The 576716-nt window shown below is 38.8% G+C and overlaps 3 protein-coding genes across 3 annotated transcripts; 2 read left to right on the forward strand and 1 right to left on the reverse strand.

The window, feature by feature from the left end:
• Window positions 1-34044: 34044 nt before the first annotated feature.
• si:dkey-215k6.1 (transmembrane protein 132C) lies at window positions 34045-317889 on the forward strand. The gene is made up of 16 exons (XM_055011657.1): window positions 34045-34937; window positions 124710-125128; window positions 125977-126554; window positions 175776-175916; window positions 238199-238394; window positions 269719-269862; window positions 295858-296063; window positions 299705-299768; window positions 300051-300182; window positions 301280-301357; window positions 304451-304513; window positions 305523-305651; window positions 310576-310704; window positions 310860-311153; window positions 312523-312797; window positions 313256-317889. The coding sequence occupies exons 1-16, from the start codon at window positions 34856-34858 to the stop codon at window positions 313881-313883; spliced, it is 3558 nt and encodes a 1185-aa protein (XP_054867632.1). The 5' UTR covers window positions 34045-34855; the 3' UTR covers window positions 313884-317889.
• A 74481-nt stretch (window positions 317890-392370) lies between these two features.
• Window positions 392371-393578, reverse strand: LOC118470620 (uncharacterized). Its single transcript, XM_035950247.2, has 2 exons — window positions 393350-393578; window positions 392371-393094 (listed from the first exon to the last, which is right to left on the reverse strand). Exons 1-2 carry the CDS (start codon window positions 393497-393499, stop codon window positions 392831-392833), a joined length of 414 nt encoding a protein of 137 aa, XP_035806140.1. The 5' UTR covers window positions 393500-393578; the 3' UTR covers window positions 392371-392830.
• A 19273-nt stretch (window positions 393579-412851) lies between these two features.
• On the forward strand, window positions 412852-413892 carry LOC118470619 (perforin-1-like). Its single transcript, XM_035950246.2, has 2 exons — window positions 412852-413057; window positions 413232-413892. The coding sequence occupies exons 1-2, from the start codon at window positions 412908-412910 to the stop codon at window positions 413496-413498; spliced, it is 417 nt and encodes a 138-aa protein (XP_035806139.1). The 5' UTR covers window positions 412852-412907; the 3' UTR covers window positions 413499-413892.
• The last annotated feature ends 162824 nt before the right edge of the window (window positions 413893-576716 follow it).

Consider the following 576716-nt stretch of genomic DNA (forward strand, 5'->3'; position numbering starts at 1 on the left):
ATAGAGTAGCTACTGTAGCTCAAACTGCTGCAAACTTTAATGCCATATAGAAAGGGTCAGCGCACACAATGCATTGCAGCTTGTTGTGTTTGCCTTTGCTAACTCCTGTCCAAGTGCCTACAGTGAGTAGGCAAAGTCGGTTGGGAGACCTTAGATCCTAGCATTCACCTGGATGTTACTTTGACACGTACCTCATATCTACACACTGTTGCAGACCAAGTTCATCCTTTCATGGCAATAATATTCCCAGATTGGCCTCTTTCAACAGTATAGCATGCCCTGTAACAGTGCAAAAATTGTTTAGGAATGGCTTGAAGAACATGACAAAGAGTTCAATGTGTTGACTTTGCCTCCAAATTCCCCAGATCTCAATCAAATTGAGTATCTGTGGGTGCCCTGATACATGGAGGTCCCACTGCAAAATTTAAAGGGTTTAAACATCTTGCTGCTGGATACCAAAGAACACCTTTAGGGGCTTTGTGGCCAAAGGGGACATGCAGAATATTTGGAAGGTGGTTTTTGACAGGAAACTTTTTTCTGATTTGTTCAAAACATTGTGCAACAACTGAATCTATTTCTTGATCCAACAATGTCGAAATTAGGACACACCTAGTTAACAGCTGTGATCATAGTGAAAAAAAGAACAACACTCCTTGATTCCTGGGTGGAAATTGGTGGCAAACGGTGGTTTACTGAATTGAAGTCTGACATTTTGCTGACCCATCAATCTACCCTGACATCCTCCCACTGAGGACTTTGTGGCTGTATGGCAATGTCTTTTTGTTAAGCTAAGCTAACAGACACAAGAAAGTGTAGGCAATGATCTTTTCATCTATCTCATTTATTTCCTTAAATGCCACACTAATAATATAAGCCGCTTCAACCTAATTAGCATAATACAACCACAGTGTCCCTACACAAATTTCTAGTATATACAACAGTACACAAGTGAAAGGAGAGAAACACTCCCTGATATTTCCTCCTGGCGTCAGAGCCATAGTGCGGTGGCACTTCAACAAATTAAGCAGAGATTTCATGGAATCACTCCATGTACATGTGTGCATTTTTATTTCGTTATACTATGCTGTTGTTTGCCTGACTGCATGTGGGTTTGCAGTACGGGCTGCATCCATATTTGGTCGCATGCTGAGCTGAGCAGGCTGTGCATATTCGCATGAAATTGAAGGGGAGGGAACAACATCAATGAGAAACATGATTTTTCACAAGCCTGCTTCTGCTTGAACCAGCATGTAAAATGCAGATAGGGCAGAAAACATGTTACCCACTGAAGCATAGAATTCTTATTAGCTTGCAATTTTGTGTTTTTTTTTTTTTTTAGATGACTTATGTGCAGTGAACATGCCTTTAGCTTTAGCTTTCGCTCTGATTATTCATCATCATTTGACTCAAGTTGTCACATTTAGGAGAAAAAAAGCAGGACGGAAGGTCTAAGTGCAGACACACATCCAGGTAGAAACAAGGAAACGGTTTCATGGGTTTGTTTAACAGCAAGTGGGTTGGTATGAAAGCAAGCAGAGAGCAGGAACAACCTGGAAGCAGATGACAGCTGTAGAACATCAGGAACCAAAACAATACAATGTTGGACAATCTAAAGCACAACAAAGGCAAGAGTGAATAAATTTAAATGCACTGGGACAGGTGAGGTGGGTGTGAGAGTCAGGTAACATCTGATGGGTGTATAGGGTGTGATAGAATATAAGAGTTAAAAAGTGGGAGTGCCACTTCTCATTTTGGATACTGCTACTATGACGCTTCCATGTGGTATACACTGTGTACTCTATGTACTTACATGTGTACACTGTAAAAAAAAAAAGTGAAAATTTGACCATCCTAAACTGTGAAAATAATGACAAATATCTGTAAAAAAAAATTATTAGATTAGATTCGGTTTAACTACTGTAATAAAAGGTATGATTTTACACTTAAGTGTATATTTTTCTTTTTTTGCAGTTAAAATGTAAATAATATATAAATAATATGTAATATATTTTTTGGTAATTTTACTAGCTGTGATCTGTAATTTAACAAAACAAGGAACAACTGTAAAATGACTGTAAATTGTTCATAAAATATCACATTTTTTTTTTTTAAAAATTGAAAGATGTTCATTTTTCTACAGTGTACTGTATCAATTTTAGCAGGATATTGTTTCCTGAAATGGAATGCAGAATAATGGCAGACTCATAGCCAATCATGCTACGGACAAACTTTGGCTTTTTAAAAAAAATTTTTTTTACATGCACTCACATTTATGTGGATTTTTGCCATATAACTCCTAATGAACTCACTCATACACAAACAACACACACCTTCACCTTCACCAGACACACAAACTATTTTCCTGTTGTGACTGGGAGAATTTACTTCAGCATTTTGTATCTAGTAAATTAGGTTGAGAAATAATTATTGGAAATCTAAATACGGCAGCGATATTAATCTCCTTTATATAACGCTGCGTGGGCTCACTGTGGGAAGATCCTCACCTCAGCACTCTGAATGGGATTGTGGATCGATTTCATCTCCATCTAAGATATTAAAGACGGCTAAAGAACCCTCACCTGGGAGTGTTTTCCCGTCTTAATCAGCCTCTCTTGGGAGCGAGGATATTTTATAGACGTCTAATATCTTGGCTTGTGCTAATAAGTGCACCGCTGTCAGAAAGTTATTAAAGGCTCGACAAATAGTTGACTAACGACCACTTTGGTTTTGTGAGCTTGCACTATTGTCACCACTAAGTCCCCGATGGAGACATGTTTGAAGACAAGCTGCACTAAATCCTGCAAAACTTTCTCCCTATAACAAAGAGAAAAACAAATATTGACATAATAACATTACACATTGAAATCTACATTAGACACATTTTTTGGAAGATTTTACAGCTAAGTGGACCAATAAATCTAATTTATGAATAGTTTAGGGATTGAAGATGAGGTTAAATTGAAGTAACATCAAAATTTTACCTAATTTGGTTGTACATCCTTCTTAAACTTGACCCAGAATCCCGACCAAGATGCATTTCTTGAGGTTTATTTTAACAATAAGAGTATGTACATGCATCACTGCAACGCTTTCCTAGTTTGACAAAAGTGAGGACTTCCCGGTCAAGCTTTCACTGAAACAACAACACATAAAACACCAATAAAAACTGCCTGAAGTCATAGTACAACGGCACTTCAAAAATTCCTCATTAGGAAAGTTTCAGAACAAAGCCGGCTTTAACTGAATGGGTGAATAACAGCGTGTGATACAAATATATTATTAGTATTTGTGCTGCATGTAAATACAAAAGTTACATTTAATTCACCTTTTCCAAAGCGACTCATTCTCATTCTCTGGGCATCAAATTCTCCTGTTTTGTCAGAGCTGCTTGCATCTTCAAGATGCTCACAAGGTGTCCTTTGACATTGGTGTCACCTGCATCAATATTTAATGACAAAAGATGTATAGGAGTTTTTCTACTTCACTGAGACTGAAGGTGTGAAGATGACATTAACCTTTCTGTCACAGAACTTTCACTCAGGAGACTAAAGTTTGCGGCCTGTATCAGATCACTGTTTTTTTTTCCCACTTTGTGTAATTTTTTTGACTTGAGTTTTACTTTCCCTCATTGTTTGGTTCAGGTTAGGCATCAGAAAGGCTTGGTTAAGGTTTGGACACCAGCAGAGAACATTTGGTAACAGTCTCATGGTGCCTATTTGTGACGTTTAGGAAGTTCTTTGGGTCTATCACACTACACTGTGCATGGAATATTGATGCTAAAGGGTGTCCAAATGTGACACCAAGGGTTTCTAAGGTGAGAGTAAGACTAGACTTTGCAGAGGTTTTTGAGAACAAGAATGTCAGTTTTGCAAAGCAGTGCACCACAGAACCACACCAAAATCTGTGTTCCAAGTACTTCTGAAGCATCCATCCATTATCTATACACAGCTTAATCCTCACTAGGGTCGTGGGGAACTGGAGTCTGTCCCAGCTGACTGGTGACCTGTCCAGGGTGTCCCCTGCCTTCACCCTATCACATGGCTACACATAGAGACAAACGAGCACTCTCACATTCACACCTAGAGACAATTTAGAATCATCAGTTATCCTCAGCATGTTTTTGAACTGTGGAAGGAAGCCGGAGTACCCAGAGAAAACCCACACATACACAGGGAGAACATGGAAACTCCATGCAGAAAGATCCCAGGCCCAGGCCAGGACGCAACCTGGGGATCTTCTAGCTGCAAGGCAACTAACTACTCTGACTGTGCAGCATAATTGTGAAACGTAACTCATTAAAAAAAACTTGGTAGAAATAACTCTAGCTCAATATGCATTTTGCACAGTTCAGTTCTTGTACAAAGTCCTGATATTTCCAGACTGGATTTAAGTATCCTCCAATCTTTGGCGTGTTTCTCTGTTATTACACAGATGCATAAACTGTTTCCATTATTAAAACAACAAATTTAAAGTCTTGCTGGAAGAGCTGTGCCGTTTTCTCTTTCTTTCTTTTTCCATCTGTTTCTACTTACCTGACTCTCACAGTCACACATTTGGTGTTCTTCTCCTCCACGACCTGCTGTGAGTTTATCCTTACCCTCCTCTCTCTGGGATTACGCTGAAGGCCATCCACTCCGATCGGCCATCCAAAAACTGGGCAGAACAACGGTTTTAATTGGCCCAGAAATAGCCGAGGAGACTAGGCTGGATCTAGAGGGGCAGAGAACGGAGGAGGAACCTGAGGAGAGGGTTTTAAGGTTTGTAGAGGATTTTAATGTTTAGCACCAACGTTCTCATGCCTGAGGGAGCGAGGGGGCTCTGTCTGTCTCCCTCTCCCCTCCGGTGTCATGAATTATGTGTATTATTAGTATTAAGGATGTAGATATGCATTACTAATATTCTAGTATATAATAAATGAAAGCTACCAAAGATATTAGTGTTGCTGTTTCTCTTTGAAAATGATGAAAGGTGACTCATATTTTTTTAAAGCCTCACATGAATTGCTTTTAATTGCACTTCTGTAGGCTGGGAGAATCCAGTCATCAAACTGACCTTGTTTTGCAATTAGATTTTATTTTGCAGGATTGATTCTACAGATAGAAAGGATCACTGTTTCTTTGACCTTGAATATTTTGACTTCCAGGTCATTTTTTAGTATTAGGTCTTGACTTCTAAGTATAAAACTTGTATTATTGCGTCATTTGTTAGCACAGAATCTCAATTACTTGTGCAGTGTGACTGATGATTCGGCTTCTGCTGCCTCATTTGCTGCTTAGCAGTTTTCCCTGACCTTGCTGTTCCAAGTGGCACACTGGCGTGGTCAAACTTTGTGCTGCAAATAATTCAATAAATGAAATATGTTAAAGTAAAGAACAAAAAGTTTTTGACAGAAACACAAGGATGCTTGATGGAAGTATTTTGGTGGTTAGACTCCAGTGAGAAACAGCTTCATAGAGCGGAGACACAAATGAGGATAGTAACCCCCAAAGTCTGGATGCTGATGGAGCAAAGTTAGCAAATGGCTAATGGAGAATGATCCAGATCCCTTTGGTAGCTGGAATGAAGTGGCGATAGTACGAAGGATGGATGCACAATTAGCAGTGAGAGAAAAAGAGTGACAAAACTACGAGAATTTAAAAAAAAAAAAAAAGGGGTCTTGGAGCTGATTGGCTCAGAAAATGCAGGCAGACCGATTATTGGATGAATGTAGTGACGCTGAAATTTAGAGTCAAGTGATTGTGACAGCGTGTGATAAACAGGAAATACGAAGTGAATACAGCAGCAGCAATAGCTCATACTGACTTATATGAATCACATTTAAAATTTTCTGCAAATCAACGCAAAAAAAGCTGAAGCATCACAGTGGGATTTTTTTTGGGAGCAATGTTTTATGAACTTATAACTGATAAGTTTCATGAAGTCTTCATCCAGTTTTGTGCTCCCATGAAAAATTTTTGGATCCTTTTAAAATAAAATTCCCTCTCATCCACAGAGGTGTTTTATTGATACATTGAAGTACTTCTACTGTACTACTGTGGTTGTGGCCACAGGGCTCTCTCTGGACATTTTGGAGGCATAGGCGACATGTACTCTGGTGCCATGAGTCATCCTGATTTATTTACTTATTTTTGTGTAACATTTGCAATAGCTTAAATCTGAATCAGAAAGGTTTTATTGCGAAGTAGGTTTTTCACATATAAGGAATCTGACTAGGTATTTTAGTGCATGACATTAAACAGTAACGTACAGATGAAAAAGTGTTGCCACTCAGAGGTATTTAGTGTTACAAGATGAATAAGAGTTTTAAGTCATATTAGCAGTAAGTGTAATCAAGTGTATAAATCATAATAAGTAATAGAAATATTATTAGTGTGCAGGAATATGTAAATAGTCATCTGAGAATATACAAAGTTACATAGTATTTCTGTAAACAAGAACTTGAAATGTGAAAGAGAATAATAATAATCTTATTTAAAGGTGTGCTTTAACATAATATACAGAGTCAATGTCTATGGAGGGGGGAGAGGGGCAAAATATCTTTATTTTTTAAAACTTTATACAACTTCTGTATCTATAATTAATTTGCCAATTATTGTCTTTGCATACACATCTAACCCTGTTCAGTCTTCTTCTGGTGAGAAAATGTCATAAATATGAAACTTTCACTCGTCCTGACCGCGTTTTGTGATACGATACTTCTTTTGATTTTAATATCCCCAAAACAGACAGAACAACTGCTTGCCTGCATTGTTCACTGCTGCGCTGCTGTTACATAACTAAAACTAACCGCTATTTTTATATAGTTTGACTCAGCAGGTCCCTCACTCCCAAAGCCTCCAGTGCTTTAGTAGAACACAGTGGGGTGATTTTGACAGCTGTTATTCAAGGTGCAAACATCTGGATTTATAGCCAACAGCAATCAAAATGTCTGGGTTTCGGGGTGTAAGTCATTGTTCCTTATAATCGGCTTTTGTTTTTACACCAACTGACTCACCGACTACATGACTGAGCTGATGACACGACTGTGCACATACAGAGTTGTTATATCCTGATTCACGTGTATCCTAGTGTGGCTCATGCTATAATGGTTGCATAGGACATAAATAACCTGGCTACTTGTGTGTGATTCTTTCCCAACGGTGCGAGCAAACTGTACCCATGGCTGCACTTTGGTTGTTATGAATCCAGCTTCACACATCAGTTTGTAATGGCTGTATCACTAACTGCACGGTTGTGTGTGTGAGCTGACACTGATAACCATATCTGGTAGAAGCAGCAGAGGCTCAGATACTATGTGGCTAAACAATACTTTCTTGGCTCATGTTAACAGGAGCAGCAAAGTTGCAGAACAGCTACTGAAGCTGCACCAGAAATTCAACTATAAATACAGCCAAAATTCTTTCCTGCCATCTACTTGTTCAGGCACTATTTGCTGCACACTGTTTTCACCATACAACAGTCTAATGAACAGTAGAAACGGAGGTGAATGCTAAAAGGTGACACCTCAGCAGGGAAAAATGTGACTGGTTGGTTGACTAATCAACTGGCTGTCTCACTGATTAACTAAGCGGATCCTGTCACTCGGTGACTGACTAAATAACAGGCTGAATAACGAGCTGATAAAATGATCCTACTGTCAATTTATCCAATCACATCTCATCAGCACGTTAATCAACTAATTTGTTTTCTGCTGCAAACAAGCTCTGAAACTACACGCATCTAATTAGAGACACAAATGCTACCTGAAGTCTCCTAACAAAGACTGATGAATGCCTCGTCTCCTAATGCATGCATGCAGCCACATGTGTATAAAGTCTCTCTGTGTTTATCCTGTTGCTTAGAATAGGTAAAATCACAATGTCAATGTTTTTGAACAGAAAGCAGCAGGACCTTCACTATGCATTACTCAAAGTATATACTGCTTGTACTCCAGGTATATGCACCTGACCTTTTTGTTTTAAAGTTAAACTAGAAATATAAAACAAGCTTTATATATGAGAGACATGTTAAATGTTAGACAGAATTAGGATTAAACATGATTTACATGTATCTGCTGACTGTTTAAAATGGTGAAGAGCAATGAAATTACAATTCTTCTAAATATGCTAATTTCATTCACAAACGCAAAAGAAACTCACAATGAATGCTTTGAGATCCATCCAGTTCATGTTCAAAATGTTCCCAACATTGCTTCCAATGTGAAAACAGAGCACACAATCCGTAATTACACATAAAAGGGCGCACAAAGGCAGACTTGTACACAACAGCTTCAATAAAAAACGAAAGCAGCCAAGAGCTAAAGTTGTGTGTTTGGCTGCGTGTGTGTTCTATTTAGCCTGAACCTTTTGTTTTTTAGCCGCGCTGATTTTCTACTTAACTCAGAAACACAAGTAGCTACCCCTCTGCTAGTCTCTGAGGTACTTCAGTGGAAAGTACACACACACACACACACACGAGCACCAGCACACACCGACATCCACAACAGACACACACCAGACAAAATGTCCCGTCCCGGGAGTGTATGTTTCCTGTTGAGTGGGATTACACAAGGCGGTAGCCATACTTCCATATGAATCAGCCTCTCTCTCCCTTCCTCTCTCTCTCTCACACACACAATATCATTCACTGAATATTCATTGCAAGCTGTTGCACTCCTGGTCTGGATCCAAGTCAGTGGGAGTTCGTGTGTGTGTGTGTGTGTGTGTGTGTGTGCACGTGCGTGTGTATGTGTGAAACATAAATGAATAAATAAACAGGTAAGCCCTTATTTCCCCAATCTCACCCCTCTATCCCTCTTGTTCTCCTCCTACTACTTATACACACACACACAATATCAACAGAGCGACAAAAAAAGCACAAAACCATGATTTCTGTCCTCCACATAAATATCACAAGTGACCCCAAGGATACAAATATACACTGAGAGTCAGAAGATGTGAAATAAGAAGAGAATCTGCAGTGTGTTTGTTTGTCATCCTATATGATGCATATCGCTGTCTGTGTGTGTGTGTGTGTGTGTGTGTGTGTGTGTGTGTGTGTGTGTGTGTGTGTGTGTGTGTGTGTGTGTGTGTGTGTGTGTGTGTGCGTGTGTGCGTGTGTGCGTGTGTGCGTGTGTGCGTGTGTGTGTGTGTGTTTGTGTCTATCCGTGTGTGTGGCATGAGACAGTCCAGCTGGCTTCAGGTGGCAGCTTGCCTGCCGCAGCTGTAGTGGTTTATCGGTTCTTACCGGAGGATTAGCAGCTCAGTCTGAGCCAGCCTAGCGGCCTTGTCAGCAGCAAACGTGTCACGACGGCAGGCAGATGACAGAACGGTCTGTTTTAGTCCAGTAAACATTCAGGGGAGAAAATAAAAAGCAAAACAAACATTAAAGAAGAGTAAGTTAGTCTATGGATAAGTGGGAAAGTTTTACCGTAACTAACTTCTGTGACTTCTCATTGCAATAAAGAGTAAAGACACAAAAAACTTGTGCTTTAAAATATGATGCTCTATTGATATTCTTGTCTCTTCTGAAGGAATAACTGCTTGAACACACAGGCTAGGTTTACATAGACAGCATTAAAATATCACCAATGATGCAACCTTCAGCATAAGTAACAATTTTATCAATCTATTTTAAATGTTTTCCGCAAAGTTATTCTTTCTGCCGTGATAATTGAGCATTTTATTATGAGAAAGTTTCACGTGAAAAGAAAATAAGTCAAAACACATTTAAACACAATGTAAAACCAAATCAAAATGACCTATTTTGACAAAACATGCAATTATAACGTGTAAGACTAATTTGATAATGATAAAGAAGAATAAGTTAGTCTACGGATAACTGGGGAAGCTTTACTAGAACTGACTTCTGTGACTTATTGTCAGTAATAAATAGCAAAGACACAGAAAACTGAGTGTGTACAAAATAAGATGCTTTATTGATATTCTTGTCTCCACCGAAGGAAAAAGCGCTTGAACAGACTGATTGGTTTTACAGAGACAGCTTGGCTTTCCATCAATATGCCACCAATGATGCAATCCTTGAAGTAATTAACAATTTTATTGATCAGTTTTAAATGTTCTCTGTAAAGTTCCTCTTCCTAGACTGACAAGTGTTATAAGGAAGTTTAATTTTACAAGGAAATAAGTCTTTTTGTATTAAGTCTTGACATTCTTTTATGGTAGTTTGTCATCAAAACGTAAGAAAATACATTTAGACATGACAAAACAAAATCAAAATAACAGAGAAAATTGAATGTACAACTCTAATTTGACAACAATAAAGAAGAATAAGTTAGTCTAGACAGCATGCCCTTACATCAGTATATCACCAATTATATAAATAATTAACAGTTTTATCAGTTTTAAATGTTTCCTATAAAGCTCATCTTCCTACATCTTCCTGACAAATTAACATTTTATCGTAATGAAGTTTCCCTGTACAAGGAAACAGGTCTCTTTGTACTAAGTCTGACCTTCTTTTATGATGGTTGAAAGAACTTTAAACAACAGATCTTCAGAAATCCCATTAAAACACAACACAAAATCAAATCAAAATAACCAATTTTGACAAAACATGCCTTAATAAAATGTGAAACTCTAATTTGATAACAAGAAAGAAGAAATAGTAGTCCGTGGATAAGTGGAAAAGTTTTACCATAACTAGCTTCTTCGACGTCTAGTCAGCAATTTTATCAGTTTTAAAAGTTCTCCGTAAAGATTGTCTTTCTGGAATGATAGTTGAGCATTATATCATGAGGATGTTTCAGTTTACAAGGAAATGGATCCTTTTTTTACAAAGCATGGCCTTCTTCAGTGGTGGTTGACAGAATTTTATAATTTTATAATTATTAATTTATAATTTTATAATTCTAAAATTTAAAACATATATAAACGCAACAGAAAACCAAATCAAAGTGACACATTTTGAAAAAACATTATAAAACACTTTGATAACAAATAGTCTCTATAAAGTAACAAATGCAGAAAACACAAGCAAACTGAGAAGCACAAGACTCAAGATTTTCTCAGGGACACTATAAAACTAAGACTAGTTGAGATGTGTGATTTACTGAAAACAAACAAAAAACAATATTAGAAAAATGCTGTCTTATAAAACCAGTTTTTGCTGCATAACTGGCAAGTTCATGATTTGTAGAGTCCCGTGGAGACTTGTAGCATCTGTATGCCATGTATTTGTAGTTAATTTGGCTAATGTGTTAACACTGAGCAACTGTTGTTGTCATTGTTGTGCTTGTCTTTCTATGAATTAGGTTATATTGCTAACATTTGGTTTGGATAATCTGAATAAATTGCTGCCTTTTTGCAACCCCACTGATCATCTCAGTGCTTTTAAACCTCAACAAACATGAAGGGCAAAGTTTTTTCACTGTATTTTATGAACCGGGAAAGATTGGATGTGCTTAACTGAAAAGCCGACACCGGGACAAACAATGTCATTTTTATGTTAGTCTCCAAAATCTCATCTCCAAAAAGTTTAAAACGTCCTTGTCCACACAGAGGACATGTAGTGTTGAGTGTGGAGTTGTTGGTTTAAGTTGCAGAGATGTGACAACACATCTGTCTGACAAATCACAGGCCTGTGAACACCCTGAGAGAACAACGGAGAAAGAAGATATATATGTGATGTGATGTGACCCTGCTGTGTCACCAAGGACAGAGTGGCAGATGGTAGCAAAAACCAGGGCTCAGACACCCCTATGCACACATAACACATGGAAAACAAACAATATTTGTTCAAAAAAAACAACACAACGTTCTTCCAGACAGTCCTAATTTGCATTTGCAAGTATGTTACCTTAAAAAAGACTATTAATTTTAACTACTATATCACTTTTTTCATGACAGACATTAACTAAAACATCACATCAGCCACAAAATAAAACTAATAAGTTTGCACTCATGATTGATGTTCTGATAGACACGTATCTGATAACTTTACATCAAGAAAGGCTTTGTTGATCTAAAGACTTACACATCACTGCATAAATAAAACTGAGCTCAACTGTTATTGATTTTTGACCTAGAATGAGTTGATATCTGTGTCCTCTATTTGAATCTGGTGTGAATCATTGATGCCAATGATTTTGCAATCCAGGAAAGCAAAATATTTATGCGCTCATCAATGGGTAATGGGTGTCTAGTTCCAGCTCACATTATAATTTAATCTTCTATGCAAAGTGTCCTTGAGAATATCTAATTAGAGGCTAAAAACTACATGACTATTTCTCTTTCAGTTAACTAGCATTGGTTGGACATGCAATGGAAAGGCTGGTGTTGCAGAGGGTAAATTAATAGGCCTTTTTCATGGAAGACATGTTTTCTTTGTCCCTGCAAGGAAAGCACAGGTGAGATTAATAAGATTAATGAGGATTCCATTCCATTAGGTGTCCCAGGAAGGCATGACTGTGAACCAGAATCTGCAACTGCAGGACCTTGAATGCAGCCATCATTACTACACCTGTGCCAAAAGGTCTCGAGATATAAAATTAAAGAACTGCTTCAAAATTAAATCACATTTTGTCCAACTTTTTCAATTACCAAAGTATAAACATGAATTAAAACCAAAGTCCAGGTAGAAATTTAAAAAAAAAAAGCAAGCACAAGATAAAACCTAAAACAGAAGAGAACATCTGGTGCCTGGTACCTTGTTTTCTATGGCTGCCTGATGAGGCGCAACCAGACGCCACGGTAACGACAGACACCAACACCTCGTTAGGCCCTCGTTAAGCCTGTTAAGGCCTCACTCGTTATGTTTTCTGCTAATGAGGCTGCTTGGAGGTGACTGAGCTGTGAAGGGATGTGGGAATGTGTCGGGGCGGCTCGCTAATGCAACAAGCTCACACACAGCCTTGAATCGGAGAGCGATGGAAAGGAATAAGGAAGAGGGAGCTCAAAATGGAGTTTGTGAAAAGTTGGAAGGAAGCGAGGGTGAATGAGAAGAGATGGAGGGAGAGAGCTTGATGTTTTCTGGCCTTTTGTATCTCACACAACATCATCAAAGTGGATCTTTTTGCAGGGTTTTCAATTTTTAAATCATTAACAAACAGGACATATACTAGATTCTTCACTTACGCTTAAATACGTCTGGGTATATTCAGTAAGAGCCTCCTTTTATAGCTCCACCCAGCTCGTTTAGATATAACTTACACCACCTGTGTGAGTGATCCAGAGGTGTGAAGGTTGTTGTCAGCTTCCAGTGAGTCAGCAAGCAGTCAGTCTGCAATATTTTTAATGAGAAGTGTGCCAGGATTAAAAATAAATAAATAAAAAATCAGCTGTCAGTCATTTTCAGCAACATTTCAGCTTTGGTTTCTCATCTTCATCTTGTGGAATATACGTTTGTGTGACATTGCCTACAAGGGGAGGACTGTGATTTTGTCTGTTGCTTTGGTGTGCTGTGATGCAACTGCAAAAATATGCATCGAGGTTGTGCTGTAACTACATGTGCAAAGTCTTAGGCTGTGTTGTAAATCATGTACGTTTGCTCTGTTTCATGCAGTATGCATGCGGTTTAGATGTACTGCTTTGTCATAATGATGTGCCCTAAACTTTGACCATTGCGGTCTGTAGTGCAACATTAGCTGCTACATCCATGTGCACCCTTGGAAGCTTAAGCTTGTTTATACTTGCGTGAGATATATGAGATATATATGATGTAACTGTGCAAAGGATTGTGGGTCAAAATGGCCAAAAAAGCATGCTGGCATGCATACTTCTACCATACTGTCATTTGTGCAAACAAGTCTTGGCTGTACTGGACATTTGTGTTGTTAGATGTAGGAGGTAGCATAAATTTAAAAGCAAACATGAAAAGCTTGTTTATACTTGCGTGAGAAAATGACAAGAAAAGCATGCTGGCTTGCAAACTTTTACTACATTTTGCATACTGTGTTCTATACTCAATTTTTTTTTTTTTTTTGCATACTAGTATGCTAACATGGATACTAGAGTCCACCTTTGCCTTGGTGGGAGGAAGAGTTGGTCTTGGTTCCATCATTGGCTGTTATGAATGTGGCAAGTTGCCCTTAAGGTTGTTTTATTTTTTCAGTTCAATTATTGTCTTGTGTTTTGTGCCAGAAATACATATGAGTGTTTGAAAATGATCCATTTCGTGTAATTGGCCAAAGGGGAATATACCTACAATACAATCAGGGGTGTACTTTGGAATGAGTTGCAGTTTTTTAGTGATATAAAGGGCTTTTTTTATTATAAGCTTTTCCAATTGTGTTTCCTGTATTGCTGTGGTTTTTTCCAATGTCTCTTCATAAATGGACTTACCTCCTGGAACATTTTCATGGACAGAAGCCACATTTCATGTTGTTTTTTTATATCCAAGCTGGGACAGTCTGTTGCCCCATAAGTTCCCTTTTTTTTTTGTATTTCGATTTGATATGAGAAGACAAAAGTGTACCTTTTTCAATCGTAGATACCTTAAATCACAGAGGAACAAAAAAAGAAAGAAATCAAGGTCACTAAATTAAAATAAAACATTCACGCCTGACTGAACAGACTACAAAGACAAGACAGTACACCAGTGATAAATCACAACTGCTCATGCAAATGGGCCAAACTGAACAGATGTCCTCATCCAGGACTCATCCGCTGATTACACATGCTTCTGCAAGATGGCTGAAGAGAGGAAGGAAGAAGAAGTGTGACCCGCTAAACAGCCTTCACCACTTTTTAAATATTATTAGCATTTATTTATTTCTACACAAAATCTCGGTTGCTAAGAACACTGATTAAGATGCACAGTGTGGAAACTTTACTGAAGTAAACTGACTCCAACATTAGCGAAGCCTCCTGAGGGCAAACCATTCTAGATATTTACATTACTATGTCTGCGAGGTAGTATGCATAGATATAGGTAACTGAAAAGCAAGAGAGGGACACTTTTGAGGAGATACTTTTATCTTTGAAGAGGTGAATAATGCATGAAAAATGGTCATACAACTAACCAAGCACACTTAACACATTCACATAAGTTAAACACTGACACTTGCTATAATTTTGTAAACCAACTAACTATCATATGCATTAGTGTGTTATCTTCACAGTAATTTTTTTTTAAAAATAAGACTGATTTCTTTAGTTAAACAAATGTCAGATATTAATAAAATGTCCCATAGGTATTGCTTTTTTGTTGCATATTGAAGTCCAAAGGATTAATACAGAGCTCATAGAAAGAGAACCCTGTCGTATTTAAGAAGGCGGAGGCAGTAAATATATGACACATTTGCTAATTGTAAAACTTAATTTTCTTATGACATAGAATTAAAGTAGAAGAGTGAGTAGAATGACAGATTTCAATGAAATTTTCAGTCTTGACTATCCAAATGTGTGCTCAGTATGTACAGACTCTGTTGATTTTTGCTGTTTATGTAGCATTTTGCTGTTTACTTCTCGCCGTTTCCTCTGCTGAGATGCCAGTCCGTGTCTCTCATTGTCACAAAGTTTCAGACGAATGTACTGTTAGTAACTTTAATGAAGGTTCAGTACCAAATGCTTGAACAGGCAGACTTTCAAGTCGGATAGTGCTGGGAATCAGTTTTTGACTGCATAAATGTAAGAAAAGGAGAATTTAAATACTGTAGTAATAGAGAAGAGCTGATTAAACTGAGTTGAGAAGTGAGTCGGGAGTGATGTTGCTTTTTAAAATGGCTGAAAATTGGATTCTGCAGGAAAAAAATTAACGAGCCTGTGCGATCCGGTTGTCCTCCAGCATTTGTGCCAAGTGTGGCCATTCATTTGCATTGTGTGTACTGAATTTGTGATAACAGTATGCTCTGTGCGGGTCTGTATTTGTGCCTCATTGTGTGTATTGATGTGTGCTGGTGCCTCTTTGTGGCGTTGGCAAACTGTTTTCGTTGGTGTCTAGTGTGTATATAAGTGTCGCTTTCTGTGTGCATGCCTACGTGTGGCTGAAGCTGAGCAAATAAAGCGAGTTTCCTCTTTGATTGTGTTCACAGTGTCAAGCACTCGGTCTGTAATTAGCACACAGACGTCCATCTGTCCAAACAAGCAGCTCAAAACAACTCCTGCCCTGCTTACTTTCACTGCTATCACAGCACCCATCCATTGCTAACTCTCTCTTATTTGCTCACTCTTCTCTCCATCTGCCTGTCTGCCTCTGTCTCCATCTATATACCTTCATCTCGCTGTCTCCTTGTCCCTCTACCTTGGTATTGTTTTCTCACTTTCTAACTCCATCTGTTATCGGCTTTTTCCTCATTTTCCATCTTTTTTTGGATGGGGAGGGCACGACAAGTATATCCAAAACATTGAACCAAAACTTAATAGCTTCATCCTTTCTGGTCTTAGGCTCAATCTGCTTGATCGGCTCAACATAATTCCTCAGTTTAAGGGGACCTTGTAATGTATTACAGTGGCATTTCAAGCAAAGGGGTAAATATGTGAAAATCTGATTCATGCTGATAATGTGGAGCATCAGTGATCTTTTTCCCCCCTTATCAGGCATGCTCATGTTTAACTCTCATCTTTTCCAAATGAAATGAAAAACCGTGGGAGCTGTTCTAAAGGCATTTTGTAAAATGTCATCAGCACAGTGCAGCTTCTATTCTTAATGTTTGAGGCAAGCACCGGAGTCCCACCTTTCCTTTAGAACTGTGCTTTGTGCTGTTTTTGCTGTTCTGGACACTGCTGTGCTTCGGTTGCATTAAAACTACTGTGTTCGCCTTTAAACTTGACTTCTTGTTTGCACCATCTTCTCCCCTGTGTTTTCATAGAGCATTTGCTATTTTGGGTCTGAGCTTGGCCTCCCCAAGAACTAAATAATTGCCCAAGGAATTTACATTCGCCCTGGACAGTTCTGCAATGTGGGATTTGCAGTATGGTCAGTTAGAGGTGAATGCAATGTGGAAAAGTGAGTACATGAAGGTTGGGGTTGTTTTTTTGTGTATTTGACTTTCATGAATACACAACCTTTACCGCCATAAATTGGCTGCAATTAATATATTTATTGAATGACGACGTGAAAGCAATGAGACAGAGTGAAAACTGTGTCTTGTAGTGATAAATAACAGAGTAATAGCAGAGCTTTATAGACAGTTTCAGTTCATTGTTTAGATGTCTGGTCTGCACCTTTACTGTTTTAGTTCATTCTCCATGGTCTCGTAGCATTGGTTTGAGGCACAGCAGCATAAAACTCCAAAAAACTATCATACACCTACAAGTGGTGCCTTTTTGTAAGCGAGGCCATTGAAAATCTTGGGGTGGCAACACAAAAACGTTCAAGAATTCCACTGTGCTGTCGTAGTGTAGAAGCCACTTGAAAACTATGTCGGTATGAGAGGTAAGAAATTGTGTGCTTTGGTTTCTTACTTTACAGTTAATATTATTAATTATTTTCAGTGCATAGACTAATACAGGTGCAGTTAATATTTTGGTTGACAACCATTCAGATTAGCCAAGGAGAAGGGGTACTGTGAGGTATTTAAGTTCCATAGTTACTTGCCATTTTAACAGAGAAAATTCTGTCCATGTGTGATGGAAATTTATCAAGAATCTGTCTTTTCATTGTTACTGTCTTATTGTTCTCATTTTTACCACTTACTTAGAAATTTCTTTTGACTTTTGTAAATGGATCTGACTTTTAGTGAAGTAAAAATCATCTCCTGTTGTGATGGAGCTCTGGATTAAAGTGTCTAACAAATGATTTAAGTGCAGCTGATAAACTGACTCTGTGTGTGACGACTCACCGGTCTGAGTCAGAGAGAAGTACACAGAGTTATTGACTGTTAGATCCTGATCGATCCTGTCCACATGCCTCCATGTTGTGGATCATTCATAAGTATAAGTTATTAAAGGAAAACCTCCTGCAAACAGCAGGAAGCAACAAACTGAAGTCAGCTCCTGTTAATGCTTTGAGTTCTTCCATCAACAAAATGCATGTAAACTGTGTATTTACAGTCTGTATTGAATGGACAGCCAACTAAATGCTGCTACCTATAGCTGTTAATATCATCTACTTCTGCTTTTACTTGCACTGAAACCCTGTAGTCACATTTACTGCAACGTGAACATCAGAGTTTGAGTGAATCGGCCACAGGTGTGGTCACTGAGATTTCATGGGTGGCCATGGACCCCCTGGCCCCCTTTGTTGGTGCCAATGACCCCCCTCTTAATTGCAAAAACTAAAGATCGATAAAGTTAGCAACTAAAGAGCCAGATATTTTCCCCAGGAGTTCATAGAGACCAACATGACTCCAAATGAATGATAACTTTGTTCCGTCGCTGCTGGATGTGTAAATAAGCAACTGATTGCCATCAAAGTGATAATATATCAGTGATGCGTGCACAACTTGTTTACAGAGGTGTACGTTTAGTATAAATTGCTGCACCTCTCAAATAACTCATAAAAAGGCATCTCTTCAAAGAGTAGTTGGGTTTTTGGAGTTCTACTTCAAAATGAACTTCAGGGAAATTTAACACAGAGTCGTAATCAAAGATTTAAATAATTGGAGCTGGAACTTGAAACAAGCTGTAGAAAGCCATTTCCCTGCAATCTTCCTCACTATCTTTCTCTAATGACTTTAAATTAGAACACAACCTTTTTAATTGTGCTCAACAAGTTTTGTCTTTTTTTCCCCAGTTTTTCAAGGGCTTCCCAATTTTATGGTACATTATCATTCTGCGATTGCTGCAGCAGCGTGATGCATCTGTTGTCAGTAGGTGCTCAGCAGGGAGTCAGTGTAAGTCATGGTGGAGGGAAGAGAAAGTTAAATAAATGTAAAATGTGAAATGAATCACTGGGAATGGAAAGCAAAAATATCAGAGTATTCTTGTGTTGCTGCAGTTACTAATTACAGCCATGTTTCTCATCACACACAAGAGCACACACACGCACACACACAAACACACACACACGCACACACACACACACACACACACACACACACACACACACACACACACACACACACACACACACACACACACACATTCGCTTACAGAGGAAATGATCCAATATAACAATATCCTTAATTCAGAGTGTTGGAGCCAAATTGTCTTCACTGAGTGTGTTAGTGTGTGCTTTTGTGCTCCTGTGGGAGACAATCACAGTGAAATGAGTGTAATTAAGTTGCCAGTTGCGCTCTGCTTCTGTTGAGAATTAATATTTACTGGCTTTTTGTGCGTACGTGTGTGTGTGTGTGTGTGTGTGTGTGTGTGTAGAAACTGATATTAACATCTTCCCGATGAGTCACCTCCCACCCCCTCTCAGGTGGCAAACATCAAGGACCCGTGGGTAATCTGCCCAGCAAATTGGATGTTTGTTTGAATCACAATCCAGCTCAGGACACTGAGTGTGCATGTGTATGCGTTTGTGTCCGTGTGTGTGTGTGTTTACTCAGATAAGTGAAAGCTATCCAGCCGAATGTGTACATCTGTGACACGTAGAAATGTGTGATATGTTTCTCCCAAAATCATTCCCTCTGTTTGTTCTTCAGTCCCTTTTTCATATATCTGGATCCACTTATATGCAAGCCTCCTCTAATTGTGTGTTTCTGAATCAATGATGTATCGATTACTGAGACTGAGAGGCGGTGATCATTATCAAAGGTATTGCTGGTATTATTTTTTTTTATTTTTTTTAACAAAAACACTACCTTCTATTTACTTCATCATACAAAACAAGGTCAAAACATATAATTTACTGTTGTTTAGCAATATGATGACCACAATATGAACTTTTAATATTAATTACTGTAGAAATGTTAAGTAGCCTTTACTAGCTACATATTGCAAGCTCAGTTTTCTCGCTAAACAACTATTCTCTTCATAAAGTCCATCAACACATGGAGACCGACAACCATGCAGGCTCACATTCACACCTACAGCCAGTGTAGAATCCTCTGTAGAATTGATTCAGATTAATAAGACATAATGTAACCAATAGTTATAATGCATTATTATGGCTTAATATGACATTAAATTGAAATTATGTTTCCTAACTACAACATTAAAGTGATGTAAGTGCAGTTTATTATGACCTAATTAAATAAAATATACATTATTCTCTTTAACTGACCAATCTGCAATATGAGGACAGTTACTTCTGGCACATTAATTATATTTTTATGTTAATACTTTCGTAGTTTTTCTTAGTTAGAATGTAGTTTGCAAGACCTTTACATATAACAGAGTACTCCTCCACAGTTGCATTTGTAATTTTTTAGTAGTTGTGTCTTCATATGGTCTCAGCAATTCAGACCAGTAAAAGGAGAAACAAAGAAAAGCTGTCGATCATCTATTGTACAGCCGATTTGAAATGACGTGTGTCCAAGGCCACAGCTGTTGACAGACACTAATTCGTGAAGAAAAAAAAGACTCCTTTTGTTCTGGATATTGTTCAGAATGCACAAACAGTGCAGTGCAGGTGAGTGTCAGCTTCAATACAAGTGTTTCAAGCCAGTAAACAAGTCACATGTCTCCTGCAACATGATAAATGAAGCTGAAAGAATGTTTTGTGCTGAAAAATGTGCATGTATTCGCTCATAGTTAAAAGAACATGTTGGAATTTTGTATAGTGCATTTTATTGGCTTACCTTATTGTAGACATCTTTTTGTAAAATCACATGAAAAAAATCACTACTTTACCAAATTGCTATGTTGAATGCAGACAATGAGTATAATAGGGAGAAAGTAGAGATAAAAATATAACGTTTGTTGAAGCTGCTCCTTCTAGTTGAATCAGATGGTCACAGAATTTAACAGTCAACTGTAGTGATTTGGAGAAAGACTTCCATCCAGGTTTTGTTTATGTATTTGATGATGAGCGAGGTGGTATAAAAATTACTGATTCAACTGTGGACAGTTCTGTTTGGGATTTCTGTCATTCTAAACATTGTCAGCCTGACTGTGTGGTCTCTGAGCACATATTGAACATAACATGCTTGACAGAAGGAAAGAGTGGTGTGTACTGAATGTCTTTGCCAGCAAATGCACTTTTATGGGGGACACAGACACATGCAAATAGTTGGACAGGCAGACAGGCTCAAATAAAATACTCACAATGGCGAATATCAACACTTGCTGACGGAGTGGCCTTGGAGCATTTTCTAAGGCTCTAGGCACAGAAACATCCGTAAAATGATATCATGAATCTGCAGGGATCGCTCATTGAAGTGGCAAAAAGCTCGTCATAGCGCTGTGCCGCTCTGCCTCTCTGTGCTGCAGTCAAAGTCCGGCGTCAAAATCTGACAACAGAATGCAGCGAGCAGGCATGACGCATGTAAACTGCACTGGCATTCAAGTGAGACGGGTGGCCTGGTGGTTTGAGACCTCCATTTGTTAAAGGTCGGGGCTCTGGCATCGAGGCTGACCGTGATCAGTTGATTCACCGGCTCCTCATTAGACAATTTAATGGCCCTACACGACCATGTAGCAGCTCTATACATGTTTATATATGTATTCAACTTGACTGTTTTTTTCACCAAGCAGGATGGGACATAATTTAATTGCGTTAGAATTACATTTCTTTAGGTGTTTTAGTAGTTTCCTCAGTGACAAGCAGAGCATCTTGGTGAGCCATTTTAATTATAAGGGGCATACAAGCATTTAAACCAATGACGCCTGTTAAAATGAATGTATTGAAAAAATATATCAATAGAAATGTCATCTTGCATTTGTTACCACCCGAGTGTGTCAAAAATTGTGCAATGATGCATAAAAATAGACCATCGCAATACAAATCTGCAGCGTTATCAGTGGCATTGAGAGGTTTTGGAATCATTCTGTTACAAAGCAAGGCTCAGTCTGACTTTATATCTAAACCACTGTCTTGGACAATACAGACCACCGACACCAAAATGAGCTAGTTTCTTTAGTAGACTCTCTACAGTACTGTACTGCAGCAGTAAAAGATAAAGAAAAAATCAGTCATGTGAAGTGCCATTGTTGTGAGATTTTGCTTTATTGCACAGTAATCTGTTAGCTGAGAGCTACACTTACAGAATGTTAAATTATTCCAGTGAATGTGTGATAAACAAAATGTCAGTGTACATATGATAGTATCATCCACATATAATGGAACAAATGGGAAAAACAATAATGGTCACTAAATTTAGCACTTTGAGATTTTATATGTAAAGTGCATTATAAATTAAAGGTATTATTATTATTATTATTATTGGTCGCTCATTAATAAAATATAAAAAGGAAGTGCTCTTAAAGCAGAACCTTGAGAAACATCTTTTTGGAAACAGTTTTAAAAGTCTTATTGTCACATTGCTGTATACTTTCTATCATTCACACCTTCGTCTTCTGGATGATTGGTTACACCATCACTCTGAGGGACATATGGTCATCTCATTCAGTTCCTCTCTGTACTGTCCTTATAGTGGTAAAATCAGCTCCACAACTAACCCAGAAGGGCGTACTATGAAGTAAAAGCAGTGCTTTAGCAAGATATGTTGAACTTAAAGCCAGTTTTCAATATCACAAAGGTGGCTCTCTTTAAACCTGCTCGATTACAATGGTAACTTATGCTGCACACTTGAGGAGATTCTGTTCAGAGTTTGAGATCTAAATCTGTTGTAAAAAAGCACCATGCTTTCACTAGTTATTTTCCTGGTCATAATCTCTCTATAAGCAATACAGATTCTTAGATAAGGGGATAGGTTTCAATGCAAACTTGTTGAGCCATATATTAGTATTGCCACCGAATGAGGCCGTGCAGTTACAATAGTAAAAACTGTATCCATTGTGTTGCCATGGTAACCTGCATTCATTCAGTTAGTGATGTAGAAAGTGTATAAATAGGTTTTTATGCTTTGTTCTGATTCACTGCCAAAACCATTTTATGCCACTGGTATTGCAACCATTAGAACACAGAATAAAGTTGGCATTTATCACAGAGGATATTTAATCAGTAACACCGACTTCACTTTGATTCGGCCAAAAACTAAAGTAATTTCAATGCATCCTTCATTATGGGACAGTGTCAGACCAAAATGTGCTTCTTGAGTATCATGTTTAAATGTATGAAGGTTAAAGTTTAAGAGCTCTAATGCGCAGCTGTCATGTTTGAAATAAGTAGCAGCACTGAGAGTGCACTGAGTGGTAAAATAAATATATTAACTTCCACCATTAACAGTTCTCTACCACCATACCTCTCTTGCATCATTTGCAGAAGCAGCGTTTTTAACCGTAATAAATTTCCACATTCTTCACGGCTCTCCATTATAACAACCTGTTCCTCATGACTGAAGTAGGCGGCACACGATCGGTGCTTTTCGTGCAGAAGAAGAGCCAAATGATGTGTCATCTGCCTCCTTTTATGGGAGCCTGATGAAGAAAACTCGGGGTAACAAAGCATGTTGATAACCACCCTCGGCTCCCATTATCTCTGCATGGGGTTGTAGGTTTTGTCAAGCCGGCTTACACAAAGACCATATGACTATTGTTTACAAGAAGGCATTTTGAGCCTCAACAAACACCAATTATGCTTTGAGATCGTCTAATTCTTGTATCAAAAGACCTGACAATCAACTTTCCTTTGATTGAAATATTCAGTATGTTTTGCATATTTGCTTTTTGGGGATGGGAGCTACCCTTTTGTTTACAATTGTTTGTAGCTAAAGTAAAATTAAGACAGAAGTAATTATAATAGATCAACTATAGCTTTAACTCACAGCCATTGGCGTACAGCAAATGCTTCTATAAAAGCCCCACTGTCTTTCTCAGTCAGAGCTGTCAACATCCCTGGCATAGAGTGCCCAGCTGTGTGCATGTGTGCATGAATGATTGTTTTGGCGACTTTTATGTGCCCCTGAATAGTTTCCAGACCTTGGTTCACAGACCTTGGTCAGGGCAGAGATAACTTGGACTCAGTTTTGGCCGCTTATGTACCGAAAGTAAATCCATCTCTGACTTTGGCTCCACTCTGCCGTCTCCCACCTCTTCCCTCCTTTTCTACCCTTCACCTCTTCTCTTCACCACCTCGGAATCCTCCCTCTCTCCCCTCCAATCCTGGCCCTCCTCTCCATTGTTTCTTGAACTTTTACACTCTCTCCCACTTTCCTCCCTATCCTCCCTCTTTCTCGTGCCTCCTCCGACTCTTTCACAGTAATTGATAGTACCCGGTGCTGTTATTTCATCCAAACGGCCCTGTAAACAAAATCGTGTCTGACAGAACCAATATGGAAATCTCAGGCAGTGGGACCACGAGTTATGGCCTGCATTGTGGTGTGTGTGTGTGTGTGTGTGTGTGTGTGTGTGTGTGTGTGTGTGTGTGTGTGTGTGTGTGTGTGTGTGTGTGTGTGCGCTTTAACATGTGCTTGAAATGGAATGAGGAGTGTTTTTCTGCATGTATGTTTGAGTGTGTGCGTGTGTCTGTGTTTGCCAGTGAGACTGAAGGGTAGCTCTCAGTTCTGCGTAATAAACTCCAGTGCAGCTAGTCATTAAGTGGGGTGTGTGTGGCTTTGTGTGTGTGTGTGTATGTGTGATGGGGAGAGGTCAAGGCCAAATTGACATGAAATGGTCTAAATTAGCCCCACTTGTCTCCATTGATTTACGGTGGGCGAGTAAATTGCATCTGTAGCGGGAGAGAAAAACGCGGGGAGGAGGAGGGGGTTCGAGGTTTCTCTGTAATTGATCTCAGTGTGTTTTCATGGTGACAGAAGCGATAGAGGAGACATAAGAGGTCCACGCTGTCATCATGGCTGCAACACTCACATCTAACCTCTTACTTGTTGTGCACACATGCTTGGTCAGGGGGTCAGGGGATCCCAGAATCTGTTTGAGTTGCTATTCGTCTTTTAAAAGAAGTTAGTCAACATAAAGAGAGATCTTTAAGGTTTGAAATGTGGATTGTCTGACAAGAGCTGCAGGACAGTATAAAGAAGAAGTTTTCATTTATTTCAAATAACTAGGAAGGGTATAACTAGTACTAATGCTGTATACATGAAGAGTAATCACAGCCAAAAAGTTATAAGAATTTCCAAGTTTTTCTGCAAAACCTGCAAAAATATAATGAACAATCTGCCTTCACAGTAACTGAAGTGCTGCTGAAGTGAGCTAATAGTCTCATTTCACTGGAATTTGCACAGTAGCCACATAGAGGACATATTGCACTGGACAGAGTCTTTGTGTGAGACCTTATTAATGCAAAGCAGAGCATTTCTCACCAAACCAACACACACACTTTGTCCCACTTTTTCCAGAGTCTGAAAATGACCGAACAACATTTACAGTACACAGATATTACAGATTTTTTTTGGGAATATAATGACCTGCCATTTAGTTTGTGTCTAAATTCCACTGAAGGTTAATCTACAACAATGGAACTGCTGGTGATTTCTCTGTTAGTTGTGTAAAATTTCTTCCAGTATAGACCATCTTGTAAAACCCAGTAATAAAACAAAATGAAGACTATCAACGTCTGAGAGAAAGATGAGAGGAAGAAGGTGATGTGGAGATGAGAAAAGGTGAAAGGCAAAAATAAGAAAATGATATATAGACGTGTGGATGTGTATGTGTGCATACTTACAGAGCTTGCAGTGAGACTAGTGATTGTACATTTTTGTGCACAGTATTTGCTTGTGTTTAATTATTAATCTAAAGATTACAGGGACAAATAGGTGGCATGAACCAGTGCTAGATATCTCTGCAGTTATAGTCCAAGCTAGTTTGCAATGTCTGTCTCTGAATGGGTCTTTAAAATACATAAATCTCAACATAAACATACAGACAGAACAGCACAAAACACACAATATAATCAAAGTTTAACACCAGATCATTTGTTACTGCGTAATAGATCCCTTTTTGAACACTGTTCCAGTTTTGAATGTCAGGATCAATTTTTTATGCTTGGCGTCTCCCAGAAATTACTATTGCATACAACTAACCTGTTTTTGCAATTTCATAGCAGGGTTATCTTCAGATGTTTTTTTTCTTCAACAAAAGAAGCTACAGATTCATGAGCTGCGCTGCTGTCAGCAGGTGGTGGTTGGTAAAGATGGTGGGTGTACAAAGCATCCAACCCAGTGTCTCTTCCTGTGGTTCGGTTTAGGCAACAAAAGCCCTTTAGTGAAGACAAAGAAAAGGTCGTGGCTTTGATTAAATGTAAATAAATGCATCGTGTCTCAAGTCATGGTGGATTTTTCTTCTGCATTAAACCAAGCCATGATGTTTCCCTAACTTTGATCTTAAGTGAGTGCCTAATCATAACCAAGGAAATGATTTATTAATGCTGCTGTCAATACATGTTCATATAATACTGCAAGATGAGATATTTAGACTACTTTTCCTCGTTATGATGATAAAAACTGATTCCAGTTTGATTACTTCCAAATGGGTTTGCTGTTGCAATTTAGAAAGTAATTTCATATGTGTTTCATCCAACTGTGTGTCTTTTTGTCTATAAGTGATCAGTTTCTTTCCTTGTGTGTTTCAGTTTCTACTTTAGTAGGTGGCTACTTTAGCATACTTGTGTCTTGACAACTACTTTTCCTCATAATGATGATAAAAGAGAGTTTCCATTTTGATTACTCTCTTCGAAATGGAGTAATTTTGAAGAAGACAGTTTTTATATGTAGACTGTGCATACTGCATGCATTTAGGAAAGTGATATCCTTCCCTCTCTGTGTTTTTGTCTATAAGTTGAACAGTTTCTACTTTATTAGGTGGCTACTTTTGTGTATTTGTATTTTCTGCGTGTGCGGCTCTGTGTCTGGCCCTGGTTTCAGATTGAACATGAGCAGTATGTCATGCAACACAGACTTATTGATTCCCCTTACAACACACACACAGACACACACCGACTACTTGTCTGATTTATCGTGCCTGGCAGTGCTCTTCCTGTGCTCTAACACGGCAACAGAAAACAGTCGGAGTGAGACAGAAAGGCATCCTCTGTCACCGACTCAATACGCTATGACAACACATATAATAGCTGCACGCACAAACACACACATCAAGATGCACACAAACAGTATGCTTTACATAGAACCACAGGCTGTCTCCCAAAAAACACTTCCTCACACATTGGCTGGGCATAAGCTATCACACATGATCAATCCACATACACCCATGAGCTTCCCAACACACACATGGACACACACACACACACACACACGGGTGCACAGTCTAAGCCTGAACAGTTCTCTTCACCAGCCTTAATTGGATTCTAATGTATTCAGTTTGCTCCAATGAGCAAAGAGATGTCTATGGTATTCTGACTGCAGAGAGAAGGAGGGATAGAATGGGGAGAGAGGGAAGGAATTAGGAGTAAATAGGGAGGTTTGTCAGTGGAGGTCATCTTCCTCCAGCCGCCAAGTGGAGTGTATCGTTTGAACAAGCTGTCGACAGAATTTCTACAAAAGCCATTTGACCTGAAAGAGAGAGAGAGAGAGGGAGAGAGGAGCACTATCTATATCGCTCTCCTTTCCCCCTTTGTCTCTCTCAGCACTTGAATATAAGGACTGAGGTTGTATATACTGCAGCAAACAATCCCAGTTTGTGGATTTGCTCATACGAAAATGTGATTTTGACCCAAGATCAGCATGGAAGGAATCAAATAAAAGTGTCTTCTGCTTGTTTTTAAATGAATGCACTTAACGCACACTCCACTGGACTGCTGTACAAAGTACTGAGTGCTGTTAACTATGACCTCAAGTCAGTGATAATCGTGAAGCATCATATTTAAATTTCTGCAGAAAATGTTATAATTTTAGGCATGCATTTACTTACTATGTTTACTCGGACAAACAGATGATTTAGTAATTATAGTCTGAGCTCATCATTCACCATATCCTGAAATACAGTATGCATGAAGGTCTAATTATGTGGTGTAATACATGTAATAGACTGCTGGCAACATTCGGGCTCACCTGATCATGCTGACTACACAAAGTGATTAAATGGTGGATATGCTAGACTGCATTAATTTATACAAACACACTGGAAACCAAATTTCTTTGAGTATTAGTGTTCCTGCCAAGCTTTGGTCGCTAAATTATACCGGACAGAAAATACAATTATATTCAGTGGTTTTAAATCAAACATATTCCAAGTTAGAGGTACCACTCAGACAAAAAAGTATAAATATAAAGATGATTTATTGCATTCAGTAAAATGCCAGTTTCTAGCATTACTATATAAACACATATCATGAAACAAACAGCAATTTTCACACAGAGAACTGAATTAAAAGTAAGAGAAATGCGTATAATAAGACCCATAATGAATATCCGTAAGAGAAAGGGGGTCCTTTCCTTCAATTTTTATGGCATGATACATACTGGATTATTAAGGACAACAAAACAAACAAACACAAATGAAAATTGCACCAAACATTAGCTGGTATATATATTTTTAACTAATAACAGAAAGGTAGTTTCAAATTAAAAGCTTCACTTAGAACTCAACAAGTTGCACATTAAACAGGAGTTGTTTTATATGCAGCTCATACCTGTCTTGCTCGCTACTGACAAAATATCTGTATTTTTTAATTGGAAAAGTAAATGATTAATAATAATTAGTGATAACTTCACTTTCAAAGATGGAGAAAAATTAAAGAGAGTGCAGATGAATAAGATAGATCACATCTGATAAACTGGAGGAAATTTAAAGTTTGCATGCTGTAGGCAATGTCTTTCATTTCTGATGTTTTTGGACTCAAAGTATATGCACATAATGTGTTGAAGGTATCTGGTTAATTCATCCTCATCTTTGACAGTAAATTAAATAGTTCTTTAGTTATTTTGGACAGCTAGAACAAATGCAGGCTGTAGAACTTGGTAGTTTGCATAGAATGTGTTTAGATGTCTGTGGTTTTCTGGCAGCATTGTGGTGAAGCTTACAGTGACAGTCTAATTGTGCCTGGTGCAGAACAGGTGGTAGTATTAATGGTCACCACTGGGTTATGTCAAGAGTAGAAGTCATCAATTTGAGTTTAAGCTGATGATACTCTTTAGCATCACTTGCCAGATTCCACACTTGTAACACGGGGAAGGCTTGGAGAGCAGCCATGGCAGTATGACATCCCATTAACATCTGCTAAGATATTGTAGAATGCAGTTGGCTAAATCCACAAAGAGCAGCAGAGCCTGGAGCCACGGCAGCAGCACAGGTCAACTGATCGCATAGCCTGTCTACAAAAGAAAACAAGTCCACCGGAGCTCACAGTACAAATCAATTTGGGAGTTATTTTGGAGTGAGTCATTGTTCCCTGTTGCACTGCTACACCGGTTCTCAGAGTTCCCTCACCTGCTGAATCCCACCTTAACCTCTGCACGGACCGATGCAACACAAGAGACACTGTAGCACAACCTACTGAAAACCTTAATGCTGGCTATGATGAAAAGAGTTAGAATACACAGTATATTGAAGTTGCTGTGTATAGAGCTGACCGGTCAGAGTTGCCATGCTAACCTCTATCCACCGCTGGAGCACCTACAATGGGCATGTGAACATCAGAACTGGACCATGGTGCAATGGAAGAAGGTGGCCTTGTCTGGCAAATCAAGTTTTCTTTTATGTCATTCGGGCAGCCAGGTGCATGTGTACTGTTTACCTGCAGCAGGATGCGCTATGGGAAGAATGCTCTGCTAGAAGACCTTGAGCCGTGGCATTCATGTGGATGTTACTTTGACATGTACCACCTGCTTAAACATTGTTGCAGACCAAGCACACCATGGCAACTACACTCCCTGATGGCAGTGGCTTACCAGCAGGAAAATGCACCTGGAAACGGGTCAAGGATGACAACAAAGAGCCCCAAGTCCAATTCCGATTGAGCATCCGTAGGATTTGTAAGAACAAATCTGAGGCACAGAGGTTCCACTCCACAATCTACATAACCCAGAGGATCAGCAGCCAACATCCCAGTGGCAGGAAGCACAAGACACCCCCAGACCTCCTGTGTCCATTTCATGATGGGTCGGAACTGTTTTGGCAACATGAGGGGGACCTACACAGTATTAGAAAAGTGGTTTTAATGTTGCAATGCTGTAATTCTTCCACTGTATATCACTTTTTAAAAATCTTGTAGACTAACAAATGCTGGTGCTGGATCCTCAATGTCAATCTGCAATCATAATAATGTGACTGTTGTAACTATACTGATATAAATGTATAAAAACTACACTTAACACTGCTGAATGTTTAGTTTACATTTGAACTATATTTTTCTGTACAATATTTTTGGTTTTATATTTTCATTGCAATTACAAGGGAATGGAGCTAACTCAGTGCGGGAATGTATCGTGTGTGACCTTCTTCTTCTTCTTCTTCTTCTTCTTCTTCTTCTTCTTCCTCTTCTTCTTCTCCTTCTTCTCCTCCTCCTTCTCCTCCTCCTCTGTCTTCTTCTTCTCCTCCATCTTCTTCTTCTCCTCCTGCGTCTCCTCCTCCTCCTCCTTCTTCTCCCTCAGCTTTTAACACAGATTTATGACCTCTTTCACTGCTCTTTTGCACTGATGAGGACTGCATTTTTCCATTTTGTTGCATATCTATAATGACAATAAAGATATCTTGATTGATAAATCATGTCAAAATTCCACATCTACTGGGTTATCATTACAATTTGCAAATGCTTTGTATCTGAAATTGTTCAAGTTGAACAACTAGATCTATCTCTGGCAGCCGAGAAACTTTGTGTCCATATGCCCTTAGATAAACAACACCATAAAACTGATAATGTAAAATGCTCATCGGGCTCAATCTTTCACACTACACTTTGCAGACCTGCTTCTGGTGGGTCACTACATAATATGACTGAGATTAAAGTTTAACTGAGCCCAAGTCTCCTGGTAGATCTTCTGCGTCTGTACAATCCCGACTTCTGGCATGTGTGTCCTGGCAGATCCCACATGTGATTGTGAAGCAAAGCTTTGCTGAAAAAGAGCATCTGCTGCTTTTAAACTCTTCTTGGAGCAGGGCAGACAATTCTATCAAATCCGGGTTGTGTTTTTTGGAAAGGTTTGTGAGTCAGTGATGTAGAAAGATGGTTCTCAATCTTTCTGGTTCAGGGCCCCTCCGGGTTCGACCCCTTCTGTTGTCAAAAAAACGAACATTTCTGCAGTTACTCGCTTTAAGCTCCAAAGAGGTTAAACTTGTGCTGATCCGAGCGGCGAGAAACTGAGACAGAGCAGACATGACCACCATCACCTGAGGGTGGGTACAGCAGAGCAGCAGCCTGACAGCAACTTGTTGTGATGTCGGGGGAATTTGAGAAGTAAAACGTTGTTTTTCTCCCTTAGTCTGCCTTGTTTTTAAGCCAGATCCCATCTTTTCTTCCTTGCTGCTGTCCGTAGTCAAACCTGCTGTCTAATCTCTCTCAATGTTTGCAATCATTTTGCAGTAATGAGGATTTAAAAGAAATCATAAATCACCAAAGATGTCTGGCTGTGAATAACTTGGATGCTATTTTGAATGAATTACTGCTCGTGAATTTAAAAGAAGGAGGAGAATTATGCTGACAACACTTCAGATTTTTAATTTTATAAATCGGCATCTGCACATCCTGAGGACGGCAAGTTGTTGATTTTGAAAAGTAAAACACTGAGTTCTTGGTTCTTTTACTTAGGTTTAAGCACCAACGGAAGTGTGCCTTCTACTCTCCCATATCTCTGAATTTAATGATTAACTGCCCAGAATAATAATGGTGTACTGCAGTACTGACATATATGCAGCTAGACTTTCTCTTCTCTTCTTGCAACAACTTTTAAGCTATATGAATTCAGCTGCTATTCCACCTGTCAACACGCCTTTAAACAGGCTTTAAAATGAGAGCAACACTTCTGAATAGTTCCTCTTGGGAATGGAGACAAAGTGAAAAGACCAGAGAGCACACTGTAAAAAGTGGGGCTTCTATAATTAAGGAATTTGGCTGCATGGGACTCATCCTGACAGAAAGTAGAACAGGTCAGTGTCTGTGGTCAGCTTTTCATTGGATATGCACAGCAGCTATGGATACTGAGAACCAGCTTTTAAAAGCATATTCTTCCTCATTTGTGGCCTACTTCTATTGCAGGTCATATACATGGAGTTACACTCCAAAGTGACAACACAATCTTTGTGATGAATGAACTCCTTTTTGTGATATAATGAATATTTGCTCCCTCTGGGCTTCCTCTGAGAGTGACAAGCGAAATAACATTAAAGTGGGAGGGAGGAATAATACTTTGCTATCAAATTGCTCAATTTATTTATGATTTCAGTGAAGGGGTTGCATTTTTTTAGGTTTTGGGGGGTGAAGGGGGGTCATATAGCTTAAAATGCTCAGAACAAGTCAGCTTTCAATATTTGTACAAGTTAAGTCTATGCTCTGAGTAATGCTTTACTTTTTTCACCATAGAGAATCATCCAAAATTCTTTCTGATTCAATTTTCCAGTGGGGCCTCTTTGGTATACAGACACTGCATTTGTACAAATATTACTTTTTTTTTTTTTTTTTTTTTAACTGCATGCTTGCTGAACTAATGCCTTGCTTCAGCTGCAGCTCCCCAAGAGGAATAGTGCAGTTAAAAAAGATCTTTCAAGCTTAAGTCACAGGGAATACTGCTGGCTGGCATGAGGGGAGAAGTCATTGAGCAAAATTAGAATAATATTTTAAAATGCACTGATTTGGTTCTGCTCCATAACGTGGACGGATGGCTGGTTGCTTAGAAGCAGTTGTGACTGGGGGAGGCCAGAAAAATGTGTTTTGGTGAGAAGTCAGAAAAAAAAACAAGAAGGAAAAGAGAGAAGGAGGCAGTGTGCAGTTCACATGGTTGAATCACAGAAAATTCTGAGGATTGACAGAAGAATAATGTGGCATTCATCAAAGATACAATCCAGTTTTCAATGGCATTCACATTACTGCTAATTAAAGACAAATGAAGGCGCATGTATAGAGGGATGTGTGGATGGCCATACACATCACATGGTGGTCTCTTCTTTAAATGTGACACTAGGGGGGGCTGGTACTCCTTCTTTAGCCTTAGAGGGCTTTGGATCTGGTTAGAAAGACAGACAGACGGGGAGGGAGGCAGAGATGCTCACGTATCTCCATCTCCGGAAATCCTCCCATCCCTCGGCTGATTTGCAATTCAATAAGTCACAATGTCATATCTTTAGCTTTTACACATTTAGCTGACAAAGGGAAGCAGGCGTGCTGCCTTATGAAATATGGTCTCGGACTTAAAGAAGACCTTAATGTTCCCTCTCTCTTCTGATTGGTTAAAGCACCCCCCCAACACACGCGCACAAACACACATAAAGACACAGAAACGCACACACATGCATGCAGGTCCCATCGATACAAAGTGAATGAGCTTTATTACAAGGTGCTTGGTGGATCACATTTGTACAAGCTGTCACACATCACTGTATATATATATATATATATGTGTATGTGCGTGTGCGTGTGAGCGCGTGCCCGTGCCAAGTTGGCATCTATCGATTACAGAGAGAACAGGTGTAGCGTGTGTCTTTGTATGAATAATGCAGAAAGAGGCTTTGAAAGGATAAACAACACGTGGACGCGCACGCACACGCGCTGCCGACACCAGCAGCACAGAGAAGAAGTAGGCCTCTTCTTATGGGATATATTCTTAGTTTAAACTTTTTTTTTTATCTGAAGCTCTGGAAAACTGCAACATTCCCTTACCCTGTTCCCTGGAATGATATATGGTGTTTTTGTTTTCTAGCTATTGCCTCTTTTTTGTGCGCATTTTAGTGGTTTATTTTAAATATATATATATATATATATATATATATATATATATATATATATATATATATATATATATGAGTTATTTCTTTAGGCTCTGTTTGTTTCTGTTCCTCAATAATGAGTAATGAGCCTAATCAAAAGTGAAACAAACAGGCCCTGAAGAAATCTTAAAGCTATAAAAAAAAAAAAAAGGAGAGAAATATCTAAATAAAGTCCTATACGCTCCATTGGTTGCTTAAATGCCACTCAAATCCCCCAAATCCCGCCCCTCATCCCGCACCCTCACCCTCCTCTGGCCCTCCTCCTCTTCCTCCTCCTCCTCCTCCTCCTCCTCTGCCGGCTGGTGGAGGCGTCAGACCTCCTCTTCTGTCCTCACCTCTCCTCCTCCCTCCATCCCGCGGACGAGTGTACACAGACTCTCAAGTTGAGCTCAGACACGCCGAAACAGCAAAGAGGAGGACAGTCGGAGATAGACTAGAGAGGGGAGGATAAGAAGGGAAAAAAAAAGGAGAGCGGACGCGGAGCTGCTGCCGGGTCGAGCAGGAATTTTGGATTTTATTAAACACTCGCGCCTTAAGTGACAGAGTTTTGTTGGCTTTTTCCCCCGTCTCCAAATCGCGCATGAAGTGGACTTTTTAATCCCTTTGTGGATGGAGAGAGAAGTTCTTGTGACACAGATGATTTGTTTCAACTTTGGAAAGAGGAAAAAGACAGAGACAGTGAGGCTTCCTCGGCTTTATCCGTCCCGTTTGGATAAATAACGCAGCGGAGCGCACCGGTTGGAGAAAAACGGGAAAACGGGTTCATTCATCGGTTTTGGCTTCAAGGAGAGACACGGCAGAGAGTTCTGTTAGGAGAAGAGAGGATTTAAAAAAAAAAAAAAAAAAAAAGAAACCAGCCTGCACCGGAATTGCCCATTCGGGGGTTTCTTCTTCTTTTTTTTCTATTACTGACTCCAGAAAGGATTTATAGTTTACTCCAAAACCTCATCTGCGCGGCGTCTTCGGTCAAGCGCAGCAGGAGCGCAGTTTGGTCGAAATGAGGTTATTGATGGCACGGATGCGATAGTGATCTGTCTGTGAGGGGAGAAAAAGGAAAGAGATAAACAATTAAAAGATCCATTTTTTAGTCCGTTTTGTGAACAGTCCCGGAGGTGTTTTTATTTTAACCGACTAGAGGGATGGAGCTGGTCTGGAGAAGAGGAGGGGCGCCGGTGGAACGTCTCTTCTGGAAGACGCTGCTTCTTCTTTTCCTGTGGAAAGGTAAGAGATGCAAGTGCAGGCGAAAAACTTGTTGCCAGCTTTGGATGTTGGCGTTTTATTGTTGTGGGCTGGAAATCCGGAACACCACATCCACTCACTCTCCTTTTTAACTCATTTTTTTCTCAGTTTTATCCTCTTTGCAAGGAGAAATGTTGGGTAGAGATGGGCAACTTTTGCAGTGTGCATTGGAATATCATTGCGTTATATGAATTATTAGTATTTAAATGTGTCCCTTGTTTGATTTGGCGCGTTGGTGCGCTTTGGAGAGGTGCTGGAAACCGATCTGTCACAGAGAAGGTCCTTAACATAACTTAGTTCTCCATTCTGCAAGAAAAACAAAACGCAGCATTCATCACTACAAAGTGTCAGACTGGTCCAAGTTACAAGAAGTGACATTAAATTTGGAGAGCTTCCTTGTGACATGTGGTGATCAACGACCGGAGGTTCTGCCAACATTTCAACACTCTGCTCTGGACATCGAAATGAAATAAGTTTCTTACTTCATAAAACATATCCAAATAAGGATGGAATATCCAATAATCACCTTGACACCCCCTGTATCCGCGTGTATGCGTGTGGAATAATAAGCAACCGACTGAGCCGAAGCATCAAATGACAGATGCGTCCTAACTGGTGCCATCTGAGACACGCGAACCCCGGCTAGTCGGAGGCTGACTTGCTCGTGTGCCAGTCTGCGGTCTTTAAGAGAACCAGAGAGTTGATGGCAGAGTGTTTCCCACACAAATGTTCGCTTTTTATTTTTAAAATGAGTACAAAAAAGATAGACGAGTGTTTTCAGATATAGCTCCACATGCGCTTTTGGAGTCAGGTTTAGAGACGTGTGTCCCCTGTAAGAGGCGATCTGAAGGATTTTCTTAATGTTTTTTTTTTTTAAATCCAGGGAAGATCGTCTGTCCAGTCGCTTCCCCTTTTAAAATTTACTTGAGTGTCAGTAAACTGAGACTAAAAGACGCGTAACTGCCTCAGTCGTTTTGCTCAAAACTGCTCAAAAAGAGGACAGAGGTCAAAATCTCTCCATTATCCGGTTAAGAGAAGATTTGACTTCTTTGGAGAATTCTTTAAAATGCTTCAATAATGATCTGACGAATTATAAAAACACAGATTAACCGGTTATACGACTTTAATTTGAGCTACATTAGATTGTTGATTGTTCACATTCCTGATCAAGAGCATGAAACAGGGCTGAGATACTCAGAATTCAGGTCGGGTAACACCACCGCCACCCACTTACTCCAAGGAGAGAAGAAAACACCCCGAAGAAGCGGCATAAGATAAAGAAGGCTGACGGATATTTTGGTGATGCCTTTTGAAGCGCTCCGAGCGCGTTTGTTACGCCTCCGTTTTCCACACAAATGGCAGCCCTTCGGCATTACTATCACATTCCCCCGTGGGTGTCTCCTGTCTGTGTGCGCGGTTGCAGGGCCTTTCTCTCTCTCTGTGTTTTTTAATCAGCTCCCGATCACTCACGGCCCACTGAGCAGTTAACAGTCGCTGCGTTGTGCGCTCCAGAGCGCGGCGGTGGTGGTTCGTGGTCGCGGCGCACGACGGAGAAGGAGAGTCGGGGTGACGCGCCGGAAAACAGCTGTGGCCGGCAACAAATGTCTGAGTAAACGCTGAAACCGTCCAGACATTCACGCTCTCACTCCCTCCTGTAACATTCTCCCCTCTTGTCTGCTGTTTTTTTTCGAATGAAATACAAAATAGTGAGTGTTTCCTCCTGTCCAGGGACTGTCTGTACCTGGTGTCTGACAGTGCATATTGCTCTTTGACTGCATGCTTAGTAGCTCCCTTGGTGACGAGGATGGCCAGTAGTAGCTCTCTCTTCCAATTCTTCTCTCAGTCTCTTTCTCTCTCACACACCCCCATGCAGGGACGGTCCATTCCAACTTGGCTGAGGTTAAACAGTTTTATTGGACACTGGGGAACTCTGGCTCTAATGGTGCAATGGGCACCTAAGGCTGTTTAAAGAACCAAAACACCAACTATCCTCTTTCTCCATCTCCCCTTCTTTCTATCGCTTTTCCTGTTGTGCAGTGAGAGATTCAGCACATCCTGCAAGTGCATCCTCAGTGCAAGTGTTCATTTGTTGGTGCATTGCTTTCTGCATTTACAGTAGGTGTATGTCTGTGCTTTCCATTAGTCACAGAGGCCCCTTAGTCACCTGCATTTGTGTGCTGTCATACCGTAGCTGTCATCTCTACTTAAGGATTTTCCACCCCCATATTTGACTCCAAACCACAGAAAACAACACTTTTAAAAACATTTTTCTACTCAGTTGTTTCTCCTTTTTTGTTGGTTATAAGCACCACATGTCACAACAGCTCTAATAAAGGAGTCATTTATTGGACTTTTTATCCCCCTTTCACATATTTGTGTCACTCTCGTGAGCCTGAGTGGCATTTTGTATTTTCATGTCACTCAGTTTCAATGTAATTGCATCATTCCGTTATTTCATCATCCAGGTCGTCTCCAGGATGTCATTGTAGGTTTGTTCAAAAGCCAGGCATCAGAAAGACACCTATTCAGAGGCAAACTGTTAGTGTGGTCTTAAAGGTTCAGAGGCTGAATAGTCACAGGAGGTCACAGCTGGGTTCTGTAATCTCAGCAGGAGATCTGTGGTAGGCTGCGAGGAATTCCCTATAGACAGTCCTCTGATCAAATATGTGAGGTATTTGCAGTTCAGACAATTCAGGTGCAAAAGTTATTAATGCCTGTGTAAATTGTTGTATGGTTTTTTGAAGTTCTCCAGGTTTTGGTTGAGTTGAGAAAAGAAAATCCACTTCTAATACCAACGTCAATTTGTAATGGTCAGTAAATTATTGAAATATGGTCCTTTCTTCTTTTACATACTTTTCCTGCAGTGGTGGCAAATGTAATTCCATAAACTTCATATGCACTTATAATTTGACTATGTTGTATCAGCTCTTTGACATTTCAGCTCTTACTGATTTATTGCAGGCATAATGTATCAGACAGTGCAATTCGGAATACGCAAGTCACAATATAGAAATGCCAAAGATACAGATGTACGGTTTGTTCACGGGAGAGGACTGGCAAGTTTATTTTTCAGCTGTAAAATGTCAACCTCTCTCGAGTTTGTTAAAGAAAAAGAAATAAGGGCTCCTTATGTAAGGAAAAATAGTTTATTAAGTGAGTGTTTCCTGGAATGGTGTATACAATTACTGGCTCTTTTAAAATTCTCAAATGTCAATACGTGTGTATGCTCAGGGATCTACAAGTAATGTATGTATTAATAAAGCACACTATAATGTATATTATGTATACTAATAAAGCATGTCCTGGGAAAATACTTGCTTCTAATTGGCTGAGGATTTGAGTAATTTCTGTAGCTCATTTCAACACTGAGATTGCCCTTTAAAAAAAAAAAAACCTTTCTATGTTAAATGTGTGTGTTTACTTTGCCAGATGACAGCAAACTGCACCTTTTCAGCTGTCTCTGGAACAAGCATGTGGCAGAGAGTCGACCTCATGTGTCAAGGCCTGAATGCATGTGTTGGCCTGTGTGCATCTCCGCCTGTGTGCTCGAGTGCGTTTTGCACTCCACTGTTAACCTGTAGCAGAATGTCAGCACTATGCACCATTACTCATGCAATACAGAGCATTAATAATTACTGACACAAAATCACTGACACATACACCCACACACAGTGGTAGTCTCTCACCCTGTCCTTTCTATATGCTGCTCTCCCTCTCTCTCTCCTTCCAGCTTTCTTTGTGTCTCATTGTTGGTTTCATTCACTCACTGACTGACTCACTGAAGCACACACTTGCAGACACACGCATACAGCACATTCAAACGCACAGAGGCTGCTTATTCTCTGAAAAACAAGTAAGAGAGAGGACTGTAAATCGGACGAGGGACGTTTTCAGAGATGGAAAATGTGAACTTGTAACATTTACTCATGAATGCAAGTGGAGGATGATGCGATGGAGGGGGGCAGGGAAGAGCGAGATGTGAGTGTGTGTGAGGCAGCCAAACACCATGTTGTTAGAAAATCATACCGCTTCACTGTGAGCCTTTTTCTTTCTGTTTCTCACACATGTGCACACACTCACAGAAGCTTTTTGTCATGGTGACGGTGAGAGGGCAGAGCAGCGAGAGGTGCAGCAGAGAAGGTCACAGAGACACCGAAAAACCACAAGTGGGTGTAGTGGAAGGAATGGACATGAGACACTCATCACTTTGTGCCTCGTTTTTTTTTCTTTTTTTTTTCTTTTGGTCCACCAGTCATGAAAGTTTCACTTTTTCCGGTATTGATTTCTGTGTATCTTGTATGTTCTGGTGTGAATGCAAGGTCACCTGTTGGGAAAGTGGATGAGAAAAACTCTCCCTCTTTGAAAACTATTGAACCAATCAATTGGACTTTATTTGTATAGCAGATTTAGTGCAGGTTGGAGCAATTCATAGTGCTGCATGGATGAATTCTCTGTGGAAACTAGTAGCAGGACTGTCGGTAAATTGGGCAGGTGTAGAAATGTGAATGTTGAAAATGTGCAGACAATCTACACTATATCACAGGCAGGACTGCAGGTGATGATTAGTTTCACTGTTGATTAATCTGGTGATTATTTTCTTGATTTATCAGTTTGCTTTTTAGTCTATAATATTTCAGAAAATAATGAAAAATTCCTGTCAGTGTTTCCCAAAGCTCAAAACAAGGCTCTTTAATTTATTTTTTTCCCCACAACACATGGATATTCAGTTTACCGTTACAGAGGAGTAAAGATGCCAGAAAATATTCACAATTTAATTGCTGGAATCATAGTATTTTTGACTTTTATTTCATAAAAAATTGCTCAAGCTAGCTTTTTTCTGATTCATTTAAAAATTGACAACTAATTGATTGATTGTTGCAGCTTTTGTCAAGCTTTGTTTTACTTTTTTTGACAGCCGGCATACAGGAATTAAGTGACTTTTTGTGAAAACTAATAGAAACCAACAATAATCTTGAAAAAAATAGACGTAAAGCATTGCACATAACCCGTCAATGTGCTTTCCAAGGTTTTATTTATTCATTGTTTTGCGTCCTGAGTTGTCAGCAGAGCGGTGTCACAACAATTTTTTTTTCCAGCCTTTATCAGTTGTGAATATATTTTCCATTTCAGTGAGCCAATAATGTCCAACAGCACACTAAAACAATAGATTTGTGCCAGCTGGCAGGTTTGAGGGTAGTTCATCTTGTCATTTTTCCAGCGTGAAAAGAAAACACCAGCAGTTTAAGCATACACACATATACAGCGTTCTTTAAGCTTACATCTATTGCCGTTTCCCATGTGGAACTCTATTTTATTGCCATTTATTTAGCATAAAAGCCTCAATGGAAAGCATTAGTTTGCTGCTCGATCGGTCTAAAGACTGTTTGCATCCTCAGACACACAAAAACCACCCAAAAATGTAGAGTGTTTAATAAAAAGCCGATGATAAGGAGCAGAATTGGCACTCATCGTCATACGGCGACCAACACTTCTTGTCATCACTCAGAGGAAGAGGAAGCGACAGAGACGGAGAGATTGAAGACGGTCACATAAAGGCAGAGTGAGATTTTATCTTCCCTTGAGAGTGTATTCATCCTCTGTCACTTCTTCTATATCAGTAAACTCATCTTGGAGGATACTGTTTGCTGGAGGAGTGGATATATTTACACTGACAGACACACTCATGCACATGGACCTGGCATACAAACATTAAGGCGGATTTTTGTTTCTCCTCTCACTGATGTACATATGGCAGATGCAGCAGAAGAATGTGTTGTTAGAGAGCTAGAGTGTAATTATATATCACAATATTGCTGCCTAAGTATAAGGGCCTTGAATATGAAGTCAATAATAATGTCCTATTTCCACAGTAACTCACAACATTATTATTATTACTATTGAAAAGGGAACAATAATGCTCGGAATGCTACTTAGTGTATGATGTCATTGCTTGGGGGGAATTCTTAGCTCACTTAACATTTCATTCATTCCCATGTACATTTACATTTCTATTATTAGTGTCTAGACAATTCTATAACATTAGAAAGCCCACAGGTTAATCTCTTTCGTCGTATATTCAGGTCTGCTCTTTATCTTTGGAGGCATTACAAGTCCTTTGGAGCCTGAGTATAATTAAGAGTCAGCAGCAGAAATGACTGTTCGTTTTGCTAATATATGAATGTGAATGAGCAATAAATGTTGTTAGACACTGAGACTGATGAAGACCAGAGTTCTGGCTCATTTTTAATCATATAATCCTTAATGGAGTGAGGAGGGGGTCTTCAAACCTGCTTTTGTGTTTCATAAGTCCATGAGATTTATAGTGATTTGTGGACTTTTAGACAGTGGAAGTTTTATTATGTGTGGCCAGTAATACTCATTAAGTTAGAATTGAACGTAGAATTTGCGTGAAACAAAGTAGGTTGTGTGATATGTCAAGGTTTATGAGGCGTGGCTGAGAAATCCTGGGACTGTTCATAGTGCTTTACAGTTGCGACATGTGCAAGAACTAACTGTTGTGAGTCAGGATGCCATGTGACTGTCAGCAGCAGGATCTGTGTAAGGCATGCTTTTGTGACCACTGGTAGGTGCGCATGTGCGATTTCTCATTTGACTCCAAGCTGCTGCACAGAGGAAACCATCGAATTCTGTGTCAGTCAGCAGCTCATCACTGGTGACGAGAGGTGGGTCTGCGGCTACCACTAAGAGAAGAAACAACCATTTTCACAGCAACAAAACCAAACAAGGTACATCAAGTCAGGAGCATACCGGGAGCATGCTCATTTTCTGCAGTGTTCACATGGTTGTGCACCAGGAATTAGTCCCCCCGGACTGACTTGTCAAGGCAAAGTTCTACTAAAACGTTCTGAGGTGTCTGAGGGGGGATATTTAGAGTAAATGACTGGAGCTGTGGTGCCGTGTCCCTGGTCACAGTGCGGTGATCATATGCAGATTTTTTGGCCAAACCAGCACAATTGTTGCTCCCCACCTGTCCCATTCACTAGATTTGGCTCCCGGTGTCCTCTTCCCTGAAATGCAATTCAAGCTGAAGTGTTGCCATTTTGACACAGTTTCAGCGATTCAGTGCTTGTTGCAGATGATCCTTGACATGTTTGCATGATAGGACTTCCAGGGAGTGTTACGGGGAGCTTACTTGTAAGTGCTGTATCGCTCTATAAGGACGATATAGGAGTGGTGGCCAAGTTTAAATCAGGTCTTTGATTTTTACGAGCACAATCTTAAAAATTTGCGATCACACCTTATATGCCTGTGAAATCTTGTGGTGTGTCCCACTATTTCCGGAACTCCATCTTTTCTGCACTTTGCTTCACCAGAAGTTCTTGTTGGATGGTTGAATAGTTTCTGAAACTTTCTTCTCAACACAACTTTCTGATTTTAGATCAAGTTGGTCTGTATCCAACCACTTCTCCAACTTAATTCAGTGACTGGCCAGCTGTGCAGTACTGAGAGAAGAGCCAAGGTTACGCTCTCTGTTCTTGTTTACACAACTTTTTCTGCCAGTTGACAACCAAATACAAAACAGTGAAACCCTTCCAGAAGAGGCTGTCTGAAAAAACAGCTGCTTTCCCCATATTTAAATGATACCGGCCTCGCCTCCGTCTGCAATGTGACGGCCACATTTTCACTCCTGCTTTCAGCGTTTGGAACAGTTATAAGCACTTTTAGCCTTCCAGTGTTGTTGGACAACATTTGGTCCAAACTGGATATTTTCCAGCTTGACCTGGCCCTGATGGTTTTAGTGCAATCACTCATACAAAACAGCAGAGTTTTGGATGGTCGTTTTCAGAGACAAAAGTGATGGAAGAAGTTTTGTAAAAATGAAACAAAAGTGAAAGAAAGACAGAAAGGTCTTGCCATTGGCAAACTGCCATTTTCAGACCCCTTAATCCCAACATCAGGAGTGTTTAGATGCTGGTTAAAAAACACTCTGGCCTTTAAAGTCCAACTCAGGATTTGGGTAAAAGTTGAAGTTTAGTGTGACCACTGAGATAAAGGGAGAATCTTATCATGGAGGGTCCATTTAAGGAAGGTACAGTGAAACTGGGTGTTTCTTCTGTATTTTGAAGTTTCTGCACTAATATTCTACATCTTCACTCTTTGTTATTCACCTGTTTCACTTATGTTTTTTTGCACTTTTTGCTAGCTTTAGATGTCTGATCCATAATTTCAACACTGGACATTTTGTCCTCATTAGTATATTCTGCTCTGCTGTTTACATATTTTTTTTTGCTATTAACAGAATCTACAAGCTGAAAGTCAACTGATTAGTCGGAATAGTTGTGAATAGTCCTACTTCTTCAGCGCAAGCCTGTGTCTGCGCGAGCCAGCACTTCTGTGTATGCTCTGTGACCATGAGACGGCATGGGTTTCAAAGGCCTGTCGAGAGGTTTAAGGGTCTTGCTAATGAGCAAGTCATTTTCCCTCAGATTAGAATGAATAGCTGGACTAATTTTGTGCGTGCACGCCCGTATGTGTGCGTGTGTATGTGTGTGTGTGTGTGTGTGTGTGTGTGTGTGTGTGTGTGTGTGTGTGTGTGTGTGTGTGTGTGTGTGTGTGTGTGTGTGTGTGTGCAGCAGCTAGGGTGGGTCTGGAAGTCATGTCTTGGGGTTTAAGGTTGAGCTAATCAGCAACACATTTCCCCCTGCATTAGCTTCACTTGGCTGATTAGCTGCACTCCGTGTATGTGTGAGCGTGTGCACATGTGTGTGAGAGACTGGCTGATCATTATCACCGTGACACAAAGACTCAGAGGAAACGAACAATGGATTAACATTAGCTTTCATTTCTCTCATTGAATTTTGATTGAATGTAATTTGTTGGTATGATGTGTGGTAATGTGTGTGTGTGTGTTTAAAGATGTGAAATATGGAAGTGGAACTATATTGAGTATGAGTGGCTGGACAGTACAGGTTTTGAATTTATGAATTGAAATCACAGATTTACTGAGCAGAGATATAAACATACCGGGTACTGGATATAGATACTACATATATCCCATAGACTGGATATAAAACTCGGACGTAACCTTAACATCTGAAAAGTGAAGTGTCTAAAAATGGCGTTCCTTCTCACAGCCAGCAGGGGGCGACTCCTCTTGTTCCAGAAAGAGGTCATATTGTATAGACGTCTATGAGAAAATGACTGTACTTGTCCCTTGATTTAATACCTAAATAAACAGTTTGTTAATCAGTTTATGGTCTCAATTGCTAGTTTGAAGATCTTTTGATTAGAACATGATGTTCATTTTGTAAATGATGGTCCCTTTTAGGGTAATATAGATGATAAAGCAGGGTATGGTTTGGGCGATGGACAGATAGCTTATGTATCGTCATGTGTCGTGTCCTTTAGTTCTTTGTCATTTCCATCAATCGCTTGTTTCATCTGGTTTCAGAAGACCAACATCATGAAATTTCAAACTTGAATGTTCAAAACAGTTGTCCAGAAATCAATACATTCTATCTTTTGTATACAATCCTACAACACAAACTCCTGTGTACCCACAGCTCAGATGATTTTTTAAAAAATCCTGTTGCTTTTCATATATAGCATATCTAAAACATTTGTGTAAAATATTTCCATTTTCACCTGATACATCTACTTGAATTTTGCTCACACATCAGATGCAATGACAGTACATATGCATTATCATAGATGATGTTAATTTTGTAAAATCAGACATTTTGCTATACCATTTATGTGGTGTTATCTCTTTCTTCTTGTTTTTTAAATGTTTGATATGTTGAACATGACAAGGCATACATTTTTATTACATCCACAAGCCATTTTCAGTCGATTTTTGCAGAAACTTTGCTACTATTGTGATACTAATTGATGTGAAATTGCATATATATTGTGAGGGAGGATTTTATTCATATTGCTCCCTTTTCATGAAAAACAAACTGAAAGCAAATAACTTTTTGCATATAAACTGCAACCTACATATCTGTTTTTGCCGTGCAATTGGTCCAAAACCAAACAAAAAAAAATAATTAACTGAAAAACTAAGCTAAAATGCATCCATTTAAAAAAAATAATACAAGGCTGGCTATTGTTTTTAGTACTCTTAAAATACTTGGTGATTTTCTCTCAATCCCCTTTTTCCATTTATCAAAGAAGCAGGGTTTGGAAACGGTAAATATTGCCTAAACACAAGCATTAGTCCAAACGTTTGGCCTAGTTTTTCTTTTTATTTCCTTCTACTTTCCAATCAGTTAATCCATCATTCGTTCTTCGAGCATTCTCTCAGTTCTTTTTTTAAAGATTTCTTCTTTGCCTCTGCCTCCCTCTCCTGTATTAATCCCAGACAGATTTCCAATTTGTTTTTCCTCATCACAGTGGTAATATTTAGCTGGCGGTCTGCTGCCTTTGCTGAGTCTTTTGATGGCTAATAGTTTATTTATGTTCTTTCATCACAACATTATTTTTCTGACAAACATCTGAAAAGCCATAATAGGGGTTTAATGGGCCAGTACTTAGCAGACACACAAGAGGAAGCGTCACATTTCTTCGTTGCTCTTTTCCCATTTTTTTTCGCCTTCTGTTTCTTATCGGGGCTTTGTGCTGACATTTTTGCGCATTTAATCATTTCCATACGGTCATCAATCACTCTAACACTTTATCTTTCTGGGCCTTTCTGTCTCTTTCTGCACCTATCTCAGATTTCTCTTCTCCTTTTGTCACATTCTTCTTTTTCTACTTTCCCTCTTACACTGCATTTTCTGTCCTTTTCTCTCCACCTTATCTTTCTCACTCCATTTCCTGCTATCATGTTTTAGACACCATCTCCCTATTTCTTTCCCCCCTCATCTTTTTTCATATTTTTTTTCCCTCCTTATTTTTCCTCTCCCTGTATCCTGTCAATATTTTCCCATGTGTCACCCTCTTTTTTTCTCTCCTGTCTCCATCCTCCCTTCCTCTCCAACTCTATCTCTCCCTCTCTGAGCAGCTCTTAACCAGTCCTTTGAGAGTGTGTGAGCTGCTTGGCCTAAATGATTTTCTATTACCGCCGCCTGTTAGCAGTGCTCCATTTGATCAAGCTAATGAAATTGAAAATTTTCATCTAAGCCAAATTGATTTCAAACCTGAAACCACACGCGGACAAAAAAAAGAAAAGAAAAAGAAGCGAGAAAGCCAGAGCATTGTGTTAGTGGAGCGCGACATTCACTTTAGACGCACACAGAAATCAATTAGAATGTCTATCGTTTTCCTCTTGTCCTTGGGAGATAGAAAGACCAAAAAGCCTCGTCTTTAACTGTGTGTTTCTGCACTCGAGACCATGTGCAGTATGTTGTGTTGGTAGTAGATAACTTTTCCCTGAATCAGATAGAAGCAGTGATATTCAGGATTACTGTGTTCAGAAAAGTTGTGGAGCAAAAAACCAGGATAGCTACAGAAATGCCCTGATGAGATCTCACAGCCAGTGTTTCCTTGTTCTCGTTTGCTCTTCCTAATCAAATATTCAGTCCAGAAGCCATTTGATCAAAACTATAACAGCCCAACATGGATCTAAAGTGGAGGGATTAGTTTAGTGATCTAAAGCCATGGACACAAATTAAGATTGTCGAGCCATTTTTGGTGCCATGCTTGATTATCCACCAAGTTGGACCGAATCCATTGCAGTCTTAGGCCTGGGCTGCTTCTCTAAGAGAAAATATCATTCAGTTTTTGGTGTTGAGGGATTCCAATAGTTTTGCCAGCCTGATTTCCTCCTTAAACCTGATCTCATGCTGGAAAACTGCATAGAAAACTGTAATCATCTAATCATGGCAGCAGTTTTAGTTGAAAAAGGTACCCAAAAGTAGGACCCAAATAGTAAAATAGTGCAGGGTGCAATGAATAACACCAAATTCACAAACCATGTTATCAGCAAAGTACCACAAATCAATGGAATGTCTCCTAGAAATTGTGTTCCCATCAACCCTGTTACACCTGTTAGAAATTGCATTCCTATATAGCTAAACTGCAGTCCAACTTATTTAAAAAAAAAAAAAAAAAATCTCCTATTCTCCTAGAATAACGAAATCCATGTTGTGAAATTGGAGGAGTGGTGGTGGTAAAAATCTAGCACGAGCTATTCACCCAGGAGACCTCATTTTTAGTTTTACTTGTGGTTTGGTTACGCTTAGGCACCAAAAATACATGGTTAGGTTTTAGAAAATATCCATAATCCTTTGGATTAAATTCCGTCTTTTCACAACATATTTGAAGCTACTCCACCATTTTCTGGGTTTCCTGGTGATAAGTTTGTCTCATCTAGTACATGATTTATTGGCTAAATAGGATCAGCATTAGTTTACAATGCAAAAAAAGAGACAATGATAATGTTTCAAAACATAATTGAGAATGCAGTTAAGTTGCATATAAACATACCGTTGGGGAGACAGGCCTATTTCTACTAGTTGTGTTAAATATACATAAATAACAATATCTATATTTGTGAGTTATCAGAGTGTGGTTACATAGCACTTGCCTCTCATATCAGAGACTGGTTTCCATCCTGACTTCTCTCCGTAGTTGGGTTTAGGCAGTTTTGATTAAATGGAGATCAAATATGTGCATTTTCCTTTTTTAGACCCAGATCATATACATATCAAACATATATGTATAAAAATATGGATTAATTATTTTGCAACAAAAGCATTGGTAATGAATACATTACTGACACTTTCAGAATCAGTTAATTCTCTTCTTGGGAGAACAAGAAGAACACGCAAGAATGTAAAGAAAGTGAATCAAGAATGCACATAATACACCACAGCTCCATTTTCTCTACTCCTTTCTGACTTTATAAACTAACAATCTGTATATGTAACATCCCAGTCTAATTTTTTTAAGGCAACTATAACTTCAAAAATGTCATTGCAAACTGCAAAACCCAGTCACCATCTGTACTACCTGAAGGGTAGCAGTAGCAAAGTCAACTTATTTCACTTTTTAAAACAGCCATCTTCGTGAAATTTGAAAATGCACTATTTTGACTTCTTTGTCTGTAAATATTCACAGTAAAGAAATGGAAAATGAATCTTTAATTTATTCAGTTCCCCAGTTATATCCAATGAATGAATGATTTATTTATTTTTCTTTGGGTTTCAGTGCTTTGTATCCTTGTAATCTGTCTTGTCAGCTCTGGGCTTAGAATGGAATGTAAAAATTTTTGCCTTTATACTGTGCCAGGAGCTCATTTCCTGATTGAATCCACTGGAGGAAAAATAAACAAAGTAGGGAGATGACCAGTCATTTAAAATAAACCTCCATTCAGGCCGATGTGAGACTCTTTCAGAAATGATGTAAACGATAAAAAGTCACTCAGAGAAAAATAACACATACACAGGAAGTCAGACTATTGCTGCTCTGCGGTATCTGAAAACTAAATGCCAGAAAAACACAAACATGCCTTAAACTGTCTGACAACTGTGTGTCTGACTGACCTGGGCTGGTGCTCAGTAGTTGTCTGTTCATCACAATGTAAAGTTTAGTGCTTGTCAAATTGTTACAGCTGGGGACGATTCAAAGACAAAGTCGTGACTTAATCAAGGACAATCAAAGTTGTGTTATTTATTATATGTAAAGCATATGATAAAAAATACTGATGCAGACCTTATGCTGTTTGCATAATTTTGCCCCTCAGGTCATCATCAGCGCTTAACAGAACATCAAAACATGAAGATGCTTTAACTTTGGAAGAGCATATCGACTGCACATAGTCAGACATATTCACTCTCTGAACTCTGAGCAGTTTCTAGGAGTTTTTTTTGGCTCATATCAGTTTTTTTTACTCACTATAAGCTCATTTCTCACTGCAATTTAAAGTCATGCACCTTTATGTAAACAGCACAACTACATAAACACAACTCAGAAATGTTTTCTGTGCAGTATGACAGAATTATAGTGCCATACACTACTGTAAAAAAAAGGGAAAAAAGCTGAATTTCCTTGATTAATTCACTAGTAAAACACACACAAAAAAACAACAACCTGGAGTCAACATTTCCCCAAGTGTTTACAGGTTATGCCAATAAAGGAGAAATCAAAAATGGAGACACTACATACTTGATTTGATAAATTTTCTCTGATCCGATGAGGATGGAATTCAAGGCTTGACAGAAATTGGAAGATTCTTTCTCTTTGTGCAGTTTATGGCTCTGATAATTTTGACAATTTTACAAGGAGAACATGTCTTTCAAACCATGTTAACCATGGTTTTGGCATTAAGGGCTTGGAACTTCCAGACTTTGCCAAAGTTAGAAGCCTTTGTCATCCTGGCAAAACAAACTGAGAGTGCAATAAAGAGGTGCGAAGGAGGTGCCAGTGAGGCACAACAGGATCCAAAGATAGAATTAAACAAGGAATGACATCATCATCGACCTGAAAAGGTTTTTGGCGTGTGTGTCTGTGTGTGTTTGTATCTATAACCTTCCCTCTTCAATTCCTTTTGGCTCAGAGAACTTTACTGTTGCTATGAGAGGCGCACTGAGCTGCTCTTTGGATGGTGATACACTTTGTAATGAGCTGGATGTGTGTGTTTGGAGCACACGACTGAAAATAAGTTTGCGTAGATATACAGGTGTTTTTAATTTGTTCTTGATTTGTGCTTGTACATATGAAGTTCAGAAGCCTGGACTTGTTGGCTCAGAGCTGCTGCAAACACTTGATGGCTTTAGCTGCAGTCTGAGAATGAGAGAGTGAGAGAGAGAGAGAGAGAGAGAGAGAGAGAGACAGAGAGAGAGACAGAGAGAGAGACAGAGAGAGAGACAGAGAGAGAGACAGAGAGAGAGAGAGAGAGGAATAGAAGTGGTTAAGAGGAGAGAGAAGCAGGGGGAGACATTAAAAGGCCCGACCAGGCAACAATCTGGGCACTGTGGAAAAAAATAGGATGAAGAGACAGAGAGAGTGAGAGGGAGAGATGAAAAGAGGATGAAAAAGTAGCAGTGTGAAATGAGACTTTGGGTGGCGGAGGAAAGAGGGGAAGATTGGAATGAGATGAGAAGGAGAGCAAAACAGAAAAAAATAAGGTGAAGGAGGCAGAGGGAAAGGGCTGGTAACGAACAAATTACAGTCCATGAGAGGAAGAATGGCAAAAAGGATGAGATAAACAGATTCGGAAAACAAAGGTGCATGAAGGAGGGATGTTTGATGGATGGAAAAAAGTGGGGTGTGCACGTTGGGGACAGCAAGACATTTAACATTTCAGTCGGTGCGCACTTTGCCTGAAGGCCAGCATTACAGTGGAGATTTCCACTATTTACAAAGCTCCCACTGGCTTCAGGACTCCATCTACATAATGTTTAACATGCTCAACTCAGCTGCGCTCAGCCTGTCAAAGGAGACGGTGTAAGGATGTGTTATGCATGTGCATGTTATGTATGAATACCGAATTGCATGTATTTTACTCTTACAAAGTTCTGTTGATCAGTTCATCACTTTTGGCAAGCCTTTGTTTTGCTAGTGTTAAAATAACCACTCCCTCCATGCTTTTATTTTGAAGACGTATTTTTGATGTTGCAGGCTTTTATTTTGTCACCATTCCGGCGGCACAGGAAGTGTTTATCTAAGAAGCAGTTTCTTGAAATAATGAAGACGCTGCTGAAAAGTCCGAAAATTCACATAAAGATGAAAGAAAACAGTTCCAGCTGTTGCTGTCTAGCAAAGGATGTGTCTGAACTTAGAAGCAGCTGGAATGGAGACAAGCTCTGATGGAGAAGAAATGAGTGAAGGACAGAAAGATGAATTTGTGTTCAAAATAAGGCTGACGGCTGAACTTAACGTGTCTGGCTGGGGTTTGCTGCATTGCGTGACCTAAATATGCAGGAATTGATGGGACTCAGAAACAGCCCACAGCTTAATCAGCTGTTCTTTGTATGATTTCCAACAGATAAATCACAGTCAATTTATAGTAGGATCACAGTTATGTGATCATCAGCAGGTAACTGACACAGTGTTCACATCATGGTTACAGCGACACTGTGCTGGCTGCTATATCTGACAACGGGAAATCTTTAACAAATCCGTGGATCCAGATTATAAGCTGCATCACTGCCAAAATCTAATCGCTTGGTCCTTGTGTCGTTTCTGACCTTCCCTGAAAATTTCATCCAAATCTGTTAGTCAGTTTTTGAGTAATATTTCACACAGACAGACTGACACAAACATATGCCAATCATCGCATAACTCCGCCGTTCCTTGGCGGAGTAAAAAAAGACAGAGATGTAGCTGAAAAAAGCAGCATGGAAATGACAGTGGCCTTTCAGTGTAATTTGGCATCAGACTGAGCTTAAGAAATGAACAACTAAAGCTGCATCTGTTGTAGATCAGAGTGACAGACTGGTGAATGCAGACACTGACTCACTGAAAGGGACGATACTCAGTGATTACAACAGAGTCTCATAAAGTGTCTCGTTCAGACTCTGTGGAGAAAACTTGAACCACAAATTTGGCCTTTTTCTATTAGTTCTGTCTCTGCAAAAAAAAAAAAGAAAGCTTTTCTTTTCTACTCGAATTACATAAACTTTTTCAACTTTAATCTAAGACTGTGATCTTTTCCTACCTCAGTGCTGATTGTGTTCAGGGTCAGTAAGAACAGATATTATATTGCAGCCTCGAATATAGTAAGAAAGCAAGCAGATACTGTCGCTGTGCATTTTGATAGTTTTTGACACATTCAGTATGAATTTGAGTTGCTTTGAGACTTGCCTGGATTAACAAAAGATCACATTCTCTGCAGCATTATATTTTCATTACAATATGTTTGTTGTTTCAAAATAGAGGTACAGAAATCTACACTGTAAATAAAGGCTAATATTTTTGTTAGGATTATATTATATGATAATATATATAAAAATAATATTTTTGGTGAAATAAAAACTGTGTTTTTTACAGTATTTTTATGTAAACAATTGTATTTAGAAAAATGAAAAGTTTGTACTTATTTACAGTGTTTTCATTAGACATGTAAAGTCACATTCAGTTTCTGCAATTTTAAAACATATTTTTGATGTATTTCAAAAATGTGGAATAAATTGGTAAATAAAAGCAAAAAATGTTAAAACTTTATGGCTTTTTACAGTGCAATGTGTAGCATGCAGGTTTGTATTTTAGGGTTAACAAAATGAAATAATAAGGAAAAATTCTTTTTTTTTATTGGCTTGCATTCTAATATAGAAATATCACATTGGAAACTTTGAATAGGTAACCTTTCCTTGAACTTTTCCTGGAAATTTCTGCTTCTCTTAGAAAGCTGGGTTGGAGTGCTACAGCACTCTGAACACTCCCTGTGGAACAGAATAGAGTTGTCAGCAAGATAAATAAATACCATGTTTCTAATTATATAATGTTTAACATAAAGATCTGGCTTACATGCAGAGATATTGCAAAGATTTAGTTAAATGTGAACAGCATGAATTTTTATTAAAGGTCAAATGAAGTAATTATAACACATTTATCTTAGTTTCCTGGACCGAACTGTGTTCTAAATACTGCTACTGAAAGCAGCATTTATAAAGAATAACCCACGTCACTAAATATTTAGTGTGGATTTGTCGTACTGTACAGCATGTTTAGCCTTGTGTTGAAAATTAGATTATTTGAATAAAGAAATACCTTTTGACCCGAGAAACTACTTCCCCACAGTTTGCTTTCACGTTGAAATGTGGCCTTTAGGTCTCATCTATTCATCAAGAAAGGAAGTGATTGAATGTCTTGACTGAAGTCATTGGTGAGCAAATAATGCAGCTTTGTGAATGTGTGTGTTGTGTGGTAAAGAATTTCTTCAATACATTGACAGCCATCGTCTACTATTAAGGCCTTGTTGACCTTCTGGCAGCTTTTGTGTGTGTGTGTGTGTGTGTGTGTGTGTGTGTGTGTGTGTGTGTGTGTGTGTGTGTGTGTGTGTGTGTTTTTTCTCTTTTAGCAACATGGATTACCATATTGGAAGTCCCTTTGCATAGTGTGTGTTTTCTCTTTTTCTTGAACAAATTTGTAGTGTGTAAAGGAAAAGTCTTCAATAAATCGACAATCTCTTTTGTCTCTTGAGTACTGAGAAAGTGTGTGTGTGTCGGGAAGGACGTTTGTGTGTTTGTACGAGTGTGCAAGCTCACCGAATCTGTGTGTCTTCTTTTAAAGACCAACAATCGCTGTGTGCTTAGTGGGAGTCTTTTCAGGACTTTCAGACTCCACTATTTGTTAAAGAGGGAGGAAGCGATTAGCTGCCAGTTAACAGACCTCTTAACGAACCCCACTAATGAACCCTGAGGGCAGCTCTGGGACGGCCTCGGCATGCCACCGTAATTAGACTGGCAAATAAGAGCTCGTTATGCAAACGAGTTAGAGTTAATCTGCATATCTTTACCTGAGACACTCGCGTTACACTGACAAATGTTTACCCAAAGGCAATGAGGAGGAAAAGGGGGAAGGAGGGAGAGAGAGAGGAGGGGAAGGAGAAAAGGGTGAGAGAACACCAAGGTAAAAGAGACTGCATGACAACAAAGAGTCACACAAGTTTCAAACGCTACATTGGATGTCATGGTAGCAACCATTTAGACAAACACAAGAGGAGTGGTTGAAAGGTAAAGAGAGGGGGGAAAAAGAGTAGATGCTTCCAATTTGTTATTTAAATTTTGGCCAATTTAGTGATGATCCGTTTGTGCAAAAGTACACACAAAGCTACCTTGCACAAAGAAATTGCTTCGAGTTCACAGCTTCCCAAAGGTGCAGTTTTTCTGTGACCAAATAATGAATGTCGATACAATTTAACGTAAGGGACTGATGCAGCGCTGTCAGTTACGAGCTTGAAGTGAAATTTAGTCAGTGTTAAACTCCATCCTGTCCTGTGTGGGGATGACCTATGGTGTGCTACGGAGCGTAGCAAGACTTGTTGTGATTGGTTCTTGGCTGAAGTGTGTATTGTCCTGGCAACGGTCTCCGGGGTTGATGGGTTTGACCTCTGCATGGCTGCGGGGTTCCTGATGGATCACTCACTATCGCCAACACACACACACACACACACACACACATGCACACACACACACACACACACACACACACACACACTGTAGTCTGCTGTGAACGTAGATACTGTATATAATGTTCTGTGAGTGGTGCCATCTGCCCGTGTGCACCAAAATTTCACTTGTTTGACTTAGCTGAGAGGATCCATTCGCTGCATTCTATTTTTTTCTTTTCAACACCTTTACAAAATGCATGCAGTTTAATGTAGTGTGCACATGTGTGTTTCTGTCACAATATTGCGAATTAAACTTTAACCGTTGCAGTGTGAAATGAGCTGTCATCATCTGTCCAATCTCGGTGGCTCAAGCTTGTTCATACTCTTGCGAGATGCTGTGACATATGTGATGTAAATGTGCAGAGGATTGTGGGTCAGAATGACCAGGAAAGCATGCATGATGCAGTAGGACGTCGTAGTTTTTTTTTTTTTTTTTTTTAATCACTGGGAGATACTAAATCTTCTCCTGGCTTGCAGTGTAGTATGACAGAGTGGATGTTGGAATGCACCCTGTGTTTTGGTTGCGTTTTGTGTAACTCTCCAGTCGATTTCCAGCGGGTCGGAGAATAAAGCACTTTTGAGGACCACGGTGTTTAAGATCATACGATAAGTGTGCATGTGTGCGAGCTGCTCAGTGTGTCTATGTTTGTGTTTGGCTCATTAGTGCAGTGGTTCAGAGGCGATTAGTTATCATCATGTTGCCCAGCCTGCTGAGCTGTGGCACAGTCAGCAGCCATCTTTATGTCACATTCTCTCCCAGCACATGCAAACACAGACACAGAGCTGCAGGAGTTGTAGAAGTTATTACATGTCCCTCTGCGCTTTGTACAAACACAGTCACATGAACACACTCGCTTTTATACCTTATCTTAAACCCCTCACAACACAAACATGCTATTATGAACACACCTCCCATTGCACAGTCTACTCTCTTCCACCAGCACACACACTCTCTCTGGCTTCCTCTCCTCTTCCTCAACCCCTGACTTTGTCCCTGTGACCTTGGGCGAGTGTTGCCAGTGGCTGCTGCTGAGATCTCTGCGTAGGGGGTTGGAGGGCGGATGGAGAAAGGCTTGGCCAGGGATGACACAACTTTCATCCCTCTATCCATCCGCTCGTCCGGCTGATGAATGGGAGAAAAGTTTTCCCCCCTCTGTTGACAGATGGCTGTGGAGTTTTTGGGGACTCATGAGGAGTTCATTTATAATGAAGCTCCTCTTTGGATTCCAGCCCCATCAACAACATCATTTATTTTCAAATTGTGCGTAAATGCAGTTTTCAAATAGTGACTATGACTGATCACACAAAAAGCAATTGTCAGGCTTCCAGTTTTTACCACATGCCTGCTGAACTACTGCTGTGTTTAAGCCCTGTCCACAAGAATAACTGAAAACTTCTCACTATTTTTTTTTCTTCTGTTGCTATTTGATGTGAGAAGAAATAGTCTTTTAAACTACACAGTCATCAGTATTGTATAAAAATCTGAGAAGTGGGGAGTGATGAAGAAGAAACTGGAGTGTGAAAACAGTGGCAGCCTATGCATACTAAAAATACTAATCCCAAAGACTGCAGATGTTATTGCCAGATATTATTTCACATTTCATCAGTTTATCAAATAATTCACAGGAAGGATGACAACATCCTTAGATGATGACTTGTTTTGTCCTTTGTCTTATATGAAAGTGGTAATTTTTTACACTGACAGTAAAGATTATATCACAACATTTACATGGGACAAGTTGGAGAAAGTCTTAGAACAGGTGCAAATGGTTCCATGCAGTGCACAACCGATTCAATAGAAATGATGGAAATGATTTGCGGTGACCTTTGCATCACTGTCAATCCAGCTAAACAGCTATGTATTGTATTTGTATTCAGTTAAACAGCCATTTGAGTTGTTTAAGTAGTTTGAGATCAAAGTTGTGCAAGTGGTTGTTGTGACTGATAGTGGAGCGAAATGCAAGGAACTGCTTTCAGGTTGGTGTTTGAACATAATCTAAGGAGTCTAGTTTGAGTAATTTGTAGTTTTAAAGACCCCCTTTGGTGAAAATCATTTTTTTTTTACCTTGTTAGCATGTCCATGTGGTGCTTTTTAAAAATGTGCTGAAAGAAATATTAGCAAAGTAAGAAGTTAATGACATGCATGAGCATTTCCAACTTGAAACCACAACAGACCAATGACAGTCTCAAAAACACGGATTCAGATTTCTGGCGTTTCATTAGTAACAAACCTAAGGAACCAATCCTATCAACTTGCAGGGAAGGGTTTTGTGTATCATTATCCTTCTTCGGAATTGGATTTCAGTTTGATATTTGTGGCTGAATAATTCCAAGATTTCAACTTGACATTGTGGTGTGTAGAAATGTGTGCTTGAGTTGTGAAACTTCAAGTATCTCAATGAGTTTTTGTAATATGGGTAAGGTGACATCTACAGACTACACTAGACTCTGTAAGGGATAAAATTACTGAGCATCCATCAGCTGAAATGGGCAAATAAATGCCAACGGAGTGATCAAGACGCTAAATTGGGAGACCTGTTTGACACAGAATAATCACTATCTGCACAGTGGTGAAAAAAAAAGCAACAACAAAAAAAAAAAAAACTGCAGACACACAATGACCTTTGTGTAAAAATATCAGTTAAAGAATGGTCTGTTTTCACATTTGTAACAGGGATTTGCAAATGCATACACAACACTTGCACACTGCCAATTTCATTGATTATAGCAGAAGCCAAGTGTTGCAGCAGCTGGTCAAACAATTTGCATATATAACATGTTGAGTATAGGAATGAATTAAGTCAAGGCACTATTTTCATGGAGAAAAACTTTAAAAATATGCACTTTTAATACACAGATGAGATTATAGGGGTTTAATCAATGAATGGAGAAGGACTTTTAGGGCACATTAAATATAGTGTTTTGAGTGGATCATTTTGTCCTTGTATTGACACAGTGCAGTCATAAACAGGAGACTTCCATTTATTTCGAGTTGCATACATAGAATGCCGTTAGCTAACGTTGCATTGCATTTTATTTCATGAAAGCTGAAGCTATGCTTAGTCAAGTAAGGCAGGAAGGGGATTTTTTAAATTTGCTTCCAACTGCTTTTGCCCTAATTGATCCAATTGATAGGAATAAGAGCTGCACTTTGTAGTTTAGTGTGGTTGTCAGACTCCATGAATATCCTTAAATATCTCCTAAATCTTTTCCATCCCTCCCACAGACTTACATTTAATCTCAGAGAAGACAATTCTCTTTAAATTTGTTAATCATCTCTATAGTCTAACTACTGGAAAACAATCAGCCTCAGTCCCATCTCACAAACATTACCGTGCAGTTATTTTCAATTATTAAGGATTTATATGCTGCAAGAGAAAGTCATTGTTCTTAAAGCTTTTGTTCTGTTTATATAAAATAATTGGTGCTGAAGGCGATGAAGCAAGATTTTCCACAGTGTCGAGGTCACCAGGCTCACAGTGTTTGATTATATTTTCCTACCAAATTCAACGTGTTGTCAATTTCTATGTGATGCTACACACACACACACACACACACACACACACACACACACACACACACACACACACACACACACACACACACACACACACACACACAAACAGCAACTGGAGCTGAGCTGTGTGTGTGTTTGGCAGTGTCAGTCCACAGTCACAGCCTCATAGTCCACACAGCTGCTGGCTGCCATTTTGAGGAACAGCTGACATTTGCCTTCTCTCTCCATCAGATACATTACTGGGCATGGGCCTCTGACATTTCTGACTATGTGTGTCCGTGTGTGTGTGTGGTTGTGTGTGTATGCATGTGTATGTATGTGTGTGTGTGAGATGAGTTACTTGGGCGTGCCCCACTGACATTTTATTGGATGCTAATGACATTCATCGCCGTGGCAGCTGGAGGGGAGGCGGGAACGGATGTCTGTGTGTAAATGGCGCCTGTCGCTCACCTGTAGGCGTTTGTGTGCACGTGTGTGTGTGTTGTTAAGTAGGGAGGAGTTGTAGTGACACACGGGCAGCGTCTGGATGGACTCACCAATACGTGCACGAGTTTGTGGATGTTTGTTGACATTTGTGCGAGTGGACATTATGGCTGTATAGGTGGGTTGTGTGTGGTCGCGGTGGGCAGTCAGTGGTCTTCTGTCCTTGTGTGGGTGTGTGTGTGTCTGGAGGGCAGTGAGATAAAGGTGCCTGCCTCTTTCTGATAAGGACTCCCACCTCCACCTCTCCATCACTCCACTGTTCTACCTCTCCTCTCCATCCTTCTACAATTTCCTCTCAATCTGTAACTGTAGTGACACTGCTGTCCTTCTCTTTTCGCTCTTTGTGCACCCTTCTCTATCATTCTTCCCGTCTGCATTCTTCTTTTCTGCACTTGGACAATCCTGTATTGGATGAAATGAAGATACAGTAGCCCAAGGTCCATGTGAACACCGAGGCAATAGTAAAAATAAATGTTGTATTATATACAGGCTGATGGAAAACAAACAGAGGAACTAATCTCTCCCTTATAATAGGAGAGTCAAGTGAAAAATGTGGGTTACAGCAGAAAACCAAAGCAGAATAAAAGAATAAAATGTCTTGTGTTTTTATTTTTTTGGTGTTTTGTTTTATACAGTATATATATATACACTGATCAGGAACAACATTATGACCACCTGCCTAGTATTGTGTTGGTCTCCTTTGTGCTGCTAAAACCTCTCTGACCCAGTGGGGCATGGACACTGGACCTCTGGGGATGGTGGCAGTGAATCCTGTGGATCCTGTGGGTTGCAGGGTGGGATCTACCTAGATCAGGCTGATCCTGACACATCCCACAGATGCTCAGTAAGAGTTACATCAGGGGAGTGTAGAACCCAGGTGAACACTTTAGCTCTGTTGTGTTCCTCGGGCCAGTCCTGAGCAGTTTTTGTGGTGTGTCGGGGTTCATTCTCCTGCTGAGGGTGACAACTGGTATCAAGGACTGCTGTTGCCGTGGGGGGTGGGAGGGTTGCTTGACCTGCGATGTTTAGGTGGGTGGTACATGTCAAACATCCACATGACTGTCAGGACTCAAGGTTTCCCAGCAGGACGTTTCATTATAACAAGATGATCGATATTATTCACTTCACCTGCCAGTGGTCATAATGTTGTGGCTGATCAGTGTAGATAAGCTTGTTTTAACAGGTAAACTATGTGTAAACCAACATCTGTCTAGTATTTGTTTGGACAGCTTTTCTATAAAGAATTTATTTCAGCTTGCAAAATTAACTTCGTGGTGCACCTGGAGGAAAAAAGGCAGCCAAGAAAATCATTTTTCTAATTTCGTGTCTCATTCTGCTTGTGATCATTTTAAAAAACAAAGTTTGAACAGATAAAAGCAGACTTGGACTGTGTCAAGAATATTCAGAGAGCACAGGTTTTAGAAAATGGAGCTATTTAAACGTCTTAAAATGTACCTGCCACGGTAAAATGCTTCACCATCTGGTTCTCTGGGCTGTTAAAAGACAGAAAATGACTCTAATTACAATATTGTCATACTTTGCTGATCTCCATAAGGGAAGTGTTTCTCCTTTTCCCTCCCTCAGAGGTCAGGATCAGCTGTAGTAACAGCTGAGGAGGATTCAGTTGGAGATCTGAGCTGAGCAGGTGCGTTTGAACTGCGGCACTCGGCTTTGAAAAAGAAAGGTCTTTCTGCTCGCCCTTCCATCCGGTTAATGACTGTAAATCTGACATACATATAGATAGACTGGTGAGGGATTAGCTTGTAAGTGGTGCCTAGCAGGAAACCAGACGGAGCTGCTCTGATCTCCCCCGTCTCTGTAATCTCCTCTGTCTTTCTCATCACAGCACTTTGCTTTCACTTTCAAGTGTTAAAGTCCAGAAAAGATCTCCTACATCGGAAATTTGCGAGAATGTGTTGTATCCATAATGGAAACAAACACATCTTTATGAATATCCCTCTGTTTTCTCCCTCAGCCAGTTCACTGCCTCCCTCCTTCGCATCGTGATACATTTTCTCCCCCCTCGCCTCTGCTTGGCATCTGTTCATTCTCTGCTCATTGCTGGAGGAGAGGAGGGTCCCTCCATGTGTACCTCCCCTCTTCCCTCCTCTGTCTCCTGTCCTACATACAGAATTTGTTTTCTTCTCTCTGAGTTTGCCCACCGTTTTAACTTTTATTCGTGTCCAGCCACCAGCTTTCTCACTCTTTGACTTTTCTTACCAGTTATTTAGCTTATTGATTGGGTTTGTATCTGTTCCTCACCTTCCTGTTGTTCTTTCTTTCTTTCTTTCTTTCTCTTTCTTTCTTTCTTTCTTTCTTTCTTTACCTCCCTTATCCGTCTCTTTCTATTGTTCATATCCCCCTCTCCCAGCCTTGATCTCTCTTTCTCTATCCCAGCTGGCTGTTTAAGAGCTGTTTGCCGTCTGATGTTCCTATGAGAGGTAATTAAAGCCTGAATCACCAACTGTATGTGTGTACGTAGGTGTATGTGAGTTTGCAGTTTGCAGGTGTGCGTTTGGGGGTAGATATGAATTAATTTCATAACAGTTTTCTCCAGACTAGCTGCAAAACTTTGGGGAGAACTCCCTACATCCAAAACCCCTCTTCCTTCACACATTTCACTCCATCAGGGGGTTTTCAGGTGTCACATCATGAAGATGACAGTAGACAAATCATTTATGTCGGACGGTGCTAAAATAAACAGGCTTTTAATCACTTAACCAGCAACATTTCTCACATGCAGGTTAGTTACTCATGTGAAGATGAGATCATAAATTGAAGAATGGTGTTATAGTCAGCACCAAAAATAAATGAATGGAAATTAATTGTAATTTAAAGACCTCCTCTGGGTGAAAATCACATTTTTGACCTTGGTAACTTGTCCGTCTGGTGTTTAATATATGCTAAAAAATATAGACAGGAACTCAATAGATTTGCACATTTTAGAGGCGACAACAGCATAAAGTTATTTCAACGCCATTTTGACCCCAAATGGCTTCTTGGTGTTTTTATCTCACTGTGGAGTAATTTTTCACTGCAATATAAAGTCCTGCACCTCTGTTGGGACAGTACAACCATGACTGGAAGTAGAGAGAACTCAGAAATGTCTCCTGTACAGCATGGCACACTTATGATGCCATCAATCATAATTTCAGTTTCTTTCATTATTTATTTCATAAAAATAGAAAAAAGCAAATAAACAAGTAAGTTAGTCAGTAAATAAACAGTACCCACAGGTGTTACCAATACTAAAGACTTTACAAGAAAGTCCACATACTATAGATATTTTACTACTTACATTTTATTTGCTTTCCATACTTTTTCCAATCTGCTTTGTGTAAACACTGCCTGCAGTTCAACATAGTTCAGCAGAAAATTCTCTGAATTTCTGTCAGGTGACTTTTGGTCACAGCCGAATCACTGATGGCATCACAGTAACATTGAAAAACACAGAATTTTCTTTTTTTTTTTTTTTTTTTTTTTTAAGAGAGAATCTAGTGCAAATAGTTTCTTGATTTCAAAGCTTAGATATGGTTAAGTTTGCACTAAAAGGCACAGCACAAAGGAGTAGTTTGAAGACTGAAAGTTCAAAATCCATCAATCTTTCTGTTTTTACAGTTTCTGCCTCTGACAAATTGTGTTATTTTGGTGATTTTGCAGACACAACATGCCTCTCAAACCTGCTGGGCTTTGGAGTTCAGAGGTTTAATTAGTGACTGGAGAATTTATTTATGCTGAAGGATTTTACTTTACAAATGAATGCTGCTCTGTCGGGTCAATAGTTCCTCCTGCAGAAATACATCAAGTTTGCATTCAGTTGCATTGTTCACAAATGATAGAGTTGACCACAAATATGTCAAAATACTTCTACAAGTGTGGCAGCTACAGCAGTACGACTCCAATAACTTGTCTATACAGAAGAATAGGCTTCAGGCTGCTCCCCAGGAACAAACAACATGAGCTACATCCATTCCTCATGTATTGCTGTCATTTATTCTTTTCTGTCTGACTGTTTCTATTCATCTCTGCCTCCCTTTGTCTTTATTTCCCCATCTCTGTTGCTCTCTCATCTTCCACTTGTTTTCTTGTTTGCTCACTTGCTTGTCTTTCTGTCATTAGTTCCATTTCAGCCACACCTACGAAGCTGCCCTCCTCATCCATCACTCCCCAGTGCTAGTTTTCTCCCCAAGGAGGAGACAGTGAGTGAGACACTGTGTTTTTGTTGTCTTTTGTGTTTCATCCGTTTGACGGGCATTTTGTGTTGAGATGAGAATCAGTGAGGAAGAAAAACAAGAGACAATCATGTCAAGTTGCGGGTTTCCCCCAGAAGGCTGCCTGCTGAACTCAGAATGTAAAATTAATCTCACTTCTACATTATTTACTACAAGTTGACACAAGTTAAACACAAGTTAACAAGCTAATTAATGGCTGTTTTGCACCCTACTTTAACTCTCATTCTTTATTTATCGGGCTGTAGTTGCATGACTGTTTTTCGGCAACGCTGCACTTCAACATTTATCCAATTACACACATTCACACCTGGGAGCTGCCCGGTACAACCACAGCCTCTGATGGTTCACCACAGAGCAGCTCCATTGGAACAACTGGGGGTTAATTGCTCTGCTGAAGGATTTCTCTTTGGTAACTGTTAGGGGAGGTTTCTCGTTCTGTTTCCTCCGTCAGGTTTTTATAGATGCTTCAGATTTCAAGCCATCAGATTTCAGGCTGTGAGTTTGCTCCTAAAACTTTGACACTTGCATTTTCCATTAATGAAAATGACGTGAAATGTAACCTCATTAAATACTAATAAAATAAAGTAGAAGTAGGAAACTAACCTGGAACCTTGCTTGACAGTTCTTGAGGCCAGATCTGAAGGATGAGATTTTATTTTTTTCCCCCAGTTTTGAGACATAGTAAAGCAATGTGCAGTTATATTGTTCGGACATTTGCTTTGACTCAATACACTCATCAAATCAAGGATTATGGTTTGATAGATTCTATTATATGAGTTAACCTCTGACTTATAACTAATTCATTTTATATCTGGTTTCAGAATTAGACCGCTATATCAGTTTGTCAGTATACTGTACCTTGGTAATGACTGACTGCAATGTGAAGGTGTATTTTGTGCAAATTAATTGCTTATGTAGACTACTAGGCAGCCTTCTGTGATTTTGTTTACATCAAAAGATTATTTTGTAGCACTTTTTCAGCGAAACATGTTAATCGCAACATAAAAAACATTGATTTCAGCATCTATAGTAACTAAAATTTAATGATTCTGCATGACATGTTCAGTGCCAGTGCAGGAGGTAATGAATTCCTTATATATCGAGCTTCAGGTGGTGGATGGAAGTGTGCAGCATATAAGACTTTCATGCAGGAAACCGGAAATCTCATCCTGTTATGATTTTCCAGTAATTTTCCAGTAATTTGTGTGTGTGTAAAGTGTGCTGCTCATTAATTAAATAAAATTTTATTTCAAAGAAAGATGGGAAATATTATCACTGGTGTCATGCTATTTTTCACTGTATATAAAAAAGAAAACCCTCACACTACTCCAAAAATGTGATGCAGCCAAGTGTCCACTGTTGTTTTGCCAAGACATTAATGTGCTATTCTGTCTTAATCCCACTGCAGAAGCCAGTGCCCAGTGTTTTCTTTGTACACAAGGCAAACAAAAACACAATGCAGAGAACAGAGACTGCGAATGGCAACGACCCAGGTTGTGTAGGAGCAGTTACCTGCAGGAGAGGGGCGAAGAGAGCTGTGCGTTACACTTATATTGCAACATTTTGATTGGGCTTTGAGTGTGCGTGATGATGACAATGATGCTGCCAGAGGCTTTTCCCTGCTGCAGAGAGATACACTCTGTTGAAGAACTGTGATATTTCAGTATTAAAATTTAAAAGTTTTAAAAGATGCACACAGCAAACAGCAGCAACTGTCAGCTGCAATTTATCGAGCCTAATGCTGGAAACCGTTAAAAATCGATAACAATTGGCATGCATAGAGGGAGGAGGAGGAGAAGAAGAAGAGAAGGGGCAGGGAGGGAGGCAGGCATGGAAAACAGAGAGAGAAAGGAAGGAGAGGAAAGAGTATTTGGATTTAGAGTGAGAAAGAAGCTTGAATAAGGTATCAAGGACGGAGGAAAGCAGGAGATGAGAGACAAGGAGAGGCGAACTGCAAAGATCACAGTTTATCGATTGGAGGTTCCTGCATTTGTTGGCGATGTTTGAGGATTAAAACGCCTTTGTATCTACAAGGAGAGAGAGAGAGATAAAGCTGCCAACTGTACAACATCATGATATGAGAGTGGGAGAGAGAAAAGAAAGTGAGAAAACAGAAAGAGAGCTGAACAAAATAGGGTATTGGAATGGATGTCAGGGAAGGAGTACAGGTGGAATGAGGAGAGAAAAAGGGAGGAGGATGAGGAAGAGGTGGCTTAGTGAATGATTCAAAGATGAAAAAGTAGCAGAAAGGGAAAGACAAAGGGACTAGATCATAACAGAAAGAGAAATGGAAGTGGAATTTGCTTGTGGTAATGTAACTGAAACTTTTAACAGATACTCACAAACTCACATGGCCCTTCATTCCCTCTGTCGTGACTCTTCTCAGTGTTTTATCATATGATGTCTTTGCTTTTATTGTAGCTGCTGATGAAATTGCTCACTGGGCTACAACACAAAGGGCCTGGAGCGATGTAGGACTTAGGTTAAAATTAAATAAATTGTGTTTCATGTTGTGTTGTTGTGCATTTAAGAGGCCAGACTGGTGCACAAAAATATGCATAAGTTGAGCATTTTATAACAGAGGAAGCTATTCTTAAAATCTTCTTAAATGCAAAAACTATGTGTGCAATAACACTACCTCTGTGCAACAACACACCACTCATTACGCTATATATTCCACTTTATTTTCCTAGGAAAAGCACATTTTACATTTATGCTTGTACTGTTGCTACTTATGTTTGTATTTTAGGCCATACTTTTGTACTCATGTTTAGATTTTGAGGTCATATTTTCTGCTTTTGTTCATATTTTTAGTTCATAGTTTGTACTTACGTTCATCTATGTATTTTGTACTATTATATTTCGGACTTTGAATGGGAGCAACTGTAACATAAGCAATTTCCCCTGAGGGATCAATAAAATGTTTTGATTCCGATAAATTATTTCGAACTATGTTTGTGACTGTCACAAATGTTAAATACAACATGTATACAATGGTACAGAAGGAAAAACCCAAAGCAGAGAAGAACTTGGTGAAGTTGCTGTCAGAACTCTGCAAAGTGAAAATGACAAACATCACCGCCTTCAGATTAAAGGTGAACTAACTTAAATTAGCCTGATTGTAGGCTACTCAGTCATGATTGTGACAGTAAACTGTAAATTCCCTCAGATGACAAGAGGCAGACCTGACGGAGCTGATGTTAATTAACAAGGTGTGGACTCTTAAACAGATGGAAACAATGACAGGGATATTAACTGGGGTTTTGTGATGGCTGTCAGATGGCTTCAGCAGGGATCCTGTCCAGTTGTGGCAGCACCACGGACAGCTCCCACATACCTGGTGTGCCCAGGTTCAGCACCTTGGACAGCGGTTGTGAAACTTTAGCACTGAATGTTATAAATGACCCACCTGAAATGAACAAGAAGCAGATTTATGGTCATTTAAAGCCTGTAATCTCATCAAAAAGTAGCAAAATAACACATTTTATATATAAACCTAGCATTCCAGATGAGGAATTTTAATGTACAGCATCCTAAACAACCCAGTGGATAAAGGCTAAAAGCACTGAATAGAGAAACATGTTTCATTTTAAAAATCAGATTTAATGAAAGACAATTTTCAATAAACAGGTTGGAGTGTTGATGAAGTGTTATTTCTTATACCTTCATACTATGTTTTATGATTCTGTAGAAACTGGGAATCCTCCTTAAGAGGTATTTCAATTTACTTTACCTTGCCAAACTGTCTTACAGAACCGAGAGCTTGCATTATGTTGTGTTTAAAATGATCTAGTATGTGTCTCTATCATAGTGATAGAATTCTCTGAAAATGAGTAGTCTATATAGCTAACAAACTATAAAAACTCCCCATTTTTGATGCTTCTAACCTCTTTGATTTACACCATTTGCCTGGAGTATCTGTAACTGCGAGGGTTACACGACTCAGACTGGCGGTGGAGATGAAGATGAGGATAAAGAAAGAAAAAGAAGGAATGCAAAGAACAGAAGGAAGTGAGAATGAGATTATGTGAAAGAGAGAGAGATAGAGAAATAGAAAATAAATCTAGAGATACATTCAAGAATTGTGCGGGTGATATTAGCCAGGGTGAAAGTGAGGACAAGTACTTTTTCTTTCTACCCTTCTGTCGTTTACTTGGCAGAGCAGCTCCTCTGATTGTTCCAGTTTGGCAGTATCACTATGTACTCAACCTCTTTTTTTCACTCTCTCTTCAAGTTAATGTGGAAAAATAAAAGAGCACTTAGTGGTTGAAATTTATGACCAGACAAGAAAACACTTCTTTTTTCTTTTGATGTTGCATTCTATGTCTGTGCCTAGAAAGGGACTGGTGTCAGCAGGAACAGTATTACATAATAAATGTAATAAATGTCAAACATCCAATGTCTTTTATGATGTTGATTTCCTTTAATGTGTGTTCGACACTAGCTTATGAAAAGAATTTATCAGCTGTTCTTTTTTCACTTCTCTATTTTTCTTTGTTGGACATTCAGTGACACATCATGGAGAACAGTTCTTCGTAACCCAAAAAATTCTACATAAATGGTTACATGTCAGTCATATTAGCTTTTCTGAATAATTATGCCGGCTGCCTGCTTGCCTGTTATGTGGCGCCTTCAAATTCACTTGCATGTCACATCATTTGCACCGCATTGCATTTGCATGTCGAGCGATCATCCAGCTCATGGAAATAACGCAGGGTGGAAGCTTGCGTCGCTATCAGACTTTAGGTATTATTTTTTAACATGTAGTAACTGTGCGTGTACTTTTGACCTCTCCAGTGATTAACATGTTGTGTCTGTATTCTCAGAGGGGTGGTGAGATGCTGTGTGTGTGTGTGTGTGTGTGTGTGTGTGTGTGTGTGTGTGTGTGTGTGTGTGTGTGTGTGTGTGTGTGTGTGTGTGTGTGTGTGTGTGTGTGTGTGTGTGTGTGTGTGTGTGTGTGTGTGTGTGTGTGTGTGTGTGTGTGTGTGTGTGTGTGTGTGTGTAGGAGCATCGCACGGAGCTCTGCTGAGAGAACAGCTGTCAAGGGAGGGGTGTTGGTAATGATGGCCATGCATCACTGTACGTGTGTGTGTGTGTGTGTGTGTGTGTCCGCACATGCACGCATCAGTGTGCGATGGTTTGGAAACGGTGTCTGCTCATACGTCATTCTTCCACGTCTGTCTGTGAGCTGCTGGGTGCCTTTAGGATGTGTGTGTGTGTGTGTGTGTGTGTGTGTGTGTGTGTGTGTGTGTGTGTATTGGTGTGAGTGTGAGTGTCTGCTAGCCTTGACTCTGACAGTCTGTCAGAAAAGCTTTCTAATTGTGGTTAAAAGATGGCAGGCCAGAGTCAGCCTAATTTATCATTCACCTAATACACACAGAGACACTGGCACACACACAAACACACACACGCACGATCCAAAGTAGGTGATGTGATTTGGCAGATTCCTTAGCTGTTGTCAGCCCACTGGTGTCTGAGGTAACTGTGTTAGAAACACACTATATGTATGTAAATTAGTATTTATGGGGAAGATTTCAGCAGGTTTCCATTTTTTTTTCTGCGCAGAAAAACATGACAGATGAAGGGAAAAGAGGAGTAAAGTGAGGGAATAATTAAATGAAACGGATGGAGTGATTGGAAAAGACGGTAGAAGGAGAGAAGGGCAGGAAAAAGTCCAAAAATGAAATGACAAAGAAGAAAGACAGGAAGTGAGTAAAAAGGAAATATTACATGGAAGACAGAGAAATGAAAAACTGAGAGATGAAATAACTGGGGTGAAGAAAAAGAGGGAGAATATTCACAAAGAAGTCAGAGGAAAACAAAAACAAAGTAAAGATGGTGAAAATGAGAAGCAAGAGGTGAGAGGGGATCTAGAATAAAAAGAAACAGCAAAGAAAGAAGCAACAGTGCAAGAATAGGTGGGATATAAAGGAAAGAGGTGAAATAGAAAACAAATAACGGGGGTTGAAAGGCGGAAAACACGGTGTGCTGCTGGTGGAAGGGGGTGAGGAAGGATGAGAGAGCAAGAAAAAGAATAAAATGGAGGGAGAAGAAAGAAAGCAAAGGAAGCAGAGGGAGAGAAAGTGTGTTAATCTGTGCTGGCAGCCTGGCAGCCCAAAGAAGAAAAAGACTGTTTCTAACCCTTTCTTTCACTCTTTTGTCCTGCCACCCTTCTTCCGTTTCACTGATTTGTTCCCTTATTTCTCCTCCACGGTGTTACGGGCCTGTTGCTTTGTTTGCGTATGTTTATACATTCACGACTGCTTGTGTCTGTGTGTTCGGGGGCCTTTTCATATTAGTTTGTGTGTCTGTGTTTTTGTGCTTTTTCATTTTATTTTGCCCCTGTATTTTCATTATGCTTGTGTCTCTTTTCTGTGTGTTTGCATTGCATGTTGACACAGATAGAATCATGTTTAAGATTATGCAAAAAGAAGTGACAAAGTTCTATTTCAGCATTGTCATCTCACAATTTCTCCCAATTAAATTAAGTTCCCTGCATTAAACAGGTATCATGCCCGACACTTGAAACACATGCATCAACTGTCAGTTAGGAAACTTGTCCGTTTGTGTCTGTGGGTCATCACCTCAGCATGGGTCAAGATTAAAGGATTTTCTGCCAGGAGAGTTGCTCATCCCCTGGCAGGGGAGATGAGAGAGACAGAGAGGTTTATGGAAGAGTTAGTTGAAAATCCAGACAGTGTAAAGATCCACAGGTCTGTCTGGGTACCTGCTGGGGACAGCTAACTAATGGCACTACCTGCTTTTCTTTACCACTATGCAACTTTGTGGAGAAATGTCTCTGTTAGCCTGCACAATATAATTACAGGTACAAGTTTTTACCCTCTTGTTTGTTGCACCATTATAATATAATGGAAAAGCAAAAGTAGTTTAAATATGACTCCTGAACATCCCATCGTCTAATATCCTGAGTGAAACAAGGAGCTTCCATATACAGCAGGATGAACTGCTGAGAGAGCACCTCAGGCAGCAGAAGACAGAGGGTGATGAGGAGGAAGAGGATAGATTGTTGAAGACAAGCCACTCCATGGGATGTGTCAGCGGCACATAGAGGAGGTGGCTGACATCAAGAAATCCTACCAGTGGCTAGAAAAGGCTGGTGTGAAGGACAGCACAGTGGTTGTGATCATGGCAGCAGAAACAACAGACCCTAAGCACCAGAGCAGTTGAGGAAGGGGTCTATCAGGAGTCAGGACTCAAGGTGCAGAGATGCCCCTGAGACAGTCCTGCACATAGTAGCAGAGCGTGAGATGCAAAATGGAACAGTGTGCATTGAGAGGAAAAACCAAGTGGGTGGATTGTGTACAGGAACATCTGTGCTGAGTTCAGACCTCCAAGTTCCAGTGGGACACACTTAAGTTCATGTGGTACTTCAAGTTCCTGAAGGACAAGCAGCTGCTGGCTAACCAACCAGATATAATGGTGGTAGACAAGGAGGCGAAGAAGATGGTTCTAAAATATATGTGGCAATTTCAGCTGACCTTAACATTAAAAGAAGCAGCATGAGAAGATTAGATGTGGAAGGTGAAGCCCACAACGGCTGCTGTTTGTTTAAAATGTGTCTGGTCTTCACCTTACTGTGTTGAGTGCTACGAGGTGACATACAGTACTGTTCAAAAGTTTGGGGTCACTCAGACAATTTCTTGTTTCCATGAAAACTCACACTTTTATTCATGTGCTAACATAACTGCACAAGGGTTTTCTAATCATCAAGTAGCCTTTCAATACCATCAGCTAACACAATGTAGCATTAGAACACAGGAGTGATGGTTGCTGGAAATGTTCCTCTGTACCTCTATGGAGATATTCCATTAAAAATCTGCCGTTTCCAGCTAGAATAGTCATTTACCACATTAACAATGTCTAAACAGTATTTATGATTCATTTAATGTTGTCTGGCCTGCACAGTGGTGTAGTGGTTAGCACTTTCACCTTGCAGCTAGAAGATCCCTGGTTCGCATCCCGGCTTTCCCGGCATCTTTCTGCATGGAGTTTGCATGTTCTCCCTGTGCATGTGTGGGTTTTCTCCAGGTTCATCTAGCAGATAGCTCTGGTCTAATATGCCTAGGGTTTTTGATTTATGTCATATATGTAAGATCCTTGCCTCTACCTCAGTGCAGTGAATTTGTCATTTTTCAGGGATATCAGCAGAACAACCTCTTTCCAGAAACAGAGTGCTTGTAAATCTGGATAATTTACTTTACTAATAACACTTTTTATTGCGACTGTTAGCATTGATGGATTATGCAATAAGACTGGGACATTGTTTCACATTGCTATTTAATTATTTTTACTGCATTCTTTAATTTCTACCAAAGAAAGCTGCTGGGATACAACAGAGAAGAATGTTTTTCCATTTTTTTGTTGCCATTTTGGGCTGCAGACACATAAACCTCAGTAGAGCAGCTGTAGCTCCAGTTATGGTAGAATAACAGAGACAGGAGATGCTGTTTTGAAGAATGCTCTCACTGTGTCTTATTCAGACTCTCACAGCTGGACTGTGGTGTTCTGCCACTAGAGGAGGTTAACTAATCCCTCTGAGTGTGTGTTTGTGTGAGACTTACCTGGCAACCTTTTCTCTTTCAGCACCGTATCTCAGTGTTCAATGACTGAATATGTAGACAAAGTGTGTGGAAAATGGTGCAAGAGGGGGGATATGGCAACAGCAAGACAGCAGAGATCTGGGCAAAGAAGAAGAGGAGTGAAGTGAACAGATAGAAGAGGTAAAACTGTGTTGATGTCGGTTGTAGAGGGAATGCCCCGAGGTTGAGTGGGGAGTTGGTAGACGGGCAGAGAGGTTGAAGTGTGTGTGCTCACCACATGGGCTCCAAATGTCTGTCAAAATGGTTTTTTTTCCAAGTGTGTGGTTGTGCATGTCAGGGGTTAGCAGTGTTAGGGATTGACTCTGGTGCCGTGTGTGTGTGTGTGTGTGTGTGTGTGTGTGTGTGTGTGTGTGTGTGTCTGTGTGTGTGTCGTCACAACGTGTGTGCAGTTCGCTGGAGTCCCGGAGAGCTGCCGGACATGCCGGCGGACTCTTGTACGTTGCCACTAGAGGAGGTTAACTAATCCCCCAAGTGTGTGTGTGTGTGTGTGTGTGTGTGTGTGTGTGTGTGTGTGTGTGTCAGACAGGCAGCACTATAGGGCATCACCTTGGCAGAGGTATTAAATCTTTTTCATCCTCTCCACAGGCTGTGGTGAGAACCAGGAGACAGATTTACTCACACACAGGCCTAAACACACACAGCTACTATGCGATGCAGAGTACGCTCACTCATGCTGCAACAGACAGAAACATTTTGCATACTCGAAGACATACAAGCTTATTCACATGCCCAGTCACATAATTACAGTCACACAGAGTCAGTGTCTAACAGTCTGCCGGTTTCTAACTTAACATTCTCCCTTAGCTGTCACTATGTCAATGAATCACCCCGTCTGACTCACACTGGAACCCAACCTGCCATGTGCTACATTTGCCGTAAGAGGTGGGACACTGGTATCTTAAAAAAAAAAAGTGCCTCAGTTTTTCATTTGGTTCTCCTTCAGATTTTATCAACCTGCCTCCTGGTCATTTGTGCTCATCAGCATTGTAATAAAAAGATCCACAGATGTTGCCATTGTAGAAATTCCACATGTAACAAAATGCAGGTTTACTACCACAGTAATTGCGATGTTGTTTTCAGTTGTTGTCATTTATTCATTTGTAAAACTTTACAGGGTTTGTTGTCGTGCTCTGTTTAGAAAGAGTGGTTTTCTTTTCAATATTGTATATTGCTCACTAGGGCTGAACGATTCGAGGAAAGTTGTGATTTTTCTGACAGATAGCGATTTGATTTGCTGTGTGTCTTTTTTTTAAAAGTAAAGCTTCAGTTCAGTATTGACTGTGCAACAGATTTGATACATGTTGTGGAGCATTAGCACATGAGATACCGTTAAAGGCAAATAAATTTGTACAACTGAAACGATTTACTCTCTGGAACAGACATGTAGCACGATGTATATCTTAAATTGCAGCCTTTGTGATTTGCATTATTTCAAATCATGATTCTGATTTCAAATTAATCGTTCAGCCACATCTCGCAACCTAAAGGAGGATTAAGTGGTGTGTAGATAATGGATGGATGGATGTTCAACCACGTTGCGTACAGATATTAGTAGGATGCATTCTGATTCTGAAAGAGGCTACAGCTGTCACGATGCTCAGTTTTGCAATGTGAGTTGTGATGTTTACTCTGTGTCATTACAGATATGTGAAAAAAACATTACCAGGTAAATAATAAACACATCCATAAACAAAACATATAATTTCTGTTATTTCCCGTCTCAATAGATTAGCAATAAATACTCCAATTAAGAACTGACAAATGCACAGTGGTTTATGAAATGGTATGTGTTGCAACACATGTCAGCCAAATTCAAGCAAAAAAGAGGTTACATTCATTAGACAGGTCTTTTTGGCCCATTAGGATGTTTCCAGTTTGAAAATTTGACACAAGTAAGTTGATTACCCACGCCAGCTGTTTCTTGCCTTTTCATGCTATACTTGTTGGAAAATGTCATCATTCTGTGATTTCAAATAGGTCACTGTAGGAAAAATGAATGAATACATTTCTGCACCTCTTTGGGTTGATCCATTTCACCCATGAGAACATATGCATCTACTTCAAATTATCTGTCTTTGGTAGATCATTTACGGCATCATTTCATACTTTAGCACACACTCTGCAACAACAGGTACAGCAGCCAGTGTAATATAATAAGGAAGAAAATCTGGATTTGTTGCAGCTCGGAAGATAGATGTTAAATCATTTTAAATGCACATGAACAAGCCTGACAGTTGTGTGTAGGTGAAATATAGTTGAAATACGGCGAAATCTCACTTTTCTCCATATAGATGTCTTCGGCTAGATGTGTTGCATTTCTGTAAGAAAACAGAACTTGAGAGAATGTCTATAGTGGCTGAATTTGCCAGGATTGATGGGGGCTGATTGTTTTTTGACTCCACCAGAAATGTGACCATAAGTGTGGAGCTTTATGCGACTCGGACTGCTCAGTGGTCAACACATAAACGACGTCGAGCAGCAATGTGTGTAACCAGATGCTGGCAAATTGTGTTGCTAAAAAGAGGAGCTAACATGCTCATCAGAATCCTGTTTCTCCAGTGCTGCGCCACTCCTTGGATTACTGCAGAAGCTCTGTGTGCGAGTGACTATAAGATGACATGAGACTGGAAAGAAGCTTAGGCAGAGATTATGTCTCATAGTCACACATATCAAGATTATTCCCAGATATAAAAAGTCATGCTATCTCTCGGTGCTGGCAGATCATTTTCAAGTTTTGCTTGTAAATAAACAGTGGAAAAACTAAATCAGAAACTTTTAAACAAGCTTGAATCTTCATCTTATGTGAACTGTTAGTTGCTATTGTGGTGCGGTGGTTAAAATGTCACACTGAGGAGATAGCACAGGTTACTCTTTCAACAGTTTTAAAGTTCAGTTAAAGAGGAGAGCATCAGTAAACTGCCATTTTCATGCGTTATGTCATAAACAATTAAAATTAAACCTTAAAATGTTGAGGAATCTCATCCAAAAGACTTTAAGTAAACAGATGATCTTAGAGTGATCAAGCATTTAACATAAATACTGGAAATTTTCATTTTGCCTGAATTCTATACTGGAATTCATTATGCACATACACTGTTTGAAAAGGCACATTTTGTGCGTGTGTACACAACTCTGTTCATAAATGCTGGGTAAAGGCTTAGGATTTGGAAGTTTGCTGAGGATTCTCGATGTGTTTAAGCAAACTTCTGTAAAACTGAGATAAAAGTGCACATTTGTGAGGGAAAACAGACCTAATTTAATTTCATGTGGATTTTACATACTTATTTATTTGTAACCTTGTTAGCTGTCCACAGAGTAACAACATATAATAATAGGTTTTATATTGTATTTGTAAAAGAATGAGCAAGGTGGAATTTTCTCAATTATGCATGTGCACACACACCCCAAATCCCTAGATATAAGATGTGGGTGCTGAGCTCACCAAACTGAAACGGAACGTCTCGCACACACACATACACGCAAACACAAAGCCTCAAGAGCCAAAACACTGATGGATTTTAAGGATTTGCCATCAACTGAGCTTGCTCCGCTTCCTCCTACGCCTAGATGCTGCTGTGTTTGTGCGCGTTTGTGTGGAGCTTGACAGTTTGTCTGCATTATTTGGAGCAGCACTGGAACCGAGTCGCTCCGTTGCAGCATCCCATGGGACTACATGTCCTTATAGCACACACACGCTCACATAAAACCTTTTCTAACTGCCCTTGCTAGCTGTCAGTATGGCATCAAGTCAGTGCTAACTGAACTGACACTGTGCTCATTACCAAATTTAAGAAATGATTACACATTTTTAGATGTTTACTTGCTTGCTCAGTGAAATTAGAACCAGGAGACAGTTACAGTCATGAACAAAAGTTTGCATACACTTGTAAAAACAATGTCCTCCTTCATGGCAGTCTTCAGTTTCCAACAACTGCTGTAGCTCTTAATTTTCTATGAGGTGACGATTGAATCACATGGGTCTTCATAGCAACAAACAATCATGCACTTTGGTTCTTTCAAAGATTTATTATCAGTCTTCTGGAAATATGACAAAAACTGCTGGGTTAAAATATACATACAGCAACTTGAATTATCAGTTTTGGTGATGTAGAAAGTTGTGTTCATCAGATTTTCTTAGTGGCACGGTCTCTTAAATTCTCATGAGTGAGATTGACAGCTGCTGACTCCTCTGAGCTATTCAAAATAAGACTAATTTGATACACTCATTAGACTCAGCCAAAAACACTGCAGTGGGAAAGTCTGAGGAGCTCAGCAAAGATCAGAAAAAGCAAATATTCCTCTTGAACAAGTCAGGAAAATCACTTGGAGTCATTTCAATGCAGCTACAGATCCCAAAATCTGCCAGTGGACCTGGTGTTTTCCAAAAAGTTAATGGAATAATGAAGAAGGAGGATTACCTCCACATTCTTGAGGAAAACCAAAATATATCGGCCAGAGAGTTGGGGCTTGGATGCAGCTGGATGTTGCAATATGACAATGAAACCAAACAAATGTCAAAAGTGATAAAGAAGTGGCTAAATCAGGCTAGAGTTAAGGTTTTAAATTGATCTCCCCGAAATCTTGGCTTAAACCCCATCAAGAGCTTGTGGACTGTGCTGAAGAAACAACACTGTGTCAAAAAAACGACAAATACAGTTGAACTGCACCAACTATGTCAAGACAAGTATACAAGACATAACAAGAAGCTTGGAGATGGCCATAAAAAGTGTTTAATTGAGGTGAAAATGGTCGAGGGACATTTAATGAAATGTAAGAATTGCAGCAGTTTTTGTCATATTTCCAGAAGACCTATAATAAATCTATTAAAGAGCAAAGATGCAAGTGTTTCAATGATTCCGTCCGAGAAAATGAAGAGTTGTAGGAGTCACTGGAAACTCAAAACTGCCATGATATGGTCTTTGTAGTGTATGTAAGCTTTTGTTCACAATTGTAACTTGGCATAAAGACCAGAAATGGGGAGACATTTTGCCAGGATCTTTCCAGAGATAACAGTTGACAATGAGCAAATGTCTTGGTTCTAATTACCACACAAAGTCAGAGCTGCTTACAAATGTTCCTTTTTAAACCACGTCTGTGGTGCTGAATTGCATGCAACACAAGCGGACAGATTTTCTGGAGATGTAGAAATGTGTAAATCACTTCAAGCTACCAACACACTTCTAATGGTCATGTTCAGGAGACAGCTCCACATTATCATCAAAAATTCAACAATGACCTACCTGGCTGTGAGGCAAGTACTTATCTGGCTGGCTGCTGCTTGTGGAAAGCACAGAGGCATCTCTCCTACATTGTTCTGCTCCTCCTGTGTCTTCACTTTGCATCTTTGTCTCATTTTCTCTCCCTCTTTTGCTAAAAATCTTCTTCTTTATCTTAATGCCCTTTCTCTCAGTCCAGGTTTCAGCTCGCTAACAAGTGGAGGAGGTAGTGAAAGATTAAAAGGTGATTAAGACAGATAGAGATAGAGATAGTTCCTACCTGCTGGGCCTCCTGCTGTGTTATCAAAGCTCGCCTTCTTGTCTCCTCCTTTCTTCTGTTGCTTTTTTTCCCCTCTTCTCATCTCCTTTGTTGCCTTCTGCTCTCTTTTCTCATTTCCTTTCATCTCTCCTTCCCTTCAGTCCCTCTTTTCATTTAGTCTCATTTCCTCTCTTGTTGTCGCCTCTTGTCCCCTGCTCTTCTTAACCTCTTTCTTCTCCTTTTCTCTCCTTTCCTTTATTGTACCCCTCTTTCATAATTTCCTCTCAAGCAAAAACAGTGGTTACCGAAAAAGTGGGGTTGGAAGAGCCTTTTGTGTTTTTCAGTACGCTGTGCTGCTGTCGATGCCGTCGCTCATTTTGCTTTTGTCTAAATCTTGAGTGCTGGACATAATGTGAAGGTTGACATAAGAAGAAGTGGTACTCAGCTTGGGTTGTTTAGCCAGTGGAGCCCATTGTGCAAGAAAAAAGAGAGAAGCAGATGGAACTGTTTGATTTCAAGCCACTAATCACTGTTGTCTTGGGCAACGCTGAGCCTTCGACACTGTGATGGCACCTGTCAAATAGTGTTCAGGGGAAAAATGTTGACTTTGGTTGAGAAGTGCCTCATTGAAGCTACCAGCTGCATGAGCTGTGCACACTTTGAATCCTACCGTTTAAAAAAAATACATTTTTTTAAGCAGTTTTCCATCTTAAATATGCAGGCATTTTACTCCTAGCTGGATTGCTAGCTTTGCTGTGATTGCAGGGGGATTTTCAAAGAAGTAACAAAGCACAGTGTGGAATGGGGGAAAAAGCCAGCCAAAAATGGCAGCCAATAGGAGGATAATCCCAGCAACAGACCACCCTGAATCGCAGTATTCAAAATTTTACTGAAACCACCTTTGTATAAAGCCTAGGAATTGCCAGTAATGGTGCAAATGAGACTTTGATAAGAATATTTGCATTATCTGACCGTCCTTATTGATGTTTACAATGCAATATTAGACAGCTCTGTAATCCTGTATGTGTTATTAAAGAAAAATCTGGGCTTTTATTAGTCCTGAAATGACCTGTTTAATCAATTTCAGTGAGAGGATTTGATATTTTTGGTGCACTTTTATATACCTGGCATATACCTGGCATCTGGAATGTGACGATGAGCAATCCTTGCTATTTTCTGACGTTTTCTAGAGCATATGTTTAGACGGTTAATCGATAAAATTAGCTATTTACTGGTTATTGCAATAGTCATTAGTTGAAGCTCTACTTTGTTTGTACATACAAGTGAGGAAGTGGTTCTTTAGATGAACAGTGAGGAAGGCTGAATGCTGACTGACAAACTCAGTGAGATGCTGAGGAGAGATTGCAGGTGAAAAGGGAACAAAATCCTGAGAGAGCGAGATATGTGAATGCAAACACTGAACAACTTATCTCTAAGCAAAACACAGATAGAGAAAGACAGACAGACAGACAGACAGTGGGTGAAAGACAGAATCAGATAGGTGGAGAGGAAAAGGCGAGGCTGATGAGAGCGGCAAGCGCAATATAAAACAGTTCTAAAAAGACAGAACTCTAAGTAGAGGTGAGATAATGAAAGGAGGGAGAGCTAATCAGTGAGGCATGTTGTTAATGTGTCCTGTGTTGTTGTGGTGTGTGGTAGCGTCCATACGTGTATGTGTGTGTATACATTTGTGTGTGTGAGTGCATTTGTCTGCATGCATGTGTGCATATGTATATTTTTAGCTCCGATGATGAAACTCAGTGCATCTGGTACCCCTAGCCCCAGGGAGGCCAGAGCAGACACACACACACACACACACACACACACACACACACACACACACACACACACACACACACACACACACACACACACTGTCTTACTTTATTTCTTGCACTTTCAATCTGTCACAAACGTGTACAGGCATACACCGACCAATGTGTAGCCCACATGTGCAGTACACACTTAAATACAATCACACATGAGCACACAATGCAATCAGTTGTTCAGGGCATGCATCACCACACATGCACTTATATTCACAAAGTGCACAAAAATATAACCACACAGTATCCCAGCTTCACAGAGACAAAGCCCTGTAAAGACGGTCTTTCTCGTTTTACCTTTTATTTTGCTTTTATTAGTGGCCCTTTTGTCCTTGCATGGGCGCTTGCTCTCTCTTTTTCTGAGAAAAGACTTAAAAAATGCACTAAAAACTTTTACAGGTTGGTCCCAAGGTCAGCATCACCGTTCAGTGAGTCATGCATCAGTCCTGGATGTATCTTTGTGGAGAGGTAACTGATGACTGACATTATATTTAACATGACCAATACTGTAAAAACAGACCTCTGGCGATCTTACATTGCATTTTCAGTAAACAGTAAAACCAACATATTAAAATATAGTTAAGTAGACCTAAGAGATTGTTTTGCTTTTTGTCAAATTCATGTTTGCACTGGCTCAAGCTGTCTTCAGGTCACTGTTAAAATAAAGTAGCAAACAGTAGACAAACAATAACACTGAAACAATCCTTGATGTCTCTTTGGATTGATTTTTTTTTAAACAAACTTTTTGGGTATGTATGTATGCCTTGATTTGGAGCTATTAGGTGTTAATTTGAGTAATAGTATGAAGTTGAGTCAAAGGTTGCAAGTGATTAGTCAGTTCTTGAAGCTGGTGTGTTGGAGGCGGTGAAAACAGATGAGCATAAGGACCTGAGCAACTTTGACATGAGCCAAATTGTGACAGGTAGATGACTGGGTCAGAGCATCTTAAAAACTAGCAGGTCTTTTGGAGTGTTCCCTGTTTTACAATGGTTTGTACCAACCAAATGTGGTCCAAGGAAGGACAACTGGTGACTGGGTCATGGGCGCTCAATGCTCACTGATGCGCAAGGAGAGCAAAGACTGGCCCATGTGGTCTGATCCCACAGAAGAGCTCCAGTAGCATAAATTGCTTAAAACTTTAATGCTGCCTGTGACAGAAAGGTGTCAGTGTACACAGTGCATCATAGCTTGCTGTGCATGGGAAGCAGTAAGAGTGCCCTTACTGACCTGTCCTCCATTGAAAACACTTACAATGGGCATGTGATAATCAGAGCTGGTCCACTGTCCCTGGGATTGCATTTTCTTTCCAATCATGTGGACAGCTGGGTTTGTGTGCTTCATTTATTCTGTGGAAGAGATTTCAGCAGAGTGTAATACAGGAAGAAGGCAAGGTGGTGGCAGGATCATGCTCTGTGCATCATGTAGCACCTACCTTAACATTGTTGCAGACCATGTACACCCCTTCACGGCCATGATATTTCTTCATCTTCATTTTCAGCAGCATAATGCTGTTCAGGAATGATTTGAGGAATATAACAAAGAGGTCACTGTGTTGACTTGGCTTCTAAATTTCCTACATGTCAAATTGAGCATTTTAGGGATGTGCAATCCAATTCATGGAGTTGCCATTCTGCACCCTGCAAGACCTAAAAGAAATGTTTTTGTGACTGACGTGAACATCAAAGGTCTTTTGGAGTTCATACCTTGATGGATCAGAGCTGTTTGGGTGACGAAAGGCAGACCTACACAAAATTAGGCATAATAATGTTTTGGATGATCAATGTGCAGTCTATTTCTGTTTAAAAATGCATTCTTAATGAAAACATAATTTTCACCATCATCAAAAAACACTGAGGTTGTATTTTTAAGGATGAGTTAAGTGTCTTCCCATATAATTTATGACAGTCAGATTCATTTTGGCACCAGCTCTTCAGGTACCTGTACCTCACGGTTCGCATCGGTAAGCACCTTTCACATTCAGCCATATTTGTTGCAGCTCAGATAACACTGTTTTCTACACTCAGGGTAGTTTATAGAGAAATGTTTTTATAAGGGAAATGTGTCAGGGACACACACACATATATATATATATATATATATATATATATATATATATATATATATATACACATATATATATATATATATATATATATATACACACACACACATGCGTCTGTCTTCTTATTGAGAAACAGAAAAGCTAAACAAGGTTTTCTTCTTTTACTGACATTCGAATGCATTTTCCAAATGACTTTGTGACCCATAGATATGTTTCTGTGTGTTTTTTCCTATGCAGTTCCAGCTTCAGTACATAGACACATTACATAACCGACATCCATCATGCATGTTCATGGCAATCATGCCAGGATGCAGAAAAGAAAGGATCATTTAAAGGTCATTGTTTTAGCAGATACTTGATACTGTGCAGAAACTGTGAACTGTGACAGAAATGAAATGAGGAAGAAATACTGCCCACCATCTCTGTTTCTCCTGGAATGTCTCCTCTCCATCTGCTTTTTCTCTGCCCCTCTGTCCCAAGTTGTCCCACCTTCACCTCAGCTTCTTTCAGTTTTTCCTGTTAGCGTCATCCCAAAGGAAGCACTGAGAGAGCGATGGGCAGAGGTGGTGGTGGTGGCAGGGGGTGTTAGTGTAAAAAGCAAACTGTCCCTCAGTGGCCCGCACAGACACACACACTCACACACACACACACACACACACACACACACACACACACACACACACACTAACCGATGACTGTGTATGTCCGCTTAGTACACTCTTTTCCCTATTGTGCTCTTTTTTGACTTGGCGTCTGAATGGAGTCACTGCTGTGACCTTCATACCACAGCTCTCCATCTAAAAGTTACAATGGCACCTTAAGGTGATGAACCTATTGTAAAAGAAACCAAAAGAGTGTTTCTGGGAAAGACTTCAGAAAGATGTTTATGTCTGTGGCTGTCAGGAATAAACCAATTATAAAACAAACTTAGAGAAGAATATGAAAAGTATTAGAAATATTTCCTTTGTACTGTGCAGCCTAGTAGACTACTGGAAGTTCAGGTCAGTCACCCCCAACAGTCAGACAAAAATTTGGTCCAAGCCTTCTATGATGTGAGGAGTATGACAGAGCGTTTGAGACCTTTTTATATATTTTGAATAACTTTCCAATCATGCTATCTGCAGTCCACCATTTCTGCATCCTTCCATGCATCCACCAAACTGGGTTGGCTTATTCACAACACCGGCCTATGGGGTTTCAGTGATCCACTTTTATTTTCACTGAAGTACAATTTGCTGCTAAGCCAACAAACCACCTACAGACTGTGATTTGGCAATTCTAGCTCATTAAACTCTCTCAGTTGTGTGGCACAAAATTAACTCTGTGGGACAGCTTCGCTTCATGTAACCAACACAAAATGCCACTTCTCTTTCCACCCAGAAATTTCTATGTTCAATTTACTATTTGTTGTTGTGAGTGCTTGTGTGTTGCTGTTTGTGTGTGTGTTTTTACCAACATCTGCTCACTTGGTGTGTAATGGTTGTGCATTGCAGTGTTTACTGAATTAAAGTACTTTAGCTTGAGGCTTGGTTAGAGGAGCAGAGATAAAGGAAATGCTGCCCATAATAGCAAAAAGCAGCATAACAAGTGGCACAGGGATGGGTCATCACTCCACTGATGCAGTTCAGTTGCATATTTAGGTTTTTACAGTCAACACTCAAGAAGATTTCAAACATTAGAGTCCAGTTGATATATATCGATTGCCTGATATTATATCTTCCGATACTGGTATGTTGCAGATACTCAAGTGTTGATGTGTGTTGTCTGATATATGGCAATATGAAAGCTTTCTTTGAGACAAAATAGTGCAGAAAAAAGTGCAGTGACCTAATAAGTTCCCCTTTACAATAGAAATATATGAGTTTATTAGTATTGGTGTATCTTATCTTATATATGAAAGCTTTGTTTTATGGAATATAATGCAGAAAAATATGCTTGTAGCAATTTAAAAAATGGTGTTTTAGCAAAATTTATCCAGTAGAGTAACTCTTATTTTATTGCTTACAGTATTCACAGTGTTGTGTGCAGCACATGTAGCAGAGTACTTTTTACTCCCTAAAATTAGTCTCAACGCCAAAAATCTAGTATCCATCAGGCTTTATTAAATACCGCACTGTACCATTTCCACACTTCATCTTGACTTTGGAAAATGTATTACAATGTTTAAAGGAATGAATCTTAGTTGCTGTAGTGTCTTGATAGAAGTGTTGTCGGGGCATTGATAAAGCTTTTTTAAAAAATACAATAAAGCATATTTGGCCACTGTGGTTAAAGATGCGTTTATTCTTCATTCAAGATTCTCCTCATCTCCACCTGAAAGTCACACTCAGATCTTTATTTTACTTTCACTCTCCATTATATTGCGTTTGATAAAGTGAAAATGACCAAAAGAAACTTTCCATGCAGCATCCAACCTGTGATGTACCTTAGATAGCATGTTTGGGCATAATGCTATTAAGTTAATTGTGTATAAACTCAGTCGTGCTTATAGACTTCAAATAAAATCTTTTCATTTATCCATACAATATACATTATAGCCACACACACAGTTACTTTTATTGGTGTGGGTGTGTTTATCCAAACATTTACCTCCAGTTTTTTTCCAGTCTGTATCCATACTGCTCCTTGTCTCTGTGCCTGTGTGTTCATGTTTGTCAGTCTGTCTGTTTGGATGGATGTCTCAGCTGGCAGAGCAGAGCAACATCACAGATGAGTCAGACAGGGCTGAGCTCTTTTTGACAGAGGGAAGAGGGATGACGGGGGAGAGGGAGAGAAATTTCTGAACAGGAATGTGCCCTAAAAGGCAATCATGAGTGATTTTTTTTATTTCTGTATGATCTTGAAAGATAATGGTAAACTCCTCAGTGTTGTTTTAACTAAAAGTATACTTCAAAATGATGTATTATCCTCTATAAGTCTTCATACTGGACAGATCTTGAGGTCTGTGTTTTCATCCCGTACGTCTAGCAGCTGCAGAAATTCCACTTTTTGTTGAATGCTTACTCAACTCCTGCTGCACTTTGGCTCCATCCCTCAAGAGCATACTTGGAAAAGTAATTTTGCCTCTTTTCAGTTGTCACAAGTTATAAAAATATTCAGTAACTAGTTCACTGAAAGATACAAGGATTTCTCTTTAAAAAAAAAAAAAAAACCCAACTTGCTTTGCAACTTAATGTTTTAAAACCGTCTTGTCTGCACGACAGGAAAAAAAGCAAGGGAACTCTACAGTGACTAGCACTTAAAGACAAGGTCCTGCTGTTTTATTTTTTTTCTCAAAGGTTAAAAGAGTGTACATTTAAGTAGCAAAATATGTAAATAAATGTTATCAAGAGTATTCTCTTGGTGAGGTCAAAGCTTCGCCTCAGTCCTATATTTAACAGTCTTCCATTTAAGTACTGATTATTATGCAACCAAAAAAGACAAAACAAAAAATAAAAACTAAAAGCACTTAAATGAATAATGCTCGAGAGTGAAGGGCAAAAAGCGCTTCGCCCTGTTCACTGAGCTCACAGGGGAATTCATGTACAAAGCCACACAAACGCACACACTGAGCCCAATATTATCAAATACACATGTGATTTCTTTCTCCGAGCTCTACCCTCCTTGTCCCAGTGTGCCGCCTCCCCAACCATACATTACATCAGCTCTGGGAGGAGTGCCTAGTTCAATCTGGACCTCATATGGTGTGTGTGTGTGTGTGTGTGTGTGTGTGTGTGTGTGTGTGTGTGTGTGTGTGTGTGTGTGTGTGTGTGTGTGTGTGTGTGTGTGTGTGTGTGTGTGTGTGTGTGTGTGTGTGTGTGTGTGTGTGTGCGTGTGCGAGGGTGAAAGAAAAAGAGGTGAGAGGAAGAAAGTGGAGGCTCAGAGCCAGCTTTGGACAGAGTGGATCTTTTCGGATGGGAATTTCTCAGTGCCAGATGAGCTGCAGCTCTGAACATGTACATTTAGATATTAGTGGGATTTTACACACATTTAGAAGTAGGAATATCTCCTGCTGCATGCTGGCTGGACTGCTGCATACGGGCTTCATGCCCAATAGAAATCACTGGATGTTACAAACCTAATTTTGTTTTTTTCTTATTTTTAAATCATTCTAAATGGACAGAAAATATACATGAATGGGGATAACAGAAAACACAATGGAATAGATGCGCATTTGCCATTAGTGCACTGTAGCACTGTTTGGAATAATGTAGTGGATTCTGTTATTTATTTTAAACATAGAATGTCTTGTTAGCATAGATTGCATGTAGTAGATAAGTGTAGCTTTTACCTTAAACCGGCATTCTTCCTAATGGTCAATAGGGGGAAATTAATGTGATTGCAATTGTATATAAGTTAATAGGAAAATGGCTGCACTTCTGCATTGAACTGCTACGTCGGTAAACATTTTTCCACTAAATTTATGGTCTCAATCGCTAGTTTGAAGACATTTTTATGACAACATGATGTTAATTTTGTCAATTATGGTCCCATTTAGAGTAAAATATACAATAAAGTAGGGTATGTTTTTAGGTGGGGCTACCCTGTAACTAATAGGTCACTACTGTACTTGTGAGTGTGGTGTCCTCCAGTTCTCAGTCAGATACATTCCTTGCTCATTATGTCTGGTTTCAAAAGCCAAAATGGCCTGATTTTCCAAACTTCCGATTTCAAATCGGTAATCTGTTCACCAATGGGTGATGTCACTGTGGCTATGTCCATCTTTTATATTCAGTCTATGCTGGTGAGCCTAGTTTCACTAATATGTCCAAAAGGGAACTTTTTGTAAGTTTAAATGAAGATTTCAGATTTTTAATCTTTTGAGTTCTCAGTGGAAATCTGAAATACACAGGTTCTCAGAACTATTTAACTGTAAAGACATGATTTCTAGTTTACAGTTCTGCAATTCTATAATTTCATTTAGCAGATGCTTTAATCCGAAGCAACGTACAGTCAGTCTAAACCACTGAGGACAAAAATAGTGTGACCTTAAACATTTTGTGAAATCTGAAGATGTGTTTCTGGTATTTAATATTTATCCATTATGAGCTGAATTATGTAACTTAAAAAAAACAGGCTCCAATGTAACAATAGCAAACACTCCAAACGTACCATTTTTTTTTTCTTTTCATTCGTGACCCTGACAAGCAAACCCTGTTTCATAGATAGAGTTAGATTTGCACAAGGAAAACTTTGGTGTTTTGGTGATGACTTTGGACAGGGCTCATCAGAAATACATCATCTACTCCATCCCCACGCAAAACCACAACAAACAGAAATCTAGAATCTGACGTTACAGAGGTAATGCTGTGGCAGTGGAGTTGATTAAAATGCCCAAGCGCACACCAATGGTGTAAATTACTGAGAAAGTCGCTGTAAGGAACGGAACAGAGCTGAGAGAGTGGCTTACATGCTTCACACCATTTATGCATTCCAGTTCTTTCATCGTGGCAAAGACTTTTTTTTATTTTTTTCACAGTAAATGCACATGGCACATGATACAACTGTACATATCACACTCTTTTTTTTCTTTAGACCATCATCTTTCCTACGTGAATCAAAGGTGAGATGAGGCATTGAAGAAGAAGCTTAGCTGTAATTGAGCTGCTCAATGGCTAAAATTAGACTGGAGATGCATTGGATATCAACATGTATTGCTCTTTAGTAGTTATGTTATTGTGCCTGGGCAGGACGCTGACATGGGTTGGTACAATGTGTAGTGTTCACTAGAAAAATGTTTTTTTATTCATAAACTGGCTTGATGCTGCGTGTGTGTGCTGGAGATGTGCTATAATTGGACAGAGTGTTTGATTCATGGTGGCTGGATGTTTCAGAGGAAGTCCCTTTCATCTTTTCATCACTCATCTAGCACATCTCTCTCTTTTATTGTGTCTGTCACTCCTGTTTTCTTTCACTTTGTTTCTCCCCTCACCATCTCCCCCTTCAGTCCCCCCATCTGCTTCCTCTCCCTCTCTTTTTCTGTCATTTTGTGCTCTTTCTCTCTCTTTTCTTTTTCTTCCTCTTCCCTTTCCTTTCATTCATTCCTCCCATCATCCCCCCACCTCTGTCTCTCTCTCTCTCTTTGCAGCTTGCCTATCTGCATGTCTGTGTTTTGGCTGTGTGGGCGCGATCCTGTCAAAACCTGCTGTGTGTGTGTGTGTGTGTGTGTGTGTGTGTGTGTGTGTGTGTGTGTGTGTACATCTCAACAAATGTGTCAGCGTGCCTCTGCTTCACTTGTGTGTTTGTTGGTCGCGTGTCTGAGTTGTGTTGCGTGTGTGAAGTTCAGTCTTGGTGATCTTTATGTTTGTTCCCTGCAAGTATGTCAGCATGCATTTGTTTTCACGTTCTGTTAATGTGATGATGTGCGTGAATTCTGTGTCTTTGTGTGCGTTTTCCTGTGTGCATGTGTATTAAATGTATGCCTGTGTGGTTACTTTGTGCCTCTGTGGGTGTGTGAGTGTACATATATACTTCTTCCTTTTTCAGTTTCCCCAGTCCATCTGGCTCTAAAAAGTAGCAACTCTTTTTTCTGAAATAAACACTTTTTTTCCCCTTTGGATGAGAGAGAGAAAAAATGAGGAGAATAAAGTTGGCTTTTTTGATCGATTCCTATCCCAAAGCTTAGCTTTGATTTTACCACGCCTAATCAATGCGTCCTTACATGCGTGTGCACACTCACACACTCGCACAAATACGCAAGGAAAACAGCTTTGAGATTTTTCTTAGCTGCAGGTTCAGCTTTTCAAACAGAGACAAGTCAAGAGTCTGCCATCAAGTGCCTCTCACCCAGCTCCCTACTGTTGCCTCCTCCTCACCTTGGTGGAAAACTTTCTAAGAAGCACTTGGCATAAGAGTGCTTTGCCCTTGTGAGAGACCTTTGTAAGAAGTTATTTTATTTAGATTTATGGATGATTTTTCAGCAGGGCGTGTCTTGTATTTTAAATCCCACACTAAAAATGAATAGATGACTGCTTAACAAGGACATAATATGCCCATTTCTGAGTCAACATTCATATTTTAAGCCTCTCTTCTCTGCATGTCTTTGCACAGTCTACAAAAACAATTCTTATTGATCTTATACTGCCCTTAATGGAGCCCTTTATTTAGCATCTATCAGAAGTTGGCCATTTTAACTCTACCCTTTCAGCTTCTTCCACCTGTACTGTGACCAGGCCACATTTGGTATAAAAACACAACTGGCACCATTTTTCAAAAGTTGCCAAGCTTGGCACATTTAACAAAGAGGCTTTGTTTCTGATGCGGCAAATTTGGTTTAGTTACAGTTGGGACTATAATCAGTAGTACAAGTGTCTACTGTCCAGTTATTATGGGGCTTTTCTCTGGTGATAAAGAGATATTTCAAAAAAAAAAAATTCCAAATGCCAATAAAGCCCAGGGTTATATAGCTGTAACGGACTAAATTTTCCATCGGATGTTTTTTCAGGTGGGAAAGACAGTATAAGAGAGACACAAACCTCTTAGGCAACCCTGACAAAAGTACATGATGTTTACAACAATTTCAACTGAGTGGTGGCAGAATGGATTCCCAACGTAATTGTTGCTTTGAATAATTTGCATTTGTTCAAATGCTCTGGTGGGATGAACCAGAGCTGTTGGTCACATCATGGCACTGAAAGTTTTCACAAAAGTAAATTGTGGGGCAAAAACAGCTTTTTCGATTTTTTTGGGGGAGCAGTGTCACCAAAATCTTTGAGATTTTTTTTTTTCAGGTTTCACTGATAATTCCACAATACACAGATTTTATGTCCTGGTGACCATTAAAATTGCAGTTACAGCTTTCTCCTCGTTAATTAAGACAGAGCTCTGGTCTTGCTAGCCCAAAATAACTGCATGGAGGCCTTACCAAGATGGCTACTAACTGGCGAGATTTGCCTGTAAGGATCTGATTAAAGGCTTCAAGCTATTCTGTTCTGATTGGCCTATTTTTCGAAAGCTATTCTAAAATAGATTCTAAATTAGATGCATGGTAGCTCCTGAGGATACAAAAAGAGATGTTCTTCTCTTTACAGTTAGTCAGAGAACTGAGCTCTGGAATCACCACTGGTTCCTCCTCACTGATCTTCACACACTTAGCAGGTCGAGGTTCAGCGGTATTTGTAGTTGGATTTAAGCTCAAAATGTCAATCTTTTAACCTCATTTGTACATATTTCACCATATATCTGATCTGAAATATGCAAGTGAACAACTCCAGTGACTGATGGGGAAGTAGACATAACTAAATGTCCAGAGCATGTCATAAATCGGGTTTTTTGAACCACAGTGAGCAATTTAGTGTAAATTTATCACAAGTGTTACAACTTTGATGACAGTAGACTTCTATAAATGAACATTTCAGTGAGAGAAAATCACCAAAAGTAATTTAAGCTACTTGAGTAAATGCAAAGAGGGGACACACCAGTTCTACACAGCACAATTAATTTGAAACCTAAATTTAATCAGTCATTCTGAAAGGCAGAGATACTATAACAAGAAACGGTTTGGTCCACCGATGATGTTTTACAAATATACCCACAAGACACAAGAGAAAAATATCAAAAAATGTGCGTCTTTCTGTTGAATGTATGTGTGTATGATGCAGTTTCCTTTTATGAACAAACAAAGGCAAGCAACAAGGATTCTCCAAAAAACTGATATTTCAGCGTAGGCGTGTTTTTTTTGCATAATGAATACTGAGTCATAGGCGTTTACATCCTGCTAAATTTGTATGTGTGTTTCTGTGTCTGTGTAAAAGCAGCTCTCTGTATGTAAATCCTGATCCGTTGTGCAATGAGTCGGCTGAACAGAGTCGAGACACTTTAACCTGACAGCCCTCAGTAAGTGTATTCTAACCAAAGCCTGCCATTTGTTTCTGTCTGCTCTTCAGAAGTCAATGACAGCCATGTTCTGCTCTCAGCTGCCATCTTTAATAAGGGCTGTAGTTGTTCATACGTATCTGCCTGTCAGTATCACTCAGGATCGGAGGCATACATGGAGTCGGTGCACCATATAAAACCGCCAGCACTTAACTAACTCTTTAAAAATAAGCTGTTAGTGCCCTGGTCCTTATGTTGTTGTATGTCAACATAAATGAACAGCACTTTACCAAACTGCTATGGCGACCGAGTTCATGCAGAGCCACCAAGTAAGGCAAAACATCCTTTATGTATATAAATAAGGTGGACAAGCTACTGGAAACATATTTAATTACAGTTCCAGTACAGCACCACCATTAACTATTAAAATAGTCAACATGCCAACAAGTTAAGTTGTTTAAACAAAAACTAGCTAGTTTATAAAATAATTGTTATTGCAGAGCATTGCATAGGTATTTCTATTCTTCTGATTGCCTTCTGTATTATCTCACTTCACTTCAGTACATTTACATAGGATTGCATTTTGTAAAACCTTCCAGAACAGCTTTGAAGTGCAGTTCTGGGCAAATATTTGTTGCAGTCGAGCTTCATTTTAATTAATATTTTAACATGCATACACTATGTTGCATAATGCTGCAGTTCCACATGGTCTGAAAGAAAAGTGGAAGACAGAGCAGAGGCTGACACAGGAGAGAGGCTCTGGTGGGATGAGATTGTTACCCAGTGGGGATACAGACATGTGGGACTTCAGCTACTATCTTTAGGCACTGAAGCCCCATTTTTAACAGTGTGCAGGTTGAACAGCTGCTACAGCACAGCCATGGAGGTTGTTTGTGAAACTCAAGTTGTTCTCTTTTCATCAGCTACCAAAAAAAAATTAAATGGTGTGAAAACTACTGAAGGACACTTAGTTTAGTGCTACCTTTGTCTCGAGTGTACGATCGATGCATTAGGGTTGATTTTTTTACAAAGGTTAGCGCTGTACAGTTAGCAGAGCAATGCATACAGTGTGTCCCGAAATTAGAATTACTTAGCTCTCTCCCTGTGCTCACCTCTTCTGGCTGAATAAGTGGCTGAGCTCTTACATTAAAGCAGGCAGTGAGAGGATGCATTTCGCAAAAACAACAAACCTCGTGACCTTTTCTCTACCTCTCACTGTGCCTTCCTCTGCCATTCAGACGCTCATCCCTACTCTGCCTCCATCGCACTCATCGGCCTCTCATCTCTTCTATTCGTCTCACTCTTTTCCTCTTTCTATGTTCTTTGAAAATGTTACTTAACCTCTCATCCTTACCTTGTGCTGTCCTTGTCTGAATGTATCATCACTGTTTCACTCCTACTTGTCTGTCTGTCTGTCTGTTTGTCCGTCTGTCTCTGTCCGTCCGTCCGTCCAGGTCTATTTAGCGCTTTATTTCTAAACCGTTTCAAAATCAAATTTAGACTACACATTGTCGATGAAATGTGTAATATTTCATTTTCATTTTTGTAATGTTTCTGCCAGCATTACTTTTTACTGTTCAGTTCAAGCCTTATCTTAACTTACTTCTGTTATTTATGTAATGTACCATACTTATATCTTATCGCTTTTCGACTTTTTAGGCACTGCATTTTTTATGTTGTGTCATTTTTGTTCTTATCTTATCTTATCTTGCATGTTTTTGAAGACACCAATTTTTAGAAGGCTTTTGAAAAATTTCAATCCTTGGAAATTATGTTTAAACAACCCAGCCAGTCTGTTTTGTCCAAGCAATGGAGATTCATTAACGAACAGTGGAACACGGTGGCCATGTCAGATGTTAGATAAAAAAAGACAGAGAATGAGGTTTTAGAAAATGAAAAAGAAAAGAAAGCCTTGTTTGCTCTTTCCAAGTAAATCTCTGAGATAACTCTGTTCAGGCTGATTAGCATACTCGATTTTGTGACTGAAGTGTAAAGACACAAGAGGAGAAATGAGGAGGTGAGGAAGATTGTGACCATTGAAAGATAAGATGTGACAAAGATGTAATGGCAAACAGAGAGGCGGAAAATGGTGAGAGGAAGACGAGAGACATGAGAATGAGTGTTAATTTTGAAACAATAAAAAACAAAACACGGTAAAACAAAAGGGCAGCAAGCATTGGCAATGAGGGGAATTTAGCAGGTGAGGAGGAGACAGAAAGGCTGCATGAAAAATGTGACACGAGGAAATGGGAATAGATCCAATGACTGGGTTTGTCAAATCAAGGAACTGATTCAGGCAATCCAAGAAAATGCTGAGCTGCTGTTTTTTTACTCAGAGAAGGATGAGGAAAGTGGATTGGTTGGGAGTAAAAAAGGGATCGTGAAAAGAGTGACAGTAGAAGAATAGGGAGGTATGGAAAGAAAGCAAGAGAAGAGACTGAAATCAGACCTGGATGAGATGAATTAGAGGCTGAGAGAAGTGAATGCTAAAAAATGAGTAACAAGAGCAATAAAGGAAGAGTAACAAAAAAGAAAACTTGTCATCCTGCAACTTTCTGACACTGGAAGTGGAGTTTCTTCTGACTGCCTGCAACTTTCACAATCTGCACTCACCGTCCCTCAGCCAATCACTGGTATTTCAGATCGATTGAACAAACTTTTTATTGAGCCGCTATCTTTGAGGGCGGCTCAAAAAAAAAGCCTTCTCTGCTATTCTTTAGTAAGAGAAATCCTAATGGATTGGCAAGTAGCACAAAGGTTTCCAGGTGTGAAATTGTAGTTTCAGTTTCACTCCTGGGTATTTTTTGGAAGTGCAACATTTTTAAAAAGTGACAAAGGCATGCTGTAATTATGAAGAAATTTTTTAAAAAAATAACATATTGTGAACGTCTGCTGAGATATGTGAGCACATATACCAAATTATCTTGCAAATTATTGCGAAGATTCTAAACCTGTTACTGGTGTGATCTGATCATGCTGCACTTATATTTTCAGAAAAGGAAATTCAGTGAAACACAGCACTGATTCAGCCTCCCTGTTGCCACCTGTTTGAAATGTTTCTTAAATTTTTCAGCACTATTGGATGGCGACTTGACAAAACCTAGCAGGGAGGTGAGAGACAGAAAGAGAATGAGAAGCAGTAACAGAGAAGTGAAGTGGGAGGTAATTCTGTCTTAAATCTACTCTTGCAGAAAAAGAGAGCTCCATCAAGAAAAAAAGAGAGGGAATAGAGAGACTGATTAAACCCATCTTAAAAGAAAGACAGTGTGACAAGGAATCTGTCTGAGAGATACGAGAACCTGACAGAAGAAACTGGTGAGAGAAAGAGAGACCACTTACATTGATCTGTGAAGGAAGAAAGGAAAAAAAAACAAGGAGAAAGGACCGACAAGTTGGGGGGATAAAATCCATGTAATGTGTGAAAGGTATGGACAAGGTGATCATTGAAACATTGTCCCTGACATTGCTGGATAACTGGATTTCTTAACAAGTAATACAGCAGCTGAACCCCAAAGAAAAATGAAGCAGAGAAGCCATTCCCACGCTGGCCATTATAAAAGTCTATGTAGAGTGATGCAGGCTTGGGAAACAATACTGTAGTGGGCAAATAGAACGAATACTGACTGTTATCACACTGCTCGGCATTTGCATTTTGCCTTCCGTCGGGTATAAAACAAATCTTGACGTTGCTTGAAGCTTGCAGTGTCACATTGGGTGTTTCCATATCTGGCAAAAAGGGAACAGTTTGTTGTCAGATTGTGTCACATGCTGATTGATGGATGAATGTGTTCGCTGCTGATGTCAATGGAAAAACACTGAACCTTAGTTTTGCAGTGTCTTTACCTCAGCAATTTAGTGATCAAGATGAATCAGTAAGACATTTAACTGAGTAGATATTGCTGAATATTTGTCAAATGGAAGCGTAGATCATGATTCTTAGTTTATCTGCCAGTCTCCTTGACATTACGTTTCTAGCCCTGTCTAAACATAGACAGGTATTGTTCAAAACTTGGCTTGTTCTATGTGCTTTTTTTTTCATTTCATCCATCTGCAAATGCAGTTTTAGGTCACTCCAAGCAAAGTTTTCCTTCCGCGGTGAAGATATTCATGAATTGTGTTTGCAATGTTGACATGTAGACAAGGAAAGCAGAGTTTTTGGCTTGTCATGCTAGAATGTGTACCACTATCTACTTACTTTATGCAATTATGTGCAATAGTGGACGTGGCCAAAATAGTGCGGTTGCTGACGGAACTTTTTACATGCTTACTCACAGATTCACAGTTACTCTTCCACTATATTAAGAGATAGCGGCATCAACAACAGTTCTTGATGTTGGTTGGAATCGGTAATACCTTTTTCAGGCTTCTGTTTGGCCAGCAGGGCTTTATATTCAGGGTTACATCTGCACCTGTTATCTTGGCTTGCTCTTGACAGTGTTTCAATTGTATTTTTGCATTTTCATGTGGATGAAGATTTTATTTTTTTGAGAACAAAGGAGGAAAAACCCTTTTTTGAAAATACCCTTTTCCATGTGTCCACTGCCTCTGTGCCTTCAAAATCTGTTCCAAATCACTGCCAAATAACACGCTTCATTTGATTTATGATGTGACAACGCTGTGGTTAAGGTTTGCTGAAGTTTAGGCGCAAGAAAAGACTTTGTGATTAGCGAAACATCATCTTTTGGGCTATAATGACCTCCTCATTAAAGCAACGGGGACTTGTTTGTTATAATTACAATAACAGACATTTTGTTTTGATTAAATAATTATCCTGATTATTCTGTTGAAGAAAAAAACATTAACTTGTGGTTGAACAAGAGACAAACACTGAAAAACATGTCACCACAAGCTTCTCCATTCAGCAGCCGTTCTGTAGCTTTTAATCATATCACATATTCTTCAGAGCAAATAGAATTGTTGCTGTTCAAATGTCTGAAAATCTCACCACAAGTGGCATTTATTATTATATTGTAGCTTGTGGTTTCTTCAAGTGAAGCCATGTTAGCAGTGACTCACTGGTGTGGCATTTACGGCTTCTTTTACTCCAGAGCACAGCATCTTGGAGTCGAGTATATTATATAATTTAGTCGTATTTAACTCTAAAGAAATCTTCGCCCCAACCAGCTGAAGTGGTATTGACTTTGGTGTACATTACGTGTGACTGATGCTGATGTGGCCTCGCTGCTGATTGACAGGACTGGCTATAAGCTGGAGGCGAGTGTTACATCTAATCGGTGTAGATGACTACAGGCTCCTGATTCACTTCACTCCCAATTATTGCACCCGAGATGATGCAGCAGGGGCAAGATACAGCACAGAATGGCAGCGCAATGAAAGCAGCGATAAAAGTGTCTCCAGGCCTCGCTTCAGGAACAAACAACAGACTGTGTGTATTGCAGTTGAGACTGGTGGTTGCGACCAAACATCTGTGTGATTTAACCAAATGAGTCAATGGTGATTTGTCTTTTTGTCAGATGTCTCAAACCATCTCTTCTCCTCCTCCTCTGTCTTATAATGTGATAGTTGCTATTCCTACAGTAAATGGGCCACTGTCCATTGTGTCCCCGGTTGCAGTGTGTTAATCAGCTTATTTGCTGCTATCCAAATGGGAGACAGCGGGCCTTTTGTGCAATAACACAGTGCTGGTTAAATCACAAACAGTACACACCAGATTTCTCCTTTCTCTCTCATTCTGTCTCATCCACTCTTCTCTCTCAAGTTCAAGTTCTCCCTGCTCTCTTGCTGCTGCCATATTTTGCCTTTACATCTTTTTTTTAACTTCTCTCTTTACTTTATCATCTCTCTGCTATTCCCTGCAAACAAAGAGAGAAGCAGCAGCTGGTGAAAACAGTGAATTAAAGTGGATCTTAAAGAAAAAAATGGTGAAGAAATGGGCAATTGAGAAAAGAAGGATAATAGGAAAAGTGAAAGAAAGTAGAGAGGTAGAATTAAGAGATAAAGTGGAAGGAGAAGGGTAAAGTGAGGGTAAGCCTCTAATGTGTGTGTGTGTGTGTATAGACGGCTATAAATAGATAGCTACGAGACTGATGAAAGAGGAAGTGCATGCATGTGTGCATGTTGTCCGGACATAAATCTGCATACACTATCACAGTGTGGGTACTCGCTTTACTTTTGGGGCAAAAAGCGACTGAAGTCATTAAATTTTAGCATCGGGACTATACTTGAAGTTAGAGTTAGGTTGTTGTGTAGGGTGAGGGAAGTAGTAACTGTGGTAAATTTCCAGAAAAGTTACATTGTGAGTCATTGTGAGTTGGTCTATAGGTAGGCTTATCACTGGGTGTACTAGAGATCGACAGTACAGATTTTTTAGAGCTGATGCCGATTATTGGAAATCAAAAAAATTTGACAACTGAAATTTGTAACTGATATACACTACCATTCAAAAGTTTGGGGTCACCCAGACAATTTCATGTTTTCCATGAAAACTCACACTTTTATTCATGTGCTAACATAACTGCACAAGGGTTTTCTAATCATCAATTAGCCTTTCAACACCATTAGCTAACACAATGTAGCATTAGAACACAGGAGTGATGGTTGCTGGAAATGTTCCTCTGTACCCCTATGGAGATAGTCCATTAAAAATCAGCTGTTTACAGCTAGAATAGTCATTTACCACATTAACAATGTCTAGACTGGATTTATCATTCATTTAATGTTATCTTCATTGGGAAAAAGAAAAACAAAACTGCTTTATTTTCAACAATAATGACAGTTGCACCGGAGTGCACTTTACCACCCATCTCACTGCTCATTTACACTAATTCTGTTTACATATTTATATTTTTTGAGGATTTTATTTTATTTGTTGTCTTTTTCTGTTTTTTTTTTTTTTTTTAAATCTATAGCTGGGAGTCATCAATCGAAATTTAGCTGTGTGAAAACATAATGACAATAAATATGCTTGATACTTGATTTCTAAGTTACCCCAAACTTTTGAACAGTAGTGTACATTAAATGTAATCTTTTAACAGCGTGTGATAGCAGAGAACTAGTCATTTATAACTAGGCTTCTTCAATAATAAGGATGACTATAACTGAATGTATAAAATAGAAATAGAAGTGATTAAATTAGGACGCTGTCCACTGATCATGTGAGATGGACTGAGATTGATCAGTTTGCTGTTCTTTATTTTCTTAATCTTTCACTGTTCTATCACTTTTATTGCCCACTAAGGTTCATATACTAAACTATTATTAATTATTGTTTTCCAAACTCTGTTTCAAGTTCATCTGTGGTTGCATTCTAACTTAACCGCTAGCCATTCACGCAGCCTTAGCCACTGTGAGAGAAGCTAATTTCCTGGTTTATGGTGACGACTTGTGTTCCTTGTTCAGTTTTTGCTGCTTGAGAGACATTTCTGACACCACAGAGTGAAGGAATGCATTTAATTTTTTAATAATCGGCCAATAAAAATAACAATACCGATAATCGGAAAAAAACGACAAATATCGGCCAGACTGATTATCGGTCTATCCCTTGTGTGTGTGTGTGTGTGTGTGTGTGTGTGTGTGTGTGTGTGTGTGTGTAAAGGGTGCAGGCAGAGTGAGATGAGAAGCCTTTAAAAGCCATATTAGCAAGTGCCTTGAAAGCCAAGTGACAGCTTTTATACTCCTTCATAACCACACACACACACACACACACACACACACACACACACACACACACACATGCACCAAGTACGTTAGTCAGCTTTAATCACACAGCATGATTGTGTGTGTGTGTGTGTGTGTGTGTGTGTGTGTGTGTGTGTGTGTGTGTGTGCGTGCACTTTTGCAAAGGCCTCTTAACGTTGATAATAACGTACTCTTCCGCAGTAATAGATCTGTCATTCAGCACAATTAAAGGGCCACACTCACACTTTCAAACATACGCTTTCAACAGCCTCCTCTGCCTCCTTATAATACATCGCCATACACACACTCATGCACACACACAAAGAGGAAAGCCAGATCATTGTGTCATCATCAAGTCATCACATTTCCAAATTGAGGCGTGTGTTTGCAACCCTGTCACATTTCCTTTAATTGGCATAGTCAAATTACACACACGCACACACGCACACACACACACACACACACACACACACACACGCACACACACACACAGTCGTACACGCACATTTCCCTTTGAATTGTGAAAATGTAATGCTTGTATTAAGGATTAGGTCACAAGCTGTCACATTTCCTCCCCAGTGATAATTAAGGGTTATGTAATACAATACTGCAAGACACAGTGTTAGACTCACAAAACTCACATAGGCACGCTTCCTCCGCACACACGTATATATGAACACAGACATTTTAGAAATGGACGTGCGCGTGAAAACACACACTTGCACAAGTTGTTGAATAGGGAGAGCGGATGTAATGCTCGCTGCCTCTGGGCAAGAGAAGCTTGTGAATTATTGAGACTATGCCCTGAAACAAGTGATCGCACACGGCCTTGCACACAAACACTATCAAAAAAAAAAAAAAAAAGACAAGAAAACAAAAAAGCCACGCACGTGTATTGCAGTAGTTTCATATGCATGTCCTGGCCCTTTAACACGAGTACAGCAAGCATTCGGGTACCAGGGAGAGGAGGATGCTGGAATTTTACAGCCACTCATTTACTGTTTATATGGTATCCATTACAGAGATTGTGACATTCAGATAGGATATATTTTCCTAAGGAGACATAACACAAAAAACAAGTGTAATGGTAAGGAAAGTGTAATTTCTGTGTACGATTAAAAAGTTCTCCATAAACTTCAGTAAACAGTAAAATATAAGTGGAAGAGTAGTAAACAACATGTTCTGCCCTGTCAAAGGCAACTGATTCATTAGGCCTGTCCTTAAATATACGGATAAATATGTAGCTGTCTTAACACCTGGATGTCAGAAAGATTAACAGTATTAATCTATGCTGAGAGCTGAAACCATTCTTGCTTAGTACTCAGTCCAGTAATAAAATTTCGGAATTTTCGAAGCTCTTTCACCTAAATTTCCTGTATTGGCTGTATTAGAATAAACTGCAAATCAACAGCGATACTACCACAGCGGCAGATAGAAAACACAAGACAAAACGTGACTTTAGTGAAAATGTAGTGAAGACAAACTGACACACTTCAAAGTAACTGCCAAAATTCCTCCAACTTTTATTGAAATGTGACTTGTGACGTCTCTGAAAGGACCTTTTGATGGTGCAGGTAGAGTTTGTCAAAAATAAACTGTAAAATGTAAGTGGAGAAGTAGTAAACAGCATATTCTACCTTGTCAAAGGCAACTGATTTAATGAAACCTTTTAATTCATTGATTTTTACTTAAATATGTAAATATCTTAACAATGGAATGTCAAAAGGATCGAACCAGCTCAATCCATTGCTGCTTTGTTTCTAGTCCACTAATAAACTTACAGAGCTAACTGGTGTTTTAACCTAACTTTCTTGTGTTGGTTGTATCAACATAAACTGCAAATCATGACTGATACTGACACTTGTTCATTTGACTGAAAAGTCTGAGGAACAGGAGTGACAGATAGAGAAAAAGAGACAAAATCTGACATGTTAGTGAAAATATAGTGAAGACAAACTGATACACATCAAACAAAATACCAAAATTCCTCCAACTGTTATTAAAATCTGACTTATGATGTCTCTGAACAGACCTGGCATCTAGTTTTTGATGGTGCAGGTGGAATTTGTTGAAAAGTAAAATAAATAGTAAACAGCAAGTCAAAGGCAACAGATTTTTAAAAAAAAAGGTAAAAATTAATTTGGCTTTTACATAAATGTGTAAATATCTTAACACCTCAATGTCAAAATGATCAAACCAGCTCTTACTTGTAGAACCAACTGGTGGTAAATTTCCTGTGTTGGTTGCATCAAGATTCCTCGCTAGTGATGTCTCTGAAATGACCTGACATATCATTTTGTTGGTGGGACAGATGCCCCTACCTGCCCACCACTTTTTTTTTTTTTTTTAAATTTCACTCTACTGAGAACCATGAAACAAGAGTAAGAAATGGATAGAAAGATGAATGGACATGAAGATAAATAGATAACTTGGCTACCAGCCATCAGGTGAGAAAGACACAAATGAGGAGTCGGGGAACAAGAGTGAAATCTGGGGGGATAAAAAAAAAAACAGGAGATAGATGTGTGAATAAATGGGATTTCGGTCTAGTTTCAAGCTATGGGAATATCAAGGAAAGAAAGAAGAACGATGAAATGAGACAGACGTTGATAATGGGATTTTTTCCTAGTTCAAAACCACAGTAATGTAAGACAGAGAGAGATGGAAATGGATAGATAGATGATAATGGGATTTCTGCCTAGTTGTAAGCCGTGGGACGGAGCTTTATGTTTGTTGTACACTGACTGACTGAAAGCTGCTTATAGTGCAACACACAGCGCTAAGCCAAATGTTGCATTAGTTATTTACAGTAAGCCTGCTCATTACTTTGCCACTGCGACTTATTAAGGAGTCTTACACTGAAGGAATGTGAGTGACTCCCTTAGATTCTGATGCAAAATAGATTAGCTTAAATATCTCAAATCTGTAGTATTTGCTGCTCTGAAACACATCTGGAAACCTATGTGCATCTTCCACATCTGTTCTTTAACCACCTGGACATGTAAACAGTCCTTCTGAATGCAATTTTCTATATTTCAGCCTTTTTTTGTTCTTTTTTTCTTGCATTATATGAAAAAAGCTATGAAGGTGAAGCTTCCATCTATAATGTCAAAAGAAAAACATTGCAGGTGATTTTTATGATACAGTGCAGGTCATAGTAGACATTTGTCGCCCTACAATTTGGCTGCTAACTTGCTAGACTTTGTGTTTTTTTTCTAAAAACAGAAGAACAAGAATGAATCCATATCTTTTTTTATATCACTTCTTGAAACCCATTTTTATAGGCTTGCTTTTATGTGACGTTGACTGTTTCTATTTATTATTATTATTATTATTATTATTATTATTATTATTATTATTATTATTATTATTATTATTATTATTGACAAGATTTTCCATGTGTTTGGTGACTACTTGGTAGAAATTTGGACCAACTCTCATTTCTGAGGCTAATAAATGTCAGTATGCACAAGCAAGCTGAAGTTAAACAATAAAAGTCTGAGTTGTCTTTGCTCAAGTTTTGAAGGTTAAAGCACACCTCTTTCACTGACCTTTTATCCGAAGTTGTGGAATGAAACCTTTTTTTGTTGATTGTCAGTGACCTTCCAGCTGCTACATCCAAACTATTTCCCTCACCATATGTTCAGAGAGAGACATCAGGGTGTATAATGTACACTGGAAAATGAGGAATCTCTATAAATTGTAATGTGGAGCCTGTGCGGTCCCTTCTTCATAAATCTGGTCAAACACCTACTAGTTGAAAGTTTGTGTGTCCTCTGTTGGTCGAGCTCTGTAAATATAGTGGTGGAAGTGGTTGTGCATGAGTGTGTGTGAGTGGTGTGTGTTGAGATGAGAAGTTAGAGGACAGCCAATATCAACGCTCCAGGAGGCCAGACTGACTACTGATCCAGAGATGTAGAGAAACGAGGTTGAGATATTTTTCAAACCTTTGTTGTACAGGGCACATTTTGTAGCTTTCACTGGGCTTCCAAAACTGAGATTCTGGTCTCCATATCTTTCAAATGGCACAAATAGCTTTGCATTAGAAGTCACTAAAGATCTCCCTTTATTCATTATTCTTTCATCATTTTTTAGTCGCAGTATTTCAGTATAGGCTCTGCTTTAATTAGATATGCAAGTTCATCAGCAGTCACCCTCACATACACTTGCAGTGCCCTAGTGGAGCATTTCTACCAATGCAGAACCAGTTCTGTTCTGGTCTGCAAACCATTCTGCTTGTTTCCACCAAAAAGAATGGAAAAATTGGTTCCCGTTGGAAATCAGACCGGAAGCTCAAACTGTGACGTCATCAGTGGATGTATCTTCTATAAAACAATCATGGGGGTCTGTGAATAAAAACATTTTGCATACAAAGGGTCTTGTACCTACTTGTACAATACTGTTCTGAAACGTCTCTAATTGGCTCATGCAGCTTCTTTGGACTGAAGTAGATGTAAATATTACATGTTACTGTAATAGTTTTCCCTAGTCTCACTTAATCAGCCTTTTCTGTAGTACATCATGTACCTCACTGTACCTCATTGTCATTCTGCTGTAAGGAAAATGAAAGTTCTGACATGTTTGTGTTTCTTTAAACCATCATCTTGGGCAGGACTATGCTGAGAATCCTGTGATGGGGGAAGCTTGTTTTGGTGGGACATTTTCACATGCAGAGACAAAAAGTGATCCCCCACTTTAGACCTTCGTAGACTTTGTGACAAGACTTTTACCCATCATTTGATAATTGATGCCCAACAGATGAAGCCTGGCTATTGTTTCCACTATATGGAGCTCACTAGACTCACAGAAGATCTACTGGCGGTTTGTGACTCTTGCAGAATCTTATTTCATCAATAGCGCCCAAGGGAACCGATCGGTACATTGGTCAATTCAATGTCAGTAGCACACGCTGCTTCCAGAGAAAGTGAAAAATCAACTAAAATCAACTCCGACCAATGATGGTTGTGCGAGAAAACAGATCAATAAGCTAAATGTATGACTCACATGGCCCTGTCATTGATGGTTAAATAAAGGCTTATGACTCGCTATTCAGAGGGTTTTTTCTATGATATTTTATACCAATTCATGTTTTTGCTTGGAAAATTGGACTATGCGATCCAGGGATGTATTTAGGTGGCTTTTGTGATTTAACTTACATGTAGAGATCCGAGGAGAGGCTAACCCCTGTCCTCAGATTGCCATTTTCAGTGTGTTAGTTGCTGCTCGGAGGTTATTGTTGTTTCCCATAGTGAGGGGAACTTTGAAACGGAGGAGGGGAACTAAACCACTTGAAATCAGTGGTCAGTAGCAGACTTATACCTGCATCATACATGCATTAAGTTAGACTGATGTACACTGGAGAAAAAAAATAAGATTATTATGTTTATGTAACAGTTGTGTTAGAAATTGGTTGCAATGTAGCAACATGTTCCTGCAGTCCCGAAACCAAATTGATTTTAAAATCACAAATGGTTATGGTGAAAAAACTTCCCCAGTCTCTCTCCGCACCAAAATCTGTTAGTTTTCAGTTCAAACGAAGGACAGTTTCAAAGAATGAGACTGTCCCTGCCTCTCTCCCTCTGCCTCTCTCTATAAAAGAGAAATAAATTGCCTTTGAATCATTTAACAGAAACAATGGCTAACCTTCAGTTTCTCTCTTGGATGTGTACTGTTAATAATTTAACACTGTGTATGTGTGTGTGAGGGATGTACAGTATCTCCATTTCGGTGCGTATATGTCTTGTTTTGTCTCGTCTTTCATCTGTCTGCACCGATCATTTACAACACTTAAACCACTGACAGGTGAAGTGAATGACATTGATCAACTTGCATGGGACACCTTTGATCCTAGCATTTACGTAGATGCTACTTTAACATGTTCCACCCACATAAACATTGTTTCAGGTCAAGCAGACAATATTCTCCAAAGCCAGCAGCCTAGCCAAACAGGATAAGGCCTGCTGCCACGTTGTAAAAACTGCTCAGGAGCAGATTGAGGATCACGACCATCAGCCCAAGGTGTTGACCAAAACTCCAAACCCCCCAGATTCCAGTGTGATGGAGCATTCATCAAACGATGCAGAACAAGTCCAATGCATAGAGTCTCAACCCCTCAACTCATAGGACCCTAAGAATCTGCTGCTAATATCCAGTTCCAAATAACATGCAACACCCCCAGAGGTCTCATGTCCATGGCCCAACAGGTCAGAGCTAATCTGGCAGCACAAGTCAATGTTGTGGCTGATCAGTGTAGCTATAAAGTAGATTTCAGGCCGTTTCCATTTTGCATGCAGTTATTTGATTTAAAACAGCACTTATAAGTTATATGGATAGTTTGAAATATCCTTAGATTACTAATAGAAACACATTCGTATTCCTGAAAAGATTTGTTTGCTTGAATAAAAATTTCTTTTTCCTTGTGAGCCAAAAAATAAATTGTCTCTCAGTGTTTGTGTTCCATAAGTTCAGCTCTTGAAAGGGATTTTTGTTCTGTTCTGTTCTATTTCAGCATAGATTAAACTAATGAGACACAGCATGTTAATTATTGATCTTTCGGGTTGGTGTAAGGCCAATTTATTTATTTTTATTGTTTTATCTTTGGAGAGAGCCAGCCTAGCTTTCCCCCCCAGCTTCTAGTCTTTATGCTGAGCTAAGCTAATCACCTCCAGGCTTCAGCTCCGTAATTACCACACAAACATGAAAGCAGTATTGATCTCCTTACCTAAGCCAGAAAATACCTTCATAAAATGCAGTATTTCTTGTATTTCAATGGTATTTCACTGTTTACCAAGTGACACAGCTTAGATCATCATTCAAATCAGGAATGACCCAAATTTTTCAAAGCTTTATAACGTTGATTGTTGCCATGGATAGATGCTCAAATCAGTCTTTTTTCTTTGTGAGTTCTTTTGTTTTAAATTTTAGATGAATTCCCACAAAAATCCCCCAAATCCCATGAAATACAGACTAGTAATCCAGCATTGTTCAGTGTGCTTCAACATCAGTTAATATTGCTTATTCTCAGATACACTTTTTTTTTATTATTGTTGCGTCACAGTTCTTTTCTAATGTTTCCGGCACTGACTTACAAGTTACAACTATGCTGGCAAGAAACTAAAAATGTTAAATGTCTGGATACAGTTTGTGTCTGGAATAGCTTCAAAATTTGTGAAGATGCCCCCCAAAAAAGTCAAGTGTAAGACATCACAAATCTACAAGGAGTTTGCCAAATGAACTGAAAACTGTAAGCCCAGCCATCCAGCAAGTGTGACACGCATGCTAATTCACAGATAATTCTCATTTTAGCGTTAAAGCCCCCAAAATGGTATTTGAGACAGTCTAATTGAACTCAGTTTTGATCGCATTTAGTCTGATAAAGATTAAATATTTGTCCTGTGTAATGAGATGATTATAAATGCAACATCTGAGCCCTGGGCTGACATTACCTGGCTCTGCCTTGGCTATATTAGATGAAACATAATTCACTAATGTTCAAGGGAAGCCTGCCTGAAATGTACAAGCTAAGTGGTTCAAACACAAAGAAAACCAAACAGGTCAATGGCTTAATTGTTTTAAACAAGGAGAAATATATCCAAGCTGCGCTGAGCCAAAGTTCTGTCACCTCATGCACACACACTCCCACACAAGCGCAGGCTTTTATTTGGCATGAGCAATCTCTGATTACCTTAATTAATGGTAGCTTGTTTCCTGTAACTGACTCCACGGGGCTCGTAGCGATCACAAATCAAGTTTCTTCCAAGTAATATCTGATGACTTGACAAGACAAAAGCACTGCATTTATCCAATGTGTGTGTGTGAATATATTTCACATCTTTCTGTTGGTGCTTCTACCTGTGAATGTGTGTGTAGGTGTCAGTGTTGTTGCAACAGTATCTGTGTGTTTGTGTTTTGTTTGAGTGCAAGGATGTGTCGCTGTGCATGTGTTTGCATCCTTTGTGTGTTAGTGTGTGTGTGTGTCCTTTTGTGTGTGCGTGCGTGAAAGGAAAGGTAGGATTACCAGCTTGTTGTTGTGAGATAGGGTAGGATTACGTGAGAGTGAAACAGGGGAGGGAGGAGAGCGAAGGCAGGAGGTGTGACAGGAGTCGAGATAGAGAAACAAAGAGGTAGATGGTGTGACAGTCAGTGGGAGGAAGTTCAGTTAAAAAAGGAGAAGTAGTTTGAAGTTAGAGGAAAGAGGAGATAGTGAAGAAACGGATGGAGAGCTGATTAAGGGAAGATGCTATAACGTTATCACAAATGCAGAAAAAGAAAGAAAAAGCACGATCACTTTAGAAAAAAAACAGTGGTTAAAGACTGAGGAAGTGCTCCTCTTGTTTCTTTAGCCCAGTATGATCTTTGTGGCCTGTTTCTGACTTCGCTCTTAATTAATGGCATCCATGTAACGCACACTGAGCTGTGGCTTTGGATTAGATTGTCATTGATTACAGAGAATCTATATTACACTTTTAAAGTCATATTTAGACCATTTTTAAGTAGAACAAGTGACAACACAATAGTGAGTGTAACGTTACCACTTTCCTCATGAAACAAAACAGGGAAAGAAAGGAGCTGTTTGTACAACAACTCTGGGACCCACAAAACAGCAGGCGCACTTCTTGAACTGTGGTTTGCTAAAAAAAAGTCACAGTGTTACTCAGACTGAGCTCTAATATAGTGTGTTATCCTGACCAAGAGATGCCAGAACAACCAAATTAATGCATCAAAGGTGCACTGCAAACTTGAATCCCTTCCTGCATCATAAACACACACGTGCTAATAATTTATTTAATAATAAATGTCACGTCATGACACACAAAAATCATCATTACACTAACTTATATTCAGAACACTGGGCCCAGAAACCTTAAATATCATATTCTTTTGTGTTCTGTAACCAGCATGTAAAAAGATCAGACTGTGTGTATTGACAGTTGTCTGTCTGGAGGCTGCAAAGGTTAATCTTGTTGTATAGATATATTAAATGGATAGAAGCCCTTCTCCAAAGAGAATATAGATAACCAAATTACGTATTGACCGCTTCTGTCTGTTTTCTTTTCTTTGTAGTGCCATGAACGCTTCATGGCTGTATACAATATATCCTCTCCTCTCCTTTCTGGACTTTAAAATTATATCAACTGTTGCCCAACCCCCAGTTATGAAGTTTGCAAGCGCAAACTTCACACCCGTCGACTCACTCTGTTCAAGAATAAATATTGTTTGGAGGAATAACAGTGTGTGGCATTATTAAAATAAGGTGGAAAAAGCCTTTGGGTTATTAATGTTTGTTTATATTTGGCTGCAAACTGGCTTCTGTTGGAGTGAAATGAATGCAGAGCGAAGCAATAAAGGTGGAGACGGCTGGTTTCCTGAGCTTTATGCTAATCAGCCATCACTTATACATTCATCCCACTGCCAGTGTCTGCTCAATGTCACACTCCCAACACACACATAAGCAGACATGCAAACAGAAGGACATGTAAACACGCAGACTACTTCTATTTCACATCAGTCGCTGTGTGTCTCTATCGTCAATTGTCCTGTTTTTGAATGTTATCGAACCGTTAAGTTACTAAAAATGACCACTGTACCATAAAGTGTTTTCCTGACCATGATTTCTAAGCTGACTTGCACTCTACAGCAAGAGTGCATGACCTTCAGACAAAATTAACAGTCTAACACATATCGGTACGCATGTGTGTACAAATGTGGTATCGTTTCAAGCTAGTGTTACTTCTGCAAAGTCTGGTTTTCAGCCATCACAACTGTGATGTATCCGGAGCTTCACTTAATATCCAAACATCTGTTACTTGTATGTGACATCATCACACCTGCAAGTGAGAGTCTATAGTGACAAGTGAGAGTGATCGCAGCCTCTGTCACATACTGGAAAAGGTGAGATCCTAGAAAGAGCAATGTGTGACTGAAAAGTGCACTTTGGGGTGTAGATGTGTAAGTGCTCGGGTATCTGCAGTTTTTTTTTTTCTGTGATTGTGTGCAGGTCTGAATGCAAATTTAACCTCTTTTATTATTAAGGAAATATATTCAGTGTTGCTGCTTGTGCTTTAAGGTGCGGTATTTGTTTTCTAGTCATCTACATGTGGCTGCATTTCATTTTATTGGTTTAAAACACTCCAGCACAGCACAGGATTGAATAGTTGTGTCATATCAGATCATTGTCACTGTCCTGCTGTTATGAATCTCTAGTTTTTTCACCCAAAATTGTGTGTAGGCCATGTCAGTACACACTCAAATGCTTTTTTAGTTTTGGAATTGACTCTTTCCTGCATTCATCATTAAGACATGGTAATATTTTAAATGTTTCAATTAATTTTGATTGCAAATCTGCAAAGATGCAGCAGGTCACATATATGTCCCTGGTGTTCATACACGGCAGTGCTGAATCCACAAAGCTTTTGCCCATTTTTGTTACTTATAACCATTTGTTGTTGTTTTTTGGCAATGAGGGCCTTCTGGATCTGAATTATTTCAACTTGTAGATGCTTTCTGACATAGCAGTCATGCTCTCAGTGACATCCAGAAACCACTATCATGCGAAACAATAGTAATCTCAATTTTATATCCTTTACAATATGCAGATAGAATCTTAACAGTACTCTCAGCAATACTGACATAAAGATTACAAATCAGAAGTCTAAGCATTTTTCAAAACATCTGTCATTAATAATATCGCCTGTACATTACTACCTAATGATTTTGACAGTGATGAGGTCAGAGGATATAGCTGTAGCTCAAACATACACTACCACACTCTTGTAACCTTGCAACAATGCAGCAAACCCGTGTGCGTCTGTGAGCTTGTTTCGTTTTGCTGCAAATGTGCGAGTATGTGCGAGTGTGTGTGCTGACTACAGTAAAGTGGAAGTGGCACCCCATCCTTCACTCTGACCCCCCCAGCACACACACACACATGCACACACCTCTGTGTAAGCACTGACTGTCCCTATAATGAAGTTTAATGACTCTAATGCCGAGCCAACAAAGATTGGAGGAGGGGAGGGGTGGAGAAAAGGTACAACAATATTACCTGAACGTCTGGAATGGTAGTGTACACAGGAAATAATAAGGTTTGCAAACTACAGCAGCTGATGCAACTATCTCTTTGCGGCACTACCGGGGCCGTGCATGTCAGCAGCAAATCACACAAGTAGATGAGACCAACTGAAGGTCCAAAAAGTTACTTACAGCACCTATCAAATGATTTTTTATTTTTATTTTTTTAGCCCTGTACATAGTTAAGTTTGGCTTTTACGTCATCTGTGTTATCTTGTTTTTATACCTGCCTATAACTGGTTTGCTACATTGCATGTAATAATTTCTAACATACAATCAATCTCAGCAACGGGCTAAACAGTCCCTCCTGGCTTGACACTGCACAGTCAGCAGCTCCAAAATGCACCAACAACAATAAGTTAGTGAGCTAAATTACAGAAAGGTGAGCTACACAATGGGGAGCCTGCTATTTATGTATATCTGCACAGTGGATACAGAAGAGAACAATGTGGAGGGTAAAGACTCCCTTGAAGTAGCATCCAGCCACAGCTCTCAGTGATGCTAATTAAATGAACATTACTTAGCAGGTTAATTACTTTTAAAACATCTGAGTGGAAAACATAATGTTGATCATGCTTCAATGTTTATGTTCACTTGCCTCAGTAAAGACAAAAAAAAGCTTTATATTAGTGAATTGGCTTTCTTTAAAAGTACTGACTTTGCTAATATATTAGTTTGGATGAACAGAGGTAAGTCCAAATTGGTCTGACTTGAGGAGTTGGAAAAAAAAACAAACAGGGAAGGTAGTGAAATTGGCTCCAGGCTCTGCTTTAGGAAGAGATGGCAAGGGCTGCATCTATTTCTTATGTATCAGCCGGTGACAGGCAACAGAGGTTATGATTTGTATTCCAGACCACAATGTCCTGAATTTATGCATAGGTATGACTTCTTTATGAATATGTGTGTGTGTGTGTGTGTGTGTGTGAGAGAGAGAGAAAGATTGTGGATGAATAAGTGAATCCCTCAAAATGATTGAGATGCGACAACAGGTAGCAGTGAATTTGATGGATGAACTAGTCCACCGAGAGACTGTCAGATAATGTCTGTCAAATTAGATTATTACAAAAATGAAAAAAAAGAAGGAAACATAATTTTTCTTTTAGACTTTGAAAAGTGGTGTATAAATACTGATCCGCCACAACAATAAGACTCATGAAAACACGTATCCCATTGATCATGTCATGACTATGCAGTGTTCTGCTGGGAAACCTTGGGTCCTTGCATGATTGTGCCATATGTCATGGGCCATTCACAAAGAATCCAAGGCTTTGACCAGACCTCCAAGCTCCCCTGATCAATACCCAATCAAGCATCCACAGGAATTTGCCAGAACAAAACCAGTCCACAGTGTCCCCATGCCATAACTTACAGAACCCAAAGGACCAGCTAGCAACGTCCCAGTAACTGGAACTACAAGACACACCTAGTAGTCCCATGTCCATACCCAAGTTGTCAAGTGGTTTTAATGTTGTGGCTAAGCCCATAAGTATACTTCAGTAAAAGGGGAAAATAATTTCTCCTTGTTGAAGGAAGGTTGACGAGGGGAAAAAAATGCTTTCCAAGGTTGGCACTGCTTGGTGATTTGATTAGTACATGTCAGTGTACCACAGCCTGAGGGACAAGGACAATGACAGAGTGTCCTCAGTTGGTGTGAAACGCTGTTGTTTAAAAGTCCCTCAGCAGTCATTGATTAAACCCCTAAAAAATCATTCCTGTCTGTCAAAGTTTTTCATATACATACGCTTTTTCAATGAATATAATCCCTTTATGCTTCTAAAGGGCTTAGATGTAACTCTACACTCGTTGTTACTTTACAAACCCCCATCCTTCTCTACTCATTCCCCCCACTCAGTGTAGCTCCAGCATACCAGCTCACCTATGATTCTGCTCAAACTGTAAAACTACTCTATTCTACACAGTGGCAATGGCAGTAATTCAGCAATATGTTCCAACTAGAAACCGATTCTGAAGGAGGGTAATGATGACAAATCCCACTCAACAAGTTGACGTGATTGGTTCCTTAGGTTTGTTACATATGAAACCCTGAAAATGTGAATGAATGTTTTCAAGGCATCGCTCCACTGCAGTTTCAAGGGGGAAATTCTCAGCTATGGCACTGACTGTTTATCATGCTCATTATATATCTTCCAGCAAATAAAACAAAACAGCATCTGGACATGTTAACAAGGTAAAACCTGATTTTCACCAGAAGGGGTCTTTAATTATTAATGATTATGTTAATGTGTGAACCGACTTATGCTACTGAAAATGATCTGTGTTGTGATTTAAACTGCAAACTGCTTCCAAAATGGAATTTATGTTTGTATGCATATACACACAAATCATTTCTATTTGGGTGATTTAGCAAAGTGAGAGATGGGAGATCGAGTCGTGGAGAAACAGCTGTTTGCCAAGAATAGCAACACAGGCAGTAATAGGCAAAAAGAAGAAGAAGAAGAAGAAAAAACAAAACAGGGGGGTAAAGGAGAGTCTAGTTTTTGCACCTTTCCACCCGTCCTTTCTCCTGTCCTGGCTGGACACAGCTTGTATGAACCTTTAGAAAGAGGCCAGTTAAACAGTTAGTCCCACTGAAGCAGTGTGGATGTGGAACACTAAAGAAGTCTATTTTTCATGCAGTCCATTTCTCTCATTAGTTTAAGCAGACTTTTTGTTTTCCCTTTATTTTAATCTTTCATATGCAGCAGATGCTCCTGTTTTTGCAAAGCATTCGGCAGGAAACTCATCTCTCTGACAAAACTTGATGATGAACATCATTCATCATATTTACCTAATGCTGCTATCTTCCTTCATTCCTCTATCATTTCCTTCTGTCTTTCTGTTTCCATTTTACATCTATCACTTTTCCAGCATGGAAACTCATGTCTTTGCCTACAGGCCAAGCCCAGTCTTTAACCAGCCACTTACACGGTTTCATCTCCACACACAGCACCTTTAAATGATGCCTGGCCGTCTGCCAAAGTCGCTAGTTGAGTAGGCAGACTTATTTACAGCCACATCTCATGAACATCTGGTGGGTGTTAGCTCCCAATCTCAATGGTTGATTAACATCATAAACCCAAATAGGCTCAGAAACTTGTATAATAACTAAAAGCGTGTCATTTGTTTCAGATCTCACCTAATGTTTCATCCAATTACATGCTCACAAGCTTCTTTTTTGTGTGTGTTCATTAAATGAAAACCCCTTATGCTGAGAGAGAAATTACTTTTTTTTCAACCTGGTTGTGGTAAGAACAAGCCATACAAAACGATAAATGAAATACAAAGCCACATTATAATCACTTAACAAAGCGCAGTGTGAACATGCATCAGTTCTTAAGACCAGAAACAGAGCCAAGAGCTTTCAATAGAGCAGAATAGTCACTCATTAGTCAGTCTTTACAAACGTAACAGTGGAATAAAATCCAATATTTTTTATTAACAAGTCTAGCTGTAGTGTGGATGAATGAGACCTAGATTTGTTTACTTGTTTATGGATGTACTGACTCATTTGCTTCAGATTTTGTGTAATTTATAGATTTTATTTTTTGTATCTGACTGAATGCATGTTAATATGTTGCTGTCTTTGGTTTCGTTTTATTTCCAGCATACAAGGAAACAAAACGTAGAGACTTCAAACTCAACTGAGAGACATAATCAATGTAATCACAGACTTAAACACATTTTAAAAATGTAATATTGTTGTGTTATACAACTAATAAAACATTGTGTAAACAGAATGAGTGCCAAATTTTGTACATAAATTTACCATTGAGAGCAAAGATATAGTGCCTTACATCTCTCATTCCGTCTGTCATTGCTGACCCTGTAATACTTAGAAATGTTCAGTCTCATAATCAAAAGTTTGACATCAGAATTTCAATCTGATGGTCATTCTATGGTGTTTTGGCTCCATGGCATTTTTATGGAAAATTCTGACAGACAAATAGGGAAAGAAGACAGGAAGGTGAGTGAAAAAGGGAGGAGAATTGAACAGAAATGGTCGAAGTCAGTGGATGCTTGATTAGAAGGCTGAGAGGCTGATTGAAAGTCATATGGTGGCACTGAGGACACAGTATGCCCTAATTTGACTGTACTCATAAAAATAATTTGTCTGTAATTCTTGAATGGGTGACCTTAGTGCTAAGTTTTTAATGGTTTTATTTGATATCGTTATTAATCGCTATAAGGGTGACTTGTGGCAAAGGCAGAGAAGAACCGAGGTAAAAGGACAGAAAGACAGCTATCCCAACTTATGTCACTTCACTATATCCTCATAAGAGTTGAATCCATGAAATGTTAATTGTCAAGTTGTCTCTGCCAATAACATTGATAACTGATTGAAATACAGAGAGAGCAGGACTAACTCTGAATGAAAACATCAAATATCATACTTAAAAACATAAGCTAATCTTAAAAACACTTCAAATGACATTTTGTACTTTGAAAGTGTGTGAAATTTGGATATGCATCGCTTTATTCCAAACTGAAAAGTTGTCTTTGAGTTCAAGTTTTCATTTTCCTCTCATAAAATGACTATCATTTAGATGTATTATATATATATATGTATATATATATATATATATATATATATATATATATATATATATATATATATATATATATATATATATATATATATATATATATATATATATATATACTTTTGGTTTTTCAGAACCAGTTGCTGCTTCTTACAATAAAATAGAAGAAATATGTAATCTATTCAACATGCTAAAGCTATATGTACACAAAAAATTAGTCTTAACTTTCACATGTAATACCAGATAAGACAAAAAGGTCCAGAGTGGAAGAGACGGTTGATTAACATGTGACAACATGTGACAGGCTAATGTGAGATGTTGGTTCACACTTCTGCATAAAGAACTCACACATTGACACAGCTGCATGCTTGATAGATGACCTTAGGGGAGATGATGATGAAGACTGAAGTATGCACATGCAAGTATGTGTGCATCATCTCACAAGGATGGAAAGGTGAAGGAAATATTTTAATCCATAACATTTGTTTTATTTTGAGGTTAAGGTTACTGCTGATTAAAAGTCCAGTCTAGTGGTGTGGGAGGACTAAGAATGTATTGGGGTTTTTGTAATGTTTTTCATGTAGGGTTGATTTGACCTGACACCCTCCTGTCACATGCACACTTACAGTTAGAACTCATCGTTTCCAGCCCAAACTCAATAATCATTTATAAAAAAAACAAACAATCACAAAGAAAAACAAATGGAGGCTTAAATGTGTTTGCATGGCTGCGTGAATGGGTGTGGCTGTTTTTGGTGCACTTGCATGTGCGTGCGTGGATGTGTTTTGGATGCGGCGATAAAAATACCTGCTCTTGTCAGAGTTAATTAAGTTTGTCCTCATGTGGCTTCTGTAGCGATCGATGCTAGAAGACAGTGAATGACTGATAAACAGGAATGAGAGACTGATGACAGCAGAGTGACGTGAGACAGAGAGAGACGAGTGCAGATAGAGAAAGGAAGCTAGATAAAGAGTCACAGAGAGACGGAGTTAAAGATGCCAGAAAACTGAGAATAAATGAGATATAAAAAAAAAGGATGCAGATACAGACAGAGAGAACGGGGGGAGAGAAAAGAGAGCGAGGTGACTGTCAACTGTGTAATAATCCTCCTCTGATTAGCACGTCAATCACATTACTCACACTCGATTCCGGTAATTAACTGTTGAACATTAATCAGATTGGCCTAACCAGATTAGAGTTGTAAACAGATTAGTGAAGGATTACAAGGGCAGTCTGTACAATGGTAAGAAGATGTGCATTTCTGTGCATTGTTTTCTACTGAGCTACAGTGTCTAGTTCTGTCATTAGGGTATTCTGATCTGTTATTCTAAACAGCTGTAAATGAAAGGGCATGAGTATGTACACAGTTACAGTCCATGGCTCATCCATGTGTATTCCATGCCTATGGAAAATTCTCAGTTGTGACTGGCATGCAGGTGTAGCAGTAATTGCTACTGACTGGAAACTACAATGTAAAGTGTGATCAAAAAGTTCTGAGGCTGTGCCAAAAAAAGTCAAAAACCAAACCTGATTTAAGTTTGGCCACCATCTGCTTAAAAATAGTTCCCTTGTTCCCTGAAACTCCCAATCCGTAAGCACGTCAAGTACCATCTGTGATGTGCCAGGATCTCCCTAACTGTGTCAAAAAGGCACAACTTGAATTTCATGTTGGGGAAGAGGAAGATGTTGCATAGAGCCAAATGGTCTTTGGGTTGGAGCCACAGACTCACCTGTTATCATCAGAGAAGATCCTCGACATGAAAGTAGCCTTCTCCTACATTGTTAGTTGAAAATGCAATGCTTGCTTTCTCCTTCAGTTTGAAGTCCAGGGTGAAATTCCAAATGCACTCTGCCAGTGACCACAAAAACTTTTTAAATACGGGTCCTCATGGTAATAACACATATCCTGTATGCTCTATGTTAATGAGTGTAATATTGACCAGAGGCATTAGGCATCATTGCCGCGGATGTTCATGCTGTCTACTTTCATCTTCCACATCAGATTCAGGCTCAAACATTTAATAATGGACTTCAGAAGTTGGCATTTCAAGAATGAGAAGTTAAGTTACCTTGTAGTTTTACAGTAGGCTTTTGGAACCTCCACACTGTAAGAAAATGAGGTGGTGCTCACAAAAAACCGGGTGCTGACCCTCTGTAGGCTTCCGGAAGCTGGCCAATCAGAAGAAAGTGGGCTTTTCGCGAGTAGTGGTGCTGGTGGTGGGGGGGGTGGGGGGAATTGGCGGCTGACTAAAGCTTACGTTACCTATTTCAGGCAGGAGCTCAACTGAATGACTATATAACAGGCAGTATGAGATAAATAAGGATTTTTTAAAAACTGTGCATCAAGCAAACCTACTCTAGTGGAATACCCGAATAGAAATATAAACCTGGAAATGAGCATAATAGTTCCCCCTAAGTGATTTTCAACCTTTTAAATAAAGCCTCATAATAACAGCCCTAAGGAGTGGTGGCATTTTGTCCAAGTGGAAATCAATACGTTGCAATTAGACGGTCGATGCTGAACGCTCTGCACTGTAACATTATGTAACAATACTGATATATTTATCTTTAAAGGCAACCTGCAAAGCTTTCACTGTAAATTATATTTCATTGTGTGTATTATCATAGCCAAGCAAACTCTCTAAATCAGTATATATTGTATTTAACAGACTTTGCTTATAGCTTGCAGTCATGTCCTTCTCTCTGATTGACACGTGCTACTTTTAGCATTCATCAGCTGTGAGTGTGTTTAACCTCTCTCTGCAGTTAGCAGGTTGCTCATCAAATACTGCTCGACAGCGTAACAAGCGCTCAAAAGCTCTACAGGGTACCTTTAAGGTCGGTTCTGTGAAGTGTCTTTACTAATCATTAGTATTGTTGTGGAATTCATGCCATCACTCTGAAGCCAGCATCCCATAATGAATATTCATCGCTGTGTTTGAAGACTAAAAGTCCTTTTTTTAAGGAGGATTTGTATGTAGTCTTCATCCTTAAATGCAAAGCTACAGTATCTGTTTATCAAACCTTGAGATTTCTGGTAAGTTTTCTACCTTTTATTTGTCACCAATTTGGAATTTCCAACATAATATGTAAGGCCTGGCTTAAATTTTGATTACACAAACATGCAAAGACTCATCTGAATTCAGGCAACCAACTAGCTCAGTCTTTTTTTCTTTGTTTCTTTATCTATCTATCTATCTATCTATCGATTTATCTATCTATCTATCTATCTATCGATTTATCTATCTATCTATCTATCTATCTATCTATCTATCTATCTATCTATCTATCTATCTATCTATCTATCTATCTATCTATCTATCTATCTATCTATCTATCTATCTATCTATCTATCTATCTATCTATCTATCTATCCTCATTCAAGTTAACGATTTCTATTCTCTTTCTTCTTTTTTTCTCTCTTCTTGTGTTCCACTAATAATGCCTACACCTGTATCACAGCAGCTGAACCTGTGTGTGTTTCTTTTGGCCGACAGATTCTATATAAAATAGCTCATATCAGTCTGGACAAAACTTTCCTCACAACTCTTTTTAACCACAAAGGTCAGACATTGCAGGGCCACATATAATGATGGTTACAGTAATATCCACTCATGGTCACGCGCATCTTTTCATCACTTCCAATTTGAAATACATATATATTAAAAGTTGCTTGTTTTCCACCTCCTCTGTCACGTATTTCATTCCTTTCCTGGCTTTGTCCTCACTTCTTCATCTTCTTGTGCTCCTCTGCTCTTTACTCCCTCTCTTCATTTCTTTGCTCTGCTCTTCTCTACATTTATCTCCATTATGTCTTGTCCTGTCCTCCTCCTTTATTTGCTCTCCCCACTCATCTTCCCTTACCTCTCTCCTCCACTTCCTTGTCCTTAGCTCCCCAGCTCATCTCTTCTTTTCTCTCCCTGTCAAGCTCGTCCTTCACTTTTCCCTTCTCCCATCCTTCATTTTCCCCGCATCTGCTCCCTTCAACTTCCTTTTCTTTCTCTTTCTCTACATTGATGACTTATTCTTTTCTCTGCATTTTCCACCGTCATTTCCTCCTTTTCCTCTCCTGTCTTATCCTCTGCTCTCCCCAGTTAGTTTGTTTCTATTGGTCCATTAAGTCAGTTGAGGCTGCAAGTCCTTTAGCCCCTTTATAAGCAGCTTTTACAAGTTGGCTGACTGGCTGTGGACCATTGAAGGATAGAATTGAATGGCACTGAGGCCCAATGGATTTATCCCTTTCTCATATTCACAGCCAGGAGATCCTGGCCCGACACACACAGAGGCTTTTCTTCACAGCTCTGTTTTACTTGAAGGAGCTTCTACTGTATTTGTTTATCACTCTTATTGAGCGCCATGTTTGAGGTGAAACAATGAAGGTGTTTGCTTACTTTTAGCATGTTATGATTGTCCAACAGAACAGCAATTGAAATGAAAGGCTATTTAACTGCTTGTGTTGTAGCTGTGTCAAAAATGTCTGTGTGAATAAGAGCCAACCATCTTAATATAATGTTGTACTCTCAATTTGTCACCATTCTTATTGTAATCTATTTGCTTTTTGTTTGCTTTGTTCAAATTTAATGGTGAAAGGTGAGAATTTCACATCATTGTTGAATAAAAATAATAAAGTCATGCATTTTCAAAATAAGTGTGTACAACATCAGATAAAACAATGAAACGCCACAAAGAACAAGTGAAGTGAAAGAAAAATAATGTTAAAATCATAAGCACAAGGCTAAAAATTACAATAACAGTAGGAATAGCAAATAAGTCAAACAAATACATACATAGGTAAATAAAGGATAAAATAGAATACAGTGTTCAACCAGTTTAATGATAAAAAATAGACAGTAAAAACAACAATAATAAAAAATAAAAATAGACACCTGATTGGCAGTGGAATATAGCTTTTAAAAATTTAAATATTTTTAAACATGCAGTCTTGATTTGATGCAGTGTAGCAGTCATTTACTTGTGGACTACAACTCTAAATGGAGATGCCCTGCTTTACTGTGTATGATGTGATAATTCTTGTTTTTTCTTTTTTTTAAACAAAGTTAAGAAGCTCAGCTAAGGAAAATACAACAGAAGAAACGCTCCTCTGGATGACAACTTTGCATTAGTGGACAAAGCTGAAGTTGTGAGCCGCATATCAATTTACAGAGCATGGCACACATTCAGAATAACACAATTTTAGCCATTTGGTGCCATTTCTTTTAAAAAAATATCACATAGCAATACTATTCTATTAATTTAATGCCATTCATGTGTGCGAAAAGTTGCCCGGGCCCAAAAAATACGAAAAACCTTAAGAACACTTTCAGGACATGTCTCAGATGATTCATTTAAGAACACAACATTTAGTTCTCTGGTTTGTGTGTGTGTGTGTGTGTTGTGTAAGCCCGTGTGAGTTTAGCATTTCCTGCACGCCGCTCTTCCATTTCCGTCTGTGCTGCTCGACTTCCTTTCTGAGAGGTCTTCCCTTTATTTCTCTCCGTCTCCGTCTCTCTCAGTTGTAGGGTGACCATTTGAAATTGCTCTTCACACTTCCCTGCATTTCCCACCACAAACTCACACAGTCAGGGGAGACCAAGTGCGATGACCCCCAGACACACATCGGCTCACGTACACAACTCTGACAGCCAAAAAAAAAAAAAAAAAATCACATCCACAATTCCCAAAGTCCTCCTCCCACCATCTTATCCTTCCTTCTCTGGATCTTTTGGCATGTCCATCTCGCCCTCAATTTTCCTTCTCCTCAAGGAGAAACTGGATTGACAGAGTGAGGGAAAGTGATAAGGAAATTGGAGAAATGGGGAAAATATTTCAAGTTGGAGGAGCTAGAATGGTGGTAAAGGCATATTTCACTTTCACCTTGGTGGCGATATCCACTGGCAACTTCACAGACCACGATAATCACGGCCTTTAGAACAACTAAATATGCTGTGTGTGCTGTAATTTATCAGTCGAGTAACAGCATCCACACCTGAGCAATGTATTGTTCATTTTAGCTTGGAAAAAAGAAGCCATGTTGTCACTGATGATTAATTATTTCTAGAGGTAAATTTGCTCCTTCATTAACTCGCTGATCTCCTGTAGACTGTTTAGGAAATAGGGTTAAAAGTGCAAGTGACACTTCCTCCACAGATGACAGGATCCGTCTCTTTCCCTCATCTACTCAACAAGAGAGTCACAAACACATGCTAAGTGATTGAGGATGATTCATATGAAATGATTAACTCTGGCATGTCTCCCTGTCTTCCCATTATATTACATCTATGGAAAAAAAAAATCTAATGGCACAGACAGAAGAGAAACCTAATGGGAGGAACAGAGAGCCTAAAGATGAACTGAGGGGAAGAAGCTAATACAGGGAGGTATGGAGGAAGAAATTGAGAAAAAGAGGCCGACAGATAGAAAGAGAAAGGGGGGATATTGGGTCCAAGCAGGTAGGGGGTGTTAGTGGCAAAAGAGAGGGATGCTAGTCAGACCATACCTGGGAAAATGTGTCTGCAATGACCCAGTGACAGGGTCATCAATCAACAAGTGGTGTGTGTGTGTGTTGAGGTGGGAGTATACTGAGAATTATTCTTCAACGGCTACATAAAATTCAGTAAACACCCCATGGACAAGGACAAACTGAGAGGTAGCTTAATCACAATAACACAAACTGTCATGTTAGGATGAATTCCAATTAGTAACATTAGTCGCAGATTAAAGAGGTCTGGCAGTCAGCACTTTGATATGAGTTTTTTTTTTTTTTAAACCACATGAAACAAGAGAACTTTAAAGAGGAAAAGTCTCTTGTTCTTAAAGGGAACTGGCCAAACAAATGTATTTTTTTCACAATAAATCTCCAGGGACAGTGTTTGAGAGCATGACAACCTATGGCAGACTACATATTAAATATTAGGCGTATTTTTGTCACAGTCCCAACAAATACATCCATTGCAGGTTTTCTTGTCGTGCCAGTTTCTTGCAGGGTTATTGCACCAGATTTCATAATGTTGGAAGGCACTGTGCTTACCTTCTCCGGCCCTTGTTGCATTAATTGGCATCCATTTGTCCATTTTGACACCAAGAGGAGCATTTTCTCAACTTTCAAGTAAAATGTCTGTAAATACGAGTTGAGAACATTTATGGGGTTTCTAAATTCTGTAGTTCCAGATTTTGCCATGTTGTAGTCATCTACATTAAATCATAGGTGCTTTCTGATGTTAATATATCTTAAATGAATACAGATGACTTGCATGATCTGAAAATATAATGATTAAAGGGAAGCGTGTCATCGATGGAAAAAATTTCAAAGTTGATTGAATGGCCAAAAAGCTGGATCCTACATTTCCCGCAATGCCACTAATGGGAGTTTTTATTCAACCTTTTGGCCTTGAAAGGGTCTTCCAACATCCTACATCCCCAATTCATAATTTTTAAGACTTTTAATTTGTAATCTCCAAGCTGAAGCTCATTCATAATGACAAACTTTTTCCGCAGCCACGTAAGACATTTTGTGACTGTTTTCATGGGCTGAAAAGAAGTGCTCATGACCAGTAAAATTCCGTTTTTTTTAAGCATTTAAAAAAAAAAAAAAAACAATCACCAACACCAGTGAAGAGAGACTGTATTGGATAGTACAAAGACAGACAGAAAGTGAGAGATCTGTTGAGAGACCAAGAGACAGAGAGACCACCAAAATAAACTCTATGCTTGTGATGAATGCGCTGCTCAGAAATAGAAACCTCATCCCTCTCTCATCCTCTTTCACCGTTATCTCTTCTCCTCACCCCACTTTCCTTCCTTTCGTCCATAACTCACACCATCTCTATTTATCTCTCTGTATCTGTCTGCATCTCTCTCCCTATCTCTTCCCGTCTCTCGCTCAGATCGTGTGCCATCTGTGTGATCAATGGACTTCATTCTTTTCAGAAGATTCTCCCATGATGGATTTTTTCTCTTCTTTCCAGTGCTGTGTCTGCGCTGAATGAAGCAAAACCAAAACCATGTTTGATGATTTTCATCAAATGCTTCTCAGGTTTTTTTTTTGGACATTTTGGTGTATTTCAACAGTTCACAGGTGTAGAAAGGCAGTGTGGAAATATTTGTTCTTCTTACTGTAGGCTAAGAAGAAGAAAATAGAAAATACCAAATGCCAAACCAACATTCAAGAAACATTTTGAAAACGTTATAGAGACTTCAGAAGACATAAACTATTTTAAAAAGAACGTTCCTGTAATTTGATATAATAAAAAAGGTAGAACATTTTGTCTGCAATAGGATGTTTGGGGAATGTTGCAGTTGAGAATGTTCTTACATAAAACATTCCCACAATGTTACAAAATACAAAATGAAGGACATTCCCAATCCAACATTTGGAAAATGTTTAAAGAACACTTATGGAATCTCTTTAGAGAACTTTATCCTGCCTTAAAACAACATTCCAGGAACTAAAATAAATATTTTCTGCTGAAAAGCACCCCTAGAACTTTGCAGAACTTTCTCAGTTTAGAACAAAAAAAAAAACCTAGTTGGGCCAGTCAGCACACAGACCTGAGAGAGAAGTAGTGTGTTGGTGTGTAAAAGTAAACCAGGATTAACATTGTGAAGCATTTTTATACCTTTGGAGCATGTCAATAGACCTACTACAGAATAAAATGAAAACAGTAACTAAGAATAAATTGAAATATGGATCTTTTGTGTGTGAACGTGTTTATTTTCTAGTTCATGTTTCTGCATCTGTTTGTGTAATTTGCTATGGCAGACACACCCAGTCTTTCTCTGTCTAAACACAGATGCACACACCACGTTGATATGAAAGATAGCCCTAACTGTGTGTGTGAGTGCGTACCTGTCTCTAATTAAATCTAAAAATCAGACTCAATATTTAACCAACACAATATCAAGCAGCACTGATAGCATTATCACATCTTAGCATCTCTTCTCCTCACTCGCACTCATCTGGCTTTGCTCTTGCTGCTTTCTTCCTTTTCTCTTTCTTCCTGTCCTACACGCTCCACTGTGTTTTGATTACTGGCTGCATGTGTGTGTGTGTGTGTGTGTGTGTGTCTGCACTTGGAAGTAGAGCAGGATGGGCATTTTTTTTGGGAGGGGGAAGAAGGATCACAGATGGGCCTTGTCAAATCTCTGTACATCTGGCTTTATTCCTGTCCAATTTTCCACACTCACTTTAGAGCCCACACATATCTATATATGTACAGTATATCTCCTCAGTTATGTACACACAAGTATGCATATATGCACATGTACACTTCTGAACACGTCATCCAAACACGTAAACATACTTATTCATGCGTGCACATATGTGGACACATTAGAGCGCTCATGAATCCACACATGCAGACACACACACAGACGCACTGTGCAGCAGGACACAGCGGGTGTGGACTCCTGTTGTGGTTTATGGATGCCAAAGTAATGATGCCAGGGAATCTGGACCATGCCAGCTTTAATGGCAGCCAATGGCATACCGGTGTTAGGATGACAGAGGGCCAACCCTGACTTGTAACATAGCGCCACCTATTGAGTGGAGATCGCTCTGTCTCATATGGCTGAAAATATCATTTTAATCATAATGTTGCTTAACTGAAAACTGCTAACAGTAGCACTCATATACTGATGGTATACGTAATAATTCTGGATTTTATTGCCCAAGAAATGTTAAAATGATGACGTCTTACTAACGTTGCAAAGAACCAATACTCAGAGAAACAAAACCTTACCAATAGTGACAAAATACTCTACTGATCTATTTAAAAGTCACTGAGAATTAACATAAGTTGGGAAATTTTATTTTTTTGAAAAAAAAAAAAAAAAACAGTTTCTCATATTTTATTATGTCAATGACTCCAACCAAGGGTCAACTTTTGCCTGCATGACAAGGCTCTGCATGTGTGAGTGTGTGTGTCAGCTGTTCCGGGTCCCTGTAAGGGACTGGGACATATGCTTCATAAGACTCCCGTGGACACTCACACACAAACACACATGTAGACATTTGCACCTCAAGGACACCCATACTGCTGAGGAAAGAATGGGGAATGAAAACCTGAAGCTTACTTTTTAAGCTATTGTGTCCGAACTACTTGACCTATCTGTCAAGATTACTTCAAGCTACATTTGAAAATTCAGTTTGGCCACATTTTAAGCAATAGATTCTGGGGGCTTTTTGTATGTGACTCTCAACCTCCAAGGATGAGAAGCTCCAAAACATGAATCTTCATTCTGCAGGCATAAATCTTCATAATGTTAACCTCTATGTCAGGTTTAGTCTAACATACTTGTATAAAAGGCGTTGTGAAGTTTTGTCCACTCTCCAGAAAACTCTTAAAGAGAAGTTTTCAGGACCAGCATGAATTGAAACAAGAAATTTGTATTTTTTTTCTTAGTTTCTTCTTGTGAGCATCTTTCTGGGTTTCCAAAGCATTATTGATACGCTGCAGTATATTCATATATTCAAAGTTCTGCTTGGATACAAGTTATTTGTATCCAAGTGCATGCAGTCAACCTCTATAACATAAAAATGCCAGCATCTCCAATCAGCCACTTTCCTCTCCGAGCACATTTTCTACAGATATTTTCCTGTCTTTCTCTCTCTTCACCTCACTTTTTTGGTTTCTTCTTCCTTTGCATCACTTCTCTTTCCTTTATTCTATTGCTCTCTTGCAGTCTTCTTTTCCCTCTGCTTGTCTCTCTCCTTTTAAACTTATCCCTGCGTGCCCACGCACCATAACCAAACCAGCCTGCTTATTCATGTTACGCCGAGGTATCACTTTATTTCTCTGCTATTATTTTTTTGTGTAGTCGCCTCGGTATGACTTGCCCCAGACAGCGCTACGCTGTCCCACCCTCATTATATTTTCACACTCTGCTTCCCTAGGACACAAAAATACACGTACACATTTCCACACGAACCTTACTGCTGTATGTGTGTGTTTTTTTTTTTCTGTGCCAGCAGGGGTTCAAAGGAAATCAGTCTATTCTTTGTATAGGAAAATGCATTATTTTATAGTTTGTGGCATTATTGCAGAAGTAGACTTTAATGTAGGGTATTCATTTTACACATATTCTGATTTTTTTCTTGCTATTCTCACACAAAGATCAGCACCGTACACCGCACATGTCAAATCTCAAGAAAAGCATAGTTTATAGTAATCTATTGGAGAGCAGTAGACTAGCCATAGCTCAGCTTCCCAGCAGTTTTACTGACCATTTTTGGTGAGATATGAAACTTGTTTCTCTACTTAGGGATAATATCTACATTACAGTACTGTTTAAGGAGGCTACACAGACAGATAATAATGGACCAGGGCAATGCTAGACTGTCTCAAGGCCTTGAAAACCTGAGTTCAAATCTTCAAATCTCTCTCTGTAACATGACATATTGTTGAGTAAATCAGCAATAACCACTTTTCTTAAACTAGGCCACGCCCGCTTCAAACCACAGAGAAAAGCACAGAGCACAAAATCTCTAAAAATTAAATGTGAAATAAGTAAATCTGTTACAACATTGCTGGCAAAGTGTACACATTTTAATTTTTGCTGGATTTTACATTTACTTAAAACCAAACCCTGGCGATAAAGGAACCAAGCTTGTCCTGAATTCCACTAAACCACAACATAATTAACTGTGGCACATGTCGACATCTAGCAAACATTCGCATTCAAGGAGGTTACAATAAGTTGGGTGGTTCATTGCCTTGCATAATATAATGCTGACAAGCTAAACAGATGGAGGATAAAGGTTAGTAAGCAAAACTCCCTCCCAACGCAACACAGTCAGTGGAACCTTTTGTCCTCTTTGTAAATGAGATACTACTCCAAAATCCCAGTAATCCTCGGCTCCAAACTCCCAGTGTTTGTGAAATGTCTGGTAAATACACCGTGCAATGAATAAAAAATAAATAAATTAAAAAAGAATGTAAATATATGGAAATAAACTGCCAAAGAGCAATATGTCATTTTTCTGATATGTGCTGGTGTAACGCGTTTCCAACGGGGATAAAAAGGAAGTGATTGCATTAATGTAACCCCTGATGCTGAGTCTGTCACTTGTGTATATATATTGTGAGCTAATGTGTTTATGCTCATTTCTCCTTGTTGAGAAACCCAGTGCACTGCGGTGTTCGTTTGTGTCAGATGACTGTAAAACGTGGAAATTTATGTGGAAAAGCTGATAGATGTGTGGATGTGTTTATATCAGTGTCTGTATGCAGTAAAAATGCACTTCACAGGTCAATAAGCATCCGATTTACACAATGTTGACTTTATTTTAATAGCAGATTAGCTGCTCTGGGGTCAAGTTAAAATAACTTTGTAGGAATTACAAGTTGTAGGCAGGCATTAGATGTCTGTTTCATGAAAAGGATGTATTTTACAGTGATAAGGCAGCTAATCTTTTTCTTCTCTTTTCTGTCTGTTTCCTCATTTTCCTTACCTCTTATTTTCCTCCTTTATCTTTATTCAGTGTCTGACAGCAGAGCAGGAGCAGTAGGCGGTGGACCAGGCGGAGTGCAGGACTCCCCTCAGCCCCGTTTCTCCTCCTCCCTCCCCACCTACCTGCCCGTCCAATGCCAGCTAAGCGGCGCCGACTCCGCCTTCTTCCTCCGGGAAGCCAATCAGGAGGTTATGCGAAACGGCAGCCTGTCATCGCGGACCGAGCCCTTCTTTCTCCACCAGCTAGAACCGGGAATCGCCGCCCCACAGTCCCTGCCGAGCATCAACTGCAGCTACGGAAACATGAGCATTGAGCAGCCGATCCCAGTTGAGCTGCTTCAAGGCCCACCACCCCACCTGATGCTCCCCACCAACCAGGTGACACTGAACTGGAAGGTTAAAGGTCAAGTGGTGGTGCCCAAAGTGGGGTCAACAAGGCCTTGGATACAGGTACTGGTGGTTTCATGTTTTAGTTTGGTATATTTACTCATACATATACTTACCTATTCAAAAAGCACGATCAAATCCATAGGAACATGTCTATTTGCTCATGCAGTCATTCATTAGAAGCCATTATTGACTACTTGAAGCTTGTTAGTTACTGTATAAAGAAATCCATTATATTATTTGAGGATAAATGCACATATCCTTGGTGTTGCAGGCAGAAAGGTAAGATTTTATCTGCAAAACTTACACTAAATGATTTTTGGCCACTTGTAGCAGTGGACAGTACTACTGATACAGCAATATTTAATTGTTTATTTGCACATCCAGCAGAAAGTAGCACATTAGCATTTCTTGTTGATATTACTGTAGTTCTATGATCAATCTCTGACAGTTCTGGTTTCGTCAGATTCCTGAAGAGAGAAAAAAATACATCTCTTTAGCAGCAAGATGCTCCATTTTTGTTAAACTAATGCCTGCTTTAGCTGGATAATGGTGAGAATGAAACGAAACTATATAAAGTTGTGGACTGGAAAATGAAAACAATGAATTCTGGCATTAAGCAGCTGCAGAGTTTGATGATAATTCCCTTTGACTTTACCAAGATGAGCCATGATTTTCAGATTATGGTCCACTATTCACACACAATAAATATACTGAATAATGCAGCTTTAAATAATTCACTTATTTGTGAATATGCAAAAATCTGTGCAGAAACCCATTTTGTTTTTCTGCAAGGTGTTTGGTCATAATTAGTAATTTACGCTGTCTATTACAGCGTAAGTAAGATTTATAGTCTTTGAAGGTGCAGTGTCTTGTAGCTGTCCAAATACATTTATCTGTGTTCTCCTCAGGTATTGTTTTACCTGGTCGGGCGGCGTTGGGATGAGCCTGATCCGCCTCCTCCATCCCTCCTCCCATGTGTCAGAGCCTTGGCCGTCCGTGACACCAGCGAAGCAGCACCCTCGGCAGGTTGCCGACTCGTGGGACCATCTGGCATCTGTGTCGTCCGTCTGGAAATTCCCCCAGCTTGGTTTGCACCACCGCAAGTGAGAAAAAGACCTCCCGAAGTGACTCTACCATCAGTGGATGTCTATTACTCAATTATACCAGTGGAAGGGGCCGGTCAGGAGTGTCCTTCCATCGTCAACGAGCCGTGGAGAGGTCAGAGTGCAAACGTCGGGCCATTTGGAGGCCTCGGCTTGGGCCTTGGGGGACAGTGGAGCACCCTCGTGGATGGGGGTCTTCAAGACATGCTGAAAGCTGGTTCTGTAGAAATGAGTGTTGGTCCAGTTTCTGCCAAAGGAGAGAAACTGCAAATAGATGAAAACGTGGAAGTTCTAGTGCCACCCAGCCCGGTTCGGCTCGGCAAGACTGTGGCGTTCGGCGTCTACATGAAGACGGATTCAAACACAGAGCAGTTTACACTGAGGTAGGAAAACAAACGCTTTCACAGAGCTTATTACCTTTGGTTTTTATTTGGTATTCTGTTCTCTTTTTGTCTCCTTTCACATTTGAGTTGTCTCTCTGATTCGTCTTTTTTTTTATCATCTCCATTTATTCGTTTCCTCCCCATCCGCAGTCTCTCATCTTTCAACACCGCCGCCTCCTGAGGTTGATGGCTGTCACCTTTGTGTACTCAGCCTCTTTCAGGAGCCAGCAGTGCAAATAACATCTTCATGAATATTCATGACTGATCCAAGGAGAAAAGGAAAAAATAACAGAAAATGAAAAGCAGGTCGGGGGAGAGGGTGACTGAGAGGGACTGAAAGTTGTGCAGCCTGGGAAATGAAAGAAAAGGTATAAAATTAAAGTAGTTCTTGCAGGGTGGTGTCCATAGTGGGTCTCAGGTGAGCTTTAAGAGGTCAGCTACTGTACGTGGTTTCTGACAAAAGCAGGAAACTCTTTTCATGGGCTTGTTTCCCAGAAAACTATTTCCTTTTTCTGGGAAACTATAAATTTACATCCAGTGATCTGAAGTAAGCATGCCGATCTGAATTGCATCTCTGCCTCATCATTTCACTGACTTCAGGGATTTCAGGCTGACAAATGACAGATGTGCAAATTTATCATTCTATCCGACCAGCATCCCAGTGCACATCACCATGGCTGCATATAACATTACTATTACAATATACCCCTATGAGAATTAGAACTATTGAGATCGTTTTAGAGAGCTATTTTGGATATTTGATTTTTTTTTTTTTTTTTTTTGTAATCCAGCCTCACAGTGATTCAAAGAAATCCTGAAACCCACTGAGCACATTAACTGGCATATGTCAGGTGACTCCTATTTTTCACACGCGGCTCGAATATTCTCTCAGATCATTTGCACTGAATGTCAGTTAATTTTTCATTGTGAAAGTCACACAGTTGTGCAGCAAAATTTATTTGGAACCGCTTGAGTTTCTGTGCATTTGTCCCTGATTAAAACACCATTCCAGTAGTACATGTGAACCAGCAGAAGGCTGACCTGCCTCTAGAGAATGTGATATTAGTATGTAATTTGGATTTATGTAATGAATCATGTAATTAAAGATTAATGATTGTTGAACCAATGAGGTTTGGGATTGTTCAGCTGAACTGGAAATTATGGTAGCATTTACTTTGTAGTTTAAAATAACTCTAAGTAACTTTTTGATGGTGAGGACTGCTTAGTAGGTGTAGTAGTTAACTAGCATAGTTCTGATGACTTTTCTGATTGATGAGGATTTTCTCTGTGTAATGTTATTATTACAATATTGCATTTTAACACAGCATTAATGGCCAAACACCCTTTAAAGGTAGAGTTTGGGTTTCTGGAGAAAGATTCTTGATATTTAGCTCTATTTAGCACACTAGGATAGTTAGCATGTGCTCAGTTTACTCTCCTTGTCAATCCCACTTCCCCATTTCCCCTCACCTCCTTCCCCCTCCCCTTCCTTCTGTCCCATGCACCAACATGAACGTGCACGAGCATAGACGTGCACAGGACACGCTAGAATAGAGCTCTGTGCATCGGTCCGAACCACTTTCTTTGTTTCCCTGTTTGCAAAACTGTTTCTGTTTTTCAATGCACACACAGAACAGATGGCCTTGGATTAGAATTACATACTCCATCATTAACTTATTCTGGCTGATAAGACCTGTATTTTGGGTGGACTGGGACAAGTGTAGTGTTATATGTTATACTTCCATTGCAGAGCATTTAGTGGACCTCTATGTGATACTTACAGTTATGTAATTAAGGACTAATTAGACTCTGTATTGCAATAGGAAACACTTGTAAGGAAGAGGACCCTTAGCAATGAATACAATTATAACAGTGATATAACAACAGACTTGAGGGGTTACTTAGCAAGAAGTCTTTCTTTATTGGTGTGATTCAGCTTTTTAATCGGATGCCCTAAGAAAATTTCCTATATGTTTCCCACAAGACGCTGAAAAGATGTGCCTGTTGTCCTGCACGTGAATTCCCGAGGTCAAGTCGGGACACTGGAGGAAAAGAACAAGTGGCTAGACTGCACTGCACCTTGTCCTGACAAACACACAAACTCACACACATTGTTACCGAGACAGAGGAAAATAAATACTCAGCCAACATCCTGCCCACATTATTCCTCTCTGCCATGTGAATGCACATACTTCATCCATGAACACGGCGGGACGCTGCACACGCTTGTTTGCTGTGTGTTCTATATGTGTGTATAAAGCACACACGTACCTGTAGAAGTGATGAGGTGCACTCTTTGGTTCCCCCCACGGACACTTTGTCTCTGTCTTCATCGTACAACACCCCCGTTGTGTGTGTGTGTGTGTGTGTGTGTGTGTGTGTGTGTGTGTGTGTGTGTGTGTGGCACTGCTACAGAAAGATAGCGGAGAAAAAAAATCACCCTCTTCTGTTTTCTGGCATCATAGCTTTTTTTCCCCTACATGCTGGTAGGCCGTGCTCTATTCTGTTCTATTATGTTCTGTTGCAGTTTTTTCTCATCTCATACACTTGTCTATTTGTGTCTCCATTTTGAAGGATGTCCAATTCTCTAAATCTATCCTCGTCTTTGCATCCGAGGTGAGGTGTGCGCGCGTGTGTGTGTGTGTGTGTGTGTGTGTGTGTGTGTGTGTGTGTGTGTGTGTGTGTGTGTGTGTGTGTGTGTGTGTGTGTGTGTGTGTGTGTGTGTGTGTGTGTGTGTGTGTGTGTGTGTGTGTGTGTGTGTGTTATCTGCGGCTCTTGCCCTCTGCCCGAGCATACAGTCCGATGGATAATCTCCCATGTTAGAAGCACAGTCAGACATGTAATAAGGCTTAAGTGGATCTCCAAGTGTGTGCATGTGTGTGTCTGTGCACATGTGTGTGTGACACATAATAAGCCTTAAGTGTGCTCCATTACACTGAGGTGATGTGATTATGATAAACTGCTCAGGCGATGGAGGGACACGGAGGGAGGACAAGTGGAAGAGATAGACTGGGATGGAAAGGAAAAGGGAAAATGTATTAAAAAAAAGTGAAAAGTCTTAATGAGGGAGATGGATAAAGAAGAGAAGGCAAAAGCTTCTTTCACTTGCGTGTCTTCCTCGCAGCGTTTTTAAAAGAAAAGAAAAGATAAGATGCAAGGCTGAGGAATGGAGGCAGAGCGCATTTGTCAGATTGGATTGGGCATCCTTTCTGTATCACCTGTCACTGAGCTCGTACTCTCACGTAACCATACATGATTCTGTCACTTTGGGATGAGTCCACCAGTCTGCAGACAACTAGCTGAAACTATGCTCATGGTTGTCTAGAGACATGCAATGCCGATAAGGTTACACTGCTAGTCATCTTCCAGCTGAGTTACACTTTGAGTCACAGCTGTGATTGTTTTTAAATATTGCGATTTCATTCTACCAATTCTACCATTCAAGCCAAACCTCAACTGTCACCACATACACCTCAGTTGTCCCTAAATGTAACTTTGCGTACAACATTAGATGTGCTTTTAAACTGAAAGTGAATTTTTCTATAAAGCTATCACCACTGTGCTGCCTTGTTATTTATCATTCACCTTTCATGGAAAAAAACAACAGTTGAATATGAAAATAAGAGATAAAATATATATTAAATCAATCAAATATTGCTAATATGTTAAAAAGAAAAGACTTAGTGGTGCATTACATCACCATTACTCAATCATTCTCAGACTTTTCAAGTAGCTGAAGTATTAATTTAAATGGCCCATTTGGTGAAAATCTATTTTATTGTGTCTTCCGTGTCCTAAAAACTTGGAGGTGTAAAAATAAAAAGGCTGTGAGAGTTTGAGTCACTTACTACTGCCATTCCACTAACCTCCTCTTAACTAGATTGCCTCCTAGCTATACAAGCTAGTCAGATTTTTATTCATTTTCTGTGTAGAAAGAGAGAAACCAATAGTTATCCAGCTGAAAATTGGAACATTCTGCCTCCTCACTGCCTGCTGCTTTCAAGGTGAATCATTCAGAATGAGCAGCAACCTCTTAGTCTGTTAGAATGTTTACTTTCTAGAGCTGCTTCTGCTAAAATGTCTCAGCCATGAGTAAAGCACATCAAATGTTCTGCTATTGGCTGCAAGAGTGAATACGAAAGTCTTTTTGCACTGCCAGCATTTGAGGAACTGAAAGAAAATCCCTGGTGTTAGCATGTTATGTGACTAATGTGGCTGATGTTATAATCACAGGTCAGATGTAAGGCCGAGGGACATTCAGAGATGTTGGGACCTTTAAGAAATATTGAATAGATTAGTGTATTTTCACGAAGTGCTGTGCTTCAGTGAAACCTAAACTCAGCCTGTATCAATCCATTACATCTGTTTGCTTCTCTCCTGCTCTGTGTTCACATTTACTGCAGTCTAATAGAGTCAAATTTTCAATAAAGCTGCTTCCATTCTGTTGTCAATCAACAGAAACTAAACTAGTGATTTTACAACTGCGATGTTGTCTGACAAACTCATCATACACATGAGCTAAAAACAGCAGTTGTTCAATGAATTTGACAATATTTTAATGTCAAATAATCATTTAGAAATAATAGAAAGTCCTGGTGTCACACATTCATTTACATATGTCAACTGCCGTTTGGTCACCTGCTTTGTTCCATGCTGTCAAGCACAGAAGCAGAGAGAGTCTTCTTCCTGAAGGGGGCAGGTCAGCAGCAGATCAGCTGTATGAGGAGCTACAAACACCAAAACAGTCCATTCAGAACAGGGCTAAGACCAGGAGTTATACAGTCATGGTAAAATGAACCATCTTTGGTGCTGCAGTACCTTGCAGAAATGAAAAATTGAAAGAGTTTTGTTCCCTCTGCACAGGAACACAAACTGCTGCTCCATTGACCTTGTGACTAAATGAAAATGACAGAGATAGAATAAACATCTTGAATAAACAGAACACACGTGTTAGATGAGTCTTCAATTGTTTTTTTGATTCTTAGATGTTAATACACAATGGAAGAACACTAAAGATAAAAGGTCAAACTTAAATGAACTCTCACACTCTTTGTGTCTGAGTCTAGCTTCACATTGAAAGGCAAAGAGAAGCTCATAAAATGGTAAAAAAAAAAAAAAAAAATTGTTGAATGAGAAGTACCAGAGAAAGAAGTCAGTGCTTTTGTGTGTATCCTGTTATTCAGATAACATCAGACACTGTGATTTCAACTTTATTTTTTTTTTTAAATGAGAAATGAGGGTTTTTTTTGTCACAAAAGAACCCATTTCCAGCTTGTTTGCCCAACTTGTTATATCATCATTTTTCAGTTTAGCTGCATATTTAAGTAATTAAATCATTTTCAATGCAGTAGTTCCTGCCATGTTTCTCTTTCTCACTGCAGGCAGGGAAATTAAAGTTCTCCTCTCTTCCAAGATGCATTTTGCTGATTGGAAGATCATGAAAGGTGACAGAACAAGGAGATTATGGACATGAGCAGCAAATTAGGAGAAAGAAAGAGGGATGTAGATGGCAGACAAGCAAGAGGGTTGCTTGTTTCTGACCAAGAAAATCTGTGCTGTGGGGTTTTTCCATTGACTCCTTACAGATATTATCTCCAATGTAATTTTCTTTCCATCTCCATTTCTACATTTACTTCCTCCATAAATATAATTGTCATATCTTCATGTGTATCAAAGATTGACAGACCCAAATGTCTAAAAATCTATTTTATGAAGCTGTTCTGGGATGATTGTTTTTTTAAAAAAACAAAAGCTCAATGAAAAGTTAGTTTTGAAGGCCAAAGTCTAAAATTTACAGTCTTAGGCTGCCCCACACAAAAACAAAACAAAAAACAACCAAACCAAATCCAGAACCTAAAATAATGTCTGAAAATGAATAGGATGAAGATAAACTTATTAACCCCCTCCCTGTCTGTAAATCTCACATCTTACTGTTTCCTGCTTGCTTCAAACACTATCCTTATATAGCTTTTTAGAACACCCAAGAACACATTTACTGTTCCACATTTTTCTATTTTTCAAGCTATTTTTTTCTTAAATTGTTTCATAGTTGTGCTCATTTTGAGTTCCTCGTCCAGACTGTTCCATAAGTTTACCCCAAAAACTGATAAACATCTGTTCTTCATGAGCAAATAGCTTTTTAAAATTCAAATTTCTTCTTAATTCATGACTTGCAAGCTTTCTTCTGAACGGTTGTTGAATGTCGTCAGGGAGTAACTTGTTGCTCGCTTTGAAAATTATTTGCACAGTTCAAATTTAACTAAATTAATGAATTTCTAAGTATTTGCTTCGAAAGACAATATATTAGTGTATTTATTATTTCACACATTATGCATTATCCTTATAGTTTTTTTTTATTTTCATATGTTTATTGAATGTAATGTAGTATTGTATGTGTTACCCAACACTTCTGCACAGTAAGTATAGTAAAAATAATGAGCAAGACTTTTGAATTCAGAATGTGTCTTGTCCTAAAATAGTAAATAGGAAATAAAGATGGTGGAAATTTGTAGAAAAGAAGGAAGAGCAGCACAAAACGGGGCACCAAGATGTGCAACCTTTTTCTTCAGCCTCGTTCTTTTTGCTCTGTTGCTTTGTGCACCGTTGCTGAAACCAAACAAGCTCAGCCAAGTTCTTGAACCAGGCTAGACTGCAGCTCTGCTTTCAGAAGCTGTTTCATCTAATGTCCCATCCAAACTACCAGTAAAGTGGAAAAAAATTGTTTCAGTTGTGATCCTAATTTCAACAATTGTTAACCAAGCAAGCACAAAGTGGCTTTCACTAACCAGGGACTGACTCCCAATCTCATGCATTAAACCAAAATGTTGCCTCGAAAGTACAACTAAAAACACAAATTTATTAGCATCTGTCAGCTCTGTAATCACTCACACCACTGCTTGTAACTTGAAAAGGTGGAAAAGTGGGCAAAACTTGGTGATGAATTCATGCTGTGTTGTGTGGAGCTCTAGTTCAGTGAACATTCAGCCAAAAGTATTTAATACAGTGCTCAAATGCATAGAAATCCTTGGAATAGAAGTTTGACACTTTGAAACCACGATTAACTGAACATTTCAACATTTTTTCCATCAGCGGGAATGTTGACAGACCGAGGGTCAAAGTGATTACTATCTCGCTCATTAAAAAGCTGTCATCTTGAACCGTGCTATCGTTGTTTGGTTTGCTAATTAGTGAGATGATTACTGATGAGGTGATAAATGCTGCGTGTGTGTATGTGTGAGGCTATAGAGATAGATTTTAAACAGTGATTATCAAAAGGCAAACAAGTTTTTTTCAGTTTGTGTTCTCTCGGCTTCTCTGTTTTCTTGCACTTTGTAGCCTCTTTGTACACATGCAGCCCTTTTTCTGTGAAAATCGCAACAGCAGCCTTAATAGGTCAGACCTTGTAACAGTTCATCACTTTTATCATGCAGCTAATCAGAATGAATGCATTGACACAAGATTATGTTTAGTGCGTTTTCCAATTGACACTTAAAAAGATGCAATCTACTCAGAATTTGCAGGTTTGACTGCAAAGATTTGGATTTTTTTTGGACAACATTAGAAAATATATTTGGGATTGACCAATATGGGTTTTTCGGGGCGGGTGTCAATTATTGGTAATCAAGAAAGGCCAATCTATATTTGGGCCTAATATCTATTTGATGTAGTGTTTTAACAGCATGTGATAGCAGAGAACCTGTCTTTCATAACTAGACTTCTGTATTAATAAGTGTAACTATAACTGAATATGTAAACTAGAAATAGAAGTGAGTAAATTAGGATGCTCTCGGCTGAGGTGCTTCTGCTGTTCTTCTGTTTTCTTAATCTTTCACCGTTCTGTCACTTTCATTGCACGCTAAGTTCCATATCTTAAAGCATTATTAATTATTGCTTTTCAAAATTTGTTCAGGGTACTTAATGGCTGCCTTCTAAGTTAGCTGTTAGCATAGCTTTAGCCACTGTGAGAATAGCTAATTCCCTGGTTTGTGGCAGCAACTTGTGATTCTTCTTCAGCTTTTACAGTCTCTGCTTGACAGATATTCCTGACACCACAGAGTGGCAACAGACAGAGAGAGTTGGCCGCATCAAACTTGATCAATTATCGGCCAATAATTTACCGATAACAATAATTTGGAAAATGCCAAATATCAGCCACAATAAGTAGTCAGATTGATATTTGAATAATCCCTAGGATATTTATATATTTTTCAAGAATGGCTGAAAATTGGGATGCCAGCATCACAGAGAAGCCGTCCCTTCGCACCAAGGATGAGATAACCAGGCAGCTTAACAGAGCAGTAAGGGTCAAACATTGTACGTATCTTCTTGTACTGTGTTGTCCCATGTGATAGAAGTCCAGTGCTGTGTGTAACAGTATTCACCAGGACACGATAAGAATCCAAGAAGTCACTCATGTCTGAATGACACAAAGTTGTCAGTTTAAAGCAGCATCATTACATATTCCATTACTAAAAAGAGCTTATCTGTTTTTACCCTGTCTCCGATGTATTTTATCTTTTGTTTTTGCCATGTGTCTTTGTATGCCAACTGAATTTATCGTCCCGTTTGTTCTTTCTGTGTGTGTTTGCCTGTGTGTGTGTAGGGATTAGTGGATTTTTCCTAGGATCAGAGGGGAGATGTACTTCTAAGGACCGGTTACGCTTCACACACACATAAACACACTTTGCCCTCTGTGTCTCTCTCTCACACACACACACACGCACCCACACACACACACACACACACACACACACACACACACACACACACACACACACACACACACACACACACACACACACACACAGAAGGCCGAGGATGCCTTTATTCCACAAAGCTCCACCATCGATTTTACCTCAAATGCTCTTTTTCCGGCAAGAAGGCAGAATCAGTTCTATTTTGTGTGTATATGTTTCTTTGTGAGGGCGTGTATGTGGTCTCGAGGAAACAAGATTGGTGCTGTACATCAGGTTAGTTTGCATTTAACATTGTGCGTTATGGGGGAATAAATTTGTTTTTAGACGGAGCCCACCTCACTTCTGTGGACAAAAAGCAGGTAAATCGTTCGATTTTAAGGTAAAAACGTGTTTAAGTTTAAGAGAAGGTTAGAATAAAGCTTAGGATTAACCCTCTGGACTCCAAGCAGTTTCTGTCCTCACATCATTGTAATACAATGTCCTGCACTTCTGTGTAGTAGAGAGAACTCAAAAATATATTTTGTGCAGTACAGCGATGTTATAATGCTATAAACATTCCAAAAAAGGGAAAAAAGAAAGTTGAATTTTGTTGTTGTTAATTTTGCAAATAATGAAATGTACTACATTTTTATAAATGCTCACAGAAAATAGAGATTCAACATACTATAGACATTTCACTACATTATGAATTGGTTCACATTCTTGTCTCCTATTTGCTCTTTGTATACACAGCCTGCAGTGCAGCCCAGTTCAGCTACAACATACCAGAGTTATTGTCATGTGACTCTTGGTTACAGCAGAGTTACTAATGGACTGTTGCACCGCGAAGTGCAGATTTTCAATTTTTTTTTTAAAGAATCTCGTTAGTACAAAAGGTATATTTTGGATAATTTTTATACAAGACATGTAAAATAAAGAGATTTTGATAAGATGTCCCAATTCTGAGCTTAGATTTGATTAAGCTTAGCGATGGAACAGCATGTTCCAGGTGACTAGTTCAAGGCCTGTCAGAAAGTTGGAAATCCAACAGCTTTTTCAGTTTTAAGAGTTTCTGATGTGATAAATAGTGCAGTTTTGGCAGTTTTTTCAACATAACACACCCTCTAAGCCTGAAATGTTTTTAGATTCAGGAGGTTAAATAGTAGCTCGGGTTTGGGTAAGTCAATGTAAAATCCTCTGAAATGAGTGAAACAAGACCAAATATTTGTATGTGAATGTGTGTACTAATAGTACTCCAGTTTAACCGTAGTGTGTGTTTGTGCTCTTCTCAGTGTCTTTGTTTGTCCCTGTAGTTCAGTCCATTCTGTCATTCATAGTTCTTCATTCTCTGTACTGTTTATTTGTGTTATTTGTGTTTCACTGTCTTACTTCTCTGTTGTTCTTTGTCTTGAGTTTTTCAGAGAAAAGTCCAAAGAAATATGGATGATTCATGATTCACCATGTGTATTTTCTCACTTTAGGTGTAAGTGAACTGAATGGCCCATTTCTGCAGAAGTCAGTGTAAACCATCTAACATATCTTAAGCCAGTGTCTCCCACCTTTTCTTTTTTTCTGCACAGTATCTCTGTGTCATTGTCTTCTTTTGTGTCTGAGACTTTCTTCTTCTATTTATCATATTCTCAACAGGAAATCTTTCATATCCTTTGGTTCAGAGATCACTTCTTTGTCCAGTCTTTTTTTCAGTCTGTGCTACTTCCAAAGCAGCACTCTAAATAATCACCTTAGCCATTAAATTGGACTCAACACAGCATGTACTCAGGCCTGCATGTATATGTCTCTCCAGCCCGTTGTGCTCTTGCAGCTGTAATATTCTCCTCTCACTGCCACTTACTTGTTGCCTTAACATCTATCTGTACTGTGAGTAATAATATGCTTGTTGGATTCAATCTGAATTAAGGAGGAAGCGGCACACTAAGGGTTGGCAGGTTAATTCTCCATAATGACTTGTTCATATTTCCTTTCTTAATGTAATCATATAATCTCTTGTTATTCTGTATCAGTCACTGGGAAATTAAACAAGTAAACATGGGAATAGTTTTGTCAGTTCCGAATGAAGTTAAATAACATTGTGATGAAGGGACTGAATGACAATTATTAATAGTAACCATCGGTAAACAAGTGAGCAACATGAGGTAAATAGTAATATTAACTTTATTAATATAGCACCCTTATAAATTTTATGAATTCAAGGTGATGCAGCGAGCAGGCATTAGAATATAAAGATATGTAAATAGCAAATATATAAATGAGACTTTATAAACAAGCAATACAATTTTAAAATCAATTCTAGTGAAGGCAAAAAATGAATAGCATAGTAACTTACTATTGGAATAAGTTAAATGCTTTTGATTTTGGATAAACTAAAGTCTATAAATGTTTTCCTTATTGATACCAGATTAAAGTGTATTACAGTAATCAATTCCGAAAGTTGTGACTGTATGAATTAATGAAGTAGAGAAATATACTAATAAAAAAAATGAGATCTAAACTGACAAACTCTTCCTTTTATCCTTTAAGCTCAAATGTAAAAGCTGTGCTAAGTCATATGTGTGATGTTAATACACTATGGATCCAGTTGATCCATTTGAAAATCACTGTACTTTGTAGATTCATGCAGCTGTTCTTAACTACAGTGCACATTTGCAGTTTCCTGAGTAAATCCTTGTCCAAAAAGCACAAATGACTGGTGAAGGCAGTTTGAAGACACCCCCTCCCCCCGGCTGACGAGCCGAATATTCGTTATTAATTGGGCCCAAATATCCGGAGCCCATGAATTGTTATTCGGACCAGTCCGAGATGGAACTGCATGCTATATGGAATTCCAGGCTTTAGTGTTTTTGTATAGCTGTTACAGGGTGTTTCATTTAATTTTTGTTCTTTAGTTTGAAATAGAAAAAGACAGAATCCAAACCAGCATGCATCAATGGAGGGGAATTGTTCAGATAGTTTTCTAAAATACATAATCGGAGACTTGAAGCAAGTACAACTTTTATCAAGGACAAAATCACCTCAAGGACCAAACAGTAATGGTATTATCATTCTTACACTTACCTTGAGAAACTGGAAAGTCACATGTTCACAGGGAAAATATGACAAATTGCTCCAAACAGTCAAACACCAACTTCTCTATTTAACCCACACTGCCACTAATCCACCCATCCATCCATCCATCCATCCATCCATCCATTCCTCCATCCATCCATCCATCCATCTATTTTCTATACACTGCTTAATCCTCATTAGGGTTGTAGGGGGGGCTGGAGCCTATCCCAGCTGACTTAGAGCGAAGGGGACACCCTGGACAGGTCGCCTGTCTATCACACATGTTTTTGGACTGTGGGAGGAAGCCGGAGTACCTGGCGAAAACCCAAACGTGCACAGGGAGAACATGCAAACTCCACACAGAAAGATCCCAGGACCAGGCGGGGAGCTGTGCGGTGACAGTGCTAACCATCGAGCCACTGTACAGCCCACTGTCACTCAGTTTCTGTTTATTCCTGTAATCCACTCTGTACTATCACTGAGTCTACGGCATTCCTCCTATACGTTCTCTTTTCAGCTTCCCTGTCACTGCCTCCCTTTCTTCCTTCCTTCTCCTGTTTTCTCCCTCACTCTCTCTTTCCATCTCAAATCAGTCCTGAATATTCATGAGGGTGTTATTTGCATTGCTGGCTCCTGAAAGAGGCCGAGTACACAAAGGTGACAGCCATCAGCCTCGAGATAGCGCCCCGTGTTTGTGCATTTTGGAGCTGTGCATGTGCGCGAGGGCAAGGCAAATAGACAGAAAGGAGACGCAGAAGACGAGAAGAAAATGAGGCAGGAGTGACGGAGCAGAGTCGGAGAGAAGGAGGCGATGCTGTAGTCTCACTTACCAAATGATTGGCATTATCACCGAAATTATAATTAATATGTCTCTGAGTGTGAGTGTGCGTTTGAGCTGAATTAGACACATTTTTTTTTGCTTTTTGAGCCTAGTCATTGATATGACAGTGATCCTCTTTGCACATGCACAGCTCCCATATTCTCCTCTTCACACAGAATTCACCATCTCTTGCTGTGTTTATCGACTCCCGGCACTCCTCCTGTCTCCTTTCTTCTTTCTTTGTGCGCCTCTATCACTCTTTGAGTCTGGGTCTCCCAACGCCAATTTGAGGATGCTTGATATGCAAATACCTGGCCGGTTATTGTGTTGTGTTTTATTGTTCGTGCCACTCCTTGTTGCAGGATAGAAGAACCCCATTTAGAAACAGGCCTTCTCTATGCTGCTCCTGCATTCCTGCGTGCTGGTGGATGCACCGGTTGCTCCGTTTGAAACTAAGTGGTGTATGTGCATGTTTTTCTGTGTGTCGGAGCATTTACCTCTAAGTTACCCCAGGAGTTCTAAAAAGGAGTTCAGGGATAAGTTTGTTTTTATTTTAACAAGCTGGGAGAGAAACAGTTGATATTTTTTTGCTAACAGAGAGAAATCCCCTCCTGAAGCTTCTTCTTTTTTTTTTTTTGCTAGAACATTTTTATTTTCTTGGCCTGGGACCCAGGCTCATGAAAACATATTGTCTGTTTTATTACTCTGGGACCCAACCGAAATAAGCTACAGATGTTCATATTGTAGGAGTCCCAGTTTTTACTGCGTACTGGCTGAACTGCAGCTGCACTTTAGCTCTGTCTCAAAAAGGGAATTTTAAAGAACTTACCACACGTTGTGTGGTGTGTCGCTGGTATTTTTTTTTTTTTTTCTGACTAAACATTCATTTTGTTCTTGGAAGTAACTATGGATATAAATGCAGCTTTTCAGTTTTAAACATTGTTTTGAAGAACCCCATTTTAGAAACAATGTGTCACAACTGGCTCACTTTATAAATACAAAAGAGGTAATAAAATTATTTATTATAATATTGTCTTCATTGTAAGGGAGAGGAGAAATTAAAAAAAAAATAAGCCCTGTTGAGTCATTATTCAGGGATTTGGGGGTCTAAAGGAGGCTATGCTTCTTGGTTACATGTCTGGAATTCCAACATTATGGTATTGTAGCCTTTGCAACTTTTATCTTTAACTGAGCTTCAATATTTTCTTCCCACTAGAGATGAATGGAGGCTGTTTTACCAGATCCACAGATATGATACAAAACCTAAAGGGCACTAAACAGAAAATGTCAGGTTTTGCCTGTGAACACGTCAGGGTTGTTTTACTTGCTTGCTGTCAATGATGTATTTAAGCATGGTACTAACTTTCCTCGTGAACCTCTTCCTGATAGGCTCATTTGGTAATCCATCCGTCCTTTACATCTTCTTTTTTCTCTTTCTTTTCTTCTCAAATAAACAATACCTTTTACCAGCTCTGTGGCTCCATCTCAAACAGAAAAGTTGATTTCTTTAGGCTGATTGTTGTCTATAAGGTAGTGCTGCAGAATAGCATCATTCTTCAGAGACTTTGTGCTGTAAGTCTCTTGTTTATCTCCTCAACACACTGTACATATTTTCTTTCTATCCTGTTTTCTTACAGTGATGCGCTCTCTGGTTTAGTTTATACAGACTTGCATTTCACAATATTGCTTCCGCTTTTAGTACATCTTCCTATTCACTTTGCGCTGCGGGAGGCGCCACACAACAGCCCACAGGCTACTGTTTGGTGTGTGTATGTGTACTTATAATGTGGAGATGCGCATAAATCTGTTTACACAATCCCAATATGGGGACCAGCCACCCTTCTGAGTACAAAGGGCAAATCCCTGTAATGTAGATCATTACATTTTAGCATGAAAACTTGGTTTAATGGTTAACGGACGGCTCCAGTTTGGTTGTTCGGATAGGTTTCTGGGAAATTCATGTAATGAAATTAGTGTGTGAAGATGCTTCAGTTAAGTTTAGTATTAGTCTCAGCTTTAGCCAAGTAGTATTTATGGTTGGGATTGAGACAAGTCCGGTGGAAGTCAGTGTAATGTCTTTTGCTGATTTTGACAACAACATATAAAGTGTATAAAATGCTGACCTCAAGTTTTTGCAAGGAAAAAGAGGAGATACTGGGATTGAGATTGAATTACCAGTTAGATGTCTTTGTTCCTGATAGATTGCAACACATGCACAAGTGATAGCATACACCAGTCAGCCAGAACATTAAAACCACTGACCGTTAAGGTGAATAACGATGATTGTCTTGTTACAATGCCACCTGTCAGTGGGTGCCACATATGAGGCAGTAATAGAACAGCTAGTTTTTGAAGTTGATGTGTGGGAAGCAGGAAAAATAGTCAACAAAAGGATCTGAGGGATCTGAATATTCGGATCTCAAAATGAATATCTGGATACCACCGTCACGCCCGAATATTCGGCTCCAGCCCTAGAAAGGTCACAGTAGTAGGTAGGTGCTTTTAATGTTGTGACTGTACATTGAAGTATGTGGATACATTCTCCTCTTAAAGATGTTTTGAGTAACTGATCAACCTTTTCTGCATTCCTTGTTTCATTGGCAATCCAGGAATATGATAAATTCCTTCATTTCATTCAGGTAACACTATACTGTTTAGTCTTTCTCAAACCATTTGTCTTGAACAGTGCATTTGACATCTAAATGTCAAAAACGATAATGCAGCTAAAGAATGTAGCATGTTCCATTTTTTATTTATGATGGTTGCAAGTGATAGAGGGTAATGTGCTGTGCTCTTTGACTTCATGATGCTTCTGCTGTCTCACTCACACTGTGAATAATGGTAGACGCAATGATAAAAAGTGGTTGTCTTGGCTTGTTGTCACTGTAGCATGGTAGTGCTGCAACTGGGTTGCAGGTTTACTGAGAGCAACATGTTCTTTGATATTGAAGAGATTTGATGGCAACAGGTCTGCAAATGAAGAGATTCTAATGAGGAAGTAGTGTTTGTGCCATTTATAAATGTGGTCATTTAAAGACAAAACTAGAGCATGACAATGATAAAACTAGATCAGCCAATATGAGCTTTAATTGTGGCCATAGTCAATTTCTGGTCCCAGGTGATTTTTGGACTGTCGAGTGAATGTCATCTAGTTACGTTAAATGAATCTACCTTGCTGTTATATTTACATCATTCCCAGCCAGAAGATGTAACAAGCAACAATTTGCTGATGAAAAATGTTTAAGGTTTTTTCTCCCAAAAAATGGGGAGCTAAAGAAAAACAACAATGTGCCACTATTTCCAATAGCTAATGGATGCACTAACAGTCTTGATTTTCCAGGTACAGAACTACTTCATCTGAAAGACTCACACAAAAAGAGCTTGCAGATGCTCATCTGTTCATCCATGCTCGACGAGTCGAGCGGTGCTCACAGAGCACGCTGAATGATTTGTGATTACTGTGCTCATTCATTCGGGTTGGTAGGTGTCTGTCTTTGAGATGTTACATTAGGTTATGCATTAGATGCTTGAAGAAACATAGTAATATGAAATATATCAGGCTATGCTGAGAGGGATTTACATAGAAGTACCAATTTTCTAAATGATCTCTAAATAATATATTCTTGGCTATGGTCTTGATTTGTTGTGTTTGAAGAAATAGTTATTATCATTTGATATTATTTATCTCACTGATAAGTTTCAAATGAGCTCCTTTTCATGTCTTTAAGGGCAAAAGCATATTCTATAGCAGCTATAATCCTGTCATTCCTTTTTCCATTTTTTAGTAAATGCTTCATCTTTAAAGGCTTGTATCTCAGAACTCCATAACATGTACTTGGAAAATAAAAAGACACGTTTGGACCATTTTTTTCCCTCATAGAATAACCCTATTTGTGCTCGATCAAGTGTGACTGTCTCCTTTTCCCTCTTTCAGTCGCTATTGAATGGCTGTCGCATTTATCCACTGAGCCAGTGAACATCATCAAAGCTACAAATTTCTTTTTTTATTTATTTTTTTTACACATATAATTGCCCATGAAGACAGTAATGGGCTATGTGTTGTGGCGGAAAGCACAGTGCCAGCACAGCAGACAAAAAAATTTACTGGGAGAAATGTTGGTTCGAGTTTCATAGGTTTTTTTTTTTCAAATTTCTCTCTCAAAGAAGAAGCTATTATATCAGGCAGCAGATCCAAGGAATAAAGCGTCGGATGAGTGCTTAAAGTTCAGCTAATCTGTCTGCTCAAGATTTCCCATCAAACCTGTCCAATGATGTGTGTGAGTTTGTTTCTGAGGTGTGTAATCACTGAAGATACCCTCCTGAAAATAAGGCTGTTATTCTTTATTCCAGACATGTTCCATACGCATAGATTTGATACAGTTTGATGGACCTTTACAAAATACAATTCATAAATTCTGCTTGTAGTTTCTCAGAGATACCACCAGGAACTTGGTCTTTTCTTTTCTGTTCTTTGCAATTTGCAAGATCACACGATTGGTAAGGCACAGGGCACCGGTACTCTGACCCTGGTAATCCTTTGGCTGTTTGTAATGTTGTGATCGTAGTAAACGAAGCTTACTCTACTACTGCACTCACTGTCAAATCACTCCGGATAAGAGATTCACCTAAAAGCATAAAACTTTAATGCTTAAGTTACTTATTAATGAAGGAATTGAAGAACCTCCAAAGTCCCTTTTGCTTTCAGCATGTTGATTCTTTGGGAAACACTAGCAGACTCTGTCTGAACTCTTTCTACCTTGGAGGTCCTTGTGGCAGGACCTCCAAGATCCTGTATATGTTTTGTACAATGCAACTTGTGACCATTTTTAGATTTTTGCAGATATTAAACAAAGAGCCTGTCAACTACTGTGGTCGCTAAAATGGATGTATCATTGTTGTGCATCAAATTTGGTAGAGTTGCAATTGAAAAAACTATCAGTGTTTATTATCTTGGTGTTATAAGGCTGGTATTTACTCCTGGGATAGACCAATTATCATTCTGGTTGATTATCAGGGTTGATATTTGACTTCAATCATCGTTATCGTTATTTTTACTAATCAGTTATTTATAAATTCAGTGTGGTACCTCAGGCCTGATGCAGCCACCTCCTTCCAACTATAGTCCCTCTGTGATCTCAGCAATGTCTCTCTAGCAGAGACTGCAAAAACTGAGCAAGAAACACAAGAAGAGGGCAGTGGTGGCTTCATGGTTGAGGATATGGGTTACTAATCAGAAAGTTCGTGTTTCAAGCCCCAGCACTACCAAGCTGCAAAGATTGGGCCCTTGAGCAAGGCCTTTACCTTACCTGCTCCATACTGGGGCTGACTGTGAGCTCTGATCCCAGCTAGGAATTGCACAGTGCAGTAATTTGTGAGCAGAAAGGCTTTCTTCTCATAATCCATTACCACAAACCAGGACGTTAGCTACTTTGACAGTGGTTACAGCTATGATAATGGCTAGGGGCTAAGCTAGGAGGCAGCTAGAGATTACTACAAAACAGTGTATGGTAAACAGTAACTAATAATGCTTTAAGAAATGGGCCTTAGTAGGCAATAAAAGTGAAAGATTAACAAGACAGAACTACAGACATAACTGTAGTGGACAAACTGATCAATCACAATCAATTGATGTCACAATAAACAGAGGTCCTAGCATCCTGTGATGATCTGATGCATCACTCTTATTGTTGACGTACATATTCAGCCAAATTAATCCTTATTAATGAAGAAGCTTAGTTATGAATGACAGGTTCTCCAAATATTGGTTATGTGGCTTTCCTGATTACCAATAATCGGTATTGGACCCGACAACCCAATATCCGTTGATCCTTCATTTCCTCTCTAATTTACAGTTTTGATTCGGTGAAAGTACAACCATCACTTCAATTTGTTATTGCACCACTCTCTATTTAATGTTGATCATTTGAGTGTCTCCTCTTGTTTGCATCTCTATTTATTGTGAATATACTGCAAATTTATTTCAAGGCGGTTTGGTCACGAGGGGCAGTTAATTGCTGAACTTGAACTAAAACCGCATTTAGAACAGATGCTTCCCATTGCAGGGCTATGATACGAATACATGGCTGGCTCCATGATTGACCACCGTGCTTCATGTTTGCTCGTTTATCAGTGCTAATTTGCCAGACTAATCTCCCCATTAAGCTCAGTGAGAACATTAGCCTAGCAAATTAGCACTGATGAATGAGCTATTATTCATAGCAAAATCCCCACTTCTACTCGCCTGTCTTGTTTTGGGAGTTTTTTTTTTTTTGCTTTTCCTTTTTTAATCCTCCCTCTTTTCCTTCATCTGCATTTTTACTGTACATCTTTTCCTGCCGGCCTTTCTTCTGCTTTCTACACCTTCTACACTGTTTGCAGACTCTATTTTGAGACATGAATAAATGCCCCACAGTGCATTATAATCTAACGCACCATGTAGAATTGAGAAAATTGTTCCAAAACTGGCTAAGATGCTGGATGAATATGTAAAGACGGAGTTCTACAATTTCCGTTTTGGGCCATGGGTAGGACTTGGATGTAACACTGTTACTGGATGTTAAACACATTTGCTGGTTGAGTAGCTTGTTGGAAAAACAAAGGCATCAGTGGAGCCTCTGGTCTTTAGTCTATTTTCTGCCGTCTTTTCTTCTCCGCCGTAAACCCCCCTCAGTTCTAATCTTAGCAGTACTTAACAAAAAAACAGTTCCAGCTTACACACATTCAAACACAGTCGCTTTCTCACACACACTGCGAGTCTTTTAAAATAGCATGTGGTACGTGGTTTGATCCCCTTTTATGTGCTTTGCTTCTGAAGGTAGTCTCAATACTGCCTTCTATTCCAACCCCTATAGAGGAAAGCCACAGAGCTCCTGGGCCTGCAAAGCTTTTTGTCTGCCAGTATCGCTCAGAGAATGAGAGGGGAAAAAAAAGAGAAAATTGAGAGGTGAAAGAGAAGGAGGGGAAATGAGTGGGTGCAGAGAAAAAAAAGAGAGCCAGGAAGAGATAAGAGAGGAGCAGAGAAAGGAAGTTAGCCTCCATCTCCTTCCTTTTTCTGTCCATACTTCATCTGAATGTGACTTTTGGTCTTACCTTTGTCTTATTATCACTGTTTCCCACTCATTTCTCATAATTCTCTTTGCCTACTGTGCCTCACTCTCTCTCTCCTGCCCCCGCCATTTCTCCTAATTAGTATTTATTATGTGTGCTGTACAGTCAGCTAATTAATTTAAGTAGTCATCTTGTGATTAGTTGCTGAACAACCTCGTGGAGGGACTCATCTTTATCTGCCCATGGAACATGATCTGTGAAGATACGTTACACACACCTACTCGCTCGTGCACACACATACGTGCACTCACAGATCTTGTACGGTGAACCTATACAAAAGCAGCAAACAGTGTTCAGTGTCTTCCTCACTGGCCCAGGTCTGTAAAAGATCGTTCTTACACTTCTTTGTTAGACCTAACTGGACAAACTCACTTGATTGTTAATTATTTTGGCTGCTGTGGTGTGATTCTCAGTGTAACATGTTTAAAATAAAGTTGTTCAAGTTGTTTGGAAGTTTAAAATGGCAGCAATTTAAGGATTTTTGACATTGAAAGCATCAAGTCACTCAAACAACAGAAAGCTGCCAAATCAAGGCATCTCCCTATGCACAATTTCAATTTAGAATACCTTTGGTTTATTGTGGCATTCAAGTTGTTAACTGAACAAATCTAAGATCAGATAATAAACATAGACATCATCTTTGTCCTTTGATGACAAACTCATTCTTACACAAAACGCAAACAGTCAGTGTTGAGGATTTCAATTGCCTTCACGTTTTCTCACTTTTGATTTCCCTCTTGAATCACATTTTTCCCCAATTCATAGTAGTTTTTACAGCAGTTAACAATGTCGCTGTGAGCCACAACATTTTCAAACGTGTAACAAAAACGGTGAGTGGTAGAAAGAGAAAAAAAAAGAGTCCAACGAATTTACTGCTTGCTTGATGCAAAGTCACTATGCTTGATCTCTGCCAGCAGGAAGTAAAGGCCTGAAGTAATTCAAGTTAATTACTTCAGGTCAGAGAGAACGCACCACACAGAGTGTTAATGAAGTGTGTAAAGTCGCCATGTAGAAAAGAAAAGGACGATGGCAGAAGCTGAATTAAGGCTTGTGTTTTATTTCAATGGAGGGAAATGTCATTGAAGAGGAGGACATGATGCCAAGATTTTCTTCTGATGTTAGACTTGTAAATAACAAAATGGTTTTACAAGTCCACAAGTCATGTTGCTCCTCTTCCGTTTCTTTCATCACATCACTGACGGAGCAACTGAGGGTCAGTAGATGTCGAGGGCATTTCAGTATCACACCTCGATCTCAAGGCCACCTAGGAGGGGGGAGCTTTGAATCTAAGGTGTGTGAGTGGTCACACCTCTTTATCACAGCTCCCTAATGGCTTTCTTCATGTGCAGTCTTGTGATACCAAGAAACTTGAAGTCCCTGCACGTGCACTGCCAGGAAAAGACTCACTTTGATAGACCCACAATGCGCCACCAGGTTTGTGTTCTTGGCTCCTCTTCTTCTTGGAAGCTTCTTCTTTTATTGTCAGTTCCGGCAGGACCACTTGCTGTTTTCGGACATGCAGAGTGCAGCCTCCGTGATCGTGTTTGGCAACTAGAGACGCATTTGCAGTTCAACTTTCAAGTCGCTTTTAGTGGTAATATACATGCAACTAAATTAATACAATATGCAGTATCCTGTTGACACTTTTAAACATCACTATGTACCGAATGTGAACTTGGAGCAAAGCACAGACAAACTAGATTTTGGAACAGAAATCGCAGTGCACAATACATGTCTGTCCCTCTGCGTGGATGTTGTTACACCAACATTAAGATATAAATGAAGGGAGAGTGAGAGAAAGCGAAGTGAGGGACAGAGAAACAGTAATGAGTACTCCAGTGGAGAGTGATAAGAGAGACAGAGGGATAGATGGTCTGCATAATGAGTCCTCCAGCATGGAGGTGGCATGTGGGAGGGATGGAGAGAAGGAGGGAGGGAGGGAGGGATGAACAGAACAATTCCAGTGGAGAATAGAGGAAAGCATCAGAGGTGGATTGGATCACAGAGAATGGTCTGTATAATGAGTATTCCAGGGGACAGCGGGGTGAGGTAGAAGACATGGGAGGGGGGTACAGCACAACACAAATTGAATGTGGAGGTAACAACTGAAAATGAGAATCTAGACAGTAAAAAAGAGCAATGTTGCACTGAACAGCATGTTTTAAAGTCATTGTACATCATTTGAAAGCTCATTTCAAATGATGGTAAAACACTCATTATCTTACAGTTGCCAGACATCACTTTTTAAACTCATACTATGTCCAGTACTGATGGTGCTGAATGCTGCTCTTTTTGTTTCTACCATAGTTTGAGGATGCAGTAAGAAAACTGTCAGGATTGTCTTGTTTTGTTACAACCGAGATTTATGCCATTTGAAAAAAAAAAATTAAAATTCTGGAATTAGGGGCCTTATATGACCCTTTTTTTTAGTAGCTATATTGTTATTGTTATATCAAATTAAAATCAGATTTCAATTGTTTTTTAAAACTACAGATTAATAGGACAAGAGTTAAAATGACAGCAGGATAACTGCTTCTTCCGTAACTGCATAGCTGGAAAGGAATATGTTTCCTCTAATTCTTTTACTTCCTCTATGTCAACACTTTACAGAAAAAATGATCATGAGACACGTTTGACTTTTGCTGATGCTTTCATTTTCTGGGTGTAAACATTCCTAACTTCCAGATCACCTGTCAGCACAGCGTATGTGTGACTGACGTGTGCCGCAAACTTTTATATTCACAAACTCAGTTTTCTTTTTCACATGCAATGTCAGTTTTAACAGATAGATGAGTCTAAGCTGCCAGGATCCCAATGGTGCTTTAAGAATTTAAACTACGGGGTGCGATGCCATGTGCTGTTTGTGTGTTTTTGTTCCCAGAATCTGTCATAATATGATCAGCAGTGGGTGGCATTGGAGGAGACCCGTCGCCAAAATATTTACAGAAACTGATGAGCTTCAATGAAGAGGACAGGAGAATGGAAAATAAACTAAAAAAAATCTGAATAAATACACTGTATGCATAGGGATACACACATTTGCAATATATAAACATGCCAGCCTCCTCTTCTCTCCTCCTCCACTTGTAGAGGGGAGCAGGGAGGAAGATGGAGAAGGAATTCAGGAGAAAATTAAATTAGATGGAAGAACCAGCATGCAAATAGACATGCTAGCATCAGATTAAACGTGACGTGCACACGTATCCCCACACACACTTATGCACATCTGTGTTTAGTCAGCAATCCTGCAGATGCACACATGCAGTGAACCACACAGACAGACAGCTATCCACCCATCAGCTTCAGAGCCATCCTGTCAGTCAGTTTGTCAGCTATCCAGTCATCCATACAAACAGTCTACCCATCCACATCTCCACTCAACCACACAGTTATCCAACAAACAATCCGTTCAAACAGTTAGACACACGACACGAGATACAAACCGCCATTTTGGTAGATATTCCTATAGCCGCAATCAGATAGCAGTGAGACACAGAAGGCATAAAGGATTAGACGGATTCTGTGACAGAGACTTAGAAGGGATGAAAGTAGAAGACACCTATAGAGTTCAATGTGGAGTTACATAAGAGCTTTAGACAGATAGTCTAATGGGTGAGAGGGAAAAAAAGATGGAGGTAGGTGCAACGGAGCAAGGAAACAAGAAGAGAGGGAGTTTGATAGGAACATGGGAGTAGAAAAAGTGAGGAGGATGAGAGGAAAGAGTAGGCGTTGATAGGAATTAAATGTAAAAAGTTGAGGCAGGCAAGATGGAAGTCATAACGGACTAGAAGAGTTATATATTAACAACAATTATGTGTCCATCCAGTCCACTGCTGTACATATGTTCAGATTCAGATTCAGAAAACTTTATTTGTCCCCAGGGGGTAATTAAAAAGGCACATAGAGCAGGCAGTGCCACAATGACATAATAAAGAATAGGGTGGGCGGACGGACGGACGACTCCAATATTCGGTTCGGCCCGTGATGTCAGAGGCGGTGAGCGAGACCGGATATTCGGGTCCAGCCCTAGCAACAGGTTGAAATTTCATGGAGAAAAGTAAGCAATGAATTTTTGTCAAAATTTTCAGAGAATAACTGAAAACATACTTTATTGTGGTATACCGTGATATATATCGTATATGATTTTTTCCATATCGCCCAGCACTACTTGTAGTGTGTGCATGTCAAAAATTAGAAGAATATCTGTCAAGTTTCTCCTTATGTGTGTGATGCAACTTGATTTCAAAATCTTTGAGGATTTTAAAACTCCTGTAGTATGAGCCAGGCTTAAATCAGACTGCTGGAGTCTCGTAGTAGCTTTGGCTGAACTTTGAGATGGCATTTTTTAAAAAAAAAGAAGTATGAGTAGTAAGGAAAAACTTCACATTCAAATCAAAAGAATCTGGTTTACAGTGAGTGGGTCTTTAAATTGGTTGATTTATAAAATAATATAAGCCTGTACATCCCTGCAACAAACAACCATTAACTCATTGTCTTTCTTCAACTGGTGAGGAATTGTTCTTTTTTTTAATTCAAAGGTCAAAATATAGAAAAAAACAAACTGTAATTATGGCAAGTGCAACGGTTTGACCAATCAGGATTTACTATTGCATACTTTTACACAGAAGCCAATGGTTGTTGAGTGTTAGAAGTATGTCTGAAGATTCCAATTTATTAAGCTCTGGATTTGTCATCAGATAATAAACTCCAATGACAGCTTGTGACTTGACCTGTCCCCACTAGTCCCTTAATAAGTTTATGAAATTCTCAGACTTTACTTTGGTGTCCAAAGTTTTGGATGTGCTACAGTTACTGTTTTCTTTCCTAGATTTGAAGACAAATCCCTGTACGTGCGTGATTGTTGCAGTGGTTGCATTACTTTTTATACTTTTTATACTTCAAACATCAACAGAATATGTAATTTGTTTAAGAATAGCCAAACTTTTGCATATAACTGTAACAATCAAAAGTTGTTGGCTTTAAAACAACCCATCAGTATATATATAAATATTTTTTTCTGTCGGCATATAGCCGCTTCTTACAGTGTATGGGTTGTGGTATATGTATGATTTACATTGAGGGAAGATTACTGTCAACAGTTCTCAAAGTTTACTTTTCTCAACTTTGTGAGAATGAACACACAGAGTAATAAGTGTTCAGCAACCAGTAAACAATAGCAAATAGAAAAGACTATTTAACGACTTCAGCCCACACAGAATTGAAATGCAGATGAAGCGACACCGAGTGTCTGAGCGGTTTCAGACAATCTATAAAGTATTTTTATGAATCTGATCAAGACACAACAGTGCCAGTTCTTCAGGTGCTGCTCCACAGGTGACCCTGAGCTCTGACTGCTTCATTTAACTTTTTGGCTGCTTCATCCATCTGCCTTCCTGTTTTGTTTTTTTTTTCACACTATCTTTCTGCTCTACTCTACTTGCTCTCCTTGCTTTTCTCACTTGTCCTCCCTCCTCTTTTTTTCCAGAAGTCTCTGCTATTGACAGGGGGCAGGGGAGGAGAAAGGGAGGAGAAGAGGAGGATAAGACTAGACTCTATCCATCATGGCAAAACGAAGGGGTGGGGAGGGAGCGTTACTGAGTTTGCACTGCTGACTGAAGACTACTGAACAGACAGGAGATAGGGTGTGGCACTTTGACATGCAGTCTGCGAACAGCAGTTGAGGCTTTCTTGTGACTTTCAAAGGTTTCAGCAGTGACTTTTAGGAATTTAGTTGTTTATATATTTCAGGCAAGTCATCCAGGCATGTGTACACATTTTATCCTTGCCAACTACTGCATTTATTTCCTACATTTTAACGTGAACAGCTACTGGGGCTGGTAGTCCAGTCTCCAGCTCCCTTTGTGCACACGTTGAAATGTCCTTGAGCACATTGTGGTGTTTCCAGCTGCTGTCGCCATCTTGGCATCGCTTGACTCCTCGTATTTCCTGGCAAATCTGAAAATGAGTGGAGCATGAGTAGAACTAAGGCAAGCCATGCAAACGCGCCTGGGCCATGGGCTATGCTATGAAGTGGCCACAAGCCTAATTATGTATAATTTTATGTTTTGGTACAATTTGAATGGGTGAATTATGTAAAAAATCACCCTAGTTTTCACTAATCTGTGAAATTACCGAGAGAGACTAAATTGTTTACTATGCCATTGTGACTGTAAACATGTTTTGTTCTGCTGCAAACTTGGAAATTTTAAGATGGGTGTCTGTGGGGACTAAATTACGTTTACAGGCATTTTCAGATAGCCAGTTGAGGAACTGCAGTTTTTCACACAGACGCGTTGGCTTCATTTTTCAGCCTCAGATGTTGCCACTTGCACATGAATAAACCATTTCCTCTATTTTGAATGATTTCACTTATTTTTTATAATTTCTCTTTTTTTTGAAAGATGTCAAACATTGTTTTTGTTTCTTTATTTGACAGAATACAGCTCGTAAAAGCATTCTGGCAATGGCTTTATTGTTGAATTACGCTGTGGTGGGCTGCAAGAACTGAGGAAAACAAAGATATCTGTGTATCTAAATTAGATTTTTTTTTAATGCTTTATGGTTGTGATCTGGAGGAAATGAGTCCAAACCATGAGGCAAAATTGATCAAAAACAATTCCATCTCTTGCCCTTCAACCATGTACTCAAAGTTAAGGCAGCAATTTTCACTCTTTCTTAATTTAGATTATATGCAATGTGTCTCATGCCCTTTATGTTTTAGATCCAATATCAAACACTGACAGTGTTTCATTGCCTCAAATACATGCTTCTTCACCTTTATCCACTAAACATTTGATGCAAACATACTTTGTAGCCCTCTTCTTCACTCTTTTTTTGTTTTATTTACCTCCGAACTTTCCTACCTGGGAGCTGCTCAGCACTACATTAGTCCTCTGCTATTTTGCAGGTGGCAGACCTGGTACCTCAGCATCACAGTAAATGTTAAAGACGAGAACAGACTTGTTTCACTTAGTTTCACTCACTTTCCCCTGCCCATTCTTTGCTTCTCAGGAGTCATCAAGAGCATATGACCCTCCGACCAGCAGCTCTGTTCTCTCACCATTAGGCCTCCGCCACCTCTATTTGTCATTTTGATGTTAACTCCATATTGCAGAGTAGATGAGTCAGCCGTGGCAAATAAATTCAGATAGCCCCACTGAATGAGCTGCTGAAAGTCTACACTGGATGTTGTTGCTGAATGAGTTCCAGAGAGCTGACTGCCGAAGCAGAAACAAGCCTTCTCGCCGGTGCGTTGAATTAGTGGACTTAGTCAGGCCAGGAGCGAGGAGAGGGAGGGGTGGAGGTGGAGCTGTTATCACACTGCAACACCTGGACCAAAGACAGACAGGACGGGACAGAGACGTCTGTCAAACACACAAGCAGAGATGCACACATGCATGAAGCCCAAACTCAAGCGATACAATACGCAGGCAGACATAATGCGAACTGTATTTGTTTATCCATTTCCCCGCAGCTCTTAAAGGTCGTTGTGGCTGTGCTGTCATCTCCGTTTCTCTCTTAATTCATCTCCCTGTCACTCTTTCCATCTCCGTCCTTTCCCCGTCTTCCCATCCCTGTAATTTTTCTTATGTCGTGCAGCGTGCTACTTCTCATAATTTCATGCCTGGTTTTTCTGACTCGTGACATCTTTTTCTCTTGTCTCACTGTGTGTGTAAAATTTGCAATTTTTATTGTAGCACCCGCTGTTCTGCAGGTTTGGTAGACTAAGACACCCGTCAGTCAAAAAGCAAGCAAACAAGACAATTAAAAGCTGATGAAAACTAGAGTGTGTTTCAGTAATATTGCAATAATTCCACAATCTGAGCTGATTTGCATTTTAACTGGCTTCAACATTCTACTTCAGTTCGTTACAGCGTTGTCCTGGCTATGATCTTATTTTGTCTTAATAACTACTTTTCTTTGTTTTCCTTACTTCTTATGTTGTTTTGCATCTCATTTTTATTCCTTACGGTGATTTTTTTTTCATAACATCTCAAAATGTCTATTTAATCTTCAGTCTCCCTTTTTTTGTGTGATCTATTCTTTATTTTGCCTTTTAAATACCTCAGTTACACCCAGGCAAACACACATGTACCATAGCTGTTCTTTAAAGGAAGCCATTATGAAGAGCACATTTGCCACCACATGGCAGATGATGCTGTGTGTGTCCTCGAGCCGAGAAAGCTGGAAGATGTGCGATGAGCCCTGTTTCTACCAGGTGTTGTGTGTGAGTGTGCGTGTGTGTGTGTGCGTGTGTGCATGTGATTCTACATATTTCTACTGAAGCATAAAAGAAAAAAAAAAGGATTTGAAGATTTTTAAAGTGCACCTCGACTAAGTTTTTTAATTGCGATGACAGTAATGGAACCCTCAAGTGCTGCATCTCTCTGCCAGCAGGTGACTCGTTTAGCCTTTTTGCTCTATTTAAGGTTAGCAGTGCAGCATTAGCACAGTGAAATCTGCATAAAAGGGTTCCTCCTGGGCTTTCTCTGCTCACTAGTTTTTGTGAAAGTAGAAATTCCTCGAGTTTTTGGTTATAGTCGATCTTAGGTATTGCTAAAGTAGTTTCAATTACTCTACAATCTGCTTAGTGACAAAGTAGACTTTTGATAAATTACTTTAAGATTGTCCGGTCCAGTTCGTGTTTCATCAGCCTGTAATTAGCTTAGTCATAGTGTAGTAGCAGTAGTGGACAAAATAAATGTCTAAGCTTCCATTTTTACTGCATGCTTGTTCAGCTGCTTCTGCATTTTAGCTCTTTCTACAAGATTTTTGTGTTGTATTTGTATTTATTCCTTGATATAATGAGTGAGGTTGTGGACTTCTGTAATATGTCGTTGTTGAGGAAACAAGCATGTGGCTTATTGTTGGTCTCCTGGTTTAGATTTTCTGACAAATGCAGTTTAGTTGTACAGGAATGTAATTTTTGGGAGAAACGGCTGGTTTGCTGTGTGTATTGCTCTCTTCTGTCCTTTAGTAGGTGGGTGTTGGAAAATGAGCATTAGCTATAAATGTTTGCAGTGGATTGCTGTTTGACTTAATTTATATATTTGTCTCTATTAATGGCTGCACAGTGGGTCGGTGGTTAACACTGTTGCCTTGCAGCTAGAAGATCTCTGATTAGCGTCCAGGCCTGGGCCTGGGATCTTTCTGCATTGAGTTTGCATGTTCTCCCTGTGCATACATGGGGTTTCTCCGGGTATGCCAGCTTCTTCCCACAGTCCAAAAATATACTGAGGTTAATTGGTAACTGTAAATTGTCTGTGGGTGTGAACGTGAGTGTGCTTGTTTGTCTCTCTATGTAGCCCTATCCAGGGTGTCTCCTGCTCCAAGTCAGCTGGGAAAGGCCCCAGCCTCCCGTGACTCTAATGAGGATTAAGAAGTGTATAGATAATGGATGGATGGGTGTCTCTTTTGAATAAACCATAAATACATAGTCATTTCTTGCCTTCTTGATGTGTGTAGATACAGACTAATTGAGGCCAATACAACCTTACCTGTACAGACTCCTCCATCCACTTCACCTGTTTATGTTGCACTGTGTGTGTGTCTTTGTGTTTGTGTGTGTGCGCCATCTGCCTGACAGCACCCTTCCCTATGGACAACAAACTGATATGACATGTACTGCTGTTCCATTCACTCCCACAAACCGCACTTCAGACTCCGGCTGCCCTCTTATCGTTGAGCCTCTGCTCCCAGCTGTGTTTGTTGATCTAACCTGTTGTTTGCTGGTTTTGTTGACATGTTTATTTGTTTGTTATCCCTGCCAACTGCTACATCGCTTGCCATTGTCATAGCCTATTGAGACCTGTGATTTTATTGCTTGGCGGAGGAAAAAAAATGTGCATGTTTGTGTCTGTGCCCGTTTCCATGCAACTATCGCTAATTGAGCCAATCAGGAATGAGTTAGAAGACATGTGGCTGTGTGTGTGTGTGTGTGTGTGTGTGTGTGTGTGTGTGTGTGTGTGTGTGTGTGTGTGTGTGTGTGTGTGTGTGTGTGTGTGTGTGTGTGTGTGTGTGTGTGTGTGTGTGTGTGTGTGTGTGTGTGTATGTGTGTGAATTTTGTAGACTTTAACTATAGCAGGATGCATTAATTGATAAATATCAATCAGGTTACACACACACCACACACACAGGCTCTCCTATGATGATTAGCTTTTCAGCGCCAACCCCTCACTTAGGAGGGATGAGGTGCTTTTGGAAGTTTTCCATTCATAATAAATGAGAGGCTCTAGTCTTGGACTCTTAAATTTTGAAGTTTTCATCCAAATGAGCTGCCTGTAGCTTTATTAGTCTGTTGAGTAAGCAGTTCTCAGCTGCATGTGGCCTATATTGTCTCCCTGGTGTTACCACAAAAATTGGTCTCTTGTTCATTATTGATGCCTGTGACTCCTCAAGTTCTCTTGATAGCAACTTCACAGTCTTTGCTGATGTTTTGAGATTGAGTGATGGGTCTCCTTTAAAATTGGGGAAAAAAGGCAGCAATTTTTTTGTTGAACATTACATAGAGTGTTTTGCATTACACAAGCATGTTTGACTAACTTTCTTACATTACAAACCATTGTCACCAACATCTGGAGCATCATCATAAGATGCAAAGTAAACAGCTTGAGTGTGAATGGGGATAACTTTGATTCATTAGTGCTATTGAATTTTATATATTTTGAAAAAAGAAAGAGTTTTCCTTGCAAACACACAACAGTGAGCCTGACTGGGGAGGTAGTTATCTCTGTTTTTGTCAGCAGAAGACCAGAGCCACAGCATTCTTTGTATTGTTGCCAGCCTGTTAAGACGGCATTCTTCTTCATCTGTTTGGTCACAGTCAGTTGCACCCACACTGCTTTTCTCTGCTATTTTATCTTTGTAGGTCGACAGGATTTGTAACAACGAGCCAGCTATCAACTCTTGATAGACATATTTCACACCTTCACAGTGAAATGTGATAAGACAAGTGAGGCCTTGATAACAAAAAGTGTTTTGTGTGGAGTAGTGTTTTGTTTTAAAGCTTTAAAAACGGTGGAAAACGGCAAACCATTTTACTAATTATATTGCTAACTTATTCATTTATGTAATTAATTTACCATATATTATGCATTGGCATAATATATGGTAAATTATATGGAGGTTTGCCATCTAATTTATTCCTAAATCAAGAAAGTGCAAGGTATTCTTACTAGTCATAATAGAAGAGATAGAAACATAAAAACAGAAACATAAAATAGAAACATAAAAAGAACCCCGAATGTATCTGTTTCACCTTCAACAGTAGATGCCTTCTTCCCCCTCTTTTACAAAATATATATATTTAAAAAAAACACTCCTTCAATACTGAAAAAATACACAAGCAAAGAAAATATATTGGGCTCTTCGAGACATGCACTCATGTTGGTCTGACGGCAAGTGAACATGTCAGTGTCATGTCTGAAAAAGCACCTGGTGATAAAACTTTTGACAGCAATTGTAGAAGCATTTCTTCATCCCTTTCAACATGCTACAAGTCTGAACTGTGTACCAGTGCATTAACGTATAGGCACCTGTAAGTGAATGAAATTTTAGATGTGTGAATGATTCAGGGAAGACCAATATTGGCTCAAAAACATCACAGAATGGTGATGCCAAAGTCACAGCACACCTTTTTCATTTGCTTTAATTTACAATTTCACATCTTTTAGGATACAAACTAAATTATCCATAAAAATAAGAACACAGACACTAAAAGCACAGATTATTGCATTGATGTAATTCCTTTTTGTTGTTTTTTGACAAAAGGGGAGCTGAAGGTGTTTGTTGCTTCCAGCTGTTTGTAGGAGTCTTTCCTTTCAGTTTATTAAATACCTGCAGTATCAAACAGCCAAATCCACATGAGAGAGAGTTGTGCCTATTTGTGCACATGAAACAACAACACCAGCAACTTCATTAATTTCCTATAATTAGAGATTTTCCTGGACATAGTAATGAGATAGGATTGATCAGGATCTAATGGCAGGTCACACTGTGGACCTTTCTTCACATCAGAAAAGATGAGATGTCAAACATGGAATCATACTGTATCAGTTACAGTAAAGTCATTTAACTTGATCCCTGAGGCCCAACACAGCTGTCGAGAATTTTAAGTGTAGAATTTTCAGTGAAGTACTCAACACCATCAGTTATTTGGATCATTTGTTCAGCCTTAGATCCATTATTTTGTTTAATAGTGCCTTAATGTGTACATAGATGCTCCCTATTATATATTATATATCATAAGCGTACTGTGTTTCTCTCCTTTTCTGTGTTTGGTATACAAACCATGAGGAACATTCATGTAAAACTGACTTATGTCTGAATGAAACTTGAACAGACTGACAAAGCCAGGGATGTTTCATATGCATCCATCTGTTTTCTGTAAACCGCTTAATCCTCATTAGGGTCGCGGGGTTGGGGGGCTGGAGTCTATCCCAGCTGACTCAGGTGAAGGCAGGGGACACCCTGGACAGGTCACCAGTCTATCACAGGGCTACATATATGGACAAACAATCACTCTCACATTCACTCCTACGGGCAATTTAGAATGATCAATTAACCTCAACATATTTTTGGACTGTGGGAGGAAGCCGGAGTACCTGGACTAAACCCACGCATGCACAGGGAGAACATGCAAACTCCATGCAGAAAGATCCCGGGAAGGCCGGGACACAAACCAGGGATCTTCTAGGTGCAAGGCGAAAGTGCTACCCACCTAGCACTGTGCAGCCAGTTTCATATCCCATATCTGAAAATATAACATTAGGGTTCCACGTGAATTACAAGAATTTTCCCTTCATTCGGATCAGATTTGATCTAATGCTGAAACTCCTTTCGTCTTCCAGTCTTTGAAAGTGATCCATGGTTGAGTAGTTGGTTGCTACACAGCTCATCTGGGACGGCAGCCCAGAGGACTAGCTTGAAGCTACTACAGCACCCAGCAACCCACCACCATTGTCTGTGTCTTTGTTTACAGAAAAAATATGTCATTCTAATCCCATGTGTGGTGGGAAGTAGAGTGGGCGGTTTGATTCCATGTGTGAGGGTTTTTTATTTGAAAGGGATCCAGTATCCAAACATCAAACCCTGCAGATTACATTATCGATGTCCTGCATAAAAAAATAAATTTAAAGAACAACATACAGAGGTAGCAGTTGTAAAAGTCCCACGCGTTCCGGCAAACATGCTGAACTGCTGCTACACTTGGCTTCAGCCATGGAAAGAAAAGATTCTGACTAGAAAGAAGGGGTCAGTATGAAGTTGCTGTTTGTTTTTTGTTACAATCAACACCGTGTGTCAGCTGCAAAAACTCTGAGGGTGAATTACTGTACTTACTTTGCTAATGTAGGACTGACAGCTTTTATTAAGGTACATCAGGTGTAATCATTTATAAAATACAACCAAATACACTTCGACACCACTTTCACAGCTTTATGTCACTGATTTGTTAATCAGTTCTCGCTCCATTTTCATCAGAGCACCTCCAGGCTACATCTAATCTTTTAAGATTTTAACTTTAGCATTCATATTCCATTTACAATGTCTTTTGCAACATCTAAGATACTTGTTTTGCTTTTTAAGAATCTTACTGGATTAATTTGAACTCTTTACTGTGCAGGACAGATGTAGGATGGAGGGGATTTCTATAATGGCTGCCCCTGCAGGGCTAATGGTGCTGAGGCCTGTACTGAGCAGCAGCAGCGTAAAACAAAAGCAAGGTCTTGAGCAGAAGGCAACGGATGGCATTTTCCTCACTCATGCATAAAAACACACGAGTGGAAGCCAACATGTGCACACAGGCAACTACAAGCACTACATGGAGCGAGAAAGCATGTAACGGGGTGACCACATTATTTACTTCACGTAATATAGGCTGAATCAAAGAAACCCTCAAACACAGGCAGACAGTTACACACACATCCTTTGTCCTGTTTTCAAGCAGCTTTCATCATTATTACACAATAGTCATTTTGCAGTAAACTTATATAACTGGGAGCCAGCTGCTCTGGGGATAGAGAGATGGTGTCTGTGGACAGAGACAGCCAAACAGAAAGCAGTGGCGTAGTGTGTGTGTGTGTGTGTGTGTGTGTGTGTGTGTGTGTGTGTGTGTGTGTGTGTGTGTGTGTGTGTGTGTGTGTGTGTGTGTGTGTGTGTGTGTGTGTGTGTGTGTGTGTGTGTGTGTGTGTGTGGTTATGTGGGTGGGTGGTTAGGGGATGTTCTCTCACACATCTAAAAGTAGCAAATTTAATATAAACTTTAACTGAATTTCTAGAAAATCAGCAAAAGGAAATGATGAGAAAATAATTGTTTTCCATCCACTGTTGCTGTACAATTTGTTGTATATGCAAATACTAGCAGCTGCATGCATCTATAGAATGAAGTTGTGTTTCAAGTTAAAGGAAAGTTACAGTCTTCTTATCGGAACCAAGCACAATTAACAATTTTGTCTCCAGGAGTTTTTGGTCTTTCTAGTTCAGTGCAAGCTTCAGTGAACACCGAAGCCACGTTCTTCATGTATGTCATGATCTGTTTTGTTTCATTCTTTGTGGTATGCTGACTTTATCCATACACCAACCTATCCACCTTAGACAAGCATAATGTTATTAACTGAACTTTTGTGATATTTTTACCTGGAATTTCATGCATTTCTGCTCAGGTTCTTTCATGCAATTTGAAATTGCACATGAAAATAGGTAGATGGAAACCCACCCAAGACCATTCAAAATCAAGACTTTCTGATGGGATGGCTCCTTTAACTTTGTCAAGAAAAAAATTAACCACATGAGCATTTTTTACCGTGCTACCTCTCTAATTATGGTTTAGTTTTGATCATATAACTGCTTAGTAGGTAAGGGAAGAGAATGACCACTGAATGATCATTTTTGCCATCTAAAACAACAACTTCCAAGCAGGGTGCAAGAGCAACTTACATGCTGAAAATGGCAACTTTGCCAGAGATTTGAATCACACAACATAGCAGGTCTGCTTGGTTCTTTTGAGGAATTATTATTTTAATGACAGTGCTAACCTCCCTGCATACACATGTTCAACCAGAACAATTCCCCTGACACTATTTTGCAGGGGCATCGTTGCTACATCCTGGGCTTTGTGCTGCCCAAGAGGTTTGTGACTGGTTTAAGGAAAAATAAGCCAGAGCTTTGTTTCTCTGCAACAGCAGAATAATAATGAGCACAGTCAGACCATTCTCCAGCACAGACACAGTGCCGTGGAGATGTCTGTCTGTGTGAGAATAGCTGATAGCAAATGGAAACGAAATAGCAGTCTGTTGTCCACACACAGGCTTTGTTTTGCAGCACTAATAACATCATGCATCCTTTGCTTCACAAAGACAAAAATTAAAGACTATTTCACATCACTAATTTTCCTCACTAGGAAAACAGAAACAGGGTTATTAAGCAACTGAACACCCTGCACAGCTGTTTTTTTTTTTTGTCTGTGAACAAAATCTTAATAGAGGTATTAAATTAAAGATGTTTATCAGTTGTAGTTTGTGTTGCTACGACTGAAATAGGTTGTTCTAGTCACGTTTTTTATTGAGAAGGAGGAGAAGGAAATTGGTGTGGTACAGAATAATATACTGAAAGAAAAACAGATGAGAGTGATAAATGAGACAACTTTCGGCAAATTAGGCATTTTCCCTGTATTCTAGAAGACGTATCCTGAGTAAAAACAGCATTTGACTTCACAGCTGAACATTTTTGCCTTGAAACTGTGGTGCACTGATGACAGTCTCAAAAACCTACACTCTAAATAGTAATTCAGGAGGCTTGTTGCTGCCTCTTAATTAAACACATGGTTGGAAGACAAACCTTTTAAGTTGCAAATAATGTTTTGATGAATTGTGTTGACTTAATAATGTTGGCATTTATATCAACTTAATTTCATGTCTAATTTAAACTGAAGTTTCTGTGTTAATTGGTTTAAAACTAAATTCAATTGTAGTAAATTATTGCAGTTGGATTGATTACTTAATTGTTTGCCACCTTGAACTCAGAATTCCAAGTCATTAAAAAATGAAAGACTTGTGTTTATGCTGCTAAGCTGTTGTGCTAATATTCCTTTTGGAGCCCAAATATTTGTTTGAGGGCAAATTCAGTTTTCATTTTTTTTCAAACCTAAAGAACTAATCCTGGCAACTTGCACATATTCTGTATCACTATTCTTCTTCAAAAATGGTGTCCAGCTCCAACGTGTATGGCTGAATTACTCCAATATTACAACTTGCAATTGTGTAGCATACAGTAGTTTTACAGTCTCTTAGGTGAGCTGGTGTGCTCGAGCTGCACATTCTAGAGGAAGCAGCAGCGTAGAATTACATGTAAGCCATTTTAAGGCAGGAAGGGATTATTTTTATGTGAAAAACTTCTGAATATGTGATTTTGATACTTTAAAGGGTTGAATCAATGACCCGGAGAGTGACTTTAAAGGAAGCAAAGATGAAAACAAAACGTCACTGTAAGAGCAGGCAGAGGATGAAAAATGAAAGACAAGGTGAAAGAACAACAAGGGAAGTGAGACCACAGGAAAGAGAAAGGGAATAAAAGAGAAGAATAAGAATGGAAGAGAAACTCAAACCAAAAACCAGCTGAAGATTCTGAGTAGCGAGATACAACAGATGCTCTTCCAGAAAGACACATCTGACCTGTGACCAGCATTCCGGGGCTCTTTTACATCCATCTTTTAAATGTTGAACAAATGTGTATTATAAACTTCCAGACTTACAGATTCCCCATCTGTCTCACCATGTTTTAAAAGACAACCCCACCTGTTCATTCTGTTTTTGTTTTTTTTTTAAAACCCTCTGAACTGCAATCTGTCCATCACTCTCACTTCAGATATTTTGTGCCTTCAAAGTTTTGGTAAAGCACTAAACTATGATTCCTGGATTGTTAGCATGGCAAGAAATTATAAGGAATAACAAAATTTGGTCAAACTACAACAGCGTGCATTGTAAATTTTTGGTTTAAGATACTTAGTCTTTTAAAATATGTGCAAACAAAACTGAAAGTCAACCCAATTTGATGTACCTTCTCAGCCTTAATGTAACAGCAATCTGATGAACGAAGAATTATGCATCATGCACTGACTTGCAACTTGTTAAGAGCTTGTAACTTCTACCAGGGAGGGGGGAGGAAGAAAAACACTTTCACAACTTTTCAATTTGTTGACAGCTTGTCACATGTAATAAAGTAACCCTGCATCATTTCAGCGTTAGGATCACAACAACAGATTGTTTTGCCTCTGCCTCTCAAAAAGCAGGAAAAGCAGAAAACAAGATTTTAATGATTTGACAGTTGACTCATTTAAATGCCACTCATGTCCAATGAAGGCGGCATCTCCACAGTGTGCTGCAGGAATATGCAGGTGGTGTGTTGAGTGTTTTTGAACATCTGTCTGCTCTTGACTTGCTGCCATTTTTGTTGTGGCTGTGGTGTTGTTTCTTGAAGTCACGGGTTGTCAGTGAATGTTGTAGTTTAAACGGTTGGTGATCTTGGCAAACTCTTTTTTTTTTTTTGTAATGAATATCATTATCCGTGAATTGCAACCATTATTTGGAGGTGTTGCCTCCACTGAGCTGGGCAAAAGACAATTATTTAAACACACAAGGATCAGTTGCAACATTAAAATTACATGCCAAATATTGTGTAGGTTCCCCTTGTCGTGCTAAAAACGCTCTGAACCAGTCAAGCCATGGACACAGAGCCTTTGGGGCATCCTTCGGATCTTGGGGATTGCAGGGTGGGGCCTCCATGGATTGGACTTGATCTGGTGAATACCATGGATGCTCAATAGATTTGGGATCTGGGGAGTTTAGGGCCCAGATCAGTGCCTTGGGTTCTTCTGTTGGGCTTCTCCTGCTGTTCCTGAGCAGTTTGTGTGGTGCAGCTAGATGCTGGAAGAAGCTGCTGCAAAAAGAAAGAGCCGATGCTATGAAAGATTGTTCTTGGTGTGGAGCAATATTAAGTTGGGCGATATATGGATTATTCTATCTCACAACTTTAGCGGTCCTCTGCTCAACCATGCCTGATTTGCTTGAAACTTTTTTTTGAAATCATAAACCATGGATATTTAAAACGGTATCTATACAATTTTACGTTTGTATGTCGTGTGCTTTTCAGGATGGTTGACTCACGATCAGCATGTTTTTTCACACCTGGGAATTTAGGACTATGCTTGGATGACAGTATCACGAAATATTAAAGACAAAAGGTTGACATTTCTGCTGTTATTTTTCATCATGCCATTGATTCGCAATACTTTATATTGGACAATTGCAATACATAGTTTCTGATTATCAGTGAGTTGAAATATAAAAAACATTGAAGCCGTAATGAAAAGTCCAATCTTTGAGCACATATTAGTAAAAAAAATATTATCATAAAGCAAAACACATAGAATGCATTTTAACTGAGTGAGCAAATATGATAAGTTGAACTGCTGCTATGTTTTGGCTTCTAAACCTCTTATAAAGTTCTCAAGAAAAGTTGTCTCTGTAATCAAAAGCTGCAAAACAAAAAACTGATTCACTGGAAGAAAACTGTTTAAAAATTTTGCACTGCACTGCTTTACAAAAGATTCACTGGACATGTTGCAGGATGAAAACAAAAACACATTAAGTTGGACTTCTGCAGTCTCTCTTCCACAGTTTCTTTCCAACCTGTCTTTCTGCAAGACATCTGTTCCAACAACGGCTTCGGACAAGGTAATATGTCTTCCTTTAGTTTTGTCTGTGAGACACATCTGATGCCGTACATGCAGCAACTTTTTTTTTTTTTTTTTGACATACAGCATATGGCTCTGGGTCTGCTGCTTTTGTTTTGAGAAGAATGCCTTTTGGGTTTGCATTTACATTTTAGGCATTTAGCTGACACTTCCATCCAGAGTGGCATAGCAATGAGTGCAGCTGTGGAATAAGGTTAAATTACCAGAACATTACAAGAAAGCAACAGTATTGGATACAAAGCTCAGAGCTATAGATCACATTAAATGTAGAATAACACTGTTAGGAGAGAAAGAAAAGGCTCAAGAGAGAAGAGAGAAAATAAGCATATATTGATGAAACCAGAGGAACTGTAGTTTTTTGTGCATTGGCATTCAAATCTGAGGTTTTTAGCCTGTATTGTGAAGCTGAAAGCTGGAGGCTGGAGAGAGATGAGGTTAAAAAAGCTGCCTCTTGAAGATGATTCCATTTACTGTGTGAAGAACTAATGACTCCAGCACACTTTAAATGTCATGTCTGTCTTTGACCACATCTTTAGGAAGACCTTGGCAGATTCAGTTGAAAACAGAGATGTCTCTGTCTCGCATGTTTTGTACCATAGTGAAGGAAATTCTGTCATCGCCATGCTTTTGAGAAATTAGGCTTTTAAAAAAAACAAAAAAACAAAACAAAAAAAACCCATTCATTTCCTCAGAATCTTTTTATAACCTTGTGAAACCTGTATTGTGACTGCAGGAAGTTGGTTCAGTTTTTGGGCTTATATTACTGTTATTATTGTTGCAAATATTGGAAGGCTGCCACAACTACAGATATAATTAGATGTTCGGAGTAGTGATACAATGACAACAATACCCATCAAATTGATTTAGGATGCCTATATCTTATCACTGACAGCGACTAATTTACTGCTGAGTCAACTGGAGAAGCTGCGAGCCAGATTTAATCAGGACATGCTCTTGTGATAACCCCAGTGACTCACTTGATCTAACACAACCCACTTTTCCTCTCACATCCAAGACAACTTACTACCTGGAGCACCTTGCATTCCATATGCAGTCATCATAGTCGAAAAGTTGTCATTTTCTGCAGATTGAGGACTGGCTTGAGGCTTCGCTGTAGGTCTTTATTTTCATTTATTTATCTTTTTTTTATTATGATTGTTGCTTTCTATATCTTAGCCAACAACTTGAAAATATTACTCCTAATCTGCTGTAGAATTGCTCACGAAAAACGGATAAAGTTAAATTAAAATGATAAATACAAGAGGAGCACATAAACTTCGAGGAATTGAAAGTCTACCTTTCTTTCCTAAAACATGTTTACCGAGTTGGTGCTTGTTGGAATAACGCATCCAAATCACTTGTAAGCCTTGGTAGACTTCCTAAGCCCTTTTGAGTTACACTCTTGCCGAAAAGATCTGTCAGTTTTTAGCCTTTCAAAGCCCACAGGCTCAAAACACAGCGACTTTGCAGGCAACAAGGGCTTACGCTATGATGGGAGGTTCACTGGAGTCTATAAATTTGCCACACACCAGTAATTTTCAGAGATGACTTTTGTGCAGATACGAGAGTTTTATAGAGTATTGCACTAGGAATAGACCAATTATTTGCAGGTCCAATTTTCATGGCTGAAATTTGGCATTTCTCAGGTTACTGGTGTCAGTATTTTTATTGACCAATTATTGATAAATTAAATGGGCAACGTCAGGACTCAAAAAATGTCTCTCATACAGTGACAGCAAAAACTGAACGAGAAGCACAAGCTGTTGGCACAAACCTGGAAATTAGCTTCTCTCACGGTAGCTAAGGCTATGCTAACGGCTGGTGGCTAAGTTAGAAGGCAGGCACAGATTATCCTGAAACAGAGTCTGGAAAACAATAATTAATAATAATTTAAGATCTAGACCTGAGTGGGCAACGAAAGTGATAGAACAGTGAAAGATTAAGAAAATAAAAGAACAGCAGGCATAACTGCAGGAGACAAACTGATCAATCTCAGTCAATCCCACATAAACAGAGAGTGGAGAGTGTCCTAATTTAATCACTCCTATTTCTGTTTTTTGTAGTTAACTATAGTCACCCTTATTATTGAAGAAGCCCAATTATGAATGACAGGTTCTCTGCTATCACATGCTGTTAAAACATTACATTTAATGTATATTGGTTCCAAATATCAGTTACCGTCCTTTCTTGATTACCAATAATCAGCATTGGCCCTGAAAACTTGATCTATTTATTGTATGTTTAATGAGAACACTGGATCTGAGTTCTGGATCACAGACCTCAAACTAACTGTTTCCAGAGCGCTGCAGACCCAAAAGCATTGACAAATTACAAAACTAGGAAGGAAAGTGAGGCAAACGGGTCAGGCAACAAGTAAAGTACAGATTACAGGTGAAAACAAAGCATGCTGAAAAAAACTGAGGCCAAGTGCACAAACACAATCTGGCAGAGGATAAATGATGAATCAGTGGTGTGTATATGCTGAGGGGACTAATGAGGGAGTGTGCTTAGTCTGCCCGGTAATTGCTTAGCCAGCTGACCTTTCAGCACCTCAAGAGCTGAAAATGCTGAAATCTCAAGTGATGTTTACAACAAAAGGTACGGATTGAACAGTTGGACTCCTCAGAAGCGTCTGAGGTCTGGAGTCTGCGGTGAATTTGGAGTGTCATTGTGGTTTCTTCCCTTTTCTGTCCTCCTCACCCTCTTTTCTCTCTACTTCCTCCCTCCCCATCCTTCTCTGTGCTGAGTGTAAATCTGTCCCTCCATCATCAAATGCTCTTCAAGGAAAGCAGCTGTTACTGCTGCAGTGATTTACTCTCACACAGAGTCATACATGTGACTCACATGTCTGCATGACCTTGTGTCTACACTGATTTTGCTTCTGCTGAAGAGTAAAATAGTGTGTGGGTGTGTATTAACCAGGAGCAGGTCACATTTTAGACTTGGTTTCCTGACAAATGTTTTTGTACAATTATGTATAAGCAGCACGAGTGTAACAGCAGAACCTCTTTACCTTGAAGGCTTCAAACAGGTGAGGATGTGGAAAGTGTATTTAAAGAATAGGATTAGGTGTAAAGGGAATTAATTGGACTTAAGTGATTCTCGACTTCAGCAGAACAATTCGTTATCCTGTCCCTGCACATATTGTTCACTTTCCCGGGTCAGTAGTCCTTTGAGGAAAGGCTAAGCTATAAAAATGGATCACATCATTCACTCTCCTCTCTTTCTTCCTCTCCATTCAAGGTTTCTCTTTAGACAGTCTAACTTGTGTCAGCTTTAGTGTTTTGTTTGGAGCAGAAGGAGAAGTCTGTGATTTAATGGTAAAGAAAAATGTTCCAATTGTACAATTTTGTACTCGACAAAAGCAAGCAAGTCAACCAGCAGCTAAATATGAAGCAAAACCTGAAATTTTATAGCATTACTTTCCTATTCTTCAAGCTGACAACATTATTTCTTCATTTCATATCCACATTTTGGAATGTTTTCCCTCAAAACTAGGCATCCATTTCATTGGTTGTTGTGTAGTAACGGTGTTCACATTACTAATAACACTTCAAAGCTGAACACATTATCACAGATGTGCTCAAATGCCACAATTATGCCTTTACCAATTAAATTTGAAGAACATGATAGCACCATTATTGTAAAATACTTACTTGAGGTCCTTGATTTGGGTAATCCATGTTTGCAAGTAAACTGCTGGAGACGGATAAATGGTAATCGTCCATAACGGAGCTATAAGAGACATGATTGACCTAATTTTCTTCTCTAGCAAGACGGAGGGAGGCCTATGGGATATGGAGCTACTTTTATATGTGGTTATTGTAGTATGAAATATGGATATTGGCATATGTAGTAGCTTTATACGTTCTACAAGGAAACAAAGTATAAGGACACTTAGAAGAAGAAGAAATAAAGGAAAAGCACCTGAAAAGAACATCGCGATTTTATTGTTCAGTGTCATATCTGACACTCTATTTGACAGTTTTTACATCTTTTTTTCTTCTCAAAGATCCAAGAAGGAGAGCACAAATCTGCTAGCAGAAGTTTTGCCAGTGTACAGAAGCGAACTGAGCATGAGAAGATGAACTCAAACTGAAAAGACAGAACATTTATTCAAGTACATCTTAGTGCAGACAAGCAGTTCTGAGCAGATTCACACCTGGGAAAGCAGTTTGAGAGTAGACATTAAAAAATCTGAGCATAAATTGAAGAAATAATGCTCTCAAACTGAAATATCACGCTCTTGAATAAAAATAGGGAAGTAACTCCATAAACTTTCCAGCTATCTCTCGGAGAAAAAGAGCCAAAACGCTGCAGAGCTACAGTCTGCATAAGTGAGGTAAAGAGACCCTCAGGAGCTTATTAAAAATACTCATCATCACATTGACAGAAACACATTTTGTATTTTAAAATTTACAGCTGCGGTTTAAAGAAGCTAAAAGGAAACTTTATTCACAGTGTAGTTTTTTTTTTTTTGGCATGATGCCCTATTGCCTTTTCTCTCCACTTGCTCTTTATTTTTCCGCTTGGAAAACTAATGTTGAGGCGCCTATAAACAAGGCTCTGCTCCAGAAAGAAAAGAAAATCAATTGTAATGCTGTGTGAGCTACTCAGTGACCAACGGGAGCAAATTGTAGCTGTGTGTAATATAGGAGTGTCACCGTGGAAACAGAGCAGGGATTTCTCTCTGTTAATGTTTGACGGTGTAAATAAAATTTTTACACTGCAATAGTGAAGGTGACAACTGGCATGTAAATATGAGCTGTTGAAGTCTGCTAGTTTATCAGACAGAGTGTGTCATAAGTCTGTCATCCACATTCCAGATAGAACACTGTCACTGAAATGAAAAGGATGACAAAGGTTGATAAATACGGGGCAAAGTGAAAGAGAGAGGATGGGGAAGTTCGTCTTGTCGCCCTGCATTACCTGACAGACGGACACGGCGACGGACAGACACTTGTCAGGCTCTGTTGCTGTACACAGATCTGACAGAAGCAGCTTAGGGACGCAGCCTTGTCCATCATCCTGCCTGTTGACAGACACACACACACACACACACACACACACACACACTTATACAACACCACAGACCCGACACAAGCACCACAGTGTCACTGCGTTTCCTCACATATGCTGTGTGTTTTTATAGTTATGTATGTTCATCTAGAAAAATCAATCTACATTTTCCCACAAACATCATCTCTCAATTTTAGAGGCAACCTAACAATACATAAAGTTGTTTTGTTTTGAATTCACTCTTTCTCCTTGGGCTGAACCAATAGTACACCTGTTTCTAATTTTATGTATATTGCAATAAATTTACAGGGATCTCATGCTGTTTTACAAAATTTTTAGCATGCTGCGGCTTAATAATGCTACCTAAAACCTTCTACTGAGCTGTGATTTTTGCCTTTGTGTGGGACTCAGTTGTAGACATTACATGGACTTTCCTTGACTTATGTAAATGGAACTTGTTTTTTGTCTCTCTATATTAGAGTGTAAACAGAAAGAAGGTTGTATTTTACTCAAGCCGACAAATATAAAGCTCATTTGTGCAACAAAATCCGCCAGTAATGGAGACAGCACAAGCAATTTATCACACACCTGTTGAACAAGCAGGACATAAACTTGCAGGAACGTGATGTTCACACACTCCACATAGATTCATACATCCATGTGTTGCCTCCAACACACTGTTTGTTGATTTTTAGCAAACCGCTCTGAATGATTTGAAAGCAAAACCCAATTGCATGTAACAGTTGGAAACACTCTCCCATTTTGTTTCCCAAAATAAGACTTTACAATTTACGATTATAGATCTTTTTGTTGTTTTTATATAAGGGATGCTCTCAGATGTGAGAAGTTTCACAAGAACAATCCAGCTGTGCACGAAAACAGGGGAAAAGGGAACTTTCTGCTATATTTTTCAATGTATTGGACTTGAATCTAGTGTTTTCAATCAACACTGGTATCATTTATTTTAAAGTGTGTTCTTAAAACAGCAAATTTAGATAAATAAAATTTGAAAACCTAGTGTAAAAAAAGAAAAGAAATTCTGGTTTAATCAGAGTTCATTAAAATTGATATGGTTGTGATAGCAACAGCTGCAAACTTACACATCCAGCAGATATAAAGTAACATTTCATCTGAAATTGTGTTTCTGGGCATCTCAGGAAAGAAAGTTCAATATTCACTCCTCTTCGAATACTGTTTTCCAAATCCTACAGGGAATTAGCTATACGTTTAACTTTGTGTCTGCTGTTTGGGTACTGGACAGGTAGCATAAAGTGGGTTTATGAGAGTCTGCTTTTTTGACCAAAGACAGCTGCCTGCTGTTGGTAGAAACGGGGCTGATGAGAGCAATAAAATGAACTTAAACACCAGAGTTATGGGTTAGAAAAGCAGATCAATGAGCTAAAATACATTCTGGACATGAAGGGAACTGCAGATAATTGCATCAAGGTTTCTCGCAACGGCCAAACCGTTTCACACAAAGCATAATTATTGTATATGACCCCTCACTTCAGTGCAACACATCAGGACATTAGTCAAGAAAATGGAACATGCATGGAACAGCATGAGTGAACCTAAACACCACAATGTTCCAGTCTCCTCCATCCTAATTCTGTAGTGTAAGTGTGCAGAAAATAGATGTGTTCTGCCTGTTTTCATTCATGTTTGGTTGTCACTTTCCAGATATTATGTCCATGAATCATTGGCAGTCAGTCTCAGAATCTTTAGTGTGAAGCTTCTACTTTCTGTAACAGTGGTGGCTTTGGGCTAATGTGGGTTGCATTTTTACGCCTGTCACAGTTTGGCTTCTGGTTTGGCTGCGCTGGAGGAATGCATCTAGAAAAGTGAATTGTGCAAATTTTAAGATTCCATTGCAACAAGATCAAGACAGGAGAAGCTTTTCAATTGTGAAGCCAGGTCAGAGATTTGCTGCTTTGTGACCATCACATACTGTAGTTATGCTGCTAAAGGCTGCTGCAGGATCTCCCATGATGCACTGAGCTTCTCTCATCTGCCCTCCTCTCTTTCGTTCAATGCATTTTATCAGGCATTTGTCAACTTTTTTTGTATCTCATAGTTTGTGCTTTGTCCTCTCTCTCCCCGTACCTGGATGTTTTTGATCTGTGATTTCTGGCTCCACCAACCTGTCCGTTGTTTGTTGTTTGCAGTTTCTCAACGCTCATCTTTTCTCCCACTGCGGTCCTCTCACCCCAAACCGATCAAGCCAGACAGCCGCCCACCCCAAGTCTGGTCCCTTCTGAGGTTTTCTTTCTGTTAAAAGGCAGTTTTTCCCTCCCTGTGTCACCTCCTCATCAGGGAAATTATTAGTCTTCTCTCTGCAACATTGTAAACTCTTGACCTAACTGTGTAAAGGGCCCTGAGATGTTAATTAAATGGAGTTGAATTATTTAATATGACATGAAAACATTCCAAGAAAACAGAAATGTGTTCTCACATGAGTTTTTTTTTGTTGTTTGTCAGAGAAATGCGGGAGAATTTTTTATTAATTTATTTTTCGAGAATCTTTTATTTGTCATTTGTATTTGCCATGACCTTGTCATCTAAAAATTTCTGCAATGAATTTTTTTCTCAGCCGTCGTTTGAATATACATTCCCGTTTCCTCATATTCCATTCCTGTCAGTGTGTTATTCACATTATGTCCCCTGTTTTTTTGTTGTTTTCCCCAATTCATTGCTATTGTCACCACAGTATGGGTGCAGTAACTTTCCTTTGAGGTGGATTTTCTTAAATTCGCTGTTGGTTGAGGAGGAGGACGGGTAGAGAATTGGGCGAGAGAGCGACAAGGCAGAAAGCAGAACAATGCCGCCGAGTTTTCTTGAAATTCTGTAGCATTCAGCTGTTGAATTATAAAAAAGAGGAGTTTTTAGAAGACCGCCGGTTATTTTGTGCCGTGCTGTTGCAAAAAGCGCACATGCTGTATTTTACATGGAAACCGAAAACAAGGTGCACACTGCCTTTCTTGCAACAGCAAAAGTCCTTATTTTTGCACTTCTTTTTCCTTCATTTTTTTTCCATAATTGAAGCACATAAACAACACTCAGAATGGTCAACCAGGGAACATTTTATTCTCCTTTACAACAAGGAAAATTACTTCAGAGTGAAACTGAAAAAAAGTAGGTTTCCAAGTTTTCACAAGAGGATCCCTTCCTTACGCCAAACACCTGACAGCATCTTGTTTAGATTGTTATTAACACACGGGACATAAATATACATACGCTCACAAACATATGTACAGGGAGCTTGTCAAGGGACGGCCATGACATATTTGCAGGCACTTTTTTGGCAAGACATGAAGAGACAAATACAAGAAAGTAATAATGAGAAAGGAGACAAAGAGGATTGGCAGTTTTTGTTTTTTTTTCTCCCTTCTGTGTAAAGGAAAAAGTTTGTTTGAGAGTGCGTCTGTGTTTGTTGTTTGCCAGAGTGTGTGTGTTAATGGGAAAAGCAGTAAACAAGCTTGTGTGAGTGTGTGAATAAAGTGTGTTAATAAACTGAGGGAGGGTCTCGTCAAGGTGATAAATAGAACAAAACACACCGGGACGGATTAGAGAAAGAGAGAGAGACGGACAGAGGGAAGGAGAGAGGTAAAATAAAGAGATTAACTCTAGGATGCCTGGAGATTGAAGGATCGAGGAGGGGCAGAGGGAGGAATGAAGCAAGGTATGTAGGGAAGGAAATCACAGAGGGATGGATGAAAGGCTGAAGGGAAGCTTTAGGAGGTGAGGAGGAAGAAGGAAAGGAGAGATGAAAGAGGAAGGCTGGTAGGGAAAATAGAGGAGAGCAACAAGGGAATGATGAGGAATGGAGGGAAGGAGGACATCTGGAAGAGAAGAGTGGGGGGGATAGGGAGGAAGAGAAGGTAGTCACCCAGATTAAACAAAAACTTGGATGAAAAAGAAGAAGAAAAGACAGGAAAAAATAAGGAAAACAGGCCTGGAAGGGAACATTGATAAAGAGGAAATGAGGGAGAAGGAAGACAGAGATAAGCAGTGATGAGAGAAAGAAAGAAACCTGAAGAAGAGAGAGGAGGAAAAAAGTGACAAAAAAATGACATGAAAAGTAGTAAGCATAGACTGAACACGAGAAGGTGAAATATTTCAAAAGGAAATACATTTAAAGTGGTGAAAACCACACTGAGTACTCACTGTAAAAAAAAGGGGGAAAAATGCCGTAATATAACAGAATGTAAACATTGTAAGTAATCATCCTGAATTAAAACACAGTTTCTGGCATCAATTTTACATTAAATCATTAGTTAAATTACATATAAATATGATCAAATAGTGTTAGAATATAAATAATCAGGCATAATACTTTTTATCATGTAACTTTCATTAAAAGTCTTAAAATATCATAACTGTAAAACTAGTAATTTAGTTTCTAATTGCGAGAATGTACTGTGAGTTTTAGGTTGTATCAAGTCTGATAAGTTTTATATGTAACTTTAGATTTGGAAAAAAAAAAAAAGTATATTTATTAGGTTGGGAACTATCAACCAATCCAAAGTACAATTTCTACCTGAAATTTTTTTAGTTAAAATGTATTTTTTGAGACTGTATAACATTTAGTAAAGTATATTTAAATGCATAAAAATAATGAAATTATCCAAAAATGTGGTTGAATAATTTTAGAATGCAAAAAATAGGAAAAAAGATTGGTTTTATTATGTAATTTTTTCTTAACAACCTTAAACTTTTAGATTCTTGTAAAATTAGCAAATAGATTTTTAATTTAAAGAATTTGCTGTTGATGTTAGAGCCTATTAGGTGTAATGAGTTTTTACATGTAATTTATGGAAAAATCTCATGTATTTGTCAGGTCTTTAATTCTAAAAAAATATGTCCATTTTTCAAATTAATGGCTTACTTGCAAAATTTTCAACCCACTGTTAAACAGATAATTGGAATATTTACGATATGCTGTTTAATTCAGATCATATGTCTTTTGTAATTAATCAATGATTAATGTGAAAACAGTTTCCTTATATACAAAAAATATTTACCTTTTAAGACATGTCAAGCTACTGTTATTTAAAAAATAAAAACAATGAACTTGAAAAAAATAAGTTTAGAGGATATCAAGCAAGGTTTTTTGCATATAACTTTAAATAGAAAAAAAATCTTGTATCTTGACTAGATCTTATTTTTTAATGTTATTTATAGTAGACGTAAATTCATTTTTTCTTGTGATTTTATTAATATTAGCTTGTATTTAAAAAAAATGCTGTAAAACATCTAGAAAATAAAAAGAAAGGATTCTGTAAAATTACAAGCATTTTTCACAGCGCAGAATGAATGCAGACACAAATGATTTCACTAAGAAAATGCTCTTACTTTGTTCCCTTCCTCATCAGCGTCCTCTTAAAACTGCATTTTATGTATTAGATGTAATCTCCTGCTCAGCATACATCTGATTCAACCCACATGGGGCAATTATTCCGCTGAAAAAAATGTTAACTTTCATAAGAGCTTCTCTTGTCACTCTTTTGTCTTCTCCCACCAAAACATGCTGTGGGAAGCAGCACCACGCTGCGTGAATCAATTTTAAAAGATATTTTATACAAAGAGAGTATGGCGTGTATCAGAGATTAAAGAAAATCAGGGCAGGGAGATTTGAAGCAACGCACATTCAGTTTTAAGCAAATTCCTCCTTAACTGTCACTGAAACAACTCACCTTGCGTTCCTCTTTTGTTTCTAATGTGCTTGTGCGAACTTTAAATTAACCTCCTCTTTTCTCTCTCTTTGTGTCGGCTTCTTTTTCTTCTCTGCAGGGTGTGGTTCCAGTCGGGCATCAACTTCCTGGCTGTGAAACCCAGCAACCTCGTTGCGTGGGAGATCAAACAGGAAATGGCACCGGGAAGCAGTTCGTTGGCGGTGATGTGTCAGAGAAAGGCCTCCTCCACAGCAGAGAGGTAGGACTCACTTAAGTACTTCTGTTTTTTTTTGTTTTTTTCCTCAACTTCCTCTGTCACCCAGCAGCTTGTAAGCTCATTCCTGCTGTACTGAGTATTTGTGGGTGCATAAAACGTCTGAGAGTCTTTGATTTTCCTGCTTCAAGGCCACAAGAATGTTGGCGCCCTACATTTGTTAATAAGGGATCTCAGATGTTGTTACAGTGACAAATCCTGTGAAGTAAAAAGTGTCAGTTAATTAAAAAATGCAACTAATCCAAGGTGAGTTTTGTGACAGCAAAAGCTGATCATTGTTTGTGCATCATCCACTGTAGGTAGGTGGAATTTTAGTTTGCAAGGAGTAAGCTTGGTTGACTCTTCTATATAGATTATTGGTTTCATTTTGTTTACCTCTGAACCATCAAGCACTTTCTGGCTTCTTTTTTTTTTTTTTTTTGCTCGCATTACGTTTTTACTCACTGTGGTCTCATTATTTACTGAAATATAAAGTCCGGCACCCTCTATGGAAAAAACACGACAGTCGCTGGAAGAGGAAAGAACAGAAATATGTCTTGCCTTGAGCAGCGAGGCACATTTATAAAAATGAAAGGACAAAAACACAAAATTGAATTTCTTTTATTACTGATTTCACTACAACTAAAAGAAACTGGAATCACTATCTACAACATTCTTCCAAGCGCCTGTAAGTGTTACTGATAAAGGGTTCTCCACATGCTATAGATAAACTGTTCTTATTGAAACTTTTACAGTCCCTACAAACTAGCTGTTTTCATACTACTCTGCGCATCAGCTCTAGAAAGATATTTCACCATGCAGTATGCATCTTCCAACAACTTCATGACAACTTGCTCCACAGCAAGCTGCTCTTCTGCCATGCTACATTCATTTTATCAAAGTCGTTGCTGTTAAATTTCTCTCTTGACGTCTCCTTCACGCTTTGTTTGCAAACACAGCCTGCAGTTCATCTGAAAGGCCGCCACTTTGCTTATTTATTTATTTTTATGTGACTGTTAGTCACAGCAGAGTCCTTTCTACCAATCACAGATACCATTTTAAATATTCATAGTTTATGATAAAAAGTTTTGACCAAATCAAAGATGGTTGAGCAGAAATCCCTGGTGACTTCATATGAAAAAACTGTCATGTTCTTCCTTCTGTGGGTCTAACTACAGGATTAATCATAGTCATAATGATGCAAAGTCATTATCAGTAAATTTTAAACAATTTTAAGCCTAGATAATTTTTTTCCTGAGTGAACTGCACATGATAAATGATGCATTCAAGGATCGTTACAAAATTAAAATTTCTCTCTGTTTTTACAATCTGTTGCTATGACAAATTATTCAAATTTTTGGAGGGTTGGAAGAAAACTTGCCTTTCAAACCTGCCTGTCTGCTTTGGGATTCAGAGGGCTGATACAGATTTTTATGATCCATCTTTGAATCCAGATTCAGAAATTACTGAACACTATAGACAATATAAAGGTGTTGACAGTGTAAAGGAAAGGCATTTCCTATTAACCTATTGGTTGTTGAAATGACGTTTGATCTCCGACCTAAAGACTTGGAGATGTGTGTGCATCAATGAATGTCAATAGGTTGAGTTACTAGAGTTATTTTATCTTCTATACACATATGTATGTCCCACATAAACACACAACGTGGGCCGTATAGTCCCTACAGAAAACACATCATGCTAAATTTGTCATTTTACTTCATAACGGCTCTGTTTGGGTTGGTCATGTATGTAGGAGTGCTAAGTTTGTGTCAGCGGAGTAAAACCAGCAACAGGAAAGCAAATACACTGCTTTTTAAAAAAATATATTTTGTTGCTAATGTAGCTATCAATTAGTATTTCACCCCAGTGCACCGTCAGGATGAATTTGTTATTATATGGTGTTAATAGCAAAAGCAACAAAGACACATTAAATGTAGCCTCATCAGTGTAGGTGAGGTGTCAAACTCAACAGTGGTGAGAAAAATGTCTCATTTAAAAATAAAAAACTAAATCGAGACAGTGAAGGTTACCTGGGTGGCAGAGAAAAAGTGTTTCAGTGATTCAGCACAAAGAGGAACTGCACAGCGTGAGGAGGATTTAGGCTTTTGTGTTGGAAATACCACGGGTTTTACTCACATACTGCTGCTGCTCAAAGCGAGCTCCAAGGACCATAGTCAAAGAATCGTATTCCAAATGAAGATATTTGAAATAATAATAATTTTTAAAAAATGCATATGCCAAAAAAAGTAATAAAAATAGTGCAAAAAAGAAATAATAATATAGGAGGTGAGAGTGCCAGAAAAAAACATAATGAAAAAAATATAAAAATTATGACATTAAAAGGAAATATCTGTAAAATAATGCTATTTCAGTTATTTTTATTAATTAATTTATTTTTTTAGCTGATTAAAAAAAATAAAACTGTGTCATTTCAGATCCAGACACTGTAAAAGAATAAATAACTATTTGTAAAAATACATATTTTTGATGTGGACATAATATACAGTTTTGACAGTTTTTTTGTTTGTTTTTTTCACAATCAATTTTTACTAGATATTATCTTTAATTAAACAAAATATATAATTATTGTACAAAATATCTGTACAATAGTTATATTTTTTATTGATTTAAATACAGCAAAAACTTTCATTTTAAAGCTAACAATGATTTTGATGTTGACATTATTTATGTTTTAAGGCTTAACATGTAAAGGTTCACATTTTTTCGGTGACTTTACCACTTGTCCGTAATTTAACAGAAACATGTAACAAAACAGGGGAATCTGTAAAAATACAGTAAATTGGTAAAAAAAAAAAAAAGGAAAAATATTATAAATAATTTAATAAAAAAACATTTACAACTGTTCATTTCTTTTACCATGTAGCAGCCAAAGCACTGTCTGATTTGACTATAAAGCTTGTACAGCAAAACAAACACTTCAGTAAAGCTACATGCAACATAGTTATTTCTTTGCTTTTTCCCCTCTTGTATGATTTCTGGAAATGAATGCAAATCAGACAACAAATATGCTGCTCAGACAAAACACTGTCTATCATTTTTGCCAAATATAGAATGCATTATATACAGTGGGTATTTGTGAATGTATTGGTGTCAGATAATGTCAAGTGGAAGCTCGGTTAGCTCTGCATCTACAGAAAGTGTTTTAGACCAGAAAATGTATGGCTACAGATCGCTTTATTGTCCCTCCTTTCTTTAGATACCTCTACTTCTTTTTCCTTTCTTGCTCTTTTTGCTTGTCCTTCTTCATCGCTTCCATCTACAAATCCATTTCTCCCTCACCTCCACCCTCCTTCCATCCTCTCCTCTTTAAACTTTCTTTCCACTGTTGGTTGAGAGCACTGCTGATGAATGACTTGCCATTGCATGAAACTATTATTGCAGGGCCCCAGCTCAATTAGCACCACTTAGCTAGCCGTTAGCCACGTCCAGACTTGACTGATGGACAGCATCAGCGGCAACGAATGGTCCAAATATGGCACAGAAGGTGCCACATAAAAGTGATGACACAACAGATTTAAGCTTTCAACTTAAAAGCATGAGACAGTTAAAAGTTTTCATCTGGTGTTTTTTTTTTTTTTTAACTTTCAACCAAGTGTCTGTACATTTTGACACAGGAATTTCCTTTTTTTGGAAAATGAAAACATCACTTAAAGTCAGATCTTTCATTGACAATTTTCTAACTACAGAATCCCTTTACACAAGCTTTTCATTCTATAACTGCACTTTATCATATATGGTTCAGGAGGTTGCAGCTGGAGCACTCGCCCCTCTGCATCAGCAGTGGAGAAGGTGAACTTCAAGTTACTGGGAGTGCAGATCTCTGTTGACCCCACCTGGTTTAAAGAATAACGCCACGGTCATTACATGGGCCCGGCAGAGACTGTGTTTTCTAAGGAAATTGAAAATAGCATCGTTCCCTATCAGCATCCTCAAAACATTCTACAGAGGAGTGGTTGAGAATGTCCTGACATGCTACATTTCTGGCTGGTACTCCAGCTGCTGTGTGTCAGACAAGAAGGCCCAGCAGAGGACAGTGAGGACAGCTGAGGAGGTCATCGTGTCCTCTGTCCATGACTCCTTCCAGAGCCGATGCAGGAACGGGGCCCTGAAGATCGTCGGGGATCCCTCACACCCTCTCCATGAAGTCTTTTAACAGCTGACCTGGAAGCTGCACCATCTCTGCACCTTCTTTTATCTGCACACACACTTTAGAGGGGCGCTGTTTCTCGCTAACTTGGTCACTTTAATACATATTCCTGTAAAATTATAGGACTCAGGGACTGAGTACTTGTCATTCGTGTTTTAACAACAGCTTTTTATTACCTGTTTTTAGTACAATTTTACTCTATTTTCTATTCTCTTTCTAGGTCTGCACTGTACTTTGTAAATCACTATTGCAATAGGAAATCCCTTGAAAAGGCAGTTTGGTTCTGTCTGCACTACTACAGTATGTCCAGTAAACTGACAAAAGCATGTGATTTGATTTGATTTACAATGATAATAGAGCAACATTTACCATCAAAATTCATAGTTTCATGGCGTAAATTTTAAAACTATAGGTTCTTGATTTCATACAGAGGTAAGACAGAATCAGGCTTTGCAGCTGAAATACAAACTCTTAGCCAACTTTGTACTGTCTCTGATTAACTCATTTCATTCTTTACCTCTCACTGACACATACTGATTCAGTTCATGTTAACACTGATTGGCCCTGGATGTATAGAGTGAAGTTACAGCCTGGTAAAATAACTATCCAGGCACCTGATGTTAAAGCAATATTTTGCTCATGCATTTTAGGAGAGACTAAAAAGTGATTCCTTGACAACTCTTTAAATCAGTCTCATAAACAAAGAATGAGAAAAACCAAAGTTTCACGGGCCTGACTTGCCCAGTTATGGCTCATAACTATGACTGTACAGTCACTGTTTGGGAAAGGCATGTAGCTAACAGTCAGTAGGTACTTTAAATAGAAACTCATGCAATATTTTGGTGCTGTGGACACATTTTTGAATATAACGTTGAATCGATTGCACATAGATTTCTATTCCTGTGTTGAAATCCTTGAGGTGTTTGATGATTTTTGGGATGTGCCAGCCATTGCGGCCTCGAGGCAAAGAAGTTATGTTCTTGGACCGTTGTCATCCATCAGGAAGGTGTTGTTTGAGGTGTTGAAATGGAGGCGATTCTAATGGTTTATTTCCTTGAGCTCTGGCACATATCCACGTGTGGCAGCAGCAGTTTTTTCTTTTTTTCTCTATATATTTTTGCCCTGAAGGAAAATCTCATCAAAGTGACGTCAGAAAGTGATGCTGTAGAAACCAGATTATAACAAGACATGTACGAAATAATCATGGATGCAAGCTCATTCACATCCACTTACGTACACACTCGGGCTGTCTTCAAAGTGATACTGAAAACAAAGAGGTGCCTCAGAGCACAGATTACGATCCGGCAAGCACAAATACATACACGAATGCTTAAACGCACAGGCAAACATGGGCAGAACAGATTCAAAGCAGCAATTCCGTTTTACGTCCCAAATGAAACAGCAGTGAAGGCTGTAGGAGGAAATGAAGCTGACATTTTTTTCACTACAGGGAAGACCCACTCACGTACAGTACATACAGCCTGTTGCAGCATACTGTGGGAAAGATCACAGGCTTTCATCAGCAATTGCGTGGGTGGGATGGCTAATTAAAAGAGCTGATCTGTATTAATCTAATGAGATATTGCTGGTTGGGACTCAAAATTATGAGTGTGCTTTTTAATGAATGACAGCGAGGGAATGATTACTACCTCTGACAATTAATCTTGTGAAGTGATTCATGTTACCTATTGTTGTTCTATGATATAATATGATCTGACATGTTCTGCTGTTCAGGATATTTGTGTGAATGCATGATGAGTGGATGCAGAAATCAGAGCGTAGGCTTTGCTGCATGTGCCTTTTTTTGTGTGTGATTGTACATGTGTTTTATGGCTGTGTGTGTATTTGAGGTGGATGTATGTATGCAGTTTTACATATATAGTGTTTTTGCATATATTTTTGCAGGCTGACAATATCTGAGCCCTAAAAAGAAACCAATTGTTGATCGTGATGACTGTGATTACTGTTCCACCCTCACATTTTCCCAGGAGACCTCAATTATTTTTTCATTACAGTACACTATTTACGCAGAAGTTTGGATCAAAGCACTCCTACAGTTCTCTTTTTTTGTTTATTGATTTTGATTACACAGTAATTATTCATTATTTGTGTATTTCTCACTACTTGACGATTCTGATATCATTTAGCTGTAATTACACACCACCGTCATACTGTGTTATTGACACTCTGCTTAGTTCTGCCTCCCTGCCCATATGCCTCTGCATACCAGCGCTCTGAAAAATACAACATAATGAGATTTTTGGATGTGTATGTGTGTTTTCCCTCCCTCACAACCTGCGACTGAGGCTCCCTCCAGCGAGATTTGTCTTTTGATTATTATTTGTTATATGCATTACTTCTACCAAATTTGTTGTTTTTGTTTTTGTCATTTTACACATTGTGCTAATTAAGTAGCAGCCCTGTTGAATTTTCACTGTTCCCACTGATGCTGTCATTTTCACACTCTCTTCTGACTTTCATCTAATTTGTAAGATTTATTTCCTTTGTTGCCCCACTCCGTTTATAGTCTTTTTGTTGAATTAAACTTAACGACAAGTGGACCAGACTCAATATGACCTTAGTTTGGTGTGGCGGGTTATATGAGGAAATTGTGTCATAGTTTATGATTATGCTGCCAGAATGGGAACAGCGCTCTATTTCATGATCATCATTAGATCCATAGATTAACAGTGCTAATGGGCTTCATTCAATACCAGAACTGGGGTAATGCACTGTCCACAATCCTTACAGAGACACGCTATTTATCTGGTTCTATACGTGTGTGTGTGTGTGTGTGTGTGTGTGTGTGTGTGTGTGTGTGTGTGTGCGTGCGTGTGCGTGTGCGTGTTTGCGCTAAATAGCCTTCAAGTTTTTCATCATCCAGAGCTATTTGCTTGCAGTGGCAGCCACAGGGAAAAAGTTCCATTTAATGATTTTACAGTGTTTCCTGCAGTAGATTAACCACCTTTTAATGTGTTGTACTGCATGTACTGTGGAATTAAATTACTCTGTATGAACAAAGTATGTCAGCAAGTTATTGCCAGTCTATTTCTTTGCAATTTGGGACAATAAAAAAGGGGAAACTGCATTTATTTTATAGAACTACTTGGAGGGACAGAGTTAAAAGTTAGCATTTTTCAGAAAATCTGTGAAAATGCTACATTTAAGAGCAGACTATATCTGGTCTTAATGTATAATCTTTGAGTAACTGAACTTTGAAAAGCTTGCAATTAAAGCTTTTGTCTTGCTTTGCATCGCCACAGGTAAGAGTATAATGATGTTTTACTTAATTATGATTATTATTTTATCATATGTACGGTATATCAAATAAGTTCTAAACTTAAACTTTTAGTAATAAACACTCTATTTTGTGAAGTTGTTGGGAGTTAATGAATAGCAGAGGTTACTGTTGGATATCAGGGTAGCAAGAATCTACTTCTCATTCAAGTCCTTTATAATATTCCTTATTTTTCTTTTTTAAAAGAATTCTGTGATTAAACTGAGAACTTCAGCTTTTTCTCAAAATTTACTTTAAACTCAGAATATCAGCGTTTCTCCGAATGCTGAAATAATCTTGGAATCTAGTTTAAATCTGGGGTTAAATTCTTCAATTCTGAATTTAAAGTCTTGTGTAAACTTTTTGTCAAAAATTCGAGAAAAAAAAGAGAAATGTTATCTTTCACAGTTTGTAGATTTCCATCTTGTTCATATTTTGATATTAACTGTATTTTACAATATCAATTCATAGTCAAACACTGTGTATACATATTTACCATACTCATGTCTTTCGATTTTGTGCAGTAAACCCAGACTACTGTACAGTAAATACAAGTTTTCTTTCAACCTATTAGATGAAGAAAACTACCATGACGTCATGAACAGTTTCATTTCTATAATTAGTGAATAATAATAAATAATAAAGTCCAAATTTCCAGCACTGTCTTATTTATTAATACTCTTGGTCAGAATGAATCCCTTCTCTGTATTCCACAGTATAAATCTCAAATGTTCAAATCACAAAATATAGCTAATACCTCTTATGATTATGTGCCAACATGGCGTCTACTCAGACTGTTGATGTGTGTTAACTAAAGCTGTATTCTATTTTGCATGTTGCAATTCTAAAATGTAAACTCCAAAGTAAACACGCCCACAGCCCTCAGTAGTAATTTATGATAAATGGTGTAGACATTTTGACAAGCATGTAGAGGAGCGTCAAATCTCCATCAGGAAGTCCTGCTCAGATCATATACTATCAATGAAACCTCTCTACGAATGCATGCAAACACACATGCACACTATTTACATATTCAAGAACATGTAAATTAATGTTAGGTTGACCAATACGGATATTTCATGGCCCACACCAGGAAATAATAAGAATAAAAAGATATGTTTCAGCATGATAACATTCAAAACAGTGTGTCTGCTGTTGCATCATGCTTTACAGAGTAGCCTTATTGCAGACTTTCTCATCCTTTGCTTTGGAGATGAGAAGCTTGCCATGGTTTTTTTTTTTTTTTTTTTTTTTAGTTTGATGATGACAAATCTTTGCCCCCCAAGGGTCACTGTTTGCCTGATTTTGCCCTCTGATCCCAAGGGGCAGTGATGAAATTGCCACCCTTGAAATCATTCAACAAGAGACACAAACTGATAATTTATCAGACCTACATCATGGCTTCTTTGGACAAAAAAATGGTTGATTTGGCAAATGCACATTTAGTTAATAGCTTCACCTTTTTAAAAGATCAATGCATAGCTGATTTCTTGAATTTCTCTATGCAAAAAAATTACAGTTCTGTAAATTAATTTAGCAGATGCTTTTATCCAAAGTGATGCACATCTGAAAGTAGATACAACATAAGCAAGGATCTAGCCAGGGGAAAACAACCTCCATAAATGCCATAAAACAAGGTCAAGTGTGACAGGACCTTGGTGCCTATAGGCAGTGCAGGAGATAATAGAATTTATTTACCCCCTCCGAGAAAAATACGAATATCGGATCCAATTGTCAGTTGAAGCGATACTCAACCCTAAAGTGATACACAATATATACAGTATGCACATGATTGCATATGAGTTATTCATCAACTTCTTCTGTCCAGCCATTCTGCAGCACATAAAGGTCTGGCTGTATCTCATTACTGTTCTGCTATAAGGGAGGAAAAACACTCTGGCTTATTTGTATTTCTTTCAACCAATCACAGCCATCTAGAGTTCTGCTAAACCCAGGAAGCAGTGATGGTGTTACCTCAAACCACTGACAATGGAATTGTTTTGGCGAAACATGTGCATGTTGAGAGGTTAGCACTGTCATTAAACTAGTTAATTCACTGAAAAAACAACTAGCAAAGCCAAATCCAAATTCTCGACAGAACTAAAATTTTGTAGTGTTGTAGGCTTGCCTCGAGGTTGTTTTTGTTTCTTTTAAGTAATTTTTTTTTGCCTTTATTGGATAGGTGCAGTGGAGATAGACAGGAAAGGAGGGAGAAGAGTTGAGGGAAGAAATGCAGCAAAGAGCTGTGGGCGGGAATCGAACCCAGGCCGCTGCATCGGGGACCAGCCCCTGTACATGGATCACCTGCTTAACCCACTGAGCTACCTGGGCACCCCATGGGTTTTGTTTCTTGTGGTGAAAGGGATTTTGAAAAACGGTAGAACATGGATAGCAGGAGGAGAGGAGAATGAACATCCAATGGCAAACCTACCTGCAACGTACATTTGGTAAATCAGACTATTTCTCTCACACACACACACACACACACACACACACACACACACACACACACACACACACACACACACACACACACACACACACACACACACACACACACATACACACACACTAGATCATGCAAAACTGTTGAAAGTCTGTAGCCTTTTAAAAGATTATGCTGACACTTCAAGCTTGAATCACAAATACACAGGTTTGAGAATGAAGTTTTCATATATCTGAACTGGTTTAAATCCAAATGAGAAGGAGTGTGTGCAGGATGCAGGGCAGGAGGTTAAGTGTTGTACAGTTTTACTTGTTTGTAAAGACAAACTAACTTAACAGAGAGCTTTTGTTTGAGTGCTGGCAGTCTCCCTGGGATACACATAAACACACACATACAACTTAGACATGGGCCAAGATGTCTGCAGTGTCAGTTGGCACACTTGGGGATTAAAAACACAGCAAGATGGAGGAAGGATAGAAAGAGAGAGGGATGTCTGACAACAAGTGAATGAGGAGAGTGAGAGAGTTTGAAGAAGCAAAATATAAAGAATTCCGGGGAGCATGACATCGTTTCTCCAGTGTTTGTCCCTAGAGGGTGAAAAAAGCAGAATTCCCTTTAGATAAATACACACATTTCCCATTTCTATTCACTGGAGTGTATGCGTGCATGTGTTTGTGAGCGTATCGGTACATGACAGAGATGCATATTTATATGTTTCATGTTATATTATGAGCATGCATAATCAATTTGTGTGTTTTCTTCTGTTTCTCTGCTCCATTGCTCTTACTAGGGCCAAAGTCTCTGACCCAGTTTATTCTACAGAAACAGTCCAGCAGAGAAATGACACTCTTCAATTTTTAAAAGTGAACAAAGTGAACATAGGCAGAATAAGAGCATGCTACGTGTCCACCTCTTTTTTTCGAAAGTGATGTTGCCATGGTTGGTACGTTTAGATGTAGTGGCACTCTTCACCCTGGTAACCAAGAAAAAGGGGGAGAAACTTGTTGCAGACGTGAAAAGGTTAATTTAAAGCCAAAATTCTGATATTTTTCTGATCCTAACCAACTGCTTTTGGTATTTCTTGGTATACCTAATCTTGACCAAATAGTTATGTTGCATAAACTTTACTGAACACCATTTAAAAATGAAAATAATAATGGAACAAAATATATTATATGTCAACTACGTCTAAAAATAATATAGTAGTAGTATAGTCTTAGGTGACACAATCCCACTCTCCTGGGTTAAAGTCCTGTGTTTCACTTATGCAAACACCATGCCAACCCCATTTCATTGTGGATTTTGTCACTTCATTAGCAAATTCCCATATGTTGTTTTGTAAGTCAGTGACAGTCGTTTAGGTGGGGTTACAAGTTGGAAGAAAAACATCCTCTGATACTGCATACACATACTGTATACATGCTATATCTTTTCAACTTTTCCTGAAAGATACAACACTTATTTGGCCAGATTTTGAGCTCTGTCACTTAGAATTCTGCCACCATATAACAATACAACTTTAAGATGAATTTTTTTGCAAGGCTCTAAATGTTCAGAAGCATGTCAAGTTCCAAAAAATGTCTTGGTAACTCTGTATAATCTGCACATTTCACAGTTTTCATTGGGACTCTGTTTTTAGGCACAAAGAAGCTGAAATGGAAATCATAAAACATGTCGCTGATTTAAAACATTCTGTTCTGTTCGGTTCAAAGATTCATAGGCACTGACTGTGTTGTTCTTTCACATTTTTCTAAAACAATGGAGCATATCCCTGAATAGAGCTGCATCACTTGGCACTCTATATGACCTTTGGTTTGGTTGGATCAGTATGTTGCTCGTTCAAGCTGTTCTGTTCAGTCCCCTGCTAAACTAACTTTTACAAACTGTTCACATGAATAATGGATCGAGACCAAAATGACTGCAAAATGAATTGTCAGATTATAGTTTTTAATGTGCCTTTTTGTTTTGTTTTAGGTAAGGCATTTAACAAAACAGTAACATACCATGTATCATGGCTGAGCTGTTGAAAGGCAACCTGTCCAGGTGATCCCTGCCTTCACCCTCAGTCTGCTGGGATAGACTCCAACCTCCCATCACCCTAATGAGGATTAAGTGGTGTATAGATAATGGATGGATGAACTGATTTTAAACTTCATTAACCTTATACAATCCTAAACACAGATGCATAACTAGTTAACTCCCTTCTAAGTCATATTAAGACGGATACACAAGGCTTTGGATTACTTTTCTCCAAACCGGTTTATTACCCTCGAATGAATGAGAACTTTACATCATCTCGTATCCAAGCTCCAATTTCCTGATGTTAGCTTTATACTGGCCTTGAAAACAGTGAAAATTGTTTTTGGTGTGTATGTCTCCAACGTGAAGCTCAATTTTAACCGCAGCCTCATAAAACTGGTGAGCATTTTCACTTTTGCCAATCCCCAGTTCGGCTTTTCCAGTTAACTTTCAGTATATGAGGGGAGGATTTTATGTACTCTATTTCAATGCCTCCAACACTGAGTATAGATTTGTCCCTGACAATAAAACACACACATAAACACAGAAGAGCAGAGGAAATGACCAGCCCAGTGGTAATAGTCTATGTTTACCGCGTCTCTTTCCTCCCTTTACTCTCTTTTCTTGATTTCACATTTCAAAACAGAGACCAAAAATGTCTCTAAATGTGCATAGGAACACATATCCTCAAATAGCACATGCTTTTGGTTGCTTTGGTGTGTAATGAAGCATAGTCATCATGATCTGGATAGAAATTCCATCTAATTAACAATTAGGATACTACTAGAGGTGTTGGGGGGGAAAGAGGGGGTAAACTAACCCTTTAAATGAACCAGTAGGGAAGCAGCCCAGATCTATTGGAGCAATTAAAAAGTCCACCTCCACAACTCTGCTCTCATAACACAATTAAAAAACTGAAATTTAATTTTGTGTGTAATGACAGGCTTATCTTAATTAAAATGTTCTGACATCTCTGATGGAGCTCAGAATTCATCCAGAGAAGCTTCGTCACAATCAGTTCCAGCGTTTAAACCTGGAATCTGTGTGCAACCTGTGAGATGTGTTATCAGAACACAGAACATTATTTACCGTCAGATCCTGACTGATGATGAAGTTACTGCTGCTGTGCACACATCACTCTAGGAAAGCACTTAATGTCTCCGCTGTGTGATACTGCAGGTATTTATTAAAGTCACAGGAGAGAATGTGACACACAGCAGCTGTGGGCGACAAATATGATTTCAGTAGGTCTACTAATGTTCCTGCAAAGTCCCCAAGATTCAGACATTAACATGTTTCAGATCAACCTCAGTCATGTCGGTAGCTTTACTTTGACAGACATTTTAATATGTAGTGTAATAAATGTGACATGAGAGAGGAGTGAAAGAAGTAAAATACATGAAAGTTGAATTGTGATGTTGCAGAGCCCTGGGTGTCCACCACTGCTGCTATAGACACACAAACAGACACAAAAATACTGCTTTCTTTCAGCATTTTGGAGAAACTTGATGTCTTGCCAATTACAAATACTAAGAGGGACAAATTGCTATATTTCACATATCGGAGAGGGCATCATTTCCCATCCCTTGTGGTAAATTTGTGCATGTTGTCTCCCTCTTCTCTTTCTATCTTTACTACCTGTTCTATCCCATGCACTGTTTCCCTTTCTACCCCTTCTCATCCTAGATTGTTCTCAGATTGACTATTCTATTTGCTATGGACTTATTTTCTATTCCAATTCTGGTCAAGCATGGTTGACTTGCAAAAGGTTGACAATGCCATGCTATCGCTGTGCTCTTCTCACATTTTGACCCTGAAGAATAGTTTGGCCACAAACAAACATTTCATCCTCCTCAAGTATGCTCTTCTTTGGCTGTTTGTCGGAACTGAGTTTGTGGATGAGACCTCCAAAGATGTCTGAGTTTTAAAACTGATAAGCATCAGCAGGATTTGACAAGTGAGGTGAAGGAAGGTAGAATTGAAAGGGGATAATGTGTGTGGGCGTGGCCTGAAAGAGGACAGAGGAAGAAAAAAGACTTGCAAGTTGGAGGTGAATTGCACAAAGTGGAAGAAGAAGTTTGGAAAAGAAGTAGAAAAAGAAAGAAGAGGACAAGAGGAGATTTAGGGGCCAGAGAAGGTTCAACATCTGGTTTAAACAATTTAACACCTGCTTCCCTGAGAGTTTTCTTTGGTTCAAACCCCAGTGGTTTTGTTCACACTGACACTGCAGGCAAACCTGTACCCGTAAGTGAATAAACCTTAAAATAAACCTGTCATCCTGCAAGACTGGACATTTGGGAGCGGGAGTCATCAAAATGTATTTAAGTCATTCTAACTTCAGCTTGAATCCATCAGCTTCCCTCTGAGCTGCACCGTGTTTAAGTCCCGCTGGAGTTCATACAATCATCCAATTAGGAAAGTTAACCCATGCGACAGCACCATTTACTGGATATTTCAGATTTCAGCTTCCATTCAGAAAGCACAGCAAGAAGCGACGCCTCTACAAAGGATACTCTTGTGATTCCGCAGGTTATGAGACATTTTATATCAGCAGAAAGAAGCGCTATAACTGTCAATTACAGGGAAAGAAAGGACATAAAGATAGTTGAGATAAAGCAGGATTGGATGGGATAAAGGCAGCATTTGTGTTCATTATGTGTGGTTTGGTGAGCGCTCCTGTGCTCCGCCACTCTATCATAGCCCTGAGTGATGACCTGGGCTGGCTAATTAGGCCTCGCAGATATGGATGGGGTTTATGTGTACAGCCTCGCCTAGCATCATTCTGTCACTCACTAAAATGACCCTGGCCACCTGAGCATGCTCAGTCACCAGGCCAGGCTCATATGCATACACACACACGTTTCCAATTGGCTGGATCACCGGGTTCATCCTGACTGTAAATATAAGGTCACGTTTCATGGACGCACTCGTACGCAAACACACAAACATCCATGCAAAAACACACACGCTGTACTTTTTCTGAATGTTTTTGTAGGCCACGCTTTAAATAACCTTCCAATCCCATTGGTTTATTCCCCTTGCTCTACTACCCATTCCTCCCTCGCCCCTCCTCCTCCCTTCTGTCTCCCCCATTCTTCGTCTCCTCACCCTCCATGCCCCTGTTAAACCCCCCTGGGAGCCTGCGTAGTGGGATGTGTGGCTAATTAAGGCGACCTACGCGGACCCTGCGTGTTGGAGTCCCTCTCCTCAGAGATGTACAGTGTCACAGAACGAGCGGCAGTGCCGATGCTAACACTAACTCCCCATCCCTTGTGCAGCTTGACTGTGTGGATGTGTTTGTGTGTGTTGGCGAAGAGGTGTCAAATGTTGGAGATTTCCCAGTCGCTTTTTTGCTCTTTTTTCTTTCTCTGTTTGCTCTCTTGTTCCCATTCCCTCATCCCCCATGTCCTCCCTCTCTCAACACACAACTTGTCCTCCATTCCATTTCTTTCTCTTGTCTGTCCTTTCCTTACTTCTTCCCAGTCAGTTCCATTCTTTCATTCATGCCCTCCCCCTTTTTTGCCTTTCCTCCTCTCCTTGGGCGACAGGAAGTCCGGGGCCCCATCGCTGCTGTTTAATTAATTCTTTTCATCATGTAAATCAAAAACCATCCTCGTGTCCTTGACTTGAGAGCTCTCGAGCATGCAAAAGTGAAGGAATGACACAAACAAACTGAGGGGACCGAGTGGCTCCATCTCCCAGGAGGAGACTAAAAGGATCTGCTGTAAGAAGAAGAGGAAAGAAGGAACATAAAAAAAAGTTGCTTTACTTTGTTAGAATGTGGGACAGAAGATTGTCTTTGAATGGGCAGGGAGGGGATAGAGGAGTGGAAACAGAGAAAGTTGTGGAAGAAGTTGTGTATTCTTGAGTTTGGCAGGTTGGTGGATGTTGGGCTTTTAAATGACCAACTTAGAACAAGGAGCAGAGGGAGTAGACGCTGAAGTAAAAGGCGTCTTTCTTCAACAACGTCAGACTTTTCAAACCACAATTTTGACCATAATTCTGACAAAATTCTACCAAAAAGCTTATATTTATTGTTCTGAATTACAATTTCAAACAGTGTGTTTTGCCTCAAGGTGTTTTAAAGAAGAAAAGTAAAGCTTGACATGCTGTTTAAAATGCAACCTTTGCCGGGAAGTGACAGTTGAAGGAGTAAAGAGTCTCTGCTTTGACTGAGTGTTTTTCACTTTAGCGGCCAGCTTAGAGAAAAGGGAAGAGGAGGATAGTGGGAAGGGGAGGGAGGGGGGAATCCAAATGTGAGAAAACTGATTTTACGTCCTTTTCTTTCGTGGCTCTGGAGAATGCCTGTATTTTTAGCAGCCAACAGGAGGAGGGGAGGATGGTGACAGAGGGAGTAAAGGCTGGAGGAAAAGGGAGACGAGTGGCTGTATTCTTCGCCTGGTTGTCTTTCCATGCTTGAACACAGTGGGAAGAGAAAGGATGAGAAAAGACTGAGGGGATCGGGGGAGAGAAGGGAGTTGGTCGATGAGACAATGTTCTGCGCTTTGAGGCTCCTGTGAACACTTGTCTTCTTAACATTCAGCCAACAGTGGGGGAAATGATGGAGGGAGAGGAGGGAGACGCAGAGAGGGGATGACAAAGGTTAAGAGTTGATACATTGTGTTTTTTTTTGAGAGCTGCAGGGAGTGGAAATGAGATAGGATCGGCTTCAAGGTTGCATCTTAAAATCCATTTATATAATGCTTCCAAGAGCAGATGTGTCGATCAAGTGTCATCACTGCATTGTGGCATCTGTCCCCCGGGTTGCTTTCTTTTGTCTTGCTGATAAAATCACATGTTTCCGGCAACATGGTTGTCCACTCAAGAATATTTATTCCAAACAATTTTTGTTACCGCTACCCCAAAAGAAAAAAAGAAGAAAAAAAAAACACCATTTCCTGTGTTTCAGATTATTTTTCTCTGCAAATTGTTTTCCCAGGAGCTATTTACACCCAGCATTTTACTTCCAGTATTTACATCTACTGCACCCCATAAAAATACAAACAGTCCAGGCAATGTATCTTCAGTTTAATACGTTCTGGTACAGTCATGGCTTCTAGTCACTGTGCATCAATATGCGACTAACTTTGTGTGAGTTATTCCAAGTTTTAATTTCAGCCAGTGCAGGCCTTACAAGTTAAATTGCATTAATATTAAATTGAAGACTTCATTAGGAGGTCATTTAAATAAGCTCTTATCCATCTACTGCTTATATCACTGGTCATACATCTTGAGTTTTTTTTTTTTTTTACTTAATCATAAAATGTATGTATTTTGAGTCTCTATTTGAGTATGCTCTTTACAGATAAACTTGATGATATTTTGTGACTGTATGGATGTAGTCAGCACACTGTTCTAACAGATGCATGCTTTCAAAGCATGGCAGTGTATTCAGACAGCTGAAATGAAATATATTGCCTCCCCCTCCTGCTGGAAAGTGCACTAGTTGTGCAGTTCATAGATTAAGCACAGCATGCCTTACAAGTTATTTTACTTTCTGAAAAGCTCTCGACCTTGAAAACCGGCCTCTCGCTTTTGCATTATTTCTCACGATGTACACACATACATACAAACATATATATATATATATATATATATATATATATATATATATATATACATACTTAGTGTTTTTCATGTCTGTCTTCTCTGTGTCTTATTGTTTGTTGTTTCTCAGTGCTCATAGTTTCTCTCTCAGCTCCCCTTTCAACCCCGACTGAGGCAGACAGCCGCCCACCCTGAGTCTGGTTCTGACAGAGGTTTCTTCATGTTAAAAGGGAGCTTTTACTCCCCGCTGTCACCAGATGCATGTTCAAGGGAAATTGTTGGTTTTCTCTATACAGTATTATAAGGCATTGACCCAAGTATGTAAAATGCCTTGACATGATATAATAAAATCAAATCCATAATAAAATTGGCCTTTTTACTACCTAGACTCAGTAATCAATAATAAAGTGAAAAGATGTTCTTTTAGATACATTTGCATATTTAAAAAAAACACAAACAAGCTGAAATGACTGATTCATGAAAGTACTGAGATATATTCAGAACCTGGGGCAATCCAGAGTAATTGGATATAACTTAGAAAGGCACACTGTTAAATTCACATGTGATCTATGTCTGATCTATGCCATGCCACTATAAAACTGTGGGCGGCATAGATCAGGGCAAGAGTATAAAAGTATTTCTAGAGCTTTGAGGGTCCCTTCATTCTAACTGGGCTTTAGAAGTCCTCCGCAGAGATGGGAGAACCTGCCAAAAGGATGACCATCTCAGCGGCCCTCCATCAATCAGGCTTTTATGGTGGAGCAGCTAGACAGAAACCACTCTGAGTAAAAGGCATATGACAGCCCACATAGAGTTTGCCAAACTGCCTTTAAAGGACTCTGAGAACATGAGGAAAAGGGTCTTCTGATCTGATGAGTCAAAACCTTCAACTATTTAGGGAAAACTCCAAACACTCTGTGTAGTGAACGGCAGGTATTGCTAGTTATCTGACTAATACCATCCCTAAAGTGAAACATGGTGACGGTAGCAGCATAGATACCGGATGATGTGAATGCAGCCAAATACTGATGGTCCTTGAAGAAATCCAGATCCAGAGCACAAACAAACTGAGACTTGGGGTGACAGTTCACCTATGAGACAAAACATACCCCCAAGACAACTCTGGAGTGGCTTCAGGATGAGTTAACTGTACCTGAGTGGTTCTAGTCAGAGCTGAGACTTAAAAACATCTGTGGAGAGATCTGAAGGTGGCAGTTCAGAAACACTTTCCATTCCAGTATTACAAAATTTGACAGGACCTGCCAGGAGGAATATAATAAATTGAGGTTTACAAAGCCTGTAGAGAAGAAGCAGCTATTTTGACAACCAAGAGGACTTCTACAAAATGTTGAAATAAGCTAGTTTTTAGTTTAAAATTTGCAAAAAGTTCTAAAAAAAAATATGTTCTTTCTTCGTCATTGTGGACTATTAGGTGTGGATTGCTGAGAAAATGCCCATTTTACTCTTTAAAGTTCAACTTTCAACACTGTAAAGTGTGCCAAAAGTGAATGAAGTCTCAGTGCTTTATGCATGTAATTTCACTGTTATTTCCAACTCTAATGGAAGCATTGCTTGTTCTCAGGTCACACATTACAAACATATTGATGATTACTGTTGTCTTTTGTTGGTGAGAAAAGACTCAATGTATCTAAGCAGGAGCCATTATGATATAAGAACTATTCCCTAGTCAAAAAAACTAAAGAAATTCTGTATTGTAGGTGTTTCCAGGTGGCGCTGCATGAATCTGTAAGCTGGTTGAACTGGTTGGTTTTCTCCTCTTTACATCATCATTTGAACTTTCCCGCAATGTAAGTTTAGTAGGAAATCAGAGGCGACATTTCTTCATAATACTCAGACACAGTTTATTTCTTCTTCACTTTTCTGTGGCCGGATCTTTTATTAACCTTTGAGGATCCAAACGAGGTGACCTTTTGTGCCTGAAACTTCAGCTTCCACTCTCCTGCTGTCCTGCTTTTTAACCACGAACGCACACTCATCATCCCACCCACAGGCAGAAACATCAGGTGTCTGCCAATGAAAAAATAAAACAATAATGTCTCCCCTCCACACAGGTTTGTTTGTGTTTCCTGGTGTGACAGTGAAAAACTTCCTTCCCTTCAAGCTGTCAGTAATTGGTTCCTCCTGTCAATAAAAGGTTTACACGTGTTTCATAGCTGACAACAGCACCTGTCCTCACATCTGATGCTTCTTCTGCCTTTCTCCCTTTTTTTGTCCATCATCCCTCCATCATTCTCTCAATCTCCATCCATTCCTGCACCTTTTCTCCCTTTTTGTGCTCTGATCCCTTCTGTCAACCTTATTTTTTTCTTTTTCTTTGTTTTCGTGTTCCCCATTCTACCTCTCCTTCTCCCTCTCATTATCTATTTCCAGCTCCGTTTCAGTTTCTTAACAAGCCGCTTCCTGTCTGTCTTGCACAGCTGTTGATTACCTAATTACCTTGCCTTTCACACACCAACACCAACACACATACATGTGCGCACACACACACACACACACACACACACACACACACACACACACGGTCTTTCTTTCAGACACAAACAGAAAAATTGCAAGACTTAAAGCTATTGTTTATAACCCATCACTAACGTTTTATTCTTGACATAAAGTTTTTATTTTGTGAAGAAGCTCAATTTGTGAGCTCATATGTGGCCACGTGTATAATATATATATATATATATATATATATATATATATATATATATACATACTTAGTGTTTTTCATGTCTGTCTTCTCTGTGTCTTATTGTTTGTTGTTTCTCAGTGCTCATAGTTTCTCTCTCAGCTCCCCTTTCAACCCCGACTGAGGCAGACAGCCGCCCACCCTGAGTCTGGTTCTGACAGAGGTTTCTTCATGTTAAAAGGGAGCTTTTACTCCCCGCTGTCACCAGATGCATGTTCAAGGGAAATTGTTGGTTTTCTCTATACAGTATTATAAGGCATTGACCCAAGTATGTAAAATGCCTTGACATGATATAATAAAATCAAATCCATAATAAAATTGGCCTTTTTACTACCTAGACTCAGTAATCAATAATAAAGTGAAAAGATGTTCTTTTAGATACATTTGCATATTTAAAAAAAAACACAAACAAGCTGAAATGACTGATTCATGAAAGTACTGAGATATATTCAGAACCTGCAGCAATCCAGAGTAATTGGATATAACTTAGAAAGGCACACTGTTAAATTCACATGTGATCTATGTCTGATCTATGCCATGCCACTATAAAACTGTGGGCGGCATAGATCAGGGCAAGAGTATAAAAGTATTTCTAGAGCTTTGAGGGTCCCTTCATTCTAACTGGGCTTTAGAAGTCCTCCGCAGAGATGGGAGAACCTGCCAAAAGGATGACCATCTCAGCGGCCCTCCATCAATCAGGCTTTTATGGTGGAGCAGCTAGACAGAAACCACTCTGAGTAAAAGGCATATGACAGCCCACATAGAGTTTGCCAAACTGCCTTTAAAGGACTCTGAGAACATGAGGAAAAGGGTCTTCTGATCTGATGAGTCAAAACCTTCAACTATTTAGGGAAAACTCCAAACACTCTGTGTAGTGAACGGCAGGTATTGCTAGTTATCTGACTAATACCATCCCTAAAGTGAAACATGGTGACGGTAGCAGCATAGATACCGGATGATGTGAATGCAGCCAAATACTGATGGTCCTTGAAGAAATCCAGATCCAGAGCACAAACAAACTGAGACTTGGGGTGACAGTTCACCTATGAGACAAAACATACCCCCAAGACAACTCTGGAGTGGCTTCAGGATGAGTTAACTGTACCTGAGTGGTTCTAGTCAGAGCTGAGACTTAAAAACATCTGTGGAGAGATCTGAAGGTGGCAGTTCAGAAACACTTTCCATTCCAGTATTACAAAATTTGACAGGACCTGCCAGGAGGAATATAATAAATTGAGGTTTACAAAGCCTGTAGAGAAGAAGCAGCTATTTTGACAACCAAGAGGACTTCTACAAAATGTTGAAATAAGCTAGTTTTTAGTTTAAAATTTGCAAAAAGTTCTAAAAAAAAATATGTTCTTTCTTCGTCATTGTGGACTATTAGGTGTGGATTGCTGAGAAAATGCCCATTTTACTCTTTAAAGTTCAACTTTCAACACTGTAAAGTGTGCCAAAAGTGAATGAAGTCTCAGTGCTTTATGCATGTAATTTCACTGTTATTTCCAACTCTAATGGAAGCATTGCTTGTTCTCAGGTCACACATTACAAACATATTGATGATTACTGTTGTCTTTTGTTGGTGAGAAAAGACTCAATGTATCTAAGCAGGAGCCATTATGATATAAGAACTATTCCCTAGTCAAAAAAACTAAAGAAATTCTGTATTGTAGGTGTTTCCAGGTGGCGCTGCATGAATCTGTAAGCTGGTTGAACTGGTTGGTTTTCTCCTCTTTACATCATCATTTGAACTTTCCCGCAATGTAAGTTTAGTAGGAAATCAGAGGCGACATTTCTTCATAATACTCAGACACAGTTTATTTCTTCTTCACTTTTCTGTGGCCGGATCTTTTATTAACCTTTGAGGATCCAAACGAGGTGACCTTTTGTGCCTGAAACTTCAGCTTCCACTCTCCTGCTGTCCTGCTTTTTAACCACGAACGCACACTCATCATCCCACCCACAGGCAGAAACATCAGGTGTCTGCCAATGAAAAAATAAAACAATAATGTCTCCCCTCCACACAGGTTTGTTTGTGTTTCCTGGTGTGACAGTGAAAAACTTCCTTCCCTTCAAGCTGTCAGTAATTGGTTCCTCCTGTCAATAAAAGGTTTACACGTGTTTCATAGCTGACAACAGCACCTGTCCTCACATCTGATGCTTCTTCTGCCTTTCTCCCTTTTTTTGTCCATCATCCCTCCATCATTCTCTCAATCTCCATCCATTCCTGCACCTTTTCTCCCTTTTTGTGCTCTGATCCCTTCTGTCAACCTTATTTTTTTCTTTTTCTTTGTTTTCGTGTTCCCCATTCTACCTCTCCTTCTCCCTCTCATTATCTATTTCCAGCTCCGTTTCAGTTTCTTAACAAGCCGCTTCCTGTCTGTCTTGCACAGCTGTTGATTACCTAATTACCTTGCCTTTCACACACCAACACCAACACACATACATGTGCGCACACACACACACACACACACACACACACACACACACACACACACGGTCTTTCTTTCAGACACAAACAGAAAAATTGCAAGACTTAAAGCTATTGTTTATAACCCATCACTAACGTTTTATTCTTGACATAAAGTTTTTATTTTGTGAAGAAGCTCAATTTGTGAGCTCATATGTGGCCACGTGTATATATATATATATATATATATATATATATATATATATATATATATATATATATATATATATATATATATATATATATATATATATATATATATATATATATATATATATATATATATATATATGGATATATATATATGTTTGCGAGCCCAAATATCTAGTTACAGTTCAGTCCAGCAATCTCACATTGCCAGCAAGTTTACAACAACAGATTGTGCTTCTGAAGGGGCGCCATCATGAATATCTTATTATGTGCCCTCTGGGGCACCTTTGATTTATTGCTGATACTATTACTCACTCTTTTTTATGACAGACATTTCTCATCATTGCTGAGCTAATTAATACAGGGGACATTGGCATATGTTAAGGCATTGGCATACAGGGTAAAATTATTAATTACGATATATGATCAGCAAATGTGTTTTACATTTAACTCTCTGGTTTTATCTCCAAATGGTCATAGCTGCAGTGGCACGTTGGGAAGCAAAGTGTTCTAACCACTTATATGGTACGGTGTATTCTTTCTCTTTTTTGCCAGTAAGAAAGATAATGCTCTGATGTCACTTCAAGCCCAGGAGCAGCCTCGGGGTCCAACTCTTGATTTGTCTTGCATGGACATTGTGTTTCATGGTTTATTTTATTTGCATAATTAAAACCTAAAAAGGATGTGCAGTCTATACAGGTGAGACATAAAAGCTCTATTTGGTGGTGTGACAATATTTCAACCCATAGGGAAAATCTGAACATTAAATTAAATACAAGTACTGCAGCATGTAAGGACAGTTACATAAAGTAGTCCTGAAGCAGTGAAGGTAGCAATGGCATAGTGAAAGAAAAGATGTGTGTATTAGTTCTAATTTACAAGGCTCCAGAGTGCTGCCTTTTTCATCACATATGCAACCAAAAATCTGTCAAGTGCAGCTAAGCATTTTCACTGATCACACTGGTGCGCCGGACATTTAGCAGGTCTGTCTGTGGGTGGCCTGCTCAGGTGGATATAGTCACTTTTGCTTTATTTTTCTCTTATCAAACTAAGTTATTTCCCCCCATACATGTGTCTGAGCTACATGTGCCGCAGTAACTAAGTGGAGACTAGAGGCTTCTCCGTGTACAGCTTACTACTAGTGTTGAAACTGAACCGATAGTCTACCGCTAGTCTGACACGTGAGATATTTAGAGAACGTCACGAAAGTATAGTGTCTACAGATTCATGTGAGATGTTTAGGGAACATCTGAAAATTTCGGCTTCAGCAAACAATAGGTTACAGTCTTCCCTCTAACTTCGTGAGTCACTGCAAGCACAAAATTCTCAACTTGTGGGAAACAGTGATGACAAAACAGGCATAGTTATACATTGAACTGAAATTCTAAATTGAAATGTAAAAGTTCAATGTCTCCAGAAACTCACCAGGTGGGGAAAAATGAAGCAGCAAGGATTCGAAAATAATAACAACATTTTACACTACTTGATATATAGACAAAAAGAGCTACCTTCTACTAAGTTTTTAGTCCCAGAACTGTACAAAACATTTATCTGTACCTTTATTCCTCTTTACAACCATTTATATAAAGTGTGAGGAATTACCAATCTGTATGGGAACTGGCAAAATACCCAACACTTACAATGTATTATTCAGCACCAAAGTGTGCAGTGATAGATTTTTTTGTGACCTGGATTATGCACGAGGCCAGGTGCACCAATGCATCCAGTGTAAATAGAGCCCTGTCCATACATTGGAAGAGAGAGCAAGGAAGACTGTATGTCTTGTTCTACTTTCCTGCTGTGCGTATCTGTAATAAAAATGAAAAAAAATCCATCTTATAAGCCTTGGCATCTGACACGTCCCAGGTTTCCCATGTTTGCAAGTATTGGTTTGGACTGAAACAATAGCAAAGACTTAAGAGAATAGTTTTTCAGATTGGATATTCCCTTAAGAATTTTACTTAAGCGTGGGCAATGACTTAAGTTAGTTGACTACAGGTAAAATCCATTTCCATTTCTCTATGTTGCTGCCTTCCATGCTCATGTTCTTGCTTTCTTTTTCAATCTTTTTTCCTCTTCCAACATGTAATTAAATTCAAAGGTGTTTTTTGCAGGGGAGAGGGCAAGAGATGGAGTACAGAAGTGCTTATTGCTAAAGAAAAAAACAACAGCAAATAACAGATGAAATGGGTCACATATTAAATGAAATGACGGCCCTGTCCCATTTCACCCCTTTACACCCTCCCTTTCTACTACTATTGACTTTTTCAACCTTTTTCTCTCGCTGCTCGCTGCCGCATTTTAGCATCGATGGAATCCTCTTTTTCTCTTCCTCAGTCTATCTCTCTCTCTGCTCTCCCTATGATTAACGGTTCTGATTATGTGTGCCAGGATACCCATTAGCTTGGACACATGCAAAGGCCTCTGCCCTCTTTTCCATTACACACAAACACTTGCGCGCGCACACACACACACACACACACACACACACACACACACACACACACACACACACACACACACACACACAGTTATAGTTGGGTTTTCACTGTAATCTGCAAACATTGTCACAGACCCACATTTACACATGCTTCCACGCACTTTCTCTGCGGCACACAGCGGCACTAATGCTCTCGAGACTAATTATCAGTCAGGTGTGTCATCTTATATTTATTTGGGCCATTGAGGTGCTAACAAGCATTTCTCTTTCCCTTTTTCTTGTGCTTTTTCCTCTCCCATCTGCCTTTTTCATTCCCTACTATTTTCACTTCTTCCTCTCCATTTTCTTCTTTCCCTCACTGTCGTCCTCCCTGTCTGCCCAACATTGCTGAGGCAAGGGTTTTACAGGTTATGTTCAGTGTCAGATCCAATGAAAAACTGTCAGAGACAAGGGGGTAGAAAAAGAGGCACTGTGCTGCATTAAAAATCAGACAGAAACAAAGGTGTGGTTTTGTGTCAGGCAACTGCTGCAATTTCTCCTCATAGAAAAAGCTTTCTGCAGTCTTTCCATGGTGTCTGTGATGTAGTGAAGGTGCGTGAACTGTGCTCTCCAGTTCTTTCACAAGACAAATAACCACCAAAAATCCACCACCAGCAAATAAAAACTCAAAGCAAATTCTTGTAAAGTTGCTCTTCAAGCCTTCATAACACAAAGCTCTGATCGTGATCACAGTGATGGCAGTTTGACAGTGCTGTTGCTAGGCAACCGAGGTATCGCTTGTTGATCTTTTGTCTGCCAGCGTCAGTGATAACTGTCGCAGATATCGATCAACAACAGCTACTTACTTATCTTAACACAGTTTAATCTCACAAGAATCTTTCTGGGTGCCACACTGATGACTGTAAGGCTGCTCTGGAAATATGGAGCTGTCGCTCCAAAAATAATTCATGTCTTATCATGGAAACGAAAGGGAAACCCCACAGGAAACACACACACACATGAATAATGGCGCATACTGGAATGTCTCATAATCACCTGGTTACAAAACTTGAAACTTTTTGATATCAGCTTTGCAAAAGTTTTTTTTTCATCCAGATTTATAAGGTTTTCCTGCAACAAAATCTGTACCTATGTGTGTATGTACACATGCAATCATGATGGATAAGCATGCCTCATGAGCAGAGAGAATACCTCTAGAGTAGTACAAATGTCCCTACACTCTTAGTTAGTTAGACTCTCCTTCTTTTCCACTACAAAGTACATTAACCAACCCTACGAGAGCTGCTTTGGTGACATAAAGGGGATCTATGCATATGGTTTAAAAGTGTGACTGGTGTATATATCTATATAGTAAACCAAACATATATTTTAGAAAGATTTTTATACATAATATCAGTCCACTGTTACATTGTATAACTCAGTAATTTCTTTCTAGCTGTTACTGCTGCAAACCACTATCATATTTTGCATGATGTAGTGGGTAATTTAATTTGGTGCTTCATGGTCAGCATCTTATGCCGCCTTCGAATTGAAATTGTGAAGTTGCATTTTCAGCTTGGGGAAAGGAGTATCGAAATGCTTCGGATCAGATCATCAGTCATGAGAATGCTGTAATTTGGTGAGTGATAATAAAAATGCACATTGCCTCATCTCCTTTCAAAGATAGTTACAGTTTGTGTTAGCAACACATAAAGAGGAGACAGTAATTGATTGGAAAACAGAAAAATACACATCTGCGTCTGAAGTTGTGAATGCATCATCAGTGGTTCAGTCACATGGATGCTTGTTGGCATGTAAAGACAGACCACTCAATTCCAAGCTCCTGAGAGACTCTTGACTATGACTCTAAACACCAATTTGCTCCCAGCAAGCAGGTCTTTGACCATCAGTCTGTCTGTGAATGGGTGAATGATGAAGAAGTGCTGTGTGTTTAGCATTTTTACCACCACCGTTACTTGGATCTTTAGTTGCACTCTTCTGCACCCATGAAGTCCTGTCATGAGTGGAGTGCACCTGCTGCTTTGTCTGAAGACTGAAGTGCATGTGCGCCATTGTCTCCAAGTTAAATTGGTAACAAACACATCTGATTCTGTCTGACACTAGGGAGGATTAAGGTAACCCTCCAGGGATTTATATGTTGAGGTTGTGAGTTTTTAATGCAATTTGCAAAATGTGTGTGTGTATGTGTATGACTTGAGCTGGCTGGCAGAGGGCCAAAGTGTAGCCAAAACTAAACCCCCTGAAGCTAAACATTTCTTCCGCTCTGATTAGCACATTAGCAAATCCCAACAAATGGCTAGGGACATTAGCAGGAAGGCTAACAAAAAGGGCATCAACCAGGGCATTCGGTGACATTTCATGCTTGCTCATTGTTAATCAATGCCATGCTAAATGGAGCTGGGTGGTGGGTAATGTGCTTTTAGAGAGAGTAGAGCAGAGGATGATGGCATGTCATGTAGGAAATTAGATAAAATGAGGGTTTCCAGAGCGCCTCAGTAACTGAGCAGTTACAGTGCATGACACATCACTGCAGCGTCCCCGATTTGATTCCAACTCATGACCTGTATGCATGTCATGAACCATCCTCGTCTGTCATCCTGTATTTCCTGTCTGCTCTTTCACTGTTTGCTGTCAAATTAAAGCAAAAAAGTGTCAAAAATAGCTTTAAAAGCAATGAGTTTCCTAGAAAATATGACTTTAGAGGAGGGGTGATTGTGAAAAGCTGCTTTATTTACTGTTAAATGCAATACACTTGTAATGTATGCCCACCCACAAAGACACACTCATTATAAAGCAGTTAAATGTTTTTTTAAACAACATATTCAGCAATCAAATAATTATACTTTGATGTTATTCTCTGATTTTGGGTTTTCTGAAATTGTTCATGTCTTTGCTGGTAACACACAGAAAAAAAATAGCAAGTGTAGCAGCTCAAGAGAATAAGGAGACACGGAAACAATGGCGTTGATGCTGTTTTAACGCTGACAGAGTTTAAGACCTTCGTGCTGAAAAGGGGATTTATGTTGATACTTTTAATCCATCAGGAGAAACATGTTGGGGGTTACCATGCCCTTGAGCAAGGCATATGCCTCGGATTAATCATATGTGATGCACACAGATTGTCACTGATTCCCTCTCATGTTTTCCTCTTGTGCGTACTGTAAGTGTTTGTGCTGGGTAAATACAAGCACTAGTAGACACACACACACACACACACACACACACACACACACACACACACACACACACACACACACACACTCTCTCTCACACACTCTCACACACACACAGAATCAGACTTATGCACAAGCATGCACTTGTTCCACCTTCATACTTTGATTTAAAGGTTCATGGAAGATTTATCCTCCTACTCTTTCTCTGTTTCTGTCTAACACATGCGTGCACACGCACACACACACACACTTGCTCAACCTTTGAAACCTGTATTTATAAGTTCATGGGAGATTAATTCTCCTACTTTTTTCTGTCACACACACCAGGGCTTCTTTTCAACTTCCCTCTCTCTTCTTTTTGTCACCTCTGTATGTCTCTTAAATAACCTACATGGTGGTCTATGTAGGATTCAGTGGCATCTAGAGGTGAGGTTGTAGATTGCAGCCAACTTAATACCCTTCTCCTCCATCTCTCGATTTCCAAACATGTAAGAGAACCTAAAGTGGCAGTAACTTAAATGTAAAATCCCAGACGATCCTCTTTAGGACCAGTGTTTGGGCTGGTTTGCTGGGGACTAATGTAAGAACATGGCAGCACATGTTGTGCTACGTGGATAAAAATGACTCCTTGTAAAGTAATGAAAAGACAAGTATACATAGTTAGAGATGTTTGTAGACTAAGGAAAACATAATTATAGTCATTGTATTCCATTTCTACTAATAGATCCCCCTAGATCAGCCACAACATTAAACCTGTTGACAGGTCAAGTGAATAACATTCTCTCAATACAATGCAGTGTTCTCCCGGCATTAAAGTGAACCATCCACCTAAACATTGTTGTAGAGAAAATACAGCTTCTCATAACAGCAGCACCTGTAGATAGCAGCAACCTCCCCCTCCAGCACAGTGCACCCTGCTAGATGGTGAAATCTGCCCAGGACTGGCTGGAGGAACATGACCAAGAGCCAAAGATGTTCCCTGGCTGCCAAAAACACCAGATCCAATCATCCTGGTATGTGCTGGAACAGGCCTGATCTGTAAAACTTACTGGATCGGTTGCAGTTGTCCCAGTGCCAGACCCCACACGACACCTCCAGAGGTTAGTGCTTTTTTGTCGACCCGAGGAGGCGCTACAGAATATTAGGCAGGCGGCTTTGATGTTGTGACTGGCTGATATGTGGTAAAAGTGAACGCAAGGATTCACACATACTTAGATGTGACATATAATATTTAGTTTTAAAGACTTTACAAGAACAATACCCAGAATGTATTGATAATAGATATAAGAAGGAGTTCGTTTTGAAAATAGCACAGACTTCTTTCAACTTCCAGTGTATCTAGCGATTTAAAAACCAAATCTTTTGTTGCTGTTAAACCATTTTAGAAACATGTCCAATCAAGCATGTTTTCTGTGGTGATATAATGTGTAGTTTTTACATCTTTCAGTACTTCTTGTGCTTGTATTGTATGTATATGTAAGGGCATACAATGTAAAATAATTTGTAAACATACAGTATAAAAAAATGTATTTTTATTTCCTATCATCTTATTAATTCTCTCTAAATGTCTTCCTCTGGAAAAAACTGTTCACTTTGCCTGAGATTTGCAACCCACCAAACTTTAGCTTGCCTGTGGGAGTCCAAAAGATTTGAAGTCCTCACATTGTTTCTTGGTGGTGGTTTTTAAAAATAGCAGCAAAACACTGTGGAAAAGTCCAGTATTGGACCAATCAGCAGACCACAGCACTGTATTGGAGATGGAGGACATTTTTGGGGCCCAGAACTATAGTGCACTAAAATACTTTTCTCCTCCTGTAATGTAGGTGGAATTGTTTTTACAATAGTTCCTGGGTCCCTGGAGAGGTTCCTGTATTTGAAATGAGCATTATTAGACACACAGTCCTGCAAAGATACAGTTCCCCTTCAGTTTGTGAAATTTTCCTTGTCAAAGTGGCATTTTTCTCTCTACCATCTGCATCTGCTGTTCTAGAAGGAGTTTGCTTGTTCTCCCTGTGCCTGCCTGGGTTTTCTTAGAGTATTTCAGCTTCCTCCTAGTCCAAACACATGCATGGTGGGTTAAGTGGTGATTCTAAATTGGCTGTAGATGTGAGCGTGAGCATGCATGATTGTCTGTCAATTTGTGTTAGTCTTGTGATGGACATCCTGTCCGGGGTGTAACTCACATCTCACCTAATGTTTGCTGGGATAGACTCCAGCCCTCCTGCAACCTCCTGCAGGATAAAGTCGGTATAGCTGAAAGATGGAAATTTCTCATTTACAAAAGTCACAGAATTTAAGTCACTTAATTCCTTGATTCAAATCTCACGTTTTCCAGTTTTCTGGGTTTAGTCTCTACTGGTAATTCGAACCTGGATTTAGACAGATTACCCCATTCTTTCTGGAAGATTCTGCTAAGCTTTGTAAGATTGAAAAGGAAAAGTCTGTGAACTGCCAACTTCATGTCTGTCCACAGATGCTTTATAGGGTTTAAGTGCAAGTTCTGACTGAACCACTCAAGGAGTTAGACTTAAGCCCACTTCAGAGTTGTTTTGGCTTCATGGTTTAGGCCACTGTGGTGCTGAGAGGTAAACCATCACCTCAGATCACTGCGCCATGGAGCCGGTTTTCTTTAAGAACCTTTCTGTATTTGGTGGCATTTATTCTCCATTTATTTCTGACCAGCCTCCATGTCTCTCATGCTGAGAAACACAAATGATGCTACCACCACCATGCTTTACTGAAGGGATTAGCCATGCTGAGCAGTACCTGGTGTTAAGCTGACATAATGCTTGAAGTTCTCCCCACATAATTATGTTTTTGACAGATTGTTGTTTTTACTAATGCTTTCTGAGTCCATTAAAAGCTGTTTGACAAACTCAAAGTAGGCTATCGTGGCATTTTCTCAGAGGGGCTTCCATCTAGCCACTTTACCACCAGTGTCCTGATTGATGGAGCACTGCTAAGATGGTTGTCCTTCTGACAGGTTCTTCTCCTCCTCCACAGAGCACTTCTGAAGCTCTTTCAGCGTAATGGTTGGATTTTTGATCACTTCTTGTTGGTTTCAAATTTCTTCCATTTCACAGTTATTAAGGCCACAGTGCTCCTGGGAACACATAAAGCTTTAGAAATTGCTTTACAGCCTTGACATAATGTATGTCCTGCCACAGTTTTACCGCAGAGGTTGAGAGAATTCCTAGAACTTCATGGCTTGGGTTGTGTATACATGTGTTAGCGCCTTTTCAGTCCATCCAGTTTGAAGCAGGCAGACTCCAATCAAATTCCAGACACATCTCAAAGATAACTAAAGCAGACAGAATGCACTTGGCCAAAGTTTGTGGTGCCACAGCAAGGAGTCCGTACACTTAGTTTTTGAGTTTTAATCAAAGCATTCCCTTTTTAATCAATTAAAACTAAATTTACGCTACAACTATGCATACAGTGAGGGGGTTCAAATACATGCTGAAGTGGCTGTGTTTACAGTACCTGCAGAAGTATATTGACAGTAGATTGAAATTTCATTCTACACACTTTTTGCACTGTACATAACAGAGAGAAAAATTAAAAGAACACACACACATAGATGTACAGACTGTATGTTTTTGGTGTGCTTGCTACAAATAACAGCAACATTTTGTATGACACCTACTCATATTCCCGTCCTCACCTCATTCTCTCCTTTGTGCTTCTTTTCCGTTCAGTTTGTTCACATTGTGTTAATTTTCAGTCTCTGTCTGACTCCTTTCTCACTCTCGCTCTCTTGAAGTCCTTTATTATCACTGCTGCTCTCTCTCACTACAGCCAAGTCTCACTTTCCCACCAACTCTTCCTAGTTCTGTCTCATCAGCTTGTCCTTCCCTCTTTCTTACATGCATACACAAATTTGTAAAGAGCTGTCTGTTCCTTCTCTTAATTTTCTCTCTTTTCTCCCCTCTCGCCCCCACAAAGCTCTCCTCTCCTCACCCTCCCTCTGCTCTCGCTGCCTTCCTGCCTGCCCTCATTTTTCATCAGTAACTAATAGTGCTGGACTCACCACTTAGGCTCAGCAGAAGTGTGCGAGGGTTTGTGTGTCTGTGTCACATTTGCTTCTTGATTTTTTTCCAAGTGAATAATGCTTTTCGGGACTCTAAGCTTCATACTGGCGAGTCAGTTAAAATGTCACTCTTAGGAGCTCTACACTCTAAAAATAGAAACAATTTGGGGACTGGGGTTTCTTAGACTACAACAATAGGGAAACCCACTTAGGATCCATGTGGAATCTGTTACAAATTCAGGTTGGACACTTCACTGATTCACTAATTATGATATGGTTAAATTTTCTCATCATATCTTAAAATTCTTTGGTAACTTCATGTAACTTTATGTGAGACATAATTAAACTAGTAACAGAACAATGATTCATTTTTAAAAGTTTCTTTTTTAAGATTTTAAAAACAAAAATTTTAAAACCCTGATTGCTCCACAATTGGGCTACTAGGAGGGGCATACCTGTTTCCTAACAGTTGCAGTTCTAAATCTACGATTAACTGATCAACCAAGACATTCAAAACTCTTAAAACGCAGCCAGAATGCCATTATACCCTTTTTTAAATACTGTCATCAAGCCATGCAGTTAGCCTTTAACTACTCCAGACTTTGGTTTTTCTGTGAACTCATTCTGTTAAAGTATGCATAAAAAAACTTTGAGTGAGAGCTGATGAAAAAAAGTGCCTCCTCAGTCAACAACAAATAAATAAAGTTTAAAAAGAAAAGACTGCGCTGCTGCCTTTCACTCCTACTAATTCTTCAGAAGTCAGGAGGAAGTAAGGTATTGATGGACAACAAATCTGCTTCCAACATGCATTTTCTCCCTGAGTCTCTGTTTGTGTGTTTGTGTGTGTGTGTGGCATTGATCTAAGGAAGCAGCTCCTATAAATTCAATCAGTCCTATCCATTCTCCGGCTGTTGACTTTTAGCTGCCCAGCTCCCACCTTGAGAAGCATGGCTACTTTTATGGAGATAGGCCATTCATTTTCATCTTTCTTTCCCTTTCTCTGTATTCACCTCCATCCTTCGTTTTTCTTTTGCACACTGGCTTTTAATTTTCTGTCTGTCTCTGCATATCCGTAATCTGTAATTAAAATTCGTAATTTTTCTCTTTCCGTTTTTTTTTTGTTTGTTTTTTTGTCTGGTTATTGGCGCACACCACCATGTGGTAGCTTGGAATTTCAAAAACTGCAAACTCTCCCCTTTCGCTCAAAATTCATGAGAATAAGAGACACCAATAATGATGATTGTGCTGCACTTAAAAATAACGATGCTTTGAAGAGTGCCTTTGAAGTGCGATAAAACAAAGACGTCTCTGTGTGTGGTGAGTGAAGGGTTAAAAAGACAGATGAGTGGTACAGTGGAGGGACATCATGTGTACATGTTTTTTTGCAATTACAAAAACATAAATGTATATATATTAAACCTGCATCATCAAAACAATATGACAAGACTTATAGTGTGACAAGCATTTAGCAGGATAAAAAATACACAGTGCTCTGTATAGTAAATACACAAAGCATGCTTCACTCTTTAGCCTTGTGCTGTGTGAGACACAACACACCCACTCATGACTCAGACGTGCACTAACACATACAGTTCATGCACTATTTTGAATTCTCTAGACAGTCAGAGAGAAATAAGTGGTATTGAGGCAAAGATTGGTGTCTCCCCTCTGTCTCCTTGTCTTCTCTCTCTCTTTCACACACATCTACACAGACACACACCATCTGCAATGTGATAAGGAAACGCATCACTGCTTTCTCTCTCTTCCTCTGCCACCACAATAACAACATTCAATCACTGTCTCCATCTCTCCCGTTCTCTCCCTTTCCCCACTCCTTCCTCCGTCTTTCCTCACATCCTCATTTATTCCTTTCATCACCCGAGACCTCCTCCACATACCACTCTGTAGCTTCAGTGCCCCTTCTCATGACACTCATGACTTGGAAATCTTATGCGAGCCTCCTCATCTGATCTTCTCTGTTTAGGTTTCTGTTCATGTCCTGACACATCCTCCAGGATGTCACTTAAAATGGCTCGAAAATCCTGTTTTGCAATCTTCAACATGCTGTAGATTTTCACAAAGTTAGGGACAGTATCTAAATGTTTTTAATTTATGAGCATTTCTTTGGGGAGAAGGCAATATTTAAGAAGTGAAATCAATACTTTACTAAAGTAGCTTCGCTTTCAGGCACTCAAATTTTGTGATTAATAAATTCAGCTGTGTTTGTGGGTCAAGTGCATGGTGGAGTGAATGTAATTTTTGGAAAAGTTTTACTGATTATGTTTATGAGAACTTCATCTGTATGCATCGACTGGCTGAGTGAGTTTAACCTTTATCCAGAGACACTTGGCTATCCACACATTCTGCACAATATTCACACACTTAGACACATATGGAAAGCTGCTATACACACAGCTATTGGATATAGAGTGTTAAAGGAGTTGTGCTAAAGAACCTCTGTGGCAGTATTCAAATTATGTCAGACACAGTAAAAAGGGGCCTTATACTTGAGTTGTACTTAAACAAATGCAAATTTAACTAAGCTAAATTTAACTGAAGTAGAAAAATAGGAAGAAGCAGATGCTCTGTGTGCGGATTAACAGAGAAGAGAGGAAGTACGTCCACAGGTCAGCTTTTGTTTGGAGGATTAGATAGATCAGCTGATGAGCATTCAAAGCAAAATGTGGAGAGAAAATGTTTATTAGCTTACTTATTTGTAAAAGTGTGTCATTTCTCCTCCTTTTTGAATGCACCATAGTTTTGGAAATGAGGATTGTGGAAGTACCTTGTTTCAGTTTGTATGCAGATTTACATGTGCCAGTCTCTGCATCTGATTGGTGCATTTGTCATTCCGCGTGATTGGACGAGGACCTACAACACAGACTTCCAACCAACTACTGCAAGCACTACCAGCACGTTATTCAGCTGCATCCTCAGTGTATTCTGCACTTCACCAGCATATCTTTGTGTTTCATATTTGTGAAAGTCACAACCTTTCAGAAGGAGGTTTATGGCTAGACAAGGGACTCCTGTTTATGTTAAAGCCACTTAGCAATGGTTGGAAGAGTGTTGTACATCAGATATCAATTAATCAGACTTTATTTGTGGAGCACTTTTCATGCAAATGAAATGCAACACAAAGTGCTTTACAGATAACAGAAATAAAAATGCAATTAAACAATACAAACAACCCCAAACCCCCAAAATCATGTTACAATTGAAGGACTCTAAAAGACAAGGATGGAGGAACTGAGAAAACTAAATAATATGTGCATTGAGAAAACACCAGATGAGATAAAATAGGATAGGTGAATAAATGAAATTTTAAAAAATGAAGTAAAATCTGTATAATTAAAATAGAGATAGAAATAGAAGTCAAAACGTATTTAAAAAACTGAATAAGAAAATGCTAAAAAAAATGAATGTACATTGAATTGAGTATAATATAAGTGAATAGGAGTGCTATTAAGTAAATCTTTTTATAATATTTTAAAGCTTTTATTTTGTTAATGTTGTTAGGTCAGTTAGAACTTTCATCAGAAGTCCTCCTTTTGTCATATATATTTCATTTATTTGAGTAGCATCCACCGTTCTCCATTTCTCCTTTAACTTTAGTAGTCTTGATTTGTCCCATTTACCTATTTTTAATAAAGAAACCAATTTCAAACTCTGGTCAAACAGCATCCACGTCCTTGTTTTTGTTTCTTCCCTCCCCCCAAACAGCTGGGATTATAACAAGTCTAAAAATATTACAAGAAATTGAGCATCTCTGACTGATTTGTCTTTTACTACTTTGTGTGTTAATGCCTGACTGCAATCCAAATATCCTGAGGGAAATAATAAAGTTTTGAAGTTGAAGATAGCTGTTCTGACTTTGTGATTCCGGCTGCCTGAAAGTGCTTTTCTCTGCTCTCAAGCTGTCCAAATAGCTTCTAAAGGAGCATGTAAAGTCCTTGCAGGAACATGGTGAGATCTGTGCCTCCCCTGTGGCAGACCTAATGGCAATACTTAAGTCTATGTATTTGAAGGCTGGAGAATAAATATGTCAATTCTATGAATGTTTGGGGGGCTGCAAGATGTACAGTGGGAGAAGATGTTCTGGCTGTTTGCACTTAAATACCATTTGTGCCAGCCTGCCTGGAAGCATTAAGGATTTTTGCTATTCACAGCTGCTTTTCCTGCTCTCCGCTACGTGTGTGCGGCGAAATTTGTGAGCCCGACTTGTTCTTCATTTGCGAGATGTCTCATCACAGAAAATCAAAGGCCCAAACCTCCTTTTCTGCCAGTCTGTCTACTCCGTTTGTCTCTCAGCGTCTCCTCCATAAAGTGACCTGTCTGCCTGCCACTCTAATCGACAGTAAGTGTTCTAATGCCAGAGGTGTCAACACGCACAAAGTGTCCTAGCATTTACTTGCCAATTGACTCCAAGAACACCATGCATGCCAGCGTGTGCACGTGTTTGCGTGTATGTGTGCACAGAGACCTTTCTGAAAGTCGATGTCATTTAAGCTCCATTAATGCAAACACACAACCGTGCACAAGTGACTCGGCATTCAGAGTGCTTAGATCACTCTTTACTCTCGGATTCTTTGTGTGTGTTTTTGTTTCCTTCCCCTTTCACCCTCATTCTCTTCTGCTTCCACTTTCCCCCTCTTTCTTGCTGACCCTGCTAGTTTGATTGACAGGGTCACTGGTATGAACAGGGGAATTGAACCCACAGGCTCTTTTCACACTGCAGTCAGAACGCTTACCGTCTGACGTTAAGGAGCTTCGGGCATGGTGGGAGCTTGGCATTTGGCCTCCAACAATCATCTCACAGATCCACACAAGCATGTACGTTAACACACACTTTTGCTTTCACTGTAAAAAACCTACACTTGCATCTCTGTAAGTGACTGTGGAAATTCTCTCAGGCCTTTCACAGCTGCTCTGCTGACAAACTGTCAATGTACCCGATAACCTTGATGGGAAATTGGAGGTACAATAGCACTCTCTTTTTTTCCTCTATATATCTTCCAGGCTGTATTCCCGACTCCTGTTCAGGGTTTCTCCCACTCTGTCACTCTCTTTTTTCCCGTCTTTCTCCCGTAATGCTGCCCTCCTACCCATACATGCACGTGCGCACACCATCACCCCACCTCCCTCTTAGCTGTCAGGGAATAGGAGGTGGAGAGGCGAAGAGCTCGGCCTTCTGGGAGTTGGTGTTTTATTTTTTTTTAAAGGCCTGAGTGGGCCCCTGGTCTGCATGGCTGACAGCTTGGATTTGATACCTGGCCTGATTCAGTCAGTCTCTTAGCTCAGCTCAGCACGTCATGGCACAACTCAGATGCCCCCGTGTATATTATCAGTGGCTAAATATACGCGAGGCACAATCCCAAAAGTGGTGGTTCATTGAACGGAGGAGGGGCTGACTATGGAATGAGGGAGACTTCAGACTTTGTCAGTTGGAAAATATATTTCTAAAGGCTTCTTTGTATGCGAGAGGTTTATCAGTGAATCTTAAACAGGACAAATTATGCAAAATCCACTTTTTCTTTGTTTTTTTTTTTGTTTCTTTGTTTTTTTAAGATAAGCCGGTACCACCAGTGTCTCTAGAGACCCACAAAACACTGGAAAAGTCCGTAGCTTTATTTCTGTCTTTTCTCCATTGATCCAAAGGGGGTCTGAACAAGTCATTCAGGTGTGCAGCCCCTTAGGACGTCATAAGGTGATACTAGTGAAGCTGATAATGAAAAGACAAAGCCAAAGTCAGCATTAGCTGTCTAACTACACATTATCAATCATGGGTTTCCATGGCATCAGCAGGAAAAGCACAGCTGCCTTCCAAAAAAGAGGTGTGAGTAACAGTAGCTCATGTACATTTAAACCCACAGAGGCTGAAACAGACTTTACTTAAACAATTGGTATGCAGGCAGAATAGAATCAACAATCTATGCAATGTTTGAGGTGAAACTTTTGTGGGGACATGTAAGACTTAGAATAGCTGGGGGTATAATATGAGACAGTTAAATGATTCTTACCTCTTACCAAAGATTTTCTGCAACTCGTATTGGCTCCTCTGTCCTCCCTCGTCTGTCTTACAGTCTGAAAACCATGTGTTAACATCTAATTCCCTTTAGCCACATCTTTGTCTTCAAGCTTCTTCTACTTAAGATGACAGGTGAATATGCGTTGGGACCATTCTTTGTGATTTAAGAAAATGTGTTTATTAGAGTAAATGAAAAACTACAGTGAAAGTGGAAACTTCCTACTGAAACTAAGTACCAATGAAACAGGATTTTTTTTTTGACTGAATGCATGTGGCCCAAGCAATTTACAGAGCCACTGAAAATAATATGCATTTCATTTGAGGAATGCATATCAATAACATAACTTATAAGCAACTGTTGTAGATGTAACATTAATAGCAATGATTTACACATACAGCCAGACAAAGTATGCAAGTGGAAATTGGCAGATCGATTAATACTGTACTGTATATTTGCCATCTTGATATATATAATGTCATCTGACTTCCTCCTTTCCCTCATTGTATGGTCATTTTTGAATGCTGCTGTTTCACATGATTGCTTGAGGCTGCTTAACAAAAAAACCTAGCTATGGGTTGTGTAGCCTGCCAACGGAAACAAACTGAAGAGTAGTTTCTAATTGGAGGGCAGTCTGTACTAATAGCATGTCTCAGTTATGACAGTGTGACAGCGTGAAAGCATGCAGAGGCAGCATTGAAAAGCCAGACCCTGAAACTGAATCGTGGCTATATCTGCTCTGTCTTGTAGAGGCCCCGAAGAGTGGTCAGTCCAAACGCACATGTATCAGAGAGACAGACAAGCACCAATAGCCAATTTAGAATCACCTATTAACATGCCATTGACCCACGTGGTCCCAGCCAAGGACTACCCACTAACCACTGCTCCATCATGCTGACTTAAATGGAATTTAATTATTTACATGCAGTTTTTCCACTAAGATGTGTCAAAATGTGTTTTGTGGAAAAAAAGGCCGACCCAGCCAAAATGTCTTGCTGACCTGAACCTTTCACACGCATGAAGGTGTTTCCAGATTAGACTTCTTGTCAGCTGGAGTTCTGTGAGGATTCAAGTTTCCATTAGACAACTTCTAACCTCTGATTTGTATCAGAAAGTAGCAGATACATTGATTCTGATGGGGCTGACCTCTGAAATTTGAAGCAAAAATCACAGTAACCACAGTAATTAAATAATGCTGCAGCTCCTAAAGATTATCCATCCATCCAGTATCTATAACCGCTTAATCCTCTGTGGGGTTGTGGAGGGGCTGAATCCTATCCCATTTGACGTTGGGCGGGGGACACCCTGGACAGGTTGCCAGTCTATCACAGGGCTACATATAAAGACAGACAACCAAGCACACTCACATTAACATGTACGGACAATTTAGAATGACCAATTAACCCTAACATGTTTTTGGACTGTGGGAGGAAGCCGGAGAACTAGGTTCCCGCAGAATACCCTGCTTTTTTCTGCCCAAACTGCTTTTTTTCTACTGCATGTGAGTAAATTCTTTTAGGCTAAACCCAGTCTCATCACAGCATAGTGGAAGTTTAGGGAGATGTCAATGAATCACATGTCGGGTCTAATTAGCCAAAGTGAGTGAATACACCTGTATGGGATAACAAGGGCGCAAACAGGCTAAAATCATGTCGTTCCAATTGCTTTTATTGTGCTTAAATGAAGTTTTCAAACTTGTGAAACTGTCCTCTTTGGCTGTAGTGGACCCGCAGTGTTTGACTTTAGTTTTGTCATAATTTGATGTAACATAACATGATGTCACTAAATCATTGCAAATAATGAGGAAGGAGAACAAACAACATGTTGAAAAAGAATTGATAGATACAATATGTTCCACAAAATTAACAAGTTTTTTCCTGCTTTTTAATTTTTTTTTTCACATTCATTCCATGTTTCTTCAAGTACCCTGTGTTGCTCTGTAAACCCAGTTTTAGTGGGGGCATTTAGAAGCTCTTATGGGGCCCTAGTTTCCCTTGAGCGTCTCCTAATTTGCTACTTTAGACTCTCCTTTTACCCTTCCTCTCGACTCCCTATCCTTGCATCTCCTTAGCATATTTTAGTAGCAGCGTCTGATAGCAGCGTTGGCCTTTATCTCCACTCTTCTCTTGCCCTCTCTTCTTCTCTCCAGTTTCCTCTCCCCTCTCTTCTCCTCTAACCAGTGTTTTTCACTCTATTTGTTGTGATAAATGACTGTTAGATGTGATTTCCCCAGGATCATATCTCTCTCAGGGCCACACACCATAATTAGACGGCATGATTAATAATTCATTCTTTCTCTTTTTTTTCCTGCTTTCGGCGTCTCTGTCAGAGTGTGTGTGCTCATGGATGTGAGTATGTGTGTGTGCGTGGGGGCGTTGCAGAAATCCATCATACAGTATAAAGCCCGCGATTGAGTCATTTTCCATTCTGAAGCCAAAACAATGAAAAAGTTATGATAAAAACAGTGAAAATGAGTTCACAGGAGAGACAAAGATTTTACACATTGATGTGCGGCACAAAGAAGAAACATTCACTGCGATGAAAACACAGAGGAGTTCCCCCAGAAGACACACACACAACAGTTTGTCTCACCGTAGAACCATTAGAAGCAAGATATTCATATAGTCCATGCTGCATATATGTGTACACGCTATATAATGATCCTCCTTCCATAATATGTCATTAGACACAACCTCAATACTGTAGAGGAGAAAAAGAGTTGCCGTGTGTTTAAGTGTGAGATCTTTCATCCATATCCAGGATCAACATTTCAGCTGCGAAACAGAAACTCCTCCAGATGCCTTTCCTGCATTCAGAGAACTCTGCTGTATAATGTGGGGTGTGATTGGAAGACTTTAGTTTCTATATTCCATTTTGATGAAAAAATATTTTTTGTTTTTCAACCCAGTGCCTCTCTTTTCTTTGTTTTGAGGTTGTAAATATGTGTGTCATCTTTCATGCATATACGGTTTCTTAGTTCTAAAGAGTTTACAAGTGGCTTTTTTAGGTCAACTTTTCTTCAAGGTGTTTCCTTAAACAACATCAGAAATCTATCTGAATCATACTGGCTTTGAGGAAAACTTCTGCAGAGAATCTGATGTCGTTTTGCAAAAGAAAATGTTGCATGTGTATTGCACATACTGTAAATGACTAAGAAAAAGAAAAAGTGCAACTTTGTGTACTGTTATTTTAACCATCAAGCTAAATATTGGTCTCTGGACAAACATAACTGTAACATAAGTACTAAAAATCATATTTACCTGACTAAAATGTCTTTTTTTTCTAATTACTTTCTTAAAATATCAATCAGAAAAGTGATTAGTGTCTAACAAAAGGTTCAGTAGAAATTAGAAGTGATACTTTTGTCTTTATTCTTCCTAATTGGAAAGATCTTTTAAAAATTCTTTATTTTGTGTGACACAAAGAAGCAACAAAGATTTTCTACATCCCCCTGTTTCTCTTTAAAATATGATTTAATTTTTTTTTTCTTTTTATGCTCATTATATCTTTTTGCTCTGCATTTAGATCTTGGTTTACATTGTGTCTATACCACGAATTTACTTTCAGATACAATGAATTTGCATTTAACATCCTTTGAAAATGTACTGAATTTGACCAACATATAGTCACCAACTGGACATTTCATAATACGAAGTGGATAGCAGTTATGCCACGAATAACACTGTTGACCACTGATGAATCCAGATTTAACTTTTTCATTGTTCCTCACTTTCTATCATTCCTTCATATGTTCACCTTTGGATCCTTCCATCTGTATCTATGTCTTATTTCCCTGTCTGCCATGTCCCATCCTGTCAGCTTACCTGCACTTCTCTGCATCTAACAATGTTATGACGTGTTCTAGTCAGAGTTTCTGTTGTTGTAATTCAAGCAGAGTGCTGCAGGCCAGTCAGTGCACAAGCAACGTACTTCCAACTGTAGCTATTTACTCTCCTGTTTTGTTGTGATATGTTTCATTAAAGCACATCAAAAGTCTTTACTACTCTTTTCATTTCTCGTAATTTCTCACAGCATGTGTCTATTTGTAATTGCACGATGAAAAAAAAGTTCTTTCTTGTTCCTCTCTGTTGTTTTTCTTCATTATTACTCTGTTTATTGTGTTCCTTCCTTAGCGATATTTCTGCCTTTCGTTTACATCGACTAGCCACAACATTAAAACCACTGACAGGTGAAGTGAATAACACTGATTATCTCATTAGAATGGGTACTGTCGAGGAGTGGGATATATTATGCAGCAGGTCAGTTCTTGAAGTTGATGTGTTAGAAGCAGGAAAATGGGCAAGTGTTTGGTGGCTTTAACAAGGGTTAAATTGTGGCAAGATAATGATGTTGGATCAGAGCATTTCCAAAGTCTTTAGTACCAAACAAAAAGTGATCCAAGGAAGCCAACTGGTAAAGAGCTGACAGGGTCATGGGCTCACAAGGTTCTTTCAAGCTGGCCCATGTGGTTAGATCTCTTAAAACCTATGCAAAATCTTCTTTGACATCACATATGTCTATATTGTGTGCTGGGAAAGAGATAACAGCAGGGTGGACTGTAGGAAGAAGGCAACGTGATGCTCTGAGCAACGTTCTTACTGGGACATCTTCGGTCCTGACAATCATGGATGTTACTTTAAGATGTTCCACCTACCTAAACATTAGTGCAGACTATTACTCAAAGAAATTCACCCATCCATAGTTTGCTGTAGTGGGCGTTTTATTGGTATTCTGGCATACGGTGGGCTTACCAACACAGAGTTTGCGTCTGTGAAGCAGACCCAGAACATTGGTGGAGTAGAACAATTTATACAGATGGACAGAGGGTAGGGAAGGGACAGTCAGTAAAAACAGTCATGACCAGTGGTTGGTTTGCCTATTGGTGGTAATCAAGGACAAATGTAAGGGAACAAGGGTAACACAGGGGGATGTAGTCAAGACGTTTGGCAGACAAGAAAAGGGCAGACAAGAGGTCTGGCAGAAAGTTATTAATAACAAAAGGTGATGGAATCAAAGCGCAACACTAGGGGGTGTATGCACACATTACCTGGCTATTGAAATCACATGCATCAACAGGATGTGCTTCTTTCTTCATCACTAAATATACCCCTTCATGGCCCTCTGATAACAGTGATGTGGCTTAATATCACACTGCAGTCTTGTTCAGAAATGGTTCAAAGAACAAGACAGTTCAAGGTGTTAACTGGTCTCCAAACCTTCCACGTCTCGATCCGCTCAAGCTCCTATGGGCCTACTCAGATGCTAACACCTCAGTGCCTGATAGTGCACCTTCAGAGATCTTTAGGTCACACAACAAAGGAGATCTATACAATGTTAGGCAGATGGTTTGAATGTTGCAGCTGATCTGGGGTAAAGTACTTAAGGTGAATGTCCTGAGCTGTGAGTCCCTGATTCGAATCCCAAATTCCCCATTTGCTGCCAGTCTTTCCCCACCTTCATTCCCTCCCTCCACTGTCTCTATCAAGTTAAATGTATATAATAGCTTTTCCTCTTTCTGTTTTGTTTACTTTTTTCAGAGCCGTAACATCAGCTAGACTAATTAATCTCTCTACATCTCCCCCCTACTTGTAAAGTAAATTAGATTCTTTATTTCCACACAGAGATTGGTATAGATTTCTTTTTCCAGAGTGCAGAGAATATAATAAGCAAACATAACTGGTCATTAAACAGTAGGAAGGCCACTGGAGGGAATTTTGTAGTGTTTCATTCGGTGCCATTACAAACAAAATTACAAAAAAAAACCAGACTTTATGCAGGCTATTTTGCATATGCCACGGTTAATGTTCACTGTGGGAGTTGAGTCCTATTCAAGCAAAAAAGCCACAAGACGGAGATTACTTAAAACCCTCCTGGCTCTTCTTACTCCCTTAATGACAGCATGAAGTAGATAACAGTTTTATATTTTTATGTATAACACGCCACTGTGCTAAAATGTTTACATTTTTATTTTGCTTCCACAGTGAGTAAATGCTGTGCATCTTTGTCAAATGAGCATTTAAAAATGACTGAGTAACAGTTTTAGTTTTAAGCGACACTAATTAACTTTGACCATAATGATGATAATTGTGTTTTTGTTAACTAGCTCTCTAAAAAGTCACACAAAACATAAAACTGCAAGGTGCAAATAAGCCTTTTTTTTCCTCTCCTTTTGCTGAGCGTAACCTGTGCCCTCCTCACATGGGGGCAAATAAAAAGAGAAAGGTATCAAATCAAAGCATAATACACTCAAGCTGCAATGCCATAATAATAGTCTGGAGGTGCAATGGTCTGGATCATTGCTCTCTCTGCTTCAAATAGCCATGCATTATTGTGTTTCCTTCCAAGAGACAAATGGTCATTGCTCATATAAATTAAACAAAGAAATTTCATTTTTTTTGTCCCAGCAGGGCCAAGTAGCCCATATCTCAAAAGCCGTGTCTTTGCCTCCCCCAGACAAATATCATAAAAAGCACCAAAATATCAGAGAAGATGGAGAAAAAAAGACGAGATGGATGTGATACCTAGAGCTGCATTAAATCAATATCTGATTACAGACACGGAGGAAAGGTTAGAGTGTGTGACTGTCTGAGTGTGTGTTGAGAGGGAGAGGGAGCGAGACGGGTTATCAAGTCAGGATGGAGGTTGAGGCGACGGCGTCAGATGTGTTACAGGTGTGACTGCTCTTGTGAGGGTTTCTGATTTTAAAATGTGTGTTTGTTGGTAGCTGTCACTCTGCTTTTGCACCAGATTTCTCACACAGCCCCACAGATCGATGCTGTGGCTGTGTGAGTGTGTGAGATTGGTGAAAGGGGATTTAAGTGCAATAGGAACCAATAAAGTGTAAATCTGAGCAGACACGGTGTACAGCCAGGTGATTTCTGTCTGCTAAGGTCTCTCTCCCTTTGAGGCAGCCTTATATTTACTCCCAAAGGAAAACAAAAAAAGTTTTTCCCCCAACTATGACACCAACACCCAAAAATATTGTGTAAAAACTTGCAGCAATAACTAAAAAGCTACCTTGTGTGCTTTAAAGTCCACTTCGTTTGAACCTCGCAGACGAGTATCGCCTGTTTCAGACCTGTTTTTTTCTTTTTCCTGTGACAAAATGTTTATCAATGGAAAGCAGGAAACCTCACAGTTTTTTTTCTGTCTTTTTAAAAGCAGTTATAGTGTTGTCCTCACTTGACTGATGATTACATGTAATGCTGGAAGAATACAGGAATTACCAGCTCACAATGAAAAGCTTATTTGATGTAAGGTTTTCATAAAGCAGCACATTTTTGCAGTCCAGCTCCCGTTAGTTTCACTTGCATTTGCCAGGAGTTTTGATCTCACTGCACCTCTGCCACTTTTATTTAATCTTTGCATTTGTATGTGCAGAAAAACTTAACCTATTACTGATTCATATGCAAGTCTACCTTGCAAAATACCAACCATTTTGGGGACATGAAAATCCTTTAAAGATACAGCACAGATATTTGTCATTTTGTCACATTTTAAGTCATTGCTTTTATGCAATAAGGTTAAACCTCTAACACTCATCTCACTGAATAGGGGCTGAATGGAAATCCTGCCACTGTGTTTTTAATGGCATTTGCCCTGATTATACATATTTTAAGAGCGCAAAGCCTCGGGATTCAAAAGGTGCAAATGAGTTTTAGACACCAATACCACGGCACAAGAGTGCACACATCGCAAAACAGCAGCTTCTTACCTTTCCCATGATCCACAGAGGCACATATTTGTCAAAGCAGTGCATGCTGCACATTGTTTTCCCTGCAACGAAGTGCTTCCAAGCATTTTTTGGGTAAAAATGGGGGGTGAATTTCAAGGGCTTAAAATGCATGAAGTAACTGAGTGGGAGGAGATGTGTGACTTAATGAGATCTTTGGAGATATGCAGAAATGAATTCCGGGAATTCGTTGTTAATGGCACATCATCTGTATCTCATCAAGATGATAATTCGTATCTTGTTATTTTGCAGCAATTAGACAAACCAGAAGAGTCCTAATGGAGTTGAATGCCAAAAATGTTACTGAGAAATCTTAAATCTTTCTGTGCTTACCTTTCTGTCTTTCCCTTTTCTGACATGTTTGCTTCTTTTTGTGTATTTTTCTCTTATGCTCGGTCTGTCTTCCTGTCTCCATCTTCTCTCTCTCACGATATTATCCTCTCTTTGTTTGTTTCTTGATTTCTTTCTTTACTTCTTCTTTCGTCTCTTCTGTCAGACCGGCCATGTGTCTCGTTTGTTCTCTATCTCGGAGGCTTTGGCTCATTTGAAAGTTTGAAATGAAGAAGAAGCAACATAGTGGTACAAATCCTAACTCATACAATCACAGATACAGCCTTTTTTGTTGTAACATTGTCTACAATCAGTTATTTATCGCCTTGTAATAGCAAATTAAAGCAATTAAACCACAAAGATGGTCAAAAAACACTAGTTTTCCCCATCAGTAAATAGGCAATGATGTATTTTAATGGATAAAACTAATTTAAAGGGTGAGTGATCTAAATAAAGGCCCATTAAAGGACTGTATATGGCCCTAATCTGGACTGCAACTTTTAACATTTAAAATTTTGTTTTAAATAACAGTTTTTCATTTTGTCACCAACTAATATGAGCATGAGTGTGTATTCACTTCAATAAAACACTGACATTTTGCTGACATACCAAATTTCATCAGAATCCTACACAGACTAAATACTGACAAATACTCGCATGCAACTCATTTAAATTTGTAGTGATGAATCATCTGTTGAGTGGTGAAATGGAAAGTGAAAATCAGATGCTTTATTTTCTAACAGCTTTCTCCTTCACTCAGCGCAAGGCCACAAATCCGAAGCCTTTTCCCTGACAAGTTAGTTTGTTGAATGAACCGCATTTGATCTCGAGTTGTAAGTAATTGCATATAAATGCCAGCGAAACTCTTCAGGCTTATCTAAATGTTTCCCGTCTCTCGCATCTTCCCCCCAACTCTTTCCTGCTGCGTGCCCCAAAAACAAAAGCACTTAATCCATAAAAAATACACTGGAAAAAAAACTTTAAAAAGACAAAACATGATGCGTGGGAGTATGCACACACACACACAGGTGCAGAGACACTCGCGTCCCTTCGCTGAGCCGCTCTTAAAAGCATTTGCATGTTGCATATTGGTGCAGATCCGGGTGGGGGGTCTACATTTGTCCCCTCGAGTGTATGCGACGGAAAGAGAGAATGTGTAACCGTTGTTAAAATGAGGAAAGACGGAAGGGCTGTGTGTAGTTTTTTTTTTTTAAGTGTGAATGATAAAAGCAGACAGTGTGTGTTTAGTAAAAGTGTGCACATGCATGTGTGCGTGTTAGAGTGAGTGGAGACTATTCGGCGGTGCAGGTAGGGGGTAGGTATGAATAAGAAAGAGCGAACAAGAATAAGAGATGGCATATGTCTGTTTGTGTGTTTCTAAGTGCTTGACAGGGGGTCCGTGCATGTCGGAGAAAGGTCTATGTGCAATCAGACAAGGATACAGTGGACCTAGCGGGTGTGAGAGGGAAATGGAGAGAGAGAGAGAGCACAGCATCCAAAAATGGAAGGTGGAAATGGAAAGAGACGAAAAGTGAAAAGGGAATAAAAAGACAAACATAGAGAAATAATACCAGGAACGACATTTCCTCCCAAAAGAGGCGCACGTACATAACCACAGACAGAAGTACATATAGATATTCCACAACAATGAGCACAACACACAATGGAAGTCTTTTCATTTCTATCACTCGCATATATCAATGGAAATGACAGATTTGGAGAATTAAAGAGAAACTTGCATTCACATCACAGAGGAACCACAGAAACTAATGTTAACAGACGCGCAGCACTTGTGCTACATAAAAATACTCCATTAAGAAAGTGTAATTTGCTGATGCCTGACATGTAATTGCTATTTTTTAATGCAGCTGGTGCAGTACTATTTCCCACAAAATCGTGGGGAGGAGGTTCATGTAGACAAGAGTATATACAACCACCAACTAAGCACATATGCTCAAATAATTTTGAGCTACTTTACTTGAGTATTTACATTTTTTTCTACTTTAAGCTTTCATGCTCCTACATTTCAAAGGGAAATGCTACACTTTCTATCCCTGCCATTTAGTTGATAGCTCAATCTTTAGATAATGATTTTACACAATGGATAAAATAAACTCTTGAAATACAACACATTGCAAAGGATTAAACCGGTAGTGTAAAGAGCCGTTTTTGGATTCTGACATTCTACCGAAGGAATTGTGTAGTCAGGGTCACATTTTAGCTTTATGGCTCTACCAAATACTGTTGCTTTTTTCCCCTTTTTAACTACTGACATGGTTTCATTTGAATAAATGTTGAAATGATCCAATATCTCACCAAAAATCAATGATTAGAGACAGAGACAAGCAAACACATTTATCTGGCATCCCTGTGTATTAAATCATTTGTTCGAACTTGCAGTAGCTACAACAGTAACATGCTGCTGACACTATGATGCTTAGTATTACAAGTTTAATGGTGTCATTTGTACTAATATATTAGTCATGGAGATCAACTTTTAACTTTCCTTTAATCATTTGATTGTATTTTGCTGCTAATACTTATTTACTTTTACTTCAGACACCAGAGATCAGGTTCAAACTCCCATATGTGGTTTAATGCAAGTCACATATGGAGATATAGTTGGTTAATATCAACTCCATGTTTTTTTTTGCAAACTGTGGGGTCGTCTAATGCACTGTATATTGCAGAATGATCGCAGATAAAAGGCTTAGTGAAGTTATCTGATAAATCGAACTGAGCGCAATTTTAATAAGACTCTAAATGAGGAAAAGAATAGTGGAAATGGAGTACTGGAGTAGAAAATGCTCATGAAAAATACCTCAGAACTGCACTTCAGAACACTTTATAACACTGAAACCCAAAGATTCTCACACAGAAGGAGACAGCAACGAGGAGGAGAGAAGCTGTAACTAACAAGACCACTGTGTCAGCGTCACTGTGTCTCTCTTTAGCTGCTCAGTACTATTGATCTGTCCTCTTAAATCTTTTTAACTTTCACCTTGAGAGCATGTGTTAGTGGGTCATATGCACACATTTTAATGAACCAGCACAGGAACACGGTGTATGTAAATGTGTTTAATGTGTCAAAATGCGCTTCTTAGTCGACCTGAAGCAGCGAGTGTGTTTGTGTGTGTGCATGGTGTAATATATACGCTGGTTTATAAGTGAGTGTGTGTGTGTGTGTGTGTGTGTGTGTGTGTGTGTGTGTGTGTGTGTGTGTGTGTGTGTGTGTGTGTGTGTGTGTGTGTGTGTGTGTGTGTGTGCGTGTCTGAGTGTGTGCATGTCCTTTGTTTTCTGCAAACTCATTCCCCCAGAGTCCCTTCTGTCCTCTCAGTGACAACCTCACTGTATTCTTGACAGCTTGGACACACACTCGCTCCTGCTGTCTCACACTCACACAAATAGTTTCTCTCATCTTCTCTGTGCTTTGCAGGCAGTGTTGACCAAAAAAAAAAAAAAAAAAAGTGCAATAATGCAAAATGAGAAATTATCTGTCAGACAAAAAAAGTTTGTTCAGTTATTTACTTTTGTGTCGGTTTTGAAGTTGCCAATAAAGCTGAAGGGTATGTTGGAACAGCATTTTGCAGTTATCTGTTTAAAATTAAATTAAGGTAAACTTTCATGTTGTGTGTGTATATTATGGTGTTTGAGGATGAATTAGATAGTTTTGCAGAGAGCAGCATGAGTGTTTTTCTGTATTTTTTCTTCTCTGTGTGTGCCCCTCGGTCTGTTTTTGTTAGTCTGTTATCTTAATGCATTTCCTTCAAAGTATATTTCTAAATGGTTTTTTTTTGTATTTTTTTTATGTCTTTGTGTGTGTGTGTATCAGTGAAGTCAAAGCTTGACGTGAAACTGCACAAATATTGGACATACATTAAGACGATGTGTCTGAAAAGTGTCTTTCCAAAAATGCAGTTTTATATCATAAAAAATGTCCATTTGCATATCTGTGAATGTGAGTTTGCACATTGAAGATGAAGTGCGAGAACATCTGCATATTTGTATTTTTAATCATAAGAATAAAAAACAAATGATAACCATTTAAATACAATTTCATTAAGTCATTAACCAGCTGTGAAATGAGCAAATTAAATAACAGCCTTAATTTTATTTTATTTTATTTTTTTTTTATAAACTGGTGCCACAAACAATCTTATCAACTCTCATATTATTAAGGAACTCTTTGCAACCTTTACACTTGATTCATGAAAGCCACCATGACTGCTTTGTTAATAATTTAAACTAATTGCTGTTCTTTTATTAAATAATTTGACTGCACATGATATAATGGCAGCAATTATTTACAAAAGCAAGCAACAGCATTTACAGCTTTCTACAGATACAGAAAACAACACGATAAATGTATATTTTAAAAGGGGGGGGGTATGAGTTAGCACACTAATCCTCACTAACTTAGATGTAGATGAGATTACCTACATTGGTAACACAACTTTTCCTTTGAATTTTGTGTCAACAAGATCACTCATTAAGTATTTAGTATCTTACTCTCTTATAATGTGGGTAACTCCAATGGCTTGTCCTACTGGAGAGTTTAAATTTAGCACCAGCTTTCCTTCTCCCTCTCACTGTCTCTCGCTCCATCCTCTTTTTCCCATTTCCCCTGACATTATAGGGTTTGATAACTGATGGCAACCCAGATCTGACAGGCGGTCAGTGGTGGCTAAACCAGGTTAAAAAGACTCAGCGGATGTGTGTGCTGGATGGATGCATGGTTTCGCGTGTGCAACCAAGTGCACATTGAGGTGTTGAAATTAAGTGTGAATGGCTGGTAGACTGCCAGGCTGGGATGAAATACACACACACACACACACGCATACACACACACATGCATACACACACACACACACACACACACACACACACACACACACACACACACACACACACACAAAATAAATGTGCACAGTACACAAACACTCACACACACATGGTTTGGGGTTGTCTTAAGCCAAACTGACAGGGTTTGTCTGCGACCGTGCGCTGCATCTCTGTGTCCAGCTGTCACACACATGCTCAGACACATGCTCACACACATGCTCACACACATGCTCACACACATGCTCTCGTTCACACACACACACACAGACACAGTGAAGGTGAAGGTGGGTGATGGCTGTGACAGTGTGTTGTCGGCCTGTGGTTCCGCCTGGCATCGTCTCGCCTTTGCTTCTGTCTTTCTCTGTCTTCCTGTAGCAGCTAACACATCTCTGACAGCTGTGTGTGCATATCAGTGTGTGTCTGTGTGTGTGTATAATATCTACCTCCCTAACTACCCCTACCTACCTACCAAACTGTCCATTTTCCTATCTACCACTACTTGCATACCTTCCTATCTCTACATACCTACCTACCCCAACTACCTACACACATGCCTGCTCTACGTACTCTGCCTACCCCTACCTACTGACCTCTCCCTAACTACCCCTGCCTACCCCCCCTCACCTACCCACTTACTTACATGACTACATATCTAACTACCCCTACCTTCTTAAGTACCTACCTAACCGTACCAACTAACCAACATATCTAACTACCCCATACCATCTATCCTACCAAGCTCCCTACCCCTTCCTAACCACATACCTCCATACCTACACATAACTACCTACCCTTTCTTACCTATATGCGAACCTACTCCCACCTACTTGCTTACGTATGTAAGTACACCTACCTATTTACCAACATTCCTAACTACTCCTACCTTCCTATGCAACCTTAGTACCACTACTTACTTACCCATACCTATCTACCTACCTTCCCTTACAACCTACCCCTGCCCAATAACCTATCTAGACACCAACATATTCCTACCTACCCCTTCCAATGTCTTCATAAATATATATACTATATAAAAAGTTGACTTGATCCCTTCCTACTTACCTACCTACCCCTACACCTACCTACAGCTACCTAGCTTCCCATACCAACCTACCCCTACCTAATTACCTATGTAAATACCGACCTATTACTACCTATCCCCTCCTACATACCCACCTGCATACCTACATACCTGCCTAACTACATACCTACCCCCAACTGCCCACCAATGTATCCCTACTACTTAATGAGTTTAGTATCTTCCCTTACCTACTTGCATATTCCCTATCTACCTACATGCCTACTACCTACCTCCTCCTGTCTAACTATACTCAACATCTACACACCAATCCCTAACTAGCCCTCCCAACCATCCCACCCTCCACCATACCTACCTACCTACCTATCTTTTCTTTGCGGTCGTCTCTCATATTGGTTGTTTCCCTATGAAGCCCCCTGTGTGTGTCTCTCTGTGTAGCAGACACACACACACACACACACACACACACACACACACACACACACACACACACACACACACACACACACACACACACACACACACACACACACACACACACCTGCTGTCAGCCATTGGCTGTGCAGCTGCTGAGGGGAAATGCTGTAAGTGACAACTTCCTCTGAGCAAAAAGAGAAAAATTGTTCCTTCACCTTTTTTCTTGTTCTCCTCCCATTTCCATCCTTTCTTTCCTGCCTAGTATTCTCCCAGGGGATGTTTCCTTTCTTCTTGCCAGCGGTGCATGTCTGTTGGTGTGTGTATGTGTGTGTGTTTGTTCTCTATTGTCCTTTGAATTTCCCCTGAGACCACCACTTTCCTACAGCACACTTTGATAAGACAACCTGTCCTCCCTGCACTTGCTACATGGTGTGAATGAGTGTGTGTGTTTATGGATTGTATAAGTGTGTTTTTGGGTTTTTTTTTGCAACTTTGAGGGTGACTTAAAGACAGAGATTTTTCCTCAGTTACCTCCTGTTTCTCTTCAGGAGGACGAACCAGCGAGGGGTCAGCAATGGTGTTTGAATTAACGAGGAGCCACAGAGAGGGCGGGGGGCAGAATTCTCAATAACTATCATAATCAACCACCATGCTTGAGCTTATTTCAAACGTAATTTATATTCACTGATGAATATTTGGAAATTTAAAGGGAACACATGAGCCAAATCTCTCTCTCGAGGAAGTAAATCTAATCAGTTTCAGTTTCACATCAGATGCTGTGGTAATAATGCAGCATGTGTACGTGTGTGTATGTGGCATATATTGGTTGCAGCAGTGAACCTAATTATGTGAGATTTGACTTCATCACTCAAGAAATGATCTGTGCAAGTGCAAGAGACAGTTGAAATGCAATGTGTGTCTCTTATTAAAGGCGTGACAGACAGATGGACGAGTCCTTGACTGGATCCACTACTAAGGCAAGGCTATTGGAGGTGTCACAGGGTTTGTGTATTTGTGTGTCCTTGTGCTACCCCCTGGGTCAACGTGCCAGGTCTTCTGTTTTGCCGCCATGCAACAAATGACTGCTGCATGCACACACACACACACACACACACACACACACACACACACACACACACACACACACACACACACACACACACACACACACACACACACACACACACACACACACACACACACACACACACGCACACATTGTGAGACATTCCTACAGAAATGTGGAGGGTGTAAACTGAAAAGACAGCAAACCTACTGAATTCACATTGTGTACACTGCATGTGCGTATCTTTGTGACATGATTTCCTTTAGTTTTGAAAGCCTCCCTGTTTCTTACTTTCTTTTAAAGATGTCACTGTGTGTAGGACTAACAGTCATGGTTATAGCTCTGTGAAGCTGCACTCATATGTAGCAGTAGTATTTTGAGCTAAATGCTAATGTCAACATGAAAGTTGGCTCAAAATGGAAATGCTAACCAATTCACCCACTGAAAAATGCAAACTATCCAACCAGACATTTTACTACAAATCAAGACCAACTGGTGACACTGGAGAAACTCTGATCATTAGAGTTGATAGGATTCATCCTCTGGGGACCATGAATATTGATAAAAATTTCATGGCAACGTATGTAATAGTTGCTCTGAATCAAAATGTCAGACAGACTAAGCAACTAACATTTGTTTTACTCAGCCATGCCACTTGGACAGCCTACAATATAAAGAATCCGATGGTTAAATGGAAAAACAGATGAGTCAGTAAGGAGATGGTAAAACGAAAAGGTGATTAAGACTAAGTGATGAACAGAATCAGTGAGGCTGCAAATAAGATTTTATCTCAGTTGACCCAGCCCGGAAACTAAATTGTTTAATTGATGGCTAAATAGATAAACAGAGAAAAAAATAGTCAATCATCTCGCCTAATCAGCTCTGAGACTGCAGAAGTGCCAAACAAGTTACACACTAGTGTGAGTCCAGCCAGCACATCTCACAAGACACAGGCTGCTGCTGCCAGAAGTGTTTCTTTTTATCTGGGTTTATAGGCTAAGCCAGGCCAGAATCCCTAGGCAGAGAAACGTTCAGTATCAAAAAGATGTGTATCTGTCTGTCTGTCTTGCTGTTTATCAAACTATCAATTACCTTGCTACACAGGTGAGTCAGAAAAAAGTCCATCGTCAGATGTTCTAACCCTTTGAAGTGTTCAAAGAGTTGTTTTGTAATGGATTGTGGTAATTTGTTTTGTGCTGTAACCACTTTTCTTTATCTGGTTTTATATACTTTCGCCTCAGATCAGAATTTCTAAAGACACTTGTCGGTGGGCATGGAAGAAAGACAGTGCAGAGAATTGGCAAATCACATGAGATAGAATAAAAATAAAAACAACACAATTACTCAACCAGTAAAAGAGTGTCCAGGCCTCAGAACACTCTGGAATTTTGGAAGGAGTGACACATTTACCAGCCACTACTGACTATTACCTAACTGGGCATCATTACAAAAAAAAGAAAATTGGTTGATGGAATTCATGAAATAACACATTACATGTTGCAAAATCAAAGTCAAACACTGATCTCATCAACCATCTAATGAGGTGTGCAGTTGGAAGGAGCATCATTGATATCTGCAGTAAAAAAGGAACAGTTTAGCGCCATCTTGAAGTTGCCAATGATCTTGTCAAACTGCATATAAAAAGTGGAATTATCAGAAGCCACCTTTTCCAAGGTGTTACCGCAGGATACTGATGCAAAAATCAGATTTCTGGCTGCGTCATGTAGACAGATGAGCAGTTGCTTAGAAACATTGCTACAGCAGGTAGGTAGTTTGAAAAATACAGTATGTAGATTTTGAATGAGTCCATAAAACCCTGGAATACGTTCGGCAGTGTGGTTGGTTTTTTTGTGGTTATGATAAATAAAATTGTTTAAGTATGGAATTAATTAAACAATGCTTAAAGTATAGATGATTCCAGTTAATACTGGGGAAATGATGAGGTGCAAAACATCCACGCAGGACACTAAGTTGAGACATATAGTTTGGTGACATTTATGCTTTTTGCTTTCTTTGTATCAAGATACATTTATTGGATCAGCCAGTCAGCTGATCTGCAACATGCATTGTTGAGATTTACCAGATGTGTACCCCAGTTTACAGTATTCACAAGTACATTTTCCACACAGATCCACAGAGATATTTAGTATTCAAGCTCCATACTTTCCTTCATAAATTTTTGTGCACCCAGTCACTCACTGTCTTTCCTTGTAATACTTTTTCTAGTTCAATCTTTTAGTAATTTTATCATCTAAATGGCACTAAAGCATAATAACATTCCTATCCTTCATACTAGAACCCGTTAACCAAAGTGAGATAGTGTCCAAATCGTGTGCAGGCCTGTTTGTGAGACAGGGTTGTAAAACCAGGTCAAATGACGCGTGTTGACCCAGTCCGACCAACATGGAAAACTTACACCACTGTGTCAGTAACAGGGATAATAGCTGACGGTCAGCGCTGCCTGAAGGAAAACACGCTCAAAGGTGGTGAGAAAGTGTGAACTTCTGCAGGAGTTTCGTTTGGCTGCTTTCAAGTGTTGGAGAACAATGTTGTGGTGTGTGCATGTGTGAGTGTGTCTGTGTATGCGTATGCACTAGAGGACAGTGCAATTTTGTGTTGGAGCCTTGTGGTCGGGACGACGCTAACACCTGAATGAACCTGTCACTACAGACACATTGCTTTTTCAGCTCCAGCGATTACACTGCACCCAAACACACTCAATAATTTTCGGGTGGTTCTTTGTACATGTGTGTATGTGTATGTGTAAGTGTGTGTGTGTGTTTGAGACGGCGATTTGAAGTGTGTTGCTTGTGTATTGCCTGTGTGCATGTGTCTGTAAGTGTGACAGAGACAGGAACAGGGAGCAGGAGTGTGTCACACTGTGTATGTGTCTAAACCTCTGCTTTGTTTTGGGTTTTCTCCCTGGAAAATATGAAATAGAGCTACTGTGTCCTTTGAGGTTAAACAAGAAGTTATATTGATGGATACACACATCACACAACATACGGTATGGTGGACCATCTTGATCTCCCAGAAATGAAAAAAAAAAAAAAAAATCTCATCAATTCCTCCAAAAGAAAAAAAAAATCTCCATTTTTCTTTCTTTGCTAGTATGTAATTTTATGTATATTCACTTTAGTGTGTCCTTTAGTAAATAATTTATCATACAGAGGAATGTTATTGCTTTGTGCATTTACACTCAGAACTAATGGAATCAGACAGGTGAAACTATAGTTGAAATACAGCCTCTGTGGATATGATCAACTAGTACTGCATTCATGTCATATTGGAGGCGTAATAATAACCACTTCCAGATTGTAAATAGCAGTCATAGTAATATCCAAGTCAAAATTACACCAGGAAAGCTGTTATTCTGGAAGATCATATATGTTCTTTGATGCAGTTCTTAGTAAGACATAAGTACCTGAAGGAAACATGGGTGTTTCTCTGTCATGTAAGTGTAATTACACCCAAATATATTGGATATGATGATTTGTAGTAAATGCAAAAATTTATTTATTTATTTATTTTTACCAGTAAACATCGACTCTGCAGTAATAAAATTGTTTTGTAATGTGGTGAATGTCCAGCATGGTGGGTGTTGGTCTCCGCTAAGGTAGCCCCTTGTTTCCAATCCCATTTGTGATATTCGTTGGTCTCAAGTTGCACTGGGCTTGAAGTGAGGTCTGGTTTGGAAACCTCAGAGACACATTTCCTGCTTTCTGCAGATGGCATGGTTTTGTTGGCTTCTTCAATGCGCACTGGAGGGGTGGTTTGCAGTGGAGTGTGAAACAGTCTAGATGAAAGTCAGTACCTCCAAGTCTGAGGTCATGGAAGCCGGTGGTTTTCTCCCTCTGTGTTGTGGGTGAGTTGATGCTCCAAGAGTATCTCAGGATCTTGTTCGCACAATAATGGAGTGTAAGACAGACAGACAGATTGAAGCAGTATCAGCAGTAATGCAGGTGCTGCACTGGACTGTCGTGGTGAAGAACGAACTGAGCCAGAAGGTGAAGTTCCCAATTTTCCAATCAGTCTTGGTTCCGACCTGCACCTACATTCATGAGCTTTGGGGAGTGACTGAAAGAATAAGATTGAAGTTACAACTGGCTGAGTTTCCTCCCACTGAGAGTGGTTGAGATGCTCGGAGTAGAGTCACTGCTCCTTCGCATCAGAACCAGGACTCACTAGAAGGATTACGTACCTCATCTGGCCTGGGAACACCTTGGAAACCCCCAGTGGGATCTGAATTATATTGATGGGGAGAGAGATGCCTACAATGCCCTGCTTCACCTGTTGCCACAGCGACCCAACCTCAAATAAGCTTAAGTGGATGGATGGATGGATGGATGGATAGATGGATGGATGGATGGATGCATGGATGGATGCATGGATGGATGGATGGATGGATGCATGGATGGATGGATGGATGAGTGGCCATCTACCCCATATAATATAAAGACATCATTGACATGTATGAACTGTGCTCTTAGAGCTCAGCACAGACCAAAAGATCCTAGAAATTCTTCCTATCTAAAACCTGAAAGTTTATTAAACCAGTTGAGGTAAGCTTCAGCTTAAATAATTTAACTGAGCTGGAGTTAGTAATTTTCAAATTAAGGATTTGGACAGTCTGTCTTTGTCCTTTTGATAGAACCAAAATAGTAGCTTGCCACAGCTCACTAACACCCAGAAATGGATAAAGTATAGCAAGGACTTGCTAAAGAGGAGCAAAACTTAGATTCTATTCCGATTTATGGATGTTTGAGCCCACAAGTACATTCAGGAGAAAAACAAATCTGTGATTCTACAAGTCTCTTCATCTGTGAAATAATGGGAATGACATGGACTTACAGAAAAGGCAGGTATTACGGGAATTTACTGTAGTGCCATTTGCTAGTAGCTGTATTTGTTCCACACTATTGCTGCAATACGACACCCACATTTAACAAATGGTTTAGGTCAGGTTGTGACAGAGACAGAGAAAGGCAGACAGATGGGCAGAGAAAGATTAAAGAAAAGCAAGCATTATGGGGGATCTGGACGAGGTCAAGGGGAGCTGACACCCATCAGTTTTCTCTCGTTAATCTATCTGGGCAACACATCGCTCACCTCACCTCCCTAGACACACACACACAGACAGACACACCAGATATCACAGACCCTCAGCAATTGGCTTTGTCACGACCTTCAACCCCCATATATCTGTGTGAGTGTGCACATGTAGCTGATTCGAAAATCAATTTAGAGCTGCTTGCACTCTTTCTCTCTAATTCATGTTCCACTAGCCACTAACCATTTGGCTAGTATAACATGCCAAATGGAGTGTGGTGGTAACAAGGACAGGAAGCTGAGTTTTAAAGTAAGAAATACAGCCACACACAGATTTTACAGTTACTAAATTGTGTCTAAATTATCTTTTTTTCTGATGCAGTGAAACAGTCGCTTGTGGTGTGTGTTGAATGTTTATTTCCAAAATCCCACCCAGGAGACCTTTTGTGCTGCACTTACTGTGAGCTGTAAGTTGGGTATTTTTCACTGCTATGTCAGCCACAGAAAATGTACCCTCATATTGCGGACAGCATTTTATTCAAGACACGCTGTGTGTCTTTCACTCTGTGTTCAAAGTGGCACATAGTCGTTACTTTTTAGTCATTCATTCATTAATTCCTTCTGAATCTGACCAAAAACTTCACTACTGGGGATGACGCAGCACAGGCTCTAACTATAACACAGATGGCTCAAGTCTAGAAGTAGAAGATGCAAAGGATTTGTGTAGTGACAAATGATAGAATGAGGTGTAATTCACAGTAGCAGCAGATAGAATCCTGATGTCTGACAAGCCGAGAAGCAAAGCAGGTAATGACAGTCTGCAAAGTTGTAAGGGCATGGCGTGCAGCAGGAATCCAAGCTGTCAAAATGACAGACACATTTCTGTACACATGAATCAAGATAAGGATAGAGAGGGAAAAGTGAAGGGAAGATTTTTTTTTTTAAATTGCTGTAGTTTGCCAAGTAAAAGTTTAAACTGAATCATACATACCAAAAATTATAGCTCATTAAATGCAATGTTGTTTTCAGCTGAGAAGCTTCTCATGTGCCCCACAAGGCACTTAACCAAATCATTAAATGTATAACTTTACGTTGAATAGTGGCACTCGAAGCAGTAAACCTGTAAGCCTTAGAGTTATTGCCTGCTGAGCTAACAGGCCTCATAGTAATCTTTAAGTCTATGATGCCCAGTTTCTGCAGCTGACGTTAACACTGTATGCTCAACACTGATTGTCTTTATTCTAAAATAACTCTGTTTTTTTTTTTTAGGCCACATATTAGGATTATTACCAGTGTCCAAAGACCAGGGGCCCTTCAAAGGAATAATCTGACATTTTGGGAAATAGACTCTTGCAATTTCTTGTTAAAAACTGGATGAGCAGATCAATACGTCTTGAATATATGCCCATTAAATATGAAGCTCCAGCCAGGAGTTAATTGACTTACCTTATCACAAAGACTGGAAACAGGGAGAAGCAGTAAACTTGGCTCGATGTAACAGTCCACCTTCCAGCACTTCCACAGCTCACTAATGAACATATTACATCCTGTTTTTTTAATCCAAGCAACAAATGAAATACATTCTGATTGCAACCTCACAATGATGACAAGACCTTATTATTTCTGGCCAAGAAAGTAGTTGGGCACATAACCGCATACATCTGCAGTAGCCCTTTTTACATTTCAAGGTTTTGTATGTGTTAAACAATCCCTATATGAAGAATTAATTAGGCTTTAGAGGTTTCACCCATCCGAAGCAAAGCTGAAAATACAGTGATGAGCCTGCATGCAAAGCATTTTAAGCAGTACTACTGAGATATGTGTTACAAAAGATTAATTGGTTAGCAAGGTATGCTGAGCTTAAAACCAAAGATTTCAGTATCGTTAAGGTGTCTCTCCTTTAATCTATTAGGTCACCATGGTAACTCATTTTTATATCCGCCAATCTGTTGAGTCATGGGGTAGATATGTCACTGAATGAAGCCATGCATTTGCATAACCACAGGACACTACATGCATTCAGCTGGTAATGAAGAAAAGTCATACATTTATTTTTATGCTTTGTGCTGATTGGCTGTCTGGTCCATTTGACAGTGCTGATACCGCAAGTAACAGAACACAAATTAGAAACCTGATTAGTTCTATGGAATCTATTACAGACAATATTCAATTAATAAATTTGTCTTTGATTTCCACATATCCTCCATATGGGACAGTGTCAGACCTAAATGTATGTCTTGATTATTATGTCTTGCCTTATTTACAGTGATTGTGCTTTTTGCCTTAGTGGATGTTTTAGGGATGTTGCAATCAAGTTCTTGTTTTTTTTGTTTGTTTTTATTTATTTTTTTATTTACTTCCTAACTGAGCCCTTTAATATTTAGTACCTGCCAGCCCACTACAACATTTTCCTGAATAATATGCACTTATAGTATTGTAGGCTAACTGTAGTATCTGGTTATGCCTCTTACTGTTCGATAGGAAGCAGGCACTTTGGTGTTGGCAAGCAGTGAGCATTGTGAGAGCTTAGCTAGTGAAGGAACACCATGATAAAGACTTAAATGAGATTTATTGACATCAGGCCAACAAATACATGATAAATTCAGCTAGGATAAACCAGGGCAGACTTATGAAATTCTAGAGGTGTTTTGTGGTTTGTTTTTTTTTTTTTCTTTTTTTTTCACATTTCTGCATAGGGACAGATGTAAACAAAGATTCAAGCAGAGGTTTATTAAAGTTCCTGTGATTGGCTCCAAACTCGTTCCTTTTAACTCAACAGGTAGCGTGCGATGAGTTCATTTTGTGCAGAAGAAACATCAAATGATATGTCAAATGTGTCTTTTATGGGCACATGCAGAAAGCCCTCGGAGAAAAACCTGGATTGATAAAGAGTTGATAACCAGTGTTGTGATTTCCTCTATCTCTTAGTCTTAGGTTTTGTTGAGCCAGTTAAAGCAAAAAAAAAAAAAAAAGCCTGGCTATGTCAGGCCTGTTTCACACTGAACCTCTCTTAAAATAGCAATATGCCAAATAAACACAATAGATTGAACTACTACTACTTTAAAACAGAAGCATTTTTCATCATCTCTTCCATCACACTGTATCTAACCCTCATTCTATTATTATTGTCATCATGATTAGTATTTGAAAAAAGAATCAATAGATGCTTCATGTGGATGCAAATTGGGAATTTCAGCTCGAGAGATTCTTACTGACTCAGGAGCACAAAGGCACTTGTTTCAGAATATCTGGACAGACAGAACTTGTGATTAGCGTATTGAAGTGATTAAAATGATTTTAGATGCATTTAAGGCATCCTGTAAAGACACTAAACATATCTCTAACCTCTCCGTGTCTTTGCAGATTGGAAAGTCTCTCGTATGAGGTGATGCAGCTGGAATTTGAGGTGGATAACGTGATTAACCTGGTGCCAACCCAGACTCTGCACTGGAACATTGAATACCCAGCCGGCGCACAGACAGCCTCCAGGCAAGCAGAGAAAGTCTCGCACCTCTACATCAGCAACGCCGACATACAGGGCATCGTACCGCTGGCTGAGGTAAGGGACGACTCCATAGATGAGCACAGATACACATATCTATGAGCACACGTATTGACAAACCCAGCAGTTTGCATTTCTTATGCGGGAATAGACTCAATCTCTTCCTTCATTTCCTTCCTCCTAACCTTCTTGCTGACACCAACAGCCCACCTCCCTCCTCCCGGGTGATCAAAGCTGTAAAGGTCAGCTTGTTTACCCCCTCCTGTTGCTACAAGCCTCCTGGTCACACACAGCAGGTTTCACCCTCACAGGTTTTTTTTTTTAAATGACAAACAGCCTCACAAGTATGGACACACAACCATGCTGGCTGACAGGTTGACACAGACTCACATTTGTTATTGCCATCCTCCCCTACAATTCACAGACACATCAACCTTAATGCACAAATACTTCCCCATTATATGTGTCACGCTGGCAGGTGTCAGTCCTCGTGAGACTCAGTAATTTTTTTGTACCTCCTGTGGTCTTAAATGTTGTTTTCCATGCAGACCCAAAATCATTGTTCCTTCTACTCAGTAATTGAGTCTAGATTTCAGTCTACCTATGAGAAGTGCAACCAAAAGAATAAGAAGTCAGATTTAGTTCTTAATTGCACACTTGGAAGATGGGAGGAAATAATGTGACGGAAACACTTCACCAATAACATCCCAGTGAGAACAATAACTGAGCTGTGAAAGAGATGATGAGTAAGTCAATCTCAATAGCAGATGCTGATGCCAATATTATACAGATTTAATGCAACTATTCTCTTTCCTTTCTTTGATTTTTTTCTGTTCCTGCATATTCTTATTGATGCCAGGTCATCTCCTGAGTAAAACTGATTTGGTTAAATTTCGCAGACTTTGGATTGTCCCTGAACTCTCTTTGAAGCCCCACATTCATTTTGTTATTACAAAAAACTAAATGAAACAAACAAACAAATGAAAAAAAACATTAATTTGTATAAAGTTCTCTATGTAGATCTGTTTTAAGGTGTTTGGGGGCAATTTCAGTGGATTCATTTCCTTTTTTAAATTGTGTTTATTTCCATATTATCCTTCCTATTCGAAACAAGTTTTTTGTCTTATGTTGATCTTTATATCCACTCAGACATGTAAAGATCTTAGTATACCTCATTTAAAGAAGTCAGATGCAGGTCATTCCAATACAATGCACCTTCCCATATTGTATTCTCCCTCTTTTTCTAAGATTTATTCTCTGTTGCTGCTGCTTTTAGATCATCTTTATTTTATCATCTGAATACAAACAGTTTTTGCTTTTACTTTGTGTGTGCTTTCAATATGTAGTTTATTTGTGCTGCAAATAATCTGAAGTTGCTCTTTATATTAATTTAATTAATGCAGTATTTGCATCTTTGTAGCTTATTTTTTTCTTCTACAACAGCTGAGGTGGTAGTGTGGGTGGTAAAAGGTGAGCAGGCTGTCTGTATTTGCATATTTCTAGTTTATATTATGCAATGTTGTCTGGTTTATATGTGCACTACATACTACAAGATGCTATCCATTTAGTAAATTTAAATTAATTCCTTTTTCACATTTGCTCTAGCATAGCACTTCCACAAGCAGTTTTGACTACATAGATTTATAACCGAGAAAGTCATGAAAGTAAGTTTTGATGAACAGGGTTATATGCCATCCAAACTGCCTGGCCTGTCTGGGAAAAAGAGGAAACCTTTACACAAGAGTTATGATTCTTACTTTTTACAGACCAGGTTCAGATAAGGAAAAGTTGCTTTCAATGGCTGCTTAAGTGTGTAACATTTCTAATCAGATGAAATAGCACCACTACGCCACACCTTCTGCTCTGACTAAAGCAACCAACAACCTCAGGCTAAAGAGTGAGGCAGAGGATGCTTTGTAAAATGCTCCCGGTTCCATTACCACTGAGGTAGAGCTAATCTGGCCTGATAGTCCTCCTTCAAACAGCAAAGCCCTTGTGACAAAACCCAATTTTGTTCAGGGTTTCTGCCCCTCTGTCTTTTTCACACACCAGAAGAAGTAACCTTGGAGGCATCACTTCAAGCAGCAGTGCTGGTGGGATTCTGCTTGTGTTGTTTTCAGGTGACAGTGAAAATGGAATTCTAGGATTTACTCCTGCCACCACGTTCTATTTAAATGTTTTTGTTTTTTTCAATAAAAATTAAATTGATTTCATGGCTATTAGTTTATTATTAAAAGTATGAATACAAATACAATTAACTTACAAATTTAAATATGGATTTCTGTTCTGCTGTACAGGCAATGGAAATGGTGTATGCGAATATATGTGTTGTCTGAGTTTTCTGCAAATTACTGCTCATAAGAAAACAAGAAATAATATTCAATAGTTCCCAAGATACATGCACCAAATAAACAGAGACGACCCTTTATGAGAAATTTTCATCCTGTAATCTGTAGACAGCTAAAAATTCCAATTGTATGAAACTTAATTGAGGGATGGGGGTTGTTCAGTCAGAAAAGAGAATCAATTTCATCTTGTTTTGTCGAAGTATTATGAAGATGGGAGACAAAAAAAACAAAGTGTGACTAATTTACATGTTTGCAAACCACAACCCCAATGGCTTGAATGCTCCTTTGCATAGATTAAACAAGCCTCTAGAACTCTACTGCCAGGATAAGTACTAGTCGTCTCCAGAGATATTCCCTCGTTTGGTGTTTTGATCATGGTAATTGAGAGCTCTGTCTGAAATGTCTAAAATGTCAAACATCTCTTTCATGTGTTAAGCTGGGTTGAAATCAACTGACTGAAGGCCCCAGCAGGTGTTTTCCTTCCCACGTATTTCCTACTGTTGTACTTACGTGTATATTTACCAGAAGTGCTTTGATGATTCATGCTTATGTTTAGGGATTTTACTCTACCTGTTCTGCTCCAAAATATCCACTGTCATTGCTAGTGTGGCAGCTGTAGTGTTGCCGTACTGTATCATACCTGATACCATGACCACTGAACTATGAGTTCTCATCTGGGTCAGGGGTTCCTCTGTCAGGATCAACCTGTCAGGGGTTCGTAAAGCTTTCAGTCTTCAACTAAATAAAGGCCAGTTCATACTTTCCATGTCCTTGTGTGCAGATCAATGCAGACTTCGAGAGCAAAAACATGCAAGGTTCTGTTCATATTACAAATTGCAGACAGTTGTATTGCCCCTGTCGATTACAAAAAAACACGTGACCCCAGTGGATGTTTCTAAAATTCAAAGTTTCTATGGCTTAAATAATCATTTATTTTACAATAAATTGATTCTGATTTGGCAACATTTTTCCCATTTCAAAAAATTCTACTTTCCAGAACTGCACAGAACTCTTGTTTAGGTCACTGAGGTGGATGATGAAGAAAAAAGCATATAACTTTCACATCAGAGACCAGATTTCTTGTCTTTTGTGGTTAGATTTGGACTGGTTAGACTAGGTAGCCAGACCCTTCTTCAGTACAGAGTGGTCTGGCTGCACCTTATTATCATTCAGCTACAGGTGGAAAACATGCTGTGGCTTGTTAGTATTTCTTTAAACCAATCATGATTTTATGGGGTGGACCTGAGCCAAGGATGCAGCAATGATGCCTCCTCAAAATAGTAACACATTTGCTTGAAGTTCTCAGGAATCATCATACTAATTATATTAATTGGAAGCATTTCTCTCTTTCTGCAGTTACCTCCAAATACTCACAACACACAAAACGTGACATCTATTGTGTAATTATTCTGGTTACTCCTGAAGCTGTGGTACACAGACAAACAAACAAATATACTTGTCTTTGTGTACACACACCTACACACCCAGGTTTATTTTCTCTCCCTCCATCTCCCTGTTGCCCGTCTCCTTAGGTAAAAGCATCAAAATGCCTGCTATTACAAGCCATTTGGGTCTCCTGATTTGTTTACTGGAACTGCTGACCAGGTGTTGATTGTTGGTTGGCTGTTTAAGATGTCTGTCACTGAAAGGGGTCTTTGTGATAGGTCACCGAGATGAAAGCTCCAACTTCTCCAGGTCTTGGAGAGAAGGAACAGAAAAGGAATAAGATTACGAGTTCTTCAAAGAGAGCTGGATGTGAAAGCTTTCACAGTGTCTTACATCCATCTTCCCTTCCACATCTTCGGTTTGGGAACTAAACTGAAAAATCACAGATGCAACCTTATGGCAAAATGTGGGATGTTTCTCGCAGCTGTTTTAACAGTGTAAAAGCTGAGCATCACGCATAATTGCATCTAGAGCACTCTGCACTGGCTTTGAAATATTATGTCTGTCTCATGTGTTTGGGTGATTCAACTCCACCTCAGCCATCATCTTCCACCTCCCAAATCAAAAGTCAGCTTATCCACAGCAGTGATGTGGTAGTGCACCAGGTTCTCTTTTACAAGTCAACAATGAAAACCAGAACACTGGCTGTCATTACTGAGCCCTCTCTGACATTTTCCTCCTAATTCCATATATCCATTAAGGTTCTGGTCTCTTGGCTGAGCTGGAAAGAAAGAGGCCCTCTTCAGGAAACGAGGGATTATTAGAAGTAATTTGTCTCTTGTGGGGGCTGAAAAATGGGTTTCATCTTTTAGAGAGAAGAGGTGATGATGGGGAGAAAGAGTTGTTAGGCAGACAGGAAAGGAGAGGGGAAAAAAAGAGGCTGCCAGAGAGAGAGACACAAAGACAAACTGACAGAGAGTAACAGAACAGTAGTAACAGAATCTGGATTTTATTTAGTGCTGTTAGCAATAGTCTAGTCAGTGGTACCTCTGTGTCATTGATTACTGCAAACAGTTTAAAATTTCAAGAAAGAAGCACAAAACAATATTAACTGTGTAATTTACTGCAGTTTTTAGCTCACTAAGCAACATAAATAGATGTTGTATTGCAGAGCTAATGTGGTGTCATTCATGTGACTTCCTTCTCAAAGAAACCATCTAATTCTCAGAGTTTTGCTGAAAAGCAGCAGAGTAGGGAATTCTTTGCCTAAAGGAGAACAGCGGGGTGGAATGGAAGAACTGCAAAGCAGTCAAGAAAAACTCTGGATTCCACAAGTGAAAAGTGGACTTGCAGCGCTTCTTTAAATGACACCCTGCAGTGAGCCAATGACTGAATGGAATTCAGTCTGTGCTTTCTTTACAAATACACCGGCTTGATGATACATTTCTTTTACTTCATCCATGCGTTCCTCTCAAATTGGACTGTGATTTTCTTCAAGGAAGGACATAGAACATAAACTTGGTGACGTGTGATTCATTTTAAGCTGTGGCTAAAAATAGTTAAAGTATAGAACATTCACATTTTGTAGAGTCAGTCAATCCGCTGGCAACTGACAGTTACGGTGTTGGTTTTAGGTGAGATTGTTTTGTCTTATTTAAGACACTGAGCAGACCAGTGAACTTTAATGTAAAGTACTATATCCATTGACTGGGGATACCGGACAGTCTGTGTCCAAAAAAAACACAGAGTATGTCTGCCTGTCATGAGATGAGTTACGACAAAAACAAACTGTTGCACATGCTGAAAGCCAGTATTTGAGATAGTTGCATAACTCAAAGGAAGCCTAGACTTATTAGTTTCAACATGTCCAAATGAAATTGAAATTGCATTGTTTTGTTCACCATTCAAAAAAACTGTAATACAGTATCCGACCTCCAGCTTCATCAGGTTAACATAAGACATAAACCTTTATTTGCTGCACTTGCATTTCCTGCAATGTTTTTTTTTTTTGAGAAGTGCAAATACTGGAAAAAGGTCCCTGCACAGCTACGCATAAATGTCTAAGTAAACCTACATGGTAAAGGTGTTATATATAACCAGAAGTCTCAAAGGTTCCCTGAGCAGCAGCTGCAAAAACCTCCCAATATTCAACACACTGAACTGTGTGCAGCTAAGTGTCAAGCAGCCCGGTTGGCTGATCCAACAGAAATCAAGACACGACTTTGAAACAGTGCGACAGAGCAAAACAAAGCCAGTGTCAGCCTGCTAACATGCACATAATGCTGCTGTGCTGCTGCTAAGCTTGTTTAGCATGCTTTTCATTGCAGGATGTTAACATACTAATTAGAACAGAACACTAAGTGTGGGAGAGTGTGATGGGAATGCCATTAAGTATTTGGTCATAGACTAAGTATTGAACTAACTGAAATTGACCTGATGTTTGTTCAAGAGGAAAAGTGAGATCCAAAGGGATTGTGGTTCATCCTGACGGAAATACAAATGCCTGAACGAAATAATATGGAAATACCTCAAGTAGTTGTTTAATATCTCTGTCTTAACCACAAATGTAAGCCATATAATACAACTAATCACTGAAGTCATTTATGTCTGGGAAGCTTTAATATCTGCACCAGTTTTTGTGTTAAACCATCAGGTAGATACTGAGATACTTCCTGACAAATAAAGACTTTGTCATGCTGGTCATTACAACTCATATCTTCTATCCTCTTTTGTAACACAGTTATATGCACCAAATTTTATGGCAGTTCATCCAGTTGTTGTCAAGATGCTTGACCGAATGCTAACAATGTCAACCTTAGGGGGGACGCTGATAAAATTTAGAGCATCTCCAAAACCAGAAAGATTAATACTATGGATGTCTGAACCTAATCTTATCTCAGTCTAATCAGCACTTATTTAAATACATAATCATCGAGATTTAGTCTGCACCAGATTGATGGACTGACAGACCAACACTAACATCCACACCAGACCAGTGTGTCATCCAGGTCTTGGCAGTCTTAAGAGCTTCAGTGGAAGGCAACTGGACATTTCTTTTTGGATCTTGAGGATGTTTCACCTCACAGATTCAGCTTCTTCAGTTCTAAATGACTGATATATATAGTCCCAGATATATATTGTCACCTCCAAATCACATGGCAAATGGTCCATTTAAGACCCATGACTCACCGGCCTCAAGATGTGAATAGTTGTGAAACTGCCAGGTCACGGATGACTCAAGATGTTAATGGTAGGGAAACTCTCTCGTGGTAGGACTCTGTTATAAATCCAAGATAAACCGTGTCATAGACCCCTTTATCCATTTAAGGATGACTGGTTTAGTTTAACATAGATGGATTCCTTCACTCCTTTCTCATAAGTCAAAAGTCTTTGTTTCTGGTCTTCAAGAACAAAAAAGAAAACCCCAGTTTCCATCTGCTGGAGTTCTTAGGATTATAAGACCAAGTAAACATCACAGATTACTTAAATTAACAATGTGAACAGTCTATAATGTGCATAGAAGTCATGGATGGTGCTATCAGTGTGAGTTATGGATCACGGTCAGAGGCAGTTTCACACTATCACAGAGCAAAATCCATCAAAAAAGTACAACTGGCCAAGTTTCAGCACCAAGGACAGCGTCACACATAGCTTTGGAACCTTCTCTATTTAAATCTTTGACTCTACCTGAGAAATAGAGTCATCTCTGTGACTCTACCTGGTTTAATCTGACACATCTTAGTGATACAACTAATAAGAACACACAAGAGAAGAAGAAGAAAAAAAAACTGGGGCAAAATTACCTGTTATGTTAGCTAGTGCAAAAACCAGAATGACAAAGGAGGTCAGAAATGGACCCGCTATGCTTCCCTTGCTCTTAGAGGTATTTTAGTGCCTGATAAATTGAATTAGTAATAATGTTGTTTTATGTTCCCTCCAAGTGTCATTACACACCTCCGCCTGGCTGTTTCACTCCAAATGAGAGAGGGGAGGGAAATAGACTGAGACTGAAAGCAGTAATGTTTCTGCTGGACCATTGTGCCAATGACCTAGATAAATACTTTTTTCATTCTGTAATTATGATTATACTTTTTTGACAGCCTGCATGTCCTGTTTTATTTTTCTTTGTCTGACTCGTAACACTATGTGCAACCTTTTGTCATAGTGCTTTTATATCTGCTGTTATTTGTTGTTAACAGAATGGGAGGTGGAAAAAAGAAAATGTCTACTCGTTTTTCTGCTTATCTTGATTTTGCCTGCTCTGTCTTGGAATTTAATAGTATTTACAATGCTTCTCTTTTCCTCCGCTCACTGATTTCTTCTCCTTCCTCTTTCTAATTAGTTGTTTCTTCTCCTCCAACTCACCCCTTCTCCATCTTTTTTTATCCCTTCCTCCTGCCGTTCTGCCTCCCTCTGTCTTGTCTTCATCCCTACCCTCTTTTTTTATTTCTCCGTAGAGTTTCACCTCTCTCTGAGGCTTTGCTATGTAATTAATTCTTAATTAGAACACTTGTTTATCTTTGTTGCTTAAAGATGCCTGTGTGTTTGTCTATGTGTGTCTATGTGCAGACCTCTTAGCAGTGCAGTTATGCTAAGTGGCTTCTTAATTTGCCTCCTCTGATTGGTTCTCTGCGAAAAGGAAGTTAGTAAGTAGGAAGGAGAAACTGAAATGTCAATAATCTGTTGGTAAAAGCACATACACACTCACACACACAGACTGTTTTGAAACTCAATTATAGATTTACCATTTTCACCGTCTGGGTGTTTATTAAAAGCAGCCCTTTTCTGTCTTCCCCCCTACTATTTTTACAATTTAATCTTTATGTCTCAATCTATTGTTTTCTTCTTTATCAACTATTTTCTGTGTATATTTGTGTGTTTCTCAGCAGTGATCTAAATAGCTGTTTGCTAATTTAGACTGACGTTCAGCGAGACACTGTGAATCAATCTAACACATGCATACACTCCACAGGATTTCTGTTTGTTTTCACGTCTGCACTGCCAGGTAGGCTTTTCTGTACTTTTGCTGCAAACAAAACTGTCTGTCAAAGTTTTTTCTGATGAGTCATTAGAAAAAAATGCTAATTTAAATACACTAGACTAGAAGAAAAACCCAGAATGTTCCCACAACTTTGACAAATATTCACTCCCACAGCTTTGGTTCAGACAAAATCACAACACGGCTAATATCAACGTGTGGTAGATTGTTATAGAATTCATTCAGAGGACCCAAATGCATATATTTTAACTGATTAACCAGATCATTCTCATTCTTAATCTCCTGTGTTGCTGTCAGTTTGCAGAAATTCTAGCGAATATTCACCCCCAGCACACACACGCTTTACTTCAGTTACAGTATTTGCTTGTTACCAGCCTTCAAACACCCAATTAATCAACACATATGACACATTTTTTATGTATGTGTGCAACTGTGTATGTATTTGGGTCACTGAGAACTTGCATGTCCTGGGCTGCAGGTTCATTTCCATACCAAGCGGCTGCGGTTCACTCCAATCAGTCAACAAGAATAAGAGAAAGAAGGAGAAAGGGGGAGAGCAAACGTGTGTGGATTTGTTTAAAGCTAGAAGACTAAGTTTGAAATGTAGGAAATTACAAAAGATATGAAGCTGGAATAGGGCACTGCTCTTACTTTCTAATGAAACATTTTCAAAAAAGAGGCAGTAGAAGCATGCAAAGTCAATGAAACAAGCTTCATGCAGGCACAGTTGCTCCAGGCGGTGGGTACTGAGAACAAGAAACATTTGCTGTTTTTAAAAAAAATAATCAAGTTGAACGAGATATTCGCTTGATGTAATGCAAATGCCAGTCAGCTTAAAGCAAACCTCAGACAGTTATTGTGCACTTAGCATTGTAAAAGAAAATGTCCATTGCATTGTAGCCATAACAACAACATCTCAACAAAACCTTTATTAAAACTACATCCCAAACTTCTCCGCAAAGGTGAAACTGTTAATGGTTGCACTGGCTACTTCTATTAGTTTTTTTCTGTTTTGACAACTGCTTGTATCCCTGGAAATGCATTTTATGTTTTTAATATCCTACTACTGCTTCAAATCTAGGCAAGAAAATGAGCATGTAGGCAGCTGTTTGTACAAGCTCAAGCATCTTCATTTTGTTTTCTAGCCTGTAAGGTGAAACGCACCAAATTCCTAGTTTAAAGTAAGATGCTGGGTGAAATAAGAGTTATTTAAAGTCAAAAGAGTGACGCAGGAAAACAAAGTACAACTTCACTGTCGTTTCTCTCATTGGCTCATTCCATCTCAATTCATCAAATTTTAAAAAAAAAATGTTCACAGCTAACCATCTCCTATTTGTTTGATTTTCTATTCTGTCCATGCATATGTTATGAAGTCAACTTTGTAAAAACTGGGATCATAAGTAGCATCAGATTTTGAGTTAAACATTTTCAACAATGTAGGGTCATGTCGATTTTTGTGCCATAACTTGTGAAATAATGTAGCTAAAGACCTGAAATGTTTGGGCTCATTAATATGTACATATCCTGCTTTGAAAGAACAAAACAAACCAGTGGTATGATGGTGCAAATTAGATCTTCTGTAAAAATTGGAATATCGGAATAGAAAAGTAAAACATTTTCTCACCAAATTTACACCGTCATACAACTGCTTTGTATTATTCTATCAAAGCAGGTTGTGCCATTGAAGACCAGATGTACATATCAGCGTATCTGGAAAATTTCAGGACTTTAGCTAAATTATTTCTCAAGTTACGGCACTTCGCTCTACAGATTGGCATGAAGAAAACAATACAAACATCAACATGACCCCACCTTCTTTAAGAATTTTGAACTCAATAACTAATGTTACCTATAAGCCCAGATTTTACACATGGTCAACTCAATCAATGTTCATCACTTTGAAAAATAAAATCAGCCAATTTGAAGTTGGTCAGTTGGGCATTAGGTGAACTGAGGTGGAATGACCCAATTAAAAGTACTGCTTTATTCATATCATCTCACTAAAATCAGTGTGGGTGAGGCCAAGAGTAATGTCAATTGTTTTGTTATGTTGATTTGGTGAAAAAATGGAACCACTTGCTATAATTCGTGATTGGAATGAAATTTAGCAGCTCTGTGCCATGAAAATGAGACAGTTCCTGCTGGAGCAACGAGGGATCGACTGAGACTATTTGAGAAAAGGAGGGAGGCACAAAGCTCTCAGTTTTTAACAAGATTGGCTGATTTGACTTTTTTTTTGGGGCCGTTTTCATGAACCAAATCAGAAAGTGTAGAACAACCTCCTTCATGCTCAGTTACATATAATCCCACCCGGGAGCCGCTCAGTCCAACCACAGTATCCTCATGGGCCGCTGGAGCAGTTTTATCAGAGCGCTGTGCTCGACTATACATCAGCAAGAACGTAAAGGGGAGAGGAGAGTCTTGGTGTTAGTGTTACTAATCCTGGCTTCTCAAGATGGGGAAAATATAATAGTAATAGTAATATTTTATTTACATAACACTCCTAAGAACAGCGTTCACAAGGTGCTTTGACAGTCAAAACATGCAAACACAATCAAGCACGACCTAAGGAGACAAGGCAGAGCAGTCAATTGAAATTAATAGTAAAAATGATAAGTTGATAATTAGCTAGATTAACATGCATATCAAACAAAGGAACTAAGCATTTTAAAAATTGAAGAATAAGATTGAAGGTTAATCAAAAAAAAATTGGAGAATTAAGGAATTAAAGATGACATCACACCAAAGAATGAGGCAGCTAAAATTAAAATAAAGCAACAGAGAACATATAAAATATACGAGTAACTAGTACATAAATCAGACTAGAACACTAAAACTAAAGAAAAAAGTAAACTTCACATAAAATACAGATAGACTTAATGAAGATGGAAAAGGAGGTAGGTATGGTAAATTGGAAATATTTAGTTGAAAGTCTGATTCATATGAAGTTAGCTATAAGTATAAGTGATAGAAGTGGGTGAGAAACAGGCAAACTGATGAAGTGACCGAGTAAAAAAAAACAACAGGAGAGCACACACATATAGGCTGGATGAGGGGGTGGGAAAAGAGAGCAAGGAGGGGAGGAAAAGGCCGAGTAGTTAAATTGACAGATGTAGGCAGGAAAGAGAAGAGACAGAAAAAAGGAGGGAGGGGTTTGACTAATTGATAGAGGCAAGAAAAGAGGAGACAAAGGGAGAAAATAACAAGAGGACAGAGAAGACAGGGGAGGGAGTTAAAAAAGCTAAAATGGCAAAAGTGGGTGAGAAAGTGAGTGTTGTGGAGAGGGGAGGATGGAGAGAACGAGGAAAGGCCCAGCGGAAGAGCAGAGCACCATCTAACAGTCCCTCGGAAGTCCCAGCTAGCCGAGGAAGAGAGAGAAGAGTGAGAGACATAGAAGAGGAGAGAGGAGAGAGAGGAGACGAGAGCAGGGCAGTTCTAATGCAATTAGGGGTCTGGAAATTGAAAGTACAATTCTCCCTGGGATCTTTGCAAGAGTGGTGTGTGTCAGTGTGTGTGTCAGTGTGTGTGTGTGTCAGTGTGTGTGTGTGTGTGTTGTGTTGTGTGTGTGTGTGTGCAGATGGGCTGTTAGCTTTCATATCTACCAAATGTCTTCATCCCTCCTCCCCCCGTTCTATCTCTTCATCTCTCCCTCTCTCAATTTGACTCCTCGAAATTATTCTCTCATTTTACAGTCCCCTCCCTCCGTTTAATTTCTCTTTCTTCCCCTCATCTTTCTCCCCCCACCCCCCTTACTCTCACTCTCCCTCCCTGGCTGCATCCATCTATTTCTGTCCCTCCCTTCCTTCCCCTTCATCTCTTTCTCTCTCTCTGCTTTTTTGTTCAATTAATTTGTGAGGAGGAAAGCAAAATGTCAGCTGCCTTTAACATTTATATTTTGTATTTCAGACATTTAGCTGATGCTCCTCTCCGTTTCCGCTTGCCCTAAGTGCAACGCTGGCACACATTTCATTTCAAACAAAAATAATTAAGGACCGCAGTTTTTAATTTCATTTATTCTTTTTTTATGAGTGTTTTTTTTTTTTTTTTGCAAATGACACATCACATAAAATCAAATTGAGGGAATATGAATTTTAATTACAGCATGTTATAAACTGAATTCAATAATAATTCATCAAAATCTTTTAACTATTCTGAAATAAACACTGTTTATATTTGATACAAAGCAATTAGATTTAATGATGAGCTACTGAGTTATGTGATATTCGTAGAATAACTTTAAACTTATTTTAATGAAAAAATTATGCTAACAATTCTTTCATAATAAATGGTCCACCTAATCATTGATTTAATTTCCAGAAATGAAAAATAATCATGAACTGGTGTATCACTGCATGAGATTATAAAATGAGATGTGAAAAGGTAAATATACATAATCATTTTCTGTCAAAACACAAGCAAGCATCTGAAATTTGTGTCACACTTTGATTATTTATCATTGAAAGGTAGTTTATAAGCAGTACAGCACCAAATTGGAAAACTCCCTCACCTACACACAAAAATACACCTATAAATCAACTTAAACAGAGAAAAACATGCATACATTTGTACACAAATGAGCAAAAACATGGAAACCCACTGAGTGTTTAATAAAAGTGATTATCTTGTTGCAGAGTTACCTGTTAAGAGGTGTGATATTTTTGGTACCAAGGGAACAGTTTACAATAAAGTAGTGTATTATAAAAGCACAAAAAGGTGTGATGTGTAAATAGAACTAATAATAATGAGCATATATAGGAGGGGTGTGGTGCGTGGGTCCGAGTGGGCCCAGATTATTGGTTTATTGCCCGTGTTAGAGGCAAAAAAATGGTTAAGTGCGAGTACTTATGCCATTTTAATTGGTTCTAACTGTAAAGCCTTCATGACAAGCATCTCCAAAACAGCAGCTCTCACCGCATATTCCCAGTTAGCACCTACCTAAAGTGGTTCAAAGAAGAAGGATAACTAGGATCATGGGTATCCAAAGTTTCATCGACGCTGTGATTCTACAGAAGAGCTGTAATGTTGGCTAGAAAAGTTCCTTAACTGGTCAGAGCTGTGTTAGCAGGAGGCCTACACAATATCAGGGTGGTTTTAATGTTGTCACTGGTTGGTTTGTATATTTAAGGAGGCTTTCTATGCAGGAGCCCAGGTCTGGCACAAGGCAACAAGATAAGACCCCGTTATTTGCTCTTTTATAGTTTTTTGTTTTCCATTGCAGTGTTGAATGCAACTGCTTTGACCATGACGTCAACTTTAAGGTTGCCAAAAAAAATAAAAACAGTAGTTACTTGATGAAGCTCCAGTACTGTGAGCACATAGAAAATAGAACAATGGAAGTCTATGTTTGCCCAAATGGCCGGTTTTCCATTGTCATCGATGATGTTTAAGAGTAGAAAGCTGCTTCTCAAAGTGGACATGAAGAGGACTTTATGAATTTAACTCATTCTCTGATTTCAAGCAATCAGCATTGAGCTCTGCAAAATGTATTTTAAGGGTCCCCAGAGTAGTTAATTTTTTCTACGCCTAAATAAGTCCTGAAAAAAGGATCATCAGGTGTGATTCTCACTGTCAGAACACACTCAAAGGTTTGGGTGGCTCTAAAATGACCACTAACTTCCTGCAATGAAAAACTGCTTCCAGACAGATTGTAGGGATTCAGAAGCGGTAAATATTATTGCACCTGTATTTTTCTTAACAATCGGTGCTTCAGGAAAGGCTTTAAACAAGATTCATCTCGCTGACTAATTACCTGGTCTAATTAGCTGTGTGCATAATCACCACTGGCAAATCTAAACACTGTTCCCAAGAAGACTGGTGGCTCCATTAGCGCCGTGTCTTGTCCATAGGTGTGTTTCGATGTGTGTGTGAACCCATTTTTGCATGTGCATGTTTGTGAGTCCACAGATTTAGCTTTTGCTTCCTATGCTGGCAGCGAAACAGGGAGGAAGTAGGCTCCATAATTTCCTCGACAATAGGGTGATTGACTCAGAGATACCCCCATTGGCTTGTTAGTGTCTCGTTAGCCATTCCAATTAGCGTTGTGACAGACAGGCAGGTGGGACAGAACGAGCCGGTCTGATGATGGCTGCAGAGGTGAAAAGGTTAAAGATGCACATGGTTCTCCAGAGACTTTCTAAGGGTGTCGAGAAACACGCGTAGTAATGATTTACCAAGTATCCATGAAGCAGACTGGCAGATTGGAGGAAGAGTGCATTTGCCAAAGTAGTAGTTGTAACTAATGTTCATTCCCAGGTTGGTCCAAGGTTAGCTTAACTCACCGTTACACAATATCATGTTTAATATTTCAGTTACATGTGCAATATTTTACTTTAATGTACAACGTTGTCAGTGTAATATACTATACGTAATATTTCATTATATTGTGTGATATTCCATTTTCATGTGCATCATTTTGATTACATTAGCAATATTTAACTTTTTTTATACAACCTTTCATATACAATGCAATGTGCATTTCATTTTCATCAGATTTGAAAAAAAAAAAGATTTTTCAGGTAAAATATTTCATTGTAAGGAGCAATGTTTCATTATCATGTCTGATACGATGTATTATCTCAGTATGGATGCTAGCATTACTTTTAATATTGTATTTGAGCCTCATTTTAGCTTCCTTATTTTATTAATGTATCATACTTATTTCCTATTGCTTTTCTAGTTTTTAAGGCACTGCATTTCTCATGTTATGTCATTTGTTTTTTCTGACTAATATCTGACACAAATTTTCTTCAGGATAAATAGTGTATCTTGACTTATCTTAGCTTAGCTTAGTTCTGTCAGTCGATGGGCGTCGGTCAGATCTGTGCATTTGTTACACTTTGCTCAGTAAACTAGTTTACAAACAGTGTAGGCTTAATATTTTAGCCTTTGTTGTAAAGTAATTCAATCTGAACAACAGTCACCAACACCCAAAATATGAAGATATTTCTCTCTGAGGCAATTCTGATGAAATTAAAGACCCCCTGTATAAAAATTTAGTTATTTTTAATGTCGTGTCATGTGTTTTTAGTTTGCTAGAGGACAAATCATGGGCGAAATAAGCAGTCAAGAACATAGCTGAGCTGCATTGCATGAATGACCATCTCGAAAACACGGACTAAGACTTCTGGAATTTCGTACATAGCAAACCTAAGACACAAAACGTCATCTTGTGTCATTATTCTTCAGAAACAGTTCCAATTTTCATTACAACTTGCTATTACATAGCATAAAATAGTTTTACAGTGTGTGAGTAGAGTTGTAGGTGAGCTGCTCAGCTCAAACAGCCATGACTGGGGAAGAGTATAGTGTTATGTCTAAACTGTTTTAGATAAGAAGGGCTTATTTATATTGAAAAATAATAATTCTGAATGCATAATTTTGTTAAGCATGCCAGAGATGAGATTTTAGGTGTTAAATCAACAACCAGAGAGGAACTTTAATAGAGTAGGTTTTTTCTTGTCTGTAGATTTTCATTTAGGCAGTGTACAGGAGGGATGTCGGTTCGATTTTGTGTGTTTCTGTGGTTAACAGTTCAGCATTCGCATCACATACTGTCTACATGAGTGACCTTTATGGAAAAAAAATGCACTGTTTAAGGTTGTAATCCCATTACTTTGAGTAACGGTTTCATTGTCTCTCAATATATTCCCACTGTGTCATTTTTTTTAAGTAATCTTGCATCTAAATTACTGTTTCTTCCCATCCAGTAAACCGTCAAAGCATTATTTCCCTTAACTCTGCAGTGTGTACATACTTTTATCCACTTGTAGCTGACCCTGCATATTATATAAAACCACACTTGTCCTTCAAGAGCTTGCAGTATAATAGTAGGAGGCATGTGTTTGTTGATTTTGCTCTCATTCTCTGCCTTTTAATCTAAAAAGTGTTTTTTTTTTACTCCCACTTTAAAGCAATCTAATAAAATCCAACGGACTTGTTTTAAAACTGTCTCATAACTACACCCTGTCAATATCCTCTGTTGAATCCGGTACCAGGAAGTTGTTTCAGCTGCCATTTCATTGTGACTTTAACAGAGATGGATAGAAGTGGTTGTTTTTCTGTGAGTGTGCTGGCACAGTTTCTCCCATCATCTGTACAGCAGCTATGAGGAGGGTTACCTAAGCGTAATTACACACATTCACACATGGGAGGTATCTGATACAATCACAGTCTCACGCTGTGGTCCGCCCACCAGCTGGGTGTTTATTACCTTCAAGTTATCAATTGGACATGTTTCATCATGCAGTGTGTGGTTGCATTAGTCACACAAGGATCAGCGATACCTTCAAGAACCGTCCACGCCTGCAGTCCGCTCTCATCAGACCTACACTCCTACACAAATTAAAATGTTAATACAGTTATGCTCAATAAAAATTGACATATCCACCAGTTCATATGGGTTGACAGTAACAGTGAAATGTTGTATGGGAGGAGAGTGTTTGTTTGGCAATAATATTAAAAATAAGATGCGGAGCAGTTCATCATGACAACACGGTCAATAAATACCAGGCCAGTGCCAAGCTGATGATTTCGACAACATTTTCAGTAGGAGATGAGCTCTTTCCAGACATGAGACATGTAATAGTGCAGACTTTATCGATCTTTTAAAGCCATGACAGCAATGAGTAATTCAGACATAGGTCACTTTGGCATTAATTTTCCTCACATCTTCATTCAAACATAGGCACCACAGTGATGCAAAGAGGAAAGGTATTTATGTGATATTCACCATACATGCAAGATTGGGCAGCAAATCGAGTGTGCAAAAATGTGCTAATCAACAAAAAAGTCAATTAAAAACAAATAGCAAACTTATAAAACTGGACAATTCACAAATACCCTAATTTTGGAGGCACAAAACTATTTGGTGGCACTCATATGGATCTTGCTGCTGTTTGAAACTGTAGGTGCATAATAGATTTAGAGGAAAGACTCCTACAAACAGCTGGCGGCAACAAAATAAACATCAGCTCAAGATTCCATTCATTACTGGTGAGTTTCAATAATCTGACCTGTTAAAGTCCATCTTCATTGTGGTAAAGTTGTTTTTTTGTGGACATTTCAGTTCATAATTGATGTGAAACTGTAGGGCAAAATGAACAAGAAATGTGTTTTATGATTTTTGACACACAAACTGTGTCTTTGGACCTTTCAGTGATGATTTTGGACCAGTGTTTGTACAAAAATGTGAATAAAAGCCGTCCACATATTGCTTTACACAACCGCATGTGCGTCATTTGCGATGACAGCAATATGAGTGAATGTTATAGATCCAATGTAGTAACGTTAGTTTTATGACTCTTATGAAAAAGGGACCAAGGTGTTCATTCAGACCAGAACTTGACATGTTCAGAGCCTGTAAGAATAATGGAAAGGAGTGCATGTAAAAGAGTGGCTTTGCATGCATTTCTACAAATTAGAGCCAAAATGACTGCAGTGCCAATGGCTACAACTTACTTATTTAAAGCTAAATTACTTCTCTACAGATTTCTGCTGGTCGCCTGGCAACCTCCACAACTTTCTGTTTATGGACATTGAATATTTATAGCAAGGAACTCCCAGTAAACCTCAAATTATCTTTTTGTCTTTTTTTTTTTATTGCACTAACGGAACATCACCATAATCTTGAATTTTAAAGGTGTATATTTCGGCGAATCTGCAGAGGAGTTGAGCATCTTCAACAGCCATTATTTCTTGTTAGATCAAACTGTAAAACCCAGGTCAAAATTCATGCTTTTGAATGTACATGTTTGAATATCAAAATGTAGGTTTAATCCCTGATGTTTATCTTCAAATGAAAACTATAAGACCATTTTTGACAGCATATGTAGCACCGTACTTATTACCTTTTACATTATATTGCAAACTGGACGTGTGATGAAAGCATACAAGCTCAATCAATAATACTCCTGAGGAAGTATGGAGAAAGAAATGATGCACACTACTGCACCAATAATCTTTTGATTCCTTTGGGAGAAAACATGGATTATAAAAGTCTGAAAATAATCCCAGTGAAAGAGTGGAAATTTGGCTCATGCTCAGTTAGTAATGATTAGTCTGAAGTCTTATAGATCACAAGAAACATTTCAGCGTTTGGCCAGCATTTTGCCTCGAGTAACTACTCTGTCTAACAAATAGATTTGATTTGCTATCACACAAACACGTACACGCACGACCACACACACACACACACACACACACACACACACACACACACACACACACACACACACACACACACACACACACACACATACACATACATACGCTCGGAAGTATGGAAAAATGGCATAGGCACACACTCAACCATGCACACACCCACACACAACTGCTTTGCAGCCAAATAAATGAGGCGGCACTCCTCGGGCCTAATAGTCTGGCTGTAATTAACATTGTCATAGTGATAATAGCCATTTATCCCTGACATATCACACATACTCAGACACACATTCACCACCACACCCACACACACACACACACACACACACACACACACACACACACACACACACACACACACACACACACACACACACACACACACACACACACACACGGTCCAAAACCTCTATCTTGTCTCGGCAGCTCGCCCAGCTGTCACCTCCCTCATCTGTTTCCCTCCCTCCCATTCCCATCCCTCCTTTTTTCTCCCCCTACTCCTCTTCCATTTAGACCTCATGATCGTGTTTTTTTTCTGTTTTCACTCTTCCCCTCTTGCCTTCTCCTCTTATGCATTTGCAGCTTTATCTCTTTTCACTTGCCCTTTCACTTCCCTCTCTTGTATTTCAGTATTTAAACCATATTATTCTTCTTTTTGCTTCTTTCTGTGCCGTACTACAGTCAGTTTCTGTCTCACAGTGTCGTTCTCTTTTGTTTTATGACTCGGTGTAGCACGATATAGTCAGCGGGAAACCAAATGTTTGTTGTTTTCTGGCATGGGTGTTTGCCCTTCGACGTTGAGATAACTTCTATGGCAACATCAAGGAGCGGTACAGCTTTGGTGGACAAGGCATGAGTCCAAAAGGAGATTCGGCTGGCCGGTCAAGGAGGTTAAAAAGGTTCTTGCTGGTAGATCCTAGATACTGCTGCTCACAACAGGCGAGGCGGGTTTGAATCAGCAGAGAGCAGAACAATCACAGTGAGTAATCACAAGGAAAACCATTTTCAGGCACGTAATAGGTGAAGAGATAATGGATACAGCCGTACAACGGCAGAAAATCTGGTAGGAGAGTTGTTTATGGCTGACTTTTCTGAGGCTGATTGAGATTTGACAGGCAGGTCCAGAACCAGGGCAGCTAGGTACTGGGAAGACAAAAGATGGCAGAAAGAAAAATAACCACAGATACAGAAAACCTCAACTAGAAAGAGAGATTCATGTTAGTTTCAGTCCAAGGTTCAGTGTGGAGAAGAAAGAGACAAGACGGAAGGTGTTAGCTTTTAGCACCGAAATGAAAAACTAAACCAATGTTAAATGGTTTTCTAGTTTCGTCATCTGATAGTGAAAAGTAATAAATGAGCAAGAATGTGTTGCCCCAGAGCATCCAGTGAAGATTTTGATTCTTTTTTTTTGTTTGTTTTAAATGCAAGACTTTCTATCAATTTGGCAAATAACATCAGACTTCAGAAATTAAAGATGTCATAAGGTGACAGTCTTCCTCTGTTTGTATGTCTTAAAAACCAAATCTTCCTCTATGATGGTGGCTGCAAAAATGAGCACAAGAGCCTCAGTGCACCCCCAGCATCTGAACAACTAAAGGTTCAGTAGATTGCTTCTGTTTTTGTATTGTCATCACGACGTTAGGAAAATGCATAAAACAATTTCCCAGTATTTTGAGCTGAAAATTTTGTAGGGGACATGTGGTACTCTGATTAATTATGATTAAATATGGGATCTTTAAATAAGAAATCATTCAGTATCATTTCGACCTTGTGCACACTAATACAGATATTTTTGCACGCATAAATAAAATTTAAATTTTTTTCAGAATCTTCACTTTAGAAGGAGAACATCTGAATTTAAATGACCTTCAACATTATTTCTATGTGGGTAAGAAGCCCAAACATAAGGGAAAATCTTCAAACTATTCGTATTAGCTGGACAGCGTCTTAATCTCCTTAATGTTTTCTCTCATTTTTTGATTGCAGTATTAAAGCAACTAATCTCTTGATTTGGTCACAGTTGCCATGGTAATGATTTGCGTCTGGTGTTGGTGCTGATTGACGTCTAATCATATCAACTGGTATTATTGGCATTTTTTGGAGCACAGTGTGTAAATTGTGGTGCATCAGACACACAGAACACGATGTGTATCCACATGCATTTTTTTTTCCGTCAAGACATTCGAATACAGCCAGACACTGTAACACACATATACACTCCGCCTGTGTTTACAGACATAAGGAATTGATGTGATATTGATGATACAACAGTTTGCACATTAGGAAGCCAGCCTCTAATTATTTTAGTAAACAGTATTGACTTTTGTGGCACTGGGCAGCCGCTCTGCTGAATCACAATATCAGCTGAAGTCGAGGTTCATTTACTTCAACAAGACCTAACACAAAAACAAGGCATTTCTAGAACTTCTCACCAAGACTCTCTCCAGGAAGAGAGAGAGAGAGGCGCATATAAGGAAGGAAAAACATAATGTATGCAACACGGAAATAAGCATTCCTGCAGGGCATTAGTGCATGCTACATATAGTTCAGCAAGTTAAATAGCGACTTAAACAACTTACAAAATGAAAGATTTAGTTACGACAACAGGAATATGCAGCTTTCTGGCCTTATCTAATGTAGTGATGTTAAAACCAAAGGCGAATGGACTTTGGAGTGCAACTGGCTTGGACATACAAAAACATAACAGCTTCAAGTGCAGCTTTTTGAAATTTCCATTCACTAAATCACTCGCCCCTGGCTAGCAGGCTAAGCTTAATTTCCTGCTGCCTTTCTGAACCAAGAATACTTCTGCCTGGAGAGATGATAATGAAGATGAACATCACAGAGTAATATTTTCTCAGATTTACTGTGTTGCTCTGAAGCACTAACTGCTCTTTAACTGTGCAGAGGATCAGAGGTGCCTGCCTCTTTGTCCTGAAAAGGTTGACTTGTGGTTCACCTTATTGAGAAACAAAAAGCATTTAATCAAGTCTATGATCAGAATTCTGCTGCAGGTTGTTCACAACTAATATTGTTATGCATGCTGTATGATGTGTAATTCTTTTCTTGGAATGTGCTCCTTTATATTTGATCCTTTCCGAAATTTAAGCTAGTAGTTGCCTCACCAAACAGAACCATAGACCCTAAAAGTTGGAAATCTTTGACAATAACTTTGTAAGAAATAAAGAGGTGAGATTTATTCCCATTTTAGTATTCCATATAAAGACCTTGAATTATCACTGTGCATGTATGGGTTTCTATGTGAGGCTTGATATCAACGGCATGTGCTGCACTTGTAGGCACCTAATTGTAAAATACTGTTCAGGACAACACTATAGTACTAGTACATGCAAGTAAGCACACATAATGCATCCCCTTGTCCCTTATCTCAACCGTATCCATCAATCATAACTGAACGTCTAACCGGAACCAGATTCCAACACTAACCCTAAAACCAAGCGTGAACCCACAATTAAATATTTAACTTTGCATGGTTCGGCATTTTGGACACCACAAAGCAGCTGGACCCTACAAATATACAAACTCAAGCCCACGAACACAAAGCGCGATACACTTGATGTGTTTAATGGGTCTGTAGTAAATTGCAGCTAAGTGCCTTCGACCAATTTTCTTTTCACAGCTGAGCCTTGACACACACACATGCATGCATATGTGTGTGTGGTTAAGCTCACACTCACACACAGACAAACAGCGTGTTGCTGGACAGATGACAGGTAACAGCAATGACAGAACGACTGAGAGAAAATTTACCTCTAATTTGAACGAGATTACGATCAATTTGTAAATAAAGTCATTTGTGTTTTTCCATTGTGTTGCACTCCCAAGTCAGAAATACATATTTGTGGGTAAAATGCCCCATTACTCGGGCAATTCTTGTATTCTTTCTTTCATTCATGTGCTAAGTGTGATTGTAATTTTGTGGCTTAACTGTAGTCTACAATTGACGTCTTTACCTGCTTGTTTGAACTATTCATATGTAAGTACTACACAGTGTGAGTTTTACTTGTATTATTTTTATTTAATGCTGTATTTCTATTATCTGCAGTGGTCTACATATGCAACCACTGTATGAAAATGTCTCTATAAAGCCCATAAAACAAGTTAACATCAGTGCAGCAAGACGAGCAAATTTCAAACAACTAATGCACTAACCCGGCCGTGAAAGCAAAAAAATTGGAGCAGTAACGTGCTGAACATCTGATTTGCACATATGCACATCTTCACTGACTTTATGGCTTAATTAATCCCATATATAATGCAGTAAACAATGTACACAAAAGCATGCACTCTGTACAGATGCGTATATACATGCCACATTACCTTTCTGTCTTTCTGGCTTTCTGGTTCCTGGCCACGTAAATACATAACAAGGCAAAAAAAAGTAAAAGAAAGCAGACATCTAAGAAAAGAAAATTGCTATATAAATGCCGTAATTTACCATTTCCACTCAGATGAACACACAATTTAGCTTTTCACAGCTTTGCACCTGGTCAAACACGCAATAAACCATCCCATTACGTTCACACTGTTACTTCACCTCGGGCGCATTTGAAGCTCTGCTTGTGGCAGGACATAAGAAAAGATTTCTATAATGATAGATCTGCCTTCTTTCTTTTTTCACGCATTAAGTCTTTCATCTTCCAACCTTTACTCTTTTTTTTCATTTTCCACTTTACACATCTCTTTCCGTGTCAATGCTTCTTATTTAACATCATCTTTTCCCCTACTTTTTGTATTGCAATTAAGATTTTACTTAGTTTAGAGATCAACCCTGGAAACAGCAATATCAGTGTTAATGATTAATTCCGATTGAATGCTAATTCAGTACCAGAACTAATGCAATGCTTCCTGCCCTGCAGTTTGTGCAAACACTCACACAGATGAATGCAAAGAGGGATTACATAATGACACGAGGGCAAGGTCGAGATCAAAGCGCTTGTTTGTTACTAAGGGGGGGGAGGAGGGGTATTTGTTAACTTCCTGATAAAAGAAGAAAAAAATCAATTACTCCATTAGCAATTTGCCCAATTAGCTAAGTGGTATGTTGACAGATGGGGTGGCTTTAATGTATTTTTAAGTCATTCGATGGCTCGGTTTCAACATGGTGTTTGTTGCGTTTGCCTCACACATATGTGTTGTGTGTCAACGTCAGGTGTGGAAGATGGCCAGAGGGGACATGGGCTGATTAAATGATTGCTTTTAAGTTGAAACAGTGCTCTCTTCCTGTGAGTGTACAGGAAACATCCGCACATTATGTAATTGCATGTTAACACGTGTAGGTCTAGACAGATTAAACTGCATTGTGCTTTTTTTTTCTCCTGCAAAATGCGCCAAGCAAAATCCCGATTCTGCAGAAAAATAATCTATTTTTTCTCACTTTTTCTCAAATGACACAATTTCAATTTATGTAGAGAAGAAGAAGAAGTAGGAGGTTTTGTTTGTGTGTGTGCGTTTCCAATGCTTCAGTGTTTGCATTACAAGACTGTGGTGAAAAGGTCACACTGAGAGCAGAGGGAGACTCAGAGTTGTACATGTTCCAAGCAATTTCCCCCAAATGAGAAACTTGACAATTTAAGGAATGAACAGGAAAGTAGATGGTGTAGATATGTTCCTCCATATGTGTGAGCGTACTTGTGTTAATGCCTTTGTGCATTACTTGAAACACGACCACAGATTAGATTGCAGTGCTTCCATTCTGAGTGGAAGAGATTCCTGTATTTTTTTTTCTTTATGTGTGTGTGAAACAGAAAGTAAAAGAATGATAGACGTACAGAGAAGGAAGGAGAGACAGAAAGAGAACTGCTTACATACTCTTATTGTAAGTTGGAATTGAATTTGTACAGAAGAGCAAAAAGCTTGAATTTTTTTCACTGTGTCAACTCTTTTACGACAGTGTGTGTGTGTGTGCGCTTCAGTGATGGGTGGTCTCGCTCTAGTTGCTTCACTTGAAGATGCACACACACACACACACACACACACACACACACACCTTAGAGGGCAGACTCTCACACATGCATGGATAAGCTTCGCTGAGGAGGGAGGCTGTTTTCTAGACTTTATTTCTCTTCGTACCGTGCACGGGCATTTCATAGCAGAAGCACGTGGACACACTCGCACATTTCTCGCAAAATCTCATATACCTACAGTATGCACAGGTGTGTGCAGGAGCCTACACGAACTCACACATTCATTCATACATACAAAACACTCGACACACAAGAATCCAGCACACACACACACACACCTCCTCTGAGCTTATCTCATTGCAGTGTGGAGCAGCTTTTGAAGGCAGTAGGGAGCCAGTTGTTGACGAGCCACTTAATAATTCCCTTGGACAGGCATGAAATTCTTTCCTTTTCTTTCTCTGTCTCTTCTTCTGTCTCCTTTACTCTCCCTCTAATATTCCTCTCCCTGCTGTGTTATCAGCTTTTTTTTCTTGCTTTCTCTGTTTTTTGGTTAGTTTTTTTTTTTTCTAATTTTGTGCTGCTTTGTCTCATTTTTTCACTCCATCTCTTCCCTGTGTCAGCGTCTCATCACTTGTCTGTTTGTTTTTGCCCCGTGTGATTCATCTTCCTGCGGTAAACTAAAAGCCACTGTTAGCATTAAGGTTAATAAGGCACTTGCAGCGGCCAGTAATGCAGTTTTCCAGAACCCGTATTCATTTCAACCAGCGTTGGATGTTCAAATGAGGCAGCTGTCACAGGTTAATGTGTGCCTGTCACCATTAGCAAGCGAGTGTGTGCAACAGTGTAGTTCCATACTGCAATTTGCATAATTACCAAGTAAAGTCACGTTTTAGTTTGAGCTCTCTCTTCTCTTTACACACTTATAAAACTTCTTCTCTCTTTATTTCTTCGGGGAGTCAGTTAAATCCAATTAACTTTTTATTTAAAGAACACGAGGAAACAGAGAACAGCAAACAAATCTTTTCTAACGAGACATTTTTTGTTTAATTAGTGACATGTACTGCTTACTTGTGGCTTCCAGGAAATAGCCAGAGCCTTGCACACTGAGCCCAACACTGGCAAAAGTTCTGGCCTTCTTTTGTCTGCTCAGCTTCTATACAGTAGAAACTATCCGGATGGAAGTACTACAGCTGTTAACACTTCACTTGGCACAGCACCAACAGTTGCTGACTTTGTAAGAAGAGTTTGTACATAGAAATATGGTAGTTTTCTTTGCCTTTTATGTCACCAATCATTACCCGCTTGGTATAAATGTGAATTTAACATTTCAGAAGAATAGTGAAGATAAAGTTGCTTTACTTTTACTCCATACCTGCACATTCTGCTGAGCACCTTTGCTGCCTAGAACAGGGTTTTCCAAACTTCACAGCCCCAAAATAACAGTACAAGAGCGGCGGTTGAACGATACAAATACAGATAAGCTTACCCAAATACGAGCATAACAGCAACACAAGAAAATACAACAGCCTCAATAACCGTCATATTATTTTATAGTAATTCAGAAGCAAAATACAGCAGTCACAGTAATCCATGCAGTCCATGTAGAAACTGTAGCGCTTAATGTCCTTGTGTGTCCTATGTTGCTGCTGTTATGTAAACTTTTGGGAGATTTTTACTTTCATTTCAAGGTGAAAGTCACCTATTGAGATCAGTCCAATGCTTAGAGCACAGCAAGTCCATTCTGGTCTATTTAATTTGGAGAAATATTTGTGTTTTTTGAGTATGATTTTTGTCTTTTGTAACAATGCTGTCTAAAATATGCTATTTCTAATGATTTAAAATTGTATTTGATTTCTAGAAAATATCTCAGGGACCCATCGTGGAGTCTCACGGCTCCTCAGGAGGTCCCCACCCAGTCTTTGAACATCACTGGTCCAGAAGATGCATTCCTAGTAATTAAACACAAACCAGATCAAATGCTGTTTTAACCTGTGTCACTGTGAGGCTTTGTAGTACTTAATACTCTAAGTGATCCCGCGAGGTTGTTATCACAGGATTATCTTTCAGCTTTCATTAAATCTGTCCGCTTGCATTAAATTGACATGAGAACTTGTAGCACCAAAGTCATATGGCGCCTTCATGCTCAGATCCACGATTCAAATAAAGAAAAACCTCATACACACACAAATGGTTCCACTGGCATCAGTTAAAATTCAGTCTTGAGTTTACTTTGCTTATTTATTTATATGAAGTGACTGCCCTGCCTTGTTGTTACACACAGCAGAGATGTAAACATGATGTTATCTGTGGCTGCTGCCCCAGGATACACATTTTAACATATAGGCTACATACTAATACAGACACAAAGACAAATAGACACACGTTATCTACTTGTACTCTCTCTCTTCTTTCTCTTTGATTTTTATCCCTGCATCTGCTCCCCTCACCTTAAGGCGCAAGAAGAATCCTTTCATTAATTTGTTTTTTTTCTTCCTCTACTTTCCTCGTGCCCTTCATCTCCCTCTCCTCCTCTCTCTCTCTCTTTTATCCTCGCCATGCTTTTAATCCTGTTTGTCCTCTCCCCTGCTCCTCCTCCTCACCTGTTTCTCACCTTCAAATATGGCTGTACCCTGTGTACACTGTCTGTTTTTTGATTGAGCAGAGTGCAGGGAGAGGAAAGCTAAGAATTACAGATTAAGAAAGTGTGTTTGTGTGTGCATGTTTGAGGGGAGGGGTGTCTCATTAAGTAAAGGTCACACAGTGGTGTGCAGCAGAGAGCGATAGGGCATTGGGCCACTTGTCACTGGTCAGATGTGATTAAACTCTTGAGTGTGTGTGCATCAGAGGTCCTATCTTGTTAGTTGTGTTTTCATAGGTGTGTATCTCATATACTTATATATAGTCTTGTGTGTTTGCTGTTCGACTTGCTGCTATGTATGCTTTTGTAAATACAGATTATGTATGGAAGTATGAACTCAATATGCCTATATGGATATAGATGTACATGAATTTACACATATGACACACATGTGACACCGTGTCTATGATTTTTCATGCCTGGCCTACATTTTCTTGTGCGTTTGGTTGCATCATTGCTTTCATCCTGCACCGTATCTTCTCGGTGTATATAGATGTGTTAACATGTCCTTTAACATATCAGATGCACACATACATTGCATGTGTTTGTCATGGTAGCACAGTTTGCCTGAAGGATTTATGGTATCAGGCTCCTCTCATCCACCTGTTGAATCATCTGTGCATGGCCACTACATTTATATGGCACATGAAATTAATTACTTTTTAGGGTAGTGTCATGGTTTTCAATCTTTTTCTTTTCGTACACTGTACTTTTTTGTAATTTTTTAATGCTCTAATTTATTGTAAATATCAACGTTTTTGCACCGTTTTCATAAATACTGGTATTTTTGGCACCTTATTTCCTCGACCAGAGCAATTAGCACGTTAATTGCACATTCTTTTGTACATTGTTTTCCTTATCTTAAATGTAACATGTGTCTTATCTATCTAACTATGAAAAAAAAGCCAAATTCTCCTCCTTTAATACCTCATGTATACAATATTTCAAATTTTTGAAGTGGTCTTTTGAAATATTTTATTAAAAACCACAGAATAAACTACCTCACAGTTGAAAAAGTAGTTAAGCAGCAACGTTGTCTCCCAAAAGTTGCATGCCTCTATATCTGAACTATATTCTCAATCATCTTTTGCTAAAATCTATATTTTACCAGTAAAGATAAGATAAGATAAGATAAAGTTCTTTATTTCTCCCCACGCCAGGGGAAATTTACATTGTTACAGCAGCTTATGTAACAGTAGACATAGTGATAAGAATAAAATAATAATAGAACAATAGTAATAATATTTACAATATATACAAGGGTGACAGATGAGGGTAAAGTGGCTTAACAGAAAAAATTAAAATAAAGTTTAAAAGTGCAAAGATGTGCAGTGCAAGAATGTCTGTGCAAATTTTATGGTTTGGGGTGGTAATGATATAGTCCAGTTTGTGTTAACATCAGCCAGTGATGCTGATGTTGTAAAGTCTTATAGCAGATGGAATGAAGTCACACTGTGACTTAGTAGGTAAAGTGTCAGGACATGTTAAGGTAAGGTCCAAAGTGCAGACACAAATGGTAGGTAGGTTGTGGCAAAAATGATTTTATAGTTGAACAAAACCACTTAACACAAGGTTCATCAAGGAGTTGAAGACAGAATAGGAGGTTAGCAAACAGGACAAACTGACAATAGACGAGGGAAAAGGCAGGACCACATATTTACTGAGAACCAATTAAGGATACAAGACGCAAGTAAAACTGACAAAGCTAATCAAAAGAGAGGGAAAACACAGACAAAGGTAGGAAGTAAAACTGTAACAAACAGAGATCATTACAAACTAAAACAGGAACCAAGCTCAAGACCATGACACAAAATTCACATTACGAAAATATGGTGGTTCATTAGTCAGACAGAACTTTCACCCACAAGAAAAGGTTTAGTGTCCCAGTTGGACTCTTATTTCTTCATTTTGCTCACTGTTTTCTTTCGTTTTCGCCCACTGTTTGGTTGTGTTTAGGCACCGAAACTACTTGGTCAGGTTTGGGTTAAAATATAAATCTTTCCTATCATATACCATCTAATATGGATTGGTTGGCAGACAAGGATTGACAGCTGGAAAGCAATACAATTAGAATTAGGAGAAAATACACTTCCCTGAATCAAAAATGCATTTCAGTTGTGTAGGAATATAATTTGAGGGCAACAGGGCTCCCAGCCACAGCAGAAATATAAACACTGCCGCATCAGTATCAACAATCTAATGCCGTATATAACACAATCTGACTCACAGAGACTATTTAACCAACTTAAACCATTCTAATGCCAACTGTGTCTGGACACACACAATGAGATATGTATGTATAATAGCACACATTTATTCTGGGTTTCTTCTTCATCTTCTCTGCTGGCATCCTGTGTGCTCAGCTTAATTCCACTGTAGAGTCAAAAAGGCGACACACACACTTCACAACCAGAAACAGCGAGTCCAGCAAAATACCCTGTAATCAGGCTTGTGTGCGTGTGTGTGTGTGTGTGTGTGTGTGTGTGTGTGTGTGTGTGTGTGTGTGTGTGTGTGTGTGTGTGTGTGCGCGTGCGCGTGCGCGTGCGTGTGTGTGTTGGCGGTGATAAATGCCCCCTTTGGAAACTCAATGCCAAATAATCAAGATTGACGCTGGCACACAGTGTTCTGAGGTGTGAGCCGGTTTGTTTGTGCTATTTTTGTTCGAAGGATCTAATCAAATGTAATTATGCTGATTACAATAATCGTGAGGTTTATAATCACCTTCTTTTTTTCCCCTCTTTCTCTCTTCCTTTAAAACTCTCCCCTGGTCTTTGTTAGTTGTTTATTCCTGTCTCTCTCCCTGCATCTTTTCACCATGTCTTCCTTCTTGTGTACTTTAGGTACAGATATGAAAAATGTTACATATCGGCAGATGCAGACTAAATTTCGGATTTGTGATGTACTCCCAGCGTGTTGTTAGAATAACAGCAGCACTGTACTGTGCTTCAAATATTAAATGGAAACAGAAATGCTTTGGGAAGTTAGTTAGAATAGAATAAGAAAACACATTTGACAATGAAATGAGCTTACAACAATTGGCATTCAAGTGATATGTAACTTTTGAAATGGTTAACACTGAATAGTAATAAAATATGGCATGACCATCTCTTACCAGAAATGTAATATATTAATATATTTAGATTCTTTTGTTCCTGCATAAGGCCATGACCAGCACTTTAAGGATATACTGACTTTTAAGTAGTTGTTTCCCATTCAGGGTTGTTTAAGTGCAAGCACTGAAAAATAAGTTAGTACTTGGTTTAAGGATGTTCTTTTTATATGATAACAGCAACAATAATAACTTTATTAATATACTACCTTTAGAAACAAGAGTTCACAAAGTTCTTAGGCAGGCAAAGCAAAAGCAGGATACACAGAAGGCAGAAGAGAAACCTCAAACCAGACAGTAAGGCCAAATAAAGTAAGAGAAAGTTAAGAGATAAAGTTAAAACACATGGAAAACAAGATGCAAAAATACAACTTTTTAAAGGTGATTTAAATGAAGTTATTAAGTCTGAAAGCCTTTTCTCCTCAAGCAGGTTGTTCCAAAGCCGAGGAACCCTCATGGCAAAGGCACCTTTAGATTTAATTCTCAACAGCCAGCAAGGCTCCACCTGAGGATCTGGTTCATAAGGGGTCAGCAGTCTGCTATGTAGCTTGGGGCCACACACAGACCTGCTTTCAATGTGTTTTGAAACATCTTAAAATCAATTCCAAATCAATTTGTCTGCTAAAAGAAGCAAGAAACTGAGCTACTGCATTCAGGCGAGAGAGTCACTTTTAGTTTATACCAGAAAGGAGGGAATTACAGTAGAGAAGTCTGGAGAAAATCTGTGTACAAATGACTTTTTCCAGTTGTGAGTGTGAGAGCATTGGTTTAAATGACAGCTTCTAAAACAAACTCTCTTTCTCTGTCTCTCTATAGGACACAGAGGTGATGAATACAGCCATTCTTACCGGTCGACGAGTCGCTGTGCCCATCAAACTGGTTACCGTGGAGACTGACGGGCAGGTGAGGGAGGTGGATGACTCGGTCACCTGCAGCTCGACAGACGTGGACGTGGTCAAGGTACGGACTCAAAACACACACACGGAGACATACGGAGGTAGGAAATTTAAAAAACAAAGACAGTGAAGCCGTGATTGCTACGCCAGTTGATATTTTGCTTTGTGATTGAACACGTGTCAAGGTGGCACTTAACAGAATGTCTGCAGCCGTGGTCTGGTAGATATGTTAAATATGGATTAAGAAATCACTTCTCAAGAGGTTGAAAAACAGATGACATAAGGAGGAAATCACAATTATGGGAGGTAAACTGAGGATAATTTACACAGCAAGAAATCTATCTTGAGTCATCACTGTAATCTAAAATCTGAGAGGATCTGTGTCGTTTTTCAATTCACTTTGTGCAAAAGTACACAAATGGACACTTACACAGTATGCAGGATTTTTTTTAATCTTTCCTGTTTTACTGAATGCCAGATGAAAATTGATCAGAACTTGTGAAACTTGGGGAACTTTTGCAAATCTGGCCACAAAAATGCAACATGTTTGCCATAAATGTCATAGTCTGCTGTGTGGTTAATGAACTACCATGACTCCACGTTGCCAGTCTACAGGATTGTAGATTGTAACACAATCCAAATATGAACATATGGCTGCACAACTTTTAAACTATCTATACATCTGTCAGCAATGGACTAAGAATGCAACAATAGCAGAATTAGGAAACCAATTGGTAGCAAATCTGTTTGACTCATCTAACATAATCCAGAATTCCCTAGATAGCAAGACTTTAACACCCAAAACAACCACAGAATTATTAGGATTTGTGTGTTTGGCTCTTTAGTTTTTCTGAAAACAGAGTTATGAAACAGTAAAAAGTCTATTCGCTGTTGCTGTTGAGGCTCTTCCTCAAACAAATGATGAGCGAGTGGCATGATGCGTTGACTGTGACTCGACATTGATTGGTCAGCCGTCTCTCCTGAGCATCCTGGACTTTCCTGCAGTAATTTTCTTTTGGTGCAACCAGGGTTAGGGGTTCTCTGTGCACAAAAGTCCAATTTCTAAATGTTGTGTGTCATCAGAATTTAGCTTTTTTTCTTTGACTCTGTAATCATTCCTTACTTTTAGCTCAATCCCTTCTACAGGAAGGGTCGAGGTCAGGCAAAGCAGCTGGAAGCCTTCCAGTGTCGGTCTGAGCAGTTCTTAAGCAGAATGGGGTGTTCACCAACCTGGAACCTGGTGGATGGACAATCACGGGCTCTAAGCCACTCGAACTACTCACAGAACTACTGTACTAATTAATAAAGCAGAAATGCCTTTAAAACCTTTAGAGAAACAAGTCGATACAAACGGCTGAAGATTGATTCCTCTTGTGCTGTGCTCCCAACACCCTCAGGTCCTAAATGAAATGTACTCTTGTTGTGACAGTTTCAATATGAAGCCAATTTCCTGGTACAAGCCGACAGAAGTGGTGCTGTTTAAGTACAATCAATAACAACACAGTGAAAATAGAAGGAACTCATTCAGATAAATGCAATGTTGGTACTTTGTGTATATGTGTGTGTAGGTGTGTGTTACTGGGGTGAGGGCTGAATTTTCAGTCAAATTTGCCCAAATTCTTATCACCTTATCTAAACCATTTTGTAAGCAGCCAGCTTGACATTCAGTCTGAATGCAACTTAAAGAACAGGTGTAATCAGTGGCTTAAATTATACTAATGAGTGTTTATTTACCCTGCAAAGAAATTCAGGCAAATTGCTCAACTACTTCAATATCCTCTTTACATAATATTCTGTGAATCATGGGTAAAACAAGGCAATGACATGCAGAATTAATAAAAATCTACTGAGTTCTTTCTTGCAGAGAGAAAAAAAATGTGGTTTCGACAACAGCATCCATCAAATAAAGACAGAAATTTCCTTGTCACATCTCTACTGCTGATATTTTAATTATGGTACACAGAAAGTGTCAAATATGGAGAGCAAAATCAACAAATTAGCACACTTATGTTGTGACAGGAATTGGTAAAACACGGCACTGAAAGCTCACCACTGTCTGCAGATAAGCTGCCACACGAAACCCTCCTCTGTGCTGATTGTGTTTGTTTGTGTAGCAAGTAAAGTCTGCTTGTGATGACTGAGTGTTAGCGAGCTGTTGTTGTTTGTTGATATCTGATCTGACAGATATTCCCTCTCTTGCATTTTCTCCTCACACACACGCAGAAGCGCAAACACACACAAACGTGCACTCTGTTTTAACACAAACAGCTGTTTGACAATGGCACCCACAGGGTATAACTGCAGGTAGCCGGAGCTGTCAGTGAGACACCATGACGGGTGTAAAGTACCGTCCAGAGAACTAATAGAGCACACAGAGGGCTGCTGTGCCCTGAGCTAAGGCTTGAAGGCAGCGCTTATTCACAGGCCTGAGACAAACTCTGCCCTTTTTTGCCAGAATTGTCAGACATACAACAATTACATGTCCTTAAAATACAACCAAATACAACCCTGTCTCCTATAATTTATACTGAGGTTCAACTAAAGCTGATTCTCAGTTATGTTTTGAGAGCAACATGTCCACATCAGTAGGTTGTACGATTGGTTGTGTCCAACACAGGAGTTTCACCTGTTTGGTCAAATATAGACAACAAAAATGCTTGGTTTGGAATAAAAGTAATTCTTTGACAACTGCATGTTACAAGCTTGGTTAAATTTAGGCACCAAAAAACCTTGGTTAGGTTAAGAAAATATCATGGTTTAGTTTTGGAAGGATACTATCACAAGTAGGGCTGCACAGTAGCACTTTTGCCTTGCAACTAGAAGATCCCCAGTTCACGTCCCGGCCTTCCCAGGATCTTTCTGCATGGAGTTTGCATGTTCTCCCTGTGCATGTGTGGGTTTTCTCTGGGTTCTCCAGCTTCCTTACTTGGTAAGTCTAAATTGTCTGTAGGTGTGAGTGTGATTGTCTCTAAATATAGCCCTGTGATAGACTGGTGACCTGTCCAGGGTGTCGCCCTAAGTCAGCTGGGATAAGCTCCAGCCCCCCATGACCCTAATGAGGATTAGGCGGTGTATAGATAATGGAAGATAATGGACTATCACAAGTATGTTTGAAGTTTCTTTTCCATTTTTTGGGTTACCACGGTGATGACTCTCATCCTGTCTATCTACAGATGACTGGTTTGTTGAAAAGAGGCTAAAATGTTGAATGCTGAAAGCAAACACAGTCTGGGAGAAGTAATGTTACAATTTTTTGGAGCAACTGCACCACCTTCATTCCTAAACTCATAAAATATTTTGCGTACTCTCTGGAGGGAAGCTCTTTCTTTGTCTTAGGTCTTTTAAAGTCAGACAGTCTGACGAAGATTAGACTTTCATTTGGTTTCACATCACATTCTATTAACTAACCTTTTGTTTAATTTCAAGCTGTGGATAAATGCTTGCAGTCGGAATTGCACAGCGAGTTCCCCTGCTCACCTAATGAACATATGGAAATGACTGGCTGAAACTGTCAACGATCAAAATGTACTGCTGTTGATCTCACTGATGCAGCTCTTGTTGTTCAGTTCAGCCCATTTATCCCTGACAACAACACAAGCAACAGCGATGTTCTAGATAGATAATAACTTCCCTCCTCTTCTTCAGGCCATCCCTGCCTCTCATGACATTCTCCGTCAGTGTAAACTATCTTGTTAAGGTCCCCTGAGATGCTGTCATTTGTGATGTGTGTGTATGTAGTGCTATTGTTGACACAGCACTATGTGTAGGTCAGCTGTGTCACAGCTAGTAGGGGACAGATAGGGGACAAGCGCAAGCGTACACACAAATTAGTGGCATTATCCTGACCTCACGCAAAGTAGGGAGGTGAAGGGAGGAAGGATGGGATGAGGAGTGGCTGAAAGATGACAAATGGATCAATGAGGAAAAGGAGAGGAGAGGAGGAAGGTAAATACAAGAACTAGGAAGTAAAAAGGACGGATGAGAGCAAAGCAGGGGATAAAAGAGAAGGGAAATGGAGTAAAAGGATAATTGGAAAAAACAAAAAGAGAAATAGTTGCTGGTGAATTAGAAATCCAAACAACATCCAGATCCTTGAGAAGAAACAACTGACTGTTAGCTTAGCCAGGTCTAGCCATTGAAGGGTAACTCTGTCTTGCTCTTTGATCAATTGACATATACATGCCAACAACTCCAGCTGGCATTATTATCTACGCTACACAATGGGAAGTTGCATAGTTGGAGTAATTCAGCCAGACAAATTGATTGTTTACCCATATGAAACCCCACAGGTATGAATCCGTGTTTTTGAGTTTATCGTCACTACACTGAAGTTTCAAGGTAGAAATGCTCAACCATAGTGTTGTCACTGCTTCTACTGCCCATATGTCTTCGAGTATGCAAGGTAAAAATTGTAATTTTCACCAGAACAAAAAGACATTTCTCTAACCCAGTTAGTGAAAGCTTAAAAATTAAGACACCTTTGTTGAACATTTACGATTAATTCCACCCAAGACAGCATCAAGTTTACCAAACCTATTGTTTGTTCTTTTTCTAAATGCAGTTTTTCTTGCACAAAAAAGTCAAACCATGATGTTTCATAGTATGTATTTAAGCTACCTAGGATTATGACAGAACGTATACATGACACACACATTCATTACATCTTTTGTCATCAGTCTTATAACACTTCTAGATTTCGCCACAATATGGAACGAGAAAAGCACAGAGAGAGCGCAGTGCTCCACCAAGGCTGTTCATTCCACCATATGGCATTGTCAGAAATGCAACATTTTTTTTTTTAAATGCAGCATTTGTTTGCGAGTTATCGATGATCAGAAATGCATGGGTAAGTTATGTACAGACACCGAATCGCATGACCTAAATATGTAGCAGGCTGCAGGAATTGATGGGACTCAGAAACACCCCCACAATTTAATCAATTGTTCCTTGCATGATTTCCGACAGATAAGTCCTGATAAGTCTGCAGCAGTCGATTTCTAGTAGGATCGCCATCATGTGATCATTAGCAGGTAGCTGATGTAGTGTTCACATGTTGTCATGGTTACAGTGACACCGTGCCGCAATCTCACAATGATACAGAAATCTTTAACAAATCTGTGGATCCACACTATAAATCCCATCACTGCCAAAATCTAATCACTCGGTCCTTGTGTCATTTCTGACCTTCCCTGAAAATTTCATTCAAATCTGTTCGTCCATTTTTTGAGTAATGTTGCGAAGAGACAGACAAGCAGATGGACAAACGGACAGACAAACAGACAAACCAACGCTGATCATCACATAACTCTGCCACATTCCTTGGCGGAGTAATAAACAGCATGACATCCCCGTTGTTTAATAAATGCAAGGCCAAATGCAAAAAAAAGAGCAGACTCAGCCTCCTCTCACCTGTTTCCCTCACCTCACCTCACCTCCCCCACACCTCCTGTCCTCCCCCTCTTTTATATTCAGTGACAGCATGTGGAGGCTCAGCTCCTTAAAAAGTCCTTCTCTGTGTTTTGAATGTGATGTGCTCTACCACCTCCACAACAACAACATCTTTATGACCTTCAGAAAAGCAGCACTAGATTGACTGATGTCTGCTTTCTCCAAACTGTGATGAAGCACTTTTATTTAAACTGTAACGCCGCATTCATTCCCAGGCTTTGAGCAAATAAAGGTACACGATAGCAAAGGAGAGAATTGCAGGTAAGTGGCTACAAGTTTGAGAGCTGCAACATTTAGTGTGTTGATCAATTTTTCTTTGAAGTACACACAATTCTAGCACTGTAATTTGATCTAAATAGAAGCGAAAGAGAGAGGATGTAGATGTGATGTGAAATGCCACTAAATAGCCTGTAATGTCCTGACAAAGGTGTGATGTAAGTACAAGCACAGCACCTTTTCCAAGGACGGAGGGATGCGTGTGTGTGTGTGTGTGTGTGTGTGTGTGTGTGTGTGTGTGTGTGTGTGCGTGTGTGTGTGTGTGTGTGTGTGTGTGCGTGCGCACGCATGCAGGCATGTGGGATCACGTAGGCGCATGTCAAACTCTGCAGCTGGTTCATTAAATGGTGCACAGATCAATTCTTAATCTGGTTTGTATCTGTCCTAATACATGCAGCAACACACGCACAACCTAAACTTCCGCTCAAACAAGCATGCAGCTACACACGCACACACACACACACACACACACACACACACACACACACACACGTGTACACACATTCACCCTCCGCCATCACTTCCGAGCCGTTGTGTCTTCCTCTTTGTCAAATTCAATTACAGACGACATCACTAAAGGAATCTTCACACGAACCAATTACCGTTCAAACCCCCTGTGTCTGCGAGATGATGTGTGTGCGTGTGTGTGTGTGTGTGGGTGGGTGTGGGTGGGTGTGTGACTAATGTGAAACAAGTATGTTAGCAAGTGTCCAACACAGAGAAGAAACAGGACAACATAGTTTTTGCATGTACACTATGAGTGAGTTTGAGTGTTCATGTGTTCATGAAGTGACCATTTTCCTTTAGTTTTCTGTTCTCACATGACACAAATGCTTGAACAAAGTGATAAAGTGCTAGTTCATCCACTCAAATCTTTTTAAAAATGACAACAATGGGTAACATATTGAAGAAAATTTAGTCTTCCTATTCAAAATCACTAAAAATGACAACATCATTCAGTGTTGGGGCAACAAATCACTGTAATCACATTAGATTTGTATGCAATGGACAAATGGAATGCATTTCTCTTCCTTAATTAATAATCAGGTTACAGTTACTAATCAGTCACAGTTTTATGCTACAATCCCCAACTGAGGTTTGGTCACCATTGTACTGGGGAAGAAACCAGTCTTAGGCATTGAGGTAGACAGTAAATTCAAAATGCTTCACCATCGGAGGTTTGGAGGCAAGGCAGCTGTATTTGTACAGCACATTTCATACACAAGGGCAACTCAATGTGCTTTACACATTGAGTTGGACCAAAAATATACCAATGTAGTTGCCAAATTCTTCCAAATTTGACGCTGAAAAAATCCCTAAGCTTAATAAATATATGCTGCAGAATCCTGACAAAACAAAGTTTGCTTCCACCATCAAATTGTAAGTTCTGTGATTGGATGCTTCTTGCCACAATTCACCTCGGAATGCATTTTTTCTCACCTTACAGCGTATATTTTTATGCAGACAGACTTTAAACTTCCACTTTTTCATTTTCTAGCCCAATTGTTACCAATAGAATAATTAGAAGTTTAGCCTCTGGAGCACATTTTAGTTCTTCTCACTTCGCACTTGCTGTACATCTGTCTGCTAAACCTAGTTTCTACAAGGTTAGGTGTTTTTGGTTAAGTTACGGTAAATAGCATGGTTAAGTACAGAAGGAACTAAATTAAGTAAAGTTAGGACATGCAGTAATTATGAGCGAGGTTAGAGATAGCCTCCTAGAAATTAATGTCACTCCATACAATTTCCTTACAAGTGACAGAAAATGTGTTTTGGGGGTATTTGTACAGTGTAATAGATAGTGCCACAGTACTATCACACTGTGTGGTGAGACTGCTAAACAAAAATGACTTGTACAAGCTGAGATTGCAAGCAAATGTCCCTTTAATAAGACACGATGCATAAAACACAGAGTTAAGCAAAAGAAAACCCTGCAAAAAAATCTGTCATCTGTGCTGATAAGGCGCCTTTCCCCCCTTTTGAACTAATGTGTATGCATTTAAAGTAATCATTAGTGTCGTCGTCAGCACAGGTGCCGTATCAAATTTTGCTGAAGAATAAAAAAGAAAATGATAAGCAGATTCTTGTGACACCAAAATCCCCTCATCTCCCTCTGGGCTGAGAAATGCCGCTGTTGCTGTAATTTCTTTGGAGTTTATTTCCTGTTACTTCCATTGCTTGCACTGTGACACACTATTCATGACGTCGAGAAGAATCTTCAAGCACCATAAATCCTCCGGAGCTAAATGCAGCTGATCAGAACTCATTTAATTTCACTCAGAGCAAATGTGTCTTTGCAAGTTGTTCCGATACATTGCTTGTGTTTCTCTATCTCTTAATATAGTCGTAGCCCTTTGGTGACTATAAAATTGATATATATCGTACATAATGTATACTGGGCGATATGTATAATGTTGCATCTCCTTGCTCTGAATCTTAAGTCTATCTATTATAAGCCCTATTGTGTATTTCACAGCAGGTTGCTATGGCAGTCTGTGTATATGCATCACAAGGGCAATTTCCTCTACATTTATTGCTCTTGGCAAATAAATGAATTCTTCACCACAGAATTTGGAGCCGCTGCCCGGCTGATGATTAAAACGGGCAAAAATTAATTAAAAAACTAATCACATCAGGAATATTTAAGCTTACTTGGTGTATATACTGTATGTTTAGGCTGGAGGTACACTATAAATAAGCATCCTGTTTTGGCAAGTGCATAAAGCATTTTTTAGAAGGCCCATCTGTTTGACATCTTTTAATCTTATGAATGGATGTGAATAAAAGATAATAGGCTTACCTATTTTATTATTACTTTTCAAGCTGGAAGTCAGCTCCGTCTATATTTCCAGCAACACTGGGGTCACTAAAACAATATCCAATCATGACATTGTGAGTTAATTTCACTAAAAATGTCCATTTATTGGTATATTTAATTGCTATTTTATTCATCAGATGATTAGGATTTGCCTTTATTAACCTATAATCTTCTTAGCCGCTTGTCAGCACTAGTAGTGAAAATAATTGATGGCTAAGAGATTCGGAGGGTGTTCCATCATTAAAAAAAAAAAAACCTTTTGATTAAAAGTAACATATTGCAAACTGAAGATAAAGTTCACTTTAATGACTCGAATAATGAGAAGAAATGACTGATTAAGAAGAAAAAGTGACAGAAAGATGAGGAGGTGAAAGAGGAGGAGGAGAAGGGGGGATTCTATCCAGGTGCCCTGGGTCATTTTAGAGCCTAGAAAGGAAATGAAAGGTAAAGTGGATTAAAGGCAGAGGTCACACACTCACTCACACACACACACACACACACACACACACACACACACACACACACACACACACACACACACACACACACACACACACACACACACACACACACACACACACACACACACACACACACACACACTATCATCTAAACTCACACATTTTCCATTTAGCAGTAACAGGCTTAGGTAATAGCCAGTGATTTGAAGTGCACAACATCAGACCAGACCATTAGCAACACCCAGAGACATATATCTGTGGGAGCTGCGACCTTGAGGGGGGCTAAAACTATTTTTTGAACCTCCAAGTGATTCAGTTCTTATGGCACAGAAAGAGATTTTAGTTGTTAAATCAGCAAAGCCACCAATGTTCCCCAGTGCCTGCCTATAAAATGTTCAACAGATTGCCTGGTGACAAAAACTTCTCCAGAGTGAAAAACTGCTTCACTCCAGGGTTTATAAAGAGTGAAATGCTCCAGAGTCACTACAGCAAGACTCCAGGAATCTGCCGTCTCTTGTAATAAAATTGATTCTATATTAGAAATGTAGTGCATTAATTTATTCAGAACTCAGTGGTATATCTAGAGAAGTTGTTAAATTAGGTGCTTTACATTTCATCTGCATACTACTTTAGCATGGACAAAAAAAGACATTCAGGCCACTTTTGAGTAAATGTATTCAGTGCAGTCATGTAAAATGACTGTTTTTCTAAAGTAAATTTGATGTTTCTTTTCAGGATTTCTGCCAAGAGAAACCAGGTGCTTTGCATCTTCTCAAATCTCCATCCTAACTTTGTATACTTTGCAGTTCTAACACTCAATTAACAACCGTTGGGTAAGCTTAAAATGATGTTTCATCAGGTTTGCTGATTACAAAGCTTTTGTTGGTGTTTAGGTAGAATTAGCTGGTCCAAGGAGGGATTGCAACAAGGTAGACTGTCACCTGGCGAGCAACACTAGCAGAAAAGTGTATTTTTACAATGTGTAGTCACTGATACTGCACTCAATATACAATAAATACCCACAAAATAATACAAAACTTCACCAAAATCAGTGATTTTTTTAAGGCTTTTGAGAATAATGATAGCTTTTATTGAAAGTTGCGACTGACAGCTTTTCAACACTGCTGACTTTAGTGTTGTTACTGTTAGGGTCACAGTCACTAAGAGCAGATTGCTTTCCATCTTCAGCACAGGACAAGAAGCATGTTAACCAAGGAGATTAAGTGAAATAGTTTGAGCATTGCTTCATGCAAACATGTAATTAGGGGTTTGCAGAGTGGCACAGCAGAAGAAAAAATTAAGAGAAGAAGGAGCCATTTATACCATCTCCAGTCCACACATGACAACCTGAGGGAAGCTGCCAGTAGCTACCGTGGAAAACAAAAGTTCTTTCCTTTTCTTCTTTTGATTGCACAATTGCAGATGCACTTCCTTGGTACCATGAATCGAGCCTTCATACCCAGTGGTAGACAAAACTGCATTGTAAAGCCAGACTTACAGGAATCCTAACTAAACGCTGATGGTTTGCACTTGATTGTGCAATCAACATTTACTTTAGAATGATTTGCATTTTTTAAAAATGTCTATTGCCACTTTAAAGAGCATCTTTAAAAAGCAAAAGTATTTCACTTTAAAACAAAACAAGGAAAAATAAATAAAATTGAAAGCCAGAACAGTTATGCAAGTGAGTTTTAAAAAGACCCACATCAAAATTTCTATAATTCAATATACTAAAAGAGCACTTTCATATCAGCAAGCACCTTTCGAGCACCTTGTCATCTTTTGCGCTGAATATCAGAGCCACTAACATGCATTAGAAATGTACCAATCAAAAGTGCATTATTCCATTAGTTGTATTTCTTAGTACTTACATTAAGTACACTAATATGCTCTAATGTTCAAACTGTTATTTTCTTTTTTATAAAACTCTTAAAGCCCTGCTCAGATGCAAATCCAGTAATGACTAATAAGCAAAATAAGCAATTAATGTCATGGCTGAGCGTTTCTACTTCAAAGCTGCTGTGTATCGACTCAAACAGAGTTTTGTATGTGACAAACCTCAGGAAGCCGACATGTCAGCTTGTGGGCTTTGGGGCTCATTATTATTATTCCCCTTCACAACATGAATGGTTAAATTACTCCAATGTTGCAACTTTTTCATTGTGCAGTGTGGAGCAGTTTTGCAGTGCTTATAGGTGAGATGAGGGGTGTGTCATGACAGAGGAAGGGAATTAGAACATAGACATGCACATTATAAAGGAAAGAACCGTGTAGAGTCACATGTAAGCCATGTTAAGGCAGTTAGTAATTATTTGAATGAAAAAGGCTTCATAATATGTAACTTTGATACACAGAGATGAGTTTTTAGGGGTTTAATCAATGACTGGATTGGCACTTTAAACAGTTTCAGAGATATTCTTATTCACTTTCTTGTTGACAGCTAATTTTTCAATATAGCATTTGCACCAGAAATGTATTAAAGTACATTTTTGTGCGACTTGTTGATGTCTCAGTATAGCATCATCAATTGTACCTATGCGTATTCCAGCATATTATTATTTTGATGAAGGAATACACATGGTTGCATGCCTACTTCCATGCCATTGTTGCCGAAAAGGCTAGTAGGATACACTAGTTTTACTAAACGAATAAATATGATGGCTGAAAATGAATAAATAAATCCTCACTGTTACCGTTATAACTAGAATTTCAAGGGTGATAGCTAAAGACGGTGTTTAATTTGTAGTAAATTGTATAGAGAAGTAAAGTGAGAGTGAAGCAAATAGAAGCAGCCTGAGATGTTAAGGTGGAGGAATAAGTGAATGTGTGTTTGCCTGTTTGTGCAGCAGGGCGTGAATTATGACCGAGGTGTTCCGCTGTTGCCCCGTGTCACACTCGTCCCCTCACCTCCATAAAATATGCCGGCCTCAATCAATAACTAATTAGCTGCTAATTACCATGCTAAAATACACAGCAGCAATCACATCAACACATAAACATCATCCCTATTGATAACTTAAGTAGGGTGTTGCCATGTGTTACACCCCTCCAAATGCTGCTTTCTCACCACAAACCAGATATAATTCAGCAGGAGTCATTTTGATGAAGGTCAAAAGGTTAAAACGACCGCTTGACTGCCAATAAACCAATTTTTTAAAAAAAGAGCAACTTAACTAAAACCTCATATTGATCTGTAACTATTCCCCGAAGTTTCACCCCATATTACTCGATTCTTTTAGTCTCTCGATCATCCTCTCCTCCCACCCACCTCCCCCTCACCCTGACATTTTGGCAGCAGTCGCCAGGCCTCCATTTTGCATTCCCTCAGGAAGCCATGTTGTTTCCTGGCAGTGCATTAGCGCCCCATCACAGGAACACATGAGCGCTGCAGACAGGACTGCTGCTGCTGTCGCTGCCCGTCACATGTGTGTGTGTGTGTGTGTGTGTGTGTGTGTGTGTGTGTGTGCTTGACCTGCCTTTGTAATGACAAAGTGTTAGTGGTAAAGGAGATGGGTAGTCACTGGTGCACAAAGAAGACCCACAGCAAACCGGCTTTCAGTTGTGGTGCTGTTATGTAGCTTCTAAAATAGGGCTGGAGGGATTCATTTCAGTAGGTATCTCACTACCAATTACTAAATGCAAATTTCTCTGTGTTATCTGTAGCGTTTTCATTGAGACTGCTCAAGAATTAATAGTGTTTTACATTATTGCTAATATACAGTACGCTTAGAAATTAAACCTTAAAAAATTATCAAAAAAGAAACAGTTTACGGACTTATATTAAACATTTTTGTACTTTAAAGAGAGTGAAAATAACAATAAGATCTGCACTTTACATTTGGAGGGATTAATTTCAGTTGGTAGTGCACTAGAAAGTATTAAATTCAAATTTCTCAGTGATTTCTGCAACATTTTCATTGATATTGCTCAAGAACTCACAACATTAAATTTCACTACTAATATACAATATGCTCAGAAATAGAAATTAATCTTTGAAATGTATTAAAAAAATAAGCATTTTAAGGATTTAGATTTTTAAAATTTGTGCTTTAAAGAAAGTTTTACACAACTGAAAATAACAATAAGATCCGTGAATTTGATTTAGAGGGATTCATTTCTGTAGCTACCGCTCTAGAAATTACTAAATGCAAATTTTTCAATGTTTTTTTGTAATGTTTTCATTGAGATTCCTCAAGAATTAATAATATTATACATTACTACTAATATACAATTTGCTCAAGAATGAAAATTCAAAATGTGGCCAAAAAATCAACAGCTGATTAACATTTTTTTGTACTTTAAAGAAATTTACACAATTGAAAATAACAATAAGATCTGTGCATTGGAGTTAGAGGGGTTCATTTCAGCAGGTACCGCACTAGAAATTATTAAAAGCAAATTTCTCAATGCTTTCAGTAACAGTATTATACATTACTACTAATGTACAATATACTCAGACACAGAAATGAAATTTTAAAAAGTGGCCAAAAAATAAATAGCTTTGAGGATTTAAATTAAACAATTTTTTGTACTTTCAAGAGAGTTTTGCACAACTGAAAACAGGAATACAATGTGTGAATTAGAACTATTGACCTAACTCGACCCGGCTGCAGTCAAGCATCTGTAGCCAACAGCAGTTAACCAAATGCATCAGGGCCAAACTTGTCCAGCTTACGAGAAAAAATCTCTATGTAGAGAATCGATCGCTGGGTGACTAACATTAAGGTTAATGCTTTTGCACTGCTTAAACTCTTCCATCCCACCAGCTAAGTGATAAACCTGCGTTCGTCTCCCTCCGGCCTCCATGTCATCACTTTTGTTTGTGCTCATACATGCATTTACACACTCGCACATAAAGTGACAAAGGAGCTGCACAAAGTGTAAGTAAACTTGACAGGTGAGAGTGAAAGAGAGCGAGAGCGTGAGATGATGAAAAACGGTGAAAGAACGGGGGAAAAAATAATGGAGCTTTGTGAAGGAGATATACAGCTGGAGACAGTTAGGGTGAAAAAGATCAACTGCTTATGTGTTCGAAGCAAAATATAACACGAGGCAACACAACGTGAAAAGCAAATCTGAAGTTTATGGCTCTTTATCAATAAAACAATCTCTATTTAAATGTAGGCACTGTTACGTTCTGTGGCAAAAAACAACATGAGAAGACTGTACTAAATAGAATATAAAGTAATTTATTTAACAAATAAGTGGATGAAACTAAACAAAGAATTTAAGAATCTATCAAACATAGTCCACTAAACAGAAGATGAACCAAACATACTCCTCTAAACGGAAGAAAAAACCCAAACTACACGAGGTGTGGGAGATCCAGCCAGGTGGGAAGCCAGACAAAGACTGACTGCCCTGAGCAGTGCTTTGCAGTCCCAGACCAGGGGCCACACCCACTTCCTTCCAGGTGCGAGCAATCCTGCCTGATGATTCCTTCCACAGCACCAGGACTTGGAGGAACCTCCTCCATCCATCACAGCACTGTGGCCCGTTCTCCTCACTGATAAGCTGCTGGCCACTTCCTCAGTTCAGCTTGAGGTTACTGGAAATGCACAACAGCCCAGATGTCCTTTACCCCCCACAGCCTCGTCCTCCAGCTCCTCCTGGGCGAGCTGGAGGCCGTCTCAGGTGCTCTGGGATGTATAATCTCTCCAGTGTGTTCTGGGTCTGCCCTGGGGTCTCCTTCCAGTGGGACGTGACCAGAATAGCTCCACACGGAGGGAGTCCAGGAGGCATCCTGATCAGATGTCTTCCTCACCCCACAGGCATTTCTTTCCTTTGTCATGTTTATTTACTCCTTTCACTCTGGGCCTGTTTAAAAGCTGAAAACACGGAGGAAAGGGACATGGTGAGTAAAGAGGAATTGTTTAAATCAACTGCAGTTTGGCTGCGGTTCCTGCTGTGTTCTTGTTAACAGCCAGCGGTTGGTTTCCACTGCAGAGCCATCGACACTCAAAAGGCCAAGCTGTTGAACTGACTTCACAAAGGTCTGCTGTCTGGTTCATCCGGCATTTACACCACTAAAGTTGACATCCACTTAAACTTCACTCGCAAAATGTTTGGAAACCATGTAGTGTAAAATTGAAACGGCAAATGCTGGCAGGTAATAACTAGCACCATGATAAATGAATGAGCACGAATGTTCAACCCAAATCTGTCCTGGTCCAAATCTGGGTCTAAAGATCTTCATAGGACAACAATAACCTGTATGACTGAGAATATACACAGACAGCTAAATGAGGTGCATTTTTTTCTTACGTAATCAGGTTACATTTGCAGCAACTGTGTATTAATGCACTGTCTTTGTAGACAAATTTCAAGTGTTGTGAAATGTTTAAAGGCAGGTTTTATGCAGCACAAGTTTTGGACTCCCTCTAATCATCATCTTTAAACATCTATGGTTTAGACATATAGAACTTTTATTCCTACTCTGATGCTTGATTATTATTATTATTAGTATTATTATTATTATTATTATTATTATTATTATTATTATTATTATTATTATTATTATTATTATTATTATTAGTGTTAATGGTATTATTGTTATTATAGAAATGACTGTAAGCCTAATAATGTTACTACAGATTGACAATAAATTATACATTTTAAAGTATGCTAACTGGTGTACTTTGCTCCTTTCCAGTGTAGATTTAATTTTCCTTTTTCTTAGTAATTAAACTGTACAAAGAATTATGGGCCTGTTTGCTTAAACACAGTAACCATTTCTAAATGCAGCAATTTTATTCCACAGTTGTTTCACTGCTATTTGCAAAATGAGGTCAAGCGTTTTAGCGGACATTGTCAAGAGCATTGTGTTTCTTATAGTACATTAACGTATGCAATTGTCTGTTACTTTGAGGGTATAATATTTAACTAATGCAAGAAAGAATTATGAAACACATCATTTTTATAAAATAGAAATACTATCGTCTTTGAATATGACTGTAATTGTGAGTTGAAAATAACCAAAAAAAGACCACCTCTTAGTGCAAATATGGAAACTTGAGAAAACCGCCATTATGCACACACACTTACACACACACACACACACACACACACACACACACACACACACACACACCTAGGCCACAATACAAACAGACATATTGGGGGCAGTGTTGACTTATATCCCTATGCTAATAAGCATACTAATTCACATAGGGCCTGAGAACTTTCTCGAAAAAAAAAAGAGAGTACTGCACCCCGACACACACAGAGACGAATAAAAACCCACACTGAGAAAACCCTCCTGCCTTCTCCTAAAGCCCTGTAGACCTCTCTGACAGAGACAGGGGAGTGGAAGTGGCAAAGTTTTGAAACTGAAAAGAGATTTTATGAACTACTTTTCCTGCTGTCTTTCTGTAGAAGGAATGGAAAAAGGATCAAATATGTGCATGTAGTTTATGTGATTTCGTGAAATATAGCTATTATTGTTTAGCATGTTCAGCTAATGGTAAAATGAATTACATTTAATTAGCCCAAATTGTTGGTATTGCAACATCTGTGTTGCTAAAAGGTCTGTAATTGGGGGCCAAAGCACATTTTACACTAAAGCTGAGCCATTTATCGTGCCGTTGCAACACAATTACGTCATTATAATGCCCACAAACAACATATGTTTAAATGTATGAGCCCTTTGGCAGCTGTAGGAATTGTGATGGGAGATTGGGGTGGATGGATGGGTCAACCAAACATCAATTTTTAACCCTTGAGTAAACTTCATATTTCTTACAAACGGTTAACGCTGGTTTTCTTGTTAACATGACCACAAAAGTTCCATGACTTTGATCAAATATCCTTCATGCTTTGTGTGTTTTTGTTCCATCACCCTCTGCCTGTTTTAAACTTTTTTTAACTTCTCACCATTCTTTCATTTCCAGTTCTATATATTTTAGGCCGACATTTTTCTCTTTCCAGCTCTCGCTCTATCTCTTCATTACACGGTTTTATTGTGGAGAAAAGCAGAGTGCAAATGGCCATTAGAGAACATTTCACTCCCCACTTTTACAAATTCAAAATGACAGGCCTAGAGATAAGATGCTAACTTGTGTGCGTTTGTGTGTGTATGTGTGTGTGTGTGTGTGTGTGCACCTTCCAGCCACGCTCCCCATCAGCTGTCTATTATCCAAGACACAGCAGAATAATATACGAGGCTACAGGCTGCTAATGGGCGCACTCATCTGAGTGTGTGCTGAAAACAGCCCCGTGTCTAAATGACAGCCATATGAAACCATGTGAGGAGGCGATTGGCCTAGTGAGGGTTTTCTTAAGTGACGGACAGGTGGGACGTCTAATCCCATCAGAGAGTTGGTTAGTGTGTCCCTCAGGGCCCGCCTCTGTCTACTGAGTGGGCCCTGATTGGATGATATGATTCTTAAAGTCAGATGGATTGGATTGCTGGAGGCAGAAAACAATTGAAGTGGGCAGAGAGGGAAGGAGGGAGAGTGTGAAACACAGAGAGAGAAAAAGGTTGCAAGATGAAAAATGAAAAAGATGAGAGTGAGACAGATGGATGAATGACATTGCAGGGAGAAAATATACATCTGAGGGAGACTAATAAGAAAATCTGACACAGTAAGAGATAGACAGAAGACAGAGAGCTCAGGAACTGTAAATTCAGACAGATCACTTAGCTTGAAGGGAAATGAATATGGATTTAAATAAATGACTCAGCCTGGGGAGATCAACGGTAAATAGGGGTGAGTGGGTGGTGGAGTTTTGGGACTCCTGAGCCAGGTTTTGAGGAAGTAGAGTGGAAGAAGAGTGTAATAAGCCAAAAACTCATTCCATAGTCTGAGTATTACTTTATGTAGCATCACGAACCAAGAAAACAAACAGAGTTTGGGGGATTTTTTCTTTGTTGGTGTGTTTGTTACTCTCTTTTAGTTTGTGAGCGTCTTTCACGGCATACTTTGGAGAGCACAATTTGAGCCATGTGTCACCTTACTGCAACTTATTAAAGCCTCTTACTGTGTTCTCCAGATGTTTATCATTCCAGTTCCTGTTTCAGTGGTCCTTTACATGCTTAAAAGAAGTAAAGTTATCAATGCACGGTTTGATGCATTTCTCAGTGTATTGATAAGTATAAAATCAGTTTGTCAGCAATGCATCCCATCTGAGAACTGAAGGTTTGGTGGGCTAGAAGGCATGCTACCACCGATGGCAGCACAATATTAACTGTTGTTGTGCACTTGTTGCCGTCAGCTAGCATGAACTTAGCATGAAGGGACCTTGCTTGAAGATTTCCCCAATAGATCTGCAACAACAATGAAAAAAGGCACATGATTAGCCAGAAAAGTTAAGTATGGCTTCTTTAGAAATCCATATTAAGTGTTTGGGTACAGGTAAAGGAGGCCATTGCTCAGGTAGCACCATTGGTGTGTGACTGTATGTGTGAATTTGTGAAAAGGAAACACATTGCAAAGCAAATTGTAGAATGTAACTAAGGTGAAAAAAGTGCTATATACCAACAAAACCAACAAAAAAGTCGATGTTGCACAATATGGTCCCTTTAATGTTGAAAACCATCTTCTGTTTTCTTTTGTCTGACATGTCATGAACCACGATACATCCATGTGAACTGTCTAATGCCAGAGGGGTTGGTAATTAGCGCTAATTGCATGACTAGTGGAGCATTTATGGAGGCCAGACAATAAAATGAGCAACAGCATTCAGATGAAACTACCAAACCAGTGAGGCTACATTAGCCAAATCAGATACAAAGCAGAGATCAGGACCAGTTGACTTCTGAGTATATGCTTCATTTGGGCAGGTTTGAAGCTTAAGTTGGGCTTAACAATGGTATCACATGTCAGGTGATTTATGACAACACAACCTGACACTGGGCTTCCATGGGAATGCTCGCCAAAACTTTTTTGGCACATTTCGCCCTACAGCAAAACAAGATACACCGAATAAAGCACAGAGAGGCAAGAAGTAGGTGATATAAACAGAAGTAGATGAGTTCTGGGCACTGAGGGAGTGTGTGACGCCAAAAGTAACAAATCTAATTCCGAAGTAAAGCGAAGCTTCCAGGAGAAGAAAATACACACTCACTGTAGGCCCTCATAAAGTAATTTGAACCGAATATACAATATTTGAAATAGGTCACTCGGAGCAGAAGAGTATGAAAGATAGAAATACGAAAAGGAACGCGTATGTTGGTGCAGACACTGGTAGCACTGGTGTCAACACATTACTCATTAGTCCAAAAATGAACTACATCTCACACAGCATTATTTCAGATAATGAAGTCAGCAGGTGGTCTGAAATATCTTTTAAAACAATGACAAATGCCTGGTGGCAACAGTGTTAGAATAAATTAATGCTATTCAACAAAAGCCACAGGTTCCCTTCAACCAACAAGACCATTCGTTTTAAGGTCTGACATTCAAAGAACAAGCAGTGATTCCTTTGGGTGATGGCAGCAAAACAGCAGCAGGTGGTTTGACAAGTGCACAGTAAGTGAAAGTGTTTCAAGGGCTGCGTGTTCATACACATCGTATCAAGACATGACCATCAATTAACCTCTACACAAAAGCCAGGAATAAAATATGTCATTTTCTCTGAAACAAGCCTGAGGTCTGTGGGTCAGAGGTTCCTGCATGCATAATGTCCTATTTTAACTGTGGGCACATCATTATAAGTCTGTGCTTTTACTCAAAGACATTTTCTGAGAATTAAAATGTGGACATTAATATAGGAACACAAGTGTCTAATGGCGAAATGCTGCTTTTTCAGCTATTATGATGTTACAAAAATGTATGGATTTTGATAAGTTACTAAGACTGTGGGAAAAACATTCACCATCTCTTTATATCTGGAGGCAATCACACACTTTCACTGCAAAAATAGTAGCACAGAATTGCTTTCTCACAAACACAGAATACAAAACATTTGTGCTTTACTTGTACGGCTTCATTTTGTGTCTATACATGTGTGTGTGTTATTAAAGTCATAACAATATGAATAGGATTCAGCCACTCCTTTCTGCCAAAACATACTTTTAAACAGTTGGACTCTCTCTCTTTGTGCTTGAGCTGCTGCTGAGTAGTTACAAAAGTTTACAGCATTTGTCTTTGGAGGTTTGTGCGATTGGTGTGGTGTTGTTTGTGCAATTCGATGAAGGTGAAGACAGTTTTTCTGGTCTGTGTTTTCAACAAGTCCTAACTGCTGAGATCTACACTTTTACTTTCTACTTTTTCCCCCCTCGCTGCTCTTTCTCTGCTCTTCCTTTACTTCTCTCTCTCTCTGTCTCTTCATTTTTATTTATTTTTTTCCGACTTTGCTCTCCCTCTCATTCATGCTCCTGTTTGTCCTGCTCTCGCTGTGCGTCTTTCTCAGAAACACAGAGATTAAATCCATTCCTCAGTGTCCTCAAACTTCCAACTCAGCTGTTTACTTGCAAAAACACCAAAGTACTTGTTCTAAGTATGTGCGTCTGTGTCCGTTTTTTGCATGTTTTGTGATTGTGGTCTGCTTTGTGTGCGTCTCTTCCGTACTTTTGTGTGTTTGTGTGACAGCCACCATACAGACCACATTCACTACCATGAATTTATAGTGAATATATAATATAGCGGTTCAAATTTAGGTTAATAAATAACAAGAACTGAAATGATACACCCTCTTTATTGTGTTTATTCCAACATGCGGAACTTTCTATATGTTTAAATTAGAATGGTAAAGTCAGATTAATAATTTTAGGAGATTCAGAGTCAGAAAGAGCAGACTGCGTCATTCAATAAACTTTCTGATGCTGTCACTTGCACTGCCGTGTCCCCAGCTGTGTGTATGTTTCTGTTATTTGTGTGTCTGCTAGTTTTCATGCATCAATTCTTTGTGTGCATGTCGCCATCTCCACAACACGTCTCTGGCATCGCTGCTGAGTCTATTCTGGCTCTGAGCTCCACAGTTCTGAGCCACGTGGACACACACATGCACAGACGCACATAAAGAACACAGCGAAGAGAATCTACGACAAGTTAAAAGAGAATTTAATAGGAACCAAAACGATGAGGGGAGGAGGGAGAAAATAAGAATCTAAAATGACCAGTGACAGTGAAGCTAAATAAAAAAAAAAGAAGTGTGACAGAAGAAAAATGCAAGCGATGTTGCTGCACAAAAGGCAAAACTTTGTGTCTGAGAAGAAGCGTGCGCTCACTGCTCAGCTGAATCAGGTGCCTTATGTAATGCACTGTTTCTCTGATGCAAGTTTTTAAAATATATTCGGACCACTAGGGGGCAGCAGAAACAAGCTGTGATAACAGCATTTACATATTTAGGTTTTGATGGCAAACTCGTTTGAAAATTGTTTCGAACTCAATAAATCAATGATCTTCACAGCAAGTAAATACAACAGAACATTAATATTCACATTCACAAGATGTTTGTATACTGATAAATGACCTATTAGTATTTTTTACAGCATTTGGCCTTTCTTTTTAGCCACAAAATTCTCTACAGTTGTCATCCTTACACACGCGCACACAAACACACACACAAACACACGCACACAAAGTCCTTCTGTAGTTGTTCTTTCATGACCTCCTGTGCTCTTGGAGAAATGTTGGTAGGCTGGTCACTCCTGAAAGGTTCGCCACTGTTCCATGTTTCGACATTTGTGTCTCACAGTAGGTCTCTGGAGAGCCTTAGCAATGGCTTTGTAACCCCTTACAGACTGATAAATGTCAGTGACTTTGTTTCACATCTGTTCTTGAATCTTCGGAACATGGCATCATGGTGCTGCTTTTTGAGGTCTTTAGCTACTTCACAGTGCCAGACAGGTTCTATCTAGTGATGTTTAGCCTGGCAGTAAACGTATGTGAATGTGACTGGGGAGATTGAACCCAACTACCAAATGAATTTGGTCATTTGATAGACTGGTAGCTTCACAGCGGGCAGCGTGGGCTGGACAGCATTTTTCCTTCAAAAAATACAACCATCATTTAAAATGCAAAACTGCATTTTGTGTTGTCTTGGGTTGTCTTTATCTTATATCAAAATTAGTTGAATGATCTCAAACATTTCAGTTTCATACATATGTAAAAAAAAAAAAAAAATAGAAGACATCTGTAGGGGCGCCAATACTTTTTCACAGCACTGTAATTATCCTTTATCCTTTCTGCTGTACAACTTCAAGTACATTTTCTAAATTAGTAAATTTATAACTCCTCCATTTCTCAACTTTAAAGTTCAAGAGCTGTTTCCTCAAACTTTCCCAATTGATTAATTTTTCTGAAAAGTTCCTCTGGGGTATTCAGACTTTGTGCCGAGGTAATTCAGCAAACCTGAAAAGACAGACTTGAACAATGGCTCCAGCGGTAGTTCAAGCAGAACCATTGTGATGCTCCCTGACTTCTGCTGTCTTATGCCTTCATTGGAAACCAAACTCTGCCACAGTAACCGTGCAGTTTTCACACTGATTTACACCTGGAAAATAAAAATGATTTGAAGAAATAGTTTGAGGCACCAACAGTCTAACATCCCTTTGATGTTAACAAGCGGTAAATCAGGTTTCAGAGAGAGAGGAAGATGAAGAGGAAGACTGTGTGATGAGGGAGGAGGGTTTGAGGGAGACAAAAGCAAAAGAGCAGGTCAAGAGAGGAAAACGGTGGATGTTGGGGGAGATATAAAGAAAGTTAAAGAGAAGAGAAGAAAAAGAGAAATTGAAAAGAGGAAGCAGAGAGGAGAAGGGTTGGGCACCTTTCCTTTTATGTTACAGGGAGCGGAAGCATAGAGGAGAAAGGTAAATTGAAAGAAATTAAAAGGTGAGAGCAGATAGAGAAGAAATGCTTTAGCTCTGATGTACAAAATGTTAACCTCTTTTGAGATCAAAGAGTTCCGTAAGGATACTAGAAAAAAATGTCACACCTCACAAACTGTGTGTAGGTTCTGTGTGTGCTTGTTTGTGTTGATCTGGAAAAAGGGAATTAATGTTCTGAGCTGGATCTGGCATGGGTTTGACGATAATCAACCAGAACCGGATGCACAAGCTGAAGTCAACACACAAATGTTCTGCAAATTGTTGCTAAGTGTCGACCGTGTTGAAAAACAGAAAGGTTGAGGGTAATATTCATCCATTACCACAATAAAATAAAGCACTAATGTCTAATGCTGATCTGGGAAATGAGATTGTGTCTTTTCTAGCTGCTCTTTGTGTCTAAATGAGTACATACGTGACACAGTGTGTGCATGAGGATGTTTTACAGAAACAACAGTAAATCTCTATATATTTCCAGTATTAACTCCTTAAATAGCAGCTGTAAGTTGGATGTTTTGTAGAACACAGGAAACAGGACAAAGGATGATAATAAACACAAGCCACCAATAATGTGCAGAATTGCCACCAGTGACTGTACATAAAGATCAACAAATTCTTCCATAGGTGTCCTGAGCAGCAGGTTTGAAGCTCAGCGTGGTACATCCAGCTGTAGCCATCTAACATCCAGCTAATCCAAATATGAAGAAAGAGATAATGCATGAGTGGAGTCTGGGGGACATGGACATGTGACAGCACCTACCTGTCATCAACAGCACTCCCACTCATAATTATGCATAATATTAGGCCATAATACAATTTAAATCAGTGACTTGAAAAAATGTTTATTCCCTATAGAGTTGTGAGTAAATTAGCTATGGAGATCAAAACCATTTTTAACAGGCTAGAAAACGTGTTAATTTCTGCTGTAAACTTGGCATTTTGACATGCAAGTCTATGGGGATGGACTCACTTTTGGAGTCAGCCTCAAGTGGCCCTTTGAGGAAACTGCAGTTTTTGGCACTTTGTGTTGGCTTCATTTTTCAGCCCTGGGTTCGATTGCCACCCATTTATGCGCTCGGTCTGAACCAGCAACAACACAGATCAAGTGACAGGAGCATCCCATTGGAATCATATTTTTGACCTGATGAATGTGAGTCAAATATTTAGGGAAATGTATTGCTGCAACCATGATTAAAGCCAACAAACAAATTTTTATTATAACGAGAAAAAATATCTAATTTTAACAAGAAACAATAATGTCTTTGTTCAGTGTTCACTTTTTTCAACAAGACAACATTTGGTTCCAGATACAATATGGAAATTGTATTTTGTTACTGTGAAATTGGTTGTAATGATAGTTATTGGGTTTTATGATGAGCATTGCCTAAGTTCCTGTGATAGTGACACAGTGAACCATTGTGTTCTTTTTTGAATGTTCGATTTTCTTGCAGAAATTTCTAACTAATTAGATGCTTTTGTGACTGACATGCTTAGTTCCTTCTGCAGACACACAGTCAGTAGTCTCCTTTGTAGCGTCCACATACTGATAACAGCGAGTGTTAAAACTCTGATCAAACTCGAGAGTTAAATTTGTTTAAAAAGTCCACTTGCTGGATACGAACTGTCAAGTGGTGATCTCGTATCCAATAGCAGAACATAATGTCAAAGGAGACGGGATTGGATTGTTAAATGGAGTTGAGTGGAGGAAAGAAGTAAACTTGGTACATGGGAATCGGCCGTTTTACAAAAGAACGTACACTGAGGTGGAAAAACACAAAAGTAAGAGGGTGCTGAAAGACAAAGTCACACAAAAGGAGCTTAATGTTAAATACAAGGTGGAGAGTGAAGCAAGAACATACAGAACATGTGTGGAATGAAGAGATGAAAGAAGGTGCAGGAAGAGGTAGGATAAGTGTAGGGTAAAGTCAGAGGGGGAGGAGAAGTCATATACTTGCCAGGAGTGAATAAGTGGCTGTAGAAATATAAAAAGAATCAGAAAGAAGTGGGGGAGGAACAAGAAATAATATAATGAGAGAGAGAGAGAGAAATGCAATTGACAGTAAATATATATTCAACACAGGTTTACAGGAATTGACATAGATTCATATTTACACTGGAAACAGAAGAGATTAGTAATTTTCCCGACAAAGTATTCACTTTTTCTAAAACATGCGTAAATGAACAATATAAAACTGATACTAGAAGATTAAAAAGCTGGAATTGCAAAGTTAGAAATGATTTTATGGTGTTTCCTGACTTTGGACACATTTTTGAGCATTACTGTTTCCTATTTAACTCTGGTTGATTACATTGTGAGTTATCTCCAGTACTGTTCAGATACAGGTGCAAGATGATTAAAAAAAATATCCAGAATTGAGTACAAATTATTGTAAATGTGCAAATGCAGCTACCACAGTAATTCAGCAAACCGTGACATGAAGCCCATATTGGGTTCTGATCAGTACCCTCCTTGTATGAAGATGTTGGTAGAACATGTGGGATGATTTGTCCAAAAATGTCAATGCAATCCGTCATACAGTCAGACCAGTGAGAGGGGTTTAAATGAAACTGAATGAAATCCAGTCTTTTCCATTGTTCTGCCTGTCAGATTGTCTGTAAGGGTGCTGTTCACTTTCTGAAATACAACCATAATAATCCAGTGTCTACATGCATTTTTTGCACTTCAGTATCAATTTGAATAACACTGTTCTAAAACTAGATACCCTCATTTGCATAATTATGCAAATAGACACGTAACACTGCTTTTTAAGTCTTTTAGCGACTTCCGTCTGGTTGATGACATGGATTTTCTCATGTTAAAGTTGCCATTATTCTTGCAGGTGGTCTTATGCATTAAAAGTAATTATACTAATGTCTTAAAATCAATGTGAATTACTTGTTTTTTGAATGTTGTACATTTAGCTTCCAGTTGGTGGAGGTGACTAGAAATCCCTGGGTACTCGCAAACGCAAAATGCCACTAATGTGGAGGGAAGAAGCATATTATTAACCTTTCTTTATAGGGCACATTGCAAAACAGTGTTCCAAAGTGCTTCACGAGAGGAACAAAAAAATGTAAGCAATCAGTGACAAATATCAGCTGCAAGAATGGCACAAATGTTCTGAAAACTGGCTCGAGGCTGTGTTCGAGCAACGCACAACAGAGGCTGCATCTGTTTCTGTAGAAGGCGCTGGATTAGGCCTTTTGGATTTCAGTTAAAAATGTTAAAACTTTGCTGGCATGCTGTCCCAAACTTAACTCATATTCTCCTCTTTTATTTTTTTTTAGGTTTCCCCAAACTGTGACCAGGTTTTGGTGAACGGGAAAGAGATGCGAGGCCGCCAGTCTTTGGCAGTAAACTTCACCTACCTGCACCTGTCTGCTCAGCTGCAGCTCACCGTCTGGGTGCCAAAGCTGCCTCTGCAGATCGACGTTTCAGACACCGAGCTGAGCCAGGTCAAAGGCTGGCGGGTGCCGATCATAACTAACAAGAGGTAATTGAAAAATTGCCTGACCTTGAGCACATGAGGAGGGAAACATACAGTAAAGGATGTAAGCTTGAGTCTGATTCATGCTGCAAAAACAATCATTCCACTTGGATGCCCTGTGTTTCCCTGACATCAGTGCTTTTATTTTGGAAAAGAAACACACTTAAGATAATAATGTGAGAAATTCCTGGTTCTGGTAATGTTTCCCTGTATTCTTCAGTGTTACTGAGTGTTTTTTTCTCCCCCAGATAATGCAACTATTCTATTTATAGGCACCAGTTTAAAAGTTTTTTTCATCTCTGTCTCTGAGGTATTAGGTTTTGTCTGTAATGTTAGCACAGTGGATGAGCCTAAATACTGCAGTACCCATGAACCTCGGCTGCCACTGCTGTGCAGAAGGGTTGGCATATTAGCACATTTTTGGTCGCAGCTGGGAACACGGAATCCGTGGCTGCTGAATTTACCCAGAGTTGAACCAGAATTTTAAACTGTATTGATTTTTTAAAATGTCTCATTCTTTTTTTTTTTTTATACTTTTCACAAAAATGATAACCATTCTGGTGCTTGGAACTGAAGTGTAACTTTGGTGACTGAATGTTTCTTGCAAAAATGCACACTGACATTAATGCCATTAATCAGAGAACCACATATTCCAAATCCTTATTGTTAATGATTTAACCAGGAGAGCTGATCCAAGATTCCAGTTGTCTATAGTGACTCAGGAAGCAGGGGTTCCCAAAATAACTCCTCCTACTTTGCAACTCTATGCTAACTGTGTGCAATGTTTGAGCAATTCTTACTTTAGTTTATCTTCATCTCTATTTGTTTAGTTCAGCTGGAGTATTTATTTTTGGCTGGCAATCAACAATAGACCATTTTTAGCTATTTTTGCCATTTGGATGTTGCAAAATATAACAAGACATCAGCTGGGATCCTTTTTTTAATGTTTGTCCGTAAAATGCAGAAGCATTGTATTTTAGGATGACAGAGATCTTAAAGGAACCGAATATTCAGTGGTGTCATTTCTGAATTACCCGTCAATTTTTCTGCAGTTTCTTGCAGAAATTTCTTGTTAGTCATCACATGACTTATATCCTGATACAAAATCAACCGATCGGACTCAACATTTAAAGCTCTAGCAGGTGAACAGGTGAATGGCATTGATCATCTCCTTGCAAAGCCACGTTCTCCTGAGAAAACCTTACATCCCGGCATTAATGTGAATGTTCCTCTGGCACCAATTTAAACTGAGGAACACAACAAAGAGCCTAAGTGTCAGTAATCCAGCATTCAAATTCTACAGATTCCAGTTTAACTGAGCATCTGTAGGCTACAACAGAACATCCCTTATCCACGATACATGCAATAGGTTTTTGTATAACGTGCAAAATAAATAGGTTCTTTGAGGAACAGAGGAATCCAAAATTTTTAATCAACTGCTGTGGCAGAAAAGGGAAATTGCTGGGGTTTATTTAGAGTTGTTGTATTCAAAATGATTATAGCCAAACAGCAACAACAAAACTGAATGTGTCACATAAGTTGTCGTCGCACTGATACATTCAAATGCAAAAATGCTACGCTCCAGCATTAGCCAGATCCAGGTGGACATTTCCTTCTTACAGTCAGTGCACACAGTGTTTCTTCATCTAAAAGAGTTTATCTGTGTGTGAGTCACTGCTGCACGTGATTTCATTTTATAACAAATCTGAGGCTTTATGTGTGTAAATGGAGATTGAGAGCGTGTATTGGTGGTCTATAGTTCAAGGTCTGCGCGGCTGTAGTGGCTCATGGTAACTATATATGGTGTCTTTAGAATTGAGTTAATGAATTCATATGTGGTCTCTCAAAGGGGGCACAATCTAAATGGGGGCATTAGTTAAAGAATGTTGAGTCTTAGTTTAGGTTTAGGTAGGTTGAGGTGTGTGTGTGTGTTTGTGTCTATATTTTGTGCAGCTTTTTGTGTGTGAAAGAAATGAAGAGCATAAAGTCATAACAATACAGAGTGAGATTGTATTTACCTACATATCCTGGAGTGAGAATGAAAAAATACTGATGAATATTCTACAGTATAAAAATATATTATAGTAGACTCCTTATTAAACCATTTCATAATCCTACTCCTGTCTATGCTGTTGAGCTGTAGCTGAATGATAACAAGTCTGGCATGCAGCACTTGTATCCTATGATTCACATTTGGTACAAATCTGTGTCTGAATTTATATAATCAAGAGGATAGTGGAGCCTTGCTCGAAGTACGGCCTTTGATTTCCAGCTTTTTCTAATTTATTGTGTAAATTCTTCTTCCCTCTCAGCGTTCAAGTGCCTTTTATGCTCAGTAAACTGTCATTTTTGATCGCATCGTTCAGCTGAATGAAACTTATATTCTATGTGGGGATGCTGGTGCAGCTTCAGCCATGAAAGTCAGATTGCAGAGAGGTGGAAGCAGGAAGTTGCCTCATTTAGATGTGCCACCTCCTACTTGGACTCTTGAGCTGAAATTCTGAGTCATGGGGAAATGTTTTTGAGGCTTTAATAACAACACACACTCACTGACTTGTAACCCACACACTCAACTGACAATTAGCTAAAAAATGCACGTGCACTCGCAACTCTCAGGTCATTAAGTCACAGCCCCTGCATGTTTTTCTTGTCTGCATGCCACTGCGTATGACTGCGTGTTTGTATCTATGTGTGCATTCAAGTGCGAGTGTGTGGTCATGTGTGCGTGTGTGCCGCTTCTATTCCCCACATCTTGCCACCCTTCCATTCTGTTCTGCTGGGCCTATTTTTCAATTTCACCAATTTCTGCTCAGATAGCCACCAAGCCGTGTGCACAAAAACAGACACACAAACACACACACACAGACACCTTCATCTCCCCCTAACTACTGTCTCGCAGAGTGAAACACAAGCGCTACTCACAGCAGACTCTCGCACAGAAGCGTGTGCGACTGGGGGCGCTGGGAAATGGAAAGAGAATTCCTGCAATATTACCTGGGTTTCACAGGTACAGTTAGGAGGCACAGAGGTGGCGCTGTGTTCGTACGTTCTTGCTGGATGTATGATCCTGTGTGGGCCTGCCTGCGGTAGATATTACACAGAGGGAGGCACAGAAGAAAGAATGTGTGTTTATTTGTGTGCATCTGAAAAAGAAAAAGGCTTCCTCAACTAGGGAGCGAAAGGTTTTCTGTTTAACTGCTGCATTCAAAGCATTCTTACATTAATTTCCTGTCTTTCTTTTTGGATTGATTACTGTAGAATTTCTGTTGAGCTCTGCTGCTGAATGATCTTTTTTAAAATCTTACAAGGACACAAAAACAAATTTTAAGCACATATTTCAACTTTTTGTAATGTAATGTCATTTTTCCGGTTTAGAGAAGTTACAATAGCTTTGAAAAACTGGTTATATTTAAAATGATTTCTTCACACAGGTCTTCTATTAAACATACACTGTATTAGTTAAGTGGTTTATGAGTGTTACGCACAGATTAAATGTCTTTTCTGTGACTCTGAGTGTAACCTGAAGCAGAGATAATCCCATAGATTAGCTGGAGCTGAGTGTAGAGTATAAAAAGGGCATTTAATTACCAGATAATCTCACCTTCTCTTCATTCTTTGTGTCTCATTCATGTTTTCTTTCCTCCCAGACCTACCAGGGACAGTGAGGATGATGAGGATGATGACAGGAAGGGCAAAGGCTGCACCCTACAGGTATTATTTGATTGGTTTTCATATCACACTTTTAAAACCAGTTCCATAATCCTTTCTTTTTCCCTCCAATGTCTGTATCCCTGAAAAATTGCCACAGCTGTCCTTCGACATGCTGAAGATGAAATGTGAAGTACTGCATGTAATGTGTACCTTGAGCTGCTTTAAAATGTTGTAGAATATTCCTATGATGCTCTGTTTATTCACAGGTTAACAGAGGAAAGTGACAGCTGGTTGTTGGTTTAGTATTAGAGTCTAAATGTGACTTTCCTCTTGACCTTTCAGTATCAGTATGCTTTGGTGCGAGTCCTCACCCATTTTGTGGCAGAACCGTCCGACCCAGGAGGAGAGATGGTCTATATGCTGGGCGCCGACTGGCAAGCCGATATCACTCATTTGGTCTTGGATCAGCTAAAGGTACACTCTAAAAAAAAATGTTAAAATTAAAAAATCTGGCAGCAATTGTGCCAAAAAAAAATCAAAAACTGTGAAATTCTGTAATATTCAAAAATTATGAAAATGACAGTCTGTAAAATAATAATATTTTGCTGATTTAAATACAGGGAAACAGCTTAATTTTACAGTCACATATTATTTAAAAGAAGCTACTTGTAAAAATACAGATTTTTGGATGTGGACATTAGGTACAATTGTTCATAATTTTTCTCTTAAATAATGTCAAATGTCTGTAACATAATGATGTATTTGCTGATTAAATACGGTTAAAAATGTGTAATTTTGTGATAAAAGATTTTAATAAAACAAGTTACTGTCTGTAAAATACAGATCATTATTTTAATTTAAAAATAAATCTGTAAAATAATATTTAAATGAATTATTTACCATTTTTCATTCCTTCATATACTTTTTTCTTCTTTCAAATAACAGCAAATGTTTGTAAAATGACACTATTTTTGTGTATTTAAATACAGTACAAAGAAATGTCATACAACGGTAAAACATTATAAAAGAACAAATTGCTATTTAATTTTAAAAAATTTAATGTGGGAATTATTTATGCTTCATTTTATTTTATTTTATTTTAACTCAAACTTTTGCAATTATCATAGGTGATTTTACTATGTTTTACTATGTTGTTACATTTTAAAAACACAAGTTGTTTTTACATTTCAGTTAGGCAAATTCACGTATTATAAGTTATATATAAAAATTCAAAGAGTTAATTGATCAGCTTTAGAAGTACTGGTGATGATGGCATTTAAAACTTTGCAGAGGCAAGCTTGCTAACCCTATTTCTGTATTCATTGTCTCTGCTAAGCTAAGCTAGGCTAATTATCTCCAAATTGTAGCTCCATGTTTTATCCACAAACATAACACTGGTATCAATCATTTCAGCTGGATTTGAGTTTGGCAACATATTACCAAAAATAAAAATAAAAAATCCCACTTTTTCCTTTGATTCTTTAATTGAAATCACATTTAGCAGTTTTTAAAACAGTAATCCAGGATAAACAGCTGTAGTGGATACGGACTGACTTCTTTCTGCTCCACAGGTGGAAGAGCCTCGCATTGCCAGACTAATAGACGGACGCATCTTAATTGGACGGGACCTGGGGATCACAACTATACAGGTTTTTACTATTTGTTCCTCTCTTATTACTCACAGTGGCCCAGTCTGCTGTCATTCACATTATTTTAACTTTGGTTGATATTATCATCCCAACCTTAAAAGAACCCATTCTGCGAACTAAAGTAGTTTGTATTTATCCTCTTAGTTTGGGAACAAAGTGTAAAAGATGAAATTTTAAAAAAAAAAAAAAAAAATGACATGAAAAATCCTCCTGTGGTGTCAAATTTGGTTTGGGCATAAAAATTTACATAATACTTCCCACTGTATTTGTGTTGTACATTCAGAAAACACACTCAGCAAGTGACGTATTTATAGCTTTTTAGACAACAACAACAAAAAAAAATCTGATAATGTCAAGCGCAGTATAATTTGTCACTTCACATCGCAGCCATAAGCACTTGAGTGATGTAAACACTGTCCTCTGTCCCTTCCTCACCTACGACGATAATCCTCCCCTGCTAGCTTGTTACACAACGAACCACAATTAATTGTTGGATTCGGCCCTGACATCTCAGTGTGATGTTCAGTAATTATACGCGTCCACACAAAGAACACTGTTGTGCACTCGCTGAATTCCAACGAGCCTGGCTGGTGTAACTCAATGTGACAGTGGAGGTCAGTCCAGTGGCTCACTGTCTTAATGCTACAAGTGTGAGAAAAATCACCAAATTTGCTACAGTCGACTTATGTTAGATCTCCTCATGCACAGAAATCCTCTACAAACAATATATATTTATGATTTGAACTCAGATTTCATTCAAAGTGCATGCGTTTTCATGATTACCCTGAAGAGTGTGTGAAAAGTAGCTGGAGTGCAGAAGCAGAGGGATATCATGGGGATTTTGGGGAACAGCTGAGTGTGTGTTCGCATCCGTTTGGCAGCTGCATTCACACACACACAGATGCACGCTTACAGACAGCTGTGCACCGTTTGGGAGCCAGCCGAGAGAATTTACCCAGCATTCCCATCGAGATGCCAGAGCCGACAGCCGTCATTTGATAGTTTGACATTTCAATTTTACCCCCCGAGCTCCGTCTCCCCGAGCCTCGCCTCTTCCCCCATCTCCCTCTTTCTCCTTCGCCCCCAGTCTCTCTTTCTCGCCCTTTTATTCTCCGTCGGTCTTGAAGAGCAATCCCAGAGCCGTCAATCATCGCATTTTTGTTACCTCGCTGGGGGTGGGATTGAGTTTGACGCCCCGACACGTTCGCTGAGAGATTTTCTTTGTACACCAATCAGATCTGCCTGTCCTCCTGTCGCCTCGCGGAGTCGTACACTACAGCACAGGGCTCCTAATCTCTATCACTGTCTGTCTGTGGCTCCCTCCCTCCCTCCATGTGCACCCAAATCTCTTTTATGCTCCTTCTTTTGGCGCCCTCTCACTTTTCTGTCCTCCTCTATTTGTCATTGTCTCTCTCTCCCTGACACCTACTCCATTTCACTTCTCTCCTGCTAGCTCACCATCTCACTTACACTCACTCCCTCCTCTTTTCATTGGCTCTTTTTTTCCCTCTCGTTTTAGTCTTCTTTAGTTTTGGCCTTGTTGCCTCAGTTGAATGGTGACACAGTGGAGCACAGCTGGAATGCAGAAGGGAACGCTGTGCGTCTACGTCTGCAGAGATGTTTTCATTACTTAGAGTTGTGTTGCTCTGTGTGATGTAAAATGACAGCAGCAGTGGTTCTGAAACTGCCTTATCTTTAAACAGACGATACCAGCAGCATCAGCCTTTACAGGTCTGTGTTTGCCGGCGTGTGTTTGCAGGTGTTTTAAAGACAGAAAAGATAGATAACATACCGTGTAGAGTCGACATGAGTCACTTGATCGGCCTGTGTGTGTTGGCTTCCCAACTTACTGCCAGTTGGTGCAGCCCTGTGCTCTGTGGAATTAACTGTACTGTAAAAGAGATTTAGTTAAAAGAAAAAAAAATTATAAAAATCTTTCAACAAGGATGCCAGAAAAAATAATTTAAAAGGTATGTATACAGTAAAAACTGCAGCAAATATCTGGAATATCTAATTATGGATTTAGAGCTGATTTAAATCAAGTGAAACTGTGTAATTTTAAGGTGACACACTGTAAAAGAATTACAATTTGTAAAAATGCAGGGTTGAACATGTAAATGAATACTTTTTACGAAACATTATCTATAATTAGAAATTGTTTTACTTTCAAATAATGGTAAATGTCTGTAAAGACTTCTGGCAGATTCAAATGCAGTAAAAAAAACAGTGGCATTTTACTATCTATAAAAATACATATTTTTCATGTGGATGTTATGTCAAATTTTGGCCTGTTAGTTTTTTATTTTTATTTTTTATTATCTCTCTAAATCTGAGATTTTACAAGTTTGTTATCTGTGATTTATCAAAACTGTGGAAGGTTTTAAATAATTTACCGTTTTTCTTTCCTTAATACATACAGTTTTCCTACAAATAACTGCAAACATCTGTAAAATATAGTTTTTTGGCAGATTTTCAATGCAGTTAGAAAAATGTGTAATCTTTAGGGTATGTCATATATATATATATATATATATATATATATATATATATATATATATATATAATATATATAGAATATATAGAATTGATCCTTGGGCAATTATAAATGAAATTTTATGTCAATCTATCTCTACCAACAGTTGACATAACACATTAACGTGCCCTGTCCTAGTAATTTTAGATGAAAGAATAAATTAAATTACTTGTGGACATTAAAGAGTTTTGTCCTGTTTTTTATGGTTACTGTGTGAATTAATACTTTTTTCTGTGATTTTTACTAATTTTATCTAAAAATTAAACAAAACAACTAAGATCTGTAAAACAATAGTTTTTTTTAACTACAGCTACTGTACACTGTTAACATTTTGCTCCTTTTTTGTCTTCCAGCCCTGCCTATAATAAATCTGTACTAAGACAATCCAAAACACCTTGTTATTCCCTCAGTTATTCTGCAACATTATGAAACACAAGCTGTCTTTCAATCTTTCAAACAACCAACTTGTCAGTAGAGTATTTTTTATTTTTTTACTTTGATTGGCAAGCAGATAAACAACTATTACAACTAATCATGTGTTGTTTGATTTTTCTTTGCAGGTTCTGTCTCCACTGTCTGACTCTATTCTGGCAGAGAAGACTGTGACCGTGTTGGATGACAAGGTATTATAATGTATTGCTTTTTTTATGTTTATGTGTTATAGATGCCCTCTATTAGTATGTATTAGGACTGTGTGTCTTCATCTTGCAGATCATTGGTTATACAAGGAAAAGGTTGTTGAGCTTCGTAGCATCTGAAAGGGAACAACATCCGAAGTGGCTCACAGAGCAAATGAACACGTTTTTATTCGAGTAGCTCCAGCGAACCCAACTTATTCATAAATATTGTATACTGAGCAGCACAGCGTTGGGCCGTGTCATGATGCAGCAAACCATAACAGGACTTGGTTGCCTTTATTAGATCATCTGTTATGAGTCATTTAAGGTTTACTTGTACTTTGCATGTTGAATGTCAGTTCTAGATAGTGTATGTCATTGAATGAGCTCGCTTTTATTTTGCTAATGTACTGTGTTACTCTTTCAACTGTCTAACTGTCTCATAGAGCTCATCACATTCTCATTATACCACAAAGGTGCTCAATCAAGCCTGATTTAAACATTTACTTTCCCTGACCATTGGTTTAACCCCTAAGAAGACATTTAGATTTCTCTTTTCCATGACAATAATCCCCTTCTAAAAAAAGATGTGTGGATCCACGAATTCTAATCTATGTCAACTCACCCTGAAACTGATTCTTAAGAAGAATAATGATACAGAAACCCTACCTGCAAGTTGGCAGGATTGGTTCCTTAGATTTGTTGCATATGAAATGTTGGAAATTTGAGTCCATGTTTTTGAGATGGTCATTGGTACACTGCAGTTTTAAGGTGGAAATGCTCAGCAATACAGTTAACACCTTATTTCAATCATGATATGTCTTATAGCATCTTTTAAAAGACCATATGGACATGTTAACAAGGTAAAAAATAGATTTTCACTGGAGGACATCTTCATCATCTTGTAACCAAGCATCCTTTCCTTGTCTTTTCTTGCCACTTAAAGTGGGGGAAAACAGGTCAAACGTTCTTCAGTGGCTGTTTCTATGAGTGACAAACACGTTCTTGTGTCCAGGTCACCATCACAGACCTGGGAGTCCAGCTGGTTGCATCTTTGTCCCTCAGCATGACGGCGAGTCCTGGAAATTCACAGGCAATACAGCTGACAACTACAGCGACAGACCTGCTGCACACACCGAAACAGGTACAAGATACTTTGCAAACACACGCACACACACGCAAGAATATTACATGCAGTCATTACATTACATTACTTTCCTGTGGACTTACCCTAACTTTTAACTGGCACTTGCCTCATCCTGACCCGCCTTGCCCTGATCTTAAACCAAGTCTTTTTACTGAATTTCTTATAAATAAAATGCATGATTTCTGACACTATATTATTAGTAATACAATTGCTCACACATAGGGGTCATAATATCAAAATCTCTGCAATATATCACACACTCACAGTGTTGTCAGCTTTTAAAATATAGTTTGCAAATATGATAAACATACGTACTCACCTCACTGCCTTTAGGTTTGTATTACATGCAATAACAAAGCAATAATTTAAGTTGGTCCTATCTTTACAGTAACACCCCTAAATATCTCACTGCTGTGTATCTCATAATGAGGCTCTAATTAGGAGTAAGTGCAAGTTATAACACTTTATAGCTACATTTACAACTCGCCAGAAGGTCTACAGTTGTTTTTCTTTTGTGAAACTCCAGACCTAAAATATAATCCATTAAAAAAAGTCACAGCAAAACATTTGTCAAGCTATGTATGTGTCCACAAAAATGAAGCTTAAAATTGTATTACCATTTTTATATGCATTTTGTCATTCTCTTTTCCTCACCACACCAAGAACCAAACACAGTCACCTCCGCCCACATACCTACCATAGGGCACCATGTTACAAGCTATTCTGGACTCTAATCACATTGCCATGGGTTATTTTGTCACACTGTCTCAAGCTATTTTCCCTCATTCTTCTCTCCCCACAATCCCCTTCTCCCTCCTTCTTTTTTCTTTTTTTTTTTTTAAATCAAACAATAGCTACCATCATAATTTATATCCGAGGGCTAATTGGAACGAGAAGCAGCTCATCGCACTGAAAATACAGTTCTGATCTTGCATTATTATTCAGACGTTCAGCAGCTTTTATCTGCGTCATTCAGCATTACCTGTGGAGAGATGTTGCAACCGTGGTGGGGGGAAGTAAGGAGGAGAAGAAATTAGGATGAAAAGATATAAAAACACAAGACTGTAGGGGAAAGGCAGGGAAAAAAGGGAGCGGAGGAGGCAGAGAAAATGACAATTTAATGTGAACATAAAAGGAGGGAAAGAGATAAAGCAACGTTCCTCTCGTTGGATCTTAATTAGTTTTGTAAAGAGATTTTTGTTGTGTTATACCTACCCAGTCTTTTCTGTGTTTTGATTAAAGTAAACAAAAGGTTTTTATTAAGGGAAATTAGTGTGCAAGGATCACTTAAAGACAAGCAGAGAAAAATGAACCCTCTGCTGAATTTTGTTTTCTATTTATAGATAAGCTGTTGGTAGAATATTGTTGGTAATATACTATTGTAATGTAAGAGATGAAGACTGTAGAAAAAACAGATAAAACGTGTCTGTTCTGGAAAAGAAGTGTTTAGGTGTTAGCCGTCGATGTTTACATGTTAACTGTTTTTGTGCATGTGTGGGTGGATATATGGGAGTGTAAATGTCTCCCTTTGTGTCTTCCTCCAGGAGTCACAGCATGCTATTTGTTTCCATTACATTGAAGACCACACTGTCAAGCCACCAAGGCCACCACCAATGAATATGTTTACTTCGCATATTCTCAGAAAAGCAGGTTTCACAAAAAGAGCTATAGGCCCATTGATGCAGAAGGCTTGGGATCTTGAAATCTATCAGGTCCTTTCATCTAATGAATATAAATTTCCTTTTCTTCATTCTATTGTATTGAGCGGCAAAAACTTGAACCTTTATCAACTGTTTTGGGCCACCCGGGGGCAACGGGAACACATGAATCCATGTAGAAAATGTGAACACAAGTCAACACAAGATTCATCTTTTTATTCTCTTTCAAATGGAAATTTTTGATATTTGGTCATATAACAATGTCAATTACTGCTGGTTTAAATGTAATTTAGTGAAATAAATGTGGATGGCAAATCAACAATGCTACATGCTTTCATTCCTTTCCAGGTAAACAGCTATCAGTGATGTCGATATTCTTTTAGATCAACAAACAAATATAGAAAGATTTGTGAATGTTCCGAGCAGCAGTGACAGCAGGGCAATAATTTAAGTTGGTCCTATCTTTACAGTAACACCCCTAAATATCTCACTGCTGTGTATCTCATAATGAGGCTCTAATTAGGAGTAAGTGCAAGTTATAACACTTTATAGCTACATTTACAACTCGCCAGAAGGTCTACAGTTGTTTTTCTTTTGTGAAACTCCAGACCTAAAATATAATCCATTAAAAAAAGTCACAGCAAAACATTTGTCAAGCTATGTATGTGTCCACAAAAATGAAGCTTAAAATTGTATTACCATTTTTATATGCATTTTGTCATTCTCTTTTCCTCACCACACCAAGAACCAAACACAGTCACCTCCGCCCACATACCTACCATAGGGCACCATGTTACAAGCTATTCTGGACTCTAATCACATTGCCATGGGTTATTTTGTCACACTGTCTCAAGCTATTTTCCCTCATTCTTCTCTCCCCACAATCCCCTTCTCCCTCCTTCTTTTTTCTTTTTTTTTTTTTAAATCAAACAATAGCTACCATCATAATTTATATCTGAGGGCTAATTGGAACGAGAAGCAGCTCATCGCACTGAAAATACAGTTCTGATCTTGCATTATTATTCAGACGTTCAGCAGCTTTTATCTGCGTCATTCAGCATTACCTGTGGAGAGATGTTGCAACCGTGGTGGGGGAAGTAAGGAGGAGAAGAAATTAGGATGAAAAGATATAAAAACACAAGACTGTAGGGGAAAGGCAGGGAAAAAAGGGAGCGGAGGAGGCAGAGAAAATGACAATTTAATGTGAACATAAAAGGAGGGAAAGAGATAAAGCAACGTTCCTCTCGTTGGATCTTAATTAGTTTTGTAAAGAGATTTTTGTTGTGTTATACCTACCCAGTCTTTTCTGTGTTTTGATTAAAGTAAACAAAAGGTTTTTATTAAGGGAAATTAGTGTGCAAGGATCACTTAAAGACAAGCAGAGAAAAATGAACCCTCTGCTGAATTTTGTTTTCTATTTATAGATAAGCTGTTGGTAGAATATTGTTGGTAATATACTATTGTAATGTAAGAGATGAAGACTGTAGAAAAAACAGATAAAACGTGTCTGTTCTGGAAAAGAAGTGTTTAGGTGTTAGCCGTCGATGTTTACATGTTAACTGTTTTTGTGCATGTGTGGGTGGATATATGGGAGTGTAAATGTCTCCCTTTGTGTCTTCCTCCAGGAGTCACAACATGCTATTTGTTTCCATTACATTGAAGACCACACTGTCAAGCCACCAAGGCCACCACCAATGAATATGTTTACTTCGCATATTCTCAGAAAAGCAGGTTTCACAAAAAGAGCTATAGGCCCATTGATGCAGAAGGCTTGGGATCTTGAAATCTATCAGGTCCTTTCATCTAATGAATATAAATTTCCTTTTCTTCATTCTATTGTATTGAGCGGCAAAAACTTGAACCTTTATCAACTGTTTTGGGCCACCCGGGGGCAACGGGAACACATGAATCCATGTAGAAAATGTGAACACAAGTCAACACAAGATTCATCTTTTTATTCTCTTTCAAATGGAAATTTTTGATATTTGGTCATATAACAATGTCAATTACTGCTGGTTTAAATGTAATTTAGTGAAATAAATGTGGATGGCAAATCAACAATGCTACATGCTTTCATTCCTTTCCAGGTAAACAGCTATCAGTGATGTCGATATTCTTTTAGATCAACAAACAAATATAGAAAGATTTGTGAATGTTCCGAGCAGCAGTGACAGCAGGGTGGGACTAGTTAGTAGTCCTCCATCACCTGTGATGATATGACTCATCTAATTCAGCGCAGGTGCAGTCAGTTGGTGCTAGAAGTCACAAAATTTGTGAACGGAGATCATCTGAATGTAGTCGATGTGTCTCAAGTGTGCAAGAAAAACTAGTGAGCTTTATGGGAGAGTGGAAAAGAGAAAGCCAGGGTTGATAAAAGCTAATATTACAGCTGCACTACAGTATACCTGGAGGCATGTGGGAGACTGAAGTCTGATGAAAATGTTACTTTTTGGTCTTCAAACTAGACGTTATGTTTGGCAGACACCAAACAACACACATCATCACAAACATGCCATCCCTCCCGTGAAGCATGGTGGTGGCAGCGTCATAATGTAGGGATGCTCCTCGGCAGCAGGCCCTGGAAAGCTGGTGAAGGTAGGGGGTAAAATAAATGCAGTAAAGTATCCTGGAGGAAAACCTGATGCAGTCTGCAACAGAACTGCAACTTAGGAGAAGATTTGTTTTCCAACAAGACAATGACCTTAAACATACGGCACAGCTACACAGAAGTGGTTTAAAGACAACAAAGTGAATGCTGTGGAGTGGCTGAGTCAGAGCCCAGACTTCAATCAAACTGAGAATCTGTGGCAGCGCTTGAAAAGGGGCTGTACACTTATGATCCCTGTGCAAACTGACAAAGAATGAGCAGTTTTGCAAAGAAGAATTGGGTAAAATTGCAATGTGCCGATGTGCAAGGCTGATCGAGACCTATCTACACAGGGTCAATGCTTTAATTGCAACCAAAGGTGCATCTACTAAATATTGACTTAAACGGTGAATACTATCTGTATACTATACTATACTATACTATACTATACTATACTATACTATACTATACTATACTATACTATACTATACTATACTATACTATACTATACTATACTATACTATACTATACTATACTATACTATACTATACTATACTACACTATACTATACTATACTAGCAATAAAAAGGGAAAACTTCCAACTGGGTGAATACTTCAACAAGCACTGCATATGGAAGCTTGACTTGTGATTGTCCTCCTTATTTCTCTCATTCAGGAAGCTGTGATCAGTGCATGGATCCAGTACAGTGATGGTTCAGTGACACCACTTGACATCTATGATCCCAAGGACTTCCTCCTCTCAGCTGTCTCATTGGATGAAAGTGTCATTTCAGTTACCAATCAGGTACGAGTTGCTTGCTTTAAAGTTAAAATAGCACAAGGGTCAAACTGTTACTGTCTCAGTTTTACAAATAAAATTTTTCAGGTAATTCTGCACAAAGCATAACTTAACCCCAAGTGCACTTGCTTGTTCATCTTCACATTGTCTCTGTCAATTAGGAACAGCACTGGCCAATTCTAGTAGCAGAAGGTGACGGGCAGGGAGCTCTGGTTCGTGTAGAGATGGTAATTTCTGAGACTTGCCAGAAGTCCAAGAGGAAGAGTGTGCTGGCATCTGGAATTGGAAATGTTATTGTTAAGTTTGGAGCAAAGAGCGAGGAAAGAGGAGTGATGGGAAGAGGTGGACTGGATGATGGAGGGATGGACAACAGCACCAGTGAACAACGGACAAAGGATGGAGAGTGGAAGTCTAACAGTGCAGCAGTGGACCGAGAGGAAGGAGCCATGAGGAAGGTGGGAGGAAACAATAAATGGATCCGAGAAGGACGGAATTAAAGGACATTTGTGTTAAACCATAGTCTTAATTTACTGTTTCATCACTGGATAGGATCACTGTTTTCTCTGGTAGCTCAGTGACTGAATGACATAAACACTAACAGATCTGTGATTTCAATAAAAGCCTAAAATTATCTGAATGACGTTTTAATCAGTGCTGAAAAAAATGCAGTACACATTAACCCTTTGATACCCAAGACCCAACAGTGGGCCTGAAATGCATGTTTGTTTGTTTTTTAAAAAATGCCAAAATTGCACTCTTTATCAGAGCTACATTTTCAACTTGCTGATGGTTCTTTGATTATTTGTGATATGTTATTCTGTTAGAAATCTTAACCAAATTAATGAGAATTTAGTAATATCCCCAATCACAGGAATTTTAATTCATCAGTATCGGTATAAACCCATGACTGATTCTTTAAATCTGGCGCGACGCAAAAACGTGGAAAAAAAATCTTGTTTACTGGCCTGAAGTCACTTGGCCTCATCAAAATTTTTGTGCTCCATTACTAGCTAAACTCCCACAATGCTCCCTGTTGGCCACCACTGAAGTGCTCGTCTCCTCATGTCGCTACAGTCTGAAGCCAGAAAAGATACTACAGCTAGTCTACAATACTAAGAATGCGTAGTATTTACTAAAATGGTACTGGCATCCATATATTCTAAATGTCTTGCATTGGATTAAAAGCAAAATTAACTAAATATATATATTTTTAAACTTATCTGAGACATCTCCACTTTTGTGCTATTTCATTGAAATTACCTTATTCTACATGTCTTCTATAAAAATTCACTGAAAATAAATGTTTGTTCTAGCCAGAATCTGTAAGAATAAAAAAATAAATAAATTTTAAAAAAAATCTGTTGAGAGCCCTAATTCAGCTTTGACCAGCAGTCACAGGACAAAAACTCAGGACCTATTTGACTAAGCTGGGATCAACTGCAGGCATTGCAGATAAGACACGAGTATGGACAAAACGTTAAATGTGTATATGTGTGGTATGTAGAGCCACCATTCTTTTTCCAGTATTTGTTACACCTTTGGATACTTGGCAACAGAATTGTTCTACATGTCGATTCCAGCTTTTCTTTTTGATTTTTTTGTCATTTATGAAATTATAATTTTGTTACAGGGCTGTTGTTGAGTTCTCCGTATTGGTTGTGCTGTTTACGTAGAGATGCAGGGCTTCATGTTGTGGTGAAAAGCCAGCATATTAGTACCAAAAACTGATTGGGGATGGGAAAGGTAATGTAGCATTTGGGTGAATAATGTGCAAAAACCTGCTTTTGAAATAACCATGTGCATATTCTCCTTTTCATTCTCCAGGTTAGCACAACAACCAAGAGCACAGTAACCAGTCGTGCGTCAGGTGGCAAAGCTGCCAGTGGTGGAAGCAGCAGCAGTCGAGGCAGTGGTCCCAACCAAGCAGGCGACTACAGCAGCTACCCAGCACAGGTGGAGGTTCCAGGGACTGGAAACAGTGAGCTGGCCCAGACCACCAGAGGCCTATCAGACTTGGAGATTGGGATGTATGCTCTTTTGGGAGTGTTCTGCCTGGCAATAATGGTCTTCCTCATCAACTGTGTCAGCTTTGCTTTCAGGTAAATTTTAATTTCAGCTTAGCATATAAACTCAATAATAAAGGGCAAATGTTGGAGTAAATATTAAGGCTTAAATCCATTTACATCATGGATGTGCAAGTGAGAATGGATCTATGCACCAGACATCTAATGTTAATAGGCAGTTTGTTTGTTTATTGGCTAAATCCAGTCGTGCTTGTTGTTTCCTCTGAATTTTTCTGAATGTTCAATCTAACATTTTTGGTCCAAGTATTTGTTGAACTCAGTGTTATTCAGGTTTAATTTGAATTTCTTTACCATACTTTGATCAAGTAATATAAAATTGCATCTGATGTATCTCTTTACAGCTGTGCCCCCATACCTTTCGATAGCTTAAAGAAAAACTGTCCATTTTCTCTGGTTGAAATCACTGCAGCCTAAACCTGTATTTGTTAAAAATTAACCTTCATTGCTGATTGATTATCATCTTTTGTCTGCAGATATCGTCACAAGCAGGTGCCCGTGCTGGAGGCAGGAGGCAACATGAACCATGCCCACGACTGGGTGTGGCTCGGTAACGAGGCCGACCTCTTAGCCGACCACTCTGAACAGTGCCAGGGCGGGCTGCCTGATGAATGCACCACCATCATCGACCGAAACGACGGAGGATACGAGGAGAACAAGTACCTGCTGAACGGGGCCGGTAACACCTTGGTGATGGGCGTGGGCTCAGGAATGGGCACCATCAGTGGGAGCGGTGGCACAATTGGACACCGGGGCATCACCCACGGACAAACGTTGCCCAGATCTGTCCCAGAACCACATCAGTGCCTTTCAGCAATCACTACTGGCAGCAAAGACGTCACTGGCCAAACGGAGCATCTGAATAATTCCCCCCGAGCCACGGCTGCAGCCGCAGTTGCAGCCGCCAAACGCAAACGAGTCAAATTCACATCTTTTGCCACTGTTCTGCCCAATGATAATTCATGTGGCGGAGGCCCTTACACCAACTCTTCAGTCCTGGTGACCAATGGGAGCGAGGATGACATCAAGTGGGTGTGTCAGGATATGGACCTGGGTCAGTCAGAAATCAGAACGTACATGGAGAGGCTACAAGACAATCTGTGACTGATGGGAGAGAGACTGAGAAATGTAGGGGCAGAGGATGAATGCAGGAGGGAGGATGGACAATGAGTACAATTCACCTGTAATGCCTTTGCAATGGATTAATGGAGGGAGAATGGGAGGAATATGAGACCAGTAAAGGAAACATGAAGTGTGGTGAAGAGTTTAGAGGAGTGTTGAACAGACAGTTTTGGGGATGCTTCCATTTAGGTTCTCTTAGGATGTGGAAAGCATAAAGTCATCACTAGCTCACACTAAAATTAATGGTAGCAAATAATTAACATTCTGAGTTTGTTTTGTATTATTTATTGTGAAAATATTAGTGTAAAAATCAATAATAAAGCCATTATTGGTTATTTGCTTTCAGAAAACCAGTAAACCATTGTAAACATACATTATACAGTAAATTCAGGGTATGTTATTGGACAAACATTATTAAGCCACTATACATTTAAATGAGGATGGCAAGAACTTACATCATGTCCTGACTTCAGAAGTCTTTTTTACTCTTATGGTATATTGCCAACATTGGCTGTAGCTGTTGATTAATTATTGATCTAGTTTTTTTAATTTATATCATTTATCTGCCAAGTCTGCTGAATGGTTGCATAAAGAATCACTGAATTCTCTGAAGATTAGGTTCACATCAAAGATACTGTCTGTTCTTGTTCAATCATGTGGCCCATTTTCCTTTTGGCATTGCTCATCAGTAAAATGTGAAATGTAAAAAATATATATATTCCAAGTACTCGACTAGAAATTCAGGCATTTTGCGGTCAGTCGTGGGAATTGCCGTTTCGGCTTCGTATTCAGGCAATCACGCTCTTTCCTCAAACAGCAGAGCGTGTTCAGAGTTGGATAATGATATGTCATGCAAAAGACTGTTTCTCCCTTGGATCCAAGACAGAGGCATTTAATCTTGCACAATTACCAACAGGAAAGGACATTAGCCATATTTGAGGCTTAATTTATGTTTCCTGAACCCCTGCAGCCAATGACGACGTTCTCCCTGTATTCAGAACCAATCCCGTCGTCCCCTGGCCCCTCTCCTCATCTGTGATTGGACAGCAGTAGAACCTTTGTGAACTAAAATCCACAGTGAACTACTGTGAAATACTGTCTGTAAACTAAAGGGGGACTGAGGTGTCTCACACAAAGAGGAGGCTGCTTGGGCTTTTGCAAAGCCCAAATGAAGACTTAATAATGAAGATCATTTAAAACAAAATGTACCATGTAGGCAGCAAGACAGACAGCAGTACCTACAGTGTTGTACGTGGAGCTAACAGGATACACTGAATGACAATACAATATAAATGAAAATGGAATGAATATCTAACAGATATGAAACATCTTGCTGAGCGTTGTTATAACTATATTTTTTTTCCTTTTGTTTGTCCTTTTTGATAAATAGAAGGTTTTGATTATGTTTTGCCTTGTTATGTTTATTTTTTTTTTCCTAATTTGGGAAGATATTAATTGTAGATTTTTATTTCAGAGATTTATTAAGATTTTAAGAATATATGATCCAGTTTTTTTCTCTCCTAGATATCTATTTATTTAAATTGACATTTTGAGAGGGTGAGGAAGGGAAGAAAGGCCAAGGACAAAGACTGAAAAATAACAGACCTGCTGGTGAATGATAGCACATAAAAGAATAAGTGAACAGAAGGAGACAGGACAGGCAGAGGTTGCCTCACCTTCGTTAAGCTCAGGTGACGAGTCATGAAGAACCGACAATAAAAAAAAGGAGAACTGTAAGATTGTTAAGATTGCAATATTTATTTATAAATGTGTTACTGTTTCAGAGTACACTGTATGTTGTAAATAAATAAACATGCTTCAAAGTGCTTGTGAATAAGATTGCAGGTCACTAGCCAACAACATGGTGATATTTTGTACATTTTACAGTGCAAATATGGTACACAATACTATCTACCACCACAATGTGAAAGTGATCTTACTGGGGTTTTTTCTAAAGATGTTTCCTGTCTTTGTTTCGAGTATTGAATGAGTTCTTGTCTTTGTACAGGGTAGGAGTCAATTTACCTCCATAATGAGATGTAAAAATGGAGGAAATCCATCAGGCATTACTTTCAAAATTGCTTGAGGATGGTGAGTCTGATGAGAGGTCCATTTCTGAAAGAAAACCAAACTAAATATTGGGATATTCATCGGTGGGTTCATCCGAAGGGAAAACAAATGCAGAATCTGGATTTATTACAGATTCTCAGCTTCTCTATTTTCAATCATTTATTGAACAAGAATACATAATATGATAGTAAAGATGCACAGTGAAATCGCAACCCAAATTATTGGGTCTGAAACAGAAAAGAACTGACCAGAAAGAAAAAGGAGCTTAGAATAGACGCAGAGAAGAGTCCTGAGCTGACGCCAAATGGGAGGAAAACAAAACTGGCTGAACGGCCTCCACCAAAGCAATAGATATTTTGACTAATGATGACAGCTATACTGTATGTTGTGGACACACTACTGTATCTAGCCTACTCTGATGTAGTTACAAGACTGCTGTGATCAGAAGGATCAGCTAAATGGGTCCGAGTTCAAAAGGTATAAGTGTAGCAATTCTCTCAAATGAAAACCCTTTTTGACTCTTTACGTGCTGTGAGTTTAATCATACTTTACAGCCTTGGACACCCATTCTTCCTGTTTTCTTTTTAAACTTTAAAACAGTATGGTTGTCAACTAAAAAATAAAATAAAATAAAATGAAAAAAACATCCAAGACTATTTTTGAAAGATTATTTCAGGGGTACTTCAGCTTTTATTTAATGCCGGAGGAAGGAATCTGCTGTATGTAACCACAAATGACAATGAAGGATCACAATTTTTACTGCATGCTTACTTAGCTACTGCTTAATCCCAGGAGGAATTATTTTAAAAACACAAAGGTTTGGCTTCTTTGTTATTTTCAGAAGCGTTAGAGTCAGAAGGTTGTAGTTATAGATGACAGTTTTATGTGTTAATTCATGCAAATTTGGATCCACCAGCAATGTTGAACCGATAAGTTTTGTAGAATCAAACGCACGGTTGTTTTTTATGTTACTTATTATTTTACACATCAGAGGCTGTTTTGTTGAAAAAAGGAAACTGAATGCCTTGTATCTCCTGGCAGTCCATCTCCGACTAAACCCTAACCAATTTGTGTCAGCTTTTTTTTTTTTTTTTATCAAGGTGATATTTATACAGCGCCAGGACAAGCAAGGGCGTTGCGGTAAGGAGGAAGGTGACTGAGCTCACAGTGTGTTCAGTTCATACTAACAACATTGACTTTCTCAATTTCCCACATAATGCAGGACAGGAAGATTCCATTTCATTTTAGTCCAATAATGCAAAACTGTTTTATATGAAGATAAGTCTAATGAGGAAAGTTTTGAGACAGGTGGGTGACTTTGAGCTGCAGGATTCAGTCATTTTATAGCATATGCTGTCACTTAGACTTGTTATACTTACTTGTTAGACTCTGTGACCACAGAGGATCTGCATTAATGGTGCTGCTTTATTTTTTCTAAGAAGTTTCCAGCCACTGTAGATGTCCTCTCTCACATCCTGTCTTGCAATAACATGTGAGTGAAATAAATACACTATCTTAAATCCATATTATTTATGCACACATTCAACCAATTTGTTAACAAAGCAATGCATATAACTTCTAAAAAGTCTGACATTTCCTCTGGGATGAAGCAGTAGCTCAGCAAGGAAGCAGTATAAATAGTAAAATAAAAATAATAAAGGACTTCTACAGTGGCTATGTCTGACTGTACAAAAGAAAACCAACCTCACAAGCAAAAGAGTTGTATCCTACAGTGTTCAGCTATTGTCTAGTTACAGCAGGAGGAACACAGGCAGCAGCTGAACATACTACAGGCAGATGAGGTGCTAGTGGATATGAACCCTGAAGGTATTTTTGTTTAATTTGTTTTTCTTTTTGCTATTGTCATTGTTTAAACATGGTTCATGGAGGCCAATAAAGACCCATAACCAAAAACCGACAGCCGATTCCTTTGTCTTTTAATAATCCTCTACTGATTAATCCATTTAAGTGGAGATAACAGCGAACTTCATTTTCCTCCTATTAAATTTCTGCTGTTTTGACTCATAAAACACACACACAAAAGCAATTCAAGCGTTTAGCTGGAACTCCTGTCATGAACAGTGTCCTAAAATGCTATAATCTGAACCGAATTTCGGATTCATGTGTATTTTAAGACTTTTTGAGTTGAATTAAGATTTTTTTAAAAAGTCACACATAAATCACTTTTTTTGCTGCTGTTATCACTGATTAGCAGAATCAATCATTGAGTTTGCACATGACTGAGTTCATGAGTTATGTTTTCCAGGATTTCTTTAATTTCTCACAAAGCAGACATGGGTTGGACGGCCACATTTTACAAATTAAGTGACAAACGTACCTGTGGGGACAACTGATTCTTTGAGATCCTTTGCTAATTTTGTTGGGGCTCTAATCATGTAAGATGTGTGTGAGCTGCCACCAGGATCCCCAGCAGGAATCTCTATGATGGAGAGGCATTTATATCAAAAGTTAATTAAGATAATGTTTTGTAGCCTACTGGATTACAACGAATAAGTCTGAAATTGGACGTCCATGATAAAGTTCACATATGATCTCACATCCCTCAGTTATCCTATGGCATACTGTCCAACTTAATTTTATAACTTTGCTATGCAAACTGAAGTGAGGAAAATATGTTCTCCTGAAATGTAGGCAGAAACCATAATCTCTAATGAGATGCATCCCAGCTGTTGGGTTGTGGTTATTTGTCCTCTTGAAACATTTGCACCAGCTTGGCTGGCTCTACACAAATTATCTGATATATTCTTGCTATCCCTTTTAAAGAATCATCTGAGCAGCCTGCACTTTGACGTGACATAATCATGCTCAATAACAATTCATTAGAACTGCTGTCTGCCTGGATGTGACAGAATCCTGATGCAGTTAAATCAAAATATTTAGACATGACACAGTTAAGCGTATCATGACTGCAGTAGTGCAGCTTTCATCCTCAAACAGATCGTAATTGATATAAACCAGAGGCTTGTCCCGTGGGCTCTGAAATACAATATGTGACAAGAGGGTTTTGACGTGGAAACACAATTTATGCAGATATATTTAGTGATGCTGACTCAGTTACTACCCTGTATGACAGACTTCACTGACAGACAGGTGAGAGACAACAGAGTGTCAGCAGGAACTTGTCTGTTCTGATAAAAATGATTGTAATGTGGTCAGATGAGCCCACACTATACATAGAAATTTTAGTCTAGCAATTGGCAGCCAGTCCAGTCACATCCAGTCTACAGATGATAGAATGGATATCATACATTTTATGTTTTTTTGAGGGACCATAATTTTACAATGCCATGGCATTGTCCTAAATTCATGATAAAACTTTACTTGCAAAATATATTACATCCACAAAGAAGTCAGTTTCTTTGCTGTCCAATTGAAATAAAATCTTGAACAGTTTTGTGGTGCAGTGTTTAGCATTATCTCCTCACAGCAAGAGGTTCTGGTGTGGTTCTAGGATGCATACCTGTTAATGATTCACAAAACACGACAATGTTAACTAATAATAGTCACAATTTAATACAAGCAGATGCTGCCTGCCTAATATGATGATAACCTCGTATACAAACTGTAAGAAGAAAACAGAATCATGACCACTGATGTGTGCATTAAGGATTCACTTTAACAGATAAAGTAAAATTTTAAGATCATTTGATTACTGACACATTAAGGGCCAGAAATTGTTATGTATCCGCCTCTCTACTTATGGAAACTTTGTCAATCACTAATCAATCAATGCACATGTCGCACTCAATGTGCACCTTTTACACCTTTTTTTTTGTTTAGACAGAATTATCTGATGCCATGCATTTAATTCACATTGACCTCCAAAATCCTGGCAACAGGAACAGTTTGGTGTTCATCACTGAATACGGCACAGCACTATCTGTTGCAAAATAACATTTGAAACCTATTGTAATTTTCAGCACTTTATCTGCACCTGTAGCTCAGTGTGTAGGGAGCCCAACATTATGTCTGTCATCCTTCATTACACCCAAAGCCGAGCCAAAAACATCCGGGTGCACTGGCCATCACCGTAGAAACGTAGGATAAATTAATAAAATATTTTTTCAAGCAGCCTCTATACAACATGCACAACAGAATTCCTGAAATGCAATGCTGGCTTTTGGTTTTGCTGTGCCACATCAATATTTCCAGTGCTGAATTTACCACTAAATTTGCGGAGGCGCCCCTGGCTGGAAGGAACCAACTGGCCGAGACAGAAAGGGGGAAACACCTGGAGATACCTGAGTAAAAGTCGGACAGAGAAGAGGTTCTGGTTTCTCGGTTTTAATATTACTGAAACGTAAAACAATTTATGTCAACAAACAGTTTAACAATTCCTGTAGCCGTGCACTTTTTAGATTTTTAGAGGCATACCCCCCTCGTAAAGTGAGTGATCGGACCCGACAGGTGTGCTTAATTAGCTAAATGACGTCCGGTAATTGCTGCAGTGACAAATAGAGGAGGGGGCGACTTTTGCGGAATAAACTGAGGAAAAACTGAGGAAAAACTGAAGACGGACTAACTCTAGACTCACAACAAAACAAGCTGACTGGATTTAAAGTCGATGGAAACACCCGGAGCGTTAATTTAAGCAACTATTTGGAGAAGCGCTGACCGTCGTGATGCATGCAGTCGACAGGGAGGAGAAAGGCCTTCAACATTTAAACGTAAGTCAGATACATAAACCGTCGGTCTGTCCGTCTATTTCTTTGTTTGCTATGCTTCCCCAGTGATTAAACGTGTTTATTTCCTCTGCTGTCCTTATCTATTAAACTCCCTGCTGTGTAGGAAATCTGCTTTATATATAGTGGGCCTTGTTTTCTGTGGTGCTGTTATTCGCTGTGCTTTGAATCCAGACACCTATAAACTGTGGTTTTTGTTGTGCTCTGTCTATAGTTTGTTGAATGAGAAATAGTGCATAGGAGGTAATATTGGCTATTTGTTTCTGGCAAATATGTGGATTAAAATGTGGATGTTGCAGACTACTTGCAGCAATGAGGACTGTTTTAGAGACTTACTTGGTCTTCTGTATTGAATTTTTGTCAGCATATAAGCTTGTGCAGTATTTTATCTGATTGAAGTTGCTGTGTATGATTTGAGAATGGCTCCTTGCTGCTGTGAGCATAAATATATCATGCCAGGCAACCTAGAGATCACTCATTGAATGCACTGTTTGTATAGCACCGCCAAGATATGATAGAGCAAATTCTGATTATTGCTTGTAAAATAGGACATACAGTGTCCTGCTGTTAGGAAAACTGGAAGACTGGGGTCATCAGGGTGTTTCAGCTTATCCAGGTAAATCTAAAATGTCAGATATCCAGTGTCAAATGCAGTTGCAAGTAGACCAAGTTTAACTTGTTGACAGACAACAGTTTGACAGCTTGTTTATGTGATTTTTGTTTTCACTAAGATCATGTTGTTTCCTGGGCCTCCATACTGACCGCACCACTTCTCAAATGCACACTTAGCTTCAGAGTCAATTTAACTAACCCGCATGCCTGTTTCATTTATGGGTTTTTTTTTTGGTCTTTTATTCTGTAAATACTGGATATTTTCACACTTTACGGACTCTCAAACAACCCCAACGTGAAGCAATTTGAAAAGGGAAAAAAAAAACCCAAGCCAAAAAGGTTGGGAACTGCTGATTTATCTGGCCTGTTTCCTGTAAAAGAAGAGAACAGCTGGCCCTAGTCTGGCCCCTGTGTTTTTAAATGGTCCAGAGCTGCCACTGCTAAATTGACCTACATGGGAAGAAAATCGGATATGAATGCAGAAGCAGAATAAAACAAACAGAAAAGTGAACAGTGACTAGTTAAATGCATGAATGAACCGTGGATTCATGTCTTTTATATCAGTGGTAAATCAGCAGTCTTCCTTTTTTTTCCTCAAGTGCTCTGTGGGGGCAGGAAATAAATGGAACAATTTTGTGAAAATGGCTTTGAACAGGACTCAGCTAGACAGGACAGAATAAGCAACCCCAGATAATAACAATAACACTGGAAACTCCAACACGGGCATGCTGCATTAATACCCCTGTTCACTTAATCTTGAGAAATGCACTACCTTCCTATCTTTATGTAAACACAAACACACATTTTCTCTGGCCATGTTCAATTTTTTCTGTCTTAAATACCTTCCTTTTATCTTCATGAATGGATTTATTCTTTGTAAATGCATTCTCTTTTTGTGCACAAAAAGAGAAAAGGTAATTTAATGGCTATCTAAAGTGGGAACATGAAGGTAAAAGTGGTTTCGCCCTGTTAGGATGACAGTGAAATAAAAGTATTCTGGTCAAATGCTGTTTAGCTTTATTACATTCAGCTTAGCAGAGACAACAGTTGCGTCCCTCAGGAGAGAGCACCAGTACAATGGTCAAGTCAAAGCTGTAGTAAAACACATATTTTAAAGGTGATGTCCAAAATAGAATTATGCTTTTGTTGGGCCTCTGTATTCAAGCCAATTGCGTTTGATGTGTTCCAGCATTTTTGGCCACATATCAAACTCCTCTCCTCATGACATAAAGTGGATTTTGAAAGGATTATGCAACTCCAGTATGTTCTTGGTCTTGACACTTTTTCAAAGTGAAGGAATCTTTATTGCTAGAGGGCTAAATTTTGTTTTGCATTTGAATTAAAATCAAGCTCAGAGAAACTCAGTGAGCAAGGTTTCTGTGCATAGCTTACTTTTTAAAAAAAGAAATGTACACTTTCAGGCTTGACAGCTTAAATTAGGATGTGTCACTAACAAAAACAAGTCAAATGCAGTTAAAAAGTAAAACAGAAGAGCTGGACATGAGGGGGAAAAAGCAATAATCCTAATCCTGTTAGCTTAAGAATTCTTCTAAGTCTAGGTAGTATTGCAAGTAGTATATGCAACAGGATATGGTCCATGTGATGTTACAATAAAAACTTAGTTATTCACATCATCTACATACATCTACTTTGTTTCATGTGACTGTTGGTCTCAGCTGAGTAAGTCATGACTTCTTGGTTGCACCGATGAGCACAGAATTTTATGTTTTTTACAGAATTTAGTTGTTGTAAACTGTCTATTTTTAATGATTTTTTTTTTTTTTTTAAATGAGATGCAGAATAAAGTGGTTTTGATGAAATATCACACTTTTAAATTTTAGATTTGGTTAATTTCCCCAAGGGAACAGCATGCTACAGATGATTAGTCAAATAACTGTCTAAAAGTTTAAAGTCTGTTGAGTCTCTCTGTTTTTGCAGTTTCTGGCTGTGATAAATGGTGCAATTTGGCGATTAAAGACAAACAAAATGCCTTTTAAAGCTGTCGGCAGGTTTTGGGGTTCAGAGGGTTAATCATAAACTTTTTAGTTTTAAGGAGTAAACGGTCACTTAATTTTAAAAAAAAATAAAAAATTATTTGTTTACCGACTTCCCATTTGTGCCTGTGGGCTTCAGTTTGACGATGGCGAGCCAGTTTGTGACTGTTAAACACATGGAGCCATGGGGATGCTGCGCTGAAATGTATTTTACGCCCCAGTGAGAATAATCATGAGGGAAAACAAAAGTAGTAGGCCACATTTAGACCCTGTATTACTCTTTATGAGTAATAAGGGTCACATAAAGCCTCTCTGGCCATTTCTCCAAATATCACCCCATTTTCCCCTACCACTCCGATGATGTTAAATGCATTTGAGTGCATGCTGTGCTCTGTTCTTATGAGGACCAATGTGTTCTAACAGCAATAGAAAGTTGGATGTTTTGTTGCACAGCCAGTTCAAGGTTGCATGTTGAAGATTCATTTTGGATTAAATTAGAGATGGTGATTTCACGGGTGTGTATTTATTTGTCTTTTTGTGTATGTGTGAGCAGGCATGTATGTTATGAGACTATCTGTTGTTGATGTAATAATATGGAGTTATTTTAGAGGCAGCACGGTAATGACAGTATTACCTTCACCTTGTCAAAATAGACCCATAATACTTTTGTCCATTACGGTAAATACACCTTCTACACTTTCTTTCATGCGTGCAGGCAACACAAACATGCACACACAAGGATGCGCACGCAAACTCACAAAGAATAAAACCACATAACTATAATACATGCCTTTTATTGCCCTGGCAAGGTACACATCCCCACACTTCAGAACCAGACTCACATAACCCCATGAAATTACACATACTTACAGTGTTCCTTTGTAACACACTTGTGATTAGCCCCTGCACCAGAATGCAACTGAAACAGGTGTATGAGTTAAGTTTCTTATTTTAATGATATAGATAAGCGTTTCCATTGAGACCACAATATTTACTGCCATTGTTTTTGTTTCGCTGAGCAGAAATACAATTACAGCATTCAAATGTTCTTCTTTTCTGAATTAAAGAAAAATGTAACAAATTAAATTTCTGTTATTCTGGTACACAAAGTTTTTGAACTGTTCAACTGTTGACAAATTCTGTTGAGTTAATCTACACAATAGCCAAGTGGTGCTTCAAAGGCCAATGATCAGATAGTGTGACCAGCACAAAGACACTAATTTGGCCAATGCAGCTTTATTCGAAGACACAATGCCACAGATGACAGGAGAAAATCGGGAATGAGCTGTTGTCATGCTGGATGCCAGTGTCTCGGTTAGGGTCGTAATCAGGCCCTCCTCGTTTTGTCGTCTGTGAAATCGTTTCAGACAGTGTGGTACGACAGACAATCTGCCGCATAATGCTCGGTATGGACAAGTGTATGAATGTGACTTTACATTAACATGTCCTCCAAAGTGTCCGCCAGCTTCACCAATTCCTTTAGGAACACTGGGACAACATTTGACAAGCCAGCAAAGACAACTTCATGCATCGCAGATGTTTGGCTCATTTCAGACTTGTAATTTTAGGTCTATGGGCGCATGCTCAATCTGGCCGCTATCATGTACAGTATAGTGTGTATGTGTTTGTGTGACTCTATTCTATTCTATATCCGTCTGTTCTGATATCCGTGGGTCATGTTGCTGGTTAGTGGTTGCAAAGTTTCTATTCTACTGTTGTTTTCCAGAAACTATAAGTTGTGGTCTTTTCTTCCTATTTGTCCAGTTTTTGGAAGCTGATAAACAGCAGTTATGACCACCCTCTGGGCTAATGTGTATCATCTGGTGAAGATGGATGCAATCTGATTCTCTTGTGTATCCTCACTGACTTACCTTCTGTATCTCCATCTTTCCACTCTGTCACTTTCAGTTTCTTGCACTTGTCATTTACAGTTGTTCGCCCAATCTGTATGTACGCATCTTTTTAACTGTCCACTGAAACTCATCTAAATCTTTTTCTTCTTTTTCGCACAGCTTTTCTCCCACACTGACCCTCCATATCTTTGACCCTCAGTTTTACTTTCTCACAAACGCTCTCCTGCTGTCTCACTTTTTCAAGCTCATACAGTATTCCACTACAATTTAGAGCTTCTTTCCATTAACATGTGTTTTGTCTGTCCCTGCAGGCTCTGCTCTACTACACTAGTTGATTTACAGCTCTTATCAAATACATATTGCCAAGCGAGTGAGACGTGCAACCTTTCATTTGCACGCCGCCGCCCTGCAAATTCGACACGCTACATTAACAAGAAAAATGACTGCTGCTATGCATGCCAAGAATGTGTGTGTATGTGTGAGAAAGAGCGTGAAACAGAAAGATGAATAAAAAGTGCTACGCAAGGAAATACTGTACAGTAAGTGTGTGAGTTTTAAGCTTTTGGGTGAGAGAGCAGAGGAGAGTATGTACATTTGAAAGTGCATAATTTATGGCTCCAAGTGTGTATAGGTTCATCAGCACTATAGTGTGTGTTTGTGAAAGATGGAGTGAGGTTGAAGTATCCACATCTGCCATCAGTCTGTCCTGGGTCTCTACCAAGGGACACAGTATGCCAATGAGGCCTTGAATGTGCAGAGAGAAAAGTAAATTTAATCAGAAGTACTAATTTTATCTGGGTGTAGTCCTAAAGCATTAACCGCTTGTGTACATTTTTTTTCTATCACTAATGTAAAAATGGATACATTTCAAAAGATTTGTTACATTGGACATACAAAAAGTATTATTTTACTGAGTTCAGAGGTCTGATGTTTTGTCAAAGTATTGACAACAACACAGGGACATTTTACCAAGTGGGAAGAGAATGTGTTAAATTTAGTTTGATACTGAAAATGTAACATAAATGTCAACCTTTGGCATGGATTTGCTGATTTTCTCTGTCTTGATTGCTTGATGTAGTTGAGTTATATAGGTGTAAACTGATGGCTGCTACCTAGGAGCAAGCAGACATTTTCCGAGTTTTTTTCCATTTGTCATTCTCATCCCTGGGAGGAGGTTTGATGGTGTGGGGGAGCTTTGCTGAACCAGCATGGCTACCACAGCATCCTGCAGCAACCTTCCATCCCATCCGGTTTGCGTTTAGTTGGACCATCATTTATTTTTCAACAAGACAATGACCCCAAACACACCTCCAGGCTGTGGAAGGGCTATTTGACCAAGAAGGAGAGTGATGGAGTTTATTTATTTTTAAAAAAAATTTTATTATCCCTTATTAATCCTGCAAGGGGAAATTCTGATTTTCGCATATCTCTGCTGTCCCCACGGAGTGCTGCATCAGATGACCTGGCCTCCACAGTCACCTGACTTAAACCCAATCGAGATGGTTGGGGATGAGATGAACCACAGAGTGAAGGCAAAAGGACCAAGAAGTGCTCAGCATCTCTGGGAACTCCTTCAAGACTGTTGGAAAACTATTTCCGGTTTTACCTCATGAAGCTCATTGAGAGAATGCCAAGAGTGTGCAAAGCAGTAATCAAAGCAAAGGCTAGGTATCTTGAAGAATCTAAAATTTAAAACGTGTTGACTTATTTCACACTTTATAGATTACATAATTCCATATGTGTTCATTCATAGTTTTAATGCCTTCAGTGAGAATCTACAATATAAATATGCATGAAACCAAATAAAAATCATTAAATGAGAAGATGTGTCCAAACTTTTGACTGGTAGTGTGTGTATATATATATATTTAAATAAAATCAATATTAAAAACTAATTTCATTAGCTTTTCTCAGTTTCTGTCAGCAACAGATACGTTAACTTTACCACCAACTATTAGGAAGATTTTGTTACCTAGATAGTCCCAGTGTGAATAAATACAGAAAGATTTTGCTACATCCTTTCACTCATCTCATTAACCTTTCCATTACCACTGACTGTTTTCCCAGTAGAGTGAGACCAATTTCAAATTAGGATTAATCCATCAGGCGTATGCAGCAGCTAAAGGTCAATTAGTGACCTGCCTTTTCTTTCCAAGATTTGGAAAAAAGTTAAGGCTCTGCTGTTAGTATAGTGTTTGGGATAGAGTAATTATGTGGTTATTTAAGCTTTCATTTCTTACTTGATCCAAAATGCTTTTAGTGGTTTCCGTAAGAGATTGGTTCCACCTTCTGTTGTTTGTCAATGTTATGAGTGAAGAGAGCTTGCAGTCACTCAGCAACATTTACTATCTCTTAAACACGTTTTAATTTCAAAGAAAATTTTTTTTTTTAGGCTTGGCTTTGTTTAGGAACCATTCCCATGCGGCTCTGCAAAAAGATAAATATACAAGATTAAAAAAAAAAATAAAGTCCTGTTAAGATTGTAAATGGCACAGAACACGATGAGATTCTTGTGAGTCTAATGGAAAAGTCACAGTTATCCCAGAGTTCCTTTTTATCCTGTGTAAATAAACCGTCAGACATTTTATTTTTCTAAGCAATTTTCTCAGGCCATTAAAGTATCTATACATTTCCCTTAGTATTACCGTCATTTCTGACCTTTACCCTTAACAAATACCCACTTGCATACTAATTAAGAAAATGAGAGAACAGACATGAGAACTGACACTAACCGAGCACTTTATCAGGAACACTACACAAATACTGAACAGGGCCTCCCTTTCTTTTCAAATTAGCATCAGTTCTTCTTAATTCCACAAGATGCTGGTATCATTCTGATGTCACATGACTTCTGTAGATTTGTCAGATTAACATTCCTGCTATGAATCTCCACTTCTACTCCGTTGGTTCAGATGTGTGTGCGTGCTAAAGTAACGCATTCGTCCGCGTGGAGCCACGTGGATGTGTCAAGCATAAAACAAACTTTAGATTCAAACCAACATGAAAGGACAAAACTAATGCACCATTAATGGATCATTACCATCTGTTACATCTCTTGATCATAGAGCGCCTTCCCTTTCATTGCTTGTCCCAGGGTTTCTGTGGAGATCTCCTGAGGTGTGCTAGTCCACGGCCACCTGAGCCTCTTTTCACCCGTGTGAGTCCGCAGACCTCTTATGGTGGAGACTGTAGATCTGGTGGTTACCCTTACAAAATGGGCTTTGTTGTCCATAAACCAACCATGACTTTGTGTCCTCACCTCTTTCACTGAAGTGATGCACTCACTCTTGGCAACCTACTTTGAAGTCTGACTGACTTCACACCAGGGAACATGCTGCAGTTTGTGTAGGGTCCCATTCTGGTAATGCTTTCTCCTGGTCAGCCACTTGCAACCTTAACCTCGGTGTGGCTCGCAGCTTCACCCTGGCCACCCTCTTTCTGCCTCAAGGTTTTACTTGCTTTCTTTATTTAATGCTTATCAAGGTGAGACTACTAATACAAATATTATTGCTGTATGAATAGGCTAAAGTGATTAAATTCAAACTAAACCTTTTTTCTGCTGATCTTTAATAAAAAATGTCATTAGAAATTAACAGTAATTATGCGTATCAATTGGCAGTGAACTTTTAATCAGGATAAACTTTTCAGTGGTATTGCCCAGCCCTATGGCTGAGGAGGCCACTGAAGTACACTGAACTCTGGATGGTTGACACGAGGCAGGTTTGGGTTCATTGATTCATGCTGTCACTGCTAAATTCTGACCCTTCCATCTGCATGCCTCACCAGAACTAGAGATTCATTTACTAAGGGTGTGTTTTAAATGTCCAGTTTTTGTGTGTGTGCGCGCGCCCACTGCAGCCTCAGATGTCTGTTCTTGGCTAACTCACCAAAGTGAGTGGTTCTCTGAATTACTGTAGTCTTTCTGTCAGCTCTAAGCTGTCCGGTCATTCTCCTCTGACCTCTCAACAAGGATTTTCCATCCACAGATTTGTCACTCAATGGATGTTGAGAAAGTCAGTGAGATCACATTTGTCACCTCTCTGATTCTGGATATGAACATTAACTGATAGTCCTGACTTGTATTTTCTGGAATTTTTTTTTTTTTTTTTTGCTTTGTTTTGCTGCCACGTAATTGGCTGATTGGATAATGAAATGAATAAGCAGATGCACACATGTTTGATAATAAATTTCTTCCTCTGAAAGATCTCTGTGTGGACGTTGACATTACAGATTGCTGTAAATTAGCACCTGTAAGGATGTGTGCCACTGCAAATATTTTCCACAGCATGGATAAATTTCTCATCTTTCAGTACTTTAAACTCTCTTTTTCTTGATAATTTGGCTTTATGTATTCCCTCCTCTGCAGTATATAGTAAGTAAATATGTAGGTAAGGTTTTATGTGTGTATGTGTTTATATTAGTTTTGCGTACTAATATTTCAGGGATTCAGCTCCCATTTGAGAACAAAAACCCTTCTTGGTAAAATATTCCATTTTAGGGCTGTATTATGTGATTTATGTATTAAGATTGGATTACATTTACATAATGTCTTCACAGGCTTTGTAGCAAAAACGGCATATTAGTAAAGCTGCACCAGCAGTTCCAAACCTCTGATAGCGTCTACAGGGGATCTGTCACTGCATTGAATTGGTCACCTGTGGCTTGACAGGGTTCAGAGCCCAGCATTTAATTACAGTTGTTGCATGTATATATTGAAACAAAAATAGAGTTATGGTCACAGTTATGCATGAGTGAAACATGAGCTGTAATTCAGCCTTTACCATTAGACCAGCAGACAGATCACTGAAAAATACGCCCCTTTTATATACAAAGAAGCCAACAAAAGTTGAAATTAAACATATTAGGTAGGTGGTTAGGGTTGGTTGTTATTGTCCTCAGTGACAGGAGCAATTGTGTATTTCAAATGTTTTTTTTATGATTCATTAACTGTTAAAGTTGCATTTCTAAATGTGCATTTGTGTGTGGGACACATAGTGACTTGCCGTATACCAATGTTTATATTCAGACACATGCTGCCTGATGTAATTCATGGATCATTAATTGCTGTGTGACCTTCTTGAGGTGTAAGTTTGCAGGCTAATAGATGGCATCCTACTACTCTGACACACACACGCTGATGTGCACACACAAACACACTTATAGCATGTTGGCAGATGATTGTGTTAATAGATGGTGACATTTTTCACTGTTCACATAGACACACCCACAGATAGAGATACAGTAGATATAGATATATACACATGCTTTACACACAGACAACTAAATGGCATTCTGTGTCACTGTTACAGTAACTAATGGCCTCATTACTTATGGTATACACACATGTGCATGCACGCACACCCACACACACAGTGAGTATCATGGCATCAGACTTATAAACACAAAGACATTCCCACATGCACCTTCACATGGCGCACTCTCTGTTTCTGTGCAATTACATCCACTGACCTACCTCCTGGATTCACAAATACATGTTCACATATACAAACAGGAGACGGGTCACAGCGCAAGGTGAACTGCACAACCTTATTATTTCTGTACGACAGCATATACACATGGACACAGTGTAGCCAAGGTCTCTTACTGCTTGTCACTGACTTGTCTTAAAATAGCAAACCAGCAGAAGTGAGCCACACAGTTCTGCAACAATGGAATGATAAAAAAAAAAGTCTCACAAACACACTGTTTCAGCCCACCTCACTGCACCAACTGCCCCACCTTCCCTATTAACAGGCTGACAAAGTCTGCCTTGATTTATGACTGAACATTTGTGTGTCTGTGTGTGTTTACATAAGGCTGTTCTAATAAGGTATGTGAATGCACAATGTTTGTGCATTTATATGTGTGTGGTGGTATGTGATGTATTGCATGTTCAGAGTCAAAGCCCTAAATGGCTCCTCGTCCTTTCAGTTCCATTTAATGACAGCTGGAGATTCAGCTGGATGAATAAAAGTAAGCAGAGAGACAACGAGAGACATAGAAAAGCAAAAAATGGATAACAAAAGAACATGATTCAGAAGAAGAATGAAGGTAAGAAATTTAGACAGTGAAAGAGATGGATAATAGAATCAACAGTCATGTGACCAGTACCTTGATAGCTCCACAGGGAAACCAACAAGGAGACATGAGATTTTCCTTTTTCTTTTTTGGGAGAGTTCATGGTCAACTGACTCAAACCTGAAAAGTACCTTAAATTAAATTGAAGCTAATATAGAACAAACTGTGCCCTTCCATGTGCCAGAACAAATATAAGAGTTTGGCAATAGTCTTTCCACAGCCAGTTTGTTGAGGAACTGGACTTAAGGGACTGAGTCTGGGCAATGAGTTGGCCAGAAGGAAATGCAGTTGGCATTTGTGAGAGAAGGAAGAAAAAAAAAAACCTCACCAGCATGATGCCATGTGGTTTGAATACATTTCATAGATTTTAAAATTTTAATCTAATGACTTTACATGAACTTTTCTTTTTTGGTCAGACTAAATAATTATTTTAGCACCTCCACAGATCTTTTATAAATATGAATTTCTAACAGTTCCTCAATCAACAGTTGGCCACTTTAACCCTCTGAACCGCTACCAATTTCTGGGTGTTTCTTTGCACCTGTCACATTTTTCTTCACTATGCCTTCATTTTTCACTGCAATAGAAAGTACTACACCTCTATAGAAACAGCACAACCAAGTCATCAACAACTTGAAAATAAAGTCTTTTCTGTCACAGTATAAGAAAGGTGCCATGTCACAAATCAGAAATGAAGTTGAATTTCTTTGATTATTGGATCAACAAAAATTGGGAAAATCTAGAATAAGCATTTGTGATATTTTTAAAGGGTCCACAGATGTTTTCAATACTGGAAAAAATGGTGATGCTACAGATAATTTACTAGTTGATGCTTTATTTGTTCTCCATGTCTTTTATCATCTCTGTGTAAACACAGCCTGCAGTCACTCAGTTATCATTACATGACTGTTGGTCGCAGCTGAGTCATACAAGATATCTCAGTTTGACTGAGGAGCATAGATTTTTTTAAATTTTATTTTTTACAGAATCTGTGTCGAGTAAGCAGTTTGTTTTTGGCAACTTTTCAGATGAGAAATACAAAATAAAGTGATTTTTGCTTTTAATTTGGTTGATTGTTCTGATAAAACTCAAAGTTGCACATAAGTTCAAAGACCGTTGGAAAGTTTAAAATCCTATGTTTCTCCGTTGTTGAAGTTTCTGGGTATGATAAATGGTGTAATTGTGATGATTTAAAATATAAAAAGACAAGAATATACACTTGAAACCCAACATTTTTCTACAGAATAATGCAACTGTTTTTCACCACAGACTCACATCTATAGATTAAGATTTTGAACAGATTACCATAGTTACTTGAATTCTAAATGTAATAACACAAAATAATTATTGTATTTAAAAAATGTAGTGCTCAGTTCTGTTGCTAAGTAACAATTGGTCTGACAAATTCTAAAATATTAAATCCAGCAAAGAGCTACTTGACTTCAAGGCTTCATTGGAGGAGCTAGATTAGATCAGAAAAGATGCGTTGAATACTACAGCAACTAAAAGAAAGTCTGACCTAATAGGTGGGCTGAGATTGTCGGTTGTTAATAACTTGCAGTTTTATCAAACACACCCATCCCACAGCATAACTCAGTCCTAATAGTTTTATTAGGCATATAAAATAATTTTCATACCTTATCTGCATAATGGGAGTGACTCATGCTTTGTTTACTGTATTTAACTTTTGGGATATACATCAAATTTTCATCCATCACTCTCTTCTCTTCCCCAGACCTCTCCTGCTTGACCATGTGTTTCTACTTTCATACTTACAACTGTGGTATTGCTTATTTTCTGTGCTTTAATCATAGGCCTTGCTGTTGAGCATGTGCGCACATTTACACACCCACATATGTGTTTGTGCCTCTGTTTGATTCCCCGTTGCGCCAGTTTGTGCATATATCTGTGTATGTTTTACCGTATAATTTGAAGCATGCCATTTTCCCTCATGGGGGTTGGTGGCGTCTTGCTGTGAGTGAATGCTGCAGGTGCATCTGTTTGTGGGTTTGTGCTGCAGGCTCCCTTCATTTGTGTGTGCTAACTATGGTGTACATGTGTCTCACCATGTGTCTACTTTTGTGTGTGTGTGTATGCATGTTTAAACCTGTATATTTGTGGTGGTCCTACAAATAGTGGATACAAATGACATCCCAGTATCAGCTCTCTATTTCTACGTGTGTGTTCGCCATCCCTACATGAACATTCTTAGTGAAAATTACTTTTCTTCGCTACGCTTGACGTTTCTCCACAATCGTTTTTTTTTTCTCTCTCTCATCCTCCCTTCAGGTTTGCTCTGTGCCTTGATACTGTAAGCTTATTTACATTCACAGCCAGGCTGAATCCCCCAGGAGTCCCACAGTCGTCCAGCGTGTTTCCTTGACAGAGACAAGCGGTGCTTTGTGTGGTGGGCCTATCCTAGCTCTTTCAAGTTTTGGCTCAGTTTGTTGTCTCTCTTTTTTGGGGGGAGGGGGTTGCAGTTGTCTCGCTCTTTCTTTGTTTCTATCTCGCTCTTCTTTTGCTGTGTAACTCAGCAATGCATTTGTTAATGTCTCAGCTGGTTATTTTGTCCTTTTATTATCAACAAATTCCCCAAAGAGCCTAAACCTGAATTTGTTCTTGTATCAGTTTGCTTTATTATATAGCTTGTCTCCATGACATAGACGATAGAACTGCGCCTTCTACTAGAACTACTAGAGTAGAATTCTGTGCTGTTGGTATTTTGATGAATGAGTTCTCCATTAGACCTTCCCACTGCCCAATCAGTGATTTCAACTTTATGTACCACCATGCCGAAATAGAAAACATCTATGATTGTCCAGGTTGGCCAGGTCTTGCAGGCTCTGTCTCTCAGGCTCCACTAAAACATGCCATGCCGAATTAGAAACTGTAGGTACAAGCAGGACATTATAACATAATAATTTTACCTTAAGCTATTGTTTTAGCACTTTTTTTTAGAAACATGTAAATAGATTCTGTGCTCAAAACTGCCCACTGTCCAGATCTTGCATTAATAAGAAGGAAAATAACTAAAGTTTATTGCAGAAACATGAGCATGCTAAAGTGACTTTGACATAGTGGGCATGCGGTAGTGGTGAATAGAATAGAACAACAGGAATAGCCGATGTTCACCACAAGGAATGAAGACAGAATCAAAATGAACAGACCTTCCTTATTGAACTCACAAAATAACTTTGATTTTAACACAACAGCCACATGCTTTGCAGATGGTGCAGCAGCAATAATGCATTTCTTGTTGACCAGCTTCTGTTGTAGAAAAAGGCGACGGCTCTAGTAAAGAGGGGTGATGTACATAATGGGTGCAGTGTACATACATGATGATGTGACGTATATAGCCTATATTGTAACATACATGCTATAGAGTGCACCTATTATGACTAGAACTATTAAGATTTTTTAATTAATACTTTAAAATATGGTATAATTACTTCAATGTTATACACATAAAAGCTGGCTGCTTAACATGGGCTCTGTGGTGTCACCAGCCTTTTAATAAACCTGAGAAGAATGGCTCCCTAAACATGTTAAACATAAATTAATAAAATTAGGAAATTAAAACTGTTAATTTATACCGTCTGCGTTACATCAACAGTTATTAAAAATAGCTTTCAAAAATGCATTTGGTTAATTTTTTCATGACTACAAGGGCACCAGCGAGTAAACGTGCGTGTAGGTACCTCAGCTTTTGGCAAGCAGTTGACCTTAAATGGCCCTCTGATTCTGATATCTTCACATTTTCACAGGACACAGCTCTTTGCACCCCAGACACTCCCACTTTCATATCATATCAGTAATATTTACTCTTTTTTTTTTTTTTTACCTTGCCATTGGGCATTTTCCAACACTGTTTTTCATCTCGACACCCACCATTAAAAAATTCATTACTTGATTGATGCAGGAAAGGCCAGTTTTAGGTTGGTGCAGTTGACAGAATTAAAGAAAACATTAACATTGTTGATGGTTAACCCACAAGAAACTCATCTTCACCCTCTGGTGCTCCCATATAGCTTTAACAGTATGAACTGAACCAAACAGTGGCACTGTTGCCCACCCTGCTGGCGATATGTGGTTAGATAGTTTGCCATTTGGTTTTTTACACTTACAGTTATGTGTTTATGCATTACTGACTGCAATTTTCAGTTCATTTGCCTCTTACAGTAAACCGTTTTTAACATTGGCTGCATTTGTGTCCACAAAAGGGCTTTGAATAGGTTGAAAATTGCAGCCTTCACACTTAAAGGCTATTTAAAATCCCTGCTGCCTGTATTCTTGTATTAGCTGTTTGTTGGTCTGAAAGTTTTCTATCTATCTAGGTTGTTCCCCTGTCTGTCCATCTGCCTCTACTCTCTTCCAGAACTTTAAGACCCAGAAGCACCAATGACAGTAAAATTATAGCCCAGTAATTGCAGTGGTGCTGGGGTTGGTCCTGGGATACCATCCATCTCCAGACAGCCAAACTACTTTTCAGGAAGCAACCACTGGAACTGATTTACCTCCAAATTTATTTGAGGCAACACTCTCTACCTCCTTCTTTTCATTTTGTGAACTTTTCTTTGTTTCTTTCCATCGCTCATTTTTTAGGGGGTCATCTTTTTTCTGTCTTAATTGCTGTTGTTTTCTTTTCTGTCTGTCCCCCATCGCAGCTTTAAATTTGACTTTCAAACTGTAGTTTCCTATTGAATAAGTGGTAAAGTAAGTTTATAGCTCTATTATTGCTGCTCTTTACTAATTAAGCTGTAGATCGGCCACACCACTTCTAGGTATAAAATCATTTTGACATAAGTGTTTGTATTTCTAAGGTGATGATTGTGTGGAGAAGGAAGTAACTTCATGAATTCAAAAGCCGATGGAGTGTACAAAGGATGACAGCATGCATACGCGTTTGTGTGCGTGTGTAACATATTTGTCTGGGTATGTGTGTATGCATTTAATAAAAAAGGGTACTGTGCGGAGGTGTGTTGAATAATATAACACTTGAATGGTGTGTGCATGTGGTGGTGGTAAAGTTTGAGGCTCCTCCTTTGGAGCAGCTGATGGGATGTTAGGTTCCATTTTAGGAGGCAGCCATGCTTATAAATCGCTTGATGTCGTTTTGCTGCTGCAGAAGCGAAACATGCACAAAAGATGAAAAGCGTTTGGAAATGAAGAAAAAATGAATGACAAAAGGTGAAAGTGGGCTGATGTGGAAAAAAAGCGGGTCTCTTTTGTTGCCTTCTCCCTGTTTCTCACTCTCTTTCTCCACCTGAGTGATTGTGGCTTGCCAGTGTTTTCGATTGTGCAGAGAAGCACATCTCTTTCTTTCTTTGTCAGCTTCCCTCGAAGAATGCCTTCTTAAATCACCAGATCAAACTGGGGACATCTAAAAGTTGTTTGGCACAGACGAATGAACAAAAAAATCATTTCTGGACCAAATCATTCCCCCTGCCCCAAGTAAAAAGTTTTTGTCTGCTTTTGGTTCCCTATCAAAGAGAAGGAAATTCTTTTATTTCATAGGCTAACAGTGCTGACACTATCAGACAGGTGTGAGGAAGAGAGAAAAAAATATTGTTTACTGTTTGCATCCTTTGGTGGCCCTGAATTGTGCTGATTTGTTCATGTGCTGGAACATCATGTATTTCACAGGAACAGATAATTTTAGTATAAATCTGTTAAAAGTATTGCTTTTTTCTGTGAATGGGCTGTTTGGTATAGAAATGTGATCTGAATGCACATAATGCAGATAAGTCAAGAATTGTTACATTTTTCCCTTGTGTACAGTTGCTAAAACTTTACATCTTATCTGCATTCTGTCCTTGACAGGTTTTGTTGCAAAATGCATTTCTTTTTGAGAATCAGGGAAACTGTAGTTGTTCCTGCATGTTTTTTGAGTCAGCCTGCTGAAAGAACAAAACTTAAATGTATGCAATTCATAAAATTACATTTATTGTATGGGCATTGTCCATCTGAAGTTGACTGCTGCTTGAGATGAACAATATATCTGTCAGACCTGCAGGAGAAGGGCTGTTCATCAATATTCTCCAATGCCAACACTTTCTTAGTGCGGTGATTCCACTTTCTCTACCAACAGAAAGTCGGAAGTACATCTACGTACATGTAGAAAATACATATATAAGGGAAGCATCCCTGGATAAATTCTGTATTGACAGTTGTAATCTGCAGTGCGCCTATGGAGTCCCAGGGAGTAAGAAGACATCCAGTTAATAGTATCTTGAAATCACCTTTTAGAGGATTTGGTTCAGGAATATATAAATGGCATCACACACTTCATTAGTTACAGCTCAATTGCACAAAGTAATAGAAGAGTAATTTATTATCATCAAGTGACATAATCACTGATTGTGATCAGGTTTGGTCAAAACTAAAAAACACATTTAAAAGTCCAGATCACCAAAAGATAAGACTGGTAAAAAATGAAACCCAGGTTTGGAAAAAAAATTCTTTTGTATAATTAAATACAAGCCACCAGCAGCTTGCATGCTTTAAGATTTAACAGTGTTACATTGAGACTTACACCACAATGGAATGTGCTAGACAGCAGTGGTCACAAATGAAAGAAATATGCCTCTTGTTATCAGTCATGTCAGATTGTAAGCTATTCTCATGCAATTATTCTGGCAGACATTTATATTTTACACGTAGTGTTCTGTATGTTGATGATGTTTTCATCCCAAGAACGGATCAGTTGGACACACAGTGAGACGTTTTGGTTGAGAACCAGTCATATTTAATGTGTAGGCTTTTTTTTCGTACTGCAAAGGTTTTGCAGGTACACATGACATTTTAACACAAAATGTAAATGAGGAATGAGTGACTGAACCTTCTAGGGAAAGCTTCCTTTCTGATTTCCAGGAGTGTGCACACCTTGTGAAATATTCTGGTTGCCCAAGTTGGAACAGAAGAAACATGAATGACACTTGAACTAATTATGAGATTCCCTCACAAGTCCTAAGTTCTCACTAATTGAATGCATGTTGGTAGTTATGCCAAATGGCTGTGTCATTTTCCATGTTCAAGCTCTGCTTTTAAATGATTTGAATTATGAATAGCACCAAAACTAATCCCTCATTAGTAGCCTCAGGTACACTTATCATTTGCAAAGGTGTTGTCATAAAACCCTGTAATATCACTGAGTAAGCCTGTACCTAAATCATGGGACAATAAGTCAAATAGTAAAGGTAAAAGGATTTTTGTTTCAGTTTTAACAGAACTCTGGAAAACTGAACAACTCCAAAACTGGCATGCTTTTTCTCTCTGTCTTTGCGTTGATGAGTGCCTGGAATGCACCACTTTTAAGCAAATAATATCTATTTTGACGTTGAATTTCAAGAAGAATGATCTGTCAGTGATACATCAAGTTCAATCCATTCATGCAGAGAAAAACTGCTCGATTGCCTGCCCTCTCTTTGTTTTGAATCATTTCAAAGTGTTCGACTCCAAAGAAGACTGCAAGATTTTTCCTTTGCAAATGTACAAAAACACAGGTACTGTCATCGACGTCAATAACAGAATAAAACCACATCGTACACCATTGTTTAGAGCTGGCATTTTCTGACTTCACTGACAGAAAGGATACAGGGGAACGTACAGTGAAATCTTGTCCAATAAATGTGCTCTTCAGGAAATAAAAAGCAGTTCGACTATAGCCTGAGGACATGCTTAAAGTAGGAAAAGTTCAGCGTTTGAAAATAAAATTTGTCTAGCTATTGCTCATTACTTACAATACATTTCTAACTTACAATAATATTGTGGCCAATTTTCAGATTTTTGGTAGGCAAAGTGACAATGGATAGTGAGTTTGAAAGAGTGTTCATACAGTGAGCAAAGCAGATTTTTACTTTGCATTATTTTCTGCAAAGTTGACCACAGGACTACCTGTACAGCGTAACTTCCTCATTCTGCACAGTATGTTTTTCCTAGACATACAGAGGTTGTTATGCCAGTGGCAAATTGCTATGAATGAACTGCAAAGTAGTGCTAATCATATATGTTCAACCTAATGAGCTATGGATCTTAAACTGACTTGTGGGAGAAGATTAAACTGAATCTGCCCATCCCCCTTTACATTACCTGCATGGCAGCAATTCTCTACATATCAGCAGCAGAGCAAAAACACACCTTTCTAAGCAACAAAAGAGATTTAGTCCAAGGGTTTGTAAAGTTTCTGTTAGGATTTTTGTACCCAGCCTGTGCTAAAATAGTCGAGGTAAAAGTTTAAATCTCCTTATGGCTTCACACATAATTGGAATTCTACTCTCCCACATGAAATACCTTCATCTTGCTCATCACCGTCTCGATTTAGACTGAAAACGGTGCCATGAGGAAGTGCAGAAGTCTAGTTACCTCTCAGACCGCTTGAATTTCAATATGCTCAAAGGTTATTATGGGATTTTTGTCTGATGATACCAACAAGATGAAGCCTAAGACCCATATTGTGCCACTTTTCACCCATTTCACATGCCCCTAGAATGCACCTCGGAAATCTCCAAATGATGGTTCATTTTACCATAATTGTATAACCTCTGGTTTAAGTCCTGTTCTGAACAGATTGTACACACTATAGTTAAATCTCTGTTATTAACCTTTGTTGTTTTATTAATCTAAGCCATATGCTTTCCCAGACTTTAAATTAAAATGTAGTTCCACACAAATTTTGGAAAGAGGAAAAAAACATTCACATACTGGCCTCCATAGCCTCTCTCACACATCTGACCAAATCCAACATCTGGGTGTGGTCTGTTGTTCCTGCATGAATATTGGGATTTGGCAACCATAGAAGCAGGTGGACTTAAAGTACTGATGTCTTTGGTAGACGACCCTCTCCTTCCCTCCAACGCTTTTCCCCTTGGTGCGGCCTTTGTCTTCTTTCCATCTTTCTTTCTCATCTTCTGTCTTCCCCTTTTCCCCCTGCAAACTCCCTCTTCTCCCTATTCTCTGCCCAGGTGAGTAATGTTATGTCAAAACAATGGCCTATTGTGTTTTATTGAGCTGCCCACATCCTGCTTTCCATCTCTCTTTTCTTTCCTCTCTCTTTCTGTATACCTTAGTCTCCTTTACTCTCCCTTTCTTTTTCAATGCCCCTCTGAGTTTTTTTTTTTTACTTCACTGTGGTCTCCAGGGGATTGTAAGTAAGGATGGATAGATGAATGAAAACATGAATGGTTGGAAACATTGAGTAAATAGAGAAGAATAGAGAGAAAAGGGGGATTGGTGGGAGTGTTGAGGTAGAACAAGGGAGAATAAAAGGAGGTTCTGAAGGATGGATGGATACTTGAATAGAGGGAATAATGAAAATGTAGTGTAAGAAACCTCGAGGAGGGAAAAATCGATGTGGGATGTATGCATAGGTTTATATTACATAGACAATGTGAAATAAGGATTCAAGAAATAGTGAAAAAGAAAGGACTGAATAGAGAGGAGGACACAGAAAGCCATCGGAAGACAGTAAAATGGATAAAAGAAAAAATAGGAAGTTCAGAACGACATTCTGGCAGATGGAAAGAGAACGTGATCGAGGAATGGACAGAAAAGGATGAATAGAAGAAAGGATGGCTTTGTGAATAATGGCTGGTCAGTGTTAAGGCCTTAATCAATGCTTGATTAATATTAATTCGTTTAGCCCTGGCAGTGGGGCGGGGCTAACCCAACACTTCCTGCTGAGATTGATTGGGGAGAGGGCACCAAGGGCGTGCTAACATAGCAGCACACACACATACACACAATTTTACCTCTCTCGCACACACTTGCAGAATCACTCATGCATCCTTTGTGCTGACATTGTGTATGAACTTTCAAGACCTCAGCTTGTGAAACATTCTGCATTTTCACCTTACAAACATCAACACACATACACACACACACAGTCAAACTTGATGCTGCTTGTTCAAGCAGACCTCTAATTTTACCTTTCTGGTCGCTCAATGAGTTACTATATATGAGACCATATTTGATTAGATTTCAGTTGTGCGCAACAAACTCCAAAACTTACAAGGCCACCAAGGGGAATTTCATGCTGGAGGTTTTATGTGATTTTGTGTTTCGTGATCAATGTTTCAGGTATTTCTCCGTTCACAAACTGCATCATTGGTCTGAAAAAACATATGAAAAACTAGACAGCAAGAAGTCACAGATGTACATGGATAGAAACTGTGAAAAAACAAAATAGACAAACAACCAGTTTCAGGCAGTGGCACTGCATAGTAACCTGATTTTGAAAGATGGAAGAATAGAAGCTTGAGTGTTTCTTCATTGATTATAAAAGTGTTATTTTTGCTTATTTACACTACAGTCAAATAAATTACATTACACATGTTTAAATCATACTATGTCACTACTTTGACAAAGTTTTGTGTCAAAGGAAAGTACACTCTCAAGGTTCCCATGAATCCTGGAAAACAAACCTTTTATACTCATTTTCCCGTCCTGTTGAAAGTTCCTGAAAATCGAGTGAAATAGTGAAATGTCTTGAAAGCCGCTGAGTTGCTCTGAAAAGTAATTTTGACATTGTCATCTTTTGCTTAAAGCAAGCTGAGAGATCTTTACAATAGCTGGCAGCTGAAATTAAATTCAGGGACTGGATGAAGTTAAATTGGCAGAGTGACAGTATCTGGATCCAAGCTCAGAACTGGCTTTCGAAAACACTCTGAATCATGTCAGGTCACTGAAAGAGCATGCACTTCCTAAATTGAAGCGATTTTGGATAAAATCACCATTTAAATGCAGTCAGAGAACCATATATTGCAAGTGAACTGATCCCTCAGTTATTCATTATTTTGCTAGTAACAAGTTTTATTTTCAGATGTTGATAATTTAACACTGTCACTTACAGGTAATCCTGGTTACAGGAAAATATTAATCATGTTAAGTTGGTTGCTCTCAAATAGTACATGCTTGATACGGATCTTGTATATATTCATGGAAAAAATTAATATGCTTGTTTGATTTCTCTGCAGATTTGTCACAATGCTTAATAACATTGTTGGAGTTAAATGAATGGGAGCCACATGTGCAAGTAAAGGTGTCAGCATTGTAACATGAGATATTTGCACAGAAAGATTTTTTTTTTTTTTAACTTTTATATAAATTAGCGTCAAGTAATCCCTATAACTGACTGACATAATGACGTTAAAGGATCTGTGTGGGTCAGACCATGTAGCTCAAGATAGTTCTTTCTGACTCTGGCTGATGTTTGGGCTTGCTGTCCTGTTGGAAAATGAGGGTGGGCCTAATTGAACACTTTCTGATGGTGTTATGTGAAAAGAATCGAAACGGCTAAAAATTGGTTTAAAGGCAGCTTTCTACATGCTGGAGCTTGCTGGTCTACATTCTGGTTCCCATTGGTCATGCCAGCCTTATGTCACTGGAAAAATCCTGAAAAATTATTTCTTGAGGTGTGTGGGGACCCTGACTTACTACCACAAGATATAACACCATTCAGTTTCTCAGTTTTACAAAAAACTATTCTCACAGATTTTTTTATGAAATAATACAGTAGTCTGGGATGAAATCCAGGAAATATTTGGAAGAGTTAATAGTTTTTTCACCATTTTCTTTATACCTGCAACATTTTTTTTCTCATTACACCTTTGTTACAGTCCATTCTTTTACCGACTGTCAGCTTTTTTCTCTTTTTTCGTTTTCAGCCACCTCTTTCTCTTCGAGTCTGACTGATTTAAGGGTTAGTAGTGACCTTGGAGAAAAGTGACAGACAAGCTTGTCCATGCTCGTGCAACACTGTCGTGACCTTGGTGGGCAGCAGCAGACAGCATTTGAAGATTTAGGGCTTCTTGCTCTCTTGAGGCTGTATTTAATAGAGCTTTTTTATTGGGTGGACTGCACATTTATAGCTTATAGGCCTTAGTCTGATACAGAAAGACAGATGGACTGGCAGAGAAAATAGATACTGTAATGCAGCAGGCAAGGAAGCAAAGGCAGAGCTATATAAACAGCTTGACAAACATACCAATATACAGTAATTAGAAGGGGATGCACAGAGAAGAGCATAGGAAGCAATATAATGTACATAAGCAGACAGAAGGTCAGGCTTCTTAAATGTCAATTATGTCTCACATTAAATCCTTTGCAGCTTAATGGGGGCCAGATTTTACTTTGGTTTGGGCAGTAGAGAAAGGTCTCTGGGCAAGAAGAAATAAGCCATAAATGGAAATGTACCGATTGCTGAACAATCAAAACTGCTTGGATGAAGAGATGGTGTTTTAAGCTGCACTATAGGCAAGATTTTCAAATAAACTATATATCACAGTGGCCAGAGAAAAAACAAGAGACTATCCACCTTTAACTGACATTTTAGGGAATTTGCTTAAATTGTCCAATACATTTGTGATAGTTAAGTATCATAAGGAATTGTCTGTCCCTACAGGAAATGACTAATTTAACTTTTAAATTATACAAAGTAGGAAACAAGCAGACAGTCAATAGAACAAAGGTGCAGTGTTTTGATTGCTGTGTGTTGAAGAAGATGCAGTGCAGATGTTTGACATGCTTATAATAGGAGAGTTCCCATCATTTCAGTAGCATTGGGAGTGATGTATCTACTACTGCAGTACTTCAGCCAATGGGCAGGATGGCACTCAAATTTACAACATAACAGGAATGGTCTTTGACTTTTATAGACAGTCTCTCAATTTTTCACACCTTGTTTTGACCCATTTTGCTTAAACTATAGCCCAAGGCCAAGTCTTAAATCCAAATATATTCAATTTGATATCATATCTGACAAAACTCTTACATTTGACAAACTCAGACAGCATTTTTTGGTATTTTTGCTAAAAAAATAAAATAAAATAAATTAATTCAATTATCAGATTTGTTGCTAGTAAGATTTTCTGGTGACTGTCAGCTTTATATGCTAGTTCAGACTAGCTGTGTCAATAAGTCCTTTCACACAATGTGTTTTGTTAGTGAATGTGACTGTCTCATGGCCACATGGTTATTCTGTCACTATTGATTAATATCTTCCTATGTATCCCTGTCAGACGCAAGCACAAAAGTAAAAAAGAAAAAGAATGCAAGAAAGGTAGTGTGTTTTATATTGCCACTGACATCACTGCATTTGGTGTGGCGAACAACAAACAGAACAGTACATATTTAAACCTGAATGCTAACCAACCAGTTAAAGTTCATTGTTCAACTCGCATTTAAATTAGATTGTTTGACGTTTACATTTGGGTTGGAGAAAGGAAGAGGAAGAAAAGCGTTGTTCAGTTCAGGAGTGTCCATGTGTCCATGCTCTATGGCAGTGTGCTGCTGTAAGTGCTTTGTGGGCTGCAGGAAGTGAGAAGGTGCAGGAACATGTCTGGTCCAATCAAGGCTGGTATTCCTCAGCGCACTGCCATTTTTTAAGCTAACTAATAGCAGCCTGTTGGGCCTATAAATCACCAGAACAGAGATAAAAATGAAACCATCACCAAGATGAAGCGGAGAGCACCGTGCCAGGACATCATTTTAATACAGTTGTATGTGTGTGTATGTACGTGTGCGCTATGGGTGGGAAGAAAAATATGGGCGAATTTTTCCTTTTATGGGTCTATATGTATGTAAGTGTTCAAGGTTTGTGTCTTTGTGTGAGTCTGCTTGTGTCTCTGTGGGTGTGTATGTTTAAAGATGCATGGCTGAGCCCTGCTGTGACAGACTGCCTCTTCTTTTTAGGCTTATCTGTCTTTCTGCCAGAAACACATGATCAGACGTGATGCTTCTTTTATTTGAACAACACCTGTTGGCTGTTGAATTTTATTTTCCCAGAGTGTAATATTCTCACCAGAGTTCCCTAAATCTATTTTTCTCAGTGGGGCAGATTTGTTTCAGAAACAGTGAGTAGGCAATGTGGCAAAATGCTACTAAATGAGCTACAGGGACAGTTATGAATTCCACCAGATTTGTATTCTGCTCAGACCTTGAGGATTGTGACAGCAGAAAGGACTGTTTCCTACCACACAAGTCTAGAAAATGACAGCCAGGTAATTAGGCATTTATGGTTACAAATTTGCTCTGCGTGTAAAATTTGAGGGGGGTGAGAGCGTTGTTAGGCTGGATTCAGAATAAACACAAGGTGCAACTGCAGCAAAGGAGTTAAATGTTATTTTTTCTCTGAATCGTCGGTGATTGTATTTACATTTGCACAGTGGAGGTAGTTTATAGAGAGCAGCTGGAGTAAACAACCTAACAATAAACAAAGTAGGGCTGTAACTAATCCATAGTTTGTCAGATGTCAAAAATAGTCAGAAATCTCAACACAACTTGTCACGACACCAAGTTGATGCCTTCATTTGTCTGACTACAAGTCTAAAATCACAAATAACTTTGTGTACTCTGACACATGATGAATGAAAATAGAAAATGTTTGCTTTTGTTTTTATTACTTTTGCTTTGAAAATGGCCCAGACTACAAATTTTTGTGTTTATTGGCTTGTAAAAGTATTGACTAATGGATTAGTCATCAGTCTTATGTTTAAAATCTAATTACATGAACATAAGTCTCTTGATTGCAATTAATTTTTTATTTTATTTTTAAATGTTTGCTTTAAACAACAGAAAAACACAACTGATTTCAATGAAAGGTTAATAATAATCCTTTTAAATCAACCTTAATCGCAGCTTTATGCAATACGACCAGTTTGAAGAGAATAATGAATTTACTATTTCATTGAGTTTCTTTGTAATTTTGTGACAGAATTTAGACTAATTAGGCAAATTAGTTGTGGCCTGCTGATCCCTCATTTTTCACATCACATTGACATCTTCTGCTTCCATTTGGTTGGCTTCTTTTCTAGGTTTCCTGTTGTCTGAGTTTTACTGTCAGTCAAGTTAACATTATAGTGCCGTTACAAATGGTTTTGCAAATGTTTTTAAGACCAGCACTACTACTTTTCCAAATACCAGGCTGCTATCCCAGACTGCAACATTTAATTCAGGTGATGTTTTGCAGACAGTTTAATGCTGTGAGGCAGATAAGAAGCTTTGATATGTGAGAGGAGATAGTTTGTCCCTAAAGCTTTCTAGCCTCAACATAAATAATCTTTTATGATTTTGAGATTAAATTCGTATCTCCAGGTATTCAGTATGAAAGTTTGCCACTGATGTTGTGGTTCAGTTTAACTGTGTAGGCAGCCACCGTTTAGTTTGAGTACATGAGAGAAATTAATTTATTCAGCAGGATGAAAATAGATATTTTATTTGTTATTGTGTTGTTTTTGTAATAATTGACTTAAGCAAGACATAGTGACCACTGTATACTTACTTGATGATGTTCATGAAATTGACATAATCTCATTTAATTGTAAAGCCAGAACCCAAATGATTATGTCCATTGATGGTGTGTTTCTGTGCCAATTATCTTCAGGCTAAAACAATAATGAACTGGTACCTCTACATCTGTTTGATTATAAAACACACAAATCCTCAAGATAACATGCCTGATCCCCAGGCAATAAATTTAACCTCTGCTTCTCTCTGTGTTGACATTGCTTCCAAAACACCTGAATTTTTGTGAGTCATGAATTTTCTATGATCTGCTAGATGATATTTCTTAGTTCTTAAGAACTTAGTGAACAATGCGCTTTAAATGAGTCATTGATTAATTTATAGATCACTAGAATTTCAGCTTCCCTCTAGCATATTGGTTCCCTACCTGCTTGTATTGTTTGTATTTCTTCAAACCAATTGCAGTCGTCATGGACAAGGATAAGAAATGGATGTGGCTTTGGTGTTGACTCAAAATAGTTACAGCTGGAATTGTTTTGGTGTAGCATTTGCATGCAGAGAGAAAGGCGCTAGAATAAAAATGGATAATCCAAGGAAAACAAGCAGGGCTGCCTTCCTGCATGATCCAAATCCTTGGCAAAACTTGAAATTTTTAGTGTGGGAGGTTGCTGCTCTGAGGCTTTTGTTGTTGTTGTTGTTTCCTGTGGCAAAGAAAACTGTAACACGCAGAAGGAGGGACAAAGCTGACTGACATGATCAGTGGCTTATACCTGCGTCCTACATCCGGTAAGTCAGACTGCACCAAACCTAACACTTAACAATCTGCAATAACCAGAAAACAACTCCCTTGAATTGAGAACCAGAAAAACATTCTTGCTTTAGAGGATTTTCTTTATTTCTGTGCTCCCATGGAACTCTCCAAAAGCTGCTACACAAGGCAGGTGGTCTTAGATTTCATATCTGTGAAGCCTGTTGTTATTTCACGGAGGCTGTCGAGGAATTGACTTTGTGACTGCCAATCGTACCAGACTCCCCACAACAGCAACATGTAGTGACAATTATCCCGATCTGAAATTAACAAAGGATTGTGTCATATGGCTGATAATTATGAATCACAAAGATATTACAATGTTCTGCCAAGATCAACAGGCAAAGAGAAAAGAAAAAAAGCCCAGAGAAAAATGTGTCAAACAGAGAGGCACATGAATGAACTGACTGGTAATATGGAGAAAATGACTAGGCTGTTAGATGCCTGTTGGGGCGAATTCTCAGCATGCTCATAACATTTTACTGTTATCTGGAAAAACCATCTAATGATGATGTCAGGGATAAATAATGAATGTGTTTGTCACTTTACGAGAGTTCATACATGTGCAGAAAAGTAAGTAAACAGAAACTGAAGTGCTGTAAGAATCACAGGGCCGCTTGATTCTCTGTTTTTGATGTATTTTAGATATCAGTGCTTGGATGTTGGAAAACTTTTTGCAGGTCAGCCAGGATAAAAGTGAAAGTTTAGTTATAAGTTCAAAAGCTCAGATGAAGAAACTGGCCAAAAAAATGAAACTGTCTCAGACTTTTTCTCAAGTGAGCAGTCAACAAACCTGTCATTTTTAACTCTGAATTAAATGTTAAGACTTTTGTAAAGTGTGTCACCAAATCTTTTTTTTAGTATTGTAAAAACATGTCTGGTTTACTCAAAAGAAGCATATATTATAGGCATGTATAATGTACTGTTTTCCTGTTCTCTTATCTGCCAAAAAAAGAATTACACACACAGACACACCTGCACACACGCACACACACTAATATTTCTTCAAGTGTAACAGTCAGTTATCTGAAGTTCCCCAGACAGATTATTTGTCAGACAACAGGCATCTCTCCATCTGAAGGCTTTTTTTTCCCGAGCAAGACCCCCTCAGCCGCTGAAATTTCCTCCCTTTAACTTTGTCAAATGGCACAAAAATAGAAGATCTAGCAAAGATAGATGTGGTAAATACCAACAGAATCATATAGAATTTCCCCCTATATTCATGCTTGAAGTAGTGTGTTATGTCATGATTGTGATGTGGGTTAAAAATGGTTGTTCAAGGCAACAAACACAAGTTGTGTATCAGAGCTCATTTTCAGTTAGTAGTCTTCCAGGGTAAGACAGTGTCATAAGCAGATCTCATGTATTGGTATCAGGGCTGATCGGAGCCATATTTAACCATATTTTCAAAAAAATTATGTTCCTAACAACTGAACTTAATTCTCATTTATGTTTTGGGAAGATTTGCATTTTCTTAACAAAAAGTAAGATGGTGAAAATCAGTCAGTCAGTTTGAAAGCAGGAAACATCTATGTAGGCTGAAAAGGAGTGACAGTTAAGCAATTAAAGTAATTGCAAAGGTATGTTTAATTGAAATGTATTTGTGATGCGTCACAAACGTACTCTGGCAGAAAATGTGTTTTCCTCAAAAAGTGATGGTAAATGCAGTTTACTTGTCCTGAATCACATCAGCTAAAACGAAACCTCTGTTCCTTTCTTCAGGAATGCAAAACTAAACAGAACTGATCTGTTACACTCAATTAACTCTAAATCATTTCCCATATACACCTATTGGGTAATTAAGGACTAATACTTTGCTTTGTACTTAAGTTAAAAGCATAAATGAGGACGTTCAAATATGCACAGGATACTAGGATACACTGTTTGATCATGTGATTGAATCCACTAGGAAGACTGCACAGTTTTGTACATCACGGCTACACCTACTATAGTACTGTTGCCACTGATTGTGTACTTGGTATGCTGCAATGTTTAGGTGAATGATACGTGCCAGAGTAACGTCCACATGAATGTCAGGACCCGAAGTTTCCCAGCAGCAAATTTCATTGTAACAAGATGGTCGGTGTTATTCGCTCCACCTACCATTGAAGTTCAATTATATAGCAACATACTTTGAGAGACAGTGTTGCTCTGTCAGCCATTTTCGGTACTCGCCCAAAGCTCTCTTGTGACAAAGGAAACTCCGCTCTGTAACACATCTACACCCATGTGTTGACTAAGTGTTTCAGTTGTTTCAGCACAGGCAAGAGCGAAGCAAATTTAAAATAATTTATCAATTGCTGACAAGCTGGAAAAAGGAAATCTACTGGTGACTTGATAAAAAATACTGTCAGTAAGGTAGAAGTGCATTAATAGGTTATCTGTTCATCCGTCTGCCCATGCATCCATCCATCCATCTATCCTTCTGTCCTTCCATCCTTCCTCCCTCCTCCAGTTTTGGGTCACGTTCTCAGCAGGCTAAGCAGGGCATTCCTGACGTCCCTCTTCCCAGCAAGGCTTTCCACTTCCTCCTGGGGGATCCCACGACATTCCCAGCCCAGATAAGACCTATAATCCCTCCAATGAGTTTTGGCTCTCCTCCTAGTTGGACATGCCCAAAAAGCCTCCAAAGGAACGTGCCCTGGGGGCATTTTACTGAGGTCCTCGAACCACCTCATCTCGCTCCTTTTTCACGCAAATATGCAGCAACTCCTGATGTTCATGCTCCTCACCCAATCTCTAGGGCTGAGCCCAGCCACCCTACAGAGGAAACCCATTTTGGCCGCTTTTACGGACTCATTCTTTCTGTCCCTACCCAGACGTCATGACCATATTTGAGGGTTGAAACAAAGATCAGCTGGTCAATCGAGAGCTTTGACTTCTAGCTGAGCTCCATCTTCACCACAGAAATCCAATACTACACTCACATTATTGCTGATGCATCACCAATTTCTCTGTGAACAAGACATGCAGTTTATATGCAATGACTCTGTAAAGCAACTGACTGGACAGAGGTTCATGGAGAAATCAAACTGGCAAGGTAATTTCTCCTTCCTAACTGAACTTTCAAAAAAAAATTAAAAAATATTCCAAAATAATTTTTAAAATCTCAGAATAATTAGTTTTTGATCATTGGTATAAAAAGGTGCAATTCTGAGGGGAAGACTAGCATTTTTAGTAACCTCCATACATAATGTAGTGTATCAACAATTACTTTTAAACAATAATTGTTGAGACAGTCAGATTATTTGAAACTGAACTTCCTCTTTTCCCAGATAAAGGTACATACTCTATGCAAATTACATTTGTAATTCTGTAAAATGAAGAGTTTAATTCCACCTTTTACTAGATTTACCACCTACTGTGACAAAATTATTCCTTTGCTGAAAGTGAAGCTCATGAAAACTTTTGAGTCAAGGTTTTCCAAATACTGCATGAATGAGACAGATAAAATAGTTTGTATCATTATTCTCCAGAAGGCTGAACTATTCTCAAAAAAGAAACGGAACTTATTTTGATAATTATGGAAGGAAATTAGTTGTGCAAAAGTTACTGTCTTACTTTCTGAACTAAATTTTTTCAAACTGAGCAGATTCTGCTTTTTGTAAAGTTAACATGCGGTCTTCAGGTACACTGTAATTACAGTTACATGCAATAGCAGAAATGTTTTGGCTGTCACCAAACGAAAAATAAAAATTGTGGATGGGTATGTGGAAAAATATGGCTAGGATTCCTCCATGGGACCCATTCAAATAGCAAACATTCAGCTTGCCCACTATTTCCATGGCAACAATTTTCTTCATTGCTGCAGCAATGGATAAACCTTTTATCTTTGATACGTGGATCAAAAGAGAAGAGATGGCACACCGTAAGAAGAAACTGAAATGAAAATAATGACAGAGTGGAGCTTTCTTGATAGAGGAAATTGGGGTTAATGAGTGTGCACATTTTACGCTGTACTCAAAACACTGCCAGTAAATGCTTTATTTACCCCAGAGAGCTCTCATGTATGTGGACACACACACAGTAACTACAAGGTCAGGAGATACTGAGAACTTGTTGCCAAAATTGCTTCTGAAAATTCATGACATGGCTATCATATTTAATAAGGGGGTAAAAATGCAGCTATCTGTACGCTCTTACACATCACTATGCCACCTGTCTCCTGTGGACCGCTGTAAGAAGTTCATGGACTGGGGTTTGGGGATGGTGTTTTCAAAAATTACTAAAAACGCATCATGCAGTAGATGCTGAGAACTTTGTTGAAGTAACTGAGAAAACTCCTAACTTCTTTTGTTGTTGGCATCACGTGTTTTTCCAATAAGAAAAGCATTCATGACAACGCTGTAGTTTGTTATAATTGTTGATTTAAATATGATATGAAAATGGCTGCTGGTGTGTCATCCTAAAAATGAAATTTTTACACATTGTTTATGAATAGTATAGAATACATGACATGTAATATGGAAGAGTCTACTTCACCCTTGCAAAACCCGATGATGCACCCTTGTTTGAGTGAAAATTTAAGGATATTACTACAATTTTGTGGAAATGTTTACCACTTAAATGACACAGTGTAATTAGAATTTATGCCTCTGCCTCAGCTGTCCCTCATTCACCACATTTTCCCCCTTTAAACTTCTTTTGAAATGCGAAGGAGCATTTCATTTTCCTTTAAATGAGTCCAAAGACTGCCAGCCATGTGGTCTTGGACTGACAGGTGCCACTGAGCGGTGTGGGCTGTTCTTAACATTCACTTGTAATGCAGATGCTGTGATACACTGTGTAATCGCAGCTGACTGCAGGAAGCACATGCACTTAGACCCAGGCACATGTGTGACTGTCACCTGGAATGAGTCTGTGTAATGAAAGGCTTCACTTCAGAGACTAAAGAACCCTCAGATCATCATAATGAAGCAACACACACAATCCAGCTACGCAAGAAAATATTCTCAAATAATCATATACACGCAGATATTATTAGTACACACACAATATAGGGACCTAAGAAACTACGTGTGTGTACACATTCATTTAAATTAGACTCGCACCTTGCAAAATATTCCTGGTGAACATTATACATGCTTACTGAAGTGAGCATAAGTCACAACTTAAATGAGATTCCAAGGAGGTCTTTGAAATGGCACCACAAGAGGAAGCTATTGATTTGTGAATCTGTATTCATAGCTTCTCTGTAGACTATTTTTAATGCAGATATACCGTGCAAATTTATACCTGTGAAAATGGCACGACTGGTCAGACATCTTAAAAAGCAAGTTTTCATCTTATTGTTATTTGTTTCATTTCAGCTCATTATTTTGTCTCAGTATTGTTTCCGGTGGGTGTTTTGTGTGATAGACGGCATCTAAAATAAAGTGCCCCGAGAAGGTGCTGCTTTTTATCTTTAAAGATACAGTATGTACAAGCCAGGGATTATGAGAAGGTTTTAAAGTAATAACTTTATGATGTTCATATTTTTAGAATAACAAGCTTGCTTTTTCTCATTATCACTACCTCTGGCTGGATACCACCGATTTGTTAATTTGCATTTTAAAATGTCATCAGTAATGTCACTGCAGTCTCTTTGATGTGACATACTTTTTGAGGGGTTGCACTCAAAAATGTGCGATCCTCCTTATTAAAATGGGTGTACTTGACTAGTCTGACAACACTGACAGAATTTGTTTTCACCTAATACAGCAAGTTGTGTAACTGTGAGCTGGCAACATGTCGAGTGCAGCGACATGATGGCAAATGAGGCATAATGATACTGATACAGTGAGTGGTACAGTTACACATACTGAGTGGTTAGTTTGTGCACATATATAATCATTTATTAACATTTATAGTTTGTTCAATTTTAATCTATATAATTATTGTTGCTTATATTTGCATGCTGATCATTTCTGTCATTTAATTTGGCTGCTCTCCTGTAACTTGTGAAATAAAATGTTAGGTACTGCTTTTGACATGTGACAGCATAGATAACATTGTGTACAATATGTGATCTTTTTTCAATCACTGACATCTATGGGGAAGAATAACTCTTGTTGCTAATCCACACCTAATTATTCAGCTGTTCTAAACAGCTATGAGACGTGTAGTCTTTGTTAATGTAGCAAGAGAAATCACAGATTTGTACAGCAGGTTTTTTGTTATGTAACTATTATCACACTTTGTCTCTCTTTTCATCTCGCAGAGTTTATTCTGTATAACTGGCACAAATTACAAATTTAGTTTTACTTTGGAAGTTTCCAGAAACATTGGTCTGCGCTAAGAAATTTTTGATTTGCCTTTATACATATAGAGTATGTGTCTTGTAAAATGCACTCGAAAAACCGTTCAGTTGCCAAAACGGCAAGCTATTGTTTCACATGGTATTTTACAAGAAGGTGTGGGAAATGTGATTTGGTTATTTATGGGATAGCCTCACAGAATCACAGTTTGAAATTGTGGGATTCTGTGGGCCAAGATTGAAGTAATATAATACACAAATATAACTTTTCAGGCACTGAAGTATTATGGCAGGATACATTTAGTGTGGCGGGTGGTGCTGAATTTGATTCTGCAGGATTCTGCAGGGAGGCAGAGATGAAATTAAGAGAGAATTGAAGCAAGGGTATGGTGCAGAAAGAGAGGCAGGGGAGAAACAACAGAAAAGAGAATCTATCAGGAAATACATAGGCCCTATCTGTTTATATTGTTACCTTTGTTTCCCCTTTGCAGACCAATTTCACACATGCACATGTAAATACAGTGCAGTGGACAAAGTGTCTTGGGAGTTGTCAACTTTTGGAATTGCTAAATACTTAAGGAAAAAAAGAAAACATGCATTAAGCTGGCAGATCAAAATGTCCAACAAACACATGCACCTTAACTTTACCTTCAGATAAATTGGCTGCAAAAAAATATGGTGTTTTATCTTGAAGACTAATTTTTATCTTTGAATAATGTAAATTGTGTAACAACATGCAACTAAAGCATCAGAGCCAACTATAAATTAATAAAGGGTTTGCAGAGATAACACCGTTTTTCTCTTTATTCACTTATGTGTTACTGTTACAATGTATGTCAAGACAAAATCAAATGCAGTTACGATGTTTAAAATAGGTTTGCAATGATGTTCGGTGATGGACGTATTTCCTCTCACTATTTCAGGATTGAAGCACATGTCTTTTTAGCCGTGAGAAGTTTTAGTTTGAATATATATGGAAGCAAGTATGGCTGACAAGGATCAGGAAATGGTAACGTAAAATTCTAATCTACAACAGCACTAATAGCTTAATGCAGTTTAGATGCTGAGACCAGGGGAGGAGACTATCATTGTCCATGACTGGTCCTGACAAGAACACAGCAGCACAGCTCCAGTGTGGCTCCAGTGGAAATGCATCATGGTATGGTGATATATAGTAGGGGTGTAAATTCCAGGTTTCAAAATTGTACAGCATTGTATCAGTTCTTTGAACAATGATGCGATATTTGCCCATATCACAAAGCGTACCATAATACCATTTTGATTCGATTCATAGGCCTGTGCGGCAAGATATATGGCCATTAACAAAATCAATAACACTTCTATTGTCGTCTTACAAAAATCAAATCATGAACATAAAATCAAATGGAATCCACATCAAAAGGAGAAGTCTAACTTCGATCAAAACAAATGTACACAAAAATAAGAATATGTTGGACTTGAACCTTCCTTTTCTGTGTTGTACAAGTTAAAGACAGCTCATTGGGTTATATCGTACTTACTGTGAAAGCTCTACAAATGTCAAATATGCCCTTAACTGTTATTCATTGAGAGGTTTTTCTCCAAAAACATCAACTGATCAACATGTTCGGGAGACAAAACCCTACGTTCTAAAAGGACAATGTCACCTTTGGACATTTGTTTTGTCCGTTGTCCCGTCTTTTTTTCTGAAATTTAAAGTGCTTTAACACAGCGGATTTATTACTGTAGGGGAGGAAATATCTTCCCTGTCTTTATCTTGGCCGATGCCATTACATGCAGGCGTTTTTCTGAGCAGGCCATGGACACAGACTCAAACAGAAATAAAGAATGACAGGAGATAATTGATGAATGTCTTACGTATTCTGCAGAAAGGTCACAGGAGCTGTGATGCAGTTGTCTGCTAGTGAGGTATTGCATCACATTTCAGTTCATATTCACACTGTGTCAACATTAGTTGCAACAACAATCAAGCATTGTATGTGTTGTTGTGTATGGAGGGGAGTGGTCTGGGTGATTTCATTAAAAAGTTTTTGATGTGATGTTGGACTTTTTTTTTTTTTAGTTGTTTGATTACTGGTGCTTGATTGTCTTGAGCCACCAATTAGAAATAATTACTGAAGTTCAGCTTTAATTTTTCATTCACTGTTGTTCACTGTTGTGCATTTGTCTTCCTCCCAATCTAATTTAGCCAGTCAGAGCTTTGGTTTCTGCTTCATATGACCCCCTGTCCAATTCACAAACTTTCCATTTTTGATATTCTGTTCTTCCTGTCATCAGGACTGACTGGAAAACCGACATACACAATGTTGTGTAAATTTAGGTATCATATTATTAGCTGTTTTATAATGCATTCACAGAATGGCACAGTCTTTTCTAGGTCAATTTGTTTTTGCTTAAAAAAATATAAATTCTCAACCAGAGTTAAATGCTATCCCTTCCTGTCTCTCCCCAGTGTGACTGACATTTGACACAAATCAAAATCACAAATTCTAGAAAATGGCAGTAATGGCTGCAATCATGTCCCAATCTACGTTTCATTCAGGTTGGTGGTAAACAGTGTAGATGTAAAAATATTCAAAGCAATGTTGATCCACTGCTTTCTTGCAGCAACACTAAGCACGGATTATTCTTTTCATACATATTTCCTTTATTTTCCCTTTATATAATTAACCATTCATTTTCATGAATTAGTCACTGGAACAGTTTATAAATTATTTTTAAAAAATAGTAAATAGTTTGAGGAACATAAGAGGTCATTACTAGGTTAATACAGCAGTTTTAATGCTCGTGCAATGAAAAAAGATATTTGTAATTCACTTTTTAGCTTTAGAATTGCGTGGATGGATGACAGCCTTCAGTCAGTCTCTTATAAATCTCCGATGAGTCAAATCTACCATTATGTCCTGTTCATTCTTGCCTGGTACCACTTATCAGCCTGTTGCTACCTTTTCTAGGAATTTCAAACTTCACCAGATATGTTAGTGCCTGCTTTTAGAGCCTTATAATTACACTGAATTGGCATTTTACTGTTGCTTCATGCCTCACATTATGTCCATTATAGCTGTTTTCTGTTCTTGGGGAAGGGGAGAGGGGTAACCATCCGTCATTTCCAGCGGACATATAAGCTACTGTAGCTTGTGCTAAAAGCAGTTACTGTAGTATTTGTTATGTTAATCCCATAAACAAGCTGGATGCACCAATCTCACCTACATTTGTGAACATTTTGTGGCTTTTTCATTTGCACAGCAAAGTGAAGTCCCCATTATTTTAATACCAGCTACAGACTAGGTTGTATTCAGAACCATAAAACCAGCAGTCAGTGAGTGTATACCTTGCCTCTTTTGTTTGTTGAAGAAATTTGAGAAATAGACAGAGATTCAGGTCTGAAACTATGACGTGTCTTAGGGATCTAGTTTTTTCTTATGTACTTTTGCAATGATTGTATATGTGTTGATGTGAATTGATGATAAAATACTGAACTTTTTGATACCCACCTTTATTATATTATGTTGAAAAATTGTTAAATCGGTCAATCTGGACCAGAATGCACATGCTGCATGTTCTCACATAAATGACAGGCACACAAAGAGGGCTGGTAAAGGGACGGATTGTGTCTTTATGATATAAATGGACATGAAACGGCCCACCGATACAGCAGCTGGTGGTCTACACCACGGGGGCCAATTGTCTTCTTTTGAATCAGGGTCATGGGCCAGTGACAAGGTAGAGTCCTAAACTTTATTAGAATGGGAATGAGAAACTGTTGCCATGCAGATTTTCAAATACAAGGAATTTGACTTGGTAAACGGTAACATAGATTTTTAAAAAGTGTGGCAGCTCAGTGGACAGTAAGTGCTACAAGGCAAATTAGCCGCAAGTATACTCAAGGAACTGTGGCTCACAGATGGTAATAGAAATACTCCCCCAATATAGCATTAGTTATATTAGTTGGTTATATATTTGGTTCATCTAGATTTCCTACAGTTTACATGGTCCATGCTTTTATATAATCCCATCAGGAAGTGACTCAAATCAGGTAATGCTTTCATGTCAAAGCATTCCAAGTCACACTCGGTGATGTCACAAACTAATACCAGTTAGATTCAGAGGTAACTAATTTGGTCATCGATTACAGTTAATTATTCGTCACACCCTTAATGCTTAACGAATTATGTTTGGTTCTGTGATTGTGAACTTTTACAAAGACAAAACTTATATTCTGTTTCACCGAGATAAATCTTGACCCGTGATGCTGACAGTGAAATAAGCACAGACTTTGTGAATACAGAAATATGTGCAGAAAATAGCAATGGTGGAACTGTGCTGATTTGTCTCTGAGGGCTTATTTGTCATCATTTTTAGCAGGCTCTCCTTTTGGGAAGCACTGTTATTGATATTGGCAGTCAATGCCACAACAGCTACATCTGTTTCCATTTAAACACATACTAGTTAATATTCTAGGTAATCAATAAGCACATACAGTATGTAGAAGACAGGGAATAATAATGTGATACATTTATTATATACTGCTGTCTATCGTTTGACCTCCTGTCAGTGGTTTACAATGAATATCTAAAAATCTGTCATTCTGTCATCTTCACTCACCTTCATCCATCTTATAGTCTGACTGATGTGACTATGAGAGCCATACAAACTGCAGCTGAAGAAACACACTTTCCTATGTTTCTGTAATTCAGCCTGGCTTTTTATTAGAAAGAGGGAATAACAATGCATTCATAAGTAAAACTACAGTCTAGCATTATTGCAATTGCAGCAGATCTTGTGTGAGCTTGTGTGAGCAGAGGTGGATGAATTACCCTGCTGGTTAGATTTTAGCATCCAGGTGATAATTTGTTTTTCTTCTGCTTGTTACCTATTGAAGCAGCTTGTTTTGAAAGCACTGACCTTTTTCTTAATAAGCTCCCTGTGTGCATATGAGTGTGTGTGACTACCGCATGTGACCCATGCATGCCTGCTAGGAGTTATGTCTACATTGTAAACTTTTCTTGCTGAATTTGTTTAACAACTGAAATGTCAAGTGTAACAATTTCAGAAAATAGACCAAATTAATTGCTTGCTAACTGTGTATAAACTGTGATAAAGTGAAAGTTCCTGAAAACTGCCATTGCTTGAACAGTGGCAGTTTTTAGCACACAATCCCTCCACCGTGAACTTTAAATAAAACAGATTTCACGATCCTTACAATAGTATCTAAACAAGTTAAAGAAGGTAACTGTGCCTTGAAAAATAAACCAAGAGTGTGATAGACTAAAACTGGAAGTGCAAGAGCGAGAGAGAAACGACTTTAATGCTTGAAAAAAGAGAGGAAGAATGAGATGTTTGGAAAAATTAGGTTAACAGAACAAGGCAAAGAACATAGGAGAAAGGAGAAGCACGTATTGCTCTTAAAGTGGGAGGAAAGTGCATAAAAGAAAGTCTGTCTCCTGTATTCAGACGAGGAGAGAGGATGAACAAACGGCAGAAAAGTGCTAAGAACAAACGAGAAAGAAGCAAGTAGGGAAAATCGGCAATAAAAGAGAAGGAGCATAGAAAAATGAAAAACACCAAAATGTAATACAAATAGCGGGCAAGAACACAGTTTCAAGCACAACAGTGCATCAGCAGACAGGTGAACAAGGAGCAGACTGTAACAATATTTGAAAATTTACAACACTAGTAAACTTTGAACTTATCTAGCCAGAAATTGTGACCTGACAACAAAATTTTGCCCTTTTAGGTACAGTAAAGTCAAAATAAGTCTAATAACCTCTTGAGCCTTTGAATCTTCCATCCAAATTTTCCATTCAAACTTGAATAATAAATAATAATAAATAAAAGTAAGTATTTTATGTCTGTTGTGTAACTTTGTTTATATACCTTATATGTGTAAGCATGATGTATGTATTATTTTTTTCACTGTATATGGATTTTGTCAGCCCATTAAATGGCCATTACTACTCATTATCATGCCCATAGATATCACCAGTGGGTGTCCTCCATCTGCTCAGTATCCCATCATCACCTATTTTATTGGTTTGCCAAAACTGCTTTTAAGAGCATTTCTTCCCAATTCATGATTTTCATTCCCGCAATGTAATGCAGCGCAAATTTTGTCGTCTAAGTCCACAGACTGTAAGGATTGCAAGACTGTTCACGTACCAGGAAAGCTAAAGGTGCCACCATCCTCACCTTTACTATTCCTCATTAAAAAAAGGTAGTAATTAGTTAGTAACTCAAGTATTTGCTGTCGGACTTGGGAGATGCTTAGATTTGTAGCTACATACTTTCTATTGATGGTACCCAAACACAGTGGGAAGTTCTAAATTGTCCAGAAATCCTGTGCCTTGTCTGTCCACTCTCATTGGCATAGGTATAATCGTATTGACGCTCTACTACAGCTCATACAGTAGCCAGCATCTGTATACTGTAAAAAATGTAAAGACAACGCCAGCTTTTCAGGAACAGCCATTGGCATCCAACATGTACCTATTCAAGTGTCGCATGCACATCTGCTGTTAGACTTTCAAAATCTATATCGGCCAGTGCACAGAGATGGGAAACCCATGAATTTGCCTTTAGAAAGACCAACAAAAGTCCACATTAGGTGGCTGGACAGGAGATGGTGACTCACCCATAACACTGGGTGTTGAGTCATTATCTTTGTATTATTTTTTGGGTTACATTTTGTTTTGCTTTCAGTGGCTCAGTTTAGGCATTACAACTACTTAGTCAAGTTTAGAATAGGATCATGGTTTGGGTTAGAATACACCCTTTGGTTACTTTAAGCACGTCACAAACACAAATTTTTTTTTAGGTTTGTGCCTATGTGGCTACTTTCTGTTTATAAGAATTTACAAGGGATAAATATACACCTTTTGGGTGATGTGTACGTGCAGAAGGACACATACTGACCATGATAAGAGTTGATAACTGCCGTTTAATGCTCTGCTAATGTCTGAATCGGCTGCTTCAGGATGAGTATAGTCTTGATTTACTAACATTTGCAAAGCCACAGTATTGTCTTTTTCTTTGTATGTGTGTTTCTTTGCGTTATATTTTTGTGGCTTAATGGGAATTGCCACTGTCTAAGGTGATAGAATATTGATGGGACATAAACATCATGTGCCCATACTGCAATGCTCTGGAGAGCTATAAAACATGAGAAGGCTCTCACACTACAACTCGCCAGCAATAGTTTCAGTCATTTGACCCCATACCCCCCCATAGCAACTGACATCCACAGAAAACCATATACAAATATTGTTCTTCAAAGCATAGGCTATAAATTAAGCCTGCATCTTTCTATTGCTTTTATGCGTCACTAGTACTTTCTTCAGGGGAGTAATATAATCAGAACAGACAGAACAAAAAAGTGTGGTTACTGAACTGTACCTTTAACTTAAGATAGTTGAAAAATATGTATATATTTCCTGTATACTTCAGTGGAGTGTTGCAGTTGTTATATAAATACTGTAACTGTACCAAATGGTATATAATTACAGTATGTGTTTATGTGGACACAATCTAAAGCAGTCTTTCATAAATAGTGGGTAGTGCAATTGAAAACATGCATATACTAAGGCTGAAGTTGAACCATTAAAACTCTTTTTGCTGTTTCTGACACATGGTGTTTGATTTCTTTATGGGGGAATCATTTAAAAAGTAAAACATATAATGCATACATGTTTCTACATGTCAGTTCTTCTTTACAATAATTTCATTCTTTTACCTTGTTTCAACTCCAGCCTTTCACCCCAGTGTGGAAATAACGCGATACTGCTGTATACATACATGAAACCACATAGATTCTGTGATGCTCATCTTTGTTTACTGGCTAATTCTCACTGCCTACAAGCCCATGAGACTCCTGGAGACTCATTCAAAGCCCACTGTTACATTCCAACAATACAGGTCTGTCAATTACTGTCTCTATTTTACATTTTAATTATTTTGCTGACAGTCTTAATCTAGAGTGATTTATGGGCATGAGTAGATTAAGCTTCAATTTCTTGAGATTTAAATGTGTGTGAGTGTGCAGTTAAAGCAATACTGCCTTATTTATAGCTTAGAATAAGACCCTGTGATGACCATGTACAAGGGGAAAACAACAGAAAGTACAAACGAAAGACACAAAGGCAAGGGTAAAAATAGCAGTCATCGGAATGTACAAAAATAAATACAGGAAATTGTGATGTCTTTCAAAAGAATTGCTTCTGTAGATGGCAAGCCAATTTTTCAACCATTTCAAAAAGACTCTGTCAACTGTGATATGTGTATATTTTGCCAGTTCTGTAAAATATTTATTTACACCACTTGAGATTCCAGTTTCTGAATTGTGTAATTAAAATGATGTACGTCACAGCGCTAGTCACCAGGCCTGTTTGTCGCCAGAATTAGGATGGCTGCATCTAAGCAGGTGTTTTATTGGTAAGCAATTTGGCAAGAAATGTACTTCTTTTCTGTAGGGTATTGGCCGAAGTTCCTGTCTTGGAAATGTTCTTATTACTTAGGTGTCCTTGAGCAAGTACCTCCACTTCCAAAAGCTCCCCTGAATTTTCCAACGCCCTGAGGTGGAGGAAAGTAAAAAAGCCATTTTCTTTGTATTGTTCAGTGAAGTCTACACCAGCAGAGAAGGGGTGATCATGGGAAATTCTATTTTTGTGTGTGTTTTCTCCAGTCCAATATCCTTCAAATACGTTTTAAAGCTTGTTTTTAGATTATTACCTTAATGAGTGTGTAGTGTTGCTGTGACTTTTATTTTATGTGCAGTAAGTGCATTGTAGGTTTTGGTGACAATGTTGAGGTGCAGAACAGGAGTGATGCTAGTAAAGAGGAGAAGGAATGTTGCTCTTCAGACATTGATTGTTTTCACTTTGATTGTGACTTTGAGGAGGAACAGCGTTTCAAAAATAAATGGGGAATGGCAGAATAAGCCAAGAAAAAGAAAAGCAACCTCTACAAATACTGCTTCTGTCATTTAGACTGTCACAATTTTGAGAATAGTCTTTATCCACAGAAGCCCATGCACCGATCTAATCAGTGGGAGGTGCTGGTTTCAGGTCAGTTCCTTGTGTTTATTTTTTTTGTAGATAATAGCATGTGACTAAATTGGACTTGGGCCCAGTCACATCAGCATTTATAGATTGGATTGAAACCAGTGTAGTTCAGTGGAACCACACTGGTCAGTGGGCTCGAACAAAATTTGTCTTTGGTAAACTGAACTGTTCTGACTTTAAAGGGGACTGAACATCACGTTACTGTTAAGTTCGATTCGGGGCCTAAAAACGCAAGTCAACACAATGTAACAGAACTTCAGGCACCATATTTTGCAAGACTTGCAAGTACATTTTTTTCTGTCACTTGCAGATGTGACATGGCACTTAGACAACCCATTGGCATTCTGTTAATCCCAAGCAAAGAAGTATGACATGCGAGGCTTATTGGCGACCACATCTCTTCGTCGGTTACCTCTGATAAAAACTCCTACAGCCCATTCAGTAACATTGGCACGTTGTAATTGAACAGCCAGCCATCTGTCTCTGTATAACAAATAGGTTCTGTTGCCCAATATTAATAATGACATGGCTTTGGAAAACTTTTTGCTTAAAATTTTGCTTTGCCCAAAATGACTGCATCCCATTCACTCTGGGCCTGCATGCTACTTACTACAGCAAAAGAGCTGCTTTATTAAAAAGTTGTGTTGTGACAAGTTTCTTATGCTGATGACTGCTAATGTGCTTGACTACATGTGTACTTAGGATCAATAATGTCCATCTACCAAAACATGTTTTACTTCCCAAAAATTCTCGAAAGTTCCGTGTCTAACTTTCACCTCCTGTGCAACGTGAAAATACAGTGAAGGTCTGTTAAATTCACTAAGAATCAGACTAGCTGACTATGAATGACTTTGGTACAAGAATACTAGCAGTAGACATGTTATGCAAGGTGGAATGCTGCCAGTTGTCATGAAAAGTCAAAGTTGTTAAGCAACATAGATGCTCCCTTATCTAGAAGTGTGTCATAGGATAAATGTCAGAGGGCTTTTTTGTGTCCTGAACTATGCAAATCAGGCTTCATATTTGAATTGTAGCTGTGTACCTCCCTCAACAAGTCCTATTATAGATGAGTGAGTTTAGAGCAAAGGTTTGCAAAGACTTGTGAAGGTGGTGGGGTTTACACGTAGCCTGAGGAGTGCTTTTTAAATGTTAAAGTACCACTTCAGCAAAGTTGTTACAGCAATGTTATTGTACCTCTAGATGGTCGGGCATCTTTGCCACTTGAAAATGTTTTGATCACTTATAAAACCAAGTTTTCTTTTGCCCGTTCTCACTTTGCTTTCTCAAACATATGTTAGATCACTTTAATACATCAAACGCTTCCCACATCCAAATGCATACATACATCCTCCTCCACCTCTGAAACTCTTAAAATGAAGAGAACTGTTTTTTATGCAAATTCAAAATGACATTAAGTAGACTGATCTTGGTGTTCTAGAGGCTTGTTCTCCTTTCTTTCCTCCGTCCTTGGCTTTAGGAAACAATATTAATTCACCACTTGAAGTCCTTCAGGACATTGTTCTGTTTTCTTGCTAATTTGTTGCTCTCCCCCCTCCACCTCTTCCCTCTCCATTCCCCACTTCTGGTGCTTTCTATCAAATGTGTAATTCCCTTTTTTGTTTTTTGCTTTTTTCTTTCTCACTCATTCTACCACTCTCAATCTTTCTCCATATTCTCCTGAGGATCTGTCTCAGGTGACTTCTCACCTTCATCACTCCTCTCAGTTCTTTTCTCGTCTCGAGTCGATCAACATCTTCTCTACGCATTTTCTGTTTTAAAGTTCTTCTTCTACAACTCTCCTTTTTCTTTCTTCCTAACACATGTTTTATGCATCTCCAACTGCATGTTCTTGGCAAGCAGGATATAATTACAACCTTTTGGATGTTCTGTTGATCTCTGTAATAAAACACCAGCCAGATATTTAGAACTTTGAGAAAGGTTTGCCTGTCCTGTTGATGCGGTTTAGGAAAATGGTCCTGTGTTTTGTTCTTGGCCTCTCAACCTCTTGCACTTCTCGCTTTTTATTTCTTTTCTCTTTTTATAACTCTCTAGTTGTGTTTCTTTTGAATAGTTGCATAAGGAAATTTCTTCTGAGCTTTCTGCGCAAGTAAAATCATGTACCAGTGACTCTAAACTGTGACTCTAAAACTGAGGTATATGGCAACGTGTGAATTTTGTTATGTTAAATTTACTCTATATATGTGCTTTGAATTTCGATTATAGGCTTAAGTAAACTGTTTAGCATTTCTTCAGTGTAGAGCTAGTGGTCGTAGTTGTTTGACAGTCCATCTGCATACACGCTATCACTCTCTGTGTTAATCCTCAAGATTATTTTTAGTGATGTTTCTGGTAAAAAGCCCTCATTGCTATGTTTGTCTTGTGATATCAGAGCAAATACATATAGACATGCACACCAAGTAAAATTCTCTCCTCCATCCCACCTCAGTATCAGTGTGCATTACGTAAATGTCCTGAGGGTGTCTGGAGTCTGTGATCTTCTCTGCTTGCCAAAATAATTCATTCTTCCTCTCCCTCTGTGATACTGCATCCCCTGTCCTTCTTTTTTTCTGTTTTATATCTCTTGAGTTCTCTCTTCTATCTTGCTATTGAGTTTATGTCCTCAGTATTTGTCACATTTACTAAAAGTTAAATAGTAAATTTATAGACAGTTTCTATGAAGTACGTAATAAAGGTCGTTCTGTGTCAACTCAGTGAAGGTGGTTGCTTGACCATCTCAGAATCTGTTGAAACTTGAATGATCTTTGGCATCTGAAATTGACATCTGACAATTTTTTTGCAGATATTCCAACATTTTCGAAGTTATTTACCTTATGGACATTTTCAATAAATCATGAAATTTGAAATAGTAAGACATGGAAGTAAAAGTTTCACTCTCCTTCCATGTTGTCTTCATGCTAAAATGTCATTTATTTCACCAAATAATTCAACTCAATTTATTGATGAAAGTAAAATGTGTCATAAAATAACATAAAAGATGCTCTGACCTCAAAATCCTCTTCACCAGACAAGAAGAGAAAATGCTCGTTTGATACAGACTGCAGCAAAAATCGCAATTACATCAGACAGAAATGGAAAAAAATTACCATTCCAATGAAAATGGTGACAAATTTGCACTGTCTGTCAAAAATAGATTTTTGTGCATATTGTTCAGCCTACTTGTTAGGGGAAGGACAGCGACACCTTATAAGATGGGCACCTTATAAGAAACAATTGCTGTTCAGATTCTTGACAGAGGTCAAGATGGCACGTGACAGAAGAGTTGTATCATATTTGCATGAACCAAAGCTTCAAAAATCTGGATGTTAGACGAGTAGTGGAACAAAGTAGGAAGAAGTCACTGATGTTGTGCAGGCAAAATCAAAACTAAAACACAGTAGGCATGTGAAAGCCAAGACAGCACTCACTTTCCTACACCAATACCACATAATCGAAGCGTTGGGACCTGGCGTGACTTGAACTGGACTTGATATGACTCTGATGTTAAACCTTAAGACATGGGACGGCATCAGAGTAGTAGCCTTGTGGAAGTAGAAGTGAAATTCTACAAATGGTGGCATTATCAACTCTTGAAGGTGCAGAAGCTATCTCCTCATGTATGAATGGCAAGAATTGGTTACATTCCTCAAAATATATTAATATCTTTATCACCCAGGCTAAAGCAGTTCATTTACAGCAGGTCTGTAGCAGAAGTTTTGAAATTGCGAGGCAGACCTCCCACGGGTGCTGTGGGAGAGGTGAGGCAAAAATGTTGTGTGAGGTGAAAGAAACGGTTACATAAGAGAATTTTGACAAAACTCAGTCCTCGCATTGATTTGTCCCATCAACAAGGTCAGCTGTTGGAGCTGCAATTGTGGATGTGATACACACATTCACACACATCAAGGCAGCGTAGAGGCACTTCAAAACCCTTGACGCCCGTTTGCTGTAATTTCTGTCAAAGAATTGTAGTCCTTGTCAGAGTTATAGCTCATTCAAAACTGAACACACAGACATGATAGACTTGGAAACCCACTGGACCAACTGTGAAAGCATCTGCAGGAATACCTGCCTCACTAATGAACTGGTGGGTAGACTGGGAGACACAACTGAAATTAAGCTGAAATCTCTACATATTCTAAATATACAATGCAAGCTACTGACAATGTTGCTACTGACACTGAAATTAATCTTGTGGTATATGCAACACTGTTCGATAAATGTCTCGAAGTAACCAGGAGCGCTGGGTTGCCTGTACAGCTTGTAGAGGGGGTTGCAGTCAGATGTCCATGGACTTCAGCTTTTCGTTTTGGGCTCTGATGGAAAAATTAGGGGCAGAGCGATTGTTGTGGCAGAGTGAGCCTAAAGATGGCTGTGTTTCAAGAGAGGAGCACCATGGGGAACTGAGCCATTGACCATCTGGACACAAGCTGTGGTCTGATCAGCTGTGTCATCTGGAGGACAGTTTAGGATGCTGAAACACCCAAGAGACCAGATGATTCCAGGAACTTATCTGATGATGTGTCCAGAAACATCAGCAAATTTACTTCAATGATGTAACCTGTAGTAGAGGAATTAGAGTAAGTCTGTTTGCCTAATTGCATCTGCCTTACCCTTGCTTTCTCTTTAAAGTCTTTTTTTCTCAATCTGTCCAAAACAATGCAATTAAAATGTAAGTTAAAGTGTAAAAACACACAAAAAACGCTTCTATCTTGCACATAGCGCACATTACAATGTAAAAAAAAAAAATCAACCGTTAGATACATTTTGATATATTAAAAGGGAGTTTAGAATCCTACCTTTTCATCTCTTTTGTGCACCTCTTATTGAAAGACATAATAAAAGACAAAGGATAAAATATTTCTTTCTCTTTCATTACTTTTGTCTCCAGGATTATCTGATTTCAAGGTGATTCCATAGTGATATTAAGACTGATGCTTGTATTGCTAAACGTTCTCTCCTCCTTGTGTGCTGGACTAAAAATAGGCACCACTACTGTATAATCCAATAGACAAGACAGGCATGCACATGCAAGCACACACACACACACACACACACACACACACACACACACCTCTGACTCTGACTTAAGAAAATTTATGTGGAAAAACATAAGGCTTCAATACAAGGGATGAGGTGGAGAAGGAGAGTCACTAAGCTTTACTGTGAGTTGTCAAAGGTGGAAGAGGAATTTTTTAAAAATGACAATATAAAGGAGAAAGAAAAGGACTCACTATCACATTCCAAAAAGTCAAATTTGAAAGAATATGAACCGACATGTAAATCATTTGAACACAACCAATGTAATATAAGAATCCCATGCACTATACCCTTCAGTATGTATGTTTTCCATAGTGGTGCTACACAACTACAGTATTTGTTCTGACATCATGGCTTTGTCATTATTCTAAAAACTTTCTCCTCGAACAGTGCTAATGGGATACATGTATTTGCTTATAAAGCTTGTTGCCTGATTGTTGATGGCCTTTAAACATGACTCAACAAGGATATGGAAAATGAATGAGAAGAAAAGTAGGTTGATGAGGTTGTAGAGTTGATGTTGTTCCCCTAATTTTGGGTGCATTTGGTGTTTCATGTGCATGACAAAGTAGCAGCTCAGGCCTCAGAGTTGCTCTTGAACATAAAATTAGGAAACTGCTTTTGCAAACATCGTTATGTCTGCTGGTTATTTTGTCATCTTTGTTGCAGAGCCAAATATACTTCCACACTGCTTCTCAGATGTTGTGATTGTCAGGTTACCATGGCTTTGCTCCTTAGCATCTTTCCTCATTCTTATTCATTCTCTTAGATTACTCACAGGACGTCAGGGCAAGCATCAGGTCAACGTGACCACAGGGTGAACTACACCGATCAGGCATAATATAATGACCACCTGATTAATACTGTGTTGGTCCCCTTTATGCTGCAAAAACTCCTCTGACACAGTGGGGCACGGACATGGGACCTCTGGGGATGTCCTGTGGCACTGGGGTGGTGGCAGTGAATTCTATGGGTCCTGTGGGTTGCAGTGTGGGGCCTACCTAGATCAGGGTTATCCTGGTACATCCCAGGGATGCTAAATAAGATTTGGATCTGGGGAGTGTGGAACCTGGGTGAACAGCTTAACTCTCTTTTGTTCCTAGGGCCACTCCTGATCAGTTTTTGTGGTGTGTCAGGGTGTATTGTCCTGCTGAGGGTGGCGACTGGCATCAAAGACTGTTGTTGCCATGGGGGGTGGGGGGATTGTTTGACCTGCGATGTTTAGGTGGGTGGTACATGTTAAACATCTTCATGGAAGTCAGGACTCAAGGTTTCCCAGCAGACGGTTTCATTATAACAAGATGATCGATATTATTCACTTCACCTGTCAGTGGTAATAATGTTGTGGCTGATCAGTGTATATCATTTTTATTTGTGCTTTTTCTAATGTTTAAACTGAAGTTCAAATTTGTAATTAAAACTTTGATATTCATGTCTCACTTCTTGTCACCCTCAAGGTCTGCATTTCAGAACCACATGGATGATGTACGTCCAGTATGAGAAGCTACCGAGAGCAAGGAAGACAGAGGTAAAGCCAGGATGAATGAATTTAAAATTAAAGGATGGATGAAATACAATGAAAGAGACAAATAGAGAAAGTGATGCATTGGGTGGTGCAAAGTGAAAGGAAGAAGAAAGAGGAGGCTACTGCATGGCAGAGCAGTGACTGTGTAATGTCTCCATTAGTGGCAAAGTAGTTCTTTATGGTTTTATGACTTGATAAATGAACTCCAATGGACAGAGAGATCATTTCTCTGGCTACTGTTGTACTCGGGGATAAGAGGAGTTCACCCGACTCCTCCTCACATATACACCAGGGGTGTAATGGTGTTTTGGTTTGAATAGTATACCCACCAGGGATGGAAATTTTCAACAGTTTCCTTAAACCTGTCGTCTGCCACAGTAACAATTGATTAATTGTTTTTCAAGTCCTTTTCAAGTTTCAAAACCTTTTTCCATATGCTAATGAGGCCATTTTGAACCACTGCGACTCAATGCTCACCACAAAATTGACTCTCTTAAATTAGAAATTGGAGGAACAGATAAAATAACTGTAAACAGCAGGTTGAGTTATGAATTAAATAGTAAATTGCTATTCAACATTTAGCACAGCTAAACCAAACAAAATCAGCTGCAGTTGTTCCCGGTAAATAATCTGTAACACAATTAATTTCTTTACAGCAGTCTGAGTCATTATAGTTTTATACCAAAGTAGTTCTCAAACTTGATCTACATGATGGAGTGACTGTAGTTAATGTTTGTCCAGCTGCTAGAAACTGCTGCTCAGCTAAAGCAGGTCACAAATCCTGTCACAACTTTGTCAGTTCAGATAATCTGTCTGTATTTACTGCCACTTTTAAAATGGGTTTTTACTCAGAATTGTTGCTGATAGATTACATCAGTTAAGTTTTAATGTTGTTGGAAGCATGTAATCAGAGTCCTGCTGCTCCTGAATGCTAACAGTTATAGCAACCACAGCTTCCACTCAGCTCCCAGCGTCTGTTAACGTGTGAAAATCCAAGTTAGACAGCACAAAGGGAAGCTCTTTTAGCGTGACCCCTACTAGCGATCAGCAACACACACGTAACTCCATTTTATCAAACAGGAAAAGGCTTCACCTGGTGCAACAGCCAGGTACTACAGAAACTCTACAATGCATTTTCGAACATGCATGATGCTTGTTTTCTGCCTTGTATTTTTAATTAATTGAATTATCAACATCAATGAATTGATTAACAATAAATCATTAACATCGTAATGCAACCAGGTACTACAGCTAATTGACCATACATTTTTGAAATGCATGTCCTTTGTCTTCTGCCTGAATGGTTAATATATTTTCAATGAGTTAAATTATTAATGGAAATTAATCAATTCACAATTAATCATTAACTTTCCTAGTTTATACTTTGAGCATTTGAGCAATATGACCAACTTTGGACTTGTGCTTCACCACATTTCAGACATAAATATTGCACTATTTAATTCTACAGTACTTCATAAACTAAGATCTGATGACAAAAGACACACGGAGCTGATCACACATGATTCACCTATAGATTGCACTGAACAAGAATATATGGAATATTTAAAACTAGCACCACGTTGACCAACTACAGTGTTAAAATGCTGTTTCCACATTAATTCATCAGTAGCAGAAAACAAATATTGTTGCTCTCAAAGGGCAGTTTTCTAAATTCACAGATATATTTTGTACATTTTGCTGATAACTGCACTGTGTAACTTTTATTTAAAAGAAACTATTTTGTATTGCACTGTTGCAACTTTTTTACTTATCAACACACACCCCCATGTCTGCCGGCATAATCATCGTAGTCATTATCTAACATTATGTCTGCTGCATTGTCACCTTCTGGAGATTCATCTCCCTGTAGCTCACAGCAATCATCAGTGTAAGTGTTGGCAGACTTTGTTTTTCTTGCTGACAAAGTTTCAAAGTGCAATGATGTGTTCGCCTCGTATTTGTGTGATCTATGAAACTTGTGGTTTATGGAACAACAAGGACAGGGACATTTGTTTCTTGATTTTGCCTCTCAGACAGCGACTCTTCTCGGACTTGGTACAGTTTTATCAGGGTACATAAAAATGCTGCCGAGGAGGAGGCACGTTCTCAAAGGTTAAAGTCAGGAAACAAAAGCCTCCATGTCCTGTAAACACCACAGATTATGTGAAAAGATGCAACATGCCTTCTTCTGTAAGATGTGTACTGATCCATATCGGTGGCTATTTTAAATTTACAGTAAATTCCCTTGTACCACTGCACGTCTGACAAAAACACAGTGTGAGCATTTTTCCTATCTTTACAGACAGAGAAGTTTGTATATGGATGAACCAGGTCAAATTTTCCTCTTCTCAATACACCTCATAAGGAACCAGTCAGATACTGTTCCTCCTTCCCAAAAATTATGTAATTAGTAATATTTTCTTATTTTAAAATATTTTATTGATGGTCAATAAGCAAAAAAAAACACCCACAATTAAATAACACGGTCTTTTATTTGAATATAAAATATTGACACGCTAACAAACACATTAGATGACATCTCTCATTTAATTTTTAGCTTTTGCATGTTTCAAAATCCACCTATATTGAACCACTGGTGTGGAAAATATTTGGCTGCCCTCTGAAAATTGAAGCCTCAAGGCATCAGTTGAACTTCACTGATTCAACTCAGATCCTTTGAGTTGAGCATTTGTTTACCCACAGGACCACATGCACAATGTGTGTGGTTAACTGATGAGACCATTGGTGGAATGACACTCCACCGAGGCCACGACATTCCCTTTAGGAATGTGGCTTTTACTGTAACAGCCACTGTGTTGCTGCCCAAAATAAGGAAAGGAGATAAAGACCTGGTTCACACAACGTTAGAACAATGTCTCTCTCTGCCTCCACTTCTTCACTGCATAGTTGGTTCTGGCAGTAAAAGGTATGTGCTAGAAGCTAGGTGAGATGAGACACCTAGCCTTAAACCAGAGTTCTTCTGGTACAGTTAGCAGCCATGGATCAGGAAAGTTAACATTCCGAAGAAGATGTCTACAGAAGGCAGAATTTTTATCTTCTGAGGAAGGTAAATGTTAAATGCGAACCCTGTCAGCAAGAATTAGTGTATCATTTAACATCAGTGAACATGACAAATTACTTGAAAATGGTGAAGCTGCACAGAGATAATAGATGTCATGTATATATTTTAAACTGTTACTTTTGTTTATGTTCATTCATTTACATAGTTAAAGTGAAATTAAACTAAAATTCAGCTAAAAGAGATTAATTTAATTTAATAAAAAAAAAAAAAAAATACATGTGCCATGCCTCTTCCAATACCCCCAGAAATTCATCTCATAACTGTATATTGGCAAGAAAATGGAACAAATCTAAAATCATAGTGACCAGCTGATTCCAGTTTGACTGATAAAATTCAGGTCATTGTCAGCCCTAGTAAACCGGTATCTCTGTCAATGTAGTCAATGGATTTTGTTTGTCAGTCACTTTACTGTTATTCTCAGCTTTTCAAGAAACTGCATTGTTTGCCTGAGACAATAGTTTCTACATTCAATGTGTTAATGTGGGTTATTAATGATTTAGTTGTGCAAACTGCACAGAGGTCATTGTATGGTCTCTTTTTCATCTTATTTTCTTGTTATTGACATCTACACTGATCAGCCACAGCATTATGACCACTGACAGGTGAAATGAATAACATCCATCATCATGCTATATTACAATGTTCTGCTGGAAAGCCGTGAGTCCTGACATTCATGTGGATGTTTGACATGTACCACCCACCTCAACATTGCAGGTCAAGTAACCCCTCAAACCCCCACTTCCCCTTTGCAGCAGCTTTCCTTGATGTCAGTTGTCACCCTCAGCAGCATAATGCACCCCGACACACCACAAAAACTGCTCAGGACTGGCCCGGGGAACATGGTAGAGCTAAGGTGTTCATCTGGGTTCCACACTCCCCAGATCCAAATCTTATTGAGCATCTGTGGGATGTGCCTGGATAAACCTGATCTAGGTAGATCCCACCCTGCAACCCACAGGACCCACAGGATTCACTGCCACCATCCCCAGAGGTCCTGTGTCCATGCCCCACTGTGTCAGAGGAGTTTGAACAGCATAAAGGGGACCAACACAATGTTAGGCAGGTGGTCATAATGTTGCCTGATCTGTTAACAATACATTTATCACATTTTATCCAGTGAAGCACATGTACACTCAAACTTTAAATTTCATTGACAATAATTACTCATTTACTGTTTTACAGTATACATACTGTATGTGCACAGTGTTTTTCACAGGGGTGTACTCAAGTCTAATGTGTACCGTTTGTTTGTGTGTGTGTAAATGTGTGATTTTGTTATGAATGACCACGTAACCAGAATGGGAATGAGTGGCAATGATGGTTTCTATCACACTTTCTTGTTGCCTCTTAATCACTCAAACTAAATTTCCCCCTCACCAGATTTTATTCCTTAGCCTCTTTTCCATTGCTTCTTCTTTATTGTTGCCCAGTCTTTATATTCCTTCATCTCTCTTTGCTTCCCTCCTCCTCTGTAACCGGAGAAGAAAGCTTTTTTTCTGGGCTTTATTTGTGTTTCTATTATTATTCACCAGAGTGTGCTCCATGTGAACATGTGTGTGGGTGTATGTCACAATGGTGTCTATGCATCATTCCAATGTGTGTGCCACTTGTCCCAGTGCGTTTGTATGTATTATGCCTGCAGTGATGCGTGACTAATTTAAAACCTTGTAGTACATCTCCCCTTTAACAGGGAGGCCAAAAAGCGGAGCATGAAATCTCACCCATGATCATGCAAACACACACACAAACACGCACACACGTAGATTCTCAGGTAGGGAGAGATGGTACACACAAATATACAATACAGATGAAAACACACACATTCACATTCAGTGTGCTCGCACTGTAATGAAATGCCGCCGAAGGAGATTGGTTGACTTACCTGGAAATGGACATTGATGGGAGAGTTTGTGTGTGTTTAAACAGGAAACAAGAAAGCGTAGGTCCAAAACATAGAGGGGGAGAGAAAGGAGAACAAGTTAATGCTGGCATTTGTTGTCATCACCAGGACATTTGTGGTCATGTAGGGAGCAGTTTTTTCAATTATTTCACCGTTGGACATGCATTTACACACATATGCCCATGGAACCAGTGTCAGACAATTGATACATTTTTAATGCTGCATTTGTCAGGGTAATAAGAAGCTGCTGACTGTGAGACGAAGAGAAATGTCGTAGAACTGCGTTTCACTGTTTACCACAGCACTGACAGAGCGTTTAACTGGGAAAGGGTGTTCAGCTTTAACAGTGGACAGATGCAAATTGACACAACCGCTGAGATTTACAAAAACTTTTCAGCTGCTGTATTCAGTTGATATATTTCAAGCTACACCCCACACTTTTTGAAATGTTGTCTCCATGTCTGAGAGGGTCAGGGTGGAAACACACAAAATGGAAAAGCTGCAAGAATCACCGTCTCACATTCATCAGCAGGCAGATTGAACAAGCTGTCGTTCCAAATGTACTGCACTGCATGAGGCTTAGTGAGTTTTTCCACTGACATTTATAAAGTTTTCTTGCAGTACTGGGCCCTGTTTTATAAAGACAAAAAGTGTGGATGAGCCTAACAAATCAGTCAGGGCTAGAGCAGTTCCATGAACAGGTCAATTAAAGCTGATGCAATGAGGATATTTCGACACAGGTTTGAGTTGTCTAGACGACAGAGTGTATGCACTGTTCTTCATCCCGAGAGGTCGAACATGGATTGAATTGATCCACTACGCCAACGGCAGCAGTACAGAGAGAGCAGCAATGTTCACAGCTGCCAAACATATGAAGAATTCAAACATCGAACAACCACAAAAGACCATCCATCTGCTGTAAAGAATACCAGAAAGAAAGGCAAGACCCTGGTGATCGATTGAGCACAAGTAGCAACAAAGTCAGAATGTGATAAAAAAAAATACTTTGATAATTAAATCCATGGTGTAAATGACAAAGGTGATGGGGTAGCTCAGCTCTTCTTAAAAAGACAGGAGCTCCCCTGGAAATATGATCTGTGAATTTTTAGAGGGTCCCTAAAATAACGATAAGTTTTTATGTAGTATCATGTGCAATGTTAGGTTGTTCTTGATATGGGTTATTATTCATGAGGGTAAATAGCAAGTAGGGGCAGTACAAGTCTACAATGCTGCTGGCATTTTCATGATGGTGAAACACTGTGCACGTTTGATAAAGGTATAGTGTATACACTGTAGTAGTAACTGAGGTATTATTTGGGTTCCTTGTGGTCATCTTTTGGTCAGTCAGAAGTTAATGTGGATGGGATGTGGTACTAGTATGCTGCCTGCAAGTCATATGTGTTATATTGCTACAAGAGCTTCCCAGCCTGTTTAGATGAATAAATTGAATTATTTAAACAAGACACAGCTCTTGCCTGCAAAAAATGCATTAACCAACTACACAGAACAACTGGATACAGTTGCAGTCACTTTTTGTTTAAGAATGAATTTGGCTTTATGGCTGTGCTGCATTCAAGTCAATGAATCTGGTATCACTGAACAGTTTGGTGTTGGTCTTGTACAATTTCCAGAAGATTTCTGGACCCTTTTAAAGTAAATTAAATAAAGAAATTAAGTCTTCATCAGGATCTGTTGCACTGGGATATGCTACAAAGGGAAATTTGCAATAGTTTCATGCTTTGATGTTTTGTTTCAGCTGAGAAATATTAAATCAAGACAACTACTCACTACCTCCTTTAATCTGCTCCTCTTGGCTCCTATTGATAGGTATATTTGCTGTCTAACCTATTGTCTTTCTATTAGTTTAGAACCTAAGAGGCAGCACCTTCCTTGTTCACTTCATTCAGTTGTAGAAGGGTCACTCCTCTCATTTACCCTGTATCACCTCAATTAGGAGTCACTTCCACCTCCTGATGATGATGATGCCATTATCCAGCCACTAGCTTCCCTACAACATCAGCAGTCCATCTATACCCACAGTGTAGACAGCTGAGTTTGTGTTTGCTCTCATTAACGAAAAAACTGCAGTAAGGATTTTGCTAGTAAAATGTAAGAATATCAGCGCAGCCTGAAGTTGCATGTGTTCTCATGCAGTGCTTGCGCTGAGAATTCACACACATAAAGCAATGCAGCAAGGCTTTAAAAATGGCTTGAGGATGTCTGGGGCAATATGAAATATGTTAAATTGTTTTACATCCATTTTCTAGCACTTTCAGTCTGAATTGACTGCGGTTGTCATTGACTTTTTGGAGCATAGTATTTTCATAAGACTCACTTGTGAATGTGCCAAATTTGCCAGTTTTTCTGCTGGTATGAGTGCTACATTTTCTTTATTCATTGGAAAAATACATTAACATTGCATGCAAGTTGTTGTCATTTCGAACTTGGAGAAAAAGTTAATATTGATATTATGTGACGATCGGTGTGCGTTTTTCCTTCTGTTTGTCTGTGTGCAACATTACTCAAAAACGGATTTGGATGAAATTTTCAGGGAAGGTCAGAAATGACATAAGGACCACCTGATTAGATATTGGCTGTGATGCGGCTTATTGTCTGGAGACACGGATTTGGTAAAGATTTCTGCATCATTGCAAGATAGCGACACAGCGTCACTGTAACTATGACAACAAGTGAATGCTACGCCAGCTGCCTGCTGACGATCACATGATTACAATCCTACTACAAATTCACCACTGCGGACTTATTGGGACTTATCCGTTGGGAATTATACAACTGAGCACTCTTGGGGGAGTACTGCGTTCTCTGAGTGCTTTTCTTGTTTGATTCTGTTATGGGTAGAACAGTGGTTAAATTTAGCCAATTGTGCACACAACGTGTTTGAGCTGTTCAGCTGGTGACATATTCTCAACAACTGAGTTAATCCACGTCTTAGTAAGTTGTGGTTTGAAAAGGCAATGATCAGATAATGTGACCGGTACACAGACGTTCCTTTGAAGACTGACTATAAAAGACCTCCATAAAAAGCAGCACGATTTCCACATAATACAAGAAATAAACGAGAATGGACTGTTGACACGCTGGAGGCTAGTATATCCATGCAGGCCATAGCCAAACCCTTGAATATCCACAATTCTGCCATTTGTTGTCTAACAAATAGTTTCAGACAGCTCTGGATGGACGTGTCGGTTAACAAGATCTTGTCCCCCAAAATGTCCACCAACTCCGCCAAGGCCTTCAGGAAGAGTGGGACACACTGAATAAGCCAGCATCAACAACCTCATTAACTCCATGCATCACGCTTGTCAGTCGTTACTGATTTGTGATTTCTCGTGTGTGTCCTCACTCTTTATCTATCTGTTACCATTTCCAGTATAGTTGCTTGTTTTGTGACATCTGTTCTTGAGATGCCGTGTGTTGAACTACAAATACTTATTTCCAATATAAAGAATGGATAGAATCTAATAAAATATTACATGTTGTCTATTTTTAGTTTAGTTTAAAGGACTTGTACCTTTAGACAGTTTTAAAAAAATATATATTCTTGAGTTAGAGTTAAACTTTATGTGGACATTATGATTAGGGTCACAAGTCTGACAAAGTTTGGTTGATTAATTGTATTTACATTTGGTCAAATCGTAACATATGTTATCTCATGGGGAGCAGCCAGAGAGACACCCCAAAGCAGCTGTGTGTCTGTGCACCGTCACTCTGGTTGTTATAGGGGGAATCATAGTGATAGTATACTAATGTAATGATAATGCTAATGAACACTGAGCAACAACACTGATTGGAAAAAGCCAAGATGCAAAGTTGCAGTTACTATACGTTTCTTTTTCAAAACTTTGAATGCAGCAAAATTTACTTTTACAATTGCTGCTATCCAAACTACCATTTAAAATCATATTTATATTCTCTTGTTACGATAAGTTGAACACTCACCTCAGAATTAGAGCACCAGTAGTCAATTCCAGTACAGTTCCCAACAAATCCAGCAGCTGCTGTACATTTCATTGAACAAAGCACTGGTGAAACTCAAGTATCGTCTCTGTGGCCTGTGGCCATCAGTAGGTAACAACAATTATAGGTTCAATTGCAGGTTAGAAATTGCAGTACTTAATGTGATGTGTGATGAGTTTGAGGCAGAGGAGTGCTTTTAAAGCACATGAACCTTTACAGAATATATGCACAGACACACACATTTTTGACTTTCCTGAAAACCAGGGTCAAGTGCTCACCTAAGATTGACTAGACACGGTGCATTGGTTGGCTCTGATGCGTCACTGTGTAGGTTTTGGGTCATTTCACTGTGGACTTTGCACATATGGAGGGGCTGTGAGGATTTTCTTTGGCTTCTTCTAGTAGCAGTAATCAAAAGACATGCAGCTTACATTAACTGCCACTTTAAACTGCCTGCAGGTATGAATGTGAGCAAGAATGGTTGTGTGACTCTGTGGTCTGGCCAGAGTGTGCCCTGCCTCTTTGCAGTATTTGTCCTGACATCATGGCTCCAAAATAATCCCACGCATCCATGAGACAACTATTTAGCATAATTGTGATGAAATATGCAAACAGTCACTGTCAACCTCATACTGTCAAAATGTTCTGTGCTGACCTCAAACATTTCTGACTGTCAGTCACTGAGAGAGTACCAATCAACTGCTCGCATCTTTTTTCTTTGGACAGGTTGCACCACCACCTCATAGCTTCAGATGCGTTGCATTAGACAAGCTGCAAAGTACTTAGCAAATAGCAGCAAGTTCACAAATAACATTTAGTAATGTGCTAAAATAAGGAATGTTTAATTTAGTTTTTGTTACCAGATGGACTAACAACCTACTGAAGTGTAGTGTAGTGGAGGAAGACACCAGTTGCATTCCATCTTGTGGATTAATAGGGTATTAAATTAAATCTCCCTGAAATTGGGAATTAAGCACCTGAGAGCTGGATGGCATGTTTTGAAACTGTCTAGTGGTAGCCATCAAAGCTACGCTAACCAGTATATATGTAGATAAACACTGGCTGAGCACTTGATTAATATTACCATACTAATACTGAGAAGGGCCTTCCTTTGTTCTCCAAACAGCCTCAATTCTCCATGTTATGAATATCAAATAATGCTAGAAACACTCCACTGAGACTCTGCTCCTTGTTGTTAAGCTGTTATATCACATGCAAAACTCTTGTTCTACCATCCCAAATATCTATTGCTCTATTGGATTCAGATGTGGTGATTGGAGAAGTCATTCCTCATTTGGACATTTACGAATCAAGTCTGAGATTCAACATGGTGCATTATGAGGCCATATTGTGGCCATACAGCTGTTACTGCAGCTGATAGAACACAAATTAGACAATTGATTAGTTCATTTGTATTTATTCCAGAGAATATTCAATCACTTCAATACAATATCATGTTCAAGGTAGTTTAAAGTTTACCACCTTTACTGTGCAGCTGTCAGATATAAGTAGTTGCACTGATCGGTGAAGTAAATACACTCACGCATCTACCAGTTTTCTATGAGCATTCCTGTCCTGCACCATTTGCAGTGGTAGCTCTTTACCATCATATATTTTTATATTCCTCATTGTTCTCCATCAAAACAACCTGTTGACTGAAGCAGTTGATCACGATCGTTTCATTTTGTGTTGAAGAGAAGAGTCACGTGACGCACTAAACGCCCTCTTTTGTGTGAATGTGAGTCTGAAGCAGAAAGCCTGAGTTAACAGAGGAAGTTGATAGCTGCCTTTGTGATACCCGTTAGTTCTGACAAACCCCAGTCAGAGCTAATGGGTATCACAAAGACAGCTATTAGATAGTTTTTGTTGAGCTGGTTTCCACAAAAAAAGTCCGACTATGTCAAACTTGCTTCGTAGTACTGCCTTCTGCTCTTGCTGTATCCTGAACTGCATCGGATGCAACTTGTATCACGTCCTGCAGCTGATCCTCCATGAACTGGGTATCCGCAGAATACGACAGCAAAATGGGATTGTATTTACATAAAAGGGTCAAAGATTATAATGTACTTAAGCATTCCCCGTTGATTTGCACTGAAATAGCTTGCTGTGAATATATGATATGGTGACATGAAGTCCCACTGTTTACAACTTCAGCCCATTATATTCTCTATTCCCCCAGCTCTCATTCCTCAATACTAATCTGACAAAGCATCGCTTTGATGAGGAGCACTTGTTCTGTGTGTGTACGTGTACTCAGAACCGTGCGTGTTTGTAGTTGCGGTTGTACGCAAGCATTCATATGTGTGTTTGTGCGTTAGGAAGTCAGAAGAACAGCCCCTGTGGAATAGCAATCAGCAGAACAAAACAAGTATTGAAAAAAGAAAGAGATGAATAGCTGTTGAAATAACACAGAGAGGGAGAGGGGGGATGTTGACAGCTCTAATTAAAATCCCGCCCATTAGCTCAGTGTTAATTGGATGATTTATTCTCCCAGGGGACTGACTGACAATCAAATGATGCTGGTGGTATTAAAATGAATGTGAAAATGGCTATTCATGCTTGTGATTTGAGGATGGCTAAATGAAAATTGTTGTAGTTTTGATGGTAGTAACTTGCCCAACACATCAGTCAATCAGAATAACTTGGTCACCATCACGAGTGCTCGTGCAAATTCTCCTCCTATATAGTAGTGCGAGGGGGAAACTTGAAGTGCAAAAGCCTGCATATATACCAAGTAAGAGGGTAGAAGAATGTAAAAAAGCATCATCCTTTACTAGACAAGAAAATATTCTGCTGCTGTTGCAGGTTGGAAGTGGCAATATATGTATAGTCAAGGTTTTACACGTTTTGCCACCTTTTGTTACTCAGGTGAGGTGATTCCACTCTTTGTGTGCCAAGTTATCCTACAGACTACAAGATACATGTCACTCCTGTTTATGACTCGTAAGGCAGCTTTCCACTGTAGGAACTCGAGTTTACAGGAATTATGCAATTTTAACCTTTGTGTTTCCATTGCAATGCAGGATCACAGATTCGATCACACCATCAACTTTGATTACACCAAACAATGAAAAAATAGTAGCTACTGTACATAACTCCAGTTCAATGAGCACATAGAAGACAGAACAACTGACATTTGATATGTTCAACTAATTGATATTTGGCAGATAAAAAGTGGTGCTTGTTATCTTGAAGTTTAACCAGTCAGCACTGAGATGTTGCCTGTGTAATACAGTAGCACTACGAGTTAAATTTTGCTCGAGACCGCAGTATTGTGACTACAGATAAGAGATGCCTGCATCAGAACCACATGAAAACATTTTTAAAAATATTTACTTTTTCAGGAATTTGTTTTAAAAAATACCAATGCTGATAATCAAAAAAATGCAGAATATTGGGTCTGTTAATCGGCCCACAAGTTCCTGCAGTGGAGAGTGGACTACAGTCATCATTACTGTTAATGCAGAAATTGTTTGTGTCTGCTTTGTTAAGTCACTGTCCAAGTTCTGACTTGTGTGTAAAATATTTTTTTAGCTGCTACATATTTGTTTCCCTTACTACATTAGAATGATCCTTAGTCATTCAAATTATTCAAAGATTAAGCTCACACCACGAACAACAGAAACCAAAATTGCAAGCATCTATTTTGGCTCAGTCGGTGTGGTCTAGATTAGTGTCACAAGAAACTAATACAGGAGAATGTTGAAAAAGTTCAAATTTTTATCCAAGATGACTGAGAATAAAGCCCAACTGTCATTATTTGGAGTTTGTTTGCATTATTAGCTGCATTAAATATGCATTACTGGTGGAGGGTTCTGCAATCCTCCTGCATCTGCAGCACGTGGCTCATCAGGAAGCTTGTTTCATGGCTCTTTGGTGTGTGTGCATGTGTGTGCATGTGTGCGCATGTGTGCGTGTGTGTGCATGTGTTCGCGTGTGTGCATGTGTTCGCGTGTGTCCATGTGTGTGCGTGCGGCACGTGCATGGTTGTAATCCACTAAACCGGATGTGTGCTTTTGAATGTGCTGACGAGTTTAGACAGTAGTGTGCTTACGTGCATGTGGGTGGGGTGTGTATATTTATGGTCACATATTTATATGTTGTGTGTATGTGTGTGTGAGCCTCTAAGATTGGCTGAGTTATTTAGATATCCCCCTAGTCCTTCAATAGAGGACTTCAAATTGATTTAGCTGAATTGCCTTTCAAAGCTACTTCAATTTCACCCCTATGCAAATTTGCACTCTTCTCTCTGTCACTCCCTCTCTTTCTCCCTCCCTCCCTCACCCCATCCTCTCCATCCTTCTGTCTTAGTCACCCCACCCACCTCCTTGCAACTTTCCTCTCCATCCTCCCTCCTTTCTATCCTTCCTTCCCACTGTCTTCTTTTATCCTTAATAAGCATTCCACCTCTCTCTAGTTTTTTTTTTATTTCCGCTTTTCATGTCCCCTCTCACCTCCCCTCTCTCCTTGGCTGCATAGTCACTCCCAATAATAGTGTGCAGCAACTAAGAGGCCATGTGTTAACGTACTGGTCTCACAGCCAGTTAGTCAGCTTGTCAGCAACGTGTGTGTGTTTGAGTGTGTTAGGTTGTGACAGCAAAGCAGTGAATCATTTAGTTAGCTCCCCTTGTCCGGGCCGCCGGTCTGAGTCTGGTTGTGTGTGTGTGTCTGTCAGGCGAACTAAGAGACCTTGACAACATCAACACAATTGTAAGTCCATAAAGCGGCGGCAACGTTTTAGCTTATGTACCTGGAAATTACTTCTGGCATAAACCGCTTGTCAGCTTGCACACACTTAAACACACACACACACACACACACACACACACACACACACACACACACACACACACACACAGGTGAAACACACACAGATATACACACTGACACTGTCCTGGACACACGCAGACACACAGACAGATGCATAGGCCTGTCATGCTGATAGTGAGGTTAACTGATTCACACAGACACACACAAACTCTCTCCCTGTTACAGCAGACACATGCTAACACACTGTGCCTGTAAAGCAGACACACTCGCGCTGCACACAAAACACACACTTGCGTCGACGTATAAATCTGCGCACACACTCTTGCTCAGGTTCTCCGGTGCTGCATCTTTTACTGAGGAATCGTTAAATTTTTTTGATGGATTCAGCAGTAGGAGGTCGGACTGAGATAGTGTCTATTGATTTTATATTTGGCAGACTACGCTCTGGCCACTTAGTCCTGCTATATACCTTACTCTCCCTCCCTCTTTTTCTCCCCCTTTCTCTCTTACACACAACATCAGTCTCTCCTCCATATTCTTGTCTCTCTTCATACACAAACCCTTTTCCCCTTTTTCGCTCACTTGGCGTCTTTCTCTCGTTTTATATCCGAAATGCTCCTTTATACTCCGTCCTCAGCTCATCCTTCATTCTCTCATCTCACATGTGCTCTGTCCATCTTCACACATTTGCTGTCTTCATCTAATTTTCCCCCAATATTTCTCTTGTTTTCCTTTTTCATCCATGAGGCTTTCCCTGTCTATTACATTCCCTCAGCCATCCTCCTTCACTCTATTTCCCTCTAATCCTTTCTCTCCTCTTTTCTGCTTCTTCACCTGTTTTACACCCCATCCATCCAGTCCCCCTCCCTGTTTGCCTGCCTGCCATTTTCTGCTGCCTCATCTTTTTATTACTTTTTTCCTCAATCCTTCCCTGCTTCCTTTTGTCCCTTCTCTGCCACTTTATGCTTCCTAAGATTTTCAGCCAGTGCTCTTTGCTCGCTCTCATTCTTTTTTCTTTTCTTTCTGCCATTTTTAAACATGCCTTATACCAACTTCCTCCAACCCCATACATTTTTCTCTTTTTCTATCCCTATCTTGTCTACTATTCTTATATACCTCTTTTATTCTTTTTTATCCTTTCTTTCCCCGTTCATTTCCACCACCCCTTCTTCTGTTATTCTCTTCAGCTTTCTTCTGTCCTCACTCATCCTTTCTTCTATTTGATTTTGTCATTCACCGCCTTGTCCAACAAGTTTGACAGTTGTTCTAGCCTTGACATTTGGATTGTCTTTTTGTCAATATTCTCCTCAGTCTGCTCACAGTTTTTGTGTTTCTTCCCCTTTCTTTCCTCTGTTCCAACATGTTTTTTGTAAAGCTGCTAACATTTTCAAATATTATATATGATTGTCAAATTATACATGAGAGGTTGGTATAGTCGACCATAGTCACCATAAACTCATGAGGCCATGATCAGGAAGATTTGTTGCCTTTTATTTGCAAGTCAGTGATAGATTAGGAGATTGTGAGGGTGGTTGTTGACCTATGATTTCCCCTCGCTTCTTTAATGGAAGCTAATTTAAATAATTTAAGGGGGGGAAAAATTCTGGTCTTGTGAAGGAGTTCTACTACATCTGACCAAATGGAACCATGGAGTGAAAAAAAAACTCACCCATTATGAAGGAAAATTTGAAATTCGGATGGTAGATTCTACAATTTAACTATCAATTTGTCAATCTGCTTCAAGCTTTACTGTCTCCTGAACAGTAGAGAGGTTTTTTTTTTCAATCTTCAATTATCATCAAGCCACATTGTCAGAGATTTGCCATTAGGAAGAGGTGGGTCTTTAGAAGCAACTTTAAAGTTTGCAAGGCTTGTTCAGTTCTTATATGAAAAGGTTTGCTGTCCCAGAGATTAAGAGCAGCTACTACAAATGTTTGATCACCTTTTGTGTGCCTAGAACTTCCAAGAACATCCAGTTGGTTGACCTCAGTGCTCTAACTGCAGTAAGGTGATGCAAGAGCCCTGCTAGATAGTGTCAACCTTTAAAAACAGGTAATAACATGTTAATATCAGTCCTTAAATGGACAGGAAGCCACTGGAGGAAGGCCAATCCTGGAATTATGTGATCATGCTTTGTTATTCCTCTTAAAAGATGAGCAGGATCTGCGGTTCAGTTTTTGCTTCATCATTTAGCTACCTGTCCTTCTATTCATTTTTTATGGCTTATCCTGGTCGTTGTGGTAACAGGCGAAACAAGGTAGCCTGTGTGTTGTTGTTTTTCTTTCTTCATCCTCCAGCTCTTTTTGGTAGCATTCCCACACCAGATGGAATATTTTATCCCACCAGTGTGTTCTATGTCTGTGCTATGTTTTGTCCAAGTGGGGCAAGTTCTAAACACTTCTACAGCCCCACGTCTGCTTTATATTTCTGGGTGAGGCTCTGATTAAGACTGGAACCTTTAATAGAAAACTACCTGATCACAGAGAGTGGACTTGCAGGTTGGGTGCATTGCCAGTTAACCCTCTGACCATCGAGCAGTTTCTGGGGGGAGTTTTGCTCCTGTCACATTCCAGCATCACTGTGGGCTCATTTTTCACTGCAGTAGTATGTACTGCTTCACAGTGGAAATGGCAACAACCATGACTACAAATTGACAAATCTCAGAAATGTCTTCTCTACAATATTACATAGTTTTCATGCCACAAATCCTAAAAACAGAAAAGTTGAAGTTATTTGATTATGCTATTATTACATTTGATAATTTTTTTTTTCATTTGCTTTGCTACGTACATTTCTAATTTGTACCATGTTTTTCTCCTATCTACTCTGTATAAAAGCAGCCTGCATTCATTCTAGTTCAGCCCCAAAGTTCCAACATTTTTATCGCATGGCTGTTGGACGTAGATGAGTCAGTAATGGCTTCATGGTTTAACAAAGGAGTGTGTATTTTTTTGTTATTTGCAGAATCTGGTTAGAGCACTCTGTTTATTTTAGCATGTTTTAAGTGAAACATGTTGAAGAATGTGACAAAATATGATTTTAGGCTTAGGTATGGTCAACTTTCTAGCTGAAAGACACGTCACTAGGCAGTTCAAAGGCTTTCGGAAAGCAAAGTACGGCAATTCCTTGTGTTTTGTTAATTTCTGGCTCTGATAAATAGTATGATGTTGTTGATTTATTTATGTATTTTAAAGATAGCATGTCTTTCAAAGGGCTGCATGGTGATTTGGTTGTTAGCACTGTTGCCTCACAGTTACAAGATCCATGGTTCGCGTCCTGGAGTTTGCATGTTCTCCCTGTGCATACGTGGGTTTTCAATAGGTTCTGTGGCTTCCTCTTTCCTTTCTTTCTCTTTATAGTAGATTGGTGACCTGTTCAGGGTGTTGACTGGGATAGACTCCAGCGCGCCTGCGACCCTACACAGGTTTAAGCGGTGTATAGATGGATGTCTTTCAAAGTCAAGGACAGGTTTTTGGATTCAGAGGGTTGTGCAGCAGGCGAATGTGAGGCTCTTGACATGCAGACTCCATGTAATTTAGCCGTGGTAGTGGTCATTTGCATGGCACTGACATAGATGGGGAATTGCAGTGCAGGGGCAGCAGTTATTGTCAAAAATGTGGTCATGGTGCCCAAACTAGTCATTAGGGCTCAGAAATAAAATCTGTGCAATATAAAATTTCAATCAAGTAAAAAAAAAAAAAAAACTGTATGTTTTAACCCCTGAAACAACTGCAAAGAGAAAGTGACTCTTCGATAAAAATGTTCACAACTTAGGGACTTGCATCCTGTGACAAAAAATGTTGCAGTTACCCAAGACCAACAGGTTGGTGATTAATATTTTCAAACTTGTGATTTATGGATTTTAGAATTCACGTAGACGGCTCAGAAACTCAAACTAGTTTAGGAAATGTTTTCCTCTATTGTTGTCTTCTTTCCTGCCTGCTTTCCGTCTTTCTCTTCTGTTTATTAGCTTATTTAACAGGGACCATGCACAACACAACCGATGGGCCAGAAACTCTCTGTATAGCTAATTTACATCTGCGATTCCCTCTCTGTGCTGTGCTTCCCCCTCTTTTCCTCATCAAGTTTTATTGTGTGAGTGTGAATGTGCAAGTGAATAAATCATTGTCTGAACAGAGCAGATTATATTGTGCACAGGATCGTGTCAATGCTTTAGTTTGCATATGTGCATGTGTGTGATGGGGAGTGAGCTCATGGTGGGTGTGTGACTGAGGAGTTAAGGCTAATATTTGCTTTGTGTCTTTCTTTACTGTAGTCATTCTACCGTGACACCTGTTTGAACTAATTAACTGAGTTGACTGAAGTGATTAGATCTATATTCCAGTACCAATATAAATAATCCTGGAGCGTAATGGTCTGTCACTCCGAGCCTCCACCCATGTCAGTATATGTTTATATGAAACTCCCTTTTCTTTCTCTTCGCCCTCTTTCACTCTCCCACATCTTTTTTAATATTTTCTTTCAGCGTGTTTAGTTTATTGAAGCGTTAACTGTATTATTCTAATAAAGAGACTACATATGCACATATTTTTACCAAACTCAACACAGAATTTTGAGTGTTTTCAGACAGATATTCAAATAAAAATAAGTTCCTGATTTCATAATCAGTTATTTACCTGTTTCACTTTGCTTAATGTCATACTCTTTTCAAAAGCACGTTTTTGTCTAATTTCCTGTAACAATTTCATTTTTTAATACAAACTGCAAAAAACACAACTTCATTGCATATTAGAATAATGTTTTTAGATTTACAGATTACTGGCTGCATGGGCTGGGAAGCTGTAGAGACCATTGAGAAAGATAGCGAATATTCACATGGCTAAACTGCTCCTCACAACATCTCAGCAGGCTAAAGCTCAGACAGAGACCAATAATCCTAAAATCAAACTGCAAATCATTTTCTGCCATCTTTCCCTACATTCAAACAATCTCCAAGTGGAAAATGCAGCGGATGCGTGCTTGTTGTTCATTTGATTTGGGAATTTAGCCCCGTCTGGTTCTTAACCACCATGAGGGTCTAAGAAGACGCGTGTTCTCTTGAATCCTGGTACATAGATAAAAGTGCTGAGCTTTTCGTGAATGTACTCATTCTTCGAGTACCCATTGGATTTCTTAATTTATACTACCTTGACATAAAGAGAAGAACAACAAGGGGGTACAATAATAGCAAAGTGAACATTGTCTCCCTCCTGTCTGTTGAATGGCCTCTGTACCAGTGGTATATGTGAATTTGATGGTATCTGGGGTAACTGCTCTGCGACATTACTTGTATAATGTTCTCTGTGACTCTGGTTAAGCTTCATCAAGTTGGGAAGAAATAATTTTGGACTTTGCTTTGATATTACTAGATTGTACAAGTACACAAAAGACTCTATATGCTTTTTGAACTGTGGGAATAGGTTTGTTTGTAAAGTCTTGGATTTACCAGGCAGATGGTTTAGATTGTATATAGATGGCTCATTCCATCTTAAATATTTTTTTTTTAAAACGGTATGTACTTGACCATCTCTTCTTTGCCAGAATTTTTAGAGTGTAATCCAAATAGAATATGGTTCTGGGTGAAATTTTTTATTTTTGTTTTTTAAATGGGCACATTTTTCATTTTCAGACCCCACTCTGTAGACATGCACCTTGGTTTGGGTGACTTATCATATAATTTTGTGCAATTTATTTAGGAATTGTGACTGCATGAGGTCATTAGAATGATTTTAGCATAAGATAACCATGCCCAAATGCATAGATATGTTGGGGTTCTGGAAATTTTCTGGTGGGAAATTTTCATGCCCTGACATATATTTAAAGATCATTTGATGCGTGCATGTGAGAAAGAGTTTAGTTTAGAATATATCTCATGATCATTGTGAAAATCGTTTGATGGGGTCAAGATGTATTCTCATGCTTTGTGTTCCATTATGGATAAATGTGGCCTTCAAGACCAATGTCACAGCTGGACTCAGAGATTACTTGATCTGCTTGTCAGACATTGTAGATTGATAATTCATCACATGATGACAAATAACAGTGAAAATTTCAGGCTTTTGTCTTTAATAATTTTTGAGATATTGCCATCCAAACGTAGCATCACATTTAATGTGTGAGAAAGTGTGCTGAAAGTGGGTCTATGGGCATTTTTTTTATTATTATTGTTTTCTTGGAAGCACTTTCTGTTTATGTATGTGTCTAAAATGTTATAATACCATTTCAGATATCCATATTTTATAATTAAAAAAGTTTCAAGCAAATCAGAGATGGTTGAATAGAATGGCTGTGAAATTTGAGATGAAATAACCCAGATAGAACATAGTGGAGAGTTGCATTTTGCAAGGTGTGAGATCCAAAGTTTTTACCATTTTAGCAATACTAAAGACAAAACATCAATGTAACTCCTTTAAATCTGTGACTAAAAACTGCTGCAACCAATTGAATGAGCAACAGCAATGACTTTTGTACGCTTTAAGACAGTACTGCAAGATTTGAGCCCAAATTAGTCTGTTGCATGCTGGCAGGAAACGGTTTAAAAAGTCCTTTTCTAACCTACTCCAGTGTGCAACAGTAGTGCACCGTATCTGAAACACTGCTAACACACCTGATAATGCGTATCCCAAGACTATTCATGTACCCATTTGGCACACGGGAGCAAGTGTAAACCTGAAGCAGGAGTTTGGTTGCTTAGTCTTCTATGTAAATACTACGGTGGAAGGACAGCAATAGCAAGAAGCAGGACTAGAGTTCTCCTTAACTGCACAGTAGCTGCAGAAATGATTTGTTCTAAAAATTAAAATGTATTACTATGTCTTTTTCTGTCATCCTCTCAGCATACCACCACCCTCTCCTCCTCCTTTGCCCTCCCTCATGCTTCCCACTTCCCTCTTTTCTGTGCTCTCTGTCTTGCATGAGCGGCGACATCTTGTTGCAGTCTGTTGGTTGTTCCTTATCATGCCTCCGACCAAATAAAGAAACACACAGTCTGACAGAGCAATCAGGCAGCGAGGGAGAGTTTTTAGCCTTCTATTTGTCTGCCTGAAACAAATGAAGCCGGCAGGGGCACTGGCTTACATCAGGGGACAGCTTGTTGCAGATAATGCTCTCATTTGGAGGGAAATTGACCCTGGGCACTGAATCTGCAACAAGATAAGTTATTCTTGCTAGAATGCATGTAGGACTTTATTGGAACAAGAGAGAGAGAAGGGGTGAAAGATGGAAATACGGATCAGGAAGAAACAGAGCAAAACACAACTTTAATATAGTGTGGCCGCTGTTTATATGGAGCAGAGTGGTTTTCCTGACCACATACTTCTAAAACATCCTCAGTGCTTCTTGTCATATGTTAAATATAATAACAAACTAAAATACATTCTGAATCACATTATGCACTGTGTATAAATGTACTACAGCGTGTCCAAATATTCTTTCAAGAATAGCACAGTATGGCAGGTACAGCTTGTGTACACATTGCTGTGTATTTTTCACTTTCAGTACATGAAAAAAATTAAGTATTTCAAAATTAACATCACCTGAAAAGCACATTTTGACTAAGTCTTCCTGTTACCAGTAACCAAATTTGGTATCACAGGGGAGTGTTTGCACCCTGAGCAAGTAACAAAATGTTCAACTATAAAGGTATGATGTCGGTTTCATCAAACTAGTATAGGCATTAGTAACTATAGTGTAAAATTAGGACACCAAGTACTGTAAGTATATTAAATGCAACGTGAGTTTGAGTACCAAGAGACATTTCAGCATATTTATGATCAATTTGATAGTACATGAGCTCCAAAATATAATAACAAAAATAACATATCCTGACATTCAGGGTGGTTCTGTTATGATAAAATTAGATATTTTTGATAAACTTTCTATACAACCTTTACCTTTAGTTAAACTTGGGACATATTGTTCACTCTTCTTCCTTCTGAACATCTCCTCCTTCTTTCTGTGTCATCATAGTAGTTGTCTCCTTCACCTTTCAGAACATGTTTTTTGTTTTTTTTTAGTTTTTCCTTCTTAGGTTGTACAATGTATAGCCAATCCTGTCATTCCATTCTCATCTAGAGGGCAGTGCTGTGCTCCAGCCAGCAGGATGGTTTCTCTGTGTGCGCAGGAATGCAAATATGCTCACAAGTGAGTAGATGATATTTGACTAGTCTCTGTGAGTGTGCCTGTGTGCATGTTGTTTAAATGTGCTCACATGTAGATAAGTCTGCTCTCCAGTATGTCATATTTAACTTGCAGAAGGGATGCATTCAGGGCTGTTTGGTTAAGCAGACAGAGCGTGCCTGCAGGGTCCTCCAGGGCCCAGACCTCAGTGATCCCATTACACCAGAGCCACCAATACTCTCCAGAATCTATCACCTCCAGTGTACTGGTTAAACCTGTCATACACTCAGCATGAAGAAATGCGATGATCGTTTCTGTACTTTGATCGATTTTTGCTGTTGAAATGTCCAAACACAGCTCAGTTTACATTTTTGACATGATAGTTTGTTTCAGGAAAGTATAGTGTTGATTGCTGAGCTTTAAAAAGTGACATTTTAAGATACGTTTGTGTTAGGTGCCAGTGAAAAATAACTCAGTCAATTTGTATTCAGTAAAATGAAGCCAGACTTGCACAAATACCAAGCAATCATGTCCTTTTAGCCTGCAGTGAGTAAATGTCACTTGGAAACATTACATCAGAGCCTGTTTAAACAATATTCATTAATATAAAAAAATTATAAAATATCCAATGAATCTGTATTTTTAGAAATGGTCATTTCTTTGTTTACAATATTTGGCCATAAAATCACACTATTTTTACATTGCTTAAACTAACGAAAAATATAATTTTACATATATTTGAGATTATATAAATGTCAAATTTTATAAATTTAGGAATTGAAAAATTGTAATTTTTTTTTTAAACTGCGATTTTCTTTGCGTTGTTTAATTACAGATAGTAACTAGTAAAGTCATAGAAGAAAGTAGTAATTTACATTCACAAAGTACATTTTTTAAAGTACTTTTTCTTTCATCCGTAGTGCCAAATTTTCCCCTTTTTTCCCTGTATACTTAAAAAAAATTGTAGCATTGTCTCCAAATATGGTTGCAAAATGTGACTAAACGGTCACAATCTGAAGGTCTGTTAACTTAAGTATTTTATTATCCCTGTTTCCACCTTTAGCTGGATGCTGTCTGTGCTCCATCAAATTGTCAATTAACTTGTGAACATAATGGATCAGATGGGACAGATTTTCTTTTTCTGAGCAGCTGTGGCTTCTCTTTATTTATTTTATTGTTTAACCTTTATCTAACCAGGAAATCCCATTTCCCCTCCTCCCCTTTCTTTTGAATATGTTTCTACTAATAGTATTTCAGATATCTTGCATGTTAAGCCACACTGAGTCAGGCCTGAAGTGCTGCTGATGACCACTAGAACTGCAAAAATGAGTACATGTACAGTTGTGCTACAATGAGAACTTGGATTTGCAACTTTAGGAAACTAAAACTGATGTAAGTATGCTCATAAACAAATACTATTGCCTTCATTTTATTCATCACTTTCTCCTTTAAAACAGAATTCTCTCAGGAAATAGTTGTGGCATTGCAAAAAAAAAAAAAAAGATGCTGGGCAGCTGCAGTGTTTCAAAAGCCAACAATAATAAGACAAAATGGTGTTGTGAACACAGTTTGTAATTACAAACAAATTACGGTGATGGATTTGTGTTAATGCTTCACCTGTTTAACAGCTTGTTACCAAACACTCACTGGTGAGTGAATTTGGCAAAACACTGGCATTTGACAGTAGAGCTTAAAATGTTTTTTGGAATCCAACAACATGGAAAAAAACATGGAACAAGAACAATATTGTTGGAAAAAAGTATAAACAAAAATATCCAAAATAAGTTGCATTTTACAACCAAATATTTCAACGAGACGGTGTATTTTTCCACACTCCACATTGAACTCTTTCATTTTCAAGAGCAGGTTACATTTAGGTGCACTTGTACAAGAGCTTTACAACACCGCCGTCCTTCACAGTGCACTGTATATGCTGGAAACGGTTGCCTTGGGAGACCATGTCCTCTACGCAGGTTCCCAGGTGGTCATCATCACCACGAAGCCCGCCATCTTTTTCCCAGACCTCAATTCTCATGAAGTTGGTGCTGGGAGAGTAAAATCTGAACGTCTGCCACCATCCTGGGTTGGAATTTGAATGAATGACTCTGGTTCTTTGGGTTTTGCCATCGATTTGCACCTGTTAAATCAAATCGGACAAATGTAAACTGTTTCATTAATAATAATTCCATAGATTCCTTTAAAAGCAAAGTCATTTCCTTTTCGTTTTAGTGACAGTGCTGGTTGACATTTATCCATTCATTAAGTTAAATGTCAGGGCGTTACTAAAGGTTCACCATGTCTTTTGAAATTGGTTTTACGATGAATATGATAAGAGAGAAGACAGGTAGCACATCTTGTAATATTTTTTTTTAAAAGATTGCCAGTAACTTACCAAAACATAAGGATCTGGGTCTGCAAGTCCGTCACCTGTAAGACCGATGCCATTTGTCACCCAGACTTCCACAGTTTTGCCAATACATGTACTGCCTTCAGCCATGAATGATACAACTGCCAACAGGCAGGTGAACACAACAAGCTTCATCTTCAATCTTTTCTTCACCCTTAGAGAGAAAGAAAGAGAGAGAGAAATGGTTGAAATATCAGACGAACTTGACAGTTTTATAGAGACCTGCACAGGTATGCTCCCCACCCCTCTGGGTTTGTCTTCATGTGTATTTACTCAGTACGTACACCTCATTTAACATGCTACAGCTGGGCGGAACATGCTTTAAAATGTAATGCAGTGCACCACCCACTGGTATTTCCTCAATATTAAAGTAAAATTTTTACCTTTTTGGCAACAACAAAGACAGAAAATGCGTAAGGTTTGTAAAAGTAGAATTTTGTGTCAGAGCTTTTTAATTTCATTACATATGACAGGTTTTATCAGCTCATGACCTTGTAATTTCATCCTTCATTCAAACATGTACTTTCATTAGATGTCATGCACAAGAAAAATATGCAGATTTGAGACTACATGGTAAGCAAGTTGCATTTGTTGCATACAACTTGTTTTTTAAAATCTTACTCTTTGAGAGTTTTTAGTTTTCCTTTTCTTTATAGTTCATTACATGTGAAGAGATATAGTACCTCAAAGCATTTTTTCAAAGCTTAATTAGAGTTTATGGTAACATATGTGAAATATTCTGTGACAATTATGTGATCTAGACAGTTGTAGGTCATACAACAGTGTTTTGAATAGTACATAAGAACCACAATTTGATTTTAGAACAACAGTTGAGTCATGAGTTCCATATGAATCCTGAAATTGCATTTAGCAGGCATGCCCTTGTTTTAGTGATTGCAAGTAGTGCTGAAACGATTCCTCGAGTTATTCGAGTAATTCGATTACTAAAATTCCTCGAGACAAAATTCTCTGAATCGAGGCTTCCTTTAATCAACTACGTGCTAGACCTCAGGTCACGAAATGCTGAACCGAGGCTGGATCCAGACTTCATTTAATACAAACCGAGTCCTTAAATTTGACAGGACACTTCTATTTTAACCAGCGCAGCTTTTCTATTGTTTATGGCAGGAGTGTCCAACCAGTCTGTGGTCTAAACGGTCATCTAAACTAGCCGTCAGTGGACTAAACAAGGACAGATTCAGTAACTGCATCGCTTATTTCTCACCTCAAATACTTTCAGAAATACTTTTCCCTTTTATTTTTGAAATAAAAGAGAAAGTTTGCGGCCGAGCCGTTATGTATATCCGACTCATCTGTCGGACTGTCAAGCAGACAGCTCGGTCACATGACCATGTAGTGGCCTGCTGAAGCTCAAGCGCTGTCATGTGACAATATTGTGGCCTGCTAGTGACCGCCTACCATGTGTGCGATTTTCAGATGCGGCGCATTTACATGCTGGAAAAACACATCTAGTGGACACACACCTTCACTATATGTTTTCTTAAAGTATTCAGGCACCGTGCCGGAATTCCGGCATGCGGTGCCAGCGTTTGGCTCAAAAAAAAAAAAAAAGATAGGACTACATTGCCAATCTACCAATGGAATGAAGGGAACGCAGCTTTTGCTCTCAACCAAACTAATATCACTAGCCAATGGCTTAATGTAGAGTGGGTGCGGGTCTTAGAAAGACGTTGAGATCCAGCTGCATTTGAGTCCATACTGGCACGCAGAGAGTGCAGTATTCCGCCAAGACTTCTCAGTGGTTGTAAAATTTACCGTGCTCAGTTCCGCTTTTGATGCTTTAACGCGCATGCCTAGTGCGGAATCTGATTACTCGATTAATCACCAGAATAATCGATAGAATACTCGATTACTAAAATAATCGATAGCTGCAGCCCTAATTGCAAGCTTGTGAACACATACCAGTCCCATTCTGTCTCGCTTTGAAAAATTTAATTTTGCTAAAATGATTTTTGCCAGAGCCAGTTTTGCTATGCTATAGTTTGCACATATGTTTTCTCTTAAATGTAAGAAAAATGTAAGAGAAATCATAGTTGAACAGCTAGAATATTTTACACAGTGCATTGGTCTGTATGCTGATGTGGTGGTGCCCAGCCAATACTGGCTTAAACAACACTAAAAAGCAACATTACCCAGCTAACAAATCGTAATTCAAAACAGGAACTATCTTATCTGCCTTGTCAGACAGAGAGAAACATTCTTTCTGTTGTTTTGCCCTGCAGATATGTATATAGTGAACGTTTGTACATAGTTAGCTTTTTTCTTTTTTTTTCCTTGACTGCAGACATAATGTTGTTTTGCAACTTTTATTTGCAATATTCAAATGGTTGTTAGTTTTGCCTGTGGACAAATTCACTGCAAACACAGGAATTACACAGTGATGTAAAAAAAATCAAGCTTTTTTAATTCTACAGGCCCCTTTTTATTTTGTGCAGTGATGTCGCTAACACATAAAGTTTAGCCAAGGAGTAGCTTAATGAATATTTTCTTTATCTTGTGCCATAAGCCCTCGAAGCACATGATTGCACGACAACATGCAACAAAGTGTTTGAAACTGTAAAGGAAAAGCAACGCTGCTAAAATGTGATATTTGGCACACTCCAACATGGACTAAATACCATGAAGGGAAGAGGGGTGATGTGGTGAGTAATGTATGAGGAGGAAAGAGGCTTGGAGAGGGAAACAAGAGAGGCTGAATGATTGACATTCTGTCTGCTCTGTGTTTCAGCAAGTGAGGAGTAGAATCAATGGTCTCGCTTGGCTAGCCATAGTAAAAACTCCCCCTCTTCCTCCCTTTACTTAACTCTTTCCATCTGCCTGTGTCTAAAACTGATCTTCATATTCACACATTCTTTCTCTTGTGGATATCCATCTTTTTTTTTAAACATTAACATTTTTATACTCTAATCCCCACCACTCCTTTTCGTTTGGACCTTTCCTTCCCATCTTTATTTTTGTCATGGTGCAAATGTAGCTGGGTTATATAGCTGAAATTTGTCTTGGTAAAATGTTCAATAAAAATAATTAGTAATTAAAATAAAATTGAACATGTTTGTAATGAAGACCAACACATAAAAAGTTTATTTTGACATGAACCACCTTAATTTCAATTTAACCACTTTATTTATCAAGACACACAGGTAACGGGTAGCATTTTTTAATGTTAACACAACCATAAAATGCGCACACAAATAAGTAAATTCACACACTAAAATAATAAAAGGTTAAGAATAAAAGATTGTTTTCACCTTGATACACATTAAATAAAGAATGCAAGTAAAATAAACTGAGGTAATCTGAGCTCATTAAGAACATTAATAAGGTACCACGAATAAACCTAAAGAGAAAACATTTTGAAATTATTCACAAAAAAAAATGTGTGCATTGTAAAAGTGATTTGTAAATGCAGGCTTAAGTATCACCAGACAGGCATCATGCACTGCAATGCTCTCTGCACACACACTCACAAATCTGTCAGTCCTCAGAGCAGGCTAATTGCCGCTTAATTTAGTTCTGATTAGTCGTTAACATCATTGTGTGTGTATTTTTTTTTTTTTTCACTAATTCAGAAAGAATTCATCACTGCATACTGGAGTCAAGTGTGTCAAAACACCATGTGATTACATAAAAGCATGGGACCATCCTCTCAAAGTCCAAGGACATATGGATCAAGTTCACTGCTGATCTCAAGAGAACTGGAGAAAAACTGAACAAACCAAAATTATAACCGTATCCGAGTCTAAGTTGACCCCCACTAGGCTGAGGCATAAAGGAGTAAGTCTTTTAGACTACAGTTACACTGGGGCAATATGCTTGGAAACAGATATGATGGCTGGAAAGCCCCACAGTGACATCCAAAGCTTGTGATTCTATAAAGTCACCAATGCTAGCCCAGTCTTGGGTCAACAAGGTGCAGCCAGGGAGCACCCCATACATAGTAAGTAGTCCCAGACACTAAAGGACCATACCTTCAAGAACTGTCAAGAAAGACATTTGGTCGTAGAGCCGTAACCTACTGGCCATCCCATCAGTGTGTTCTGTCTCTTTACTGACCCTCTGTGTGTGCCTGTCATTCAGAATATTCCAGTCCCAGCCACTTGGTTTTCCAATTTTTCTACATAATATAATAAAGTTGTGCAGTGTTGTAGCAGCAGTCCCCATAAACACACACAAGTATTACAAAAGTACACCAGCATCTTCATTGTCTTGTTAGGTAGAGCATGCCCGAAACAACCTCGAGCTAAATTTTAAAGCTGATAACTAAATAAGAGCCATTTAGTATTTGTGCAGCTTATAAGCTGAGTAGCTGATTGTTTTAATACTTGATTACTGGTCAAAATAGTCATTGGTTGCAGCCTTAGTTAGCACCAGATGACCAGTCACAAGCCTTGACAGGTTTAGAGCTGCGTATTTCAAACAATGAGAAGAAACTATATTCCTAAAGCAATGTGAGGAGTTTAAGAATGTAATCAGGGCCACCAGGAAGATAAACACTGCCAACTATGTGAATGTATTAAGTTAATAGGACTGTCCCATCATAAAGGTATATGCAGATCTGACTATAAATAAACTTGTGTGTTGCTGCTTCGATGTAGCCTGTTGTTACGGAGTGTAAGACAACTTTAACTTTCATCTCTCAGCTGGCGACTGGTTTAGGAGAAAGTAAAGAACAAATAAAAAAATAAAATAATTCAAACTAGTAAGTTAGCGTATGACACATCTATAATCAAAAAGCGCAATTCTTAAGGCTTAAAGAGTTTGAAACTCTTTAATTAGTATCTTATTTATTATTAAACCACAATACAGCCTGTAGGACAATTGCTTTGTACTCATTTGAAGCAAATGTGAAAAATTAAGAAAGGACAACTATAGTTCCTTTCTCCAACCATGCTTGTCATGGAAAATCAAACATTTTACACTCTTACTGTTCTTCCTCACTATTTGCACACTAAGCTCCTTGGAATGTTTCAGAAATGGTGATGCCATTTTCCCAAAAAACTGATAATAGATGGCACTTTTAAAAATGATACCGTTTCCTTGAACATAACCTGTTCTGAAGCAGGTGCACAAGTTACTATTGTAATGTTCTCAGTAAGAAGTGAACCATCGTTGTAGCCGAACTAAACCTGAAGTTACCCTCCTAACCCCAAATCCTGCTTCATGGTACAGGTTTCAGAAGTGGATGAAGGATTTCTTTAATGTCGTCGTAGTGGTTACATTTGAGTTTCAAACCAAAAACAAGATCCGGCTGCTCAGACATACCACAGCGTCTCTCCGAAGTTGCGAAATCATAAGACCGACAACAAAAAAAAATGGCACTTTATTTGGATAACTTAAATAGTTTCCCTAAAAAAGTTCTTCATGCTTGCAATGATCCACAACCACATCTGTACAGTAGTATATGCATTCCTTTACACATTTACAGGGATAAAGAGATAAAGACACAATTGGACAGTAAAAGGGGGCAGAGGTTAAGTGAGGCAACAGATAGACCAAGAGAGAAGAAAATTAAAAATATTACTTTGAATAAACTGTGGATAAACTGAAAGGCAGTGTGAGGAGAGTGTGAAGTGTCCCTTCAACAGCCATCTAACCTCTGACCTTCATAACGAGCTGCTGAGTGTCTAAACGTCATTCAGATAACGAGTTATGGCCCCGTTGACACTAAATGGCAGTCAATGGACAGATAGATGGCCCGCTGGGAATGGACGAAGTCAATGGGCAGTGAGAGAGTGAGGTCCATATTGCATTAATGGGAGCAATACAATATACTAAATGGTATTTAGCAGACACTTTTATCCAAAATGACTTGAAGTACCTCATTGAGTGCTTTTATTTTTAGAAAGGGTGGCCCTGTTGAAAATCTGTGTCCCTCATGCCTAAAGCTTCAGACTTAGAGTACTTACCAAGATTCTCAGGTCAGATACTCTGACGTAGTCACAGTCCGTAGACAAGGTCTGTCAAACACAGGATTTCCCACATTTACTAGCGAAAATGAAATACGCACAAGTTGTCAAAATGGGAAGATAATGATGAATATAAATAACGATCGAGTGTCTCTCCAGGACAGGGTTCATAGTAACGCAGAAAGTTGCAGAAATTGTCAGCCACAACCCTCTAAATTGTAGTTAGTGGGTGGACAGAATTTCTGAAGCCGTTTTTCCATCCAACAAGCACCTCTGATGGAGAACATACACCTTAAGTCCAACAATAAGAGCATGTACAATATACATTCGTTGTTTTTTGCTATGTGCTTAAAAATCTTCACTTTTTCATTACTTTACATGTCAGAGTAGTAATTATAGACTTCTTTCTAATTTTCATATTGCACCTACTTAGTTTATCAACTGTGTGGATTAACTTTTGTGTAATTTCTCTCAATACTAACAAAGTTATAATTTTATAAGAAAAAAGAAGAAAATTATCTTCAAAGTAGCATTTTCCACTGGGCAATGGTTTCATTTGTTGCATTACTTTTGAATAGAGTTCTGCCAGTGACCATAGGCTCAGACTTACACCATTTATTTTCAGTTGCCCAAATTAAATAGTCCAGCAGGAGAATGGGATAAAGCCCATGGGGATGCACAAGCAATTGTGGCGACGGGAAAAATCAATGTTAAAGTGGCATCAATGGTCCTTTTGCGAGGTCATAAAGTTGGAGTCACAGTTTTGGTCAATAGTAATGTTGCAATGAAGAAAAAAGGAGTCAGGGTGCATGTTTCTCTGTGTAAGAGAAAGAGATGACTGTAGGAAAGTGCTTGGGCTGACAACAGTTAAGTGAACTCTGTAGCTGTAAGAAACAACTATTGTTGTTGCTTGTAAAAATGGAAATCTACCCTGATTAGGGTTCATTTTTACAGCTTCAGTTTACATCAACAGTGACTTTACACAGCTACAAAGTGACACTTATTGTGTCTGTGCATGTTACCATTGACCAGGGACAGATCGATATGGGTTTTTTAGAACAGATACCGATGCTGAGTATTGGTAATCAATATAGATCAATCAAACAAGAACCTGTAATACAAAACAAGGCTTCTTCATTAATACGGCTTACTTTAGTCAATTATATGCTAGCAATAAGAATAGGGACTCCAGAGCATTGCAGGATGATAGGACGGTCTCATCTGTTTACTGTTAAAATGATTGAAATTAAACAGTTATGTCTGCTGTTCTCCTCTGTTTGTAATCTTTTACTGTTCTTTCACTGCTGTTACCCACTAAGGGCTATATCCTCAAGCATAATGTGTTATTGTTTTATGTATTTTATGTATGCTAGCCTCATCTTAGCCACAGTGAAAATAGCAAATTTCCTGGTTTGTGGCTACGAGTTGTGTATGTTCAGTTTTTGGGGGGGTTGTGTCTTTGGTAGAAGTCGCTCACACCACAGAGTGACTACAAACACACGCAGCCCAAAATAGTGCATTTAATTTATTGTATATATAATCGGCTATAAGTGGTTTCTAATTGGTTAAAAATAATGATACTGATATTTGAAAAAAATGCCAAATATTGGCCCTAATAAGTGGCCAGGCCGGTAATCCATCTATCTCTAATGTAAACATCCTGTCCTGGTTTCTGATTCAGCAGACAATCTGCACAGGCTTTGAATGCCGAACAAATAGACAAACCAAGCTTTATTCTCCATAGAGTCATCAAACTGGTTAATGTTGCCATTTCCTCTGATCTGATGAAGTGTTCGACTATGTCACACAGTGGGTTAAAGATGCTCTACTGGAAATTTCCTCTCTACTTGCAGTCACTGAACTCCATCATGATGACCCTGTCCCACCATTCACAGCTGTGTATCTGCTTTCAGCAGTCCATTGTCCTATGTGGTGGCAGACTGACAACAGTCAAAGGTGGATGGATTTATTTAATATTTCTTGTCACTTTCATTTCCTAATGCTGTCAGTAACATTGATAATCCAAATCTACATTTGTCAAAACAGTAGGACTAGTATTTATCATGTATTTGGGAATGTGAATAACCACATTTTACTGTCCTGAATATAATCAATACCAGGATAAGCCTCATAACAGATACATTGTAGTGCACGTCATCACACTCAGCAAAAAGAAAGTAGTGACATAAAGCTCATACAGTGTTTGTCTGAATTTACAAATAGTGGAAAAAACCCAGATGTCTCCACAACATCCTGAGAGATGACAGAACTTCCTTTGGATGAAACAAACCTCCTAGTCTGACCCTCACCCGTGGCCAGTTGTTGGTGGCCTGAGTGCCAAAAAGGGATAAAAGGCTCTAAGAGCTGTTAAGGCAGGGGGCCAGAGTCGTCATTATCAGACGTAAGAGAATAATGCAGAGTAATACTGGCCAGTGAAATGACAGCAGTGTACTGTTCATTACTATGATCTTTGATAAGGCACTTAAGACAAGGCTGCCTCCTTGATTGCCCACAAAGTGTTTAGGGCAGCAAATCCAAAACTGTCGGTATAAGTTCACATTACTACACATTACTTGGCAGGTTAGAGATACAAAAGAGACCAAGTCTTATGGAAATGACTTTAGTACCTTAGTGTGTGAAGAAATGGTTTCCGTCTACAAACTTGGTTTAAATTTCATGGGTTATTATGTCTATGAAAATCAACAACTCTAGTTCTCCATGATAGAGAGTAGCAGCAGCGCATTGACTGACTATAAAAGAACACAATGAATGTCTTCAGGATCAAATCAGATTTGCTTTACTGAAAATTTGTCCTTGGTATAATGGTCCACCTTTATTCCTTTAATTTTTTTCTCTACACTTAATGACCACACAGTTTCTTACCTCTACTCTTTTTTTCTGCACTCCACTCTGCTGTTTCATTCTCTGAGTCCCTTTATCAACAAATTCACCATGTTTCCTTCGAGGCTAAAACTGATGTTGTTCTAGATTTTTCTTACTGTCAACAAATTGCATGACAAGACTTAACTCCTCTCTCAGTAGTTTGCAGCTTACATATACCGTCTGTGACTCCCAGCTCCAAGCACCATCTATCCCAGTGGTTCCCAACCTGTTTGGCTTGGAGTCCCCCTGTAAGATGTTTCCTGATGTCACCATGATTTGGCTTTATGCTGTCATTTGCGAGCATTTCACCACAAATAACACAATTCTGTCTTGCCCTTCAATAAAACCAAATTTAAGGTAACTCTCGAGGTATAGCTGGAGTGTTTTTTAGGTACTGATGAATCTTCACAAGTTTTGCATTTTTCAAACATCTTTCCCGTCAGTAATTTTCTAACTGCACAAATAAATGATGAATCGGGATGAGCTAGCATCTAGCGAGCCAACCTGAAGAAAGCGTGGACAGAAGTTGAGAGGTCAAGGAGGTGTGGCCATCGAAACAGCGAATGATGTTTGAGGAAAGAGCAAATAAATGTGTTTTAAAAATGTTTTATGGGTAGACTTGAGATGGCAAATTAAGTCTGTTACTCTGTATCCAGAATGTGAAAATCTAATTTTTATACCCTCACAGCCTCAAAGCAGACCAAGCTTCGTGCACCCCCTCTGATCTCGGACCCCAGGTTGGGAACCACTCATCTATTCCACTGAAACAAAAAAAGAACTGTTGGTTTTCAGTAAATTAACACATTTGTTGCATATTTTTTGCAACTGTGAATGAATAAATGAGGGTGCCTCAAAAAGCTTTTAGCCTCATCGAGAAACAAGAGGCGTAACTTAAATTTTGGGGCATGACTGTAAACTATAAAGTCTATCACTGTCCATAAAAACTCAAATGTTTAACACGTGCAAAGAAAAGGGCAGAGAAAAGCTTTGAGCTGGCTTTTGTTGCTCCAAAACAATGCGCCCCTCCACACAGTACAGGTGGAAAAAGCTTTAAACCCTTTTGCCACGAACCTTAGTTACCCGAACTGGCACCATCTGACTTTTGTTTGTTTCCGAAACTGACATCCTACTTGCATAGTCATCATTTTTAAGGTGATGATGAAGTTCCTTTTTGCTGCTGAGGAGTATCTGGAGGCTCAAGATGTGACCTCCTTCTACAAAGGAATAGTGAACCTTGAAAAATCCTCTGAGCAAACTTTTCGACGCGTCCCTGGTCGTGGAACTTGAAGCGCTGACCATATTAAAGGAACATGCACTAATACTGTAGCTCACTGATGCAGCTTTATATAGTTTGGGACAACAATGGAGCTTGGTGGCTCAAACGAATAACCCATATAAATCTGAGGAAACACAGATGATATTTTAAAATACTTGAGTTTGGTATTTTTTACTGAATGTGTTCACTTTAGGAAACATATAAATCATCACCGGCTTTATTATTTAAAGTTAATTTAGTAGGATTTGATCATTCAGAAATTAGAAATGAGACATGTCTGATTGCTCATGCTTTGTGCAAGGCCATATCATAGCTGCAATGTTTTTAGTCACATAATTTGCTTCAGTTGTGGCATTAAACATGTTTTGCACAGTTACCTAGTGTTTTCCATTGCATCCATTTTATGCTCTACTGTTTCTTCCAGTTCCTTTCTCACCACTTCAGCCCTTCTCCTGCTGTGTCCTCTACACCTGTACTTCATCCCTCTTCTTCTGCTCTGCCTCCACCTTTCTCTTTGCTCCTTCACTCCCTCCTCCCAGCTGCCTGCCAGCTTCTTACCTTAGCTCTGATTGTTAGCTGGATTCAGAGCCAAGGGTGGATCTAGAGGAATCAAAGGTGTCAGGATGTGGCAGATCTTTTCAATGTCACAATACCCAGAGGACAGTGTGTGACCATGCCAAAATCAATCTGCCTTCTATTCATCATCTAACCCTGACTGTACAGAACTTTGGAGATGTCTTGGCCGTCTAAGTTGTCTGTCTGAAGGTCTCCATGTTTGTCTGCTTGTTCTTAAAAAAATATTCTCAGTGTACCTGTGAACAAGTGCTAGTTAATTTAACTTCTAACATTAGTTCTCAGGACTTCATAGTTTAAAGGAATATTTTGTCCAGGCTTTAGAAATTTGAAGAAGTGACAGCACAAGATTAAAATGTGTAGCAGAGATGCTCTGTGTGAATGAGCATTTTATTATGTTGCTCAATTGGTTTGAGAAGTTTCTACGAACAATTTGATGCAACTGGATATTTGTATATATATTTTTTTACTATGATCAACTGTAATTGCTGTTAAAATTACAAAAGACAGAAATCAAGACAGTGCAAAAAATAAAAACAAAAAAACAACAGCAACAACAAAAAGTAACAGATCTTCCCCCTCTCTCCCCTCCGTTTAAGCTCTTCGTATCAGACTCTTACCATTAGCCTCATACAGGTCACCAGAGGTCTGCTAGTCTGTAGCTGCCTGGGCCTCTCGTTGCCACCATCCTGTCCTGCAGACCTCCCTTAGTGGAGGTTGCAACCAGTGGGGACCGGCTTGATGACCCAAAAAACCCATGCTCTTGTGTCTCCTACAACCTCCACCCAAACGATGCACTTGTGGTGGTCTTTTTAGGAAGCTGATGGACTTGTTAGGGTGCATAGGAGGCCAATGCAGTGCAGGGTCTCCATCCAGTGATATCTGGTCCTGACCTGCCACTAGTGTTTATTCTGAAAATAAGGTGGTTTATTCAGAATAAACCTTTCTTTCTGCAGGACTTCATTAAAAATAAGTAAATGGAAAGGATCAATAATTTTATCAGGATAGTTTTTGTTAAACCGTATTAAAAATTACAACTTTTTTTGAGTTACCAGAGTTTGCAAATGTTTGCATTTTCCTTACCCAAAGTGAGCTTGCTTTATGTTTTAACCCACAGCAGTAAATCAGGAATATATTGTGCAACTTCAGTCCTGAAGGCTTATAAGAAAGTAAAATATGTGCAACAGGAGAAGTCTGAAATTGTTGTCTGAAACAATTCATTATAGTTAACTTAAGTCAAAGAGCTTTAAACATTTTAACCCAAAAGTGTTGATGGGTAAGAGTTCCATCAAGCTTTAGTAAATTATTTAATAAAAGAAATAAAACCCTTAGTTTTCAAATTTTACCTTTTTATACTCTGAAAAGGTGCCTTTTAAAAAGTTGGATCAATATGACACTAAGAGGGGAAAATGGTGTGACAAGATTTAGCCTACATTTGTTCTGAAATTGATATGTCAGTGTTTGCTGAAAAGAAATTTAATCTTTACATGAAAACACACATCATTTTCAAAGACACACAGACAGGGGGCAGGGAAGGTGAATATACAACCACAACTTCGTCTGAAATGAGAAAGATGTACTCAAAGCAAAAACAGGATCAAAGATCAAGTGGCTGAGACAGATAGAGAAGTATAGGAAAAGGCAGCATTGAGTGTTGAGAGGTGTGATAAGAATGCCTCAGGGTCCTACAAGAAGAGGAGGAGGAAGCTTTGAGTGACTCCTTCTCATGCTATCGCTCCCCCTCCTCCTCGTTTTCCCCCCCCGTCACTCCCCCAATCAGTAGATGTGTTCCCCTGAAGGTTGACAAAGAGGGCTTTTGTAAAGTTATCTCTGCAGTAAAAAAAAAAAAAAAAAAAAAGTTATCGCCACCGTTGCAGCAGACGTCTCTGAGGCCCATATCATAACTGTTCCAGCTTTGTGACTGTCCCACTCCACCCAGCCACCACCTCCACCTGCCTCTCCCTGCTTTTCAGGTGTCTTTTTATTGCCTCAGATACCTCGTGCTGTTTATCTGATAATAGTAGAGTTTTTCTGGAATACTTCAAGACTACTCAGTACAAAGTTATCTTTGCTATTTTAATCTTATGCAGTACCGTCCTTTGAAAGCCAAATATAAATATACACAGGAATGTAGTATATAATAATGCATGTCTAGAAATGCTACAGATTGGCCTTAGATGAGCAATTAGTGAAGAAAAACAAATTTCTTGAATGTGACCAGTTAAAGACACTGTTCCTCTGCTGTGTCATTATGGGTGGCTTCCTATCATATTTGTTCTCATTTACATTAACCAGATATTTAGATATTGGTAGTATTTACAGCATAAAGTGCAGCAATCCCCCATGAATTAAATATAATATATATTATCAAAAATAGAAAATGGCATTTAGTATCTGTTGATGCATCAAATGAAAAAGAGGTACAGACTGATATTCTGTTAGATTACGAGTAAATGCACATTTTAAAATTTTGGGCATTTTCACTCTTATTTTTTCATTCTTTATTTTACCAGGTAAGATCAGTTGAGAACAATTTCTCATTTACTGACCAATTTTGTCTTACTCTATTTCCAATATTTCAATCTTCATTGTCACTCTTCAATTTTCATCTACATGCTATGTACCTGTTGTTGAAGTATAAAGTATTTGGCATATATTGGGTATGACTGTTCATTAAACTTTTGAACCTCAAGCAATTTGAGGTTCTGTTTGTTTGTTACCATCACAGTTCATCTCCGTCTAGGTTAGTTTTCCCTTCAGTGTACAATACTGCTCCTCTATGGAAACAGCACAACCATGAATAGAAGTACAGAACTTGTCCTTTGTGTTCTTTGTGTAGTATAAGACTGTTGTAATGGCATAAATCCAAACAAAAGAAAAGGAGTTGTTACAAAAGAAATAAAATGGAATCAACAGTAATAACATTTTCAAAGTCCTCTAGGTCTTGGGGCGGGGGGGAAATGTGGTTTTGCTACAGACATTTTGAATTTATTTCGATGCTTGTCTCCTATCTAGTCTGTGAATGCACAGTTTAGCCAAAAAGTACCTGAAATTTTGTCACAGAATTGTTGGTCACAGCTGAGTCTCTAACAGATTTATAGTTGTGCAGAGCAAGATTTTTAGCTTTAATAGAGTCTTGTTAGTGGGAACCATTTATTTTTGGTGACTTTTTAAATGAGACATGTAGAATAAGTGGTGAAAATATTCCAATTTTAAGATCAGATTTGGCCAAGTTTTCTCTTGAATGGTACATCACGAAAGTTGAAAATCTGATGATTCTTTTAGATTATGACAATTCTTTTCAAATACCTTTTGAACCCATCAGCAATTTGGGGGGTTAATTTTTACTTTGTGTATCTGCATTGTGCACGTGTAAATCTCTCAAAACACACATGGACACACTGGCCTTCTGTGATTGGCCTGATGTCACTCTGATCTGGTCGCTATGATAACATAACTCATTCTGGTGTTAAAGTGTGCCTCTGTTAGCTTTAATGAACTGCCTTTGAATAGAATTAATGTTGTAACAAATTGATCTGTCATTGTAAATGGATAAAACTATTTATTTTTTTAAAAGCCAGCTGCGTACTTCATCTTTCTTCGCCCTGTTCTGGTACAGTAGCTCCGCTACTCCACTTTGTTCTACTTTCTTTGGTGTCTTTGCCCAACCCCTCTACTTCACATGAATAAGGAGGAAAAGATGGCGTCATCATTATTCAGAGGACCACACACCGAGAGAGACCCATATTGTATCCCCCCATCCGCCACGCACACACTCAATGATTAACGACAACAAAAGAGCCTTTTGCTGTATGGAGATTGTTATCATTTGATGCATTAATCTCTCTCTCAAATCTTCAGGAAAAGGAATCACTTTTCTTAGGGAAGGAAGACTGGCTATGTGCTATACAAGAATCGAGAGAATTTAAAACGATGCATTCAAAGCCACCCATTTTTAAATGTACGCATAATAAGAGAACATGAAGATTGTCAGCTGTTATCAAAGGCATCACTGTGTAGTTTTATCTCTGTGAAGTGGAAGATTTAACAGAATGGATATTAGGTTATAAAAGGTTCAAAGACAGTTGGCAAGTAATGACAGAATCACCTTGAAACATGACAGATATATATCAGTTTTGCTCCATAGAAACTCTATAAATTAGTGCCTAATCACTTCTCTAACTATTGTGCAATTACGCAAAAACAAATTGCTTATACTGTAAGAAAAATTCACTTCAGTACAATTATATTTCGCAGCTTACTTTGAGGTGTATGTATGGAAATTGTAAAACTCCTTAAATAGAGAATAGGGAATAGTTTAATTTAGGATGCAATATTTGTGTTATTGTTAGTTTAGTATCAATTAGACACAAAGATTTGGCATTAGTTTCTTTTTAAAAAGAAAAACAAAAGCTTTCTTCTTTCCCTGCATTCACACTAAGTTAGTATGTTTAATTATCAAGGGTTTGTAGAGAAAAGGTTTTACATCCAGCTCAGACAATTGGAACACATTCTCATCTTGTGAACAGTATGTAGCCGTCAGCTTTTCAGTAGACTGCAGCCATATTTTAATGTCATACTGAAGAGCCACATATTCAGACACAAGCCTCTTCAACCAACTCGCTGATTTACTGAAATGTTCAGGGGCTGGAAAGAGAACAGGCCTTAGTTTCGAAGCACTACTTCTTCAAGTTAAGAGTCAGTGTGTTGCAGCTGAGCAAATGCACAGTAAAAAGTTCAGCTTGTACATTTGTAGTCACAGAGGAAATCAGAGTTCTAAGCAGGACTTGGTTCCAATTTATTTTTCGTTCAGTGTTATTTTATATTCCAGATTGATTATTCATCCAGTTTAGTTGCATGATTACACATTCCGCATCTTTTTAATATCAACTGGTCTTTAGTATAAACATTCAGGACATGTAATGTAAGTGACCCACAGCAAAGCTAAAATTAAATTTCTTCGGTGGATTGCTGCATCGCCATGGTGATGGATGATACAGTATATTGATTGGTGCATCAATAAGGGGATGACGTTGCCAATGAGACAAACCTTCGTCACCTCAAGGTCCCCCAAACTGCTGATGGAGGAATGACTTTGCATGTTAGAAACACAAACACACATGCGTACACACACATCCCCACACACATACAGTATAAACTTCAGTGAAGGTGCTACAAGGAACTTATTGATATGTTAAATGCTATTTTGGAATTAATTTTGTTGTTCAGTTTGCACTGTCAATAATTTATGTATTGCACATCGACCCTGTGGTTAAATATAATTGTGTTACACTTTTTAAAACAACAGTCCTGGAAAAGGCTATTACATTTATTTATCAGTCAGTTTGCAAATGTTTCAGTGTTTGGTGGCTAACTTGTCATTTCCCTTTAGGTTATGTACAACTTGCAAATATTTGCAAAAGTGTCAAAAAACAAGGTGATTTTCCCATTGTGGCATCTTTTTTGTGAATAAGCTAAAACTTTAAACTTGTTTTAAAACAGAAATCTATATTTGAGTTTCATTCTAGTGTGAGAACATGAAGAAAGCTAATGATGACAATTCCAGAAATGGTGAAATTGCTGGTTAACCGAAAAGCCTGAAGGCAGCTCAAGACAATCACACACACACTCGTTGAAAACACAAAGATGAAATAATCGCTTCAATTTCACATCTCTGTCTCTCAGAACAAGATTACATTACAGCTTCTTTTTGATGTGTGCCCGCGAGGTTGAGTCCAAGGGTTTGGGGAAGTTTTTATGATGTACTCCTTGAAAGTTTGGATTCAAACTCATGAAGATGCAAAACAGGAAGCTCTCTTTTACCGTGATGACTGTGCAAAGTCAGTCACATCAAAACGTTGTCCCTCTCTTCAGAAAAAATACTTTGCCCTCCCATCTAAATGGAAATGTATCTCAATCACCATAGCTCTTTCATTTCATCTCTTTTTGCTTTTCATTTCATTTTCTCTGTCGTCTTCACCAGTGCTGCTACATAATTCCATCAGAAGACCTAATAGCATCATGTGTACTTTTCCTTGATAACCATTCATTGAATGTGAGCTTGAAGAGCTCACTGGCAAGTTATTTTCTGCCAGGAAGTGCTCAAATCATGCCCACAGCAAAAGTTAATGAATTTTTCTTGTTCTTATTTATCTCTAGAGCTTAAACAGGCTGTCTGGTAACTACAGAATTGGCTGTGTTATTTCCGCTCTGAAAAAATGCGGGTTGTAATAGGTTTGCACAAAAAACCCTCCCAAATACAGAGTGGGCTTCTTTCATATTACAATAGCATACTATAGTAAGATTAATAATAACACACAAACCTAGGAAAAAAGATGACATTTGCATGCTGTCACATTTAGCATGTTTGAAAATCAGAGACAAATCTGAATGTGAAGACATTGTAGAATCCTGTTTAGCTGTTGCTACAGCTTCAATTCTTACTGAATAAGTCCGCAGAGGTTTTGCCGCTGGACTTTGGCAGTTTAAGCTGCCAAGCTTCATCAGACTGGATGGGAAGCATCTGCCATCTTCTGTCTGTCTGTCTGTCCACAGACATTATTTGGGGTTAATCTGGGCCACTCGAGAACAACCAGCGACTTGTCCTGAAGCCACTCTGGTGTTATCTTGTCTACACACTTCAGATCATGTGGTGCTGATAAGTGGAGGGTTGCACACTGGAACAGGTTGTCATCAGTCACCTCTCTGCTTTTGGCTGCATTCTTTCTCACATCAGTTCTAACCAGTCTCCCCGTCCCTGCTGCTAAAGAGCACCCCATAACATGATACTGCTACCACCATGCTTCACTGTAGAATAGTATTATCCGGATAATAAGTACTCTTCAGGTCTGAATATCTCTTCCTCTTTCTCCCAGAGTTCTTTAAATGTGCCTGTCATGTGCCCTTTTCTCAGTGGCTTCCTTCTAGACCTTGGACCATAATAATGATGGAGTGCAGCTGACATGGTCGTCTTTTCAGTATGTTTTTGATTCTCTTTAGAGAACTTCTGAAGCTCTATTTAAGCGACTGTTGGGTTTTCGGCTGGCTCCTGACCATGGCCCTTCTTTTTGGGTTATTAAGTGCGAAGTGATTTGAAGATTTATTGTTTGTTTCTAAGTGTTTAAATTGACCAGTGCTTCACTACTTGTCTGATCTTTTACCTTTGCACGCTCCCAGGGGCTCCTGGTTGTGCTAATGTCCAGATTGTACAGGAAGCTGGGCCTCTGCAGTAGCTGCTCCAAAGATGTGGAACATCCTGTCCCCTTACTACCTTCACTAACATCAGCTGTATGGAGGTGGTTTTAACCCTTTGATGTGCAGCGTGGTTCAGGAGATGCCCATTTACCATTGGATTTGTGTCACTTTTGACCCATGTTATGCATCAAAGGGTTAAACTTCTTCCAATTGTTGAGGTCACTGTTCTACTGGAAACACTTAAATCTTCTGAAATGGTTTCATACTATTGTCTTGATGAATACATCACCAGTTTTATCATGGAGGGCTACAGAAAGTTCACTGGACTTTATGGCTTGTTTTTTGACCTGACATGCAGTGTAAATTGTGTGATCTTACACACACTGGCGTATGCCTTCCTAAGCAATATCCTGTCCCTTTATTTTTACACAGGTTGAATCAAGTCTGATTGTTGAAATGTCTCAAGAATTATTATTATAATGTTTCAGCTTTTCATTTTTAATGCATTCACAAAAATTTCTAGTCATGTTTTTGCTTTGCCATTATGGGATATTGAGTGTAAATTGATGAGTTAAGTGTCCAAGTGTACATAGTGATTTTTTTTTTTCAAAGTTTACTTACTTTTGCATGTAAGCATTCAGTTTTTGTAGCTGGATTGAGAGACTGTGCTCAAGCTCAAGGCACTGGCACAGAACATAGTGAAAATAAAAAGCTGTATCAGACCATTCAAATACTGTTCTGAGTCACATAGAGATGTTTTTCATTTTTTCATTTTTGAGAACAATTGCAACATGTAGATGCAAATGCAATTGTCAGTGCCCTCAAGGGTTCAGTGTTCACATAAGGTACTTAGATGACCAAAAATGAGATGTGCCTTTCGTAACAATGTTTAGTGTTACCTTTTCTCTATAACGAAGATGCTGTAGGTCCTGAAAATACTGGGAAATTATAAAATTTTTAGATGAGGCAGCAGGTCCACTGCAAGGTAGAAAAAAACACAGTTAAGGTGGATAATGATCTTATAAAAGAGCAAAGCTGCAAGCTAAAAGTAGTTTGAAACAAAACGCAGAAAGACCTCAACCTTCTTTAAGTTGCTGAAAGACGGGTATCTGGATCTGCACACAAAATTTGAGGTGAGTTTTTTCCTTTACTAATAATATTGATGTATCATTGTTATAGTAAATAATGATATAATGATAATATCCTACATCTTACTGTTCCTGCGTGTGAATTGCTGACAACAGTTTTTGCAATTATTTAACACACAAGGTTCACAAAGGGTAACAGTATCTCATTTAGACTAACGCAGCAATAGCTCATAATGTGAGCTGTGTGTAGCTTGTAGGCGGCAGTCATTACTTTTCAGTCTGTCAAAATACAGCGTTGTCTGTGTGTGTATGTAAGCACCTTGTGTGATGCAGTTTTCTGAATGTAATTTTTTTTTTTTTTAGTATTGAATTTGATATAAAGAAGTGTGAAATTTTAGTGATATTTGGTATCGATTAACACGTTTCCTGCATTGTTGCATCACACCATCATGTGCAGAAACGATAAACAAGCGTCCACACCGCCCACCTGTGTGTAGCTCCTCCTTCCACCCTGTAGCTCTCTGTATATAAGTTGATCAGCTTGTCTGACTTGTTAACAATCTGTCTCTATTTCTTTTTCTCTCTCTGAGAAAAGATTTAAGATGAAGCTTGCTGTTTTTGTCTCCTTGCTGGCGATTGTACCATTCCAGGCCGAAGCTAATTCGTGTGCTGGTAAAACTGTGGAAGTATTGGTGGGAAACGGTTACGGCCTTACAGGAGATGTATTTAAAGATCCAGATCCTTATGTTTTGGTAAGTTCTTGCTGGTCTTTCTCAAGATATTCAGAATGCAAGTGGGGAATGCCGCTTAGATTTTTGGTGTGTTTTTTATTCTATTTGTCTTCATGATATGTGTTGTAGACCTAATAGTTAATGGTTTGTGGATAGTCATTCTCTGCATTTATTTTAATTCACATTATTTTACAGGTGACAATTGGTGACAGAACCCAAAGGACCAAGGTCATTCATTCAAATTCCAACCCAAGCTGGTTCCAGACGTTCAAGTTTTTCTCCCCCAACTCTGATTTCATGAAAATTGAGGTCTGGGACAAAGACAGTGGATTTGCTGGTGATGATGATGACCGCCTGGGAACCTGTGTAGAGCAACTGACCGCAGAAGGCAACCGGTTCCAAAATATACCCTGCACTGTGAAGCACGACGGCACCGTCCAGCTCTTTTACAAGTGCTACTAAATGTAACGTATCAGTGAAAATGAAATAGTTCAATTTGAGTTAGAAAGAAAGACACTTTGTTAAATTCATGGTGGTCTTAAAACATAACAATGATTTATTTTTTTCCCCTCACAATGTAGTTTTTGTGTATTTTTTCTGTTTTTTTGAATGCCTCTGTGCAACATTGCTATTATCATCTGCATGCGACTCTGGTAAAAACTTGTTAAAAGTGTCAAGAGATTAGCACAATATTATTGCATTTGCTTGTGTAATTGAAAATTGTGTTATGGTGATTTTCTTTATACTTCTGGCTCTTTTTCTTCAACTATAGCTACATATATATCTTTATACTTAAAGCTAAACTAAGCTGTCAAATGGGGACTAAAAAAATCCAATAAAGAAGATACTACTTGTTTGCTGTGATTGTTTTATTTTTTTGTATTTTTTTGTTTTTATACAACGATGTGACACTGATACGTTTCCTATATTTTTCAAACAAGAAAGTAGCCATTTAGATTTGGAATAAGTGGTCAGTTTAACCAGTTAATACCTATTATGAAATCTATATTTGCATTTTCAGATATGTATGCACAGTTAGTTGTTAGAGGGCGGTAAGAGTCACAGAGAAAACAGGGTAGGTGAGTAGATACTTTATCTGTAGCATTTTTGTATGATATGAATTGACCTCTTTTTTGCTGGTTTTCACAAAACGAAATGGTCATTTTTTTTTCAAAAGTATTGATATTGACTGCATCTTTTTTTTTAGCTTTCATCTCTCAGTGAATAAACATGCACCTGTGGAAAACTATTAGTTAGCAAAAGGAGAAATTATCATAGTCAAGGTTAGTTGAGGCCAATGGTGACTATCAGTAGAAAAATGAAAAGCAAAAAGCAGCCTTTTATGTCCAAGTCCAGGATTCATTGACCCATCCGTCCATCTCTGCGCAGTCTGGATCTGCCTTTGAAGACTTCACAGCTCTACAGCAAAATCACATGATTTAAACCTTTACTCTCAAAGAACAAGAGTCTTAATCCTCATGGCTGCTAGGAGTATTTTTCACTTAAACATGCCGTATTTACTGAGACGATTAATGTTGTTTTCCTCAGGAGGACGGTTTCTGTAGTACCTGCACATTTCAGTAATGATGCCCATGTTTTAAAAGGTCTTTACTTCTGTTCAATCTTTCTTGTCTCATCTATCCTTATTATAGTCTCTCTTTCTCCTTTCCACTTGTGTCTCTTCTCTCCTTGAGTCAACCCTGCATTTAACCTGCTTCCTCTCTCTCTTCCCTCCAAGCTCCACACTAATCATGCACCAGACAGTTCCACGGGCCCCCAATTCCACTTCAAAGGGCAAGCATTTCCTCCTTGTCTGTAAGAGGGCCTGTCAACCCTGCCTGCCTACCTACCTACCACAAAGAGGGAGCCAGTAAGGATGGGAGACAGAAGGAAAAGCATGTCATAGAAAAAAAAAAAAAGAAGCAGATAAGTTGAGAGCATGGTCCTCGAGGAGAAGCAAAGAGGTGGTGTTGATGCTGTGGGTGGCACTTCAGCAGATGAATCACGTCAGCAGCGGAGGTGCATTTTTTTTTTTTTGTTAAGTGTGTGTTAAAAGTATCTGTATGCTCATGCCTGTTAGGAAGAGCACACGTCAGCACTTTGCCAATCTCAGAGTTACCGGAGAAAAATAGGGAAGAAAAAAAAAACACAGAAAGGGTACTCAGGACCATTTTCATGCTTAAGAAAAAAAAGAGCTTTACCTTGCGTTTTCTATTTGAACTTTTCTCCCACTTTGCCTTCCTCTCTTTCGTTCTCACTTTTTTCCCCTCTCCTCCCTCCACCTCCTCCTCGCTCGCTTTCCCACCCTGCAGGAGGAACAAGCGAGAGGCGCAGTGTCCTGTTCCTCCCCGTCTCGTTTTTTTTTTTTTTCGGAGCATGAATTAAAGTTGCATTCCGTGCCGCCATTGTTAGAGTAATAAGAAAAAGTTATCTTCAAAGGGTTTGGGTGGCGAGAGAGGAGAGAGCCGGGGGGATGGGAGATGAAGTGTGTGTGTGTGTGTGTGTGTGTGTGTGTGTGTGTGTGTGTGTGTGTGTGTGTGTGTGTGTGTGTGTGTGTGTGTGTGTGTGTGTGTGTGTGTGTGTGTGTGTGTGTGTGTGTGTGTGTGTGTGTGTGTGTGTGTGTGTGTGTGTGTGTGTGTGTGTGTGTGTGTGTGTGTGTGTGTGTGTGTGTGTGTGTGTGTGTGTGTGTGTGTGTGTGTGTGTGTGTGTGTGTGTGTGTGTGTGTGTGTGTGTGTGTGTGTGTGTGTGTGTGTGTGTGTGTGTGTGTGTGTGTGTGTGTTTGTGTGTGTTGAGGGGGTGAGGAGGTTTGGGTAGAGCGGAGATTTTTTTTTCTTGAGCCCTTTTAATGCGTGAAATTACACCTGCCACCTTTCTGTCTGCGTGAGTTTGTGTGCACATAATCACACACTTGCCTATTTGTGTATGAGCTCCACCACATACAAGCTCTGACGTGTATAGTACACACCTAACAATGCTTCGGTTAAACACACACACACACACACACACACACACACACACACACACACACACTTTCACCGCTACACATTCCTCAGCCTAGTGTGTGCTGTCTAAAGCTATATTTCTGCTAACATGGCGCTCAACGCTATATTCTTATTAACAGTTCCAATTCCTATTAACAGTCAGTCCCAGATAGCAAGTTAATTAACTCGCTGCCCTCCTTCTCCCCTGGCTATCAACGCACAGGTAGCCTTTCATGTTGCCACCGAGAGATAGAGGGAAGGGACGGGAGGAAAGGGAGGAGAGGTGAGGAACGAGATGGAGGAAACACAAAAGCAAGAGGTAGAAAAGGAGTGAGGGAGGAGGGAGAACATTATGGGAAAAGAAAAGGATGGGGGATGAAGAGAAAGAGAGGGAGAATGATGAGGGGTGAGGGAGAGGTAAAGGGGGGAAGGTGGCGAGGATGGAAACATGAGCTAAATTGGATTTGGATGAGAAACCGCTGAGAGGGTTGTAAAGTGGCAGAGACGTTGGACAGAATGAAAGAAAGGTGTTTTTTTTTTAATTTCTTCATCTTTTTTTTTCATGTTCAGCGTTTCAACAACTGCTCAGAGCACAGCAGGAGATGAAACAAATGGAGAGGGGAGGAATGGAGGGGTGAGCCAAGTAGGCAAGCGCTCGGGAAAGAAAGTGGTTAGGTTTTGATCTCTTGTGTACTTTGAGCAGCCTGACATCTGGATCACTGCGTTCTACAGTCAGGGGTAATCGCACCACTGGAGAGCTCAGCACCGAGTCATTTGACCAGTGGTTAATGCCCAACTTTCCTCATTAACAAGCTATTATCAGACATCTGAAGCATCCAGGATGCATCCCATTGGCAAAGGTCTGCTTGTTTTTGCAGTCATAGTAGTGGATGTTTGAAAAGTGACACATGGTTTTTGGCTCTGTTCTGTATCTGTCAAAACAACCTCTGCTTTGGCACCGCAAAATGATTGTGGGGACAAAACTTTTACACATTGCTATACATCTATGTTTGTTTGTATGTATGTTCGTGCGTTCATGTGTATGTTTGTTTGTTCGTTCTTTCATATGTATGCATGTTCGTTTGTTCGTATGTATATTCGTTCATTCATATGTATGTTGGGGAAAAACACTGAACCAAAGTTGTCTACTGACATGTTCATGTTTGTGGAACTAACTTTTAGTCTTCCTGTAGGAGGCTATATGTGCACTTGTAAGAGTATATTTCCACCGCATTATGCAAACTTCTCAGCTGATGACCTTAGTGTTTGATGTTGTGACGCTGTTTTGCTACCTACAATTTGTCAAATATATTAGCACTTTGTTTAGCAGTTTGATAAGATTTGCTTTCTTAGAAATGCTCTTCAGTCTTAGTTGCTGCATTTTGGGGGCAAAACACACTCATCATTCTTTATAGAAACATACTTTATAGAAACATACCATGAGCTCCAGACTCCTGTCACTGAGGTGCTCCACTGAGAGACTGAAGAACTCTTTTGTCCCACGTGCCATCAGGCTGTATAATGCAGCCATTTCAGGTAGGAGCAGGAGAGGAGTGCTGGAGATGTCCTGAGCATTGTTTTGCTGTGTCTGATAACGTGCACATTTCAGTGTTGTTTTAATTATTTATTTATTTATTGCATTTTTTAAATATGTACTCTATCTTTATCCTTGTTCTGTGTCTGTGTGGATGTGAGCAACAGACTGTTGTAATTTCCCTCGGGATTAATAAAGTACTTTGACCTTGACCTTTTCAAATCTTTTATTTTGTCATTGACAGAGACACAAATACAGAATGTGACACTTTAATTATCATGGAGAAAATATAGAGCAGCTATCGTATGTATGTTAGTGTCCTTCCAGCTGGGAGACTCTTCAAAGCTGTAACTTGACAGTTTTCTGTACAGAATTATAGATCCATGTCTTTTGCTGCACAGCTGAATTTGTTTTGTCAGCAGTTTCTCCAAAATTCAATTTGCGTAATTATTTGCTCCTTTGCTGTATTTACAGCATTTCCGAGCATAGTGTTCATTCGCTGCAGTAGATTTTTCTGTTAGTGAAGCTGAGTGTTTTCCTGTCCCTAGGGAGACAGTTAGTCACTGTTTGCTATTACACTGTACACAGTCCAGCACTCGATTATGGGTACAATACACAACTTTTTCCTCCAGGCAGGTCCTACATTGTTGGTTCAACAAGCCTCCTGTTTGTCAACTTAAGTTTTTATCCCAACACTTGTAGCTTGTCTTGTTAAGCTGTATGTTTGGCAGCAGCACACAGCCTGAGGCCAAAATAACCCTCATATGAACTAATGCTCAGTAAATGCAAAGTAGAATAAATGCAAGCACACAACTATGAGTCTTATCATTGGTTGATAGGTAGATAAATCAATTTAGTCTTTAAAATATGTGATAGCAGTGAAACACACCAGTCAGAATGTCCAAGGTGTGATCTTAAACTGCTTGTGTTGTCCTGTCAACATTCAAAGGGCCAAAAATATGCAATTTACAATGATACAAAACTAAGAATTGAAGATATTTAACATGAAAACAGTAGTGCAACAAGTACACAAGGCCAACACTAATAATTACATGAACAATTGACTAAAGAAAGGGATGCTTTTTTGCACAGATGCTCCAAGTCCTTGGAAAAAAACTTGAAAATTTAATTGTGTAGGAGTTTGTTGTTGTTTCCTGTTGTTAAATATCCGAAAGAAAGGACAAAACTACCTAAATTGAGCAACTGGTGACAGGTTTTTATATGATCCCTAATCCAGTGAGTTGGACAAGGGATGTCACAATGCTAGAAATTTGGTATTCAGTGCCAATAGCACTGGAATTCTATATACCACAGCAACAAATAACAAATAAAATGAATGAATTTCAATACTAACTTGTTTATTTGAGGGAAAAAAAGCTAAGTAATAAAAATAAGAACATTACGATCATTGTTGACATAATGTTGTGCCAAAGAATAAAAGAGAAACTTATTTTGTTTATGGTGACGTAACATTTCTACTATATGATATATGGAAAACAATGCACCTCATAAATTGTGTAGGTGAAAAAAACAGATGAAAGAGTTGAACAGTGGAAAAATGTAACCTGCAAGTGTTAAAAACAACAAATACTGTCGTGAAACTCACTCGTCCAGTTTCCTTATGAGGGCTTTGAATTGAGTTTTGGTCATGTTTACTCTGCTTTAAACACACAGTAGGTAGTCAGCTGTGTTTATGCTGGTTTACTTTGTTGCTGTCACTCCAGCCTCACATCCTTCTCATGCTGATAGTGTAAAAAGGTGAGGAAAACCACACATGTGCTCCATTATATATTGAGAAATTGAACAGTAATGTCAGTAGCCTGTTAACATTATCAGCAGAATCCAGCTCACATGATGATCAACCTGAACAAACTAATGTTAGCATTTGTCAGCATTGTGTCTTAATTATTGCTTCAACAGATGCAGCTGATGCGCAAAAACAGTGATATTTGAGCATGTGGATACTATGATAACATGGCCCCTTTTTTCTCTGTACAGACCCTGATGCCTGTCCGTGAGCTACTTCGAGGTGTTGAGGTGATTCTTCTGTTTGTGTCCAATTGTGTTTGTATTCTCGGATTCGATCGTCTAGAACTGAAGCGCTAATTATCTCCATGTACGACTTTTGAGGTGTTGCAGCAAACCTGCTGCTTCACCATTCTGCAGAAGTCACAATCGCCAGTAGCCCAATTCTAACAAATCATAGAATATTAATATTGTCTTCCTTTCAGAATTTTGTTTATAATCCTATTTTGGTTATTTACAACAATTTACTCCATTCGCGGGTACTTCTGTACTAAAATTCTGTAGTCATTTTTTATTTAATGTGCCCAACATACAGCCCATTTCAACCATGAACATGCACTATATTATTGAAAGACTGATGAAACCATGCCTTTTGGTACTTTTAGATTAGATTTTTAAAGACTGAGTTGCGTGCTCTGTTATTAGTTTGTGGCTAACTACACAAATAGTTATTCATGCTACAAAGAGTTTGGCAAAAGCAGACATGTGCCTGTATCCTGGTAGCAGCTACAGAAAGGATACTCTGAAACATGGTTCAGTTCTAACCCTCCTTATTTTCTTCAACAAACAGCCTTGCAAATAGTGCTCATGCCAAATACAAATAGCACATACCTCACACTTCAGTCAGCTCTCCTCCAGCTACAGCAGTGAGAGGAGTATTTACATAGACACATTAGGAACAGCTCTGATATTCAGCATGGTGGATTCCTGAGTTTACATTTGATCTCGCTGGAATGCTCATTTTGCTTTTATTGTGTGTGTGAGAGACCACTTCTGTGTGTGTGTGTGTGTGTGTGTGTGTGTGTGTGTGTGTGTGTGTGTGTGTGTGTGTGTGTGTGTGTGTGTGTGTGTGTGTGTGTGTGTGTGTGTGTGTGTGCGTCTGCGTGCATGTGTGTGTTGTCCTGCTTGTATCTGAGTGTATCCCTCAGGCCTTTTTTTTCCAAGATCAAGGCCTTCATGGTCTCAGCTCTATGAAGAGGTTGTGACAGCCAATTAGCTCGCACTAAATTGATCTGGCCGTCCATGTGTTCGAGTGTGTGTGCACGCGTGTTTATGTTTGTGTGCGTCTGTGCTGTGTGTTTCCCAGTCAGTGCTCATGTTTTATCGGCAGAGCCATAACTCATTTTATTGAGTTATTGGTGACTGGTAAAAAAAACCAAACAAACTCAAAAACAGGGAAATGTGTCAAATCTATCAGATGTGTGGATGTGTATATGTTGCCTTTAGAAACAGCAGTAAGACGTGACTAGATGCGTCAGGTGATAATCATTGTCGTTTTATATATTTACAAGTTTAAAGGCTACATTAGATTCCTACAGTTGCATAGCTTCCAGAGATTTATTGAAGTTATTGTGCAATCAAACTTCGGTAATTCTATACATCTGTTTGTTTTCCTAGTGGCTGTTTTGTGTGTTAGTTTATATTTGACCCATGAATTTCTTAACTTTTCCTTCCAATACATGTTTGTTTCTTTCACTTTCATTCAACAAATCAGTTTGTTTGTGTGCAGAATACAGAAAAGCATGTAAACATTCACACTTTCTGTATATATTTTGTTGTATTTAATTTTATTACTACTATTTTTATTTTCCTCTCTGTTCCTCTTTCTATAATTTCTTTATATTTTTTTATTATTCTCTTCCATATTCCTAGGGTGACACCAATAGCCGAAACCAAATTCCTTGTATGTTGTGTACGTACTTGGCCATTAAAGCTGATTCTGATTCTGATTTTAGGTTTATAAAAGGCAGAAAGTCCCACATGCTTCAGTCCTAATGTTACTGTCTAACAAAAACCTATAAGTATCTGACCTGTAAAAACATGACCCATTTCTCTGTCAGCATCAGTGCATTCTCTGCACTTTTCTTCTTTTCTTGGCATATTATATTAGTTTAAACTCGTTTAAATGTAAATTTATCTTACTTTTGCGATATAGACCAACAGTCTCTTGTTGTCTCAGCTTCATTCTGTAGTTGGTCCAGTTTTTATTCACCAAGATATTCACTGTTTTCACGTCACGTACATTCTAAGGAGGCAACTGGTTTCACCAAAATCACTGAGCCATAGTTGTGCTGTATTGAATCACCAGTGTGAGCAGTTTGTTTTATTACAGTTCTTGGAGTTTGTACACAGGAAGGGTCAAGTAGCATAAAGTCTCTGAGGGAAAGAGTTTGAGCCTGATGGGACCCTGGGCGACTTCCAGGCCAAGTTTTGCTTTTCCCCAGCAAATGGAGGCACATGTGTTTAATCTGCCAAACCCAGGAATGCCAGATTGGAGGAGTTTCTCTCGATAACAGAAATGTGCTTTTAGACCTCAAGACGCAGCTGTAAGTGTGGGGGTTTAATCCAGAGGGACAGGAAGTGAAATGTTTGAAACTAGTCTCAGTGAAGCAAAGTTCTAGTGGAAGGAACCAACAGAAACTAATGAAAATATACTCTATGTGAGAGAATGAGATAAGACTTAGTGAATTAATCATCTTGGTGGTAAAACTAAAGTGATTTTAAATTGAATTTTAAATTAGTAGACACCTTACATATTTCATTTAATGTAGTGCATCTGTGTGTGCAGGTCTGAGGTATTAAACAGAGTCTTGCCTTTGACCCAAAAAAGATTTCATGAACTGTGTATAATAACCACTGCTGTAACTCATAGTGTTTCTGAATGGACCAAAGTACAATAACTACCTGTTTCTTTGATCTAACAGTGTTTCTGTACCTTCTCTGTCATTCTGCTCCTTTATTTAAACTTGTGTAGATGGTGCTCAGATGAAGAATAGATGCTTTGAATGTCATTATTTTGATCTTCATTTGCCAATAATAATCATGGACATGGACAAATACGTTCTATTTTTGATTTCGACTTGTGGCGCCTGAGTAAATTTTTCACTAAGTACTTATTGAACTTTTTATGGTGGATTCCTTTCACATCAGTGATACAGTTTTAGTTCAATCACTGTTTTCGTCAGTTAATAATTCAGTTCCATCTTAAATATGTGTTCCTGTGAAAGGTATAGTGTTTCCCCAAGGGCAAATTGATTTTTTTCTTTATTTTTGCTCTCGTGATTTCCTCTGGAAAATGATGATTTATAGTTTATCTGTAACTACTTTCAGCGCCAAAAGGTACTCCAATAAAGTGATTCAGAGGTCAGTTTATCATATTGGTTAAACAGTTGGGGGAGTGATTGACAAATCCATCTCCCTTCCTTCATCACATTATAGATCCCCTGATTAAAGTACTTAACCTGAGCGGAGATGCCCAACAGCAACAGTCAGAAAATGTTGATACTGAGACTTATAAAGACAGTCCCTTTGGCTCATAATGAAACTGTCAATTTAATTATTCTGCTTGAGAGTTTACGCGAGTGTAATGGCCGCTTTATGCTGCACTCAGTTTCCAGCTGCTCTCTTAAGATGACATGAAATAAGGTGACATATGCACATAGGTGGTTTAAGTTACCAAACATTCCCCAGAAGGTTGTAGCATAAAACCTCCAGGGAGCGATAAGTTAGAGCAGACATCTGGTGAATGTTTGCTCAGAATGTGAGACCATGGCACACTTTTTTTTCCTGTCCCAGTTTTTGGTTGTTTTTTGTGGGGAGTGGTTTCACAGTGTGGGGTAGTGTTCATCCCTTAATTTGTTTATCTTTAAAATGAAACTTCCTTTATGCATCTTTGGGGGATTGAAATGATGATGAGATGCTGTGCACATCTACGAGATGATGGAAGGTTGGCACTTAGCTCTTAAGCACATACATAAATGTGTGCGGGTGTGTTATTTTTAAAATGAGAACACAAACAGAAGTGTGAAAATTGAGTGTGTGATTTGATTTATTTCGGTCTTATAGATAAAATCCTGTTCCATACCTTCTTTCATCCATCTCTACATGTCCATATAACTCACTTCTTACTTCCATTTTTCCTCTGTCTACTTTTTACTCTTTTTCCCATCTTTCTCACAATCACACACACACACACACACACACACACACACACACACACACACACACACACACACACTCATTCCCGTCACTATTTGATCAAACTCCAACGTTCAGTTCATGATGCTTTCAGCTGAAAGCATTGCGGTAAATAAAAATAAAATGAAACAAGGAATGAATAAAATATGAGCATGATAATGAATAAATAAAGGTGTGACTGTATTAATAAGAACGAGTCAGAGATATCAGACGAATAGAAACCAACACACGCCACCATCGCCTACGCTTACAGCACTGATGAAAGGCTAAGGTGTGTGTGGGTGAGCAGACAGCCTCTCTACCTTTGCCTCTCTACTTGCCATCTGTTTCTCTAACTCTCATTCACTGTGTACACTTTATTGGTGTGCAGTGTACAACAGGAGTGGGTACACCCCTGTGCAATCACCTAAATGTTAAATGTTTCAGAATTGTAAGATTGCATTATTTCTAAGCTGACAAGTACAGTGTTTCTTATTATACACAATTAAACATAAGTACTTTTCACTTTCTTTAAAAAAAATACAGGCCCTAAAGTAGAACCCCAATGCAACAAAAGTGATTATGTTCAATGACGCACAAATTAGAAACCCTGTTACCATTGAAACATAATTTAGTACACCTTTGATTTCCAACTAACCTGCATGAACATGGATAAAAAATTACCTGTGAACACCAGGATTTGTCACCGTTCGACCTTTAGGTTGTGTAAATCTACATGTCACAGCTCTACATAGACAAGAATTGCCAGGGGATTTGAAGGACCTCACTTGTGAGACCTCACAAAGATGTAAAAGGATACAGGAAGATCAGTGAGCAACTAAAACTCAGTTGAAACACTGTTGCAGCACTAATTTGGAGGTGTAAAATGAGACATACTATGAATAATTACCGCCACAGTGGCCACCCTCCAAAAATGATGCCACAGAGAGAGCTTAAATTGCACAGTCAAGCTCTGGAAAACACACGGTGAAGTACTTCAGACTTGGCACAGGGAAATATACCTTTGTTTGCTCTACAAGATGACATTTTGCTCAAGAAAGTGAAAGGAAGGGTGATGAATATTGGGTGCAGATGCTTTGGTAAGATGAGACCAAGATAAATTTGATGCCCAGATGGAGTCCAGCATGTTTGGTGTGAATAAGTTTTAGGACTACCACAGTGTATGCATAGTCCTGGCAGTGAAACACAGAGGTGGGGATGTGATAATGCGAGGCTGCGTGAGTGCAAAAGGTGTTGAGGAAATGACTTTTCTAGATGGATTTGCCAAAATATCGGCTGACAAGATGACTCCCAGTCTGCAGGAGCTTGGCAGAAGACAAATATTCCAGCATGACAATGAGCCAAAGGAGTTAAATTGGCTGTAGCAAACCACGACAGTTCAAAGAAAAGTTCTTGTGTGACACGAGTTTCCAAAGATAAAGAGTGACCTGGTTAAGTAGGTTGTTTAACTTGAATCCAGTTGTACACCTTTGAGATATTTTAAAGAGAAAGGTAGAGCACAATCTCGCCATCTAAGGGCCGCTGAAAGGAAAATGTTTGAAGAATAGCAGAACATTTCTTTAGAAATTTGGTATCCTCAAAACTGAGAAGGATCGAGTCTGTGATGAAAAATGTAGTTGGACATATGAAGTACTAAACAAAAATAGAAGATCTGAGTCACAGTAATGCAAGCACTGACTTCTGTTGCATTGAGTTTCGACTGTGGGTCCATATTTTTAATATAGTAAATGTAAACAGTTTGTTTTGTAACTTTACACAAGACTACTTACAAATAATGTAGGTATTTAATTGAAGATAAAGTTTTGAATTATTAGACATTTGTTATATAGCACAGTGGTGTATGCACTTCTGTTGTATATTGTATGTGCTTATTCCCAAGAAATGATCAAACAATATACAAGTTACAGGCTGAAAAAGTGACTGTTTTTGTTTTTTTTTAGTAAAACCAGCTGTTCAATAATACACCATGTAATATGACATGTAACGTGGTTGCAGATCACAACAGTTCACAGAAAAGTTTGTCATCCCAACTTTAAGTTGAACACTTTTTTTTTTTTCAGGTAGACAGATGGGTTGGCAAATGGCACATAAATGAGGTAAGCTGCCACAATTCTAATAGGAAGCCATATGTGATCTGAAACGTAAAATTAAAGCACATTTTTGCCATTTCACTATGGCTCCAAGTTGACACAGCAATCTGAATGTAATGCCTCTCCTTGTTCGCCACCGTGGGCATTCAAAAACAGGCTGATCACCGTGGCAACGGGGCAGATTGGTGGTGATTGGCCATGGTCATTATCATTCCTGTCAGGACAGGTGTGAGCGCTCTCAGTTAAACTAGCTCTTGATTGGTTCAAACTGCCGGGAGGCCAACAAATCCCTAATCAGGCTGTTAGCATATGAAAAAGAGAGGTGAGATAGAGGAAGCGAGAGAGGAGGAGAACAAGACAGAGAGGGGGAGTGAGGGGGTAGACAGAGAAATTGGAAATGAGAATGATATCAACATATTTGCAATTAGAATGATTGGGGAACCGCTCCCATGCCACATCAGCATGTACAAGCTTGACTGCATGTATTCCCAATTTTTAAAACTGCAACTCCGTCCTATGCATTTGTTTATATATACAAACACACTCGGGTAATGCTTGTCCACACAGATGGGACAGTGTGTGTGTGTGTGTGTGTGTGTGTGTGTGTGTGTGTGTGTGTGTGTGTGTGTGTGTGTGTGTGTGTGTGTGTGTGTGTGTGTGTGTGTGTGTGTGTGTGTGTGTGTGTGTGTGTGTGTGTGTGTGTGTGTGTGTGTGTGTGTGTGTGTGTGTGTGTGTGTGTGTTTCTGAGTTGTGACAAAGGCAGATGGTGCTGTGAACAGCCTATGGCACCTTTCCAATTACGCACACACAAGCACATGCGTGTGTTGACGTAGAACAAAAAGGACAATCTCTCAGACACTTTTTTTCTTTTTGGCTCTAGAAAAGAGAGCAATGTAAAAGAGAAGGAGTTGGGCAAAAAATACTAATAACAGTGGGGTTGTGTAGTTGCCAACACACAATATGAGCAGAGATGGCCTTAAACATGATTTGTAATATTACTAATTCCAAACTCAGAGACTTCACAATATATTACATTGTAAGCTGTACGTTTTTAACTCAGAGGACCCTGAGCTAATGTCATGTCAAACCCTGCTTTTGTAAATTTATCAGAACACAGATGAGGTGAACAGGAATAATGTATGTACACATTCTTATGTAAACCACGTCCTGCATCACACATCACCAAGACACACACATACACATTGTAATACACACACAAAGGCTGCAACTTTCAGGGGACAAAGTGAAAATGAAATGTAGTTCCAGTAATCAGATACCTTCTCGCATGGATGTCACTAGTTAATGTCTTTCTCTCTATTTGTTCTCCATTTCTTTTACCCCCTCCTGTCTCGCTGTGTCTCTATCTTTGGCTTTCAGCCTTCCAGCTCTGACACCCAGAGTATTATCAAGAAAAACTATTTTCACTTTGATGTGTGCGCTTGTTTGTGTGTATATGTATGCACCTGTTGTGTGTGAAGCTCTCCTGTGTGGGTGCATGAAAGGAGATGTATGTTTTCATATGCATGTGTGCACACCAGTGTAACACCGCGAATGCTGTATGTTAGGTTTTTCTGTGTGAGTTCATCAGTATACAACACGTGCATGTGTCCAGGCACATGCACTGTATGCTGAAAATGTGTTCACACGTATGTTTCTCTATATGAACTTATAATATGCCTGAGACAGGAAGCAGCAATCCTCGTGAGAACCTGTTATCTGCATCCTGCAGACGTGGAAAACACTTTCTCTGCTGCAAAAGCCTCATGAAAAGCACAGATAAACTGTGTTTCAGTTCAGGGGCTGGATCATTACAGGGATGTGGCACTCTATGACAGGTTCATCTGAGAACCGAAAGGCCAGGCTGAGACCTCATGCTGTCTGCAATGACGACAGAACTTGAGAGGGTGAGAGGGAGAAATCAGAATGCAAGAAAAAATGAAGGAATGTCAGGCTACAGGAGGAATACAATCACCGACCACTTCATTAGGTAGACCTGACACAAATATCTAATCAGCCAATCACGTGGCAGCAACTCCGTGCATTTAAGCATGCAGACACGGTCAATACAGTTTGCTAATGTTCATAGGGCACCTTTGAGATGTAGTGAAACTGGAGATGTGCAGCTGACAAATCTGCAGCAATCACATGATGCTATCATGTCAATATAGACCAAGAGCTTCCAGCACCTTGTTGAATTTGTGTGGCGAAGAATTAAGACAGTTCTGGAAAAAGGGGGTCAATCCCTGTGCTAGCAAGATGTACCTTATAAAGCCAAGAAGGAGCAAAAATGTACAGTAAAACAAGCAACAAGGAAAGAGAAAGAAATGGAGAAAAACTCCTAGATAGACACACACAGAGACATAGTAGAGCATGTTGTGTCAAAGCCTGAATATATGGCAGACCGTGTGTGTGTGTGAATATATGGCAGACCGTGTGTGTGTGTGTGTGTGTGTGTGTGCGTGTGCGTGCGCGTGCATGTGTGTGCGTGCGTAGGTGACAAACAGGTAGTGTCAGCTGCATGTTTGTGTGAGAAACAACATCCATCCATCACACTTACCAGCTGGCCCTCTGTATGTCAGGGTCATTTTCTTTTACAAAAGCACACACAGACACACACTGACTTCCATCTTTTCCCTGGATGAATGTCCAAATGCCTAAATGTCTAACTTCATTTTGGTTTCAGGGTTAAGGGCTCCAAAGAATCTGACCATTTTTCCAGTAGTTTATTTTAAAGTAGGAATGGCCACAGAAAGTCAATAATTTGCAGGATTCTGCCCACCCAGAATAATCTGGGTGTCTTTGTAGATGTCTGGTGACGTGGTGCCTATTAATGCTGCTCGTTGGTTAAATCCTGCAGTTGCCAGCTAGCAAATCATATACGAGCAAGCCAGGAGGGAGTCATGAGACCATATAGGATTTTTTTTTGTTTGTTTGTTTGTTTGTTTTTTTTTTTTTTTTTTTTGGGGGGGGGGGGTTAATTTTATTTTCTCCATTCTGTGTTAGCATTTGGATAGTATTTTGATCATTTTGTATAATAAAGCCTGAGCAGCTAAGGATAGCTTCATGTTTTATACACAGGGGAGGTTACCGCTAGCCACATTTGCATGTCAAAGATCAGCAAAGTTTGACATGTAATTAATTTGCAAGTCAAAGAAAAAGAAAAATTCAGTCGCTTTGAGTAGCATTCGGAAAATAAAGCGTCTGATTTAAGGGAAGAACTCTCTCCATGGCACATGTTTGGACATCACTGTTCCAAAGCTTTACCAAGTAAAACATTTTGCTTTTTATGTAATCACTTGACTCATCCCTGTTTTCCAAAGATGACATGCCTATGCAACTTAACTGCATCCTCATTTATGTTTTAAGGGAAACATTTGTCCCGCCAAATTACATGAGGAATCAGCACATCATTGTTCTTTATTTTAATGTTTTGCTGTTGCTCCTTTTCAGTCAACCAATCATAGTAGATGGGGCAGGATTCATCCACTTCAGATATCTTGTAAAAATACATATAGGGTTATTCAACCACGATTCACCAAATTTAAAGAAAAAAGTGTTTTTCCTGTGCATATGTTGAATAAAACATGTAAAATCTGGGGTCATATGTAACATTAGCTAATGAGTTAAATATTCTTAAAGAACGTGTGGTCATGTTGATTATTTTTTTTTGTGCCAATCTGTGGAGCAACATTTGAAGAGCCATAACTTGACAAATATTGTAGCTATAGTCCTGAAATTTTGCAGCATCATTGATATGTACATCTGGTATTCAATGATACAACCTACTTTGATAGAATAATACAAACCAGTTATGTGATAGTGTACATTTGGCCAAAAATGCCACTGTTTCTGTTCACTCCAATATTCTACCAACCTTAAAACCTTTGCTTTTTCACCCAAGAAGCATTTTTTTTCTTTCCCTGTGATTGGCACTAATAAAAATTTTCAAAATGCAAAGTATGATGCCAGTCAAAGCAGACTTTACGAGAAGAAATATTAAAATTAATTTTTTTTGCATTTATGACCAGAACATGCATTGGACAGGTATGATGGTGAAACCACTCTAACAGTGGTACCAAATGGAGCAGTTCTATAATGTTGTTACTGGGCTTAAAGAAAATTAATGGTTTTCCAACTCATATTCCTTCAAATAACATGATGAAAAGTGGTGCCATGAGCAATCACATGTATGTGTCAAATATAATCTTATATTTTGGATTTATCAAGATCTGTCTTAATTGATCTGTTGTGTGTAATTAATTGTAATCTTGTTAGAGTTAGTTGCATAGAAACATTGTGTTGGGAAATAGTAGCAATAATACAATGTATTGTGACTACTTTAGTCGTGTGTGGTTGCATGATCATTAGGGTGTTTTATGTCCCATTGGCTGCTGTGTTGTGGTTTTAAGTAGTACTTTGTTTTCTTCACTGGCTCAGTCAGTCAGTCTCTGCCTGCCTGACACATCAAGCAACATTTAGCTGTTACCATGTTCCAAAGATGAAGTGGTCCACAGATGATTATTCGGGGGGAAAAAAAGCTTACTGAGGAGAGAGAAAAGGCAGCTGGTGTAGAGGGAGAGTTCCCAACACCTGATTCTGAGAGTGCAGGTGTAGGCAGGGAAATACCGATTGATCCAGTGAAGAAGAAGAGAAAAAATTCAATCTCAACGGCTAACGCAGTGCTAGTGCAGCACTGTTTATTCAAATATTAATGATGGTAATGATTTTAGTTTCCCACAATTAAATATACATGATCAACTGTAATATTGATGTTCTGAATGCTCTGCACTCATAGAAAACTTACTCACAGAAAACAGTCCATGTAGATAAAATGAACTGGTTTCTGTTTGGGTAAATCTGACATTTGAACATCTTATTTCACCCTTTTCAAAGTCGTTTTTGGTCTCACTCCTGGTGGGTGCGATGAAATCATGCTCTGGCAACTGAGAAAGTTGGAAACACCAGTGCTACCATTGCAACAGTGAGTCTGGAGGCCGTTAGCTTATTAGTTTATGAAACACGGTGTGCTTTAATAAGCATGTTTTAACTCTCTTAATTGCAAGTTATTAGAGAGCGCAGTAATCTTAGAGTTGGTGAAAAAGACAATTCTTGACAAATAATGGATAAATGAATGACTCTTTAGTAGCTTCGTCAAAGCCCATCAAACCTGTAATTAATGGGATAAATTAAAATCTGGGGCTGATTCTTGTAATTAACTGCAGCTGCTATCAACACTCAATAAAGATATTGAGTGTGATCTGACTAAAAAGTATAATTCTGCCCACAATTTCATGGACATATCAGCAATAATCTGACTTGAGAAGAAGACCAGCCTCCACTTATTTTATGCTGAAATAATATCTGATATTTAAGAGCAGCTAAGACATCACGTTATCATCATTGTCAGGGCAAGGATTCCTAAGTGGACATAATTAGTTGTTGTTTTTTTTTTTTTTTTTAACACTGACACGAGCTTATTGTTAATCCTGTATTGAACTTTTTAACTTTCTTTAAAGAAATGTGTATTAAAATGTCTGCAATTACAACAAGATAACACCTTCTAAAATAACAAAAGGGCACTGGGTTTCTTAACGTTTTTCAACATTTTTGTGAGGACAGTTTGCAGGGACAAGCCTTTAAGTTGACACCAGGAATACTGTATGAGAATATAGAGTGTAGTGGGTTTTAGGCTGTGACTTGAGACAGATACAAGAGGAAACTTGTGGAGATGGAATGGTGGAATGGAGAAAAATGCAGATTACAATGAGTGTGTTCTATTTCAGCACCACGGACAGTTCCATTGAATTATCATGAAACAACCTGTTGATATTTAAGATCAAAACAGCAATGAAAATAGTAATACAATACTGGCGATAGAGTTTGTACCAGAAACATCTCACTTAAGTCTGATGCTTAACAACAAAGTATCTTATCTTGTCGTGCCTCATATTTTTCAACTTTTATTCACTAGTTTGTGACACATAAGCTGATAGATCTCTGTAGTGTGGCATTGTACATTTTTGTAACTGCTCACTGGAGCAATGCTAAATTAATGGGATATTTTTCAAGAAATATTTCTACATTTTGGTAACGTACTGCCTTCGTTGCCAAGCGTTGAGTCGAGCAATACAACCAAGGCAGTTAGCGTAGCATGACAACAGGAGGCAGAAGAAACAGCTAGCCTGCTCTGCGACTTCCATCACGTCTGTATCGGATTTGTGTAATCTCAAATGTGATGGTTAAAATTACAATTTGTGGTTTTAGGAGCCTTTACATGCTGCAAGTCTTTCTTGCTGAATGAAAGTTTATTCAGCTGTCAGGGACTTCTGTGTGGCGTTTCTGCTGGTCCCCTGACAGTCACAGTGACAACAAGATATAAAAATATTCGAGCCAGTAACTTGGTGTAAAACCCCAAATCCTGTAAATGAAATGGACACAACTTAGCTAGCTAGCTTTTTTACCCAGCTTTCATGGTGTGTAAGCTAAGATGACTTTCTCATTGAGAGTGGTGTTGATCTTCTCATGGCAAAAAGAAGTAACAACATGATTTCTTAATGATTTCAAACTGTTCCTTTTACATGTTTTCAGGAGGCCTGTTCACCTTTTTCAACTCAGCTAATGAAAAGCTCTTGAATCACATTTTGCTCTTTGTGACAACAAAAGGTTTAATATTTGATTTTGAGATTTCTTTTCTTGTTTTTCATTTAATTACATTTTATTTTCCCATTATTGCTTTTAATGTGTAAGCTTTTTAAGTGTAGGTGTTCGACATGTTTTATTTGTACATGATGCAAATAGAATACATGGAGAATACATTTACAATAGCAGGTGTGCATGCTAATGTCACTCATGTCTGTGTGAGACGCTGGCTGGGCAGCAGTTGAAGATTCATGCTGTGAATCTGGAGCTTTCTCTGTCACAATGAAGGTGTTTCATTATCATTGGTTAGCACACCCAGCATGAGAGCTGCAGATCATCACAGATGTTTTTCTCCTTTCGGACCGAGCCTTTCTAAGAAATACATTCCTCTCTGGGCAAAATGAAGTCTGTTTTATCATTAGGACTGTTTGTTTTCATGGGCATGTTAGTGTCAGTCACAAGGCTCTTGAAGGAAAACAAAGAATTCTCCCAGAGGAAAAAAAAAAGATCTGCAAGGGACAGTCATGGATTTTTGAAAATATTTTCCATTGACTGAATTGTTGTTTTGTTTCGTTTTTTGTTGTTTTTTTAAGGTGAAAAGTTCAATGCCAAAAAGGTTTAAAAAAATCTGAAATCAGACTATGTAAGCCAGTCATGAATGGCTACTAGTTAAATGCTGTGGGTAATATTTTTTTTGCTATTCTACTATAAATAATACATCATTTTTTAAAATTACCTCAGGTGCTCCATTTGAACAATGAGAAAGCAAATTAATAATTAACAAAGAGTCACAGTTTTAAACCAGCTGAAAGTTTAGTGAGAAAAGCAACAAGCTGGTTAAATAAATATTAACCTATTATTCAGAGAAAGTGAGGTACTGAGAAATTAGAGTTGATAGTTTTTTGGGGGGTTTTTTGTGCTTCAGCTCTTAATTATTTGTGATACTGTTCTGGTCAGCAATTCTGTAGTTGTATTAATTTACATTATTTTAGATTTTCTTTTAGAAAAACCTGAAATGTTTAAATTTTTAGTAATTTTATAAAATTTTTGCTGAACAGATTTTTCATGTATTTGAAATCCGAAATAAACATCAATGAAATTACTACAATAGTCTAGGAACTTAGATGTCATATGTCAAAATAAAATAAATGTAACATTTAAATTTTTTTCAAAAGGACACTGACATTAAAAAGAATATTATTTACACAATTGGTGGCAGTTACCTGAAAATAGCATTTTGAGTTTTGTAATTTTAAATGTACAGTACATTGTTGAATGAGCAACATCTTGTAAAATTGGTTTTCCCCATAAAGATGTTGAATAGATGTGTTTTCATCAGTGTATGATATTTATAAGGACCAGTAATCTGTCAAAATACAGTGTTTTTCATTAACTGTATATCTGTTGTAAGCCCGGTAATTTCATTACTTTTACACATGTAGTTAACCTTCATTAAATGTTATAAAGTTGTATTTTAATTATGGAAAATGACTGTATTTTCATGAGATGGTTATTGCCTGCTATTCTTCAGAGTTTTTAGTTATTTGTTTTGTTTTTTACAGCATAACTACTTGACTAATGTGCACTTAACCTAAAGACATAATGCAGCATTTTATATAAATAAATATATTTATTTCGTTTGTTGTCTGACCTTCAGAATGGAGCTAACACAACGAGGTTATTAGCTTAGCTTCGATGTAGATCTTCACAAAGTTAAAGAAACAAACAACAAAATATGTCTATACTCGCAACTATTTATTGTTGAACCACAACCTTCAACAATCTCATCATCACACTTGACCATATTGTGCAGAGGGGCAAAGACAAGAGAGGCAGATCATCTTCACATGCAGATTCCTGAAAGGGAGGTGTGGCTTGTTGATAAAACTCACACTTTTCATTGTAAAAATGCAGTGGAGAGACCAAGATCCGTGTGTGTGTGTGTGTGTGTGCGTGCGTGCGTGCGTGCGTGCGTGTGTGCGTGTGTGATTATGTGTGATTATGTGTGTGTGATTATGTGTGTATATAAACCCATCTGTTGTGAGGCTCCCAGTATCCATGGAGACCTGAGAAACGCAGAGGAACCACTGTACAATGTCTTGCTGGTTGCACGTAACTAACACATCGTGCATTCATGTGTGTGTGTGTTTGTGTGTATTTCTGAGTATTGGCATCCACCTGTGACTGAACGTAAGCATGCTTTTGTAGTTTTGGTTCAGCATCCATGTCTTTGTGAGTGTGTGCGCCTGTGTTTGTGTACGCTGGTGCGTGTACATGCACCGTGCAACTCTGCTGCCAAATTCATTAAATTTGCATTACTCAGCCCGATTAGAAAATGTGCCCTCCCTCCTGTGGAGAGATGAAAAGTTGAGTGGAGCTCCGAAAAATACCACTGAGACGGAAAGAAATGAGGATGAAGGATGGAGACGGTGGTAACCTGAAGGTTAGACAAGCAGGCTTTAACTAGAAGGCTGGTTATTTGACTCCCTCACTTGTTTTTCTACCAACAACTCCGGAAATTGTTCACATGGGAAAGTATTATCATTTAGCAATATATTATACTCGGGGGGGGGGGGGGGGGGGGGGGGGGTCTCAGATACCCGACATCTGTGGTAGGGATATGCAGTGAAATCACAGTTTTAGTGGGTAATTTTTAAATTTATTTTCCAGTGAATCAAATGTAAAAATGATAATGTGTCAAATAGGTTTGTTCTCTTACATCTGGAGAAGATAAATTGTAGGCCAGATCACTACAATGCTTTTATTTATTTATTTTTTTATATAATGGTACGTTTTAACCTATTTTACCTTTATCAAAAAAAAGAGGGTGGAATTCAGTTCCTGTGATTTGAATGTTGCACTTGACCATACACCCCTAGCTGGAAACTAACAAAGAGTATTCTAGCTTTGTTTCTCCACAAGTCAAAGGTCCCTCGCTAGCTTTTGAACCCCACTCATACACAAGTCACTATCAAAGATCTCCACAAAGTACACCCTGAGCAGCTCAACCTCTCCCAAGCAGAACCACCTCCAAATGCTGCATGAATGTGCCTTTTCAACTCCACCTGGCCCCATGGATCCAGACTATAAGCCACATCACTACCAAAATCTAATGAGGTGGTCCTTGTGTCATTTCTGACCTTCCCTGAAAATTTCATCCAAGTCTGTTTTTGGGTAATGTTGTGCACAGACGGAAGGATTCATGGACACTGATTGTCACATAACTCCGCCACGTTCCTTGGCAGAGTAACAATCAGAATAACAAGAAAAACAACAACAATAACAAGAGAAACAACAATAATCAGAAGAACAAGAGGAAGAAGAACAAGGAACAATACGAACAAAAGAACAGTATTCAAAAAACACTATTCATCCCCTCCATCCATTTCTTTACACTTATCTGGTATCGGCTCGTGGTGTCTAAGCAGATCATTTCAGACGTCACTCTCATCCACAGCATTTTCCAGCTCCTCCTAAAGGATCTCGTGGCTTTCTTGGAAAATCTCCAGATGAAGTCACCTTAATCAGATGTTGAGCCACCTCAGCAGAGTCCTTTCAACACGAAGGAGTGATGATTCTACTCTGAGCTCCCTCAGGATGTCTGAGCCCCTCACCCATCATCTCTAACACTGAGCCTAGACACACTATGGAGGAAACTCATTTAAGCCGCTTGTATCTACAACCTCATTCTTCAAGTTATTACCCAGAGCTCATGACAATGGCTGAGGGTGGGAACGTAGACGGAATTCAAAAGTTTCTCTGTCCATCTCATATTACATTTTTCCCATCATTAGTGAACAAGATACTTAAGCTCTCAAAATCATTACAATAATAATAACAATACTGACTATTAGTACTATTAGTACTAAGCTGTGGTTGGGCAACATCCTTCTGTGTTGTCATTACTTTCATTTTTTTTTCACTTTTGAGGAGTAATGTTGAAATATTATGGAAAATATTCACCAGTGAAGTCCTTTAGGTCGAATAATGTTTTCTGTGCAACTTTCACTTCCTGTAATTAAGCCTTTCATTACTTAGTAGGTCTATATTTTAACTGTGTCTACAATAAAATGTGTTCTTAGTAGCCAAATTATGATTTTTAGAGTAGTTTTCTTTGTCAAATAATGTTGTGCTCATAGTCCAAAAGTCTTGCTAAGTAAGCTGCACCTCTTAAAATGGCAGATGTTGCTATACAAATGAAAAGACGCGAGAAAAAAGGTTTCCGTGCATCAGCTGTTATGCATTTTCCTCATTTCACACGAAAAAAATCTACATTTATTCTTTGTCAAAAACTTGGCAAGTTTAGAACTGGCACTTATCCAGATCATTCTGTGAAAGAAAGTGAAGGTAACACACCCCCCCCCCCCCCCCAAAAAAAAAAAATTAAATAAATAAATAAATAAAATAAAGCCCAGAACAAGTTAAAAAAAAAATCAAGACAAGGAGGGGGAAAAAAAGCAAAACACATAAGGAAACTGTTTTAACAGGAAACTATATGACAGTAGAGATGAAAAGAAAACAGAAAATGCAAGCAAATTAAAGAAAAAGCTACAGGAAACTGACAGGAAATCAAAGTGAGAAATATGGAGAAGATGGGTGAGGAGAAAGAAGAGGGAGAGGAGGGAGGGAGGGAGTGAAACAGGAGGCTCCAGATGGAAGGTTTGCGTTGCCGGGGCGGGTTGCCGAGGAAGTCATTAAGCAGCCATTTCATCTGCGTCTGCTTGGCTAGCGAGGAATCTAATTGCATCTGAGGAGAGGAGAGGAGAAATGCCAAAGTACATTTAGATCAAAGATAGAAGACACCAGAGAGCCTGTAGTCACCAGACCTCCCCCCTCCTCCCCCATCTCATCCTCTCACACTTTGGCTCGCCGTCTAGCTTTCTCCCCCTCCATCCCGCTCTCCCTCTCCTCCTTTTTCCCCTCTCATCCCCGATCTTTCTCACATTTTCCCCTCATTTTCTAATTTCCCTCTGCATTCTTCATGCCTTTCACTCCTCCACTTTAGTTTGTCCCCCCTTCTTCTCCTCCACTCCCTCCCAAATTCCCTCTCTCCAGCCCTCATCTCCACCTTTCGATTCCCTCCTTCGCCCTCCTTTTGGCTCTGGCAGCAGTGGCGAGTGTGTGGGTGGTGCATTGTGGGGATTTTTCTTTCCTTTTTTCCTGGCTCATATTCTCTCTAAACGCTCTAAATACTGTCACACATCGCAGTCATTAGGAATACAAGTGATTCTTTATTTTACACACTCCGGAGAGCGAGGAACACTGGCGCTCACCCTTCTACCTCCTTCACTTATCCATCTTTTTTTGTCTTTTTCCTCTCACACCCCTTTAATTCTATCTCCTGTTCCTTTCAAATGCCAGCTTTTAAATTAGTTTAATGTCGATTATGGAAAAGCAAAAACTCTCTTGTGTTTGTGTGGGCTACTGGTGTGGTTTCTATTGTGTGTCTGTGGATTTCTGCGAGATATGGTCTATTGTTAGGGTTTATCTTTTCTGCCTTGCTACAAGGTGGTTCTCTGAAAACATGCTGATTACTTGAGAAGTTTCTGAGCAGGAAAGGCAATTAGAGGCAGATTGTTGTTAATTGAAGACGGCTCTAGTGCAGTAAGAGTGTGTTTTCTAATAACACTTGTGTATGGCACTGTTGTGTGCTTTTTGTCTCACCTCGTGTGGGTCTTTGTGTGTGTGTGTGTGTGTGTGTGGAGGAGAGCTTGCAGTAATTGCTTTGTGCGGCCTTCCACTTTCACCCTAAAAAGAGAAATTGCTTCTTGCTTTTAACCACTAGAGAGGGGAGGTGGTGGATGGGGACGTGAGAAGAGGGCTGGGGGAAGGCAGGGAGGGGTGGGTTATTGTGTCCGAAATAATTTCAGCCTCTCCTTAGGAGCCATTAGAGCCATTTATTCATTGAAGTGAAAGTCAAGAGTGCAGCAGTATTTTAGCAGAAAAGCAACAAGTGGTGCTTCTGCAGTGACACCCAGCTCAGCACAAACAAAGCTGTGCTGTGGACTGCAGGAGTAAACTTTGTGACGCTGCTGCTGCTGCGCCGCATTGAACGCCGAAAGCAGCGCAATCAATAAATCGTTCCAAGTTCTGTTCATTTCCTGTTGATCCGACTGACACAGGAAGCTCATTCAATCTATCGTCAAGGCCCGTCGGCTGAGAAAAATCGCTCACAGCTGCACTTTTCATGGTTAGCATCCAGAAACAGCTTCTTTTCAGATCTGATTTTATCTGCTTTTTTTTCTTATTCACCTGCCATTGTCAGTATTTTTCATGATTCTCATACTTACCTAACAATGACAAAAACAGAAGAAAAAATGGTTCAAATAATGATTTGGGGTTGAACTGATGGTCAAATAGGCTACAGTGCCCTTAAAGGACAATTTTGATTTATTTTATAGTTGTGTGTTTGCTGTTAATGTGGCTAACTTTGCACTTCTCACCTCTTTTATAGGCTCTTCCATCCTTGAAATGGTGTTTTACCTTCCTAAACATCACCTGGAAGAAAGGACTCCTGACAGTAAGTAAAAGCCAACGTTCTGCATTTAGTCGATGTCAGATTTAAAACAAAGGTTTAAAATGATTCATACAAAATTCAGCTTTTTTTTGGAGAGATGCCGTCCACATGCCATTTTTTGTGAGTCCTCTTTTCCCAAAATCTCCAAAGTGGAGGTGAAGAAAACACCATTTACATGAACCATATAGAGCCTAACAGCCACATTAATGGGAAATACACCAGAATCCTCTTTTATTACTTCCTTGCTTCGTTGACTACCTACTCTGACTTTTACTGCACTTCATTCCCCACTACTTCTTCCAAAATATCCTTTTAATTGCTCCAATGTGCACCATCAAAGGTAGTCAATGTGCCCAAAAAGTTCACATAAAATGATGATTTTGATTTCAAGAGACAATATGAAAGCAAGAAAACAAACCACTAGGAAAGTTAAATTAATTCTGCTTGTTGAAAATGAAAATGATACTCAGAGATCACAGATCCAATCACAGCCAACAGTCATTCGGAATAGAGAAACTCGTTTGGAAGCAAACATAACAAGCATCAGAGGACTTCTGTGGGAAAAACAAAATCAGGATGTCCTCTGTAACTTGGAGAAGTTGTGTATATCAGCATTCTACCTTGCTGTTAAATAAACACAACACTACTTCCTCTGTTGTCATGTGAACACAAGCACTGATTGGAAATTGTTAAGTGCACAATCAGCTAAGATAATTTGCTGGAGCTGTCAGAACACAGCTCGTTTCAAAACATCAGCAACGAGCTGGGAAGATGTATTTGAGGTTTAGTGACGCTATCGGATGCTAGACGAAAATTAAGGAGTGCTACTTTTAAGAATAATTCATAAAAGCTCACAGCATCCTGTAGCACCAGACTCATATAGCCGACTAATATTTCCTGGCACCTGCAAGCCTAAACATTAACTATGAGTTAAGTCAATGCAAAGTTTCGAAGCACACTTTGGCTCAGAGACTACTAACAGCAGCACTACTGCATGCATCGACTCTATTAATATCCTCATTGACCCACTATATATAGAAAACAATCATGAAATATTAATCAGTTGTAATCACTGCATCCGTTGACCAACTGGAGTTTGTTTTTAATGAGAACTGATACTTAAGAATTGATTGTGTTTCTTTTTTTACCCTTCTTTTTGGAATATTAATGCATTCATGATACCATGCAAAAAAAAAAAATCTAACCTTATATATGTGTAAGTAACAGCTGCATTGAGTCAGAAGACAAAATTCAAGACAAATATTTGACAAAAAGATGATTGTGGCATCAAAAAGAGAACATCTTTGCGCCGTCATGCAAGACCACAAATCTCTTTTTCAGTAAAAAACTGGATTAAAGTCATTCAAAAAAGAAAATTGTCCATGAGATTTTTTTTTTTTTTTTACATGTCAAGACAAAGAACAGAGGTGGTGATGAAGTGCCTTTGTCTTAGTGTCGGCTGAACTGAGGTGGATAATCAGAAACTAATGTGTCGGAGGAGAGAACAAAGACGACGTGACTGTGGAAATTAGAGAGAAGAAATAGTCTTGCGACGTGTGTGAAGTGTGTGAATCTGTGCATGTTTGCTTCACTGGCAGCCTGAAAATGGCTAACAAAGACAAGAGAGGTGTTATCTCCTCGTGTAAATTCAGGTTAACACATTATGCTGCAGGGAGACAGAGATCAACCTCCCAGCGTCACAGACGGAAACAACTGCTCGTTAACAGACTCCGACACAACGCGTCCTTCGCTGTGATTACAGGCTGGGTGGAGAGTGGCATCACTGCAGGGAGGGAGGGGGGGCTCAAATGAGGCAGAGAAGAATTCAGAAAAAAGGTAAGAAAGTTTGCAGATGTGAATAAGAGAGCGAGAGAAAGAGCTGGCTGGCTGGAGAAGGGAAAATGGGGTGGGTGAAAACCAGAGAGCGTACAAGTGTATATACGAGACAAAAAAAAAATGAGAGAACCGAAGGGGAGGAGGAGGGAAGAGGTGGGAACACATGTGATAACCAAACTCTTCCACCTGTGAAATAATAAAAGATATGCTGGCTTATCATTTTCCCCTCTCCTTTTTCCCTCTTCATCTCATTTGTTCCCTTCTTCCTACGGAGTGTTGCCAGGAGGCAGAGGAGCTGCGCTTTAATGTACCTCCTATCAGTTAGTGCTATGATGTCTTTGTCCTTTTTACCTTCTATTCTATCTCCCTGTCCCACTTTGTCGTAGTGAATATTAACTTCTGAAAAAAGTTCATCCAACTTATTGAGAAAGTTAGGGAGGGAAAAAACGGGGACTAAAACTCAACTCGAGTGTGAAAACGTAGCAGGTAATTCATGAGATGAAAAAGTAAGAAAAAACTAGGTGTTGATGTTGATGCGAAACAAATAGAGGAGTAAAAAAAAACATTTACCAGCTGTAATACTGTGACTAAAACAAAATCCAAACATTGAACATGTATTAAAAAAAATGTATTTTACACACATTTCCATTCAGCGCATTCTAATCCACATTAATTCATAAGCATTGAAGCTCACTTATTCCTATTCCTCGGGCTTATTCTTCTAGATTCTTCCGACATGATTTTTGGCACCTAACTCATCCCGCAGCTTTAAGGAAACCCATATAAATTAGATATTAAAACATGCGTCTCAATTGGGAATGGTGTGCTTTGTCTTTTGTGAGCGATTTAGTGTATTTTTTTTCTAGAAGTCCTCATTAAAGTGAATGGGGTGTCAACCAGACAACTGCCAAAACCCTGTAGCTCTGGCAGGCTTTACAGTAGAAACTTCATTCAAAGTTGAAACGGGTCACAAGGCTTTGAATGTTGTTCCTCTAAATCCCTGTTTTAATATTTTGGATGGGTTTTTTTTGGGTTTTTTTTACAAATTTTTGAATGAAAATTTTTCTTCAGCTGGAGTCGGTGACCATATACATTTTTTGAAAAAAATTGTAGTCAACCTTGTCTCTGTCTTGCAATTTCTACCTTATATGACCAATATATACCTCAAAATGTAGGCATGTGTGTCCTCTTTCGTTCTTTCTTCTTTCACTGCTGTAGGATTTACATTTTTTTCATAAATTTCCTCAGAGCAGAATGTGGCGACCAAAACTCTCAATGACTCGTCAAAATTTCAGGTGAAAATCAGAAACAGAGGGTGTCTCTAACCTGCCACCAAATCTGCATAATACAGACTACGTACATTAAAAACACATCAACTTGTTCAAAACAAGATTGTGCTTCACACGTTGAAAGGATTTTTCCAATACGACTCATAGTTTTTGAGCTGTTTGTTCGAACATATAATCCTTAGTCTGCCTGTCTGCCCCTCTCTCTGCTCTGCTCACTGCAACCAACCCGTGACTCACAGCTGATTGGCTGATTGATACTGGACTAAACTTTCAAAATAAAAGCTCAAATATGGTAAAACGTACTGATTAGGGTTTGTGAAACATGCTGACTTTTCAAAATTGAATGCACTTATATAAATTCTACCGTATGTGTAGTTATAGCAGGACATATTAACCAGCACAAGCACACTCAGAATATCTTCAGAAATGTTCTAGATTAATTTGACGTTGTGGCAAAATGTAGCAGAAAGAGGCTTGATTAACACATGCAGTCCAGACAGCATGTATTTGGACAGCACTTCTTCATATTCTGCGCTTCAGCACATTCGGTTTGAAGTAAAATAGAGAGAGGAAAATGAGGAACAGCTCATGACCCAAAGCATCCCACCTCATCTGTCAAACATGGCGTTGGTGGTGCTTCTGTTATGGCTCGGGCATGTATGGCTGCCAACAGAACTGGCACGCTGACATTTATTGATGATTTGACTGCTGTCGGAAGCAGCAGAATGAATGCAGGGGTTTACGGGAGCTTTCTGTGTGTTCATATTCAGCCAAATGCATCCAAATTCATTCGACAATATTTCATCATTCTGGATGTCGGGAACCATTTGTTAAAAGAGCCGTATCTCCCACACAGCTCTCTGTATTGATGTAAACCTACTGAAACATGCTCAGGCACAGACGCTGAAGAGCAGGAAAATGAAATAGTTTGTAGTATGTAACTGAAACTTCTGCTCCTCTGGAGGGACAAAAAATGCAAATAGAAACATCAGATATGCGCTGAATGATAAGGAGGCTGTAACCTTCCCCAAATGAATGCATGAATCGAACACCTCCTGTTAAGAGTTAAATTAGCTTTCCTACTGTTGGTACTTTGACAGCTAGTCTGGATTATTCCAGCTGAAATCTTCAGGGGCCTTCAGCTCCGATTTGCTACAAGCTTTTTTCTTTATCGTAAACTATAGATATTTTAAAAGGTATCTGTGAAAATTTAGATTGCTACATCAGATCCATCCATCTATCCCTTATCGATACACCGCTTAATCCTCATTAGGGTCGCGAGGGTGCTGGAGTCTATCCCAGCTGACTCTAGGCGAAGGCCACATCTGTTCAATCAGTTCTGAAAGTTGAACAAAATTTTTTTTTTTACATTTTTGTAACCAAATATATGTTTTGTTTTGTATTATTGTGACATAAAACTACATATCGTTCAGAAAATATCACTAGTTGACTTCTGCATTCTCCATTTTTTTGTTAATATGTGCTCAAAGATGGAACTTTTCACAATGACTTAACCCTCGTGTTGTCCTGCAGGTCAAATTGACCCGTTTTAAAGTTTGAAAATGTGGAAAAAAATATATATTTTCACAGTGAAACTTCTGATGTCCACATTTTCAACATTTTGGGGAAATTTTTGAACATTTTTTGGTGGGAAAAAAATAAGCATTAAAAAAAAAGTTTCTAAAATCAACCAAAATCCAGTGAATTTCACTGGATTTTGGTTGATTTTTTTGTGAATGTTCTTCAAGAAAATATTAGACGTTTTACTGATAGATGCCAGGAATTAGACATGTACTAAGATATCATTCAGTGTCAAGTGATATATTCAGCAGGACTCAAATGGTTGCTTCCAGTCATAAGGAACGAACAGGGAACCCAGCTGCCATGGAAAAAAGCTGCCACGGAACATGGCAAGGATTAAATACCATCTGTTTGCAAAACTGTCCTGGAGAACGGAGGACCAAGAGAATCACATTGACATTTCACTTGCAAATATTGTTGGCTGGCTTCACAGTTAATGCACAGAACAAAACTGAGGAACTGTTACAAAGATGATAACCTCCTTTCATTAATTTTTATGTATTTATTATCTGACATATCTTGCAGCTTATTTTTAAAATCTTCTTTATACACATTTTGCATATGTCTTCTATTAAGTTTGTGTGATAGATGCTATTTTGATTTATATGCATGCTCTACTTTTGCTCCATTCGCACAGTTGTAGTGGAGAAATGCAAGTTTCTCATCCTTTGAAAGGTCAGTGGAATAGTATTTAAACTAATATCCACTTTGTAACATTTCAGAAGGAAAATCATTGTACTTGTAGTGCCAAATGCAGGATAGATGACTGTTGGATTCCAGAGTTTCTGCCACTGTGTAAAGTTCTTTCAGGAAATTGGTATAGGCTATGACTTCAGGGCCAAAGCAATACTTGCTGATGTAATGCTTCTTTTAATACATATGTGACAACCTTCTCAGCATCTGCGGTACAGCGGTTCTTTTTCTCCCCACTCATGACAGTGCTGCCATCGTTTCTGCGACACACTGTATATTTTAATACTAATCCCCGTATACCATCAAAGAGAGAAGGAGGTGTGATTGTTACAGTAATCCCCTGGGATCCTTAATGGGCGAAAGTGAATGAGAGTGGAGGATTAGGGGGCTGTGACGGCCAATATATTCCGTAATTAGCCAGTTAACAGCCTCGGCGATGGCAGGATTACCCGGGTCTTTGCTGAAAACTTGACAGAGGCTACACATGACTGACAGATTGCACGGTGCTGGTGGAGAGGGAGCCGTTAGAATGCAAGAGGGAGAAGAAAAGACAAAAAGGGAAAAGGAGGAGGGCAATGGAGTGAGAAATTGGAGAAAGAATGAACATTTTTCTATAGTTAAAGTTGTCATTTAGCGAGGACGCTGGAGATTTCGGCAACTCCTTCAATTCTTCTCTTAATACTGACTAAATTCAAGAGGCTTCAACTGCATGTATCCAGTGGTCTTGTGGCAAATTGCAGACTTTTTCAACTTGTACATAGATGTTTGGTATATTTTAAACATTCCTGCTTACCATTTATATAACATTCTTCAAGTTTTATACTGGAATCATATTGCAAAAGACAGAAGTTGGCCAGGAAAACTGCTTGTACATTTTCAGCAGCAAAGTAATGGCAAGTGAGTTAACTCTAAGAAACGATGATATCAGTCTTTAGTTCACTTGGAGCTGCTCCATGGACAATATTTTGACTTTTTCGCTGTTGTTTTTGGGTCTCTCTGTGTAACATACCCAGGATTTCCAACCATAAAACATCATTTTTCAGTAGTTTAATTACATAAAATGCCCACAATGTTCATTCACCTGAAACAGACTGCTTGTGGTTTGTGAAAATTCTCACTCATCTACCAGGAAGTTAAATTTCATTTTTTACTTCCTGGCTGATAAGTCAAAGTAGTGTGACACTGTACCACAGCTACAGTGTCCAGCACAAAATCAGTTGTTCCATAAATCAGCCTAACAATGGCTCAACCCAGAAGCAGCCCAGTCTCCCAAAATAATATGTAATAGTTCTGTTGGTACAGTGCAAGACGTATTTTTTCTCTTGAAAAAGACAATTATGAGATGTTTACATTTTCTGGGGCCTGTTGTTGGGGCAGCACTTGTTTCCAACATATCATGTCCTGTATTCAACCCTGCAGTTTGTATGAGGACAGTGTCAATCCGTGGTAAAGTTCATTTTCAAACCCAAATTAGACTTAGATACTTGATTCACCACCATTGGGGAAATTAAACATATCAGTAGCTCACATATGATACAATCAAGGTAGATAAACACTGTACAAAAGAATGTGCAATTAACATGTAAATCGTGTTGGTTGATAAAGTCGAAATAAGGTGTCCAAAATGCTGGTATTGACCAAAAAAGTGCAAAAAAATATCACCGTAATAAGTGATATTGAATAAAGCTGCCTGATTACAGGCTGTTTCTTAAAATATGTGACTCTTTTTTTTCATAGGGGAATGTTTGTGCCACCCCCAAAGACGTTATAGGCAGCATTAAAGAAATATAATCAGTGTCACAATGAAAAGAAGTGAGAATAAAAGTACCAATTCAATTTTCTTAATTGCTGTTTCGCTTGTAAATCGTCAGAAATAACAGGAAAATGCATAGATTTCCCCCAGAGGCCCATTGAGATCCAGGAAAACCCTGTTCCTAGTTACCACAGATCACAGTAAGAGGTGGGATCAAGGGCTCGATCCGTCTTCCTCCCTGTGGACCTCTGCTGTAATATGCACTTGTGGTGATAATAAGATTATATAGATTGAATGCTTCAGTCATTTTTCTTTCAAATAAACAACCAAAACAAAACAAATCTCCACAGTTCTCCCTCTCTCTTACCCACACGGGGCTATCCATCAGCCCGAGACGTAATTTAAAGCCACACAATGTTCAATTATCAACGGAACAATGTTTGAATACTTTTTTCTAAGTTCAGTCGAGCATGCTTCTGAGAAACGGAGGACTTCCAGGAAAGAATTTGTCAGTCTTTGTGGTGCATCATGTTACTTTCACAGAGGAAATCACAGATAACTCGTGGTGATTTGTGGATGAAGCCGAGCAGCTCAATGAGACAACGCACTTTGATTTGGGGTAATTGAATCTCGTATCCAAAAACCGTGACATCTGTTTTGTTTGATGACACTGATGTTTATTTGAGCAGCATACATATTTCAACATATTGTCACAGCAGCACTGTTGGCTTTGCTTCACTTGACTGTGCTGCCGTTTACAGACGTGCCAATTCATAGTTCAGACGTTAGAAAAAACAACAGGTGCTCTTTCATCATATATACAGAACAATGAGGTTTTAAAGATATCATGCGCAAAATAATTTTTTAACTTTTGGTGTAACTTGTTTTCCTCTCAGCTCTTCAAAGCAGATGCAAACAACTACAGAAAAACATCACTAATGTTCAGTTTTTTAGGCACATTTTGTCTCTTGTGTATTTTATACTTTTCTTGTTTCATTTTGCTGCTTTAACTGTTGGTTTCTAACTTGAACATACAGTCATGGAAACAAAATATTAGATCACCCTTGTTTTCTTCAATTTCTTGTTCATTTTAATTCCTGGTACAACTAAAGGTATCTTTGTGTGGACAAATGTAGTGATAACAAAAATAGCTCACAAGAATTTCATTTAAGAGCTGATATCTAGTCATTTTCTATGGTTTTCTTGAGAATACCTAAAGTCACATGTTCTTACATCAGTAGCTGTGGCATTGTACTGCCAAAAACAACTTTTAGGCATTCCATGTTTTCTTTTCTGTCTGTTTTAGTCACATGATCCACACAGGAGTTAGTATTGATTCATAACCATTGTTTTTGATGACTGTAGTCATGTTCACCACCAGCTTCTGAGATTGTTCTGCTGTCACAGCAGCCCATTCCTGTTGCACAAACTCAAACAAATTTGCTTTGTTTTGGGGCTTGTGGTTCTCTATTTAGCCTTTGATGATTTTCCACAGGTTTTCAGCTGGATTTAGATCTGGTGATTGAGCCGCCAAAGCATGGTTCCAGTGTTCTGGTTCTCCATCCAGGCTTTAACTGACCTTGCTGTGTGGTAAGAGGCATTGTCTTGTTGGAAAATCCAGTCATTGGAGGCAGGAAAGAGTTTTCCAGCTGATGGAAGAAGACTGTTTTCAAGAGTAGCCCTGTACATGACCTGGTTCATTTACCCTGTTCTACCCAGACTGAAACAACCCCAGATCGTCACTGATCCACCCCCATGTTTTACTGTAGAGGCAGACAGTCTGGTTTGTAGCTTCTCCAGGCTTCCTCCTAACCAGTAAGGTAGCTGGAGTGGGCATCAACTGAAAATTGGCTTCATCACTGAAGAGAACCTTAGCTCAATCCTCAACAGTCCAATCCTTGTGATCCCAGCAAAGAGTAACTGTCTTTCCTCTGCCTTCTGAATGGCTGTCTTGGAGATCTTCAGTTTTTTTGCTACCTGTCTCTCACTCATGACAATTTCCAGCAGTGCCAAGATGGCTGCCTTTGTGGCTTCACATAATGCTTTTGTTTTAGGCATTATGTGAGAGCTGACAACTTCTGAGTTGTGCTACAGCTTGAATGTCAGCAGGTTCATTGTATTCTTCAGGTAATATACCTTTAGTGGTACCAGGCATTGAAATGAACAAGAAATTGAAGAAAACAAGGGTGGTCTAATCATTTTTTCCATGACTGCAGAAGTAAATACTTTCAGTCTCCGTGTTGCAGTGGAATGGATTCAAACTTTGTATTCTACGTGTGTGATGTTGACGTGTAAACTTCCAGCATCATTTACTTTATACAGTGCAGTTTGTCAGTTTCAAAGAAGTGTTGACCTCCAGCTACACAATGCCTCAGTGTTTAACAACTTCCACAACAATGACAACTCTATGCATCATGCATAGTAAATAATACTGAATATATATTGTTTCTTTCTGGAACATAGTACAAAGCTAGTATATTCCACAGTGACCTTGTGTATCAGTCCACACAAGGTTTGTTTTATATTATCTCAGAGAACATGATGTGTTTTTCCATTCAAGAGTAAAGCAGAAGTGCAGAAAAGGTTAAATAAAGCTGCGAGTCCCAGATTGGTGATATTCAACCTGCAAAAGACAAGTTTGAACCTTTTTCCAAACAGATCAAAGTTGCCGTGTATATAAAAAGCTGAACTTTATTACAGAGCAACAGTGAAAATAAGTCAGTAAACTACATACTCACTATTTGCAGACAGACTGGTTCAGTTGTAGCAATCTGATCACCTTATCTTTAATGGTGCATTAAAAACAGAGAACCGAAATATATTCAAAACTTTATGTGGGTTGAGAAGAAGCTCACACAAATAAACTGTCATCTCTATTATTACTTAAACCTAAATGAAATTTATTTAACGCCACTTTTGCCACCACACAGTCATCCAAAACCAGAAGAAATTAGGTAAATGAAGAATTCCTAAGAGAATGCAAAACTAAATGAATTAAAAAGTAAGTTAATTCACATTGTCATACAATGCACATGGACCTAACAAACATCTACAGAGCATAGATGTCAAAGAAATACATGAGAAGGTTAATTTAGGCACAATAAAACACCAAAGAGTAAAAGTATGTTTAAAGTAGGCTCTTAAAAAGGGGGAACTCATTACAGGAAAGTTGAAGTTTGTAGTTTTTGTGCAGCTCAGATGTGTTATGGGATATAGTTGGGTTCAACTTTCTCATTTCTCTTGCTGGCAGGCCACTTCTGGGCCGTTTGCTCCACTGCTGTTAGTTTGTGAGATGATCAGACAACACAATGTAGTAGCTACAGGAGAACTATGTATAATGAGATGACTGTATGTTTTTATTGTTAGCATTTTTGGTGCATTTTTCACTTTAGTGCATATTTATTCATACTATATTACATATATTACACTTAATTGTGCATTTTGTATCTTAGTATATTTTCTCTATATATATTTACATTATATTTTTTATTTTTCTGTTGTGAAGGTGGTCACTTTACTCTTATTGCTTCCTTCTGTAACAGCAAATATTTCTATTCTATTACTCTTTATTCTATAAAATCTACTAATACAATGTCAGTCAAAAATTTCTTACAATTCACAGAAAAAACATTTTCAAATGCAGCACCCTAAAGGGATCATAGAATTATAAAAACAGCAGCAATAACAAGGAGGCTTCACACTCCACATGACAACATATAGATTTAGTTCCTGCAGCAAATCTTTAAGTCTGCCCTGAAAGGCCGGTGAATTCAGTTTTAAATTGTTATTCAGAACATTCCATTCCTGAGAAACTACATGAATAAAAGTTCTTTTGCCTTGCATAGTTTGATTCACGGGAACAGTTAACAAAAAGAAGTCTAGTGAATGAATAGCGTAGTTTTTAGGAGCTTTGGGATCTGTGTGTATACACAGATAAGCAAGAAGCAACCAAGAATAGCTTTCAGAGTCTGCCAGTAAGCCTGTGAACTGTAGTTCTTTCTTCCAACTTGGGCATACAAAGTACAATGATGAGTTAGAGCTTTACTGTTTATGACATATCTTAAAGCTCCGTGATTCTCATTATCTGAGACACACCTGCACTTTACAGACATATTCACATACTGAACATCCCTATAATCCAACAAGGATAAAAAAATAATTTAAAAAAAAAAGGTTGCAGAAGCCAGTCTCTTTCTGACCAGGAGAGAAAAGCAATTCTTGTCTTTAAGGGGAAAAAAAAAACTACTTTTTCACTTGTTGATCGATGTAAAGCCTAAAAGAAAGAGAATTGTCAGTGTCGACCCCCAGATATTTAATGCAATTTACTGCTCCCTTATTCAGATGTCTCTTTGCCAAAGTGCTCTTTTTAGTCTGTTTGCAATCAGTTAGGACAGTTGTGCTACAAAAAGAGACTTAAAAGTTGAGCTATTAGTGAGTCCAAAAGTCCATATAAAAATATTTAGCACTTCGGCTCTACCTGGAAATAAGCAGAAAGTTTCAGGATTCAGGGACATGTTGAAATAGAAATGTATGGCATGCAAAATGAAAAAAAAAAATCAGATTGTACACTATTTTTCATATCACATTTAAGCAAATTTGTAATATTGACCATGTTTGCGTTTGTGTTCAGAAGGTCCCATTTCTTAGAATTTTATCCCCTGAAATGCATATTCAAATGACTTCTGCAGCTGTTGTTCACCATGTAGAAACACGGTTGTGCATCACATTTTCAGCAGTAAATTGCATTGTTATACTGGGAAACTTGGCATCAGAGCTAAGGGAGAAGGCCAGATGTCATAAATTATAGTTCTTAGCAAAGAGGGGCTTTATCGACATCAAATCATGGCTGGACTACAGGTTACCTTAAAAAGATGTGTGGAAATCAGACCAATTGTATCCAGAGCAAAATCAGACACATGAAAAATGGCCACTAGCTTGAATGAATGCTGTCATTATAGCAAAGGAGGGTAGAACAAATGTGAACATATTCTGAAAAGTTTTTTACTCAGATTGTCGATTTGATGCAGATATTATCATTTGTTGTGGAAAAAAAAAGTATTAAATTGAATGCAAACTACAGATGTCTTCACTACTGGTCTCAGGCTTTTGGACAACACTGTATATGCAGAGACAAGACAAGACAAATCTTCTCAGTTCTGTCAAAATGTCTCCATAAGGAAAAAAGTCAGGATCTTGAACACTGAGAGTTTTGAGTGAGTGAGTGAGTGTGAAACTGTGTAACTGATTTTTTCCTGATTATTTTCCTAACCCTCCCTGCACTCACTATGATGGAGAAAATTATGACAGAATTAGACAACATCATTTGGCATATTTTCTGGGGACCCTCTGGAGCCCTCTCAAGGCCCCCTGGGAGGCCTTGAACCTCAGTTTGAGCACTAGTACCCTGCCAGCGCCAGCACCTGCTGTTTTCTAATCAGCTCTCCTCCAAAGAGCGATCCTTTGAACAGAACCCTTATCCTCTGCGGACCAATTAGATGTCTCCCCTGTCTAGTGTTTCCCGGTTCCTCTAAAGTTCTGACCAATGACAGATGGCCAATTGTAGAAACAACAGCAGACAACAAGAGTACATCAGCTGAAAAAAAAGGAAACAGCACCAGTATGTGCTGATTTACAGGGAATAAGTGGATTTAAAAGTAAGTGAAGAAATTCTTTAAAAAAAAAAAAAAAAAAACACTTGGGCAGAGCCAACCAGGAAAGTTTAAAACAAACACTGACACATTGAGCGTGTTTAGCAGAAACCAGAGAGACCACAAATGATCTTATTTATTATTACAAAATATGCCTCAGGTAAATATCTTTTTGCATCTTGCCAAATTGAATCATGTTTCTCTTTCTTGACACAGACACATTGCACCAGTGTTTTTCAAGTCTTGTAAAGCTACACTTCTCCAAAAAATATATGCATCTGCCAGATTTCATCGCTATGCTACTAATAAAGTGTTAAAAAATAATAATATAATGAAACAATAGACCTTTTATGGTGTGACAATGGTATAGTAATGTCAAAACCATGTTTTAATGTTAACACTTTTTAAAAAAAAATTTAATGACTAATCCTACATGAGCACAAGATCTCACTTAGCAATATAACTGTAGGTTGTATTAAGATGCTTGTACAAACAACCTACAGGGTCATTTTTAATGGGAGGATGTCAGATACATTACATCTGAATCGTACAGATTCCTTCCAAATACTTGTCCAGCGCTCAATTTTATCCAAACTAGGTGGGTGAGGTCATGTTTATTCTTTGTTAAAGGCTCTTTTTAAAAGAAAAACAAAAAACTGCTTGATTGATGCATGCAGGAAGGATTCATTAAAAAAAAGAAACTTTCCATTTTAATTGCCTCCATTGAGCGAAGTGAGATCAAGTGAAAAACAAGCAAAAAAAAAACAGAGAAGGGATTATTTCCAATTATCCCCATCGAGGCAGACAGTATTAATCGAGTACAGATGGTATCTCAGAGATATTTGAAGGGGTATCAGATTCCACATTTGACCCAGTTAAACTATATTTCCCTGCGGGAGGAAGGATAGGTTTGCATTTTTTTGAAGTCTAACTTTATTTAAACATAAGTCTACAGTCGTCCTTCTGTGCAGAAAATTCCACAGTTTTTCAGAAGTAAATATGAGGCTCCATCAGTTTGTGTTATGCCACATTCAGACTTCACAGTATTTTCTTCTAATGAGATGCTGTTAAGAACAAAGGAGGTGTTCACTCAAATGCAAAACTCAGTAATTAGAACTAGACAGGAAATGTTTAAACAGCTTTCTTGGAAGAAAAATTGCAGAGGAGTAAGTCTTGATTGATAAACTCCTGAGTCTGGGTGAACCTCAGGTGTGCAGAATATCAGAGAGGAGGGGGGGAATAATTGAAACATGAACACACTTCCATTAACACAGAGAGACAGACCTGGACAACAAACAAAATGGGGAGAGTTGAAGCTTGGACGATGACAGATGAACCAGGTTAGGTGGTCCTACAAGGCTGCCAAGAAGCCCCTGTTCAATGAGAGACGGAGGTTAGCCCGGCATTGTTGGGCCCAAGCACACAAGAACTGGACAGCCAGGAACTGGAAAAAGATTTTGTGGTCAATTGAGTCCAGTTTAAAACTTTATCTCCCTCCTGTTAATGTGAGACTACGCAGAAGATCAGGCGAAGCATTATCTCCAGGATGTACAGTACCTATTGTCAAGCATGGTGGAGGCAGTATCATGGTTTGGGGATGCATGAGTGCTGGGGATGTCGGTCATCTCACTGACACACTGAACTTGTGCCATTCTCCAAACCCACATGCTCCCTTCTGCACTTGCACTGTTCCACTGAGGTCAAAACTGGATTTTTCAACAAGATAATGCCCCTTGAACACATCCAGGACCAGTAGAACTTGGCTGCAGGAGCTCAGTATCCAGTTCTTAGAATGGCCAGCTCAATCCCCGGACATGAACCCCATTGAAAATCTGTGGTTGATTATCAAATGGTCTGTTTCAAAGTGTAAACAAAAGAATTTAGAAGAATTAAAAGCAGTAACTCAAGAAGAATGGGAGAAGATTAGCCCTCAACAGTGTGAAAGACTCATGGGGAACAGGCCTGCCAGGATTAGAGCTCTTCTGCTGCTAATGACAGGACTAGTGAATATTAATTTGGTGATGTGATGGTTTATTTACTTTTTGTTCAGTTTTGAACAAATTCTCTGTTATTTGTTGACTTTGATACTGACAATGTTGAGAACTGACATGTTGAAACTGTCAAGAATTCAGTTTCGTTAGTTTTTCTTGTAAACAATAAAGAAAAAAATATTTGTATTTGTCTGTCTAATGCAGCCACATCTTTTGAAACAAAAAAGATTTTTCCGCAAATATTTCATGATAATATTTGAGGTTGTATAAAATTTGAAGGGTATCCGAAAACTTTTTACCACCACTGCATGTTGAAGCAAGAGCTGATTTGTCTGTTGCCAGGTTCCAAATTATAGTCTTCTCAATTCAAATATCCCGTTTTGTTTTCCCTCGATTGTCTCTCCTTGCTGAGCTGCAGTAACACAAAAAGGAGAATTTTATACTAAAAAAGCTATCTCAGACTGTCACTTTAATATTTACTCTACTGTTTAGTCTCAGTGTGTCTCCGCTGCTCCAGAGACGTGGTTCTATCATGTTTCCGACTCTTCAAACAGTAGCTACCACTGAGAGTTCGAGGAGCTGCAATCATGTCATCTGTTGCCTTACAAATATTTTAGTTGTGTGTGTTTTCCACTCTCAGCCAGGTGTGCCCCCTCCTTCCCTGCAACAGAGAGACTACTCTACACAAGTGACAAGAGCAGATGTCAGACGAGCAGGTGGAAGACAAGGGTGAGAGACAGGATTTAGGAGGAGGGAGGCGAGAGAAAGAAATCACAGAAAGTTTGGACAGTTAAGAGAAAAAACACAAAAAGTGAAGGAACAAGATAGCAAGACTGTAGGAATAAAAGATGCAGATGGATGAAAAGATTGAGAGGGAAAATGAGAGGAAGCAGCAGGACAAGAGGGTAAAAGGACAGACAGGACAAGATGAGAACGAGCAATTAGCTTGAGGGCAAGTCTCTTGCAGTTAAAAACAATGTCATTCACAATGACACTGTCAAATTTTCTTAAACAGAGCTAACTGACAGAAAAGATGGACGGAAGAGACAGAAGAAGGAAAAAACTAAAGAAAGGAAGTGCTAATCCAGGTTGTCAACATCAACTTTTCTTTCTGTAAGAATTGGGAAATTAATGTATCCTTTTGTTGACCAAAGGAAAATTTCTTTCCATTTAATACATATGCTGAGACATAGAAGGTGATTAATGTGAAGTGATCAATCAGCGAAATGCCTGGTAAGAGACAAAGCAATCCAAGAAAGCAAATACCTCATATCCTACTCCAAAAATGCAATTTCCTTCAAATGACATCTAAAAATGAAAGTAAATGAAAGTTTCACTTAGTCAATTCGCCTTACTGATACAAATTCTATTGAAATGAAGAGCACATCACTCAACATACAATGTCATTTATAGTCTCTTTGAAAGGGAGTGAAGAAAGTACAAAGACTGTTGTACATCTTTTTAATGTGTAAAGTAGTTTTGTTTGGTTTTGAAGTTTTCCGCTGCAAATGCTGGTAAGCTAGAAACTTGATAGAAAGGGAGAAATAAAACATTAAAGAAGGAATGATCAAAATTGATGTAGCAGAAGCAGAGATATTCTTTCTTGTGTTTCCTACGGTGGGTCAAGTCCCCAAAAAGCAGGATTACAAACTTTGCATAATGTAACAAAACAGCATCCTTTGTAAATCATCTTCTTGCTGGTGCAGTAAATGCTTGTTCTTCAGTCTCCAGTTAGTAATTTACACTTTCTATCTAGAAATGTGTAGTCTTCAAGCCCAAACCAGAGAGATAACTGCAATGATAACACAATGTCATTGATGAAGGTTATCTTCATCAAGTCAGACATCTAATTTAACTGTACTTTATGTATTAGACTAATGTGTCCCTTTAAATGTGCTTTCTAAATCTTTGCACAAATGACTGTAAAGGTTATAATGTCATATTCTGGAGGTTAACTGACCACACATCTGTGTTTCTTACATTCTATTTTTTCACTTTTAAGTAATGCATATATAAAATCCAAATCATAGAATAGGAAGACAAAGAAGAGGAAACTATTTTGATTTTTTTTTTTAAACAGTGGTGTTTTGCATTTGTGAACCAATTTTTTACAAGTAGACAAGCTACCAATGCTGCAGAGAGGCTTTCACCTACAAAATGGTTTAAGAAAAAAAAAATTTGGTGTCAAATTTGATTGGAAGAAACACAAAAGCAGCTAGTAATTTATCACAAATTGGCTGGAATGGAGGAAAAACAGCAGTGTGGCCTCTCAAACTGGCCAAAACAGAGGAACCTGTCACTTACTTCACCGGGGTACACGCACACTAATCACCACTGTCATAAAATACATATACATTTTATTTTTTATACTCCAAAATCATCATCCTCCTATCCCTTTGCTTCTTCTCCTTCCTTGAGTCTGAACTCATAATCCATAATAACACACTTTTCATTTAAAAGCATGTGCAATAATTGCTCAATAGACACTTTATAAATGCACCTTACTGTTCACTACATCCCTGCTGCTACTTGTGTACAGACTTACATATTTATTTGATTTTATTTCTATACATATATATCCTATATTGTGATTTCCAGTGACCGATACAACTCATGCTGCTACTTTAAGAGATGTCCAACAGAATTTCGTTGTATTTTCATGTACATTGATCATAGAGGCATCGTATCTTAATAATCACAACAGAGTACAGCTAACTATTTGTTACATCACCACTGTACATTGAAGGACAGATAGTGTACACACACACACACACACACACACACACACAGTCACACAGACACAACACTGCAAATAACAAATATGCACAGTACCATATGGCAAGAACACACAGCTTATGCATGCCTATGTAGCACACACATACACTTAAATATGCCTTCGCAGATATACAGCAGACATGCACATCATTTTGCACAGTCATATCTACTCACATCCTGCGACTCACGTTAGTAGATGAGAAGAAACTCATTACTCTTTAGTTTAAAATGGTCTGAATTGTGTCTGTCATGCAGACTTTCCAATCATCCTTGGAAATTGTAAGCTATATTCTTTTCAAAAAACTATCTCAGTGTCATTTAGATAGATGAGAAAATATAGATGAGAGTGGAATTGACATAAAGGATATTTTTCAACTTTTTCACTGATTACTGTGGTACCCACTGCACGAGGCCTTCTTTATGCATTCATCCCGCTTCTACTCTTCACTTGGTAAAAAATAATTTCATCAATGCAACTCAGTGGATGCAAATTGGTGTGATGTAAGGACAGGTTTCATCAGACACGTTCCACCTATTCCTTAAATCTCCTGACAGCTGAAAGAAAACCAAATCTGGATGTTTCAAACAGCATTTCCACTGCAGCAGTGACTTAACCATAACCCAGTAGTCAGGGATCACCAGTATTGCTATACACATCGATCAGGCACCACATTAAAACAACCTGCTCAGTGTTGCATAGGTCTCCTTCATGATGCCGCTGAGGCACGGATAAGACCTCTGAAGATGTCTCTGAAGACATTAGCAGCAGATCCTGTAAGTCCTTTGAGTTGTGAGGTGGGATCTTCGTGGATCTGATTGCTTTTCCAGCACATCCCACAGATGAATGTGCTTGGACTGAGATCTGGGGAATTAGAAGGCCAAGTCAACACGCTGGGTTCCTGTCATGTTCTTCAAACCATTCCTGAATGATTTTTGCAGTAAGGCAGGGAGCATTATCCTGCTGAAAGACACCTCTGCCATCAGAGAACAATATTGCCATGAAAGGGATATACGTAGTCTGCCACTGCGCTTGGCTTCGTCTTATAGTGCATCCTGCTGCCATCTCTTGCACAGGTAAACAAGGCAACTGTACACATGGTCAAAAAGATAACGGCATTCATCAGAGCAGGTCACCTTCCTTTATTGCTCCAAGATTCAGGTCTAAACTCAGTTGCCCATTGTAAGCACTTTCTGTGGTGGATAAGGGTCAGCACTGGCACTATAGGTGTCCGCCCTTACACTACTTTTGATAGATTATCACCACTGCAAACCAGAAACACATCCTGGAAATGCTCTGATCCAGCTATCTAGCCATCATATTTGGTCCTTATTGACGTCCTTCTGATACCTACAATCATTTTCCATTTTTCCTGCTTCCAACACATCAACTTCAAGAACTGACAATTTGCTTTCTCCCTAATGTATTTCACCTCTTACCAGATGCCATACTATTGTCATAATAAGTGAATTCACTTCAGCTGTAAGTGGTTTTAATGTTGTGACTGATAATTTACTTCCAAAACCTGCTCTATATATTGTCCATTCATTTGTAGATGTAACTTACTGGCTTCAGGTGAGGACTGAGCACTGAAACAAAAGCACACAGACCTATTTTTCTAAATAAAAAGTATAAACTATGCCACTATGGAGACATGTCAAAGCTGGGTAGAAACTGTAGTTCTCCAGATATATGATTGTATCATCTGCATACATCTGAAAACTGGCTCCAAGATATGATTCTGGTGCGTTAATTACACATAAACCTAAAAGAAGTGAACAAAAAGCAAACTTTTTGAGATTCCTGTTCTTAAACTAGATGTACCAGTGTATACATATTTTTTTCTAACCTTATATTACAGCAACTGTACTTACAGTAGTGTCACCGCAGTGTCACTAAATGTATATACAGCAATTTTTATTGCAATAAAGCACAATGGATGTAGGTCGATGTGCATTTGGACTGGACATCTACCAGAGCAAACTAAACACACACTGCTGTCTTCTCTAAAGAACATCAGGAGGACATTAGCATTACCAGAGCAGGTTGTAAAGTTATAAATTATATCACACAGCTTTTGTGCATAAAGTAAAATGGCACATTATTACAGGGCCAGGGTTGAGCTAAGCAGTCCCACAGGAAACATAGTGACTGTAGAAACTGCAGCTGTCTCTTCAGTGTGTGTGTGCGCACGCGTGCATGTGTGTGTGATACAATCCATTAGCCCCTTTGCTACAACTGCCTCAGCAGATTCCAATTTCATTAAACACTACATCCCATCAAATACAGTGATCAATAATGCTGTGTTACACAGAGGTGAATAAAAATGTGTGTATATTTATGAGCAGTGTGTGTGTGGTTGTGTAATTGGGACATGTGGTCAGTTTTTTGTGTGTATGTTTATACCTATAGGGTTGCATAACTGTGTCTTAATGAGATTATGGCAGATGGCGGTTTAAAGGTGTAAATGTGCGCGTGTGTGTGTTCATCTCCTTTACACAGTTTGTGGTATGTTTTGCTTTGGAGGGTGAATATTAGTACGGGGCAACAGATAATCTAAGATGTGAGAAGATAATAACTGGCTAATTGCATACTATATGTAGGAGCACCAGCACATCTACAGTCGAGTACCACGTAGCATAAATATATACTCCGATCAGGCATAACATTATGAGCACCTGCCTAATATTGTGTTGGTCCCCCTTATGTCGTCAAAACAGCTCCTGTCCTTGGGCATGGACAAGAGGACCTCTCAGGGGGTCCTATGGGGTCTGGTACCGGGACATTGGCAGGGGATTCTTTGGATACTCTGGGTTGTGCAGTAGGGCGTCTGTGAATCAAACTTGTTCCACTGCATCCTGCTGATGCTTGATCAGAATGATGTCTATCAAATTTTGAGGTCAGATCAACATCTTGGGTGATTGTCGTGTTCCCCAGGATGTTCCTAGTTGTTTGATGTTTTTGCGATGTGGTGGGGTGCATTTTCCTGTGGGGGAAGGCCAGTGACATTTGGGATTGCAATTTGCATGAAAAAGTATGCTTGTTCTAGGACAACATTTATTTGGATGTCCAAGTCTCAAGTTTTTTCAGCAGAACACCACATAGTACCAATATGACTGATGTTATTCACTTCACCCGTCAGTGGTCATAATGTTGTGGCTTATCGGTGTATCTTGTAGTATTGTGCAGACTCTGTGGGTTATTTTGGGGTGCCATGTCCCTTTTCAGGATTGCTAGTGTGCCACTGGCCCTCACCTGGCACTTAAATTTCACCTTATTGCTCAGGCTATATTCAGCTGGGCACTGACTTTAACTGGTGATGGGTAGTCATTGTGTTGTAAACCCTAAATGACGTAGGCTGGGACTGTCAGCCTACTGCATGTGAAGACTGATTCCCAGCTTGAACTGCAAATCCAACAGACATGATGGTGGTCTGCAGTTTTTGTCGAGTGCATCAAAGTCAGACACTGAGGTCCTTTTCATCCACTGCAGCCTGGACGTCTCCAGTTGTAACGGTTCTTCATGCCCCTGAAAAAAAGACTACCCAGGCTGAGAGAGTGGGATCGCCTCGGTGCAATGATTTTCCCACCATAAATTTTTCCCACGCAGCTCTGTCATGCAATTCCTGCAGAAACCAGAGATCCTCATCAGAGATAAAGGACAACCTTCCTATTGACAGTTCACATTTTCTAAAGTAAATCAGGACCAACTTGCAGAGAAACAAAACATTTTGGAGAACTGAAATTCTGCCCACAGCCCACTTTGCATGACTGCAAAACCCTAAATTTTAGTCACAGAAATTATTGCAAATTTCTTTTCTTTCATCCTTTTTTCAAGAAAGGTCCATATTTAAACCTAAAATGTCACAGTAAAGTTTCAGAAGCACACCATCTCTCACATTTTGCAAGAAGTAGTTGTGACAATTAAAGTGAGAGAAGTTCATCTGTGTAAGATTTAATCTTTCTTCAATGTAAAATTCTACAACAAAATTGAAATTATTCAGACAGAAAAATGTGCATCATATTTGCTTTTCAGAGTGATTTAGCCACATTGGTCAAAAGTGAATGAAACTCACTCAGGATTACTACGGTCAGAGATAATACACTTTTATGATCAACTGCAGTCATAGATAATAAAAATATGTTATGTGGGAGTAGAAAAGCTTCCTATAGCAATAAATGTAAATGATAATAACATGGTGTCATTACTGCTCCAGCAACTGTAGCTGGTTTTGCCTAATGTGCAGCTTTTGACACAAAATCTATCTCATTGTGTAGACGAGTCAACACCTAACAAAAAAAAAGTCTTAACTTAAACTCACTGTCCCTGTTCTTGTGATATTGACCCTCCCTGTACAGCCTTTGTGAAAATGGATAGCGGGTTTTTACCCAAAGCCTTTGGATTCTAGTCTATAATGATGACATAGCTCTTCCCTAATGGAGCTTCAGCCTTGACTTACTGTATGGTGCCTGATTTACTAATCAATTCATTGATCAGTGGGTTGATTGATGCCTATACGACCCTCCGGCTTTCTATTCTGAGCTCTCTGAAAGCTGTACAATGCTCACTCATGCTCTGTTCATCGTTGCCTGTTTCTCTCTCTCTCTCTCTCTCTCTTCTCTTCTGTTCTCCTACTCTCTCTTCATTCCTCCCTGTTCAAAACTCTGGTGTCAGGCTTTTTTCTTTTTTCCTTGAAGGGAATGGAGCAGCCTATCTCGTTGTATCCCTGACACAATAAAATATTACGCTACAGGGATTGAAAGCTCTCGCTCCCTCAAGCACCAACACGTAAATCTCTCCGCCTCGCCGCTGGCAGCTGCCTAAACATACATGGCCATCGCTCTGTGTGTAAAATGCCACTGCTTTTTTTTTGTTCTTTCTTAAGCGGGAGGATGCGCCCTGACTAAATAGGCTCCAAATGGAATTGAACCTTGAACCCTTCAAAGGTTGGATGGAGGGGAGATTGTCCGAGAGAGACTTGTAAATCTGGTCAGTGATGGCTTATCTCAAACACCCAGCACCACCCCCCGACCGCATCCCACCACCCGCCGCCGCTGCCTTGGCGTGGAATAGGGGTGTAAATCGCAGGGGCTTTGTGGAACGGCAATAGAGTCAGAAGGTACTTTAACAGGTATGGCTGTAAAAATGAATAAAAATAATAAAAAATACATGGATGGATGAGGGAGCTTCAGGTCTGACAGCCGGAGAGTTTGGAGGGAAGAAGGGGAGTTGAAAGGAGGCAAAGATGAAGGTATAAAAACGGAGCAGAAAGAGGATAAGAAGGTGAAAGAAATAAAATGAGAGCAGGAGAAAAAGGAAAAAATTGGAAATCGGAAAGAGAAAGCGAGATCAGCGCGAGTAAAAAGAGCGAGAGGAAGAGAAATTAGTCAGGAGGAAACCTGTACGTTTACGTCTATACACCATAAATCCTAAAATGACTCCTGGGGCCCTGTCAACATGCAAACTCACTGACTGACAGCTTAATGATTGGCACTTAGAGGGGAGGAGAGGAGGCAAGCGGGGTGCCGAGATGGATGGATTGATGGGAAGAAGGCCTTAATGAGAGAGGGAACAGAATAGAGATGCTTAAGGATGGAGACGTTTCAGGATGGGTGATGAATGAATACATGGGTACATCGGTGCACATATGGATCTGTGGATGGATGAATGAAGTGGAGGAGTCATTACAGAAAAATTGCTATTAGTTTTAACCACTAAGAAACTCCAGAATCTTGGTATAATTACTTTTAACAAGTTAAATGTGGTCTAGGATGACTAATACATCCTTTTCGTAATTTTCATCATTTCTCAGTTGCTTGTTTCTGAAAAACTCTCAGGATAATCTCTCTTGGCACTTTTTATATGTTTAAAGAGCTTTATTTTACTTATTCTATGGCTCAGTTCTGTATGATGAAGGCATGAGCTAGAAGACAGACCTTTGAGTTGGAATGATTAAAATTTTGTAGCATCACTGAAATTAAACAGGAGCGTGACAGTTAGCAAAGTTACCGTGTTTTTGCAGGAAGCTAGCAAATCATGGTGGATTTCTGGAATCTTAGTGAGAAACAGCTGCCAAAAATGACTGACTGAGAATAGAAACTGATGGGAGGCCAAGCTACAGTGGACCACAGCCCGGGATGAAAAAAAACAACAACAAAAAAAAAAAAACGTGACAGAGTTTGAACACCTGTGGACAGCAGAGAATTGGACAGTTAACAAAAATGTGAAATGAGCGGCCCGTGGTGAGGGAGCTCGCATCTAGTGGGAAATGACAGGATGTTGAACACTTCAGTGGATTAAAATACGTGGCAGGTAATTCAAACACACTCGTCCTCCCTTTCCCTCCACTTGCTGCTGAGGTTTTAATGCTTTCAGTGGGTAAAATGTTATGTTTCCCTGAATCTGCTGCATTGGATACCAGCGTTTGCCTTTATATGGCAACATGCAGGCACGTTCGACTCGTTAAACCTCACTTGTTTGGCTGTGTGAGTTGTTTTTGCAGAGAATTGGTGCTTGGTTGTTGCAATTTTTCACCTCGGCTGGTTGTAACTGGCTGTATAATGAGTATTTTTTGTGCAACTTGTTATATTCCAGTAAATCTTTTTATGTTAAAAAGACAGAAAGGAGATGTGAGCTGTTACTCTTAGATTTAGACATGAATCGCTTTAATTTAGTCTTGAACCTGCTGTTAAAAACACTTTCCCTTTCTAATTATTTATCGCTAATACATGACTTTTTGACCACACGTCTGCAGAAAGTCGACTTGAAAATGACTAAACTTTAAAGGCTTTTGTTTTTTCTGCGATATCAACCATCCGAGAGAGGCATCTCGCCCATCTATTTGATGAACGTGCTTTCTCTGAATGGCAAGAACATAATTTCCTGTGACAACCGACTGTTAGAAAGTGGAGGAAAAAAATTGTTGGCAAGAAAGGGATTGCAGAAAAAGAGCAAGACAAACAAGTTTTACATGAGGACAATGGATTGCACAACAGGAAAATACAACAAAGTGACAGAAAGGAAATGACAGAAAATACAGAAAAGATGAAAGTGAACGTGTCACTGCGCATCAATACATGTTAAGGAAAAGGAAAATAAGAAACAACTTTGATATTACTAATAGCAGACATTATTGATGAGGATTGCTGCCTTATGTTTTGATTTGAATGCAATCAGATGGTTAAGGTGTCCTATGAAAGATGCTTTGATTGCGTATTTCATCATCTCCTGCAGGGGCAACACAGTCCAGCTATTAAACATGCAGGATTTTTTTTTTAAAAAGTAATGTCTTGTTCATTTTTCACAGAGAAATTAAAGTGGAATTTAAAGGTTTTGGCAGTTTATTAGTATTTCTGATCACAATGTACAGTTGTATTGGACAGAAATTGATCTACACGAAGCCCATTTTTATTTGCATCTTTTCTTGCACCCACCAGGATTTCTTAACTAATCTCTGCTTGAGTTCAAAGTGTCTAAATATTGCCTCACATGCTGACTTTGCATGTACATTTTGCACATCAGTCACATGCTGTTGTGTGTCTGTTTGCAGTCAAAATGCAATCTTTTCTCAATCCACTGCTCTATTTCAAGGCCTGCCAACAATGGACAGTTCAGCCAGCAGTACAGACATTTTGTGTTTATCACATCTGGTCAACAAGATTGTCTCCCTAAAGAACAATCTGCTGAATATGTTCTATTTAAAATTTCTCTTTTGTAAATGAAGAAGAACTGATTAGATTTTCTGAAGGATTTGGACACATAACGTTTAGGTGAAAAGATCAGGTTTTTTTTGTTTTGTTTTGATGTATTCCCATATAATTTTATAAACTTCCTTAGTAGTCTTTATATTTAACTGTCAGAACCAGTAATATACTTAAAAACATTTGAGGATGTGAAGTGTGTTGCTGTAAAGAAAATATTCTTCTCCATACCTCATCATCTTGTGTGACACATGTCCAGCTTTCCAACACACTGTTACGATTATAATGCCCTTTATCTCAGCAGAAAATAAAATTATTTCACATATGCACATAAATGTAATCCACAAACATAAAGGCATACAGACACACAAACTCTTTCACTTTTGCTATCTCTCTTTGAATGCATGTTTTGTTAACAAGCACAAAACACTTCTTCATTTGCAATACACACAAACACACACTATCCACATTAAACTCCCTCTTCCTCCTTTACCATCAATGCAAAATCCATTAGTGTGCACATGCAAAGACACACAAATACCACCTTGTGTTTGGAAAATTACATGCGTGTGTGTGCAGATTGTTTGTTCGGAAGAAGTGCCACCCATGCACACACACACGCACGCACACACACACAATGATGAAACTTGATATCACAGAGGGACCACTAGGGAAAACTCAACTAAATCAATTCATATAATGAATGGCCCAACAGACTGCTGTTCTGTGTGTGTGCATGGCCTGAGACCAGCACACTTTCATAAATATTGAAGAGTTATCTTAATGCTTTCATTATGGCCCTGACTCACAATGGCCGAGCTTTGTCCTTTTGACTCTTTGTTAAAGGAAGCTGGCCCTCGCTCAGTCTCATCTGCTTACATTATGGCTTGGTAGCCAGCTATACCTACTGCCCAGAATTAATGATAGTGATGGAGCGGACCGGGACTGGCTGTATTTGTATGTGTGTGAGGAAGGGAGGAAGGGTAAGGAAGGAAAGAATAGAGAAAGGGAGGAAGAAGGAAAGGAGAGAGGCAGGGAGGGCTGTTGTGGTTGACTGGATGAGACATGCACACCAAAAACTATCAATGAATATATGTAAATATGATGGATGTGTTGGGCTCTAATTTCTCCAGCTGCCTCAGCGAACCCCATGTGATGCATATCCTGATGAAAACTGTGAAAAACTCACTGTGATATCTGTCTTCCATCACTGGGTGGGTTCCTGCTGCTCTGTTATTGCCGCTACTTTAAAAATTAAGCGATGGCAATTCCACTTTTTTTTTTTTTTTTTTTAATATAAACTGCATGCTGGCTGAACTGCTGCTCCAACCCCAGAAGTAATAATTGGATAAGAAACAAATCAACTTTTGCTCTCTGGAAATTTCACGATATGCTTTGATAACTATGAGTTAAAGTAATAATCCAAGATATTTTATGGTTAAAAGTCTGATTTTATATGCTCTGCTGTTGACTGACAGCATCACGGATGATTCAGTTTAAAACAGTTCATGAGCACAGGGTCTATTAGGAACAGGGGTTAAAATAGGCAGGAACAGACCGGAGCTGAGCTTTGCCTCCTGAGCTCTATCTCCTTCAGTAACACAACATCACCATACTCCCATATAGCTCGAAACAAACAGATGTCAAACAAAACAGCAGCAGCAGCAGCAGGATCCAGTCTCCAACTTGAGAGAGAGCCTGAACCCATTTTTAGCGAATAACAACATACACAACTATCAGCTAGATGCATAGAATAATAGCTATAGCTATAATTGACGTGTTGTATTACTTCTCCTTTTGTACTTTTTGTCAAATTCAACTAAGACACTTAATTCAAATTACCAAAAGGGCTATTTAGCTTGGTTGAGTTTGATCTAATTTGAGGTGTAACTCTAAAATGTCACCACCATGTTAACAGGTTTAGGTCTACAAATGGGTCTCAAACCAAGACAAAATCCCTAAACTGGCCCAACCTCCTGATAGTGAACAAGTGTCTCATAAGACAGTTTATCAAAGCACTTGACCAGGATTTGACCACAAAAGCTGATACCAAATGACAGCTTGACAGTACTTTTTAACCAATGGAGAGATGATTGAAGTTGCTTGATTGGATGACAGCAGCTAGTTGTTGGTCCAATCAGTTGATTACTGGATGATGGAGGTACAAATCCATGGCAGGGACCTACACATACCAGTCTGCATACAAAACCCAAAGAGATTATTCCCACAAAAAGGAGAAACAGCAACAATGACAACTGTACGAGAGGTGAATTTCTATATAGGCCACCTGTTTACATTGTACTACGGCTTGGAACTATGGATAATTAAGAAGGTGGTCACTTTGAGTGACAAGTCGGTACCATCACAGGTCACAACTCCACCTCTTTGCTCCTCTTTTTTAGATTTATTGATAGTTAGGAGGAGTCAGAAGCTGGAAAGATGATGGCCAAAGCCACAACACTGAGCTTCAAAACTGCTTTTCTAGAGACCAGTGGATAACGTAACAGACAGTTCGTCCATCTTTATATACACTCTATAGGTCTATGGTGCAATAGACTTTAAATTAAAAGAGATCTGTCAGTATTCTTCACCAAAATGATGAATTCCTGTTTAAGCAGCATGTAGTGACCCATCAAAACGCACCTGTTGTATCAATGCATGTTAGGTGTATTTATTGCATGAAAGACAGCTTCTTGTTCTCTTATTGTTTTTGCTTTTCACCATTTCTTCATTCGTCATGACATGTCATTATTCCAACATAACAAGCTTCCTGTTAGAATTTTCACTCTGCATCAGTGGCCTGCTTGCTTCCAAATGCTGGCATTTTTTTCCTTACCTCTCCACTTTCCCAATGTCACTCGTGATCCCTTCGGCGCTGGAGACAAACTCATGCAAACATGCACTGCAAAATATTTTGTGCATATCTGAATCAATTTCAGAAGATGTGAGTCAAGCATGATAACATATTTGCTTCTGTGTGTGTCCTTCATCGCTTGCTGCCACTGGTACTCGAGGCGACTGTCGGTATTACTTTTCTGCCGATCTTGGTTTGTGTATGTCAGACTGGACAGGAGTGTCAGTGCCAAAATTTGCCCCGTGCAGCAGAATTTGTGTGTATGTGTACATGCTTAGTGAAAGGGGCAATGGAATAGTTGTGTAGTAGGTAAAACTCAGACCTCAGATATATACACATACACACTTGACTTGTCCCTTCACACACTCAGCTACACATATTGCAATCAGTCAAACGGTGACAACTCCAGCATTACTCTCCGCTCTGAGAGTTCAGCTGCAGTTGTCTAATATTCTCCCAATAAACTGACCAAAGCAGGATTGTGCGTGACAGAAAGTGAGAGAGGTAGAGAAACAGCTGCAGATACAAGAAGAGAGAAAATAAAAAGAGAACAGGCAGAGTTAGTTTCTGTGTTTTCTGCACTTCTGTAAAAGTAGCAATCACCCTGCATTGATTTCCCAGCATCCCCTTGTGGTTTAGCACAAGCCAAATTAATGGCAGATTACAAACCTTTAGCTCTTTCTCGCAACCCTCTTCTTGCTTTTTTTCATTTCCTTCACATTTGAACATTTTCTTTTTTTTCTTCTTTTCCCCTCCTGACAGCACTTTTTTTTCTTTCAGTATTAGCTTCTTTTCTACGTCTGCCTTTTCATTTACTGCACACTGATCCATCTTCTTATTTCGTAGTTTTAGAACATGAGCTTTGGTAGCAGCCTTGTTTCTGTTGAGAAAAAAATATAGAAAAATCAAGTTCTCCACACTAAACACTTAACATTAAACAGTCCCATACAGCTTTTGCCTTTTTGCCTCTACTTTCTCCACAAAACTTGTCAGTATTAATGCAATAGGTGGTTAGATGTACATTCCGGTGGCTGCCCTTGTTGCACCTTTTCTTGAGCGCATAAACATCTTTCTGTGGCAGAGCAGAGAGTGCTTTTTCAGTGAAGCATTTCTTCAAAGTTCTTATGTGGGATTGGGTTATGAATCCACATGACAGTGCTGAGACAGAGCAAGGCCAGCGAACACACACACACACACACACACACACACACACACACACACACACACACACACACACACACACACACACAGGGTCCCTTTCTATCCTTGCCTGTGTTTTATACACAGCATGTAGAAACCAGTGGCATTTTCTGCTGACAGTGCGATCTCCAACAAGAACAACAACAATAACAATAGTGGTTGCTTTTCTGCAGCGGTAGTGGAGAACTGAGTGTGCTGCACCTGTGTGTGTGTGTGTGTGGGTGTGTGTGGGTGTGTGTGGGTGTGTGTGTCTTGTAGGGGCAGAAGAAAAATGGGCAAACAGAGACAATGGCAGGGAATACAATTTACATTGTGCTATCCTGCATGGGTCCCTACAGGGGAGCAACTGCAGCAACTGAGACATCTCTTGTGTCTATGGGTGTTTTTTTATATTGAGGGTAGGATAGCAATGGTTGTGTGCACGTATATGCACACAAAAAAATGTGTGTGTGTGTGTGTGTTTGTGGCACCGGGGGGATATGAGCATGACATCATAGGAAGCAACTTCTGCCCATCATGAAACTTCTTGTGTATGTGTGTGTTATTGGCTCAGAGCTGGTGTCACATTGGGGAAATGGTTGCGCTCGCTGCTGTTTTTTTGTGAACTTCTGACCTCACATTTGCAGCCACTGCAGAAATACCCCACAGGGTGTCTAACCTGCATCTTAGAGATGCCATCATGTGGGTGAGTCTTTGTTTTTACTGCTGGTCTGCTTAACGGCGGCTTCAATTAGGCTGCAGGGGAAGCAAAAGTTATTTCTCAGCATTTGAAAGAATCGGATAAGCAGACAGTTGAGACATGCAAGTATAGAAATGTAGCTGCCTTGTGTAGCCTTCAAGAATTTATTTATTTATTTATTTATTTATTTTTGCACTAAAACAAGATCAATACAGGATTGTAAATATACTGAACTGTACTAGAAACTCCTCTACCTTGAGTTTTATTGACTTTTTCATACATGGCAATGCAAGAGAATGCTCTGTTCTACCACTGCTTTTTCTCAGTGCAGCTTTTAACCTTGTGGACCACTTTACTCATGCAGGTATGTTGTCCTGTCCAGGTGCAGTGACCCCCTCTACCTCTCTGGTAGTGTGGAGATTTGGGGGTACATATGTCCCTCAGTGTGGCCTCTTAATGTTAAAACTTTGTTCCTGTTCCCTTGAAGCTAGAGAGCAGGATTGACATTTAAAACCTCCCCAGTTGAGCTTACACAACGTTGATAGAGCATATCAACACCAGTCCAATGTTTTTGCTGTATTTTGCATGCTGGAGTTTTAACACCAGTATCAGCGATGGTGTAAGAAGTCGTCAGTTTGCTAAAACTGCAGATGGGAAAACCTAGGATTCATCAAAGAAAAGTTTCTGATTCTCCAGATAAAAGGAATGAGGCATTACTACAATTATTACTACTACTATAATTACTACAATTATGTTTAATCTGGTTATATCTAATATAAACACTACACACAGTTGACATCATGCTGCAGGACTTTCCTTGACTTCACTTATGTGATCTATCATAAATAACATTTCTGCAACTCCTGATATGCAGACATAAAAGTGCTGATTGGTCGGTTGTCAAGGCTGTCATCTCTAGCATTTTCAACTCTCCCCATTTCAAACTGATGAACTGCACCGTCTCCTCCATATTAATACTGACTGACTGTGCACCTGCTCGTTCAATCTTGGTCACTCTGGATTCCTGAAATGGAAATAAAATGTAAAATGTCCCCAGAACAGTTCTGAATTGCAAGTCAGAGTCATTGTGAATGAAAAGTCAGATTCATTTGTCATTTTGGAGAAGTGTCACATCTGCTGACAGTCTTTCAAGTGCATCACTGAGCACTGTGTGTGAGTGTGTGTGGATGTGTGTGTGAGAGAGAGAGAGAGAGAGAGTGTGCGTCCGTGCGAGAGTGGAAGGTGAATGAGTGTGTTTCTCATGAGTAAGACATTGTGAGCTGAGAGTTTTTCTCTTTGACTTTTCTGCCACAAACACACAGAAATGTGAAGCGTACACCTGCAGTCTCTTAAAGGAACACACACAGTATATGCATGTGCAAACACTGTGCTTGTACTGGACTCCATCTGTGCTCTGTATCATGCCTGGGGTATGTGTGTGTTTGGAGAGGCTTAATGAATGGGGAGAAAATTCTCTGAAGGATTTAGAAATTCACTTGGGAGCCTTAAACACAGCTTGTTAGCTAAGTAACAATGCTTTAGCACACACGTGAGCAAGGCTTTTGTGAAAAATGAGAATCTCCTTATCTTTCTGTCTCACACACACACACACACACACACACACACACACAAACATTTGAAAATGCATCCTATCTTTGCCAGATTTACGCATCTCTTGATGCAATTAAAGCTTAAATTATTGATTTGTCTCATGTTTTCACACGCACAGTTCACTTACAGATCAGAAACAAGTGGTCCACTCTCATTCATCTATTTTAAGAAAACAATGGAAGCATTGGAGAAAATAGATTGACGTGACCAAACTAATATTTTTGAGCAAATAATTAGGGTTTAAAGTGTCCATAGGGTGAGGCATTTTTATCATGTTTTTTGTCTTTAAAAATTTGAGGTGTAAAACAAAAAAAAAAAAAGTAGAGAGCTTCCCAGCTTTGCAGGCCAGTCAGGAACTTAAAATCCAATAGTTGCTAAATTTTGACAAAAAGATTACACAATCCTGCCCCTACACTGTTAGCTGCTAGCAAGGTGAGCCGTTCAGAAAGAGCAGTGGCCTCGCAGTCCGACAGGTATAGCTACACTCTAGAGCTGCTTCTGCTAACAGGAAAATGTTTTCTTTTTCAGTTTTATGAGTTATTTGCATGTTATTTTACATTAGACATGTAAATGTATTGTCTGGTTTTCTAATTTTGTAGACATTGTAGATTTTTGTGATGTACGATGAAACGGAAAACACCATAAAATCACCACTAGTAATTAACAAATCCCCTCATGTATTGGCTAGAAAGCAGGAAATGCTGTCTTTAAGGGCGTTCTGTTGCCCATTCGCCTCCAACCCCTCAGTGAATGTCAGACTCATGCATGTAAACAAACCAGCAAGACAATTATGCCTGTTAATAGGTCAGATGATAAATATCCATGGATGGAGATCTCCAGTACAGTTACCAAAATGTCCAATCCAGGCAACTATTTTCTGTGTTTAACTTACCTAAAAATGAATGCTGCGTTATGTGATTTCTCCTTTCTCTGAATCTCTTAAAATGAAGGTTAAGAGTTAGCATGACACTTATAGTCACAATAGCAACAATAACGGAAACTACACCAGGTTGAAATATACCAGAGTTCTCGTTTAGGTGCAAAGTACTGAGGGTGAAACATCCATAATACCTAACATGAAGTGGTTTAGCAAGTATGGAGTTAAAGTGCACCACTTCAACATTATACATCTATACACTGTGCTTGTCACTTTCGCATTCTGTGGCTGGGATGTAACACAGAAACTGCTGATATTACCATATTTCCCAGCTCCCCGTGAAGGAGACAATAACAACAGTGATCCCACTGGGTGTTGCAACAGCTCGCTAAAATGACAAGCGAATAGTAAATACACCAACACACTCATTTAAACAGTAGGTCTTCTACTCCTAACTCAGTTCTGTTGCAATCATGTGAGACTCCTCATCAAAATAATTACAGCTATCACTCTCCTCCTCATTCTGAATCCAGCATATATCATTTGTTGTCTTTTATTCTTATATTGCGCTGTTCTTTCTCTTTCTTTTAATTCACATTCCACTTCCCTGCCTCTTGGTTTGTCAGGCATTTACATGACTCGTTCCCTCTGTTTATCGATTCCTCTCCTGTTTTTCCTCTCTTTCTGTTATTTCTCATCTCTTCAGCCCTCTGAGCACTTTTTTTCTTTCTGAGAGGGCTACAACAATAAAAGAAACCGAAAAAATCACACCAAGGCAGTACGTTTTTTTTTTCTCCCCCTTTTGTTTTTCTCATAGTCGTCTGTCTTTCCAAACAATATTACAAAAGCAATTCCACACCAGTCAATAGGCTCCAGGATTGGTTCTCTTCTACCTTGTCCCATAAGGGCTGCCATATCATCAATACAGATTTATACTGTAGCCTGGTAGCTAATATACACAAATGCCAATATGCTGGCTTTCTCCTGCTGGTAAAAATACATGGAGCAATCTGGGCCAATTTTATGAACAGTACTAAAAGATTGGCAGTGGAACGAAAACAAGCCAGATAGACAGTAGAGAGGGAAAATAAGAGAGTGGGATCAATTAACTCAGACAGATACGCACTCTACTGTTGTAGAGGAACTGTCAGCATGTCCGGTCAACACAATTGCAAGAGTCAAACCATGATGCTGGACAACAAAACTCAAGTCACAATGATCCCTTTGTACTCATATCTAATGCAGTCATTCAGTTTGTTTGTTTCATATATTAATTTGAGGGTCGTTACAGTGTCCTCATTGATCTGATGTTTGTGTTTCCCTCATTTTTTCATCTTGTTCATGGAGCAGATGCCTCATGGAAGTTAAGGTTTTTTGGTTTTTTTTTGCCAAGTCTGTTTCAACTGCACTTTGCTTTTATTGATACATGTATTTTTCCACATTCGGCCATGTATATGCAGAAGAAAGTAAAACCTTTATTGCAATATCTGCTTTTTTGTTGTCAAGTTTTCTACTTTTCATGTGCAAATTGAAAATGTACACAAAAAACAAATGACAGATTATTTTAATGTGAGCATTGAAACTGAACTAAAACAATAAAGTTAAACCAAAGCAGAAAGATGCTAAAACACTTTGTTAAGCATGTTTGTCATACTAATGACACACAGAGTTTCCAGTTTTAATACAAAAATTAATTAGTGCAGCTTAAAAGCCATTATGATCTTCTGTGTCCTGGTTTTGATTTCTAAGGTCTTGTTATAGGGTTCATTCAGTTCGTAAATTGCATCAATACAAACTGAACAAAGTAGATGCTGCAATAGTATTAAGCTTGATTCATGCTTCTACATTGAACTGACGTAGGTACAGCATAGAAATATAACAAGATGTTGCACTGACGCAGATTGCAATACGCCGCTACACCATGGCAATGCATCTGTGAAACAAGATGTAATATGTAAAAGCCTGCAACTGCATTTGGATTTCTCGGAATGCAAACTCAAGTAGCCGTTGGCAAATATTCTGCCAATAAAGTCATACACAGTCTTCTTGTTTTCATAGCTCATAACTCCAATCTCTGTGTACAATCAGTCGGTTCTGACATCTTCTTTCTGTTCCGTGTTGCAGTATTTTTGGAAAGAGCAACCATTGTTCAGCATTTTTAACATGATGTGCTCCATTTCAGATGCCATTGTTTCAAGTACACAAATAAACAAAAAAAAAGCCTTAAAAATGCCATTGCAAAGTTGTGTCACCACAGACAAAGCAGCAAAGAAGAGTAAATGGGCCAATATATAATTGTCGGACTTTTTGAATCATAGTTGACAGGTATCATAGTTGGCATTCTTGCTGTTTTCAGGCCTAAAATCAACATGGCTGCATATAACCAAACACCACATAGTATTTTTACAGAAAGATTCTTCTAAATATTACATATACAATTGAGTAAAATTGAAATTGAAAGTTATTTATAAAGATATTGTAGTAAACCTGCTTAAATGCAATAAATCCACACTTGACTGACACACTACTTTATATTAAATAACTAAGAAACAGGAGAAAGAACATACCTTGGAGTCTGGCCAGTCTTCTCTTCATGAAGAATTGACATCATGTGGAGCAGGTCATGTGATCTGGAATTAACACACTTCCTTGAGAGGTGTTTTTGTAATGAGCAAGTTAGTTGAAAGTGATTTCTCAGACACAGATATAATGTGTTATTTTCCATATAAAATTTGATATATTGCCAAAAAAGAAATATCTTTCATGATTATCTCAACTGAATAAAAAGAACACAATCAAAACAATTTTTGAATGAGCTCATTTTATTATTGTTTAGCTAATTAGAAGATGGTTGTTATTAAATTAGGACGGTTATTTAGTTGACATTTTAGTGATGTCCAGTCATTTTTTATTCATAAATGATTGTTTCCATAATAAATAATTATGGAATTTATAAAGACATGATCATAATGAACATAAAAACGTTAGTTTTTTTTTTTTAAACTTTTAATAAAAATGTATGCAAGATATATCCATTGACTTCAAAAATCCCTCAATTATATATTGACCCAAATGCTCACAATGGTGCAGGCCGTTTCCATAGGCAACTGCTTAGGCTTTGTGTAGATTCATCACAGGATAATTAAATCCACCTTTAAAGTGCCGATGAAGAGGCTATAGACTTCAAATAAAACTTTTGAATTAGATAAAGCTGCATTCCAGTTACACTGCAATTTGTTTTGTTGCTCTTGATTCACTCTGAAATGTCTTTATTTTCTCGACCTGGATACACATTTGGCTGACCTTGCAACATTAACCTCTCTGTAACCTTTACCCCATCCATGATCTGTTTTTATATTTACCTCCCTGTCTTCAAAATGGCATTTTTATGTCAGCTAACACAGGAAGCGTCATTTTTGTCTCTATGATTACACCAGCAAACAGGCTGTTATTCTGAGACTGTCCATTACCTGGAAGAGGGAAAAAAATAGCACTGAGGATGCATCCAGCTGTGATGATGGTTTCAATTTTGATTTACCTTTTGCCAAGACACACACATACATAGGATAGGAAATTATTAACGTCGCAGACTCGGACCAGATGCTAGTAACATGTGCCGGGGTGTATGTGTGTTTGCAGCGAAAGACTTTGTGTTGCGGGGGGGCAGCTTAATGAGGCTTTGTAAACCTGGGGAGTCAGGAAGGAATAAGGTGTGTGTGTAGGAGGTAGAAAGGAGTCCCTATGCAACACACTCTCCCTGACACACACTGGGAGACCTGCTCCTTAGATGCACAGCTAACAACAGCAGGATCACAGTAGGAAAACATAACTGGCATCTGAAGCAGGAAGCGAAAACAGATGGAGAGAATCATTACAAATGCACAACATATACACAGAAAATAGCAGTCACCGACACACACATACTAAACTATTATATGCACTCTCACACACACATGCACTCATTCACTCCCAAGCCAAATCCAGTCACACACACACTGACCCCCTTCTGATGACTCCACTCGCTGCCTTGTCACTCATTGTAGCTGATAGCATCTATTCTGAGTGTGTCTGTGCGTGTTTACTACCCACATACAGCTGTCATTGTGCGGGTTACAAAGGCACCTTCTACAAGACAAACCGCATCCCATAGCTATGCCATATGTGAGCTCATTCCAGCTCAGCGTCTCATAGCGTGTGATGACTGTGTAATCTGTCAGGTTAAAATCATCTACAGATGTGGCCATTATGGCACCTTTTTCACATGATCTTGCTCGATTGATGGTCTAACAAAAAGTGTTTAGCAAAATCAAGTTTGTGTTATTTTTAGCAGTGTGCATAGTATAGGCTACTAAGAGATGATTTTGTATAAATCTAGTTGGAGTTGCAGTTGTAGCAGCTGAAGCGTCCTGGAGAAAACAGACTTGAAAGGGTATTAAGAAAAATGTGAAATATATTGTTATGAATTACCATGAAAGAAATGGGAACGTCTCTCAATTAGTAACTCTTGGAGTCGAAATTAATAAAAATAGCCGTGCTTTGGCCCAAGTCTCTTGACTGCTTCAACGTTTTTGAGTGTACTTACTGTACTTCAGTATTAGATACAGTGAATTATAATTTATCAAGTGGGATGAATTGGCAATGAAAAGGAGAGGTTCAAGTTGACAGTTTTTGAATCATGTTTAGAGTAATGACCTTTTCTAAGACTGGAGGACTACTTTCTTTGCATCAGGACATCAAGTTACACAACTGTTACTGACTATAGACTGTATTTCGAAGTTGGACATTGTCTCCTGGTCTAATAATTGAAGCCAATGCAAAAGTGCATTACATCTACATTCTTTCTAATGGCCAGCAGGGGGCGACTCCTCTTGAAGGTCTGATTGTATAGAAGTCTATGAGGAAATTATCCATCCATTTTTAATTCACAGTGTATGGATGACACTAAGTGAAAAGTTAAAGGATTAGCAGCATTGGTTAATATTTATTTTCCTGAGAGGTAGGGAATGTATTTATCCAATTCCATTGCAAACCTTTTAGAATTGCCATTTTGTGCTGCTTTTCAGTAAATATATTTAAGTCTCATATATTCCCAGGATGCCATTCAATTTTCAACTCAAAAGGTTGATAAAATGTTTAATTTTACTGTAATTTTACAACCTGATTTTGTGTCAAAATTTTCCCACATTTTAATCACAAATGTATGCTTGTCCTGTTTTCAGACAACAGAAAAAGCAAAAAGATGTCTTTTTTGGGAATATGTCTGTATTAACATGCAGTGTATGTGAGCACAGAGAGCAGGAGAGAAGCAAACAGATACAAACAGTGGTTGAAATTGAAGCACAATAGGCAACATGAAAACACAGTAATCCAACTAGTCTTTGTTTACTGGTTTCAAATTGGTCTATTAATGTCCCTCAACTTTACAATTTCTACAAAAATGTGACCAGCGGGCATACCATCAAAGCTAATAGAAACGTTTGCCACACAACGTGCTAACAGTAAAAAATTTTCTGTTGTTGTGGGGACAGCCCCATCAAAAATACAAGTAATCAACTGGATCCTCAGTTTCTCAGATGCTAAGAGTGCATGAAGACACTTATGTTCACGCTCGAAGTCAGCAGCAGAACTTCTGGTGAACTTGGCAACTGCTTTTCTGAATAGCTAACCTGACTGCAGGATGATACAAAGTTTGAGCTATATGATTGTTTGTTTGTTTGCTGATAAGTAGCAGCTCGGCAAATTCCTTACTGGCTTGTAAAGCTGGGAGTCTATCAGGTAACTATGTGGTAGTAGCTAATGTCTCCACATCTCACCAGTAGTAAGTGGTTTTATCCTCTCTTTCCGTATCTGTGTCCTTTACTTCAGTGTCACATCTCTTTCCTTTAATTTTTCTTCTACTCTGTCTCCATTTTTTTCTCCCTCCTCCGTCTGTCTCCCATCTCTTACCCTCACACACTCTCCAACTTATTCATCTCCGCGTACCAACTGGGAATACCTGATGCTTGGTGACAGCCCGGTCCTTTGCTTCTGGATATATGTGCATGCACGTCTCTGGTAATGTGCACACGCAGTAATTGCAGACTCCCAGTGTGTGATACATGTGTGCGTAAATGAAAATCAGAGAGTGAGAAACAGCGTCTTTCAAAGCGTGTATGTTCAGTTGTCTGCCAAGCTCCAATACAGTGTGTGTTTGTCTGTGTGTTTGTGTCAGCTTCAGGCTGGCCGGTCTTTAGGGTTTCAGCGATTCTGGTACTGAACCCACTTCACACGCTTTCTCATAATTCCCTACGCTCTGTCGCTCCAAATGCATCACCGCCTTTATCATCAGCTAAAACAAATAGCCTCACAGTCCCCAGACAGACAGAAACACACACCACACACACTGCAACTAATTCTTGTGAGGACTGATCAGTGACTAAGATTCATTTTCCAACCCTTTCACCATGAAGTACATTAATCACTTTAGCCTAGCCCTAATTCCAACAGATGAGTCTCACTTTTGTCATGTATGTTAAAGTTAAGACCAATAAAATCTTACTTTAGACACTTTTCGTGCCTCTAAAATCTGTCCTCGCAAGGATAGAAGTACAAAAGTACATGCGCGCACAGACCGGTGGGAATCATTTCTGTGTGTAATTTTTCCCATTCGCTGCCGGTGGAGCAGGCCGTTTGATTGGTTGCTGCAGTGATAGATGCCCGGCCAGTTTTCTGATTACCACAATCTTCGATCTCCAGGGCCCAACATAATCAGAATAAATGTCCCCTACTGTAGAGGGAATAAAGGTGTGTGTGTGTGTGTTGTGTGGGTGTATGTGAAAGGGAGACGGGAGCTAGAAAAGAAAATAGGTATGAGTGTGTGTTTTGACAGTTTGGTGCAAGTGTTTGAACAAGAGTGAGTGACAGATGGTGTAAAGTGTGTAGCATTGATGTAGCGGGACAAATTGATTTTGATTTGTATTTCTTGTTCCCCCTCACCCCCTTACTGTCTTTGTACATAAAGTGAGGAGTCGCTGTTTTATGTCTTTTTTGCAAGTTGCTCTTACCTCTTTTGCCACTTTTAAATCACATCTGATGACTGTAAGATGAAAAAGGCGGATTGTAAAAACTGAGTGTCAAGTGATTAGGTTTTGGTGATTTCAATAAACAGTTCAATAAAACAGTGATGATGGGATAAAAGCAGTCACTGTCAGTCGTTTATTATCACGACATACCCTCCGTTATTTTCGCATTCATCTCACAAATGTGTCGCTTACTTCAGTGAAAGGAGAGCAGCCTGTCAGACAAAAGATAACTCACAAGTGTGATAAATTTTTAAGTCACTCAGCGAATCTGAGAACATTCTGATTAAACAAGTGGTGGCTATTTTTTTTTCTGCCCGCAGTCATCACTTGTAATACACAGTCACTATTTATCGTCGCCGCGCTGCTTCAAACTCATTTATCATGAGCTACCAGTCAATTTTGGGATCCACTCAGAAACGATGCATAGTGATGTTCAGGAAATTGCTTGACTGTCAGCTTTTTGTCTGCAGGCATTAAATGAAGCTGGTCACCATGCCAGATGACATTCATCATCAGGCTTACTGATTTGCATGTTGAAAACACAAAACCCCTCATGTCCACAAAAAAAAGTGCTTCTAATACATACTGTGAAGCGTTTCCAAGCAGTTGGTTTGGAAGAGGTGAGACAGGAGATTTTATTTACGTGTGAATATTTTCACAGTCTGTTCCAAATAACCCTCCACATAAAAACAATCTCACCAAGTGGCACATTTATATCCCAACACATGAAATTTGCACGTTTTAAAGCACTGAAAATATCCAAATACGTGTGTCATTAATTCAAGTGGTTCAGTTGTTGAAGCTGTTGTTCAGTCTGTGTGTGAGTCTAATTCCACACTCAGCTACCATAGCCAGTGACTGTTTTCCCCTGTTTTACCATAACTTGGTATTCCAAAGCTATTGCACTGTTGTCTCACATAGTCTGAAACTTCACCAAGGACTTTTCAACTTCAAACTTCCTCCAAACGCTGTCAGACGGGGTTGAAAAACGTCTTCATTTGGGACTCTCCCTTGTGGTGAAACACAACAGAGAAGAAAACTTGAAAAAATCCAACAAACAATTGAACAAGGCAAATCTAACAAGACATTTGTGTTATTTACAGACATAGTGAGGCCACTAGATTCTGTTATATATGGTGTTCATCTGTTTTTCAGTCCTGTATATACATGTGAGAATGCTTACATAACTGTGATTGAATGTTTTAATAAATAAATACACAAAACACCATCACTGGATGAGCTATAACTGTATTATATGTCCATATGTTTCTCAATATCTTGACAATCATCTCAGACTTCATAATAAAACAAGTTGTGTCACGAATGCTATGCTCATATATGCACTCAACACCTCTGACCTGCCTTTTTAAATTTCACTCAAGCGACTAGAATAGATCAATGCTTATAAAGTCAATATTTATTAGCCTTGGATTGACTGTGGTGTCAACCTAAATGTATTGAATTGACCGAGATATCGGCATGTCACTGTTAACACCTCCGTATTTATGGGGTTGCTATGAATAACAGGAGGTCAGACCCTAGGGGTTAAAATATACAAGGTTTGAGGTTCAGATCTCAGCTGCATTTCAGGGGAAATAACCTTGTTATTTATGTTATAAATAAATTGTTATAAATAACAATTTCCAAAACTGTAATTAAAAAATGCACAATGAAAATGCGTCAGTGGGTTCACACATGAAAGCAGTCGATAAAAACTCAAATGAAATCTCAAATGCAAATGTTATCCGATGGTGAAGGCCAAAGGGGGCATGGAATCCTCCATGATTCTGGACATGCTGTCACTCTTAGCAAAACATGGAGTGCTAAAAGCTCATACATGTTGCCAACAAATGCAGAACTAATAGTGTCAAAAGGCAAAGCTGACTGCTTACTGACATTGTACACTGTCCATGCATTTTTGTGTGGACTTTTAAAAAAAAAACCTTAAAATCAGTGGAGATTTTATTAAGCTGTTTTATACCAAGACTTTTGGGAGTAAATTGAGGAGTGTCAGTTTATAATAATGATGTAACATCTTATTAAATCTTTAAGAAAAATCCTCTTTCCTCCCTTTAAAACAATCAATTAAACCTACCAGGAAAGACAAATGTCAGGTTTTTGACCTGACTGTGAATTTCCTCACTAGAATTCTGGGGGTTAATCAAGGTACAAGTCTCAGTGTTTGCATTCTAGCAACCATTTGTGTTGTATTGTTGGCTGACTAAAGATCACATTCAGAACTGAGATTCAAACTTTTAAAATTAATTATCAACTTTTTAAATTGTGTGCTAACATTTTTTGTTAGTGGTCTCTTGACAAAACTTAGAGCCAATTTGGAGCTTTGGTGACCAAAGACAGCCTGTTACAAAATTCTGAGTGCCAAAGATTTAGGACCAAACTCTCAAAATGCTTCTCCGAGCCATTTCTACAAAACCAACTCGACAGAATATGATATGAAATGGCACAGAAGATATTGGCCACCACATTTAATAAGCACCGTTTTAAAATGAAGTTAAAGGGGGTGGAAATATGCATAAATAAACCAAAATGACTGAAGTGGAGTAAATAAAAAGTTTGTGAAGCTCAGATACTTTTCATTTACTGCACAGTTGGTCAGATTGCGACCAAGATCAAGGACAGTGTGACATTCCAGGCCAGGTATATAACTGCATTTCCTGGGTGGTTTGATTCAACTTTGACTCGTACAACCCGAGAAAAACAATTTAAACTTTCGCTGTATGTGCTGCAGTGACGGCAAAGAGGAGCCAGTAATGAGAAATGGAAGGAAAGGCAGGGAAGGAGCAGTGTGGTGTGTAAAAGTAAAGAGATTTTTTGCGACGGCACTACGTGTTGATCATTATTTTTTGTGGCGTAGCTTGCGTGCAATTAGAAGTGGTGTTTATGTGGATGTGTTGGAGGGTGTGTGTGTGTGTGTGTGTGTGTGTGTGTGTGTGTGTGTGTCTGACAGTGAATCTAATTGCTCTTCACCTTTACTTCAAAAGCTTTTAGCCTGGTCAGCACTCAGCCAATCAGAACAAAGAGCCAGTCTGCGAGCAGAAGAGATCCGAAGCAAAGACTGTCTCAACTAACTGGATTACCTTCCACCCTCTGTCATACTGTGCCGAACAGTGCGCTACACAACTAAAACTAAATTAAGTGACAAAAATGGTCACTTCCTGCGATTTATGTTTCCTCATCTCTCTCCCAGCTGCCTGAACAGGGATTGGTTTCATTGTGGATTTTCTCTTTCCCTCTGTGGTTTTTTTTTTTTTTGGTATTCCTCTCACCGCCGCCTCTCCTCCTCCTTCCACAGCACTCATTTCATTTGCATTGATAAGTATGTTTCTCAATTTGGGGAATAAAGAGTAAGTGTCTGAAACTGCCTCCCGCTATCTAGACACAGCTGCGAATAAGCCAGCTACAAAGCCGGAATAAATGCGTTCACAATTACAGAGGAGAAAGAGGGAAAAAAAGAAGAGAGAAAGCTTCAGCTGTCAGCGAGATATGTGTGCGCCTCGTCTCTTTCTCTCTCGCAAATTCAAAGATGTTTCACTCTGTATCGCTGTCAGAAAATAAACAAAATTGCCAAAGCGGTTTACATTACAATACGCAATGATAAAGAATACACACAAATCAAAATAATGAGATTTTCCCAATAACCTTTCAGTCACTCCGCCGTCTGTCATTGAGGAAATTCTGAGGGTGCGTTCACTTTATTAGTGGAAATTTGATCACTGGATCTTTATTGTTGTTTGTGTTTATTAGCTAAAAAGCCTCTGAAAGTGACAGAACAGACAGGCGGCTCCAAGCTAATACATATCAACACCTAATGTGTGTTCAACCTCGGCCGTCACAGTAGAAGAAAGACTTCATAACTGTACAGCCTTTACTTAAAGATTTTTCCTATTTTTTTTAAAGCGCAAATATCCAAAATAAAGATGTCATTTTTATTAATAAAGCACATTTAAAACAACAGGAGTTGAACCAAAGTGCTGTGCAATTACAAACAGCAACCCATAAGACACAAACACAATAACTAAAAGATAAATCTGAATAAAACACCATAGAATTAATACTTTAATGAATGAGTTCCATTGAGCTGCTTCAGTTTAAAGGTCCTGACACTGTACATGTCAGTTTTGCAGCTCATTGATGCGCTAAACATTTTAAAGTGGAGGCACTGTTATTTTTAGTGACCCGGAGGAGGAAAATATCCAATGTGTGATTTTTCGGACAGATATTGTGATTGGCATTTGACTTAACCCTTTGATGCACAACATGGGTCAAAAGTGACCCATATCCAATGGAAAATGGGTATCTCCTGACCCACACTGTGCATAAAAAGGGTTAAGATTTTCTTATACTCACGAGGTAATAGATTGAAAACACATGACTGAGCATTACCAAGAGACACCATCAAAAGTGTGAGTCATAGAAGAAAAGCAAACATTTGTAAAACCATTGATACAACAGTTTAAACACTCTCAGATGCGCTGCATGACGTTCATGCTAAATTACAGCCTTTACAAGTTGCTGATTGCATTGTTTTAAATTGCATTGTTCAGTCCTACTACATACTATTATGCTGGTGGTTTCATTGTTTTGGCTGATTGGTGTATATTATGTTGGCTTGCTACAGGGGCTGTAGGTTTAGAGTTGTGTTCCACTATGACAAGTTTTTTTTTTTTTTTTTGCTTTTCTTTGCTTCCTATTTCTTCCTTGCACTCTACCATCCCTACTTTCTACTAATGAACAATGTACATGGTGAAATTACTAAGAACAAATGTTATTTCAGTATTTTTAGTATTCGCTTCCATGCATCTCAATCTCATTTCAACACATTTTCTGGAGCGTAACCTTAAAATTCCTTCTGGTCATTGTAGTTGTCCTTTCTATTTGTGTTATTAGACGACTGTGACAGCTACCCACAAAGTACACACTCACACGCTGTACAATGAAGGATGTTTTTGTTGTGATAAATCTTTGTTGATTCCTCTGCAGCTTTGGGCATTTACTTGGTAAATATGAAGTATGCATTTTTCCACTTTTCCAATTTATCTTTTGATAAAGTTGCCTTTGTTGAAGCTCATTTCCCTCTTGGTCCAACTGTTTCCTCCACAGAATTAGATTACCCATCTAACACCTCCACTCCCACATCTACCTCTTCCTTTTTCTCCCTGGATCTTCACCTCCGCTGCTTTTCTCTCTCTGCTCTTTTACCTTATTTTCCTGTTCTCAGCCTCCTTTTCAGTTTCTACGTCTCTCTTTTTGCCACCTCTAACTCTCTGCTGATTAAGAAAGAGAGGAGAATAAAGAGAAGTATTCAGAGGAAAAAAACAGTCGGTAGATCGGTGAGAAAGTTCAATTAAACTGTGGGCCTCTGGGCTTTTGCGTTAGTGTGATAATGTGTGTTTGTGTGCAAGTTCGTGTGCATGTATTGAAATGTGTGTGTGGGTTCTCTTTGCATCTTTGGTGGTGTGTATTTCAGTCTCAGCTCTCCAGGATTAGTTTTCCTCCTTAATCAAGTGAGAGAGAAGCCCACAGGTAATTACAGCTTCTCTCCTAAAAACAACAACTGGGCTTGTGCTTTCCTGCTGGACTCCATCGCAGTCAAATAAAGCGCTGAGGTTTCCATTCTGAAGGACAAACAAAGTCACAGAGAAGTTTCGATCATTCGTAACCACAAAGCCAAACGAAACATGTTTAATTGTTTTCACTGTATGTCATGTTTTAAATGCAGGCGGATGTGAAGTGATGCTCCTCATTAGTTTGATGGATGAAACCTATCAGTGGTTTAAATTTATGTACGTGTGAGTTTTCGAGAAAATGTTGGCAGTGCATTTGTTTTGTTTTTTTATGTGTACAGATTTTATCACTTTATTAGACCTACTGATGCTCAAAATTAAATTAGGCAAAGAACTGGGTGTCAAGCTGTTTACACTCCTGATTGAATGGTAGTACCCACTAGCATGTCCGGCACTACGTGTTTAAAAGCAAAAATAACTGTTTTTTTTTTTTTAACAGTAACTTTTACTATTTATTAAGAGCATCTACATGAACACCTAATCTTCTGTCAAAGTTAGAACAGTTCTGGTTTTGTAGTTGGGAGATTTCTCTGTTTGCTGTTAAAAATTAATAAAAGAACGTTAAACTCGATCCTGAAGCAGACGAGGAGCCAATGCAGCGACTTTAAAACCAGTGTGATGTTTTCCCGCCCTCTGGTCCTCATTAGCGCGCGTGCGGCAGAGTTTTGTCGTGATTGTAGATTTAAAATACTCTTTTTGGGAAGACCAGAGAGCAAGGCGTTACAGTAATCTAAATGAGAAGAGATAAAAGCATGCATTAGCACCTCCTGCTGGCCTGAGAGAGAAACAGGCGGACTCTGGCTATGTTCTTCAGATGGTAAAAACCTATTTTTGTTATATTTTTTATATGTGGGATAAAATTCAGCGCAGAGTCAAAAATCACGCCCAGGTATTTTACAGATTGTGCTGGTTTAAAATCTCGTAGTTTTGATAAAAGTTTCTCTCTCTCACCTTCAGGGCCTGTAACTAAAACTTCAGTTTTGTCCTGGTTGAGCTGCAGGAAGTTCACTGCCGTCCATGACATAATGTCTAAAATTCTAAAATGCAATTTAAAAGGGTATCTACTGGCCCTGTGTCATCAGGAGACATGTCATGTATTATATAACGTATCTAAACATGCAATAATCTGCCATCAGTTATCAGCTACACTTTACATTAGGTGTAAGTAATATGCCACGAACAATATATTGTCTGTATCATTATGACAATAAGGTCGGCTTCACGTAAATTAACTCATTTCTACATTTATTATCCTCCAGGCTATGTTTGAGCATTTGTACCATTCCATACATGCACCCTGTAATGTAGCTACTCTGAACAACAGCATCAATAACACTAATAACAATTCATTTGCCTATGGCTCCAGTCTGATTAATGCTCCGTTACATCTCCAAACCCTCCCAAAGTAAAGTCACTGATAAATTATTGCCTGGTCAGATGTGTCACATAGAAAATGCAAAAATTTAACGGTGCTACTAGGTGAGTGACTGGCTGCAAGCAAGTAGTGGTACCGTCCAACCACATGGACAAGATGCAGAGACTTTTATTTCATGTCCAAAAATGTAATTCTGAAGCAACAACCTAAAAATTAACTGAGGAATCAAAAAACATTGAAAATGAAAGATTTAAATCCATTTCTTTCAGTTAATTTTGTTTGTTCAAACTGAAAAGCATTAAATTGACCTTTAACTGTTGCATTTGCAATACCCCAGTGCAATTTTACTAGTATGGAATAGTGTAAAGAAACTACACTACAGAGTGTTCACAAAGGTTTGAAAATAAGTTTCAGTTGCAGGAACTAGAATTTACTTTGAGTCAGCTTACTGCCACAATGATAAACTTTGTAAAGCACAAAGCTCAAATAAACAGGCATCTATGCATGTTTTTGCATTTTGTTGTAAGAGCTTGTTAAATTTGCACCAATCCCTAAGTCTCACGAGTAAACTTTTTCTATCTGGTGCACATTCAGTGAGCTGTAGACATGACTGCACATTCAGCTGCATGTTTTCATAGCGGAAGCATGAAGCAGCATACAGGGAGAATCGTGTGTGTTTATGCGTTTCAGAACCTGCAAAAAAATAAAAAATAAAAAGATGTTTTTATGTAAAACTCTACGTGTGTGTATTTAATAACAGCTCAATCCTTGCATCATCAAGCAGACCATGGTTTATCTGTCTTGTAGTCCTCCAAAGACTTTAATAAGCTTATGTCCTGTCAGTAATTAGCAGCTACTATATGATAAAAGAGGAGCTGCTAATACCTCATTTTCCCAGTGCACTAGCTTTAACATGCAACATCAACAAAGCAATCAGTGGTGCAGAAGGAAGGGAAGGGTTTGGGTCTGCACAGGCTGGTGTTTTCTCAAAGATATTCCCTCTAAGACTGGGTAATTAATGCAGACATACCATTAGTCCTGAATTTAGTTCTTCCCATTATGATCCCAAAACTGCCAAACAAGTAAATGTATACCTTCTTTCAAAGGGAGTAGAATCAGACTAGCAATTATGTTGCATCCTGTAACTGAGTGAAATAGCCTTCCTACTCAATGCAGCATTTCTGATTCACTCATTTCTTTTAAACCCTCTCTTTTTCCCAGGGATGGCACTGAGCAGTATTAGTCAAAAACAATTGACGTTCGCACAGTTAATGCTTTCACCCCTGAGGATATCTTGTACTGTATACCCACAGTATTTCAAATGTCTCAAGTGAAAAACATCCAGATCACAAACTGGGAGATTCCTTGCTCATGTCATTTTTGATTAATGCAAGATCGGTGTTTTGTCCACTTTCACCGGCTAAATGTCTCCATCTGTGTGGAATTTCAATTCCCAACCATCTCAAGGCCACATCAGACTTGCAACTGCATCCATTACATTTTCATCATTTATGTAATCGTCAGAGTCTTGACAAAAAATGGAAGTAAAATAAAAATCTTCTGGCATATTGGATTCTGGTAGCTTTTACTGATCCTCAGGCCTCACATCAGTGTCTTTGTCTTTTTTTTGATTTTGTTCCACAGTGCTGTCAAAGTGCAGTGGTGGCTACAAAACAGCACAGAGGAGCGGCAGAGGACTTCAGTGTCTTGGTGAAGGTTACCTCCAAAAAAAAAGAACGTCCGGCTGCTGTCACGGCGGCTTGAACCCAGGTCCTCCAGTTGAAGGTCAGCCCCTTTAATCATTGCCTCCACTGTAAATCCCCATCACAGCAGGATTAGGATTGGAGTTATGAGATCATGCAACCGCACCGCTGACAGGTGAGTGAGGGTCGAGCAGACAGGTGTGTGAAAGGGAAAGGTTAATGTTGCATTTGTGATGTTTGGACTGGCAAAGCCCAGACTGTGTGATCCTCTGTTTAATAATGAGAGACATTAACTGTAGGAATATTTAAGTAACCATACAAAGGTATTTATTCTTTGATTTGAATGCAGTGCTCAGATTTGTGTTTTTGGCACATGCAAAACTGTGATTTTTAGAAAAGATTTCACTTATTGCATCCACTTTAGGGCTTATGCACACAAATGTAACTGCTTGCAACCTTGGATTTTGTAGCTAAGATCTATAAGTAGTCCTTTGAGACAACAGATGACTTCAGATAAATTTAGAAAAGCCTCCTTCTGCCTCAGTGTTGGAAATCTGACTTGCTTTAAAGAAACAGTCCTCAAGATGTTAAATCAAGCACAGTCTGTATGATATTTATGTTAGGGGTAGACCAATTATCTGGCTGGGCAATTATTTTAATGCTCCTATTTCTGTTTCACATATTCAGTAATAGTCACACTTATTAACAAGAAAAGCACTCAGAGGGCGCAGTACTCCGCCAAGGCTGCTCAGTCATTGTGTCATTTCTGACGACTGAAATCTTTTTTTAAAAATTTGTGGATCCAGTAAGTCACACAGTAAGTCACGTCACTGCCAAAATGTAATCACTTCGTCCTTGTGTTATTTCCGACCTTCCCTGAAAGTTTCATCCAAATCCGTTGGTCTATTTTTGAGTAAAGTTGCTAACAGACAGTTATGAATGACAGGTTCCCTCCTATCACATGCTGTTAAAACATTACATTAATTACATTACATTGGTAACTGCTATTCTTGATTACCAGTTATTGGCATCGATATTTGCCCTGAACAACTCATATCTGTCAGGAGCCATTTAATGTATTCATACTGAGTGATTGCTACTCTGTATATACAGAAATGATTCTCAGATTCTTTATATAACATCCAGTTCACAGAACATTCATGTAATTCATAAGAATTTGTGTCATTGATTACAGTGTAGGTCACTGTTTACTCTCTAACTGCCATATAAGAGCTGTAACCCTCTGTGGATGCAAACAAAACATTTCCTACTGCACCCGACTGGTAGAACACCGGGTGGCTTTTGTTGCAGCCGCAGGAAGCAGCATATTTGTCGCTGCACTTAGCTCCACCCCTGACATTTCATCAAAAACATTCATCTTGATTCTTGCTGATTTTTGCATGATATTAGTGGAACAAGAAGCAGAAGTCACAGTGAACTGCAGGTGATCTGCTCAGCGGTGTGTGCGAGATAAAATTAGATTCTGTTATTATTACCCAAGTTCTTTATGAAAACAACACTATTTGCAGTCTCCAGAATTATGGAGCCTGTAGAAATAAACCACATCTCGTGATACCACCAGTAGAAGTTGTTGCCAAATCAACCGGAAATCATGGGGAGTGTTAAGCCTCGACTGGCATTTTGGCAGGGAAAACACCATTTTAAACTGAATTCAGTGTTTGGTCTCACACTGAGAAAAAGCCGAAAGTGGTGCTTTCAACAAAGCAATGATGATGTCATTCTGACTCAAGAGGTTGCCACGTGGACGTTGTTATCATTTTGAAAGAAACCATTCGAGCACCTGGCATTGTTTTTCTCGACAATATTGACTCCTCAGTCATGTGGAAATTTCAGTTGTGGGGCTGTAGCTTGGTCTGAATTTAAACGGTAAGCAGAAAAATACATATTTTCGCAGTTTCTTCTCAATGTGGGTGTTGATCTGGCCCTGATCTCTCCCCATCTTTGTCTCTGTGTGACCATGTGAGTCTGATTTTTGTCACTGTTCATTGAAGGCTCTGTCTCTTTGTATTGGCACATGTAATTAGAGACTCAACACACCTGCAACTTCAGTTTCCCAGATTTGAAAGAAGCTTGATTCCCCTGTGACCGTGAGCCTTTGGTGATATTTATACTGACTGAATATCTTGTGGGAATGGTTTGAAAAATGTGTTTTTATGGAAGAGTGTGAAGCCTAACGGAAATCATTACTGAGGTGTTGCAAGTTTCTGTCGCAGAAATACTGAAATGAATTTTGACCCTTTATTTACATCTCAGTCCACTGAACCCTGGTCTGGATGTTTTGTTGAATCTGTTAAGATGTGTGTCTCACCTGCATATATTGAATTTCTTTGCGGGTTTTCCCAAAATGCAAATAAATTTAAAGTTGTCATTGCGTGTGGTAGTGATTTTGATTGGCATTGTCCAGCAAATGGGAGATTGGTTACAAATAGTAACAGTAGTATGCTGGGTCACCTTTACTTGTCTGAGCTACCTTTTTTCTCCCTCAAAGAAAAAGGCAGAAACATCTAAATTATATTGAAAATTAAAACTAACTTTTAAAAACCTAAGAAAGTTTGTCTTTCCCGTAAGGCACAGCTTGGGCCCAGTAATCAGCCTCAACTGAAGAAAACGGTAATTATTAGCAGGCGAGATGAGGCGGATAACGTGTGTGGGGGTAATATTGAGCTTCTGGCTCGCCACCATTGACAGAAAACATGAAAATGAGCACTTTCAAGGTGATTACAGTTTTTATTGATATCAACTAATGAGGTGTTTTACAGAAAGTTGCACAGAAAGTGCAAATTAGGAAGTCAGGTTTGCAAAATGTGTTAATAATTTCTCAGAGCAAGATTTATCAAAACTTTGTCAAAACATGCAAAACTTTGAGAAAGTCTGTTCAGTATATTGCATTTCACACAGAAAATAATTTGGTGTAAAATTATGGAAATTGACATAATTACAAGGAATGACTTACTTTCATCCTGCTGCAGTGCGGTCAGAGTGCAACTTTTCTTTCCATGCATATTCACACATTAAACACCCTCCGTTAAAGCTGCAGTAGGCAGAAATCTGGAAAAGCCAATGTCAGAGATGTGAAAATATACAGCCCTCATCTCTAAGCCCTTCCCACTAGACAAACATGCTTCAAATGCAAAAAGATAAGTCAAGTTAAGAGTCAACATTCATTTGTGGCTTCATCCAGGAATTATACCCCATCATCCTGAGTGAATGTCCTCCATCTAACCCATTGTGCTCATACAATCTTACCTGCTTTAAGTGAAAATACCTGTGATCAACTAAAACCGCCCATCACAGGCTGGTTAAAGTCTGAAAACAGAGCCAGGTGCAGAATTTCAGGGCTGATGATGAGTATGAATCAATGAGTCTAGTAAGGAGAGAAAAATACAGCACTGATAAACATTTGAAGCAAAAATAAAAATCCTGATTTGAAAATTTTTAACACAAAACTATGTTGAAATATGTTTATTTGTGTGTTCCATATGTTTAAATATCAGATAACTTTTTAGCTTCTGTCTGTCAGATTGAGCTGTAGGTTGGAAATTGGCTAAGACCATAGAGTGGTGAGTAAAGACAGGAGGCCAAAGTATCGTTTTTTTTTTTTTTTCAAATATTTCATGAAAGATCGATAAAAGAAAGAAGAAAAAATTGCAAAGATGCTCAATATCAGGTCCACTGATCAGCTTGGCCTCTAGTCGGTCTCTTAGATTACTTCATTTTACATAACCACAGATAGAAGCATCTTGGCTCCATCAGCTGTATTTCAACCTCTACACATCAGATTCTGCACAGGAAGAGCTTGTAGAAAGTGTCAGTTGTGTATATGCTATGCCTGTTAATAGCCTTGTTAGCTCTAGTAGTCAAACCCTTGGACCACTTTGATTTATGAGTAGTGCAGTATGAAATAATGGTAAGGCTCTAAATTTAAGGTTAGGGTCACAAAGTGTCACACGTTCTGTTTTTTCCCCCATCTTCATAAAGGGATCAGGCGACTGCCGTTGAAATATTTTTTCAAATTATTATAGAAAAAACAGAATTAACTAAGCTGATTTTTTTCCCCACCGTCTTGTCAGTATTTTCAAACAGTCCTAAACTCTCAGACAGGCACAGTTGTCTCTGAACTAACAGCCCATTACTGCCAAGTCGTTCCACTCAGCCAGCTTGCAGTCCAGGCCGAGGCAGGCAGGAGTCACCACAGTCTGTGACCTAGTGGGAGCACGGGACTGAAAAACTGGGGGACTGGAAGTAGAGATCGGCACAAGGTTGTGTCTTTTGGCTCGGCAGGCTGTGGATGGCGTTCACAACATGCATCCCGGCTCGGCCAATCTACGAGTTGCTGTGCCTCAGTGTAGCTTGAGATTCTGCAAAGCCCACAGTTGGAAGAGTTGGGGCAGAGTGCAGAGGAAAGTGCCCCGTGCTGCATCAGTGACGGTAAATCGCCAGACTGCTCTCAGGGAGGTCACGCCATTTGTATGTTCACAGAGCCTAGAGCCTCGGAGGTCTCTGCGGATGCTGCATGAAACTTCCAAATGAAAGCATGTTGCTGATTTGAGGGCGAGTCGTGAGGTTATCACACTGAACAGACACGAGACACACCTTGATCCCACTACAGGAGAGGGTTGTCTGCTCTGCAGGGGGGTGAAAGGGTATAGCGTTTACCTTTATACTGTGAGAAGTGGAGGGGCATAGAGGAGACATTTGTGAGCATTAATTTCTCCTGTTTGTTGCATAGTAAACATACAACATGTACAGGTGAAAGTTCAAGTGGAGGCTATGGTTTGGTTGGTGGATTTTTTCATTTTTAACCAGTTACATGTGTGATTTTAAACTGCAGTTGTGGTTCTTGAAGCAAATTTTATGCTTTGAATTTGTAAGACTTTCCAAAGAAATGGAATTGCATGTCTTTCCTGACTAATATCTCGAAGCTTATTGTCTAAGACCTCAACAGATTAAAGCTATTTTCATGTAAGAAAAACAAACTAGGAAAATATATCAATAGAAAAAAACTGTTTAAAAAAAAAAAGGAAAATAGAAGTCGTTAGAAATGAATTATATATCTTAAATAATAGAAATCATATGGCAACACAAGAATGAATGTGTGAAAACTCAAAACACACTGTTAAACAGCACTCAAACGATCAAAATCTGATATTTAAATAAGTAGTAAACAGGTCAGACGTCGTGTTTAAAATGTATTGAATGTAAACCTTGAGGATTTAGTCCCACACCACAAGTGCAGCATTTCTCTAAAATACTGAAAGTGATTTTACACACCAGTCACCATATGGAAGGTTACTGTGTCTTTCTCTGTTATTTTTCTATGTGAATACAGCTATCTGTGTATTTTATTCTCTGTATGTTCAAATAGTTGTAGCTACTGCACCTGTATGCGTGAAAACATTGTGCAGTGTGTGACCTTGGAGTAAAGTTATCGCCAGTGTGTAGCCTTGTTGATGATTTCTGAATCACTATCCACTTCTTAGTTGTTTACAGTGATTCAGATCGGTGGTGTCGTGCTCACTGACAGATGTTTCCAGCATCTGGAGATTAAAGCTGTGGACATTGTCCTCTTATACTGTATGGTAACACTATGTGCCTTCATAAAGCTTTTCTCTTTTTTTAAACAAGCTGCATGTGATAAAGACTTAAAGCAGTGAGGCTCAACCAGACATACAAAGCTGGGGGATGTAAACCAAAACAATAAAAGATGGTGAAATACTAATAAAGTAGAGCTGAGGGAGGATGTAGTCAGATGATAATTATCTGTTTTTGTTTTTGTTTTGTTTTTTTATCACAAGGAGTGACATTTTCCTCATGGATAATTGCCCAAAGTTTCCCACTAAATTTGAGGGAAGGGAAAGAGACATGTGAAAACGCTTAAAGTTAAGTAGTGCTCATGTTTTTCTTAATTTCTTTTGCATCGCTATCTTTTGTTTAATTGCCTTTTATCAAACTTCGCTACAGGAATGTACCTTGCCATTAAAAAAAAAAGAAAAACATGATTTCTGATTGGGGGGGAATCATCTCTGACTGACACCAGAGTTCAGCAGCAGTTCATTATAGAAAAGTGGGACGTTTGCAAAAACGTCTCACTGCATGTAAACTCAACAAAGTCTAAATCGAAGCTGAAATCGCTTTCTAATAGTGTCACTTTTTTTAAAGACTTCATGTTCGATTAAGCTGTCTCACTTGGATTGACACGCTCATATTTAAATTATCACAAGTTGATAGGGAAGTATAATAAGCTCCACCTCAGCGATGTGACCTCGGCGATGACTCCAGCAGATAGAAGAGAACAGTTAAAATCAGTTCTCACAAAGACAATATTTCACATTATTTCACTTGCTTTTAATATCACCCCAAGTTACTCCAACCAAAGCACTGCCTGGCATCTCTGTCTTCTAATAGGGTCATTAATATTCATATCTTCAGAGATTAGATGAGAAACACACTGAACGAGCATTCACACACACAAGACAAGATACACACACACACACACCACAAAGAGAAATCAGTCGACTGCTCAAATATAATTACTTGACTGCCGACTACCATTTAGGACGATGCCTAGATAGATAATTTTTGCCTATCTTCCTCTATCTTTCTGTCATGCATCTTTCTTTTGGTTGTCGCTTTCCCATGATGTTTTCTGGCTCTGTCGTTTTCCACTGCTAATAACATGTCTTCTTGGAAACACTGTTTGGCAGATTTTACAATGTTTGGTTGAATTTACAAGTGTTGTATTGATATCATTTTCACCTCGCTTGTGAAACTGCAAGACATGGTTTTGTCTCTGCCACAGAATAGTGGATTTCAACAATGAAACCCTGACCCTGGTGGAACTGAATAATACTGAATAGTACCGACAGGTTTATATTGTTGCAAGTACATGACTGACATTTTACAAGAAATGTCACAACACAACTGGCATAGCTGAGCTCAAACGTTCATTCTTCACCTGACAAACAGAAGTTGACAAAACAGTTTTCAATTTGCTGTTCTAGAGATTTAGATCCCATTCACCGAAGAGCCAGCTGTTGTCTTTCAAAAAAAGTTGAACTATGGGGCAAACCATTTTTGAGCTTGTAAGATGATATTCACAAATAAACATTCAAATGGTTTGCATCCAGCGCTAACATATACAAGATAAACGGAAGTTTACTAGGACAGCTTTCCACAATGCTTGATTGAATTTAGAAGTGTTTTATTGACATAATTTTAATTATCTGAGCTTTTAATTTTATGGGACCAAAAAGAGCTCCAAGGTCATCCAATCAGTGGCTGCTTGAAGTTCCCTGGTCTAAATACAAACACTGGGGTGACCAGGTGTTCTCTGTAGCTGCACCCAGGCTCTGAACGAGTTTCCCCCCAACTCAAAGCCTTCCTGTTTAACATGGCTTTTAAGACCTAGCAGCATGGTGACATTTCATTACTTTTGTTTCTTTTAGATGTATAGTTTAGTGCTGTTTATTTTATTGTTTTATTGTATATTTTATGGGCTGCACAGTGGAATGGTGTTTAGCACTTTCGCCTTGCAGCTAGAAGATCCCTGGTTCGCATCCCGGCCTTCCCCAGATCTTTCTGCATGGAGTTTGCATGTTCTCCCTGTGCATGCGTGGGTTTTCTCCAGGTTCTCCGGTTTCCTCCCACAGTCCACAAATATGCTGAGGTTAATTGATTATTCTAAATTTGCCCGTAGGTGTGAGTGCGATTGTCCTGTTTTAAGTTACTGTATTGTTTTTAAGTTATTTTCTTGTTTTTACTATGAAGCACTTGGGTCACCCTTTGGGCTGTTGTAAAGTGCTATACAAATGAACTTTGACTGATTGAACTCACTTTTAAAATTGCACTGAATTGTAAGCCATGGTTTTGTTTGTGCTGTAAAATAGTTGATTTCAACAATGAAACCCTGGTGAAGACTATGAGAAATAACACATGCAGCTTTTATTTTAGCTCTGTCTGTTTCCAGGTAAATAAATTCTCTTTGGTGGAACTGACTAGTAAAAGCAACGGGTCACAATGACAAAGACTTAGGTGGCGTTTAATGAATTCCAACCAGAGCTAACGTTTACAAGACAAGCAGAAGTTCACTTGGACAACCTTCCTATAACAAAGCCATAAATTTAACCACTCTTGCTGCTCTTGCCTTGAATATCATCTGACCAGAGTTGAAAATAGTCCTATCAGCATATCAATTAGCCGACTGTTGATTGATTTCATTAACAATAACAAGAATAATATTTTTTCCTCAGAAAAATAGTTGAATATATTTCAATTCAATAAGAGAAGTATTCAAATTAACAAATGATTGAGGATGAAATGAATTATCATTTAATTCTCTGACAAACAGCATGCTGTGTTTGCTTTTCTTTTGCAAGTTAAGGCTATCACCATGCATGATATCAGATTATCATTTCTTTCATCTTCTTTGCTGTTCTTTGCTTGATTAATTAAAGCTCAGAGGACTCAGAAGTGGTTTTACAGTGTAATTTTAGAGGCATAACTTGTATAATTAATATCTAACAGTTAGCGCCTAGGTTGGTTTTGGAACATCGATACAGAATGAAGACGAACATGTAATTTAGTTACAGTCACTCCCTTTGCTCTTTGTCTCCTTTCATAAAAGTGGTTCCAATTCTTGTTTAAGGCATAACAACCATTTAAACATAAAAAATGTCTAGAACAACTGTAAAATACAGTTTGTATTAGTTAAGCTGATTTGTATTGCTGTTGAAAGTAGAGTAGATAATTTATGCTGAGTATCCATTAGCGTATTTAGGTGAAGTGGGTAAATGAAATTCTTCGCTCTCAGGTTGACAGCTGGACTTTTGGTGTGAGACAGGAGGCTGCACAGTGTGTTCTTACCAAGGCACAAGGCACTCTGCAATAAATTATAAGATGAAGGCATTTCTCATTTTGAAAACCTACCCAGGAGGATTGTTTCTCCCAAACCTTATCACACGCATGAGAGCAGCAGAACTGTTGTGAAGCATGTGTGATGATGTGGCCTTCGTCCGTCATTCTCTTCTCATACATTGGTGGAGGGTGGAGATTGCCTTCAAAACAACACCGCTATCCCAGGACTTTTCATGCATACATTTTAAGGGTATATGTATTAATTAAACCTGTGGTATGAAGCTTTTGTCTCCCCTTTCTGTCAAGTAGAGCAATTACACAAACCCTGCTGCTGCATGCTTATGACGCATGCCTCAATGTTAATTGCTGGACAGCGAGTTTGTTTTTCTTATCTAGAAAATGAGGAACTTTTCTTGGATGTATCCTTTGGTTTTCTTGTATAGATAACACATTTTACCTACTGTCTCTCATTCGTTGCTTCAGCTCTTGCAAACCAATCATTAATAGCTGATGTGAATCACATTATTATATTATAGGTGTGCTAGCACAGGAATGTCGCTAACAGATACCAGATTTAGAACTCTGGTATACTGTGAAATACGTATTTATCTGTTACTGAGCGGCTTGATCAGCATTGTGTGAACTTGTTTGCCAGTGGCTTCAATGTAAAAGTCCCATTTTAAATATGCAAACACACAACAAATCGATAGCAAGGAACGATCTCTTTATAGGGACTTTTTTATTGGATTCAGGTTTGTTCGATCTGCTCTGTGTAAGAACAGCAAAACATATAACATCTGTATGTTTTATAGCATATAAGTGTATATAAGTGTAAAATATACTTACTTTCATTTGTCCAAATATATAACTACTACTTGTATGAGCAGGTATTCATTCATGTACATGTGTATGCAGGTATGTGAGTGTGCAAAAAAGGACTGCATGCTTATTTCCCCTGTCTAAACATGGTGACTATTTACCTTCGAAGATTGGAACCCCCTGTCTGTCCTGGACATCTTGACACCACTGTATGTGTGTGTGTGTTTGTACTAGCCATGTTGTGAAGACATGAATCTGTTTACTCAGTTGCATTGTGAGGACTGGCCTTTCTTTTGGGAACCCCATATGTGAATTATTTAAAGTTAGTGTGAGTTTAGGTTTAGGTTGAAATTAGGTTCAGGGTTCAGGTTAGGCCAGTAGTAGGTATAGGTAGGATTCCGTTAAGTCTCCAGGAAATTAAACAGAAGTAATGGAAATGTGTCTGAGTGTGTCAGAGGGAGAATATGTATATAGACTGTGGCTATGCAAAAGAAATAGAGTTTTGAGCCAGAGTAGTTCTCAAAATGTTGGTTTGCCTGAAAACAAACCATAGAATTGAATAATATTGAAATCAGAAGAAATAGTGATGTGTCCGTAGACCGCCGGCCAGTGTTTGTGAAATTATGACTGGATGAATTGTTTCCATGTCGGCTGGCAAACAAACCCTTTCCCCAAATGGATTTACAGTGTTTGGAATTAAATGCTTCAGGTATTCCATTACAGACTTACACAAACCTCCCAAAACAATAAGGGATTTCTTGTTTAGACTAATACTTTGTGTAGTGCGTCCTGGTTTCCGTGATTGTTCAAACATCTCGGGGGTTGAGTCAAGAACTCAGAGTAGTTTAAATATTTGACATTTTCAGATGGATAACTGCCCACAGCTGACTCAGACAGAAATAATCACTATTTTTCACTCAATCTGATGAATATTTTAGATCTGTTCCCCACAATATTAACGCCATTAGTCATTTAGTCATTTCAGACTTGTGTGTGATGAGTAAACAATGATGCAATATTTTTCAGATAGAAGCTTCTGTACTAAATCTGACATCTGTGTTGATTTTTGTGAGTATATTTTGTTTTTATAACCCAGTGGTGACCCTAATGTGTCTGCACACCAATCCATAGGGTCTCATGTTACAGTGGGGACCCAATTTATCATTTTGATTGCTTCACATAATATGTTTGTGATTGGTTTAAAGAAACACAAACCAGCCAGAGCTTTTTTTTTCCTCCACTACATCAGAATGGTAATTAGGTGCAACCAGACCCTTCTGTACTGCAAAACGGTTGGGATATGCAAAACTATGCTTATGGTAAGGAAGTAAAAAATGCATTAGGTCAATAGTATACCCACAGTGAAACAAAAAAAACAGCCCACACTCCCTATATAAGTGTTTTCACTCAATGTGCCTGACTGACCTTTTTTTAGCGCTGTGTACCGTCACAACTTCTTACAAAGGGCACAGGTTTGGTTCATATATACATGGGATGACAGACGCTTTCTAATCATTTAGTTTTGCTTTTAGTACTTGGAGCACTGTAGTTTGCTGTCATGTCTTGGGAGTTCAGCTCTGGAATCTTTTTAGACGACTATTAGCTGTAGACAGAAACACAGATATTTTTCACACCTTAAAATGACAGCATTACATTTTTGTTTTTGTTTTGCTTTTTACTAATGCTGCATAAACAGTCTATAGAAATAAGAATAATATACTACTGCTGTCTTCATATTTTAATAGCCACACAGAAGGCCTAACCCTTAAATGGCATTGAGACAAGCTCTGTTAAAGCTCTAAATACAACACTGACATCATCTCTTTATTAAGTTGATATATAGGACATGTGTTCAAAGAATTGCTTACAACTTAAACAGCACTGCTCTGGCAAATGCAAGTCCAGTACTGACGCTACTTTTAGCTCTGGTCTCCACCAACTCATGCGGAAAATATATAGGTTCATGACCAGGTTGTTAACTATTTCTATCTGTTATTTTATGGGTTCTGTACAATGTGCTGTGAGCACCTACAGCAATACACAGTAAAGTAAATAAATAAACAGTAAAGTTGTGCCAAACAAAGCCTGAATACTTGAGCTCTTTCTAGAGCTGAGATGAACTGCAGATTTCTGCAGATTAGTTATTATTACACACAGATTCAGATCTATAGCATGTACACAATCAACCACAACATTGAAAACACCTGCCTGATATTGAATTGGTTTCCTCATACCACCAAAACAGTTCTGATCCATTGAGGGACAGACTCCACAAAACCACTGAAGGGGTCTTGTGGTATTAGCTGCCAAAATATTAGCAGCAGATCCTTTGAGTCTTGTAAGTCACTGGTTTCCATGGGTTGAACTTGTTTTTCCAGCACATCCCACAGATGCTCAACTGGACTGAGATCTCGGGAATTTGAGTCAACACTTTGGCTCTTTATGATGTTCTTCAAACTATTCCTGAACAATTGTTTGCATGTGTGCAGGATATTACACTGCCTACACCAGCTTGCCTTCTTACTTTAGGTCTGCCATGATGTAAAAGAAAACATGATTCATCAGACCAGACCACCTTCTTCCATTGCTCCATTGTACAGTTCTGATGCTCATGTGCCCACTGTGCACATTTTCAACAGTGGACAGAGGTCACCATGGGCAACCTGACCAGTCTGTGGCTACACAGCCTCATTCAGAGCAAGCTGTAATGCACTTTGTGTTCTGACCCCTTTCTTTGACAAGTAGCATTAAGCTTTCAGGAAACTGTGCTGCAATAGCTCTTTGTCGGAATGTTCACTCCCCATCAGTGAGCTTTGGGTGCCCCTGACCCTTTTGTCAATTCACCAGTTGTCCGTCTTTGTAGAGCTTTTGGTTGGTGCTAACTACTGCATACCACAAACATCCTATAAAATCTGTCGTTTTGGACATTCACTTGCTGCCTAATAATCAATGCTATTCACTTCACCTGCTAGTGGTGTAATTGATGGTGACTGATCAGTGTTTTGACTAGTATAGGTTTGTGTATGGATAGCTAATTGAATCACTATCAAATCTGAGACTAATGAAGTGTGCAAATAGTCAGCCTGTGCAAATACTTTACAGGGCATCTACATCTGTACACAAAGCACACTCCCGACCAGTATCATCTCATAGAAAGAGGCTTTTTCTTACAGAGGAAAGGTTGAGCATTTATTTCGCTGGTTTAATTCCAGGGATCCATGATAGTCTGGAAGTCAAGACCTCCAAATTGGCTTCTAGGACCAACAGTGATGGAAAGAGTGAGGAGAGAGCACTGAAGTATTTCCTGTGGGTAGTGGATGTAAGAAATGTGTGTAGACAGACATGGAGAAAAAGGAGTTTTAAAAGGTTTTTAAAGAGAGGGAATAAGATACAACGAGAGTAAAGTGAGAGAGAAATAGAGCTGAAGTATTTCTTCAGGGGTGAGAGCTGTCTTTTAGCTTGGTGTTTGAAGATTGTGAATCCATTCTCTATGGATATTTATCATTTCCCCCATGGACGTGCATCCCCAACCAGATGCGATTTATCAAGGTAGACAGACGGGGGGAAAGAGGGCGTGGCTGCAGGGTACATCGAGTGAGAAACTGGGGAGGTGAAATGCACGATTTGGTTGGAAGCGCTTTTGACAGCAGTGTATACGTAATTGTTAACACAGGACATCTGCAATATTTATGGATAATTTGCATAAGGTAAGAGCTTTCTGTAATTACCGCCTCAAATTACAGAGATGAGAGCTTGGGATGCTCCATTTCCATCACTCCAGAAATGTCAGAAGCATCATACACCACATGAATTCAATGAATAAAAATGACAAACTATGATCATAATCCAGCATTTGTGCAAAAAGGAAGGGAACTTCATATTACTGGACAACTCAAAGTGACTGAAAATCCTTCTCAATTTATTGAATTTATAGAATGCCAACATATGCTGATTAGCACTTAGCACAAAGAACATGAAGAACATCCGAGCTAATGGGGATGTAGTTAGTTTTGGAGGTATTTCGGGTGATTCCCTACAGCACCTGGTCAGTTTAGTTAGATGCTCATCTAGTAAAGATACTTTGTTGGAAGGTGAAAGCTTTGACCAACTGGTATCACAGAAAGGAAAAGTCAGGGTTTTTCCAAATTTTGCATCATTCATCACATGATGTGGTTCACAAGAAGAGCAGAACAGATTGTCAAAATTATAAGAGAAACAGTTTTGAACATTTTGAACCGATTTTTCCATAAGAGAAGCCACTCACTTGGGATCCACACTCTGCAGTGATATCTGCCAAAGGACAAGGTGTAGAGATGAAATCTTATGCTTCTCATCTCAAAAAATAGCCACCACAATCATATCAAACACGCTTTAGATTTATTACCTGCCACTTTCAGCTTCTTAAATTAGTCCTGTAATATGTGGAGATGACACATTCCCAGGAGTGGAGATCACCAGCCTCCGAGAACAAGACATGGAAAGGCAGTCCTGATATCAATAACATTTTAAAGTGTGTATATTTTCAGTGTGTTTACAGCTGAGAGACAAACAAATTTGTCAAATCAGTAGCTGTGTATTTGAATACTTTCTCAAAACCTGATAGGATTCTTGCAAGCTCTTATAGTTTCTCAGCAGCCTTTGGCAGGGGAAAAAGGAAACAAGAAAAGGCCACTTGATACAAAACGAAACAAGAGATGTTAAGTACATTTCCTTTTTGGACAGAGTGTGGTGCTCCCTGGAGATACTGGATGTGTTTGATGCTGCATTATCCAGTTGTTCTAAGGAAAAAATAAAACTGAAATGAAACATCCATTATGTAGGAAATTGACACCTACACTGACAAATAGACTCTGGGATGAATAGAAAAGACGTTACAGGATATTGTTAAAATTATGAGTCACTGCAGACAGAAGTGACTTGCTGGCGGAAATTGATATTAACGGTCATTTAAGTGAGTCACAAGTTACAGCCAGTGGTGTAGAAATGTCTTATAGGTTGGTATGAGAAGACTTCCCACGGCCTGCTTTTTTATCAGAGCTTGAAATCCAAGTATTTGCTGAAGTAAGTGTGGTCGAGATACCCACCACCACCACCAGGAAGGTGCTGCATAGATCTGTCAAATACACACAAGTACACATTTGCGGTATGGTACATGAATACTTCCGCTGATTACTTTTCAATAATTATGACGAAATATGAAACGGTTGTTGCCTTGATATCTTGCCAGAGATGTAAACTTATCTGTTATACTATTCTAAATTTATAAACCTGCATACCTGTAGTGGTTTCCTGGCTGGAAAGCATTCCAAAGCATCAATTTATTACTCAAACAGGTCTTCATATCATATTTCATTCTCTCAACTGTAGCAGAGGAAACATCCCCCCACCATTCCTGTCTTATGCATTTATAATGCAGCACTTTTATTCAGTCTCAAAAGCCAATGAAGAGCCTTTTTCACTGCAGAAACTTTCTTCAGTGACTTGTAACCTTTGGAAGCGATCCGAAGTGGTTTAGATTAAATTCTGAAAAGATTATTTTACCCCAAAGAAGTTCCCGCTACTTGTCAAAAGTACAGAAAATTGGAGCACAACTCATTGCTAATTGCTTGAGTCTTTACAGCATTTTGTCTCAGCCGCAATATGACAATCTGTAGCAGTTTTTTGATCATCATTGTTCTGTACATTAACAAGGACTTATAGAGGAAAGCATTTGACAGATGGACAGGCAACGTAGTGTAGTCATGCTCAGAAATAACATATAAAAACAATTGGCGCTTTTTAGTAGATTAATCTGTCCAACATTCAAGGTCTTTAGACCACAGTGGAAATGTAGACAACTAGTGATCTGAAGGAACCTTCCAGTGACTTGGAAAAAAGTCCCTGGGTCCAAAAGTTGCAGATACTGTTGATGGAACACAGCTCAAGACAGAACTGTTCTCCAGGCTAGTTTTCATTTTGTGGTGACTTTTACACCAGGAATGACTCTCATGAAAGTAGTATTTCACTCATGCTGTTTGCATGAAAAGCGACAGGAATAGTTGTGTTAAGAATGAAAAAAATACCCTAGTTCTGCTCTCGCCTCCACAAAGCTGCATAATTACAGTATCAAGTGGGTACGAAGGTCGGATCGTTGGTCTTGACCACACACTCTCTAATCTGATATCAGAAAGATCTTGGAAGAAACATCCAACAGGATGTTCTGACTAGCACCCTAAATCCACAGTAATTTTTGGAAGAAACATTGTTGCGTGAGCCTCAGTAGGTGTTGTCTGTTGTATCATTGAATCGCTGCATTGTCACGTCGCAGGAAGTGATAAAAGCATGCTCTTACTACTAGGTGGCATTGTGATCTAGATTACTAGAGTCTCCTATGCACAGCATCTCAGATAGCATAAAAGATTAATCTAGGCTTGTTCGAGAGGGCAGAGTTAAAAGTCGACAGTCAAGACAGACATTTTTTAGCAGCCTTCAGTCTGTATGGGAACTTACAGAAACAAACTGATCTATGAAAATGTTCTCCGGTGAATTTGAGTTTGTATGCAGTCTCTAATAGTTTTAATTATGACGGGGCAGCCTTTTAAAAATGCTGTACCATGATCTGTGACTTCTGTTGATGGTTCAATCTCTGTTTTACATTATTTTCTCATGTAAATCAGTATCAAATCAGTTTCGTGCTGCACAGAAATCAGGTGGCCAAACCTAACCCTCTCCAACTACGTAAATAAAGAGAAAATACTAGCAATTAGTCAAATAGAACAGATAGACATAAAGGACAATAGCTTTCATTACTGACCTATCTTATATTCAGGCTGTCAGGGATAAAAACTTATGGAGGTATTGTTTAAATTTATTATATCAGTCCAGTGTTAATATACTAGAACTACATATTCTATGCAGTGATGATGTGTGATCTGAATATGTTCAGCCTCTCTAGCTGCTAAACATCATCCACACATGTAGAATGAAAAAAGACGAAGGTAAAATCTCCTTCCATTTCCATTTTCTTCCTCTGATCCAGGGTTGAGTCAAGGAGGCAGCAGACAAAGCAGGTCATTCCCAATGTCCCTCCCCCCAGCAATGCTTTCCAGATCTACCTAGGGGATTTTGAGACATTCCCAGGCCAGAAGAGATAAATAATCCATCCAGTGGGTTCTGGGTCTGCCCCCAGGTCTCCTCCTACTCAGACATGCTTGGAAAACCTCCAAAGGAAGCCTCCCCAGTGCCATCCGAATCAGATGTTCAGACCACCTCAACTGGCTCCTTTCGACGTGAAGGAGCAGCGGCTGCACTCCAAGCTTCTTCTGAATGTCCAAGCTTTTCACCCTGTCTCTAAGGCCACCAGCCGCCCTGCAGAGGAAGCTCTTTTCAGCTGAGCATCCTATTGTTCATACAACATCTAAACCAATCTGCTGGTAGATTACGTGAGTCAGAGGTTTCCCATCATGCTCTAAGGCCACACAGTCAATGGAAAGCAACTGTGACTTCTGGCTCCAAAAACTGGTGCTGTCTTGATCTCACAGTCATTTGCCTACGTTTGCATCATGTCAGACAGAATTCTAACCAGCATGCATTGGCGGTGCTCGCCTGTCATCTGATCTGCTCAGGGCTGGCTCATCTCAAACAAACTATAAAACTGGCTGTCGCTGTACACTGCGAGATGGACCCTGATATGTATCTCTGGCTGTATCCAGGAAGGGATATGGTAAATTCCCTGAGGTGGTTCTGTGCTTCATACCTGTGTATACATACCAACACTGTTTACATTGCAGTGGTATGCTTGCATATGTTGACTTTGGCATTATTTGCCCATGTTTGTTGGGGAAAAAGGTCATCCAGCCTACAAATGGCTGTCGTATAATCTCTGTGCATCTCCCGCTGTCCATGTTTTCTTTCTTTTTCCATCCATTTTCCATCATTTTGTCTCCATCTCTCAATCTCCCTCTTTCCGTCTGTTGCTTTCTCTCGGCCTCTTCCTGCTTCCACCCCCTCCATCTGTCTTAGAGGAGGTTTCACTAACAGGGTACTTGACAGGAGAGACGTGTGCAGGGAGAGTGGCCTTTTTCTAGCAAGTCAGCTAGTCATCCAAGGCTAATTAAATATCGCTTCTGAGTGCTCAAGTCTCTCTCTCTCTTTCTCCGTCCTGTCTCTTAGTGTCCCTCTCACTGTCTTCCTTAAAGTGGGTGCTTTTCCTGAACTAAATTAACACTCCTTCTTTCTCTCTTCTTGCTGGATTTCTCTCTCTCTGACTCTCTCTATCCCCTTGTTCCCAGTCATTGCCTTGGGCTCCTTACACTCAAATTAACCTTTCACTATAAAAATCACACAGGGGAACAGTATCCAGGCAGGTGTGTATGTGTGCGAGACAGGAAATTTAGTGAGTGTGTGTGTGACTGAGTCTACAGGGTCGACCTAAGCCCCTGTCCATGTAATTATGAATTACAGTCTTAAATGAGCTCTACTTCCCTGAGCTGATCGCAAGAGGTGGGGTGGAACAGGTAAATGAAAAAGAAAAGCAGCAAACAGGAAGGAGGGTTTAGAGGGAAAAAATTGAAGAGAAAGAAAAAAAAGGGGAGAGAAGGAAGGCAAGAAAGTAGACACATTTAAGAGTTCAGTATGTTTCAAACCAACTGCAGCATGTGGTCACAGTCAAAATCAAACCATCAACATACTCAGCAAACCCAGACAATTAATGAAACCCTGTCGGTCCATCTGACAGTTAAAATTTTAAACATGAGGTGACTCTGTGGTAGCACTGGTAGAGACCGCCAAGCAAGCTGGCCTCCAGGGCTGGAAATTAAGCTTTCCCCACTTATAAACGCTACATACTACTGACAAGCTGTGTCCAACAGGCTGACAGTGTGGTGTTCAGCCTGTTGGACACAGCAGTCAAGAGTGGGTGGATAGAAATTAGACCATCCAATTTCCAAGTGGTAGAGATAAGGGGAGGCAAGCGGAGCAGAAGGAAGGTACAACAGGGCAGTAGGGGCAGGAGCCAGGAGTAGAGTAAAATAAGTGGAGTGAATTTGAAAAAGTCTGGACTTCTTGTCTCTTTTTACTCGTCTCCATATTACTTCCTTTCAAGTAAAATGTGACTTGCATGAAGGAAAAATTATTTTACTGAGATTTTTTTTAAAGGATACTCTTGCAACTCTGTGCCTTAGAAAAGAAAATTCTCAAGTTATACTTCTCTGCCGAGCTATTGGCACCCCTGCTTCCATCTATGCTCATGTGGCAGCCACCCAGCTCTCCAGAAAGACGTTCACAACTACCCTCTTTGCCTACTAATGTGTACAGAGCTGATGGTGTGCACATACAAGGGTATTTCACCCAGAAAGAACCAGAAACAAGGGGAATATCTCCCATTTGGGGGCATAACTGGATACTATAAAGTCTTATGTCAGTGGCCACAATAACTTATACAACACCAGACAACCAGCTTCGAGTGTAACTACTTTCATTATATATAATGTGGCCCTAAGAAAGTGTGCACCACACTTGCATAAATTTCTGCACTGACAAACAGTTAAACTGGAGTATATTGCAGAAGTTGAATATTAGTAGCTTAAAGAAGTGGTAAAATTGTTCAAGCAATGTGCAATTTGCGACAATAGCAAGTAGTTGAACAGCATCTTTTTTTTTTTATCACTCATGTCCAACTCATATCATCACATTTTCTCATTAAAAAGATAATCATTGCAGTCAATTATCTAACCATTTTTCATATGGTGTGCTCCTGAAATGCACTATGCAGTATCCAATTAATTTAGGTCCATGTTTGCTAGCTGGACAGCTGCGACCCAAAACCACCCAGAAGATTCAACTTCATGTTTTATCATCAAGTAACCTCAGGACTAATTGACCAAATCTGGTTCGTCTGAAATTATGTCTGCAATAAAAAGCAAGGTCACACCTGCTGCTACAATGAGCCAGTTCACTGTGAAACAGCTGTTAAAAAAAAAAAATTAACAGCAGCAATATATCTCTTAACAGCCATGAGTTCAAACATCACAAACGTTGTGACAGAGCATGAATCGGCACCTGTTATCTATTGCGCGTTATAGTCTTTATATCCTCTGTGATTTATAAACCATTGCTGCTTCCATTTCTTCTTTGGATAGAGGTGGAGCGATTATCCTAAGTTATGGTTGAGACAGATTTAGGGCGGATTGTTAAAAGGTAGGAAATTTGTGGGCAGTAAAATAAAGGCCTAGTGTTATCTTGTCTATCAAACTCCATCATGCTAAGAACCATAGAACAACCTAAATTTGTATATGTTCTAGTGCCTCGCTGACTGGCTGTCTCTATCTACAGGATATCTTGATTTCTCTTCTACTTTGTCTCTCTTTCTCAAGTGAGAATAAAAAAAATGGGAGTGTTGGTTTAGTGTTTGTGTGAGCGAGACGAGAGTCATGTTGGGCACACAGATGGGAGAGCTGAGGATGATTAGAGTGGTATTACATTGTCACTGGGTTGGCGCACACTGCTTTAATTACCAAGTGCAGCAAACACACAAAGACATTTCAGATACACACACATGTCCATGCAAGCAGACACACAAGCACACAGAAACACAAATTCATGTGAAGGTTACACAAAGACCCATAGATGGAATCAGTCACAGACTGGAAAAAACAAATATGCAGTATAGATATTGACAAGAGTTACATCTAAAGCTGACAGTTTTTCATTTATTTACTTATTTATTTATTTTTACAATTTAGTGAGTCCTATTCACAGAGTCATTACAAAAACTGAATTTGACTGAGGTTCAAAATGACAAACAGCTTTCTGAGCTGCTTCTCTTTATATAAAGAATCCTAAAATATGTGTCTTACCTTCTGCTTAGTTTAATTCATTAATTCAGTCAGTCAATCATTCAGCATTTCAGGGCATTTTGTATTAGGAAGCATATTAGTCAACACTCACTGGAATCATTCCCTTGTTCTCTTTGTTCAGTTCTTGCACAAACAAAAAAATCCCCAAATGATTGATTACTGAATTGTTTGTAAACTTTCTCATCATTATGCTTCATCATAGAGTGCAAAGCATAATTTTACAATCTCAATTATTTGTTATTCAGCAAAATAAATCACAGATCTACATGTTGCTAAAATCCAGCATTGACACTCTGCATAAACAGCTTCGTTGAAACTAATGTCTGCTGTTTGCATGCTGTGTGCCGGTCTCTTATTGTCTGACTCATAACACTTTGTATCAGATTATAAAACTATATTAAAATTTTATTTGCTCTGTAGACGCATAAATTGACATTTGACACAAACCATGACAGCGTGCACATAACAAGACAACATTTAGTGTAGCGGGAACAAAAGAAGTAAAAGATCAGCCAAGTGGTTTTATGATTCCAGCTGGTAACAAATGCTGGTGTCGGCATATCAGACAAGCTGTGCTGGATATTAAAATTTCCTTTTTTTGAAACTGGTCTCAATTATGTCTGCATAAAAAAGCATGAAAATACCAAGAGTTGGCACTGAATGCTTTGTGAGATGTGTACTTGAGTTTACTTATTCTTTTAAAAACTGATGAGTTTAGCTTCTTTTGTCATAGGAAAAGCAAGTTTCAAAGTGCTAAAAAAAGGAAAAATGAAGAAAGGAAAGTACGAGTTTAGCACCAAATTTGGAACTTGTGACCAAAATATTTGTTTAAATTGTGATTATGAAAACCAATATAATGTAACCTACAACCACTAAAAAGCTTCTTCCAAATACCCGGACAACGTGTTGAGCAGAAGTAAACAAAGAGTGAAAATGTGGATGGAAAACATGAAAGAATGGAGACGAGGCAACGGAGAAAATGATTTTCTTACTCTTTGTAAGAATCCATCCGCAGACTTTTGGAACAAATAGAGGAGGGGAGCTGTTGAGAAAGGGGGGAAAAAACGAGGGGAGGGTCAAGAGCTCAATCTATCCCTTAGATGAAAAGCAAACGGCAATCGGTGCGGCACAAACATGCGTGTCATCCCTGGGAATTGGCTGGCGGTTGGTGGCTCATCAAGGTCCTTCTTTCTCTTTTTCTGTGCAAATGGGAGAGAGATGGAGGGAGTGAATGAGAAAGAGAGAGTCAGACATTTATATTTCATTGCACTATACACCGTGATGCCCGTTAAACTGATGTCGCAGCTCTCCGGAGGAGGCAGAGAGATGGCAGGACGAGAGCAAAAGACCAAAAAACAAAGACAGGAGGGGGGAGAAGAGGAGGGGAGATGCTGGGGGGGGGGAAAAGAAAAAGTACGAGACATGAGTTAAAAGGCAAGAGAGAAAGGAGAGGTGGGAGGGAGCATGAGAGGTTAATCTAGAACAAATATCCATAGTGACAGAACAAGAGGGCCGGATGTGGCGAGTTGTTACTGGGAGTGGATAAGAAGGGATTTACACAGTGAGTGAAGAAAGGGGGGAGTGAAATTGAAAAACAGAGAGGGATACAGAAAGACAGACAGCAGAGATGAGGGCAAGGTGATAGAAAAGAGAGACTTGGGGACGGAGTGGAAAGACAAGTACTGCTTCGTAATGTGGCAAAAGAAGAAGTAAGGATGTTGACATGATGAAAAAAGTACATGAAAGCAATCAGAAAAATGGGGACAAATCCATAGAGACACAAATTGAAAAAAATGGAAGAAAGAGAGACACAAGAAGGGTATAGCCTATATAGAGTCTGTCACAAACTAAGAAGTAAAGCCAGACATTGAGCACATGAAGACATACTGAGATGACGTTTTCTGATCCTCTAGTAGCACTTGAAGGTATAAAAGGCTGAGCTGAAAGTTAATAAGAAAGCTGTGGTCAAAATTCTGGTTTTTACAGGTGGAGCTGAAGCCCACAAACCATTGCATCTACCACGAACATGGATCTATCACTTTACTGAGCCTTGTCTCCAGAAAGTTACTTTTCCGTACAACTAAACTGCATTCTAACTTACCATATGAGGGAAATATTGTTTCTCCAGAGTGATGTTTGTTTGTGACAAAACACAAATACATTCATAATCAACATATATTTGCCATTTTTCATTGTCTTCCAACTTTTGCTACTTTTTAGCCAATCAATCATATATTAGATGGGACATGACCATATTTAATAAACTTAACCTGGTAGCTTTTGGGCCTAAAGTTCAACTAACAGTGAATGAAAACAAATGTAAATTGCAAGTGAAAACAAGTAAAAAATCCTGTGACTGATTCCACCACCCCTCTAACCTCCGAACCCACTCTTTGTGACTCTTCGATAAGCATTGCCTACTACGTCATCTTGTTACTTTATCAGGGGAACATGTTTTCCAAAGGTTACTGAGAATGCAATTTGCTTGTATTGGAACATAATTTTGGGGAAACATGGTTGTATTACATTGAGGTCCTTGGTTCAGAAGATATAGAGAATGAAAATATTAGAAATGCTGCATTTTGTGACAACCCCCTGGGCAGCGTTATTCCTGGAGTTTGCTGGGTGGAGTCGGGCCATCATGGTGATTCAGCTCGCATGGTCTGCTCTGTTAAATAAGGTTTTTGAGTCAGACAGTCAGTCCATTGCTTGTCTGGCTTCCACTTTGTTTAGATTGTGATTTGTTTGTCCTTCGGTTACTTCCCTGATAAGTTCTAAGCATATTTTTAGTTCAACTCATACGAGGTTTTCCTCCTTTGTCCAGCACTGAACCAGATTGGTGCAAATTGGAGGCTCGTCCAAGATTCAAATGAACCATGTTGTTAAAATGAAATTTAGTGTCTTTGGTGATTTGACCTGGCTTGCTTTGTGTTGCTGTTCAGTAATAGGTTGGCAGTTTGTGTTTTCATGTGTTGGCCAAATTGCAGCAGTCACTGAATTGAAGTTGGACTTTCGAACTTTGGAGGTACGATACATGAATTTACAAATTTTTCTTTGGCAAGGAGAGCAATACTCTACTCCTTTTGTTTTTTTTGTGACAGTTCACATGCTCAAAAATAAAGTTACAGTTAGCTTTCAGCAGCAGCTTTGTAGGGCTGCAACTAGTGATTATTATTTTCATCTGTTCATAATGTATTTTTTGATTAAGTGTAATTATTATGTATCATTAAGTTTTTAAAAAATGGTGAAAAATGTTGATCAGTTTTTCAAAGTATTAAAATGTCTTGTTTTGTCCAAAGATGTTCAGTTTGAGGAGTAAAGAAACCTGAAAAACATTCATTTTAAAGAAGCTGGAAATCAAAAATGTTTTGTTACAAACTTACTCAACCTCAAACAAAATTGATCGATTATCAAAATAATTTACAATTCAGTAGTTGACAACCGACCGATCAATTAGTTAATCTTTGCAGCTCTAGTAATCTGCTTTCTTAATGCATCATGAGTGAAACCAAACATCATAAATGAGGGTCTTAAAACCAGAACGAGGTGCAAAAACCCTGTAGAATTTGGCAATAATTATGTGTGAGTTTGTCTTTATGAGCAGCTCCTTTTACATTGCAAGTGATCAACTCAAAGCCAAATACAAAAATATTAACTAGTGCTGCATTTCACACATTTATCTGCAAAGAGAAGTCAAAGTTTTGTATCAATACCACAGAATGAACAGAAATGTTGTTGAACATAGTAATGTATCTATATTCTAAATAAGCTAATCAAAAACCAGAGCTGACACAAAAACGGAACATTATGAAAAATTCAAATGCTTAGTGTAAAGAAAAACTGAGCACTCTTTCACTAGTTAGTCCAAATACAAAAACTGCCTTGTCTTTTAATAGTACACTCAAATAAAATAAATCAAGTAGTTTAAAATAAGGCTCTAGGTAGAGAAAAAGGTTACTGTCCTGCATGTCAACATGCATTTTACAGTAACCAGGTTTCTATAATGCATGTAGAAATGCATGTTAATCCAATTTACTGCATAATGTTTTTCTTCTCTGTAACCTTGTCTCCCCTGTGGAGATATGTAAATATACTCTGTTACACATTCTCAGAGTAAAAATAAACCTATACTCCAGTGTTACTATAGAAGGCCACTACTGCACCACACATTTCATTTCAGCCTCAAACTAGCTGTCTCTATTAGTTTCATTTGCCAAATATGTCATATCTTATCTTTCTACTACTCTATGTTCTTGCGCTTGCTGGTCACTAGATCTCAAGGTTCCCCTTCAATCAATCAACCCCCTTATTTTTGGATACAACAGGCCAAACATTAAATAGTCTATCAGTTCAACAGCTGCTCCTCTGCCTCTATCAACACCTATTGCAATTTTGTTACTCCTCTGCTAATTTTCCCTTCAGTCAGCCCTTTCCATCCTTCTCCTTAACTAGGTTTCTGACACTTGCTTCACTGTTTACCTGCTTGTGTTCTTACTGGTACCACATTAAAAAAATGAAACGAGTGTGATGTGAGCAAAGCACAACACTCCTAAAGCTTGCGTTGCATTCGTTCTACACCTGGTCCAAACCTCTCACCTCAAAATCACAGTGGTATTAGTATTTATGGAAATATCACGCTATGGTTAACACTTTAACAACATCAAGTACATCTTAGAAGCTTGGTTAAGTTTGTACACCAAAATTACTTGGTTGGGTTTAGGAAAATGGTGTGGTTTCAGGTTTAGATGCAACTCAAACTACACATTGGCTTCTTTTCCTCTATTTTTTTGCCTAACAGATGACAATCCTGTCCTATTTGATATATGATTAGCTGGCTAAAATGGAGTGGCAGTAAAAGAATATCATAGGAATAGGAAGTAGGGAAAAAATAGGAATAAAACAAATGGCAAATATGATGGTTAAATATAATTTCAAACATAGATGTGAAACGCCTGGAACATACATGATCCAGCAGAAAATGTTTCCACAAAAATATAGTTAAAGATGCAGGTTAGTTGTATAGAAAGGTAATTTTGTGGAGATGGGTCATAAACTCCAACCTCCATTCTGCTTCTCAAAACCAGCTGTCTGCCTATGAAAACCATGAAGGAGCTGAGAGAAGAGAAACCATCTAAACTATCTTCACAAGGCTGACAGACAGGAGAAACTTGATGAAAATAGTTTTAATGCAGGCTCAACTAGGTGAAAAAGGTTTTATATGTTTGGATTCTATGATTTTATTGATTTGTTGGGAAGGTGAAATGAGAAATCTCACAGTGATACCAGGAGCCTCATCAGATCTTATAGGAAACATCCAGATAGGACATGATTTGTGTGATCACAGCTGTCTGTGCAGATTATTGCTTGACAGAATAGACAAAAATACATATGGGGTGGCCAGGGTGATGGGTGTGTCTGAGCTGGTGTGGATGGATGCAATTGATAGAACTGAAATCTGTCTGTTCTGTGAGATGGACAAGTGATGGACATCAAACTCGCTTTAAGTGACGGGTGTCAAAAACACCTCTAAAACTGCTTAGTGCATGGATTGACCTTTAGCCTACATAGCTGCATTCCTTGATGCCCGAAACTAAGTCCAGCCCGAATTTTTTTCAATCCCACAGCATCTTACTGTTGCTCTGTCTGCCTCGTCTTCAGTCACTGAATCAGAAAGTCACCCTGAGAACCAGCAGGTATCTTTCAAGGGTCCTTGGCCTCCTGTCGGCTCAGATTCACCAACTACAAGCATCACTAGGCACCGTAATAGCCACAACATTTGCTATGCCTGTAGCAAATCTATACTTTAGTTTTCCTACCGTCTTGTGCTCCACAAGTCACTCTGTTGGTGGTGATATTTTTATTCATGGGATGAGGAATCTTTGGTCCAGCACGGCTTGTAATGGCTACACCATGCATGCCTGCCTTCCATATACTATTTCGTACATCCAGTGTAACGTCATTACAGCCAGGTGTAGCTGAGTGAAATGTCTTTCATGTTGCTTTCAGCTTCCAACATGTTTCTTCACATATGCAGTGAGTCACCTTGCTTTTCTCTCTGACATTGTGCCATTTGAATCTGCTGTCCACCCAGCTACTGTATTATGGTGGCAACACGCATTTTTCAGTCCATTTTCTTGCTTGTATTTCTTCTGTTAATAACTGCCAAAATATAGATGTAGCATTATCTCGTGATAGTTGTAGGGGAAATAATCACTAAAACCACAGCAACAAATGACTGTTTTCCTATAGAATAACAGAGAAATGGCTCCCACCATTTTCCACAATGCTGTAGAGAATGCATCACAGTAAAGTCAGAGAGAGGACCATTTTTTGCTTTAAAAGACTGAGATGTGGTGCAGGTATAAAAAATGGTTGTTTTTTTGTTTTGTTTTTTTACTTAATGCTTTTTCCTCTTCCTGTTGCTGCTGTTAATGTCACCACCACTTTCTTAACTACATTTGGATGTCACAGCAGAAAGGAAAAAAGCATTGCACCTGTTCTCTGAGGGCTGTTGAAAATAATTAACGGTGCAAGAGTGTGTGCAGGTGAGTTTTTCTTTTCCTTTTGCCCACCCAGTCCTCTTTGTAAAAAAAAACAAAATCTGCCTCTATGGAGGATTTTGTCGTGAATTTCAGTGTAGAATGAGCTGTGACAGAACAGAGAGAGGGACAGACAGACAGATGACCAGATGCACATACAGCTAGACAGAGGAGATGGAGAGGCAGATGCAGACAGATAGGAATGATGAGAGAAAAGGGAGACAGATGGAAAGATGTCGATAGATGGAGACAGCAAGTCAGGGAGGATATTCGAGCATTTGGCCTTGAGCCTGAATCAACACAGCAAGCTGACAGCTATATCTGTGGGCTTTATTAACATGGAGAGGCACAAATCCATGTATGCACGCGCACCCCAACATATACAAACACACCCACATACTTACATTCACACAACTTCTGGGCAGATGTTTTGAAACACAACATACACCACACCTATTATATTGTCTTTGAGGGACAGAAAGATTTCTGAGGGAGACAAAGAGATGTGTGAACAAACAAGTAAATAAAGAAGTCAGGAAGGACAGATAGTAATGTGCAATACAGCCAGTTCATTTGAGAGTATTTGCTGTTCATTCTCCTTCAGTGTAATATTGATCTCACACTTATTGTTTAAACTATGCTTGTTGTGTCTACATGCATAAGTAGACATATAAGACACCTAGCATGCAGATACACTGTGTGGATGAAAGTATTGGCACACCTGGACATAACACCTACAAGAACTTTTATGACATTTCATTCTAAATTATAGGCACTAGTATTGTTGGTCCCCCTTTTGCAGCTGTAAAAGCTTCCACTGCATTTCAGAGAGTGTCTGTGGGAATGTTTGCCCATAAATCCAAAGGAACATTTCTAACATCAGGCATTGATGTTGGACAAGAAGGTAATCTCCATTCCGGTTCATCCTAGAGGTGTTTGATAGGGCTGAGGTCAGGAGTGTTTGCAAGTTCCTCCACATCAATCCATGTCTTTATGGAGCTTGCTTTGTGCACCGGGGCGCAGTCATGCTTTAGCAGGAAAGGGCATTCCCAAAACTGTTGCCACAAAGTTGGAAACACAGAATTTTCCAGAATATCTTGGTATCCTGAAGCATTTACATTTCCGTTCACTGGAACTAAAGGGCCTTGCCCAACCTCTGAAAAACAACTCCATACCATTATCCCGCCTCCACCAAACTTTACAGTTGCCATCCAGCAAACCCAGACATGTCCATCAGACTGCCAGACAAAATAGCATGATCCATTACACCACACAACACATTTCCACTGAACCAGAGTACAGTTGCGGCATGCTTTAAACCACTCCATCTGATGCATGGTGCTGGGCTTGATGATGTAAGACTTGCATGCATCTGCTTGGCCATGGAAACCCATTCCATGAAGCTTGCAGTGCACAGTTGTAAAGCCGATGTTGATACCAGAAGAATTTTAGAACTGGGACTTAATAGTGTCTTCCTCTTTTTTGACTGATTTGCTGTTGTTCTTAAGGACTTCCACTTTTAAATATTACTGCTTACTGTTGTCATGGAAGTTCCATGTTTAAAAGTGTCCCTGGTCCCAGAGCTGGATGCTTCAGATCTGTGGTTGTTCTCCCACCAACTGGCCTAATCTCCATCTGTGGGATGCTGCTGCTGACCTTCCTCCAGCCCACTGCTTCCAGCTGCCCATTTCCACCAATCTACTCTGCATTGCCCTTACTATACTTGATTTGCTCATCCACACACTGTTTGAATTTTACTACCAGCTATATATGTAGTATATTTAATGCCAGAGCCGTACATCATAACAGTAAAGTTATGAATCAGTTTCAATGTTAGCTTGTACTTTGTATGTATCATCTAGATTATCATGCATGTATCCAATTGAGTGTTATATGTTCCTTGTTCCCCACCCTCCTCTTCTCACATCCCTCCCACTCCCCCTCCATCTCACCATCTCTCTATCTCTCTACCTCTCTATGTCTCTACCTGTCTACCTCTTCTGTCCCTCTTAACCCTCCTTCCAGCAGCAGATGGGTCCCCCCACATAAAGAGCTGGGTTCTGCTCAAGGTTTCTTCCTGTTAAAAGGGTGTTTTTCTTGCCACTGTCACCTTAGGGCTTGTTCTGGGGGTTCAGACATATGGGTTCTGTAAAGCGTCTTGAGACAATTCGACCTGTAATTGGTGCTATATAAATAAAATTGAATTGAATTGAATTGAATTGAATTGAATTGAATTGAATTGAATTGAATTGAAAATAACTGAGCCTTTCAGAACAGCTCATTCTTTCACCAGTGTCTGTAAATGCAGACTGTGTGGCTAGATGATGGATCATATACACCTGTGGCAATGGCTCTGTTTGAAACATCTGAATTGACTGATAAAGAGGTGTGTCTTTGGTCCATATAATATACTTCAGCATATTTTTGAGTGACTTACTTTGTCATCTTATTAAATAGCATAATCAGGGTGACCCAATATCCAAGTCATATTTAGTATCTGCGATCCAAATCTGCTACCCATATTTTATGTATTGTAGATTAGCTGTAGTACCTGTTTCCAGGTGGAGCTTCTGACTACTTAATACTGTAGTGACCAGAGGAGGCACGCACATGTACTACGGACAATTTTGCGTTGGCAAGCAGAGAGCATTGTGGGGTTTTACCTAGCAACAGACCACCATGAGAAAGACCTCTGTAATGATTGATGACCTCCAAAACAGAGCTCATGTATTTGAGATAAGCCAGGGTCCACTAGGACAGTGTTAGAATATCTGGCATGTGACAGTCACTTTTGTCACCCAAATCTTGTGTCCGTTGACTAAAGCATCAATATCAGCAGCGAATAAATTACCTGCCACTCTGAGTTTGTTATCAATTGATAATCAACAATACCACATTTTTTTATAGAAGTTACTCTCTTTCCCTTTGTGGGACAGTGGACGTAAATAAAGGATTACATTCGTGTCATTAATAATCTGTTAAAAAAAATATCTGGATTGCCCCAATCCAGACGTTTGAGTTCAGCTCAGCACATACCTGCTGTGAAGTAAAGGCTTTAAAAAAAAAATAGAAGATCCTATAGTAAACCAATGGCAATAAATTGTTTTTAAAACTCACACAATTCAATTAATTTACCAAACATTTTGAAGACCAATCGTCTCAGCAAAAAGCAGTTACTCAATATTGGTTGTAGAATTGTAGAAATTCAATCAAGAGCGAACATAATTGTACGACAGGCATTAGAGCAATACAAATGTATTTTTTCAAATTAGCAGAAAATGTATAAAATTATACAAAAATATAACAAATTATTATTTTGGGAGGGGTTTAGGGAAGAACTGTGTGTGTGTAAAAGAGAGAGTGAGAGACATGGCAGCTGGTTGACTCAGTGGGGCACTATGGTGGGTATTCTGTTAGACTTGGCACAGGGAAGTGACATCACCTGTCACAATGTTTAATTAACACCTTGGAGTGTGTGTGTGTGTGTGTGTGTGTGCGCACACACTTGTATTAGTCATGTTGTGGGGACATGGACTTCACTGGTTTGTAGGGACAACGAGAAAGTGTCCATAATATAACCTTTTTTAGGTGAATATTTAGTTAGGTTGAAGTTAGGATTAGAGATGGGAAAGCAGTAATTATAGTAGGTCCCCTTGAAATGAATGTAATGTAAGTGACCTCTGAAGTGGTGGAAACATGACCGTATGTGTGTATGTGTGTGCACCTGTCATATTTGTGTGGAGTTTAATTAGCATCTCAGTGCACATGTGTGTGTTTTGGACTATGTGTGTGCATGTCTGCTTGTGTATGTATTGTATGTACCAAGGTGTGTGTGTGCGTGGCAATGACAGCTGAGGTCACTCCTGGGGGGTTTAATCTGGACTCGCATCAGGAAGCGGGACGGCTTCAGCTGGTCTGATCGGACTTTCCGTCGGCAACCCAGAGGTTCACCAGCTGTACCAATGATACGCTTCCTGTAATGGTGGAATCCTTTCCCTCTTTCACTGCTACACACATGTTCCTTCACACACGTGTGCACTTTCTCTCTACACAGGCAATACAGACACATTCACACTCACTCACTCGTTCTCCAGCAGTGAACTGGACCTTAAGACAGCCTCTCTCACACCTCCGAGAGGTGATTAGGGTCTTGGCCACTTCTTTGCTCACCTTCTCATACAACTAAACACTTTTCATTTCTCACACACTGTTAATAGCAGAGCACTGAAAGTTGACTCAGTAGGGTTAAGTTCAACAATTATGATGATAGTTATGTGGGCAGCCACAGAGGGATTGTCAAGGTCAGTGTTATATGTGAACCTCCTTAAGGTGGTGCTTTACTCACACTGTCATTATTGCGTCTTTAAGGGAGGTTACAGATGTGGTGTGAAATTAGAATAAGATGTTCTTTAGAGCTGGTTTTACTGTTGAAAATCTAGGAAAGCCATAAAATGTCTAGGTTTTGAGTACCGAACAAGACTGGGCTGCATCATTGTATTTTAACATGCTGGTTCAAACATATTATGGTATATTTTAACCCACACGTACATCATTGCCACTAACGTTTCTGCCTCATTTATTAAATCCCCTCTCTGTAAAAAATGTATTCAATCCGTGAAGCTTTTTTGAAATGAATCGTGTTTATCTGTGGATTCTGTCAACTTAAATCACACTTTTTAGCTTTGAATGGTTTTCTAATTTCAGAAGTGTGAAAAAAACAACTCCTTTAATTTTGTCTGATTTCTTTCTCTCTTTTTTTGCTGCAACTTAACAACAGTCGTCCTCAATTAAGCAAAAAGAACGCACAGTGCTTCTCATGTCGTGACAAAATCATGTTTTGCTTTAGTGTAACATTTAATATGAAATTGTGTAAATCACCTCAGATTGAACATATATATATATATATATATATATATATATATATATATATATATATATATATATATATATATATATACATACATATATATATATACATATATATATACATACATATATACATACATATATATATACATACATACATATATATATATGTATGTATGTATATATATATATATATATATATATATATATATATATATATATATATATATATATATATATATATATATATATATATATATATATATATATATACATATATATATATATATATATATATATATATGAAATGACCCTTAACAGTTAAGTTATGGTAGCTGACATCAGCAAGTTCTTAAATAAAAAATAGAGTGGTCTTTAATGTTTTAGATACATCTAAGCTAAATAACTAAATCACTGGCTTTAATATCCCTTGTTAGCATAGTTTGGGTAAACCTGCAATGCATTTTTGTGTTACCAATTGATGCAGTTAAGCTGATTCAACAAATTTGGTTTTGCAGTGCTCTCTTTAGCGTTTCTTTGTTTGATTTGATTCTTTTCTGACACATTGGTGTTAGTTTTTTTTTTCAATTTTGCTCTCTTACCATCTTTATAATTGAAATATTTATTACTAGTCTTCGGTTTTTCTGTTGTCAGTCATCTTCTTCAGTAGAATCAATATTAGAAATGACCGCTAATGAAATTAAGCAACACAAAATGCAAGAAAATGCAAGAATCATGTTGAAATCATCAGAGCAGAGATAAAATCCCACCCTTTTTGCATTCATTTTAAACTAAGTGGTTGCTGCTGCCTCTCTCAAACAAAAAAAAAATGGTGGCTGGCTAGAAATATGTATAAAACCACAAAACAGGAAAGACACGCAGGTGCTCGATGACCCAGTGATAGCAGGTAACATGGCCTCCACTCCACAACACCGATGCTACTGGCTCCGTCCATCAAAACGGCAGCATCTTGTCAAAGCTCAGACATTGGAAAATTAAGCCAGACCCAACCTGTACAATGTGTCATGAATGCAACACATTACGATGTGAAACTTTTTAATTCAAAGTATATTTTCTGTTGATCAATAAGTTGTTGTAATGTTCAGTATACAGTTGAGCTGAAGATGATTCACAACCATCCTGTCCTCACATGAATGCGGTTTCAATGTGGCTTTTTTTCCCCTTTTCTTTCTACATAGTTGTCATAGCGATTTTATCTACTGGAGAAAGTGTTGTACTGTTCGCGTGTCAGAGAATTTACCATCAGCTCCTGAATTGCAGCTACAAAATATGCATTGATTTCTCCAGCAGAGCTAACTGTCTGGCTCGGTTTGGTTTTGGCCCGGTCACCAGAAATGTGGTGTTTTTGATGTAATCATGAGTTCGGGGGTCACACCGATGCTGCTGATTGCAAGCAAACTCTGCCATTTCTCCCACTAGGTTCGAACCTTGAATAAAAATCAGATGCAGACCTCTGGCTAACAAGTTTGAGCACCCCTGATTTACAAATTCAATTTATTTTACTCTGGCATTCATTAATTAAAGGGAAAAAAACATCCAAATCTAATTCATTAAATAAATCCCCTTTAAAATAAAGATATTCTGCGGGTACTGCTCGCCTTGTCAGAAGTTGGTGAATAACAAATTTTTGTACATGAAACGGGGATTTTTCTATGAAAGAAGGAATTTTACCTCCCAGTTCTTGTTGCTCTTTTTCATCTGCTCTCTTCCTTATTCTGATTTCTTCTCTCCATCGTCCTGTGGTTTGACTACTTCATCATCTAGGGTCCAGTGACAGGGACACATTAATCCTGGATCCTCACACACACACACACACACACACACACACACACACGTGCACACTACACATGAACACACATGCAGACACACAATACACTGTAGACACACATATACGTACTAAAATGTAGGATACTTGCACCGATACACATACATATACATGAACACACACACATTGCATGCATACACCGAGGCACACAAACGTGCACATGCTCATGAATATAAATGCATACACACAGGTACACACGCACACACACAACGTGGTGTATGGATGACAGATTCGGAAAGCCATACAATCCCTTTACAACTATACAATACTTCCTGTGCACTTTATTGCCACTGGTGGAGAGAAAGATCCAAAATGAAAAACTGCTCTGACGTTTACAACATTACACAAACTTCAGTGCAGCAATGAATGGTAACGCAATCAATAGATATGCAAAGTGCTACAGACAGTTCTAGACATTATGATACACTGTACACTGAGTTTCACAGCTTCACACAGACACAGTCAGAGCCTGAAGCTACTATTGATTTCCTTATGTTTTAATACCAAACCAATATATGCTCGTTCTGCATCAATGAAATCAGCTGGTTTTTGTGTAAAACTGAACACTTGGTACAGTAAATGTTTCTCTGCGTATTTATTTTTGTAGCAAATTCACTTTTAATTTGGATTGATGTTGCATACATCTGTTTAAATTCTTTCTCCAAGACCATTAACAAAGGATAAGTGAATGATGGATCAATCTGCAATAAAACAGAAACTGTGACAAAAGATATTAATGTTAAATCATCGTATCATACATGTTTTGGTTTTTGATAAAGTTTGATGCATGTTTTTATTTACATCATATTCATTAAGACAATTTCTACCCACCATATTTGATCTGTAGTAGTACTCTTTTTCATTTTGTCTTTTAACAGCCCAACTATTGAATAAAAAGTCTAATAAATTATGTATTATAATTTTTAGAATTATTTTAATGACGATACGAATTGTTACTGTTACTATTATTATTATTATTTTATTTCAAAAATTATAAAAACATAATACAGCATTTATTTGATTATTATTATTATTATTATTATTATTATTATTATTATTATTATTATTATTATTATTATATAACTAATAATAACATTTTCAACAAAAACTCCTTAATTATGAGATGTAAATCCCAGCATTTGATAAGTGGTAAAGAAACAAGTCTGTCAACACATGTACAGACATATACAGACAAATATATTCACTTTTGATTTACCGTGAATTGAAGTTTTTGAAAGATGCAATATTGTAGGTTTTTGCTCTGCTTGAAAACCAGGCACTGATTCACACTGAGGAGACCTACAAGAGGGAGCAGTTAAATGGCCAAGTTTTTTCAGATTTAAAAGCATTAAGCAGCCACACTTCTGCAACAATCCTTGTGTGTTTAGCTTTAACAATTAGCAGCCGAGCTCTCAGAATCATTATAAAAGTAGTAAGAGAGCTTCCCCAGTAATTTTATTGCAGGTTTAACTCCAGGATTTGTGTAGGCTACCCTTAGAGTCACAAAAAATGCTGCTGTAACACTTGCACCTCCTCCTCAATAAAATTTTATCACTTCAGAATCAAAGAATGCTGCTGCATCTCAGCCCAGTGCCAGAGGAGGAATAACAGATTAAAAAACCCCTAAATCAGTAATGGAATAGCAGCATTATAGCAAGAATGCATGTAAATATAGATTTTTTTTGGGTGCAAAGGCTTTGTTTCATATCATTGCATGTGAAGGCTAATTTAAAGAGAGCAAACAGCGAGTGCAGGGAGAGATCATTGTAACCCCCATGAGGGAAAGCAGGGAGAAACAACATCATTTTAAATAGACTGCGCAGCCAGCGATAGTTATACAGAAGTTAAATGGACAAATCAGCTGATCCAGAGCACTGCAGTTGTTGGAATTAAATAGCTTACACATACTTTTGCAGCAAACTGAAAAGCAGTTTGTGTAGACTCAGTACTTTGCATAGGGGGCACATTAAATTTGTCTTTTGCAGCTGTTTTAGCCTTAGTCTTACCAAAAAAAAATGAGAATCGGGGGTTCAAAAATTGCATGCAAACATGATTTTCAGTTTCTTTCTAAATATCTGAAATATTGCCACTGCCACATCAGTTACAAAGCTTAATCAACCCAGTTAAAAATGTATTTTGATACTGTAATAGATGTGTGTCGGTGGGTTTCCTTGTGTGAGTGCAACTGCTGTGTGTGTGCAGTACTGTGTCAAGGCTTGAGTGTCAAATCAACTGTACAATGAAATTACTGTGACCTTGTGTGCAAGAACGTATATATGCAGGCATGTGTAAAGACATCTATGTCCAATATGTCAATGTTATTTTTATTCCTAAGAAAATAATAAGTGAATAGTGCAGTTGCAAACAATATAAGGCAGAATGAAACAATAAAATAGATAATAAAAAGAAAAAATCCACCTTAAAATGCACCTTAATGCATGTTTGTGCATGTTTTCAGAGTTTGGCATCCAGCTTGAAGACGAAAAAAATTGCTTGAAAAGAATGCAGGCTTGAGGAAAGACAATAGGTGGAAACTATTTTTATTTATTTCATTGGTCATTTCTCTGTTTATTTATAGCACTTTGAAGGTGCTTCGCAATTATAGCTGCCAAAAAAACTAATAAGACAAGAAGACGTTGGGAACAGGTGCCGCAAGCTAAAGATATAGTACAAAACGTGCTGCAACAATCAACAAAGGCAGATCTAAACAGGTGCGCCTTGAGCTGATTTTAAGAGTCCACACAGATCAATTTTAATAGGAGTGATTTTGAAAGTCTGGAAGCCAAAACTTCAAAAGCATAAAGCCATGCGCCTTTGATTTTAAGTCTGCAGTGAGGTACGACTAACACGCCCTGGGCTGTAGTAACTCTGTAATGTAAGAGGAAGCTTGACCACAAAATGCTTTCAAAGTGATAACAAGGATTTTGAATTGAATTTTGAAGTGAGCGATAAAAGACGAGGGGAGGGGGGGTGTGAGGGAGGAATTAGACAGATAAAAGGAGGACCTAGGAGAGGAGAAGAAAGAGCTACAAATGAAAGAGAAGGAGAGATGTGGCAGTGTGCAGACAAATGGCTCTCAGAGCTGCTTGCTAGCTGGATAAAAGACAGGTCTTAAACTATGACCAAGGTCAATTCCACTGCTTCCTGGCTCAGCCACACTGACATATTTACACCACCATCGCCACCATCTCTGTGTCTTTGCTCCTTTTTTTTTGTTGTTTTTTTTGTCTTGCTTAGCTGCTCCATCTCTACCTGTCACTCCTCCTTTCAATCACTCCCTCGCTGCAACATATAAACACTGCTGCTGCACCGCAAAGAAATGTGCACAGTTGAATGATGTCGGTGAGGACGAATGTGTTCACCTTGATTAGTACTGCCAGTTCATTTAATCCTTCAATCAAACTATATTTATAATGCACCTTCCGTACAACTTAAATGAAAATCATAGAGCATAATACACTGTAATGTAAAACTGACTAGATTGATAGTAATGCACACCAAGATGCAAGAAAAGTACCAAAAATTACACAAAATGACTTGGGAAATGTAACTAAACTTTAAAAACCAAGCAAATAACAGATTGCAAAGAAAAATGTTTAATAAAACCATTAATAGTAGATACAACTGACAAATTAAAGGAAAACCTGAACCCTTGACCCCTACTGTGAGGGGAAATCAATACACCTTTATCATGTGATGACACATTTCTATCCTGATGTGAGTGGTCTCTTCCAGGATGACACAGCTCCCTTTCATAGGGCACAAGGGGTCACTGAACTGTCTGATGAGTATGAAAACGATGTGAATAATACGCTACGGTCTTTGCAGTAACTGGATCTCAACTCATTTGTGAGACTTTGCACCAACATGTTAGACAGCGCTCTCCATCATCCATCCATTTTCTTCCACTTATCCGGATCGAGTCACAGAGGCAGCCGATCTCACCAGCAACACTTTCCACTTCCTCCTGGGGGATCCTGAGGAGCACCCAGGCCAGATGAGATATATATAATCCCTCCACTGAGTTCTGGGTCTACCCTGTGGCCTCCTGCCAGGTGGGAAACCTCCACAGGAGTGAATCAGATGTCCAAACCACCTCAACTGGTTGCTTTCCCTCCAGATGTCTGAGCTCTTATTTCTAGGGGTTAGAAAGTCATCATTATTATGAAAACACCAAATGAAGGAGTATGTTTTCAATTTAGCATTAAAGCTGTTTTGTTGATATCTGGTGGTAGAACACCTTCCTGAGACACTTCCTTAGTTTTCCCTTTAATTTGTCACCACATGTAAGAAAATGTTTAGAGAACACTTATACTAGAAGCAATAGAAGAAACACAGCAGAAATATTAATAATATATATAAATAATTAGACTTACATTAAATCATAACAAATGCACAGTAAATGAATAGATTAAAGTAAAATGGTAAAATTATTGTCGGATTCCAGTATTTTTAGAGTCTTCTGATATTTTTTGTGATCCCTTGTGGGGGATTTGGCACCATAGTAGAGAACCACTGCTGGAGGTGACAGACGGTTTGCATGACGTCTCAAGACTTTCCCAGTGTCTTAAAATACTAATTAATTTGCTATACTTAGTAAATGGATGACTTGTTTGTGTGTTTTCAACCACCGTGTGAATTAAAGAACTTTAAAAAAATAAACTTTGCTTTTCCTTTTAAGGCAGAAAAACATTAATTTGATGAATAGTTCCATGTAGGAATTAGGCATCAAGTGTAGAAGTAGAGCAAGAATAAAGTAAGTCTGACATCTTGTGTTTTCATAATCATGGGAAGCAACCTGGAAAAAGTAGAATCAGTTTATTTCTTCTACAAAAAAAATAAAGTTTTTCTTTAAAAAAAAAAAACAATCTACAGCTGGTACAGCCTAAATATATGGCTGAAAAACACAGGAACTGAATTAACATCTCCAAGAAACTCAACGATAAACAGAGTAACTTCTCAGTCATATCTCTTCATTATGTCTTCATAATTGCAGATGTTAAATGTTACACTAATTAAAAACATCAGCTCGTGTCATGATACGTGGTTCCCTGTTGTTTGCCTGCTTTCTATTAATAGCTTGTTTAGCAATGGGCTTAATTGATTTCCTCGTGAGTTAATTGATTGCAAGGCTAGAAGGAGATTTGTTTTGGTGGGTAAATTGAGCTGATTGTCAGAGAGTTTAGCAACTGAGACAAAGAGAGCGAGCGATCGGCGGTGACAGACAGAGAGAATGAAAATGACGTCTCAGTCACTCAGGCAATTAAGACGGAGAGCCTGACCTCCACCAATAACTGATTACAAGTGTAGTTTGGAGGAGTGTGGCACTGTAAAATGTTTACCAAATACATTTACCCAAACTTTAAATGATTCTTATTTAGAATTAGATTTCTTCCTCCATCCATCCATCTGGCGTCATCTGGAAAAAGATCTATAAGTCAAACAAACTGGAGCTGAGACCTGAGTTAACAAAAACTGACTGATGTCAAAATTGTCCCGGTTAAGCAGCGAGCATGAGGAGGTTTAAAATTAATGTATTGTCTGATACTTTTCAGCTGGCATTTAGGAGACTAACAATCCTATAAGTGGTTTTAAAAAGACTGTAGAAAACAATATAAATGTCAAGATGGTTACTTATACAAATGAGGTACTTCCATTTCTGTTTACTCTTCATCACGTAGAGTACTAAGAAATTTACTGCAAATTATATGTAAATTCCTAAACTGATGCACACTTGATTCGATAATGCAATCTGAGTAAATGCAGCTGATGGCATTTGCTCATTATCATTCACCAGCATAATAAATTCCACATCAGCGTAATTACTAAATGAATCATTCTAATGCGGTTACACGGTTGAAATCTGTAATTCTGCAATATGCAAATGACACAAAATAAACTGAAGTGAAGCGGTGTTTTAAATTACCTATAGCGCTGATTCACAACTCTGACTTCGCTTTTTCTCCCAAGCAGCGATAGGATGCGTTCATGAGGATGGTAGAATTTATTTAGTGACATTGCTGACATGATTAAATCCAAATTTGAAGTGGAAATTGTAAATGGGCAAAATCCAGCTTCTCCTCCTACTTTAAAACAATATGAGGAGCAAACTAAAGACATTTTCTGTTTATCGTCTGTCCTGTTTTATCCACTGCTTAGTGCCCTCAAACAGTCCCACAACACAAAGGGAAAAAAATCATGCACTTAATGTATAGAAGTCACTACTGTGCAAAACAAAAAATGTTTGAAATCTAAATTTCCCTAGGACGTTGAATGAATACCCCATTTTGAGACTGATCCCGCTTTTAATCTTAAGTGTGCCAATTCAGTAACATTGAAGCACACTTACTGTTATTGCTCAGGCTTATTCTTATTATATATTCAATATTTGGCACATAACTAATCTCATAGCTTTTAGAAACCCCAGAAAAATTACACACCAAAATGTGTATCATGGTCGGGAATGGTGTGATGTGACTTTTGGTAGCAATTTGTTATATGGTTTTTCCGAAATTTGTTTTTAAAAAAAAAAAAAACTAAAAATCCTAATTGAAATGAATGAGAAGTTGACCAGACAGCTGCTAAAACCCAGCCACCTTTGGAAACCTGCAGCTCTGACATATTGTACAGCAGAAACTTCATTCAGAGTCTAAATGGGTGACAAAACTTTGAATATTATTTGTCTGGATTAATTGTGTTTCTAAAGCTCAGAGGTGTTAGAATGAACTGATCAGAGTTTGTTAAATGTGCTGTTTTGTCAATATAAAATGTACTTACATAAACTCTACCTTTTGTATAATTATAGCAGGACAAATTGACTATCAAAAGCAGCATTGGCACACTTAATTATTTTTTTCAGAATTGATGTTTGCATTGAACACAAAGCAATATGTTTTTTTGCATATTGCTGTATATGCCCATAAATGCTAGTTGCTGATGACTGTAGTTTAAAAAAACAAGCCGGTAATTTTGACACGTGTTCCTGTGTAACTGCTAACCTTAAATAAGTCTGACTCTAGTAGTTTGTGTGGAGTTTGCAAGGTCTCCATCTGCTGGTTTATACACGTTTCTGATTGTCAAAGACTAACAAATCTGTGTGTGTTGGTGGAAACTATATTTATCTGTGAAGTATTTTTCAACCCACTTTTCTTTAAATAATACTTCTGTCCTCTAGTTTTCTTGTTTTAAGCTTTATTGATTCATAATCACTGTTATTTGTTTTTTTTTTTCAAATTCTCGAATAGCTTTAAGTAAAATATTGACTTCTTGCTTAGCTCACTGTATAACTGTGCACCTAAACAAGTCGTGATAACTGAAAATCTTAAGCAGCCTTTCCTGTTTTTCTTCCTTCTCGCCCCTTTCTGTCTTTCTCTCACCCCGTCTGTCTCTCCTTCCTAAGTGGATCTGTCCAAGGTCTTCTCCATATTCCCTCTGTGCTGTTTTGGACACTTGACTATAAACCAATTTACTTAAAGCAACTGTCAAACATCTCACCTTGGGAAGAGTGAAGTGTTCCAGAGAAAAGAGGTGAGAAAGACGTAAAGAAAGACAGCAGGAAGCACGAAGAGCTCATAAAGAAGTCAGTAAACATATGAAGAAATGAAAATTAAACAGAGCGGGTTGAGGAGTTCCGTGTGATCGTGTACTGTATCACAGTGTGTGCATCCTGTGTGTATATGGGTGTGCGCACATCATTTAGCGTCTCTGCATTGTTCAAAGGTCTGCATTTCCCACAAGGCCATGCATGAGCGGGCAAGCAGCTGGTCTCCAGGGACAATGACAACGGCAGCTCCATTGTTGCGGCGGTGATATATTGCAGAGAAACCCCTGGGGGCAGGAACCACTTATTTAAACATCAAATTAAGGCTGAAGACACACACACACATCTCATAATAGGTGTGCACAAGAGGTTTCCTGAGCACTGAAGTTGATTTAAAGGCGTCCATGCACACACACACACACACACACACACACACACACACACACACACATACACACACACACACGTTCTCTGCAGGAAGCTGAATAAGGATGCAGACACATTGCAGGGATGAACTTAAGAGTCTGTGGTTGATACTTGTTTTTCTTTGCGGTAATGTAGATGATTAATGGCTTTGCACAGCCACATAGGTGTTTCTCTGCTCAGGCTGATGATGTTTGGAGCGATGCTGGGAAAAATGCAATATCAACATAGCAATAAGAATCATAAAAGGGTAACTTGCAAAACACATAGATGGACCGTGGATGTACAAAGCCTTTTAATAGAAATGATGATGAGGATGAACCATGTTTTCACTCAGCCATATTTAGCACTTTATCCACTGCAGTGAAAGCAGCAAACCAGGCTGATGTGAACATACAGGTCAATGGAAGATGATGTGCATCAGAGATTTACTGCTGAGACCACCGAGCCCTGCACACAAGTCATATTTTAGTTCGACTTTGAGAGCTTGTTGCAATTTTGAAAATTTTTGGTAGTTTTAGAGCTTTTTTGGGGCGACTGTCTGTTTTCCCAAGTGTCATGATGAATATTTCCTACTGTGGCTGCTATCCCACAACTCTGTACTCGCAGTTTTATCAAATTATAGAGTAAAAATCAGAGAAAAAATAATAATTTACACATTAACTATATAAAATTACACCATAAGTGTTAAAAGTCTGTATTTTAATAAATTGAAAGTTAATGTTTCACAAATTTAAACTATTTTTACTGTATTTAAATCAGCAAAATGATTGTTAATTGCTAATTTTTGTCTACATTTGAAGTTTTTATTTATTTTTATATATATATATATATATATATATATATATATATATATATATATATATATATATATATATATATATATATAAAATTTTGTCCACATGTGTATATAGCAAGACTTTATTTGAAACTGTTATATTACAGATTTACCCTGTTCTGTTAAATTAGAAATAATTATCTAGTAAAATCTGAAAAAAATTATGTTTGAATTTACATGTTAGCTGTAAAAAAAACAAGGAAACTGTCAGTAAAATCTGTATTTTTACTAACTTATGACAATGTGTGACTGTAAAATGAGACAGTTTTGCTTTAAGTCAGCTATGAGTTTTACAGATATTTCCTCTTATTTTCATTGTTTGTACAGTTTCTGAACTTAACAGCATTTCACAATTTTAACAAATCTTTTTCTGACACCAGATTTTCATTGTTTTATAAACTATTTTTTAACAGTGTAGATTGTTGCTGTTCCTGGTGTTCATCTTGTTGTCAGTAATCCCCATATTTCAGCAGAGTCAGACCATTTTTCTCTCATATGTTTCACCCTGAAATGAGAAATATTACCATTTCGACTTACACCACCAGCTAGTTTATGTGTCTTGTTCTTTTCAGCCCTTTTCATTTTTGTGTCTCTTGTAATGTGACTATAGACTTCCCATTCCACATTTTTGTGTACATTTATCACAACCAAACTTTCTTTGCAGCACCGTGACAGCCTGACAGCACCGTAGTGAAAAGCTGTGACACGCTGTAGCTGAAACTTTATAAGTGTAACTTGACAACTTATTACAGATGGAAAGAGACAGAGTCTGAGCTGAAATGATACGGGAAAGGACACTCAAGAAACTCTTTACTTGAAGTGACACAAGATATAAGATCATCCCAGTCTTGGCTTTTTCCTTCAGTCCTGAAGCTAATATATAGGGGTGAAAACAAGGCTGAAATGTTATTAGTTAGTTAGACTAAAACTGTGAAAATTCAAGATGAATATTAAATGTTTTATGCTGCTTTATTTTTTTTTTTTTAAATTATGCTCTTGGGAATAATGAACGCAATGCCAACCTTTGCACTCCTTGTCTGTAATTACAGCAGCATTTATACTCTAAACAACATACCACTAATTAATTTGGGACCCTGGCATGACCCATACAACTTAAGATGAAAGAGCCTGGATTAATTTTGTTCAGCCCCTGTCTTTAATTAAGGAAAGTAGAAAAACAGGGTTGTTATTGTGAATACTCATCTCTGAATTATGTTGCTACATCTAATGTTTGGTCCACTCCCATGCAAGTTTATTAGGACTTTTGCACCTTGCTTAAATAAGCAAACATTGTCTCTGCATCAGTCATTTTTTTCCAGCTGTTTGCCAGTTATTTCCTTTTTATCCTCCCTTATGTTTCTGTGTGCTCTAGTCTTTACTCATCTATGAATCAATTGTTTCTTCTGCCCACGTTTCAGTCTTGGACCAAGTGGTAATCAGACATATGGTGGTTGTACTTGTTGTTAATAATCAGTAACAGTGCTATTGACTGTGCAAAGTTGGCTACTGAGCTAATTTGAAAGTATAGCTTCTATCAGAACCACAGTGGTTCATTTCCAGCATCATATATTGCTTAATGAAAATGACACCGTTGCAGAACAAGCAGCAATCACAAGCTTAAAGTCTGGACTAAAAACTTTCACAGTATAAAGATGTACACTACCAGTCAGCAGTTTGGACACACTTTCTCATTCAAATGAATGAGAAACTTTTGAATGATAGTGTATATTGAAAGGGAAATGCACCGATCAGCCTCAACATAAAAAACCCTGCTTTATATTGCGTTGATACCTTTTGTGCCACGAGAACAGCTGCTACTTTTTGAGGCATGGACTCCAAACGGCCTCTGAATTCCTTCTCAACCCAGCCAGCCAGTGGCAGATGGGTCCCCCCATATAAAAGAGCCGGGTTCTACTCAAGGTTTCTTCCTGTTAAAAGGTGTTTTTTCTTGCCCCAGTCACCTTAGGGCTTATTCTGGGGGTTCAGGCATATGTGTTGTGTAAGGCATCTTCAGACAATTTCAGTTGTAATTGACACTATATAAATATAACTGAATTGAATTGAAGGTGTCCTGTGGTATCAGGCACCACGTTGTTAGCAGCACTTCCTTAAAGGCCTGTAAGTTGTGAGGTTTGGTCTCCCCTTGATGGATTACATCTAGGGAATCTGAAGATGAAGTCAGCACCTTGTATTCTTTTTCATGCCTCTCAAACCATTCAAGAACATTTTTTGCAGTGCAGACTTGTCATTGCCATCAGGGAATACAGTCGCCACAACAGGGTGTACATGGTCAGCAATAATGTGTAGGTGCATGACACGGGTCAGAGTAACATCCACAGGAATACCAGATACCTCCACCAGCTTGCCTTCTTCCCTCATACACCCTACTGTCATCCTCAGAAAACAATGCACACAAAGAGATGTCCCCATGAGGAAAAACAAAACATGATTCATTCTCCATAGTCCAGTTTTGACACCCACATACCCATTGTTGGTGCTTTTCGCAGTAAACAGGGGTCAGCATCGGTACCTTTGTCTGCAGCTACATAGCCCCATTCATAGCAAACTGCAATACACTGTGTGTTCTGACACCTTTACATCATTGCCAGCGTTCAGGTTTTTCCTGATCTTAAGTCTCCACATGCATCAGTGACCCTTAAACACCCATGGCCCTGTTATCAGTTCACCGATTGTCCTTGTTTTGATCACGTTTTGTAGCTTCTAACCACAGCATAGTGGGAGGACCACACAAGATGTCCTGTTTAGAAGTGACCAGTTGTCTAGGGATCACAATGTGGCTCCTGTCTCTGTTCACTTTCAGTCTGTTAAATCCCAGCTGTGCTAGAGTTAAGGGAAGAACATAAGACCAGATGCTTTTGGTTTGATAACACAATTTATTGCTCATTGACATAGTTAACAAAATGAAGGTGGTAACACTGCAAAGGAAACAGGGCTGGTGGGTGTCGTTGAATCAGTGAACCAAAAGAGAGCTAATAGAGTTGCAACCTTGCTATGACGAAAAAGCAACTAAACTCCTGACCCAAACGTGAAGACTTGGTAGCCACACCCCTGGTCCTAGTGCAGCTGGTAAAGTGCAGCTATCAAAATGTAATTAACAAATGGGTGCAGGTGTAAAGAATTAGCTAAAGCCTGACCCGGTTTCCAGGCAGATGAACGAGTGCCTCAGAATGAATAGTCATTCGCCATTTCTTAGTGGCGACAGAAAGCACAGGAAACACAAGACAATGAGTAACTACTAAGGAATAGTCACTAAACTGGTAGCAGGAGTTACACATTTACATAAAAGACAATGAGATACTAAGAGATGAGCTGCTAACACATCCACCTTACTGACAGTTTATAATGATTTATACCCTGGTGTGGGGATTGCTGCAGTTTGATTGGAGGGGTAAACAGGACTATGGTTCAATCAGCTGAGATGCTAGGTGGAAAGATTATCAAGGGCTGGAGCTATAGGTCAACCAGCCAACATGACAGGCACGTAGGATTTGGAGAATAGGAAAGAAAGAAAGGGTCCACCACAATAAAGACAGCACATGGCCACCTGGTGCTGTAACACTACCTATATAATATATCCCACCCCTTGACAGGTGTCATTGTAACCAGAAAATCAATGCTGTTCACTTCTCTTGCTGGTGGATTTAATGTAGTGGCAGATCAGTGTAAGACTTGCAGAAAGAAAAATCTAAAGGTGAACAGACAGGTGACTTTTCTGCAGATTTCTCCTTCAGTCTGCTCTTCTCTCATTTAGATCATGTTCATCAGTAAAATATTATCATCTGCATTGTGCTTCTCTGTGCATGTTTTCCCTGGAGTTGAAATTTTAAATTATGCCCCGAGGCCTCTGTAGTCCCCAGTGAGTTTTATGTTACAATTAAATGCGATTTAATGTCCCATTGTTAAATAATCAGCCATTTTTGCAATTATCTGTGCAATTTTAGCAAGTTTGTTTTACTACTTATAGCACTAAATGCCTTTTTAGGCAATTTGTGTATTTCTTACGTTTTGGTGTGAAGTTGTGAGGTGAAAAAGCAACAGATTGGGACAGAGAGGCAGCATGAGTCTCGATAAATACTTTAACCACTGGATCCCTTCTGTCTAAGTCTGGAACAAGAGGAGCTTAAGTGGGAGGGTGAAGTGAAAGTGGAGTTCTGGTGCACTACAGGCGCTGGCATTGTACTTGATACTACAGGGGGGAGAATGAAGAGGTTATAGTGATGTGACTTGGGAGTGTGAGAAGGCGAAAGGATATGAAAGGCATGTGTGGTAAATTGACTGTGAAGGTGAGTGAGTGAGGTGAAGAGGTGCATAGTGGGTGCTATAGCCAACAGTGAATCCACTGATTGGATAACTGGATGACTGGACCTCACCAACATTACTCCTGTGATATGAAAGAAGAGCAGTGTGTAAGACTGTGCAGCACTGTGGGGTCGGAAGAATGCAATGATATGAGATTCTCTCCAGCAGAAATTTCATCCTGATGTGCGATTCACACATCTGTTGCATATGTGTTCATCTTGCTGCTCTTCCTGGGGTTTCTTCTTCAACTTTTTTCTTATCTGAATTGACAGTCCAAGGGTAGAAGTGTTGAATCTTTTATGGACTGTAACGTTATTTTACTATTCTTTGCTTTTATCTATATATATATTATTTAAGTGAAGTACATCTGAGAGTAGACTCAACACAAGAAAGGATCTAGTCAAGAGAAAACCTGGATAAGTGCCATTAAACAAGTTCAAGTGTGATAATAGGACCGTGGTGTCTGCAGGCAGTGCAGATGTAATAGGATTTTTTTTTTCTTTTTGCAGTCTGTCAAGTGCAAAGGTGTTCAGTGAAGAGCTAGGTTTTCTGTCTTTTCTTAAAGACTGAGAGGGATTATGCAGATCGAACAGAGTTTGGTAACTCGTTCCACCACCAGGGAACCATAGAGGAGAAGAGTCTAGCTATTGACCAGCCCTGTTGTGGTGGTTGGATCAGGTGCCTTTTGCTTCACGAGCGTAGTGAGCGAGAAGGAGTGTAGACCTGAATGAGAGAGTTCAGGTAGAAGTGGGCTGTTTTCATTGTAGTATTGAATGCAAGTGTCCAAGTTGTGAATTTTATGCAGGCAGCAACTAGAAGCCAGTGAAGCGATCTGAACAACGGCGTGACATTTGCATCTGCATTCTGGATCATCTGCAGAAGTTTGACCGTGCATGCAGAGAGGCCCCCCAGTAAGGAGTTGCGGTCCATCCATCCATTATCTGTACACCGTTTAATCCTCATTAGGGTCACAGGGGGCTGGAGTCTATCCCAGCTGACTTACGGTGAAGGCAGGGGACACCCTAGACAGGTCACCAGTCTGTCACAGGGCTACATAGAGACAAACAGTCACACTCGCATTCACACCTACGGCCAATTTAGAATGATCAATCAACCTCAGCATATTTTTGGACTGTGGGAGGAAGCCGGAGTACCTGGAGAGAACCCACGCATGCACAGGGAGAACATGCAAACTCCATGCAGAAAGATCCCAGGAAAGCCGGGATACAAAGCGAGGATCTTCTAGCTGCAAGGTGAAAGTGCTAACCACCATGCAGCCCAGGAGTTGCAGTCTTTTAAGCAAATTTGTGCTGTGAACCTGATTAGACTTGGCTGAAATTTGAATACATCTGTATCATTTAGTAGAATTTGTCGCACAACCTTTGTAAAGGCACACTGTTTTTCTGTATATTAAGTTTCTACTGAAAGCAAATCATTTGTTTAAAAGATGCTGGACAAACATAATTTTATACAAATGTAATTCTACAACACAGAAACATGTATTTGGATTCCTCCACAGTTGTTCGAGCATATATGGATTATACACCACTACTTCTATCATTTAATGGTGAGGGAAAGCAAATATATATGAAAAAAACATTTTAAAAGTTGTGTCTATTTTAGAGTATTACTGCATATAGTGCTTTAAAAAATACCATAACTGTGTTTCAAGTCTTTAACAGCAGCATGACAAAGCAAACAATTAATGACTGACCTTTCTGAGATGAAATAAAAATATCATATCTCTGATCTTATCTGAGGCCTTCCTAAAATGATCTCCCTCACACTGAATGTCAGCTTCATGACCAGCTATTTCATAAAAAATTATCAAATTGAACCCATTGGTGCTACTAATGAAGTATTGTCTCCAAAAAGCAATACTTTTCACACTGCAGGAGCTAAACTTTGTAGTCACTCCTGTCATTTCCGATGCTCACACAGTTAGAGTCCTTTGGTTTGCAAAGTGGGGGTATGATAAGCGTTTTAAATACCTGCAGGTCTACTAAAGCACTTCCTCCCTTCAACAATATGAGCATTTTCTGTGTAAGTACCCTAGACCTGTCATTGATTTAGCCACACCATAAAGAATTACTTTAAGAATGCCGCAGGGAATTTAAATTGAAAATTTAAGATGCAAAATTCTAATCTTGACTCATATTAGCAGAGTGCATATAGGGACTGGATTTGAAACTTGACGTTGGACCAGAGCCATACATTAAAGAGCTCTGCAGGGTAATTAAAGTGTTTTCATGCGTATGTGTGCACGTCGTCGCTTGTATGCAGTATGTGTGCAAAAACCTTCCATCAAATATGCATCATTAGAATTTCTCTGAGACTGAGCTGCAGCTTCTGCTTGATTTTCTACATAAAAGGGTGTTCGTGTGTGTCCTTATGTATGACTCAGCATGCAAGCCTGTGTATGTGTGTTTGTACTGTGATTGCCCAATTGAAGTACTGGCCAGGGCTGAGCAGGTCTATCAGGGCTGAGCTGATTCAGCACTCCATGGCACAGCGAGAGAATTAAGGGCTGGACACATTCACATGTGCACCCGCACACACACACACACACACACACACACACACACACATTCGCTCAGATTTCCCACTGCCAAGTTACCCTGAAGCGTGCACACCCACATGGACACTATCTCAGTCTTCACACACACTTTGACACACGTGATTCAGTCAAAAACTGCACACACATATAATACTCACAAGCGAGCACACACACCCCCTTCCAGAGCCTACGCCTAATGGAAACAGGATTAGATGTAGCACCAGTTATTACAGGAAAGTGGTGTGTAGCTTTTAACTCGCACAGGTCACGCTGTCCTCATTGGCATGTTATGTGCGAGTGTGTGTGTGTGTGTGTGTGTGTGTGTGTGTGTGTGTGTGTGTGTGTGTGTGTGTGTGTGTGTGTGTGTGTGTGTGTGTGTGTGTGTGCGTGAACAGCAGAGAGACACAGGGAAATGTGTGCTTCAATGTGTGGATGTGTCCTTGCCGTTGTTGTGCGAGTGTAACTCCGTCTGACTTGATTAGTGCACGTGTTGATTTGTGTGCAGTCAGTCATGGTGGCTGTTCATCCCTTTCAAAGCAAGTTAATATCTCTCGGCATTATGAAGAGAAAAAAATATTTTCTGCTCATCTGTCAGTAGATATTAACTTATCTTTTAGAGGACATTTTGTCATGAAACAAGCAAGGTCCAAAAGGCTTCATTCATACAACACTGAATTCACTTATATATCGGTAGCTGATGTGAAAGCCTCATTTGCAGTATTGAAAGTGCCCTAGATTACTGAGATTAACCAGGAAAAGACACAAGCTTTTCAGAGCAATATCCATTTTCTTTTAAAATATGTATTTTTTAAAATATCAATATAACATGTAAACAAGAAAAGTGCTAAGGTGAACAAAACTAGAGAGTAATTTAATCTTAACATACTGCAGTTTTTGTTATCATGAACCTAAATGTGAAATATTAAATAAAGGCATTTCACCTTATGAATCAGTTTGAGCAATATAAACTTATTACTTATATAAAAGATCAACTATATTCTCAAATTTTAGTGTTGTTATGACTCTAACTGCAGTGTGAATGTTAGATAACACATGTAGAAATCACTTTTGTTTTTATTTAACAGTATGGCTATTTGCTGTTTAGTTTCCAGTTGAGATGACTGGGACAAAAGTTTACATTTTATCTGTGACATTTAAATGAATTACATTCAAATGTTTTTTTAAAAAAGGATGTGTAGCTGACATAAGCTGGCTACTGCTACAGCAACCTAATATCGCTAACGTTATTTGCTGAAGATAAAGTCAGTTAGCCTTTTAGACAGATAATTCTACATTTTAACTGCTGCATAGCTTTTTTGTACTGTATTAAATGATAGTGTATATAATCAGAAATTTAACTTTACCAAGTTTTGAAACTCATTTATGTCTATGGAGGGCATCCTCCCTTAAAAGTCCAAGTCTTACATTTTCACATATTACAGGAAAAGTTTATATTTTTTGTTCAAACTAATGGATAATCCTCTGCATGACTGATTTGGTACTGTCAGAATATTGCTTTATGTTAACTCAAAACCACTTGTTTTGATTTCTGCCTGTCAGTAAAATCATTTCAATACTGTTTCAAGATTAGTAAAGTCACAGTTACCTAAGAAAAGACCTCATGAAAATGTACTATGTCTAATGTTCAGGAAGGGAAATATGATGGGGGCACTTCTTACCTCGGTTTATCCAACTACTAGCAATGTCTTCCTGAACAATCTACTGTTCAACAGTACAACTGTTGAGCACACAACTTTCCTCGAACATATTAAGTCCATGACTGTTCTGTAACGGACTTGCTACTTTACTGTTTAGTAATGAATTTTATTCCTTTTTTTGCAGGGACATTGCACAGTTAACAGTTACTGAACCAGAGCTAGCTAGCACCTAATTTGTGTCACTTTTTTTTTTTATGCAGGTAAACAACAACCACAGGTCAGAGCAGAGAAAGCAACATCGGACACAGTACAGGTAGGATTAGGGGTCTTGCTCATGGGCCTAGCAGCAGCAGTGAGGGGTCCTCAGACTTCAGCCCCCAATCTTCTGATCAGTCAGCCAGAACCCTAACCACTGAGCCACTACTGCTGTGGGAGGTTACGTGTGGTTTGTCGTACTTGTACCACCAGTAGTACTCTCATTAATCCTGCCTGACAAAGACCCATATTTGGTCAAACTGTCAGTAGTAAAATTAAAGAGAGGCGTGATACCAGTGTGTCGATGCCCCTTGTATTGCAATTGTATTGATTTTTTGTGTCCAGCACCAATTCCGCTGAGTCCTAGTGGATGTGCACACAGTCTATTCTGGTGTTATTATGGCCATGCACAGCTGTGATATAGTAGTGTGTTTTAGTACAACATAACATCACTGCAGACAAGGCAAAAGTATAACTTCTCACACTTAAACAGGTTCAACCAAACTTACCAAAGTGTGAGATCAGTCCTTACCAGCCCAGACAGTCAAATTTTGCAAAATTTGACAAAACTGATTCGGATGTACCATGATTATTTAGGGCCTGACTTACCCATATATAAATACATAATGTGTGAGGTTACGCTTCCTAAAGTCAACGTCATATATATTGCTGTTGCCTGTTGTGACAGTTCATATGAGGTACCATCAGAAAGTTCTGTGACTGTGTTTATAAAAGGCAAAAACCATACCGCATTTACATTTTTGCCATCATCCTCTCTGAAGTAGTCGTCTTGTGCAGTGACACACTTCTCCCAGTGCTCCTGCCACACTTGGAACAGTCCCTGGTATTCCTGTTCTTTGAAGCATGTCAAGCACTGCAGTGTGCAATGAATCCCCCTCACTGCGTCAAAACGACCATCCTTTAACTTGAGTTTCATTTTGTGGAAAAGGAAGAAACCACAGGGAGGCTCTATCTCCCTAGCACGGTGAGAGGAGAGTGACGGTTTTGTTGTTGTAGCCAAAAACTTGTGGGTAATCAGCTCGCTTTGAGGAAGTGCATGTTGCAATTGAGAAATCCAGATTCCATCACTCTACAGTTTAGATTATTCATGCTGAATGTTCTCCTTAAAAGGCCTTAGGATGATACAGTCGACCTCTGCATTGATGAGATGAAACCACAGTGGACAACCCCATGATTGTTGGGGGAAAACATAATGTTAGCATCTCTGCAAATAAGATTTAATATGAGCAGCCTTATTTAAAATGGCTAGTTTCAGTTGTTGCTTAAAGGTTTGGCAGACTGTAAACAAAAACAGGAGAATGATCACAATGTTCTCAAAATTACAGAGAAATTCTTCATTATTTTACATTATTCTGAAACAAAAAGTACAAGTAATGAGTAATCAGTGCCTCGGGATTTATTGTGAAAAGGCTCTGCCACAGCAACACACACACATGTTCACTGGATGAATCACCTAATAACTCTGGAACATGTTTATTTTTGTCATGCTTGTACCATAATCTACTGGTGTCAGACTAAATGAAGAAATGTGCACACACATTATACCGACAGTAGTATATTTTAACCCTGTACACACATACACATTCGCTGTGTACGCTGCTGCATATGTGGAAGAAGAACAGATTTTTCTGCATGTATACCTAAATATGCAGCAACAGGAGTTCTGTCTTAGTCACACACAGTGTACCCGTGACTTCAGAAGGCATCACACTGACTTGAATTCAGTTCCTGAAGACTTTAATCTTAATCTTAACTACCACTTATCCACCCCCTTGTCCTGTTGTTAACCTGCACTTAACCTTAAAACACGAATTTACCTGCAAATTAAATGATTTAAGGTATTAAAACTTTCTGTCTCCATATTAAAAACAAGTCCTCATAATGTGCTTGTGTAGACAGCTTTAGGTGCCCACAACATGAGTAATAACCAAACACACACATACACACACACACACACACACACACACACACAGAAGAGGCCTAATTCCAGAGTTAGAAACTGATCAAACTGTGGTTTGTGTCGCCACTGCAAACACGTCAGCCTCATTAGGAGAGGTAAGTTCAGCGTTTCTATGTGTGTGTGTGAGAGTGTGTGCACAGATTTATGTATGACAGTCTAGTTACCTATGCATATGTTTGTGTTAGGGTGTGTGAGTCCTGCAGTATGCAAATATGAAAAATGAGTGTGTGTGTGTGTGTGTGTGCACATGTGGTTACTTAAGAGAGATGTCTGTGGATTAATACCTGTGTTTAGGTGTGTGAATGAGCCAGTGTGTGTGTGTGTGCGTGCGTGCATGTGTGCGCGCATTTGTCCCATGGGGATAATGTGACGAAGCCTGTGGTGTGATGTGTGATGTAAACAGGAATCATTAGCATAGCGACAGCCACTAGCATTCACACGGTGTCTACACCACCTGGGAGCTGATAAACACGCACACACACTCACAAGGAAAATATGCATCAAGATACGCACCTGGAAAAGTAATACACCGTCACTGCATGTACTGTGTGAGTAAACAAAAACACATACACGCACATTTCACATTACACGTTACATACGTTCAATCCCATCTCATCCCCTCCTGGAGCATCCCCCTTGTATCTTTATGGAAATTGACTGCAGACAGGGATTGGCTTTTTATGTCTGATTTATGCTGCCAGTGTGAGTGTGAGAGTGTGTGTGCAGAAACTGAGCGCAGACAGGGATTGCGTTTTTTATGCCTGTTTTATTGGACAGCCTCTATTGCTGTCAGAACCAGGTAAAGAGAAAAGAGGAGACATGAGAGAAGGAAAGAAAAGGAAAGAAAAGGAGGAGAAAATTAAAAAAAAGTAGCAAAGAGAAACGACATCAGCAAAATAGCATAAGAGGTGTTTCAAAGAACAGGCATTAAATTAGACAAGGAACAGGAAGAAAGAAGAGGGGTGAGGAGGAGAGCAGGGTGGAGGAGGTAAATGAGCCAGAGAGAATATGTGGCAAAAGGAAAGGAGGAGAATCCAAGGGATTAGGAGAGAGATGAAGAAATCAATGGAAAAAAAAAAGATGTGGGACAAGAGGGAGAAAGTTTCCATGAAACACTGAGATACAGTAGGAAAACCCGAAGAAGGGAAGGCGAAGAATATAAAAGAGGAGAATGCACACAATTAGGAGACCAAAAAAAAGATGGGGAGAGGAGAAGAATGAAAACACCAGAGAAGAGGGAAGACCGAGATAAAACAGGTATTTGGGCGATCAATCCTCGCCTGCTCACAGGAGCAGACCATTTTTCAGCCCCTTGTTTAGCAACCTGTGGCGCTACACAGCGGAACACAACACACTGCGTTCCTGAACGACCCCCTCCACCCTCCACCAAACAGCCAGCGCCTCAGGAAAGCAGCGAGTGTGTGGAAGAAGGTAAGAGGAGGAAAAAAGAAAAAAAAAGCATGAGGATCCTTCCCCCCTCCTTCTCTGTTTATTGATATTCGGCTTCCCTAAATACAGACCGATCCATCTCTGCTGTCACGCACAATGCACACACTTAAAGACACGCTTACAAGCATGCTTCACACACACATACACACACACACACACACACACACACACACACACACACACACACACACACACACATATGCATCTATGGTGGATGGAAGTAAAGGATTGGGAAAAGTGAAAGAGAGAGGAAGAGGAGAGCAGAGTTGCAAAGGTGAAGAGGAAGATTAAAGATAGAGAAAGTGACAAAGGAAAACTAGAGGAGAAAGGAGGATAGAAGGAGGATGAAAAAGAAAATGGAAGTGAGACAAGAGGAGAGTGAAGAGAGGAAAGTATCTGAGCAGAAGGTGAAGAGGATGTGAAGAGCAGAAACACATTCCAGAGTGATTGATAGGCAATCTGCACATCTGTGTCAGCCACACCACCCTTAACAGATAGAAAACAAGGGATTTCTCTTCTTCTTCTCTCCCTTATTTTTCTCATTTTCAGTATCTTGTCTATGTTGTCTTCCTGTTTTATCATTACACCCCCCCTTCTCTCTCTCTCTCTCTCTCTCTCTGGAGTAAGAGGCTTTAATTTGCTTCAGTTGATTGCTTTGGAGCGTTTCATAGAGAAAACATACTCATCATAACTCTCCTCTTTCCACTTCTCACCCCCTCTCCCTCGACTCTCGTTTCCTTCTCCTCCTCCTTTCTTCTCCCTCCAGTCTCTTTTTGCATAATTTCCAATTTCCTTTCCTCACTTGAAAAAACACGGCAACAGTCACTGTCTATCAAGTCATATTTATGTCTGTGCACTTCACCTTTTTTTTTGCACTTTTTTTTAATTCTAAGTTTGAATTATTTAGAGGCACAAAATAAACAATATCTTCCGAACCTGTGTGCAGTTTCAAGAGTCAACTAGAAACTATTTAAAGTGTAAAAAGTGAACACAGCAGACGGAACTTAGAATGACTGTGACTACCGGAGTTGCCCAAACTTAACCTTGACCTTGAAGAAATAACATATTTTATTATTTCTTGTGAGAAGTTGTTGGATGTTGAATGCACAGAACTGCATCATCTGTTACCACAAGCTACATAATGCAAATATTCACTATTGCTGCTGCAGTTTAGGGTCAAGAGCAAGAGATCCTCGGCACAAGAGATGTCGGATATCTGCTCATAGTTTTTAAAGTTGTAGGAGGCTTCAAAAGTTACATTGGGCATAATTGTTAAAAAGAAAAGGTGTTTTTCTATTTGGAACTGAGCCTTATTAACCAAAAATCATCATATAATCTGCAAATGTCAAAGCTTTCATAGCTAACCATGCAGTAGTTGCTATATTTCTGAATATATTAGCATTCTTTACAATGACTGAAACAAATAAGATGTTCTATTAAAAAAGAAAAGTCACACTTATGTAAATGTGCTGAAAAAATTAATTATATCTGTTTGCGTGCCTTCCCTGTCTTATGAATATCAGCCAGTGGAGATTAATTCTGACCCTGACAAAGAAAGCATTTTTTGATACATTTAATAAAAGTTATGTTTTCATAATGACCACTGTTATGCAGCAGCTTCCTGTTATTGAAGAGCTCTTTTGACAGACAGGGATGGGACAAAGGAATCTGCAGGGATTGTGGGAAAGGAGTAAGAAGGAGGGATAGAGGGAGAAGGACAGACAGTAACATGGGAGGAAAATAGATGAAGGCTGAGGAGTGGGGGGGAGGGTGAGAACAAAAAGGAAATGGTGAGTGAAGGAGAGAACACACAGGAGTGAAGAGTGACATATGAGAGAGAAGACAAATAAAAAGGATGAGAAAAGACCATCTTAAAGCACTCAAGAGGTGCAATTTTTCGTTTTGTGACTCATGTCGTTATGACAATCATACAGTCACTCATGTATGACTTTCCTTTGGGTTCATTTCAGGAAAAAGCAAAGCACAAGAGAAAACAAATGCTTTGAAAGCCATTCGAAAAGACATTTACGAGAAAAGTTGCGTGTAAACTTTCTCTTCAAAACCTGTTGTCACCTGGTTGGCTTCAAAAATAGTCATGTTACCGTGTACCTGAACTGGTCACGGGCAAAATGTCCCCATTAATTTGTTACACAAAAGATCTCAGTTTTAGATCCTTGGTGCCAAAACAAACATTACTACAGTGCCAATAAAAAGTATTTTCCCCTGTTGGAAGGCCTCTCCTTTTGTTGCTTTTCAACAATAAATCCTAGTCAATTTAATTTGTCTTTTTTTTTTTTTTTAACAAGAGCTTAGCAAAAAAAAAAGAACAGAGAACACTTTCATCTGAAAGTAAAAACAATTTCCACAAACTAATGTCTGTTCATTAAAAGTATGAATTATATATAAATTATTGCATAAGTGTTCACAAGCTTTAAAATGACTCATCTGTAGCTCCTTTAGGTGAGTCGTAGGTGTCTTGATGGCCGCCCTCACTTGTCACTCACTTTTCCTAAAGATGAATTTATCTATATTTTTCTCTCTATATAAAATGTAAAATAAGTAATTGCATATGAGACATGCCTAAATCTGCCTGAAGCGAGTGGTCCTTAAAAAAATGAGTGACTGAAGGATTGTGTGGGAGGCCACCAAGACACCTATGACTCCTCTGAATGAGTTTAATATGAGTCTTTTAAAAGTTGGTGATTGCTTATGCAATGACTTTTTACATTTCACATTTTTAATTAATTGACATTACGTTATACAAACCTATTTTCACTCTGACATAAGAGAGTCTTCTTTTGTAATTTTTTGTTTAAATGTTAGAACTTCCGAATGGGGTTCTTTAGGCACTGTATCTCTTAAATAGGGATGACACCTGATTTAATGGAGGTAAACCAAAACAAATAGTTTTCATCAAGACAAGAATTTAGATGAAAGGTGTTTCTTAACCACCACGACGAACAGATTTTTTTTCTCTCAAACTGCCTTAGAAAAAGCAAACATAACCAGTGTTAGTTCAGTGGATGATTTTTAATTCTACTTCAAGGAGAAAATATGATTAAAGAATAAAAATGATAACTCTGCTATTATTGTCCACTGCACACTAACATTACAAATGAAAGAGAACTTCAGCATATTATTGAACAAATACCAGCCGCAGCATTTTTAAAATGACCTCTTTCTGCCTTCTTTATTGAAGTAAAGTGCAAATCCTTTTGAATCAAGTTCTTTTGTGTTTTCTCAATAATATTTGGCAGAGCCTTGTAAAATTTTTGTCTTATAACATCTTTTTACGCTGCCATTATCAGAAAATGACGGCCCCTGCTAGTTAAACACAGATCAGTAAAACACAGAGAATTTATCAGACTGAGAGAGATGGATGTAATTAAAAGAACGCTTAAAAAGAGAATAAAATGGCTAAATGGAAAATCGTCTAAAAAGATATCTTTTTTCCACTCAAATCTTTGTGGAAAAAGAGTAATTTATTTTCTTTTACAAGAAATGTCAGAATTTAGTTCGACTGCCGAGTTCACACAATACACACGTCCACTTAAAGGTGTTTATCGACTAATCAAATTTATCATTCACCTCATTAAAAGTTTTTGGCCTTTTAGAGACACAAAATAATGAAAAAAAAGAAAGTTGTGATGTGCTGCTCAGGGGACACACAACATTTTTCCCTTCACATTAGACAACAAAATACTTTCTTTCTATAAAAACAACTCATAGTGATGGAACATTTTCTGATCTGATGCCTCTTTTGGCCTGGAATTGTTTGACTGAGCCCTCCAAAATCCATCTTATGATGTGACAATGCTGTGGTTAAGGTTTGGCTTGATTTAGGTGCAAAACCAACTTGCATAAGTTTAGGTAAAAGTCATGTGTTGGGATTAAGTGAGTGCTTTGTTAGAGCTGACAAAACATTGTGGTTTAGGCTCCTATGATTACTGAGAATGATTCACTGAGAATAAAGGCAAAGCCCCAAGCTTTGCCTTCATTCTTAGTGAATATTACAGTTAAAGCCTTGCAAATGTACATAGGATAGCCAGGGTTAAGTACTGTATATTGGCTAGCTTTAAAAAGAAGCAGAACAGTAAAAGAATAAAAGATTAGGCAACCAATCAATATAAAACAACAGGGCTATAGTCCATCTGAGGATCAACCCATCCATCCACCCCGACCTCCTTCTTACATGGCTTTGATCCTGTGTAACGTCACTTCCACTTTTGTTTCTGTCATAGTTAGAACTTTTTCACTTCAGTAAAATTCCTGTCATTGCTTGGCCCTGAAAGCATGCCATTTTTGGTGGAAAATTCTTAGATTTTCAGTTTTTTCCTGTTTTAGCTCTTTAAACTAGAAAACCCACCAGCGGGATTTCAAGGCATGCTATCTTTTTCAGAAACTGGCAAAATTCCACCATGCATTGGAGCCTGAAAATGTAAAAAGAGAACAAATCACAAGATTGTCAATTTTTCAACAGTCATTTAACTAGTCATCTGCAACACTATTCTGTCCGGAGAACTGACCAAAAAAAGTATGAAAGGAGCAAAAAACACAAAGAAACTACTTAGGTGAAATTACTTGAAGCTGAATTGCAGGACTGTTATATATAAATTAACATTCTTAACATCCGAACCTTTACCAAACGAGGTTGCAATATGCTGATTTATGAAAGATGAAGTACTTTGCATCATACTTGAGTTTTAAATCTGGTGTTTGTGGCAACACTGGCCGTGTTAGTGCACAGTTAGTGATGCATTTTACGTCAATCAGCAATGACTGGTTTGCCAGAGCTGAAGAGTTGAGCAACTGTAGCAATGTAGACAGTGTAAGCTAAGTATGATTAAAAAAACAACAACACTCTGCATTTAGAGGAATGATTACAGTAAAAAGCAACAGTACAGTAAAAAACAGCACTTGACCGTGAGGCATACAGTACTCTGAAAAAGAGTTTACGGAAATCTTCAATTTTTGCAGATTTCTCACATCAAACCAATATATATATTACTTGAATATTAGACAGAGGTAACCCACAAAACGCGAAATGCCGTTTTTAAATAGTGGTTTATCAAAGAATTATTGAAAACCTAAATCATCCCTTGTGTAAAAACAATTGCCCCTCTAAACCTACTGTTTGGGTCACCCTTGGCAGCAACAACTGCAGTTAAACCTTTGTGATATCTTGTGATTACTTCGCCATGGAGGAATTTTGTCCCACTCTTCTCTGCAGAATAGTTTTAGTTCAGCCACATTAGATGGTTTTCGAGCGTGAACTGCCCATACTTTTTCATGATACTGTATATCGTAAGCATGTGTTGACAGTGTTTGTGTAATTACTCTCACTGCCAGAAGGGGGAGACAGCAGTTCTGCACTAAAAATTTACAGAAATAAATATTTAAGCTTTTGAACTGTTGATCGCACAGAAGAGGACATCACTGTTTTTGGTCTTTGGGCTGTAGCAGAGTGAATTATCAACAGCTGCAGACCTAATGTTGGACATTTCACCATGCTGTCTTTGACTGATGTGGTTGTGGTCGAGGTGTACAAACATGTCCTGGATTACATTTCATCACGTCATTGCAAAAAGGTGAAAAGTTACACCCCGAGAGATCAGCAAAATCCTGATTTTTAGCCAGTATTGTGTTGTTCTTTAAAAGCAGGAACTCACACTGAGTTTTTAGTATTGTGCTGGTGGACAAGTCATGTATGAACCCAAGTATGTCAGCTAAATAACTTTCCAACCAAAGCCATTGTTGTAGCATTAACTCTCTCACAAAGTCCTTCTTTTGCCTGTTTCTAAGGACCAAACCTTTTTTTTTTGTGGAATTTTATTGTGACTTTAATTCTTCTCTGCCAGCTGTGGGAGCAAAATCTATCATTTAAAACTTCTGTTTACTGACGGTCTTGCATGGCCTTTTCCAACATGTGAAATTACTGTACATGGAGATGAAAGCCAGTCAGAGAAAGAAGATTATTATACTCCGTGACACACACTTGCACACACACATCTTGACATTGATGTCTCTGAAATAGGACACAGTTCACTTAGCTGTAACAGTAATCAGCCATGAGCTTTCCTCCCAAGGGTTTCCCCCTTTGAGATGCAGGGTCTGTGTACTGCCAAGTATGTGGACAGCTTATACTGTAGGTCCATGTGTGTCTGTGCATCCCTTACCCACCTATACGCATGAATATGATAACCTTGAAATCATCCCAACATTTTTTACAATTTCAATGCCCTTTTCTTTGGCTGTCCCTCCTCCTTTCGTCTCTCTTTTCTATTCACTGTTTCACATTTCTTTTCCAGCTCCCCTCTGCTCTTAAATAAGTCATTTCCACATTCAAGAGTCCTCTCGTCCTCCTCTCCTCCTCTCTTCAGCTGCTGTTGACACTTATATCTGCCTGTCTACATTTCTTTTCTTCCCTCTTGTATTACATTTATCTGTCAGCGTTCTCTTTTTCCTCTTCACTTCCTTTTCCCCTCTCAATCTCTCAATGTCACTCTCTGACATTGTCCTGAATTGGCGGTTTCTTTTTTTCCTTTGCTGCTAATTCAATTAACAAGATGCCATCTCCCCAATTAGGCTTTCCAATTACCGCTCCGCTCTTGGTCCGAATGAGAGTTGGCCCTCGTTTGTTGAAGGTTTTTCTTTGTGCTGGATGTTGAATTAAAATGAACTTGCAGCTTGTGTGATAAGACCTGCTCATCATCATCAAAAAAAAAAGAGAGAGAAACTATATAAAAAAATATTCATAGCTCGCTCACTCTGATTACTCTTGCTCATTACTGTTGCTGGAGTTTGGGCTGTAATAGTCCGTTTGGTTCCACTTTGCTCTGATCTCATTCAAATGTACTGTGCTCTGTATTAACCTTTGGGAACTCCTAAAAAAAATAACACAAAATAGGAAATCTTGTAACAAGTAATGAAAAAGTGAACAGAGATAGTAAAGCATAAGTACATCATAGTAGTTTCTATAAAATCCACAAATGCTCAGGTTATTTTTTATTATCTCAACAGTTCAGTATTGCCACATGAGAAGTCAGTTAAGAGCAGTTTTTTGTTCTTTTTTTTTAGCACATATATGATTATGTCAAAGAAGAGGAAGAAAATAATAAAACAGGAATATGAAGGTGTAAAATTGTACATTCACAAGCCCTATCATGGCCACTCTTTTTTTACAATTCTTTTCAAATGTCAAAGTCAGGAAGTGTCTGAAAGAGTGAGATTTCTCCTCTTCTACTCTCTGAACTCTTATCATAATGTGAGCAGAAAAAGCCTCCTGATACAGGTGACATTATAGCGCTATCACTATAGTGCCCGATGTATCATGTTGTGATTCTCGTTCATGTTGAGCAACACATAAAAGTCAATTTGATAATGAATGATTGATTTTATCCCCCCCCCCCCCCCCCAAAAAAAAAAAAAAAATTAAAAATAACGAAAATAGCAGTTGCAGTCACAGCTTCAGTAGAACCGTTTGATCATCAGGCTGTTGGTGTAACTGAAAAAAAAAACCTGAGTTCCTGTAAATTTCACAGATATTCAAGCATAAATCTGTAACAGACTATATTTATTCACCACATTGTGATTTGCTCTCATTTTCATTGTTTTTGTATCAAATGAATTAGGCAAAGTTTTACCTCTCTACATCTTTTACTTTACACCTACAGATAATTAATAACTAAACGACTGCAAATCAACTATTGTGGAAGAAATCTCCAGATTCATTACTTAAAGGTGGAATCTGCAATTTTGTTGATATTTAGGAAGTTAACACATTTGTACAGGTTAGCATGTGCCTGATTTCTCAAGGCTCTGGCTCCCACTGTCAGTGATCTCTCAGTCAGGTGAATAGGTGCATATAAAAGACATTACCCTGGAAATGTAAGAAATTTAGCTTAAAGGAGTAATTTAGGGCATATTTTAACCAATATCATGACCCTTTTCTAAACAACACCAGGATCTTTTGGTGCTTAAACGTAACCAATCATCAACTGAAAACATGAGCAAACACAGAGTGAAAAACAGCAAGTCAAAGTAAGATAAGATAAGATTAACTTTATTGATCCCCCACCAGGGAAATTCATATGTTACAGCAGCTGGATACAGGTAAGGCAGAAAAAAAATCACAAGAATTACACAAGAAGTGCAACAGGACTACAAAATAAAAATCTAATCATGAAAAAAGGTCTCAGAAACAATATAACAGGCATGACGAGTCTATATATGGATATGTACATTATGACAGTGAAATTTGCATGTATTTACGTGCAGTTATATGGGGAGTTTACATACAGGATATGCATACATGTGATATGATGAATTTACATGTAAGTATACACGTATGGCATGGAAATAAGAAAACAGTTAAAACACAGTGCTGCATTTTAGTCCAACATGGGATCCAACTCAAGCCGTCTGACTTATGTATGGAGCATATGTACATAATGGCCTACTAGAAAGTGGAAGAGGTCCCCACTGGCCCATATGTATGTGAAGACGTTGTGCGAGGATAAAATTATTCAATGGTACGATGACATCTTCAACAGGTTTATCTATTCTCCCTTTCCCCTTGTCACCCTGGAATAGTGGTGGATGGATCAGATCGAACCACTGTGCTAGTGGACCGTGATATGATATTCCTTGAATCTGACAGAAAAAAAAGTGCAACGGGTTAGCATTGCATACGCTATCTTTAAAAATCTACATGTGCATTTTTAAGTAAAAGTACAGAATTATTATTTAAAAATGTGCATCAAATACCAAAACAAAACCTACTTCTGGAGCTTGTAACTGATACATTATTGTATGACATGCAGAGACAATATATTACTGTGTGGTTGACTAAGGTGAAGCTAATTTGAACTATTTTGTATTTAAATAAATAGTTTATTCCCACTGAGTGGTCAGAAGATACATAATCGTGGTTGTGAGACGATTAATAGGATGGAAATGAAGAAGCTTCTGCTGTAGATCGTTTCCCCTTGAAGATGGAACAAATCTTTTCTCTCTTTTTTTATGATGATTAAATAATGTTTGGCCCACAAAATCAGTGGATTTTCAAGCTAATATCAGATAAGAGTTGTTGAGCACACAGTACAGTACTTCTCAAGTATAAAGGTCTATGACTAAAATGAAAACAATTTAGTAAAGTACAAGTATTCCAACACTGTGCTTAGATTATGTACTTGAGGAAATGTGTTTTCAGCTGCTCCTTTTCAAAACTGCATGATACCAGTATTATTTTCCAGTGTTATGTGCACACACATCTGTAGAATTTGTACTAATCATAGTGCACAAAATTGCATAAGCTCAAGCGAAAGTAAAGGCAGCTGATCAATAAGGAGCCAGGGAGCTAAAAATGCTCATTCAAATGAGCTGATAATTAATTAGAACTACATGTCATCACTGTAAACGCACCGTGGGACAGGGCTCTGTTGCTGTTATTTTGGGGTGAGGGCAAGGCAGCGTCTACCTTTCAACCTTGATTATGTTTGGCGTTTGTCAGAGTAACACTGTAGAAAGCAGCAGCAGGTGCAGAGAGCTGATTAGAATCTGGCACAGTCACATGATGATGACTCATGGAAACACATGCGAGACGAGGAGGAAGAGGAAGCGGAGGGCAGGACCGCATCATCAGCTCCTCTATCTCACCCCAATCTCTCTCACGACTTTGTCAAAAGACACACAGATTAAGAAAAACAGCGCTAATTAAAACTTTTGTATGAATGTGAATCTAATTGAGCGGGCTGATTAAGTAGCTCTTCAGAAGTACGCGAGGCCATCGATGTGCCAGAGCTACCAGCAAGGGTAGAAACTGCATCGGCTCGGATGGGATGTGAGGTTGTCAAAACACGGCCCAATTAAAAAAGTTAATTCATTAAAACTTGCTGGACTTGTAGACAGACCTGCAAGATGACTGATTTATCTGATGTTTATTTCAGCACGGCTTCCCATTCTGTGTTTTGTGAGCAGCTCGGCGTCCTTGCTCTTGTCAAAAAAGGGATCGGGAATGCTGCACTTCTCAGCAATTTAATGTGTGCTCTAATTAAAATGTTAAGAATATACGCGGCTCGCAGACATGTGAGATTCCTTAACTGATACTTAGTTGAATAGCGCCAGTTATTTTAGTCCACCTTGAAACATTTATCAGATCCAGAAGACGTGATTGCTGCGGAGACGTCTTTCTTGAATTTTATGCAGAGGTGCTAAATTGGAAACCTGCAAGAAAGATTAAACCAACAAATGAGTTCTTGAATTGCCTGACTTGTGGAGTGTGAGCATATCATTGTCCGTAATGGTTTACTTTGTGGGGGAAAGTGTGGCAGGAGTTTAGGAAGCACGCAGTAAGAAGTTAGAAAGGTTTGTACAACTGTAACTAGGAATGTAAGTTGCACTAAAAGGACATGAGACACAAATAGGTTTATAACTGAAGATTCGTCCGTACGAAATATCTACTCTAACTGTTGTGGAGCTAACTTTACCAAATGCCAAAGCTACATGATGATGACTGAAAAGTAACATAGATGATGATAGTGATGTAGACCAACTTTTTAAAGAAATAAAATAATATGCGTGTAATTACAAAGCAGCTTTCTGATATCATGGGCTAGCTTAGAATAAGACTTATTCCATCTTAAATCAAGTTTTTAGAACAATTTCTCCTCAACCAACTCTGATTTGCATACATTTTTTCAGCATCAACTTTATTTTTATTATACATAAGTATTTCATATTAAAATTTGAATTCTCCATATTTAGTTTTGTATTATTTTGAAACGCAGCTACAAATGGTTGAGAAAATATCACTATTTGACTTCATATCAGTGTTTTCATTGTGTCTATTTTCTTCATTTTTAAAAAAAAAAATATTTTCACTTATCCATAGTCAGAGACGTTTTGATCCACTTGTCCAATATTTCAGATTCTCAACTAATGGCATAATGAGAAATAACTGAACATTTCAGGCTTTTATTTTGAAAAGTTCCTGAAATACTGTTGGTCAAACATAGCTTCAAATTTCAATATGCAAGAAGACGGGCAGAAGGTGTGTCAACAGGCAGTTTTTAATAAAATTTTATCTTAATCTGTCAATTTAAATTTCACATTAATATGCTAAATACTACAGTTTATGTCTAAACAGTTTAAGAAAATCAAAGACGACGGAGTCGAAGGCCCCTGATGATTTGAGACAGAATGGCCCATAATAGCTTTGTTTTTAGCGCAAAAAGTATTTTTGATATTTTATAATTTGCATCAATATCGGCCCTGAAACAAACAGTTGACTGTATCTGCTAACACTAAAACAAGCTCACTCAGTTGTCAGTTTGTTGTCGACTGGACAGCACTGCCAACACTTTTTGCAACTAATGTAAGTTTCAATTGTACAACACAATAAGTAAGTAAATTGCTAGTTTAAAACTATGTAATTACCTGTAGTGCCAAATGATGGTCCCAAATCCAAGTAAGTAAAATACGTTATGTAAGATTCATAAGGATGAGCAGAGGAGAGGTAGAAGAGTTTTGAGATATTGGAAAATACATGGAAAACATAGATTTTGGATTCTACATTTCAAATAGTTTCTATAATGTCAAGAAAGCAGTGCAATGTGATCAAACCTGAAAGACATCTCTGGAAATTATTACTCAGTAAAGAAATTAAAATAAGCAGCAGGTGATGTACAAATGTAAAGTAGCTGAAGATTACATGGAGAAGCTATTTAGGGACTAAAGAAGTGTTCGTGCGGCTTCATTCGCACTTAATTAGCAGTGTGTATATGGTAGTATCAGAAATATTTTGATATCAAGTTCAAAAAAAGCTTCCTGAGAGATGTTTTAATGAGGTTCCATAAATACTACGCAGAGCTTTGAAGTCCCACAACAATAAAGCATCTTATGCGTGCAGGAGAAGTGAAAAAAGGAGGAGATCTGGGTATTTCCTTCAAAACGTCAGACACCAGATATTAATCTGTATGGATAGTATTCCTCAACAATAATCAGTGCACCTCAATGAGTAAAGTAATGAGCAAACAATGTCAGGATTAGAGCCGTTAACTCCTGCTGGGTGCACTCATGCTGAGTGCTCTAGTGTTACAGTACCATGAATCACTGCGGATCGGAGCGTCCACCAGATGGCATCGATATGTTCAGAAATGACAGACTCCAGCAGATGGAGGGAGGCAGTCAAGACTACACACTTTAAGAGACGGAGGACGGCAGATGGAGAGAATTACTCAGAGGAGAGCAAAAAGGATATCAGAGGATAGTAAAGAAAATCAAGTAGATGTACAAAAAGGACGTGGAGGGTCATTTAAGAAATCTGTTTAAAACCAGTTCTATTTCAGTACTCGATAACCAAAAAGAAGCCAAGTGACCTTTTCCTATAAAAATCTGATCCCTCCCAAAAGTTTCAGCTCTGAGTTTGTCTGGGGAATGGAGTTTTTCTTCATAAGTGGTTTCCGGTAAAGAAATTATTTTGTGAAAACAAGGCATTTTTCTGAGCGCTGAAAATTGCTGAAACAAGACATTTGTCCATGAGTGAAATGACAAGAAATCGAACTGACTGGTGGCTTTTGCTCCAGTAATTGTGCTCCATGTAATTATTTTTTTAAAAAACAATCTATTATATCCTCAAAACTGGAATTTTGTGCTATTCTTTACATAAAATAACAAAGAAAAATTGGACTTTTCAACCCAAACAAAAACCGTTACGCTCTTTATTTTCACCCTTGTTTAAAATGATATTTTTTATCATATGTATTGAATAACTAGAGTGAAGCCAAACTATATTAAGTTTTATTGAAGACTCAAATAGTTGGGCATCTTAACTTTCTTAGCACTGTTTAGAAAAGTAATGTGCCAGTTTATAGATAAAATACACAATATTCTGACCAAAGGCTATGTACTTTGTTTGACAGAATATATACACTACCATTAAAAAAATGTGGGGCCACCCAGACAATTTCATGTTTTCCATTAAAACTCCCACTTTTCTCCATGTGCTAACATAACTGCACAAGGGTTTTCTAATCATCAATGAGCCTTTCAACACCATTAGCTAACACAATGTAGCATTAGAACACAGGAGTGATGGTTGCTGGAAATGTTCCTCTGTACCTCTATGGAGATATTCCATTAAAAATCAGCTGTTTCCAGCTAGAATAGTAATTTACCACATTAACAATGTCTAGACTGGATTTATCATTCATTTAATGCTATCTTCATTGAAAAAAACTGCTTTATTTTCAAAAATAAGGACAATTCTAAGTGACCCCAAACTTTTGAACGGTAGTGTAAGGGGTGAGTATCATTCCATAATAGTTTTTCTAGCTTTGAGAGTGAGAGAAACCAATTATTTAAACATGTTTGAATTAATCCAAGTTAGATAAATTCCTTTATATTTAACACTTTTGTCCTCCCCATTCTGTCGATGAGACTGTAGATGTGTGTTTATCATGCACCTTGCTATTGAGTGCTTCCATTTTTGCACTGTCCATTGAAAGGAAAATGCCTCGTTTTCTGCAGCATCTTATTTCTTTCTATTGCGGTCTACTCCTTCTATGTTGCTACAGTTGCTCCCCATTTGTCATTGCAGAAATGTCACCGCAAACACCAGATTTAAAACTCTAGTATACAGTGAAATACAGAAAGATTTACCTGGTGCTGACAAACTTAATCAGCATTGTGTGACCGCAAATTGGCTTGAATGTAGCGGATGCATGTAAAAATCCTGCAGTCTTGCTTAAACGTAACTTAAAAGTAGCTTTTCATATCTGGTATTTCAAGTTACTGTCATTAGATGTTGTCCTCTTCCTCACTGATGTAAACGCTGACTTTGAGGAACATTAGATGCTCAGGTTTGACAGCATTCAAGCTGGTTGTTGGGATCTCTGCCTGGTTGTCTCTGTTATCCAGGAGTGAACTGGAAGGTTTGAGATTTTACAGAATTATTTAATGCCATGTAGCAGCCAAAGATAAACCCAGCATTTGGGTTTTCCCAAACTGGCCACAAATGGTTGTCAAAGCCAAACAAGGGGGGCAGCTAAAGTCAAAGCCACAGATAGTGTACCTTGCATGTGTGGTAATGTACATTTTGTTTTTGTTTTTTAATCATTTTTGTTCCTTCTGTTACCAGTGTTGGCTCTGTTTTTGTTTTTGTAATTTAAGTATAATTCATAGGAGACCTCCTCGATTAAATAAACTGTTAGTGCAAAAAGTTATTGTGTCAGTCAATTTACAGTTGTTTATTTGCCAAAGCAAGACAGAAAAATCCATGTCTGTGATCCCAATTTCACCCGAGGCTTATTTTTTTTGTTGCAAACACTTTGTAACAGGTCTGCTGGAGTTGTTTGCTTTTAATGCATAAGATGCAGAAATAGCCAGACTTTCTCCATCAGCTTTACAGTATAACAAACGTAGTCTGCTTCTGTTCTGTGTCCTGTCACTACATATTTTCTGAAAAACAAGCACAATTGATGGGATTAAAGTACAATGGTTGGTAAAAATTTAGATTTTGTGACTCATTTAGTCTGTAAAATTAGAAAACTTGAGTTTGATTACAGATAAACTTTGTTCTGGAGTTCTCTGTTGTCAAGAGATGTGAAGAGAAAGATATAATTTTTATTCTGCTTTTGCAAAATGATTAAATGCATGAAAATGAAGCAGAGATGGACTATTATTAAAGTGATGAGGCATCCAAAAATATTTCCCTTTGGACCATCTGTGTTTGTGCTTTCAGGGGAAAAAAAGAAACATCATTAAACAAGTTGCATTTCCTGACTCATTCTGTACATTTCGCAGAATTTTACAGAATCAGTTAAGTTCTTTTGTGATCACCAAGAAGGAAAAATTGATGTCCTTCTGTGAACTGGACTTTTTTTCCCCCCCTTTCTCTAATCCTTACGTCACATCTTTTCTTCCTTTTCCACATAAAGCTGAGAGTTTATATCCATTTTCAGAAAATAGATTCATTAATGCTTGTTCCTGCCAGAGGTACTTCAGGGCCTGGACGTTCTGAGAGCGTCATGGAGATGTACTCGTGTCTGTCATAGCCAGAGATATGAGACCTGTGCTTTTATTGAACTTCAGTGTGTGACATAAATGTAGTTTTTCTTGTGTCTCTCCTCCTTGTTCTTGACAGAAAATGTAAGCGGATGAGTCAGAGGTTACTAGTTGGTCATTGAGGGTTTTTTTGATTGGAATGTACAGTTTGATTGTGTTGTTCGGGATTCGGGAGGTGGACACCCTCTCTATTTTTAAGACCAGGCTTAAAACCTTCCTTTTCGACAAAGCTTATAGTTAGGGCTGACTGGGTGACCCTGACGGGGTGAGCTGGTGTTTTCATTTGCACAACTGACTTCGCCTCTTGACGTCCCTTTAGTTTGCCCCTAGTTATGCTGCTATAGGCCTAGGCTGCTGGGGAACCTCTCTGGATGCACTGAGCCCTTCTCTAACTACCTATGTATTTACTATATATACCATTATTGCATTACATTCACTCTGTTTCTTTCTGTGTCCTTTCTCCGAGTGTCCCTGGTCCCAGAGCTGGATGCTGGATGCTTCAGATGTGTGGCTGTGTTTTATGGTCCTTGTGTCCCACCCCCCACCTCTCTATCTCTACCCCTCTATCTGTATCCCTCTATCTCTACCTCTACCCCTCTATCTCTACCTCTCTACCTCTTCTGTCCCTCTCAACCCGCCCGGCCAGCAGGCAGATGGGTCCCCCCACATTAGAGCCGGGTTCTGCTCGAGGTTTTTTTCCCTGTTAAAAGGGTGTTTTCCTTGCCACTGTCTCCTTTTGGCTTGCTCTGGGGGTCAGGCATATGGGTTCTGTAAAGCGTCTCGAGACAATTTGACTGTAATTGGCGCTATATAAATAAAATTGAATTGAATTGAATTGTTGTCTCTTATAAAGACACAAGTGACATGTCAACCATTTTAGACTAAGTAAAAATGATGTACATTGTTGTGAAAGAATAACCTGGTAGTTTAGGTTTTTTTTTTTCATTTGGTGAGCACAAAAACTGTTCTCTGCAGTACAGACACATAACCTAAAACTCAGATGAGTCAATAATATATTCAGCTTCTGTCAACATGGGTTCTCCTCACAGACACAGGGTTAGAAATGTTATTTTAAATATCTATAATGACACAATTGCTAATTATGTGTTTTGAAAATAATGCAGGTATCACAATTTTAAAGGAATGTACTGTAACATGTTTCTTTCCATTGCTTTTGGACAAATACCAAGGGTGCAAATAAAGACAAGAGAAAACAAATATCAATATGATTACTATCACTTCTTCTGACAACAAACAACAACAAACAATGTAACCTTAGAAAAGTAAATGCAGAAACCAACATTTCTACCTTCAAATGTGTCCTTGTTAGGGTCTTTTTAAAGAAAAATGTCCTTGTCATTCAGTAAATTCATTACTATACTTACAATGAAGGTGCCCAACGCATGACCAGATATTATAGGGCACAAACCAAAAATATACTTCATGTGCTACTCACCAACAAAAGGCGAGCGTTCACTATGCTCGCCTTTTGCTGGCTGAGCGTAGTGAAAAAAAGGCACCTGATCCAACCACCATAACAGGGCCGGTCGATAGCTAGACTCTTCTCCTGTGTGGTTCCCCAGTAGTGGAATGAGCTACCAACTGTGTTCGATCTGCAGAGTCCCTCTCAGTTTTTAAGAAAAGACTAAAAATGCAGCTCTTCACTGAACACCTTTGCACTTGACAGACTGCAAAAAAAAATCCTACTACGTTTGCACTGCCTGGAGGAACCAAGGTCCTATTATCACACTTGAACTTGTTTTATGGCTCTCATCCAGGTTGTTTTCTCCTGACAAGATCCTTGCTTGTGTTGTATCTACTCTCAGATGTATGTCGCTTTGGATGAAAGCGTCTGCTGAATGAAACTGTAGAAAAGACTCAGTTTAAACCAGCAATCATTTATGTTTTTGTCTGACTGCGTTGCAGGGCTTTAAAGTGAGCGAGTTTCAGCTTTTTGTTTAGCTGTCTGGCTCACAAGTTCGCTGTTTGGTTCATTTTCATTGCGCTGATTGATTTTGTTTTTGACTGCAGCAACAGCTGTTTACAACAACAAAGCCCTGAAAAGTCACCAGACAGCAGGACCTGCTCAGCACCAAACAGCTGACAGACGCAGTCAGTAAGAAGCTGCTGAGTTTAGTAATTTTAAAAAGTGGCACAATATGGGATCTTTAAATTAAGTACAGATGTGTGTTATTGTTGATAACATCAGCTTTTCTTCTGAAAGAGGAGGACCGAGTTGCAGGCATACAAAAGCAGCAAATTAGACTTGTGATCAGTTTGAAGTTGGCCAGAGCTGAGGTCTAATTAAGGGAAATCTTGAACATGAATTGTAAAGGTCTAACAATCATTGTAACAGAAACTACTAAAAGGATCAGAGAAATGTCTGTGAAGCAACATCCGCAATCCTCATACAGTCATTACAAGAAGCACAAACATCAAATTAAATAAAAACATCTGTGCATCTGTCTGTTTGAACCATCGGTGAGCGGGGCCTTTGGCAAAGGAACAATATTCAATCGCGGCTAATCTCCGATCGGTCTTGTTTTCTACACAGCACGTTTTCCAAACAACTCCTGCTTGGCTGACATCTGATTATCCTGTTCCCGTGGTAGTGCGAGCCTTTTTGCACCGTCTACCAGCCCCTTTCATCTTTCCCCTCGTCGTTTAAGTGCCATGAAGAGGCCAGTCATGAGAGCCTCGCATGGGAGGCTCTCTGTAGGCAAGAGGGGCTTTAAAGGCTGCCTCCTCTCTGAGGTGTGTTGAGTTGTATATGAGTCGGTCTGGACCGCTCATAACATTAGCAGTGGGTGTCCTAGACTGCTAATACTGTCACACTGAGAGGGAAAGTCAAACAGGCAGAGGTGTGACTGTGTATGCGTGCTGCACTTAAATTACAGACAGATATACCTCACTGGTTGATGCCGACACGCAGGAAAACGTTGAGAACATGGAGAGGAGTGTTAGCATGGGAGTGTGTTCACAATTATGATCATGGTTTGAGAGTTTGTGGCCACTATTCTTCATTTGTTGGTCATATAAACAACCGCAGCAGGTATTTCTAATAAAAAAAAAACCTGTGTGTGTGTGAGAGAGAGAGAGAGAGAGTGTGCGTTTGTTAATATAATCACACTGCGGTAGTCGTGCACACACTGAGAGCACACGCAGGGAAATGCACAGAGGGGTCTGAGGGATGAATTAGGCAGCAGTGTGTGTAAGTTACACATTCTGCCGGTCGATAGTTTCCTATTTTGCGTTTTCATAAGCCGCTGAGAAAGTTTTATTTGCATGCCTGCCCTCTCGCTGTATTGATGTTGAGAATCTAAAAAGTTTTTTATTTAATTTTTTTCATCCTGTCGTTCGCTTTCATACTGTATGGAAATCTCTGGTGTGTACCATTACAGGTGGCTGGCTTTCTTGTTGTTTACAATCAGCTTTGTTTACCTCCTGACTCCCAGTCATCCGTAATAAAGTTCAGAAGGGTATAAATTGGAATTGAAACTTCGCTGGTAGGCTTCAGTTTGAGTGTGTTTTACAGGTCTATCGTATAGGTGTCATTTACTGACATACTGCTGGACTTTTGTTCCATGCACCAAACAAAGACAGTTGTTTAGTCTGGTAGTCTGATATTGCTTGTTAGTTGCATGTTGCACTGTTTTCTGTCATATTCAGTCCTGTTTGCTTTTCTTTGTGCAACAGAAATACTTGAGTAAGTTTTGGTACGAAAGCTGCTTAGCTGGGTTTATGAGAAGATGCATTATGCATTGCTAGGATTAGTCCCGCCACAAGAATAGGCCCTAAAAAAAGTGAGTATCACACAAGTTTGCAGCATCTTTTATGGAAATAATGTTTTGTGCTGCTGACTAATGTACCTATTACACATTTTATTATGATATTGGGTTGCTGTATCAAAAATATGGTAACTGATGTATGTTTTCTGCCAAAATATCCTGTCTTGCCACTTGTGGTAACTTTATCATTAAAGGTATTTGTAGTTCAGTTTAGTCACTGGCAGCCCTGGTTAGGGGTAGACCATGTTCGGGATGTTTGTAGTAAACTGAAGCACAATGATTTGTATTGAACTAAAACCACAAATTTTCTCTAACCTAAACAAAAGTGGTTTTGTTGCATAAACCACACAGGAGTCAGGATGCAAACCTTAGTTTCTGGTGTGACAAACCCATTTGTCACCATCTACCCAATGGTTACCCCTAAGTTTGGAATTTCTAAGAGCACAATATATAAAACATGAAATAGCAGAATTTTAAAAATGCAACAGAAATATAAATACAAAATTAAACGAAACTTGAGAGCATTGCTACTGCAATGCTAGTGTTTCTGTGATCTTGCCAACATACATATTAGCATGCTAACTAGCTTTATTTAGATAAATGTATTACCAGGGAGAGTATGTTTCATCTTCTGGGAACCTTGAATATCTTTACTGAATTTCATGGCAGTGCATATTATAATTGAGAATATTCAGTCTAGACAAAAGCAATGGACCAGCAGACAGACTGACATTGTCCTCCATATAGCTGTACCACTAGATGTTCTTTCAAAAAAAAAACACACATAAAAAAAAACATGAATTTGTATAATTAATATACATTTAAATATAAATCAGTTTAAGAAAAAAAAGTAGCTTGACATCTGATGAGAACATACAACACAAAATGTATTACCTAAACAACAAAGTTATTATTAAATAATGTGAAAGAAAGGTAATGTAGTGAGCTCTGAATCATATATCACATATACCTGTTTGCTCTGACATAAAGGAAAGTGAAGCAAGTGTTCATTCAGTGTCTGTTTCATGCTTTAGTCCTCTCAGCGGTTTTTAATGCCCTTCAAATGCCCTTCAAAGTACCCCATGTCCATAGACTCGCTACCTCTGCCCCATATTGATTTTGTTTTGGTCAGAGACAGAATCTAACCAGCTTCCAGTCCTGAGTCACGGTGCTTCAATTGAGAAACCTCCTCAAGGTAGCACTTAAAAAGGTCACTGGTTCAATTACATTACTGGCTACTCTGGTTCCCCCAGCAGGCTCTTTAGAAGAACCATCTCCATCCCTTTTTGCTAATTAAGTTCAGTCTTAATGTAAAACCTTAACATTTACATACACATGCTGCCAATTACTGTCAAGAGTCACTGGCTTTTGAAGAGGTGCAGAAGCTTGATCGCCTGCTTCAGTGGTTACCATGGAGATACTGTTGAAGAGAGGGTCAGTTTTTGGAACCAATGGGAAGAGAAGACAAGAGAAAGTGGATTTTATTTCTGTGGACTTTGATTGGTTGGTTGGTTTTATATGACCAGTTGCTTTAACCCCAAGCAGATTCACAGCTTTTTTTTTCTTTTTTTTTTTTTTTTTTGGCTCCTGCCACATTTTTACTCACTGAGTCAATTTTTACCAAAATATATAGTTCCACACTTCCATGGAAACAGCACAACCATGGCCAGAAAGACAGAGAATTAAGAAATGTCTTTAGTGGAGTATACCACTGTTATATTATATAAAAATTTCATTCCTTGATTATTTATTTTAAAAAATAGTTGAAACATACTCTCTCTCTCTCTCTCTCTCTCTCTCTCTATATATATATATATATATATATATATATATATATATATATATATATATATATATATATATATATATGTATATGCACACACTTGTGTCTTGTCTGCTCTGTGTAAACACTGCCTGCAGTTCAGCCTAATCGTCCCTGAATTTTTGTCATGTGACTGTGGATCAGAACTGATTCAAACATGGCTTCACAGCTGTACTGAGGAGTGCAGAATTTTTTTGTTTTTGTAGAATTTGGTCACAGTAAACCATTTTGTTCAAAGGCAGACTAATTTGAAGCTTAAAATTACAGTATTTCTGAAGAAATCTCTCAATTTTAAGCTTAAATTTTGTTATTTTTTGGAATCTACAGCACATCACACAGAGAGTTGAAAATTGGACAATTCTTTCATTTTTTACGGTTTCTAGCTCTGATTGTTGGTGTAATTTCAGCATATTTTAAAAATTACAACCCTTACAAGCCCGCTGGTGGATTTTGAGGTTCAGAAGGTTCAGATATATCGATATTCTTGTTCCAAGTCCTTGCATATATCAACTGAAATGTTAGGTTTAATTCTATACTCAAGGTTTGTTCAGATATGTTTTTCATGTCAGACATGTTGTGTTAAGAGGAAAATATTCAATCACAGTATTTCACAAAAAAAAAACAGAGTAACAAAATAAAAACACTTACTTAAATCTTATAAACCATATACAATCATCAGCAGGTAATAGTTCAATGTGGTGCAATGTAGAGTCACTTATCAGTGCAACATACAAAGTACTTACACAGGGATAAGATGCTACTTCATTTCATGTGTAAATGAGGCAATCTAAATGCAGTGAGAAAAGAATGAGACACTGCCTCTGTTGTACTTTTGGTAGCAGATTTTGTACAAAAGGCCTCATCATTTTATCCAACCACCATCCGCCACTCTCAGATTCCTCTCTGCTTTTCATAGAGCAATGACTGTAGAAAAAACACACACAAGCATCTGCCTGACTAAACACACACACACACACACACATACACACACACACACACACACACACACACACACACACACACACACACACATACACACACACACACACACTAGCCATTCATTTCAAAGACTGATATTTTAAAAGACGAGCCAGACTTTTGTAGTTGATGCCCCTTTTTGACAATCACATTTGAAAATGTTAGCAAAATGAAAGTGTCAGAGGAAGCGCTTTATTCCAAAATACCACAGATCCATTTTACAAAGCATGATGCTGCCTGAAATTAATCAGAAAAAATAGAAAAGCAGTAGTCATAATGGGAGGGAAGGCTAGAAAGTAATAAACTAAACCACAATATGTGAAAGTTAATTAGACTTTGTTAAATAATGAATATTTCTTCCTAGATGTGCATCATGTAATAACATATTTTGAACGATCACACGTGAGTAATGTCACGTGTTATAATAATGTGTTGTATAGGACTACTGAACTCATTGTGCTTCATCAGAAAAATATGGCAGCTCTGACACACTACATGGGAACCACAGGTTTGTTGAAGGCAACATTAAGAATGTTGAAGAAATACTTCACTGCAAACCTTATGAGACAACAGTCATAGTAAAATGAACCATCTTTGCAGTATTCAGAGCTGAAAATTTGAAACCCATATTCATGTGAATATGTGAAACTTTCATCAATTCACTGGAAAGGACTCCAATATGGGACCTTTAAAAACACTTCTGGCAGATTGGAGGAGTATGATGGTCTCTCTGTGTATTTCTGATGCCACTCATTTTATTTGGGTTTGTCGAGTTATTGACTTTCTTTGTTCCTTTGTTCCCTTTGTGATGTTTGTTCACATTTGTTCTGCAGCTATAGCTATGAAATAATTTCATATAAGCCCCAGTTTAAACGCTCGATGGCTGTGCTGCTGCCGAGTCACCAGAGTGTAATTACCAGGCACAGTGGGGAGCGTCGTTTCACTTTGAGATACAGTTTAGACAAATCTGCATTTGAGTAAAATGGAGATACCTCAAGTGTTTGTGGAAATTGTCATTAAGTGAACATCTAAATAGATCCAAGGGTTTCCACATGTGCCTGTGGGGGAAATGGAATTTGGAAAGGCTGAGAAGTGCCTGTTACAGATGTTTGAAAAGTGGCATTAGAAAGCAAGAGAGAGAGAGAGAGTAAATAAATTTAAAAAAAATAAGTGCTGTGAGTCTGACAGAAAGTGAGACGAGGCCAGATAAAAAGTGAGAACAGAGGAAGTTAGAAGTGTAGTGAATATCCTTCGAGTCCTGGAATGAGGAGGTGACTGTGGCCTTGAGATTGAAGTGAGTGAGGCAGTAAGTGGTTTTTATATGCCAGAAGACGTGTCAGGAGCAAAATAAGCAGTCGACACCACAGCTGAGCATTTCTACCTGGAAACTTGACTACCAATTCAGACGGCCGAGGTTTCACATGTAACAAACCGAAGCAGCCAATCGCATCAGCTTGCAGGTTGGGCTTTCTGTTGTATTATTATTATTCTTCAGAGTCAGTTTTTGTATGTATGAATGAATTCCTTCAATATTACAACTTGCCATGTTGTATCAGAGTAATTTTGCAGTGTTTGAGCAAAATTGTAGGTGAGCTGGTGTGCTCGAGCTGCAGCAAGGAGAAAGAGAGATGGGAACTTGGTAAGTCTGTACATTCTAGGGGAAGAAACTGCATGCATCTAAGACATGTTAAAGCAGGAAGAGATTACTTTCATTGCAAAAATTTCTGAATTTGTCATTTTTAAACAGAGAAAAGTTTGATGACCAGAGAGAGGCTTTGTTTAACTGACTACCCACACATATATCAAGATACAAATTACAAATGCACACTTAGCAATTGAAATATACATCAACAGAAAGAACATTTACCATATGAACTTGTTTACAGATTCACAGCCACACCGTCGCAGCGTTATGCATGCAGCTTTCAAACACTCAGGCACATGCCAAGCAATTAAACCTATATTAACGTGCAACAGAGCGCACAGTTCAGCTCAGTGATTTCGTCACATACAGACTGTCTTAGGATACTTACATTTTTTCTATTTTATTTTGTTCTTCATGCTCTTTGATTCAGCACTTTTAAATTAACATAGAATGATGGGTGCTACATTGAAGTGCCAAAATTCAGTGTAACTTGAGCGAGTTTATGTCAGTATAGAAAGAACTGTGTGGAGGAGATATACCACTTTTAATACATGGTGCCCACAATGAAGAGGCAACAACACCATGAAGTACAACAAAATCATCATATTTAGTATTCTGTGAGACTTCAGCCCAGTGGCCAGTGGTTGTCACTTTGTAGATCCCCCCCCCGGCCGTCACTACTGTCACCGTCAGCTCTTGCTTATCTTTAATCTGATTTTCAGCAAGATTCCTTTTCTTAAATTGAGGTATAAGAAGTTTTAGGATTGATGAATGATCACATTTTCTGCTACATTCATCCCTTTTCTTCTTCAATAAACAGTAAAATCATCATCCAAAAAAAAAGTCTAATCCATAAAAGAGTCATTTCTATGTTCTTGCTCCTACGCAGCTAAAATGTGTTCTTAGTTATGCATTCTCTTGGATTACATTTGGTTGTGACATATCACAGATGTGTTTCTAATCACCATGTCTTTGCCATTTGTTTTATAGCTTTATTCTTCCTTATTTTTCAGCCAACCAATCATATGCAGATAAGATGTTTTTTGGCATCCCCACAAAGACCTTTTAGCCACTTCCAAAGAAAAATCATAACCGTCAAAATGATAAGAATTGAGAATTCTTTTAAAAAGATGTAACCAGCTTTGGGTTTTATTTACTATTATTAGCATAACAGACATTTTTTGTTCAACAAAATGGTTGTTTCTGTCAAAGGTGGTTACATAGACTCATTGTCTTTACTTTATGGGGACCAATCAGTCATGTACACTACCGTTCAAAAGTTCGGGGTCACTAAGAAATGTCCTTATTTTTGAAAGAAAAGCAGTCTTTTTCAATGAAGATAACATTAAGTTAATCAGAAATACAGAGGCCCATTTCCAGCAACCATCACTTCTGTATTCTAATGCTACATTGTGTTAACTAATGGTGTTGAAAGGCTAATTGATGATTAGAAAACCTTTGTGCAGTTATGTTAGCACATGAATAAAAGTGTGAGTTTTCATGGAAAACATGAAATTACCTGGGTGACCCCAAACTTTTGAACGGTAGTGTATACCCACCAAAACTCCTTCTTGACCAGCAAACTCACCTTTAAATAAAAACACCTTTAAATAACCTTAACCCTTTTCAAGAAGTTTTGGTGCCAGAACCTAACCGATCAGCAGGTGACAACTAAAGTAATCGCCAAATGAAAACAAAACTTTACTCTCAGAAAAAATGGTTCCCCACAGAATTCCAGTCTCCTCAATGAAAGTCCTGTTGCAGACTTATACCTCCAGCTCCCCTCAAACCTCCTAACATGAACCTTGTTGCTCTATTAAACTGAAAGGATTTCCTTCTAAATCATGCTGTTACCTTTTTGGAAGGATTTTTTTTTCTCTAAATGTAAAAGAGACTGCAATTTGATTATATAGAAGTGTCTTTTTTTGGAAGACATGGCTGAAAGAGATGGTATGCTTTGGGTCATGAACTCTTTTTTTTCTTCACACTTTCCTCTTTCCATCATTTTAGTAAAGGCTGTGTTTGTGTGTATTTTCACAATATTCATGAGTTATCTGACTGATAAAAATGTGGTCTGAAACACTGTGACAAGCAATGATGAGGGGAGCACAAATATTTTTCCTTCCATTACCAAATCTGCACTGCTGCTACATTAAGCACTGTTAGTTTCAGGGTTAATTTGACTGGTTCATTTGAGCAGACAGCTGGGCCTATTCTTGGCCTTGTGGTTTAAATGGGCCAGAACTTCTATTATTTCTTATCTCTTCTTTGCTATCATGGACTGAGCTGCCAGTTTTTAATCTGAGCTTCAAGTTTTCCTGAAGATCTTATGACACACATCAAGCTCAGTGAAGTTTGTAATCTCTGCATCTACTATTTCATCAGCTAAATATCAAATAGGCTTGGGTTTTAAAGTTTCACTCTGCTTAGATGCCTCAGTGGGAAGCACACAAATGTGCAAACACCAGGGTAGAAATTAATTGGTTCTTGGATGAAAACTTCCCTTGAAAGTTCATAAAATGGCTGTAAAATTTAAATGGACGAGTATCTATGGCCTCTATTACTTGTGCTCGCCATTCGTCTTCTCTCTGTTCTGTTGTAGCCAGTGAACATTTTTAAATACTGATGTGATGGAAGTGCATCTTATCTTCTTTGGTTGTAGATAGATAGACAGATCCATACATAAATGTTCGAGTCAGGACATAAGGAGGGATTGATGAGGAGGACAAATAGAGGAAGAAAAGTAGAGTAGGCTTTCAGAATAACAGAATAATGGCCCCTTTTTATTCCCCACTCTGTTAGTTTCTCCCTTCTCTCTGGGAGAGTGGCACAAATAAATCATGTCTTGTGCCAAAAAAATGTGTGTGGTTGTGTGTGTTTCAGGTAGTGTGGGCAGACCCGGGGCGTCCATCTTGGTTATGGGGCTTCAATAGTGCTTCAATCTGTTCTGTCTGCCTGAGAGGGGTTTAGAAACAGCAGCACACACACACACACACCTACACATACACATACACACACACACACACACACACACACACACACACACACACACACACACACACACACACACTGATCTGCACACTGCTGTCCAAGACTTGTTTATGTTTGCGTTTCACTGAGGCAGCTGACTGTATATATATATATATATATATATATATATATATATATATATATATATATATATATATATATATATATATATATATATATATATGTATATATATATATATATTTATTTTTTTATATATTTTTTTATTTATATATATATATATATATATATATATATATATATATATATATATATATATATATATATATATATATACACACACCGACAACATTGCTTGATCTGCAATGCATAGGTGGGTGGAACCTGTCAAACATCTACATGAATGTCAGGACTCAAGGTTTTCCAGCAGAACATTTCATTATAGCAAGATGATCGATGTTATATAGCGATGTTAATGTTTGGTTCAATGTTTTTTGACCATTTTCACCTTAATTAGGCACTTTTGGTTGCTCTTGATGGCAGAATTTGTGCAGTTCAACTAAGTTTGTCGCAGTAAACAGGTTCTCCGTTTGGTTTAATTCAGGACTTTGGGGAGACCAGTTTAAAACCATAATTCTAGCCTGATTTAGCCATTTCTTTACCAATTTCTTTGATGTGTGTTTGAATTCATTGCCTTTTTAGAACACCCAACTGCATTCAAGACACAATCTTCAGGCTGATGATTCCATTTATTTTGTATAAAGCACCAGTTCCACTGGCACTAATAAAGCACCGGAACATAATACTGCCACCACCATGCTTGACTGTAGGTTTGGTGTTCTTGTCATTAAAGGCCTCACCTTTTCCCTTCCAAACATATTTCTGGTCATTGTGGCCTAATAGATCAGCAGCTTTTTCTTTGTCCATGTGATCAACAGCAAACATCAGCTGAATCTTAAGGGGCTGTGTCTAGAGGAAGAGCTTCCTTTTTTCACAGCAGCCTCTAAGCCCATTAAGATGTAAAACACACTTAACTGTGGACACTGACAGCTGTGTTCCAGCAGCTTCTAATTCATTGCAGACCTGCTGTTTGGCAAGTCTTGGCCAAACAATTGTGTCTCAGCAGCAGGTGATGGTTTATGTTTTCTTCCTGATCATTTATACTTACAAACCATTGTTTGCACAGATGATGTTAGAGTTTGTAGCAACGTGAAATGACTCCTGGTGACTTTTGAAACTGGTCAATGATTTGCTTCTTTAGATCTTTGTTGAGCTGCTCAGACTTTCCCACTGTAGTGTTTGTGGCAGAGCTTAATTAGTGTATCAAATACCCTCTATTTATATTAGCTTAGAGGAGTCACAGGCTGTAGTCAGTCATAATCACCCACGACAAGTTATGATGCCATGACACTTATAAAATTAACACTACCTTCTAAGTTGCTGTATTCATATTTTTGACCCAGCAGATTTCTGATATCCAGAAGACCGAAGAGAAAAATGTAGAAAAACCATAACGTACAACAGCTTTTTGTGACAAAGACACGTGTTTCAATGATTCCATCATAGGAAATTCCAAATTATCGGAGTCATTGGAAACTCAACGCCGCTGTGGTATACATGATCTTTGCAAGTGTATGTAAACTTTTGTTTACGACTGTATGCAGTGCCCTCCAAAAGTATGTTAGTAAAAATATAAACTAAATTACACATTTACACATTATTTGTATTTGAAAAGTAGGAAATAAAAGGTAAAGCTCATCTCTACTTTTGTGTTGGTGCATTGTTTTGTTCTCAGATTCAAAAGCCTAAAGTAGCAGTTTCACTCTGCTGTCAACACACATTTGGAGGACACTGTATATGCACATATAAATGAAGGGATTTACTTCCCGTGTAACTTATACTGAACATTGACAGGAATTCAAGGTGCTGCTCATCCAATGAAAATGACAAAATGCCCAGAAAACATGCTGGTTTTTAGCATATAAAATTTGTAGCTCCTCTGTGAACAGTATACAATATCTGTGTGTGAGGAGGCGGGGGGACTGAAGACAGAGTAAATGAGATGTTATTTCAGTGAAAGCAAAAGGACCAGAGGAGGAGAGAGAGTGAAAGTTAAATGAGCGTCGTGACTTCAGCATTGATTTGGACATGCATGTTCTATTATGTCTTATGCGACGTAATGACAAACCAGTGAATGGGAACAAGCCTTCGAGGTCGGATATGGATACAAATACCCTCACACACACACACACACACACACACACACACACAACCAAGCACACCATCAGATTGTCTCACTCGCAAACAACTTGTGCATACACATCAAACACTACACACACTCTCGTCTCCCTTGCTGAAGTGTATGATTGCAGCGATTGCTGTGTGACTGTTAGATTGAAGGGTAGTTTGGAAGCCTCATGCATTTTGATAGCATCTTAGCTCCTCTGCCGTTCTCTCTCTGAACCATCATTTTACATTGCCATGTACGCCGTGTGTCATACATATGCTGAACATCTGCTTCATTTTGCATCTTTGGAGCTGCTCTGATTGCCATATCTTGATGATGTAGAATCATAGCAAACCTTTGTAAACTCCTAATGTGTTCTCAATGATGAACAGTTGAATCAGTAAATTGTAAAGATGGAGTTCCTATCTGTCCTTACTATAGGAAGAGAGCATATGTTTGATATTTCAGCACACAGTAAGACAATCAGTATGTTTGGACTCAGTGCTGAAAGTAGCTTTATTTACTGTTGAATCGTTTCTATAGCAGCATGGATTTCTCATCAGAGGATATAAAACAAACTGCCAGCATCAGTTTGAGACTTTTTAAGCTTCGCTGTCAAACTAAAGAATGTAAACAATGCTGGAGTTACTTCAGCTCATTGTGTGAGAGAGAAGAAAGGTACAGGAATAAAGGAAAGACAGTGTGAGACGGAAATAAGCTGCAACATAAAACAGTTTGTGACTGAGGTTCGTTTCTTTAATGGCATTTATTATATGTGGAAAAGACTGAGTGAGATAAATTAAACCTAAGAGAAATTTCTAATTTATGTTACCAAACTTTAGACTTGTATGAAAAAAACTATTTATGCTATAGAGTGTATTTGAGCTGCAGTTGGAAGTGAAGTACTGCTTCAGATACATCTCACTAATCTTTCTACATTGGTAAAAGCAGTTTACTTTTTTGGTTTCTATAAATTTGTTACATTTTGTCCCTTTAGGCTTGTGCAAATAGTGCAAAAAATAGGTTTAGCTTCAACTCCTTTGGTGTCACAAGTCAAGTTTGACCTTTTTTGTTTGGATAAAGCAAATAATCAAATTGAAAAAATTGGAAACTTGAAGTTGATGTTTCTTGAAATAAAGTTGCAGCAATGCAAACAATCAGATGATTTAAGTACATCTAAATTAAACCAGCGACAATAATATTACTTGTTGATTTAATTTGGATAAACTTCTTACACTTGCATATAACAAACTGAATCAATTCATTTAGGTTCATCCAACAATTTCTTTTTTCAATTTCTGGAGAACTGTTTATTGAATACTGACCCAATTAGAAACTGCCTTTTTCTAAACATTTGTTATTTAATTATGAATCTGTCAATTGAGAAAAAAAAATGTTTTTTTAAGGACACAACCTTGTGCACAAGACAAAGAAGTATGAGGATGGACAGAAACACAGAAATCCACAAGGTCAACATGCCTGAATACAAGACAGATACAATGAAAGAATAATCGTTTTGCGCTATTATCTATGAAGGTGATTCTTTGGTTGACAAAAATACCATCATCATATTTCTCCACTGCAGGCAGTTTCAGAGCAAACTTTTTGCTATAAAATCACATTTTTGTGCTCAAGCATTTGATCGAAACAACCCATCAAAACTTTGTTTTAATGTTAAAGATATTTCCTTCTGTAGAAGTAGAAGAGATGAAACTGAAGGTGTATACCACCTCCAGACAACTTCACAAGACTTCACTAATTGTCTGTCTGAAACCAATTTAGCTCAGACTTCATTTATAGTTTTGCTCAGGATTCATCCTGAAACTGAACGCTTCACGCAACCTGAAAATAAATCAAGTAAATTAATTTCTTATCTCATTACTGAAATGTCTGGTTGTTTGCCAGGAAGTGAAATATGGACGCCATTGGAAATTATATTAAGAATTCTACTTTACACCAAACCATCATTGGACTGGCAAGAAATCTCCAATGTAGACTCAAACTTGGACTGCAGCTTATGTTAATGTGACTGAATCACACATTTGGGATGCAATGTGAGATTGAATCCGAGATGAGAAATGAGAGTAGAGGTGCTTTAATGATAAACTGTTCATCAGCTGTGGTGTCGCACACAAACTGAAGCTCAGATTATGCTTATAGTTTGGGTTTATGTGTTTGTGAGCGTGTCTAAGTGTGAGCATCTCTTTTCTACCTGTCAACACAGTGTTGCAGCTCAGCGACTGAATGATTGCGTGCTCTGATTGGATCCCAGTTGCTAGGATGTGGGACATTAGCTCCATGATTGGTGAATAGACAATTTTTGTTCTCTTTTTCTCTGACACATCACAAAATGTAAGAAAAACCTTATTTGTAGTGATGAAAACAACATTTTGATGAATAATTTTGATGACCAACAAAAACAACTTTTTCAGTACTTTTAAGATTGGAACTTTATTTATTCACATCAGCGATTACCTTAATGATTGGATCAGGGCTTCGACTGAATGAGAGACAAACGAATCATTGCCTCTTCAGCAGTCTTAGTCATCAAAAGCAACTTAATGTCCAAATTCCATCAGCAGTTCACCACATCCTGGCATCCAGTGGCGCCCACATCACATGGCATCACTCACAATACTCCTAATGACCCCATTCGTGAGCGAGATTAGTTGCAAATGAACTAATCACTCGTGAGTTGCACATTGCTACAGGGAGTGAGGTAGAAAAAATGGGGTGAATTAGTAAGCAGTTATGATGATGGAGGGCAACTGACAGTTAGTTATGCAGCAAGAGAGATTCGAAGTTGTGTTTACCCGACTGTTTTATGTCTTCTCCACATGTCTTTCTGCTTCAATGAAGGAACTTTCCAAGGGCTTAATGAGTTTGGAGCCTTCGGCATTTTAGATTGATGTGATCTGGGTTGAGGTGGTAACTTTTAAAGTGTATTCTGGTGCAGAGTAATCATCACTGTGACAAATGTAGTTACTCTCAAGGAACATTGTCTGGTATGGTATGTAAAAGTTTAGGCAAATGGCATATATTGTTGGTTTTTAAGTGTGAGATGTAAATACACTTCCTGTTGCAGACAAACATTACAAGCTGAGGCTTTTTCAAATGTTTATGCATGTTTACTTTTTATTTAATGAACTAATAAAAAGTAATAAGTTGCTTCACTATTTACAATATGTGTCATTTGCAGGGATCACCAAAACTCTTGCATATAGCTAGAAATTATAAGAACTGAATTTTTTTTTAAAAAGGAACAGATAATGTATGGAAAATATTATTTTGAGAAGTGGATATCAGTCTTGGGCACAAACTCCTTTTTTGTTAGAAGAGCATAAGTAGAAACTTACCTGGCTAGAATATAGAGGAATACAGCATTGTCTGATTCTGTTCTGTTTTTATCTCTCCTCTATTGTTTCTGTCTTTGTATATACTTTTTTTAAAAATTTAAATAATAAGCATAATGTTATTCTGTAGCATTGTTTATCGGTAGTTGTGTGGTAATTTGTGCTAATTTGTTAGATATGTTCTGTTTTTGTGAAACCTTAGGGGTTTGGACAAGAACTTAGAATTGGTCTTTTCGGCCAACTTATTATTCAGTTTTTTTCATTTATTGATGAAACCACACTGTCCCAGTCAAATGAACAGAAGGCCACCCACATCAGGCCTCTACTCTGAGCTCAGCAAGACAAAGTCTGTGGTGAAGGTCAGAAGTAGTCGACTGCAAATACACATGCAGACAGTTTACAATGATATCAATATCTGACCATGCTGCTTGTACAGTGGAGTTCTGAAAATCAGACGGGCAGCTGCTTCAGGGGTTATCAGTGGAAATTGGAGTTTTCGTGATGGTTTAGTTAGTGTGAAGGCCATTGCATAATGTGAACCTCTGTAGATGACAACCAATTGAAAAAAACAAAAAAATTGTCTTGATCTTCAGCACTAAATTGTAATATTTAACTTTGCTGAAGAACATGAAGCGAAGTCTGACTAATATTGGGATTATATCTTAAGGTAAAGTTGATCGACTCAGATCAGATCCAGCCTGCTTGACATGAACCAGGCCAGCGCTACCACGGTGACTGCATAGTCCTGACAGTGAAGCACAAAAGTGGGAGTGTCATGATATGAGGCTGCATGAGTGCTAACGGAGTTGAAATGTATATACATACATAATTTATACATATCATCATGAATGTCTGTTAATTTGCCAAAATACTGACTGACAAGATGACTCTTAGTCTGCTGAGGGTTGGCAGATAAGAAATATTCCAGCATGATAATGATCCAAAGCACACTGCCAAAATCACACAAGAGTTTCTAAAGGGAGAGAAAGTGGAGACAATAATCTGACCAAGTGTGCCACCTGACTTGAATCCAATATAACACCTTTTGGGTATTTTGAAGAGAAAAGTAGAGCAGCACAACCACTTGTAGAAAGTGTCGCTGAAAAAAATGCCACTGAAAAATGGGAAAACATCTCACATACAGAAATGTGGTACTGTCCATATCGAGGAGGAGGAGGAGGAGGAGGAGGAGGAGGAGGAGGAGGAGGTCATCAAAAATAAGAGTGGATATATAAAGTATTGAAAAATGTAAATATTTGAATCTGAGTAAGTAGTTCCTACTGTGGGGCCTTTTTTTTTTTTTTAAATAATAGTAATTCCTAACTGTAGTTCTTCATTTTACATTACATCAAGTACACTACTGTTTAACTTGCAGTAATTGCATTACTGTAAGGTGATGCCATTTTGAATCATTTGACATTGAAGTGATATTGTACAGGGGTTGTACTCACTTATCTTGTATACTGTTTGAAAGTGAACCATATAATAACTGCATTTCCATTTTCAACTTTTTTTCTTTATAATCTTTTTAAAGACAGACATTTAAACTGGAGTTTACATTCACTCTATCTGCTGACTAAGTTCATGTGATATCAACAGAAGTTCTAGAAAAGCCACTAAATGCACCTTGAAATCAAATTCTTAGCTGCACTTTTCAAGGTCAACAATAAATTTAGACTTACAACTGAAATTAATCACAGTTACAATACACTCAGCCCAAATAAAACAATGCATTAGAAAGAATAGTGCAGTAGGATTATCACTGGTGCTGAGGTGAATTGTTGGATTTTTATCTTTACAAGTTTGGGGATGAATGAAGTGTTCTAGGTCAAGGACTTTTCTCAGCTCAATCTGTTTTTACTGAGAGATGTCTGGAGGCTGGGTGACAGCTTGAGTAACACACACACACACACACACACACACACAGTCACACTCTTTTGCTTGCATTCTGTTTCTTTCACACACACACTGTCACACACACCTACATGCACACATATACATGCACACACACATGCACACAGCAGTGTAGTTAATAGTGTGGCTAGCACCATCAGACCATGTGGTGTGGTGTTAATCACACCTATGTCCATTAGCACTTCAGCACAAGGCGCCCTTAGCGTGCACATACACACACCCTGCTGAGAGAAATGAAATTCATAGTGATGGACCTGTCTGAAGACAGCAGTGACTGATAGATTCCACTGATCATTAAATTCATGTGTTGCCAGTGGTTCTGAGTATTCTTTAATAAAATACTCACTTTAAATATTTGCAAATTTTACATTTATCTTGTTTGAATAAACAGTTAATCTAACGTTTCCTGTGTGGAGACGCTATTTTTGAGCCTTTTGAGGATTAACAGCCTATCGGAACAGCTGGGGCTTTAAAGGGGTGTTGAAAGTGTCAACGAATCTGACAGTATGGTTGGAGTCAAAGCTGCAAACAGAAGCTTCACAAAAACACGCCACGCTGCACAGTTATGTTTACTTTTTCTCCACATTCTTCTGCTTTGTTGAGGTTTTCCTGCTAACATTGACTCATTGTCATTGTATTGTTACAGCATTGCCACGGCAGTTATATGTTTACATATTCTGTCAATATGAAGCAAAGAATTATCATTCATTCAGAGCCATGTTGTTGGCCAGATGATAAATGTAAGTCTATTATTCTCTCTCTGAGTCATACTTTTTACTATGTTTATTACTTATATAAGACCCCAGATGGCTAAAATCAAGTTTTGTTCCCCCTTGTTAACATGTCTGTGGTATTTCTATATGCAGGAAGACTGAATTACAACAACTTGTGTAGCAAATCTTAGTTGTGCAGTGTTTCACCAGAGTCCTAGGTGAGCTGGTGTGCTCGAGCTGCAGTGAGTGGATGAAGAGAGAGGCGCAGACTTCTTGCACATTCTATAGAGAGCAGTTGTGTAGAGTTGTATCTAAGACATTTTCAAGACATGAACAGATAATTTAATGGGGAAAAATCATCTAAACATGTAATTTTGATGCATGGAGAGGAGTTTTTAAGCCTCAATCAATAACT

Source organism: Amphiprion ocellaris, chromosome 6 (genome assembly GCF_022539595.1).
Source record: "Amphiprion ocellaris isolate individual 3 ecotype Okinawa chromosome 6, ASM2253959v1, whole genome shotgun sequence".
In the NCBI taxonomy this organism is placed as follows: domain Eukaryota; kingdom Metazoa; phylum Chordata; class Actinopteri; family Pomacentridae; genus Amphiprion; species Amphiprion ocellaris.

Excerpts from the sequence above, each read along its gene's own strand:
- si:dkey-215k6.1 (XM_055011657.1), top strand. The coding sequence starts at position 34,856 with ATGGAGCTGGTCTGGAGAAGAGGAGGGGCGCCGGTGGAACGTCTCTTC. Across the intron at positions 126,555-175,775 it reads ACAGAGCAGTTTACACTGAG|GGTGTGGTTCCAGTCGGGCA; the intron begins GTAGGAAAACAA and ends TCTTCTCTGCAG. Across the intron at positions 175,917-238,198 it reads GCCTCCTCCACAGCAGAGAG|ATTGGAAAGTCTCTCGTATG; the intron begins GTAGGACTCACT and ends GTGTCTTTGCAG.
- LOC118470620 (XM_035950247.2), bottom strand. The coding sequence starts at position 393,499 with ATGAAGCTTGTTGTGTTCACCTGCCTGTTGGCAGTTGTATCATTCATG. Across the intron at positions 393,095-393,349 it reads ACCCAGATCCTTATGTTTTG|GTGCAAATCGATGGCAAAAC; the intron begins GTAAGTTACTGG and ends TTGATTTAACAG.
- LOC118470619 (XM_035950246.2), top strand. The coding sequence starts at position 412,908 with ATGAAGCTTGCTGTTTTTGTCTCCTTGCTGGCGATTGTACCATTCCAG. Across the intron at positions 413,058-413,231 it reads ATCCAGATCCTTATGTTTTG|GTGACAATTGGTGACAGAAC; the intron begins GTAAGTTCTTGC and ends ATTATTTTACAG.